General features: G+C 36.6%; 3 protein-coding genes and 8 long non-coding RNA genes across 25 annotated transcripts; 3 read left to right on the top strand and 8 right to left on the bottom strand.

The window, feature by feature from the left end:
* Window positions 1-23,145: 23,145 nt before the first annotated feature.
* Window positions 23,146-64,320, bottom strand: LOC135299929 (uncharacterized). 2 transcript variants are annotated; one of them, XR_010361769.1, is made up of 6 exons: window positions 64,055-64,320; window positions 43,559-43,576; window positions 35,790-35,900; window positions 33,294-33,374; window positions 29,971-30,085; window positions 23,146-23,773 (listed from the first exon to the last, which is right to left on the bottom strand). It is a non-coding gene; the product is annotated as an uncharacterized LOC135299929 (long non-coding RNA). The 2 variants fall into 2 exon arrangements; XR_010361768.1 differs by lacking the exon at window positions 43,559-43,576.
* A 37,315-nt stretch (window positions 64,321-101,635) lies between these two features.
* LOC135299928 (uncharacterized) lies at window positions 101,636-125,107 on the top strand. The gene is made up of 4 exons (XR_010361767.1): window positions 101,636-101,748; window positions 107,673-107,808; window positions 123,027-123,085; window positions 125,061-125,107. It is a non-coding gene; the product is annotated as an uncharacterized LOC135299928 (long non-coding RNA).
* A 70,334-nt stretch (window positions 125,108-195,441) lies between these two features.
* Window positions 195,442-200,298, bottom strand: LOC135300025 (uncharacterized). Its single transcript, XR_010361891.1, has 3 exons — window positions 200,168-200,298; window positions 196,229-196,355; window positions 195,442-195,549 (listed from the first exon to the last, which is right to left on the bottom strand). It is a non-coding gene; the product is annotated as an uncharacterized LOC135300025 (long non-coding RNA).
* Window positions 200,299-223,544: 23,246 nt separating this feature from the next.
* LOC135299927 (uncharacterized) lies at window positions 223,545-227,582 on the bottom strand. The gene is made up of 4 exons (XR_010361766.1): window positions 227,237-227,582; window positions 224,452-224,578; window positions 224,024-224,105; window positions 223,545-223,658 (listed from the first exon to the last, which is right to left on the bottom strand). It is a non-coding gene; the product is annotated as an uncharacterized LOC135299927 (long non-coding RNA).
* A 10,448-nt stretch (window positions 227,583-238,030) lies between these two features.
* On the bottom strand, window positions 238,031-286,600 carry LOC135298679 (uncharacterized). 4 transcript variants are annotated; one of them, XR_010360719.1, is made up of 15 exons: window positions 286,457-286,600; window positions 278,661-278,785; window positions 271,618-271,743; window positions 269,197-269,324; window positions 268,044-268,122; window positions 266,637-266,768; window positions 263,590-263,777; window positions 258,446-258,504; window positions 255,251-255,362; window positions 255,036-255,157; window positions 253,173-253,335; window positions 252,002-252,164; window positions 250,205-250,304; window positions 249,048-249,179; window positions 238,031-240,674 (listed from the first exon to the last, which is right to left on the bottom strand). XR_010360719.1 is itself a non-coding variant. In XM_064416493.1 (12 exons), the coding sequence occupies exons 5-12, from the start codon at window positions 268,064-268,066 to the stop codon at window positions 252,136-252,138; spliced, it is 828 nt and encodes a 275-aa protein (XP_064272563.1). In that variant the 5' UTR covers window positions 268,067-268,122; window positions 269,197-269,324; window positions 271,618-271,743; window positions 278,661-278,785; window positions 282,399-282,693; the 3' UTR covers window positions 250,362-252,135. The 4 variants fall into 4 exon arrangements, 1 of the variants encoding a protein (XP_064272563.1); XR_010360718.1 differs by lacking the exon at window positions 286,457-286,600 and adding an exon at window positions 282,399-282,693; XR_010360720.1 differs by lacking the exon at window positions 286,457-286,600 and having other exon boundaries at window positions 278,661-278,836.
* Window positions 286,601-287,658: 1,058 nt separating this feature from the next.
* On the top strand, window positions 287,659-291,299 carry LOC135298678 (uncharacterized). Its single transcript, XM_064416491.1, has 2 exons — window positions 287,659-287,779; window positions 287,890-291,299. The coding sequence occupies exon 2, from the start codon at window positions 287,914-287,916 to the stop codon at window positions 290,428-290,430; it is 2,517 nt and encodes an 838-aa protein (XP_064272561.1). The 5' UTR covers window positions 287,659-287,779; window positions 287,890-287,913; the 3' UTR covers window positions 290,431-291,299.
* Window positions 291,300-296,223: 4,924 nt separating this feature from the next.
* LOC135298676 (uncharacterized) lies at window positions 296,224-514,932 on the bottom strand. 10 transcript variants are annotated; one of them, XR_010360709.1, is made up of 32 exons: window positions 514,797-514,932; window positions 513,807-514,374; window positions 512,999-513,083; window positions 511,120-511,208; window positions 467,437-467,663; window positions 456,772-457,065; window positions 441,405-441,570; window positions 434,409-434,540; window positions 432,206-432,330; window positions 429,822-429,942; window positions 429,678-429,732; window positions 429,281-429,511; window positions 424,183-424,235; window positions 423,489-423,636; window positions 421,296-421,442; window positions 420,807-420,984; window positions 419,977-420,044; window positions 403,406-403,531; window positions 401,605-401,757; window positions 352,975-353,095; window positions 333,861-334,014; window positions 331,383-331,471; window positions 330,527-330,566; window positions 323,538-323,603; window positions 320,907-321,005; window positions 319,524-319,691; window positions 315,542-315,735; window positions 307,252-307,329; window positions 300,893-301,000; window positions 300,105-300,177; window positions 298,118-298,334; window positions 296,224-297,071 (listed from the first exon to the last, which is right to left on the bottom strand). It is a non-coding gene; the product is annotated as an uncharacterized LOC135298676 (long non-coding RNA). The 10 variants fall into 10 exon arrangements; XR_010360712.1 differs by lacking the exons at window positions 296,224-297,071; window positions 298,118-298,334; window positions 300,105-300,177; ... (9 more) ...; window positions 352,975-353,095; window positions 429,281-429,511 and adding exons at window positions 383,606-383,968; window positions 385,446-385,519; window positions 387,007-387,074; window positions 389,751-389,838; XR_010360714.1 differs by lacking the exons at window positions 296,224-297,071; window positions 298,118-298,334; window positions 300,105-300,177; ... (9 more) ...; window positions 352,975-353,095; window positions 429,281-429,511 and adding exons at window positions 394,608-394,622; window positions 396,002-396,055; window positions 398,963-399,087.
* LOC135298675 (uncharacterized) lies at window positions 446,842-450,226 on the bottom strand. The gene is made up of 2 exons (XM_064416490.1): window positions 447,212-450,226; window positions 446,842-446,941 (listed from the first exon to the last, which is right to left on the bottom strand). Exons 1-2 carry the CDS (start codon window positions 449,420-449,422, stop codon window positions 446,864-446,866), a joined length of 2,289 nt encoding a protein of 762 aa, XP_064272560.1. The 5' UTR covers window positions 449,423-450,226; the 3' UTR covers window positions 446,842-446,863.
* A 2,334-nt stretch (window positions 514,933-517,266) lies between the features above and the next one.
* On the bottom strand, window positions 517,267-522,268 carry LOC135299925 (uncharacterized). Its single transcript, XR_010361764.1, has 3 exons — window positions 521,471-522,268; window positions 521,060-521,218; window positions 517,267-519,582 (listed from the first exon to the last, which is right to left on the bottom strand). It is a non-coding gene; the product is annotated as an uncharacterized LOC135299925 (long non-coding RNA).
* An 8-nt stretch (window positions 522,269-522,276) lies between these two features.
* On the top strand, window positions 522,277-523,589 carry LOC135299926 (uncharacterized). The gene is made up of 3 exons (XR_010361765.1): window positions 522,277-522,414; window positions 522,730-522,819; window positions 523,472-523,589. It is a non-coding gene; the product is annotated as an uncharacterized LOC135299926 (long non-coding RNA).
* On the bottom strand, window positions 522,278-530,439 carry LOC135299924 (uncharacterized). Of its 2 annotated transcripts, XR_010361763.1 has the most exons (4): window positions 530,419-530,439; window positions 529,754-529,793; window positions 522,706-522,902; window positions 522,278-522,390 (listed from the first exon to the last, which is right to left on the bottom strand). It is a non-coding gene; the product is annotated as an uncharacterized LOC135299924 (long non-coding RNA). The 2 variants fall into 2 exon arrangements; XR_010361762.1 differs by lacking the exon at window positions 530,419-530,439 and having other exon boundaries at window positions 529,754-530,412.
* Between the last annotated feature and the right edge of the window lie 46,277 nt (window positions 530,440-576,716).

The raw sequence follows: 576,716 nt of genomic DNA, 5'->3' as shown, positions 1-576,716 counted from the left end.
ATTCTTGGCTGCAAATATAAGATTTTTTTCTCTAGCACACAAAAGATGGAAAAGGTGCAGATTCTACTATTAATTAGCCTCAGTCATAAATCTGCATTTTAAAAAATTGCTATATAAGTCTAGATTAACAATTGCTACCCTGTCTGAATTTGTCATGTCTGGCTTCTGCTATATCAATCTCTGGGAGATTGTGCATCCCTCTGTAATCAAATCAATATTCTACAGACAAGTTATATACAGTTCAAGTTAGTATACAAATTTTTGTTTAAAAGATGGAATAAATAGACTCTGATTTACCACTGGTTTTTAAAAACAAAATGTGACTTCTAGTGTCATTCTCATATCTCTTTACTTTTTCAATTTTACAGAATCTTCTGAAATCAAATGTAGTAGACTCAGACTATGTCAGTACTGGTTATTCGTATGGTAGGAAATAATTTTTTGTACTCCTACCTGGTGTCCTCTGTACATGCATCTCTTTGTTCTTTTTGCCTCAGTCTGACTCTAGAAATGAATGTCAGACTGATGATTTCATTTGCTGTCTTAAGGGAGCCCCCACCTACCAGCAAAATATGAAAAAAATTTTCTAACCATAATATATGCCATAAAAGCTGTTTTGAAGTGTGTTTTCTTTGCTGAGATCATCTTCCCTTCCTTTTTTTCCCTTGGTATTTTGCTAAATCCCCCATTTCTAATATTGTTTGTTGTTGTCTGCTTTTCCCTTTCCCATTTAATGCATGTTATTTAATTTAAGAATCCTGGGATTTTGTTCTGCTTGTGTTAGCATGATCTCTTGTTCTGCAAAATTTTGAGACAGGGACAAAAGCTCCATGTGAATATCATGGCCATGTTTTCTCCTTATCTAGTTTTCCTTATGGTTTATTTGATAATGATTACTCCTTTTGATAATTACTTCTTCAACTGTGAGTCTTTTCTTTAACGGCTTAAACTTACAGTTTGTTCATGTTAAAACAGCTGAGCTACATGGATGGCACTTGAGCAAGCAGTCTTTAAAGCTGTGATATCCAACTCTCTCTGTGAGAATGAGATCTGACACAGAGTCCACTGTGCAGATAACTCACTTTAGGAAATAGCTCCCTGTTGTTGACAATTGTTTCAGAAGCTCACAAATTATTTTTTATTATGGGAAGAATGATATGTCATGAGGAGATCATAGCAAAATTGTCCCTGATAATAAAGTTCAGATTTTTTAATGGGATATAAAACATAACGAATAACTTGTTATGACTTTCTCTCATTTAGACTGTGGATTGGCACAGAGTATATGCTATTTTAATACCCAGATTTCCAATATTTTCCTCTCTCTCAATTTCCCTTGTTGCCTCAGTAATCTGATTCTCAGTGTAAGTGATGTACAGTGTACAAATCAGCACTTGTTCTTCCCTTCATTCTTCCTGTTTGCATCAATTAATATCATTCAGCTGGCTCATCCCTGCCAGATCCAAGTTTTATTGTAGATAGCAGATAGACTTATGATGACTTTACTCTGATTTGAATGAAATTGTTATTTAGGTATCGAGAATTTTATGTGATGTCAACCAAGTTGCATGACGAGATGGTGAAAATACTTAGCATGACTGAGAGCACAGTGTCCGTGTTCCATACAGAGTTCTTCAACAGCTATTTTAGGTGCTAATGTGGATAAAAAAACAAAAAATAAATAACTGACAGCTTGTCTGGTTTTGGCAGGCAGTCACTGGGATTCATACAGGAAATATGCCTTAGTGAATTTGGGGAAAACCCATTTTCATAATAAGAAAGCACTGAACTCTCAAAAAATACTGATTTATAGCCATACCATTAAAAAAAACCAACAAACAAAACCAAAGCAAAACCCAAAACCAAACCAACAAAATAGACTGAATTCTAAATATGCTGATTTTTAAGTAAATTGTGGGCATTTTCCTACTGGAAGCCCTTATGGCTTATGGATGATTTTGTTTAAATTAAACATCTTTGAACAAATATTGAGAAGTCATTTTGCCTAAGAATTGAAAACAAAGCATCTCAAAGACATGATCTGTTGTCATATCCAGTAAACTGGATTTTTCAATTTATACACAAATATTATCACCTTCCTTTTGTGCATGGTAATGGATTGACCTAGTGGGTCAAACAGTTAATATAATTTACCTACACAGTTTTCTGCTTGCTGGCCATGACATGTGTTCATCAGTGCAGATCAAATTTCTGTCCATTGGTAAATATTCCTAACAAAATCATGGTAATAGTTTTGCAGCACTGAAGTGCTGCTCAGTAAAATGTGTTCTTTCTTATTTGATAGAGACCTCTCAGCTTTGCCTTCTTTAGGTACTTGAGACCTCCTTGACATATCATTGAGTGGATGACTCCTGGGATTGCCCTGGCAAAGGCACCAGTCACTGGGAGAGATGAGCAGGGAAGCAGAGGGGCCATGAGAGGAAAAGGCAATTCATAGAGCTCCATGCAGTAATGGAGAGTCAGGACTGTGCATAATGCATGAGGCACAAAAGGCATGTGCTGTCAGATACCTTTGAATGTTATGTGGGAGGAAGTGTGAGCTAAATAACCTGGGAATTTTTTAATCCAAGATCAGAAGCAGACCACAACAGAGGGTTCATAATCACCTGCTCACTTGCAAGCTGTTAGATTGTATTAAAAAATTTATGCATTCTCATTTCTTAAGGCTACCTTTGAAAGTTTGTCATCAATGAGAAATCTATCAGGTTAAAATAAAAGTCAATCACTAGATAGAGCTTAAATGCACTATAAACGGGAATTGTGCATTATCAGCTCATACAGTGACATTATGGTGTCTCTGTGGAAGAGATTCCTTAAACTAGCCTGGGGTTTTTTATGCTTTTCTCTTTTTTTAGTACTTACCAGTAGGAATGGGAAAATAATAGAATCATAGATTTACAGGTTGGAAGGGAAAGATCACCTGGTCCAGCCTTTCTTGGCAAAAACATGGTCAAAACTAGATGGCTCAGCATTCTGTTCAGCTGAATCTTAAAAGTGTCCAACACTGGGGAATCCAGCACTCTCCTGATATTATTCTAGTGGCCGATTCACTATTTTAAAATGGGATTCTCCATCTTTTTTTGTAGAGAGCATTTAAATACTGGAACTTGATGATAAGGTCTTCCCCAAGCCTTCTTTTTTCAAGGCTGAAAAAATCCAGCTCTCACAGCCTTTCCTCACAGGTCAGACTTCCCAGTCCTGTTGCTCTTATATTAAACCTGTTTTTGTTGATACCTCTGCAGTGATTCTTTAAGGGACCTTAAAATACTCATTTCTGACAGCCTTCTCTGGATCCTCACCAGCCTGTCCATGCCTTTTTTGTACAGCATGGGCCAAAGCTTAATAGTATTCCAGGTATGGCCTGTAAAGCCCTGAGTACAGTGGGACAATGACTTGGAAGTGATGTTTTCTTGATAAAACCCAACATCCTCTTGGGTAATTTTTTTGCCACAGCAGCACACCGTGCACTTATAATGAGTTTTCCCACCAGGAGTAACCAAGACCCTCTCCAAACAGCCACTCCCCAGTTTGGGGTATCCCAGCCTGTGTCGCTCTCCTGGATTATAGTTTCCCAGCTGTAACACTGGGAGCAAGAACTACACTTGTTCTTGCTGGACTTCATAAGGTCCCTGTCAACCCAATCTGGGTCTTTCGAGCAGTGTAGGTCTTCCTTCCAAAGTGCCCACTTCCCCAGTCAGTTTGGTATCATCAGCAAACTTTGTCAAGGCTACAGCTTATCCCATCTTCCAGATTGCTTATGGAGATATCAGTGTTGGACCCAGTACTGATCACTTGTGACAGGTTGCCAGTTTGGAAAGGAGCCATTTGCCACCACCACTGGGTGCTGCCTGACAGGATTTCCCCATCCAGTGCCTGGACCACTTGTCTAGGCCATAACTCATCAGCTTCTTTAGGAGGAGGCAGTAGAAAACTAAATTGAAATTCATGGAGAAATTCAGGTGTCAGACAATGTCCATCACTTGTCCCACATCAGCTGAGCAGGTTACTTCCTCACAGAAGGCTTGTCAAGGACAATTTGCCCCTGGGTGAATCCAAGCTGAGTTTTCCCAAGCATGAGGTTTATCTGACTTGTCCGAGCCGAAGGGAGGATTCCATTTCTCTGGGAATGGATAGATTTCTCTGGGAAAGGACTATGGGACTGTAGTTTCTCTCATCCTCCTTTAAATACTTCTTGTTGATGGCCGTGACATTAGCCTCCTTCCAGTCTTTTGGGGCATCCCCTGATCATCATGAATTCTCAACCATTGTGGAGAGCAGCCTCTCCATGACATCAGGCAGCTCTCTTGATACCTTCATATGGATTTTCCAGGGCCCATTGACTTGTAGGCACCAAGCTCTTATAGCAGTGTTTGTCCTCTTCTTTCACTCTCAATGGCATCAAACTGGAGATTCATTTTTTCCTCTTTGCTAATGCATGGACAAACTTTTGCTTTTCTTTTTTTTTTTTTTTTTCTTTTTCTTTTTCTTTAGTAAACTGTTCTTTTTCAACTTACTAGTTGTTTTCCATCTTATCTTCTCTCCCGTGGTCTTCTGGGAAAGGGAGTCATAGACAGGCTTGGTGGGCACTTGGGCTTTTTTTTTGGGATGAAAAGCTATTTTGGTGTCTCAGTAACAATATAAGTGTTTGGCCCTATGCTGTTTTTCAATGTCTGAAATAAGCTTGTATGAACATTAGAGGTGTATTTACCTGAGAGAACTAACTAGTTAACCACTATATTTGCCTTTGTCAAAAAAAAAAAAAAAAAGGTAAAGAAGTTATAAATTTATGTATTAAACTATTTAATTCAGAATTCCTTCTGGAAAATGAATCTCGTAAAATGTAACAATTTTACGAATGGTTACATCTCTCATGCACAGGCAGATTCAAGTTTAAGAACCTTAAAATATTTGTGTTTCCATTTGCATATTTTAAAAAAAGGCATGGTAAAATCACATCTGCAGACCTCTGTGGTGATTGTTATGGGATCTCCCCCTCCAGCCACATGAGATGCTTATTGTAAATCTGGAACACAGGATTCTTTAACACCTTGCATCTTTCACTGTACCACAGCAATAAAATTATGTGTACATAATATTCATAAATAAAATAATTCCAGTTCAGCTTCCAGCATGTAACCCAGTAACCCACACTGCAGAAGCAGTCAGAAAAAGATTACGTGCTTGTTTGTGTTTTTTGGGTTTTTTTTCTGAGGTTGGGCTTATCAACATCCTTTCTCACAGGACATTGCTTATGGAAGGAGTGTGGGTAATATTCTTGTTCTACATACTTAAAGTCTGCTAATAAGGATTAATGTGAGGCTTAGTCATAGAATTTTAAATATTTACAATGCACCTGTTTACACAGTATCACTTTGAGGTTAAACACCCAGCTTAATACTTGTGCCTGCTCTTAGTGTCTTTCTACCAGACTATTTTAACAATTAGCAAATAAATGAAAAGAATAATGAGTGTAATTTTGCATAAATGCCTACTCATAATACAGAGTTTTTTCATGTCCTTTTTTGTCTTTATTATAAGCAAAGTTATGAGTCAATCCTATTTGACTGCAAAACATTGGCTGGTGTCATCCAATCCTTTGAAGATTAATTTTTCAATCATGAATTATATATGTTACAGATAAACTCTAGGCAGTATGTGTCTCTATACTGTTATAAAAACATCTAGCTGAGAGCGACCTTCAGAAATGTCTTCCTTAATCAAAGTGGGATCTACTGTATTAGTGTCATTTTTTGACAGAAGTTTGACCAAGCTGATTGCTCATTATTCTTACTATTTAAAAAGTGACTGAAGATGAGCAAGTGAGGCAACCCTTTAACTGTCTCTCTATCTGGCACAGGCATGGAGAAAAAATGGTTCCTTTTCTTTTCAGTAAGGCATTTCACCCAGCAGAGGTGGAAGATGGCACTGTTTCCCCTGATACTCCTTTCTACCCATCTTTCTCTAGAGGAAGAAGCCCTGGTTGTTTCAGAAGTGCTCTGCAGTTCTCCCTCTTCACACACCTCACACCTTTAGTTTCCCTTGGGGTTTGCTCTGCTGGTTTGTCCTTTTACCAAAACCAAGTGCTGGAGGCAGGCTCAGTATCCTGCTGGTGTATTGCAAGCACTTGGCACAGCAGGAGGATTGCTTCATGCATTTTTCAGGTTGAACTTCTATTTATGCATGCCATGGTGACATCTGCCTGTCTCATGAAGACATGGCACTGTCAATTTTGGTTGAGCATGTAACACCACATTACCTTCAGGCCCTTTGCTGGAGGAGAGCTGTCTGCTTGGCTGTTCCCTGCTTGGTACATCTGCAGCTGGTTGTTCCTAAGTATAGCAACTTGTACCTCTCCCTCCTGAACTGCTTCTGCAACATTTCTCTACTTTTTTTGAGATCTCTTTGATGGCTAGTCCCAGGTTTCAGCATGGTCATTCCTGTCTTCATGTTTTCTCTAATTCTGCACAGAAGCTCTCTCTTCTTTCATTAATTAAGGATTGAAAGGAGCTGTATGAAAGCTGGAGTCCTGTGGGGAGGCACTTAATATTTGCTTCCATTTTGACAGACTACATTTGACAAGTCATCTGGGAAGTACTATCCAACTACTCTTGCACCCAGTTTATAGCATTCAATCTAGACAATGTTTCCCTAGCTTAAAAGATTGTAATGTGAAACAATGTCATGTTTTAAAGGAAAGATACATGATGCTTATTGCTTCTCTCTAACCACATAGCTGGATACTGTGTTGCTGAAGGAAATGAGCCAATTTTAACATGATTTGTTCTTTACAAATCTCTGTTGGTCCATCGTGGCTTTGCTTCCACAGTTTTAAATAATTTATAACCTTTTCATTTCGCTAAACAGGTCACCTCATCCCTTTCAAGACTCAAATTAATTATATATTTGTAAGAGACTTGATTGTTAACTTCTTTTATTGTACCTGACAAAGATTTTCTTTAGTACAAATATAGCACTTAGTTTGAGGCTCATGGCTCCTACAGGATGTAGACCTATCTTGATTTTAGGCATTAGATGATTAAGAAAATTTATTGTTAAAGTATCTTTCATGAACATGCAGGCCTAAAATTCATTGTAGTTGTAGCATGGCCAATCTGAAGCAGGTCAAGTCTGAATACTTGGAGTCATTAATTTGCCATAGGAGAAGAAAAGAGTGCAGGAAAAACATCAGTATTGAGTCTGTGCAATGCTATATTGTGAATAGCCATTAAATGCACAGGTATGGTAAGAATAATTCTGGATCAAGAACAATTGCAAGTAGTCACAAGTTTTCTGTGCATTAGCTAAGGGGCTTGTGATTTTCTTTTCTCTTTGAGGTCTGAAGCTTCAGATGTGAGTCCAGTTTCTCATTTGCTTGCGAGATTACATTTCTCTCTTTTGGCTTAATAAAGTGGAGTGCATTTGATTTATATCTTATTTCTAAAAATGCTGAATATTTTAGGTAACAGGGCAGAAAATTGTATCCTCTGTATGAGTGGAGAGGTGATGGAGTAGGAGAGAATAAAGGTTTAATTTCTTCTATGTAGCACTATTTTCCACTGATGCAGGACAAGTCTAAAAATCGTTATTTAAGAACTCACACTTTGTGTAGATTAAATTCAGCAGTTCTTATATTCTCTCTTGGCACTTCTCTGCCATGGAAACTGGAAACTGAGGTCAGTCAGAGCTATAAAGGTTAGAACTGGCCTAGAGTTACACAGCACTTGTGCAGATTAGGAGAGCATAGGAATCTGAGCAATCTCATCCATTATTTCCTTGTGATGTGCCCAGCAGCAATAGGCAAGGTCCACAGTGCACATGGAAAGGACCTTCATTCACAAATATTGAGTTTTGTTGTAGTTGGAAAACAGACACTTGGATGGGAAGTGTGAATACTGATCTAAGCACTGGCTGCATCACAGACCAGCAGCATCTTGCAAACATAATTTCTGGTAGCACTGTTGTATTTCATGCTATGATGTGTTAGTAATTGGAATAGCTGAGCCTTGAAATTCCAAGACAAAATGCTGAAAATTCTGAAAAATATCTTTAATATCAATGTTCAGATATAGGTATGGAGAAAGGGCAGGTGGTGATAGGAAGGGTTTCCATGGCAAAAATGTTGGAAGAGAAGCAACAGTTCTCTGTCATGACAAGACATCACTCTGTAAAATGAACATCCACTTGATGAAAGACACTTTAAGCCCTACAAATAAACTTGCAACCACTAAAATTACAAGGTTACTAGCTGAAAAAACAGAAGTAACTATTAAGGACAAACAACAAACACTACAAAATTCTCTATCAGGAGCTAAAAGTTGACTGCTCCAGTTCAATTTTATGAGCTTTTTTATTCTGGATTGAATCTATACATTTATAATAATATCATTTTAATCGTGGTGATTCATATCTGGATGATCTTAAGATACTAAAAAGAAATATGTCAAACTTCTATTGCCCTAAAGTAATTCGAGCTAAACCCATCCTCTAATTATTTATTTCTGACTTTAGGCATACAAAAAACTGACCAGTCTCTGACTGGTTTCAGAGGCTGAATTGGTGGACATTTCCTGAAGTGATAAATAGTCTTAAACTGGATGAAGAGAGTAAGAAAACCTAGTAAAACCAAGTTTCTTGGCTTGGTATAAAAGGCACTCAGTTAATGTCCCTTTTGCTGAATATCCCTTCTGAGAGTGAGCACTAATAGTGACTATTTGCTGAGGAGGACAAGTAGTTTGCCAGATGTGATTGATTGACACTTTGAGGGGGCATGTTGACACATATTTAAAAATGGACATCCTATCTAAAGATTCTCTTTTGCTTAAACTCTGCCCTTAAGCCACTGTGTAGAACAGGCAGCTGTGTTGTTTATCTGCAGGATATAGATAATCTTACAGATGAAGTGTTTTATTATGGTCTTTGTAACCAGTATCATATAAGCAGCTTAAGGTTCCTTTTGCCTATGTTAAGTCACCACACTGTGGAGACTCTTACCTCATGTCACTACTGCTGTATATCAAGGCTCTTGTACAAATCGGTGGACCTGTCATAAAACTGTATTAAGTTCTTAACTCGGTAACCAGATATGTGTTGGAAATCACATAACAAGCCATTTGTTACGACCCATGTAGTTACAGCAATTACAGCAGAACCCATTTTAATTAACAGTAAGTTTCAGGGTATTCAGTTTAAGATCTTATATTTAGAGCATAACTCTTTCTGTTGCAAACCTCTTTTTCAAATAGTCTGGAAAAACAGTGTGCCCTTAAAATTTTATTTCCATCACATTCTCCTACCAAAATAATTGCAAACACAAGGGCAGGGTTCTCCTGTGCAGGCACAGGTGAGTGCTCAGCCCTTAGCACTGATCCATTCTCTGATTCAGTGTCCCATGTAAGAAATCTGTGATGCTGGGGTTTGTTTTTGCTTTACTTTATATGGAAAGAACCAAGATTCCCTAAACAGGAGAACTTCCTTCAGGTAGGGTAGATAATTACTAGGATATTTTGACAGGAGTAAGGGGTTCTAGAGGGGAGGCTGGTTTAGACTGAAGGAGAGAAGTTATCCATCCATCCATCCATCCATCCATCCATCCATCCATCCATCCATCCATCCATCCATCCATCCATCCTTTCCATGTCCAGCCCCACCTCTGCATTCTCTTTCATGCCTGCTACTCCTTCCTTAGCTCCATCACTTGTTATTTATAGCCTGAGTGCCTCTATAAGAGATTATAAACCTTTCTTCTGGAGACCTGTAAGTCATGCAGACTTATTGTAGGGGAAATTGAAATAATGTTGTTTTCAAGCTTTCTAGACGTATGATTTCCTTGCTCAGCCACGGGATGTCTTCTGCCTAGTTATTCCTCTTATTTGGAATACGGTTTGAGAAATAGATTTTGCCCCAGAATATTTATCAGTCAACTGAACTGTCCTTTTGCTCCACTGTAAGTTATTTTTAGAGCTCCAAACACAAATTATTTGAATACTTTGAATATTTTCCATTTCAAAAATATTAATTTTTTCCTTTCTTTGTAATTTCTTCTCTTTTAGTACACTTGATGTCAGCAGTAATGCAAAGAAAAAAGGCATTCATATTCTCTGCAGCTTTGTCTTTTGTTTTATGAATTATAATACTGGAAGCAAGATGAGAGCAGTGTGTAAAATAGTACTCTGGAAATACTGCTTGTATGGTTAATGAAAAACTTTCTGAAATGGAATCTGAATAGATTAATTTGGTTGTCAAGTGTACAATAAGATGCACAGGAAGTTTTTTGTGGGTTCTTTTGTCTTTTTAATTACATAATGATCACAGATTTTGAGTTTGGGCACTTTTTTTCTTCTCTTTTTTTGGTCTATGTTTCTGTGGGGTTTTTTTCTTTTTTTCAGATTTGCAGAATAAGACACAGTAAAACAGTTCAAGTAGGTCTTTGGTTGCTTCTAGGAATAAATATATTCTGTGAACTCATGCATAAATGGCAAATTTACACTGAATTTAGTGTCTGAACATTTAGTAAACACTCAGAATATCTTTCCTGTTAAAAAAGTACTATATCAAGATAAGTAGTTTTGCATACAAAAGTCAGAATTTTTTTTTTTTTTTTTTTTTGTGAACCAGCAGGTGCAAATATTGCAGCTGGAGTTGCACTTCAGAGGGGAAAATAATCTGTCTTGCTGTGGATGAGTGATGTTTCTTACATTATCCCTAGAAAAATATGTCTTAAAATCAGATTTAAGCATGTGTGTATGTGATGATAAAAGAAGGTGAGTATGAGAAAAATAGAAAGTGAGAGAGAGAAACTGAGACTGACAAACCTTACTTTCCTTGGGTTTATTTGTTAATAAGGTTTGTAGCATGTTTATGGAATGGAAGACCTTCATTGTTGGGAAGCATTTAATCTTTTCCTGTTCTTCCAGTAAGAAACTATTCATCAGCTTTCCTGGAATTTCCAGTATTTAGCAACTCAAGGAGTCATGAAAAAGTAGTTTTTCTGCCACAGCAGAGAACGCTGTAAGCGAGTCATGCTTCAAGTCACATGCCATGGCAAGTAGCATTGGAGTGCAGTTTGAGTTACTAGCTCACTGCAGAAAGGTGTAAACAGAGCACTTCTCTCTGGCACCCCAAAATCAAGTGCAAATCTCTCTCTGGGTTGAAGTTCCAGCTTACTTCTGTATGCATAATACAGGAGAAAACCTGAGAACATGTGAAAATGTGCAGATAACATAAATAATGCTGATTTATTTGGGCCTAAACTCCAGGGTGTCCTCTGTGGGCAGAGAAGGGTAATTTGGCAAAGGTGCAAAGAAGCAGCAGGGTGGCACTCAGAGGATATGAAAGTGGGTATGGCCTTTCCTTTACCCCACTGGATTCTTAAAAATATATGACATCAAGAAATGCTGACAGCCTTTTTTCCTTTTTTGCTGTTAAGACTACCAACAGCTACATTTCCCCTTTATGTTTTTTGTTACTTTATTATTAATTTTTTTTCTGCATTTAAAAAGCCTTAATTCATCTACTGCATGTTTCTGAAAGGAGGAAAGGCAACAATCGTATTCCCTACCAAACTGATGGTAAAATATAACAACAAATCATGCAGTTCTGGGAGTCAGTACTGTCAAGAGAGTAATTTTACTCTCTGATACTTCAAAAGCACTTTTTAAAGCTCTTCCTAGTGATGTACTTATAAAAGCAAAACAAATATGAGAAGAACAATTTCAAACAGCTAACAGAGAAAGACCTGCCAACAAACTAGGTCCAAAACTAGTCTTGAGAACTTCAGTTTGCAATAAAGTCAGTGTCCCCCTCATAACTCTGTGTGATAAGTCTGCTAACTGTGTGTGAGACTGTTTTTATGTAAGCATGTAGGTGTAGGCAAGACTTTTAAATCCAGTGAGACTGCAGTAATACCAGATCTATGCTCAACATGTTTGGAACTTTCCCACTGCTATCCAGAATGGCAAGAAATTCTATGTGATGTTGCCTTTCATCTTGGGCTATTGTTTGCACATCTGAAGAAACTGTGAGTACATAAAATGCTTGAATAATAACAAAATTATTTGTTAGACAGAATATTGTTTCTGTAAAATAACATTTTTTTTTCTTATTTGCACTAAATCTAGCAATTTCTAATTCCTTATTTTAATTTTTATTTTAAAATTATTAGTAGTTATACAGAATTCTCTCATACATTTGGGCATAAGTTTTTGTGAGGCAAAATTTTCAGTTTCATTTATGAGTTTGTGACTCTAATGATCTAATGGTCTTGAAATTGTTGTTATATGTTTTTCATGTTACAATAGCAGTTTCATATCACAGATTTTGTTCAATTTTTTATACTTTTTAGATTTTAATTTCTTTAGCAATTCTTCCGAAGTTTGTGGAAATTAAAGCTGTAAAACCATCTAAAAGTAATGTCGGAATAAATTACTATACCAGAAAATTGAAAGCTGAATGAGGCATCCCTACCAAGATGCTGTTCTGATATTCCATATCCACACACAGCAAACTTAGGTTTCATCCTCTAAACCCAAGTGTTCTTCCTCCTTTTCTATTCTGTTGTATTTTAAACTCCTTCATGACCACCTTAACAAAATCTGCAATGCTGTTTTAACTTGGGAAGACAGCATTTCTGTACACTCAAATAGGTATTTAGACCGCTTGAGTTCTTCAAAGTACTGTTTTTAAACATTTTACCAATAGCCTCCTCTCCCCATCAAACAACAAAGTAAATCATATGTTTTGTTGATAGGGCTGCAGTACAAAAGCAAACATTTTCTTTTCTGAAAAAATAACATATTTTTGCACATCCTAAAAATTTAGCCTGTGCTATTTAAGTGAGAAGATGGACTAAAAGTGTTTAACTGGAAAGCTATGATTGATTTGGGGAATGGCTTCCATAGGAATGACAACTGTTACATTGCTGCTTACATTCTCCAGCCATTCCTCCTTGTTCTACTTGTCCTAATACTCAATGTCTTTGTAAAAAGTCCCTCTCCAGGTCTCCTATGCCCCTTTAGGTACTGGAATGTACTTTAAAGTCCTCCCAGAGCCATCTTTTCTCCAGGCTGAGCAAACCCCAACTCAGGCTGTCTTCATAAAATAAGTGCAATGTGACAAACACTGCTAATTCTTAGGTGGACTAAAGCAAAGAGGTGGATTTCAGTTCATGGTCATTTTACTAGGCTGGGCAAAAGTGTGTGGGAGAGGAGGTTTCTTTTATCTTTTTACTTTTCCTCTTTTTCTCCGACTCTTTTTTTCTTTTCCAAAAATTGACATTCTGCAGGGCTGTTGTTCTAGGATGTGTTGTTGGTTTACTTTCAAGTTTGTATGATTTACCAAGGACTAAAACCTTAAGCATTATTTGAAGTGTAGCATGTCAAGCCAGAAAAAAATGTCCAGCAGCAACTTGGAAGAAATCCCATTTGTTAATAAGTATTAGTCATCATTTTCAAACTCACCAGGAAGATGAAAGTCTTGTTTAGAGTAAAAATGAAAACAAAGGTTAAATAGCACTTGTTCACATTATTCAGCTCAGTAGGTATCTCATTGCAGTGCACTGCAACAAAACATGATCTTTTGAAATGTAGAAAAGGTAAAGTAAAATTATCATGAATTAAAGGCTATATTAAAATTATTTATGTTTCATATTACATAACATTGTCAGACAAAATTATAACACAATGAAATATAACATTATTTTGAATGGAATCTAGCAATCAGTTTTAGATATATATATATTAGAAAGCATGGAAAAGTACATTACTGCAGTAGTATGGTTATTGTGCTCAAGTCTTTTTAAAAATAAAGCAAAACCACTTCTGATGATTCTGACAAAAGTCTAGATGCTATACTAATAGATTAGGATTTTGCTAAATCTAATGGAACTGTAAATTCTTAATGTTTCACCTAATATTTCGCTAGAATTTTGAGGCATGAATCATGGTGTCATCGTTATGTGTCAGCACTTATCATTGCAATGGTGTGCAAATTAAAAAAATAAATATTATAAAATAAATAATTTTCCATCTTGACTAATATAACTTCCATCTTTATGATCTCACTAAATGTTTTCTCTCTCAGTTTTAGGTTTAGTAATACTTCTACCAGGCATATCAGGCAGCCCACCTTATGTCTGCTCATTTTAATAATCTAAAACATGCTACCCATTTTTAAATCTAATTTAATGCTGCCATCTTCATTTTTCTGTGGCGTGACTTCATAACTATGTTTCTGATGACAGCTTGATCTTGTGCTTCCTTCTGCTTGACTTTATATGAAAAGCTTTCCCACTGGAGTTTTGGTACATTTGTGGAAACTTTCACATTAAAGCATTCTCTCTTTCATGGTTGAGTGTCTTCAAACATCTTTCCTTCTTTTGCTTTTTATGGTTTCTCTTTTTAAAGAGTTTTCTCTGCCTGTATGGAATGAATGGTATAAAAATATGCACAAATTTGCATAATTGCTGCTAGATGTTTTTCAGGAAGTCGTTACTTTCTTTAAAGCAGCCTGAGGAATATTTTAGGTTGTTGTCACCTCTCCACTATTATAAAGAAATAAAATGCATAGAAATAGGATTTACCTTTTCTACTGGCATATGTAACTAACTGCAAAGCTTTAGGCTCAGAGGCAAAAGAAAACAGGTGAAAGAGAGAAATGCAAAGAAGTTATATGATTACTGCCCAAAGGTCATGTTTTGTAGTGGCAATAATATAAATGGAAAAATGGGACTATGGAACAAATACACGTCTTTATGAGATCTGCCCACATGTACCTCTGAGGTGAAAGAGAATGTGGTGCTACCAGGCATCAGAGACCTGCTTTATTATGACTCAATTTTCTAATTCTTATTGAGCTCTTAATTGGGCATTAAGTTCCTTTAGCCGTATGAGAATTTGCCTAGCTCATTGGCTTGATAAGACCGAGGAGGCCAAGCCTGTCCCTTATGTGGTTACATTGACTTCCATGAGACCTCAGCAGGGAGAAATTACTTTTATTAATATGATATTAGTGCTGCATACTGAGGGATGTACGTGTGGTGACATAGCATTCAATTTTAAAAATATCAGTTTTATATATAGAAAATTAGGATGTATCTTGAGATTATTCCCTCATGGAAAATATTTTTTTTTAAACTCAACGTTTGCTTTTTGAACCAGAAGTCCTATTTTAGCAGGGTGGGTTTGTCCTGCAAATAGAAGCAGTCAAGCTGAGCAGGCTCTCTGTAAACAGCCCTGCTAATGGAAGAGCACTCCTAATCAAGCCAGAATCCTGGCTAGTGTAAACAGTTTAAATAGTTAATGAAATTTACTTAGTAAAATGTAAGCTAGTGGATTTACATGTGGACTTCATGTAGACAGAGGACTTTCTGTCCATCCCTGGCTTTTAAACGAGCCAGTTAAGGTGCTGGACTTTGCTGTGCATCAGAACAAACCCATCTTGCCTCCTGGTATCTAAATATTGGGATAGACTGCAACACCCTGACTTTCCTTGTTTTGGTATCCAAGACTTAACTCTGCCTACACTTCTACAAGTGTGCTCTGGCTTCTCATGTAGACTTACCATCAGAGTTGGCTGAAATAAGGAGTTGCAGAACAAGGGAGAAGGTAGTAATTTCATTAGTTTGCAAGAGACATTAAAAAAGCCCGAATAGCTTAATCAGGGTTTGGGTAATCATTCCTAAACTACTTAGTTATTTTTGTTCCTTGACAACAAGCATGATTCAAGTTTTATTTTCTCTGTATCTTCTATTACAGAAGAAAATCGGAAATTCAGACCCCAATTCAAATAATGAAGAAAATGAATTAAAAGGTCAAAGTGTGTTTAAATATGTCTTTTGAAAAATATCTCTATACTGGCTATAAAATATTCCTTATTTGACTGAAGAGTTGATTTTTCATATGGCAATTTCCTGTGCCCTGAAAATCTCTCCAGTCATTCGAGATGAATGTCCCAGGGATTTTGGGACAGTTCCAACAATAGTATCAAATGTTCTTGGTGATACCTACTGGCCTTTAAGTTCCCCTTTCATCAGTGAAGTCCTGCTGTGGTTTTTTGTTGTTGATTTTTTGTTTGTTTGTTTTTTAAGGGTTTTTGTGTTTCTTTTTGTTTTTGTTTTGGTTTTTTGTTTTTTGTTTGTTTTTGTTTGTTTGTTTGTTTGTTTGTTTTGTTTTTTTTAATGAAACAGGAATATGAAAATCAGGTGATGTTGGGTTGGTTGGATACAGCTACTCTTCAGCTGTGGAAATTCCACACACATTACCTGTGATCCAAAGAGCTCAATGGCCTCATTTGCAGCAATGATGAAACTCGGTGGAAAGCAAAGGCTCGAGTTTCATGGAGGGACCATGAAGATCTTGACTCACCCCCTAGTAACTTTGTATGTGCCATAGATCTGTTACCATCTTAAGGATAATCCCCCCTAAGTTCCCTTTATTTCTGATTGTATGGATGACAAAGTGCCTCCTTTTTAACATCGATAAGGGTCTTGGATCTCAGATCTCAGCTTAAGGTTAAGCCTGATAAAATTTGTTGAAGTAGACCAGCCTTGACAAAAAGCTTGATTTAGGCATTAATTTAGTCTGGTTTCCAGAGCTAGTTATCACAAAAAAAAAATTAAAAGAAGCTAAATACAACTCTTGTACTGAGAAAAAGGGTAGAAATCCTCTTTTCTCTACTTGTTCAGTGGTTAAAATATGACCTCAGGATTATGTGGCTCACAGAAAGATAGAATGTCTGCATTACGTGGTCATGATACTCAACCATCAGAGATTCTAAACTGTTTCTAGCAAGGAATGACAAAGGAAAAAAATTGAAAATGTGGGCACAAGGCTCACATTCCATTATTCATGCTCAGTCATGAAATATTTTTCTTGAGGGTGCCAAGTGTGAAAAATATCTGCCTGGAAAATGAGACACTAGCTGGAGCCCCCTGGGCCTTGCAGGGAGGTGGGCCCTCTTTTGATTTGGGAGCTTCCTCCTCTTCTTCTGCAGAAGCCATCCCTGCCCAGGGACGTCCTGGCATTGCCTTTGGGCCAGGACAGAGTTAATTTTTGCATTAGCCAGGAAGGCTGGTTGTTCTGTAGCACTGCATGTTATTGACAGGGATGGGGATAAGAGAGGGGAATCTTATCTCTCTTATCTAGGGCTGAGGAGCTTGGCAGCACATCTGGGTGGTTTTGTTTCTACATGGTGTCACATTCCAAAGAAGGAACCATGAGGGGATTCTAAAAATTTCTAGGGCAAAGTTAGAAAAAAATGAGGTCGATATTACACCTATGAACAGTACATAAACAAGAAAGTTGGCTGTAAGGGAGAAGATAGAAAAGGCAAAAGCAAAAAAAAAAGAAAAAGAGATGCAAGAAAAAAGAGAGTGCAGGAGGGAGAGGACATTACCACCCAGGCTCTCATGATGTCCTGTCAGCTCAATTCAGTAGTGACACAGTGCTGGCAGCAGTGGGACAGCCCATCGAGTGGGCACGTCAGGACAATGGCATACAAGCAAGCAGGACAGCAGCAGGAAACTAGGACAGAAGCAGGGACAATGACACTAGGGCTAGTGCTGAGACAGCAGCAGGGACATGGCAACAAGCAGGGGCAAGGGCAGGGTCAGTGAAGGCTGGTCTGGAGCTAGCTTTGAGTGTCTGGGGCCAGCTTTGAGTGAGAGCAGCTTTGATTTGGGATAGTTCTAGGGCTCCAGGTTGTGCTGGGCAATGTTATGCCATTATCATTAACAGTCCATAATTCCTTACATACCACATAGGCCCTCCTGTGATCCGATCATGCAAGGAAAAATATTGGGAAGTCTAGAGAAGTTCTCCTTTTCATCAGGAATTCTCTCTGTCCTCAGGGGGAGTAGCCCAGAGGAATAAGCCCCCTAGAGAAAGGCTTTCTCCATCCCCCTGTGGGGCTGTCTGGAGAAACCCCCCTGGAGACAGAGCCTTTGTCTTCCCCCTGAGCGGGTTGCCCAGCAGCAGAAGTTTTCTCTGTGCACATGCTGTCGCATGCTGCCACAGCCAAGACATGAGCAGCCTTTCTAGTACTTTCCATTTGCTTTAGCAAAAACAGATTTAAAACAACTGTTCAGAGAAAAAATCCAAACAATGCTGAGGCATTCTTATTCTAACATTAAACAGTCCCTCACACATGGTGATGGGTATTTCCATGTGTGAATCATTTGCCTTTCTTGTATATCCTTTTATTAATATTGCTGCTTTTACTGCTCATTTCTTATCTGATTGCTGTTTCCAGTAAATTGTTTTTATCTTGACTCATGATCTCTGCCTTTTGTGCCTCCAATTCTTCTCTCCACCCCACCACAGCAGGAAGGGGCAGGGGGATGGGAAGTGAGCAAGGAGCACATGTTTTGAAGGTTTGGTTCAGTGAGAGCACCAAACTGGGGAACAACATTCCTAAACCTCAGCAGGGTGGAGTATCTTTTGGAAAGGATCAGAAGCACATTGCAGCCAGTAAAAGAGAAGCACTGAGCTAATTGGATGCTAACTAAGGATGCTGCATCTCTTTGTAAGAGATAAAAATACTTACTTTGTAAGGCAAGGCTGGGGAGACGAAGGCAAGGCAAGGAGAGTCCTATAAGGAGAAGGAAAGACAAGGCAAGATTTGGAAAAATTAGTAGTGATTTCAAGTTGGGGGAAGGAAGGGCAAGAGAAGATTACGGGGCAGGGCAGTAAGGCAATGCAAGGTGCATGGAAGCAAGGCCAAGCAAAGGAGTGGTCAGGAATGACAAGGGAGTGCAGGGTTGGATTGAAACAGCAAGGCAAGGCAAGGGAGGGGTAGTTCATCCGATAAATGTAGTGAGAAGAACAGAAAACACACGGCATGACCATGCAGAAGTCAAGGTGGGGAACTGGTGAGCAAGCCAGTGCAAGGCAGTGGACAGGTAGGAAGGGCAAGGGAAGGAAGGCAAAGGCCAAGGAAATGCAAGATTGGGAAGGAATGTCAAAGAAATGCCAACAAGGTGCAGGCCTGGCAATGCAAGGCCAAGAAAGGAAGCAGACAAGCATGGCAAAAGAGTCATGGGCATGCAAAGAAATGCAAGGCAAAAGAGGTTTAGCAGAGGAAAACAACCTAACTGTGGGGATTTCTTGTTGTAACCACGGCTACTGAGTGAACCAGCAGCTGGGTAAACTAGGACACCCACCTCTCTGGAGCTAGTGCTGCTCCTCTATGTCTGAATTTGAGGAATCATTCCAGTAAATGCCATCTTCTGTTTCAGGTCTGAGGGCAACTGAAAGCTGTTCTACTATTAGATCTGAGAGAAAAGTGCATTATTAAAAATGGTAGGAATGAGTCCCTCTTAAAAGAGGAAAAAGGGAAAAGTTGATTTAAAAGGGTACTTTGATATCATTAATATTTTTCCTACTTCAGCAAACCCTCTTCTCCTTGCCCTAATGTCATTTTTAACAAGAAGGAAGCAGAAAGAACATTTTCAGAAAATGAGGATATCAGAGCAAAAGTTTTGATAAGTGCATACTTACATATAAAAGAACTCAAAATATAACTTATTTGCTATTTTTTTCCAAAACAGCTGAAGCTTTGCTTGGAATTTTCAGGATGATTGACATTTTTCATTTATTATTTTTTAATCAAAAAAGTAGATTAGTAGTTTGTATAAAGCTAAATAAAGTTATTTTTAGTTAAATAATTCAATCAATAAAGGGCTGAGATAACACTTCTTTGTATACAAGTCCTTTATAAATTAGTTATGTGCATAATTTGTCTTCCCTGCAGCTGTCTACTAGTGCATTTTTAGTGACAACCTATTTACATTCTTTCTAATTGTATGAGCAAGATCTCAGATAAACATCACTTATGTGGCAACTGAATAATTATTTGACAGCATTTTGCATCTTTGATGAAACATTAAGGAAAAAATCCACTAACAATGGCACTACTGCCAGGACCAATTATCATGCTGCAAAATCCAAACTTCAATGCTATGAAACTGGGATTATAAAAACTACACATCTTTATGGATATATCTATTCTTTCTGTTGCACTTGATAATTTGGTTCATGGATTGTACAGAAAGCAGTACATGTTTTTAACAAGCAGTCTTAAATGAGCAGATTAACAGGTAGAAGGAAAGGGATTAGGCTTTTATCTAACATCAACATTGCATCAGAGAGTATCCACTCTGCTGGGAATAATTAGTTTGCTTAAACCTCTTTAGATTTAAAAGTGTCATTTTTATTAATTAAGTGTTTAGAATTCTGTTCTTACCTTTTCAATCCTGTTTTTCATGGCTCTGTACAGCAATAGACATAAAAAATTGATTAAAGGCATGTTCCTCTATTTTTTTCAATATTTTTACTTCTCATATAGTAATGAAAGCATTTCTTTTAAGTCAAAGTGTAATTATTATATTTGTACATACCTGAATTCTCAATTTAAATGGTTGTTTGTGCTTCATCAAGCAAGCATTCTAAAATTTAAATGCTCATTGTCTCTTTTAACCACCTGTAAGCCCTAACTGATGACAAATCTGTACATGACCCCATGACCACCATGGGAATTTCCATTCTACTGATAGTTAACTTCATTTGGGATACAGTGCATATAGTAGAGTCAATCAGGCAGCCATGCTGGCCAAATCAGCCTTTGATGTACTGACAAGCTGCAAAAAAATCAAAGTTAATCAAAATGCTTAGAAATATCAACAGCCAACTCAGTTTTCTGTATTAAAGTTGTTGCATGTGATCCAGTCAATAATAACACGTGCAATAGAAAGCATACTCTCACATGACTAGTCCTATTCTTTTTTCTGTTAGTTTTCATTAACCTGTACATACATATGTATAAATACACATTTACATACAATCATCTATTTAATAACATCATAGAAAATGTTGGGTTGGAAGGGACCTTAAAGAACATCAAGTTCCAGCCCACCTGCCATGGGCAGGGATGCCACCCACCAGACTAAGTTGCTCTGGGCCACATTCAACCTGGCCTTAAAATTCATATTTATCTATATTTATATGTATTTGTACTAATTAAATATATATTTTAAATTTCTTTCTCCCATACAAATTTCAGTTATTCTTTCCCTACTGAGTTTTTATAATGTCTATTTGATGTTTTGGGGGGTTTCAAAAAGTGACTTTTTTGCTAAATCCCCTTGTCCATTGATTTTTTCACAAGCCACATGTCCTTAGATTTATCACAGAGGTAAAGCTACCCCTTCAGAGAGTTATTTACATCACTACTCCCTAGTCAGTGCTGAATTTAAATTGCAATCACAGCAATTACTTTTGTCCTTTTTTTATTTTTTCCTTCCTGTGTAATGTAACTTCTAGGTTAAGATTAGCCTGTGAGTACCTTCGAAGAGTAGCCATGTAATACAAAATTATTTTATTTTATTCAGTTTCTCCCATGTTTCAGATTGATAATTGAAGCCTGAGTAGCTGTTCATCTGTGTTCTCCTTCAGTTTGAACATTCAAGAAAAAAACCCACTTCTTTCCATATGCATTTTCAGAAAAGAGCTAAAATAATAAGCAGATTTCACGTTAAAGTTCATTTGTTTAGGAATATCTTTAGAAGCCTCTTTAATGAATGAAGCCTTCAGTGTTCCTTCAGTTGTCTGTATGAAGATCTGAAGTTTATTTGTGACTTATCATAGGTTTGATCTATCCCAAAAAGGACACCAGAAAACTTTCAAGCCTGAAATAAAAATTAGATTTGCATTGTTTAAAAATGTGGTGCTAATGGTTTCCTATAGGGAAAACACCTGTTACTAGTAGAGTATTAATAACAATGTTCCAGATCCCATGAAAGTGAATAAAAAGCTCAAAGAACCATTCAGACAGAAAGCCTTCAACAAAATTCAGCAAAGACTATCAGTCACACTAGAAAGCCTTGATGAAACGTTTTCATTACTTCTAAACAACAAAAGGTGTCTTCCTGGGGAAAAATAAATCCTAAGGGATATTTCAGCTGATTAATTATACAAATAAATTGTCTCTTTTGTAACAAAGTGGTTAAAAACAACATTGCAATGTGCCTCTCAAACTTCAGAAAGTAGACATTTCAATACTAGTAGGAAAATTTAAATTTCAAAGCATGTTCTTTTTCATTTTTAGTAAATGCCTGTATGTTTAGGAGGAAGAAAGCAATTGAAAGCAAATCTGAGGGAAAGCTATCATAGAGGGTTTTATTCTTCCATTCCAGCTCCTGTTGATTGGTATCTTATCTTGAAATTCATCCTATTGATCAATGGTTATGATTTCCATAGGAAGATGGCACTCAGGATGAGCACTGTAGCATATTTCAGACCATAATTCCCTGAAATCAACAGAAAACTGCATATGCACTCAGTGACTATTGTCAAGGATGACTCCTCCTAAAGTAAACACAGTGAAATGAAATATTTCTACACTGAGAGCTGGCATAATAGAAATGGCCAGGGACTAATGAAAGTGAGTTCCTTATCTTTTGTCGAAGTTTCAGCGCTGTTGTATATTATATTTTCCTTAAATTTTGAAGATCAAGGGCAACCAATATGATAATTTTCACGGTTCATGGCATAGCTGATAACAGGTAATTTTATTAACTGATTTCAAATCAAGTCCACAAGTCCTGGTTGAGCTAGAGGATATTGTTTAATAAGATAGCTAATATTATTTTAAATACTATATGTAATAGAGAATTGACTGCTTCAACAGAGAAGTTGCTCCAATATCATGATTCTTAAATATATTCAGCTGATTTCTTGTCTGAATGTATCCACTGTCAGTAGCAAGACACTGCAGTGTCACATTGTACTAGTGTCTGCATCAAAATTCCTTTATTAAAATTCTATTTTCTCGCTTCTACTCAGAATAATTTTTTAATAAATGAAGTCATTATTTTTCTTTAAGTTTCTCACTACATAAGATGTCCTAAAGTAGAAAGCATGTCTGATAGTTCTTCAGTGCTTAAAAAAGCATATTTACTTTGAAACATGGAAACTGGATATTAGAATGGTTATGTCATTAACATATAATGTTTATTTAACATACATTGTAACATCATCAACATATAACATATAACATATAACATATAACATATAACATATAACATATAACATATAACATATAAAAGAGATTTTTTTCTATGCTCTTATTCAATATTCTCCAACTGTTAATCAAAGCATTGTTTTTTAAGGTGCCTAGCTAAACCATTTTGACAGAGTAATTATTTAAAAGATTGCTTCATATGACATCTATAATATGATGCTTAGCAAACAATATAGAAAAATAGAGCAGTATATAACCCAGTAAAATAAACTTCAATTATGTATTTAATATTATTTATCATAAACTGAAGTTTAGAATCATTCTTTGTGTATATCTCACTGTAATTTTAAGTGTACCTCTATATTTGAATTTTGTGGGATTTGTAACACTTGATTTGTGAATATTCAAAAGGTTTCCATATGTTTATTACCATTGACCTCCAGTTGGATGATTTCAGCCTTGATTCCTCTTAAAATAGGTTCTGTGTGTGCTCTAGTAATTTATCTATATCAGTGAAGAGCAGTCTCACCTCTTTTGCCAGCAGTTATTTCTTTGTTAGAACAGAGGATCCCTAATTCAATCAACTCTTCTAAATGAATTGTTTTTATTTCACCTCCACCATGAAGTGTGATGTGATTTCCCTGATGCATCTGAAGAATCAGCCACATCTGTGCACTACAGCTATTGTTACAATAATGACAGGAATGCAGAAATCATGAGGATCTCTTCCATATTCTGACCTCTGTTGAAAAAAAAAAAAGAAGAAACAAAAATATTCGATGCTTTGAAGTCTCTTTTAATGCAAATGGCTTATATAAAATATTTTAGTAAGTGTAAAGGTAACTTTTTTCTGTTAATTTTCAGTGATCAAAATTATCCGGAAATATGTTAAAATATATCAAAGTCTGTGACATTTCAAAGCTGCAGAAGATATTGTTTAGTTGGCCTGTGAAAATTATGATTATACAAATTGTAGAACAGCAAAAGTGTTTTTAGTTTTTCCAGCTAAGAACCCATTGTACTTTTTCATTTTATTTGATTCTGATTTTTTGAGGCTTTTTTTTTTCTGAATTATAGAGTCATTCAGATAGAATGGATAAGTAGCCATTTATCACTCAGATCATGATAAATAGGACCAAAAAGTATTACATCTCCATTTTAGAGGAGATACCCTCTTGAAAAATCATGGGAAGTTCTGCTGACATCAGTAATGACAGCCTGAACAGTACAGCTGAAGGATACTGAAAATTGTTGTAGGTGTCTACTGAATATCTGTGAATGGTACAAATACTGTATAATAATAATATATGGAGAAAATTTGTGTATTGCTGGATGAGATCTAATAGTTGTGTAAATTCACAGTATTTATAATCTGTGAAAGCTTCAAATTTTCACTGTAAAAATTATTTTCCTTATCACAGATTTTCTAATCACAAACCCCAAATTCTAGAAGATTTGAAAATAGGAAAAAATTCCTTTCCTTGAGATATAACAATGAAACAACTAAAGCTGTTCAGATACCATTTAAGTTTTGAATGTTGGCATTCCATAGAATGAAAACCAAAAGAAAATCCTCACTGGATTGATATTTCTCTTGACAAATGAATTCAAAGCACCTGTTTTTGAAAAGGGCTGCTCAAGAGATGTAGGTGTATTATATAGTAGGTGTTACACAGTGTACTCTCTCACTTGTTTTGTAAATCTTTGATATTTTATCACCCTTTTATATTACAATATTGTAATTACAACCTGTGAATTATAGATGTAATTATGTTGCAATTACTGTAATGAGGACAGCAATGGCAGTGCAGAACCAGTTGAAGACAACTTGATAAATGGAAGTGAAAAACAAAAGAAACAGAAAAAGAATATAATTTTATGTCAGTGGTGAAACCATAGTAATATATTGTCTTTTCAAGCTAAAAGAAAGATTTTTTCAGCATTTAACAGGAATAAGAAATAACCAAATCTAAAACAATTGTGACTGGGAATCATCCTGAACACTGATAGGTGCTTTTTAAAATATCAGAGTGCTGCCTGAGGCTCAAGACTGGGATTCAGGCAATCAATACATTTTTGGAGTTTTCCACCAATTCTTTTATGTGTCTCTATTATTTATTTTTTCTTTTGATCACCAGGGAGTTTATTATGTTTTCTGATGTATTGATAATGTTTGCTGCTGTCATGTCCAAATTAACGGTGAATTCTTTTGTCTTATTATAAAATTGACAACAAACGGCTAATTTTTGAGGAGCTATGTCCAGGTTGCCCAGGCAAGGTTTATTGAGACCTGTTCATCAAAATCCCATGCATGAGGGCTGCAGACAAACTGTGGTAAGTAAGTAATTAGTTTATTGTGTGTTGTGTGTTTGTACCCTTCTGTGTGAATTCTCATGTTGCATCGTGTTGGTGATTATGGTGCTGGCGACGCCTTCAGGTTTGAAGAGGTTTTCATACATCACTTAAGCAGTCACTGTCCGAATCTGCAGTACAGTATCTCTCTCACAGAGAACAATCACATAACTGCCAGCCCTGAATTCTTGCCTATACTTCTGTCAGCTGATTTAATCCTTCCAGCTCTAAGGAAGATTTCTCATACCATATGCCTTTATTTGTTGACCAGGGATTTAAACCCCTCAGCTAATCTGAGTCTGTTGTGAGGCTACAGCTAGGGTGGGAGGGGCTGTCTCCTGGAATAAAACATGATTACATGGGATATATGAACTTTCATGGTTCCCTGATCCACTGTAGCAGTGTCACTGTCACGCTGTGAAGCTCATCTCTGGGGTGATGTGCCTGGGAGTTGTTATTCCCATACCTTGTCATACTGAAACAGCTGGACTTTCCTGGGAGTGGAGAATCTGTCCTCAGCTTTCTCCCCCAAAATGCAGTTCAGGGACCCAATTGCACTTAATGAGAAATACCAGGGTAACTTCAGTTAATAAGAGCTTTTCTATCTAGCAACTTAAGAGTTTGAAGCACAGTTTTGTCATGACTGTCCCCACCAAAGTATTTTCTACTTCCATTTCTCAGAAATAACTCACAGATTTTGATATATTAATCTTCATGTGTTCAGCAGTAACCAGTCTGTTGATTTATAATATCAAGGCAGACTATTGGCCTGTTTTATTTTTTTTTTCTTTCCCCTGCTATGACAGCCTGGAATGCCATCTGCTGCTGGGATTCTTATCCCTTAAACTAAGTGTGTAATTCAAGTATACAATACAGTATTGTACTTCTGTTTCGTTTTTATTTTTTTAACTGCACAGCTGTTGGGTACAAAAGATAAACTCCAACAGTGTTGTTTTAAGTCTGTTATCTATTAAATATCAATGAAGTCATGCATTGTTTAGCACCATTATCAAAGATGAGGTTTTTCTCCAAATAATCAAATAAACAATCTGCAGCATCCAAACCAAGGTGGGGAATTTCATTAGGCTGTTTGGTGTATATATAATGTTCTCATTTATCAAACCTTATAGAACAAAGACATTCATTCACTTCAAATGGTACAGTCCTGTACTTAAAATAGAAATACTTAGGAAAAATGTAAAATTATTCATACTAAAGAGGGAAGTAGGAAGTACTGCAGTATAAAGTCTTGAACAAATTAAATAAGCAATGAGTGAAGAATATATTCATCATAAGTTGTTGTAATTAACTCTTGAGAGAGATTCTTAGTTGGCTGGAGGATTTGAACAAATCACATGCTCATAATTTGTACTTAAAGGAAACATTTTAAATGAGAGCAACTTTTGAAAACACAAATGTTTTGGTGTAGGCTAAAAAAAATTGAAAGATCAAATAAAATTAAAACAAAAAAGCTCTATATTTTTGCTTCACACGTTCCAGTCACTTTTAACCTGGAAAGAATTTTAGAATTTTCATTACAATAAGAACCTAGTGGACAAATGTCACCATACACTGTATGTAAAATGTGAGCAAATTTCATGCCTTGTCAGCATATCAGGAGTTAGGCTACAGAAAGAATATTCAAATAATTCTATAAGAGTGTTAACCATAGAGAGCTGCATATTAATCTTCCCTCCAAAGAAATCTGACTCACTAGAAGAAGCTGTACCCACGGCAGGGAGAAGAATGGGAGGCAGCTGGGAGAGGCAGCTCTGTTAATCAGCACCAATGGTTAGTTTACAAATTCTTTCATCAGAAAATAAAGCTGGGAGCTGCTCCTTTGCAACACCCAAAACCTTGAAGTGCTACTTAAATACTGGCTGTAAAATAATGCTGTAATGCAGAATAATTGAGTATCTTTTCTCTGGAGGCAAGACTAGAAGCAGAAGTATGACTTGTGCCCCTAGTCAATGCAATAAAGAATTTGGCTTTGACTTGGGGGCAAAATACATGATTTAAAAAAAAAATTTGGAAACTAGAGACAGTCCTTTCACCATGTCTTTCCCTTACATCATGGGAGCTGTAGGATTCTCCTGAGATGCAGATTTGAACTCTTTCAGGCTGAAGAAGCCACTGAGTCTGTCTTTGGCATGCTGGCACCTGAGCTGCCATTTTAAAAATAGGGCATTTCTACAGCTTCCTCCTTCAGATAGATTTTTTATGTAAATAACCCATGACTCCTTTTTCTGATGTAATTCACTCCTGACTGTTAAGTAACTCTGAGATGGCAGGAACATTTCTCCTTTTAGAAAATAACCACAAATATTTTCCTTCTATAACTATATGGAGAAAATTTTCAACACAAACAAACATTTGCTGCTCAAGGATGAATTCTTAAATGAAAGCATATAGGCATCAGGAGACACCAACTTAAATGGGTTTTGCAGGGTTTTGAGAACTGGTCTCCTGGAGTTAGTTTCCTCAATTCTACCTAAGCTCCTTGTTAGGGCTCTTAAATTGTATGGGAATCTGAGAGCTTATAGTCTAGTTCTTTAAAAGCATTTAGTCACCTGTTTCAATGAAAGTTAGGTACTGAAGAGCCTTTAAAGATATGAGCCTAAATGTCTCTCTTTTGTGTAATACAGAAAGCCATCTGTATGGCAGGAAATCCAGTTCCCTTGGGGCTGCTGCTGTAACCACAGGACCCTCATTGTACCTGTGCAGCTCTGAGATGAACTCCTGATACCTCTGACATCAGCACAGGGTAAAAACTGGTGTGTGCCTTTGAGTTTATGTCACAATTTTCAGGTCCTCTAATTGGATAAAGCACTTAATCTTTGACTGATTTTCAATGAGATTTTTGCACCTAGGCTTTAAGTTTATTCAAAATCCCCATTTCAAAATCTTAAAAAGTAGCATCTGAGAGTAAAACCTCATACAGGTCTTGGAGATGGTACTGGGATGTTTTGTATTGTAGCTGAGACAAATCTATTAGAAATATTTAGAAAATCACTATTATGAATTTCATGTGAACGCTTGAATATGCAGCTGTGATTGACCTCTTTTTTGCTGTGCTGTGGTGTCCCAGTGCCACACCATGAGAGGTAGTGGTGACCTTGCTGCTGATTTAGATGACAGAAGACTGAAAAATTCCCTTGTGAATAGGACCAGATCTCTCTTATGAGAGAGTCAGGATCAGTGGCATTAACTATTTGATGCTACCTCTATTTCAATTTTAGCATATGCAAATGAGAACAGCATTGCTCCAGTGGTAGGAACCCAAAAGAGGAATGGTTTTGAGTATGCTTCAGAATAAACTTTTTTCTGGAAAAAGACCCCTTTTTTGTTCTGTTCTGTTTTGGTTTGGTGTTTTTGTGGGGGTTTTTTGATTGTTTTTTGGTTGGTTGGTTAAATAACCTCTCCCTGCTCCAAGCAGGCAGCTGCACAGTAAAGCTAGCCACCAGAGCTGTTTATAAAGTACAGGGTCCAATTCCTGACCCTAAGCCCTGCTTGCTGTTAGCTTCCAGGAGTGAATTTTGTGTTGATGACAAGTAAACATTGTTAATGGAAGTTCCATTTGTCCTCAGTTTTCACCTTGGGCTCTTTGGCTGCCTGTGCAATTTCCTAAGCTCTGCACCGTGCCTCAGGGTCCCTATTCCTGCTGTTGGGCACTGGGATCTTTAGCAGGCTCCAGCTCCAGGGGGGTGGGAAGCCAGCACTGCTGAGCTGTGCCTGGGTATCTCACTGGTACAGCCATGGGGAATGCAAGAGGGTTTGGCAAAGAGGATGTATTGTCTGCTTTCAAGTTTTCCATGAGTGCTTCTGTGTTCCAGAGATGCTGATGAAATGCAGAGTACGAGCCTATTTCGGGGTCTGGGAGGGATGTGACTCACTGCTGAAGAGAGGCTGCTTCATGCAGGGAGGTGGATGGAGATAATCCAGGGGTTTCTGACTTTAACAGCAGGTCAGGAATTAGGTGACTTACTAGAGAATGTCATTAGAGAACACCCAGGCAGTCTGGGTGTAATAAACAACAAAGACTTAAGTCCAGAGGACCCCATTAACACTCAATGTGTCTTTAAAAGTATTAAAGCCTAACAACACCACAGACTACTTTGTATTTTAGCTGTAAGATGCTCAGGAGTATTAGGTGTAAAGCCATCATGAGAATCTGCCATGTGTTAAAAGTTTATCTGACTGTAGCATTCAAACACTCCTTCCTCACCTCTTTGCCCTTAGATCTATCTCCCATATTGCAGGGCCTAATTAAAAAAAAATAAAGTATTCATGGCTGTGAAGGCATGACAGGCTCTTGGAGTTCAGTTTCTTTTTCAAATGAAGCAAAAAATTAACAATATATAGTCTGCATAAGCCAAAATAATAGATAACTATTGACTGAAACATCTTAATTCTTTAAGTTTAACATATTTTACTGGAAAACTTACCTAATGCTTTAAAACTTGAAAATATAAATTTTAAAATAAAATTAAAATGGAGAGCATTTGGTTCCCAGAATGATGAAATGAGATATTTTGACATTTATAGAAATTGTTTACACTTATAAAATGAAGTTTCTGTAAAGCTTACTTGATTTGTGTAATGTTAACTTTCCAGAGACATGAGTAGTCTGTCAGCACATTCCATTGAAATGCCAGGCATTCATATTAAAAGTAGTAAATAACACATTTACAAACACAAGCATCTGAAACAAAGCACAAATAATATAATAATAGATCGCACCTATGGTACCTTTTTAGACATTATTCAAACTTACAGTCAGGTGTTGTTTACTACTTTGTGAATTTTTGCCATTACATAAAAAATCAGTTTCATGAGCATCATAATAAACTTTTGTAAGGAAGCTAAACTTTTTAGTATCTGCTTGTGACTGCCACAAGGAGCTCATTCGTCACAATCCAAACTGTCCTGTTCATCTTCACAATCATTACAGTTTGGCTAGTCACATTTAAATATAATGAGTCCTATCTAGGAAAGAAGCCGAGAAGAAAATAATTTTGTATTATGGACTGGAAAAGTATAATAAAAACAGTAATAATCAGCTTTTCTTGCTAAATGAAGTTTCCAGATTTGCAATGTGACTATTCTAGGTTTTAAAACCTGGCAGGACAAAGCCTAGAGGTAGTTTGTGTAGTCTGGTGCTAGGCAGAAATTGGATGGCTGGACATTCCTTGTCCTGGGATTCTCCATGACTGCTCACCTCAGTTTCTCAGCTCTGCTTCTGATGTGTGCCATGATGTCAGCAGGCATGCAATGGTGACAGGTGACATCAGCAGGTGTGTGGTGCTGGCAGGTCACCCCAGTGGGTGGCTGGGGTGGGTATGACTGAGGTACAGACCAGGGAAGCTGCAAGCAGCCTGTGTCCATGCATGCCCCTCGGGCAACAGGGTCAGTAAGCACAGAGCACCCCCTGAACCTCCAGGGCCAGGCAGTGGGATTCCTCCACCCTCTCCCATCACTGTCATATTTCTAGAAAAATCCCTTTTCCAGGATTCTTCTCCTGGGAAGCTGAGAAGCCTCAGAGAAAAATGAAAACAATATTATCTGAGTCACTTCTACTGCGTTTTGCTGCTTTGGAATGTGGTTTGGACGTTGTTTACCAACAGGAGCAGGTTTGATTGGTTGCATGTGAATTGTTTTAACTTAATGACCAATCACATCCAGCTGTGTCAGACTCTGATGGGAGAGTCACAGGTTTTGATTATATTTCTTTGTAGTCTTCTGTCTGTATCCTTTCTCTATTGTTTAGTAGTTTTAGTATAGCATTATTTAATATAATATAGTATCATAAAATGATAAATTAGCCTTCTAAGTACATGGAATCAGATTCATAAATTTCCTTCCTTCGACAAAAACCCCAGAAACTACCACACTCTCCAGGTAATGTTTTCACACAAGGATCCTAGAAAACTGCATGCACTCCTGTGTGGTAGAAAATACAAAAAATCAGAACTTGACTGCATTTGCCAAACCCTTGGTTTCTCACTGGCAGTAACTTGTGCCTTCTGTGTAATGCTGTTTGCAGCAATGCCTGTGCAGTTCCTTCACAGCACCTCACTTGATAATAATTTGAAGAAATAGTAAAAATAATTTGAAATGATGGTGCAAGGCAGCTTTCCAGAGCAGAGGGGGTTATAAGCAATCACAAGCATGTTTAGTGAGAAGTTACCACATCACTGAGTCTGATTTGTTTCATTCAAAACAGCTTTATGTACTTTGCTTCATCTGCAGCACCATTCCTGGGGAGCTTTCCTGGAGCTTCTGAAGGAATATTCCCTGTACTTCTGTGCCTGCATTTTACAGAAGATTTCTGAAGAACACTGAAAAAATTAATTATCCGTGAGACAGAAAAGCAACTCTTTTGTTTGCATTGCCTTTGGATGGCTATGGTCGATAAGCAGTGTTAAGAAGCCAAAAAGAGGGAAGACAAGGGAGGAGTATTTATGCGTGGCTCTATCTTATATCCCAAATCTGTGAGTGTACGAGATAAAGGACCACAGTGCATTGGCCTTTTTGCATCTGCCCATGTTCAGTCACATCCCAGCTGAGGAGAGAGCAGGTCAGGGAGGGAGGGAGGCTGAATGAATTTTGTCTCAGCTGCCATGCACCTTGTGCCTTTAGCACTCAGAATAGCATTGGGGACAAGCTGTGGATGACTAATTTCCTTGGGAGTACTGGAGATGCCAAGGTAACTAACGTCACTTTTGTCTGCCCCCTCCTTCCTATTCTTTGTGCTGGGAAGAGGCACGAGGCACTTAGAAATAGGACTATTTAGTGCACATTGATTCAGAGCTGTGTTTCTGTCAAAAGCCCCTGCAAGTGACAAAAAATTGTAGGAATTTTTTTATAATAGTGGCTGCTGATGTATTGGTACCCATCAGGATTAACCATCAGGAAAAGGATTAAGGGAGCTGCATTGTAGGTACCACCCCCTAAAATATACCAGTTCAGCATTTATTATTATTATTATTATTATTATTATTATTATTATTATTATTATTATTATTTCTAAAATAAATAAATAAAAAAAAGCTTTTCTGATCTATTTCTGGTTCCAACAGTACCAAGTCAAAGGCTGCTGGGATTATCCATCTTTCAATTTAACTGTGTCAGAATGCAAGGCCTACATTTGGTATAAGCAGGACGTTCTATTTAATTAAAAGCATTGCTGCCATGATCCTCAGCACTGTGAATTAGTCCTGTCCCTGGGATAAAGTGAAGCACGCTAATTGTAAGCTGATTTACTGGTTGTTTTTGGGCAACTGGATGGCACTGCTATTTACACTAAATGCGGTCAAGTATCCTCTTAATACAGACATGGATTACACACATTAAGCACAAGACAACATAATCTGAAAGCACGCTGAAATGTAACAGAAATCCTGACAAAATCTAAACCAGCTGTTGTGCAGCTACAAATTACTTCTGCTACTATCCTAAGAGTTTTAGTGAAATAAATAGAATGGTAAAGAGCAAGGGAAAAAAGAACACCCAACAATACAAACCCTTGGAATAGTGACAATGAGTGAAAAATTAACATATTTTAAGATGTGAAAAAAGAGGATTTTTTGTATGAGTATTTCTTGCGAAAGAAAAATTACAAAACTTAATATGAGCATAAATGCTCACACATTTACACATTGTTTGCTGGCACCCAAAATCTTAAATTTTTTTTCTGCTTGGCTCCCAAACTGTCATGAAACCAAATCATGCAAATTTCATATACAGGGTGCAAATATTTTCATAGATTTTTTTTGGTATTTTTTTTTTTTTTTTTAATTTTCTCTTATTGCCTCTGGAACACTGATGGGTGTAACCTCTCATTCTGATTTTCCATTTCTGTTGCTGCTAGTAAGAAAGTCTGGCATCACTGTGTAGCCAAATTTAATTACCTCTGGCAGGTAGAGGAACTCTAGGATTCAGGAAAGCTGGCCTTAATGCTAGTATGTTTTCACTTCAGCTTTATTCATATTCTGAAAAAAAAAAAAAGAAAAAACATCCTATATTGAACAGTTTCAGGATTTAAAAATATCAAATTTATTTATATATCAAATAAAAGTTTGTTAAAGATTTTATAATAGTCATGCTTAAAATTATGAATATTTACGATCTGATTTTGATCTCATTCTGATTGAAATATTGCTAATGGAAGAGAGGTTGTTTTGGGTTTTTTTACATAAAACATGCTATTTTTGTTATTTGGTATTTGTTTTTGTCTCTCCTGTAGATTTAGTGGTGTCAGCTAGTTCAAAATACCTCTATGTGATGAACTGTGGGAGGATTGTGCAATAAAAACCTTCTGTGACCAGACCTTCAGCCAAGAAAGAAAGGTTGCATTCTACGTTTGGCATTGTTTTAATAAACTTAGTAATAACTCTGTCTAGGTACAAAGATTTACATCTTCAAAGGTCAAGCTGTTGGGTGTAATATGCATAATGAAGTTCTTGTCAATAAGGAAGAGCCAGGATCACCAGGGCTTTTTTTTTTCCTTGCAGTCAAGTAAGACATGAGGCTTAAAATTTTAAAAACTTAAAATTAAACAACCTACAATATAAAAATATACACTCATGGTTTTACTGAGGCAAGAAAGGAAAGAAAAAAACTCACACATAAGTTGGCTCTAAGTTGTCTGTTTTTATTGAAATTAAAAAAAAAAGATGGGAAATTGAGGTAACCTTGGTAACCTTGTACTATTAATTTCCAATATTCCTATCAGTGTTACTAATTTATAATTTTTTTTCCTTGTTTTTATCTGGCTTTTGTAAGTGAGTTTTTTCTTTTTCCTTATGAAAATAGTATTAAAGTATTTTCCCCTTGAAGAAAGGGAAAAATGAGTTTTGAAGTAACAGGAGCTTATTACTGAGAACAAATTCATGTGAAGGGCTACGCGTTCTTCAGGTAAAGGAGAAAAAATGGAAACAAATTTTCTTGCTATATATGAATCCTAAAACTAGTATGTTTCAAAGACATTGAGGTGAGTATCCATCAGTCAGCACTTCCAGTCACTCTTGAGTTGACAGAGGTTGAGAGAAACTGTGACTTTTTTACTGATATGACCTGAAAAAAAAAATCTTAAATCATACTTGTGTTAGACAACTTGATTTGTCTTCTGAAAACTTTATTGTAATTAGTAGATTTTGTTTTGTTTCTGTTCTTTACTGTTTTCTCTTTTAACTCTAAACAGAAAATGCTGAGAAGAGGATACATGCAATATTATACTTGGTTTAGAGAGATCTGTCACAGTCCTTCAATTCATTTAGTTCTAGTAAAGAAATGGATTCTGGCCAGCAGGAAAAAAAAAACACCCACAAGAAATTTGTTTGGCTTTTTTCCCCCAGAAATGCATTTCTTTGACTTTATCAAGCCCTGAAATCACAGAATCATTAAGGTTGGAAAAAACCTCTAAAATCATCAAGTCCAATCATAAAACTCCTACGTATTTTCTCAGAAGAGTTGTTCAGGTAGCGATTACTACCTTTATTAAAAAGTGACTTAATAAGGCTTTGGGAATCACATTAAAAGTAAACCAAACCAAACCAAAATTAAATAAAATGAAATAAAATAAAATGAAATAAAATAAAATAAAATAAAATAAAATAAAATAAAATAAAATAAAATAAAATAAAATAAAATAAAATAAAATAAAATAAAATAAAATATGCCACATTAAGAGGACTTGTATATGTGTCAAGTTTAAAAAGTTCACCTGGATTTCAGATATTTTTTGCATAACCTCAGTAGCATCAATATCTTTGTCCTTTTCTGGTTGATTTTTTTTTCTTAAAACAGAGCTTTCTTCTCTTCTCCCTCTGGCTTCAGGTGGGCAGCACCTGTTCCATTTTTATGCCATTGATGTATTTGTCCATGCTTTAGATGTTTTAAACAGTTTTAAAAAATTAACAAATCACTCCAAAGAAACAGTAGTCATGGCAAGGGTTGTAGGAATTAGAGAATTGCACAGTTCTAACCTTATCAAGAAAAAATATTTTCTCTTTTCTTAATTTTGTCTAGGAATTCTGGCAATTATTTTATTTAGCCTATTAAATATAAGAAGAATGTTTCTTCAATATAGAATGTTCTTTTCAATAAGTCAGCTATCAGGTGTCATGCTGATTAATTACTTTAACCTCTTCACACAAAACTGAACTTTATTAAGAAAAACTGTTCATTACACCACCATGCAGCACAGCATTTATGCAAAACTTACCTGGCATCTGATATTCTAGATTAAAAAAACAAAAGTCCATTTCCTTTCTACTGTATTGCTTTCAAAGGTATTTGTGAACAAAATTTCAGGATCTTGCGAAATGAAATTTCACATGAATTACATGAAATGAAATGATGTTGATGGAATGCTTACTATTTTCAATGAGTTCATGTGCTCTTACCTGTACACAGCTTCAGGACAGTGGGACAGTGGTGTCACCAGCACAAAGAGGCATTGGTGGTGCCTTGAACCATAAGAAGGGGTTCTCACAAGTGAGTGGATGATGCAGCATCTAGCAAAGGAGAAATTAGCATGGCTTTATTTAAGAGTAAATGAGAAAAAAAAATCCTGCCTCAAGTATTCTGGGCAATAAATAGTGTCTGTGTGGAGATACACAACATGGCTGAGCTCCCATGGAGATTATGGGGATATAACTTTTTTTTCTGGGCCTGCTGTAGCATTAGATACCTCAGAAGGATGTGCTGTGTACAGAATTTCTGGTGTTCCCTAACAAGCACTCTGGAGGTGGAGGTATTTTCCTGTCCCCTGCTTTCTGAGATGCAGAAGATGAAATCTTATTATCCTGCGCTCAAAGCCTTCAGGGAGAGATTCCATTTTGAAAGAAGCAACTCCTTCTAGTAACTCAATTTCCAACAAGATCCGTACAAAAGATAAATTGTCAGATAATCAGAGATGCTTCTTTTGGTGGAATTCCACAAGAATAGTGGGCAAATAACCCACTGGAAGATAAAACACCTATTACCAGCACAAAGTGTAAGTCCCTCTAAGCAAGGTTTTGTCTGTGTGAATGACCGATACCATCTGGAAGCAGAAGATTGACAGGCTAGAAGGCAGTTCAAGATAATAACGGGGCACCTGAGAATCACTGAGGGAATTTATCACTGTCACAGTGTGTGCTAAGTAGCACACGGCAAGGGTTTGCTGCTTTTTTTCCTCATGCAATTTAAGCCTCCGAACTGGTTTCACATGCAGCTGAAACAAGGGAACACAATGGAGATTTTCCCTCATAGTGCTGTCCTACTGACTTCAAATACATCTCATTAGTGCAGTTTCATTCTACGTAGCTCAACCAATACTGTTCACAAAAACTGCTATAATTACTATTGTCCAAGCCACATAAAGTAGAGATTATAATTTAAAATTTACAGGCTCTTTGAACTTAATTCTGATGCGTTCTTGCTCTCTTCTGATACAGGCAGCATATTTTATTTCTAGTTGCTATTCATTTTCTCTAAAGTAACTGCATTATTTGTATTTCCTACGTGCTGGCATTTACATAAAAATTTACGTAAAGGGGGCAACAGAATGAAGAAGCATGGTCACCCTCTCTTTGTGTGAAAATATACAAAATATGAAGCACTGCAGGTGAAATCCACCCATATGCTAAAAAAGCCCTGATTCATGATCTGTGTGTGTATTTAATCCCACCTCAGCTCTCAAAATAGAGTGTGGTGGGAGTTGTGATACATGAAGTGGCAGATTGAAGCTATGGCTGTGAACAAATTGTGAACTCCATGCTGCCTGGTGAATCCTGTTTTGTTTCAGGTTGTTTCTTCTGTATCCTCATCTCAAGTTTAAGTATTGCTTTTAAAACAAATTATAATATATTTTGTTGATTAAATTATATTCTATTTCATAAAAAGGACTTGATACTTAATGAAAAATATGTTTGAGAATGCAAGATTAAGTATTGAAAAGTCATAAATGTTAAGACATTCCCCCTGTGGGCTACTTCTTTTGTATTATTAGGTCCATTAATGTGACGTTTCTTGTGTTCTGAAACACAGCTAGAGAAAAAAACTCAATAAATATGCATTTCAGCTAAAGTATGAAAACCAGCTCTCTTAAAAGAAACCTAATTTTCAGGGAAGGATATGCTTTTTTTTAAAAATTATTATTATTTTCCCCCCAAAGACAGTGACTGTTTACCCTGCTCACTTTAAACCTTACAGCTTGGCTAATAAAAGACTTTTGAGAATAGATTTGTGCTACTCAAATCCTTCCCTGATTCCTCTTCTGAAGGTACGTGCCTCTAGTGAATTTGAACTGAAAAGGGTTTTTTGAGTTAGTAACTCTTTGCTTGGAAAATTTGGGGCTGTCATGATCATTCCTGATACCCCTGAGCCTTTCATGGTCCTTGAAGTCTGCAAGGGATGTACACCTCCTGCCCTTCACCACCATCTTCAGTGCATTTTCTTTCTTCCCTCTGCCCTAATCTACCACCCTGTCTCTCACCAATATTTGTTCACAGCCCTTTTTTCTTGGAGGCCTTTTTGTGTGCCCACCATAGACAGATATTTAATATAATTTAGCTGTAGTATGTTATGGCTGAACAGATTTTAAAACAGAAGTTTTATGTTTTGCCCTCATTTGAAGCAGCAGAAGACATTCCTCACTCTGAAAACCCCTCTGCCTGGATGTGTCGTCCAAATTGCCTTTGTAGCCTTAAATCTGTGACACACCTAATTGAAATTAACCTGCTTATTACTATCAATGGTTTTCTGATTTCAGTCTCATGTTCAGAATGAGCTGCCCAAATTGCTTTAATTTAACCTGCCTCTCCTCACCCCTCACCTTGAAAAACCCTCAATTTCTAGAAAGTTTCAGTCTGAAGTTTTGTCCAACTAGTTAAAATAAATGCAAGGGGATCTAAAAGACAGCCAGGAGAAATAGTGCCTATGTGCTGGATTTTCACAGTATGGTAGCACTGGCTGTATTTTGTGATTCATTTCCTTGCCCTAAATAAATTAATTCCAGCCATAGTCTCTTGAAGTCCTTTACCAAGCAAGATCCCATACTGTTAAAGTCTTTTGGTCAGTTCTGTGTTATATATACAGAGCCTGATAGTTCTTGTTATTTGAAGATTTATGGGATAATTAGATCAGTTTTCTTCTTGACCTTGCCTGCCTTGTGGAGCTGCTTTTCAAGTTTGGAAGCAAAGGCCTTAACTAGACAAGAGAAAACCGGGTATTACCACTTTCCTGTGAGCTCCATATGGTTTTCAATTAAGGGGAATATATAGGTAATGGCTGCCAATTGTATCAATTTGTGCAGGATTCCTGAGAAATGGCAGTGAAACACAGGGCATCCCCTACAATGAAATGTAAGAGACAGAATGGGAGAGATGAAAATGAAGGGACAGAGAATGTCCGGAAAACACTTAAAGCATCACCCTGACCACAAAGGAATCGAGCCCAGAAACCCAAACTGCTCTGAGTGGAGAGCACAGGCACCAGGACAGAATTGTATTAGAGAAAAGGGCATTCCTAAAATCTTCCTTTAACTAAAAATCAAGTTATCCTCATCCACGGCTTTGATTATTTTAATTTGCTTCAAGGAAGAAAAAGAACCATTCTAAACTCTATTTTAAATCATCTTTCATCTCTGCATCCACATCTCTTAGCCATCCAGTATATTTTCTTAGAGAAATTTATTTTTAAAATCTTTATTTTTATGTTTAATTATTATGAAATTAAACAAAAATTAGCTTTATATCCCCTGGCCTAGTAAGCAGAATCACATCATCTGATCAGAGGCAATTCAGCAGCCTTCTCTTAAAATGTTAGGATGATATTCATTTTCTTCATCACCCCCATCAATAAGATGCAGAGAAAAGTGGCACAACATTTATAATCAGCAAGTGCCTGCAATCCATAAGCAGTTTCCAAAGCATCCGTGACACATCAGGCGGCATATTCATCTCTGTAGGAGGTCTGGATCTCTCTCTGGCTGTCTCATTTTACAGTTCAGCCAGGTCCCTGAAATTCTGGGAAGATTGTTGGTTGTTTGTGGCACCATCAGGGTGAGCATGATGGCAGAACAAAGCTGGCAGCCTGTCTCAGACTCGGCTGTTGGTGTTTTCTGGGGAATGAGAGGAGAACATGGGACTAAAATGTGGAATCCCATGCTGCTAGGTGCCATGGAGGCCAGGAAGGCAGGTGCTTTCCTTGAGATAAGTTCATGGAGGAAAAGCCCACAAATTGCTGTTGGAAACAGCTCCTTGGGAAAAATCCTCATCTTTGGAACTCCTAGATAGTGACACAGAAGTGGAAAATTGGCACAAACCAACAGTGCCTTAGGCTGGAAGCTGAGTGGGGAGCAGCAGTGTGCTCTGTCCATGGGACACACAGGGCATGGCCCACTTGTGTTCTGTGATGTATTTGGTAGTATTTCTGCACAGCTCCCCCCATGGAACACAAGAACAGTATGTTGGAAATCTGTTAAGGATTTCGAGGTTTCTGTCTGAGCTAAAGGCATATCCCCAACATCTTGGGGCAGAGGGATATAATTCTGTGGCTGCCCTCATGTCACAGGACAGAGGATGATGGCCTCACCTGTCAGACCCCTCTCAACATTACATCCAAACTTCCCAGAAGCTTCTCTGCAGCAGACAGAAGATATTCCATGTGCCTCAACAGAAAGAGACAAACATCTTGCCCAAGCTTGCAGAAATGGCTCAGTGCAAGAGCCAAGCATAGAGTCAAGCAGTTTGGACTTCTCATAGTTTGTTCTAATCAACAATCACAATATGTCTTGAATGTGTGGTTATTATGCCTGCAACCAGCTTGCCAGTGCTTGCCATCTCAGAAATACATTACAGGTTTAATTCCTCTCACAATTATGTCATGTTCCAATGTGTCACCAGTGTCAGCACTGACCAGTGTTGGTGCTGGAGCCAGGTCTCCCTCCCTACAGGAAGGCTTCTGGCCATGAGGATCTGCTCAGAAAGTGGAAATTAGTTACTTGTTTCTTTCTGTCTCCCCATCGATACCTTGCTACATCTAAAGTGGATTTACATTCTTTAGTGTAGCATAGTTTAAAACATTCTTCTTACATACTTGCTTAAATTACAGATTTTACCCATTTCTGTGCTTTTGTTTTTGCCCTGCTTGGCTTGAAGTATGTAAATGAGCAAAGGCTGGCTGTCAAGGTTATCAGCATCTTCCTCAGGCAAAGCAAGATCTTAATGTTTTAAAATGCTTTCTTTGCTCCCAAATTTTTTTTGTCCTGAGGAGAGATGTGCTAGAACTATCTGTTACAGTTATCTTGTTTCATTTCTCTCAGTCAGAGTGGTGGTTGTCACATGTAAACAAACCATGTCTATTTATGTGTTTATTTAAAAGTCATCCTTTTGTTGGGTGCACTATAAATATTTTGTTAAAGGTAGTTTGAGTTTACTAGGAAACAGTTAAGGAAGTAATTGTTACTACTCTTCAATGGAAAAACAGGTATGTGAATAATAACTATGCAATATGAAGGGACGTACATAGCCTTGAAGCCCATAAATTAATGAAAAATGTGAGTTAAATTCACTGCAAACATTATTAGGAAAAGCTATCCAGCCAGCTCTTATGAGCTACCAAGTAAAAAATGAAATTATAAAGGTAGGGTGCTTACGGTAATTTATCACTTTAGCTATCATTTAAATATGAAACTACTATAACTCCTAAGATTTACAGGTCAAGGGTTTCCTCCTGCTTATTTCAGGAAGGGCTGCCTCCAATTCTTTGGTGAAAGATTGCCATTTATTTCACTAATCAATAATCACTCAATAATGTGAATGTAGAGGATGCAATCTATTGGTAGCCAGATACTCTCTCACGTTTCAGTGTTGGATGCACTGCAGCCTTAGTCTAACAAGCCATATACTACTTGAGTTCAAGAAATGTACATAATTCACTACATCAGGCGATGATTTGAAGTGCGTATGAAGGGTGTACCCTACAAATATTAGCCCCTAGAAGTGCAATGTGATGGCTTTTTATGTTAGGCTTTCTAATTTCGAATGACTTAGTAGTGATTTAAAAAACAAATGAGAATAATCTGTATGACTTTTTGTCAAGATAAATTTTCTTTCTGCTGATAAATCATTTTCCCCTGCTATAATTCATTTCAATACATAATCTACTTTTGTTTATTAGTCAGAAGTTAAATAAAATTGTAGTACCAAAATGTATATCTCCCTAGATGGCATATAAATCTTGGTTTTTCTTCTTAGTCACAAAAGGGCAAGTTCAGAGTAATTCCAGTGACGACAGTTGTGACACATTCAAAACTGACATAATTGTGAGAGGAATTAAACCTGTAATGCATTTCTGAGATGGCAAGTTATGGATGCAGGCATAATAATTACACATTCAAGACATATTGTGATTATTGATTAGAACAAACTATGAGAAGTCCAAACTGCTTGACTCTGTGCTTGGCTCTTGCACCAAGCCATTTCTGTGAACTTGGGCAAGATGTTTGTCTCTTTCTGTTGAGGCAGATATCTTCGACCCAATGCAGGGGAACTTCTGGGAAGTTTGGATGTAATGTTGAGAGGGGTCTGACAGGTGACACGTCCCATGACATGAGGGCAGCCACATAATTACATCCCTCTGCCCCAAGATGTTGGGGATATGCCTTTCACTCAGACAGAAACCTCTAAATCCTTAACAGATTTCCAACACACTGTTCTTGTGTTCCATGGGGGGAGCTGTGCAGAAACACTACCAAACACATATATAACATCACAGAACAACACAACACACTGACTCAACCCAGGGTGATGTATAGCATATGACATGTCTTCAGAGGGCCCAAGGAAATGGTGCAGACTGTTTGGCTAGTTTTCATCTTATATAATGAATTCCATTTGTATCTCGGGCTATAGTGTTGGCTTCCCCAAGATTCATTAGCTGGAGTAGAACTGCTTTGTTAGGCAAGTATTTACAAGCCTGCAGCTGCAGTGTGGCTGGGTCTTTTTGCACTGTTGAAAACAGTGTCATGAAGCCAAAGAAGCCTACGTAAATTATTAGGCTAATGCATTCTTGTAGATAAAAAATAAATTGAATTGTTCCTTCCACTGAATTAAAAAATCTTTCATACGGAGAATGCGATGAAGAAATGCCTGCTGCCAAGAAAGCATAAAACTTAGCCATAAGAAGGTGGTAAATGCAATCTTATTCACTCTGCTTATTGAAGCTCAGATTAGAAAAGAGACTTTGCAGAGGAAACCAAGAGAGATACTGCTCTTGCTGGCCTTGCTGGTAGTAAAATCATTGAAACAGAACTTATAAGGTTGGAAAAGACCTTTAAGATCCTTAAATGCAACTATCAACCTTGAGCTGCTATAATGTTCACCATTAAACTATGTCCTTAAGTGCCATATCTGCAAGCTTTTTGAACACTTCCAGGGATGGTGACTCTAGACATCCCTAGGCAGCCTTTCCCCATATTTAAAAACCCCTTTCTGTGGGAAAAAAAACCAAAAAAACAAAAACCTAATATCTAATCTAAACTTCCCTTGGTGCAACTAGATGCCATTTTCTCGTGTCCTGTCATTTGTTAGCTTGAAGGACTCATCACAGGCAAAGGCTGGAGATATGAGTGTGGATGGCAGATGCAACTCCTTGGCTTCTAAATGGAGTGGTGGAGTCAGCATCTCTGGAAGTGCTCAAAAAATGGGTAGAGGCAGCATTTAGCAAGGTGCTTTACTGGGCATGGTGGTACTCGGTTGAGGGTTGGACTTGATGTTCTTTTCCAACATTACTAATGATCTCATGATTCTAAAAGTAGGCCATGAAATCATGAGTCCTGAGATTCAGGAGACTACAAACACAGAAAATATTCCCTCTCCAGCAGAGGTCTTCACCCCAGAGCTCTGATGAGTCATTGCAGGGTTTGGCATGATTTTCTGTAAGGAGCACATCTTGCTCATGATGCTTTGCAGATGCAAGAACTGTTATCACTCTTCAAAAGCACCAGAATAAAAGGAAAATTAATATGCTCCCAAGAACTCTTAAAGAAAACACAGCATTAAAAAAAAATAAATTAAAAATTGAGCACTGTAGGAGAAAACAGTGAATTACTCAAGAATGCAGAATGAAAGGTCAGTAGTTAGTCTTAGCATGCAGAGAGAGTTTTTGCAGTGGGAATCTGACCTACCATGATCAGCAACATTTTCTTTCTCAGAAGACATAATGGAGCAATGAACAGGAGGAGCAGAGGAGAAAGAGAACACTAAAAAATAGCAGTGTTAATGGTAATGCACAGATGAAACATATTTTTCTAATAAATGCTAATGATGTTTAAAAAGCAAAACAATATCACTTTTAAAATATAAATATAATAAAGATTCTATAATTATCAATCCTAGAGAAATAATGAAACATAAATAATCAGAAATAAGTTGTCCGATAAAGTTAAAATTAAGCTAGGGTTGTTCTGAGCAACTCAACACAAGTAACCAAAATTAAACAGAAGCGTGGTGAAAGAATTTGTGGGATAATAGTCTAAATGACATCTAGATAAAAATTGATGTTGCCCACCCAAATATTAACTTCTCATGTTCAGTTACATTTTTTTATTATTATTATTATTTTGCATTCCATTTCTTGCCCAAAGCCATTTGTTTTATTTATATTAAGTAGAATCATGGTAACTGCAAGCCAAGGGCAGTTCATAGGTCACGTTTTATACAGAGATGTTGATATGCACAAATACCTAAAAATCTTGTCTTTTCACCCCAATGCTAGAATACTTTCTCTCCACATTAATTTTTGTCTCCATTTATAGTCCATTTAAATAAAAGGGACTTGTCAAAAATTTGAGACCTGAAATTCTGGATTGCAACTTTAGTCAGTATTCAAAATCCACAACATAAAAAGGTTTCAGACCTTTTAGATATATTCCAAACATATTTGACCTCAACATTTTGGATTTATGGCTCACAATTCTGCTTCTTTCCCAGTCTAAAACTAGGTCCTATTGCATTCTATGTCAGATGTACTGTAAAAGAAATAAAAAAGCCTTATTAACAAACGTGTTCATTCTGAATAATTAAAACTAATGAAAAACAATAGTTTTCAACCTTAACATCCAGTAGCAGGATGATTGCTAGTATGAAATTTGATGGCTCAGTTTATGCATGTTGCCAATAGGTGGTGCTACTATTTTTACATTTAATGCTATCTGCAGCAGCACAGACTGTCTGCTCTGACCACCATGAGAACAGAATAGTTTGCCTTTTTCAGGAGTGTTTCTCAGAGTAAAATGATGTGTGGGTTTGTGATTACTTTAGTGTCAGCAAATAAGAAGAGATGTAACAGATTGAGAAAACATTATCTCTTTCATGTTAGATATAAAGTTTAGAGACGTAGTTATGTAGAAAAGTAAAGAATTCCTGTGTGTAATTTTGTTTGTATATATCCCACCTGTGCTTTAGCTGTGAATTTTTCAGTAATATAGACAACTTTGTGTGAGTGAAGGCCTGATTCAATACAGATGAAAGGCAGTGAGAGAAAGGAGAGCAAAATAAGTATAATTTGAGATTAATTTGTTTTATTTTAGATTTGTTATCCAGCTGTGAATGGTACAAAGCTAATTTTGCATTATGAAATTTGGTATTTCTCTCTACAATATTTCAAAAGCAGATATGTGACTGAGCACTTTGTAACACAGGAACAGACAGATGTTAAGCTCAGTGATTTAATAAATAAAACTTTCTTACTGAGGCTTCTATTACTCAGCTTATTCAAAAACTTTCTTACTGAGGCTTCTATTACTCAGCTTATTCACTGGCTATTTCTGCAAAGTACAAAATAGGATGTGTATGTGGGGTGGCATATGTGACTTGGGGCATTAAAAATCAAAAGGAGGTTTTAGATTGTAATATTTGCACTAAAACCTGCTCCTCTACACTGGTTTTCTGTCCCTCTAAATTTTTGGAAGTGTGGTGAGACATGTTCTCTAATGAAGTTAGGTGAATACAGATGTGTCTTAGGCATAGACATGCATTCTGTGAAGTCTGCTTTTCAAGCATAGTGTGTCTCTGAGATTGCACTCATAACATCACAAAAGATGGATTGACAGCTCCTGACACTAGAGACCTTTATTTATCTTCAAAATAGGTATAGTGCAAGGACCAGGCAGAATTATTTATTATCGCTTCTCAGAAATCTATTGTGTATTTATTTACTCCCTGTTGGAAAATCATTTCTTAACAGCCATCTGGAGAACTGCTGCTGGGATGGGAAGGGAATTTATTTTGAGTGTTCAATGAAGCCATCAGGAAAACTTCAGCTGTGGTGCAGACACCTCTCAGTCTGAACTGTGCTTTTGGATTGAGATCTCAAACTCAGTTACTCACTGCAAGAGAAATCAAGCAGATCTCAGACCATAACACTTTTCTACCCAGCCTAGGATTTAAAAAATTGCATGACAGTGAAAAATACACTATTAGTTCTGAGATTAAAAATAAAAGGGAAAAAAATGAGGGGGGAAAAAGAGAAAAAAAAAAGATAAAAAAGAGACAAAAAGAAAAACATTACTTAGTTTTTAGCATACTATTTCTTGCTTATTTTACTTGTGGTAGGTAAATTATTAAAACAAAGCTGATCTCTTTAGACTGAGAAAAAATGCAGAAACACCAAAAAGAAAACAAAGAAGGGTAAAGTAGATACGAATGAGCACATACTTGTTTTCTCTTTCCCTCTGTAACTACATGTATGCAAATACTTGTAGTAAAAATATATAGCATCAACTAAACAGTTCTAGCAAATATTGCTTGCAATTATCTCCACAAAATGCAAACATTTTTTTTTTTTAATGAGAAGATCCTTATGTTTTTTTTTTCATTTTCTTATTGATTGAAAAGTATGGAACAGCCCAATATGTAACCAATATAGAGATTTCTTACACTTATCTGAATTTAGGATGAAACATGTGCTGAGGACGAGGGATAGAAAAGGAAATGAGCACTGTTTCCACTCTCTCCTTCTTAGAACAAGATAAAAATGAGATTCAATAAAGGCAGGTAATTGGAGAAGTAAAGAAGTGACAGTAAAGGAAGTCCAGTTGACAATAGAAGCCAGGAGTGTAAAATTAATATTCTGTCTTGGCCTGGTCTTCCTCTTTGGCACTACTTTTAGATTATTTAAAATAACTTTTATCTTTAAATAATAGCTCCATGCAGAATTGCAAAAGCCTTGTCCTACACACTCATATTCCTGATAGAAGAACAATTAAACAAATAATTTTTAAACTTTATGTCTGTGTCCTTATCATACTTGAATGAAAAGGGGATCAATGAGAAAGTATTTCTGTAAGTCCAAATGATATTTCCTGAAGAGCAAATAGCATGGTTTAAGGTGATTTCAAGTGACTTAAGCATGATGCAGGAACATCTTTACTACAAAAACTTGAAGACTGTTCAAAAGCCTTGCAAAATTTTTCATCTTAATTAAAGAATGCAGGGACTATAAGTTTCCTAGAAAGAGTCAACTCATAAATATTGGTTCAGGAAAGATAAAGCCAATAATCTTACAAATATTTGCAACTATAGCTGGTCAAATAAAGGTCGTGGAAATGTATGAATAATGGGGGATGGACAGAAAGACTGATGAAAGTGGTACATGGAAAACAGTGCCCAGAGTTACCAACTAGATTGAAACAAATAATGCTTTTTTATTATTTCATGTTGTGTACTTAGATAGGGATATTATTCAGGCATATGCTTTTAGAAAAGAGTCTTGATCTGGAACATAATGGTATGACATGCTGCTTTGTTTGTATGGGCTGCAAAATTTTATTTTGCATTGTACAAGAAGCTGAGTGCAGAAATTATATTTGTTTTGTTGGAAGACTTGTAATTTAATGTGCCATTTAGTTATAGGTGAAATTAGTATGAAAATTTGGAAATAAGGTTTTGATAATCCATTTTATGTCATCTGGCTTGATTGGATGTATTTTTGTCTTCAATAAGCACTTGAATTAGACACAATCTCAAAAAGAAAAGAGCCCAATTCCCTTCTGAATTCCTAGGTGCATAGAACTGGTAAATAAATTTCATTTGCCCCAGGAAAATCTGACATACTGGCAAGGAAAATTCTGGAGCAGTGGGTTTGTTGGCATATGCTGCCAGTGAATGTGTGAGTGGAACTAAGGGACCTTGTCCCCCAGCCAGACAGCGTTCCAAAGTGGGAGAAGAGGTTCCTGCTTTCTCTTCCTTGGGCTTCTCTAGTGAAGCAACACTAGAATTTGACGTTATGAAATGCAGGAAAGACAACTGTACAGAAGAGGAGGATGTTCAGACAGAGGGCTTGTTGTAACTTTGCATATGCCTATAATGACGACTGGTCAAAAAGAACAATTTGTGGCGTGTCTCCTGTCATCTGAGCAAAAGGCTGAAAGTTGTTACTGACTGTCATTCCCCACAAGACCCCTTGAAGGACATAATGTAAATGTCACTGACTCCTTTTAAATCAACACAGCTTCTTGACTTCTGTGCAGTCAAGCTGATTTACACCAGCTGATAATTTGGCTGATTCTTAGAAGAAGGAGTTGTGAAATCCAATGCTTGATGGGCTCAGCCCAGCACTATCAGAAATCAGCATTGACTTTATTGGGCAGCAGCCCTGGTGAGTTATTACTGAGTGTTTTGTCTTGCTGTGTGCTGGACAGCAATCAATAATGCTCCATGACACAGACAGAAATCTTGCTGTTACCATAAAGATTTACCATTTTCTACTGTCTTACAGAACTCACACAACTTCAGCTGGGTGGTGCCTTTTTACACCTTTTAAATCACCTGCCAGCTTGGAAGCAAGACAAGATCACTCATCTCTGTGCTGGCCATTGCTTCGGAAATATTGTAGTCCCACACTTAAAATATGCAATTTATTTGATTAGAAAGGATATTATTATATATGCATACATATATAGATATATGGTAGGTAAACATTCCTATTCTCTGCTTGAGAGAATTTAATAATTACCAGAAGAGAAAGAAACCGTACTTTTTTTTTCATTATTAATATTCAAATAGTGTAGCACTGATTTAGTGTTCTAAGATATCTTTTTGTTGTTTGCCTTTTCCTAGGCTGACAATACAAAGTAAAATCACTTCTGAAATCTTAAAGCCTTCTGAATCTTAATTTTAACTGTCTTCCATAGTTCTGAGACGGAATGAGGATTTCATTTTATGGAGGCATTATTGTTGAATCTTAAAACAGAAGATAGAAGCTTGCTACAGCTTTACGCAGAAGTACTTAGCTTTGACTTGTGAATTCAAACCCAAGATAATTTATAATAAAATATATATATGAATAAGTTAAAATGAATGTTTCATTTTGTTTTGGTTTATCTTTTATTTCATGTTTTTATTACTTTGTTCATTATATGTTTTAAGACATGAATTCTGGATCTCTATACATACAAGGGTAATGCTGGGAGAGATTCCTTAAAAATATATAGTATTTTGGGGTTGTTTTTTTGTTTTGTTTTTTGGTTTTTTTTTAATTTCTGTTTCTAAATTTTCAAGAGAACACAAAAAAGCATTGACTGTATGAAGTTATTAGTTCCTCTAAAGACTACTGTTCTGAAAAAGCTGGAGAGCCAGAATCATTATTTTATTCATGAGGAATAATCACTGTGTCATAGAGATAAGTTGCATTTTTATAAAAATCTCCGTGACCATAATGAAACTTTTCAAACTGAAAAAAATAAAGAAGCATAAAAGTACAGTTCTAGTAGCTTCTTCTACTCTATTTGCAGCTCACGTGCTTAGTAACTCAAAGAAACTTATTAGGAAAGTTAAAATACATGCATACATAGAGCTATGCATAAGCAATTTCCAAAGACTCTACAGCATTCAATTTTCTCCTTGATGCCTTCCTTTAATTTACCTTTCTGCTCTCTGCAAGAGACTTCCTTTTCTCTCACCTGCCTTGATGATACCCTTGACTAAATACTCAAGGTTTGGATACCGTTTATGACCAGTACCTAAGAAAAAATACTTCCCTCCTGTCCTCATCCTCCCCCAAAGAGTTTCTTCAAACACATTTAGTTTGCTTCAGTAATGTAACTCTTGTCCTCCCAAAAGAGCTAGATTTTTTTTGCATCTCAACTGTAAGAAAAACACTTCTGGAGAGGAAATTCTCTACGTAAACATGAAGACAAAATAACTAGTTTGTTTTACACATTTAGCTTGAAAACATAGCTGTAGGGGAAAGACAATAGAGAGCCACACTATTTATTTCCTTGTCGTTTTTCTGCTAATGCTAGAGAGAGGTAAATATGCCATTAATCCTGTTATTGTCCCTCTATCACTCACAACATTAATCCAAGCACCCTTATTCTTAGATATACAGGTATCAACAAAGGACAATTCCAGGAGAAAAATGCAAACTCAACTAACTTTAAACCCACCTAATTAATTAATGATTCTATAATTAATCTAATCTGTCTCTCCCTGTGGCCTCAGCTCAGTGGAGACACAGGCACACATATTTCCAGAAGATGGTTTATGCGATTTCAGTACAGTTCCACTTGGATGATTTGCCATCCCAGAGCCAGATGCAAGATCAACAACTCCCTGAAGTCAGAAACGGGAATTGTAGGAAAAATATAAGGCTGTAAGAAAACTATAAGGCTGTAGGCAAGTGCATATTGTATTACTTGGTGACCTGCTGTTTCACTGCTTTGATTCCCCTGGAATGTATGTGAAATCTGTTAGGTTAATTGTGTGTCAGCATATGCACACACACCCCCCTCCAAATTGTTGATAATACTGATAGAATCATAGAGTGCTTTGGGTTGAAACGGACCATTCCAACTCTCCTGCCATGGACAGGGACACCTTTCACTAAACCAAGCTGCTCAGAGCTCCATCCAGCCTGGCCTTGAACACTTCCAAGGATGGGGAATCCGCAGCTTCTCTGCACAACCTGTTCCAGCATCTCACCGCCCTCATAGGAAAGAATTTCTTCCTGTTATCTAATCTAAACCTTCCCTCTTTCAGTTTAAAGCTATTCCCCCTTGCCCTCTCTAAGATAACATCTAAGAAAGCCTGGAGCAGAGATGCTTGGTCTTACTGCTGCTGCCTGTTAATGTTCTCTGAGCCCACACCTTATATAAGAAAACACTGATATTTCATTTATTTTATGCATTCTTTTGATCCTCCATTTCTCTGATATTTTAGATGAATTTCTGAATTTGATGTCTGTAAGAGATGGTAAAATTTAAATGATTGGTGGGAGTTTTCAGTCAAGGATCTGAGTCCAGGATCTGAGCTTTAGTAAAGTATCAGCTCTCCCCCTCTACGTACTGCTGGAAGAGCTCAGAAGCTCCTCTCAAGAAGAATTTTTGAAGCTTGATTGAGACTGTTTTGATTTTTGATCCTTACAAATTTAGTTCTTGCTGTCTTTATTAATATTGCCACACTGTTCCAGTGTTGCTGACATTTGTCAAATTACCTCACTGGGACCACAAACTTCAGAGTGGCTTTCTGGTCAGTCAGCACGGACCAGTTACATGTGACCGGATTGACCCCAGTCAGACCCAAACAGCTTACACCAAAGGGAGATTACCAGAATCCTGTTGCTGAAACTCTGAATCCTCCAGCTCTTCTCTCTTGTATTTGATGCATTTAAAAAAATAAATAAATACAATCCCTGGTAAGCGTTTTTGATGTTGGGAAACGTCTGAGCTATTTACCAACTGCCTTTCTTGGCTGGCTTGGGAATCCTGATCTTCAGTCTGGACAGAGATTAGCTTTGTGTGTGCTGCTGGGGGTTTGGATTTGTTTCTTTAGGGGGGTTATGTGGGATTTTTGTTTTGTTTTGTTGTTTAATTTTACTTTGTTTAGTTTGTTTGGGTTTTTCTTGTTTGGTTTCGGTTTTGGATTTTGTTGGGTTTTTTGTTTGGTTGATTGGTTTTGGTTTTTTGGTGGGGGGTCATGGGTTTGGGGTTTTTTTGTTAGTAGTGGTGGGGATAATTTTTTTGTTTGTTTCTTTGTTTTGCTGTGTGTTGGTTTCTTTAATTCTCCCTGAGGAGTGTTGCCTCAGCCTGCAGTGCCCTCTGGTGGGAAATGGGCCGGGTGCTGCAACCTGGGGTGTTCTCGTCCCTGGAGGCTGCAGACACGGGTCCCTGCGCCTGCTCTGGGCAGGAGGAGAGGGTCTGCGGGTCAATAATCAGCGAGGACCTGCTCAGCTCACTCCAGCTCAAAGAAAAGTTGATAAAATGATCGGAAAATAGAATAGAATTTCTCTCTGAGTCCTGAGTACTAAAAAGTGTGATCAAAGTGATGGCTTCTGTACCAAAAGCCTTTAGAAGACACATTAAGAAATTTTGGTTGACACAGTCTTTTGATTCTATCCTAGTATATTTTTAATTATTGACATGATTAATTAATGACCTCCATAAATGACATTCCAAAGTGACGACTTTTCAGTCTCAGCCAGTGCATTTTAGCCTTCAGGAACTTTTCACACACTAAAAAATAAAGCAATATATTCCCCAATGTATGCTTTACAAGTCATGACTTGCTAGGGATGATCTTAGAGATTATTCTTCTCAAAGAAGAATTCTGTGTTCTCAGTAGAAATAGCATCTGCAAACCAAACTGCTTGTCAGCCATCCTACCTTCTGCTCTCCACCCTGCACAACTTCTTGGTTGTATTCTGCTTTGTGATTTTAAGGTTTAGCACTTGGTTTTTATTTTCCCATATCTGTATCACATTATTCCATACTGCAGGAGGAAATTCCCTCAAGGGCATTTTTTTCTGAAAGTTCTCTAATACAGAGCACAAAGAGATTTCAAGTTCTCTAATGTATATGTGTCTCTATTTGTTGTTTGGGTTTTCTTAAGGCTTCTTGTGCAGGAATATTTATTCTTGCTTGAAATAGTAAGCATTTCCCTTCCCTAAATATTTAATTAAATTGTTGATTTTTTAACAGAGGAGCACAAACACTACAAAACTGAGTACTGATTGTTTTCCTTATTTCTTTTCAGCTACCGGATAGCTTCAGAACAGTTCAGAATCTTTCTGATTTATAAAACAGAGGTGGAAATACTTATCTGCAAATACTGAACATTTTATAAATAATATGAATAAGGATTTCACTGGGGAAGACTTCCTTGCTGCTGAAGAGAAATGTCTCTGGTTTTTTGTGTGTGTGTGTGTGTTTTTTATTTTATTTTTTTTTTATTGCTGTTGGATTTATTATATACAGCCTGTTTGGAGGGGCTGTTCACACAGAATGAAAGGGAGCAGGCACTGCAGCTGGAATCATCAGCCCATCACTACTGATTTTGGAGGCAGAGTGGTGTGTCTACCACTAGGCTTTTTTTCTATGAAAAACCTCAAAGACAAAAGCTTCATCCACACACAGGAAAGGAGTATTTTTTACTGTTACGTTGTTTGGCAACCTCAATGTCTTTTCCCCAGCTCTAACAGACACAACATTAATGCTGGAAAGGGGAGGATTGTTTATCTTTTGGCAGTCAGTAGCCTATCAAAAGCATGAAATTGCTATTTTGAAATGGCATTTAAAAAAAACTTTTCATCTTGCTATATCCTTTAAAATATTAGTCTTTTAAAGTTCTCTTTTAAACATGGTTGATCTGTCTGTGCTTTAGCACCGAGACTTCCCGATCCTGGACTTTTGGAGACAAAATGAAACATGTTTGAATAAAAGCAGAAGCAGTTTCCTCTGGAAATGTTTTATCACTGCCAGCCACTGGCAGATATTAAGGTGTCAGGAATTCTAGAATAAATCTGAGGAAGATGTTAGCAGGCAGAGGAAGAGGTCACAGGTAGATGATAAAGCAATGGTGGCAGGCTGAGCAAAGGAAAACATGCCTGACCAGCTGCTGGGGCATTGTCTCCTCCTCTGTACTCTATCCAAGTGTGAGAGGTGTGTGTGTGTGTGTCTTTAGAAAATAATTTACTTTATAAATAAAATGATTGATTTAATGATACAGTTACTAATTTAAAATTATTCTAATTATTATTAAACAGCATTTATATTTTCTGTGATATCAGGAGATGACCCTATCATCTAGAACATCTTTAGAAATAATGAAACATATTTCTTCACATTCTTTACTTGTCGTTTATATTAAAGGTTATTTTCACAAAATTTGGCAGGTCTGTGATCAGTTCTTTTGTTTTTGTGTGGCAGGGTTTTGGGATCAGAGTGGGGGCTACAGGAGTGTCTTCCATGAAATACTGCCAGAAGCTTCTCTCATGTCCAAAGGAATTAAGACGAGTAAATAGAACATTCAGGAGTGATGCAAAGCCCAGGAAGAAGGGAGGTATAGGAGAAAACTGGTTTAAGATTCAATTTTCTCACTATTCTCCTTTGATTTGATTGGTAATAAATTAAACTATTTTCTCCCAACTGAGTCTGTTTTTCCCATGATGGGAATTTGTAATAGATCTCTCCCTATCCTTATCTCAACCCACGAGCCTGTTATATTTTCTTCCTGCTGTCCAGCTGAGGAAGGGAGTGGAGTGACAGTGGATTTAGTGGATACTCAGCATCCAGACAGGGTAACCCCACCACAAAATCCCTGTACAGATCTCCACTACTTCAACATCATCCCCACAGCAATTGCATTTATTTACTCTTAATAGAAATTATTCATTCAAATTTGGAAGACTGTTCAGGTCAGTTCACAAAGTGTGCCAGGATCACTAAAAACTTCATTGTCCTTAATCATATTCACTCTTTTATTTTTTCTTTTTCTTTTTACAGTGAAAAAATGTTTTTAGACACTAATGTCAGAGCTGCCACTGGACCAAACAAGAAGCCTGATCATTTGCTTTCTCTGCAAAGTTTTTGAGAGCTCTCTGTGATGCCAAAAAAAAGGGGAGAAATCATCTCATCTCCATTTCCAAGAGCTGCTAATTACATACAGCATATTAAATCAAGTCCACTTGGGAAAGACTTCCCTAATTAATTAATTTAATTAGCAATAAGGCAGTGGAGGGAGATATGATTATCAAGACATATGATTATCATACCTTCGGGACACTGGATTGCAAAGCTTTGCTTCATCTTTTTTCATGGCTGTGGTTTACCACTTCCATGTGGTTTTGATAAATAACCTATAGATTCTACTGAGCAGCATTACACTTGGTAGTGAGCTTACTCTGAAAATTTTCCATAGAACAAAGCAACTGTAATCAGAAATTAAATAAGTGATTTGTAGTCTGCTTGAGTGTAATAACTAGGGGAAATAATGTAATAGAATCTGGCCTCTCGTAAGTTGTACTGCTGCAGAATAGACACAGATGGATACCCGGAAAAAAATTGAGAAAATACCCTTCTGGTTTTGGCATTTTTCCTGACACATTACTTTTTCTGGCAACATGAAAAACAAATGACTTCAAATTAATTATTTAAGTAAATAGTTTCTGACAGCTTTTCTATTAGATGACCACATTTCTTACAAGTTTGAAACACAAAGGAAATCTTTGCTCAGTAGTGCTCTATTCATGTGGGGTTTGAATTTTTTTGTGCTGAATCTTTTCCACAATCTGCGTGGGTTGAGGAGAAGCAAGGATGGTGATATGCCTCTGCACAAATCCCACTTTTGCATCAGTTTATTTTGTAGTGTGATACATTCATCTACTGAAGAGACACAGCAATACAGTGACTTTAAAACTGTTCAGCATAATTCCTCCATAGAAGGGTTATATTCTAAGTTTAGGTGCTCAAGAGTTATCAAATGTGGGGAAATCTTGGGATAGAAAAGCCTTAAGAAAAGAAAAGTCTCTTAAGAAAGCCTTGAGGTAACAGAGTATTAGGTGTTCCTACCCATGACAGGGTGTTTGGAATGAGATGATCTTTAAGGTCTCTTCCATCCCAAACCATTCTTTGATTTAACATGCACACAGGAAGCAATAAATCGGGCTGTGCTTAAAATCAGTCAGTTTTGACTTATTTTGGGTTTTTTTGCCTTAAAGGAAAGTTGTTTCCTTTATAGGTTGAATAACCTATGAGTTAATGTAAATTCTTTCATTCATCATTTAAGTGTTACATATTCACCAAAATCAGGTTTAATTTCACAACAATAATTTTTTTAGAACACTGGAACTTTCTTACCAACCTCGTTCAGCACTGCCCCTGAACCAAAATTGTTTCCCTACTCTTTCTTTGCTTTCTAATGTGGCAGAATGGCTGAATTTTCCACCCTACAGTGAAGCAATTGTGCCACCTCACATCCACAGCAGCACAGACAACGGAGCTCTCCTCTTGCTGCTGCTACAACCCAAAACCTCTAGTGTCACTTGCTTCCTCCCTGCCTGCTCCACTTACTTTTCTCTCCCTCTGCTTTTTGCACTGACAAAGTCCCTTATTTCTTCCATTACAGTAACTCTATTGTCCTCACAATAAGAGATATTGTGTCTACTACAGAGGAGGTCCACGACCTCCTCCGCCTCTGCTCCCAGCAGTTTGTGTGTGAGCCAGCTCCAGCACAGAAGAGCTGTGCAAGAAGGGTGGGATACCTAAACTAATATATTCTGCCTCTCATCCTCTCTGTTCTTCTCTCCCACTCCAGTTTTCTTTGTGTTTGTAAGTCTTTCAGGCTCTGTGATTTTCAAGACCCTATGATAACACTTCATTTCTTTGTTATGCTTCTGGAAAAATCCAGCTTCTTCAATTTCCAACTGCTTTCTGAGAGGTTAGGAAATACAGATTTCACCCCAGTCTCACCTCTATCCTTTTCTACTTGCCAAGTGAAAGTGTAAAGGAGTGCTGCAAGCCTTTAACAAACCATTTATTCAGGGATACTCATGTTGATTCCTGGCCTCTTTAGCACAAGGAGCATGAGGAAAAGGAAGTGACAAACAGTCATAAAACAGGGGAAAAAGCAAACAAATTAACTATAGCTCATCAACTGTATTAACAGAGGTCAACTGAATCAACAAGATATCAGCAGAGTATTCTCCTTGTGTGTTTTAATTTAATCATATGATCCTCAAAAGTTACATCAACACAACAAAAAATGAGATTTACTGCTGGTCATTTAGTACTTCAGCTCTCATATTGTCAGGTAAAGGATTTAGGAGTCATCCACATCTTGCCTTTGGAGCTAATGAGCTGGATCTGCTCTGTCCTATTTGCCCTGTTGGCTTAAAGAGAAAGGAGGCAAAACGAGGCAAATCAGCTTCTAACTTTGAGATCTACCTTTTTTTTTCCTAGAGCATAATATTCCCTCATTACTGAGTCTCAAGTGAGATTCAATAATGTACAGCCCACAAGAAGAGATCAGGCATCTCCTGGAGATTTCTGACTTCAGTAGGAACAATGCTAAAATATTACTGTAATTTTGAAAACTGTCATGACTTCTTGCTCCAAATAAAACTCTTACATATCTCTCCTTTTACTCCTGCTTTTATTTCAAGTGTCTGAGATTAAAGCTGAAAGTGTGCCTGCAGTACTGCAAAGAGACAGAAGGTTCTGAAAATGACATCCAGTCACCATGAAATTACAGTCTTCAGAACCTATCAGCAAGAAGATAATTGCATATAATTTCTCACTCTACTTACAGTTTTGGTGATGCCAAAGAGGTGTCAGACTTGGAATATTGTCCTTTGTTATTTCTACTATTTTGCTGCAGCACTGTGACCTTTTTAATATGCTGCATTTTGGTAGGATGGACATTCCAGTCTTTCTGCTAAGAGTAAATGATCAAGGAACATAAGTGGCAAGGAAGTTGCACAGAAATATTTCCAAATGAGTAGTTTTATGTGTGAATATGTGGTAGGAAGAGGGAGAAAGGTGAAGATTCAGCAGAACTTGGTTCAATTGTACTGGTCCCCTCACACTGCTGGGTATCTCCTCATGAATGGTATTAGCTACAGAATCCTGAGGTCCTGCTGGTTTATCCTGGTGTGGGATAATGTTCTGAAAGGTGTCCCATGGAACTCTTGGGTGGGATAATGGAACTTTTAGCACAAAAATGGTGCACCTTGAACTCTGGATAGAGCCAGCCCTTGACACAGGCCTGTTCTTGATGCTGACAGAGCATTTTTTTGGGATGCCTGTGAGAGACTGGGAAGATTGATGTCTTGAGACATTTTGGGGTGCATGTGTGTGAGGGAAGGGACAGGTCAGGCCCTGCCCATGTGAGGCAGTGCCCTGCCCCATGCACCCCAGCCCCAGAGCCTGTACCCCAGCCTGGCAGGTACTGCCCATCCCTGGCACAGCAGAGGCAATGCTCCACACCCACCTCTGGAGCCCCTAACCCAGCTCCTGAGTGAGCAAATGACCAGAAATCCCACCTGGGGGAAGGGCCCAGGAAGGCCAAAGAGTATTTAGGACTGGACACAAGACAAGCACATCTTGGCCCTACCTCCTCTTGGAATTTCTATCATCTGAACACTGCTGGAAACCAGGAGTTGGTAGCTATATGTCTGCTTTTCTATATCTTTTCTGTCCTTCTCCTAATTCCCTCTTCTTGGCAAGGTTAACTTAAAATCAAACAGGTTTAGAGTTTGTGGTGTTGAATAGGTTAAATCAATGCTTTGGGAAGTGTTTCATGTTGATTGAATGCTGCTCTAAACCTGACCTGAACTAGCCCAAGGGATATTTCATGACACAGTGCATAAAACACATGACAGATAGGTCACCTGAAAGCCAGGGCTGGGCTGAGCATCAATGAGTGGGTGGTGAGAGATTGTATTGTGCATCACTTGTCTGTCCTGGGTTTTATTCTTCTCTCTCATTCTCATTAAAAAAAAAAAAAAAAAAAAAAAAAAAAAAAAACCCCAAAAACCACCAAAAAACCCAAAACCAACAAAAGACAAAAAAAACAAAAAACCATAAACAATAAACCTTATGGTAATAATAGTAGTAAAAGCAATAATAATAACAATAATATTAATAATAATAATGAAATAATATCATTTATTTTACTTCTCAAGCTGTTCTTATCTCATTCCATGAGTTTTACCTTTTTGCTTATTGTGCTCCCCACTCTCTGGAGGGGACTGAATGACCAGCTGGGTGGTGCTGAGTTGCTGGCTGGGTTTAAGCCACAGCAGAAAGGCGTGATAGCTGCAAAAACAGGATGTTTCAACCTAGTACTCATTAGGGACAGATCCATTTCATCCAGCCGATTTGCCAGGTTTTCACTGCCCATCAAAGACACCTGTTCAGATCCCCAGCTCATCTGCTAAAGCCCCATTCAGCTGACTTTAGATGGGCTTGTGCCCGCTGAGAGTAGATCTCCTCAGCTGTGCATCACAGGCCCACCAGGACTCCAGCTCAAGTGCTGTGAATACACATCCTGCAGCAGGGATGTCTCCGGGGCTCCACAGAACATGCTTTGCAGTGCTGGAACTCTCTGCAGTGCCTGTCTGGAGGCGTGCTGTGTAGCTGTCTGATCTGCTGAGAGGAGCAGGCGGGATGTGCATAATAGCTCACATGTTCTAATTGCCCACAGCCATTAGTGGGCAGCTACTGGCAAGCTCTTACAAACTGCTGTTTCAATGTGCTGTGGTTCTGTGCCCCCCCGAAAACAGCATTTCTGTACACCTAGGTCAGATACAGTCTGACAGGTCGTGGGAGCTCTTGAAAGGACACAGACTGGGATTGGGAGTGATGGGGAGTAAGTTGGCACAATCCATGTCCTACTTAGGGAATTTTAAATACCTGTTTGTGAGCCCTTGTCTCAGGTATAAGATGGATCTGCCTAAATGCTGTTTAGTTACAACTTCCACTGCCATGCCTATAAAATGGAAATACCAACATTAGTCTGAAACCTGTATAGTACAGTGCAATCTGTTCAGCAGGGTAGGTGAAGCATGTTTACTGTGTTTTCACAGTGCTGTGGATACACAGTGTAAGTCAGTTTTAATTTCTTTAAAGGGGATGAAAATTTGTTACATATGATTCACTTTTTTTTTTTTAAATTAGCTATTGGATTTTTTTCTAGTCTGCTTTTCCCAGTTCTGGTTCTAGTTCTGGTTTCAGTTTCCTTGTAAATAACCCCTTAGATAAGACTCCAAAATCAAAAGTACCAAAAATTTTACTAATGGACTCTTTCTTGATAAGAGGTGGGTGGTAGGGGTAGTTCAGAACTTCACTGTTGCATATTTGATACTCTTCATGTTTCTCAACTATCTCCTTGAATATGAATTCATGTTATAGAATTAACACATTAAGGGCCTGCATCAATCATATTGAAAAGCTAACACAAATCAAATATAACAACTTAAACTGGGTTTACATGGCCAAGCTTTGATGGGGGGCTACAGGGGCAGCTGTAAACTTTCTTCATGTCTGACAGAGCCAATCCCTGGGGGATCCAAACAGATGTGGCTAAGGCTGGGCCAACTTAACAATGGTGATAACACCTCTGTGATAACAGATTTAAGAAGAAAAAGAAGTTATTTTACAGCTGTAATTGTGGCCAGATGAGAGGAGTGGGAAGATGTGAGAGGAGCAGCTCTGCAGACACCAAGGTCAGTGCAGAAGGAGGTGCAGGAGGTGCTGCAGGCACCAGAGCTGGGATTGCCCTGCAGCCCACGGTGCAGCCCATGGTGAGGCAGCTGTGCCCCTGCAGCCCTTGCAGATCCACAGGGATGCAGAATCCACCTGCAGCTCCTGGAGGAGCCCCACTCTGGAGCAGGTGTGTGCCTGGAGGAGGCTGTGATCCTATAGGAGGCCTGTGGAAAGAGAAGCCCCCACTGGAGGGACTGCACCCCAGGGAAGAGAGATCCACAGTACAGCAGTTTGAGGGGCACTGTTGCCTGTGGGATGCATTCATGCTGCAGCATTCTCAGGGATCTGTTTTTTGTGAGATAGACTCACATCAGGGGAGTTCATGGAGAACTCTCTCCCACGGGAGAGACCCAAAAGGCATCAGGGGAACAGCTTCTCTTCCAGAGCAGCGGGAGAAACAACAAGTGATGAACTGACTTTAACCCCCATTCCCTGTCTCCCTGAACCACTGGGGAGGAGGTGGAGATGGGAAGGAGGTAAGGTGTTTTTAAGGGTTTTATTTTCCTTGTCATTATCCTGCTCTGATTTTGTTAGCAATAAATTCACTTCATATCTCTCATTAGAGCCTGTTTTGCCCATGACAGTGTTTGATGAGTGATCTTTCCCAGGCTTTAACTCATGAACACTCTGTGGTATTTTCTCTCCCCACTCCAGCTGCAGAGGGGAGTGAGAGAGTGGCTTTGGTGGGTGCCTGGAATCCAGCCAGTGTCAACAGACCACACATATACTTTACCACAGTTTATAAAGAATATTGTCTTCCAAGAAGAAACAGATTACATTTTTATACAAACAAAAGCCCAGACTTAAGGAATTTACAAAAGTATTTGAGACACTGTCAGAACATTTCAGACACTTAATGAATTCCTCATAGCATAATCTCCCAAATGCCTTCTGTTGCAGCTATCTGAAAATAATTCATAGTTTTTCAACTTGTAGGAAATTTATTATCCACCTGTGATTTAATACTAGTTTGAAAAAGAAGCTATGCAGCAAGAAAAAGTTTAAGACAGTAATTTCCCTTATCACTTTTAATTTTCTCTGGAAATTATTATAAGCACTTTTATCTGAAGTGAAATCTTCAGCCAAGCTTTTTGAACCTGTTACAAAATGTAATTTAGGTGAGTTCAGTTATTTGGTTTATTAAATGATACTCCTATCATTTTCCCAACCAGATTATTTAAGTTTGTGTTTTCTGGACAGAAAATAAGTTATTGGATGAAGACCACAAATCTGTGTAGAAGGAGGATTTTGAATCATTATGTGACATTTTCATGTGGATATAGAGCACAGGGCAGGAGAAGTTGCAGATTTGTGTGCGTGTGTGTTTTGAATAGATCTTTGAGCTTAATTTTGCCCATGCACCTAGTGCTCCTTCTGGCATCTGACACACCTGACAGGCTGATACTAATTTGGAGTTATGCAGCTGCTTGGAGATCCTGGGAGTCATATCTTAAAGATGGTGTTATTATTTGAAGTTTATATAAAGCTGGAATGAAAACAGATTTATTAACCTTTCAGGTCTCTGTGAATGTTTTAGATTTACTGTTACAGAACTTTGTACAAAAGGGTTTATTTCAGGTTAGTTTCATCCTTGGTATGCCTCACAGATATAAAACTGGAGCCCCAGAGGATGATGCTGCCAGTCTCCTTTCAGCCTCTGAATCAGCCACTGGATTGTTTGGGTGCTTGCTCTAGTTTAAAAGAGGAGGAAATTGAAATCCAGAGTTTCCATCTTGGGTCCAGGGCTGGTAAATAAATAATGTAGCATTGCAGGACCCAGCTTCACATAATTTTTACATTCTAGTGACCACTCCTCATGTTGTTTTTTCTGAGCAATGTTCTGAAGGTTTTGGTGCAGGGCTTTTGGCAGAGACCAAGTATTTAGTTCTGGTCTCTGCATTCAGCTTTAGAAGGACAAATTCCTCTTTTATTAATTTCATAAAATTCATTCTCCCATTGTCCAAGAATCTTTTTCAGATTAACTCTTTGGTTACCTACACCCAAAAATAAGGTGGTGTTCAGAGTATTAATTTACTCTTTTCAACTGTGACTCAAAAAATTTAAAAGGCACTGAATCTCTTTAGTTTTTCAAGAGCCTGATGAGATAAACACATTGCAAAATTCCAATATTTAACTCTCCATTTTTCTGTACCCTTGAATTGTCTCTAGGTGTGACAGTAGGTGGACAGTAGAAACTGGGTTTAGTATGTCTTTTGTGGGCAGCATGATCTTGCATAACAGCATCCAAGTGTTACTTAAGAGCATAAAGAGAAATTCCATGTCTTGGACTGCATGTGAACACTTTGCAGAAAAGTTCTTTTGAATGATGCAAATCACACAGTTGGTGTTTGATTTCTCCCAAGAAAGTTCTGCAACAGCAAAGAGCTGCCAGCCTGGTTGACTTTGTGCTGGCTTGTTTGCCACTCCTTTTTTGTGGCTTTCTAAAAGTCAAGTCTGGGACTGCTTGCCAACCCTTGTGTTGGAAGAGACTGGAGTGACTGAAAAAGAATTTCAAGTTGCTTACAGAATATTTAATACTTTCTAGCTTAAGAATTTCAACCCCAAATTCTCCACATTCAGCAGCTTTAATTTACCTGACAACTGCAGTAATTGAGCAAGACAACCATGTTTACTCCACACTAAAAACAAAATTTCCTTTATTGTAAGAAAATCTGTGATGAACTTTGAATGGCTATTTTGATTGGATCTTTCTCAAGTCTCACAGCTTTCTGAAACTTTTATTGCCATCTTACATTTAAAACTTTAGGAAAATTGCTTCAGAGAATTTTTTGAATGCAATCTGACAAATAGATTTTTTTAACACCTGAATTTAAAAACTAATTTTTTTTCTCACAGTTTCTTCAGGAATCTTTAATAAGTTTCTTCAGCTTACCGAGTCCTTGAAGAAGTCTCCACCTTTTAGGAAAGGCTTTCTTGTTCTCATTAGTAAATATTTTGAGCAAAGGCAGGATGCCTGCCATAGATGTCTGTATGTGTGATTTATGTGTCTGTTTTCAGGAAGATGTAAGCAACTCAAAACTGAGTTAAAATGAAAACATGTAATTTTTCATATAAATTAAATTTCCGATTCAGTGAAAAATATGGCCCTAATTCTGCCTCCAGATGTTGATGTCAGCAGAATTAGAACATAAACCTCGTAAATGGGTCTGTGAGGAAGGCAAAATGACTAGCTATCTACTTGAAATTCTTTTAGATTTTAAACTTTGAAGATATGGTTGTTTTTTTCCACCCTGGAAATACATCTAAACCCCTATGTGAAAGATAAGGATATGTGTGATTTGCTGCTCTTCTCAGTATTTTGCACCACCTGTCATAAACACTTTCTTCTTATGTAAAAAAAGAAAAAAAAAACCAAAAATGTTTATCTGTAATTTGCTTTATTTTATGCTAATAGGAGGGACTGTCATTAATTACTATTTCAATCACTATAGATATTTCTGGTAATGGCATGTTTTCTTTTTTGTCATATACTCTTAGAGGAAAAATACTAATTCATAAATACTCAGCCTTCTGAATTAATTTCCATCAAAAAAGCACCAGTGCTTTAGTTATTTACAGTGCTGGTAATATAATTACAGATCCTACTCATAAAAAATAAATGCCAGAAATATTTATTATTAGCAGAGTGCTTATGCCGTCATAGTCATGCTTTGTATCTGTGAAGAAACACTCAATATGAGAAACTGCAAACTAAACCCAGAAGAAATTATGCAGGAAATGAAGGAGGTTGAAATAGTAGGCTTCAGTTTCCACTAGAAATAGACATAAATTGTGCAAAACATCCTAAATTTCTAGAAATGCCATCCCTTTGGGGATTCAATCTGTTGAACTGCACCCTCATGATCCAAGGATGATTGTAAAAGTTGTACCCACTCTACATGCTAAAATCTGCCTCAAGGAGCACTCAGCATAATCTAACCTCTTCTCTTTCATTTTTTGCAGAAAGATCAAGTGTGTCACAGATATACTAGATATTTCCTACCAATTCAAACTACCCAGGGCTGCCTGAGAATCTTAAAAAGGTCTTTCTGTCCCACAAATTACACCAGAGCCCTTTGATGCACAACCATTGAAATTTCATATTCAAGCATTTATGCAATTTTTATTCTAGAAATCACATACCTACAAGCCTTGGATGAGGTTAAATCTTAGCAGCATCAGGAGGAAGTTCTGGAGGTCAGGAATGGCTCAAGTGACATGAGGACACAGTTCCCTGTGGCAAATTTGTTGTCTATTGCCTGGTTCAGTGCGGTGGTTCAGAGACAGGAGTTGCATATGAAATACATGAACTCCTATCTATCACAAATGATCCCCTATGTAGAAAAATGTCTTCTCAAGAATCAGAGGAGCATTGCCTCAGCCTTTTTTGCCTGGAGAAGATGTCTCCATCCCTACCCCACACCCGCTGTTACTTACAGAAGTCCCCTCATGCTGCTGAGTCATTCCAGCTGGTGCCAGGGAAAATTTGAGTTCCTGCAATGATCCAGCAGAGGGGTGACTCCTGTTGTCTTCCTGTTGTTCTGGGTATGAATCCAAACACACAGAAAAGGCTCTGATTTTCAGTGGCAACCCTTTTTATTTCTCATCACTGTGTGTGTAAGTCTGTGTGCATGCCCACACACACCTGTACCCAGAGTCAAGCCAAGGTAAAAGAACTGAAGGAAATCTGTGCATGCTCAAAAGTTGTGGGATCATTTTCTCCAAGGTTTTAATTATAGTACCAGTGTGTTTGTAGCAGTGATAAAATAAGGCCTCATCTCAAAGAGCAGAGTTCACAGCTCAAGCTTTTAAAGTCACAGGGGAATGACTGCTGAGCCAAGGCAGCTAATTATTAAACATTCATCCTGCCTCCTCCCCACAAACAGAATATCTGATGGCTTAGTTTGCCTGTTTAATGCACAATGGCAAGGGCACCTGATCTCACATGTGTGCCTCCTTGTTTCTCAAAAACTTTAGTCGTGAAACAAAGGTCCTGTGGATTCTTCAATAAGTCAGGAGGCAGTGTGAGAATTGAGGGATGAAGTAGATGGCTTTGTCATGAGGGCCAGATTGGATGGGCTCTAGCAGCAAAGGGAGAAGACCCAGGAGGAAGAGATATGCAAGGCAAAGAGCCAGATAAAGTCAGTGTCCCATAAGCCTGTTCATTACATCCCAAAATTTATGTTGCCATCCATCTAAATCTGATGATTCACTCACTTATGACCAAGTGAATCAGGTGTTGGTTTACAAACAGGAAGTTATTAATAGTGTTAAGACATTACTGATGCTATAATCATTTAGATGAACGTGAATATTTAGAATCTTCACAGTTTGTTTTTTTTTTCTATAAAACAATTTTTTTAATGCAGAACAAACATAATTTTTTCATACTTAAGCTTCATGAGAATTTAGTTTTTTTCTTGAAATATTCGGTTGGATTAACACATACACTCATTGAACAAATATTTTGTATTTATATGTGCTTTCAACAGGGCAGTCTAGAAAAATGCTGAAGACAGAAAAAACATAATGAGTAAATATTTGCTGGCAGTTTAGCTTTTGTTGTTACTTTATGAAGAGAAATTCTAGACTCTATTGAAAAATCAGAGTGTGGTCAGCAAGTTGATAATTGTTAAACCTTTGTTTTTTATGTTACTCTCCACTATAAAAGTGTGAAAGTTTGGATGTGGCTGCTTAGACCTTGCAAAATAATGTGTAAGACTGACATAGTTCCAGTGCTGGTGATAGATTACCTGTGCTTGACTTTATAGACCTCCACTATCAATGAAGAAATTTGGAAGATGTCTCTGAAGGAAAAAACAAGACGTGGGTTTAAATTCAGAAGGGGAATTATACAGAGAAGTGCTGGAGAGGAGAAAAGTAAAAGACTTGCAAAGACAGTCATAATAATTTTCCTCTTTCCTGTTTGCTTTATAAATTTCTGAAATTTAATGCAAATTTATTAGATTATTATACAGTTTAACCTAAGTGGTCATCCTGCCATACAATATGTTTCTTATCACATCTTATGTCAGGCTTACAGCTTTACAAATATTAGTTATTTTTTCAGAAAAAAGGCAAATATATATTTTGTTACAACCAATAAATATATAAATAAACAGTTTTATTCAGTTCAGTATGAAATAGACTTTAAGTTAACCTTTTAAAAGTAAAATGCTGCCCATTATTGTAAGTAACAACTTGTCTGAACTGTCCAGAATGACTAATGAATGAGATAACAGAAATGCCTATCAATCCTTCATTGTGCTCAGCATAAAAGCGTTTTTTTGTCCCTGAAGTCCCACAATAGCATCATATTTGATTTGAATATTAATGTTTAACTCTCAAATTATTAATTTAAAAAGAAGTTTTCTTCATTTGGTATTGTTAGATAATTCACATAGAAATATAATGGAGTATAAAATATAATGAAAAACATCAGCGTAATAAATTATGTAGTAAGACATCAGAAAAAATAAATACATTTACTTTTCATTTCATTTTCATGCCACATTTACCCATGTGAGACTGAAAATAGCTTTATTACATGCTGGTCTTATTTATATATACAATTTACGAAATTACCAATAAATTACTTCACACTTAAGCCTCTTGTCTGAATGCAACAGAACCATTCTGCCAATGTACCTGCTGTATTTTATTTATTTATTTGTGCACCAATCATGCACAAGTGCTATGGAGGTCTAGTGGTTTAAGGAAGGCAGTAGGACACCAAGAAATTCCAGTGGATGACAGATTGGCCAAAAGGATGCTGAGAAGTTGATGTCCATGAGTTTTGGGAGTGAATCTGACAAGCTATAGCTGACTTAAGAGTTAGTAGTTGCTTCCACATAGTTGTTTGCACTTTGTTTTTGTGACCTCACAGGGGATGTATTAGTCAGGTTTCAAATGTGCTCATTTTTTATGGTATTTTTTGCTTTCAAATCTGTATCACAAAAGCTTTTTATCCCTTTTTTTTATGTATTGCTTCAGATTTTCTTAAGAAAGACACCAAAGAATCCAAACAGACAAATTTTGGGATTTGGTTTACAGAGAAATAATCTGTTATAGTTTCAGATTAATGTTGTAAAGAAACACTTTAGATCAGCTCTAAATTAAAATTCCAAAGAGGTAATTATCCAGAAGCCATTATCCAGGAGTTTGGACATGTTAGCAAAAGAAAAATAGAAACCCCTCCATGTGGCTTTGTTCCTTCAGCCTTCCTCCAGATAATTGATATGCGATGATTATTAAATATTTGAAATTTTCCTGAGGATGCCTGTTGGGAAGGTATGTCGAGGTCTCTCAGATGTAAAATTTGTGAGAGTAAAATCTACTGTTTAATGGGTGGCTGAGGAATGGAGATTGGAGTAAGAAAAGCTGGGTGGAAAATGATCCCTCCAAAGTGGTGATTCACGTAGTAATTTTTTTCATTTAAAAGCGGCTCCACACCTGAGATAAAAGGCAGCAGTCATTTCTCAATCCTGCTAGCCTTCTTAACCTTGTTATTGAATTTGAAGGATAACAGTAAGTGCCTATCAGACCAAAACTGATTAGCAGGACAAGATATATCACAGGCTCCACATGAAAAAGCAGTCTTTGGTCATTATTAGACACAGGAGTTCATATCATATTTGTGTAAAGACATTATAGCCTTTTTGTCATTCCATTATACAGACCCAAGCACTTAGATTAGGATTCTAAATCTGGATGTCTGCAGGGCTCAAATTCTACTCTCAAGAATTCCTCTTGAGGATGGAGAGCTTCTGATCATTTTGATATCATCATGAAATGCTGCTCCAGCAATATTTCCAGGTTCTAAAAATTCCAAATACTGCACTAACATGGACTATGTTAATTGATTACATGCAAATATAAGGTCCAAAAAGAAGGTGCATTAATTATGTGTAGAAATATGAGGTCTGGTTTTATTTACTAAAATGAATAACCACCTGGTTTCCTGGGATTTTTACCAACTTTGGGGGCTAAGCATCAATGAATATAAAAAGCAAACAAACACACAGTTAATAATAATTTCCATATGACTGCTGAAAAATAGCAAGCCATGTATTAATGTGCTGAAAAATTATTTAGGACAGAGCATAAATGCATCTGTTTCAACTCTTTTGCAAAGAGAACTTTGCAAAATGAACAAATTTATCTAAGTTGATGGATAATATTTCATAAAACCGGCAATTCTCCTTGCCAGAGGATACAAGCCAAATCTCTTTAACTGAAATATTGTGCAATAATAAAACTGTAGAAAGAAATTAGGGCTATATTACTATATGGTGGATAAAGGTAAAGTAGAGAAAATATTTAGGGGCATGCTAAGAATAAAAACAATATAGAATAAAAAAACAGCCAGCGATCTCCTGCATGATGGATAATTTTTCTTTCTAGGCTGACTGAAATGGGTAATACACCTGAAGACACAGTGAATATTCAAATTACAGTAGCTACCAAAGCTCAGATTCTTATTTAATTATATTAAACTATTTGAAAATAAAGTCCAACTCAGATTAACATCACTAAGGAGGATACAAGGGCAGAATCTGGCTCCTGACACTCCTAAATGCTTCTGCAATATGGTTGATATTTTAGGTAACTCAGATTTAATAGAAAGTCATCATTTGGTCTTAATTTATAGTTTCCTTTCACTTTTTTGACATTCTGATTGTTTTAAGCCTATCACCTCCTATGCAACGAGGTGTTTAATTCTAAGATGTAATTGCTGAGCATGAAAAAGGTATGACTCATTTTCTTTTAATATTTTAGGGGTTTTGCTAACACACAAATGACAAATGTTGCCATGACGTGTTAAACTGAAGAAATTACATTTCTTCAAACCCAAGAGGAAGGATAATCTACCAAGGCATCTGTGCAGTTGCCTGCTTTGATAGAAAGGTTCTAGCAGTAAATTTAAGTAGTTACTGTGACCCTATATGACTTCAACAAAACTTTTTTGTCAGGTCTCCTCATTTTGGAAATTAAATAATAAATGTGAATAATTATTACTGGTCCTTTATAATGTAACATAAATTTCACCATGTATATGTCCATGAAATTGTGAATTAGATAATTTTATTTATGAATTGCAAATGTTATGACTTTCTTTTGGTGCTTTCCATCTCTTGGCTGTCTTGGTCTGAAGAGACTGAGACAGAAAATTCTTGATATATTTTTGTTTTCTAAAATTACATTGATTTGAATGATAAAGAATATTTTTATTCTAAGTGAAAGCTCTGCCTTTTCATGAAAACTGTTATATGATTAGTCAAGGCAAAACTAAGTCTTATTTAAGACTTATCTAATTTTAACCTAATGAAAAAGATGAGGATTTAAAAAAAAAAAATAGAGTTTCCAAAAATCACCATCTCTCACAAATCTTTTTAGAATATAGAAATTTCCATTAAGCAATTCTCCTTTGTCTTTAATGTTTTTCAAGAATAAAACTTGATAATGTCCCTCCCCCCCCCCCGCAGTGTTTTTCTGGGTACATTAAATCCTAAACAATAGCTTAAGGATTTTAATTTTTGTTGGTTATTTTTTTGTTTTACTCTTGTTTTACTCTTAAATTTATTTATCTTAAACAACTTGTTAGCCAGTCACTGTAAAAAGCAAAGTTTTCCCCTGTTCCCTTGTTTCTTTTTGAAGATTGCTAATTTTTTTATTCCTTGGTTACAATTAAAATGCTATAATTTTATCAGGTAGTTTTATTCCAAGATGGTTTGGTGTTTGTCTTCTTGTGGAAAAAATGTCTTCTGAGTTGTTTCACACCACATGCTTGGGAAAGTTTACATTGGATATATGGGAACATGCACAGTAACTCTTGTCTTGTTTATACAGAACCCCACTGAAATATTTTTTGGAAAAACTTCCCTATATGAAATTTTGATTCAGACTTAAAAATTTCTGACATTCTGAATTACTGCATTTTTGGAAGCCATCTCCAGTAGTTCTTGCCTTGGTTACATTGGATTGGAGTTATGTTTCACCATTTAACTACAAAACTAGGAGTTTAAAACGGTTCTTGCTAATGAGATGGAGAGCTACACAATGAAGAAAATGACTTTGTGAAAACTATATACTCTTGCATAAAGGAAATGTAAACAGATGGACGAAAATTAAACTCTAACTGCAACAGTCTAGAAGAACTTTCTATATTTTATAGTCTATAAATTTTATACTTCCTTTTTCCCTTATAAGCCATTTGGATTTTTTAAAGTACTTATTCTTGGTATAATGCTAACATTTGAAAATCAAAATTATTTGTGTGCCAGAGCTGCAAGCTTTCTAATGAATTCTGAATCAAGTCCAAAATTAATCCTAACTTTAATATTTCTAATTAATTAATCTTTGCTATATCAATAGCAACCTGGAAAGAATGAGATTGCTGTGGAGTTCATCTGCATGCAAACAAATCCATTTTTATATCAGAAATATTCCTAAAACTGGTGTCTAAAAGTTAGTAATGCTTTAAATTGTGTCTATATAGAAATCGTTCTAAAAGAACAATTTAATTCTCTAAGTGCATAGCCCAGACCATTCTCAAGAGAAAGAAATACCTCAGAACACTCACCTTTTTACAAAAGCCAACTTCAGGTCATTTTTTGTCAGTTAATTTAGAGAACTTTGAATCAAAACAGAGTGTGTGCTGAATGCAAAATGCAATGGAGCTCTACTGACTCCAGTGGCTTCTGTTTACCTTCCAGAGCTACAGCAATAAATAATGCACTGGCAAGGTTAATCCATAGAAAGACAGGTTGCTTTTGAATGCAAAACAACCAAAGAGAGACCAAAGAGACCAAAGAGCTGCCAGTTCTTCCTCACAGCTTCGGAACCTTGCAGACTCCCCAGCTCTGATCTGGTTTCCACAGGAGGCCTGGGAGAATATCAGGCAAGCCTACAGATAGTAGAAAAAAACATTTTGCCAAATTTCTGCAAGCTGTATTCTTTGGACATGTAGAGTCTGGGGTACAGCAGTAAGTTTGAAGAACATAATTTTACTGAGTGACTCTTCCCATGCAATACAGTTTGACCAAGCTCAGCTAAGATCAGCTGTACGCGACAAAATTTGTGTGAATTTTTTCAGTGTGAATGTTGCTACTTCAATAAATAACCTCAGTTTTAAATTAATGTTTTGCTATAAATTGCTTGATATTTTTTCAGTCAATGTTTTAAAATACAAAGATTTTCTTTAGAAAATATTCTTATTTTGAAGAGAAGCTAAAGCAAATCTTAAAATGCCAAAGGCCCATAATAATAAAATTTACATGGTTTCACTGTATGCATGTAGGACTAGAAAAGAGAAGTAGACATGCTTTAGAATAGTGAGAAAATGAAAATGAATGGTTTTTTAAAAGGCATTAGAGTTTACTCTAAAACTGTTAAAATTATTTGTTTATTTAAAAAATGTATTATTATTTTGAATTTCATCAGATCAGTGAAAGAATTGTTGTATTATAAAGATATTTAAGCACGATTTACAGTGCAATGCAATTAGTTGTATCTGTTTTGTGGCTTTAGATGATATTGGATGGAGTATTTTCTCAATGAAGCTGAAGAAATTTGTCATGACTGCTAAGAGCTAAAATAGAAAACCATTATAATAAAACCATTTAAAAGAAAAAAGTAATTGCTGATTTATTCAGATTCTCTATGAGTAACTGAAATTTTCTTCAGTGAGTATCTGATAAATGTATAAAACCATTAAGCTAATAAAAATCCTACATAATAAATGCAGAATAATAATTACAGCCAGAAGCATTAAATTAATTTATTAAATTGATTAAATCTCTTCTGAATCAATTTATGTTATAATGACTATAGTCATGTGATTAGGGTCTCTTAAAACAATATTTTATCAGACCATCTGCAGTAGAGCCAGGCAAGTGTTTCATCTTTAATTTTATTCTGAAAAGTTATGACAAAGAGAAATTTTTCACATGGCTCATTTGTTTTCTGTGCTTCGAGTCAGATCTTCAGTGCCTTTTTTTTTACTGCCACACTTTCTCAAGTACCTGCTGTCCTAGAGTGCCTGAATGCAGAGGCAGTGGAGATGAGAGATATTCTGAGGATAATGCTGTGTCATGTCACTGAGGGCTTTTAGGCGTGACCAATCTTTGCAATATTTCAAAGTGCTTGCTGGCCCAAAAGAAGTTAGTGGCAAATTCCTCCTGGATTCCAACAGGACCAAAAAAACAACTTAGCAACTTTTTCTGCCAGGTAGGAGCCTTCCACATCAGACGTGACTGATGGCAAAGGAACTCAGTTTTGGCTGAGAGTCCAGCCTTGTGTTTTTATTAATGGAGTAACATTTTAGGAAATAAGTTGTTTTATTAGTAATATTTTCTTGAATATTTTTCAATAAGGGAATTATAGGAAGGGTAGCTAGACAAGTATATGGTAGAGAAATTCTTTAGAATTTCATGATATCAGTCAAATTTCTTTGTCCAGGATTTTTTAGTTCAGTAATGCCTATTTGAAATTTTTCTTCTCAAGTCATCTAGAGGCTTGATTTCTCTCTTCTGATTCTTGAGGAATGTTTGTTTCTGTCATGAATAAATGCTTATGTACATCTTAGAGTGTACCCATGCACATTTATAAATTAACATTGAAAGATCTCCCTTTAGCCAAGGTAAAGAAGGCAAAGCGTGCAGGGAGATCAAATTCACATAAAAGAATGCGGTCTAAGCTGATGTTTCATGTTACATCCTCAGGAAACATGTAAGGTCGACCTCATTCTTAACCATTTACAACATAGAAATACTAATCATTTGCTGCAGTGAGTACCTCCATTTTTTCTGGCTTAGAGGAATGCAGGATGTTCCAGATAAATCAGTCCCATCCACTACCAATTTCTCCCCATATTCTTTCCTTCTTATTTTGTGTGTCCCCACATCGTTGTTAAGAGTCTTGGTTTGCTTATGGGTCAATTGCTAAATTTGATTATAGACCAGTCTAGGCTTCTGATGTGTACAAACCAACAGAAATACTCACCTCCCCTCCAAGCATGTCCTTACTGCTGGAGATCCCTGCAAATAGCACTTGTGCTGCCAGCTCCACGTAGTCTCTTTTGTGGCAGTAATCAGTTACAGTACATATCCTGAAGGTGTGATTTAATAATCTAAATCTGATCAAATTTAAATGATTAAATGTGATGTCATTTAATTCTTTAAATTTGATCAAATTTAAATTTTCTGCAGAACCCACTTTTTCTTGTATTTTCTGGGAGACGTTTGACAACATAAAATTGAGGTTGCAGTCTTAAGTGTATTGATCACCATTCAGGGGATCTTCAAGTGGTTCTTAAAGGTGCAAATTTCTAAGAAAGGGTTTTACCAAAATTGTCCATAGGTATGTCAATATGTACTGAGATTATATTGGCTGGAAGAAGTGCTCTCAGTGGTCTTTTTTCAGACTCCCAGAAGAAAGGGAGTTTTATTTAGCAAAAGCTCTAGAAGTGCTTAACTGAACCCTGCTTGCCAAGCTGTTTTATCCACTCAAGTAGAGCAATCGAGCACACATAGAAATTCCAAGGCTCTTGTGAAAGAACAGAGAGCAGAGGCAAAAAGAGATCGTTTTTGGAGAGCTGATGTACTATCCTTTAATATACGTAAGAGCCAGGCAGGACTGTACTGAGACCTTTCTGTAAATCTCTGTTTGTTTGCAATGAAGGGAAAAGAAATGCCAAATAATATCCACAGCAGGTAGGAGCAAATGTGGTAATGAGAAATTCCAATATAAAAATTGCATGGCTTCTCTTGAATTTCTACAGCACATGATATTAGAAGCAATTTACTCACATTTTTCATTACATAATGATAATGATTTTATTTGTAGACCATAATTAATACATGATGGGAAGGTTCCTGTGGTTAAAATGCATTATAAGCTATCAGAGATGGAAACATACACAGCATGAGTTTTATTTCTTGGGATATTTTCATTGTTTTTTTCTATGCTCAAGTAGAGATTCTGCTTTTTAGCTACATTTTCTCAGTAAAATTAACATATCTGGTAATACCACAGCGAGAAGCAGCATTTTTTATAAATACAAAGCATACGATTTGAATGAGAGTAAACTTTGCATTTATAGAGCCAGTCTTATGAAACAAGGTACTGTAAACAGAGTATGCATGCATAAACATAAGGCTACTTTATAAACACATAATTAGAATAAACTGCCATTCTTCATGTACTAACAGATATGCTGTATTAAGTAAGTGTCATCTTTCACTGTCACTTTGTGAAGAAGCAGCGTGCACACTGGTTCCTAGGGTATTTTTTTTATCTGCTGCTAGCTTTTGATTTATTTGACACATTTGACCATGTCGTTATTTGATAATAACATTTTAAGATACCATCCTTTCCTCCACATTTGGTGAAGGTGCCTTGGCTGGCCGTTTCAGGCAGGTTACCTTTTGCTCTTCTTCACATCTTAGTGCTGCACATCGATTTCTGTCAGTGTGTTTGCTTCTCACCTTACTGACTGTCAGAAATAATCAGCTCACTGCCTCCCATTCATTCAGGTGCAAATAGAAGCTGCACTTTGTCATATGAATACCAAGGGATGAAGCTAAAAGTCTTAGACCTTTTAGGTGAAGTAGCATAAGCAGAGCAAGATGCACAGTGATGTATAAGCAAATGTTGTGCTTAATAATAAATTATAAATAAATTCTTTTTCACTAATTCACAACATTGGCAGACATTCCTCTAAGTATTCAGAGGATCCCATAGACATAACTGGCTTTGTTATCAAGTGAGTGAAAATGATACAAATTCATAAAACAATTATTAAACTTTTAGTAACACATATGGTGTTGTAAAATTATTCCAAAGAGATATAAAAACCTGGTCCTCACTCTCACATATTGTTTTGAATAAGCATGTACACTGCATGGCTACTCAACTGTTTGCAGATTTCTTCATAATTTCTTAACACCAAAGACAACCTGCTCCCTGCTAATGTAAACAATAAATTCAGGATGCTTATTAGTTCTGAGATATTTTCATTCTGAGAATGTCACAGATCCTGAGAGAATTAGCTTCACTGTCTTGCTGACAAGGGAATGATAAAGAGAGAATAAGGCTTCAGTCCTGTACCTCTGCTTGGTACTGTCATCAGGCCAGAAAATTTCTTGGTTGAGCATCAAAGTGCTCAAGTAAATCATCTGCTTATGTACCTTCTCAAGGTCATTCTTGTGTAGTTAACATAAAAATAAGGTGCAGCCCTATTGTTTTCATTACTGTTAGTTGCAAACAAAAGTATAGTGGCATTAGTAAGGATGAATGGCTATAAATAATACTAATCACTACTAATCAAGAATTATCCAACTCAATTGTAAAATCAAATTCAGAATTTAAATTGAGTCGGTATTTTAATGAAAGAATGATTCTGTTGAAGTCAATCCTGCTTTTCCTTCTAGGTCAGCTTCCTATCTATTAGGATTCCACATGTATATTTCTTCTTGTCCAAGACACTTTTATTCAAGAAATTGGATAATATATTTTTCCTTGTAAAAATAATCACTCTGCAACATCGGTGTTGAATTTCTGGCATGAATGATGCAAAAGTTATGTGGATAGGTTTGAGTATGACTTGGGTATTTGCAAGTAGTCTAAGACTGAATATATTCAATAAAATATTGTGATGGTTTTGTTAGTAAACAAAAATATCTGTGAGCTACTTGAAAAAAACCCAGAAATATAACTAGACAATAACTTGACTTAAACATAGAGAACTTAGAATGTGTCACAGATTTCTGCACCCATTTTCTTCTCATGGTCTACCTCTTTTCCTATATCCTGTCATTCTTATGCCCAATATGCCTGATTTCTGCTGCCACGAATGCGTTTCCTACAACCTAAGAGGTTTTTTGACCTCTCCTGCTTTTGCTGGCACAAAATTTAGAGTGGCTTAGATACGTCCTCCAGGGGAGAAAAGGTGAAAAGAAGGTAACTGATGCTAGAACTCAGCATGTCTGACTGAAATTTTGTGGTTTATAATGAATACAGAATGAAAAAAACCCTTTTTTTTACGGCACAGTCCTGAAGACTGTACAGATATAAAGAAATTACTCTTGCTTTACATTCTTTCACAAACTTGATGCCATCATTTAGAAAATTAAAAATTGATTTACTCCTCCTCTTCTCTCTGTATGTGAAGACTCAAAGTGCAGTTGTTTTGACATGGTTTGAGACTATTCATTATCCTCATCATCAGAGTACAGCAAGACGTAGATTTTAAGAGCTATAAAAGTGCTTTAAGCACTGGAGGCCTTTTTTAAAGGAGTCGTGTCTATAGCTTTCTACGAAAATGATAATAGAAGCATTGGCCAAAACTGACCACTCTGTAGTTATATTTTCCTTCTCTCTGGGTTATGAAACAGTTTGCTACACTCTTGATTTAGCACAACATACCAGCACACTTGGATCAGTATTGTCAGCATTTTCTCTGGGTGCTTCAGCACATGTCAGAGCTGTTGGACAAGGCCAGGTTCATTCCCTTAGCAGTCAAATTTTTGTTGCTTAGTTGGTATTTAAATATCTACTTATTGTGTTGAAATGCCATAAAATAATTTCTTGAGTCATTAGGCTTGTTTTTTAATAAAGGCATATTACTGTGGTGTTAGACAAATTTAAATAATTTATTATTTTAATGAATTAGAATCTCATATATTTCAGAAAAGCTATGGGCAAAATTAAAATCTGCCAAATGAAATAAACTCTCCACAGTACCAGAATAGTGCTTTTCCTTTTTTTTTACTTACCCATACTAAGAAGTGGCTGCTCTCACGACCTGCCAACGATGAAAAAAATATCTGTATCTGAAACTGAAACTATCAACAGATAATCTTCCCAAGCCAGTTTGTCTGAGAATTCCACTGATGCCTTTCAAAACTTGGGGTATGGCAGCTGGAGAGAGGGCATTGTAAGGCTGTGCAGAGATAAGGAAAGATTAGGAGCTCAGAGAAATTTGCCCTGGGATTTTGAAATCTCTGTTGCCCCTGGTGCTGTTGCCCAGCAAGTGCATAAGGCTAATAAAATAGATTATCTATGATAATAGGTTATCTATCATAATAGATTATCTATCGGTTTTTGCAATATTATTAATTTTTCTATCTTCTGACCAATATGTTAAATTTTTTATGTTACTTCTTTTATAGTGATTTTCTTTTGGACTTGTAAAATATGCAAGACAATCAAAATGTTATCCTGAATATTGACTTTTCTACCAGGCTACTTAAAATTTCAAGTCAGCTGTTTAACAGAACTTTACTCACCATTATCTACTATTTTGAACATTTATTTATCACATGAGTGTCTTTGGAGAAAAATGACTTACAAAAACCAGATTGTTGCATTCATTATTGGCACTGGAATAATAATGGGACAGATGCAGGAGAAAAAGTTTCAAAGACTGTGTTTTGAAGTTGCAGAAGTACATTTTCAGAGCAAAATCAAGTCATGTATTACATTTGTTTATTTGTTTAAATTTTGTCTTAAGAGTCTATATTGTTTTTTTATCAAAATAATTTTGGACAGGATAAATTGTCATTTCTCAACTTGACCATTATCTTCTTAAAAGTCTCCCAAGCATCACCTTCTAGAAAAAAGCTATTGTAAGTGTGAGAATAACTGTGCAGACCTGTAAAGAGGCAGATTCAGAACAACAAACTGGCCCCATGGCTCATTAATAATTATTGTTTGTTTCATTGTTAAGTGAATAAAGTAGTAGATTTAGAGAAGAGAAAGATATTTTTATCTGGTTTAAGATAAAAATTAAGAAAGGACTGACCCTCCAAGAAAAAAAACCACAATGAGAATATGGCCATCACTACAATGGCTATGATATGGGCAGGTTTTTTACATAAAAAGTAATCTCATAATGCATGCTCATTTGCATAAGAATTAAACTTTTTTTTTTTTTTTTGTTATCTTTTGAATTGTGGTGGAGCTGACAGGATTGAAGCTTTTACCTGAATCACCCAAACCTTTCTGTCTGCCCCTCACAGAATGAAAAGATTTTGCCTCAGTCACACAGGACATTAAATTCTGTAGACATCCTGAAGGTGGAGCCTGGGTGGTGACTCCGTTACTCACACTTGCCCCACAGCAGGATAATTGGGACCTCATTAATGATCCTGAGGAGACCAGCTTTCAGACTGGAAACATTCCAAAACCCAGGATACCTAATTAATAGCAGTCAGAAATAGCTGTCTTGTAAGAATGCTATAAGTCAGGTTCTGAGACTGAACTTAAGCATCAGACTATCCCTCTTTCCATCCTAAACCCACAGAGATTTTTTGGAACAGATGACATAAACATAACAAATTTTGACCCTAAATGGAAAGGTACACTTAAAGTCCCTTCAAATTACTTTCATGTAAATATATTTGATTATATAATTTTATATTTTTGCTGTTATCCAATTCACATTAAAAATCCATAGCAATAACACAATTTAGTAATGCTTTAAAGCCTTTATTTAAAGAGAACAGAACAAACAGAAACAAAAGCATAACCAGCAGGCCAAGGGGGGTGATTCTGCCCTTCTCTTACACTTTCATGAGACCCTACCTGGAGTGTTGTGTCGAGCTGTGGGGACCCCAGTATAGGAAGGATGTGGAGCTGCAGGTGTGAGAAGGGAGGAGTGCCACCAAGAATAACAGAAGGCTGGCACACCTTTGCTATGGACACAGGAGCTGGAGTTGTTCAGCTTAGAGAAGGCTCTGGGGAGACCCCACAGCACCTTCCAGTACCCAAAGGGGCTACAGGAAAGTTGATGAGGGACTTCTTAAGGGCATGTAGTGGCAGGACAAGGGAGAATGGCTTCAAGCTGTAAGAGGGCAAGTTTGATTTACATTTTAGGAAGAAATACTTCACTGTTAGGGTGAGGCATTGGAACAAGTTGCTCAGGGAAATTGTGGATTCCCCATGCCTGGAAGTGTTCTAAGCAGAGTTGAGCAACCTGGTCTTGAGCAACCTGGTCTAGTGGAAGGTGTCATGAAGGCATGAGAAATTCTTCAGTATTTTTACTACTGCCTTTTGTGTGATGTGATGATACAAAATAGAGGTTTTCATTGCCAGTTGTGAACAGGGTTGTCACCTTCACTTATCAAGAAATTTGATGGTCCTTGTGTCTGATTTTGTATCTGATGGGGAGAGGGTGCAACAGTTGAAATTATGGTAGGCTGAAAAGGAAGGTAAAGGAAATGTTTGCAAGGCCAAGACTAGCTATGACAACCTTTTACCATTTGGAAAAAAAAATAAATTCTTAGAATTACATGAGAAAACAGTGTCCAAAAAAAATAGTAGTAAGTACTCTGCATTTTTTTTTCCTTCCAGTTGCCAAGGGATATGGCTTTCCTTTGGTTAACTGCTGTATTAACCATGGGCTAATGGTTGGCTCAGACACCAGCATTGGTTCGAGGTGACAGTAAGTCTGAAGTGGTAAAATTTCTTAGAATGCAGTTGTAGGAGAGGGAGTTTATTGTTATAGATTTTAATGATGCTGAAGACCTGATAAGACTGAAATCTTTGTGGTTAATTCACTTTGCACTCTTCAACTGCAGTTCAATATACTAAAGACAGCTATTAATGTTAACTTTTACCTTTATTACATTGTTCATGATTTAGGCTGGTTAGGACAAAGCTTTTTTCATATGTTCATGTACAGTCTTAGATATTGATTTGAGTAACAGCCTGGAGGGACAATTAGTATGTAAACAATAAACCACATTGAAACCACAACTGCCCTTCATGGAAAATACCCTAATTTTTGGGATGATTGGCAGTGCTATGGTAATATAAAATAAATTGTAATGAGTGATTTAACAAGAAAAATCAAAGTTAATAGCATACATAATAACTGAGAACCTAATTTAGGAGAGTTGATGTGTTTCAGAGGGTCACAAACAGCTGCATTTTATTATTTATGCAAGAGTTATTACTACATGCAATGCTAATTAATAATCACTTGAAGTAATAGAATTAAATCTTGACAAAAATCAAGCCAAGTGAGTTTTAAGCCATATTAGTAGTGGCATTTCCCCTTCAGATTTCTGACTAATGAGGCAGAAGGATAGCATGGATTTGTAATCGTTTTTATGCATAAGTAATTATGTCTGAACTCTTGGAGAGAATGAGGGGACATTGTACAACAGCTCGTTCCAAAAAAGGGAAAAGATGAAAAAAGCAAACAGGGCAGTGAATATTAGCAGAGCCTCTTGACCTTGTATTTAAGTGCTATTACTGACATCATTGAGAGTGAGAGAAACTATCATTAAACCATGATCCATGAAATCCCTTAGGTATATGTATAGCTTTAATGAGCAATACCTTAAATACTTTAGACATATGTGTCCAATTGAAACATCTGTCGAGCTCTATCCAATTGTGTGCAATCTGTTTCAGCAAAATTTGAAATTATGGTGGAAAAAAAAGAGTAAAGTACAGTAAAAATAGGGTTTTTTAAATAACAAGGTAGAAAATAATAAAGTATATTTGAAAGAATTGTGTTCAGGGACATGAAAAATGAAAATATATTGTTTATCTGTGTTAATTTATATACAAGTCTTTGAAAGCAAAAATAAAAATGAGAGGAAAAAATTAAAGAGGGATTCTATTAAAATGGTTTTTGAAATAGATTGGAAAATCTAGAAAGAAGAAGAGAAATTAATTTTCCACCTACATTCACTTATGTACAGTTTAATAGGAAACTTTGGCTTTCAAATATTTTGGGTTTAACAGTTTTGTGAAAGATCTAAACCTTTTTTTTTTTCTTTTTCTGTAATATCAGTTTTTAATAGAATTGGAACAATAGTCAGACTGATGGAGCTGGATGCAGTGACCATATTTCCAACAATTCTGTATTTCTGTCAGGTTTTCCTGTGAGTGTGACTGAAGTTGATGGTCAGTGCTTTGTCATGGTGATGAAGCAGAGAAGCAGTACCACAAAAATGGGTCAGGAACGAGAAACTGACCAGTGGATCAAAATCCAACACTTTTACACACAGCCTCTTCCCAGCACAGCTTCTTCTGTGTGCACCAAGAGGGCCTTATCAGGCTTACTGCCTGCCATGATCTCCCTCTTTAAACATCTAGATCTCCTTTCACTTTGGTCTGAACTTTCAACTCTGTTATTTATTGATTCTTTACAGTCCCTTAGAGCTTTTGCCAAATACATTTTCAACACAGAAATTAAACCTAAAACTTGTGCCCGGAGTGAACGAAATTATTCAGATTATGGACTAAAAATAGTTGAGACATGTGGTGTTCAGCAGGAGACCATGCTGAGATCAAAGTTTAGAAGGATCATTTTGAACATTTTTCCCTAAATTCAAAATAGTTACAGGTAGGTCAAAATCTCCCAGAATGTACTTTAAATAGTTATTCTAGAATTAGAAGAAAGTGGGGGGGAAAAGCATAAAAAAGGCTGTTGGAGAAAAAGATAGTGAAATCTTTTCCTCACTCATCAGACAAAAGTTTGGCCAAAGTCCAGTTTTTGGCAATTCTCTTTGTCATGTGTCTGATTTTGATTGCTGCCTTTTTTACAGAAGGAACTGAGTCAGACACACCTGGTGTTTAGAACAGAGAGTTACTGCAAAAAAGTGGTCAGAGCCAATGCATGAGGCAAATGTTGGAATGGGAAAATTTACTTCAGATTGCTCTAGATGGAGCAATGATTGAGATGATTTTCAGCAGAAGCAATGAATAAATATTTATGTGATATGGTTCGTGAGGAATAGGTTCAAAAGAATGTAGAAATTACATATGCTTAACCAATGAATGTCAAAATTACTATTCAAAAAAGTAATTGCTATGAAAATTATGATCATATTTGGAGAACAAAACATTAGAACATCTTGAATGTGCCTTCCTATAACTACCCATGGTAGTGTCCTTTGCAGTGTCATTTATTTTGAAATTTTATATGGACTATTTAATTTTAAAAGTGTTTATCTTTTTCACAGCAAAATAAAAATTCATCACAATTTCCTGTGGGGTTTTCGTAACCATTTTCCACCTAATTTTTGAAACCTGTTATTTTTCCAATATAACATTTTTTTAAAGTCATGATTTAGTATATAGCTTTTAAGAAAACAAAAGTTTTTGACCCACCATACGGACTCTGATGTATGTAGAACAAACTATCAAAGTCATGTTTGGTATTATGAAATGAAATTTGCATGAAGTTGTTTTCAGAGTTATAAACAAACTGATGGCTATTATTTTCATTCCATGTGTATACGTATAATTTTGGGTGCTTCTGGTAAAAATGTTTGGGACCTTGAAAATCTAGAGACATGTTGATCCTCCTTTTGTTTAATATTTACAAATTTTTCCTCTGTTAGATAAGGCAGACACTTCTCTATCTAGTTGAAAAAATAGAAATATTAAACCTTCACTAAAATATTAGAGAGAAATTTGACTTGGTAAGTCTTAATTTATGTGAATATTTTACATTGCTTTAGGACACATGGCTAAGATTCATCAAAAGAAATGAGGAGAGAACATATTCAATACAAGGAACTAGTTCTTCCTGTAATGATCAATTAAGCTGTAGGAGTTTTTGTGCAGAATGCTCTGAGTGCTAAATGCCAATATAGATTTGAAACCAACCCGACAACTTCATAAAGGGAAAAACTCAGTTGAGGGTCATTAAAAATAATAGAAGTATTTTCAGCTGTGTCAGGAATACCCCCTTGAACTGTAGCTTTTCAGGGGATAGGAGACTATTTGGTGTCTGTGTTGCCATTTTCTTCTCCTCATATACATCCCTGGGTAGCAACAAGTAACAGCTGCCAGTGAGAAGACACTAACTTGATTTACTTTTGACCAAATTAAATGCTTTTCCTGTTAGTATCTTATGAATAGTAAATTTGTAGCTCATAATAGAATTGAAATAATATTTCTGCTAAAATTCAAGTATTACAGTGTGCTGCAATTGAAAATAAAGGTTTAATTCATGCTTTAGGGGAAGGCAATTATACGTTGATGAATAAATTAAAACCCAAAATTTGAACAATATTCTCTATAATCACTTCTACATTAACTTTTATTTTATTTTCTAGATTAAAAAGTATAGAGAACTAAAATTCAATCCACATTTATCTTACTCCATTAGATTGATAATATAAGTCAATGGTATTTTTTTTCTGATTTACACTTGGATTGATGCTACCAAGAGTATCAGTAGCAAATACTCACAAGAATTTTAAAATCCATTTCTCAGAAAAGGAACTTTTGGAATTCACTTGCTATGAAAATTAATTTTAATGAATATTTTTGATAATGGAAAAGATCCATTTAAGAATAAATCTTTTCCATTTGGCAAATGATGCAGCAATTAGTTAAAGTAGAAAGTTCCTACAAGGATACTGGAAGCCATAAAACAGTTGTTCTACTAAGTTGATCTGACTTGTTAAATTGATGAATCTCTTAAAAATTCATTTTAATTCAGTGCTAACACTGTGGGAACACTTCTGATGACTATTTTACAAGATGCCATGGGGCTATCATTGCCTTGTAAGCCTTGCAAAGTCTAAGTTCTGTTTTCTTTCATTTTTGTAAGGAGAAAACTCATAAGAAAAGTCCATTAAAAATACATATAGGCATCCTTTGGTCCTTTGTTCTGGACACCATGTGACTCATAAGCCCTTCAAAAGTACTAAAATTATTTTTTTTTTATTTCTGCTCCTGTGAATACAAAGCTTATATATGGTTATCCCTAGATTTATATCCAACTCTAGATGTTCAGCATTATTAAGAGAATCAAGAGAATTAAAAATTAAACAGCTGAAGGAGTAAATACAAAGTCAGGGTCTGAAAGCTTGCTTTCAGCTTTAGATATAAGTACACACCTCTCTTATCAGGGTGGCTCTGTTCCAGGGTCCCAAGGACTTTTAGGTTTCTTGGTGATGCACGGTTCATTTAGCCATTGTATTTAACAGAAACATGCTTAATTTTCTCTGCTTGTGTTCCACTTCTTATCAGACGGGGGTTTTTTTCCTTTTTTTTTTTCTTTCTTATTCCATAATCATACATGCCTGGCTGTACCTCTGGCAGATAAACAAAAATAACCCAAGCATGAGGAGGCAGGGAGCTGCCACAAGGGATGCATCCTCATGGACATGCCTTTGGGACAATGGCAGTTTGATGCAACTCCCTCCCACCTGCCCTGCTGCTTAACCTTGTGGCCAAGAGGGTACCTGGGGGTATGGCACCAGGCCAAAGTGGTGTGGTATGTAATGAGCAGGTTTTCCCATTTAATGGTTTAATTTACATTATTAGTGAGGCTTTCTTTTCCAACTAGCACTATTAGTTGCTTTAAACACAAATTGGACAAGCAATAAATTCTTGGCTCCATGCGTGGGGTGGGTCCTCTTTTGCTCGTGACCAGATATAGAATGTTGGAAGTCTAACACTAGATACTCAATTGTTTTTCACTGATGGGAAATCAGTCAAAATGTAAATAAACTCATACAGGGAGTTTGTGCTAAATGTAGAGATCACTACTTGCTACTTCAGTCTACCTCATATCTTTATTATTTCTTTATGATTCTTATTTAAATATAAAACATGGGAAGACATAAAAGTACTGCTTTTTAATAATAAAAAATAAGCATATTTTCCCCGATTCTTTTGTTTTATTTAGAAAAAGATTAATGCAATCTGTATTTTTACTGGAATGATAGAAATAGATGAAAACTATAAGACAAAAATAAAATGTTTAAGTTATTCTTTATCACAGCATTCAGTGTTGCTAATCATAAAGATACATGAGGGTGCTGAATGGAAAACAAAATAAGTAGTTAGAAGAAATCAAAATAACCCTGCTTAGCTGAAAAAACCCAAATATATTATATTCTTCTTATATTAGGAACTTTTCATTTTTCATGTCAAGGTACTACAGCTGAATTTAACAGTATGGAGAGTTCAATTCTCAGTGCATTACACAAAACACTGTTTTTCTTGTTTACTGCCAACATTTCAGCACAGACCAAGATGTCCCCATGCCCAGAGAAGAGGAATTGAACAGAAATTCCATCCAATTTTATGGCATAAAACCCACTCATGCTCTGGGGACAGAGAAAAGGTGAGCGTAGCCTGTCACTCAGAGCACAGGGCTGGGAAGCAGGGCTGTCCCCATGCTGACCTTCAGAGGAACATGGATGTACAGAGCAGATGGCTGCTGTCAGCAGGCGCTGTGCTGTTCCGACACTCCGCCGCCGCGCGGGCGCCAAGTGCCAGCGCGCCATGCTCGTTCCAGGTAGATTTGGCCTCTGGGAGAGATTCGGGTGTTCTTCAGTCAGAAGATTCAGCACCAGTAGTTTCAGATGAGTTGTCACCAGGGATTTGGTGTGGAACCAACCTTCTTCTTTGTTCATCAGAGAAAATTTCAGCTGAGCATTAAAATATCGCTCTCCAAAAGTGTTTTGAAGTCTTTACTCTCTGGAACTTCAGAGCTCTGAAACACTGAAAGGTTTAGTTGCATTTTACCTGACGTCAAATATTATTATTTTCTACAAATATTCCAGCAGAACTGATGAAGGTTTGATGAATTAATTCAATATTTTAACTTTACAGGACATTTAGTATGATCACAAACTGCTTCTTCAACCCACATCAACCAATTACTTTTTCACAACAAGATAATCATGTCAGAACTAAGAATGAAATTGTCATCAATGACAGTCCCAGTCCTATAAAAGGAGGTTTCATTTTTAGGAAGTAAATACAACTTTTTGCTTTTTTACCTTTCTATTTTATCATAGTGGTCTTTTTTCCCCACTGATTTTAATTTTTGATTATCATCAAAACTTGCAAATTATAATAAATTTTGTTATATTACTTCTTCAGAACATGCACGAAAAATTACTGATACTTGTCTATTCCTATTGAAATATGGTAAAATCAAAAATTAACTGTAAATTCTATATGCTTAATCACAAACGTAGTTACTGTCAGGAAAGGTAAAAGTCACCTTATGCTTCAATAGAAGTTTTGATAATAGTTTTGGTTATAGTACTATGAAGAACCCTGTTTTTCTCTTTGGAAAAGAAGCTCACAAACACTTATGTTTCTCAGTAGTCTCTTTACCCAAAACTACATTTAAAATACATTTAAATACTTTAGCCAATTCTAGTCCCAGTCCAATAGTTTTTTTTATTACATTCATAAATGGTTGTTGAATTAGGACTTTGTAATGAATTTTATATGCAAAATATATTTACTTTCTATTTTTTCCCTTTTTTCCCCTCCAGACATATATGTATCTATATTGTGCATGCATATAGAGAAGGGATGGTAATAGTTTGTCACAGATGCTGAAGTAAATTAGTTGTTCATATTATTCAAATAATACACAAATTAGTTCATTCCATAGGTCCATGCCACTTCTCCTGTTTCCCAGGAATAGCTACTCACAAACCTGTTCTCTCACTAATTAGAAGGCAATGAATTACTGAATGTTCTGAGCCTTTACTCCTTTATGGCCTTCACATACCTGTTCTGCCCAATGTTATGAAGTTTTGTTATTTTTTGGCACAGAAAAGGTATTTAGCAATTCTAAAGAGACTTAACAGAAAAAATCTCCAAGTAGATTTCCATAAATGCTACTTAATTCTCAAATAATATTTGAAGAATTATCTGGGACACAATTTCAATGGAAGATTTATAAAGGCTATGATACAGCACCTGACCTGTTATTAATTAATAATTAATATTTCTTATTCATGCTAATTAATTAAAATCAGAGTTTAACAAAGGAAAATAAAAATATATAACGTCCTTCTTATAATTACCTTGTAATATCTCTTTTTTCTCCACTATGTATTTCTCCACTTAATCTTGCCTTACAACCTTCCTGTACAGATGCCACCAAGAGCAGTAGTTACAGCACTACTGATGAGCATAAAGTAATTTACATTATTCTCATCCTTTCTTTTATGGTCTGCAACACTGAGAAAATTCGAGCCACATTTACTACAACCTTTGACCAGTGTTACCACAGCAATAATAACAACAATGGTAGTTTTAAAAGATCTTAAAATAACAATAAAAGCTTCAAGTTATTGTGATTATTGGATTGACAGTTTTCCTTTATCCTAGGAAAGCAGAACACAAACACTATGGCTCCAAGTCAGCCATTTCTCATACTGGGCTCTCTCTAGACCCCTGCACAGTTACCCCATATTTTGTTCTTTGCACTTCAGGAGAAGCGAGAAGCTTTTTTTACCTCAAATATCCTTTTGACCTGAAAATTCTCTTCTCCAGAAATCTGTCCAAGAGGAGAAGGGCAAATGGCACCCATATGTAAATCTTGACCCTTCAACGAATGTTCTGGAGAGTCTGAAAAGGGTTCACTATTGAATCCCTCTGACCTTCTCTCCACATCCATTGGTGTGGATCACAGAGACCATAAGTTAGGGGTTTGAGGAAGAAGTAGCAGATGAAAGGAATTTCTGCTTTCAGGTGAAGGGGAAATATCTCTACTTGGAGGAAGTAGTCTGTTATGGATACAGAGTATATGGGTTGGCATGGCTTGAACTTTTTTTGAACTATATGACTATATGAGGTTGGAGACGACGATTTTGGAGGTCTTTTCCAACTTTAATGATTCTATGATTCTGTACTTACTGTATATTTGAACAAGTCTTAGTTCTTCATTATTAAAACAGTACATGTGTCTACAATCTTATGAAATGTCTTAAAAGAAAAATTAACCATTTTTTTTCCCCAGCAACAAAATGGTCATGTCCAGTGGGATATGTTCTTCCTAAGCATGTTAAAAGTCTCTGCCAGATGCTTTATTCCTTTAACATTTGCAAAGTTTTTCTTTCTGTTCTCATGAGTCCCACTGTTATGTTTAAAGCTGGAAAGGATAAATGTTGATACAAACTCATTTCCATCAAAAATACCAAGCTGATCGCAAAGTAATCTATAAGCAAGTACACCAGGCTCCAGAACACGTGTTTAGTAATATTCTGTGTACCAAATGCACAAATAAAGCAGAATATTACTAAACATGTATTCATATTGTTTGCTCAACACAAACTGTATTCAGAATCCAGAAGGATGCTTATAGAAAAGAGACAAAGCTTGCTCCAGAGTAGATTTGAAGGCAGTAGAATGGCATATTGCTAAAAAGACAAAACATTATATTTATTCTCTTAGGACCAGATTTTTGAAGGCATTATTACACCTGGAATTCAAGCAGAATGCTGAGGTAGTGAGTCAGATTCTTATTATCACAAATTTCAATGGGGTTAAGTGCTTTTCAAAACTAAATTTCTTAAGTACTTGTTTGCATCACCTTATTATAAAAAGAAGAAAAAAAGAAAGAAAACCAGGATTAGGCTTTTTGTTAAATCCCAAATGTTATCTCCTTACAGTGATTCCTGTGGGACATCATTTTAGCAAGACTGGGCTGCAAGTGACTTAGTCCAGCTTGTGTAACATGTGTAATTGTGAGTGGATATGATGTTTCTTTACTTAATATATAAGAAGGTTTTTTTAATTATTTTAATATTCTAATTTTTTTACTCTGCCTTTATAGTAAAGAGTTTTCTTCTGCACCTTATTCACTTATTCAAATTCTTCTTTACTAAATTAGTATAACAGACTTGCAAGGAGTTTACTACTTTTCTGTCTTTTACATAATTTTATCTGTAAACCCATGCTGTTTAAGTCTTTCTATGTTAAGTTAATAAAATTATTTTAGAGATTTGGTCTTCTTTGATTAACTTCTGCAGGGATCTGGAGTATAAAGCAATTAAAATAATCAGTAAACTATGTTCAGTGATGCAATATTTGTTGTTTACATATCTCTTATTTTATAATATTCAAAATTGATCTTTAGCCTTATTTTTCTAAAGATAATAATGGAAATTAAGCACAAAAAGATGACAATACTGTCTGGAGTGATGGGTACTCTAAGTGCTGAATGAGCTTAAGCATAGGTAAAACCAAAAGTTTCTGATTTGGGATGCTCTACAATATGGGTTTAGGTAACTTATATCCTATTTTAGACAACTCTCAGCACCTTGGCCAAAGGTTATACTTAAACAGAAGAAGTAAAAGAATGGTCTTTGGGCACTTTGATTCATTTAAGACAAATGTGTGGGGCTTTAGGTACTAATGTACCCTTAAGGTACTGTGGCATTCTAAACCCAGGCTTACTAAATGGCATGGGTGGCATTGGTGAAGAAAAGGAATGGTGAAGTGGTGAAACAAGGTCAAAAGTCTCATTTTGAAAGGTGTGGTATTGGAGGAGAGTTCATTTATTAGATCCTTTACTCAAAATTATCTGCTCTCACAGGATTTCAGTCATGTTCTGTCCTCAGAAAGCAGGATACAGCCTGAACCAAAGAATATTTCACTGATCATTTCGTTTTCATGGCTCATTTCTGAAACCTGTAATGGACATATCTTCTTTGTTACTTAGGCTTTTTAGCAGAAATATGTTTTAGTATGCTCCAATTTTTAAAGACTGAGAAATGAGCTTTTTGCATGTAAACTCAAATTTTGATTACTATATTGTTCCATAATGCTGTTTACTAAAACCTTTGGAGTAAAAATATCTTCATGTGCTGCTGCTTGAACATCTGCTGCTGAAATCTCTCATACTGAGCATCCTTTATCTCAATGGGTTTCTTTGAGAATCTTGATTGATTGACTCAATTTGCTGTATTGAAGCCTTGGATATCTTGGTATCCTGGACAAGTCCAGTAAACTGCAGAGGTTTACAGTCTTAACTTTAGACTTGCCTCAGTAGTCATAATCATATATATTATTCTTTAGTTTATTTTTCTGCTCCTCTTGGGCTACAAGGTACTAAATTTTACTACTGAATAGAGTTTGCATGTACCTAGAAAGCTTTGAAAATAATAATAATATTATTTCAGAATTGGAAAAAATATTTCTTTTTCTGTAATTACAAGGCTATTTGATGTAGATTTATTATACCATTTAGGTGTGACTCTTATGCTGGCAAAGCAGAAAAGAAATGGGGAAAGTTATGTTGATTCAGAAGGATACTAAAGTACAATTGTGATTCACACCAGAAAAATGTCCCCTTCAGAGCCTAATTCAGAAAGAGCTTAAAAAAAAGCCATTCTGCCAACTGCTCACCTGCTGCAGAGTTAGCTTCCCACTCCCATTATGTCCTCAAAATCCAGTGTATTCATTGGGTAAGTGTGAAGGTGTTCAGCTCCTACATCACTCTTAATCACTCCTACATAGGAAGAATTAAATAGAAATCAAAAAGACTACCACATTGCAATTAAAAACCAATTAAAGTTTAAGAGTATGTTTCATTTAATAACTTCTCAGGAATCTTTTGTTACCCTTTCACTTTGTGCAAATGCCATGGTATCTACAAAAGGGTAACACCCTTCCTTAGAAGGATGATTCTTGAATCCACAAAGGACATTAAAGACATTAGTTTTATAGCTAGTACGGTTTTTTATATGTATATTCACACAATGTGACTTCTTTCTGTCAAGTCTGTCACAAGAAAATTTTATTAACCTCATTACTCATAAGAAATGAATAAAGAGTTTAGAGATTCCACCGAAGTGGATACATTGCCTTTAAGTGAGTAGCTATAAATAAATTTTTATGTTATTTACCATCTTGCAATTCTTAGAACTCATAAATGAACTTTATAATCTGCAGTAGCTGCCATATGAGTGTGAATGATTGAAATGCTATAGTGTTTTGTAAATGTAATTTTAGCAAACACAATCGATCATTACTCAAAGTAAAACTTGATTTTCTGGAATGTTAGTTATTTCTCTGAAGCCTAGCTGGAATTTCCAGACTATAATTTTCCTCTCAAATGATTTGTTTGTTCTCAGCATTAACAGGTTATTAGGATTCTCTGTCAGCTTCCACAATGATTTAAAACACAAACATGAAATTTGGCAAATGTATTCCAGGCTGATAACATGCATGTTTGTGTTCACATTGCTGGATGTGTTTGAGTGCTGTGATATTTCCTCCCTGCACAGAATTTGTAGAGGAGATAAATCTATGCTTTGAGTGGTCTTCTCTAGAGTTTGCACTGAGAGCATACTTTTATGTAAATGGTGTTCAGTGGGAACTTGGGTGGATGTCAAATACTTGTCTCAAAGGGTAGAAATAACTGAGTCCATGTCATTGTCATCTTAATTTTGAGTATCTGGAGTCTTTAAAATTAAGCTAAAGCCCATGACATGTGTCTTGACTGTAACTGTAATTTCAATCTTGATTCCTTCTTTCAATTTCATCACTCAAAGATATGACTACTATCCTGGCATTTGTATTTTCCCTGGCAAGATCTCATGACTGAGAGAGGAGAGTAGATCACCTAATTAGAAGGGCATCTGGCACCACTCCTGATGTGCAAGGTGAGGGAAAAGACACCGGAGAAAATACATTCATGAAAGCTAAGAAGGTAGATTTTGTTCTGCCTGAGCTGCTGAGTCCCCTAAGGATTCTTCAAATGTAGGTGTAACTCTTGCTGGAATTCAAGATACTGTGCTTTAAAAGGCTCTGGCAGGTCCTTCACCCTTTAAAGAGCAGTGACTATGTGGGATGGGCATGAAAAAGAAAATAATATTGGTCCTGATCAACATCTTTTAGTCCTCAAGCTTTGTACTTCATCAACTAATGTAATAGCAGTGACATCGTGAAATAATTAAATGTTTTATTAGCCAAGTAGTCCTCACTGCTATTAAAAATTTTTAAAATTAATTTGAAGGGTACTGTGACCTGTTAATGTCTTCACTTCTGACATATTATCAATATAAAGTACTACAATCTAATGTTACCTAGCAAAAAAATATAAGCTACCACCAGGATTACAGAACTATTTCTTAGCAAGACTTGAGAAACATTTTTAGTTGAGTTGACTTCTGAGAATAAGAAAAGGACTGCTTATTATAAAAATGTACAGTTCTTCTTTTTCTCTGTATGTACTAACATGTTTTATATAGGAAAAAAATCTATTAAAGTTAGGAAGAAGAAGCCAATAAAACCATTAATTTTATTGGTATTATGACCAGGAACATTTTAAATAGTGATAGAAATGTATGTGTATTTATTTAGCTTTACTTCCCTGAATTTTCATGGTATTATGCTCCCCTACTATAAAAAATTATTCACTTAGTATTTCCTCCCTTTGTCATGCTGCTTTCTGCCACAACCTTAGAATCTGCATCTCTGACTCCACAGAGATGTCCTTTCCAGAGTACTAAATCAGCACAAAAATGTATCATTTTTTGCCATTACTGTGTTGGGGTAGTTTTCTGCTGTGCATGGGCACCAAAGTAACCTGGGCAAGGGAGAGCTCACAGTGATCAGGCGCAGGTGTCAGCATGGAAAGCTGCATCCTCAGCCCATAAATCAGGGAATATCTGAACGCTTCTCTAGAGACTTCTTAATCAGGGCTGAAATGTCTCAGAGATTATGCTGGAGGTAAAATATCTTCTGGGATGATCTTGGGCTTCGTTTTGCTGCCACTATTAATGTAGAGTGTCTTTTCCCAGGAGGGGAATATTTCACTTCAGCAGGATTATCATTTTGAAAGAGTGTTGCTTCACACAAGTTGTCCTGTTTCAATAAACCTCGTTTGACAGTGAAGGCTGCAGTGTTCTCCTGTGCTTTCTGAGACTGCACAAGGAGAGATGTGTCTGGGCTTTTTACAGTTCTTCCTGTCAGATTAATTTCAAGGAGTCAGGAGCATTAACAACTCCTTCACTTAAAGAGCAGTGGTAAGGATTTCTGTCTCCCTGTCTTCCATGCCTCTTATAATTGCCTAGCTCCTGGTAGAGAACTGTGCACCACAAATGCTGCACTGAAGTACCAAACTGATGGTGTCCCTGAAGTATCTGTATAACAGAGAGGAGGGGACAAGCCACACTGGGTAAGGGAGCTCCCATCTTCTCTACTCCTTGGAGGGAAAGGACACTTTCAGCCAGGTTAGGGACTGGATGGTGGTAGGGGAGAGCAAGGGAAGGAGGCAGCAAAGCTCTGAATCAGACCTCATGCTGAGTGGGGCATGAAGTTCTTAAGCATAGGAATTAATAATTGTCTGAGATTAATTGTGAACAATAACAACAACAACAACAACAAAAAGGTCAGCTGCATATCAGTGTCCTTGCTTCTTCAGGAGAACATAACTGCCAAAAATGCAGCAAAATATACATATAATTTTGCCATTGTTTTGGACTCTTCCATGTTATGTGGGGGCTTGTATGCCAATGGGCCAGGAAGGTCAGCCCTAAACTGTGTGTTCCACAGGAAAATTTGTCATCGTGCCAAATTTCCTGTCATTCCACAGGAAAATTTGTCAAAAATAATCACCTGTACTGTGGAAGAGCCTTTATTTGAATTACATCCATACATGTTAACTAAAACTGAATTGTTATTTCTGTATATATTTAACAGTCACAAAATATCCTTGATGTCAGATGTTATATAAATTACCAGGAAATTTGAAAGTAGTCTTGTTTTGTACAAAGCTGTTTTGCTGAGTCTCTCCTACCCAAGGTGTTCCTATGCTGATAGCATCTTGTTCTCTTAAGTGAATTTCTTGTAAAAATATTTTGTCGGCTTTTTTCTGTTATAAAATATTTTTCGTGGTTATAACTCTAAACCATTTATGTTCCCCATTACAAATTCAATTATCTGGTTTGCCATAATTCTCCTCTGTAATATTTGACCATTTGGTATGCTATACAATGTCGTTGCCAAGTTTTAACATAACTATAAAAAGACTAGCATATTCTAAGATGATTTGGAGACACTGATTTTTAAAGAGATTAGTATATCAGTATAACCCTGAAAACCTACTGGAATAATTTGCATATATTTACAGTTTATCTTTATCCCAGCTTCTCATTAACAGGCTCTGTTGACTTCTTATATCACCATTAAATCACTTATCCATAAAAATGATAAAATGAATTATTTGCAACAGAAAGGAAAGATGGGAAGTTGAAGTAATAGAGATAATCAACACAGTTGTGGCTAAACTGGAATAAGCAAGAAAGACCAGAAGGGTGTGAATTTTTCTTTCCTTTTGTGGTATGCAGATGTGACTCTACTGGTACAAAAAATAAGAAGTGTGTGTTGGGTTGTTTGGGTTGTTTTTTTTTCCTTGAAAAATTCTATTACAGGCCAGTCATCATATCCAAATTTCCTTGGCTGATGGAATCTGACAGGATCATTGCCTATGGGAATATGTCTGTAGGCCAGTAATTTTTTTTTTTTTTGTTCTTGTCAGAAATACTCAAAAGGGTAAGGCCATCTGCTTTCCAGCAATTAGATACTCCCTTTTCAATTGTAATATACTGCGTGCCAGATAATTTATTCATCCCAGGGTAAATGTATACACCAGCAGTACGGTAGAAATGGAGAGAACTAAGCCTGGCAGAGGAATAAATAGCTCTGCTGTGCCTCATCCCACCCACACAGATACTCAGCGTGTCACACTGGCTGTCCCTCTGAGCATGCCTTCCCAGCGCCCTCCTCTTGCTTTGGGACATGAAAGAAAGCTGTCATTGCCCAGTTGCTGGAAGATCTCTGAAGATCTGTGGGCTTTTTGTTTAAAATTTTCAGTAGTCCATGAAGATGTAGACGGATTGTCTGATTTGGGTAGTAACACGACTGGTAACAGTAGAAAGAATACTGGCAGATACAGCACAATCAGTCTGCGAGACAGAGTATCAAGGAAACCGAAGAAAACAAGCAGAAATGTGCACCAATAAAAGAGGGGTTTTTTTTAATCTCAATGTTACCCAGCAAACAAAATTTGTTGCTGTTGCTATAAAAAAGCCACAGGCTTTGCATTAATCAGAGGCAGGACCATGAGATGCTGCATGGCTGTGCACTCTCCTGGAGGCGCTGGCTCCAGCAGTGTGTGTCAGAGATGAGGGGCTGTGTACCCTGATCCCAGTGGGCTGCCCCTTGGCCAGTGGCACTCTGTTGGATACCCAGGGGTTGGAAAGATGCTGATGCAGGTTGCAGACCGCACCTGGGCATTGTGTAGAGGAAACCCAACAGTTTTCTCATGTGAAAATCCACACCATCCCAGACAAAGGCTAATGACATCAACCTTGGGGCCAGGAGGGAAAGTGAATGTGACCCCAGCCACAACTGGCAGTTTGTTAGTAGGTTTTCTTATACAAAAATTTACATTATCACTAATGAGGCTTTGACAATCAGCATGTGAGGTGCTGATAGTATTAAAACTGGACTAATAATCACTGTAGTGTGATTAGGCTGCTAAAACGTTAATTAGCGAAACAGTAAATTCTTGAGTCCATGTTTATGGTACATTCCCCTTTTCCCCATTATGAAGTTTTGAGTGCTACCAGTGGAAGAGCTTCCTGCTGGAGTTAATTCTATGTGAGATTGAAAAATTTTACTTTGAAGCACTTGGCATAACAGTAGTCATATTTAAAGATCCCAAGTTAACAACAGAATTAGGAAAAAAAGTCTTGTGAGTAGTGAGCCACTAAAATTTAGCTGGAACTGTCCTCTTAACTGTATTCCTACATAAATGGCAATTATACAGTTTTAAAGGGTGAGACATCAAGTAAATATTTCTCTGGAGGAAAACTCTGATTCCAAGCTCTTTCGATATTCAGAAAAATTCTGATACAAATCTAATCACAAGTGTCTGGGTGTTGCTTTTAAACCATAAAATAAAAGAAAATATCACAGTTAGTGTGCTTTGAATGCTGGAGAGACCCAGCAAGTTTTATCCCACTGCAATTAAAAACATGAGTATTTTATCTGGTATTTGAAAAATTGTTTAAAACAATAATGTGTAGCTTTTATGAACACACATTAATCAAATTTCATTTCATGTAACTGATTTTAAAAAACTTGTATCCAAGATACAGATGCAACTCTTCCTAGAAATAGCCTTCAGTCTATCATTTGCTTGCACGACATGGGAGATACTCAAGAAGTGAATTCAGAGACTAAAAATATCACAGAGCATTGATCAGAATTAAGATCAGTTCCAACAGAGCAGCTCTAGAAATCAGAGTGCTCCTGGGAGAAATTAGCAATACTTGGTCGTCACAGAAGTCAATGTGCTAGACCCTGTGCTTGTGTAGATTAGCACTGAAATCAATAAAGCTCTTACTTTGTCACAGCTTTTGCTGCTGTTAAATTAAGGTAATATTTATGACAGCACTTTGTAGTGTTCTGTCTCTTGGAAACGTGTAGGTGGCCAGAAGGGGCCTGTGTGCAGCAGAAATGCATCACAAAACATTAGGCGTGAAATGGAGGAGACTAATGGTGAAGATGACGTGGTTATGGCTGTACATACTTGATCTGGAAGCACTTCAGTAGCATATTGTCCCATCAACAGACTGAACCTTTAAGAGAGGAGGCAGTGTATGGAGCCTTAATGCGGGGTTTTCCATCTGCTGTGATGTTGGATGCTGGCATTAATTCCATAGGCTTGTGATTTAGCACTCTCACACCTGATGTTTTGTACGCACCCCCCGGCAGCCATCAGCTGCAGTGGAGACTGGAATTTGTCTTGCTTTAGGAGAAACAAAGTGATTTTTACAGAAATATTAAATAGCAGAACAGATTGTAAAACCCCAGGCTAGATATCACTAGGAGCTTAAGAGAATTCTTCAGGGCAATTTTTTTTCTACTTCACTTCATAAGTAGGATAAGGTAAACACCTACCCTTTATGAACAAACATTTCTTTATATCAACCCACAGACAGGAGACACTTACTTACAAAAGGAAGTTAAAGTGTGATAGAAATGTGATATATATTGCCTCTACCTTAATGGAAATGTGAGGATTTGCTTTCATTTTATAGAACAAACTTGCTTCCCTCAAATATTCTTGGAAACTATACTTCTTCCTTTAAAAAACTTCAGTCTAGCTGTATTGAGGTTACAACCCTAAAATGTTTCCCAACACTAATCTCACATATTACCAGGGTGATAATAACTTTCTTCAGCTGAGAGTGGTGAAAAGAGAACAGGGAATAGGATTGCTGATCTTTCATTTTTGCTCTTCCAGTCACCTTTTCTGAACATATATGCCATTAAACCCTTAGTCTAGGAAATAGAACAAAGATTCATGGCCTCAAAGTAGAATTTCCCAGACACCAAAACAGAGGAAAATACGAGGCTGCTGGTTTATAAAACAGGGAGGCAAAGCATATGACCTACCTTTTCTGCTATTTCAATAGGTGCATGTAGTATTTCAAAATACATATCTCGAAAGACATGTATTTCCTTCTCTCTCCTGAAGTCCTAATATGAAACTCATTTGAAATTTTATATTAATTGTTACACATTTTTCAGTTTATATTCATGTTTGGCATGCTATTAGGTGAAGCCCAAATTCAAGTAAGCATTGGCAAATTTTTTTTATTTGTTACTTATTATAATGTATGATCATTTTAATGAAAAAAAAAACCCAAAAACTTGATTAATTCTTTATTCATCTGTCTTAAGTACAGTGGATCAGCACATTTAGGTTCCTTAGAAGGTCTCCATCATTATCCTCTCCTACAGTGGGCTCAAGGTCTTCAATCTCACAGTTCCTGCATTTGCCTTTCTTCACTTGGGTGGTGTGGTTGCAATATTTGCTGTTGAAGACTAAAGTGTAGATGTTTTTGAGAACTTTAGCCTTTTCCTTGTCCAGAAAAGCCAGGTCTCCCAGTTACTGCCAGAGAAGACCCATATTATCCCATCTTTCTTTTGCTTACAACATATCTACAGAAGCCCTACCCTACCCCTTATCCTTAATATGCCTGGTCAGATTAAATTCCAACTGAATCTTAGTTCCAACTGAACCAATGCAATTGTCTTGTATTTCTCCCAGGCCACGTGTCCTTGTTTCCACTTCCTGAAAGGTGCTTTTTTTGCACTGAGTTTTATCAGCAGCTCCTTATTCACCCTTGAAGGCCTCCTGGCATTTTTTCCCATTTTTTTCCTTGCCAAGATGAATTGCCCCCGAGTTTAGAGGAAATGATCCCCGAAATTCAGTCAGTATTTTTGGGCCCCTCTGCCCTTGCAAGGTCTATCCCATCAGACTTTATCTCTCCTTGGGGAGGCCAAAGTCTGTTCTCCTGAAATCCAGGGCAGTGAGTTTGTGGTGTGCCCCGAGGAACTCAAACTAGACTATCCCATGGTCCCTGCAGCCAAGGCTGCCCTGGAGCATCACATTCCCCACAAGTTCCACCCTGCTGTTGAGCACAAGGTCCAGCATGGCATCTCTTCTTGTTGGCTTCTCAGTCACTTGTGTCAGGAGGTTGTCACTGACCCATTTATGCAGCCTCCACGATTGCTTGTGTCCTGCTGTGTTGTCCATTCAACAGGCAGAGGTTGAAATTCCCATGAGGACCAGCGTTTGTGAGTCCTATCTTCCTGAAGAGGGCTTGACTACCACTATCCTACTGATCAAGTGGCCTATAGAAAACACCCACTAAATATTCCCTGTCCCTGCCCTCCTTTTAATCTTGACCCACAAGCTCTTGGCTGGCTCCTCATCCTTCCCCAGGCTATTCCATACTGTCCAGCTGGTCACTGACACAGAGGGCTACACCCTTTTCCATCCACTATTTGTATTGGGGAGGAGTTCATCTAGAGGCCCCAAGAGTTTGGGAAACTTCAGTGTTGAAGTCCTTTATGGTGCAAAAGTGTTCTTGTCCTTGCAACAAGACAGACAAGCTGGAGTTTTGATAACTTTGAGAATTAATGACTAGAAACTGTCTAGATAGTTTAACTAACTGACATTATGCTCCAAATTTTTTCTGAACTATTGAGGAAGTGCAAGATACAATGAGTTTCTCATATTTTTATATGATGAGCATTTTATAACTTTGTCCTTGTTATTGCTGAGAAACTATATGGTTCCCCTCTGTAATCAGGAGTGCCTGGAGGGCATCTCTTATGTGTGACAAAGCAGCAATCCTCCTGTTCATTCATAGCACATTTCCTTGTCAGCAGGGTTGTTTTTAACAACATTGCCACAAAAGAGAGAATAACAGCACTGAGGGGTTTGTAAGACTTCTCTGGGAATTTGTGGCATTTGTTTGTTTAGGAACTCTATAATTGTTCTGGCATTTTGCTCCAGATTGAGGATCATGAAGCACCACATCTGAGAAAATAATCAGTATCTTATCTAAATTAAAATCTAAATGAAATCTATGTGCCTTGCAATTTAACCTTTTCTGTCTGTTTTATTGTTGGGCTGAATTCACTCTTGTTTCAAAGAAGGTGCAGAAATGCTAAAATCTCCCAAAGAATCAGTCAGAACAAAGAAATCTATTCAAAGGAAGCATGAGAATAAAGAGGAAGGGTAAATCCAGGTATCACATTAGTCTGTTCTCATCCTTTTCCTTCCTTTTTTACCACAGACATGACATGATAAGAATGCTGGATACTACTACTTGCAGGTAGGTTTTAAGCTGGCTGAGAAAAGTAGGAAAATCATGTCTACATTTGCCTGGCTATTTAATTTAAATGTTTCTAGATAATTGAAGGGATCTCTCAGGAAAATTAAACATGCCATTCTGCTTTAATTGGCAACTACCTTTTAAAGTGGTTAGATACAGCTTGAACACAAGGTATTTCTGAAAACAAAACAAAAACAAAAAAATAAAAACCAACAAAACAACAAAAAAAGAGTGGTAACCACCATCTGTTTTACAAACTATGAACTTAATCTAACAAATGAAATGTAAAGTGTGAGTGCTGATAGGGCTCTTACCAGGTCTGTACATCTGTCAGACTGTTCCTATCCCACACTTGGCAGAAATGGTTGAATGTTTCCTCCCTCATGCTGGTGGAGGACCTCAGGAGCTCCCAACCCATGGGGCAGGCATGGATGAAAACCATCCCTACTATCCCTTCAGGCAGCCACTGCCCTCTCAGGGGCCATATTGATGCTTTGGGAATTTGAAGTTTGGCATTATTTGCTCTTCTCTGTCCTTCCATGAAGGACCTTGTGTATCTCCTTGGAAAAGTATTATGAAAAATCTGTGCTATTTTAGTACCTATCAGAGAACATGTTTGTATTGAGTTTAAAGTCAGGCATAGGTTATACCAAAGATTTGTTTAATACTACCAAAAGCACAATGCTATAGTATAACTAATTAAAAATAAAGTGTACTAGCTTTAGCTGCTTCAAAGCCAGAAAATATCTTAATATTCTCTGTATATGTCACACTATATTCTGTAGAAGTATAATGTTGCTGCTAACTATGTTTTAATCTAATCTTGTCAGTTTTGGAAACAAATACTCAGAAGCTCTGGAAGTTTGCCTTTGGAAGTTTGATAGTTTGCCTTTTCTTTTTTTCACCTCCTCTTCTGGACTGTGTGGGAAAAAACTACTCATTGTTCTTTGGAGTGCAGCATAAAACCTATAGTCAGAAATTGAGAGTTGTCTTGTAAGTTTTATGAGCCTTTTTCACATTATGGTGATGTATAAATACAATTTTTATTTTTGGATTTACAGTGAGCCTGCAGGGAGAAAAAAAAACAAAACAAAACAAACCCACAATAAAAGAGCTTTTTACATTATGTCTCAGACTACGCCTACTTTATAGAGCATAGACTATATTCAGGGCAAACAAATACAGTAGGCCAAGGTCTTCAGATGCAATGCTGTCTTGGTTCTGATTGGAATGAAGTAAACTTTCTTCAGAACAGCCAGTATGGTGCTTTGGGTTTTGTAGAATCACAGAATGGTTTGGGTTGGTTTGGTTTTGGTTGGAAGACGATCCAGTTCCAATCCTTCAGAGCAATGCCTCTGCCATGGGCAGGAGCACCTTCCCCTAGACCAGGCTGCTTATTCATGTGAAGCAGTGGTGGTAACACATCAGTGTTTCCACTTCTGCCAAATAGTGCTTGCACTGTGTCAAAGATTTATTTTAGTCTTGCTCTGTCCCCTCCAGCTTTTAGCTTGGGTTGGGCAAGAAATTGAGCTGGGACAGTGCCAGGACAGCCATCCTGAATTGGCCAAAAGGATATTCCATGCCAGATCGCATTATGATCAGCAAAGAACTGTGCAGAGATGTTGGTTCTTAGAAACTGCTTGGGTGCTGTTCTGCTCATGAGATGTGGTCAATGGTTGCCTTTGCATCACTTTATTCCATCTCCTTCACTTTCTAAACTTTCTTTCAAATTGACCTATGAGTTTTATTTGTTTTTCCACTTCCTATTCTTCCCATGTCCCACTGGGATGGTGGGCTGGGGAGAGGCCAGCAGCGGTGTGGGTTGGATGGCACTGACCACCACAACTGCAGAAGAGCTGTAGCATGCTCTACAAAGGCAGACAGGAATGTGTTCATGAGAGATGGATGTGTCACCTAGCATATTTTTAGTGAGATAGTCAGGAAGTACTTGAATAAATACGAATGATCAGCTTTTAAAACAAACGTGAAGGAACACTGCTGCAAGACCTAACTGTTTGTCTTTGAAGAATTTATTTTGCATGAATCATGCACAGACAGAAGAATTTCAGAAGTTTACAAGTCACTGCAACAAACCTACTGCTAGAACAGCTAACAGTACCTCTGTGTCAAAAATATGTGAAAATAAATCAACAATGTATTTTACTACTTCTTTCTGTTTGATAGTGATAGAATTAAAAGGTTGTTTATTTTTTGTTGGGCTTTTTTGTGTGGGTTTTTTTTTTTTTGTTTATATTCTTCTTTTCCCAGGTAGAATAATGCTGCATAGTCCCTTAAGAATAATTATGATGCAGAAACTAATTGGAATCTTCCTGGAGTTTGTTATTAACAATCATATGTTAAATATACTTGTCTTAAGATACACAGTTGGAATCACTGGTAAGTTTGTTTAATTTGCTGTTTGCATAAAATTGCACAGCATTTATACTTCCTGTTTTCATTTAGTTTCGCTGAAAAGCATTGGTTTTGATATTAGGTACTTGGACTTAAAAAAACAAAACAAAACAACAAAACCAAACTACACAAAAAACCCCAACAACAACAACAACAACAAAACTGACCAAAACTGAAAAACAACCCATCACCAAAATGCAATAAAACAGTTTCAAAGACAAAATACATCAAAGTATAGAAGTTTAATAGTAAGAAATGAAGAGGAAGCAGTTCCTGTGGTTCAACCAGTCAATAATCCATTGAAAGTTAAGACAGAAAATGAGAGAAGACACTGAACAGAAAATGAGAGAAGACACTGAACAGCCAATTAAGTATCATTAGTGGGTATTCTTTCCTTTTCATGTTGTACTATAAAACATCTAAGGCACAGTGGTAATGCAAGGACCTTAGACACACAGACTGATTTTCTGCTTTATCTCTTCTGCTATCATCCATTCAGTATGACCCATTGATGGAGCAACTGCATTCACTAATTACTTAACTATTCTTTATGCACTTGGATCAACATAATTTGGCTTAAAGGGCAGATAGGGAAATATTTCAAAGTGGTTTTCTGAGAGTCAAATATGAAGATCCTATATATTGAACTTTGTCTCAAATTCATTTTGCAAAACGGATTTGCCCCTTTCTCTGAAATTGAGCAATTTTTTTTCAGTGATAGGTAGAACTTATGCAAGCAATGATAGCTTGGATATAGACTCCTCTTTCAATCATTACAAATTCTAGATTTTGAAGCAATTGCTTTTCAAAAAAACATCTCTATTCTCCTAAAAGCTCCCCTCAGTTTTGCCCATTCCTAACTTTATTTTCTCCTTGCAAGAGGGAGCTGCTCAAAAAATTACATTTTGTGAATGAAGAAAATGCTCAACATCCTGAGACTTTGTCTGATTTGCCAAGCCTAAAATAAGTGCTAAAATAAGAGTAAAATAACAAATATTCAGTGAAGACTACAGTTGATGGGGCTCAATTGCACTGTGACTTTCTAAAATGATAAAACCCTACAGCCTACAGTAAAACCCTTACCCTACAGTAAGAATGAACTGTTGTACATTTGGCAAACTGTACTGCTGTCAGAGAAAGTTCCGAGATCCCTCTTTGTAATACAGTGAGATACGTACTGTGGCTAAAAATTCATCATATTTTCTTCCTCTGTGCCAATGAAAATGTTATTTAGAAGACCATCTTGTTATACAAACACAGCACATCAACCTGCAGATTCTAACCTGATGTAACACTAATGTGAACAACAGTAAAGACTGAAGCAGGAGAGTTTGCTGAATGCATATTTTATTTTAATTTGCTCTCTTGCTCAGCAGAGTTCATCATAAAAACACAGTTAAAAATAATATGCATGTTTATATTTTTTACATATGTTCTCATACAAATTGTAAAAAAATGTTCCTTCAGGCTTTCCCCAGATAATGCTTTCTCCTTCTGCAGCATGGCTGTTAACCTGAGAGAGTATCCTACCTGTGAACAGGCCTTTATTTTCAAGGATGAGGCTCCATTGATTCCTTCTATAGCAATAGATAGTACTCTTTTCATTGACATTTTCTGAAAAAACAGCTGTATGAAAATTTTTTGGTGTTTAGTTTGTTTACTGTTGTGAAAAGTAATTTAAGTACAACTGAAAGAACCTATAATTCATGATTTCTACTTCAAACGTTACTGGCATATTAACATTAGAGCTGGTTAATAATATAGGAATGTGCACTGCAGATGCTAACTCTGAATGACACAATTCTAAACATTTCAAGACAGGTGTTCAAAAATGCTGCTTTCTTTGTCAGTGGCTCTGTGGTGTTCAAGATATAGACTGCATGATATACACAATGAAAACTGACTAAAAAGAGTTAATCTATTTTCTTGGTAAATTTAAGACACAGGTGCTTCATTTTACATTATGTCTGCTGGTGGTCTCTTAGGTAGTAAATTAAAACTTTATGAGCTGCTAAGTTTGAAAAATTCATGGTTTTTCTGCTTAACATACAGTATCTAGCTCTGTTTTCAGATTGAATACACTTGCAAAGTCACCTTTGAGCTGTTCCTTTAAGTGCATCACATAATGGGTATTTTTGCCCAGGATTTGAGAAGTCTGCTCTCTTCTACAACACTGTTGTCCTTTTTGGTCTGTTCCTTCAGTACCACTGCATCAGTCAGTTTTAAGTTTTTCATGTTTGTTCCTAAGATATCTGGTGTTTTCTTTACTTTGAGAACTATAGATATAAACAATTTTACCATCTCTTTTCTTGGCCATACTTTAACGGAACTGTGAGAAATATTTTGTAGTTAAAAAATACACATCAGGTATTTCTGTGTTTGAGAAATTCCTAATGCAAACCCCTGTTTAACAATTTAGCATGCACTTTGAGCAACTTTGAGTTATAACACAGGAATCAGGCAAGCGCCCTCAACCACTTCTATTATGCTCAACAACAGCAGATAAGGAATATGTAGAGGGTCTTCTAAAAAAGAAATATTCTTACCTCATAGTTTAGCTTTGTAGCTAAATATAGAAAATCCAAATATGTGTGTGAGCTCTCCAAAATATTCCTAATGAGGGAAGGCTTAGATTGCATAATAGGAAAAGTTTCTTTACAGAAGGGGTGGTCAATCACTGGAGCAGCCTGCCCAGGGAAGTAGTGGAATCAATGTCCCTGGAAGTGTCCAAAACACATGCAGATGTGATGCTTAGGAACATGGTTTGGTGGTGGACCTGGCAGTGTCAGGTTAGTGATCAGACTTGGTGACTTTAGACCCTTTAGACTCTTTTCTAACCAATCTCCATGATTTCTATGTACAGCACACCAGTGTTGAATCACCTTCAGAGGAACGTTTTTATACAGATGCCTGGGAATGAAATGCTTTGTAATGTTGGACAGCAAACATTTCTGAGGCAATGTGCAAACGTGGCTGATTGACACAAGAAACATGTTCACAAATTGTTGTGGATGCAATCATTACATGACAAAATTGGGAATCTGCTGGTTTATAGTCAGAAGAAGGATTTTTGGAGACAAGAACCATAATCAATCAATTCTTACCAAAGCTTACTCAAGACTGCCAAAAAGTTGCTTTAAACATTATGAGGAGTGATCAACAACCTGGAAATTTGGATTATAAACTACTGATTTGAACAGGAAGGAACTACCAGGAACTACATAATCCACTCAATTGGGTGTCCTTGGGTTGTCTCTCTAATGACTTTATGGACTTCCTCATGTTTGAGAAGGAGTGGTGGCCAATGGCGTCCAGGTTGCCCTCTGCAGAGCTTGGTGAGCCACCAAATCACTGAGGCCACCAAAGAGCAGAATTCATTGGAAAAGCAGAAAGGCACCCTGTATGTACTTGGCAGCATGGTGGGCTCTGCTTTCTTAAGGAGAGAGCAAGTTTTCTCAAGCCTTTAAAACGAGTGCCCACCAGGTCACTACTCTCACGTTTTCCACACATGCAGAGAAGTTACATTTATGAGCTGACATTGGTTAGACCAAGTAAAGGAATTAATTAGAAGCTGAATCTGAGCATGCATATATTTTTCATACACTGTAAATCAATTTTTCATTATTTCAAATTGTGTTGACAGATTATATATTCAGTTTAAAAAAAAAAAAAAAGAAAAAATAAAAGAAATGTAAATCTCTCCATGAACTGGTGCGGTGTAATATAAAACAATACTGCACAATATCTGAAGGGTCCCACATTTATCAGAACTTGATGTCCATGCAGGATGCTCAGCTGCATTTTGAAGTGCTGCATCTTTGAAATGTCCTCTTACATTAACTCCAAAAGAGCTAATAATAAAGATTTCCTGGGAGCAGTTTCTTCTCTTTAATATGGAATGTGATGTGTTTAGCATGTATGAGGTAGCTAATTTGTAGAAGAAACACATTACTTAATAAGCTGTAGATTTGGGTACTGCATGTTAAAATGGCAATTCATTAATCAATTTAAAATCATAAATACATTATAGTTCAAGAAAAAAACCCCTTCAATTTAATTTTTAAATTAAAACAATGGTGTGTTGCAGTCCTTTATTTGATTGTTCTTCAGCTATCTGACACATGGTGAGATTACTGAAGTATGGAGCCAAACACCCAAAACTATATTTAGTTTTGCTTACTGAAAAAATGAAGGGGTATTAATGATGAAGTACAAAACTGTGTAATAGAAAGTAATGTACTGTGAAATAAATTTATGTTTGGAAATCGAGAACAATACAATAAAAAGTTCAAGGCTTAGATGTATTTGGAATCCACTTCATATTGTTTTTATAGAAGAATGGTTGTGACATGCAGGCTATGAAAAATTGCAGGAATATGTTATGAAATTAAATTAATTTATGAAAAATAAAATTCTGCTCTCAGACTTTTGTTGAAGTACAGGAACTGAAAAAAGTTGTTGGAAATGACCACATGCTAACTAATTATTCACTCAGATTGGCATTTTCATATAATAGATTTTTGTATTCTGTATTTTAGGAAGCCAGTGATAGTGATTGTTTGTTAAACTTGAGTCAGGGGAAACACAGAGAAATAGTGGTAATGAATATGATTCCAGCATGATAATAATAATGGATTTTAATTAAAAAATAATTAAAAATGTTTGCACGTATCATGTGCTTCCATATTCTTCATACACACATCACAAGTAAAAAAAATCATCTCTCTTCCAAATAAAGGAAATATTTCTTAAAAATTTTCCACCTAAAATTAATAGAAATGTAACAATATTAAATTATTAGCTGACGAGACAGCTAGGTATTTAGCTTAATGATAGCATGATGAAAATATATTTTCTTTTTACCATGTTGTATTTTAGCAAAATGACAGAAAAATTAAAATGGCACTACTGAATAAGCCATGTGTACTAATAAACTGTTATCAAGTTTGTAATTATTAGCAGAGCCTATTTATGTTTCACTTTGTGGTACAAATGTTTCCTGACCGAGCTTGTGAGATCCTAAATCACGTGCTTTAAACCACTTTATCCTTCTGAATCTTTAAATGCTGAGCACTTACATGTTATTAAAACTGAAAACTTAGCTTGCTGGAAAATCAAATAAACACCTGCTAGTAAGCCTGAAGTGTTGTTCATTACTTTTCAGACATTCACAATATTATTTGCCTGTAAAGATGCATGAAAAACTAATCAAAGTTCCTTATTTTTAAAAGCATGTTCCTCTAGCATCAATCTCTTGATTTCATGCCCAAACCCAAGCAATTTAGATATTTTAAACTTCATTTTTTCAAAATAGTTTTCTCATATTGACCCTAGTGATTAAACATTATCTTAAGCGAGAAAAGGTTAAATTCATTAAATTCTTCCCACCTTCAGAGAGATAGCTCTGATCAAAATTACATATGGCTTCATTTTCAGTGCAGTTGTGGTACTGATGGCAGTAATTATAATACATTCATTGGAATGTGACAAAGCTGTGTTAAAAAAATCTCTGCAAATGTATCATGTATGGCAGTTGCCTGGAGACTGAGTGGGCACCATTTGCAGTCTTCATGTATTCAGCAGTTATAGCTTGTAAATATTTCAGGTAAGAAAAACACCAAAGGTTTTATATTCAGTCATCACGTCATCTTCACAAAGAAGAATGTTTTTGGTATGGAGTTTTTGCATAAGATGGAATGTGAGGTTATACTTCTTAGTTCTGAATCATGTTGTTATTAATTTCAAAAGACTTCAGCACTTTCTTAGCTGTGCTCTTTTCTAAGCCACCCTCCAGTGATGAGGAATGAACAGGACATCAAATAATTGTCTGGGACTTGGGAGACCTCAGCAGTACCCTATGGATACTTCCTGTATAACATTGGAAATATTCTTTTCTCTGTTTTTTGTAGGTTTTTTCCCAGATCAATGCTATAAAGTCAATTTTTGTCATGACAATCACATTCTCTAAAGTCAAAGGAGTGAGATCTGAACCTGACCTAAGAACACCTGGCACCCCATGCACTCAATAGACTGTCATTGCTCATGGTGAGTCATGCACTATGACAATATCAATTTTTCTAATGGGGGAACAACAGTCAGGCCTTATGAAAGCTGAATAAGGCCAGAGTGGAATTAGAACATTATAAATAAAACCAGAGACAAAAAGTTTTCTGTGCCATGCTCATGGGAAGAGGTAGGATAATTGAAGTAAACAATATGAAATTAATTAAAAAAAATATATATACATTGATCTTACTGGGACATTTAACCATCAAAGGTTCCTATGCACCAAAGGAAACAAAAGCATTGATACCCTCACCATCTCCCGAGGCTGTCTCCACCAGAAAAGCATACTGGCAGCAGTAGTGTCATTCAGGAGAACAGTAATTAAAAATCTGCCTGGGAAGCAGGCACTATTTTGTGGCACAGTGGGGACCTATAGGCTGCTTTGTGGAGTAGGAGCTGTCTGCACCTGGAAATCAACATTCTTCTATCTATGCCAGTACCAGAGCTTGGTATTTACAAAATTGCGAATTTATTTCAGAAGGAAGAAAAAGCAAGCATAAATCTTCACTCTTCACATTTACATAACTTTTTGTTTTGTTCCATTGGTTGTGTTAGAGAAAAAACAAACCTAGACAATGAAGTCTGCTTTCTAGAGAAATTTTAATCCAAATAAAGCCAGAAGTTGCAAATAGCAATTATTTGCCAACAAAAAGGAAACTAAGAAAATGTGTAGGCTTTGAGAAGAAAACCAGCATATTTTGCATATTAGGTGAGCATTATTATGGTTCCTAATTATATTTAATGTAATTTCATATAGTTTTATATTCATGAAGGCACAAACATTAAGACATTAATATATTGACAAAATATTTTAAGCATGCATATAAATCTGAGATGTTCAGCTGCTGCAGGATAATTCCTCAACAAATACTCAAAGAGATAACAGGAATTAGAAACACAAAAAAGAGATCTGCAAACTTCTCTCTGAATTGTTCAGTGGAGCTGTTTCCTGTTTAGGTAGCTGGTTTCTCACAGGTTTAGATTTGTACGACACCAGTAACTGGTTTCCCATCTCAATGCTTCTCAATAGTCACATCTCCCCAAGCAACACCAAGATTTTCCATCATCTAACCACGATCTTTACACCCCCTTTTCAGCAAAAGTTACTAGCTGGGGCTACTAGAATTCCGTGACACTTTGTCATAACTTTCACTGTTCCATTTTCCATTCATTAACTAAAAAATCAGTGAAGGAAAAAACTGATGGTAGGAAACAGCAACACTGCTTGACCCTGTCATTCCCATTTGCATGCTCTCCTCATGCTGACTTTGGCTGTACAGCATTGCTGATTTCTGACAGAGGAGCAAAATGTGGACTTCTCTCTACGGCATGGTAGAGGAAATTGCTGTTTTGCCTTTGTTTCTGCTGCTGCAAGAACATGAGTCTAGAAATGGTTTTTGTTTTCTTTCCTACATGCTTTCCAAGATAACTGGACCATGAACATCTGAGAAATGACTTGCAATGGGGCTTATTAAACTCGTATAAATCTGATTTTTGTGGAGCCTACACCATGACTTTCACTTATTGAAAGTAACAATAAGAAACTAATGAGAACTTGCAAGCAGATTAGCAGGTTCTTGCTGCAGAATGTTTTAGAATTTATGCCCAAGAAAGAGTCTGAAGCTCAAATTGCTTCAGTGCTTAGATTGTAGCTTTCATTTCATGAAGTAGAAAACCTGCATGTACAGCTCCTTGGAGATTCAAAATGTGTCTAATTATTCACTAGAAGAGTAAGTAATTTTTTAGGAGGGGGTCAGTAAAAGGAAAACCCAGAGACTACTATTTGTTTGTTTCCAATAGCTTGTAATGATAATATCAGTATGAATTGTTAACTGCCTAGTAGGCAAGGAGTCCTTTCAGACTGCAGTTTGACAATAGCAAGTTTTCAAAATTGAATGGGATGTGGAAATTTTCAAATGTATTTCTAAAACCTTACTTTACTTCTTTGGATTTATACCTTTCCACGTTAGATGGATCTATTTCTCAGAAAGTCATGAATCTACAATAAATATATTTTAACTATATTGTTCATTGGAACAAATTCAGTTCATAATACGAACAAAGTTTTAAATAAATGCTATAGCAAATGAACAAAAAATCAACCTGTAAAAAGGCAATGCTCTTACCAAAAACACTTTTCCATTTACATCCATCAGTTCTGCAATGTTATATTATACTATGCCTGACAAGAAAAGTGCCTAGACCCTTGGTGACTGTTGCACAAGACCAAAATTTACCAAATATCAAGAGTTTTTTCATATGATTCCCAGGCTTTCTAGGGTACATCCTGTGCAATTAACATATGAATTCAATATGAAACTTCAGGAAAGAGAACTTATACAGCTCTGCACGTGTTAAGACTGTACAAAATAGTTCAAAAATATTTTTAAAAAAGCATGTCTGGTCTTGTCTTGTAAAAGATACATTTCCATTTAGCAATCATGTTCAAATTTTATGCGTGCCATTACTGAGTTAAAGTGCAAAATTATTCAAAAATATTGTGTGCAATGAGCCACAGTGTTGGCTACTCTCATGCTGCAGATGTAGGGAGAGTAGAGAGAAGGGATCTGTACCTCTTTCCTGATTTCCCCATAAATCTGCTTGCTTACAAAGAAATCATGACAGTGTCTGCAACATCCAAATTGCCAAATGTGTTGGAGGAAGGTAAGGTATTCCATGTTCTCTGTACTATATTGAGAGCTTTTGCTCCTCCTTTCCTTGAATAAAATTTGATAATTTCCTATTATCATGAAATATGCAGTTATCAAAGAAGCCATAAAAAAGCCTTTCCCTTTAAACTCCATTTTATAGCTTTGAAAATACTATCCCATTTGCAGGAGAAAACATCAAGGGAAAGTCTTGGACTGACTTCCTTTCAATGAATACTACTAAAAAATATGAGGTCTTTAAAATTATTAGGAAAGATAAGCTTTTCTCAGAGTTTTCAAAAATTACTTGTACTTATTCAAAGGAAAAGACAAGTCAAGTTTTCTGGAATTATTAACCCGTTTCTCTTAAGAGTTATCAGATGTGAACAAGAGAAGGCAAACATACCCCTCAGGTCAAAGCTGCAGCTGAGCAAGAGGGTTGAAAATACACCACAGCATACACCAAGTATGGAGGAAGAAGAATTATCTCAGTCTAGGCAATTAATTTACATCAAGAATTGACTTTGCAGTTTGAGGATTTCCTTTAGCAACCCTCTGGCATCACACAAACTTTCTAGAAGAAAATAGCAGTGGAGGGAGGGTTCCAGCATACCTGTATTGCCTTCCATGAAGGAATGCATTTCAGAAACATCCTCTGCATAGGAGTGAGTTTCTGGAGCCAAGGGGATGTGGTTGTTATTGGGAATCTGTAGGAGCAAACAGCCTCCTGCCCATCCTAGCACTTCCCCTACGGGACACACCTGCCAGGTTGGGGGATGTAGTGCAGAAAAATGTCATCTTGTGTTTTGTAACGAGGACTTTCTCGAGGAAAGTATAGATTTTTAGTGTTCTCTAAAGCTCAGGACATGGAAAACAATCAAATAAGGAGTATTTCTCAGGGGATGGCTCTGCAGAGACATGTTGTTCTCTTTCTGTGATATGTCTGTAATTAGGAATTTCATCTTTTGAGGCTGTTATCATTTTTTCCCCAAGAATTCCTCAGTGTAGGAGCATACCTACTCTACAGAGAATTTCTTCATTTTAAAGGGTTTCTCAAGTGTGAGTGGCCATCTTGTCAGCAGAAGGTTTCTTGTCATCAGATGTTATTATAGTGTGGTCGTGTTGTCTGCTGTTGAGTTTTTCAGGTTTTTCCTCAGAGAACTGGGTCACCCTTACTAAACTTCCTTGAATGTTTCTTTTTGGTTTTGTCTCTGCTTTCATGTAATAACTTTTTTTTTTCATTTGGATTATTTCTTGCAAAATTTCCGGACCAGTATTGGGGTATTCCCATGTGCACACATACAGGTACACAAATATGACCTGTACCAGGAGGCCTAGTGCAGGGTGTTTAAGCTGTCTTTTTGTGAGGGACTGGAAAGATTGATGTCTTGAGACATTTTGGGGTGCATGTATGTAGGGGAAGGGTCAGGTCAGGCCCTGCCCATGTGAGGCAGTGCCCTGCCCCATGCACCCCAGCCCCAGAGCCTGTACCCCAGCCTGGCAGGGACTGCCCATCCCTGGCACAGCAGAGGCAATGCTCCACAGCCTCCTTTGGAACCCCTAACCCAGCTCCTGAATGAGCAAATGACCAGAAATCCCACCTGGGGGAAAGGCCCAGGAAGACCAAAGTATATTTAGGGCTGAGCACAAGTCAAGAATATGTCTTGGCCCTACATGCTCTTGTAATTTTATCAGCTTAGCACTGCTGGAAACCAGGAGTTGGTAACCATATGTCTGTTTTTCTATATATTTTCTGTCTTTCTCTCCTTCTCTTCTTATTCCCCCTTCTTGGCATTTTAGTCACTTAAAATAGAATGGGCTTAGACATTGTGAAGTTGAATGGGTTAAGTTAATGCTTTGGAAAGTGTTTCATGTCAACTGAATGCTGGTCTAAACCTTTTGCCAAAGTTCTCTGATTCTCTAATGTTTCTAGTCAAGCCTTTTTTGTTACTTTGACCTCTTGAGAACATCTTGTCAGTATTTCTCCAATGCATCCAGCTCGGAGTACAAGAACAACCGTAAAGCCCTTATAAAAGTTACACTGAGCGAGTAGTTTTGGGCCTTACACTTTGATCTCTCACTTTTTGCCATCTATATTTATGATAGTGTCTCACTAGATAATGAGTTGCTTAAGTTCAATTTCACTTTATTCATTCCCTATTGATGGGTTCCCTGAATCAAAACCAACAAGGTACCAAGGCTGTGGAAGGATCTGAAGACTGATATTTCCTGCATATATGTCATATCCTTTTCCCATCAAAAGTGAGGGAATGTTACTGCATGGGGCAGAATGAGCCATAGAGGGCCATTCAGCATCACACCTGCCCTGCATAACTTGGAAATTCCCTGTTCTGCCAGCCCCTGTTGCAGAGCTGGAGCTCCAGGTCGCTGCAGTACTATAAGGATTCTCAAAATCTCTTTACATAAATGAGAAAAAGTTCACTTGAGTGGTACTAACCCGACGCTTTCCAGGAGAGGAAATAATCCCTATTTGCAGTCTCAGAAGTTGGCTGGACACGAAGCTCACTCAGAAAGGACTAGAGAAGAATCTTGAAATTTTAATTTTAATAATAACAGTAAATATTAAATTTTCACAGAGATTCCTCTATGAGGTTTTGGGTATTGCTTAAATTCGAGAAGTGGTGGATTAGATTCAGCATATTTGCCATCCTAGGGTGGGGGACAATTGCCATTTTCTTTTTGCTTTTCAAACCACAAGGTCAGCTAAGGAAGCCACCATCTTGGAAGGAAGGTGTGTTCTGCCATTTCAAGTTTCTCAAGTTGTGATATTTAGCAATTTTTTATCTAGCTCTTAATATAGTGGGTTTTTTTTCTTTTCACAATTTTACTTTTTAGTAGATTTATTTTTTTCACTTATATCTCTTCTTATTTTGTTTCTTCCTATTGGTGTAAAGAAATTGGTTAAAACAAAGGGGGAAAACTAATTTTTGAGTGTTCCCCTTTAAATTTTCTTAAACCAAGACAGCTGATGTGTTTAGAACCTGCAATTTAATGCAGGTATTCCAGTTAAAGGCAGTCAGACATTAAATTCTTTTCTAGTCAGAGACTGCTTTTTTCCTTACTCTTGACTCCACGTCTAGGCCGACCTTATTTCAGTGCCATTTCTCCTAAATATTTTGAGGACAAATGGCAGGTTTTTCTTGGCAAAGGAGAAGCAGTCTTCTCATTAGGAAAATATTTGTGACAGGTCAAAGTAACTGCCTTTTTTTATTACTTACATCTTACATTTGTCATGATGCAAGCAGCTGGAGGAGGTAACTGGAGTGAAGTAACTTCTCAGAGGAGTTTGTGTGTTTAGACTCAGGTGGAAAGGAATTCTGGTAAGCATTGAGAGAACAGAAGCCATCATGAATGATATCTAAAGGAGTAACATAACTTCTCCATATGTAAAAGATAGTTATGATCCAAGATATTGTTTGCTGCACAATCATTCATTTCTGCTTATTGCTTCTTGTGGCTCACAAATTCTTTATCACTGTTTTCCAAAACAGTCACCTACCTAGGATGTATATATTTCTGACTTTTTTTTGTTTGGTTAAGCTGAATTGTTTTTGCCAAAGACTGCCTGATCTGTGTCTCTACCTACCTCTTCAGTCCTCACCAGTCTGTCATGCCTTATGTCATCTACAGATCTTCAGTAACACTTTAAAGTCCTTGAAGTAATCAGTTAGTATCTAGGATAATTTTAGCACATGAACTGCCTTGTAAAAGACCCTGACAGTCTCAGACTTGTCTGCCTGTATATGGGGGCGTACTAAATTGAAGAGTGCCATTCCTAAACCATGACGCTATAATCTTGTGTCAATTTTAAATAAAATAGCATGTTGAACATTTAATAAATGAATATAATCTGGTTTGGGAAGCTTTTTGAAGTGAGTTTCATAATAGGGTTCTTTTTTCAATTTTTCTTCTTTTATTGAACTCTCCTTGGTTACCTCTTATTTCTAAACAAAATTCATAATACTAAATGTGGAAAGTTTCACCCACTGTGTGATATTGCTCAATGTAATGATACGATTCAGGTGCAAATTGAGATTCAAAATGAAGGGTAGTGCTCTCTGTGTGTTTAGGTAGCTGTCATTATTCAGCCTGGTTGCACAGTCAAAAGTGTCTAAAAGAGACTATGGTTAGAAAAAAGAAAATATGTTTAAGGACTAAAGGGGACCTGCAAAAGAGCTGGAGACAGACTTTTTACAAGTGATAGGAAAAGGGATATGGCTTCATGCTGAAAGTGAGCATCTTTACATATTAGGAAGGAATTTTTTTACTATCAGAGTGGTGAGGCACTGCAACAGGCTGTGCAGAGAAGCTGTGGATTGTTCCTTTCTGGAAGCATTCAAGACCATGTTGGATGGAGCTCTGAGCAGCCAGGTCTAGTGAAAGGTGTCCCTGCCCATGTCTGGGGACATTGGAATGAGATGTTCTGTAAGGTCCCTTCCAAATCAAACCATTCTGTGATTCTCTGTAAAAAAAAACAAACCAAAAGGGTGTCATACAACTGGGAGTGCATTCATGTGTGCATCTCGGTGTCCGCACAAAGGCGCACAAGAGCTGTCTATTACTGGCATAACTCATTGTTTAAGAAAACAAAGCCAAATAAAAATGTATTTTTTACAGCACAGGTTAGTTATTTCCCTCTGTGTGTTATTTGCATGCTGTAACTGGTTTCAGTGGCTCGTGTCCTCCTGCACTGGTGTTGTGTAGCTGATTTCTAGCATTGCTGAGTATAGTTTGGTTCATTACATGTATCCTCAGGAACAGATTACTGCTACTAGGTTTAAAGAAAAGGCAGAGGAACATTTCTAATAATTTTCATGCTTTTGCAGGCCTATTTTTAATTAAAAACCTAACTTGTCTGTGATAATTTCTTCTTCTGAAATTATTAATACAATATAGGAAAAGAGGTCCTTACTCAGAACATCTCACAATATATTTTATTCCAAATTTAGGTATAACATTAATACTTCCTTTGGGAAATAGTAAAGTTTGGACAAGAGTGCTTACCACTTAAGTATGTGGGAAAGCAACGTGCAAAAAAAAATAATAAAACTAGTAATTACAGCAAATTATTTTGTCTTGGGGAAAAAACATGCACCTTTCTTGCATTTTCTTATTGAACTGCCTGATGGAATAGGAAAGCATGTGGGTAGGAGATTAATAATTCAGTCTGTAATACAAATAATGTGATTTATTCTACAATTAAGTTAACATGCACTATATATCACATTGGTGTATTACTACACGAAAACACTGTTATAAGAGGGAATTTAAAACATTTTGCTGTGATGACTTCCATAAGGAAGTAGGCATCTCATTATTCCATTCAGGAGTGAAAAATAAAATGCTATTTCAGCTTTTTAAAAGATTAATTTTACTGTCTATTGACATGATAAAAAAGGGGGAAATTTTAGGTATATTACCAGAGACATGTAGGCAGGGAAGATTTTCCTTCTCTCTTTTTTTCTTTTTGTTTTTAATTTTGAAAGCTTGGAGAAAGGAAGGGAGATTCTAGGAAACCTTTAAATTTCCATTATCGTTGGATAATTTTTTTTCCTTTCCTCTCACATGGATAAAGTTCATAAACATCTGTGAGCAGGAACATCAATATGTTTAAATATAATTCAAATCTGTATCCAGGCCTACTGAAAATCCACTCGGCCAAAACTGTTCTCTGTGGTACAAAATAATGGTTTTGAGTTGCTTTTCAGGCAGACAACTTGACATGCACCAAAGACATATAGATATATTAAAAAATGTTATACTTTCTATATTGCATAAAGGAGAAAGGGGGTTAAAGAGCAGAGATTACACCTTGACTTTCTTTGCTCTTATGTGATAAAAGCATGTAGTTGTGTTCACAGGGGCAACAGCTAACACTGAACAAAAATGAATTTTCTTTCTCATCTCCAGCTGTAATTGACTTTCATCTTCTTTGTGGCCAAGGGCTATTATTCTGTACACCTGCACTCAGCCAGGAGTACAATGAAAAAGAATCAATCTCTGAAAAGAAAGTTATCACCAGCCAATAACATTGGGCCACTTTCATGGGTCTTGCAGTGTTTCATCCAATTGCCAAATGCCTGGCCATTATGAACTGGTGACAGCCTCTCAGCTGCTCTTCCTGGTGAGCACAAAGTCACAGTGTGCTATGCAGGTGCTCTAGAATCTGGTATTAAAGCAGGAGAATTCACCAGGGCAAAATGAAAGCAGTGTTCATTTTGTATCCAGAATAGGTTGTCTAAACAGTGATGGACAGGAGTGCATGAAAAGCATTGTTTCTGACAAGATGGGTGAGTGCTTCTGTATTCTCTCTGCATCGGCTTTTTTGTGTTCAAAGGTGCTCGTGCTCCGTGATTTTCTGAGTTTAAAATTCAAGTATTGCAGAAATTTATTGATTAGTAGCAAACTGTCAGGGCATTCACTGAGAATATTTGTGTTCTAGGCTTTTAGATTGCATGAACAAATGTTCTTATCATGACTGGATAAGCATTGCTGTTAGATTCTGTTTCCTGGTGTTGACATGTATAATTTCAAATTATCACTCTGCAAATTTGCCACATTGAATTCATTTATTTCAGCAACTATTATGTTACTAAACTAATTTGCTTGAATGCAAATATATAGGTGATCTGGATATTTTCAAAATAAATATAATCACTTGGGAAACCATTTTGTGTAGAAGAGATGTATAAAATATGCCATCACTACTAGAAGTGTGGTATTTCCAGGTTCACCTCACAGTATATCTGAAAATAATGAGTCTGCTGAGTCATCAGTTGAACAGTTGTCATTGACATGTGTTGGATACACTACAATGATTGCCTTGATCTCTAAATCAAAATTGAACCATAGTTTAGGGTAAGTCATAGCCCCGGCACAGAGCTCGCTGTCAGAAGGGAAGAACTGATTGTTTATCTGCAGAAAGGCTTCATAATTGCAAATAGTTTAATGATGTTTTCTTCATTTTTAAAAACTGCAATTGAAAAACTTTCAGAATTGATTGCAAAAAGATTTTGAAATCTTTTCTCTGGTGAAGATGCACAATTAAGATAAGAGCTGTTATCTCAGGTAGAGTTTATTTCCACAGAGTCCAAGACAAATCTGTCAGCATGAGAACCAGACACCAACCCCCAAGTTCTTCCAGTTTAAATTCAGCCACTCCCCACACAGCTTCAGACAACATGGTTGTGTATCACCTTTAACAGGAGAAATACCTGGGAGAACCTGCGTGTGCTCAAGAGAAGCTCAGAGGGGAAGGAGTCCTGTGAGAAATGTACATTTTATTTCATTTAAGGGTGTCTGAGCTCTCACAGAGGAGGAGCTTAGCAGAGTGAGTTGTCAGGGCTTATTTGGACAGACAGCAATCTACAAGCACAGACAAAGATTTAGACAGCTGGCAAATCAGACGTGAAGAGGTTCTGCAGATGACTGAGACATTTAGAAAGGACTTATCACGTGTTTAAGTAGGAATTGAGCTCCACAGATTGACAGACACAATCTCAGCTGAGATGATGACATGCAGCATTTCTGGGCTAGCAAGTGTCAGTGTCTTAAACTATTTTGTTTCCCCCAGTATAGTTATTCCACCTGTGGTCTACTCCTGTGACAATTTGATTGGTCTGTCTGTTTATAAATCCAGTGTGATTGCCTGTTTCTGAAGTATCCCAGATGTTAAGGAATTAAATGGGATGAAAGGAGGGAAATTAAAATTCAATTAATGGATACATCAAAAAGCTTTGATTAATTCATTTTAATGCTCTTTTTGTGAGACTTGGATTATAGTTTGGAACAGTTAGTCTTCTCTGGCTAGTTCATGTGGGTTAAAGAGCCTGGCTGAAATCACCTGGCATTGCAACCCCCAGACTGCTCTGCAGTGAAGCTGTGATCACATTAGCCTCTGTCTGTAGATGGAGCCACCTTCCTGCAAACCTTCATGCAGCCTTCCTGCAAATCCTACTTGGAATCTGTCTGGTAAAGCTGAAGAGAGCCTGCTCCCTGTGTCATCTTCTTTGCCAGTTTATTTAGACTGAGATTGGTCTAACTGAAAAAATTATATCTCATCTTCATGAAGACATTTGTAAAGAAAAACTTTAAGACCTTGCCTCATCAAAATGGTTTCTTTTAAAAGTGTTATGACTAGATGTTGTCAATTAGCATCATATTCCAAAACCACTCATTATAAAGCAAATTATATGAGAGCCAAAACCACACAATTTCTTCTGGATGTAATGGAAATAAGTCATATTGAAACAAAATTAACTTTTTAACTGCATTCACAATCTGTAAACAGGCCCTCAAAAATGAATCCCTAGCATTCCCCTCTTCAGCCTTCACCTCAGGCTTTCACAAAGCTCTAACCGGCCCAGCAATTCCACTCTCTTCAGCTCAGTTCAGAGAAGCTGATTGCTATTAATGTGATACCCTACATTTATATCCCAACATTGGAAATGTCAGGTGGTGTTTTCCCACTGCCATGGTATGCTGCAGCTGTTTTCAGAACACAGTTAGGCCAAGAGCTGATTTAAATTTTAGCTGTAGAGCCATCAAATGTGATTTCACTTTCACAAATCTAAAAGCAGAGCATGTGCCAAATGATTCCTATAAAGCAGTTCCCATATACACTCCTTGTGTAGCTGAAGTGCAGCTTTATCTAGAAGAGAGAAATTTCCTCAGACACACACAATAGAACAGTTTTTAAAACCATAAATCTGCTTAATGTTGACTACTTGTAGACTCAATAAAATAAATTGATGTTATAGTACATTTTTTTGGTACAGTATTAGCAGATAAACAGCTTTCTTTTCCTGTTGTTGAAGAAAAGGAAAGAACAGCAGCAAGCAGGTACATGTTCTGCACTTCCACTGACCCATTTATTCCTCACTCCTCACTGTCTGTGTTCCCCACCTTCCTGGGGTTCCACATCTCTGCCAGTATTAGGCTGTGTTTTAAGGGTTTTCAAAAATAATCCTTTTCTCTGGATGATAAATCAAGAAGTGAGGCTAATCAGAAATTCCCAAAGGAATATACCAATATGGCAGTCTTAGGTATTGCACCAGAAATCACTTCTCTGTTGGTCATAATACATCAAAAATCTTCTCTAAGCACACTGATTGACAACTCCGTTTTTATTATTTATGTGGATACTTTTCCAGGAGAAAATTTAGTTACAGTTTTCACTTTTAGTTTCTACTTGGAAAAAAAATTCTACCTCATTGTCATTATTGGAGGCAATTGCTCTTAGGAGGATCAGCACTAGCTAAGAAAACAACATCTCAGGCTTTCTTCAATATTCTAAACCTGAAAACCTTGTTCAAGACACAGCAAATGGAACAACTGCTGAAGTACCAGGCTCCATATGAGCAAGTCAGAGATACTTTCATATTCATATACTTCTCTCTGAACTTGTTTTCTTTTCTGAGGCTACTCAGTAATTCCTTCAGCTTAATGAGCTAACATTTGGCAACCAGCGAGCAACTTTGATTTAGTGATGTGACAGTCTTAAAAATCTGCAGCAAGTGTGCTCAGAGCTGGCTGCTGGCACTTTGGCATGCTAGCAGGTACTGACTTCAACTGGAAACATGTATTTTGTTACTGACAGAAACTCCTCGTTGCTTCTGTGTTACTTGTGCTGTGTGTCAGCCCCTGTCAGTGTGGGACTGCTTGCTGTCATCACATGAAATTAGCCTAACATATCAACTTATTGACTTGTGGGTATTAACAGCCAAGGGAGATTTTTAATTAGAATGAGATTTCAAGCATAAGGAGTTCACTCTGTTTTTCCAGTCTAGTTGAATTCTCTAATATTTAAAGTGTTGCAGCCATACTTCTTGATGTTTGTAATTCACGACTCCCTTGATAATACAGTTTTAAAAAAATCTGAAAGCTTATCCCTGGGGAAAAAAACCCCCTTCACTGGCTTTTAAATAATGAATTTTTAGTACTGAGGACTGTTATGTAACAGACCCCAAAGAAATATTACTGTTCATTTCTAAAAAGTGACACTTCTCAGTATTATTTATTGATTTTCTCTGATACAATTGTACAGAAGTCAGTGAAGGCAAAGGTTGTGAAACAGAATCAGAATGGAAACAACTGAAAAAAACTGATAAGAACTATTAACCCCGTCCCATTATTTAGTAACAGGTTTTTTCTCAAAAATCTGTGGAACTTATACATATTTCTTAGAAAACAAATCTTGTTACATTAGCAAAGTTGTATTTAGTTGAAAAAAAACCCCATACATATCTTTGTCATATAGAACCTGATATTTACATCTCCATTTTTTGTTGACTGCTTTTAGACTTTTTTGAAGAAAATTCTGAATTGTGGCTATTAAACCACTCAGGTGATAAGGGGGAAATAACATTCTGATAGCACTGTGCAGTTCACTCTGGCTGTCATCAAACATGAATGTGGAGTTTCAGGAACATGTATCCAAAGGTCTGATTTTGGTGATAATTACACAATATTTTTTTTTGGACTTCGTCACTGCAATTATCAGCAGTAAGTCTGCATGATATTATTATCTCCATATTGAGTTCAAGTAACCTTAAAAGTAATTTATTTTCTTTCCTTATTGAACTAAATAATATGTCATCCAGAAATTTGATGAAATGGATACTAAAATCCATTTTAAGTCTGGGACTTACTTTTTTTTTTAATTTTTATTTGTGAAAACAAGCATTTAAGACAGAAATGAGTTTTGGTATTGTTATTTGGTTTGGGATTTGGCTAAAGACAGTATTTCCTTTAAAAGAATAGATAAATAACATAATGCTGTGGCTTAAAAATGGAATTCTCCCATTTAGTAGTCCCAATAAAGCCATATACCACTTCCCTTCACCCCTACAAGTACAGGTACAAAAGGCAGAGATCACAGGCTGAGACAGGACACTGGAAACAGCAATGAGCTCAATCAAACTGCAACAGCAACAATTTTAAATATAAGAGGTATAAGAAAAGAAACTATTCACAGAGCAAACAAAAACCCCAGTAACAGACAATACCAGATGTCTGCCTCTACCATGTGTTCTGGATCAGACAGAGCCATTTCTGTCCCTTTCTCTTGCCCCCAGCAAGGACATGAGGTGGTACAGAATAACCTCCTGGCCATGCCCTCTGCCAGCTACTGCAAAATTAACCCTGCCCTAAACAGAACCAAGACACCAAGGAGCACTTCATCTCAATAAAATTAATTGGAATGGCACTAGAAAGATTACTTTTTTTGTAAATCCTTATCACAGAAGGAATTCCTAAATAAGTTTCAGTGCCAGACAAGAGCAAAACAAGTGATGTGCTCTGTTCTCTTGCTCAGAAATCTCTCTAGTGAAGTTGATGAAGGTGTCTATGGTCCAATGTTCACAGACATGTACGTAAATTTTTTTACCTTGCCCTCCCCAGATTAAATATTAATCCCATATTTTTCCTAGTGACAAACCTTATTTATAACAGAAGAGATCAGAAACTGATTTTGCTTATGCATTTACCTGTATTTAGGTGAAAAAAACCTATACATGTCTTTGAACTGATAGAACCTGATATTTACATCATCTCCATTTTTTTGACTGCTTTTAGACATTATTTGAAGAAAATTCTGAATATATTCATATAAATATGAATATATTTTTGCTAACTGGAATTACAATAGTCTAATAGTAAGATGATGCTGGTATTTGCTAGCATTTTCTGTAGTGAAGGTGGACAGTCTTCTCTGGATGACATTTTGCTTTATACCTAGGAAGAAATGGCTTTCTCTGGCTCCCCAGACACACTTTTATCAGTGAGTAAAATTTGGCTAAAGAATGTGTTATAATTTTTCACCTTTGTGGGAGTACAAATAAGATGCTAGATTCCTCATGCAAAGAGATGCCAGGAAATTCTTTGTGTTCTTGGAGACTTCAACAGGCTGCCCAGATAAGGACCGTTGATTTGATTTGCTATCTCCTCTGTACTTAGAAAGCAATCGCAATTCCTACTTTTTTAATATTTTTCTTTCAAATGGAATATGGATGGGACATGGCAACAAATACAAAAATATATACAGATATCGATATATGTGTTTATTTTAAAAATTTAACGAGTTTTTCTTAAACTCTTGGTCTTATCTGCAACCAAAATAAGGCATATATTAATGGATGTTTCAGTGGCTTATGGACTGGCTTTTCTGCTTTCCTATGTCAACTAAGTGTGCTTTTTCAGTAAAGTTATAGCTTTCAAAAGGTCTGCAATAAGATTTAATTGCTGGAAATTAATTATGACCTTTGAGTTTGGTAAAAATCACTTAGAATCATGTTACTTCATTAAGAATAATTAAAATATTTATTTCATCTCTTGAGGAGTGAAAAAGTACTTCTAAGTCATGTTGTTGCATAGGAGTAGCCCTCTCAGAACATCATTATATCTTTTGTGCAAAAGGAGGTGTTTGTTTACTCCCATCTTTTCAAATCCATTTCATTGAACTTGAGATCCCTTTGCTAACTCACACAGCTGTAACAGCCCTTGACAATAGTCTGTATCTCATCTTTCCAGACTGGCACCATCTAAGGAGGAAAACACTGATGTCAAGAAAGCCAGTTTGACAATGGCAGGTAATGTGACTCTGAGTGAATTTCAGCTTTTCAGCCAAAACTTTTGCAAAAAAAGCAAGTTCCATCATCTCCAAACTATTGGCCACAACAGCCAAAATTTATGAAATGCTATTCATAGACTGGAGGAGGGGACTAGAATAGAGAGAAGAAGTGGGAAAAGAAAGGCAAACGGACAGAGAAAGGAATCTCTCCCCTCTGCTCTTCAGTCCCTGTGATTAGATTACTGGTTTGGTAGCAATATTTTTTGATTGCTTGTGTACAGTATTTCTCTTTTGTTTTGCTTTAATGTTACATTTATCATGTCTTTCATAACAAGTACATTGGGATTCTGAAAACCTCACTACTGCTCCTGACATGGTACAGTGTAATTATTCTGTTTTGGTTTGGGGGTTTTGTTTCTTTTGCTGTTTTTTCACCTCTGCTCACTTTCCTTGCTCTCCTGCCCCTGCCTAACACAGATTCACTGAAATAGAAAGCAGGCTTGTAATAACTGCCTATTATGATTTTGCTTAATGCACTGTGCAAAATATGACAAGGGTGAGTGCTAGTAGATGTAACAGCAGTCAAAATGTTTCCTTATTCCAGCTGTTGTATCCTCTATATGCAATAGGTAGAAAAGATGTTAAGCAAACTGGGAGAGGAAGTTGTAAATCTTAAGGTCAGAAAATGCAACTCACTTTTTTTTCTTTCCCTGGATAAGAAAAATGTGATGAAATAAGGTAGTATCTAAGCCTAATACATTTTTTTTCTAAACATTGCTGTCTTAACTTTCCTGAATATTTATAACATACATAATTTTTTCAATGCATACTGAAGAGTTGTCTTTATGCCATATGAAATTGATCATGATTGCTGGCCCCTGCAGCTAGATGCTGTTTAACTAAGAAACCTTTGTGTTAATTTAATTCAATTTAAATCATTCTTAGCATCCTACTAACAAACTATAATAATAAACCATTCCAGTCCGACACACATTTTGCAAATTGCAGTCTCTGTGAAAACATTATTTAATCTGTCTAATTGCTTTACATTTACTTTAAAAGCTAACCTGTCACAACACCACATGTATTCCTTACATTTCCTGAAAGAATATGCTGTATTTCAAACCTCCATACACAAGACATGAAACAGTTGCTGTCACCCATACTCTTTCTGTTTCTGGCTTTGATTCTTATGCTTGAGAGGTATCTGCATGCCAATTTTTATTGCATTGCTGATCCACATATATTCATCCTGGATGCATTCATTACCCTGGGCTATCTTTGGTATTCCAAGAAAAGATGCAGCATGATGTATATTCATTTTTTCAGTTCTATAACTTTATTTGTTTGTTTGTAAATCAATCTATTTCAAGCCTCAAATCGAGGTTTGCAATGTCAGGTTGAATCAAGAATCAAGCAATTCCCTGGCTTCTCTTTTGACAGAAATTCTAGGTTTTTCTGCAGACTTTTGCATAAGATTTACTCTGTAAAGAAAAGGTATCTCTGTAGGTGAGAAACAGACAATTGTATTAGCAAAAGCTGCCAAGTAGGCTGACTTAAAAGTCGGCCTTAAATGTAAATTTAATTTAACACACACTTGACACACTTGTTATATTTAAATGCGACTCAGAGAACCTGTTCGGGAAGTATCGAGAGCTCAGGGCACCGCAGTTATCATGATCAGATGCATCCAGAGTAATGGATAGATATGCTTATTTTGTAAATGAACAAATGTGTGTAATTGCATAATTGCTTCAACAATAAATGTCTTGCAGGATGTCTGCATGTGGAAACTTAATTATTATACATATTTTCCTGGATAGAATCAGAAAAAACAGTAAGTCCAGAGTTGAGTGCAATCGTGAGTGCTTTTCTATGCTTTGAAAAATAAATTGTTTCTTTCACTGAAAGAAAGTACAAAATTGTTTAAAATGCCAGTTTATAAGCTGATTTATGTTTCTGTATTCATTCTGCCCTACATGTCTTATTAATAGATACAGAGGAGCCAGCCACAGTCGTCATTCCCAACAAGACTTTTCAGCATTGCTTTCAGGTATGGCATTGGCACAGGGTTCTTACAGACAATTACAATGCCTTGCACACATCTCCACTCCCTGCCCATCTCTGTTATAACTCCTCCCCTGAAATCCTGGGTCACTGATCCAGCAAGGTGTCTTACTGCCTACCACAGGGTATTACAAGGAGGAAATTTTGGGTATTCACAGACCCAAAATTTTGGCTATTAACACCATCCTTACTAAAATCTGTCCTCAGTAAGGGCGTTAATAGCCAAAATTATCCTTTGCTCCATGTGCCAATGGAAATGGATGAAAAATATTAGCTGACAGGATTGATTCTTGCACTTTTCTGTATGTTCAATATGCATATTGTCACGCTCCCAGTGCAATCACCAAATAAGCAATCCCATGAAAACATTATGGAGTTTTTAAAATAATTTATATTTCAACACTATAGAAAAAGAATTTGTTTCACAGTTACCATTTTTCATACAATTGCCTTTTGGAATCTTTAAATTCCTTCTGTGGAGTCAGAGAAATTTTATTTTTCTATCAGGACAAAAAAAAAATAACCTACTCAAGTGGAATATTTTAGGTTATACTGCAATACTTCTGTTTGATGCTGAATGCAAACATTTATTCTAAAGGTTTTTCTCCTGAGATGCATCAGTGAGCTATTTCCTCTGTCTATCTCTTCAAGAATCTGGAAATGTAAGACAAAAAGTATATTACCTCATAGGAAATTTTTTTGTGAATTATTTTGCAAGACACCTGACTCTGAGCCTCTAGTTTTGCAGTCATAACATTCTTATTTAAAAGCTGTGGAACTGTCTCTTGCTTTCTCTTCAATTTCCACACTTTCCTTTTGGACATTCATAATTAAGAACAAATCTCAGATTTTACTTTATTTCTTCCTAATCCTTTCCAGAAGCATTCACTTCACAATCCTTCTGATCAGAGCTGGGTAAATGACTATTTCTATCAGGAGGGTTCATGCCTTTGGAAAGGTTTAGAAAAAGGTTTTATCTGAAAATAAAAGACAGACAGTTAGATGCTAGTCTAGGAACTTCAAAAAAGAGAAGCCTATCTGTGCCTCTCTAATTCATTATGCTGCAAATGTTGAAATGTTTTCCCTTAAGCCTCACCCAGCAGAGTTAGTATTTACAAGGCATTACATGAAATAAGATGTTATGCCGTGGGGAAAGCATGATGGAAGGGGAAAAAGAAGATAACTGTATAATATGAATTTTAGGGGGAAAAACTTGCTGTTTTCCTCACAGGCAGAGAGAGTAGGTGGAGTGCAAATCAAACCTACCAAAAAAGATCAGACTGATCTCAATGTTCAGGTATACATTTCTAGAAGGATCATGCTTCCAGGCAAAATATATCTTGATCGATGGCTGTTTTGTGAATATCAAAGTGATACAGAGCTGAGGCTGACTTGCTCTTTGCCCTATCACTCCTCTCAGCATTTCTGGGCTCCTTGACTCTCATTAGCTGTGCTTCCATCTTTCCTGTGGCATCTATTAGGGACTTCTTTTGAAGATGCCAATTAAAAATTTGAAATGCTAAATTTTTCAGTACTGGTTGAAGAAAAAGTCTCTTATGGAAGCCAAAAAGATGGGGAAGCTTACCAATTGCTAAGTGCCTGTGTACTAAAATAAGCAGGGGAGTATTTGGGAAGTGAATCTCTGGCCTACAGCACCCAAATTCTTTTTTGTCTTTGTCCTCAGGGTGCATAAATACCTCAGATAATGATGACAAGAGCTCTTTTCTGGCTTGTGGGAACTGCATGGGGATAAATGCATTTAGAAATATCTCCCACTGTCATGGATCCCACGATAAAAGAGGCCAGCTAGCTGTCTGCAGGGACATGATTTGGCTGTTACAAGATTTGTATGTGGCTATAGCCAACTTGCTCTCTTGCTAACAGCCAGCACGAGACCTGTTAATAACCAGCTTTAAAATGATCCAGAAAACAATCTATAACTTGCACATAATTAAATAAGACTTTCAATTTGGATGGTTTCCATCATTCCTTCTCCTTCAGCTCTGAAGTATTTTACAAGGTGAAACCATAGTTTAAACAGAGAGTATGTAATAAAATCTGTCTTGAGGAAAAAGAAGATGGAGACAACTTGGGTTCAAAGCTTAGTTTTGAAGTGTTGGGTTTTGCTGCTGATGTTTGATTCTATGTGTTTTAAAGCAAAACAAACTCTCAAAGTAGGAAAACATAAAAAAATAAAAAGAAGAAAAGAAAAGGAAATGTAGCCTCTCTCTGTCATCTTGTGTCTCTGGAATTTCCTTCCCCAGCAGCCTTGCTGTTGGGATGCTACAGGCACAGTGTAATAGCTTATCAGCCCTCTAAAATTCAGCAAACTTTTAGCAGCCTTATGTTGTTTAAAACATTGCTTTTCGTTGGGAGGCTCATGGCTCTGTTGCAAAAAAAAAAAAAAAAAAAGGTGTTTCTTTGCTGGCTGAACTCAATGTATATTAGAGAGAAATCAGGGAAAGAACCTCAAGAGGAAAAACCATGAGAAAAAAAATAACATGCTGGGGAAGCAATAAAAACTGGAATCAAAGGGTTGTGCCAAGTATTGTCAGAACCAGTTGGAGCTGGTGGAGGGGAAGATGCTGTTTAATTTCCCCTCTGCTTTGAGTCTTCTGGGATGCATTTCTCAATCAGAATAACAGACACTGTGGTAAAATTAATTTCTCACATTTGCTATAGTTGAGGATATGCCATCTCCAAAAGGCAGTGACAGGTCCTTTCCAAAATATTAGCCTCTGAAAAGTGGCTCATGGTAATTTCAGTATCCAATATATGACCCCCCTTTTTAGAGCTAGATGTTGTCTTGTTGATCAGCAGCCTGGTCAGGAACACTGAAGTGAGTTTAGATCAAACATTTCCAGTTTGAATCAGACTTTTCTGTTATTTCAGTATATTAGGGTTACTTTTGAAAGAAAATATAAAATATAGGCTGAAATGGACTTTGACAAGAGCAAGGGCTATAGGGTAGTTATCACTGTGTGACTAAATAAGACTTGATCTTTTGACATGGTTCAGTCTCCTCTCAACCTCTAATTGTATTTGTTGTTCAGCCTTCAAACTGCAGCAATATGTTAATAACTTTTAGTAGCTGAGCCATTATGCATAAATAAGTAATTGCAAATAAATAGGGGTGGACAATTCCAAAGATACACATAAATAGAGAGGGACAGCTCTCAACATATGGCAATGAATGCAGCCATAAGGTCTAAAATATGGATTTTAATGCCAAATTTCTGAGAAGCTTCCAACTGGCTTTCATTTGGCTTCAATGTATGTCTGACAGTGATTTTAAACTTGGGTTTTGTGTCATATCATTTTTTTGTGCTCAATGGCTGGTACTTATTTGGGCAATATTAATTTGCACTATAGGTTGAGACTGTTCAGAAAATAAATATTTTATGTTTGAACTCAGTATACTAGATGCAACTATTAGTGCAAAGTAGTAGTTCATGTTGATGTTGCTTTCCAGATTAATATAAAGGTAATCATTATTAATATTTGATACCAAATCTCAGTGCTTTCCTCTCTCCACCTTTTCAAAGATTCTTTACGCATATTCTAGAAATATTATTTGACTGTCCAGTCTATATCAAATTACTATCCAATATTAATCAAGCAAATCTTATTAATTTGTGCTTCAAAGTAAAATAGCCATGGTGGCATTTCAACAGAAGAGAGCCACTGAATCCATATGGCCTTTTTAATAATCCCTATTTCAGTTCTTACATAAAGGAGAACAAAAATTGCTTCTCCAAGGCTAATCTATAGTAAAGGAGGAGACTAGTAAGGTGTTGAGAAAGCACCTTGGTAGCCTAGGTCTTGCAGCTGGGGTTGTTCTGGATACAAAACCTTCCTGGAAAAGCAGAAGTATGCAAATTGAGGTTATTTCTTTGACTATTTCTAGGGAAGGAAGCCTGACAAAGGCCATGGACTTGGGCTGATGCTGCCTATTTGGAGAGGAGGTCCCAGCACTCTCTCCATCCTCCCAATGGAAGCAGCAGATGCTGAAGACCCTACCATGAGAAAAAAGGGATCCTTTAAAAAATATGCTGTACAACCACTCAATTGCCATCTCCTTCTGTACTGACAACACAGTAAGCCTAGAAACCTTACTAAGCCACTTTTTTTGTCCTCCTACCCCAAAATGGATTTTCCAAATTTGCTTAAGCCTTAAGTGAGACCTGATGGTTACTATCTGTGCCCTTATACTGCTGAGCTCTTGAGGGTGTGTTAATTTCAGGTTAAGAGAAAGGGGTTTAATAGCACTTTTTAGTTTTAAACACATCGTTTTCAGGGTAATATTAGTACCTACTTACACAAAGCAATTGCGTCATTTAATTTGAAAAGTCAATTACTTTATTAGAAATTATTTTGCACTTTGAAACCCCTTCTGACCAAACTAAAAGCATCTTCTTAGCACCCTTCAAGCAGAATATAATACTCTGAAGTCACTTGATTGAGCCTCCTCTATTAATAATCTGTATCATCAGAACCAATCAAGAATGAAGACCAGAAAGCAAGATGGTTCCTAGAAAAAAAGGGTTTAGGTACAAAATACTGTGCAACCAAGATTAGGAGGCCAAAACTTCCAAAGAAAAAATAGGGTGGGAAAAGCATTATGATGAGGATACTCTGTGAAAAACATTTTTTACAAAGTTATTTTGAAGGAAAACATGAATAAAAATATTCTTTTTATGTGGGAGATCATTTTAACAACATTTTAGTGCTAAATTATACCTGTACACTGTGAAGTGCACCCATTATATGAAACATTTTTTATAATGTGCAACATGTAAGATAAATTAGCATAATAAATGTAAATACAATTTCTGTAATTATGCCATTGCAAATCTTAAATTCATTCAGGTAAAGAGTCAATCTGATTAGCATCTGTGAAATTCAGTTCAGTATTTCCAGCGAGGAAAATCTGAACCTCTAATGCAATCCTGTTAATTGGAAAAAGAGAGGTTGTTTTGGATATCATATGACATCATGTTATCCCTTCCTTTTGAAGTGACAGGGAGAACAACCTGGGACCTTCTTCTTTCTTGCTAATACGGATTATTTGCTTAGGGCATTTGTATTTACCATTTCAAATTTTCACCTGTCAGCTCTAAAATGTAATCTAAATTCAAGTACCTAAAAATCATTTCATCCTCAGCTGTTTGTTTCTGCTGTTTCCTTCACTCATGGGGCACTGCTAAAGCAGAGGAAATACAAAAACAAGGAGAGCCTGCAGGGTGATGGGAGTTGGAGCTCTGACCTTGCACCTCTGCAGTCAGCTGCAGCTTTTGCCACCTGCTTCAGTTATAAAGGATGCTGAATGGCATCTTATGTGTTAACGGGAATTCACAGAATAATGATCTTTCTGGGAAAAAAGAAAAAACTTTTTACAACTTGTTAGTTGCATTTTTCTTCAAAATAAGGATGCTTTGGGCCTTATAAATTGATAACTTCCATGAAAATTACAGGGTCTGCTGAACTGGAATGAGACTCTCCCACACACACACAAGTCAATTTTAAACTTCAAGTATCACTCTGCTTTTGCAATTGGAATTAAAAATAGGTTCTCTATAGACACATATATATACACATATATTACCAAAGTAATAATTTACCTTGTAATCTCTATAGATTTGTCTCTTTTGTTTCATTGTAACCCAGAAGCATTATCAGATGCTAATCATTGCTTGGATAAGAGTTTTCATGAACATACTATTGGTGATTAATGACTTTTTTCATTTTCCTTTGAGGAGATATTTTCCATGTCTGGTCAGCTCAGTCTCTTTTTTTTTTTTTAGGCTTTTGCTAGCTGTTTTAACTACCACCATATGAAATAAAGAAATATGAATAAATGATAGCTGGAGACGTCTATGATAAAGTGTGAAATAAAATACTTGAGAAGGAATACACAACAAATAACTTTACATCTTGTTTAAAAGCTAAAGTATTAATAAAGTAATTTAAAAAATAATAATAAAAACTCATTCTGATTGAGAGAGGTAAAAGGTGAGATATATTAGATACTATGACAAAATGGTAATTTTGTTATGCTATGTGCATATTAATATGTTTCTGCATCACATCCTGGGCCTGAATATTAGCTAATATAACAACAAAATAAAGATAATATAAATTGAGAAAGTTTTAGTACTCTTATCAACTTCTCTTGACACTTTGGTGTTAAACTATTTCTTTATGGAGATTCCTGCCAGTGTAATGACTTGGAACCATCAACTTTTACACAGAGAAGCAGAGACTGGAAGAGAGTTTTCTTAGACATAATTTCAATGTTTTTAATTTTAAACAGTATCACAAACCATATGCATACCTATGCTTCTAATGGTTCTCTGTAGAGAGAACATTTTCTTTAAGATGTAGTTATTTTTATTTAAATCAACATTAAAATCCTCAGGAGTGCTGGAATTTTGGAATAAATTCACTAGAAGCACAGTGGTATTATCTTTCGGTCAACTCTGTGGAGGACAACTCCACAACACATTCTAAAATAGTTATTTTTCCATTCCGACAGTATTTTATGTATATTTTCTTGACACTATCTGCATATCTTATTTTTAATTTAAGACCTTAATTTAGAACAACTGACAGCTCCCTTTAGCACCTCTGGTTGACAGATCTAAGAAAATATAGGCTTTGCCACACACATATAGAAAATTATAGCACTGCTGCTTTTCAAAAGGTCTTGAATATTTTCTCATACAATATTTATTACAATCATACCCTGAAGCTGTAGTCCACTGTGCCAAGTTGACCCTCACAAATAATTGTGCTGAAAGTGGTGTGAGTTCCACCCACACCAGTCACATGGAATAGTGCCAGCAGACCAAAATGCTCAAAGAATGTTACTTTAAACCAGATTCTCATTTTTTTTGCTTATATTATTATTGACAATGAATGAAGTACTTATTTGAACTTATAAAATGATTGCAAGCTCAAAAAAATGAATTGATTAATATGAAGTGTAAAATGGAATGGTGATGAGCCTATTTCCATTGTACATAATGGAAAATACATCCAGCAAGTGTCTGCTATTTGGACTGCAAATTAAATGAACACACCTCCAAATCAGGTCATGATACTTAGCTCTAACTGGCTTAGAGAGGTTTCCTCTAACCAAACCTAACAAAAAAAAAATCATGTTTTCAATATAATTTGTGGCCCCTTGAGCACAAGCCAACCACTCCCACGGATCTGAAGTGGGTATGTTTAGTCATGACTCTGTTTTCAGTGTCTATTACTCTATCTGGCTCAATTTAACTCAAATTTTACATCTTTCTGTATCTTAATTCCACTTTATGGCAGACCTGAGGAAAAGTAAGTTGCTGTAGGAAAAGGTCCTTTTTTTCTCTCTCATAATGATACAGGTGAACAGAACTTCTGCTGACCTTTGCTGATAGCTTCTTCAGAGGAAAAACATGTAATTTTACACATCTTTTCCCCATCATAATAATGCAGACAAGACAGAATAGGAAGATTAGTAGATCCTATCTCTGTTCAGTGACAACAAAGAAAATTAAGAGCAGAAGAGACAAAATTAGCGGACCTGAAAAATCCTGGAAGACAGTTAAAAAAATCCTGATTATTGAAAATTTTGGGAGGCAGACTCACAATGCTATGAATTTTGAGCACTTGGATAGGAAGAGACAATGGAATATAAAAGGGAGGGAAATAATTTTAATTCATTAGCTGTTGCTCTGGAAGATTAGGTCTTATTCTGATTTTTCCTGTGTGACACCAACTCCAGCAATGTTGAAAATAAGCTTTTACAGGAATATTTGTTGTATACAACTGTCTGCACAAAATCATTCCTGCTGCATTCATCTACTGTTTGATTAGTTTTCGTCCAGAATATCTTCCAAATATTTAGCCTATTTATGCAATTTTATTTGGTTGGATGATTAGAAAGAAGTTTGAGGTTATTTTTCTTGCTTCATTCTAAGATGGTTGCATGTAATTAATATTAACAGCATCTCCACACATACATTTATTGTATTTGTTGAACAGTTAATTCTTAGCTAATGACAGTTGCCAGTACCAGTCATGTTTAATTAAAAAACAAAACAAAACAAAACAAAACAAGCCCCCAAAAAACCCATACACAGCAAAATTAGAGCCTGTAATTAAAATGTTTAAATATTCAAGCAATGAAGTAAAATTCAATCAGGGTTGAATCATAATCTGGGCATCCATAAGACGAAGAGATTTCTGTGTCTTGATCACTTATGTCACATGTGAAACAGTTCCAAACCCATTGTTACTTCGTATTTTCCCATTCCTCCATGGATTTAATCAACATTAATTACACTATAAGTCTGGCAGTGCTGACCTATTTAAATACAGCAGGTTGTGTTTCTGAGGCACCAGGCCAAAATTACAAGCCATCATAAATTCCTCTTGACTTTTCTCTAAGACGTATGTATCCCCACTGAAGTGTCACTGATGGGAGGTCTCCAGTTACTTGCTATATACACACCTCAACCTGTCCACATAGACCCTAAAAAAGGAATGACACAGTAGATATCACACATTTTGTTGTTAAGGAATATCAAATATTTAAATTTCTTCACTTTATTCAAAAGCGTGGCATTTGGCCACTGAAGGATGACATGGACCACACCCTTTACGGCTTATATTTTCTAGAATTTGAAAAGAGATCTGAATTCTGCAGTGAATTTAATTAACAAGATTTTTTTTTTTTAATGAATAGATGATTTTTCTTTGTCACTTTCCTTACTGGATTCTAGTTCTTCTGATGACTAATAGAAATAATTGTGGCAGTTGGGATCAACAGAGAGACGCGGTGTACCATGTTCGCCAAATGCTGTCCTCAAAGCAAAAGGAATTCCATATGTAACTACAAAAATTGGGCATTTCTCAAATGATAGAAGAACTACTTTGCTCCAAGGCAACTTCATGGGGCACCATCTGGCTTCACAAATCTTCAGAAGTGAGATTTTCCTTGAATAAAATGTATCCAATGAGCCTCTGTGGAAAGTGTGCAATGTACGAAACCCTTCATTATCGCATTCGCTTGGTGCTCCTTGGTAGTCAGGATGAGACTGGGTGAAAAACAGATTTTTTCTGTATTAAATTGTAGGAATCTTGTTTCCAGTACTTGGTTAAGGACAATGTTTTACAACTCTAATCCTCCTTTCCCTCTAAAAACTAATTTCAAAAGGCAAACAACTTTTTACCATTATTAAAGAATTTCTTTCAAATTCCACTGCCCTTTCAGCTAGAATGCAAGTTTAAGAAACCAAATATCTGCAATGCAACTGTGAGAACTTTAACTCTTCTATTTCATGCAGCCTAGGATGTAATGTATCTCTATTTAATATGCTTTAAAAGATGATGTTTACATTTTAAGCCGTGGGTCAGAGTTTTTCCTATTACTTTATAGCAAAGGTTCTGGAGCTATAATGTGAGATATATGAGAATGGCTGTCATAATATTTCAAAGCTATTTTATTCAAATTATAGGCAAGAATAAACTGGAATAAAAGTTCAAAATTTTTCTTTGCATAAGTCGTAGTTTACCCTCAGACATCTGGTTACAGATATTAAAGCAGTTTGCTATTTAAAGTGGTGTTACAGCCCTAGCTCACTCAGTGAGTTTTTAAAAGGACTAGGGGTACTTTGGTACCCTTGGGCAGCACACAGGAGAGAACAACAAACTTCCCAGGATGTTGAATAGCAAACTTTTACTTTCAAACTTCAGAGGAAAAGTACTTGGCAAATTGTAAAGCAAACATCCAACCAAAAACACTTCACAAAGCATTCACCTAGCAAACTCTAACCAGTCCAAGTTCAAGTTAAATAGATCCTGAGAAGACGAATTTAGGAGAAGAAAGAAAGAGACACAAAAGAGAGTGAAAGATCAATTGTATGGTGTCCAATGGCTTGGTAAAAAATAGAGCTCAAGACGATATCTTGATATTGCACAAAATACCTTGTACATTGTGACACATCATCAGTGCCAACAATGAAAATATATTTTAATCTTGTATATAAAGGGAAGAAAAACTTTGTGAAATATATTTATTATTTTATCTACAACAAAGCATTCACTTCTGATTGAGACCATTGCACCCAAATAGCACTGGACTGATACAGAAACCAAGTCTCTGAAATGTCTGGCCATAGCTTATCCCTACTGCACATGTAAGAGAAGCTGAAAAGCTGCCTCAAGGGAGGCTTCACCAGACTGGCTCTGAAGAAGAGAATAGTTTGTCTTCTGAGGTCTTCATATAGAGAAGATGGCCAAAATTGTTATTATATAAAAAAAAAATTTGAAATATGAGGTGTCCAAATAATTCAAGATAAGCTGTCATGCACTAAGGCATTTATTATATCACCTCAGAAATTAAAAAGAAATGAAAAGAAATGTGGCTTAATCTTAAAACAGGATTGTATGGTCAGGTTATTGTAGGAAAATATCTTTGATTTATGTTTTCAAACTTTTCCTTAAAATTAGGCATTAAAGTAAACTAATGTGAGCTGGAATAGGCACTGTTTAAGAGATATAGTAAAATGCATCACTCTGCATTTCCAATGAATTTTAAAAGAATGCCAAATATTGCTTCTGGGACTTGTTACTGATCAGGTTATATTTCTATAAGAGGCCTCTGTAGAAGTGGGAGAGGAGACAACTGAGAAGGGGCTTCATCAGTATCATAAGTATCTAAAAGGAGGGTGTCAAGAGGGGTCACCAGGCTCTTCTTGGTGATGCCAAGCACAGGACAAGAAGAAACAGGTAGAAATTGATGCTCAGGCAGTTCTGCCTGAATATGGAGAAGAACTTCTTTAATGTGTGAGTGACTGCACACTAGAACAAAGTCCTGGAGTGTGGAGTCTCCCTCACTGGAAATATCCCAGAACCATCTGGACAGAATCCTGTGCCACGTGCCTTAGGATGACTCTGCTTGAACAGGGAGGTTGGAATAGGAGACCCACTGTGGTCCCTTCCAACCTGACCCATTCTGTGTGATTCTGTGAACTTGTGAGAGTTTGTCTTTTGCAGAATAACCCAACTGGTTTTCTCAGCACCAATACACAGTTTTAATTTTATTTCATCCACCAAGGCTAATACGAGACCGCAAGGCAAGAATTTAAAATGATTCATTACAATACTGTAAAAGATGAAAAAGAATCTGTGTGTGTCAGTCATCTTCAGGGGGAACGGAATAATGAAAATTAAATGCACACAGGAATGAGTTTTCTATTGTCAGTGATGAAAGAGATAATAGCCCCAAGTCAAAGCAAAATGACAGATGAAAGGAACATATAGAAAATTGCCTAGGGGAGGTCCTGAGGCCAGTGCTCAGCACCACATATACACATTCTAGACTGATATTTAATGAAGCTCTGGTTGACTCTGTAATGAATGTTGAAGGCTCTCTGGAGCATCAAACATTATTTAAGACTGCTAGAAGCAAATGTTTTATTTTTTGTTTGGTAGTGGGGAGGGGGAAGGAAAATTTCTGAAACAGTTTTTCAGCTCTTTTAATGAATAAATTGAATTTGGAAGTGGAGAAAAATCCTTTCATGAAGCAGAGAGACTTAATTTTTATGTTGTATTTGTAACATCTTAATACATATAAAATGAAAGAGGCAGTAGAGCTGGGGTAGCCTAATGAGTTAACGAGAAAAATTAGGCTAGTTTTGAAATCTCTATTATTTATGTCAACAAGGGACTAATCTGACCCTTGTGATATAAGGAGCAGCCTAGATATTTATAAATCACATCTGTATGGTCTGTGCTCAAACAGCTGAAGGTTAAAAAGAAATTGAAATATATTTTCACTCATGATTTAATATGGGTGTGATGACTATACTGTATAAATGTATCTTCCAAAGACCTTTGGGACAGTACAACACTAAATAATAGTTCAAGTTATATATTAGTACTGGTGCTAGAGCCCACAGCACTGACAGGCAACATTTCCTATCTGTTTTGATCTTAGTCAAGTTATTTATCTGTCTTTTGTGGTTCTCCAGAGACATTTTTTGAAGTTAACATCACTACATCAGCTTTTGTCCAATTGTTGGCCCAAATTATATCAGATTTTCTTCTCTCCTCCCCCATTTTTTTTCAACATGCAATTTTGCTGTTGCTAGAATCAATTTAAGTACAATATGGTCTAATCCAGTCTCAACTAGCAAATGGCATTATTTACATTTGTAAGGCTCAAAATGTGCCAACTCCCCTGGTAAATTCCTATCTATTTCTTTGCTACCTTGCCCAGGCATGCAGTGTGTTAAAGACACAAATATAAAAGTATTCTGGAAAAAAAATCTTATTGAACACTGGCAAGTGTCAGCTCATGTTTATTGTAATGGGAAAAAATTTAGACTTCTTTAAATGAATGCAAACTCTTGAGTTTCTGAAATTTTTGACTTCACCTACTTCAGCTAGCAGCTGTGTGTCTACTTCCCATAAAGGAGACATACAAGAAAGAAAATTATCAATTTTATTATACAATATTTTTATATTGCCTAGACAGAATCTGTTTTTACCATAATTCCAAAAAAGACATAATTTCCTTCAGTGAATAATGCATAATAGTAGGCCCACATTGTTGGGTGTCCAAATTCTTTGTTTACAGGTCATCTTAAGAGCTCTAAACCATCCTGAAAACTCATTAGTATTTCTAGGCATTGAACATGGCTGAAAAATTATGTAGAACATTAAAAAAGTCAGGGTGGTTGACATAACATGAATGGGCATGGTTGACATTGAAGCAAATTTAACCCTTCTGTATAAACAACAGACAGTGGATTTTCTGTTTTAAAAATAAAAAGTGTGACACCTTTCATTCCCATCCAAAGACCTGATAGTTTATCAAATAATAGTCTTTACTGCAACAATATCTTGGAACCACATAATTCTGGAAAGTAAATAAATTTAATTGAGGGTAAAATATGGAAGAGCAGCAAATTGCCAAGGGTAGTTTTCATATTTTGGACAGCTACATTTCCCTTTTACTCCTGATGAACTAAGAAAGTCTCTTTTCTTTCCATCAGGCTTGCTTCCCCCCTACAGTATGAAATAGGGAGAATATGGCATAATCAAACTAAACAGTTTATATTTATTGCATGTTTTTTATGCAGGACAGGACCAGCTAAACACATATGGTTTCCTGAAGCATTTTAGCTTTCACCAAGGGAATTTCACTCTGTTTCTCAACAAGTTTGGGTGGGCCAGACATGAGCATATGAGTCCAGGGTGGAAACTGAATTTAAAAACTAGAGGTCAGAAAAAAAATTAGCAAAGTATTTTAACACTTTACCAGGGCTGGGTAGCCTGTGGTATGTTCAAAAACATCTCATCTCTTTGTGCCTTTGTTTAGTTAAACAGCATAACAGCATCCTCCTGCCTAGGAATGGTCCATATCTCAAGTTTTGTAATTTCTCCTGGCATGAAAACTTTTCTTCAGGTTTTTTTTTTGTTGTTTTGTTTGTTTTTTGGTTTTTGGTTTTTGGTTTTTTTGGGGTTTTTTTGTTTCTTTCTTTTTTTTGGTTGTTTGTTTGTTTCATTTTTTTGTTTACATTTCTCATATTCTTCCAATCTTGTGTAACTTCTGCTGGAGATACTGACTAAACTCACAAGTGGAAAGCATGCTTCCCAAGAGAAGATTATATGCAAAACCTATATATAATACATGGAGTACTACTGGGAGGGGTTATAGTGTATCATAATGTATAATTTATCAGCTAGGATGGATCAGTACAGTCTCCTCTAAATTTTCATTATACATATATATATATATATATATATAGTACTCTGAAGTATTTTTTTTTTAAAGCTCAGTTTAAGAAATAAAATAGATATGTGAAGTGCAGAGATGTCAGACAGACTCTGTTAGGGCAGGGTCAAATAACACGCTTTAAGGAAACTGAATTTCTGCATGTGTGTGTGAATTAAGGAAGCAAGAAAAACATTTGCAACACTGGCAAAGCAATATGAGATTTCAAATAATAGTGATTCTCAGAATACTATTCTGTTATATGTCTCAGTGATTGCTTCCCAGAGAGTTTCTGCATAAATTTAGTCAGTGTGTAAATAAAAACTAGCTTTTTGCACCTTTTCTTTCAGGCTGGGGTTATACTTCTTACATACATATGATTTTTTGAAGAGGACATTAAGTGATCTTCAGTCTAACCTCAGCATCTCCTGTCATCAGATAAAGCCCTTTACTGTGAGGGTAAGAAAACTATACAGTCTTCTTCAAGGTGGAGCTGAAGGACCTCAAAAACTCTGTTTTGATTGAGAATGAGCCAATGAGCCAAAGAATGAGCCACAGCTGAGTGTTGTGAGAGTAATGAGGTGGCCCTGAGGTGTGTTGGAAGCTTTAGGATTTGTAAGCTGACCTCCAGCCTCATTTCACAGTCTGGGAGGACCCTCAACCTACTGCAAACTGCATAAAGACCTAATCTCTGAAAGGACAATTTGGCATTTGTTTTCTTGTACTCTTAATTTGCTTGCCTGTTTAGAGAACTGAATCATTCATATTTTAAATCAAATGCAAACATTTATTTTATATTGCTTTTTAATTGTATTTGAATTGCAAAATTCTCTATGATATGCTTTGTTAAGAATACTGCACATTAGTATGGATATGGTTGTTAGCAACAATAAGGATCAAAGCTTGCATCTCAAAATAGTGTTGATTACCATGTTATTCAAGCAAAAGTATAAAATCACATGTATAAATTTAGACGTGCTCAGACTGTATGCATTACTTGCCCCTGATATCTCCAGAAAGACACAAATAAAATCTGAATGGTAGCTGTGAAAGACTTACAACTTTATGATTCATTGGGAAAGGGTGGATATCTACAAATGCATGCACAAAAGTTTACATTTCAGAATAAACTAAAATAAAGTTTCAATCTTATTTGCAATCCTCCTCATTACCTTTGAAAGGTGAGAAAAGGTCATGTTTACATACACATGTATGTATTTTTGAGCCCTTCTAGGATGATGTAGAACAAGAAAAACCTCATGAGGATCAATATTCTATGCAAGCAAATCAATGAACATGAACAGTGAAGCTGTTCATTTTCAGGTCTCCTAAGGGAACAGGTTTCTAGATAATTTCATGACAAAAAGACCTTTTAGGATCTATGAAAACACACTCCAAAATGTCAGATGTATAGGAGCCATGTGTCACATGCAATGGTAAAAGCAGTACATTCTGTAACCTTTCCTGAAACAGATTTACTAAACAAATTGTCTGAGTTTTACAGCACTGCAAATGTCTCCTGTACGTACTGTTAGGGAGTTGTGCTCAACAAATAGTGGTGTCCTGTTGTGGGATGCTTTGGGATTTTCTATGGAATGGAAATGTAGGCAGGTAAATATCTGGTGGGTGCCAGATGGGACAGCCAGTTTTGGGGAAATCAACTATAAAGAAGGATGATCAGAATTTCTTGATTGGGGTGTCCTTGCAACTTGGTGCTTTAGAAACAATCTACCAACTCCCCACACCAAAAAAAAAGCCCACCAGCACACTGTGCCTTTCATCACCATAGCACCAGCTGCCACTAAACTAGATACCTGCAGCTCCTGTGCAAGGCACTGAAGTAGGCAGGCATCCTAGGTTAGTATAATCAGAATTTGTCATGTCAAACTCAGAACTGCAAAAGAGGAGTGAATTTCTTACCTCGTTCCCATTCCCTCCTCTGTAACTCTTTTATATGGAGTGAGACAATTTGGGGGTGGGTGAAAGTATGAGAGTGCTTTCACCCAAACCAGCCCTTGCTCTGGGGGTAGAAGAAATCTGCATTTCTGCATCTCCCTCCACAGCAGAAGCCCATCCTTCTCTCCACACTGAAGGCCACCGTGGGCCTCCCCATGGGTCTGCTTCCTCAGCCTCAGATTTGGGGCTTTCAGGTGAGAAAAGGAAGAGATGTGTCTGGTGTTCAGGCTCCTAGGCAAGGCAGCAGCCACAGCTCAGGCTCAGCAGCAACTCACAGACTCCTGTTCAATGTTCTTGCCCTTGTCAGATGTCTCTCTATTTAGCAATATGGCATTTTCCAACTTTGGCTGGCAGAACTGGGCAGCAGTTTGTCACAAGGATTAAAACCAGCAGGTTTTGGCTTAGATCACTACGTGATCGATCAAGTCAAGCACCCCCTAATGAAGAAAGATTAAAGCTTTAAAAAAATACATCATCACTTGCAATATATGACAAGGTTTCATATAATCAATGTGCCCAACAAAGACACACTATGCAGAGAGTATACTTAAACAGTATTAATTGATTCTTTTTTTCATAGAATATAGATATAGATGTGATAATAAATCACAAAACCACATTTTGGTATGTGCTTGCTAACCCTACATATTTACAGTACTTGTATTACTTGTAGAGAATGCATTCCTATTCAGGCAAGCCTTTAGCATCAGCTAAAAGGAATGTGTGATGTTGTTAAAACAAAATTCTTTATTCAGAATATGAAGATGCTGTACATGAAATATGCAATGAAATGCCTCTGTGATACTGAAGGCAGAGCTCTGACTCATATTGCTAATTTTCCTTTCAGACATGCCTAAAGATCTGACAGAGATTGGTACATAGACACACATGCAGATGGAAGTGAAACATGAGGATACCTGACCACAGGAACATCCCAAGCCATATCCCTGCAGCCCGAGGACACAAGTGAAGGTGTACAGTGGATGGACTGCTGCCTAGTTACAGGAGAGAGCCAAATTAAATGTTTATTTTAGGTGTAGGATGGTTTTGAGTTTCTCTGTGGATGAAGTGCAGATGTGTAGGTTACATTCCAGCATGTTTAGCAGCAAGCCAGAAAGAAATTAGACTTTATCATTATCCCAGGATTGTCCTGTCCTGAAGTTTCACTTGCCCCAGTTCCCATTGGAAAATAAATTTTAATCTAAAATGAAACTTGAGAAACTTTGTTTCTCAAACTTGAGAAATTCTATTTGCCAAACATGATAAGGAACAAGTTGTATGACATAAGGATCTGTCAGTAACTTAGTACATAGATACTGAGTCAGTGATAAGAATCATTATGGGTATTTTTCCTGGAGAATAGCAAAATTTTACTGGCCCTCATAGATAGATAGATATTTATATAATTTATGCATACACACACACACATATATATATATACACATATAAAAATTTTTTTTACTACAATATGGGTAACAAATGCTATTTTACTATAGCAGCTTCTGTTTCCTCCACCAGTGTTTATACACATCAGAAGATGAATTAATTTAGCATGGCTTTAGCATTATTATTTTAGGTTTCAAACTTCAAGATCTCCTCTGTCATTAGCCTGTCCACCACATTTTGACCTATTTCAGCCAAATTTTGTTAGAGCTGCCAAATCTGACACAGCCAGCGAGAAAGACAACTGCAAAATATGTTGCGTCTGGTTGGGATGAGAGCCAGATTATTAAGAGAATATTTTGTGAGATTAAGTGAAAAATTCAATATCACCTATGCCTTCCATCCCCTCTCTCCCTTCTGATTCTTGGAGCCTTTGAATAGATATTTGTTTTTTGTTGTTTTGTTGTTTTTTTAGTTTGTTTTTTTTTTTTTTTTAATATATAACAATCAAATAGTGGCACTAAACTGAGAGACATCTTCACGTTTCAAATACAGGTTCCAATCCTGCCCATTTCTTCATTTTTTAAAAATATACTTGAATGGCAAGCTGCTGATAAAAATAAATACTTTGTGACAAGGGAAGAAATATGACTTGAGGGTACCAGTGCTGGAATGAGTATCACATAGGTCTTCCATCAAAAAATTAAATGTGGAATGGCATCTAAAACTGCACAGCTCAACAAATGGCCATTATACAGCCTATATCTGTAATTAGGGCACCCTGTATCTACTCATGTATGAGGACAAAATATTCTTAATATCTGAAATTTACTTCACCTAAGCCATGGCTTCCAGGTAGCAGTGGCTTACTTTCATAAAGGATGTCTTCCTAAATCAATTTTCTTCTTGTCTTTGTTGGATTATTTTCACAGTGTGTATAGACCTAATGGTCTGATATTAAGCTGTATGTTTTGATTTTTTTTTAATTTAGTTTAAAGTAGAAATTGAGATTTTTTTAAAAGACTTTCATTCTGTAGGAGTATTCTCTACATGGTAAGTGTGTGTGTGTGTGTGACAGTATGAGAGCATGAAGGACACCACAATTCAAAAATAATGCAAGGTGACAGAATCTTCTATTCACGAATTAGCTTTCCTTTCAATAAACAGTACCTGATGATGCTACTTCCTTTGTATAAATCACCGGAAATTAGTTTATTTCCTTCAGTGGAAAACAATCAATTCCTAGCAATGTGTAACATTTTCTCTTCTGCTTTTTGTTTATATAATTTCTTCCATTTTTCACACCTCCCTGTCTCCAAACCCTGAACTTTTGTCAGAGTTTGCATTTGTTTTGAAAATGCTTTCCCATCTGATGAAATGGCTTTTATAAAGTGCAATAGTTTTTTACTCCTCCAATCTTTTGCTTTGATTCTATTGTTTTAATTTTTAATGAAGATTTATTAATAGTTTTAGGGGGTCTTAGAAATTGCATTTTATTTTTTACAGAATTTGAAGAGACTTTTGTGGGGTTTAAATTATTTATGCTGTTATTATCATTGCCATTATTATTAATTGTACCTGTTTACTTTTAATGGTGTGCATTTTTTCATTTAAATCATCATCTTATAAAACATTAAAGCCACATTGGAATGCATGAGTGGCAAGAAAGCCAGTCTAGCTTCACTTCTAGCCAGGATATCTTTAGGCATAATCTTTTTTAAGTTACATAGGGAAAGAAATATCACCAACATTCAGATCATCTTTAAACAAAACCCTAATATTCCAGATGTTGAACTAAGGTTGAAATTTCAGAGCACCAAGGCTGTAAATTATGAGAACCAAAGGAAAGCCCATAGAGTGATAAAAATACTTCTAGTGGAAACACATTAGAAAAGAAAACAGAAATATAAACAGAAATCTTGCTGACCAGGTTTTTTTTTTTTTCTTTTCCCTTTCTGCCTTCTCTTGAAGTCTGGTATTGCAAAAGTATACCAACTGTATCTTTGTGTTTTATATTTGGTCCCAAAAGCACAGTGCAAGCATCTAGCTCTAAAATTACAGTGATGTTTAGAGTACAGATTTTCTACTCTGTTTTACATCCTCTGTTTTCTAACAGAGAGTTTGGCTGCCCATAAACAATAAAGTTTTACTGCAGAGGCCATACTAATTCATACAAACCCCTAATACTTCCCTCCCATAGCCACTCATAATTCCCTTAACTGTGTCAATATTTTCCTGTGTCAAGAAGCTAACAAGTTCATTTCACACTATGCTTGATCCTGGCAAAAAATAATTAGTTAAAATTTTTCAATTAAGAGGAAAATGTAGCTAAAACAAAACCCCGAAAATTAAACCGAATGCAAACTGAACCCCCATCAGTCTAATACTTCTTTTATTTCCTAGTAGCCAGTTCTGCAGGAGTTTCTTTGGTCCATTTCATGGTTATTTCTGACTCCATGCAATAAAAGCTTGTTTTTACTTAAACAGTGTGTTGGTGCTCACTCACAAAATTCACTGTGCAAAAGTCAAGTATGACCTAAATATTATTAATAATTTGTTGTGCTGTTGGGCAACATATGTTTGGCAAAGAGCAGGAGCAATAAGCTTTGAAGAGTCTATGTGTTTTGAGAGAGGATTTTTCACAGGTGCTGAAGCTGTGTGGGTCTCAGATGTTCTTAAGGATCTAAGACAACAGAATATCTCTCCAAACCATTAAATTTTGAAAAGCAAGTGAACAGATGTTCAGTCTTTTAATTTAATATTTCAGGCAGCTGTGTAACTTTACCCTGTTGGGGCTTTTTATTTTTTTTTCCACCTTTTTTTCCCTCTAACATTTAAAAACTAAGCTGGGTTTAAGGTCAGGCCTGATGACAGGTTGAGAAGGCTCTGGCAGCTGTTTAAATGTTTTTGACATCTGGCTCAGAAGCCAGGGCTCTCATTTGCCAGAGCTGCTGCAGCACAGTGTCCCTGTCATTTCCCCAGGCAACTTCCCTGGTGAACAAATGAAGGCACAGGTAAAATATTCTGGCTTTGTTGGATTGGTTGATTTGGGGTGGGATTTTTATTTTTGTTTTGGGTCTTTTTTTCTTTTTTTTTTTTTGTTTGTTTTGTTTTGTGTGTCTGTTTTGTTTGTTTTAGTTTTGTTATGTCTTTTTAACTGCTTCCTAAATGTCACAAGACCACCAAGGTGATGAGAAGAACCATGAGACAAGATTGGGGAGTAACTAATTGCAAAATCCTGTGGGGACAGGAGGAGGCAGAGCAGTGTAAAGAAGTTTCTGGGGCTCACACACTGACTTTGTTCGAGACAGTAACATCTGTTCCTTTGTTTCTTCATGCTGAAGACATTTACCAACACAGAATTCTACTAGGAAGAAGTGTATTTTTAAAAAAGACCCTCCAGAGAACAAATATAATTTATAAGAAAAGCAGAGATATTTTACTAGGGTTTCCAGTGCCAGGTCAAAGGAAAATAGGTTTAAACTGAAAGAGGGTAGGTTTAGATGAGACATAAAGAAGAAATAGTTTTTTATGAGAGGGATGAAACAATTAAACAGGTTGCCCTGAGAAGTCGTGGTTGTCCTGTCATGGGGGGTTTTAATGGTCAGGTTGGATGGGGAATGGAAAGGAATTTGAAATGGGCAAGAATATAAAGTTTAAACCATAAAAATCATGTTAGAAACTGAGAAGAAAAGCAAAAGTTTTTGAAGATATCCCTTACAAAATATAAGACACGTTGTGCTGCTTTTGAGAGACTTATCACTGCACTGGTAACAAGATGTGGCAAATTTTGCACAGGAGTCTGTAACAATATAATATTGCCTCTCTTCTTTCAAAATCCTACAAGAAAACCACCCACCAAACAGCATCTCTGAGAAAACTGGCACAGAACTTCCTATGTATAGATGATATATCCTTAATGCTCCCTTATTAACTCTCAATAAGGCATGCTTCCATATGAAAATCTCATGGAGGAGTTGTAAGAGGAAGAAGATCTGGAGACACCCCTCTCTTCTTTAAAATTGTGGCTAAATGCAAATCACACAGTGCAGAGGAAGGATTGAAACCACCACATACACAATTTGCTTAAATGGTGATCTTTCATTGTGCAATTCCTTTCTTACCTTCAGCACTGGTAAGTGTCTCACCGGAATTGATGCTGTTATTGCTGTGTCATCAGTTATTTCCTGGATGGCTGTAAGGTGTTCAAGTAGCCTTTGTTCTTTTGGTTGTGACACTTTTCTAGCTGACCTTATCCCAAAGGTGGGCCATGAAACTCGTTTCTGCCCCAGGCTGAGCCAAAGTTCAAAGTCAATATTTCTTCACCTAATCGGACGTGTCAGTAACCATCCTTTCTACTGGGGTTCAGCAGACCAGTTGGTTTTGACCATTTGTTCTCACAGCTCAGCCTTTCTGCAGTTACTGCAACTTGGATACATCCAAATTCCATAATTTCTCTTTTTGGCTGTTTGTTGGCACGCTGTTAGCCCACAGAGTTACTACTTTTGCTTTATCTATATTCCCATGTTTCCTTAGCTGCTGGTTGTTCCCTTTGCTGCTTTCTGTCACCACAACTGTAAATTTTACAGCTGTGCATGACAGGGATGAACAATGAATACAGATAATATATGTGTACATCTTAAGGGATTCTGCTAACTCCTTGAAGACTTCAGGCTGTTTGTGATCAGTATTCGGCAATGCTTCAGGCATTGTAATATCTGCTTTGCATTAAATATTTGGCTGTGTTTGAGTTACACTGGCCATGGGACTGCCATGGCAAACAGTCAAACACCTGCCCTGCTGCAGCTGTTACCATCTTAAGGTGATTTCTCAGTGTGAGAACAGCCCACGTAGCTCATTCCATTTGTTTATCTGGACTGGGATATTGTGTCTCTTTTGAAAGATGAACCTCAGTTGCTGTGCTTAGTTGGAACCCTCTGAGCAGATTCTACATGTGCTGTAGAGGTTGTCCTAATCTCCTATATTACACCCACAAGAGGAGTTTATTAATATACAAATTCAGTTAGGGATTTGTGGTTTGGTTTTACTTTTTAAAATTTTTCCTTGAGTAAGTTTGTTGTTTTGAAAAGCAAGAACAGCACTTACATTTGCTGTCTACTTGACAGAAAATTTGCACAGGCTGGTGGAAGCATCACTACCCCAGTGTGAGGCATGGATGGGATTCTGCTCTGGCTCAGATCCTCCTGCACGGTTTCTTTTGGGATGGTTGGTGTGGGAACCATGGCTGATTTCACAATGCAGGACTGCACCAAACGCAAGCAGGGTGTGATGCTTCAGCTCTGCAGATTATCTCTTTCTGTACTCCTAAATCAGCCTCCCTCAAACACCTTTACCTACATAATTTCTCAGTGGCACTGAGTATTATCTCTAAGCATGTCACTCAATATTTCCTGAATCTCAGTTTCATGCCTTTTGCCTCAATTTTGTTGCATGTTTGGTTTTTTTTTCATCTGCTGTTCTTCTTGGTGCTGGTGAGACCAGAACTGATATCATTCAGCATTTTGGGCTTGTTTCTTTGTGATTTTATATTTTCATGGATGACCATATTTCCAACATGTTCCTAAAGCCCTCTCTGGACTGGGAGTATTTTCAGTTTGTTTGGTTGATAATGTGATCTAAATCCCAGAATCTCCTGACCTAGTGAGTTCAACAAAAATGTCTGTTTTCATGGTTTATATGGCCCTTGGGATTTTGTGCTTCTTTCAGTTCTTTGTTTGTGCATTAAAGGTGTGTGGAAGGGGAGGCAACTTGTTGCTCTTGTCACTCTGTACTTTTTCCTTGCCCTGCTTTCTCTGTTACCTGCTCCATTTTCTGCTTTCGCTAATGCAATTACTTACTCCCCCAGTGACCTGTTTCTCTGGAACATGGGTGTCAATATCATTAATACAAAGTCTAAACTGAACCTCCATTTTAGGGTAGGAAGAAAGGCTCCTAGGCCAAGCAGGCAGCCCTTGAGCTGCTCTCAGACAGGAGGCACAGAACATGCTTGCTGGGGATTATACCTAAATACATCTTGAGTAACCATATCAGTGTTAAAAGCTAATCCTGCTTGCCTACAGGACACACCTGAAAGGATAATCATGTCTTTAATGCTTAAAACAGACCTAAGCACCTCCTGAATATTAACCTCCTTTAGATTAGGGGTGATCTGGTGGAGCAAATGTCCATCAACTCATGTTACACAGTGCTGAAGTTTCCTTGGTCTGTAATTAACAGGATTGTCACAAGCAGGAAAAATCCATAAATAAATGTAAGAATGTATCTGTAAAATAAATTGTGTTGGATTTCTTGCTGTTGTTCTTCTCCCAATATTCCAGTACTGCAGCATATCATGTAAGGAAAAATTGATATTGAGGCAAGAAATCACACAGGTGGGTACACAACAACACATACTATCTCTGGTAGTATCATTTCCAAGGCACAAACCAAATAAAGTAAAGAAAAACACAGAGAAAATCATAAGGAGGGGGGGAATTCTCATTAAAACAACTGGATTATTATCATAGTCACCCACTTGTTATCAATTCACAAGATAAATCAATATATTTGTAACAGTGCCACCTGGTGATACCTACTACAACATGACATTATGTGATGCTTTTGGTATAGTTCTAAAATTAATTTATTAATTTTCTGGTTCTTACTTTTCAGTTTGTATTCAGAAAGCCCTTTAAAATGTTCAGTTAAATTTAGGTGACATTCCTCGGGTTTTTCAATTAAATTTTGACCTCAGACTACTAATTTTACTGTATTTCATAAGAAAAATTGTCTGAAGATATTATAGCAATTATTTTCTAAAAGTGTCAGAGTTTTATAATCACACGTTAGGGACTGAATGTACGTTAAATAATATGCAGATTTTTTTTGTACTTTGTGTAGCCTTAAATAAAAACAAACTCAGCTGAAGACTGAATTTATCCCAACAGCATGTGTCCCCGTAGTTTCTTCAAGTCCCCACTGCAGGGCTAAGTTCCACAATCAAGAACCACATCCAAGTCAGTAATGTTTTTTTACAAGAAAGTGGTGCAATTTTTCTCCGTTATAATAATAGCTTGAAACATAATGTGGAAATGTATGATTCTGAAAGCCATGACTGTAATCTGCAAAAAAATTAAGGAAAAAGATTTCCATGAGTAACTCAGCAGCTGATAGTTGACCTTCTATTCATAATGAATATATGAAAAGAGCCCACTAAAATTTCTTTGCTCCCTCTCTCTCCCTCATAAAAAAACAAACAAACAAACAAACAAACAAACAAAAAAACAAACAAAAATCCAAAAAACCCCCCAAATTAGTTTGGATTTTTTTTCCTCATTTATTTCAATGTTGTGTGGCAATCTGGAAGAAGATTTCTTTCCAAGTTGTATTCCAAGGCAGATAAGCTTAGAAAAGATTTATCTCACTCTCAGTTACTACTGGGCAGTAAGTAGAATAATGTATTCACAAACATGATTGCTGAATCCAGCAAAGTGATCCATCCATGGTGGTAGCAGAGCCCCTTTGCTTTTCCATGTGCTTTGGAGAAGGTGCCTGTATTTTTTAACAATAAATGTTCAGGTAAAAACTGTTCGTGTATGAATGTTTTAGCATGCCAACAGAAGTGTTTGTATGCCAACACTTACAGACAAACACTTATGTTTACAAGAATATTTTTCCTTCTTTTTTTCACTCTTTCCCTACTCTTTTCTCATTTAGAAGAATAAACAAAAGTCTATAAAGCAACAATAAAACTGATTGTTCTTTTCATATTTGCTAGTCTAGAATTTATAGCTAATATACTTGTTTAATGTCATCCAGAGCCAGAATTTAAGAGTCATTCTTTTCCATGGGATTCAAATAATTTACTGGCTGAAATATATTTTTTGTCTGAATGTGATAGAAAACACAAACTGCAGTACAGTTGTCAAATAATAGAAGGGCATTGCTGAATGGTAGAATCATGAGCCCAGTTGCTACTTGAATAATTAGGAAAATTGACACTTGAATAACTAGGAAAATTAAAACATTTATAAAGAGCAGCCTGCTACCTGCAAAATGACAGATAAGTTTAACAAAAATTAATAAAGTCACCGTATTGAATGACGATGTCCAGTAGCAGTAGTTTAATAATTTGTATGTCACGTTAAGACAGAGAGCTGTTTCAGTTCTATTCTTGGTGTTCCTAATTGCCACTTTGAAAAATAAAAAACAATACCAAAAAAAAAAAAGAACCAAAAAAAAAAACCAAGAAAAAAAAAGTAGCAGCAAACAGAAGCGAATTTTTGTAGTGCTGGGACACAAAACAAGCCAACAATAGCAGTTGTTTACTGGAAGTAGATATGCAGAAATGTCAATTGGTGGTAAGAGAGTCCCATGGTGATTATCAGAACTTTCAGCTCCCCTTTTGGACAGAATTTTTCTGCATGATATATCAGCTCACATTTATGGTAGAGTTTGGAGAGCTGGAAATCCATAGTCTCCACCTAATTAATGCACAAATTTATTTACATGAAGTACAATTTGACAACCTTTGAGTACTTTTTATAAAAGGTAGTCTGATGACTCTCATAGTCAGATATATGAGCCAACCTCTGCAAGAGTTAGTTAAACTAAGCAACACTTTTTGAACCCCAACATAAAAGCATTTGTCCAGCATTATAATATATCAGAGCAAAACCTTTTTTCGGAGTAATTGAACCCTGGGGTTGAACTGAGCCATCATGTCAGTAGGAATTGCACCTTCATATTTCAAAAATAAAGTGTTTATTATTAAATCTTTTTAGAAGTAGACACTGCATTGAAAACATTACTGAGAAACCTGGTGTTGTAATGGAAGTATTGATGCCCATTTTAACATGAGATGTTTCCTCATTAATTAAGTTCACAATGAGAAATACCTTCTAAATTGAGACAATTCCCCTCCCACAGAATTAACATCATTTTTTACCTCGGAGGTGAACTGAAATGAGAATAAACACTGCAGCTGCTCATCTGCTCACCTATTTTCTTGGTGAACACTAACAGGACCCCAATAATATTAAAATAAATGTGAAGAAATTTATGCATCCAGAAGTTCCTAATTTATTTTATTCTTCAAAATGGAAAGGCTACTCTACAGTGCTTCCCATCCTGCTTTTTATCTGTTGTGACAAGGTAAGGATCTGGCTGGGTTTTTTTTCACTTCAGCAGTTACAGTTACTATTTCACTCTAGTGACTTGAATTCTATTTGGCAAACTATTTTCTGTAGATATGTGTGCCTGTGTTTGCACAGAGGAAAATACATTTAAATGAGGAAGTATTTGAACTGGTTATAGCAATTAAAACACAGAGAAGAAAAATTAAACTGTGTGTGACATTGCTATGGAAGGATTATGGTGTCAGAAGGGAAGGACATAAAGCACAATAAGAAAGAAAAAAAGAAGCAAATTATTATTGATAATCTCTGCTTTACACAAAGATGAACAAACACATGTGCACACATACTGTAACTTATTTGACATGCTGTAACCAGCAAATAAAATAAAAAAAATGCCTTTGACTGCAAAGAGAAGTCGAAAAAGTAAATGGGCTTCTTGTGAGGTTGTACTTTTGGCACTTGGTACTCCATTTCCACTCTGAATATCCATAAAAACCCCAAAACAAACAAGTTTTGGTTTTTTGGTTTTTTTTTCACTTTAAGGACCCTGTAATTGTGTAAAAGTTGTTGGCAGGAAGTTAAGTAACAAATATCTATGACCTGAAACCCAGGAAAATCTCAGAGTTCAACAGAAAGTGTCAACCCCTTCAAATTACTGAATTCCTGAACATCCTGTATCCACTGCAGGTACCATCAGTCCATCTGACACAAATCTGGAAGATATTCTTAGTTAACCTTTATAACCTTGACAGTAATAGTGAAATCTCTGAGACAACATATGCACCCAGAATGGAGGTTTACTGGTGTCGAAGTCATAGTACCGACCTGTAATGGTTTTAACTAAAAAAAAAAAAAGAAAAAGAAACCAACCAAAAATCTTCTCACTGAGGAAAAAGTTAAGACTGCTCAAGAACATATTTTGTTCCTTTTTGGCGGAAATATTGAAGGCTGAGAAGGGAGGGAGGGAGGGAGGGAGGGAGGGAGGGAGGGAGGAAGGAAGGAAGGAAGGAAGGAAGGAAGGAAGGAAGGAAGGAAGGAAGGAAGGAAGGAAGGAAGGAAGGAAGGAAGGAAGGAAGGAAGGAAGGAAGGAAGGAAGGAAGGAAGGAAGGAAGGAAGGAAGGAAGGAAGGAAGGAAGGAAGGAAGGAAGGAAGGAAGGAAGGAAGGAAGGAAGGAAGGAAGGAAGGAAGGAAGGAAGGAAGGAAGGAAGGAAGGAAGGAAGGAAGGAAGGAAGGAAGGAAGGAAGGAAGGAAGGAAGGAAGGAAGGAAGACTTCTGCTCCAAATACCTAAAGTATGCACCCTGAAAAATTCACACTGAGTAAGGATAGGTATTTGCAAAAGAAGTACTTGTTAAAAGAGCATTTCTCCATTTGTAGCAAGGGATAGTAGAATTTTAAATACCTATATCTCTACATTTTCACCACTTGCTGTGGTAGGGAAAATACTATGTTACCAGCTTTTGATTTCTTCTTGAGCGCCAGTGTTCTTTAACATTAGGAGCATGACCATCTGTAAGTTTTAAAGGAGGAGGAATACAGGACACAATCCCTGGGGAAACTCATCTTCCATGTCAAGAAAATCTTTATGCCAGGTCAGGGATCAGGGACACAAATAGTGGAGATTACTTTTAGCAAAAAATGATATCTCTGGAGGAACCCCTCCTTGCTTCAGAAGATCTAATTCTAATCTATAGCCAGAGCATGTCTAGGTGATTAAGATAAATGATGTATCAGTTTTCAAATGTTTTGTGAAAAGTTAGATTTCATATTAAGGCTTACACCATGGTTAAACATAGAGATTTTATTGAACCAAGAATTCCAATAATACAGGTATAATATTGAAGCTGACATATACATTAGCTTTTTGTTATTGATGCTGTGGCTCCTATTTCTTTCCACCTTGAATGTAATGTGAATATCAAATATAAATTCAGCTGGCATCAAGTTTTTCAAATTGAGCACAAGGTTAAAATCTAAATCTTAATTTATTTTTCTAAGTTTTCTATCTTTGTGAATAAGGCAGGCTGCTCTTCAGAAAAACATTACATAGGAAGGTGGCTGTACCAGCAATCTTTTTAGAGGCAAGAAAAGCAACCTCATTTTACTCACACTGTCGCAAACATGGAAGAAAGCACTTGTAATTCATAATAATCAAAATGTGATATAAAATACATCATGTTCCCCTTAAATTCTGTTTCCGCTTCAAATGGAGGTAGTAATAGAGTTAAAACCAATTTTTGTTCAAAGTTATGTGTACTTGGAGAAGATGGAGAAATTCAGCATATGGTGCATATGGATGGAAACAGAACTCCTACCACATCCTGATACACAGGAATGAAGAATAGAAATTGTATCCTATATACATACATACATATATATATATATATATATATATGCATACATATGTGTGCATGCACATTATTAGACATATAACTATTTGAACTCATGAACTCCTATTTTCCACTTTTCAGATCTCCTTCTTGTAGTGACTAACAATTAAAAAATCGAAACAAAGCAAAATAAAACAAGGCAATAAAGTAAAGGAAAAGGCATATATTAAAGTAAAATTGTCTTTATGTATGCCTGACATTGTAAGATCCTAAATTTGCTAGGCATATTATTGATACTGAAGAAATTTGGTTCCCTAGTGTCTTTGGAAATAAAGTATAAAAGTAACTTCACAAGGTTTCACATAATGCTTTTTCTGGTCCTAAGTCGGTATGGTGTCACTTACGGGTTATTAGCAAAAACCCAGAAACAAAAACCAACCTGTTTATTTAACCTCCAGAAGTGCAAGGAACTCCATTTTTATTAATAAAAATGCATGTATAATATCAGAAGCACCTTCACAAATACTGAGGACATGTTGATTTAAAATAATCTTTTCTTCTTAAAAGTCTAAAGGCCACAGCTGTGTTTGATACCCACTCTCCATAAAACACCAAGGTGTGCATGTTGCATACAGGTGAGGAGCCCCTTAGCTTCCTGATGCAAGCAAGCTTCACAATTTCAGAGTTCTTCGTCAAAGGCTTCTCCAAACACTTCCAGTTTAATTGGGAGTATAGCATCCTGGACACCTAGAATTCTTTCTGGATAAAGTAAAGATTCATTAAGATTACACTGAGTATTCAAAATTGATATTAAACTCTTCAACAGAGAAAAAATACATCTGCAATTGCATTTTTCCTAACATGCTTGTTTCCCCTTTGGTTTTTATTGTTGTGAAAAAGAAAAAGAAGAAAAAGAAAAAGAAAAAGAAAAAGAAAAAGAAAAAGAAAAAGAAAAAGAAAAAGAAAAAGAAAAAGAAAAAGAAAAAGAAAAAGAAAAAGAAAAAAGAAAACTTTATCCATGTACTTTACTTGTTGTTTCACAGGTTATATTTTCCAAATGTAATCACTGTTCACATTCAGTTAGGTTTTACAAAACTCACCCTACCATTGACAAGGCATCTTTGGAACAAGCATATATTTCTAGCACATGCCTACAAATATTCCTAATTTTTCCTACATGCTTCTCCCTTGGGATAAAGGCTTCATTCATAAAGTGGAGTTTTCTATTCTGAAGGAGTAGGATGTGTTAGTTTTTTGTACTACAAAAATTAAAATTCCTTTCTTATTGCAATCACATGTGCTTGCAAATACCCTGTCATACTCTTCCATGCACATTCCTGGTCTTCTGTTGACAGTCATATTTACTTCTATTTAAACAGCTTCACTCATGCCCATTCACACTGAATCAGGCTTTGTGCTTGTCTGATCACACTGAATGGAAACCATTCTTTGCCTCTTGGACTTTTTTTTTCATAACCATTGGTGTTTCTTTATTCAAATTCTCTGCTTCACACATACATCATGCATCACCTCAAGGTATTTCCAGCCTTAAAAATTTCAGGCCTGATTTAGGGAAAAAAAAAATCCATGAAACTGATGTCTTTAAGAAAATAAAAGGTTCACTTTCTGGATTTTCTTCTTTCTCGAGGAAAAAAAAAAATTTTAGAAAACTGGGAAATGCATGGAAAAATACTACAGTAGGATGTTGGTTACACTGCTCACCAACAGCTCTTATAATGAATAATTCACCCTCTGACTGAGTATTGGCTGAGCTGGTCCACTCCCAGGATACTGCTTTTTACTGAGTGTGGGTAAGAATGGCACAGACTAACACCCAGATCTGTGATTGAGTTTATTCACTGTTACCTGAACCATCTTGCCTCTGGGTATCAGCAGTGACCCTTGTGGGGCTGCTATGGCATTCAGAGCAATGTTTCTGAAGTGATACATGAACAGGGCAAGCTCACAATGCAGTCTTGAGGCAGTGCTATTTTTATTGCTCAAGATCATCTGTTATGTCAGAAATTAGAGATACTAAAAATTAAGTAAGATAGCCATCTGTAAATGAGGCTTTTGGATATCTAACATGAGGACATCTCTGTATCCTTGGATCTGTGAATTTGAGTTATGTCTAAACCATTACTTTTCTGCAATACAATATCTGTTACTCCTTTCTTGTTAATCTGATAGTTAGGAATATATTATGCTATTGAAAAGCAATAAATCTATAATTATTTATTTAATTTCTTCATTTATCAGATGGTAAATACTGTATCAGTACTGTTTTTACTCTATTTATTTATAAATTGATAAGGTATTTCATTATCAGGTCATCCATGGTGAACATTTTAGCAAAAAACATTTGAGTGCTGAAGGTTATGTTTCATTAACATTCAACACAATAATTCACAGAATACCTCACTATGGAATCTAAATGAGGTTCCTACTTATAAATAGGTACAAGCAGGGTGCAATCAATAGACAGATACAAATATAAACATTTGTATTTATGGCATTAATGAAAGAGTTAATATAGATTATAAATTTTATATATATATATATACATACACATGAAAAATCTTTTTGTACCTTTATATGTATTCAATATATTTGCAATACAATTTTACATATGGTATATGACTACTATACAGCAATAAATTAATTACATAAATAAATAACCTCTTTGTATATACAAATTATTTAGGCCACATAGACACCTTATGTATGTAGCTACATATGTGTACATATATATATATATATATATATATATATATATATACATACACAAAGTGTATCTTCCTGTTTGTATTCATATGTTCTAAAATGAGTATCACTTTTCTATCATCACTAGTTAGGATTTATAGTGATAACGTTGACAGATCTTTAACAAATAAAACATGACAAGCACTGAAGTTTTGGGCAATTATGCTACACCTCAGGTGGTGTTAGCTGGCACAAAGCCAGCGGCTATAATCACACAAGAACTCAAATAATCTCCCTGTGATGTTTTATTTTTGAGTTCCTTGTTGCTCTTTTGAAATGCTGTATGATACACGAAGATAAGAAAGAGAAATGGTTCTTTCCAAACTTACTGGGGGTATGATCATGGGAAAGACTTCAATGTCAAAGAGTCCAAAAGGCTCAAATGTCTTCTGAGCTGTTTTTGAATTACCTACAGCAGTATTAACTGGTGTCATTGTAGTTTATGCATTTTTCACTGTGAACTCTACAACAGAATAGCTTGTCTTAAAAGGAAATAATTTCTTTACAGGCAAAAGTAAATTCAGATGAGATTTGGAAGAGCTTTTTTATCAGATCAAAACAGCTGTGAAGTTAGCAGCAATCAGACACAATTTCTGTAAATGCCCCTGCCATTTCTGTTTACAGATGACTGGTCACTGCACTTTCTTAGATAAACAGCTGGATTCTAAAATCCAGCCGTAATCATGTCTATAAAACATACTGATGAAATTGTGTATTGGGACTAGGCCAAGGAAAATATCAACAAAATTAATTAATAAGTACCAACTTTTTGCTTAATAATTGATTAATACCTAATAAATTCCTCATAGTTGTTTCATTTAAAGCTAATTAAATGCTTGAATAGATCTTCCATGTTTAATAAACTAGTAAAAATTATTAATTAAGCATATGCATTTTTTTAATAATTAACAACCAGCTGTTCTTATCACCAATTTTTATTCAACCTATTAACAAATAATTCAGTATTTAAAATGCATGATTTTGAAAACTTGTTGGTATTCATCTGTGTTGATTATTTTGAACAATTTTATTCACTGTTAGTCATTTGTCAACACATATGAAATTCAATTTTAGCTGCCAGTAATAACTTACTTCAGACTTGAAATTCTATTGTCCTGCAATGTGATTATTTTGTTATCTGCAAAATATTAACAGTTGGTTAAATATAGGACACAAACTTCAAAGTCCTTGTTTCTGATGGGACAGGAACTATGCTTACCCACCTTTTCCAAACCATTTGATGTGTATGAAAGAATATTAATCTGATCCACTTAGACATTCAAATGCAAAAATTAATGATGAAATAGAAACAAGACCTAATTTATTCCTACTTTTTTGGATAATGTAATTGTTATGGTAATCAGAAAAAAAAATCAATATAGATTCATATAGTAGATAATAAATGTATTTATCTTAGAACTAACATTTTAAGAAGTTAATCTAAGAAAGAAATAGATGTGCAAAGCATGAAAATGCATACAAATATTGAAAATGCATACAAAATAATGATATGTATTAGGGCAGATACATGATCATAAAGTCAAGCACTAGAGAATGCACGCTTACCCTTTTCAGAGTAGAAACCTCTGCTAGGAGTAAAAACTAATGTGTAAGATATTCTACTTTTTGTACTTCCTGAAGGTAAAATATAGCTTTCTGTGGATAATCTCAAATTAATAAATAAAACAGGCCAGCTCAGCTTCCTATCTCATTAAAACCAAATGACTTTGGCTAATGTGTTTTCCCTCTTGCTATACAATCGGTGCTGTGCAGTCTGTGATCCATCCTCTTGAAGCAGGATCGCTAACAGAGAAAAGAGAGAAAAAAGGGAAAAAAGGCACAGCAATATCTCTTCTGGAAGCAGGAGCACTAACAGGAGCCCATCAGGGCACGGCCAATCTGTCTGCAGCCAGGTTCAGTGCTGGGAACTAACCTGAGCTGACACAGGAACAGCTGCGGGTCCCAACAAGGGCATGGCGGGCACAGAGCGTCTCCAGCACGGACACAAACACAGCCTTTGTGTATTTCCACTCAGATGGAGTGTTTTTCCTCTTGTACTGATACACAGGATAACAAGCAGCAATACGAGCTGGGAAGTGCTCACTGAGATACAGGAGGGAGGGGTGACTGGCAGAAGTTGGAGTTAAATAACTGTGGGAAATGGATTTGTAGAGAATTTTTAAAGCTTGACTGAAGGCTCTCGTAGTATGTATCTGTATGTAAACTTTGGGATAAGAAATGCTGCCTTAGAAATGCCATGGAATAGGACAGACATTGTTGAGAGAGAAATGGAAGTAGAAACAAGTTTCAAAGGAAGGCCTTGCAAATAAGACTAGATACTTTAGAGAAATAGAACTATAAAAAATGCATTGCAGTAGAACCCACGAGGATTAATTTTATATAATTGACTTTAACACATTTACAACATGCTGTGGCAAAAGTTGATAGACCAAGAAATGCTATATAACAAGTACAAACTCTATATTGACAAATACCAATTCAAGTTAGCATTATTTTTCATCATTTTCCCTGGCTGAACTGTGTGATGCAAAAAAGACTAACTGAGTTAATGCACTGTCTCTGGGATTTTTGGATATTGCAGATGCCAAAGTTTGTCCTTCATTATACAATTGAAGATTTCAAGGATGTGTCTTATGTTACATGAACTACCCTTGTTAGGCTTTCAAATGTAACGTTCCTAAAAAACAGTGAATTTTTTATACACATCATGAAATCTGTGGCTGAAGGAGATGCATTGTTGAATTTAATTGCCAGGTTTTAAATATGTTTTGAGTATCACAGAAATAGACTGTCCACAGCCTGAAAAAGAGTTGATTTTGCAAACTCAAGTCCTCAAATTTCCCTCAAATGTCTTTCCTTCCACTTTTTCAAGTTTAGGTCTCGTTTTCCTCAAACAATATTGTTGCACTTTAACTATAAATTCCTATATCTCTAAAAATTATGCATATCTAAGTTGGGACATTGTATTGTCAGTGAAAAGTTATAGGAACCTTTAGGAGAAAATGTGCCTTATCCACCTCTAAAAAGGTTATTTTTAATTGATACTTACCCCTTCTGGACTAGATCACTCTCAACTTACCTTGTTATATAGGCAAATTAGACCAGCCTAGACAAATGCTTCAATCTTTAACTTTCAGACATGTGAGATCAGATTAGTTGGTTCTCACTTGGTCCTTTTCCATTTGTAAAGGAGAACGACAGGTTTTTTGGCAAGGCCCATTCAAGCAATGGGTGTGCAAGGAATTCTTGGACTCACTGGTCTTTCTGGATGGTTGCCTCCTCCACCCGGCAGATATGACACCTAACTGGAGAGGGTTCCCTGGGTGTCAATGTAAATAACCTCTTTATTAGCAATCTCTGGTTCTGCTGGACTAATGGCAGAAGGAATCAAAAAAGGACAAGTGTCCCTTTCTTCATTTCTTCTCTCCTTTGAAGAAGACAAGAGGGCAGAGAGGTTATAAAGGGCAGAGGGGTTAGGAAGGACAAACTTCTGCATTTCTCTGATCATCTCAGAGCACACTGATAGAGGTTTTCTCTATCCATGTGGAACAACTCAAAGAAAGGTGGGTAGAAAGGATAATTTTTCCTTATCTTCTAGTGTTTTAAAACTTGTTTTTAATATAGTCACTAAATAACAAATGATGACTATCTATTAAGGCAGCTTTCAACCTAATCTATATAGTGTAATAGGTACTGAGTGTACATATTGAAATAAAGATTTATGGAGAAAAAATAATAATAATTTTCTTGCAATTTGTATATACTTTTCATTAATTTTTTCCCCACTCTCTTTCTACAGTGTGAGTCTGATATTTCAGGAAAAGCGGCAGCATTTAAAGAAGGTTTTTTCTTTGTTTCATGTTTTGTAACAAAACTTGAAACTACTGTTTTTGGTATTTCATGGGAAATTGGTGTAAATCCATTAGAGGGCTCACTGTACCCTGCAGTGGGTAGTGGTCTAAGAAATCCTATTCTCAGCTTACTACTTTAGTGAAGCCTTCCTTGAAAAGTTAATAAGTGGACAATGAAAACAGCAATGAGCAGTAGGCTGACTGCAATAAGACCTCTGAGCTTTTTACATGTTTTCACTAATCAAAAGGAGTCAATTATTTTTCAAGTTGTGCAAAATATCTGTTGGCTGCCTGAAAGTTGTGGAGACTGAGAGAAGTGTAAAATTAATCAAAATCCTGTTTTAAAAAATTGACAAAAAATGTTTTTTGTTTTTTTTTTTTTTTTTTTTCCTGAGGGATGGAGCTCAAAAGCATCTCTATTTTTTAGAGCTGGGAGTTAGAGAAAACATGTTTGCATTTATTACACAAAGAAACACTAAAATTCACTATTTTCTTGGTCTCTGTAGACCACTGACTAAACTGGGAAGGAAAGATACTCTGCTGTTCCATCTCCTGACTGTCCAGATTGAGGACCCATCCAGCAGGCTCAGGAATCACAGTTCTTTCCATACCAGGCAGCAAAGAGCAGGTTTAAGCACAGATCTTGTCTCAGGCAGGAGTTCAGATAAAACACTCTTGAAGCTGCAAGCTGAGGAGAGTGTTTTGATCCTCCAATGTAGAGTCTAATCTCCATAGTCACTTGGGCAGCTCAGAAACTTGGGAATGCCAAAAATCATCAGTGTTCCTTGCTTGGTGTCAATCCAAATTATAGGCTGGCATTTCAGGAGCTCACTGGATACTACACATGGTAGTCTCAGTGGGTTTCTCACACACATGCAGGCACACAAAATGTAAGAAGTCTAAAGAAGGCACTCATTTATTATGTAATCTTCCCTGGAATTTTTAAATAAATCACAAAACATATGTCATCGTCTTTTAAAAATGTGATTTGAGATCCAGCACTTCAGCCTTGATCAAGAGGAGGGTTGTGTATGTCCCCTGAGCATTAGCAGGTATACAGAAATAAGAGCAGTGTAATGAAACAATTTGCAAACTGTAACAATTTTTGTAAGAACAGAAGACATATCTTTTTCCGAATTATTTGCCATTTGCTAAAATTACTTGACTTTTTAAACATTTTAAATAACAAAGCCTTTTCCCCCCTTTATTAAAAACAAACTTCTCTCTTGAAAGGATGTCCATAATAATCACTGCAGAATTCATCATCATAAGAAACAACAGCTAGAAAGCACAACAGTAAAGCAGTAAAAGATAAATAGGTTTAAGACCTCTTGACCATTTAATATCTTTGTTTGTTATTTTCTCTAGCATATGTTTAACCTGAATGTTTTATGATTACACAGGAGATTTCATAGCACAGAATTTCTGCAAAGCTTTGCAGAGCACTGAGATAAAATGAATTTCATGTAAGAATATTGAATATGAGACACAGTGAAATATAAATCCCTCTCTCCTTATTTCTCTTTCTTCTCCATCTACCCTATTCAATTCAAGGTATTTTCTGTTCTGTATCAGGTTCATTTCTCACAGCAGAAGTCTGTATGAAGTTGGGTATTCTTACTTTTGTTAAAAAGAGCATGATATAAACTTCAAGTTCTGTTTCTTGCTTATACCACAAGAGCCAAGTGTCCTCTTAATTTGCATTGTGCCTTTAGCATGGCTTTGATTTGTCACCTGCCTTCCTTCAGTGCAGTAAATATTTTGCTTAATATTTCTTTTAGACTATTTTAAACTTTTAATGAATGGACTATTACAAGGCAATGAGGTTTTCAATGGCACGATGGCTGTGTCATGGGTCTAGAGAGACCTGTGGATGCAGTGATTTGGTAATGTGATTGTTTTCATATGTCACTGGACTAGAAAAAGAGTTCAGGTTTCAAATTAAGCCTTTAGAAAAGGCTACCTAATGATACACTTACCAAGCAGGCGAAGCAGATGAAAAAAAATTTGTTTTCCTCATGCATTGAAAATGAAAATATCTCACACCATCAGTCTTGGGATTAGACAGTCCTGTGCCTAATGAAAAGCTGGGACAGGTGTCTAGACTGCTGCCTTGTTACTTCCCAATTGCCTTGGGGTTTTTCATTTTTCAAGAGAGGAACACCACCTTTGTCAGACCATAAGAAATTAAAATAAACTAACTGACCCTGCAAAATGCAAGATGTAGTTTCTGTGGCAATGATCTGCCTTTGACAGCTCTCAAACCTGCCTTTGCCTTTCCAGAATTATTTACTCTTCCAGCAGCAAATGTAGGTGAGGCACTGTGCAAGTTGCACAGTGATCACGCATGGTATAAAGTGTAGAAAGACAAGGGTGGGAAAAGTTGCTTTATGCAAGAAAAGAGGAAAAATAAAATATTAAAACAACACTCAGGGAATGATATTAATTACTTAGTCCATAAAGGAGAGATAAGTTGATAAACACCATTTTTTCTGTGTTGCTGGTTTGAAGCATTATGTTTATATTTTCTTTACATAAAAAAGAATATTGGGCAGACTGAATTTCCTGCTTTCCCCACTCACAGCTGATTAAAATACACAAAGGCTGTGTTTGTGTCCGTGCTGGAGACGCTCTGTGCCCGCCATGCCCTTGTTGGGACCCACAGCTGTTCCTGTGTCAGCTCAGGTTAGTTCCCAGCACTGAACCTCGCTGCAGACAGATTGGCCATGCCCTGATGGGCTCCTGTTAGTGCTCCTGCTTCCAGAAGAGAAATTGCTGTGCCACTGCCTTTTGTCTCTTTTGGGTGGGGCTGGGAACAACACAGGCATTGTCATATTCAGCCTGGTAAATCCAGCAGTCTGAGCCAAACTTATCCAAGCCTGCTTTCCTCTTTAGTTACTTAATGCTGCTTCAGATACCTTTTAGAGATAGTTACATGTGATAAATAGAGTTTCATTCGTGCCTTTCAACGAGTAGGAGTCTAATTATTGAATAATACCAGAGCCTAAGACAATAATGATAGCAATTATAAAAACACTCCACATAAGCATGTAACTTTTGATCATTACAAAGCCATCCTCATTAAATAACAATGTTGGTTATTAAGGAAATTGCAAATAATTGATTTGGTGAAACAATATGAAAAACACTGTAGCAATTTCAAAGTACATTTAGCTTTACTTTTTTTTTTTTTCAGAGTAGCATAGTGGAAATTATCTGGAGAAGAGGTGAATTCCTCATTCCCTTCACACATTCATCAACAGACCATAAAGTGACAAATAATGGTATGACCTTGATAACTGGCTGGTTGAGCATCATCTTTCCAAAGCCATTTAGCTGAGTATTTAATATCACACCAGTGGGATCTTTTGTTTCTAGAGATACATATTTCAAAAGCTATTAGAAACTCTAGAAGAAGAGAAGAAATCCTACTAGTTGTGGTAGTTCTGGGTGAAGGATCAACTTTTTGAGTTTTAATAATGGTTTTTGTCATAGGGAGTACAATGTCCTGATTTATGCACTAAAACAAGGATGAATTATGAATCAAACTACTGAAAATCCCAGTTCTAATTTTGCAGAGTATTTAGGTGCCCATGAAAGTGTTTTTATAACTACCTGATGGTATCAATCCAAGCCTTTCAGTCTCAAGGCTCCTTTGAATACTGTGTGTTTAGGGTAAGATTGTTTTCTGGGATGCCTCTTGCTCAAGGGGCTCTCTAAACTCCCAGTGAGGAAAGGAATGAGGTGTACGAGCTATTGGAGATTCACATCCTCTCTGACTCTAAAATCAGCTGAATGTCTCAAAACAACCCTGGATCCTGAGACAGGTTGGGTAGGTGAGAATGGTGGAGCTCTTTTACCACTGGCATTAGTCCAGAATGTGTTTTTAATTTTAAAAAGTGACATGGAGGCTTCTACAAATTGCAGCTAGGAAGGCATATCCTCTGCTTGAAATAACTCCTCCTCATGTAGCAAAAAGGCATTATTAATATCCTTTTGTTATTTTCTTTATTTAACACTCTTAAGCTAATGAAATGTGCACAGTGCCCCCTCTTTGGGTCTACCTAATTTGGACAAAGTTAAAGGAAAAAAAAAATACATGAAGAGTATTGCTAAAAATAGAAAACAACTTTCTGATAACTCCTCTCACAGGTTTGAATGCAGATGTATTGTACGCATATAAAGAGGTACTACATTCATCTATAGCTCTTTGAAGTTTATTGCCAGAGGAGAATTTGTTACATGCAGATGTTTCATTCTGATTCCTGATGTTTCATCAAGCCACATTGTCTTTGGAGATACAGTTGCAATTTTTCATAGAAAATTAAATTATTATGATTATTCCAGACTGGATTGAAAAATTAATTAGAGGAGAAAATTATATATTGGTATTTAGTATAATATTTGATGTTTCAAGAGAGGAGAGAGGCTGCAAAGTACTTGAAAGCTGTGTGCATAAGTCCTTGGTTGAGCTGGTTCCAGCCCTAAGAGACTGATATCTATCTTCAACCTATTATCTTTGCAGAATATTCACTTTGCTTTTGGCATTTTGTTTATCAGATTGCTTCAGGCAAAATTAGATTACTGACCTCATCAGTTGGAGTTTTGTTTTATTCTCAGTAGAAAGCAGTTAGGTCCAACTCACATAAAGGATTGGCAATGAAATTGGCACTGGGAGGATTTTATTTTGCGTTTGTTTGGGAGTTTGTTTTATTATTTTCCTTTTATTTCTTTGGTGAAAGAGTTTTTCACTGAGCTATGGGATCTGAATGAAAATTGAAAGCTGGGTTAAACAGGGATGAAACAATTCAGCTATTTCCTCAGAAATAGGAGAGGGAAAATGTGCAGCTATTTCCCTTACTGTACATTAATCTGCTGTTGAAGTTTGTGTCTCTGAAAGAATACTGATTATTTTGTAAATACTGCAGGTTCTTGGGGTTGGAGATGAGAAAGTCTACATTTTTTCTGCAAAGCAAGCCTTACACATATGGAACAACACAATTAATGAAACTAAGAGAATTGTGAACAATACAGTTGAAATAATTAGAACAGAGCTTCCTTATCCCCTTCTCGTGTTTACTTCTGATATACTCATATTCAAAAATTTTAAAAATATAACTTTTTTTGAAGATATTGCTATCGTAAACCCTTTTCCCATTTCTGTGAGTGTCCAGACTGGATGGTTCAGAAAGAAGAATGAGGAAGCAAGAGCAACTCAGGAAGAAAAGGAAAAATCTATTTTTTTTTTCTTTTCTCACCCTTCTAATGATGGATGATGACTGAGTGCTTTCAGCATTAAATTGTGTTTCACATACTCTGGTGAAATGGAAATTCCTCTTCTATCAGCTGAAGCAGAAGTGTCTCCTCTAGAGCTGGTGTTGCTCACCTGACACGCACATCCTACAGCAGTGGTAACAGAGACACTAATGTGCTCATCTCAGAATTTTTATCCCCTGCCCTTCTTCCAGACCTGCCAGCCAACCAACCTTCTCCTGACAGCACAAGCTGTGAGTGCAGCCTGTAAAAATGAGCATAGCATGAAGACAAGTATGGAGACAGAAATGAAATATGATGTCACATAGTCTTTGAATGTGACAGAACTAGCTGTGTCAGCTAGCCACCAGCCAATAGACAGCCTTCACCTTTTTGTGCTAACACAAATGACACTGAGATTTCTTATCTTTCTGTCTTATTAAGCATCATCTAATAAAAGGTGCTTCTTTAACATTGGCTAAATTACTTCTCATTGTGTTCAAAATAAGGAGCCATGATCACTGTATTCCAGCCATGGATGGGGATGGAGACTTAAGGAGGCTGAGATGCCATGGAAACCAACAATTAGAAAATTTGTTGAATCTTGTTACTGGTGGGATGTGGGAAGCTGTAAGAGGAAAAAACTACTTCTAAGGATGCCGCTTTCAATGTGTGTACCCAACATGTGACAGGAATTTATACACTGCATCTTCTTCCAGCAGCAGCATCAAACCTGCCTTTCCAGAGCTCTGCAGAGATCCATGCATTTCCCATCTCTTGCCTGCTTACCCAAACCTATGCACCTACCTCAGATATATTTAGAACTGGAACTGATTCAAGGTTACAATTAACTCAACATATTTCTACAGTTTACACTGTTTAAATAAACCTACCTGCTATTTTCAGGTGCTTTTATGCAGAATCCACTGAAAGGTCACAGGTTTTTATTCCACATCCCTAGCTGATTTTCTTCTTTAGCCTAAAGGAGGCTGCTTCATAGAAAATTAAAGTTGCATTAAATAATATTGACTGAAAAGACCACCACGTTTTTCTTTTGATTGTTTTCGCAAATATTTAAGTTATCTAATTTTAATGATATTAATATTGTGGAAAATCAATTTAAAATCTGAAAACACAGAATCCATGGAAACCAGCTTCTAAATTCTGACATGCCAAGGAAGGAGGCCAAGAGGGCTTGGGAAGTCATCTAAGAAAAAATTAAACCAATTAACAAATAATTCATGTATTCAATAAAAATTGTATAATCTAAAAAAGTGCACCAGCCATTAAATTCATATAAGAAAACAAAATTTTAAGTATATCCTACAATGTGAACAGACTAAGTTTAGTTAGTATAGAGCATTCATTTATGTAAGACTACAATATTTTTGTGACTATATTAAATTAATTCTTCACCTCAGAGAAGTAATTTTCCATCACTTAATCAATCTGTTCTCACAGCAATATCTGTCCTGGGTGGTGATAGACAGAGAAATCTGTTCAAAGACTTTGTTAGGGGAGCACAAATATCAGAGGAGGGATTTGCTGGCATGCTGACCACTTCAGGCTGCCTTTGGCTGGCTGGGCAGGGATCTCATATGGTGGCATCATCTGGCCAGCTCACCAGGAAAGGTAAAAGTCAATGAGTTAATCCTGTGGCACCACTGCTCAGGATAATGTCACAGCACAGAATCTTGTCAATAAGCCACAGGAAGCAACTGAAGCCAGCATGGGGTTTAAATAACCTTGATAAGAATGTTAATATGTGCCTCTTCAGGAAATGCTTAATCTGCTCAGTCTCGTCATAAGACACAGGCAAGTTTGAAAAGTTTCTTATCCTGGATGTGCCTGTTTCCCAAACTTGAGCAGTAACACCAGTGTTGCTGCTCCAGCTGTGCCAGCACCCAGTGTGTGAAGCTGATTGGCACTAAAAAAGAGAGAATTATCCAGCTGTGATTCTGCAAATACCTGCAGTCTTACCGGCCACAAACAAGGGCATGTGAACCTTCAGACTTGGATGCTTTTATGACTGCTCAAAATTGTCCTTAGTCAAGCCTCTTGACATTTTTTCTTGTATTTTAAACAGAAGCTTCCACTTTTAGCACTGAGACTCTGACCTGAACTTTGCTTCTTAATGGTATTTTTTTGGTTTGTTTGTGTGGTTGTTTTGTTTTTTTAAATGTTCTTTCATTTCCTCAAGTATTATAAACCAGGGAATTCATTGAATACATTTGATTTAGATTTTAAATGTTTCATGATTAAAAGTCAGAAAAACTATTTTACTAATTAATAGTCTTTTTTTTCTGAAAAATGTCATAGAAATGTGTAGGAACATTTCTGCAAAATATCAGTGAAGCTTTCCTGATTCAGGTTAAGGGCAAAAGTCTAATTCATAATGTATTTGAACAAGATGTGCAAAAAAGCCACTGAGATTAACCCAGTTGATTAAAGTGTGGTGTTAATAATGCCAGGGCTAGGGGTTTGATCCCTACATGGGCCCATTCACTTAAGAGTTGGACTTCATGATCCTTGTGGGTTCCCTTCTCTGATTCTGTGAAAAGCAAAAGGTCTGGTTTAATTAAACAAAAATTAAACAAATTTAATTAAACAAAATTGTGGATTAATAAAGTAAAATGAATAAGTGCCACTTTTGTAATGTAAAACTCATCCTTAACACAGAAGGCTTAAAGTGTGGATACCAGAAGTGCAAGGACAACAGGACAGTAGTGTTGAGATTTCAGTGACTTGTGAGAGGGAGCTGGAGGAAAAGACAGGTCAGGAAAAAAAAACAAAAACACAACAACAAAAAAGTGAAGTTCCAATTGATTACAGTTACCCAAAGAAAGAGAAAAAATCACTGGCACAAATATATTACTAGGTGAGCCAATTGAGTTAGTCTTGTAACTTATGCTATTTCGGATTAGATTCATCTTTTTGGTCAGCTCTTTAAAGCTTCAGTCCTCTCTTCATGCAGAAGGCTTTGGTGCTGCTCATTGTCAGTCTTGGGACCCTAACAGCCAAGGATGAAAAGCTCCTAGCCCATTAAAAGTTTAATCTGTGCCACAGAGCAATTATAGGGATTTTATTCCTTCTGTTGTCATCAGCCAGATTTCTCACTGATGGATTTCCTGTAATAGACTGGAAACAGAACGACAAAAAATGGGACACTTTTGTTAGAAAGAAGTTATAGTTTAAGAGTAAAGTGAGGAGATAAAAAAAAAAAAAAAAAAAAGTCCGGAAAGAAAGAGCTGTAACTGACAGAGTATGCTGGTTAATTTGAGAGTTAGGTTAAAATCCCCTGTTAATTAGGTGGAAAAGAAGGAGTACAAGTTCTAGTTTCATCCATTTAATTAATTTCCACCAATCCTTCAGGAATTTTAGAGATTTAGTATTAAAGTTAGGGAAAGCAGTGAGAAGATATTTATCAGCAACTTTGTCCAGACAGCTCTGATCAGGACACAAAAAAAAAAAAAAAAGCACAATAAGGTGGAGTCAATCTTACAAGAAAATCAATTACAAAGTTAGATTTGGATGTCTTTTGAAAATTGCAAGCTTAATTTATGTATGTATTTCTCCCAAAACATCTGACTGACATTGCAGAGATTAACTCTGCTTCTCTTTTGCTTTTTTGGAGCATCAGGAAAGGAGCAGTGATAGTATTGAGCTACTCTTCACAGAAGGAAAACAGGCATGGGATGTACAAATGTTGACTTCTTTATGTCAATGATAGTCAACAGTTCTTCTTAAGCATTGACTTAACCTCAAATATAAAGTACAACCAGTATCCAGTTCCTATAAAGGGAGTAGTGATAAAAAAGGGATGAAAATATCAAGGTTAGGTTCATAGTGCTGTATGTTATGCCATTTCATGATAAGTTTTACAATTAGTATCCATTGCTTAGGCAATAAAGGAGAGTCTAGAAAAGTGTGTCAGAGCAGGATGTCTGTCACAAACAGGGTGGCATGTTAAAGGCCAATGTTGAAGAGCACAGTACTCTTAAAGTCTTATCATTAATTTCCTTCATGTCCTGAGGTTTCACCAGTATCACCTGAATATTCAGTTAAACTGACCAAGCAATTCCTTAATTACAGTAGTACTCTAGTTTCCAAGGAAAATCTGCTTCCAGAATTTAAAGGAAAGAAAATATAAGTCTTCCTTCAAAGGAAGGCATTTGCCAAGTGTGAGATATGCTAATATTTGTGTTTAAAATATTTGCAAACGATTTTATGACCATTAATAACACTGTACTTCATGCACATGCAGATGTCCCTCAGGGAAAATAAAAGCCATCTGTTCCTTTCAAGGGTATTGTAGTAGTGTTTATATATGGTTCTAAGGAGATCCTTTCATAAGGTTAAAATCTTAGATTTGTCACAAAATGGATTCATTTTTGTTGCCACTATCAGACCTCATTATATTTTTGGCACAAAGTGAAATGGGTTTTTGTCATTTTCAGTCGAATTTTACAAGCACAATTTTTTCACTGATAATGCCTTGTAAATATAAATTTACATCAGGTATTGACCTTGTGATAATTCATTCTTAGTGCAGAACAGCACTGATTAGAATGGCCAATTCCACAAAATCAGTTGACTCCTACTCATAAATATCATGGAAGTTGGTGTAGGTATTTCTTGCTTCTTATGGTAATTTATAGCCAATTTGGAAAGAACAAAAAAAGTTATTGTTAAACTTAACTGAGACCACAGTTACCGATGCTTTAAATTCCTGAGATGGCTTCCATTTAAATAGAGTGAAAATGTATTAAAAAAATTACAATGACACAGAAAATTATGGTTTTGTCCTTTTGCAATACTGAGCAGTGTAGTTTTTAGAAGCCTTCTAACACATAATAAGAAATTATTGTCCTAATTTTACAGATGGAGAATCGGTCAAATCTGTAATTCCAACCATCCCCTTAGCAACCATTTCAAGCTAGTGCTTCAGACCTGCTGAGCTGAACTGGCCACAGGAGAGTTTCTACCAAGCAGCCCTTGAGGCAGAGCAAACCAGGCTGGGAAAGGCCTCCTTCCACTACTACCTGATTTTGATTCTCTTCAAGTGAAGCTGCTGCCACAAACAATGTGACAAATAGTATGCATTTCAGGGCCAGCAGTGTATTTGGGTTTTCCTGAATTTGTCTCCTTTGCACTTTTCTGTGCAAGTTCCAGCGACTTCCATCACCAGCAGACCTTGCAGGCAGTAATGTTTCATCCCACCAAAACCCATAAACAGGGAAAAATGCCTCTCCACACTGCAGGCTTGTGTATGAACATCCACACAGCTGAAAACATCCTGGTCCCCTCTCTCTTTGTGCATGGGAAGCTCCTGGAAGCATGAGAGGGACATTGACAGTCCCTACCCTGAAACCTGGCACGTGGGCACAGCCACAGATCAGCTACTGCTCCACAGAACTGGAAGGCAGCAGGGTGTTTAATTCCTCTCCAGCAGGAAATTGAATTCTGAAAGTGTTTTTCTTGATAATGGACATTACAATATAAATAACAAGTTTTTATGAAATTTATGACAAGATGAGGTGAATGCTGAGAAGTTACATGGACCCTCAGGGTAGGAGTTCAAATCAAAATGTGATCCTGAAAATCCTGGGTGACAAATTACAGGACTCTGGGAGATAATTTGTGGAAGAGTTTCATATAAATTTTACATGTTGTTCTACCCTTTGTGAGGCATCTCTTTTTAGATATATTTTGAGACCTGATATGGGAGCAATGATTGTATCTGGAATAAAGCAGCTGCAAATAAATTGTTGTGTTTTTGCTTAGCCTCATTGTTCAGTGGTTATCACTCCTCATATCCTTCCTGTTTGTTTCTTCTCTACCTCAAATCTGCTCAAAGAATAACTTCAAAATTCTATTTGCTCCCATTTCTCTCTTCCTTGAGGAAAAATAAAACAGAGTGGGAGCCAAACATATTTAGCACAGATGCAACATAATAGGAACTAAGCAATTTTATTCTTTATTTAAGGTAAAGGGGCGAAAAAGAAAAAAAAATTCTGAAAGATATGCCTCTTTCAGAAACAATATTTAGATCTAAAAGTAAAACTATCATTCAGTTTGAACAATTGAATGACATAAATGAGAATTCAAAAAAAAATCTAGCTTTTTGAAGTCTGTAAACTCTCTCTGAGGACAACATATGGTGCTTAAAGTGCATTATGACTGAATAAAGCTAATATAAATAGAATTATTTGTGTACAAAAACCTGTCAGTGAAAAATCCCAAATGAAAGAGGCAATTCCTTTGGAAAAGCATTCAGCATGGCCTGGTTGAACCCCTGAATGTATCAGTGCTGATACGTCTCTAATTCAAATATAGTATTGCAAGGTACAGTGTAAAGCTATTAATGCAGAGGGCCAGCAGAGTAAAATGAAATGCAGAAAACATTTGAAAGATGTTACTCCTGAATTTTAAACTGAACCCACTGCCTTATAGACAGCTTAAATTAAAAGTACATGCTTAAGGCATAAGTTTTAACATGTTTGCAAAATTATTTTATGGCACAGAAAAAAGCTATTTTCCCCACTTCCCCTTTAATTCACAGCTGTAATAGCTCCCTTGAAACTTGTCCTGTGTCTCTGGACCTGACACAGGCATACACAAAACCCAAAACTTGATGACAATATATGGTGGGCTCCAACTGCTTCTTTGTGCATCTTACTCTCATCATTTCATATATGTAATATTTCTATATGAATTACTAAATAATGATCTATAAAGTACCATTAAACCATTTACTTGAAGCTAATCAAATAATTCACTTTAAAAAAAATCAGTTGCCTAGTGAGCAGAATACAGGTATGCCTGGCAAAATGTAAAATCAACCAATTTATTACTTTTATTTAAACTTTCTTATATACTTTTCTGCTTTCTAAACATAAAAATACATCAATCAAATACACTTGTTTTTTGATCAGGAAGACATAGTGTCAGTAAATCCAAAAAAACTCCACCTCCAGAGTGCAGTTTTGTATAAATAAGGTCTTAGTTATGCAGCATTTACATACAACCTCTGACCCTTTTTTTCTAATGTTGCAGCATCATTTAAATGCAGTCTTGTGAAAAGTTAGATAAAAAACCAGTTTTATTTACCTGTGTGTCTTGCTAAGCAGTGTTCTTCCAGAATTCTGGGAAAAAAACCAAAAAATATCCATAAATAATCATAACATTTCTTTTGTTACTTCCTACTTGTGAGTGGAAAGCATGAGATAGGAAAAAAGAGGGGAAAAAATAAAAGGAAAAGGTACCACCACCACCACAAATTCCCCAGGTCCCTGAAAAAAACCTGAAAAGGAAAACGAGAACTCTACATTCACCTGGTTTTCATCCCACCAAGCAATGCCATACAAAAGTAGCAAAAACTGCTTTCAGAACTTTTGGAATTGATTTTCCACTTCATTAATGAAGGATATTATGCTGTTTTAAACAAACCAACAAGAACAGAACCAAACAAGCCAAACAAAACAGAAGTCCACAATATGTAATCTTACATTTAATATTTTCATGCTTACTCTAATATTCAATTGGCACTGGAAATAACACAAAAGTTTTTGACTCAGTATAAAATAGTCTCTCAGCTTAACATTGCAACTATATTTGGGCCTCATACAGGCACACAAAATTATTATTTTTTTCAAATAATTATGAGCTTTGTCCTAGGGAAATATTCCCCTTAATGACTCTGAGAAGCCAGTTAGGCTGCATACCAACTTGTATTTAGCTCCAGTTTTATTGCCTATTTTTAAATAATAGGATTACATGCAAATTGAGACAAAGTTAATTTCCTGTTTTATGTATTCATAGAACTGTGAATTAATAGCTATTGGTCTCTCTGTTTTTTCTTAATGTCATTCAGAAAAAGTGCTGGACCCATTCTTTCATTATTTTTTTTTCTTTAGATGTAAATTTAACAGCCAGTTCCTGAAATGGCATATGGGTTTGTATATCCACCTACCTAGCCAGATAACAAATGAGATTTTGTAGATCTAAGAATGCAATTGTAAATGTTGATTATTTCCAGTGTTTTTGGCTTCATACAAATAGAAGCTGTGTAGCATCTCATGGAATGGTGTTAATCTCCTACACAAAATTTTCTAGCTAAAATCTCCACAGAAGGTTGCCACTTGTATGATTTCTTCTAGCATTTGCCAATTGTAATTAAAATAATGTTTGCAACAAAGTGGTTGTTACTGAATTTATTTGATTGCCTAATCTTGCATCCCCACAATAGTGTTGGAGAAGTGTCTCTGTAATCAGACTCATGACAAATTTAACAGTAAGACTTTCTGCTAAGTGTTTTGGTCTGTGTAGAGTGCAGCTGAGGGTTTTTTTAAGCCTATGCTTTTTTGGCCTTTGGTGTCTTTGACTGTTTTCTTTTTTCCATTAATCTTTCAGCAATCCAGACAGATGCAGTGCTGTATAGCACTTCTGCACTCTTAGTCTCTTGACCCTGAAACACTGACATGTTACAAGCAGAATTATGTTCTGGTTCCAAGAAACCCAGATCTTCCTGAGGCAAGACACTGAGGGCAGTTAAGCTATGGTATTGCTGAGTCCTTTACAAGATTCAGATGGTAAATATTTAACCACTCCTCTTTGTTGCCTTTCTTTCTGCTTTTAACAGTATTTCCAAGAGTGATATTATTATTCTAGCAGCAGGCTGTGACTAATTTGTACCATCATTTCAGTTTTCTGTTTTCTTCTCAATTTGAGAATACTGGCTGCAACCTATTAAAAGGCCTTGCTACCAAATCTCTTTTAGCTCTGATAAATACCCCTTCCCTGTAAAGGTATCAAATTTATTTTGACTTTTTATGAAAACACTGATAAAGTTTACTAATAAACATAGTTGTTTGTTTAGAAACACAGGGTTCTTACTATAGTTTTTTGCATTAATGGACACTGTGCTCTACTTAGTCAAATTAAATAATGCTTCTTCCCTGAAAGACATTCTATGCAACAACCATTAAGGGCAAATCCCTTGGAGGGTTTAGGAAGTGTGACATTTGGGCATGGTTTAGAGAAGTAAGTCTACAGACAAAATTGTAGATCAAAGAGAAACTTAGCACTTGCAGAAATCAGGAAATGGACCTCACTTTCTTGACCCTGGGTTAAATGCTTGTGCTGAAGGGGTGGTAGGTAGGAAAATGTAAGGGAGAAAAATCTATCTAACCCCAAGGAAGTTTTGTGCTGCAAGTATTGTCCCAATATTCAGACAAACACTGAATGATGTGCTCTGAAAATGCCCTACCTGTTCCAATAACCTTGTAAGGAAAAGAAATCCATCCTGTTGCCCATTCTTAATTCCTGACATCCCCTGTTGCACTGCTTCTCCTCTTTCCGTTCTTTATTCACAGGAGCAGTAAGCTATTGTATTGGGTTTGCACAGCCTGGTTTGGGTAGAAGAGGGGCTATAGAGGTGGCTCCTGTGAGGAGCTGCTGGAATTTTCCCCCATGTCTGGCAGAGCCAATCCTTGATGGATCTGAGGATGGACGTGCTGCTGGCCAAGGCTGGGCCAATTTGAAATGCTGATAGCACCTTGTGATAACAGATTTTAAAATAAAGAAAAGAAATTATTGAGCAGACGTAGTCATGAGTAGAGAAGAGTGGGGTGAGAAGATGTGAGAGGAGCAGCTCTGCAGACACCAAGGTCAGTGAAGAAGAAGGTGCAGGAGATGCAACAGGGATTCCTCTGCAGGACATGGTGCAGACCGTGGTGAAGCAGCTGTGCACCTGCAGCCCATGGAGATCCACAGGGATGCAGAGATCCACCTGCAGCCCCTGGAGGAAGCTCTCTCCAGAAGAGGGGGATGCCTGAGAAGAAGCTGTGATTCTGTGAGAGGCCCATGGAGACAGGATCCCCACTGGAGCAGCCTTTCCTCGTGGGACTGCAGCCCAGGGAAGAGTGACCCACACTGCAGCAGCCTGAGATGGAATGTTGCCTGTGGATGGACACACATTGAAGCAGATCACAGGGGGCTGTTTCCTGTGGGAAGAACCGCCAGTGGAGAAGTTAATGGAGAGCTGTATCCTGAGGGAGGGACTCCACTGTGGAGCAGGGACTCCTCTCCTTGAGCAGCAGCAGAAACACAGTGTGATGAACTGACTATAACCCTCATTCCATGTCCCCCTGCACTGCTGGGGAGGAGATAGAGCTGGGGAGGAGGGAGGGGTGGGGGAAGTTGTTTTTGAGGATTTGTTTTACTTGTTATTATCCTATTCTGATTTTGTTAGCAATGAATTCATTTAAAATCCCTAACTAGAGCCTGTTTTGCCCTTGGTGGGCAAAACATTTGATGAGTGATCCCTCCCAGTCCTTAGCTCAACCCATAAGCCCTTCATAAAATTTCCTCTCCCCTCTTCAGCTGCAGAGGGGAGTGAGAGAGTGGTTTTGGTGGGTGCCAGGAATCTGAGCAGTGTCAAACCTCTACAGCTATCTGGCATAAAAAAGCAGCAAACAAAGCAGCTCCCCTTGAGGACTAATCAAACCTTGTTTTCTATTTATCTGTGTACTTCACAAATTCTCTCTGGTACAATTTCAAAATTAATCTATTTTGCTTATGATTCTCCTGATGAAAGAATGCAAGTTTAGAGTTTGTCCTTTGACAGACTTGGAATCATTTGTTTCAGATGATGAATGACTGTCATTTGTAGTCTTTTGCTGGTTGTTTTTGCAATGATTGATGCCCAAAAGCTCCCTGAACAGAATAATTTAGAAGAAAAGATTCTGCAGACAAATATTTAAGCTAAAATGACAAACAGAACAAGTACAGTTAGTAAAACAAAAATAACCTAAAAAGAAAAAGGACTATGAGATGTTATGTATTCTTTTGTCTGTGAACTATAAGACTTTAAATCTTTTATTGGTCCCATTCAATAAGGTATTTAAGCAGTACCAGAAATGCTGAAAGTAAAACACACACACGACTTTCTCAGTGTTATAAAAAATCTCATCTCAAAGGATAAAAAATATTTGGCTTTTTCTTTTTTTATCCCTGCTCCTAGCTCCATTTCAAAGGAGCTACTGTCTGTCCTCATCTTCAGTCACTGGTCACAATTATTACAGTACCCTTTCTATTAAAAATAAATGGAACAGAGAAATGTCACAGCCTCGTGACCCAGGCAAGGACAAATGAAATGTTTTTCAGAGTGACCATTAACTATAATTTCTCTTGTATATTGTATTTGGACCTCTTCAGTAAGCAAATATTTTTATATCAGAGATCTAATCATTACCAAAGTTCCTTTGAAGCCTCAGAGAAACTTATTAGCAAAGGATTTATGGCAATTTTGAATTGGTTTCAGAAAGGTACATCACGTTTGCAGCTGGGACTCAGCGTGTAGAACAGCTGTCCTGACAGAGTCCTTGTACTGCCATGACGACATCCTGCCAGCTCTTTAAAACATTAAAGCATCTGGTTCACATTTAATTTTTGGACTCAGATGACTTATCTGCATTGCATTTTACTGTAGGGTATTTTATTCATTATTTATTATAGATAGGTGTTAAAAAAGCCAACAACTTTGTGTGTGCTACAAAACCCTCCCTGGCTGTTTACAGGACAACACATCAACATACATTTTCAGTAAATAAAGGAGATTAAAAAAGCAAAAGCTGTGTTCCCCGAATTTATGAAAACCTGATTGAGCTGATTAAATGCCTGAAAACTTACTTGAAAATGCCTGAATTTCTTACTGGAAAATTGTCATTACTGTCCTACTAGTGCTGAGACAACTTACAGTGTATATCTGAGAAGATATACACGTCTCTAACTCCGAAACTCCTTTCCCATGTCACGGGCATAATGTGATGCTAACAGCAGCCAACTCATGTCAGCCTTGTTTTGTTAAAAGCGAATGATCAGCGTGAAATACCATAATTTCCTAATTTCATTTTTGAGGGCATGTATCTGGTACAAAAGGATAAGTAACAGCCTGTTGCCTCATCACCTGTTGCCCATTAATCTGAAGACCATTTTCAGTTCCAGTTGCATGGAAAAATGCATTTCACATAAAATAATTCCAGAAGTAAAATGGTGATGTAATGGAATTTGAGTTTTGCAAGCACAACTTTTTGCACAATTGACAGATATTGACAAAGCATTTGGAAGAAGCAGGAATTGGGCAAACTAGCTCTCCAGCTTGTAGAAAACAGAATAATGTCAGAAGATTGTCTGGGGGTTAGCTGAAATACCAAAAAAAAAATCTTTAGCAGCAGCAGTTTGAGATCATCAGGTGACCTTGCCACGGCAGGGGGTTGTGAACTAGATGATCTTCAAAGCCCCTTCCAACCCATTCTGTAATTCTATGGTTTTATCTACAGTGGAATAATTTTTTGAAGAATCTCAAGCAAATTACTTTTTTGTTTTGCCACAGCAGCATAGCAAAAAGATGGTCGTGTAGCAACATTATATTGATTTACTAATATTCCCATGACAAGAACCCTTACATTCCATCCATACCATGGATACCAGTTTCCAAACCTCTCCTGACATCATTAAAGATGATTACAGCATGATTTTTTTCTTCTTCCTAAATTGCTAAAAATCATTAGAAAAACATAAGATTGCAAAACTGTTGCAAAATTCTGGATGCACTTCCATTTTCCAAGTTTGTGAAATGAGTTTTTATACATGCTTGGTCTTCCTTACAGAGAGAACCCGGTTCAACAAAAGGTATCTAGCAGAAACGTTCCCTTTGTTTTGTCATGTAATACATGAATTTTAATCGCTAAGATGACTCCAAATTATTTTGGTTTTCTACAAAAACTTTGTTTTTGAATAAAAATTTTGGGTTTTTTTTTATTTCAAAACTAGAATTAAAATTAGTGCCTAATTAATATAAATGCATGCAATTATATATTTAACACATTATGTGATACATTATTATCAGCTGTAAAAAACGGCAATTTTTAGGACACATAGGCATCCTAAAATTCAGGAATACGCATTTCCAGGAATAGAGATCTCTCCAGCTATATTACTGTGAGCTATTCAACTGAATATAGAGTTTTAAACAGATATTTTGAAGTACTCAAAGGAAAAAAATGTTTATGTTGGCAGAAGAAAATATAATCTGAAGGTGCAAATCAGAAATAGCCTTCACTCAGAAGTACCATATGAATGACAAGACCAGAAGGAGATCAAGATGAGATTTTCAAATGTCTTCATAGAATATTGAAGCCCAGCATGACTTTTGAGTCACGAACTTACTTCTCAAAAGACAAAGCTCTCTTTTCTTGTGCTTTTGAGGATTAATTTCCCACAGAATTTTCTAGTTATTTTATTCTGGCTGTAGGAAAATACATAAAATTTCTTTCACCTAACCTTGATGATTTTGGTTTTATTTAGATTTCTGAGCCATTTAAAATCTTTGCCAGGGCTTCTTTAATTAGCCTTATTAAAAAAAAAAGAAAAAAAGATTGATGAAGAGAAACAGAGAAGTAGATGCTATGGGACCAAAAAAGTGTGTCCAGCAACTGATTTTGCTGTTGGATCTTCCTCTGAGGAATCCATGCAGAGCAATGCTGATGCTCTCCCTGGAACACACCACTCCCTATCTCTGACAAACCAGTGTTTGAATGGCTGCACAAACTTCTTTAGGGAATGGAAAGAGACACTCCTACTGATCTTTCTCCAGAACAAAACAAACCAGAAAATTATTCACTTTTTAATAGAGTTAACTCTGCTGTGAACCTTTGTGAAGAATTGTCTGAAGGCCAAAGTGCCAAAGTGCTGGATGTCAAAGTGGTAAAATTCCTGACAGGGGACATTACAGTGGTTGTTAATTGCCAAAGGCTTTGTATAGGCAGCTCTGGGAAAAGATATACACAGGCAGCATCCCTGCTAGTGTCATGGCATGAGCTGTATAAAATTTATTGCCCCTTAGTTGTTAAAAGCCCTGTGATGCAGAGCCTGTTATCTGAGTGCAGGCAGGAGCGAAGCAGAGAGAGGTGGTTGTGCCTTTAGGCTGATCAGCTGCGAGGAAGCTGGCAGGAGCCAGAGCTCAGGAGTGATGTCTCCCCTGAGCCCCTACATCAGTGAGCAGGATGAGTGCTCTGGAGGAAATCAGTGCGGGCTGGATCCTCAGCAAGGAAAGAAAACATCTGATGTAGGAGTACCTGCAGAAACATATATACTGCTTTGATGCAAACCCTGGGATTGGGCATGATTTAGGATTATGTTTCCCCAGCTAAAGTAAAGATATTGCATCATATTGAAAAAAATGTTTATGCATAGTAACTTTGGAATGAAATAGTTCCATAGTGCTTTGATATCTTCCTTGGTAAGAAACAAAGGAAGCGCTACAGAGATGCATATTTCACATAAAATCTAAGATGCCATTGTTAATAATTTCACTGCCATCCCACTGAAACTGCAGAGCAAATAATATATATCTCCTAGAATTTACAATTACCGGTATTTGCACTGGCCTCAGGAAAATAATTCAGATTCATAAGTTGTCTTCTGTGTTCCCTCTCCTCAACCAAATACAGGTGGTTAGACAATTCAGTTTTCAATTCAATTTTCCCAAAATAAACATTAGGGGAGTTAAATCTAAACTACATAGATAAACTTGAAAGTTAAAATGTTTAAAACTTAGGAAAATCAAACAACTATTTAACCCATAGTTGTGAGTTGAAAGCAATTTCCTTTCTTATTCCAAAACATATATCCTTCATTATTGCTGTTGGTACCATTCCTACTGTGCTGATTTATCAGTTGTTTTATGTGCCTTCTATTTGGGACTTATCCTACATTCCTGCTTTCAAAGACTGGAAGCTCTTCATGATTAGCTCCTACCATTATGCTGCTGAACCTAACCTGCCTGATTTCTGCTCTGCACGGGGCAAGTAGTTCTGTTGAACACAAAACTAATAGAAAGTATCACAGAGCTAGTAGACTCCCTAATTTTTCAATTTTAGCACAGCTAGTAAGTAAAAATTTTAAATAAAAGAAAGAAAAAAAAGAGGATTTTTTTTTCTTAAGACATATTTCAGATTTCTCTGGAGTTATTTCAATGACCTGATAAAAGACAGAACCTCAGGTCTATTCATTTAGATTTCCTTTCTTTGTTCCATGCTTTCCCCTCTACATCCCCTTGATCTTTGGCCAGCACTGAAGAGCCAGCTCTGGAAAGCTGGGGGCTGATGCCAGACTTCATAAAGTTCCCACTGAAATGTACTGCACACTAAGGACTGTAGTAAGTTAAAAAACAATCCACATTAAATCTTTGCTTTCCTGCTTGTGCCTTTATGTAAAGTGTCATGAAAATGCAGTGCATTTCCTGAGATAGCAGCACCTAATTCCATGGTAAACATCCTTGGGTATCCCACTCAGCTTCCCTGTCTGGTACAGCATGAATTTACCTTGACTTTACTTTGTCCCTGTCCTACAACAGATGTCTCAGAGACATCAAGTGATGTCAAAGATGTTTGGACAACTCAATCATACCCCCAAGGTTTGATGTTTATTGCATGAATCAGCAACAAAACAGTATTACACTTTAAGATCTTGTTATGGATGAAAGGGAATATGAATTTTAAGTGGATGCAAGCAGTTAAGGTTTCCAAATGAATACAAAAAAAAAAAAAACCAAAACAAAACAAACCAATACAAACAAACCCCTCACTAATAATATTTTAAAATTATTTAGCTATACAATCACTTTCAGGTAGCTATCCTTTTTCTTTAGTGTAACATTCAGCCTTGAGGGTGACCATCTGGATCCCAAAATCCACAGTACCCATCAAGGAATTTAGAGGGGAATTAATTTATTAGTAGCATCCCAAGAGCTTTGCTGGGAGAAACGTGACATTTATGGTGAGTTTTTTTTCTCTTCAGTGTTGGGTCTGCCCAGGGCTACTTTTCATATTTTCTTCAAGAAGTTTGCTTACTTGTTATTTTTCCCCCACTGGATCCCAGCTACAGCTTGATGATCATCACCACTTCACTGTTCCAGATACACAACAGCATCCCACAGCCCCAGCTATCAGAAAAGTGTTTTTTTTCTCTTGTTCTGTAGAGTCTGTACAGGTTTTCTAGATCTTGATCACATTTGCTATGCATGGAGATAAGCTTGAACAAGGCAGGTAATAATCTTGTGACAGAAAGACAAATGCTGTCACAGCAGAAACAAGCTAAAATGAACTCTAGCCAAGGAGAGTCCCAGCAAGTCCTGAGGCCAGTGCTGGTGAGTTAATACTCAGCTTGTAGCCTCATTTTCCCTGAGCTGCAGCTGCAGCCAGCTCCCAAGTTTTGACCAACTTTCATTTTGTCTGATCTCTGCACGGCCTTTAAATCAGACCACTGGGCTTTTGTTGATGTAAGAGCACTGGCAGATGGAGAAACAGATAAAAAGTGGTCAAAGGTAGAGACAAATCAGGAGTGAAATGAAGGGAAAAGCAAATTAAAGGGATTTTTGACACCTGTAAAGCATAAGAAAGATTCCAGTGTTTATCCAGTTTAGTCCCCAAGTCATATGAGTATATATTTACACAAATGCACATAAAAATGCACACATATATCTGTGAATTTGATACAAATCTACTGATTGTACTTCCTTGAAGAAAAAAAGAGAGTTTATTTTTTGAACTCAGCAGCAGAACATTTTCCTATTTGGAATATGAAACACAAATCACACTTATTGCCAAAAAAGCTTGATGTCTCCTTGCATTCTGCTGAACATAAACCAGAGCCCCAGCTATTATACTTTTCTGGACGTACCTGAAAAGATGAGTTCTACAGCTCAAAGTGTTTGTGTGTAACAGAGTATCTTTATTCTTCCCTATTCTACAGAAAACAAGAAAATTTCTTATATTTGTGATATGAAGTTCTAAAATACATGATACAATATTCTTATCCAAAATGTGCATAGGTTCATACCTGCATAGGGAATCCTGCATCATTATATTGGTGAGATCATATAAGAAAGCAATTTACAAGCAGAAAAAAATTACATTCTGGCAGATTAGTATTTGCTGGCAGATACATAAGCAAATAATTATCTTACCAAAAGATGTTTTCTAATATATATATATGCACACATATGTGAAGACTGCTTATATTTATTTGTTCATGGAGAGGTTCCAAACGTTGGAGCACTTTAATAAAACAGGAACAAACTGGCAGTGGGAGCTTTTAATCAACAGAGAAAGCAGCAGTTTAACAAGCATTCTGAAACCTGTAGAACTCCAAGTTTTTAAAACTAATTTATGTACACATTTAAGTATATACCTTATTATGTACTCTTTGAGTGCTTAACTGCTTAAAACACTTTGAACAGGCTGCAAGAGCATTTGCCAAATATTTTAGCTGTAAGTAGTGTTATGTATTTGGACTTCAACTATTTGATGAAATGAACTAAACAACTCTAGAACAGCAGAAATTGAAAATCAGGCCTGTGTGCTTTTCCAGACTGGTGCTGAAGAGTGCCAGCACGGCAGTGTTCATACTTCTATTTGTCTCCACTTAATGACAGCAGAAAGAGATGCACTGTTAGGAGCTGCTTTTAAAATGTCACTAACAAAAGAATCATCAGGGCCTTTTCTCGTGTATAACAATGCTTTCCTTGAAAAGGAAACTCAGGGTATATTCTCTTTAAAAAAAGATCAGTAGTTTTTCCCTATTCCTTGGACTGTAAAAGCAGAGTACATTTACTCAGAATGAAGTATAGGCACAGCCCCTGGAGTGCCACTGTCTCAGAGCTGGCTTGGGGGGTTGGTGGAGCCATGGAGATGTATCTGCACATCTGTGCAACACGTGGTGCCCACTGCACATCAGTACACTACAGTGGTTCCACATTTATTTGTTTTTTTAGGAAACCTTTTCCTGTAAAAAAGCATTGTCTTTCTTTGTCTCCTAAAGTGCTCATTGATTGGGAAGTATGCCAAAACACAGGCACGATGGAAAGTGAGTCTTCTGTCATGAATACTAGGGAAGGATAGTTAAAAAAAACATCTTGACATGAACAGGTAAACAAAACACCATAGTCGAAGGATATAGAGTTCAGTGAAAGATTTCTTATATTAAAATTTACCACATTATGACAAAAATCTGAGTTTGACTTTACCTTACTCCTGTAAATTGGCTTTGACTCATCTTTTACCTGTTATTTACACTCATTTATTTTTTTAGATGTCTGCAGTGCGCTGTTAAAATGACTGAAAGAGGAGCTCCAAAATACCTTAAAAGTGATTTATTTACTACTAGATAAAATCATTTACTGCAATATTTAATCCATTATTAAGAAGAATATTAGCCAGAGTTAATATATGGAACTAAAATTCTTGGATCAAAATCTCCCAGAAATGCCATGTGGTTTTAAATTTTTCCCACACCTGATTCAATAACACTAGTGAAAGGCACCCTCTATTAACTAGCTCATTATTTTATCCATTATTATCCAGAACCATAATTTTCCCCCTTTAAAGAGGGATGCAGACAGGAGCAAGGGTGGGGAACCCACCCCAAAATAATGAAAAACAAAATGAGTCAGACTGCATCAGCGCAAATGTCTAATTCAGACTTTGTTTCCTAGCATGGACTTTCCTATGATAGTTTCTGTAAAGCCAAAGGAAGATTCTATGCTAGAGCCTCTGTAAGCCTCAAAAGGCAGCATCCCTCCTCTGGGTCTCATTGAACCTTGGCTCTATCAAGCTGGTGTGTGCTTTAGAACTTATCATCACTTCACTAGAAATTTATAAGGGGCAGCGTTGAGCAACAGAAAACCAAATTGGGATGAAATTCAGATCAGAAAGAATAATTGCCCATGTTTATGGTTCTTTAGGAAACTCATCTGAGTAGTCACAGCTGAGAGCTAGGGAAAGGCTGAAGGCTTCATTTCAGACACAGCAACCTGTGTGCACTAATCCCTACAATGATAATGGGAAAAGGTGACAACAAAGGCATGTGATACCTGTGAAAAATTTGAAATGACACTCACAGAACAATAGAAACCTAAACCAGTAGGAGGGCAAGGGCTGATTTTAACCACGTAATGCTGAGACTTAAAATGGAAGAGCACTAAATGGAAATCTTTTCTGGTTTTCTGTAAAGGGATTCAAATTCCTAACATGAGCACCAGCTTTCACTAAAGGTTGCAATGTGTGTAAAAACAGAACAAATGAAGATGCAAACCCCCAAACATCAAGCCGGTTTTGAAGTCATTTCACTTCCTTTCTCTACAGAGTTTACTTCAGAATTCCATACTTTCATACGGAGCTACTGCTGTGTTTTCCGTACCTCAGGGGACAAAACACAGTACCCCAGATCCCTTAAAAAGGCATCTTTGTCTTTCTATAAGTTGGTTTTAATGCAATAATTTTTTTTTTCCTTCGCTGTTAACAAATCCAGTGGGAAGCAGAGCCACAAAGCCTCCTTTTGTCAGTGACAAGATGCCTTGGGGAACATCTGCACTGCTGCCACAGCCTTTGTGATAGGTTTGAGATCCCAAAACCAGGGCCATGTTATTGTGCCTTTGCACTCAGAACATCAGGAGCAGGTATTTCACAGGCAGTTGATTTAGTTCTGAAGAGAGGTGCAGAAAACCTGCTTGCTTTGAAGGCTGAGGTTCCCACCAGAGTGTCACTACCTGTGACTCTTCTATGTAGAGTTACTCCGTGTAGAGTATTGAGTATATTCCTCCATTGTGGATGTTTTACTGAAAATCTTTTCTTCAATACCTTAGGGAGGTACAACCCAATTACTATTTGGAATGTAGTTGCTAGGGTAGCATGGTTTAAGACATAACTATAATGTTTTCAGTGCCTGAAAAATAACACATCTCTCTAAAAAGATTAACCTGAGTTGAACCAAGCTTGTGAAAACTAGGAGGGTTTTCTTTCTCCCAAATACAATGACTTATTTCTTCCTCGGGATAGTTTTGTGAACTAAATGCAAGCATATCTCCCAAACAGCCAGGCTGCATTGCTTTCTTGTTCAAATTTTTGTTATTTTTTATTAAGTATTAAAAGTATTGCCTCTTGTATAATTTCTTCAGATATTTGTTCCTTCTGCAAAACCCCTGATATATTTGTTAGTATTTTACTATTAAAAAAAAGTAAAAGAGTATAACAATTTCATGTTAGAATGTTGTTTTCACATAATAAACTGCATTTCATAGTTTAGCAGAATTAGCAGGGCAAATCTTGTCAAGTGTGATCCATCCCAGTTAATTCAACATAATATGAAATTCCATTAGGGAGAGATGCAGCCTAAAGAGAGGACACCTAAACCATACTCAGGGTCTGCAAGACAAGACTCACTTATGACATTCTGGCTTAGCAAAAGCTCTTTTGAGCAGCCATGAAAAGGCTAGAGTTTTTTGTAGGATTTGTTGAGTCAAAGGAAGAGATTTAAAGTTTTAGAGATAGGAGACAAAAGTTGGTAGGTTTTGTAAAGAGATTTCTGAGAGGAAGTTTACCAGTGTAACTGGATTTTTTACTTTCTTTTATTTTATTTGAAGGAGGAAGTGCTTATCATGAAGGGTTCATGTATACACTCCTAGAAATCTCTCACACATAATTATTCTTTCCTAGTGCAATATATTTGTAGAAGTACATTACCTTTCCCTATTCTTTTTGCACTGCAACTTGAAACAGCTTAATAAAAAAAAAAATCCCTCCTGCTGGGTTTTAACAATTGAAAAACTTTATTTTCCCAAACAACCATCACTTGATAATTCCTTAGAAAATGTTATAAACCTAGACTTACAAAATACACTGAAGAACAGAAGCTCTACGGAGTCCCTAATCCTCCATTTCTAAAAATTTAAGTGATCTTCTATTCATTTACACTACAATACTCTAACTGGGCAAGAATGCAGGGAGCTTGTAGCTGTCCTGTTTGCCTTACAAACACCTCTTGAAGTTTCGCACAGACTAAACTGCTCATGCTGCACCTGCTGCACAACAACGACAGGTTCAGATGACCCAGTAATAATTGCAGCCTTATTAAAGAAGAAGTCTATGTTAATTTTAGGGGATTATTGCAAACCAAATCATACATTGTACATACAGGGTATATACAGTGCAGGCACCTGGCTTCTGTCTGCTTTTCTTTAGGAAAACAGACTAGACATGCACAAGAACTCAAGGTTCAGCATCCATTCATCTTTCAAAACATCCACACATCAACATGCAGGGGCATCTTTACATGCACAGGTACACACAAACCACATGCTTTTCTTCTTCAGCAACACTACTATGGCATCTTGAGGAAACAAGAATTATCTATCATCTAAAGCCCTCTAGAAAGGTCAAAAAATAGGTTTTTACCTTTGGAATTCAAAAGCATTGGAGAGTTGCCCCATATAACAGGAAATCTTGCCGTCTGCAGGCCTTGAGTCAAAGTATATATCTTATCACCTTTTTGGTAACCAGTGAAATAAAGATAACAAGAGAAACGTTCAGCAATCATATTTCATCATGTATGACACACAGTTACTTAAAGCAGCCATCTGTACAGAAAAGTAACTGTCAGTGCACTTCATACAGAGAAGGACAAACAATGCATTGTTAAAATATTTTTGCACCAAATGTGTAATTTTGAAGATCTGGATAAAATTTCAGTCTTTAAATAAATCTTTGCCTAAAAAAAAAAAAATACATGACATTCTACAAATATTCCTGGCCAGGTACTAAATCATCAAAAGTTGTAAGCACTATCAATTATTCACAGTGAGTGTGGTACAAGCATGGATGCCTGAAGTCATGATTTTATGGCACAAATTCACCCAGCTGAGAAGCTTTGAAAGAACAATAAACTCCTGTGTGTTTTGTGGGGGGATTGCAGTGGGGGCTTGAAAAGCTATTTACTGGCATCTGGGTTTCCAGAAAAAGACCATCCATACCAGCTCACAGTCAAATTCAGATCTATTTTGGAACAGAGTAATCTGGCAAAAATAAGCATTTTCTTGCATCAGAGGAGTGATCAAATCACACAAAGTATATATAATGCAGTTCTCCAATTCTTTGTGCCATGATTCATGGCAAATTCTACCTGTTAGTCACCAAACTGGGCTATAGCAGGAAGGTTTTGGCCTTCACAAGTTAGGCTGAATAGACTCTAAAGATTTTGATATTCAACAAAAATGCTATTTAGAATCATAGATTTAACACTTAATTGTTAGGCAATTATGTCATGTTAGAAAAAACCCAGCTCTATTTTTCCTCAGGGTAAAAAATTTAGGCACTTTGTTAGTTTTATTTTAAAATATCTCCTAATATTTAAAAGGAATTTGTATATTTTTACTGTTGATCAATTTTATTTTTATATACTTTATTAATCCTTTACTCCAAAAGTAATTTTGCTGTCAGAATTTTTAAGTGTTTCTTATAACCATGGATTTGCCTTTATCCAGAATACCTGACTAGTACTTAAATTCTGAAAACAGTAGAAAGAATTATTTTTTTTACTATATTTAAAAGTAAATAATACCTAATATGAAATATAGGTTACTTCATATTTAAGTAAAGCAGAAGATATGCAAAAAAAACCATTTAAATAAACATATTTCTTTTATTAGCTTAGAGGGTCATTTTTTTATTAGTTCATTATATAAAGCTATTAAAAATTGTATCCTCTAACTCCACATCTTGAATTAGGCAGCATTAACAATGCTCCTTTTCTATAGCATTCACATCACCACTTCCTTGCAAGAGTTCCTTCCTTCATTGTAATTTTCTGTGGCTCCAGGTGTGGGGGGATATCCTTATCAATTTCGTAATTTATCTTCATGGCATGGATTATAACCACACAACAAAAGACAGTGGCACTAATACATCTGGAAGTGATAAAAGGATAAGATCATAAAAGCCACTTTTGAAAATATTATCTGTGCAATCAATTCTATCTTTTGATATAGGGAAGCTGTTGTCTTTGGATCAATACACACAGAAAAACTGTGTTCTTTTATTTATAATATTCAAATTTTAGGCAAATGTTGTGTCTTACATGAGCAGGTTGAATGGACTAGTCCCATGCATCCAAGCCATCTTAAACAAGAACCAAATCCCATTTTATAACCATTCCCGAAATGCATTAATAGAAAAACAAACCAAAAAAACATTCACATAAATCTTAACAGAAATTAAAATGCCATGGAGAACCTAGAAGCTCAGAATTGGAAACAGCTTTTTAAATACTTATAAACACAACCACAGACCAGATAATCATAGCCTAAACTTGCAAAAAGTGTTTTGTATATTCTGTTGAAAATTTCCAGTTTTAACATTATTTTAGCATGCCTACATAAGCCTAGTGATGCTTCCACCTAATTCATTTGCCTCTCTGATAAGATGTAAGAAGAAATATTAATGGCATTTTGAGAATCAATCTAATTTTAGGAGAAATTTACAATATTATCTTTTAGTTCCTGGTCAATTGAAGGTCCATCAAGCCATTATTTTTGAGTTGACCAAAATGGCACAATATAGTGCAGTTGCTGAAAAAATACAGCACAAAGTAGGACATTTTAAGGGGAAAGGGAAGAAAATAAACTATCATATTTGAATAGAAACCTTAAGCGTAATGTGACTGCTCTATTCTTGTTATTGCTGTATTTAATAGAAGAATACCCTGGGAAATAAAACAGCAGGTTATACAGACTAGGTAGAGACATTGTCAGGGAAAGGGATGAAGATGACATTCTCTTTAAATACCATCAGTCAAAAAAATTGTTTACCTGAAGGATAAATGAAAATGTTAAAAACTCCAATCCTTCTTCAACAATGCTGTTAAATACGTATGTTTCCTCTTTTCAGCTGTATTTGCTTAAAGTCAAAAGAGATGGCAAACACTTATATTTATAGCCAAATGTCCTGTATAACACAGAATGTTATTGTATTCCATATCTGTGCCCAAGATTGTTACTGCCTCTCTAAGACCCAGCAGCTGGAAATGGAACAGTGCAGGGAGGTGGTGCGGGTACATTTTGGTTGCAGTCACTCAGGTTGAAGCTCTCCTGCTCTTTCCCTTTCATTCTATTCTCTCAGGGAAAGCTGAGGCACCACAAGGCAGAAGCTCCCTTTTGTTTTCTTTTGTTTTTCTCCTGAGGGTGTTGCTTCAGGCAGGTCTCCAGAAGCTGCATTTTTGCAATCTTAAAACTGCTTCAAGGCAAATTCTGCAAATACCTGTCTACAAGGAATAGCACCACTCCACAGGGTTACCTGTAACAAAGAACAAGAATTTAAAAATTCTTAGATTAGGAGATGGCTGTATTTGACAGCAGCTTAATCTCCAACTATGAGAGTCTTTAAATTATATATAATTATTTTTAGAAAGAGTCCTCATAATGTTCAAATGAGGGAGGGGCTACATTGTACTGCTCAGAGAGGAACAGATTCACAGTTCCCTTGGGAAAACTGGGAAGGCACAGTCCCTCTCCAGGCATCCAAACAGGTGCCAGAAGTAAGCAAATGATGCATCCAATTCCTGCCCAGCATGCCTGGCATTCTCTCTCATGGCTCATGGAGCTCATCTCTGTAATGTCCTTGGAGCAATATGCTAGCATAAGGGAGGGATGAGAGAAGAATCTGTACCTTCCATTGCAACTTTTTTATCTCATGCAAGAAAGAATGACTCTCATTGTCCTTCCTGAGCTTTATAACACAGAATATACCATGCTGCAGCTTATATTCATGGCTCACCATAAGGTCAGCTGCTGCTGGTGTCTGGGGCTCAGCAGCAACCAGCAAACATTGACATTGCAATGACTTCTGCTTTAGTGTTGTAGTCAAGCCCATAATACACGCTCAATAAGCTGAACATTCCCTTCTGTTTCCACTAGACACGTCCCTAATTTTGCTCTTTGTGGAGAAAATACTTCTAACATCCAGCCACAGAAAGTCTGTTAGAGATTCTCACCTCTAGAAACATCGCCCCAAGAATAACAGGGTGTGGGGTGAGACACACACTAGAGCTTCTCAGCAGGAGAAGTCCTGTGAGGAGATTCTCTGCCTCACAGGAATGAAAATCAACCTCAAAGAAACTTCTGGTGTGAAATTACCAGGAGCTCATTTCAGTTTAGAAGCTGAACCCTAGAGATAATAAAAACAGTTTGAAACACTTTTGCAGATCACCATCAAAGGGGAAAAATACAGAATGAGTCATGAAAGCAACCCTTGACCCTATTTTGTTGGACACTGTTGGAAGAAGAAGACTATGAGGTTTGCAGGTCCAAAAATAATTCAAAACAATAAATTTTTGTTAAAAAGTATTTCATATCAGCTTAAGTTTTTACATTTACAAGCAATGGAATTGTATATAATTGTTTTACATTTTATAAAGGTATTTTGGTTCCTTTTTAATTGAAAATTCTACCAGTCTTTCTGAAAAGTCAAAGTGGAGCAGTCTAATATTTTTATTGAAGTTTCTCTTCAGATTACTACATTTCCACAAAAGATTTCACTTTAAATGAATCAACATATTTTAACTGAGAAGAACTCCTTCAGAAAGATTCTGTCCAGCTCTACTCAAAAGAAGAAAATCTTTTAACTCTTTAGTGGAGACTGCCATCAAATCAAATCAGGGTGGTGAGCTCCATCAAGCAGCCAGCAGTGCTACAGCTGAGCCCATCCACTGTCTGTCTTCCACTCTTCACCTGCCATTTCAGTGGTGTCTCCCTTTGCTGCCCAAAAATGAGACACTGGAAAAGTCTTAGAATGAGCAGCACCAACCTGAGGCAGTCAGGCAAGGATTGGCAGGGAGAAGAAACTCTGTATTTGTGAAGATTTGACACCACCAAAAACCTTTCCTGGGAATGGGACTCATCCTGCTGAGATGTTGGCTGTCCCAACAACAACAGAGCTGTCACATGTGGAGGAAATTTCCACGTGGACCACTGTCACTTTCATATTTTCTGGAAAATCCCTTCACCCAGGATTTTTCCCCTGGGAAGCTGAGGAGTCTCAGAGAAAAAGGAAAACAATGTTATCTCATTTTCTTCTCCTGTGTTGTGCTGCTTTGGAATTTGGTTAAAGATTGTTTATCCAACAAGTGATTGTTTCATTGGTTTCTGCTGTTAATTATTTTGACTTATTGGCCAACAAGGGCCAAGCTGTGTCATGGCTCTGGAGAGAGTCACGAGATTCATTATTATCGTTTTAGCCTTTTGTAAGTATCCTTTCTGTATTCTTTAGTATAGTTTAGTTTAGTATTCCTTAATATAATGTAGTATCATAAAACAATCAATTAGCCTTCTGAGAACATGGAGTCAGATTCATCATTCCTTCCTGCCACGAGGGTCCCTGCAAATACAATAGACCACTACAAAAAAGCAAATATAAAGCAGAAACAACTGAATGCTGTTGCAATATCTTATAAAAATATCTGAAAAATAGGACTACAGAAACACCCAGGACAGATATCAAATGGCAGGTTGTGATGTCCCAGAAGAGAATATAATCCTGCAGATTCTGTGCAGAGGTAAAATAGAAGAAAGTCTATTAAATCTCAAACTCATTAATTCTTAGGACTACATTTAAATCTGTTATAAAAGAATATAAATGCATTGATTGATGTGTTTATGCCAGCCTGATGCTGGCTTTTAGTCTCTGCTTTTCCAAGAACATCTTAGCCACACAGTTCCCATGAAAAGGAGCTGAACTTTGACAAACTCATGCTGAGTGAAAGTATTACATTACTATATGAGAATGCCTTTAGATCTCATTTGCAATTCTTATTTTAAATTCTTACTTTACACCCTGCATAGACTATCTTAATCCAGGTTTCACAACTTTAGATGATATTTTTTCTTTCTCTGTCTGCACTACATATTGCAGTGGCATAAAAACAAAAGGCCTTTAGGTGAAAGGCAGAATTCTGTGTTGTTAAGATCTGGAATTTTGTCTCCTTCAACCATTGCTGTAGAAAAAAAGTTGAGGTATCTTAAATCTAGAAGCCCAACATCTGTTTTATATTCAAGTATATTTGAACTAAAAATCACTTAAAACAATAATTAGGAGCCTGTGCTAACCCCATTTAATGACATACTACCTCTTTGTAATTAAAACTAATCATATAACAAGTCAGCAGTCCAGTCTCAATGTCTTTGTGTGATTTGTTTGTTGACTCACTGTCTTTCATTCTTCTCACACACTCAAGCACTTTAGTCCCCTTAACTCAAAGTCTTAGAGCAGGAAAGCTTTCATCTTTCTTATACAATCATTCAGGAAGTAAAGGGAAATTTCCCTGATCTATTTTATCTATTTTTCTCCTTTGTTTTATAATAAAACCTTTCAGATTTTCTGTAGTTATCCCTTACCTGGGAAAGTGGGAATGAGCTAACCATTCCCTTCCTCCCAAAGCTTAACACCTACCTGTGCCCTGAGATAAGAAACCTGCAGAAGATCTGGTTCCCAATTCACTGATGGATCTCTGCCTGCCTAATTAAACTGTGGGCAGAGAACTCTAGCCTATAACTCTGCTCCTCACAGAGCAGCAATTCATCATTTTGCCTTGCAGCTCGTGTTATCAGGACAAGCTTTTGTCATATGGTACATGCCAGTTTTTGTTTTGATAGTTGGCTTTTAATTGAACCATAATGCCATTGCTGACAGAGTTTGGGAGGACTGAAGTTATAAATCATAAATCCATAACTATAGCCCTTATGCTCTTAGAAGTGTCTGAATGTTAAAGGAGCCTGATGCTATTTGGTTTTCCAATAAAAATGAGCTGCTATAAAAAGTCATGGCATGAAGACACAATAACTATTTATGTAGATTTATAAAAGTAAAATAAATGTAACAGGTGGTGAAATAAGCCACCTGATGAGCAAGTTATGATGAGCCTTATTGGAGTAGTCATAACTTCTTTAAAGTATTTGAGTTTATATCCTTGCAGACCTCATGAATTTAGAAATGCTTCAGTGATTTCAAACAACTGACTATAATGACAGGCAATTTGCAGTTAGTAACAGCTTTTTATGGCTACTGCAATTAGTAAGTGAGACCAAGCACAAGTCTTGAATAATACTTCAACTTCTAGACATAAAAAACTGTACAATTAGGGAATATAATATATATATATATATATATATATACATTGCTAGACAAAGGAGTGATGGCAAAAAAAGCCATACTAGCCATCAAAAGCCATTAAAATATTGTGTTTAAAAATACAGAAACTTTCTTAGCCCTCATATTATAGTGAAGCAGTATAGTATTACATTCAAGGCCCCATCCTACTACAAGCATGGATATCCAGGGCAAAATCCCTACAACTAGATAGAAGATGAGGAAGAGGAGAAACCTTCCTCTCCTCTATTGCACAAATTATCTTAATTTTTTTCTTAATTCATCTGTTTTCACTGTTAATAAGCAATTTTGTATATGACCATATGTTTTTTTTTAATAAGACTCAGGTATATTAATTGTGAGAGTGTTCATAACCTCATTTTCAGTTTTACGGCATCTTTCACTTAGATAATTTATAGAGGTACTGTACAGTTACTATAGTTTTAAAGAAGCTCTTAACACATGCATTATGAAGCCACAGTACCTTTCTGCATCTCAGAGATCTGATTAGATCTTTCCACAGTGCAAAACGGATTTTTTATCAGCCACAGAAGTGAAGCACCAGTTTTTCTAGCTAAATATTATAGACATAATTTGTAATCAGCAACCATTGTAGAAAACCTTAGTTTCATTATGTTACTTTTTAAATTAATTGAATGATACATAAAAGTGGCAAGGCTTTGGCTTAAAGATTATTTCTACTTCAAAAAAAATTAATTGAAAAATTGGTTAAAAATCTGAAATTAGCATCAACCAGAGTAGCTGTCATCTAAGTACTGCTATTTTGCATGTCTCCTAATTTAAAGAAAGTAGCATCTAAAATTATTCTGCATTTCAGTTTTGCAGGTTTCAGGTCACAAAATGATCCTGCACACAGCTTATTTTACAATATAATAGCCGATGGGGTATTGCTAAGGTTTTAATCTTCCTGAAACTGCAGTTTTGAAATTAGAGATATTTATCACTCCATTTAACCAGCTCCAAAGACATGGAAAACTGTTTAGTCAGTATTTCCAGAGTCCAATCACACAATCATGACAGGTTCTTTCCAAGCGTTAACCGACAGCTCACCAGTTCCGTCACCTAATGCGTCCCAGCACGATTGACAGAGGGACAAATCTTTTCCTCAGGAGTTTGAGTCACATCAAATTAGTCACACAGCAATGTTAGTAACATATAACCTGCAAAGATGTAATGTCTTTCTGATTTTATACTTCCCCTGTTCTTATTCAGTCCCTGCCACGCAGATGCAGATAGAATGTCTTCTTGATTTTAAACTACTCCTGCTGCCGCTTGTGCAAGGTTTGAGAATTTGTTTTAAGCTGGGGCAAAGAAGTCACATGACATCTGAAGTTAAAGATATTCAAATGTATCTAGCAAAAACTAATTACACAAATATTGCACTTTTTACTATACACCAACTTTATTACAGAATTCTCTTTGGCTTCAATCTACAGGATCAGACCTCAAAGGCAGGGTTCTTACAATATATATTCCATATATACCATTATAACCAGATTATATGAGAGTCTTATTTGAACCTGGCCTAGCAGAGATATTTGGAGCTCTTTGTTGAACTGATAATTTGATTTACGGTTCTGGTGGCTTTGCTCCCAAACAAATTCATAAACTAACAAAAGAAAGCATAAAACCCATACAGTGGATGTGATCCATTTTCCTCAGCAGCCATTCTGAGATATGCAGTTAAAGTGAAGTGTCAGTCTCAATGGCATTGTAGACTTACTGGGAAAAAAGTCCTTCTGTCTCTGCTGCATGACCAGGCTTGGATTTTGACATAAAGATACCTACCTAGGGCCTGAGAAGAACACTTTTTTTAGCTCAGTTGCAGAATAAAAGAAAGGAGTCTTCCTGAGATTCCCATTACTCAACATGAATTGCCTCAGTTTCAAGTACACAGGCACTCACTATTAAACAGAAGAAAATGGTAGAATGTGCTATGACTAAAAAATGCAAATTTATATTATTGTTTGTTGTAATTGTTATGATATCCAAAAGCACATAAATATCTTCAATTAATTCACAGATATGCCTTTCATGCTTAGAGCACTGTTTTCATTATTTCAGAAAATGTTTCTACAACAAAACAACAAAAGTTCTTATTAATTCTTTTAGAATGCAAGTCTTACCTTTGCTTCAGTTTTAAGGATCCCAAGTCCTGCTGTGCAGTGTTGTAAAAACAGAGAGCACCTCACTTCTCCAGTGATGCCATGCACCATGCTAGAGGTCTGGAATCAACCCTTCATAAAATTTCCTACACATCAACCTGTGTAGGAAATCTCAGGCTGATGTACACATCAACCTCATTGATTTTGGGGGATTTTTTGCCAAATTCCAACTGATTTAATAGGACAGTAATAACAGTTTTTGCTGGAGTCTTTCTCCCTCAGAAGTTTGTTCCCATACCTCAATCATGCACTCTGGAACACAGCACCAGAAAATAATTTCACCTTCACATTTCAATGACTAAATTTGAGCTCTGAATCCTCATACATATTCCCTTCCTCTGTGAAGTGCAGCATTCCTTAATATGTCTATTCCTGCTGTTTGGAGAACCAGCACATCACATAGAAAAAACAAGCTTACCTTGCAGACTTTTCCAGACTGTGGATCCTCGCTTGTATAAATCTATCATTTCTTATGGAAATAGAAATTCTTATGGAAATTCCTTAATTGCACACCTTTGAGATCTCTGACTTGCTGTTGACTTTGGCTAAAGATAACAGAGCAATGAAAAAAAAATATAAAAGAGGTTATCATTGGTTGACACGAGCTGACAGAGAAGTTGCTTTTATTTTTGAAATATGGGTCTGGTACTAAGTTCTGTTAATGAAGAATGTGAAACTTACTGAAATATTAACAACATCCTCTTAGTTCTTTTTAATAGTAATCAATTTTAAATTTGACCCACATGGGTTTTTTTCTCTTGAGGTACAAGGATCCTGAAGACTTGGTTACTTCTTTCTCAATTGGCCATTGACCTGCACTTATTGCACTGAGACATCTAAACTTTCCTTTGCACCACCTGTTAAGTATTGGATTTTAAAAGAACTTTACTTACAGCGCTGATTTATTTTTCATTGAAGTATTCTCAATCCTCCAAGTAGTGTGAAAAATCTTGATGTCAGTTCATGGACTCTTAATGCCTCTAAGCTCTCAAAAAAATTACAGCTGTACTTTGGGACTTCCTCAAATCCTCCCCAAGTTTAAAGTAGAATATATTGCTGCCAACTCAAATTATTTATTTTCTCCTACAACTCAAACTACAATCTGCTACACGTCAATATAAACAATTACTGTTATTTGTTCACAAAAATGGGTGCCTCCAAAGTTAATTTGTATTTGTACACAAATATGATTTCTATTTGTGTGTGGACTTTTTTGATAATGCTCTTGATACTCTGCTTTTAAATTATGTATTAACTGTTTAGACAAGTAGTCTCAATTTTTCTTTATTGCCAGAGAGGTGATATCAGGGATGAAAAGGATGAATTTGCCAATAACTACTATTTATATTGGCTTAAATGAAAGTGTATTTTATCATTTATGCTTCCATATGGCATTGTGGATCTGCATAATAATGTATGATAGCCATGATAAAAAGGACATTCTGTCATTTTAAAGAAATGAAGCCAATTGCTGAGACAGATGAAAACAACTTCAGCACCATTGAAGTCAACTTCTACTGATTTAGTCTTTTATATACATCAATTTTTCAAGTTCCCAAATTAAGTTCAAGTAAGGCTGAAAAACATTAGAGTTTTTAATTAATAGTACTTTAAATATAACCTCAAAATCCTTTTAACTGTCCACAAAACAAAAATGTATACTCACAGCATAAGAGAATTTTTTTTCCTCTTTTGTTTTGACACTGCATAGTTTATGAAAGCAGCCTAGTCCAAATATTTTGAATAAGATCTCTTAGTCTTTGTGCAATGTTTAGTTAATCTCACTGTTTTACCCCCTACATCAATGAAGATAGCCTGGACTTGCACAGCTGACCCGAATAGGAGTCACTGCTTCCCAAATTTCTAATTACTAATTTACAGTGCTTCTATACATAACTAAAAAGTTCCTAAATTAAAAAAAAATAAAATTCTGGGGCAACCTTGGCTAGTACCAGCTCCGCATGCTGGAACTGCCTTCCTTGGATGGCACCAAATCCCTCTGCACACATTTACAGCTGGCCTTTCAACACTGCCATGGGCTTCCCATCTTCTCCTGCGCATTTATTCTGATTTTATTCAGTTCTTTTGTTGTTTTTTTTTTAATACAGTTATAAACACAACAGGACATTTTCAACATGCCACATTAGACATCACATGGTGATAATTATTCTCCTGCGGTAGCAAGTTTTTTACCATTATTGCTGTCCTACGTCTAAAAGCTTGTCAGTGCCTGCAGTACCTGTCTTGTATTTGAGTCACACATTATTTACACAAGTTATTATTGGTAATTATAAATGTAGTCTTCCCATTTCTTATGTTCATCTTATGTTCATCTTCCCATACATCCAGCACTCTGTGACTACGTTAATTGCTCTTGTCAGTCCCTTTGGCTGTGTCAGCCTCTCCTTAAACCCTTGCTGTGACTTTGAATAAATTTTTCCTTATCCCATCTTATTGTCACAACAATAATACCCTTTTAGTGGCAAGGTTTAGGAGAATGAAAATGCATTAAGGAAGAAAATGAGACTAATAATTTGAGAAATAATGCTATGTTGATCCTCAAGAGCTGCTTTGTCTCTTAGTAACTTAACAAGAATTAAGACAACAGAGCAAATCACTGGCAGCATAATAATAATACCAATGACAATAAAAGGTTTGTATAATCCCTCAGAAATAAAATGTTATCAAGACAAGTCAACGTTTTTTTTCTCAATGATTCTTTTTTTTCTTTTTCACATTGTGATTGCAAACTGCTTAGAGGGAAACAAACCCCAAATTTTATTTCAAAACAGAATTTTCAAACATTCACTCAAGAGAAGTTACAGAAGAAAGAAATCCATGTCAAAAAAGGTCGAATCAGTATTTCTCTGTGTTTAAATAAACATTAAAAAGGAAGATAACATTCTATAGAGAAAAAAATACTAAAAAGAAAAAGAAAATAATATTACGTTTTGCATTTTTATTATATTACTTTAAAGTTATTCAGGAAAGAAACCATATTCTTGCAATTTTGTAATGTGAAGCTTTAATTTCTGCAATGGATTGTACAACACAAAGAACAAGAACAATTTTAAATAACAGTGAAATTTTGTGTGTATTGTATGTCATGCCACAAGACAGAAATATGACATGACATACTACATTAACCTGCCAAGATACCATAACTATTACTGTGTGTTTTCAAATGCTGATTTAAAAACCATGAAGAGTTAATAATTCAAATCCTAACCAGATAAAAAATTACTTTTATATCAGTGATATCTCTGGGGATAAGCTTATAATTGAAATGCTTGGTTTTGAACACTTTGACATTATTACTCAATGAAATGAGCATGAGAAATGGTTCATCAAAAGCATAGAGAAAAGAAAAAGGGGATTAGCATTTTAAACCTGTCCCAAGAGCTTGACTTAGAATGGAGGTAATTTTATATCCAGCTAGAATTTAACTCCTTGTGGTTTCCAAATGGCAGCTCTCTTCACAAAAGAAGAATATTATTTGTGCAAATTATATTGTAATTATTTTGAATTTATTATTATTAATATTAAATACTATTTATTCTCTGATTACCTTAACTTTAAATGGAAAGGCTGCTACTCTGATAATTTTTTTTCTTCTGATATTTTATTTATGTAAGAAAGTGATTCTGACAAGGTTTTACAACAACATTGCCATGCTAGTACAGTTTCTTCTGCTCTTGCTGCACTTTCAGGTTCTTTTCTCCCTTCCTAGCTTCCTTCTTTATCTTTATTTCCTTTCTTATTGCCTGATTTTCTCTCCTTTAACTCTTCTCCATATTTTTATAATCACAAGTAAATTCTTACAAAACTTAGGAAGCCTTCAGATAGATCATTACTAATATAATTACAGTATGGAGAGCATAGTGATGTTTGAATGTAAATTAGAGTGAGTTTTTACAGTTCATTAGAAAGACTTGGGGATTGAATTTAGTTTAATCAAAGCTTGAGTGCTCCCAATATACACAGCACATATGCAGTGAAAAAAAAAAAGAAAGCCTTAATACAGACTCAGAGATTGAAGATGAACATCGTGCCTTGCATCCATTTACAGGATTCAATTCAGGGTGCACCACATATCCCCAAACCTAACAGCCTAATGGAGCTGAATTAGAAACAATTGCATGCAATTCAGTAATTCCCAAATGAATATACTTTACTCCATTTTTCTTCCTCTTTTCTGCAATCATTTTTCCGCAGACAAACAGGTACTGGGGCAGACTCTTGTCCCCCATCCTGCTGGTGTTTGCCAGACTCCTGCCTGATGGCAACAAAGGAAAACCCTGCAGCATTTTCTACTTTATCTGGCCTAAGGTCAGTTCAGATGCATTTGGCACTTTACCTGGTAGAAGAAAAGGGTGCATCCCACCGCTGATTCCCTGCTAGCACTGTCACTGTTTCCAGACTGTAATGCACCCTGGGAAGGTGCATTCTCAGGAGGAGAGCCCCTGGAGATCCATTCTCCTATAAACTGTGAGCACTCCTTGTGTATAGAAAACATATCTCACACCTGCTTATGGGAAAAACATATATATATATACATATACAAGGTATATATCCTCAAGATAATTAACCAAAATAAAATACAGATTTCATTTCCTCTCAGAAAACACCTCTGTGGAAATTCCCTACCTGGCTGCCCGTTTCCCACCAAATTTGGTTTGCAATATCTAAAAATGTTCAAGGTGTCAATCCGGTTGCTAAGACTTTGTTCAGTGTTAAAAGTTAAAGCAATTTTCATGCCATGTTAAACTGCTTGCTCTATAGATTTCACACATTATCTTCAGATGCTGGAGAAAGGAGAAAGGCAGAGCCAGCGGAAAGGCCACAGAACATGCAGGGGCTTATTGGCAAACATCCACTGGCTGCTTTGGGAAGGGGATTGGGTGGAATGGGTTGCTGATGCAAAGATCTCTTTAAGGAGATCAGAGTAGAGCATCTATGATGCAGGGCATGTGTGTGAAGGCAGATACCAGCTGTACAAAAATAATTAATAGTAGTAGTAGTAGTAGTAAAATATAATGAAGAATTCACAGTTTAGTGTGGAAAGGTACAATCTGTAGGAGAGATTGCTGATGTTGAAGGCATTAGGTCCTGAAAGAGTGAGGAGGATACTGCCCCAAGTGCATTTGTGAGCCACAAATGGCCTGTGGCCGGTGCTTCCTGTGGCTTCCTGGGCTGCCAGCTGCATTACCCTGGCTTTAATTAGCTTATCATCTGCAGTGGGATTTTCCACTGCTTGGAAAGGCCTGGCATGTCTTTGTGTTAAGTTTTTGCTGCCTTAAAAATCAGGATTCATAATGGAAAATATGACATACCCTTTAATTATAGGGGAGCAAACAAAGCAGTAGGAGAAATGTAAATGCAGCCTAATAGTAACTTCTTCATCTCATTGTTAGAGTCAGCTGACATGATGGCAGATGTGGGCAATGTCTGTGTCTTAAGCAGCAAGACCTGCAATCAGGTTTCTAAAACGTCCCTCATTTGCCTCTCTCGTGGGACTTTTATCTTGCAAAATGAATCAAGGGAAAAATGGGGGGTGAGTAACAGGAAAACAAAAAGATCACACCAAAAGTCTGGACAGGGCACAGCTTAATTGAATTGTGATTTGTTGGGCTTGTAAGCACTCCCCAGGAAGGAATGTCATCTTAATCAAAAGCTGTCCAACTTCACCTTCTTTTCAGCAGGAAAACTTTAAATGAGACAGTTCAGGATTTTGATTTCTGAGGGGTATTGGATCACATTCACCCACAGGGCATTTAAATATAAAATCCTATTTATATGCAAATTCTTTAGTATTCATTTAAAGTGGATTTTTATAAACTGACCATTCTATTCCAGTTTTCATGTTGGTAAAACATCTTCAATAATGGCAAAATGAACAAATACAACCAGCACAGGATGGTCAGGTAGATCCTGGACTTTCCTGGGACATTCCTGTGAGTTCTTGAAATGTGTAACTGTAAAGTTTAAAAAATGTCTTTTATAGAACGACTCAAGAAGAGAAAGTCCTCAGAAAAGGCTCTTTTGATTACTCTGGCCTTAATTAGAGAGATAACTTATACTGGGGAAAGTTCAGAATATCTACCCAAAAGCCAAAGGAAATGAAAATATGTTTTTTCTACAGAATCAAACTTGTTTGTTTTTTTTTTGTGTGTGTGTGTTTTTGTTTGTTTGGGTTTCTTTTTTTTTGTGTGTGTGTGTAGTGGGGTGTTTTTTGGTTTTTTTTTGTTCTTCTGTTTTTTTGTTTTGTTTTTTTTTTTTCTGTTGTTGTTGGGTTTTTTTCCCCAGAAAACTCAGGTCAAACACTGTCAGAAACCAGAAAACATTGATGTCTCCAGACATTTTAGGATGCCTGAAATGCCTGTGTGTCTGTGATGGGAGGGGCAGGTAAAGCCCTGCCCAGGAGAAGCAGTGAAATGCCCCAGCCCAGAGCCTGGCAGAGCTGTCCAGCTGGTAGCTCTAGATGTGTTGTTCTATACCTTTTCTGTCTTTGTCTTTCTCTCCTTCTGCTAATTCTCTTTTCATGAAACATTTTGGGTAACTTAACATCTCATGGGATTAAAGTTTTTAGTTTATATGGCTGAGCTAAAAGTTAATGCTCCAAGTGTTTTATATTGAATTTGGTTTTGTATTTAAACCTTTGCCAAATCCCCTTGATTTTCTTTATCTTGCCAATAAACTTTTGTGTAATATTGACATCTAGAGACTATCTGGTTGTTTTTTCTCCTTTGTGCCAACCCGGAGTAAAGGAACCTCAGAGCATTTGAATGTTCTGGGGTGTTAAAAATACTTAATGTGTAAATTTTACCTTGTCCAGCTTTTCAACGTAATATCCTTTAGATATTTGTAGAAGAAAATGCTTCATTATCAGAGCACCTCTGGCTGCAATGAGGAAGTATTTGCTGTTTCAAGGGATTCTTTTTGATAGCAGTTTCAATGAAAACAAGTAATCTGGGATGGGACAGATTACTTTCACTCACCCACAGTGAAATTCAATTGAAAAACCAAGCATAAATTTGTGCTGCATCTCACAGTTTTACTGGCAGTGTTTGAGCACCAGCACACAATGCCACTACCCACAGTTATTTACATTCCTCACTTCCAGGAACAAATGCCTCAACTCAAAAAACACCTCAACTCTTCTTGCAGCCATCCAGCTTTAAGGATTAATACACCAAATAGTTGGAGTCCACCCCTAACCTCCTCTTTGGATTGAAGAACACAGTAATTCTACTGAAAGACTGACTATATCTTTTTCTTAACATCCCTCGAGTTTTGAAGGCAGCAGAACATATATCCCAGTCCTGCCTGCTGGAGCTTTGCATTAATGTAACTGGCCAAGAAGATGAAACTCGTATAATATGATCAGCAAAATTACTCAGAGAAGCTGAGGTGATTAAGGGAGAGAGTTTGGTGGTCACATGTCTCATACTCAACCCTAGAATGTTGTAGGCATGATAATGGACTGCTTTGAAAATGATTGCAATATTTGTTGATTTAATCAAATTTCCTGTAACAGAGCAGTTCCCTCTTTTCCTGGAAGGAAGTTAGTGTTTCCTTACAACTTTTATCCCTCCAAGGCTGAAATCATCTTCGAGCAATAATGAAGTATTGAAGATTGTGCTGGATTTGGAACAATACACAGAAGTGGCCATTTCATACACCATCTATCTTGTAAGCACACATAATTACAGAAAATTACATCATTTATCTGAGTACTAGTAGCCTTCCTGGTAATAACACTGCATGGAAAATCAGGTATTAATTCAAGTATATTTGTGTCACAAACACTCAAATGTTTCTTCTAGATTTACCCAATAATTTTATGAGGTTAGAGAGAAAAGACAGGTGACTTCAAAAGTTTAAGCTCATTGGATAAAAGAGACATTAATATTGTTAATCTCTAGTTCTGGAATTCAATTGACAAAATGAGTGATAATGCTTTTATTTGCTAATTCTTAATACTGTGTAGATCATGTGACATTTGAACTTAACAGTATTTTTAGTTTTTAAACATGACTATAGTAGGTTCACTGCTGATTGCAACACTCTTGTTGCCTCCAAACTATTCTCAAAATTAATCTCTCACTTTCATCTTTTACATTGTTCTCTAATACATTAAAATAAATAGTTTCTTTTTCAACAGGCATGCATTATCACTGATTGGACTGGCAGGAGCTGTACTATTTACATTTCAGTGAAGATTAATAATCTTTGGTGTCTTTTCCCTTTTGGTTGCATGTATCAGTATGAACCAAATTCTGTTGCATTATCATAGCTAAATCAAACAAGGTAATGTGTGAAAACATATTCACTATTTATAATTTATAAATAGTGTCACTATTTATAACTTCTATATATCTGTATTGTATTCATGGATTCATTAATTTCTTCTAATAATGCCCACTCTTTAGAAACAAAACTGCCAAATCATTTATTTGATGAATGTAATCATTTGGCATCTTCTAATTTTTTACAAGTGGTACACAACTTCTATGAATTAGTTCACAATTCCCAATCATTTACTATGCTGAAAAAGGACATTTCATCCTACAATTTCCTCCTTATCTTTCAGTTATTTTTCTACAATCCTAATTCATTGGATCACTAAAGCAGCAGGGCACTTTGTCCCCTGATAAGCTAACATTTATAGCTTTTATATTGAATATTAGATATTCTAATGTGAGCAATGTTACTGATATTAGTTTTAATGCAGAAATTTTTTCCAGACTCCAGGGAAAAGAAAGATGCCACTTTAACAGACAAAACACTGCCCTAATCAATTCTAAACCTATGAAGTAAGTTTACCCTCAAATGTTAAAATCAATAAGCAACAGAAGAAGGGATGATGAGGCTGAATCGAAACTCAAGGTAATTTTTGTGATATCTCTCCAACAGATGGAAGACCTGCTAAAATACTAAAATGATCTGCTTACCATTTTCTTGAGAAGTTCCATCAAATTTCACTCAGTTTCTAATTTAAATTTATGTTCTTTTATGTACAAGAGTAGTCATTGTACTATAATACAGAAAACAAGCTTGTAAATAACTTGTCATCTATAACAGCAGAATTCCAAACTTTAAATAAAGGCACTGTATTTTCTCTAAAGTTCCATCAGGCAGTATCTATTAAAATCATTGTGGAAATGAAATTGGGAAGAAAAGGAGTCCCTTTTCCAGTGTGTTAAATGGAAACATGCTTTGAAATCAAACAGATTTTCAAAGCTTTGCTATAGCAGAAATAAGAAATGAAAAATATTTAGAGTCAAAGACAAAATCAAAACATACAAAAGTTCTTAAAAATCTATAGTTTCCTACTAAACAGTATTCCAGCTGCACAAAAGCAGATAAAACCCCCAAAGATCTAGTGCCATCACACATGTTTTAAAATTCCTTTTTTCTCTTCATTAGCTAAAGAAATCTATCATTTGGAATCAGATTCAAAGGTGTACTGAGACATGACCCATCATTTACAGGTTTAGAAATATTTCTATCTTATTTCCTCGCTTTCCACTTTAGATTAATTTTTAATTAATTTATTTTTTTTTTTAATGCAGAATAGAGAAGGTTTGGTTGTCAGCTATACCTGTTTTTCTCTGAAGTGATTAATGGAAGCAAACTGTTACTCTGGACCTTTCTGGAAGGAACTGGAGTGGAAGGTATCCAAATCTTTCAGTAGACACTTAGATTTCAGAATTATCATTAGTGAATTACCCTTATGCATCCTTTTAATAATCAGCTTTAATAAGGATAAAAGTTTATCTCCTATCCTCAGATGTAATTACAACATACTGCTGATCTTTACTAAGCCTACAAACAGAATACTTTTTAATACTTGGCCCTTGGGATCAAAACCAAGTCAGAGATTAAATGAAGTCAATTTTTTTTTCATCAGCTCAATATAATACAAAATAAAATACAGGGAGTATCCACAATGATTTTGTATTCAGACTTTGCTTTGTATTGTGTTCAAACATTAATCCTTCCATACACTATAAAAGATTAATGCAAAAAAGGTAACTAATTGTAAAAGGGTGCAATAAGGTTCAGGTTAGTTCCCTTTTGTATTAGGCAAAAATAATATGTTTGAGATGGAGAAATTAAATTTTCTGAAAGAGGTCAGCACAGGAATCAAATGAATCCTTCTGATTCATGCAGAGTCATGCATTAACCACTTGAGATTTGGAAGGAAAAGACTTAAAGCTTTTTTTCTTCCTGTACAGATAATTTCCTTTAATAACTAAGATGCTATTTTGTCTTCAGAATATCAACTTTACAGATTAGTTGAGTTTTGAAGGTCCTCCAGAGCACAACATCTATGATTAAACACTTTCTAAAGTTCATTGAACTAGCAAAAGTGGAAATTCCATTATTTTAGCAAGAGCAGGCATGTCAAATTTATCAATGCATGATAGGACTGAGGATGGAATAAAGGTAAGGAATCTAAGTTTATAACATATTCATAGGGTGCAGAAGTTATTATAAACCTCATTAATGTGTGGTACAGCAATCGAAGGAAAAGTGCAGCTATTGTGACTCTTGTTAAATCTAAATTGTGAGCAATTACCTTCAAAACTTTTAAAAGACAGCAATCTGTAGGCAGCAGAATTGTGCAGGCATGATTCCTTTGGCTTGATTTACTCATGAGAAAAGCCTCTCTTTATAATTTAGCCTCCTAAGGACCTACTGGCATGTGGGAATATATAAAAGCCATGTGCAGTGATACAGCCTCTCCACCTCTGGTGAAGCCTCTGGAGCTCCCCCACCCAAATACTTATTCTAGAGAAATCGGGGGAGAAGCACATGCAGGAGCATCTCAGGGAACTCTAAAAGGATTCCTTGAGCCAGGAGATAATGCCATAGAGGGAATTACCTGCTTTTTTTACAAATCTTTTACAGTGCCAAACCACATCCAGAGGTTAACCAAAGCTTAATGCCTGGCTGTTTGAGTATCTTTAGTATGGAAGAGAAAAACATATACAGCTCTGTTCAATTATGCAAAATTCTTAATCTTTGCTTGTTCAAGCAATTAAAAACAAACGTTACTCTTGTATTTCTAAATTTTGTTCTTCAAAAAGTTCCTAAAAATAGAAATCCCATGCTTTGATCATCCATCAAGGACAAGCGTAGCCAAAAGGTGTGGCTATAAAAATATAATAAAATAATTCTACAACACTTTCAATGCATTTGAATTACTCAACTGCCTCATCATTTCAGGCTCAATTAAATTCACTAATAGGAAAGCAGCTGAATAACACAATGTTTCGGTTTACAAGTAGAATAACACCATCTTTCTCAGACTAATACATTGTGACAACTACTGTCCAGAATATATTACTTAAGATCTGAAAGTTTTGATCATAAAAACAACTTTTCCAGGGCTTCCAAACAAATAAAATAATAGCACAGTAAGAGAATGAGTAAAGGTCTTGATGCTAATATTGCAGAAGAAGTGAAAATATTTCTCGGTTAATTTAAACATTTGTGTCTTTGTATCTTTGACATTTGGAGCCAGAGGAATGGGGTGTTAAGAAGTAATTGCATTCACTGCCTTCCAGATATCTTTTATTTGCTCTCAAGTGGATCTGAATTCAAGAAATGGCTCTGCATGTTTGTGTGAATGGGAAAAATATTTCATTTGACATTTTGTTTTCTGGTAACATTTTTATGCTTTTGCACATACAAATAAAGTCTTTGAAATACAAACTCTTTCTATACACACATTAATGAAAAGAGGGCAACAATGCAGCTCTTCTAACTTCCTTTTTATAAGACAAAACATGCCAGCTGAGGATCTTTGACACATCTGACCTTTTTAAAAGATGCCTTTCTTTTACCCAATGAAAATTTTGTACTTGGATCAGTGCTGTGCAAAATTAAGCTAATCCCAACAATCACTAAATAAAGTACTGTGAGACACACTGTGAGTACTTGCAGCAAGCACTACAATGTGAGGGCAGTAACCCTTACAACCATTAAACAGATGAAGTTATGCATGGAAACTAGACTTTTTCCAGCCCTGCATGCCCTACCGGAATTTTCAACGGCTTTCGTAGCTTGATTTCAAAAACTCAGCTGTAAACGTTGATTAAAATTTTGCACTCAGTTACAACAGAAAATCTAATGAACACATGATGTGTGGGGCACTTTGGGTGTTCAAATGTTGGTGTTTCCTGCCATTTCACCAAATGCTGTCCCAGGAGGATAAGCATGTTCTGTCAGGTCTGTCTTTTTTTTCTGGCAGCTCCTGGTAGATGTCTGAGATGCCAGAGGCCATTTAAAAACGCTTAAAATATTTGGGTGGCTAAATCACTCCACAGTTTTCTGAAATTAAAAAAAAAAAAAACCTAAAAAACCAAAAAACCAAAAAACCAAACCAAAACAAAACAAAAACAACAACAAAAAAAAAAAAAAAAAACAGAAACAAAAAAAAATTAATAAAAAGCCCAAGAAAAACAACAGCATATTGAAGATTGAGATTACTTTAAAAGAAAGTCTTTACATTTTGGGTTCCAAACTAACTTGCCATTAGTTTTATAGTAGCTAAGAGGGGAAACCAGGAATAATAGGAAAAGCAAAGGACTGGATGATTCTTCTCTCACCTAACAGCTATGTGCAGTAGTTCCATATATGTCAACATAGTTTGTGTACCTTTTGTAGACAGGATTAGCTCTGGAAAATATGCTATTTTGTCATCTTCATGAATAAAAACTATAATGAGTGCAATTACTTTGTAAGATTTTGCATCTTAGTTTAATATATACTCAAGGAGGTATCTCAAGAAAACGCTTTAAAAACACCCAAGTGACAAATCTGGCACAAGATCCCATGTAAGGATGGTAGCTATCTGACAACAGAAATCACAAAGAGTCACTTTCTCATAAAAAAAACCATGCCAGAGCAGTAATGACCAAAGTGAGGATGGGAGCCACGTGACAACAGTGCACCCAATTTGGTCTCATGTGGGGTGCACAATGCACAGTATCTAAAAGGCTGTGGGATTATCTAAATCTTCTCCCTTTCTTTGTAGAACCAGATCTAATAAACAGCACTTTAAATGATATTTAAATTTCACCAGTCACTGTCATATTTTCTGGAAAATTCCCTTCACCCAGGACTTCTCTCCTGGGAAGCTGAGAACTCTCAGAGAAAAAGGAAAACAATATTATCTCATTTGCATCTCCTGTATTTTGTTGCTTTGGAATGTGGTTTGGAGATTGTTTATCCAAATGTGAACTGTTTTTATTCATTGGCCACTCACAGCCAAGCAGTGTTGGACTCTGAAGAGAGTCACTATGGTTGTGTTTGAGGGTGCCAGGACGAGGGAAGAGATGAGAATCTTGACTCCAAGTTTCAGAAGGCTGATTTATTATATTATTATATATATTATATTAAAATGATATACTAAAAACTATACTAAAAGAATAGAGAGAAAGGATCCATCGGAAGGCCAGCAAGGACAGGAGAGGAATGATAACAAAAGCTCATGACTCTCAGAGAGTCCGAACCAGCTGGCTGTGATTGGCCATTAATTAGAAACAACCAACACACCCCAATCACAGATGCACCTGTTGCATTCCACAGCAGCAGATAGCTATTGTTTGCATTTCTTTCCTGAGGCTCCTCAGCTCCTCAGGAGAAAAATCCTGGCAAAAGGATTTTTCAGAAAATATAATGGCTACAAGTCATGGGGGATTTTTTAGTATCTTTCTAGATTTCTTTAAGTATCCTTTCTGTATTTTTTAGTGTATTTTAGTATAGCATAATATAATAATAAATTAGCCTTCTAAGAACATAGAGTCAGATTTATTCCTTCCTCCTTTGACAGGGACCCCAGAAAATACCACATTCACCGCTTCAGGGGTGAGTGCCTCTCTGACTGGGACTGTAATGGACCAGTAATGTGTTGCTGCAAATGTGATCTGACCTAAAATTATCGTCATTATATTAACTGAAGTAGGTTTCTCTCTCTGCTAAACAATAACAACAGCTTTTACTAATTTTTCATTTTAAAAGATTGGTTGGAATTGTAATTTCTAAATTTTTCAGATATCACTAACTACAAGTGTTCTTACGTACATATCCCATGATTTTTGTTGATTTTTACATACCAAAGTTCTTTTTCAAACATGTAATAGAAATCTTCAATTTCTCTGAAAAGGAAACTCAAAATACATCTCAGAAAATGAAAATACAGAATGAAAATTAATTAATAGTTTAAGTTTCGAAAGAAGAAATAGCCAAGTAAGTAGGGTGGTAACAGGAGGAAAAATTACTGAGTCTAATAATCAGTAATTTAATTATGTTCATTCTGGGAATGTTTCAGAAATAAAATAAATGTGACCAATATCCCAACATCTTTTGTTTAAAACTTTTGCTTGCACTGTATTTCGTATTCTAGATAAGAAATTATTCCCTCTTCTAAGTCTCTCTCAGCTTGATTGACCTACAGAGCATGAACTTGGTTTGGGATCTGACCAGTTTGCTGTTCAAGGCAGTGGGAGGGTGGCTGCTCTTTCTGCAGATGGTGGCAAAGAGCCCTGACCTCTCCAAGCTGCCAGTCTGGAGCCATTCAACCTCTCCAGTCCTCACCCTCACTGAGCACTGACCCTCACCATGCTTTGTGGGCACAGCTCCAAGTTCTCCTGTCATCAAATAAAACATGATGCGACAGCAGAAAAAAAGTTATCCAAAGCTATTAAACAAAAGGTGTTCCTGGGAATTCTTGAGGCAGAGGTCAGTGCGGGATGAGAATACTTGTCTTCAGTTCCTGTCTTCTGTCCACGTTCTGGATTAGAGGGGGGTAGCATTGCTGTTTGTGTGCATTCAGACACATCCTGGACTCGGCTTCCTCATGTGGAAGCATGGGACAACAAAAAGCCCAGGTTCTGCCAAGTATAGTGGCAAACATTCAAAACCAAATGTCAGCAACAAAACAGCACAGGATGAGTGGGTTAACACTGAGCCTCTGCTGGGTCAGACAGGAGATGAGCCAAACAGCCTCCCAGTCTGCACTACTGGTGTTGTCATCAATACTTTAAAAAAAAAAAAGGCCTTCAAACTTGTCCCTACAGGGGTGAGGGTAGATGCCATAATCCATACAGCAACTCACAGTTATTCTAGTCATGATTAAAGAAATTCTGTCGGTCATCTTCCTTCCTGGTGTTAATACATAACAGCCAGCATTAGATGTCTGAATATTGTTATATTACCTTGAAAAGCAGCAGATGTGGATGTGTGGATGGAACACCCTGGCACCTTCTCCACTGAAGCCAGTTTCATTACGTTTGCAACGGCAAATACAGATACACCGGCGTGCTTTATTATAATGTCATATTCCTGACACTCTAGTTAGTAAAAGTTGATTTGGTGTTTCCATTAAAAATCTCATTTTCAGAGGCTTATGACTCATCCATTTAAGTTTTTTCAGGATGAAAATCCAGTTCATTGGATTCTTTCTCTTACAATTGGTCAGTATTAGTTATCTGCACATTTGAAATCCCAAAAGCATAAAAGAATTGTTTTCTTTGTGTTATTTCCTTTTTTCTTTACATTTGTGTCCTTCTTTAGGAATAATAAAACAATTTAATACATATAAAAATTTAAGCTAAAATTTCCTTTCTTCCACATATATCACATTTTTTTCCTATGTGTTTTAGCCAGAAGGTTGAGAAACTACTTGAGAAAAAGGGTAAAAATTTTTTAAGAATAAAATAGGAGCCTAAAAATTTTTATCAAGGATTTCCAAAGCACTAACTGAAAAGATCTAAATTTAATATACAAATATATTGAACATTATCTCTAATTTTTAATGAATGGCATCTCATTTCATTCTCTACTCTGTCTGTGAGGTGTCTATCACACACACCGTTGATATTCAGCTGTTCTCTTTTGCATTGTCAAGAGATTCTCATCTTTTATGAGATGAGAACAATTCAAGCTTCACAACTCCAAAGCTCTGAATGAGTATTATCAATTCTTAAGCCTATACAAGCAAATGCACTGAAGACATACAGTTTCCTGTATTCACTATAAAATATAATTTATCTAGTGCTAGTCTTGGGTTGTATTTTCCAACTTATGGTTTTAAGCTCAAAGTTTAAAAAATCTGTGCCTTAATAGTTTCACAGGGTTGGCATAAAAACAATCTGAAAACTTATTATTCTCATTAAATGCCTTCGGGTTTTTATCTGAGCTATACAGAAAATAAATGTTACCAAAAAATCATTTCAGCTATTACATATATTAGGAATATAGGCCTATTTCCAGAATCTGACTCAGACATAAAACACTGGAGCTTGCACATACAGATTTGAAGCATCCAGACACAGAGTGGAAAACAGAATCCCAGACTCTGGGTCACACCTGAATCACAACATTTCAAGCAAACAGATGAGAACCTGCATGAAGTGTGAACACTCTGCAGGGAAAACATGAAAGGAAACAGTGGGGGAACTTTTTGAAAGCTTAAATTCCACCTGTTTTGTTGTTTTTTGTTGTTGGTTGTTTTTTTTTTTAACTTAAAAAGCTACTGGAAATATCTGCTCTTGCAATTCACAAGATTATGCAGGTAAAGGAGGAAGGCCCCTCTAACTATTACCATTCACTGCAGTTAGCAGTCATTAAAATAAAGACAGTAGTGGTTAATTTTTTCCTCTTCTGTAGGAGTGTTTTAACAACAACCCACACTACTAGAGAAGGGAAAGATCTGAAGCTTTTTCTATTTTCTAGAAGCTACTTAATAATTCATAATTTCACTTGCCTGTGAGATTTTAACCCTGAGAACTGAAGTGTTTTACCACAACTCTGTCCTTGAGCTTTTGTACCACCACAACTCCTTTAGAGAAAATCAATCAGCCTTGACCAACCTGTCTTCTATATAGAAATGACAAAGTCTGTGGATGAAGGGATGGCAGTACCTCTATTTCAGCAGAGGTTTCAAAGGAACATCCCAAAACCTCTTTGCAGGGGCTCTGTGGTATAGGTGGACAACTAGACAGCAAAAAGATATTTTGTTGTCAGACAGAGATAGCAGAAAATAAGATTTTCTACAGAAATCATTATGTTCTTTTGCAATTCAATCAAAATGAGTCTTTTTGACTTCACCTTGTTGTGGAGTAGCAAAAAGATCAATAATGCATGTTCGTTTTTAGCCTTCACCATAAAGGCATAATCCACACTTATCCACAGGGTGAATGATCCATTTTAACTGGCTAGAAAGTGGTGTAGCAGGTGAGAAACAATGATGAAAATAGTATCCTGCCAATATTTCATCTATTTTCTATGCAGCTGGAAAACAAGTTATATAACATATCACGTATAACATATCATAAAACATAAGATCACACAACATCATAACATAATGTACATCTGTTCAGAAAACAAGGTATTTGAGCATGCTCTCCATGCCTTCTTATCACAAAGATATTACCAGTTTCACTTATCTGATTCAATATCAGACAGCAGGTAAACGAGGTAAGATAAAATTAGAAAAAGCTCTTCAATTTAGTCCAGCCACTGTGTCACAGATTGCTTTATAATTCATTACTGAAAGTTTTAACACCTGTAACTTATTAACACGAAATATAAGCAACACAATGCAGAGCCATTCACCCTCTTGATAAGACACTGAAGGTAAGAAACTGTCTAGTAATTAATTAGCAAAATGCTTGAAGCACAAAAAAGTAACAAACAAGAAATCAACTTCAAGACAACTGTCTGATTTAAGCTGGCAATACCAACATCAACGTGCTTTAAAGAACAAGTTAAGACTTTTCATCTTGCCATACCTGACTATCTTGTGCTAACAGATTGTCTCTTCTGTGCTAACAGAAGCATATTTCAATATCACATGGCACCATGGTTGCTCCCACTGTCCCAGTTTCCCAGTTTTTCTGCTGTGTATGGTCTGCTAGAAGTGGAGGGACTGCAGATTGAGGCGGGCTGCCTGTGACTGTGCAATGTTGTACAGCATTAACAGATTTCCCTGCTTTTAAAATAACTGAGCAATGTCATGTCATCTACTGTGCCATATTTTCATAGTTTAAAAAAAATCAAAACAAAAAAATGAACCCCTCCAGCCCACCTCCACCCAGTGACACATTTGCTGGATTCCTACAAGGATCCAGCTAGCCCCAGTACTCAGGCTGCTTATAAAAATATCAGTCAAAGAAATGAAAAGGAAATTATGAAACTGTTCCCCAAATCACCTTTTAGTATGTCATTTTTTTTCACATGTTGCAGTTGACCACACCAGCAAAATCACATTGCAGAGAGTGCAATGAGAGTTTTTATATTCCTTCTTTCACTTATTAATCTTGAGGGTTTAACAAAGGCTTAAAAATCTTAACCTAGAAAAATAGTAGGGAAGCAGTGGTTTGTGCTTTTCCTAGTCAGAAAAAATGAATGGAAATCTGCATTTGAAATTGAATCTGCTCTTTCTTGAGAAATTGACAAAACCCTAGCCTTACTTGTTAACCATACCCTAAATAAAGCCCCCAAATTTATTGTGATCCTGCTTATCTTCAACATTGGAAAATAAAAATAGTCAAGTTATTCAATAGTAAAAGTCTAATTTTAGAATTAGAAAACTCATTCTAAAAACTCAGATATGGAATTAAAAACAAATATTTATGATTGTTTTGAAGCTGCTTTACTGATCATGAATCAAGTCTTAATAATTTTATGTCTAAAAATACATAAAAATTACTAGGATTTTATTTATCAAAAGAGATACCAAAGTAGATATAGTTTTCTTACCAAAATGCAGTCTTGACAAATGCTTTTGATTCCATTGTATTGAAATGGAAATGGTATAGAGTTACAAATTGTCATTTAACTCAGCAATTTTACTTATTTATGTATTTGGTTGTTAAAGAATTCAGATTTATTGTTTTGTTCCTTCTCAGTTTCCACTTGTGAAAAATCAACAGTTTTATACATTTTCCAGCATGTAAAGGGAAATACATTACAGTAAGTCTGATGTCTTCATAAATGCAGTGCTTCCTTGTCTCTTCTATTGTTATGTATTTTTCTGAAGCAAAAATAGCTCTGTTTATTTAACAAGATAGAAGAATACATCTTTACTATCACACTTAACATGTTAGCACTTGACAGTGGAATGTTAGGGACTGAAATAAGAATGGGAAAATTCACATTTGATGAAGACTTTGTGGCTATTTCATTCCTATGTGCTCAAACACAGTCTCATTGTGACACAAGTTACAGCCCTTAAATCCCAGGCAATGAATTCGTGCAGAGGGATATTATGCACCCTTATGACATTTGGGAATAAAGACACACAGAAAAAACATGTTTTTTTTTTCTCTAGCTGCAGCAGAGAACTGAGCCTTTATTCTTCTCAAAAATATAGATGGGCTACCATCTATACACAAGCAAAGTACAAAATTCCAGATATTACCTTTTCACCTGATATCTCTCTCTTCCATCCAGAGATAATAAGTAGTGTAGGATGTTTTAGTTATATTGCATTAAAAAGTAATTATTTTTAATTAGCATCACTGCTTTATTACTATGTTAAAATGAAGTTTAAAAAAAAAAACAAATACATCATGAAATCCATAACAAAACCCAGGCTTTTGTCTCTACATCTGTAATATATGGTTGAAAACCTGAATACCATTTCCTATAGTCAAAGATAAGAAAAGAGAAGATTCAGATGAAAGATCTTTGCAGACTCCTGAGGTGTGATTTTTAAATTCACTTAAACAAGAGCTTTTCACCTCAAACAAATTTGTTGGGTCAGAAACACAGGTATGAAAATCCACTGCTCATCAATAACTATTATAAAACCATTTATCAAGAAGAGAATAACAATTAACTATCAAAAGAAATAAGAAGAACTTTCTCAGGCTCAGATTCATGATCTTCCAGTTCAACATATTCTCACTTTGAAAAAAAAACCCAAAACTGTTCTCAAAACTGCTACAAAAATGAAAACCAGAGATATTATTTTGTTATTCTGAATTTTCATTTGAGCTTCAAAGTGAGGCAATCAATTAATCACAAAAAATTAAATAATTAATTAAATAAATAACCCACACATATTATGGCAGAATTTAAAAAAATCATTGTAAAAGGCTACACTGAATTGAATGATCAATTATTTTATGCTCACACTTGCAAAAGTATATCTGACACCCTATTCCTTCTCTCAGGTTAGAAACCCAACCCACCTGTGAAAGTACAAGCATGCTTAGATCTAGTGAAATAGAAATAGGCAAATAATAATTTTTTTACTTTTCAGTTATGAATACATGGAATACATCCAAAGAACTTAAACTGATGACTTCAGCTTTCTCCTTCTGGAGAATTACCATTATGCACTGCTGGCTCTGATTTACTTTTCTTAGAGTACACTGAACTGTAAAACTCTTACTCCCTACAGAAAAAAAAATATGGTCACTACCAAAAATCCCACTTCCAAAAGTCATTCTGCTGTAGAAGAATTTGGAAATACAAAAGTGCCTTGAGACCATCCCTTCTTATATCTTCTCATTACACCTGCTGTTATTCCATTTGGGCTTTGTGGACATTACATTGCTATTACATGATTAACTCACTTCAACTGCCAAAGACAGTACAGAGGACTTTTTTGTCCTCAGTTCACCACATTGAGAAACCTAATTGTTCTTCAAGCTTTTTTCCAAGTCTGTGCTCCTTCACCTCCCAAGCCCATTCATATTTTAAGTCAATTAAAAGACTCTATTCCAATCCTCTCAAATCCTTGCTTTGAGACCACACTAAATCTCACCTTGTCTGAGCCCTAGACAAATTATCTTGCCCTTAATGCCAGAGATTTTTTAATTGAAATAGCAATTAATTAGCAAATGTCATACAGTAATCCATCACTTTATGATAGGAATTATTACATTCAACCTAAAACCCTTTCATGAACCCTAGTGTTTTTTGGGTATAACAGAGTATTCTGGTGTGTGATGTTGTACTGATGATACTGGGTTTCCTTCAGGCAAACATCTAGGAGTTATTTCACATCTAAGTTCCTTCATTTTACAACCACATAGACAGAAAGGACTGTAAACACATATTTTTCTGATACTGAAGGCACATATGGTACTGTCTCAGTGCTACCATTTACATTTATGCTGTGAGGCATTTTTTTTCCAGCATTGATCCAGCACAAAATATCTCTTGGGAGTTGCTTCAGGATTGCAGGCTCCCCTTGCAAAATTAAAATCTTGCTAAGATGCCTCCTTACACTTTATATCCCATCTCTCAGATGCCACAACATGTCAGGCAGCCCCTGATAAATTTGTCTCAAAAAAATTTTCTGTTTCCAAAAATAGGTAATACACTTGAACACTGGACTTCAAATATTTTCCAAAGTTCAGGACAGAAAGAAATGTGAAAAATTGTGAGGGCTCCCAGTGAGGATCTGTTGTGAATGAACAAGCAAGATCAGAACAACTGAGAGTTTTCTCTTAACCAGATGCCTCTACACTGGGCATTTTTATCCTATTTTATCAGAATATTATTACCTAAACCCTCCTTTCAACCTGATAAAACACTACTATTTTGAAAAAGGAAACTCCACCACAGCAGTGTATTGATCAGGCTCTTCCTTTAAAAAATATGCAAATATATGAAGGAACAATAAACCATTGTTTTTACTTAACTGCTTATAGCCATTCAGAAGGCTGTACCAACAACACACAATCCCATTAGTGTTCAGTTTTCCACATGACGTACCTTCTAAACTTATTCTGGCTTAGGAGATCTATTAAGATTGTAGTCTAAGGCTGCAGATTTGTGCATTCCCTGGAGCTACATAAACCAAACAATATTAAAGAGAATCAAAATTCCACCCAAGAAAGCCATGTGCAGCCACTGCTAAATACTGACATTTTTGGTCGTTCACAAACAAACTGTATTAACCTGATAATGTCACTACTTTGACGTTGAAATTTATGTTTTATAAATATGTGTTTGTGCTTATTGTGTACTCACAGTTATTCTGAAACCAGCTTTTGTGCTGTATGCTTTAAGAAACATAGATATAACTAATTCTATGTTTGCTCTTTGATCAGTTACGATCCTCTCCACAGTAGTTAAAAACTATACAGAAATATAAATATTGAATGGCCACTCATTCTAGAAATAGAAATTTGTTTCTCAGGAAGTCTAAGCTTAAGCTAGGTTTCACTGCTGGTTAAAGTCAGGACAGTTTTGCATTTGGCATTCTGTCAAATGAACATACAGATGAATGAAAGGCTGATTTTTTTTTTCCACTTTTTCTGCTTTCACAAGAATTTCTTATTGCTTAAAGATTGAAAATAAAATAATTTCAGGTTTTTAGTAATGATTAATATGTTATAGTAAGTGATAAAGAGATGAATCTTGTGTAAGAATATGTTACACATTAATGGATTTGCTCTCCTCATTCTGAGGACCATACTTTTGAGTTACCAACTCAAGATGATTCAAAAAAGATACATCAAATTTCTCCATAAGGAGATTGTAAATAACTTGCCCTTCCTCCTGTCTCACCCAAATTTATGCTTTAAATGTAGGTGACATTAACTACAAATTCTTCTCAATTTTGGATCAAGGTATTCAGTTGTGGGGTAGTCTGGACTGACAGCTGTGCTCTTCTTGTTGGCCTGAGTCTGTTTCTGGGCTGTTTCAGATCATCCCCGCAGTTCTCCTGATGGCATTACCAGTCTATCCACATGAAGTGTTTCTCTTTAAAACACAGCTTTTTTTCTCTCCTAGTGTTACATGAAAATCAAATAATGCATTAAATGAGAAGTTTAGGGTCCACTCATCCTCTCTCCAACGCCTCAGAAAGACCATTACCAGTTTCATTCCTATGATGTAATCAAAAGCTGACAAAAAGGAGATTCTAACAAGGATATATCAGTTGTTAGTGTAGCTTTCTCTCAGGGGATCTACACCTTAACTTTTTCAAAGCAGAACAACTTAAAATTCCCTCTACTATTTTGAACTGCCTTAAAATTCAGAAGGAAAGAACACTGAAAACTGACCAAACACTGGAACTGAAGCAGTGACTTACTGAAACTTTCAATGATAGTGTAATGTTACTATAAACAAAAAACAATACAGAAATTCAGTGAAACAATATAGCTGAAACTAGGGTTATTCAGTGTCTAAAACAGATTTTATTGTGAATTATTAATTTCAAGACCAGCCTAGGAAAATAATTGTTCTTTTCTTAAACAGGACATTTATCTTCATCTGTATTAAGTGGAAAGAAAAAGTCTTAAGCATCCAGCATCAGGGTTTACATATAATATTCCTGATGCTGTTTTTTGGGAGCATGTTTTGCCTGTATCCCATAGTCAGCTGCCTTTGGAACAAGACAAAAACCTAAGAGTAAGAGCCTCAGTAGGCATACCAGGCCTTAAATAAGATGCATTTTGGAGAGATGTGCAAAGCCAAGGAGAGCAGCTTTCCTTCCATCCTTCTGTTGCTGGCAGTGTCAGTCCTCAGCCATCTTTCCATCAGCCTCCTGTTTTATGCCCACCATGAGGACAGTTCTTAGTTTCCCTGGCAGCTGCCTTGTCCTGCCACGAGTGAAATCTCATATCCCAGCTGCTAATGGCCAGTCAAATAGCCACAGCTGGGAGCTGGCATTTGGGTGCTCCACTTCATGTCATGGAGTGAAGCACACAAAGATGCACACACTGCATTGACATTGCAGACATACAAATCTGTTATTTCCCAGAAAATTTATGTAGTCTTAACTAAAAGCTGATAGATTGTTACATTTATTAACAAAAGTTGCATTTTTCTGCGTGACCATTCCCATGTGTGAATGGTCACCAGGGTGACCAGCAAACCACAGCTGAAGTGCAAAGGGCTGTTTTATTCCATTACCTCACTAAGAACCCCAGGCAGCAGGAACATACGTGGACAGAGGCCCATCAGTCTCAGTTCATCCCAGCAGGCTCCATCAGGCTTCGTACACACGCAGTTTATAACAAGGCTGTCCTTTTATGATCTCTCTCTATCTCTCTCTCCTAGGAGGAGGTTCAAGCATGTCACACAGGATTTCGAATTCTCAAGAGGTAGAGGATGAACAACACTAGGCATAATAAGTGGAGTTTTCACACACCTACATTCTTAGCATTCTGAGCTGTAAGGTCACTTTGAGCAAGAACTGTTCCCTCCTTGCAAAGTCTTCTGTTTTTAGCCCTTTCGTCCCAACATTTTTATCAGATCAGTTTTATTTGAAGGATAAAATAATCCTTAGATATTTTCAATTTGCATCAGTTAATTGCTAAATGATGATCAAACATTGTGACTTTCTGATATTCAAACCTCTAATCATACTAGATAGGTATTGTCTTAAAATTCCTTGTCTGAGATTTGAGCTGCTGACCATTTTCTGAACGAAGTGCATCTCTTGCAGTCTTGGTAGTATCTTTATCTTCCTTTCTTCCTGCATTCATTTGTACTTGTATCAAGATACTTTGTAAATGATATACTAAATGTTTACTCACGCTACCAAGACTAAAAAAAAACCTCAGGTCATGTTAAACATCTGGCCTTTAAAGAGAAGACAATAATAAACATGCTACAGTATTTTATGGAAATATTGTTGTTATGAAGTGTTCGGTAAACTGGAAATGTCAGAGTAAGGAAACAATTTCTTTTATTTGAAATGTTACTTGGATTTATTTATGCAGTTTTTCTTACTTAAAACCCAATTTTTTTCCCAATTAATTATATGAATAAATGTTGTTAGCCATAAATATTTTCAGTTACAGCAGTTTCATTTGGAACACCAGGTAACATAGTGTTAAGATACACTGAAATAATATTAGGATTTTGCTTCTGAAATAATATTAGGGTCCAATGCTTATAAGATGCTTCTGCCTGAATTAAGGTGCAAATGAGACCATCAGCCAAAGTCAATTGTACAGATTTTATCTAACAGTAAATGTCAGGTAGAAAGGCAGAGGAGTAGGGAGAGGCAAAGAGACAGATTAAGTAAAAAGGTAGCCACCAACACATGTGTTCCTGCAGCATCCCACCAGCCCTGCTGGGGGCACCTCTTTTATACAGTCCAACTCATGGGTATCCACAAGGTGTAGGTGCTGTTCCCACAGCCCGGCAGGACAAGTTTTTAAGGGCATTCCTTTATCACAGGGAATTTTTTTTTGGATGTTAGACTGATTTGCCTGACCAGGACTGGCATCTTCCTGGTGTTGTGTCTGCACAGTGGAATCTTGTCCCCTTTGCTAATTCCAAACTGTTCATCTTTGTGTAGGCCTGAATTTATCTCCTTTCTGTTTGCCATTTGTGCCCATTGTGCTAGCTTGTCTTATGGGAACTTCCTTCTTTGTCAGTGGTTGAGACATATTACTGTGCTTCTCTAAACCCTGACAGTTTTAGTAAATGTGCCTGTACTACCACCTTTAACTCCACAATTCCCTTCCTCTTTAGAGATCATCTGCATTTCAGCCCTGCCCCTCTCTAACCACTCTCCTGATAACTCATTACAAGAACATTTTTCCCAAAATATCTCATACATGTATAAAGAGGGAGCTTCTCATCCATGTCTCCACGTAACAGCAAAGTACAAATACTGTAATTTTTTGTATTATTTGGGGAACAGGACACACCAAGGCAGGTACCTCTGTAGAGCTGGGAAGTGTTTTCCCATCCTTTGTCTCTGCTCACATTTACATATGGACATGAACAGCAGCCAGTGGCACTGGTGGTACTGCAAACCAAAGGGAACTAATTGTAGGTAACTTTTGTTACTGCCTTTCCTAACTCCTGCTTTGAGCCCCAATTCATGAGCTCCCAGGAGATCAGAGCTCCTTGACCTAAGCAGTACCTGGGAGGAAGCTCTTGGCAAATGGACCTCAAATTTGTAATTTAGCTTCATAAATCATTGAATTCAAATGAAAATTAAATTGACCAGTGTCCTCTATTATCCCACAGCAGTGCATGAGCAGTATACTGATATGCAGAATAAAATGGACACCAAGGGCCTCTGGCCACATCTATTTAGACTGTGAATTATTGCAAGTTCAGGTTCTGGCTTGCAGCTGAATAACAGAGAGTAAGTACTCTAAGTTTGACAGCCAGTACAATGAGAAAATTTTAGTGTGAAAGCTGTTCAAAGAGAAAGAAAATAATTACTTGTAATCAAGAATCTATATAATTTTCTAGTCTCCTCTTGCCACTTCTTGTCTTAGATTTCACACAAAGATTACAGTCTAGACTAGTATTAGAGAGAATATATATATTTTTGTTAAATGTTCTCTCTCCTGTCAGCCTGCAGAGGGGAGTGAGTGAGAGGCTTTGGTGGGTGCCAGAATCTTGTCAGTGTCAACCCACATCAGTGGTTGTTAGAGAAACTTGGGAAACATTAGCTATACTTAATCAAAGCCATTTCTCAGGACATCACAACACTGTGTCCAGCATCCCTAATGTGAATTAAAGATTACTATGACAGTATTTCTAAGATATCATTCCTATTTTATCATGGTTTTCATGAAGGGATTAAGATTTGCAGCAAAATTTCGAGCAATAAACTATTAAATCAAACAAGAAAGTAGTCTAGATAGCTTGGAATTTTAGAGAATTTTAAAACATTTTAGTGCTAGAATATGCACTGTCAATCAGGCAGGATAGCTGCCATTTTTACTGCTTCCATATTTTTGGGTTTGACACAATTAAACTCTGAATTATCTCTTGCTGACAGCTAACAGCTAAAAAAATTAAGCCTTATACAAAAAGGCTTTACTGGAAAAAGACTTGGATATCCATTCATCTGAGCAAAAACTTTTTTGGGGAAAAAACCAATTTGACTTACATGACTATTTGAGTTAGACAGTATTCATGTGGCTCTTTTGCGATATATAAATTCCAAATGGAAATTAAAATCTCAAGAGGGAGAAAGAGAATGAATTCTTTTTCTAGCCAAAAGAAAAAGTTCTCATATTCTCCAACAGTAGAATTCAGTTTGGGGTTTTTTTTCCCCACAGTCCATAACTTCATTTCAAGAAGGCTGTAATGATTTAAAGGGTGCCATGTGTGAGCTAATCTATCTTACATATTTCCTTCTGCAGGTAAAAAAACTCAAACCAAAAGAAAAAAAAGCAGGTAAAAAAGCCTGTAGGATAAGTACAGTCAGTTTACCATTAAGATCAAAAAAGAAGCCATAGGACAACGAAACCAATAAAATAAACAAAAATCGAAGTCAAAATTGGAGGAAACTTGAAAATTACAATGATTTTCTAAATCTCATCATCAATCCACTGGTTATTTTATCTTAAATAATTCATCTACAGTTTAAAACCTCCCCAAAACTCAGAAACACTCTGTTCCACTTTTTGAGAAGGGCTGCAAGGTTTGACAGCTGTAAAAGCCTTTAGCACAGGCATTATTAAGCTTATTTGTGCCTTGAATAATTAATAGAAATTCATCTGATAGTAATCTTTGTAAACAAATATCACAAAGAAGAAGACTCTTTATTTTGAGCAAAACAATCTTGCTGGTGGCTTACCTAAACTTGTTTTAACTTCTTTGACGTTAAAAGATTCCAGACACATACAAATATAACCAATGCATAAATTTAATCCTATAAAGCAAACCATTATCTGAGCTGTTTATATATAACTCATGACACACTTCAATTGTCACATATGCTAAAACTGATTGAAATCCTGACTGTACTTGCCTTCAGAGAGACAGAGAAATCCTGATTCTTTCAATGCAGAGAAACAAATGCTGGGTGCTTTTTTCCAAGAGCAAGTTTCATTTTAACAGTGAATTTCTAATCAATGTAATATGATATAATCTCACTTCTTACTCTGAAATAGAAAAACATGCAATATCTAGCAACCTCTTTTAAGGGCAAGTACAATTCATAATGAAAATTAATTTCATATTTCTATTTCCTGTCTCCTACAAATAACAAATACTTGTAACACAAGGACAGATGTTTTAATATACTTTGTTATCAGATGGGAAAAACAAGCACAATGCACAGAACAAAACACACCAAGATAAAGGACACGATGCATAATGCTGCATTCCTATTAGCATAACAAAAATGTGTAAATTATGTTGGTGCTGAGAAAATTGGGAATACTCCTTAAACAGCATCCAGAAGATATTTGAGAATATTATGAAACTTGATCTTCACTTTATGTTAGTAGAACAAGAAGTCACTTACTTGTAAACAGTTGCTCTGAATCAAATCTCACTGAAGAGGATTGTAAGAGGAAAAGTAAGGTGTAGCTTTCAAAATTGTCCTCCTTTAAAAGACATGTTGAAAGTTAGTTCTGCTTTTTAAGTATGAAATTAGAGCTCTGGCAATTATAAAATACTAGCATTTTTCATTACAAAAAAGTAAATGAAAAAAAAAACCTTTTAAAATAACACCATGGATAGGAGGGAAGAAATATATTTTATTTTCTTACACAAATAAGACTAGACTTCTTAATATTATAAGTGATAAAAATTGCAAAGGTTTAGCAACTGTTTTGGAAACCAAATATAACAAACCCTCATAAAATGGACATAAAGTTACACTCATTACATTTATGTAAGACTAGAACTTCATACACTATATTAAAATTCAATTTTGTAGTGAAGCATTACCTTACTAGTGCAATTTGATGAGATATTTTTTTCCCCATCAGATTCCATTAATACATAGAGAACACATGGATTTCTAAGGTACCACTGAAATTGGTTGAGGTAAAACTGGAAAGAGTCCAAAGTAAACCTGAAATTAATATACAAGTTTGGTCAGATATTGGTCTTGAAAATTATATTTTTCTTAATGGAAAACGCTCATCTAATTTCTGCTGTCTAGAAACTTAAGCACCTTCTTTCCATTTCTCTTTTTAGAGAAAAAAGCACCTCACAGAAGCAATTTCTTCCACCCTAAAATAAAGGTGTAAAGAGTAAGAGCACTGTCTAAGAAAGAATCTGTCTCTTGAGGTACTATCTAAATAAATTACATCATCTGTTACTTAGACTAGATTCATAATTTCAAGGCAACTAAACTTTGTAAAGTCTAAATTAACTGACTCATTATGAGTACATTATCTACTCAATAAGTTTAAAATATAAAAAGTTCTTTGAAGATCATCCACTAAATCAATCCCTCATCAGAAATATTGACCTTTCAGGTCTTTTCTGTCTCGTCTCCACTTAGTAGGGATGGACTTTCAGAGCCCTCTCCATAGACTGAAGGCAACCTACTTGATAGCAGTGATAACATTGAATATTTCAATAGAAATGCTGAAAACAGATGCTTATTCTCCAATTTTTCTTTCACTTTTTATTCAAAGTGGAAATATAATTTAGGGTAGTTTTCAGTTTACACTTGCAATGCTCGTGGTGCAGTGACAAAGTTTAAAAGTAATTCTGATGCCTTAAAAAATGCAAAGGAAATAACAAAACTAGCTTCAGATGACGTGACCTCTTACATTTGCAAATAAAGTATCCTTTATGGTTTTCCATTCATATGTTAAAAATAGACATAGAAAAATGAAATACTTTCATCACAAATGAATAAAAATCTGAACAAAGCCTAATTTTCCAGAATCCACAAGAGACTTCAAAAGCACCATGCTTCTTGGGGTAGATGAGATACAAATAAACAAAGGAGCCAGGAGAAAAATATTGTGAGAAACAAACTGATACGTAATTTGAGGTCTGTGCCTCTTTTTTCAAAGGAATATTAAATATATTGTATGGAGAAGAGCTTTTAACCCACAAAAACTGCATTGCACTTGCCTCTGAATTACAACTGTCTAGAAATAAAGGTTCAAGAAAATGGTTAATGTTTTAATTTAAAAACTCTTCACTATGAAATTAACAAATACAATTTAATTGCAATTTCTTGCATGATTAATAGGCTAGATTTTCATTCTTAATGCCACCACGCAGTCTGTTAAATATGGACTTTTTGCTAAATTAATTTCCTGAGAGATCCAGCTGCTATTGCATGCAGATTGTGTTATCTAACACCTCATATTATTATTTCTAATTTGCATATCTATTTGATTAATGGTTTACTTTGCTTAATCTTATGCACTAGGAAGACACAAGCTGATCACCTCTATTCCTCAAATAGAACTGCTTGGACTGAGGGAGCATGAGGATGTGATCCAGAATACAAAAATATGCTGATGTAAAGTTCAGTGTATTATAAAATCTCAGCTACTACTGAAAGCTGTCCTGCTTTTAATTTCAACTAGGAAATAAAAGCCACAGGCAGACAATCAAGCACAGGCACAGATAGCTGTTAGGTGTATTGTAGAGTGATAAAGTATTTTGGGGATTTAATGATGAGCTTTTTTAATCTGTTTAAAGGTTTTGTCATTAGGAGTGATACACATTGTCTCGCAGTCTTTTCTTCAAGACTGGATCCTTACACGTGCAAAAATTACTAGGAGGCGAATGCATCACTCTGCATAAATCTTAACCCAGGGGAAGCAATGTTTTTGCCATGAAATCAGCTGTGAAAAGGAGCAAGTGCTCAAGATATTGGAGGTTTCTCAGGAGCCAGTAAGGGCAGACACACTGATGGGATTGCTGTTATTGGTGTCAGCCCCAGCAGCATGAACCCAAGCCAGGACAGGGAGCACGTCGTGCTGGGCATTTCAGCTCGGAGGTTCAGCCTGAGTTCATGAGGCAGAGCAGAGCTGCCACTCGTGCTGTTCAGAGGTGTGAGCCTGCCAGTGCACACAGCTCCTGGTTCCAAGCACTGCTAACAAAGAGCAGGAGCTTAAAACCACCAGCAATGAGGTGGATTGTCACTACAGGATACGAAATAACACAACGTGGGTATGCAGCTCTCTCAAGGTAAAAAAAAGCACTTTTAATTTCTGACTCTAAGATTTATAGATTTCCAAAAGTGACAGTGGATTGGAGGGTGACAGTGGCACCTCTCCAATGACACTGGACAAACCAACAGTCCATCAAATTTCTCCTTTTCCATAAAAGAATGCAAAACAATAAGTTATTTACATAAAGTCCGTGAGAAAGTTCGTTACAAGAATGTAAACATCAGAAGGCTTAGAAAAACTTAAAAAATCAGGGCAACAGTGGATTCTCTCTGGAGATCCCTTAGCATAAGGAAGAACTTGTAACCACGTGTAACAGCCCTGAGTTGTCAACATACAACCACGACATGTATGCCTTGGGTACTTCAGACAATTCTGAGTTTATTTACAATCCAGCATTATTAATGGCTCTATTTAACTCCCTCAATTTGCTGTGACAGAGTTTACTAAGAGTATCCCCCAAAACCACACACACTGTGCTCCATCTTCTCAAAGGATTCTCAGTATTTGGCAAGGAGAGATGCAGAGTGACAGCTGATCAGGACATTTATTTGAGTTTTCCTCACAGATAGACAGAAGGGTTATACCTTTCATTGCTGGAGATGTCTCTGTCATAGAAGCCACTGGAACCTCATAGAAGAGCTGGATATTGCTACAGAGGGAAAAAAAACGTACCTGGAAAAGAGAGACAAAAGCTGAAACTTCAATGGAGTTGCTCTGTTCAGTTTTTCCTCCTGTCTTTAATGATTCAACCTGTGAATGACTGCTAAAAAATCTGTACAGATGTTCATTTTTATTCTTCTAAATATTTTAGATGAGTGAGTACTTGTCTCTTTTAGGTTCATTTAAAAGTATATACATTTTCATTTATATTTTTAAAGCATGCATATGTATATGGCCTTTCTCATTTTACTGTAGTTAATTAAAATTATTGTTTAATAAGAAGAACTTTTTCAGCTCTATGAAAAATTTGGACACTCACATTCTTATAAAAAAGATTTCATGTATTTATCTTTTTTTTTCCTAAAATATCCTTCAATATCTCATCATTAAATGATTACCTTTGTGATTTAAGACTCTGAAAAAGCATTTTCTATCAAAATGTCAAATCATATGAACAGAGACTAGTAACAAGCAGTGCTAATCCATCTTTACACACTTCAATATACTGGATACTATCTAAACAATACTCATTTAATTTCACCTTTCATTTACTCAAGGCTTTTTCCATAAACTTATAGAGCTTCCAACTTTTATTACTGCCAGACACATGCAAGCAGCTGCTCCAGATCATCTAGGCTGAGACTATTTCCAATTTTCCTGCAAACATCTAAAAAAAAGCTCAGTATTAAACCATATGAGCTGGAATCTCATTTAATTGATTGAATGAAGCAACTGTTTTGTTATTTCTGTAAAAAGCTGGTCATGTTTTCAAGATCTGAACAAAATGATGGGTAGTCAAATTAATTTCATTCTAAGTGAGTCTGCAGAATAGTTTACCTCAACTAGGGCTTAGTAAAACCAGAGTTATTTCCACTTCCAGCTGCACCACTCTTTTTCTGGTCACCATTTTCAGAGAGCCTGGTTCAGGACAAGACCCTATCAGCATAGCTTATGATGGAAAGAGAAAGGCATGCAGTAGAAGAAGAAAAGTTCCATGCATTTGAAGTAAAAACTACAATTACATGCTTCATACATATATATGTATATGTATGTATATATACACACAGACACACACACACACATTTTTACTTTTATGTTTTTCTTGAAGCACTTGAGAATTATAGTCACTTGCAAAGAGAATTAGAAGGTCATGAATGCATAGCATGATATGTGCTGTAGAGTCGAACTTGTAAAATCACTATTCACAATCTTCAATAGGAATTTCTTTTCTCTCAAAAGGCGGAAAAACATTAAATAAATATATCCATGGTTTTAGAAATATTTACTGTTTCAGACAATTCAATAGAAAAGGGAAGTACTCTATTATTACTTTTTTTCTCCATTGGGGAAACCACACACACATATTTTATCCTTGCTACTATTTTTCATACAAAAAGCAATAACATATCTTTTAAAATTTGGTAGGTGTTAAGGTAGGGAATCTAATTCTGAAAGTAACTATAAGATTTCTTGAGCCTGAGATAGACACTGCACTGTAACTATACACTTAGTTTCAGTTCACTCCTTTCTGCACTGAAATTTTTTGATTGGTTCTTCTCTGTGACTTGATCAAGCAGAACTGATTTTTCTTTCTATGATTTTCTAAAAAAAAAATTAATGAAATAACCATTTTGGACTATAGTTCTTCATGATAACCAACAGCCTAAAGTCCATGACAAGAAAAGCTTACAAAGGCCAAAAGTTGTCTTGACAATGCAAAAATCTTGTGTACTTTTGACATTGGAAGGGTGTGTTGTGGATCAGAGGTATCAGAATAAAAGAACTAGACAGTCTTAGAAGTGAAGGTCTAAAACTCCTCAAGATCCTGCCACTGTGGGCCTGATTCCAGACTTCAGTGGGCTTTTCACGTTAGAGAGAACATTTATTATCTTAAAATGTTTTTTCCCTGGCCATAAGCCATGACCGCCTTCTTCTCAAAGCAAGAATTCTTCACTTCCACTTTCTACCTGGTGACCTGAGGTAGTGTAGAATAACAACCTAGAGAGCCTGTCCAAGCAGGCTTCAGGCTCCTCCCTGTCATGGCTACAGCAAAAAAAATTTACTCTGTCCTGGCTGACAACCAGGAGACTCACGTTAATGCTTATGGTAAATGCGGGATCTGAAAATGATAGAGACTGGATCAATAAATAAATGGGCTTTCTAGGGGGGGAAAAAAAAGTTTCCTCAAGACTTGTGTCTTTCAAGCATATCTCACATGTATGAAGTAAGGTATCTGTACTTAAAAAACATTTTTATCCAAAGAAGTGAACTAAAGTCCTGAAGTTCCCAGCTCCTTGGGAGTCCCAGGGTAGCATCCGTGCACACAAACCAGTACTGAAAAGATCCAACAGTGAAATCTGTCAAGAACCATGCTCCAACAAAGGGCTGCTCCCATGAGGATATTGCCCTTGAAGTTTCAGGAGTCTGACCAGACACCCAGACACTGGCAGCAATGCAGACTGGGTCCTTTTTAGTTTGACTGATCAATCTCAATCCTGTGCAGGAAAGAATCAACTTAAGAGCAGCTTATAAAGAAAAGAAACTCCCTTAGACCTTTGAGGTGAAAATGACCTTGCTGCCTTTATTCAACCCTTCTCAGTGTTTGCTTTTCCTGCAATCACTGGAACCTTGCAGCATCTGATTTACTCTGTTGCTTAACAGATGGGCTCTGCTGGCAACTTTCATGGTCTGTGTGCCATTCTTGTTTCTTGTGCCAAAAAAAGGCAATTCTCTTCTCACCTTGTATAGTGCTTTTAATTTGTCTTCCAGGTTTCTCAATTGCTGCTATTACATAAATAAAATATAACCCTAAAGTTGTATAAAAATATTTTGATGATCCAAAACAACAATCAGTTTTCAAACACAAGTTCAAAGAAAAACAATACTTCTTTTTATCCTTCTTATTGGATCACTGAAATGTAGAAGATGGGGGAAAAATTTTCATCCTTATCCCCAACAGTGGCGAAGTGGGTGCCTAAAGTAGACAGTGCAGCTTTAAGACACTGCACAAATTGGTTTGGGAGAATTAATTAAGATGCCTCGGATTTTGCCCTGCCCATGTAAACTGGATGCCAGATTCAACTGACTGTCTACTACAGTTGCTCTTTGTTTAGGTAATAAAACACATATTGCAATTAAATAACATATACAGTGCACTAAAAAAAAAGAAAAAATACTTCAGTTTTTCTTCAGTCCAGTCTAAAACTAGACTCTAGCCTTAGATTTCTAAACAAATTTAAGAAAATCATATCTATCATAAGAAATATTCCTATAATATCCTGACAGGCTTATCACACTCATTTAAACACAAACGTTTATAATGTTTTAGTAGAATTTATACAATTGGTGAAATATCAATCTAGTTTTAGTTATGTATATTTTAATTGTATGTATATTATAATATTCTCTACAATTTTGGTTTTGACTACTTGGTTCCCATATTTAGCTAAATTCCTGATGGGCATCTCTTATCTCCCCAGACACAATTACAGGGAGATCAAGAGCAGATCAAATCCATCTGCTTTACATGTCTTAAGGTCAAACATCTGCCTGGATGGGATGCAAAATATGTTGGAAGATTGTGGTTTGTTTCCTATGACTTGGGATTTTCTTTGTTTGTTGTATCTTCCTCCCTTCTTCAGTTGCCTGAGATATATTTCACTTAAAGCTACTAAAATGAAATTTAAAAGATTCATCTCACAGACGTTAAGCAAGCTGCTTCATTTTGACTCAATTCTCTTAGGACTCAGTAAGTACAAAAATCCATTGGAAGTACAAGGCTGCTTCTCTAAATGAAAGAACATAGAAGTGTACAAAACTTTTCATTTTTAAAAAAACAGAAGACATTAATAGAGTGTCCTGTGGTCATTGAAGGTTATTGTAAAGAAACAAAAAGTGTTTTGGTTTTTTTTTATTCAGCCTTCAGTTATGAATAACCTGGTATGGCACACACAAGAAGATAACAGATGGATAAGTTACAGCTAGATCTTAATAATAGCAGACATCATCTGTGCCACAGCCTTTGGGAAAAAGAAAAGTGCTTGTTGTCATTGTCTCTGGATTTTCTGTTACAATTAAATATTTTTTTAGCATATGTGAAAAGGGAGCCATGAGTGTTAGTGGGTGTTTAGGTTATTTTGCTTGTTTTTCACAATAAAATGGTATGGCTTCCTATGCATTTAACTCAACATTAATGCACATTTTCTTCGACCTGGACATTGCACACACAAAAACTATAAAAGGAAGTAAGGTGAATGGTATAAAAGAGAAGAAAATTTAAAAACATCCACTGAGAGCAGTCTTGCAGCATGGTGAGCAGAGCAGCTCCTAAGTTTGCCTCCTTCTTTGAGCACTCTTGCCTGGCTCTGTGCAAGGGACAACTTCACCGTCACTCAGAATAACGAAACACTCGATCTCTTCCTCAGCCCCAGTCAGATCAACTTAACTTCACAGGGAAGGCAAGAATTATTAAGCACATCAGACAACTATGAAAATGTCCTTTGTTTCATGGTCAAAATGGCACAATACTTTCAGCTAAAATTTACACAGAAATTAACAAGAAGGTCAGACTTTAAAAAGGACTTCTGTTCATTTCCTCTTTTCAGAAATATATAAAATTTTTAAAACAAATCAGGTTTTAACAAGACTATAAAACAGCCTTACTGCTAAAATATAGAAAAACATAGGATGCATAGTCAGAATTATGATTGTTTGATTATCTTTAGCAGTAGTTTTCCTCTGCATTGAAGCAGTTCTTATCTAAAAGAAAGTAACTGCAGAAAAATAGGTCAAATGAGGTAAGAAAAGAATAAGATTATGGAGAAACTTTACAGAATATGTGTATAGTGAAGCAATAAAATCTAGAGATAATATATTCACCATAATATATAAAAGTGTGAAAACATATTCAAATCTACGTCTAGAAAAAAAAAAAAAGAAAAAATATTTTTTTAAATAGCAAAATTAAGCTATTGAATTCTGACACAATATTTCTTTCTAATGATTCCTTTCTGACTAGGCAATTGAAGGGTGTTTTCCTGCTGATGATGAACTTGCTAGGCAAAACACCATAATGTTATGTGCACTTTTTACAACCTGTATTTTTGCTTTCATTCTGTGCTTCACAGGCCATTCTTGGGAAAGAGCAGAATGAGATGAGCTGACAAAGTATCTTGGAGGACTATGACAGGACAGGAAAGGAGAAAGAATAGGGATCTTACACCTATTTTTTGGTTTGTGCTGATGCCAGTCACTGCAGCATCTCAGTGTGAACTGCTGCTTCTGTTATTATCAAGTCTCTTTCTTGAAAGCGATATAGAAATTATAAACAAATGTGAGTTTTCCCTCAAAGTGAGCATAAATATAAACATCTGCAAAATAAACAGATGAAACACATAATGAAGCCTTTTCAGGCTTTATCCTTCAATACTGCTATTCCTATTCGTAATTTAGCTTCTTGGTTTTATTTCACTGCTTTTCTGAAGAGACTATTGATTCAATTGATTCTATTGGCTATTTCATGTCAGCCTGTATTTAGATGATACGAGATGGGTATGTCAGAGTTAATTTCATTTTCTGCACATTTACTTTGTGGCTTAGCAGTAGCAAGGGAAAAGAACAGACATTGCTACAAAAAAAAGAATCATTCTCATTTGGGCTTCATTTTCTTCCCTGGAAGAATGAGATTTTTTCCATGACAATATATTGCTTCTACCTTTGTGAGCTTTCCTCTTAGTCTTACTTCTGTCTATTAAAGACATTTAATGTTTTTATATTTCTGATTTGATTTGACTAATACCATTGTTATTTCTGAAAAAAATTTGAAAATTAATGAATCAAGCAATGAAACTAGATGTTTTTGGGGTTTTTTTTTCTTTTTAGTTTATGCATTTACCTAGTACAAATTTAAGTGCTGTATAATTCAACATGGGAATCACATAGAACTCCACCAAAGAAAGAGACTAATTTTTCTTTTTAATATGCCAATGCTTGTTTATACAAGCATTATTTTCCTCCTCTTCCCTCTGCTATTCCTCATCCTCCCCAAACCTGAATAAGGCTATGAAATGAACACAGGAAGTAAGAATTTTAGGCAGCACTGAGACTGCAGATTGGTCATAGTTTTGCACATGACTTAAGAAAAGTGAATTTTCTTTTTTTATCATTTTTCTAAAAAGAAAAATCCTCTATAATACCTGAAAAAATACTGTTATTGAGTTTTCTACGCTGCTAAAGAGATTAATCAAAAATTTTCATAAGCAGCACTGTGTTCTCTTGCTATTAGACAAATGTAAATTTGAGTGAATCAGGCAGACAGCTGTACAAAAAAATTGGTGGTCTTCTGATGAATGCTCTATGACAAATACTGACTAATCAGGTTAATTTTTAAAAACTGCCATGATTTTATTCAAAGGCAGAAATATTTAGAAATTCAAAGAAAAAAAAAAAAAAAGAAAAAATAAATCAGGGATCCAAAGTGCAGGGATGCACTGTCTGTAGCAAAATGAAGAAAAGCAGCAGATGTTATAAGAAGCTGTAACAAACTGCCTCTGGTCCAGGTTAACTCATACAGAAATAGTTCAAGATCTACTAAAATACTTTTTTTTTTAATTTTAGTCCCTTTTTATTTTAGTCCCTTTAGTCCTTTTTTACTTTAGTGCCCTTTGTGAAGCCTAGCCACTTTCAGCAGTAAGATGAAATAGTGTGGACAGCATGAAGACACTTAGATCTCTCATAAAAGCCTCCAAATGGAGAGAGTGTAGCTCTTTTGCTAAAAAATTATCATTATTACTTTCACAGAGAAGCTCTTATGCTCTGATGTTCTTGAAATTGTTGAGGGAGATCTGTCTAAATTATTTCAACTTTGGCTACAATAATGGAGATATACCAAATGATTCCAATGTTTTTAAAAAATAATTTCACTTAGTATATTAGTATTATACATGTATATCTAATCTGATTTTAATTAACAACTTTCAATTTCAGGTAGAAAATGTTGACATTTCTAGTGTATTTCATATCCAGTTTAATATTGTATTTGGTAAGCATGTATTTTACTCATTTTTTAAATGAACCAATAAATCTGGTGTGTAAAATTAAATTCAGACTTACATGGAAAAATTATCCATGTCTTTCATCATGTAAAAAACACCCCATGGTTTGTATAGTAAAGTTTCTAAAGCAAGGAAGTTTAAAACTACAAACATTTGTTATAGATAAATGTGGTCAAAATAATTCCCTGATCTCTGTGATTTTAAACCAAATGTTTGGCTTGTTCATGATTCAGTCATACAAGAAAAAAGATCCTATGACAATAAACAGCCTCATTGCCATTATGGAAAGGAAATTGAGAACACAACTATGAGCAGTTGACTTGGATCTTGGGAAATTGTAAATATGATCAAGTAGGTAATTATAGCTATAGCGAATATGACATGAATGATGAACACAGGGACAAAGAAAAGGACTCAGAGCTAAAAGACTCCATCAGACATGGTCCTGTACTTTTAAAATGTAGACTAACTCTGTTAGGAAAAAAACAGGTTATAAGCAGTTTGAAATATCACTCTCAGCATTTCATTTTTATAAAACAAAAAATAAATAACATTACTAAGAACACTTGAACAGAGGCTATGGAGAATAAAAAAAACTCCATCACTTTCTATTTACCCTGGGTGTCCTCACCATGTAATAGAGTATATTGGACACAATTCTAATATAAATTCATTTCAAGATAACCACAGGCACTTTTGTGCTATCTCGTTTGCGACATCAGTCTGGTTATAGGAGACTCATCAATGTTTTACCTCAAATCACCTGCTAATTTGGGCCCAGAAAGAATATAAATTGTATAATTATTCCCTTTATATCTCACACAGTGACTAGCATCCACAGCCTAATGGAGAACAATGGCAATAGCTTCCATGCTTGAAATGTTGTTTCTTTACCTGAAAATAGCAATTTGAGTGTAAGCAGTAGAAAGGTGAATAAGGTCAATGACCAGTAACAGAAATTTTGTCACAACACATATCTTTTTATTAAGAAACTTTAAAAGTCAAACCAGATAACTCCTAAATTGCTGGTGCTGCTGATGTAACAGTGATTAATTGTGTTAATCACCTTTATTCTGTTTCGCATGTTTGTCATGGGGCCTCAGAGTGCAGGACAAACACTCTTTGGTGCTATTTTAAACATAAAGAAATGAATAAATAAATAAAGCCAGCAACCTATCTTCTAGAAAAGCTGTCATTAAATTTTCATGAGTTTTCCTTTGGATGCACAAACCTGGTGCACCCTTGTATGTTCCTGCCTTAATCCAAGTTGTGACTTGGATTAGATGTGACTAATTAAAATCCCTAACCATCCATTTTAAGGCACAAAGCACTATATAAAATGTCTTTTAAGACATTGTCATCATACAGTACTGCCTGTGATTTCAACCACTTGACACAATTCAATTAAATAAAGGGAATAGCATTAAATCATATTCTTTATACCATTGTAGTCTGAAACTGATGCAGCATTTTCTTAGAAATTAATGTTAATTGTAAGAATTTTACTCCTGCTGATTGGACCTGTTTTATGATGCGTCTTACCCATGATATGGGCATAGATAACTTACAAACACCGAACAGATTTAACAGTGACTAAACTCTGCCTCGCCAGTGTTAAAACAAAGATATTAAATGATTCAGAAATACCTCTGTAATAAACAATAAGGTAGATTTTACATCTGTTCAGCCAAAGCCAAGGGAAACAGCATCATGATTCTGACAGTTTGGGGTTTCTGTACTTGGTTGCAATTGTAGATCTTCTAGGAACCCAAATATGCCTCACCTCAGTCTGTTTTCTGCAAGTTTGCAGTGTGGACAAGCTAATACTCATTACCAGATGAATCTCAAGTCTCATCAAAGGTACTTGAGTGCAAGAGATTTTTATCTGAACTTAGGTTTTGATGAAGTAACTTTCTGCTTAAAGGCATTTTACCAGATCAAAGGATTTAAATTTGTCTGATTAAGATCACATTCTTCACAAAATCACACCTTTGTGCAAATTTAACTTTCAAAATAATGCTTCTTTCTTGACACAGTTATTGCCTGGAAGCAAAAAAAAAATAATATAAATTAACTACATATATATATATATATATATATATATATATATATATAAAATAGATATATATAAAAATTTACACTTTCATGCTATACATTCAACTGTATCTGCATTTGGTATTTAGATTGCACACACATATAAATAATATTTAACTTAGTAGTGACTAGGTTAAAAAATACATTCAAAAGAAGGCAAAATAAAACCTGAAACCCCGTATTTGATAGCATAAATCATCAGAATCTTTCTGGAACTTAGGGATTTAATAGCATTAAACATTAAATAAGAAGAGGTCTCTTATTAACTAGATCGCAATTACTTTTTTATTAGAAATTTGTATGGACAGAGTAACTATTCTGTTCTTATTATCTGAAATAATTGCACATAAATTTGATGAATCTGAGAGCTATGTGCTTTGATTACTATAATCCTGATATTAGCTGATAAATTTCTTGCTGACAAAGAATCATGACTTTTTCCTTGTATTTGTGTTTACCTAGCAATGTACTGTATAATTTTCTCATTTTTCATAGAAATTTATCTTTTAAAATATGTTTTGTATTTTTGTCTCCTCCTATAAGAACATTGTTAATTATTCCTATTCTTGCATCCTTCCAGTCACAATTCTGTGAAATATTTATGGTGCAGAGATGATAGAAAAGGCATCACAGATGTTTGGGGTAGTGGCAAATCTTCAGCCAGCAGGGAGTTTTACAGGTCTGTGAAAGGAATGTGGGACACAAAGGAATAAGAGTGGTGAATGTGTGTTCCTTTAAGGCTGTTTGAAATTCTGGGGTGTGTTTCAGAGCATCCTGTAAAATGTCAGACTTCAAACAGTGAAAACTATCATAGGTCCAATGAAGTCCAATGGAGGTTACAGCATCATCATTTGAATCTCCGTATTTTGTAGTATGGCATGCTGCTCTAGCCCTATACAATCTTCATATTTAATTTAACACTTTAAAGTGCCCTTTTCCCCCTGTATTCTGACTGAAAAAAACCAACTTGATTTATGCTCTTTTGTACACTGGAATTTTCCCCTTTTCTGCTGTATAGATAAAAATATGCCCATTTTTTATGCAGCAACAGGGCTGCTACCTCAATTTTCTTTCGGTAACACTACTTTTTTCTTCTTTCTTTTTGGACTGGAGCAAACATGTCCATTCTCATGTCCACCCTGACTCAATATCTTGCTTGCTAATGAACTGTGACAAGTTACAGTAATAATTTCCTCTGATATCAGATTGTATTTTAGACCTTAATGACAGTTCCTTATCAACAGTTCCAATTACCAGTGTATCCCTAATTGTTTCTTCTATGCTTGCCCATATTAAACAACACTGAGCTAATTGTCACAACATCCAAAGGAAAACCTTTGATGATCATTCCCTTTTCAGATACATAACCTTCTCATGTCTCTGTTTTCATCGCTGTTCACCTACTGTCCCCCTACTAGTCTGTCTGCAAGGAGTTCCTTTATTCAGAGAGTTTGCATATCAAGTCAATACATAATATAATATTTTCTGTTAGAAACATTATGACTAAAAACAGCTTCATCAGAATTACAGTAATTTCCAAGGCTGAATAATAACAGATCTGGACAAAGCAGTCAAACTAATTTAAACCCTTGTCATAATGTCATTTGCATTTTATGAAATTACTAAACAATTTAGAAAATTAATTTTTGTTATTCACAGTCTATGGCACTTCCTTGGTCAGGACTAAATGCAGAAAGACCAGAATACTGAGCAACTATAAACCTCCTTTCTTATGATGCTGAATATGAGTAAGGATCAGACAAATGTTACATAGTCACACCCAACCAATTCACATCACAAAGACTTCAGCAAGGCCAGGATATCTCTGCCAGTCCATGTACAGTCAAGATTTTTAGGCTGTGGAGCACCAAACCCAGCAGACAAAATCAAGCTAGGATTAAACAAACCAACATAACTGACTGCAGCATGTCACAGCAACCTTCCTACTAGATCCTGTTCCTGCTCTCAGAACAGCTAATTAAGTTAAGCAAAAGGTAATGTTTATGAACTTATGCAGCTCCTTCAACGTGAGAATGATTGAGAAACATTTCCTTCAGTAACAGAAGTGGCAAAAATATCTGAGTGCTAGAGCTTGCTTCCTTCAGAAAAGGAGAAAGCAAGTATACAAAACCACACAGCAACTCATTTGGATTTTCTGTTCTTCCTGTTAGCAGCTTTATTTCTTTAGGTGAAATATTGAAAGGTTTATTAGATATCTAATTTCTGTTAATTGGAATGCAAATTTCATTCCTATGCATATACCAGATTTTGGCATATTTGTTTCAGTTCCCAAACTGTAAACCAGGTATGTCTTACCTCACTTTTACAGGAATTTTGAGTTTTAAATATTGGCAAATTTCTCAGCTGGAGACACAGAAGAATATGGGTGTGTATAGACAGATTACTTAAAAATGCATAATGGTAAAGAAGAAAAAACTCAAACCATTACTGAAATAGTACAAAGGAAAAACATTTACTGCTCTATGTTTTTCTCTTGATCATTCTTATGATGAAAGACTGAAAAATGTTCACTGTTAAAGAAAAAGCTGTTGAAAATTTGTACACAAGAGAAAAGGCCAGGCAAGATACTGCAATATAAGCTCAGAATTTTAACAGCCATTCTTTTGTTCTGTTTGCATAATACAGATTACCACAATTTAAATGGAGAACTAGCTGCAGGAGGTTACCCTTTGAGTTTACATTATGCTGAAATGCTGTTTGATTCCTAGAGACTTAAGTCTTTGTTCATACTATAAGCGTCAAAACAACTTTATTAAGTGCACAGCATTATACAAGGCTGCATGCCAAAACTTGTAAAATGTCAATGCCATGTTTTTCTTGGAATCTTATAATTAATTCATCATCAGAATTGCTTTGGGGCCTTATTCTGATCCATTTTCTAAACAGTGTTACCAGGAAATTATGTTCCGTGCTTCTGTTTATTTAAAGAATATCATTGCTGAATTTACAACTAGCAAACTAGTTAAAATAAAGCCTTTGGGGGATGTAGTAAATTAAAAATGAAAACACACTCAGAGGAATATGGAATTTATGACCAGAAAAATCTCATTAAAAAAAGTGTACATTCCTAGGTTTATATAAATCAGATACAGATTCTGTAAATACTTAGCGCATAATAAATAAATGATTGCTGAACTCAAAGACTAGTAATTTGTGTCGCCATATCCTGCCTGACTTCTCCATTCTGCTATAATAGAAGGCTCCTAACAGGTAACGGAGAGGATTTTGTTTGTTACTGCCATGAAATGATATGAAAACTCAGAAAGAGATTTACCTTCAGTTACTTAAAAAGGACCTGGCCCAAACACACTGGAAGTGACAATAATATTTCCAAATATCTCAAGGGCTTTGAATTTGGATATATTATTTTTTAGTGTAGAATTACTCAAAACTTTTTGATGGCAAGTTTGTGAAGTGTTACTTTCATTTATGTTTGGAAATTATATGGTTCCAAAGTGAACTCAGCATTAAGAGGAAAATGTACATTAATAAAAAGAACTCGGTGGGATTACAGCAAATAGGAATCCTTGTCTTTCAATGACATTAGAAAGGTTATTTTAGCAGTCTTCCTTAAATAACAAAATTGTAAATTCTGGATATTATCTTTAACGTCCAGTAGTAAAATTTACATTTGAAAAGAAACAAGATTATAAGGAAAAGAACATAGGCAACTAGGGGAGAAAATTCTCTGTAATGTATTCTCGCAGAAAATCTGATTCTACTCATGCACTTACAAGCTGTCCTGCTCCTAGCATTTAAATTAAGACTAGCAGCTTCCTTGCACTTCCACAGTACTCTTGAAAAACTTGAGCTCTACTTCTAGTCAGGACTTCAATGCAGACAACATAGTGGAGTGGTCAGCTGGAGGACAGTCAGTACTTCAAAGGCATGGTGGATTAAAGGAACATAACTGCTACAAGGAGAGACAGACAACAGAGCAGCAGTAGCTCACCAGTTACACACAATTTTAATGTTTGGATGTCTCTCTCATGCATTGTACCCATGTCTCTGAAGTGTGCTTCCTACAATTTTCCCCTCCTCTCTCCCACATGTCTTGTGACTTCAAGTGCACAGTGTGCTTCCCATTCTCTGCTTGCTCTGCTGAACTTAAGAAGCAACAAAAGAAAACCCTGTTGAGACTAAGGCAAATTGAAAGGATGACAGTAGTCTCTTGAATCTTCTCACACTTCCTCAGCTGCAGAAAAAGAAAAAAAAAAGGAATTATCTGTGAAGCTCATTCAGGTGACAGCCAGCAAGCAGTAGACTCTAAATTTGACACCCTCTTATATGCATTAAAGCCTCTGAAGGAAATAATTAAAGGAAGCATGGGACTGGAAGCAGGAGTTTGCAAGAGTAGAAATGGGCAGTATATTGCAAGTGAGCAGTTGCAAGAGAAGGAAGGTGAGAATTGCAGAGTTAACATAATGTCTCCCAACTTTTCACCCAAAAGTTTTTGTTCCTTTATGATTCCCGGTTGGCCAAAAACATCAACAGTGATTTTGCTAAATCACTTTCATTATATTTTAGATCAAATGTTTTCCTTCTTTTCGATGTCATTTTGTTCAGCTAATTCTTAGCTACAGACAGAAGGAAAAGTGTAAATTTAAGCCAGCTATTGAAATATTAACAAAGTTCTGCTGCTCCTAAATTCACAAAAAATTCAATTTAACAGGATGATTCAGAAGATTTGTAACCAATCAACATATCAAATTAGTATTTAGAAAAAGAAAACCTTTTTTTATATTAGGAACATTGCAGCCTATAAACTAAAGAAGTTTAAAATAGATTTTTTTTTTTTTTTAAGGTTTCTTCCAATCCAAGACATTATGTGAGCCTATGAAGATACTATTCTTGGTAAGATCCAAAGGCAAAATTGTGCCTTGTTTCTCACAGCTTCTGCTTGGAATGTCTTAGGCTTCTGATTGTTCCTTTCCCTGAGATGCATTTGGTCCACACATGCAGGGCACTGATAAAAGCAGAGCATTTTTCTGGTTAAGGAAAAATTTTTTGACAGTTACTGACTTCAGGGCAATGGTGATGTCTGATTTATGACGTCTATCATCTTGTTTTATTTGGACAATTCTCATTGCTGAGGGATTTTTTTTTCCCCCCTTTTTCTTCTTCTTTTACTGTACCTCCATGTTTGACCTTACAGTAACATTGTGCAATTTTTGATGATCTTCTGGCAGGCCATCAAAAATTGGCCATTTCCCACCAAACCGACAAAACACCCTAACAAAAGCCCAACCTTATGAACACTTTTATTTACAGGATACAAACTACTGGAACAGGAAATTACATCAACAAATCTTTCAAGGCCAAGTCCTGCAATGTTAAGCTAGCTTGATGCTATAGAACTTATGGTTGTGAGATGCTCCAAACTCTTTGGACATGGGACTAAGTTTTCATGGGAAAAAACCAATATACAGCTGTATATTTTGGTTTACTCAGAAGATATTAATTGTTTCTCTCTCTCTTATGCCATATATTAGATAAGCACTTGAAATAACATCATAGCTCAGGCACCTGCTAGTGGTGAGATGAGAAAAGTGTTGGCCTTGGCTAAGGAGCCACATTAGATTATCAGAATGGTGCTTTCATAACTGGGAATAGAGAGAGTTCTTAAACTTTAATTAATCCTGAGTATGAAAAGTGTTACTGAAGATAATCCTCTTCCAGGTACCCTACAGTTAAGTTGAAAGACCATTTGGAAACTGATGCCCAGAGAATTCTACATCAACTTCTTTTTAATTCCATGGGAATAGAACATAATCTGTAAAAAATTAACAAAAGCAAATATCAGCCATATGGAGTATTACATACCTAAGTGGAAAATTTTAGGCAATTTTTCTCCAAGTAAATAAAGCTTTTTCAATCTTGTATCTGATTTGCTACTTTAATTTGGTATTCTTTGTTATGGGGATTCTGTGACCTTAAGGCTTTATTAACTAAATGGATAAACTAGGGGACTATAATCAGACTGAAAAGATACATAATTCTTTAACCAAGAAACAGCACAATCTGACCACTTTGGTGCAGTTTATGTATCTTAAAATGTATGTATTTTTGGTTGCAGAATGACAGGTTTCAAGTCAGGAACAGTACCAAGGAAAAGAAGGAAGACCATGAGCAAATTTTTGCCAGAAAATCTTTTTCATTATGTATGTGTAAGTGAAATAACAGCAGAGTCAGTTACTCTGTGAATTTATCAGATTCTAATTTGGTTGGAAAATGTTAAAATTATAGGGAGAGTGTAACATGCAGCTAGTCTGTCCATACTATCTAACAGTATAGGAAACTTTCAAGATTGTGAACTGTTGTTCCAAGTATATCCTCAGAGCCAGTCATAAAAAATCCTAAATTAGCAAATGTATTTGAACTATTTGTGAACTGTATGTGGTTTAACCATAAAATTTGGGGTTTTCTTTCCCTGCAAGGGTTGATTTCAGCAGAAACACCATATCAGTGGTCTTTCTAGAACACCAAAAGCCTGTTCTATCATATAAACATTTTTTTCAATGAAGATTTGCACTTCCTGCAACCACTTCTGGTTCTACCTGACCGGGGAATATAGATTCTTTTCCAGAATTAAACTATGTGTGCTTTATCTACTAAAAACTTTTTAAGTTCTTCTTATAGATTGTAACATCTTCCTACATGTATCACTAAGTGTATTATGCCTTCAGGCTATTTCACTCCTGAAGCAATCAGTTGAAGCTACAAAACAAAATCTGGTTTGTGATTTAAGTGGAAAATTAATACACTTTGTTTGTTTTGAAAGAAAATATTTTCTAGATTCAATTTTTTTCCATAGTGATGTTGAGAACACAGTGCCATTCTATCCATTATCAGCTACTAATCTAAGTGAATCTAATAAAGATAAAAAGGAAAGAAAAATCCAGCAATGAGATGGAATAAGAAAATAATAAGAAAAAACATCTTTGAGGTGTTCCTTCCCCAAACTTTTACTAGCCTATTTTTCTCTGGTGGCTCTGAAGGCACTCTACAAAAAAAAAAAAAAACCACCAAAAAAAAAAACAAAAAAAAACAAACAAACAAAAAAAAACTGCCTCAATGCTAAGGTGGGATAACAGAGGGGCTTTTATTGTGCTGCTAAATCTATTCCATGCTGCAGGGAAATGTGTGAGTGCACAGTTAATTTTAAACAAGGCAGAAAATTAATCTAAGCCTTGTCATGTTAACAGAGGGAATTTTAGGAAAGAATACCCTTGTAAAGAATTGCTGTCAATTTCAATATGACCCTGTGACCCTAATATTTTCCAGATATGGAGGAAAACTACTGTGCTGTGAGGAGGCATCTCTGTGCAGCACTGATGAGAAAACTGCTGTGTCCATTTCCTCTGCCTGCACTTCAGAACAAGCAAAAGGAAACTGAAGAGCTCTCAGAAGCATGCTTCAACAATGAGCTGAACTCTGAAAGCCGTGTTTGTCCTCAAGTTAAAAGAACATCTCTTCTATAAATCCGTGTTTAGGAAGATCTTTCAGTCTAGCAAAGTGGAACACGAGCAAACTATAATATATGGCATCTAAGAAAATGCAGTCTAAAACTGGAATCAGAGTTCTAGTTTTAGAGAATTCTAACTTGAATTCAATGAATTCATAGATGAGATTTGCAAAATTCCATTGTATGGAATACTTCATCAGAAAATGAGAAGTTTAACAGCTGGGGTATTTAATTCAGTCTGTTTATTCCTTTAGATCTTGTGGTTTAAAATAACTTTATTTTAACACTTGTCAAAATTACTTTTAGGCATCCATCAGTGCACCACACAGAAAAAACATAACACCAAAAAAAAATTGTGGGATGTTTGCACTCAATACCAGGTTCTGATATGGAAATCAATAACAGTATATTTGTTGAATACAAAGTTCCCCATTCCGTGAAGTACTTATTTTTAGGCACAGAATTGGGATTCACAAATTGAGAAAGTGAGACAGGAAATTCTTAAGCCTGTTTTTAAAACAGAACAAAAAGGGCAAGATTTGAAAGCTTTTTTTTTTTTTTTTTTTTTTTTTTTTTTTTTTTTTTTTTGTGGAATCCTCAATCCTTAAATTTAAGGATTTTCTAGGAATTTTTATTTTCCAAGTTTAAAACTTTGCTTGGTATGGGTATTTGCTATAAGGAACAGGAACATACATGAACAATGTATTAAAAGTAGGTCCTAAATATGAGCTACTTACTCTTTAGATCTCTTCCTAGAAGAAATTGAAATTAATATTATTATCTTTAAACCTATTTCATAAAACAGAGAATATTTTACCAGGTTGTTTTGAGACTTGTTTGGACTGAGTGTTCTACTCAACTACATTGCACATTGGGTTTGTCAAAAACAGGATGTTATTTCAATGATAAAAAAATAATATATTAAGATATAACTTACTAAATTTACATGAGCATATTGAAAGACTTAAAAGTTAATGTAATTACAGAAAAATAGCAGAGCAGTGTAAGGGAAAATAAATGGTATGTTACGTATTATTAAAAACTAAAAATATGAATCTTGAAAGTTATTGTTTAAACTTAGTAGTGGCTTTTGGTAGCCAATTGTTTTAAGTAAAATCAGTTGCTAATCTTTTTGGAAGACAATTTTTATTTTAAATGCACAGTAAACTATTCCTTTGATTGGGTAAATATTATAAATAATTGTAAAGGACTTTTTGATTCCATGAGGTGTAAAGTAATATAATAAAACAAAAATATTATTCATGTCAATCATTTCACGGCCTTAAATATAGTAAAATTCTGCAAACTAAAGTTTTCTCCACAAATAACGTAGGGGTTAAAAATAAAATGGATATTTTCTCTTAGTCATATGCAGCACTTTCATTCAACTGCAACTAGAAATATTGAGCTTTTAAAAAACAAACAATTTGTTTACTTTCTGTAAGTGCATGCTTTTTCTTCCTGTGCTATATATATATCACTTTTCCCCTACATATACTGTTATTTTTTGATAAATGTTCAGTTTTCAGATTGCATACCTCACATAATGCTAACAAAACTGTACTTTTAGAAAACATCACCACAAAATATCTTGAACTTTAGTCTGTGCATAAAAATGAATTGTTTCCTGAAAACACTGTATTGTAGATACCAATTTTGAATGTTATCAATTTATATGATATACATGCTGCAACGAAAAGGAAAGACTATTTAGTGTGTATTTCTTAGGTATCAGTTAAAGTTAATGCAGGCCTGTCAGAAAAGCTACACAGAATTTCCTACATCAAGGCAATTCCACTGGACTGATCAGAAACGTTCAGTGAGAAATCAGACCTATTAATTTTTAACCACTAGCTGTAATTACCAATATTTTACTAGTGCCTACACTAGTACATTCTAAATCATAATTTTTCTTTGGCTCAAGTCAGAATTCAAAAAATGGCAGCAAATAATAAATCATTACAATTGCAAAAGCAAAGACCAGATAATATTGAAATATTATGAAGATGTTTCTTGGCCCCAAATTGTGTAAAACCTATTTTGAACTGTCAAAAAAATGTATTTGTTTTCACTACAGTTCACAGTTGTGTGAATCCCAGGGATATGAACAAATTTTCTTTGCTGATCATGCAAATTTTAGATGACTGAAGGTTACTTAACATGTTAAGTAATTTTTCACTCCAGCATACAAGCCTTTATTAACCAAAAGCCTGGGGGCTTCACACTCTCACAAGAAAAGATGTGAAATACAGAACCAAACATTATCAGTTATGGGATAAGTACATGCATAATATCCAGGGGCTAATGTCAGCTTTCAAACTGAAGGAAATTTATACTGAAGACTGAACAGTAACTTGTTAATTTTTTTTTCTTTTTTTGGGGAGTGGGGGGTTTCTGTTGTTTTTTTTTGTTTTGTTTTTTTTTTTTTTTTCTCCTAACATTCAAATACACAAAGCAGTTGTCAAATACTGCTTCATAAACCAAGCTCATTAAACCCTTCAGGCTTGTAATCTTAATTCCCTAATTACCTGCTCTGGAATTGTCAGCAGTAGAAGATGTGTAGCATCCCATACTAGTCTATAGATATTGTTCCTATTCCAAATTGGATGGTAATTTGTCTCCAGTCCTGGAAAGGCTCAGCAGGGATGCTGTGCTGCTGTTCTAATGGCATTGCTGAGGCAGTGATGGGAGCCACATGCTGATGGAAGGCAAATCCAGGGCAGAGGTCTGCTCTGGGGGAAAACTATTCCACTCAGGAGGTCTGGATCACTTTTGTAAGGATGGCTAATTAACTGACACTCACTGAACTACACACCCAGGATCAGTATAAGGTATGCAAAGGATTCACCATAATAGAAGATGCAAAACAACAACAAAAAAAGTATTTAAATCAATAAACTGCTAAAAATGTCTAAACCCGCTTCTATAATACAACAGTACTGCACTTTACACACATTCACATAGTGATGTGACCAAGCTTGGCTCTTGTAAGCCCACTTAGGAACTCTTCTGGGAGCCTCCCACCCGCACAGACTTCGTGCTGGAAGTGTGGGCAATCCAGCTCTAGGTGTCCTTGTGCAGCTTCTGAAGTCTGCTGGTTGTGCCCTGCTGGGAAAGCATCAGTGGAGTTCCCCACCATGGACCTCTGCACATAGGACAGAGGGTGAAAGAGAAACAAGGGCTTGTAAGCAGGAAATCCAATTAAATCCCAGAAGCAGCAAAATTTCTGACAGATTAAAGTATCATTTCACGTACTTTGGGGAAAAAAAAAAAAACAAACCAACAAAACATTGGTAGCACTCTACCAGTCCTTTGCACCTTAAGGTTTTGGTTCTTGCTGTTTCAAAATTAGCACTCTAATTATCTTACAAAATCTCTCTAGCCACACTTGAAACAAGCAAGATCTGTTCTTCTGTAGATCAGTTTACTTTTACTGGAGCATCCTTTCTAATTGTCTGACTGTACAAAGGTTTTTCTTTATGGAAGGAATCTGATTTTACCATATCAAATGAGATGAAACTTTTTTTTAATCTTTCCTCTGGGTATGTGGATTTAGATCATGAGATGAAGGATCAATATTCTTTGTTTTCCTGATGATTCAATTGAAACATAATGTATGAGGCACCAAAGATGTTCCATTAAGTAAGTGCCCCAAGGTGAAGCATACACATCAGATCTTTGGAGGGTTTTTTTTACTGTCTTTGCAATATAAACATAGTTTAATAAAGCTCATTTTAGTTGATATATTTTCTCTGTAATTATTCCTTCCAGTCATAGGACAGGCAATTTACCCTCAGATAGTGTCACACACTGGTATTAAAATAAATTATTTTACCCACTAAATAAATTAATTAGTAACAGCAACAGCTAAAGCCTATCTAGAGTAAATGGCATTAGGTGTAATTATGAGTAAACAAAGCTTGTCCCCAAATTCTTTGAGCCTGTGTACAGTTGGATTACAGCAACTCTATTGGGCAGTAACCTATTTGCCCAGTAATTGTGACTCATACAAACACTATAACTACACTGATTAATTTTCCTTACAGACTCTGTGGTAGGTTAATTAAATGATCCATTCTAAATAATGACAGTCTTTTACAAGTAGCCCTGCAGGAACTGAGCTGTTACTTCAAAAGGCATGAGCAAAAGAGAAAATAATGAAGGTGAACTATGGAAAATCCTCTTGAAAATATATATGAATGCAGAGAATACATAAAAAACTAAATTTTTAAAATGCCATACTATTAAGTATTTGACAGTGTTTTTACTGATATGCTGTCTCATGCAGTAAAGCAACTGAAACATTAAGGCCAAATAAAATATGCCTGATATTCCATAGTAAAGCATCAAAACCTTGTGGCATTGCAATATCTTGCTAAATAACGCATTTTTCCATTAATGAATCCATAAATGAACAATTGACCCAAACAAGATACCCAAACTCCTCTCTATGTTCCTCCTTTGCAAGGTGACTGCAAACTGTAATGCAAACACTCCTGCCTATGAGCTGCTCTACAGCTTCACTCTCTAACATTTGGGCCTTCAGGAGTCAGAGGCTCTTGATTTGCAAATAAGATTTGACAAGTACTTTAATTCATCAAAATCACAGAGAAGTAACTCAGCTAAAAGTGATTTTGAATAATATACAAGAGATGGATCAATATTGCCAAACATTCTGCTGCTGGAGTCTAAAGATATAATGGTAGACAGTTTAGGTAATAGGAAACAGAGTAAAGAGAAAAAATTCTGATGCCTCATTTGAGACTACCATTGCAAAAAAATGAAGAGAAGGATCAGGTTTTAGCAAACTCTTCTTTAGTGCCAGATAAGTCTGTATTAAAAAAAGAAAGAAAAGGGGAAGCTCTTTAGACAATGTTGAGTCCAAGTAAATGAATTAGCTGTCAATAATGTAATCATGCCCTCTTCAGGACATGCATGAGAGATACCAAATGGTTTTCTTTCTGGGATTTCTATTGTCTTTTGATGCTGATAATAAGGATAACTGAAAGTACAAAAGAGCATTTCACACTAATTAAAATACTTCTATAGGTTGTCGGGACTTAGCTTGTTAGTTTTACACCTCTTGGTTATTATGAAACATACTTTTCAGATGACTTGTTGAGTGTGAGAAGACAGGACCAAGCTTGCTGAGGGTTGCTGAAGCCTCCTCAGAACATTCCCCACCAGAACAGCCCCCACCAGAACATTCAAGATCCTCCTTTGCACTTGGTTTTCCTGCAATGTGGAGCAACAGACATTATTGTGAGGTAGAGCAGATGTGGAGGCAAGGGCATGCACTTTGTGGCATCCAGCCTTCACCCATCCATACCTTTATTCTCATGATTTATGTGGGTGAAATATATTTCACCTTTATTCAATACAATTTGGATTCCATCTGAATAAAACCACCTGCCCTAATTTACATACATCTGGCTAACAATTTATCAAAGTTTGGTGCCTTCCACTTGCAGCTCAGGAGCCCTACTGCCCAGTGAGTGATCTCTGAATACAGTGAATTGTTATCTAAAAGATAGACCATTACAAGCCATGGTTCCTTATAAAAACTCTTGCCAGCAGTGGTTTTAGCATACTAGGAATTTTAAAAATATCATCTGGATCATCCTCTGAAAAACCTCAGTTATAGAAAATTCTAATTAAGGAAGCCCAATTCTATTTATGCTTTGAAAATTTTTGAATATAGGAGTTGATAATGGGGACAGCAGTATGGAAAATTAAGATGAATCTTATAAAATTTGAAAAGTTATTTCTCCAATAGTTGAGATAATATCAGTGCCTTTGTGAGCACACCTAATATAATTCCATGAGAGCTAAACCAGCTTTATTCAAACAAATTTTTTCTAGAACTTCTGCTATTACAAGATATTTAGCTTCAACAAAGGAGGATAATTCAGAGTATATGAAATAACAGAATTTTACATACCTAACTGTGTAAGAGAAAATGGATTTGTATTTTAAGCATTTGAATATTTTGGATTGGTGGGGTTTTTCTCCATCAGGCTACAACAGCTGTGTCTATTTTAATTTTCTGTCTGAAATCTCTATTTGACTCTTAGATGATTTCATGTTTTTCTTCTCTTTCAGATTACTAGTTACTCAGTGAAGTGTAATAAAATACTGGTTTCAACCTAGCTTTCCTCCCATTGCTTTTTCTCTCTTAATTTAATTCCTACAGAACTAATTTGGACTTAGAAATTTCCTACTGTTATTTGAGAGAAGATATGAGAGTGATTAACTCCTACCTTTAACCCATATAAGTAGTAAGAACCATGATATCACCTAATTTCCACCTGAGACAAACCACCATGTCATCTTATTTCTGGCTGTGACAGTCTTTTTCCTCTTTTTCAGAGAGAAAATATACAGAGAAAGAAATTAAATTAATTAAAGAAATGGATAATTAAAATGGCATTTGCTGTTAAGAAAATTGTCATTTTAGGGCTACGTAAAAAATAAATAACAGGAAACAAAGTGTAGTTATTACATGAATCAAATACTTTGGGAAATATATAGATATTGAAATTTTTCTACCCAATGACATTAATATGTTAAATAAGAAAATGTAAGAATCAGGAAAGAGGTACTAGAAAGCCTACTATAACATTACTTGTGATATGGACTTCCACAAAGGTCATATCATATCCTCTGGGAAAAAAAGGTGAATAAATATCAGAATTAATTATTTTCTTGTTTTCCCTAGCTAAAAAAGCAATACAGACCTTTAAATCTCAGTGAAAAGAGTGGTTTGCCTTTTATGATGCAATTTCTTTGGTCTTATGTTAGACAAAATGTATACTATGTAGTCTCAGCCTGAAACCCGTGTTGGCTGAGTACTCTGTTCTGAGGGAATTCCACCTGAGACATAGGCATCTTCACACTTCTAAAGCTAAATTAAGTTATTCCTGTTAGTCAAAGAAAATTTCTTTTATGAAGAAAGCTTGCTGAGAAACATGATCCTTGATATATATTAGTGTCACTCAAGTACAGACAGAAAAACGTCAATAGGCTTCTCACTTTCACAAGTTTTCTATCAGTTTTCTTATTTGAACTAACTGCTACTAATTTAATAAACCGGAGATAAGAAAAAAAGAAAACATAATAGGATTAAAAATTCCTAATTTGTGATTAGGGTCCAGTTTGATTTTATGAGTGCTACACAAAAGTGAGCACAAATTTGTAGAGGTGTCCTCTGTAACTCAAGGTATTTCAGTGGAATAAATCTGCTGTGAAGAATCAGGATTATGGTCACACTTCCTGCACCATTTAGCATAGGTACAGACTGGCAAAGGAACCAGAATTACAAGCACTACAGAAAAGCCAGAAGGGAACATTTCTGACAGGTGAAAACCAAAATGTGCCATTGTAGACTTTATCTGAAAAATAATTTTGTCTTTCCTTTTTCATATGTATAGAAAATAAATCATCACCGATTATTTCTAACTGGAGCAATGTTAGTACATCATCATTTTCAAATAACACTTGCCAAATGGCTAAATGATGAGTGTGGGAAGAACTCAACCTTTATAAACAGGATTGGCCAAAGTCAGAGAAGAAAAACCAGCACGACACTCATGCCTAAGATGAGGGGAAGTTTAATCTGAAAACCATGTGCATGTTTTACCATGGAAATCACAGAGGCACACCTTCTTGCTGTGCCATTCAATTATTTAATTAGTCCTTCAACCAGACAAAACCTGCCAAAAATATATTCATAGCTAAAAACCCATGTCACATTTTATGGATGCCAGGCAGAACAAGAAAACCTGTTTAGCATTTTTGCTATAAGCATAACATCTCATTTGTGTCCCAAAGTTTTCAATCTCAAATGTCATCAATAATTAGATTACATGTGGGAATGAAATGCAGAGCCTGTGTTGCTTGAGAGACCTAGTGGTGAATTATCAGCCCTTAAAAATTCTACTGCAGGCCCAGTCTCCCACTCTCAGTTCCATGCCTCTAATCCCCAAAAGTACAGGGCTGATAAAAGTGGCTTCACCAGTCAGAACCAGAGACAGCTTAAGTCATCTGCCATTTCTTACCTTGCAAAGTGGGGAGGAGACAGAAAAAGCACAATTGCCACAGGCAGCACGGAGGCACAAGAAGAAGAGAGCAAAATAGAGTCTCTTCTTGTTGAGACACATGAGGTGTTGAGATGGATGCTTCTTCTTCCTTCTCACAGCCTGTAAGGCTCTTCTGCTTGAACTGGGAAAAAAAAAAAAAAAAAACAACTCTAACAAAAGACAAAAAAATGCAAAGAAACAAACAAAACAAAAACAAACAAAAAACCCACAAAACAAACAAAAAAAATACAATAACCAAAAAAACCCCAAAAAACCAACAAAACCAAAACCAAAACCAACAAGAAAAATTCCCCCAAAAAACAAACAAACAAACAAAAATCACAAAAAAACCCACCAAAAGCACTTTGAGTTAAAGATTTAGACAAAAACTATCAATCAAAAATTTAATATGGATTTTCAACTTCTCCCATGACATGGTTTAAAAAACTTTAGGTGGTTTGTTTACCTATCCTCAAATATAAGCATATAAAATGAACAATTACTACAAAGTCAGAAGACAACCCTCTGAAGAGCAGAACTTTATCTTGAATTCTCTGTTTTAAATTTTAGCATTTTTTATGAAAACAAAGCAGTCGTCATTTTCATTCTATTTGTTTCTCTGTTATTGGAAAGATTTACATTTACCTTTCCCATGCTGAAGGTCACAAAATGATGGATTAAGCATTAAAAATAACCGGAAAGCATAGCTGAATAACAGAAAACATATTGAAATAATGGATCTTTCTTTGTGTTGATTGTGAAGATGAACATTTTATATTCACGATGAGTATTTCTTAGAAAGTAAATTCAAAGTCACATTATCACACACACAAAAGAATATTTAAATGAAATTTGTGATACTTTGGCTGATGTACTAGATACTTATAATTCCAGGCAAAATCAATTTTTAAATATAAGTTTAACGTGCTTACTAATCTTATTCTCATCGCCGCAGTGGTTTTAATCCAGAACAGACACAGACTGTGAACAAAGTGGGTAGGAGGAAATGCACTGGATACAAGGATACAAGTGCAAAACACCTGATTCCAGTCATGCAGGGATGTCACCTGAGGCTGCATATCACCTGTGGCTGCAACTCCATACCCAAAGTCAAGCAAAGGGACAGAGGTGTATATTTGGTCTTGCCCACCTATTTGAGAAACTACTGATCTGCCAAATGGCCCAATTCCATTTTGCAATTTCACTTTCTGTCCATTGTTGCAACTGCTTCTGGAGGCAGAGCCCTCCACAGGATCTTTTAGTATGTCACTTCCAATTTTTAGAACATGTACTCTGAATGTAGTAGTGGTGATCTGAGGAAAAAAAAAAGGAAGTAAAGAAACATATATATTCCATGGTATTTCCAAGTTAAGATGTAAACAAGCCTTATTCAGTTGGTCAAATTCAGCTTGAGAAAGACCAATCAGTAAGGTAGAAGAAATGAATCATGTTTAGAGTGAAGGCAATAGGAAATCACCCAGTTTCATTTTGGGTCATTATCAAAACGGCTCTGACTTTTTCAGAAGATTGGAAATCATTGCCTTTCCTAAAAGACTAGATTTTCAGTATGTGTAGTTAGGCACATGTTCCATCTCTGTGGAGCATGAATTTAAAATCTTGCTTGCCCCTTGCTACATAGACTCTATTTTAACTGCACCTTTCCTGCTCTACTGAGTCAAATCAACTAATCCTTGTGGTGCATGTAAGAAGACACAAGTGTGATGCAAACAAGGACTTAAGTATGACAGATACATTTGAATCTCACAAATACTTCATCTATGGCAGATGTCATCATCAGACAGAAGCCCCTCAGCAAGAAATCTGAGTCCAGTGAGTCATGGTGATCACATGCTGCTTTTGGTACATTCACCAAAACACTCTTGGAGAATGAGAGACAAGGGAAGGGAGCAGGAAAGGGGGGCACAGTGACAACAATTACCAAAGCATTTTTCATTGTTCCTTAAATATCTCAGAGGTGGAGGGATGTCACTGTTAGGTTGGACGTGACATACACATACGTGATCAGGGTCCAAGAAGAAAAAAGTTTTTATTCTGCATGTTCTCTAGCTTATATACTCTTAACAAGGCGTGATCTTAAGTCATTAACTACATCACAAGAACTTATTATTTTCATTGGTGCAAAGCAATTAGCATCAATATAACTGGCAAAAATTTTACAGAAATTTAATAAGGCGTGTATACACATCTACTTATGCATGTAGCCTAGCTTACAAAAATGTTCATGTATCTTTTTTAATCTGTTTCCATGCTGACAACCTTTTCTTCTTCCTTGCTATGGATACACTAGAAAATCATCAATTGTTTTTCTTCTATTAACTCAGCTTTGCATGCAAACCAGCTGTCAAGCCCCTCCATACTTCCCCCTTTTTGTATTTGAGTGACAAACACGGCTGACAAGGATGTTTGGAAGGCCTGGTGTAAAAATCCAAGCAGACAAGGGAGACACAGAGTAATAATCATAATTACCAACAAAATTAAAAATCCAGTCTTCAACAAAGCTTTAAGCTACCTAGTGATGCTCTAGTTCTTGAAAAAATGGAAGGATAGGACAGCACAGGATGCAACACAAGATGGGATTTGACCCTTAGGTAGCCAGCAGTGCTGATGCAGCGCAGCAGCTGGTGCAGCTCTGTACATATAGGGAAGCAAATAAAAGGCAGTTGTGTCCGCAAAGGTGGAGAAGGAAAATTCCTGAAGCTCCATAAATGGCGGCTGAAGGGCTTATTGTTTGAGAAACATCCCATAAACAAGTTTTATAAAGCATAGAAAAACATTATTCTGAATTCCTTTACAAAGGATGTGTGAGAAGACATTCAGGCGTGAGCAGACACTCCACCACAGATGTTTAATTGTGTCACTGTAGTGTCTCAGGTTACCAAAATTATACTGCAGGCCTATGCAACTCAGTATGCCTTCAGTGCTGTTTAAAAATCCCCACACATGCCTATCCATGAAACACCCTCCCAATAAGCAAATAACCCTTAAAAAGCACCGTGTTTTCCTGGATTTTTCTTCTAGTGATTTTTTTCTTTCTTAGCGATAATGCCATTGCACAGCTGGAACCCATTAAATTTAACAGCAACACAGCCACTTGCAGACACCTTAGAAGTCCTTCTGCAATAAACAAACAACAAACAAAAAAATTTAAAAGATATAAAAGCACTTCCACATAATGAGATTGTAATGTGAAAAGATGAATAAACTCACTTATTTTTGTTCTTCTGGAATTAGTCGAGCATTGTTCATTCGTGAATATTTGAATGTGACGTGATCCATCCACTGCCTTGTACACAAAATTTCTTTTAATTCCCTCTAACATCTAATATTTGAAAGATACAAGGCATCCTATAAGTGCTTTGTTCCAATCATTTGAACTAAAAGAGTGTGGGCAACTTTTTAGCACCTAGGCATCCTAACTAAATGTTGACTGTATTGGGCTATCATATACCCAAATTCATAATTTGCTCTTTAGGACTGAACGACAAGTCCCAAGAGAAAAGAGAACTTTTTTTAATCTAATGTTCAGAAAATCTATTAGCTACTTCACATAAGTATTTAAAAAAATCTGCTAATGGTAGTATTACAGGCAAAAGGGCACTTATTGAATTTCTTTTGATAAGAAATATTTCAGACAAGGAAAGTTTTATAAAAAATTGATTATTTGTAGAGTTACTATTAGTTTGTAAATTCTTTAAAGTTTATTCCAGTGGAATCCTGATTTAGAAAAAGTTTTTAGGCAGAATATCTTTTGGAAAGAGACATGTCAAAAAGCTCAGAAAGTCTATAAATTGTTGTTTTTTCAAATTAGAGAAAAAAATAAGAAAATTGATTGACACAGGCTTTTTAAACATAGACTATTCAAAAGCAGATAGACAGGAGACAACTAAAGAAAACAAACCTCTCTCAATCATTTCTTTTAAAAGTAAGATTGTTTTCTGCTTTAGCTACTATTTTTCAGAGGCATGCTGAAAGAAGAAATCTCTATATAAATTTCCATAAGTTTCTTTGAATTTAACCTCTTCTGCCATCTTTGGTCTGGTTTGGCTGGAGACAGGTCAATTCAACAGTATGTAATTTTGATGTAATTATTTGCCATTCTCGCTTCCAGTTTTTCTCACTGTCTCTAGTGAAATTTGCAATATGTTCCAGCAAGATCACCTTCATCTGCTTTCAGGAAAGCATTGACCTGAGACTCTTACTACCAGCACTTGATTACCCCAAAATAGAAACACAAAACATCTTGTGAAGTTGTGAAGGCAAACCCAACATCTCTGCTGTTCATCCCACACAGTTCCTTTTCTCTTCCACTCTGCTGGTCATAGGTTATCTAGCAACTGCTCAAAATTAGTGAGTTTCAAACCTGAAAATTGTTGAAAGAGTTGATCTGGCTCTATGAACATCACTTATTATGATGAATACTTAACAGAAGATGAACACAATTGTGAAAATGCAACTGGGTCATAATATATTATAGTCCTACAAAAAAGCCCCAAAAACTTTACATTGCAAAGATAGAGCTGATTCTGACCAGGCATACAGAGAAATAGTGGATAAACAGTTTATTTAATTTTCCACTGTTTTATTCCTGTTGAAGTCAACAGGTTTAACTTCTGGTGTTATTAACCAAAGACACAAAAGATCCATCAGAATGCTCTCAACACAGACTTTGTTAAACAGCCTTGCTTCTCAGAGTCAACTTAGGTCAAGAGGAGAAAAGGCCAAAGATCAGGAGATAGAAGTAGAGCTGTTAAGTGACTGTGACTAAGCTTAAGTTCTTGTTCTCGCATTGTTCTTCCAATAAAGAAACACAATTTTCATTTACATGAACACGACCATAATATCTAAAGTATAGAATACGTCTGAAAAAATGTCAGAAACCATGAGGGCTCAATTTAATGGTCTTAAGCTATTAGATACAGTAATCACCAAAGGAAAAGGGGAAAGGAGATTAGAGTGCTTTGTTCATTAATCATATCAAATTTGCTTTGATTTTTTCCCATTTGCATTTAATATAGACATGGAATCTTGACTGAGATTTTCAAACTGCTTTTACATTAAAGTGTCACTAACAACTCTGAAAAAACAGTCCTGATGCAGATAGCAGCAAAAAAAATTATCTGTTTCAAGCGCAGTTCCCAGATGCAACACAGTTTTTATAGATTGTAGCAAAATCATCACGCAAATAATATTTTCAATTCTGCCATTTTCAATAAGCCTCTGATTTTCCCATTTCTGTTATTTGGATTATTGAATCTGCCATTATTATAGTAATTTAGCCTTTGCATAAGCTTCCATGTTGCTGAACAAAGTGTTTTTGCCATCTCTGTGGCCAGTGATTTTGATTTCATATGCTAGGTAAATCATGGGTTTTCCCAGATGATCCTCATGAAAAAAGGAAAAACTAAAATTTTTAACAGTAAGATTAAAAAATAATTAATTCGTCTTTAAAAAAGAGAACATAAATAAAAGTGAAAAACATGAAATTAAAATAACTATTTTTTTTTTCAAATTATGGGCAGTGTTAAATTGGGAAATGGAGAGAGCATTATAAAGGAGTAGGAGAAGAAATTTTTCAGAATTTAGCATACAGAATTCTTCTTCTTCAGTTATTTATCACAAATACACTAATCCTCCTGATTTCCTTGTCCAACCAAGGAGCAGTCTGTTGTCTGGAGAAATGCGTTCTTCAAGGAAAAAAATCACTAAATCCTCCATTACTAGGAAAAAAAATACTAATAATGATGTAAGTTTGTAGAGGAAACCCTGGTAGTCATAACTAGTTCTTCAGCTGATTAAACAACTCATTGATTAAGTGTTTCTGCTGCATGTTGCTTCATTTAAAATCCTGAAAGGTAATCCATTCTTGTGCTTCTTCCGAAGCTGAAATCACTTATCTCTCCAGATATTGCATATAGAAGTTCTGTTTGGATATTTTAAAGTTCATCTGAACAGAAATTAAATTCTGAGGAAAATCATACTTTATTTCAAGGTCCAAAAATCTGTAAATATTTTTAGACCTGGAAGAGAATCTCTAAAAGACTAAGAAACAAAATCAAATTCAGTCAGTTAAATTAAAATTAGAACTAGAAATTCTAACATCAGTTGAGAAAACACTGTGAAGTATGAACCCAATGCCAATCCAAATCCCTAACCATAACACTTAATACGCAACCTTAAGTTTTATTAAGTGGGTTTTTAGAGGAATTGTGCAATTTCTGGCATATCCTTCTTAGAAATAAGCATACTGGCTCTGATAAATCAGAAGTAGCTTACACTCCAAGAGTTCTGTTTTGGCAGTGACAGAAGAGACATCCAAATCTTCTGTCTCTCCAGATTCTTCCCACCAACACTTCAGAGTTCCTCTCTACAGTAATGAAGGGATATTAGTTTTTGTTACCTTACCTCTGTTAAGAGCAGGAGCAGCAAGACTCCAGTCTTAAAGAACTGCTGTCCAATGGCTTCTACTGACAAAATTAAAACCAAATTTAAAAAAAAAAACTGTTATTTAATTGCTTATGCTTATAACCAAAGAAATATCTAATTTCAATTTTACTGACAGCTGATAATGCTTCTCATTATAGTGCATGATGTTATTTAATACTAATGACAAATACACTGATTATTCCAAAACAACATTTTGCCAAGTGCAAGATGCTAATTCAGGAAGGATTTGACAAATGCAAGTAGAGAAACCATAAATGTTGCAGTAATAATAATAATAAAATTCATTAAAAATATTAATTGCCATTTCCATTACTGTGGGTTTTTTTCTGTTGTTTAAAAGGAAAATCAAGTGGTAAACTGCAAGGGATCTACTAAACATTCACTTTACAAGTGTAGCTACAGGTGCTTTGGGACTGGGATTGATGCTTCTGTGCTCTCACCCTCCACTGTCACGCAGACAGTGATGAAAGACAGCAGGGCCAGCGAAGACACGGGAGCAGGGAGAAACTAAGCATGAAAAGGTGTCACACCAAATGTGACATTCAGAGAGGCCAAGTTTATACAACCTGATGGGGTGGTACTTGATATCTCAGTCACCCATATCAGACACTGTTAGGAGCTGCTGTAGCTCCTCTGGAGCTTGCATGGCCACAGCTTTCATTGTGTAAAAAAAAGGAGGTAAAAAGTGGAGTGATGTTTGTCACCAGCTTTCAGCACGATACTTGTTTTTAGCTGGGACATGCTGGGTGCTGGGCAAGGTACAACCAAAAACTAGTGGGACGGGGATCCATCCCATATCAACTAGACACCACATGAGGAGTCTTTCAGTGTCACCTTGTCAAGTGACAGCCTTTATCCAACCTGTTTCTTGAGTTCTCAAGGTAGCGATAATTTTTTTCAAAAAGACCCTCCTTCAATATGAAATGTAAAATACTTTTGGCAAAGTATTCTTGTGCTTCATAATTATGGCATGATTTTTTTCACTTAGATCTTGCATGGGAAGCATATAAAGTTGCCATGATAGGCTACAATTTATCATGATTGTTAAAAATGAGATATTCCGATTGTGTTAGGTCATTAATCATGGTCAGTAGTATAACAAATAAATAGAGTGTAATGCATCTTGAGAATCTATGAAGAATAATTAATTTGAATTGCCAGAAAAGTAGTGCAGATGAACAATTAAATAGAAAAGCAAAACATAAACAGATACATACCATAAACCCCATGAAATATAATTCTGAAATATTGATTAATGATAGTGTTCCCTTGACTTTGCCCAGAACATTTTCAGATACATTGCTGAAAACTCTCCTAAGAGAAGATGTCAGGTAGAAGTAAAGGGAAGTCAGCATCAGCCAAGTTGCAGGTGTGTATAAGTGGTGCTTTGCAGTAGCAGCTATACCCCCATGAAAAAGTAGATGAAAAAATGACCAGCATTTACAGTGAAAGAGGAAAAAAAGTTATCACCCCTCCAAGAATTGGGGCCAGATGTCCAAATCTAGCACAGTGTTTTTATTTCAGAAGAGAGTGTTGTAAAAACTGTTAATCAGGTTGTTTTATGCAGTTTAGGTTGTTCTATTGACTGTTTTATAGACTGATGTAATTAGTATGAACTTCCTACACTGTAAATAAAGTCAGACTGATAAAGATCAATATCAAAGGAATAGCTGTCAATACTGGGGGAAATTGTTAAAGGAAGTAGGAGGGTAGTTGTGAGTTTCACTTTTATATAGCATGTTATAAATATAGGCTTTACAAGGAAGAAAATAGAGGAAACATTGTATTCAGGAATCAATCTGATTCCACATTGCCAGAACTCATCCTTTGAAAAGTGTTGAATTCATGGAGAGAAACATCCTGAAAGAACCCACAAAACACATGGTGAAAGATCACCATAAATGCACACACAACAGACAGAGGGAAAATATTCAAAGTCAGTTTTGTAGAACCCAACTATACCAACAAATATTTAAAGGAATACAAATAAAGTAGTGACTTTAACTTGAGTACCTTTGGGGCAAGATTCAGGTGCTCCAAATTCCCACTGGATGTGAGAGCAAGAGAAACCATTAGCACCCAGGCAATGCTTTTTTCCCCTCATTTCTCTTTAAAAAAATATTTTGGACTGAACTGATTAAGCTAGTGGATTGTGAGAATCTTTTGGACCAGAAGAAAGTGACACTTCATAGCCCAGACAAGAGGGAGTAAGTATACAAAATCCATGTTCAGAAAAGGTAGAGCTAGAAGGGATGGAAGGGATGGAAGGGATGGAAGGGATGTGTGATGGGATTGAGCACCCAGCCCAGGCAGCCATTCCTTCTGGGGCAATGTCTTTCTAAGGTCCCATAGCCTGGGCAGGAATCTCAGGGATCTCACAGGGGTCCCTTTCACTAAGACTGTGATGGGTAACAAGCTTTCAATACTTCAGTGCCATTTCAGTCCAGTTCTTTCAGCCCACCTCTATCCTTTACTGCACACAAAAGTGCTGATACCAATACCCTGGAAACACAGGTTTGAAATGCCAGAACCTTTGACCACAAGCAGTAAAAATAAATATGAACCAAGCCTGTTTTAAAACAAAAAGCAAAACAGTGAGCTTGACTGCACCATCTATTCAAAATATCAAAGAGGACAAATAGTGAATTGACATGTTTTTAGATGTTCTCATTCCATAAGATCAAAGAATTTCACAAATTAAGAAGTTCAGTAATATTATAGCTTTAGGATTGAGCTGGGATTTTTTAAATACAGGAGGGTCTAAAGTGAATATCTTTTACAGCAGAGTAAATCCTAGCATTGCTTTGGATTTGGACAATGTTATAAAGGAAAGAGCAGCACCCTGCCCAGGCCTGAGAGACTTACCCTATGGAACAAGTCATGGCCCACATAGATTAAAGTCTGTTCCAGGGCACTGACAGAAGTTGATATAAGTGCTGAATGAAATGACAAATCAGCAGACCATAAAACATTAAAGGTAAAGCAGTGTCCTCAGAGAAATCCCTTGGTGAAAATTTAAGGAAGCATGCCCAACTCTGGTATCTTCTGCTTGGACTTCCTAAAAACAGGGGATTTTAGGACTGCTTTGTGTGATTTACATCTTTTGATCATGGCTTATTTTTTTTCCTTTTAACCTTGTGCTAATACTTTCTAAAGATATTCAAAGCAGATGATTTTACAGATGCTCCTGGCAGAGCATAGTCCAACAAATAATATGGTTTACTGAAGCCACAAGCAGATACAGACATCTGTCATACACAGGACACTTCCTGCAACATTTTGCCAATACTAAACCAGAAATATTGATTTTCAGAAATATTCACCTATTCCCCTTCTTGTTTTGAAAGTGTCAGGATGCTAGCAGCTGTTGTTGTTTTAAATATGAGCTGTGTCCTTGAACTGACAGATTCCTTTGATAAGAACTCGTATTTCACTACCATATTTTTGCTGTTAATGCTATGCGAATAAAATGTTGGTGAATGAACAACAAAAACTTCCAGCCGAACTAAACTATTCTTTATAAAACATTCTGAGATATTGATCTGTCTGCCTTATAAGTAATTCATGGAGTTTAGTGCTGAACAAAAGGTACAGTTGTAAGAAAATGTGCTGTAGGGCAAAACTTGTAGAATAATTAAAAACTTAAAATTACATCCTTTGACTTAACACCTTCACTTTATCTTTAAAACAATTTTACATGACTCAATAGTATAAAAACAAGAGATTTATAGATAAAATATGGAACAGTGGTAATTTTGCATTAGAATTAGAAGTGTAATAATTTCTCTTTATAACCTGATCAATACTCTGCCTTTCCTTTTGACTTTCATATACAGCAAATCATTTAAAATAAATAGACATAAAAGTAATAATGTAAAGACTGGTCCATTTAAATGTTCAAACACATCTGTTCTTAGAAAATGAGGACTTGGTTATTACTCTTATGAAATATGAGATTTTTCTAAAAGTACTTCACAATCTGTTAAATGTCTCCCTTTTTATCCTACCAGCCATTCAAATTCTTGTGTTGGATTTAAATATATTTGTAATGTTATAATTGTGGACAGGAGGGGTGGAGTGGTCAAAAGGATTGATGGAAAATTACCTTAGTAAGATTTACAGATTGTTTAATCTCAGAAAAATAAAAAATTTAGAAGCCAAAGATCTGATAGAAATGCATCTAATTTGTGGTTCAACCCTGCACTTGACATTAACCCGGTTTTACCAATTCCTTAATTCTTCTGGTTTTCCAGTCAAAATATCTTTTAATTAAAAAACTATAAATGTGCCCCTTTGGTCATCTCTTAAATCTGCAATCCTCTTAGACTTCCCCTTAGCAGCCTAATCCCCTTAGTTCCTCAGAGAAAAATGCAGTCTGGGAGAGATTGTGGCACAGTGCCCAGCAGAACTGAGCTGCCTGCACAGACTCTGTGCCAAGTGGGCAGGAGCCTTCCAATCCTGTTTCACCCAGGACCAGCTCAGGGAATCTGAAGGGGGTCCTAAATTCAGGAGCAGCACAAAGACGTCTTTCTGTGGCTGGTCTGCGTGTAATACCACTGCTCTCTGTTCAGTGAAGCCAATGGGAGATCTCTCCTGATGTAGTGGCATCTAGATCTCACCTGAGATGCTTCCAGAAGCCAAGGAAAAGTGAGATTGTGCTGGTTTTTGGCTTCTTTTCTGTCTCTGTCAAGGTTGGGATTGAAGACCTCGAGATGGTATCTCAAGTTCAGGCTTGGATGTCTATTATTTCTTATCTATATTACATGTTGTGAGTTCTACAGCATTCTACTAACAAGATAAAAAATGGCTGTCTTTCTCTACAAGGTATTTTAAGGCTAAACTATCCAAACAAGAAATAACACTTAAATTGTTTTTATTTTTAACCCAAAAACTAATCACTCAAAGTCCGCAATGTGGACTTTTTTGTCCGGTTACAAAATACCACCCAAACCCATGAAGAAGAAGGTGAAGAAGGTAAAGAAGAGCAACCAGCTACCACACGAAAACCTCCATCTTCCCCCATATATATTGCTATATTCTAAAACCTTAAATTCTAAATTTTCCACCCTGTGATATTACACACTTCTAATCAAATTACACACCTGTAATCCCAGTGCTATCAATAAATTTTGGAAGCCTTCTCCATGGCCTCAGGTCAAATGCAGTGTTCTCAGGTGGGTCTGTGCCTTTCAGCACAGAAAGTTTAAAATTCTCAGCATCCAGGATTCCAACAATGTTGCTCCTTCTTTGTGCAGCACCTCTCCGCCACCCAACCTGGACCCTAGTGCAACTGTTAAACGTAATTATGAATCTCAGGTAGGGGAGAAGGATAGGTTAATGAATTTCTGGTGTATCAAACAATGAATCTTTTCTCTCAAGCACTGCCTTTTTAGAAACAATTATACCAGTCAGATCCTTCACACAGACCAACCAATAAATCTGCAATAGCTGAGTCTTTGTATTTTGATTTTCATCACAAACTTTTAGTATTAATAGGATATAAAAACACCCACACTGTTGTTCAAAAGAACTGAGAAGAAATTAATATCTATCAGATATGCAAGGAAAAACTGGATTTTCCTGAAAAGATTTTTTTTCTGCCTTTGAAGCAATCACATCTGTACTTAACAGGGAGGGAAATAAAAAGGCTTTATACTGTGCCAAATAATTGTTCTTTTGCAAAATTAAAAATCAAGATTACCAGCCAACCATATTTCTCAAACATGACATGTTCTCTACACCATATGCTCTGAAGAGAGATTCATTTAATTGTTTGGAACAAGGCCATATAGTTGTCAAATTCCAGAACACCACCCAAAGTCATGTAATAGGTTTCTCCAAGGTGTGTGGAATTGCATTATGCTGTTTTCCATAGCTGAATTACATTCCTCTTACATCTCAGGCTAGCAATTACCTAATCTCAGGAATCAATGAGAGCCAGTCTGGTGCTTCAGTGCTAAAGAAAATGACAGCACAGAATAAGGTCCTTAAATCATCCACATTAAATACTGAGAAGTATTAATAGGGTTCTTCGCAGTAGCCAGCTTGCTTGGACACCAAAGGAAAACAGTCTTTCACAAGGTAGTAAGTAAGTTGTGTGTTGCAGAACACATATAGTTTCTTTGAGAAGCAGCAATCCACATCCAAGCAGGGTGCCTGATACCCAGAACTGGACAACCATGTCTGAGCAGATGACCAGCCCAATGGAGCAGAAATGTCTTTGCACTCTCAGAAGCATTCTGACCTGGCCTATTGTCTCCCAAGTATTATATACATTTAGGACACGCCAGCAGACACCTAAACACTGGCCAAATGCCAGCTTGAAGGAGCTTCATCTTTTAAATATGGACAGGTCAAGCAGAGTTAATGGGACAAAATATAAGATCATGGCCTCTGTGGAAATGCAGTTCACCTTTTACATGGCAATCTAGGGCTTACTGGCAGGGTCATAAGTGCTAGGATACATTTATGAGGGGTAGAAAAGGGCCTGTGTTCACTTCATCCAGGTTGCTTGCTGAATAATGCATGGTATCTGCCTGAAACTAGAACTTTCCTAGCCTCTTTCACGGGCTGACTGCATTTTTTTTCTCTTTCCACAATAAAAATGAAGTAATTATAAATTTTTTCAATCCTCAACAAAATGTACACTCGTCATCCCTTTCTCCTGTTACCTTAGACAACAACTTAATTTGGATTAAGGAAAATAATAGTACTTTAAAAGTCTAGTAGCAATTCCTAGCAGTCATGCTGTTTTTATCAAGGAAAATTCTATACTATGTTTTGTTCCCACCTAGTCTGAAGTGAGATATATCTCAGTTCTAAACTTCTCTTTATGTATTCAGGGACATTTCTGTACTTTTGAAATTTAGCAATATATGTACTAAGTTAATTTACTTTAACTTTCATTTGCTAGCATTAGAAGCTAATGAAAAAGTTCTCAAAAGAAACCCACAAGTCTTTCTAAATTTGTATTTCTGCAAATCAACATACTGATATTTACTGATATTTTTCTGAAAGAAAAACTCAGGATTTACCTGTGTGCCTTACATAATTGCTGCATGATTCCGCTCCTTTTATCAAATCTCTATTTGTGTTGCAAAAAGTTTACACATAAACACATCAGAGGATATATTTTCTCTGACTAAATGACCTTTTGTAAATTATGGACCAGTACCATTCTTCTTTTTTCTGCCCATTGTGTGGAAGCTTTTAAAAACATCATAAATCATTAAAAGCTAATGGCTCCCATCTAGCTTTATACCTCCAACACAGCTCCTAAAAAAGGAAATTACATTATACTTTCTACTTATGATTGTCAGTTGAGACGCATTAGTCTCTCTTTGTACCTTGTATGTACTCCCAATAATTGCAACATCCACCTTTCACTACATTCAGTATTTCTAGGTATAATACATATATATTTGTACTTAAAAAGATATGATTTTCAATGCTCATGACATTACCAAAATTGACTTCTTCACTGTACTCATTATACCTCAAACCTGAGAATTCTCAGAAGGCAAGTTTTGCTTGTAGCAACTGCAGGTCATTGTTTCAAGCTACTTAATTGGCTCTTAATAAGTGTAGAAAAAGAGAATAGTGAGGACTAGGTTAGGCTAGAGAGACAGATCTATGTTTTAACAGAGAAACTTAGCATTAAACAGCACTGAAAAGTTAGCATTCCTTTACTATCATAGAAGACAGTCCCTCTGCTCTTGACTCCTTGCCAGCACTGCACATAAAGTCAGAGATTGATGCCAGGTAAATTACAGGTTTTCTAAGAAGGGTCAACATCCCATTGTGTGTTTTCAGAATTTCAAAAGGCTTCCAAAGGGTAGCTTTTCCTAGAGATGTTGGTGCTCTCAAGTACACAAACATAAAAAATGCTACAGTATATGTACTTCTGTATATATACAGGAAATGTAAAAATGAAAGTGTCAATCACACTGATCATTTGCATTTGTATTCACATTTATACATATTCAACAGCATAATCAACCCTAACACATTATTTTTCACTATATTAAGTAACTCTCTTTTGTGCTACAGCAATATAAAATTCTGTTCTCTGTCCAAAGCCCCATGTTTTTTATACGCAATTCCTTGGGAAATTCTACATCAAACATATCATTTGTGCTAATTCACTTACAGTGACAACATGGAGATAGAAGAGGAAGTTGGAAGACCGATGTGCATCTCCAACTGCCTATCAGCACAACCATATTTCTCTTTGGCATCACTAGTACTTTGATCACATGTAAGGATTTGTTTAGACTTAGACCTGAAGACAGAGAAAAACATTTTTGGCAGATTTATTGTCCCTCCTTAGAGAGTAGTCAGTTATTATATATCACTGGCTGGAGGACCCATGTTATATTCTTGCTCTGGCTTAGATACAATTTGCTATATTTGTGTCAGAATGCCCTCGATGCACACCTCTGTATTATCTGGGGTTAAGGGATGTAAATTGTCATGAGTTCCATAAACTGCAGGGGTTTTGGATGTTGCAAATACCAAACTATTTCCCTCCTCTCTCACTGTCCCAGAAATGCTCTTATTGAAACATTATTTTTAGGACAAAATACATTATAAGCATAAACACATTTATTCCTTAATATTATATGTCTTAAATGTGTATTCTAAAGCAACTGAAATACATGGAGGTTTTAATGTGTAGCTCTCCCTGCAGGGGTCTCTGCATGAGGGGTTTCTCACATGAAATTAAAATCTTCCACTTTAAGATTTTTGAGCTGGGAAACACAGTATCTAATGCATAAACAGTGTCTGGGACTGTGAATAATACCAAAAACTGATAAAAATACATAGTAAATAGAAATAGGCCACTTTGTGCAAAAAGAATTGCAATTCCTATTGTTTAAGGCTAGACTTAACAGGTATGTTCACAGCAGCACCTCGTGGTAGACAGGAGACTCTTAATTCCATTTCATGTTACAAGTCCCCAGAAAACACATATGCTGGTAATTTGGACAATTGGAATGATTCAAGGATTAGAAGGTATTGCAGAGGAAGAACAAGAAAGGGAACTTAATTTACACATCTATGGTTAAAAAAAAATAAAAAATAAGGGGATATAAAACTATATAAAATATCTTCAAGGAGCCAAGGTAATAATATCAAGGCAGTAAAAAAATGTGCATGCTATCCAAGAAAGGTTAATAAATATACTATCCCAAAGCCATTATGTTTTGGATAGAGAGCAGAAAACAATGGCCAAATGAGATAGACAAGTGCAATACTTAAGCAGAGAAGACAACACAGATGGCTGCACCAAAACCATAAGAAAAGAGAAGAATGTAAAAAGATTGCTTGCAACTCCTGAATAAAAATAAAACCCATACAAATACTGAGTTTTTATCCTGTTAAAATGTATAAGGTCAGGACCTTCTAGAGCTAAGAATGTCTTTCTGTCTTGCTGAGTGATTACTTTTCTTTAGGTGAGATATTCAAAAGCCAGAATTACCAACCGTAACTTTTAACAATGTTTTAAGTATATATTTAAGTATATATATATCTCAAAGTTCATGTATGTGAATACCTGGCAGACTCTTGCTGTTTCATCTTTCTGACCACAAGGTGGGAAAAACTGTCCAAGCACTTCAGAAGGAGATGAAAAACTGAAATAAAAGAAGAAACGTGAAATCTAAATAATTTCTCATTCATTTCTATGATTATTGAGCACATTGGAAGATGGTATTTTGTGGAAGATTGTCTGCAGGTATGTGGTAGGAAGCTGGCTGCATCACAATTGAGTACAGAGAGGACATGAAACGTAGGAAACTTAAAAAGACAGATTTTTTTCATTAAAAACTGGGTCATATATGAAATCACAGTTATTCTCATTCATTTCTGTTATGTACTGAGACTCTATGTAAACTCTCTGAAGCCCATTTTCTTTAATCTGAAAACTTCTAACCCACTTAAAAAAAATTAAGGACCTGTATTATATTGATTTTTCTGTTTTGTTCCCTGTTTTTAATAATACATCACAGAAGTGGCAAGGCTTTTATGATATGTTGGTGTCATACATCATAACTAGCACCACTGCTCCAGTGATGTATTATCCACACAGTGTCAGGAACCAGAAAGATAAATGCTGGTCTGTGGACAGTAGCGCACACCTCTTGTGAAACAGTGATAAAGACAGATTAATTTATATGCATGCTACAATCCAGAAATAAACAAAATTTCTATCTGATACAGGCTGCATGCTACTTTTGGCAGGATGTATATACATTTTTTTCAAAAGAAGAAGCTGAAAGACTGTATATTTGCTTTTGAGTTAAACATTCTGCAAATAAATCTTGATGTTCTGATTGAAAGGAGCTCCAGCAAGAGGGTAAACACTGAGCACCCTTCCCTGGTGGACAGGGGGAGATGAAGGATGGATCATTCCACATGGTTTTTATTGTATTTGCAGGGTTCCCTGATGAAGGAAGAAATTATGAATCTGACTCCATGTTCTCAGAAGGCTAATTTAATATTTTATGATACTATGTTGTATTAAAGAATACTAAACTATACTATACTAAAGAATACAGAAAGGATACCTACAGAATGCTAAAAATATAATAATGAAACTCGTGACTCTCTCAGAGTCCGACAGAGCTTGGCACTGGTTGGCCATTGAGTCAAAACAATTTACTGTGAATTGTTTTGAGAAACATATGAGAAACCAATGAAACACTCACCTGTTGGTAAACAATCTCCAACCACATTCCAAAGGGGCAAAACACAGGAGAAGCAAATGAGATAAAATTGTTTTCCTTTTTCTCTGAGGTTTCTCAGCTTCCCAGCAGAAAATTCCTGGGCAAAGGAACTTTTCAGAAAATATGAATGTGACAGGTTTTCCATGTCCCAGCCTATTTTTAAGAATCAATCTCTTATGCTTATATGTTTTCAGGATCATCACATCCATGATATCCACCAAAGTCCCTCTCTGCCAGCTTTTTTACACATTGCACTGGTGCCATAGATAATTTCTGTACAATGTGTTGCACTCTTTTTCTTTGATTTTCTTTCTCTCTCAGAGGAAGAGTAGCGCTATGTTACTCTCTCATTCACATCACAACAGCCAAAGGACATTATTTGCCTGTACACATGCTCTTTTGTTTCAGCTCCCTGACACCTTTGCTGAGCTGGCTCAGAGTTCTGCACAGAAGGGCATTTTGCAAAAGACCTCCTTATTCAGGAATATTCACTGAACACTCTAGTTTTATGTGGACTAATTTTTATTCCCAGCCTTGGTAATCGTGAATCTGGGAGGTGCACTGTTCAGAGCAGCCATGACTCACACTGGGATTTGGAGGACAAAGACCCCCAAATCCTACTGACCACCCTACCAGGGCCTGCTGTGGAGCCCTGCATAAAACCACCCCTTGAGAGATGCTTTGAGCTCCTATTTATTGTCATTTTATCTGGTCCTTCTTTGTTTTGCAAAAAAAACACAGGCACTGGGAAAGATTCATCTTTACGAAATTTGAGACATTTTTCAGATAAAATGACTGGAATATGTTTCCCTGTCCACTTATGTAAATGGCGGTGAAGAATTCAGCACGTGGTGCAATAGATAATATTTAATTAGCTCAAAAACTACGGTGGTTATTCCAGATTCTGTGGCCTATGAGCAAATCTTATTAATTTGAGCAGGATGAATCAGCTCAGAACGAATGGACTTGACAGCGTGACCATCCTCTGAGCAGAACGAAACCCAAAGCTTTTCTGAGGCTTAAAATCTTTGTTAGCTTTTATTAATTAATCAATCAAGACTGGTCATGAAAACAACTCTAGAAAGATTTTAATTTTTCTGAATTATTCAAAACTTAGTCACTACTGTAAGTAATGGTTATAGGACAAGAACTTCAGCTCCTCTGAGATTTCAAGCCTGCTTTTCTGCATTTATGCCTGAGGATAATTTTATTCTCTTGGCTTCTATCTTGTCTCCTTACCATGAAATCACGCTTAGGAAATGCAAAAGAGAATCAGCTATGCGAGGGAAGAAAAAAAAGAAATGCCTGTACACAAACATATCCTTCAGTCAAGTCCTGACTGCTGGAATATTAACGTGTTGGAGTAAAATTAGTAGTAACAATTGATTTACCAATACCAACTGCATGCAGTACCTAATGCTAACATGTTGGCCTGTCAAGTCTCTTGGCAACTTTAAATCAGTCAGTCAGATGATAAGAGTGATAAGATGAGCCATATGATAATGGAATTTTCCAGATTTGCTGCACTCTCTGGGTTTTATCTTCCTTTGTAGTGCAATTCCTTCCTTCCCACATGACTAAAACAACATGTCCCCTTGTTACCTCACCATCTGGAAAATGCTAAATACCTCATTTTTTTTCCCAGAAATTAGGAAGTGAAGATGTGGTGGAATACTGTAGATCAATTAGACAAGTAACAATGGCAGACTTTGGTGGCTGGACATGTCTGTTGTAGATCTAATAGAGTATGTCCTGGCAAACCTGCCAGGTGCTTTGTATGAAACAATCAGCATGCACAAGTTGTAAGTTCTCATGCTTAATTACAGCAACTGTAGCATCAGCACAGGTTAAACACAGTGGCTTTCATTTTACAGTATTAATCAGAAGAAAATAATGAAGCACATTACAGCAGGCTTTCAAATCCCTGTCTTTGTATTGTGGTTTCATCATTTTCTTCTCTGAAAAGGTTTCATTCAGCCTCTGCCTTTTATATCAAGCCCTGTGAATCATCTCAAGTAAAATACAAACATGGTAATTTGTTATAAAGCTGAGACTGGATGTACATCATCAGTTCTGTTGCAAAATTATGTTGTAAAAGCAGCCTGTGATGTTGGTTGTATTTGTTATTTTTTCTTTCTCTTTATGCTTTTGTATATCTGTCCCCAGAAGATCATAAAATTATTCTAATTAGGGATGTCAACTTCTGCCTGAGAAGCTGAGGGGGTAATTACATCATTTATATGCAAAATGGGTAATTTTCTCCCTCTCCTCACCATTCCCTTCTTTCCATCTATTTCCCCATATCTCCACTCTTCAGAGCTGAGCTATTTAATTTTATTCTACTCCATCTGGAATATCTATGCCACTCTTCCATACAGAGTCAGACACAAAAGCGGGAGTTACCTTTAGACTAAATCCTCACAGCTCTTTTTCTCTGTGTACTCCTGACTCTACTCAATATTCTTAGGGAGTTTAAGGTCCACCACAGAGACAGTGACTTCTGCCCTACTGTACATCAGAAACATTTCACTAAAATAGAAAACATGCAGAAATGTAAAATCAATTAATTTTTCAAGTTTTTTTTTAAAGGCTTTCAACATGGGGGAAATTAGCTCCTAGTAAGAAACCAAAGATTCACTGGTATCTAGGACAATATACCTAAACTAATAAAATATTCACTAACAATATTTGAGTGAAAACTGACTTTACCACAGTATCACCCAATCCAAACTGACTGTTTCCATACCCATAATCTTACTGGACATCTTTAAAAGGCAAAAAGAGAGGCCTAACTCATCAGAAATGTAATATAATATGGACAAAAAAAGGGTGATTTTTTACACAGAGGATTTTTTTTTCAAAGAGACAAGAGATGCACCTATAGTTGAAGAAGATTTAGACATTAGTCTGAATACTTAGTTCAGTCTTCAATTTGGTTGGACCCTGGGGTATAATCATAAGTGATGGAAGAAACACTGTAAACCTACAAGATCAGACAGTTAATGGTGACATTCAGGACTGCATATGCATATATCAAAATTAAATAAATAAGGTAAATAAAATCTATATTATTGACTATGGCATATGGCCTCATTCGCACCCTAATTCAGGCAGGGGCACCCCTTTTTATTATTGGTTCTTAGCAATAACTACCTCAGTCTTTATTGAATTTTTATTTCATTAAATTGCAAAATTAATTCACAATAAATACCTTTCACTTTAAGCTATTTTAAACTATATTCAATCTGTTTAAATTTCTGCTTCATTAATTTTTGGCATATGTTTTAAAATCCATTGTCAGAAAGATATTGTACCCGAGGGGGTTATTACCCATTTTTTTCTATGTTTTCCTAATGGTCGCAGGCACTCACAAAATCTTTGGTATGAATTTTGAATAGCTGATCAAACAATGATATTTAGGGACAATAGATAAATAATAGACAAATTGTTCCTTAACAGCACTCAATCGCTGTATTAATTTTCTGTGTTTTTTCAAGGTTGAATGCAGAGCTTGTAATTTAAATTTAGCATTCATAACTTGGATCATTTGGATAGCTTGCTTATTTAACAGTAATTCACTAACAGTAATTTTCTTTAGGGAAGACATATTTGTAAATATTAGTAACTGCTTGATGCTTTCTACTCAGGCCTCATTGGAATGATATAGGGATTTTATTTGAATCAATGAAAAAAAACCTGTGATGATAAAGAGATAAAACTGACTTAAACAATGATGACTTCTGCATACATATGCAGATTTTTACTTTATTTGTACTCACTGCTTTTTGTTTTTCCATATATGGAAAATAAAACAATTTATTTTGTCACATTGGAAAACCCTTTACTATTGGCTAAGGTACAGTTTAAAAATATATAGGGAATAAAACTTCCTTTATTAATACACACTCTAATTTAGGTGTCTCTATTTTGCTTTTAAACTTGGAAGGAAAATCATAGGCCAAATGTCCTTAAAAACCAGAAAAAAAGAGAGCTTGTGTTCTGATACTTAAGTATCTAGAGCTTCAGGGTAGCAATTTGGGAGGCCTGTACAACCTAGATAAGTTGCCATAAAAATTCAAAGGCCTTTACAACACTTGTTCCTGCTGGGTTTTGTATGCTTACCTTTTCTTCCTCTTTTCCCACTGTACTTTACTTTCTTCTTCTATATCCAGAAAATTGAAGATATTATAGGGCAAATTGAGTACAGATTGGCTATGGTGGGCTACAGGAGGAATTCTAGTTGCTTAACTCAAAGCAGTTTTAAGTTTAGGAAATGCCAAGCAGCACACATTCAGAATATAGAGAGAATCTCTACACTGTACTCTTCTGAGGTTCAGTAGCAGTCATGCTTGCATTGTGCTGAATTACTGCAGGGTCTTTCTGATCATTAAGATGTTGGATGACATCTTGATTTCTGCTGGTCTTTACTGGGCAGTTTTATCTTATAATTCATGTCGAACAAGTATCAATTTATCCATATAATTGCACAGGGATTATTTTCGCCTTTAACGCTATAGTAACCTTCCTGCATTTTGCGCCCAAAACAGTTCCAAAAGTCTCTTCCCAGCGTTGTTTGGAAGAGATTAAGAGTATTGACTGGCTGAATTTCTAAAAATATATTTATTGAAAGGAGATGAGCTTTGTTCTGGCAATAGCTGAGAAGGAGAACACTTACAGAAGATGCTTCTTGCAAGTAGAAGAATTTAGCATAAGAGATTTGAGATTATAGTTTTCCTGTAATCTGTTCATTGTGAGGGGAAGATATTCTCACAGAGTGAACCATCATCCATTTTTAGGTGTGAGAATGTGCACACATAGATTCTACAGTGACTCATTAAAAATTAATGGTTTTAGTGCATTCCAGTGTGAGTGGACTACTACTGTTCTTTCAGGTGGAGAGTGTGTGCCTGGCTGTTTCAAAGCCCAGGTGGACTGCAAGGACCACCAGTTCTGGGAGGCCTCTTTCTCCTTTTCACTTGGATTGATCCCAAGTAGGTTGCAGCTTTTCAGAAAAGCTCATGTCCCTCAAAGACAGCAGAGTTGATAAAGTAGGGATTTTAATGGTAGATCTAATAGCATAATATATAATCTAGTTTCTTGCAGTTATATGTTCTATTCTTTATCCATTTTAGTTAGAAAAGCCCCTCATCAAGCTCAGATTTTAGAATCCTGCAGTGTTATTTTTTTTGCCTATATATAGCTCAGAATACAGTGACTATGACACTTTTGGTAAGTAAGGAAGACAAGATGTTATATTCTATTTGCAGCCATTTTTTGGGTTTAGTAGTGGTTTTCTAGAGTTATAAGAACTTCTTCTAATGTGATATAAAACAAGAGCATTATGTCTGTTTTTTCAGCCTTCAAGAGTGCTCTAATCTTTGGAAAGAAATGGATCCATCTGGACCTTGTCTTGTACTTTTTGGAAGACTGCTTCTGCTGTCTTTAAATGGTGTGACCCATGACCTTAGTTATAGAGTATCACTCTTTCTTTCAAGAAATTGTTTTTATCTCAGTCACTTTGAGCTCTTCATTTCTTGGTTTTTTTCAGTGAAGGAGCACAGCTGATTGAATTGGCAATACATGACCTCCTGCACTTTGGGAAGTCAGTGAATTCTTCGTTGTTAAATCTTTTTTAAGAGGTATTTCCAGGGCTCATTTGAAATCTAAATTTGGTTCTGTTAGCAGTCATCTCTGTGTGACAGCTTCATTTACTTCACATGCTAATCCATCAGATAACATGGCAGATAGCATTTGCTGCCCCTGAATTCACAGCATTATTTTATTAGTTTTACACTGCAACAAATGCAAAAATAGATTCTCCTTATTGCTGAACTTTGCCATTTGCATTTCAGCCTCCATATAACTACCAATATTTTGGGGTGACAGTGCTGTTTTTTTTAAAGAGGTCTATAATCTCTGGAAGTAATTATCATTTAGTCATTCAGGGACAATTTGGTTAAATGTTCTCAAACATTTAAAACAATCTTTTGGTTTTGTGCAATGCATAATGTGACTTGCATGAAAACAACATCTGCATATTTTTCTGAGCAGTTTTTCAGTCTACACGTCATTCTTTTGTGCTGCATTGGAAGCAACATTAAGTGATGCTGCCATGAGACTAGCACATTTGATGTCTGCTTTTCTTCAACACCTTATTAAGGCACTAATTATGATTCTTATCATTAGATCTGAAAGTATTTTATAAAGGAATCAACTACCAACATTGAACAGACATTTCTTATTGCTCTATTTTCTATTGATGGAGGAAGGTGGGGTGGATACCTGTGGGGTGTTTGGGGGGATTTGAAAGGTTTTGGATTTGGGTTTTTTTTTTGTTTTGTTTGAGCAGTTGTTTTGTGTGTGGGAGTAAAAATATACTTCTTTCAGGATGATGTAACCCTTTTAATCATTTTTTCCCTTTATTTTTCTAAGAAGTCATGCAAATAAGTTGGTTTTTTTAATAAAACAGAATTGTCTCAAGTGAGCTGTGAGGATTGGTTCCCTGGTTGTTGAACACCCCTATGATATTTTGCAAATGGAAATAGAAGATATTTGGTTGAAGATGTGCTTCATTGCAGGGGATCAACCCATCTATTAGGTTAGATGAGAATGTGAGATATTTTAACTCTGTTCGAAAGAGTAGTTCAAAGGATCATGCAAATATTTTCCTGTTTAAAAGATAGGAGAGGCAAACTGTCTGCTGTTATGAATTAAGCCATTAATTGGCCTTGGACAAAAGTCAAACCTCTTTAGTCCCAACTGAGTGTCCTACTGACTATTCCACTTTCTCATTTTGTAGAATCAGGGAGGAGTCATACTGTGGATTTCCCTTTGGAATACAAATTAACTAATCAAGCCATCATAAATTTTAAAAAATCATATCCCTCATTGTTCTAAGAGCTCAACTAGTGGGATATACAAGTCATTAGAAAACAGGGACAGAGAAGTGATTAATATTGATAACTATTTGGCTGCTGATACCTGAGACTTTCAAATGCCTCTTAGCAATGCAGAAGCTGGAAACTATTTTGAAATTACTATTTCTATAACTAAACTCCTTTCAATTTATTGCTTATTCTTTTGCCAACACAATTCATCTTTCCAAAGGAAACAATTTAATGATGCATCTGTAGAACTTTTGCTTTTTCAAAATATTAAAATAGCATAGTTGCACACAGCAATGAAAAGCAATGTTTTCTGTCATTATTGTCAATCTGCCAGACCTAGTGAATATTTGGCACAAGTGGTGCTTGCCTTGTAGCTGTTTGTTTAGTATCAGGAATTACTCATGGCATTTGAGAGGTCGATAAAACTAATTTTCAGAGAGATGCTCACAATTGTGTCTTTCCCAGTGCCATGCCATCTTTGGCTGTCAGAGTTGTTCATATTCTAGGATTTTGCTTTATTGTGTGTATGGATCTGTGTGTGCACAGCATCATGCTGATAGTTGTGACAGAGGTCATGTATCTGCAAAAATACTGGATGAGTGTACACACTCTTCATTGTTTATCACCTACAAGTTGGCACTAAAAGAGGGCTTAGACATCAGGTAATGCTACAGGCTGTAGCACTGTGCAGAAAGAAATATGTACTGAATATCATATTTTTGCATGGTCTATGATCCTCTTGAAATACACAAATTGTAAAGCAGCCAAAGAAAAGAGCTAACACAGGGAGTGGGACATCAGTAAATCCCATGAGTAGAGCAGAAGCAGAGAGCAGAAGGCTTTATGAAAAACAAGTCACACAGTAGCTTTTGAGATGTGTGAAAACACTTTGATATTGGACAGATACTGGACCTGTGATACTGGACAGAAACAACTAAATAAATAACACATATCTACAGGGTATGTGTATTGACAACCATAAAAATTTCTCTACAGAAATGAAAATTTCCTTAAATCAGATTGGTGGCCTGTCAATAGTGGGGTTCTGCAGGTCTTCATCCTAGGCCTAATGACCTTCAACATCTTTATAAATCACTTGGTCACAAGACTGGAAGTGATACTTAAAGAAACAGTTGGCAGATAATACAAAACTGGGAGGAGCCCTTTTTTTTTATTGGAATCTAAAACGTAAATTCGACTATTACTATTATGAATATAATGGCATTCAAGAGCTTAGAATATGAACATCCTCCTTCTACTTACAGCCCTTATTGTAGATTGGAAGAACTAAATGCCAATATAATCTGAGCATTTTGCTCTGTTGGCAAAAAGTCTCATGCTATACCATTTTCATACTCTATACATTTAATGTATGTTATGGTTTAGGAATGGTATTCTTCAGTTCAGTGCTCCCACTGAAACCACTTCAAGCCTTGCTCCTCTCAGTCACTCTGCCCCTCCTTCTCCTCCTCTCCTCTGGCAGGGTGGATAGAGGAACAGGAGACACAAAAGGGAAAGGTTATAGATTGAGATAAGAACAATTCCCTGGAAACAGCAAAGAAATGAGAAAAAGAGGAGTAACAGTATTTATAACAAAAGCATACAAGAGAGGTGAGTGATCCACTTACAAATGCTACATATGCACTATATAGCACAGGATTCCAACAATACTCAGCCACCTCCATGATAGCTACCCTGACCTGAAGGAACCCCTTCTCCCATTCCCCTTAAATGACATAAGGTGGTTTAGAACAACATCTAGATCTTAGCCATGCCCCTTCCTAACCACTACAAAAATTAACTATTCAAAGTCAGAACCAGGACATTTTTTAGGTGATAAAAACCTAATTTCATATCATAAAAATCCTGCATTTTAAAGTCATTATTCTTGTTTTGCTTTAGGCTATAGGCATGAATAGTGGTATAAGTGGAAAATGTGTGAGCTGCTGCACTCTGTATGAGGAAGCCATCAAATTTATGGATAGGAAAAACATAATTCTAATTTCCCATTGGTTTTGCATTTGTCTGACTGCAGTCCTTTATTTCCCAGTCTCCATTAGGAATACATGTGAATAATTTGTGAATTAAGCCTGCTTTGTATGTACATTAGCTGAGCCTGAAGCCCTTGTCCTGTTAGCCATGTTAGTTATGGCACACAGCTATTAGCTGATCCTGATAATAGGCCTATAATTGTTCCATGATGCCTGTAAGCATTCTGTTGCACACAAAAGTTTTGAAGCTGTCCAAAGTTACTGAGTGCCTCAGCAGTGAAGTAAGAATAATGCTCAGCTTGCCATCTGCCTCCTCAAGACCATGCCTCTAATGTGAGTGATAGATTTGTACGCAATATTGAGATGTAGTAGAACAGGGAATTTATTTAAAAAATGAAGCATGACACTGCATCTCTCTTGCAGCCTACTTTAAATATAAAATGGAAATAGAAATGGAAATATGATGGATTTTGCATGGTTTACGTTCAAGAAGGCCAAGCTGGGTCTCTTTGGAAATTAATTTGAATATTAAAAGTATATATGTAAGCACTGAACATGCTCTCATTACCTTGTTTAAGCCCAGGTGCTTTGTCTCAGGTCTTCTAGCACTTTGGGTTGCATACATTCTCCTATTTATCCAAGCAGGTTTCCATGAGGGTCTTTGAAGCCTTCAGTAGCAAATTCTGTGGGGACCTAAAAGGAATTTTCAGAATATTGCCAAATATCTGTTAGCCAGAGCACAATATTCTGATTGCACAAAAAAAAAAAAAAAAGACAAAAAAACCCCCAAAGCAACCTTGTTTAATTTCCTGCTGTGCCAGTAAATTCTAGTGCAGTTTGCTATGAAGATGATGAAATACCATTATCTTCCTAGCCCCTTTTTGCTTTATACTACTGAGCAATGAAGAAAAATAAAGAAAGTCCCAAATATCTTTTTTCATTTTTAAATAACAAAAATCCTTGTGTTCACTTAGATGGATTTCACATCATAGTTGTAGCATTTAGTTTTGACTATTTTCATCCACTTGAGAGGATTGATGATGCTAGTGAACCCTGCTTATTTTTTCTTTTTTTTTTTAGTTCAAAAAAGCAAGTGATGGGAGGGTTGTTCTATTTGACCATAAAGGTTACTGATGTGTGGAAACTCAGAACTGATTTGAATATGATATAAAAATTGGCACATGCCTATCTCTAGAAGTGAAAATGATGCTCTAAAATTCTGACAAAGTTCTCTGATTTTCTGAAGTTGACAGTATTTTTGTTATTTTGATCTTTTGGAAATATCTTCAGTATTTCACCTGTGTGTCTAAGTCAGAGTACTTCAAAAATCCCATAAGCCCTTTTAAGATGCTTGTGCTCTTGGGGGCTTGCAGTCTGTCATTAGAACTGGTAAGTGCAAACTCTGAGAAAGGTCTGGGATAGGGGGAAGATGGTAACTGCAACTCCACATGAAGTTCTGTCAATGTGAGACAGGTTTACAACCCTCAAAGCTGAGGAGGAGGAGCTGAGTGTGCTTTCAAACAAAATGCCTGGACCAGATGACTCTGGGTGATGACTTAGAGAAGCACAATAAATATTCTGTGACAAAGGAGGAAGTTCCCACAAAATGAGCTACCACAACAGACACAGATGACAAAAAAAGGAGTTAATTTCAGGCCCAAAGGAAGGTGAAAGGTTTAAAATTAGCATACTGGACAAGACTCCACCCTCCAGACTGTGAGAAAAGCACAGACAGCAACACCAAGAAGATGCCAGGCCTGGTGGGACAGACCTGGGTAAACAAATATCCCACCTTGGCAAACTGTGATAAAGGAAGCAGCTGCTTACACACATGCCATCCCAAGCTGTCGAAGAGCACATATGTCCCATGGATATCAGGAATCTCCATCACCAAACAGACCAGGTGAAGAAGTACCAGAGGGACATCACAGGACTCCACATGGTGATGTCTTTACTTAATCTCTCTCACATTCTCTTCACCTCCCCCGATTCCTATTTCTCATATTCATTGTTAAATAAAATCCATAGTTTTGACTTTGGTATATGGTCTTATTTGCACCCTAACTGAGGCAAAGGTATCTCTTAATAATTAGTTCCTAACACTGAGAAACAAAATAAAAGATGAAATGGAAGACTGCAGCTCTAGATCTTTTAAAATAAGGAAATAGTGCTACTATTTTATTTTTCTCAAAAAGTAAAATCATGCAAAGAAGAATGTAGCTTCATTCCGTACAATAGTAGTCTGAAGTAATCTGAAATATTTTTGGGCAGATATCAGAGTACCTCATGCAAGGAAAGCATAGAAACTCTTTCAAAAGGTGAAATACATAAATAGATAAGAACCTAATCCAGCAAGTCAGCTCCAAAGTCTTAAAAAGGTCCTGCGCTGAGACAACCCAGCAATTAAAGGCTCTCCACTAATCTTCCATGGAATTATTGCTTGTTATTTGCAGAGGTCCTGCACTCTCTTTTAATCAATTAACTTTTCCAAAAGTGGGGCAGATGTCCCAAAAGGTGTCAGCTTCCTTGCAAGTGAATAATAGGCTAGGACCTTCATCAGCCCCTGCTCATAAAAAAAGAACCTCCTGGATGTGAACAGACACTGTGACATTGCCTCAGACATGCAGTGAAAACCAGACTCAAGCTGCTCCACTCTGGAGCCCCAGGGCCAGTGGCTCGTCATGCCTGATGGGGCAACGACCATGGTCACCAGCATGGACACGGACGCGTAACAGCCCAGCCAGTTTGGCTTCTGAACGATCACTGAACATTTCTACTCACCCATACAGTGGCTATCTTAAGGTTAAAAGAAGGAGATTCCTCTGTTTTATCTTCCAGTTATTTCTTAAGATGATGGCTATTAATAACAGTTCCATTAAACTGAACTCTGCTGAAATTGCAGCAAGATGTTGTTATTTTGAGGGATTTAAGTTTATTTAAACACCATGCTCTTAGTGTTCCAGCTGGCTGCTCACACAGAGCCATAACTAAGATTTGCACAATTTACAGCCTGTGGTCTGAGGGACTGGGATATTTTGCTGGTTTGCTGTACTTTTAAAGAAAACATGGGAACCCTATTGGTAAACTTATCCAAGATTTTCTGATACTAGACTTTCTAAGCTGATCTGAGCATGCCTGTACTGCCAGCTTCATGTCTTCATCTATCTCTAAATTGTTTCCTACTCTTCAGAATCAGAGACAATATGTCTAATATTTCCATCACCCCTGCCCTCAGTAATAAAAGACTTTTCTACTACTCACCCCAAATTCTAATCATCCAGTCTCCAAGGTTAATGTGGAGCTGTAGATGGAGTAATACACTGTGTTCAAGTAAAGAAAACATTTACAGAAAAAAATCACCATATGGAGCCTATTTAGACAGATGATCTAATTATCATAATGCTCAACTAGCTGATGCAGGAAAGGTTTTACACAGGATGCTTCTTTCTGCTGTTTGCCCTCCTGTCCATAATAGAGGTGAAGTTGTTCTCTGAAAGCCTGCAACTGATAAGTTCTCACTGTACATGACAAAGTTTGTCATTTGTAAGAAATGTCCCTTACTTATAAATGAACTTTAAGTCCCAAGGGAAGTTTGATTAAATAACAAGAAATATAAGATTGGTTTTGTAGACTGAAGAGGCAATTTTGTGAAAGAAGCTGTTTTAAGAGAGAAGGAAGTGGAATGATTTTAACATTACAAGTGACAGCCAGATGTAAATCAATATGCCTGAATTGCAACTAATCACTTTAAATCTGTACCTAAATTTTATTGATACTTCTTTTCAGGCATTCTTATCCCTCTTTGTATTCTTACCGAGTTTGCTTATGACTTGGCCTTCTTACATGTACCACACAAAATGCATGACACAAAATACACAGTTATTTTTAGTATGAGGCTAGATTATACAGCTCTCTAGGAAATGCAATTCACAGTATTTGCCACTCGCAGAATCACAGAATTTACTGAGTTGGAAGGGACCCATAACGATCATTAAGTCCAACTCCTAAGTGAATGGCATTTTAGCACCATTCTTTAACCAATTCAAAATGTTTTATCATCACCATTCACTAAATTATAAGAAACCTTGCTAGTGCAGTGAATCGCATAACCTCATGTACAGAAAATCAATATGCAAACACCCGCAGTGCCCTTAACCTTACAAAGCCCAGTTCATTACACCCACAACATCTGTACACAAGCACCTTAGCCATCATTAAAGTGTAGTGACCCAGAGAGATCCAGGATACAATTTGGCTAATAATAAGTTCTTTTCTCCCTGTTATAAAGGAGACAGAGACCACTTACTCAACCATGTGTGCATACAGATCATCTTCATAGAACAGAGCCTGGAGCTTTCTGGAAGGCTGTTCCCAACTGTAATTAAGGAGGTCCTTTTACGATCCTACCAAACTTAGTGATTGGTGGACTACCAAAGCACTTCACCTGGAATGTGTCAACTATGACTGCAATGACATTTGCTGAAGAGGAGAAATATCAGCTCAATTCCATAACTTCCTTAGGTTACTTACATTTGCCAGTGACCAAAGTCAAAGGTTGATTCCAAGTTCAAGTTCTCAGCTAAGTATTTTTTTTTTTTTTTTGTCTTTTGGCTCCAAATTCTCAGCTTTTATTGAGGATCAGAGCCTTCAGCTAATTACAGTCATGCACCTAAATATGCTGCTCTAAAGAATATAGAGCTAAACAACGTGGAAGATTTAAAGAGTTATAAAATAACTTTTAATAGCAACCAACACAAATTCTATTGATCATTGTAAACTTTCATTTTTAGCAGTTAATTTTAGTCTAAGACATATATAAGGTTGTTTATTAATTATTAGAAATAACAAACTAAATGAGTTTTAGTCCAAAGCAGAACATTGTTGATCTCAGGAGTATTTCTGAGTATCAGTCATATGTGGGTGAAAGATTTGTCCTCAGGAGAGGAATCTTTCAAGTCAGATAAAGATTACTTTAAAGTTACTCGTGTAACTCATGTTAGTTTTAATCTGCAGAGGCAATTAAATGAATCATCAAGAATACTCTTACCTCTCACTTGGAATTGTCAAGATAAAAATGTAACATGAATACTCATTTTTTGTTCATTTCAATTCCTTTCAATCTTATCAGCAATCGTGGAAAGCAACCTGGGTCAACAACTGATGAAAAGTATACATTTTAGTAGATGTGTCCACCGAAAGTGAATGAAAGAAAGCAAGTAAAATGAATGATGAAAAGGGCGCAGCTGTCTGCTTTATACATAGAAAAGTTTTTAAGGTTATTAACACGTATGGCAACAAGTAGTCTTCTTTCAAAAGAAAAGAGCAAAAGTAACTAGCATAATACAATAAAGCTTTTAGTAATGAAAAAGGGATTTTCCAGAACTGAGGAAGTTTAGGCTATACAACCTTTGCCCTGAATGGTCTTAGTTGGGTGTGACAAATCATAAAATCTGCTTTCTCTATGCTTAAGGATTCTTAAAAGCTCTTTTCCTAAAATATGCAATTATGGAAGAAATATTTTATATATCTACAAATTTTTAATAATATTTCAAATCGCTGCCTTTTTTTTTCTTTTTTTATGTAAACATTAATGCTTCAGTAAAAGCCCCTGTTATGGATATATGAAAATATTTACAAGAAACATTCTTAAGTATGGTCAGTGTATTACATACTTTACATTCATCACTACAGTTTTTTGTATAAAACCATTTAATTGGTTAGGCAAGTAATTTGTTTTTATAGCAACATAGAGAAGGGCTTTGAGATATTTAGATTTTATATAATAACTAAAAAGGGAATAAAACATTGGCAGGAGATGCACAAAATTGCTTTCATCTTTTATTTCCATATTTGCCAGCTTGCTGTGCCCTTTGCAGAGATCACAGTACCCAAACTCTATTTCTCATGTTAGGATGATTCACAGTAGGGAAGCACTTTCCTATATTATTTTCATCAAAAGGAGCTTACATTTGAATATTACCATTAGGCTGCTAATTTACACTTTGGAGAAAGGGTCAGGAGTATTCAATTTTTTTGATGACTTGATATTAGCTTCAAAGAGAATTTTTCATAACTCTTGTAATTTGCCACTGCAGTTTTGCCGTCCAGTGCCGTTGAATTATATATGTTTTATAAAATAAAACTCTGAGAGAATTAATTTTTCAAGGCATTGAGACTTCTGGATTTCGGAATAGCCTTTGTTACTGTCATCAGAATGGAAGGTCTCACATCTCATATTGCATATCAAGCACCTTGGTATACTTGGCATTTGATATTTATTTCAAATAGAAGTCATCATACTTTCTATATTAACATTCAAAAGCATAGAGTCTCCATACCATAAAGGTATCCTTCAACCCTTTTCATGCCTCCAAAATAAATTTAAATTCTTAACAAGGTTCATACCACCAGGGGTTTTCTCAAAGACTGTAAAACATTACTGCCGAGTACTACGAGTGACATAAGAATCATCATTCTGTTGAAATTGGACACTCTCTCATGAAGAAACCTATTCAATCAGGGGCTTTTATGAAGTAAGGGTAAAAACCTTACACTTGATGAATTGGTGGATGATGGCAGCTGGTCACCCATGGTCCAGCTCAAGCAAAGAGAAGAGCTGAGTAAATATTTGCTGTATGTTAAGGGAATTGTATCACATAGAAGTGCCATATGTGCTGACACTGAGGATAATGAGGATAAAGTATCATTTTATTTATCACATTGACATCAGGTCAGTTCTTCCACCCTTCTAAATTGTCCTAACTCCACTCGCTGTAATGAAGGTATGGAAAATGAAACTGCTTCAGATTATATGGCCCACAAATTATTTTATCCTGGAGAATGTTCATAGTCCAAATAAGGGTCATATCCTAATTGGGAATTGTCAAAACTTTTGCTTGTTTCACTTAGGTAATTAATTACAGAAGAGACAATAGTCTTATCATGTGTCTTTTTCAATAAATTTTCACAGGTAAAAAGCTTAATAATTTGCATTGTTTAGTGACATGAAAGATTGCCTGTTTAGAGATCATTAAGGTTCAGGTAGATTCTGCCATGAGTTTTGGTTTTCCTCTTCTAAATCCAGGATGGAACAAGAATGAGGATGAAAAAACAGTGATGTTTAATCAAAAACACTGGATTAATTCCCAGACAGATGTCTTAGTTGTTGAGATGTAGTTATAGGAAGACAAATCAATTCAAACAAGCGAAAAGGTATCTGAGGTACACAAAATGTATTCTTGTTACCAGAAACAAAGATCATCTGCTGCTTAAAATGCAGGCAGCAAGAGCTTGGCACATTTTGCAAATGATTTTGCAAAGACTGTAACAGCTCACGTCTTGCTAGCTCTCTACCCACACAAACTGTATCTGGACTGAAGAGCCATGGGCCATTTCTCTTTCAGACCAGTATGTTTTCTTATGCAATAACTGGGTAATGTGAAGATGGACCTCACGCAGAGAACAGAAAGGGAGACAGAAGTGCCTAAGGATTTTGTTTTTTCTGCTTATGAGTTAATTAAAAAAACCCAAAAAGCTGGAAAAGCCTTCAGGCTAGAACTCGTGTAACTCATGTTAGTTTTAAAACTGGTTTATCTCTTTCTTTGTTTTATTGTTTGCTTTTTATTTTTTAAGTGGGAGATGTGGGGGAACACAGCTGTGTGTGTCTATCTATGTCTGCTTGATGTAACCATCACTCTTTTATTTCTGTGTCCCTTGGTCCAGTTAAATGATTCCTTATCTCAATCCCAGTGTGTCATTTCTAACTACCTCTGATTTATGTCCCTTCTTTCCTTTACCTTCAATTTCTTCATCTTTCTTTCTGTAGCCTGGACCAATTCCTTGTATTATCCTTCCTCCCTCACCACCCCCTCATGCAAGTACACAAATTCACCCTATGACCCAAATGCATGTCTGGCCCATGGAAAAATTATCTGGCACATATCAACTTTGGATATGTGTCATTTCTTTAATCTTGCCTTCAGGTCTGCATTTCTTTTGTGCTGATGATTTTGTAGTCCTCTGTTAAGTCATAATATGTGATTAAGAAGAATTTAATGGTGTGACGGACACTGGCTACAGGTGCATGTTCTTTCTTTCATTACACCAAATTGCTCAGTGCTGAAGTAGGACAAATCAACTACAGAAAAATGTTCTTGTCTGGCTTACGACTGTCAATAGCATTGCATCTCAAGAGGAAATCGTACTGGTGAGAATGACAGTATTCAGAAAGATAAAAAAATGTTTAGAAGGAGTTCTAGGTGGTAGCTGGATCTCATAATCTTGTATTAAGTGATAGACACAAGAAAATTTAATTTCATTTCTACACTTTCAAAAACTGCACTCCTTGCTTATCATATATCAAACCTGTCCCTCTGTTCAATTCCTGAGGGGGGCACGAGATAAACAGACATTCTTCTGTGTGTCAGAGATAGAAATGTTATGGGTAATGGCTTAAACATTGCTAGGTTGGAGTTTTGCCCATTATGGCTAAACAATAGGCTGAGACCACCCAAGCCCACCCCTCCTTCACCTGACTGCAGATTTGGGCTGGAACTTGAGCTGCCAAACAGAACCTGAGATGAAATAGAGGTGACACTGTTGTTCAATCACCTCTGGTCTAGGGACAAGTAAACAAGGCTGAGGCAGGAGAAAGCATCCACAAGAAAGCCAAACCCAGCAGCTGTCCTGAAAATCAGCTGGGGCCAGGCTCGGGCTGGGGAGGCCGTAGCCCACAGGATCCTCTGCTGAGGCCACGTTTGCACACACTGCCCACAGCCAGGAAGGGAGGAGGAGAGTTCTGGGGGTGCGGTGTAACCTCTGGTCACGGGCAGGGAACACCCATCCTCCCCCACACAAACTGTCCCAGCTGTAAAACCCCAGCCCAGGAAGGCCACATCCACGGGACATTGCCGTGAGGGGCAGCTGAGGAGGTGCCATAACCCATCCAACACCCCCAAAGCGCTGCCCAGACTCATGGCTGAGGCCTTGCAGCAGAGCAAAGGGATGCCACAGATCCAGAGGCTGCTGCCAGGGACTGTGCCTAACTTGCCCTCTCCAGGGGAGGTACCTGGGCATTCTCATCCAGCCCAAGTGTGTATCAAGCCCAATTGTTTCTTGGTGCTGAGGGTTTCCAGGGAACCCTCAGCACCAAGAAGATCTCATGGAGAGCATTGACAGGATGCTGCTGGCATCCATGGAGAGGTGACATTTTCTACTAAATCTCTCTGTCACTCTTTCTCTCCCCTTACCTCTTTACTATTTATATTTTTCTCTCTCTTTCTTTCTCTCGCTAATTTATTGTTAAATAAAACCCATACTATTGATTTTGGCATATGATCTTGTTTGCACTAAATTTGGACAGAAGCCTTTCTGATCATTTCAATATGCTGATCATAACAAGGGGCCAGAGGCCCACCAGTCCAGGGACTCTTCCATGCCACTTCCAGTGGATTCAGAGGCTGAAGGTGTACCGGGTGACACGGGCAGGTTGTGCCAGGGCCCTGGGTGCCGTGGGACACTGCGGAGCCCAGAGGCCCTTGTGACACGGCAGAGCCAGGCCCTGCAGGGGGTATACCAGGGGCACAGGGCCCGGCACTGCCCAGTCCCAGGAGAGCCCCTGGCTCAGGAGGAAGCAGCTCCCGGGATCCCACTCTGCGTTCCAGCAGATCAGACAGGGAGGAGGACAAGGTGAAGGCAGCTGCCGGCACCCAGGCCCTGCCCGGCGGGCTGGCAGGCCGGGCCCTCAGCGGCAGTGGCTGGGGGCGGGCGGCTCAGGCCTGCCCCTGACGGACTCTTAGGAGGGCTTGAGGTCCTTTGCCAGGATGGAGGAAGAGTGGCAATGCAACACAGATCCAGAGCTTTCCCAATTAGGACAGGGTACCAGCCAAGACTTTTGCCTTTGGGAAGAGGTGACAGTCCAAGAGTTTTACCAACAGCAAGAAGCTTTCCCATGTGGAGTTGTGAGACGCCAAGAGCAGCATCAGTGTGAGGTAGGTGTGAGAGTCCAGTGGGGAGATGGAGCACAGCAAGAGATGGAGGTGTTCCATTGGGAAGAAAGCGTGACAGTCCAGGAGCTCTCCCAATGGGACAAAGAGGATGAGACAAACCAGGAGCTGTCACTGTGGGAAGGGAAGGGAGACCAGGAACTGTCTCCTTTGGAAGAAGATGTAGGAGTTCCTCTGCGCTGTTGTCAACGGGAAGGAGACCAGAGACAGCCAGAGGGAGACAACAAGGAAAAGGAGCTAACCCAAGCAAAAGGCTATAATGTCCAGCAGTTGCCAAAATGGGGAAAAGATGGGAGCAACAAAAATCTGTCCCAAAGGGAACAATGTGTCAGCAGCCAGAGGCTGTGTCAGTGGAGAGAAGGCCTCACTCACAAGATCTGTGACAAACCCTTACACCCAGAGAAGGATAAGTGCACCCGGCCTTGTGCCCAGCAGGGCCCTGCCTCTCCCAGCAGTGTGGGCACCCCGGTGGCAGCAGAGGCAACCCATGAGCTGCCCAGTGCCTCTCCTGTCCTGGGGGGTCCCACAAAGGATGAGCTGGAAGCTGCTGCTGTTCCAGCTGGAGCCACTGAGGAGGTGGAGGAGCCCCCAGAGCCTCTGGCTCCCGAGATGGAAAAGGCACCAGGTTCTCCTGCTCACAGTGAGGAGCTGCCACTGGCAGGAACAGAGAGCCCAGTCGCTGCCCCACGCAGCCCCTCAGGCAGCAGCCCAGCTCTGCCAGACTCAGAGGAGGAGCACATCAGCTCTGAGGTGGTGCTCGAGGCTGGGCTTGAGGTCCAGGCATCTGACCAGCAGCCAGAGGAACAGGGGGACCTGGAGCAAAGCATGGCTGCAGAAACGGAAGCAGCAGCTCCAGAGCAAAGGGAAGAGAGCCCGAGCTCTGCCCCACACAGTCCCCCCAGCCCCTCACCCAGCCCACTGGGAGCCCAGGCACTCAGGGAGCAGCAGGAGGAGGCAGACAGGGGGTCAGTCCTGGCAGAGGAAAAGAGCGAGGAGGGGGCCTTGGCTGGGGAGCTTGAGAATTCTCAGCACAAAGATGAGGAGCACACAGAGCTGTCCCAAGGGGAAATCAATGAATACCAAGAAGGGTCCCAAGGGGAAATCTGTACTGAGGAGGAGCTTTCCCAAGCAGAAGCCAGTAGCTGCCAGGAAGGGTCCCAAGGGTCCCAAGCCAGCACTGAGCAGAAGCTGTCCCTAGAAGAAACCAGTGGAGACCAGGAATGGTCCTCAGGGGAAACCAGCACTGAGCAGGATCTGTCCTCAGGTGAAACCAGTTGCTGCCAGGAAGGGTCTCAATGGGAAGCCAGCATTGAGCTGGAGCTGTCCCTAGAAGAAACCAGTAGCGACCAGGAAGAGTCTGAAGGGGAAACCGGTACTGAGCTGGAGCTGTCCCTAGAAGAAACCAGTAGCGACCAGGAAGGGTCCGAAGGGGAAACATGCACTGAGCAGGAGCTGTCCTCAGCAGAATGTGGTTGCTGCCAGGAAGGGTTTCAAGGGGAAGCCTGCAATGAGCAGGAGCTGTCCTCAGCAGAATCTGGTTGCTGCCAGGAAGGGTTTCAAAGGGAAGCCTGCAATGAGCAGGAGCTCCCCCTAGAAGAGGCCTGTAGCCACCATGAGCTCTGTGATTGGGATGAATGTGTCGAGGAAGAGCTGTCCCATGGTGATGCTGGGAACTACCAAGAAGTTTCAGATTGGGAAGAATGCACAGAGCAATGCCCTTCTCAAGGACATGCTGGTAGCTCCCACAATCTCTCTGACTGGGAAGAATACAGGGAGCATGAGCTGCCCCACGGAGATGTCGGCAGCTGCCAAGAAGTGTCAGATTGGGAAGAGTCCAATCGCCAAGAGCTTTCTCAAGAAGAAGATTCCATTGGCCAGGAGGTGTTTAGAGGGAATAGTGAGAGACCATCTGTGGAGTCCAGCTGGGCGAGTGACAGTGACCAAGACCTCATGCAGGACAGCTGGGAAGAGAGCACTGGGGCCAAGCCCCTGCTGCAAGAGGATGATGAGTGGGATGAGAGAAGTGTCCTGAAGCTCTCCGAAGACGAAAATAGAGAGCCAAGACTGACAGGTTTGACAGGAGGTGGGTTCTTCGTGCAGGTCCCTCACGAGGTTTGGGTTGAGCTCGGGGCATCTGGGCCGTGCCTCGGAGGGCCGATCTGTGCCTCATCTCCCCCTGTGGAAGCCCCGGCCCCCAGAGGACACACGGCCTCTCCTGCCTTCCAGGAGCAGGTGCCACAGGCCAGGATGCCACAGGCCAGGACACGACAGGCACTGCGGGCACTGCGCAGCCTGCTCTGCTTCCCCTGCATGATGCCACCACCTGAGGATTAGGGCATGCTGCTGATAAAAAGAATATGAATGGAAAGAAAAAAAAGAAGAAGTAAAAGAAAAAAAAAAAGAAGGAAAATAATAGGAAAAGGAATAGGAATAAGAATTAATAGGAGAGTAAAAATAAGAATAAGAATATGAAAAAATAAAAGAATAATAATAAGTTGATATAGAAGAGAAAATACAAGTAGAAGTAAATACTAAGAGGAAGAAGAAGGAGAACAAGGAGAAGGAGAAGAATAAAAGATAAGAATAAAAAAAGAAAAATAATAATTAAAGCAAGAAAGAAAACAAAGACTAAGAATTATAACAAAAATAGGAATAGAAAAAAGAATAAGAAAAAAAAGAAAAGAATAAGTTGATGTAGAAGATAAAATAGTAGTAGAAGTTAATACTAAGAGGAAGAAGAAGAAGAAGAAATGGAAGGATAAGAAGAAGAAAAAAGGAAAAAATAAATAAGGAAAAGAATAGGAATAAGAATGAAAATTAATACAAGAAAAAGAAAACAAAGAATAAGAATGAGAATGAAAATAGGAATAAAAAAGTAATAAGAAAAAAAGAAAAAATAAATTGATGTAGAAGATAAAATAGTAGAAGGAAATACTAAGAAGAAGGAGAAGAAGAAAAAAAAAAGATGAAATTGTAGTACTAGCATATTACTATTATTATTATTATTATTCTTGCAGTGCTATCAAGGTAAAATGTACATCCTTTAGCATGACAGAATGGTTTCATTTGGGCAGGATCTCAAAGTTCATTTAGTTCCAAGAGATTTTCTTCTGCTCTCTTTCTCCCTCTGCGAGATCTCTTTCTAATTTCTTTCCATCTCTCTTTTTCACATTTCTTCTTAAATAAAATCCATGTTAATAAAATTTGGATTTTGTCTTCATATGGTCTCATTTGCACCTCAATTTGGGCACAGGCATCTCCCTAAACTGACTGGAACACATTCTCTGCTCAGCCTGCCTTCAAAGCACAGGTGCTCCAGCCCTCTGAGCATCTCCGTCTCTCTCCTCTGAACTCATTCTAGCAGGTACATGTGCTTCTTATACTGGGGTCCCCAGACATGGATGTAGTGTTCCAGGTGGGGTCTCACAAAAAATGGACTAGAGGGCCACAATCACCTCCTGACCTGCTACTCTTCACTCCATTTTATGCCTGAAAATTCTGTTCAATCAAACACTGCATAAAAAAACATAATCTCAAATTGCTGAAAGTATTAAAAATAAATATATTAGGAGAAGAGTTAATATTAAACTGCATTTTGCTTAATATAAAACAAATCCTTTTTTAATATTAATTTTATTTTACACTTCACAACTTTTCTGACTCTTAGCTCCCTAACTTTTCAAATTTCACTTTTTACAAAAGGCAACATTGCTGCAATCAAAATCTGCTTCACAACTGTAGTAGTCACATTCTTTTCCTTTATGGAATATTATGCCTGTTTCTTTACAGGGTGAATTTGGCAAGGGATAATCTTGTTATCCAGTAGACAATGTTTCCTGAACATGTTCTCTTCAGTTCAATATTACCTATAACCCTTTTAAGGAAAACCTCACATTCATCTTTGGTCATTTTTGTTAATAATATTAAGGCTGCAACTCCCCTCCAGAGAGTAATAATGTCTTTACCAGTCAGCAGTTGAAATATTTCATTAAACTACTCTCAAACCTTTGAAGCTCATCTTAAAATAGGCCATTGTAATAAATACTAATTAAGTAATATATTTTGAGGGAAGGAGTTGGAAATGAGTACACAATTACCACAAAAGGAAAAGATAAATGGTCAATTTACATTCAGCAGGAGGTGATGCTTGATATTCCATTAAGAGACATTAAACTTCTTGGCTAATTGTGAGAATCAAGTGAAGGAAGAAATTTTTTACTGAGCTCAATGGGACATTGATTAAGCCAAAATACTAAGATCTCCATCCCCAGTGCGAGTGAAGTACTTAATTTCAAGAAAAAGAGTGACTCTTGTTTTATTCAGCTGGACTCCAATAGATTAAGCTGGATTTCAATAGATTATAGTGGAAATATTCATTCTGCTAAAAACTTCAAACTCAAATATATTTTCTTTTGTCCTTCTATATCTCTTTAATAAATAGGAATGAAAATATACTTGCAATCAAAAGTACTTTTCTATTAGAAACTATGACATCAAACTCTTCTGCCCAGGAAAGACATCATGTTATTCTGTTTAATCTAAAATCCTCTCTGTTTTGGTTGTTTGTATTTCTATACAAATTCTTTACTTATTTTACTTGGAAGATATTCAGATGCAAGAAATATAATTTCTCTTTACATATGGCCACTGCACAAACATTTCAAAATATATCTAGACGATAACACCATAAGAGCTCCACAAATCCCCATTTTCTAATGTTTTCTTTTGATTAGGATATATGAAATCAAGTTTTACAATCCTCAGAAAGTGAGTAATGAAATAGAAAAGAATATTTACAATGTCTTTAATTACATTTATCATTATGTTCAAACTTCAGGGAAACATTTGTCTTCAAAATTTTAAGACTCTTTTCAAATATAAGGCCTTAAACTGTTCTTTGTGGATCCTACAAGAAGCAAAGAGAGCAAGTTTCATCTTCTTTGGAGTGACTTTTCACACTTTAAATAGCAGAGAAAAAAACCCCAAACCTACAGAAATGTACCTTGCTAAAAGTATGAGCAGAAAGCTTTTACAGCTGGAAACAAAATGAGTACAAGTTTGGTTTTTTAGATGACCTCAGAGAGGTCAAATTTATTTTGTAGAAGCATGAGTGGATTAATGAAAAAGGAGTTATTTCTTTTAACAGGTTTTCACCAAATGGCTTCCCAAATGCTACATTAGCATCACTAAATGCATGACACCAGCAGTAGTGATGGCCATTTTAGGATAAGGTGTACCTTGTTTGTTTTTTTTTGCCTACACTTCTTTTTAATAACAAGTGTGATAACTTAAATATTTTAACATGAAAAGGCACACAGGCATCACCTTTCTCTCTTAAACACATAGGGACATAGACCTACAAAATTTAGATTGTGAACTAAATAGAATGAGAAATCAGAAACACTAGGCTTATTAGTACAGTGTGAATTTTAGCTACTTAAAATGATCAAAGCATTTATTTCCCATATTAGGGAAAAGAAGCTTCAGGAAACAGGCTTCAGCTATTAATTATAATGCCAGACCAGCAATAGAAAACTAAAAGGACAGGAGAGACCTGCACAGCTTACCTCTTTATTTTGACTTCCAATATCTGTGAAGATTGAAATTAGATTACCTCTTTCAAATGAAAAAAAACTCTTCTCTTTTGGGACTATTTTGCTCATTAAATTTTTCTCATAAGATACCATTTTTTAATTTCTTTATTTAGCAAATATTGGTTGTTGGCTGCCATAAATGTTAAAAGAAATTCCTTTCATGTGAGGTTTTATTTTCAACTTGAATACATTTGGATAATCCTTCTAGGAATCCCACAAAGACCCCACATGGACTTATCAAAGACACAAATCTTCCTTTTGTCTGACTGAGTGAATATGCTGACCACAAACAAATCATATTCTGTCAATCTATTAATTTGACAGAAAGAATAACAGAATAACTTTTAAGATTCTGTTTCTGACCTCATTATATGAAAACAGGATATATTTCTCTGAGAGATGCATATAGATTTTATCTTTCTCTCCTGGTAATAATTCAGAATTACAATTTGCCCTACCCACAGAAATGTAAACAGTGGAAAGCTTTGCTGCTCACAAAAGCAAGAATGTAAAGTTTGACAATTTATCCCTTCTTAACTTGAAAAACACCTGGAGTATGACTTAGCAAGAGCTGTTTTTAAATATCTGAGACATCCTACAGTAGAAAATGTAGAGCAGAGTCAGCTGTTAACAGATTTATGGAGTGAAACAAGTTGTATGACTTAGAGAAACAAGAAAGATGGATGAGTAATGACTTATTTTGGATGTCAAACTGGTAGAGAAAAGCAGAAGACCGGAAGATTCTGGTGTTAGTGATGATGGTGAAGGCAACAATGGGTATCAGCTGAGATGTAAATGAAAGATGTCATAAAAAATGCTTTAGATTTGAATACTGTACTCATTTTACTTAATTAAATTGACTCAAATGTTGAGATTTTTGCCTTTTGAAGAAAACCATAATAATAACAAAAATTTGCCTTCAAGGAGAGGAAAGCAGTGCCACCAAATTAAACACTCTTGTTACAGAAATTATTGATTATAATAGCTTTGTCTAAATATTTGTCTAAATATCTAATAATAATAATCATTGATTATAATAGCTTTGTCTGAAATGCCTTCTTACTCAGGACTGACTGATCAATAAATGTACCCACCCATGCTAGTTCCCTTCTTTTGCTGCTAAATTATTCATTTCAGACATCATGTTCATTACAGAAGTTCTAATTTTTATAAAAGCCTTCCCTAGGACATTATCTGCATTGCAGAATACTCCTCTGGTAGCCATGTGGTTTAGTTATTTTTATATTCTACATAGTCTAAGTATTTTCTCACACAAAGATTGCAATTACTTTATTTGTTTTCTGCTCATTTGTTTGGGATTTTTTTTCAGTATCCACACATTTAGATAATGTTTTAAGAATATGAATTAATTACCCTTTCAGATCTCATTAAAATCCTTGTTGTGTTCAGTTTATATGCCTATAGTGATTCTGTGGATCATATCTGTAATGATTTACTAAGCATCCAAATACTTATGTCATATGTGCTGCTGTCATCTAGTTATTTTTCATGTACTGCTGTTTTAATCAATGGCTTAAAGACAGATTTTAAAAAATGTCAATTTGGACACAAAACACATTCATAATTACAGCCAGAGTTTCATGAACTCACCACAAAAACAGAAAAGGAGACTGCTATTCAAGGGGAACCATCAGCAGTACATGGGTACTGTGGATGATGATGGGAAATAAATGCTAAACTGAGTCATAGTTCTGACTCAGGTCATAAACGGATTTTGCTAAAAACAAAAATATTCCAAGAATAAAACACAGCTTTAACAGGGAGACTAGAACATCACTTCATGCCAGGATAGTTTTTCAGAGATCTGCTAGCTGAGGAAGGCATTTAAGACTTTACAACAACTGAAAGAGATCTCAGGAGTGCTGATGGTTAATCACAGAATCAGAATACCTTGGATACCCGTCTGGTCAACCTCTGACCCAAAAAAGAGAGAGATAGCCTTACCTCTGAGCATGCCTGATGAACCATGGAATGTCAGCCCACTGTGGTTGGCAAAAAAAGTTATGACATTGATCAATAAAAGAGAGAAGATCAGTATTTTAATACTGTCCTTTTTTCCTTTGTTCAGATGTCAAGCACACTGATTTTTTTGTATGGTTGTGCTGCTTTTCAAACAATTTATCAAGGCACAGAATTATCACCAAAGAAACGTGAGTTTCATTAATAGAAGAAAAAATAATATTAAAGTTACAGATATGTAAAAGATATATAACAAATTTGAAATTAATTGTATATAAGATGTGAAAAAATGGAATTTTTATTTTTTACCTAACAGATAAAAGGTTTATTTGCATGAAAATTCAACATTGCAGCTTCCTTCTGAATAAAGAAGAGTAGCGTTACAGCTTTTTGGAAAAAGTCTTTGAGACTCTCAGAATCAGTAAGCTATCATTACACAAGCAATTCAATTAAAGTAATCTTTTGAGATTTAATAACTATCTTCTGCAATGATCATAACTTTGAGAGAGGAAGACACAAAGTGTTTAATTTTATTACAGTATTTACACTCTGTTTCAGTCTGCTGCCCCATTAATTTATAACCTATATGTTCAAGACAGAAAAAATGGAAGCAAACTCAATTATAAACTATGCAGCACAAAGCATATTTTGGTTTTTATTTATTCTGGTCTAATTCCAAATACAGAAATTGGGTTTTATATTCTTAAATATATCACACTAACCATTTAGGGCCAGAAAAATCTGTTTTGTGCAAAGACAGGAACTAGACTTAGTCCTGTATTTCAGCTACAGTTCTTTGTGGAAACTGTTTCAAGATCAACAACCCAAGAAATCAGCTTGACAGAACCCATGTGTGAAAAGTATTCTCTGCAAGTCCTCAATAGACAGGAGGAGAGGTTTCATTATAGAAAGAGGTGGACTTTGCAGTAGTTCTGGCTCATTCTTCAGCAGAAAAGATGAAAAAATTCATCTTACCTGTAACCACCTATAGTTAGTGACCAGTTCATACTGGTGACCTACCTGACCCATACTGGTTATTATCTACCCTAGAGTCAACAATCTTCTACATGTCTGGGATGTATTTTTTCTCAGAACTATACAGGTAGAATGACTGCAATTACTAAAGAAATGTTACATTGCACTCCCAATACTGATCACAGCTTCCTATGAAGCACTTTGCCTTTCCATGTCTCCTGCTGTGCCTTCTGCCCTTCAGCTCTTGCTTAACTTGTGTCTCCCCAACTACAGTACTCCTCTTCTATTTCACTCTTCAGCCTTCACTTTCCCAGGGTCCTTTGTCCAGAGGTCAAATGGTGCTGATTTCTGACAAACCACTTGTGCCAAAAGGTTATCCCAACCAGACAAATCCGCTTATCCATCCTCATTGAACACAAGGCACTCCTGCAAGCAAATGGAGCAGAATCACAGGACAAAAGCATCTCACAGACTGTCAGTCACCTTTGAGGTAGCCTTTTGACAAACCTTACTCTTGACAAATATCACAATTTCAGCAAGAGCCTCTGTGCTGCACAGAGACTTCTGGAACAGTATCTCTCATCCCCAGAATGGTTTCGGGAAAGATGAGGAGGAAGGCTGACAAGAAGAACTGATAATTCATTCAGACAGGGGAAAAGCTCAAAAGGTTTGAATTCAGTAAAATATTTGAAAAACAGTCCCTACACACTGCTCTGTGCAGCTGTGAGCTGGAACAGAGGGTCCAAAGTATGATGTACTCATCAACTCCTTTCTGAGAGCAGCAATATCAGGCAGTTCTGTGAGAGATCATCAATAAAGCCCTTTGATGAGATGTCTCTTGCCAGCAGCTCACTTAAGTGACTCACTTTCATTCCAAATATCCAGTAAGGGTTAGATTAGAATTAGATGCAGATACAAGAAATTACAGCAATGATTTTTTGAGGGCCTGCCAAAAAAGAAATAACTGTAACTCAAAGAGGAGACCAAAAAAAAGAAATATGAAGTAAGTCTTGCTCTCCATATTTTGTAGTAGAAAAAATTGGAGGTGTGAAAAAAACATGGGGTAGCTTCAAAACAAAACAAAAAAAAAAGCTGTTTCATGAAGCAGTATGTATTGCACTGTGGAGCTCAATTCAGTTTTAGAAGTTGGAAGACATTCAAAGAGCAAATAGACAAATCAACAGAATGTTTATCTGGGAAAGGGTGTTTAGGACAAGGGTATCCCCTCCAGCTCCAGATGCCTTGGAGGCAAGAGGCTATTCTATGAGCATCACTGTGGGCTTTGCTTGACTTTACAGCCTTCCCCAAACTTCCTGAACAGTTTGTTGCTATAGGAAACAGAATAACCCAGAAGAAAGTAACTGATCCCATGTGCTGCGCTCATGTTTCACATGAAGTGAAGTTACTATGTTTTACAGTAACAACCTTCTCAGGCAGCAAACAAATGCCCCAAGTAGTTAGTAGCTCCTTGCCTTTTTATATCTCATTTGCTCAAAGGACATTTTGAAGCACAGTTAGAAAATCACCAGTCTGGTTATCTGAGTTTATATAAGTTATGTAAAATCAGAGTTGACTTGGCTTCTTCATGAGACTGATGATTTACTTTTCACTTCAGAGCTATGCTGGTACCCAGTTTGCAAAGAAGGGAAATTCAAGACATCTTGTACATAATCTCAGCTGAAGAATGATCTGAAAAACACAAAAATAATAATCCTACAATCAAAAGGAAGGCAAAGTTATCATATAAGATCACAGGATGATATAATCTTTATCACTAGGAAGAATATATAATCTCCTATCATAACAACTACAAGTCTAATGCAGTCCAAATTTTTTCAGTACCATCACCACTACAAAAACAAAGTCAAAGAGTAGCAAGAAAATCTGAGTTTTGCCAATTTTGCTAAAGTTGTCTTTTGCCCATGAAAATTTTTCAAACCTCTTGGCAAACAGCAAACAGCCCTTCCAAAGAATTTCAAATTTCAATTTGAAATTTCAAATGTTTCACACAGGAGGGACTGGCAATCCCTCAAAAGCAGGCTTACCTCTATTGCCCTGGCTATCTTCACTTCTAAGAGCAAAAAATCCAGCCTACAGACTTCGTAGAAATCAAAGGGGCACAGAATACCAGGGGGGAGAACCCCAGTTAAATGGAAAACAAAAGACACTGTACTTTGCCTCCTTAGCTAAAGACAGAGAAATCTTGCTTTTCTCATTTAGTGTTGACTTCTTTTAGAAGTTTCCTAAATCTTCTCAGCTGGTTTTGTGAGCAGACAGTCCTTACAGACTTTGTGCTACATCATGAAAGCAGATAAGAGAACCAAAATGGACAGAAAAGTTAGGTAAATCTTCAGCACTAAATCTCGAGCACGCTATTTTACTTTATCAAGTTTGCCAAATCTTGGTGCTCCTGCATAGATACAGAATAAAACAGTGCTCCTTGCAATGGCAGTAAAAGTGACTTGGTGTGAAGCTTTGGGTCCCCTCAAAAGTTAATGAGACTATCAGTTCCTCTAAAGCATCAACTATCAATCTTCTTAGTGTTCTTTGAAGATTCATCTAAATAACATATTCTGCCATTTAATATTACATTTAATTTTGTGATCAAATTACATAATGCATACATCAAATCACATTGTCAGCTAATTCTTCATTGACTTATATACACATTTTTCTGTCTAAATTCTTGTTCATACTATAGCTGAAATAGTATATTTTAATTTAAGGGTGCACAGAATTTTGTTTTACAAATTTTAGTTGCGAAGACGTGTGTTTTGTTGATCCATTTAATTTTTAAGAGTTTCAACAGACTACACCTTAAGAGATATGTTGCACCTTACCTACTGACATTTTACAAACCTTTATTTAGTACAACGCATATTTCAAGATCTGGATGTCTCGTGTTTCTGATGAGCTGCATATTTCAGCAGCCAAGCCTAATACTACAGTGGAGATTTCCAGCACAAAGTCTCCTGTACCTAACTGTGTAAACGCATGCTCCAGATTAAATTATGTGTAGTTTAGGTGAAGACAGACTTTGTAAAGCAAGACTGAGATGAAAATTTAAATGCTATGTCATAAATTCATAAGTTCCAAAATGGTTCTCATTACAGCAGTTTAATTTTGCTCATTAGAAATGGATTCCACCATCCATAAACCTATACAACCAACAGAGATTTTAATTTTTGATGTCTTTTTTTTCTTCTTTAATTTGTGGATGAGAATTTGTCTATTGGTAAAGATACTTTTTGCTCAGGGAACACATGATGCAGACCAAATGCTAAGAACAGCTACCAATACTTCACTTCCATGTGGCATACAACTGGAAATCTGCTCTTCCTCCCGTACCCATACCTCTGTTTATACGTAACAAACTAAAGCCTTTTCCTGAAACATGGAAAACAAAAAATCTGAAATTGTAGTGCCTTAACACCCCATACTCATCAAAAAGGACATTACCTCTGATTCTGATGCAGCCCGTTCCCTGGACAAACTTATGTCTTCCAGTTTGTAAGTAAATTATGAAGAATCACTGCAATAGTAAATAGTGATATCAAATTATAGTATCAGTAGGTTGTAGGCACAGCAGTGGGACTTCCAAATTTCTGTAGTTTATTCATTTGCTAAAAATCCTTATTCATAGCATTTAAGGGATATTTTCTACATTGTTTTATATACCTGGTAAAAAAATTAATTTCTTAGAGCAAAGAGAAATGGCCTAATAGAAACAAGAACAAGCAAACACCATGAGAAATTAAAGATATACCAAGAAGAAAATCCTCACCGTGTCTTAATTTTCCTTGGTATACCTGATCTAATAAATAATTTTTAGAGTAAGGAACAGCTTCCCCCTTTGAAGGAAGTCTGCAAGGCCTCAATTGGTGCTCCTTGAGATCAGAGAAAAGACTCTTACTGACTTCTATAAGACATTCTGGAGTGCCTGTGATTTTCTTTTCATGTTCTAAAGGAAGAGCCAGGAAATCTCTCTGCTTTTACCTTAACACCGGGACCAGACATCATCTAATGAGTACAGCACTTCTTTTCTTTTTGTGCTAGTACTATGCCATGTACAATAGCGTAATTTAGAAAGAAAGCAAATTGAAGAATAACACCTTGCTTATTCTTCCAACATGCTCTAAATAACCCTTGCTCAAGCCCAATCCTTCCTTTCCTCAGAACCCCTGCAAGTGACTGCAGCTGGTTTGTGCATTTGGCAGAGAACAGTTACACAAGTCTATATAGTGTACCTTCAGATGGAACTGAATTTGGCTATGACACCCACAGAGGCTCATTCATATTTTGTAGTTGTTCATATGATTTGAACCAGGCCCTGGTAAATTTGTCTAGACAAAATCCTAAAAAAAAAAAAAAAAAAGAGCACATTTATATAAATCATGCAGATATCTGCATATATCTTCACAACACAGTTCTAGTTTCTAATTCTACTAAATTCATCCTATTAATCTTTAGATAAAATTGATTACTGTTTTTTACTTTTGTGCAATAACCCTTCTGAGCAACAGCATTTTCAAAACTGCTGAATTTTTACCAAGTTCCACTCCACCCCCAAATTCCATAATTTTAGAACATAAGAGAATAATTTAGGAGGAAAATCACAACAAAAGATTACCCAAGCAAAGCTTCTGTCTATTGAGGTTTTCCTTTTAAACTAAAGGTACATTGAAATGTATTGTAGAAATCTGAAAAGAAAAATTAAATTACAAGTATTTTGAAATATTGTCCATTTTTTTGTGGTTATACCTTCAAAACATATCCAATCTTTAAAGCGTCTGATTTCCCTCTCTTCTCAGTCCCCAATTTGTTTTGTGCTTTTAAGATAAGCTTCAAGAAATGGATGATAACTTCTTTTGCCAGTGTAAAAATCACACAGGCAAAGAGCAGTCAGATGACATCACAACTTATATCTTTTTTTGGTGTTATTTTTAATTAGGTGATGCTCAGATGATGAAGTAGCACAATTTTATTAATTAGGCTTATATATCTTTCTCTAAATTATTTGTCTGCACATTGAGAGGGCTATTAAGTCTCTTCAAGAGCCCATCCCATCATTATATGTTGAGGGGAGAAAGAGAAAAAGCCTTCCCGAAAACAGAAATTGGATGACGATATATTAAATGTAAATGGAATTCCATTTTTGGCATGTAGTCAGTGATGTATGAGCTCAGAACCCAACTCATACTGCATGAAAAATAGGAATGGCTGGAAATCAGCTGCACTACCAAATGGAAAATCTGAGAAGAAAGCACCATTATTGCTCAGCTCAGCTGATTTACATCAGGAAGAAAACATCTTTTCCTTTAACAACTTGCATCTATTTTGCTCAGTCTAACAGTATGTTATTAAATATTTTTACCTTGGTGCCAAAATCACATGAAATATAAAACGTGGATGATAAAACAATAAAAGGAAATGGAAAAACTAAGGCCAAAATAGGAGCCTATCTCATTTAAATAAATCAAACCACCATCTGGAAATAAAAGTATGCTTATTGGCTAAATGTGTATTGAGGTATCTCAAATAACATAAGCTCAATTTTTGAAAAACTGTAAGGATATCCTATCTCGGTTGGAAAATTATAACCTAGATTTTGACTTTCAATTACTCAGCCTGAAAAAAATCGTATGTCCATATTTATTGTAATTTTTTTTTCTAAGTGGGCTAGAATCAGTTCATAACCATTTTTCTCTCAATGAATAAACATTATTTTAAACCTTTAGTCAAAGGAATACTCATATTTCTTTATAAAAATACTCTGCACTAAGACTTCCTTTTTACTATTTCTCATTTACTCAATGAAAGCTAATGATAATACCCAGTTTTTTCTTTAAAGTTACAAAATACAATCTCTAATGAATCCTATTGGCTGTTTTATATTTGACTATACCTACGTTTATCCCTATTTCAATAGAAAGCTTGAAGGTCCAAACAGGAACTTCTCTTGAGTTAATTTTAAACTGAATTGATGTTTTGGATTTTAAGTGTAAAACTGACAGCTTCACTCATCTTCAGAAGTCAAAGATGAAAATTTATTTTATCCCCTCTAGAAAAATTCTTCATTTCAATGACATTTATTTTTCTGGTTGCAGTCATAGCTCTCAAATGAGATCCACTATTCCAGGAAATGGAAGCTTTGCTGCACACTAACCTGTACTAGAATGGCTGCAAAACACATTTTCTATTTGAAGGAGCAGAATTTAAAATACGTGTACATTTAATCATATATATCACATGACTCAATACCTCCCCAAGACTCTACTAGAATCTAATCTCTAAATGAAGTTTATGACCTTTGTATTTCTCTGTCAGAAGTCATAAAGTCTTATTTTTATGACTATCATTTTGAATTATATCATGACCTTTAATAGAGGACATTGAGAAGTCACATGGCCCTTGAATAGGTGTGAGTTATGAGTTTATTTTAGCTCCTGGGGGATGCAGAATGTATCAACATTCTGAGGTGATGTAGGATATATATCCCTGTGCAGTTTTCCAACAGGCAGATCATCACTTCCTGCACTTGCAGTAATCAGTGACTTGCAGCACCAGTGATTGCTTAGTATGCAGAAGACCTAAGAGGAGCTAAAAGACAGCAAGGGCAGCTAATCTAAACATGAAAGTGCAAGTGAGATTTTTTTTTTATAATATTTTCTAGGGTCTTACAAGGGTTAGTTGTCATCTGACATGATTTACAAGAAAGCAGGTAATACTTTAAAATTATCTTTTAAAGGAGCAAAAATAAGGTATACACATTTCAAAATTCTCTAAGTGAAAACAATTGAGGAAGCAGAACCCCAGCTGCACCGAGTGTACTTGCATCACTTTATACAATTATTTTCTAGTAGTCTATTTCTATTACACTACTTTTATATGTTAAGGCACTGTGCAAACAAAAGCTTTATCGGAGGGCATCTATTTTACCATTTTTAAAGAACTCTGATACCTTTTTACACCATCATTTTTGCTATCTGCACAGGTTGAGAGTCCGTTTTTCATTCATATATGTTGCTTTCAGTGTCATAAAAATGACTAATGCCAAGTCATCAGAAGTAATAGAAATGTTGTACAGTAACAAAAAGGAATACTAGAAAGAATGTTTATTTCTGGATTCTTACTGCTTAAGAAAAAAAACCCCTTTACCTCATGTAAGAAAGAAAAGAATTCAGTGTTAACAATATCTTAAACTGCTTAGGATAAATTTCTAGATGGAGAGTAGTAGAAACTAAATTTAATGAAACTTTGTAAATTCTATGAAATATTGAGAACAAAATAAACTATAATGGTTGTATTCTGTTATATACAGGATTATTTAGAATTTAATGTTTAGCTCTGCAAATAATTTACTAAGTAATTTGGCTAGCAATCTAAGTGACAGATTGGGTCATTCCAACAAATCCTGCACAAGTAAATAAAAATTAAGTATTAAATGCAAGTACTTTGAAACAAAGTATAGTCAATCCTAAACTTGGTGAACAGCAGAGATGGAGTCAGATCAGGAAAAATCTGAAATAGTGAAATAGTTAAAGTTCTGATTTGTTTAGAAATTGTCCTTCTATTATCCTGAATAAATTTTTTTATCTGTAAACTACAACATTAAAATAATCTCAACTCAGACAGATCACACTATTATCAGGAAATTATGCATATTCAAAATTTATACTCTATTTGTAGTTGTCACATACTTCATTTCACAAATTTAATAGCTGTAGTTTCTCAGTTTTTGTTTTTCTCTCCCTTTATATAATTTTGCTTTTTTTTCCTCAGTTCAGTTCTCTGATCTGTGGCCCATCCCTGCTTTCGTCTCTTCAATAATTAAACTCCCAGCTTCATGACTGGAGCATGACTATGCTTTTCACAAGCACAAGACTTTTCTTTTTAATTTTGCTTTTGTTGCAGATTCATGAAATGCCTTTTGAAACTTTTCAAGATGACACACACTTGAAGAACAGATTAAAAGCAGAGGAAAATGAACAGTAATGAGCTCATTTCCAGAAAAAAGCTCTCATTAGCATAAGGCCTTTTTGATTTCTCGAGAAAACCCAAACTAGTCTTGGGTGCTGTTCCTACCCTCGCATTCAGGAAATGTCCTGTTGTTGGGGATGGCAGATGGGGAAGAAGAGAGTCTAGTAAGTATCTTTGCATTAGAATATCACTTTATCACTGAAAACCCAATTTAGAGGTGAATTAGGGGAAACAGCTGTAGTAGTGCTTCTGGTTTTCTTTTTTCCATCCTGTTTCCAGAATTTGTTTGAAAGAATGATGTAACAGAGGTTTTCATCAACGTTCACAGCAGGACAAAGAAGAGCTAAGTTTCTATTCTGCTACTGGAAAAGTCATGACCTCTCAAAAATTTCATTAATGTGTTGCTTCAGATCAGTCAAGGGTCTAGTGACTTTGTTCCTTGACTTGGATGCAAGCACAGAGCCTGCCTGATATAGGGGGATTTTGGGCAGCTCCTTTTTTCCATTTAGATGAGAAATTATATCTTGGATTAAAAAATCTTTCTAGTGAAAGCTGTTTCAAGACATACATTTTTATTATTTGAAAATAAAGAAGTAAGATGAACCAAATGAAATATTTTTCAACCACAGTTCCCTTGTGGTGAACGAATCCATCCAGTTTGCCTAAACTATTCTAGACTTGTCTTTCAGTGTATATCTGAAGACATGTATAATCCACACTCATTTTTATGACAGAGAAAAGTATTGAATCTTATTTCCCACTCCTTTACATGGCTGCAATCCAGGAACTACCCCAGTTTGGGGAAAAATGTGACTGAAATATCTCTAATTAAATATAATTTTTTCAAAAAATAATAATGTATCTTACAAATAATAGCAATGTGAATTTTTGCTTACAAGTAAGTGAATAATAATAATAATAATATTCTAGAAACAGAATATAAACCAACAAATTTCAACTGTATGTAAAGTTTACTGACTTCAGTGAATCTTAAATCAAGTTCTTATACAGGATTATGGTTCCTGGCATCATGAGCAAATATGGATCATAGTACAAACTCATAAAAAGTCAAGATGGTTGGTCTTTTTATGAAAAAACCCCACCATATATTCCTATCAGCTTTCCTGCATAATTACTGCTATATCGCTCATATTATGCACAAAATTAATGCATCACTCCTAAAACAGCCACCTAAAAATGCTGAAAAAAAAATCAAATCATAAGAAAAATAATGTTGACAAATGCACCCTTTCATCTCAACAACCCAGTAGCATATCCAAAACATGCACTAATTTGAACTTCTGTGGTCTATTCTCTGAAATAAATATTGAATCTACCCTAACCCTTTTTCTTCTGTTACCCCAACTCTGCCAAGAGGCAGAGTAAAAGTGATTACTTGACTCTAATTCTTGTCTATTATCGTATAATTTATTGTTTGTTCATTATTATAAGTTTTTTATAAATATCATTGGATGTATAGTATACGACAAAAGTATGTCATTTTTGTTTTCTGAGAATGGCAGTAGCAGTCATCTGCGGAACTGGCTTTATTAGTCACCACAAAGTCCTTTTTTACAAAACTAAGGGGTTTTTTTATTAACTTTGCTCTCAGTATTTAATCATGCAACTAAATTATGAAAATTAATAGAAGGGAAAATTGATGGAAAGGTCAGTAAGCTAGAAGAAGAAAAAGTGACCTTTGATGCTGGAAATCTCTGGAGATTTCTCCAGCTCTGCATAGATATGCAGTGGTTTACTCCAGATATCATAATTCTTAGTGTGTGGTGAGTTTAAAAAAAAAACAACAAAAGGCACATATGAATTTTTTATATATCATTGTAAATTTATATATTCATTTCACTACTGAAGTGAAACACACTGATAACAAAACTAAACTTAATTTTCCAACAGAAGAATGAATTACAAGAAAGAAGATTAGTATTTCATGAAATATACTGAATATGGTTCTACCATTTTATCAGTCTCCGAGAGAGCTTACTTGAGAAAAAAGAATCTACCAGATTTTGCCCCAGCCACATCTTCAAGAACCAAGTCAAGAATAGGGTTTTACTATATATCACTTGAAATACACTTGGTAATTACTGCCTTTTATCTTCAATCCCACTCAAAGTAAAACGAAACATTTTTGCAAAACACAAAATTGAAGTGCATCATCTGTTAGTCACTTGAGGTCAGTGTTATTTTCCATGCCAGTTTATTTCAGTAGCTGCCAATTGCTAGTCAAGAAGTAGAGGTAGAATACATCCTTTTGTTTCTCCACTGCCCTGATTTTGGAGGACAAGGCGACTAGGGAAACCTCCAGATATATCACTAGGGATATCTACATAGTTGTGTATTGTCTAAAATCACAATTTGGTAGGAATCTTTTGTGTTTCTATGCAATTTTTTTGGTAATGGGTATTTTTACATTGTTATGATTGGAACATGTATTTAAACAGCTTTCAGAATATGTTTTCAGTTTCAACATATCATATAAATAGGGATTGCAGATTAATGACTGACAGTGAGAGCACAGCAATCCTAATTTATCCTAATGAAAAGTTAGGATAAAAAGAGTATTGCTACAGTCTCCTTAAAAACACAATGAGTCCTTTAAGCATCTTACCTCAATCATTCCAAGCTATAGAAAGCAGAGTTCAATGCTTCTGATTTAGTCAACACCTTTTTGGCTTTCAATAGGTACCTGGAGTTTAGAAAACAAAGCAAGTGTGAATGGAAACTTAGGACAACAAAATACTTTCTTAGGAAGAAAGAACAGTTTTTTCACTTAGAGATGTTCAGGTGACTTATTTGTGGAAAATATAGTAAATCATAGAATTAACTTGCTCTATTCTTGTAACAATTAGCACTTCAATTTTTTTTGCTTATGATTTTTTAAGTGTGCATGATCCTGTTGAAGGACAACATGAAAACTCACTAATGAAGTGGCTAGAATAAAACTAATGGCAGTGCATCTTACAGTAACCAGGAGTCCTGACCTAATAGCTAATTTTTTACACAAAATGAACCTGATCTTCAGTTGCCTTCTGTGAATAATTCACACATTCTGCAGCTCTTTCTATGGAAGGAAAGGTGTTTCTCTGAAATTATTCTAACATGTAAAAATCAGTGAATTCAATTACACAGAAACCAAGCTCTTTCAAAGCCATGCTCAAGACTTCCCCTAAGCAGCACATTTGGTCAATCTGTGCATGTCAGAACAAGGTCAACAAAGTCAGTAACTTGTGACTGCTATTTCCTCACTGATGCTTCAGGTTAAAAATAAAACCTGTTTTACTAAAGCTCTGAAATGAAGAGCAACCAGACTCAGGCCATGGAAACTGTTAGTTTGCTGACCACTTTCACCACACATTTTTAGCTTACCATATCCCTGAGTCTTTGGTACTGAACATATTTTAAGGTTCATTTGTTGTACTCTGAGTGCTCTCTTTTCTCAAATCTCTGCTGTTTTTCCTGGTTCAATCAAATTTCCCGTGCCTGCATACAGCCTGTTACATTGGCATGACTTATGCTAAGTTCATTAAACTGTTTTTTCCTCTAAAACTCATACACAAGAAAACTGTTGAAGCTTTAGCTTGACTGTAACTTCAGTGGGTTTATTACCAAAGATTCTAAAAAGATAAATAATAACCTAATAAAATTTGGGGCTTTTTTTAAAGGTACAGTCTCTTTAGTTGCCGGCTACCTTTCTCCTAATTTTTGCTGATGTTTGTTCCAACTCTGAAGAAAGCTGTAGAAGACTCTGTTAAAACTCCTGTAAGCATGGTAATCAATTTCACTCAAAATGTATAGATCATATTTACTTCAAGAGATACTTTGAGAAGCTGGCAGTCAGCATTGCAATGCACAATGGTACCATTCACTGCCCAGACTAATTTTATTATGCTGCCTGTATGTTTTCTTTGAAACCAGTGAATTGAGGAACAGAAAAAAGACAGTAGGTAGGCAATTATCCCATAAAAAAACCTGATTATTTTGCCTTCCTCTGAGTCTGGATACTTTCTAGGAATGTAAAAAAGATTAAAGGTGGAAAGATAAAGGAAGCACCATTGGTAAAGAGAGTTCTACTCAGATTCAGTCAAGCCTTCTTCCACAGAATTTTCTTGGGCATTGGATTCCCCATCAGTTGATGTGTGAGCCTTGAGAGGCATCTAACCAAAGTGGTGGCAGCAGAATTTAAGCACCTAATTATATAATCAGAGAATTGTTTGTGTTGAAAGGGACCTTAAAGATCATCCAGTTCCCACCCCTGGCATGGACAGGAACATCTTTCACTAGACTTTAAAGTCACCCAGAAGTCCCTCCAACCTGGCCTTGAACACTTCAATGGATGGGGCAACCACCACTTCTCTGGGCAACCTGGTCCAGAGCTTCACTACCCTCACAGTAAAAATGTTTCTTTCTAGAGTCTAATCCAAACCTACTTTTTTCAATTTGAAACTTTTGTCCTGTCAAATATCTGCTCTTGTCCCTCCCCATCTCTGTTGTAGACCCTCAGGTACAGGTATCTGAAACTTGGTACCTAAATATTTAGTACCTAAATATGAGTGGGGGAATTTTTAAGATTTTCCCATGCACATATCAGCTAAGAATTTAATTCCTGCCTCATTTTAAGATACTAACACATATAAACAAGATTCATTGTTGCCATTGGCTTCAGTAGCACAAAGCACACATTGAAGTTTAATCAGAAAAATTATGTGAATGAAACCCCAGACAACAGTGAAATAACTCCCAACATAGTTCAATGGGGGAAAAGGTTGCGTTTTGGGGATTTTTTCCCTCAATGTGTGTATTCATTTGGAATGAAAAATTAAAACAACTAGAAAAAAAATCTGTAGCACCAGACCCCAGCAGACCTTTTCCTCCTAATTCCACACAACAGTTCCCTCACCAGCCTATGTAGCTGTGAGAGGTTTCTTTTTGCACTAAGGAAGGGAACATCCCATTTGCAGAGAAAAAATAAATCCCAAGCATCCTATTTGGATGCCAAAGCCAGAAACATTCTGCTGAATTCTTCTCCAGATCTTATACCAGATGGATTTTTTTTTTCTCCAGATTTTAAACATCAGACTGCAATCTTTTCTATTACCAGCAGAGAGCAATGCAATTAAGCTCTTTTATAAAAGGCTTTACAAGGCAATTGTGCAAGGTCCTCCAGAATGTCCCAGGTTTTGTTTTAACTTTGGCCTTGGCTTCCCATGCTGAATGTCTTAATTTTAAAACTTCTATTGATCTTGTAAAGGTTCACACTGCTTATTTCTGTTTTACTGCCTAAAATGCATAGATACATTCTTAATGTCTGAAAATCTTCCTCTGAAAAATCAAGACAAAACCCTCCTTGCTAACATACTTTTCTTGATCTGAGTCCCCCATCTGGACATAAATGTCGTTAAGGTATGCATCAAACCCATAAAAATATTCATATTAATAAATAGTTTTAAAAAGAGTGTCAGAGGTACCTCTTAAAGTTATTTAATGGGCAAATTGTAAGGAAATCAACTGAAAGTACCTGATAAATGTAATTTAGTTCTTTCTATGGCTTTGCTATTCCCTCACATTCATCTGTTCAAGCAGAAAATTGCATACATATGAAATGAAACCTCACTTTTACAGTGTAACTGCAGGGAAACCTGCACTGAGAACACACAGTAAAGGTTATTTTACAGCATGCAGGTTTATGGGTCACAAGAGCCCAGGCAAAGTTTGTAAAGATTATCCCAACGATAAGGTTCTGTGGTTTTATTTGCTGAAGTCTAGATATATTCAGACACCTAGGAGTTTTTTTAGAAAGATAACCAAGGCTCAGAAGAACAGAACAGCCATCTGTCAGATTTAATAAAATCTCACAATACTACAAACTGTATTAGGGTTTAATAATTCATGAAGGAGTAATATCCCCTACTGAGATTATAACCAGTCAAGGCAACACCAAAAACAACTGGTAAATCTGTCAGTGGGAGTTCCCTCTCCTTGACTGTAAGGAGAAAAAAGTATGAAACAGCTGGAAAATAAATTCAAAGTATGATCAACACAGAATAAAAGACTCCATAAGCTGATTGGAAATCAGTAGCTTTATCTATTTCTCATCTAATTTGCAACAAGATTTGCATGGGTATGGAAACAGTACACACAGAGTGATAATTCATTTCTCTGTATCTACACACAGATTCCACAAAGGCAAAAAAGAGTAGTCTTATGCCAGAAAGACTTCCTTGCAATGCTAAAAAAAAAAAAAAAAAAAATTGAGTTTTTTCTCAGTGTTTTTATGGCAAAGCATTTGGTGTCTTCAGTTCACTGTATAAGAAATGTTATTTTCTGTACACCTGTACATTTGTTGATGGTTTGGGCAGGAAGTGTAGATTGCAAGTTCTGCCATGAGTCAAAAGCTCACAATAAAAGGCATCTCTTGCCTCCTATTTCTGTAGAAAAACAAGTAGCTTCTGCTTTATTAATGTCTTCATGGATAGATATTTACATATATACTGCAACAAATACAATTCAAAGCTTACCTGAGAGTTTTCAGTGGTATTGTAATGTGACCAATAAATAGTAAAATGCAGCAGGAAACCGATATTATTAGAAAACAGAAAAAACTTTTGCACAAAATACACATTTTCTAGTAGACTGCAGAAATCTGAGGGTGAGTGTTCCTGCTGGTACATCACAGGACATATGAAACCACACAGGAAACAATATTCTCTGTCTCTTTGCATTTTCAATTAATTTCTTCATAAGACTCAGGAGAAAGGCTTATAAAGAGAAGACTGCTATCATCTGCTTCTATATCACTCCTCTGCAGCTCACAGAACTTCCACTTGCAACTAGAAAATAGGTTCTTTTTTTTTTTCCACAAAGGGAGTTATTATAGAGGCAAAATTTCTTCCATACCCCTTTTATCTGTCATGTACTGCTGGCTTCTGTTTTCAAGAAGTCAGAAAGGATCAGATGACTTGGTGCATTAGAAGTTCATAGTGGGGAAAAAAATATTTAATCTTCTTTTACTGAAGAGTGACTTACAAGAAGACAAAATTACCAAAATGCATATCAGAGTACCTCTATAACAAATGGGAGTAATGGTGCCTGAGAGTTAAAAAGCTTTTGTCATTTGAGAAACAGTGAAGCACAGGAGGGAATGGTGAAGCTTTTATTCTTGCAGACTATTTAAAGGTGTAAAAGGTTAAACAAATAATTGAGAGGAAAAGATCAACAGTGATTTAAGTAATCCCTTTTGTGGACAAGAAGATGAACCTTTTCTATAAAAGTCCAGTTATATCTCTCAAATTCCCATAGATCTGTGTCATCCAGTTTTATTCTTCCTTGATAAGATGCTAATTGAATGAAAAGTTTTTTGTTTTACTCCTGTTGCTGGGATACTCACAGTTTCACTCTTTCACACAGAAAGATATTATAGTATGTGTGGGACCTGAGACAACAGCTTAGCCCAAGTCAAGGTTGTTAATAAACCTTTTGAAAACACAGTAATAGTTCAGACTTTAGATACAACTGTGTGCAGGTAACAGAGCCTCACATTTTAAAGTGTCATTCCTTTAGGAAATAACACCAATTATACTTTTAGACAAAATACTTTAGATTTCAGTTGAGTTGACCCTTTTGTTTGTAACATTTACTCTGTGATATCAGATGCAGTAAGAAGTAGTGCTAGATTTGGTTGTGTACACACAGGCTTCACATAGAGATGATTAATGACTTCTGTTTATGTGGCATTGCCAAAACTCCACTTTCCTGTTCAGTGCAGCAGCAAAAAAATGATATATTGCAAGGAGTTCAGAGTTCAGAGAATGCCATCTAAATTAATTACCACTTTGGAGGGACTGATTCATCAAAAAAACCTGAAATAATTAAATGTGTACAGCTTTGCCTCAACAAGAACTACTACAAGAGAATTAATGAACAATCAAACACATAAACATTTTAACATTTATAAAGTGATCCCAATTAAAAAGTCAATGTTTGCATATCTTGACCACATCGTGGTATCACAGGTTGTGACCTTTGATTATAGGGGGATCTAACTGCAGCATAAAGGGTAGAGCTATGCAGAAATGGACTGAGAAAACATCATCTTAGCATTTAAGATATGATAGGATAGTTCTGACTGGTAACAACTTGAAGCTGTTCAGCATGAGCAGTCACCCAGCACCTGCCCAAGCTTGCAAAAAGCAGTGGCTCCAGCTGAATTCCAGAACCATTAAGAATAAAACTCTCCCTGCCTCCCCAGAAAGCAGCAGGGTGTATGATTTAAAAAGCCATCCCATTTTCAGCATTTTAAAAAACACTTTGTATAACTAGGTAGAAAATTCACCAGCAATTCAACATGGACAAGGGCAAAAGCAAAAATATCTCAAGCTGGATGCCAAAAAAGCACCCAAAGCCCCAAACTTGAAAGAGCTAAAGGTTAAAAAATTTTCTTCACGTATGAAACACTGCTCAGAACTCAGAAATATGAAAGATAATGAAAACATCTTTGCTATTATATTAAGTGATTTGTTTTCTTACTAAAACAAATTTTCATGTATTCAAGCCACGATTTACTTTAATTAGTCTTAAAATGCACATTTTTATACACTGAAACAATATGATACCTTACACCTGATAAAATTATCAACAGCAATGGTAAGAGTGAAATACACACCCAAGCACATCCTTTTGGTACCATGGGAAATCATCCATCAACATTCAAGACAATTACATGTTTATCTGATTTGCTGCTTCATTGCATATTTTTTTCCCCTGGTTCAGACACAAAGTGTTTTTTACCCATGTTTATTTAAGTGATCCAGAAAATATCATTCTGTTTTCTTCTCTGAAAATGGCCTAGGAAACTAGTGATTTTGTTTCAGCAAACCATTTAATTTAGAGCAGCATATTTTATATTGTTTCTGCTTTGTATAGTTTCTGGTTAAACCCATCATTGCATTCAATGTCCATATATTTTCATTTTAAAGGAGAACAAGTTGATCTTTTTTCCTGTTTAACTAATATTTTAACTTGCTGAAGCTTTATGGTTTGCAGCTTTTTGCATAAATGAAGTTTGTTTGTTTTGAAGAAAGGTCTACTCTCAGTATTATAAAGACACAGGAACAAGAATACTACTATAGCTTTAGAAAGAAACTTGGATAGTATTTTGAATATTAGAGTTGCAAGATTTGGCTGCCTAATTACAGAGGTACGCGTAGCATTAAAATACTTATTTGGGAATGTTATTTGAACTTCTTTTAGAGCATAAATTATGTAACCCCAGTTGTCCAAGCAGTATCATGATATACAGGTGTCCAGCTAGAGAGATCTTTGCTCCAATATATCCTTAATTACATTGCTCCTAATTGTTAAAGCATTACCTAGACAGAAAATAAATTCTGTGTTTCATATATGCACACATGAATATATGGAATGTTATGGGCTGACAGCAAGAGTTTGAACTTAAAAATCATAATCAGTAGCTTTCTACTCATTTGCCCAATAGTTCTCTAAAATGGCTGATAAGAGACACCTTTTAAACAGCATTCAACTCCTCTCCCCTAAAATAATAGATTTGTTTCCCTCTCAAACATTTTTGATGTTTATAGAAAGCAGTCTATGCTATGAATTTCCCTTCTGCATCAATTATCCACTGGAATGAAACAATCTACCGGAGGGAAAGAAAAGAACACACTTCAGAGTATTCCTCCACCATCTGGTCTTTCATAGAGATGCTGTCAAATCACCTTCACTGAAGTACTGAGATGTATAGCAAAACTGTAGTGTTTTTTTTTTAGGGTTTTTTTTTTTTTAATCTTCGCCCGAGATTACCATGAGGAAATCATGCAGAGTTCATCAACAGGTAACTCACTTACAAGACTCCTCTGAGTGCATGGGGTTTTCTCCTTTCCCACTGCTGAAAAATGGCATATTTGTTGAAATCATTGTCCTTGTGGCAATTACATGACTGAAACTTGTAATATCATTTAAATAATAACAGTAGTGCTTTGGCTGTGATACTTTTAAGCATCTAGAATTTGGAGAATTGGGCCAGGAGAGACAAAGCAAAAATTGCTCTTAAAGATTCAGATTACAGAATGTTGTTCTTCTGATGTGTTTCAAAATGGACAGTTAATAAAATGTCTCTCATAAAGGCCAGAGAAAGATTGGGCAGACAGGAAATGTGAGGAAGAACTACTGCTGCCAGTATAAAATTGTGCAGAATGTCTAAGACAAGTCAATATTATATGAAACACTTTGAGACAATGCCATGTTGTAAACTGGAAGCATCAAATAAAATGCAGAGCAAACAAGTAAAGGCAAGGAACACCTACAGAACTATTTCAACTGTTTCAACACATTAAATTAGATGAAGCAATTGCCTATAGCACATGGAACAAAGTGATACTTAGCATTCCATGAGTGCTATCTACCAAATAACAACAGGATTCCGTTAAACAGTCAAATTCATATCTCTTTTATAACTCTGTAAATTTGGGGTGAACCTCATAAATCAAATAACCCCAATTATTGTTTTTACATTTAATTGAGTCTTAAATGGCCATAAGTTTTCAATCAGCAATGATAGCTACTTGAATATATCTGCCAACATACAGCAAGAGTTATAACATATAATGAAGTAATTGAAATGTTTCTGAGAAGAGATTAGGGAAGGACATGAATGTACCCTGAGCCAAATCCCTTAGTTACTATAACTAAAATGACAATTGTACAGGACATTAACTTATTTTGGACTTTTGGTTGTTGTTTTTGGAACTGCAGTAACATGGTCATTGCTACTGTTCTTTAGGAGGCTTGTTGGCAAATGCATCAGCTTTGACAATAAAATCGACAGGGGACAAGCAAAAGAGTAGTTCAAGGAAATTTTCCCACCCCAAAAATTACTTTCTTACCTTCCCACTCACTTCTTATAGTGAAATACGTCATTCTGCCTTATTCAGTACTTCTCTTTTGATTGCCAGTTCTCTTTTCTCTCTAGGTAGGAAAACCCATAAGTGGATTCCAGACCATCACATTCCAGTAACTCACTCATCATTTCACAGCCTGCATTGGCATTACAGTTCCATTCTTATTTCTGTGACAGAAACTGTAACAAGAATGGGATTGGTAAACCAGGAAACTGTTATGATGGTGATTGTAATGAAGAAGGAAAAAAAAAAGGCAATTTTCCCCATTCTTATACTCTAAAAATTGCACTTGTGCTCCTGCGATGAAATCAGTGCTGTTGGTAAGAAGCAGAAATGTCTCAGAATAATTTATGAAAATATCAGACTCCTCTTAAACATAGACACATATGCAACCAAACTGATTTTTAATTAACATTTTATATTAGAACTCATCAACACAGTCAAAGTGTTAGTAATGTTAAACTTTCTCCAACAAAAATTCAAAGCATAGCATCATCTGTGAAACTGTTGCAATGGAGCAGAAACAGGTTGGGTATTTTTTCCCCAGTGCAATTTTCTGCCTTAGTGAGGAAGCACACATTAAAAGCTGGTTCATAGCACTCCAATATCCTTTGTAATATTGTAAGTCCTTTTAAAGCTGGTGTGATGCTTCCTATGCCTTTTTTTCCAATGTTAACAGAAATTATTTTCAGCCTAAAAAGTAATTGGATATTATCTCTATCCTGTGGCTTTTCACTTGAAGTAGTGGCCTAAGACAACATACTAACAAAAATCAACTTCTAAGAGAATCAAAGAAGGATGTGTGATAAACAACTTTGTTACAAGTTGGACCATCTCATGTAGCATAGAGTTTTCTCTGTGTTAATGGGCAATAAACCATTTTCGCTGGTGGTTCTTTCTCACTTTTTCAGTTTATAGAACTCATACACTGCAGTTCCTCCCGTGAAACAGAGTAGTGAATCAAATCAAACACGACTGGTAAGTGTTTTCTAAACTTAAGAAAGAGAACATGAACATTTGAATTACTAGCAAAGCAGTTTCATTAATTTATTGTCAAAAGTTAGAAACATCCATTCTCAGCCAGGTAATTAGCAGCATGAGTGTCAGAGAGTTGTCAGCTGCACTTTGAAAATACAACAACCCCTTCAGATATCTACAGCATGTTGTGAGTCTCATAAAATGTGAGATGTTCATAAAAACAAAACATCAGATTTAATTACCACCTTTTAATTATTTACCATAGACAGGATTTTTAGACTCCTCTTGATGGATTCCTAAAAAAGACCCAAAACAGGATTCATCAGAGAATCCAGCTATGACACATGGAGAAGATCAAGCTGCATCGCTCAGGATTTGAAATTCTGTGTTCTGAAGATGCCTACAGCATGGATTTTGTGCATTTAACTCTAATTTATGCCTGAATTTTGCTGGGTTTCCTGACTTAAAACCTGTTCTCCCTAGGACCTTGATCAAATGCATACTTTTGTAACCCATCTCTATGACCCCACAGAAACAGCTAGTAAATAATCTAAAAAGGAGATTGAGTTACTCTCTCCCCATCTATATAGTTTTGCTGATGATTTCTCAGATGATGGATGTAAATATAGCCTGATGTCTAGATATATCAGACCCCACATCTACATTTCTGCAGGAGGCATTCTATTTCCTACCAAAGATCTAAGGCAGAGAGTCTGCAAGTAGAGCCTATACGCAATTACTAAAATAAGTGAAAATCTGGGAATAAATCTGGAGAGTTTTCATCTGGTGCCATAGGATTAGTTACCAACACTTTTGAAAAACTGCCTAATAAAATCAATATATAGTTATAAAAAAAATTATATCTGGGTTTTATAAAAATACCATCTTACCAAATTAAATATTTGACTCTTCAGTATCACAAGTTGAAAGAAAGTTATTTTTCTGTTAATATTAAAATCATCCATCTGATATCTCTTAAAGCTTGAAAAGCTGTTATATTAACTAGTCGCACATTTGATTTTTTCAATTTCAATGCATAATGCTTCTTGCCAAAACAGAAGGGGAAAAATACAGTGGCTTTCAAAACATTAACTCTGAAAAATACTTAAAAGTTTTTGTATTCTGTCACCTCCCCACATTACCCTGAGCAATTTATTTTGAAAATGGCATCTGTAAGAAGTGTGAGAAAAAACAAACAAACAAACAATGGATTCGACTGGTCTTATTTTGGAAATTACAACAATTCAGCAGCAGGGAAACTTTGAAACTTTAAAAAATTATATTTAAGATGGATAATGACATTTTTACCCTTTTGTCTTTATTTTCCCTTCTTCAGATATATTCACCAGAGCATTTTTGAAAGTCTGGACAAAGATGATGTAGTATTTCATTCCAGTATCTATCATAAAAATGAACTTTTTTTTTTATTTTATCATATATTATGATCTGTTGTGTGTATATGAAAGCCTTTTAGAATAGATTTTACCTCTTCTGAAATTACATGTTACCTCTCTTAACCTTAGAAAAGCCATATGCTATGTTTCTCAGAGCAAATAAGAATATATGACTTTGGAAGAGCAGTAATTAAAACATTAGTGGTTTTAAACCCAGAGGCACTATAATTAATTACTGTTCTCTACATGTTTGAAAGTTTTATTAATTTTTTGGTTTAACGTGAATAAATGCATGGGTTTTACCATTTCAAAGCTATATGAAAGTATCTTAATTTTTGAATAATTAGTTACCTTACCCAGATATGTTTTCTCAAAGAAAACTTTCTGGGGTAAACATGTTTAGTACAGATGTATGATAAAAGCAATTTTAATTTAAGGGGTACCTTAAATATTTCAGTAAACATGGAAACTGAGAGAAAGATGTGAGGTATGCTTCACATGGAAGCCATTTATAAATGGGGTATATGAGGTATATTTCACATGGAAATGAGGTATACTTCACACGGTAGCCATTAATAAATCACTAATAATTTGCAGTTCTTGCTTACACAGAAATAATATTTCCATTATATAATGCTAGTGAAGTTAGTAAGAGGGTTATTACATCTGGATTTTAATTTTTTTTCTATATTTTTCATTAGACTGTGACTTTCACAGGTTTATAGAACAACATTAGCCTTGCAGATGCTATCTTGAAACACAGACTGTATTACAACTAGAGACAAGAAGAAAACAAAATGTATGCCAGAAAGTAGATTTCCCACTCTTCTGTATATGAAACTATTTGATTTTAATGACTTCATGAAAAAGACAAAATTTCATTGAATGGAACAAGAAACAAACTGACAAAGATGTATTACCAAAAACTCGTGTATCTTCACAAATGCTATTTCACACTAGTCCACCAATTTTGTGCTTTGAAATTTTTTTAATTTAAAAAAAAAGTTATAAAAACTGTCTTGGTGAATGAGCTTAAACACTAAGGAGCAGGACATCTATCTCCATGAGGTTTTATGTAGATAAAACAATCTATTTTAATAAATTATGTCTCCTTTTAGACTTGTGAAGAGCTGTGATATCTTGCCACACCTAAAAACAGGCTGAACAAAGAGGACAAAATAAGATCATTCATTTGTAATCACTAGAGCTTCTTTATAAAACAAGATTGACTAAGGTAAAATGTATTATTTATGCTATTTTTGTAACTTATGGGTCAGCACTTTCTGATTATATTACATGCTGTTTAGAAAGATACATGATACACTGTGAAAAAAAAAATTGAACTGTCATAACCTGTTGCTTCTAAGGATTTTTGACCAATACCAGGTATCAAGATTGCAAATACTGCTCCTCTAATGGAATTTTTTTCAATACACTACATAATTAAATAAACACAAGCTCTGTTTCTTCTTCTCTCAAGAGAATTAGAAAATTGAGACACCAGAAATTTAAATCAGATGTCTTTAAGGTTCAGGCTTTAATTTTAATATTCACCTCAGTACATCCTAATGTCAACACAAGGGGGAATTTCTTACCTACCACATGACCTACACCACCTTAATGTAGGTCTCACTTTCCCATGCTTTATGCACTCCAGCCTTTTGCATTCACATCACAGGTGACTCAACAGATTATCCAGTTTACTGCTCCACTTGGCAAGATCACTGGAGTTCTTCTCCTCATTTGTCTGCACTTTATCTGAACTAGAATAATAAATGAGAGCTGTTTTTCTCAAAGAAGTTGCAAGTTTCTTTTCACAGAGTTTAACGTGTCAAGATTCTAAAAATGAGTGTTGTGATACAGAGATAAAACAATCCTAGAGAAAAAAAACCCAGAACTTGGCAGACTGTTGGTTAAAGATACTTTTCTACAAATATAGCCCAAATGTAAGAAACACCTTGCATAGAAATTGCTGAAAATATGTTTTATTTAAAAAAATAAAATATTTATAAAATATTTTATTATGTTGAGACACTCAGAAGATCTCTTCTAGTGTCCTTTCACCTGTGTGAGGAGCAGTTCAGGGAAAATTAGTGGGTGGTGGAATAAAAGTTTGTTAGTTAATGAGCCTAACTTGCAAAACTGAGTATCATGTCCTCTTTGCAAATAGTTTAGAGCATGATTTGAGAATTTTTTCATGGAAGGCATGTAAGAGAACAATTACATAAAATTATTCAAATTGTGTTTAACCTTATTTTCATTTGGGAACGCAAATAGAGCAGATCCTATTTCATAAATTACTGTAGGAAAAACTAGTATGATTTTTAGAAAATCATGCAGAGGAAGAAGATTTTATATGTTTCTCTTTTAGCTTCTGAGTAACAATAACACCACAATATTTATTTTGTAAAAGAGATGTACCAGGATGGTCATTAGATTAGCCTTTTGACACCCAATCTTACTAAGAAAGAAAAATCCAGATATTTTTCCTTCATTATGAGCATTATTTCAATTGTTTTTTGCATGCTTCTTTTGGTTATAGAGAGAAATATCTTTTAAGTTTATAGGCTTTATATCCTATATAATATCCTCAGGTGGTTCTAAAGAATACATAGCAGCTCAATCAGCAGTATTTTTCTCCTAGCATGCTAAATAAATATAAAAATTTATCCAAATGGACAGAGAGATACAAGCTTACTTTTGAGAATGAAAGTTTTACTTGACAATGGAAAAAAGAAACTTTTCAAGTACTTACTAATTTGTCTTTTCTGTGAAGCATATTGGTTTACCAGAAATTTTACCCAGAAGGTATTTTTAATGAGCTACTCAGAAGATTTTTGCGCAAGAGAGGTTTATTACAAAGGCAATTTGTCTTAGTAATTCACATCTGTTTTCTGTACAGTAAGACTGAATTCGCTTAAATATTTATGTGTCTTTTAAATTCCCTTTTGGCTAGAAATAAAGTGGGCTAAACTTACTCAAAATGCAACTTTACTCAAAATCTGGGTTTCAACTGTACATAAGTCTCTTGTTCCAATATCTCTCCAGAAGTGGTTCCCCAACTTCAGAGTTAAACACTGTGAGAGAGCACATAAAAGATAAATTAAAAAAAAAATTGAAGTGGAATCAAGACAAGCAGACAAACTGCAGTAGAAAAATCAACCCAAAAGAGACATTTCTGGCTCCCAGGACACTGTTGAGCTGATTCTCAAAGAAAACACTTTTTTAATATTAATGTAGATGCAGAAATGGGAACATCTAAAATAAAAGCAGAGGTAAAGAGCGTGATCTTTATTTTTTCTCTGTACAGGTTGCTAGAGAGAAAGAGTAAAAACATATATATTGACCAACACAGAAACTTTCTATTTTATCCTGTTCTTTGCCAAAAAATTTGAGACAGGAAAGCCACACTAAAACAATTCAAAATCTTTCTATTTCTCTGGTAGCCTGAGTCTGATGAAGATCAATTGGCTATAATACCACAGAGCATTTCAGAAAACCATAGGAGACAAATGAATTTGCTTCTGTTTTAAGTTCAGAACAATTCACAGGAGTCTGACTAATATAAATAGAAAACATTTGCCTAAATATTTTTAGAAAGGAGCGTCCTTCAGTAGAGGTAGGGATCTTTTGCTCATACAATTAAATAAAGAAAGACATAAGGCCCATAGCATTAGAAGAATATTTTGGAAGCGTTATGTATCAAATAGTAAAATGCATATTAAGCAAATTTACCAAGCTGTAAAAATTAAGGAAAAAATCCCAAATCATGCTGATTCATTAAGCTTTGTGAATATGCATGACAATTTAATTATAAGAGACTGAAGGAAGTAGTCATACTAAAACAAAACAAGTAACACAGATAATTTGCTATCAAATTAACATGTATAAACACATTTAGAATTTATGCTACGGGCCCATTCAGTTTCAAGTTTACCCAAGGGAAATTCATGAAATTTTGAAGCCTGAAGAGAAGATAACAATTTACACGGCATGTACACTGTGAAATTTTTGAAGATAAGGTGTTAGTTTTGCTTCAAGTTTTACTTGGAGTTTTGGAATTTAAAAGACAAAAAGTAATTTGTATTTAAAATTCTGTAATCCATAAACATGAAGAAGCTAATGTTTGCCACATTAAGAGGAAAAAGCCTGCAGTTCAGTTTTCAACAAAACTTGCAGTAATAAGCAATCAGTACGATTACTTTTGCATGAAAGATTATTATAAGAATCTAATAAAATTCAGTTAAAATTCTTAAACTCATATAGATAATGCTGGTAACATCAATGAGGTATAATCAAGATACATCATTTAATTAAAAGCCAAGAGTAAGTGTATTTTTTTCTGGATTTTTAACAAAATACACACTAAATAAAAATTTATCCTCTGCAATTTTTCAAATTTAGAAAATTTGGATGTCATAAAAAGTAGAAATAAAATTAACCTTTACGTGTTTGATTTTTATAGCAAATAGAAATAATCAGAAAGAGGACATCTAATCCTATATTTTGCATCTCATTAAGTCTTCTGTGTTTCATTTGAACAGCATGAGTCAGAAAATATTACTAAAATTCTATAGATTACCACATTAACATATTTTCTTTATAAACCATGACTACTACCATAATACCTGAAACTTTTTTTAAATGGCAAAAGTTATTACAATTATATGCAAGTAGATAATATATTCTAGAAAAAAACATAATGGGGAATCTGAGTGCCTCATCCGAAGCAAAGAGAGGAGTAGAAGTATTTGCAATAGCATTGGTAGAGATTACTATTTTGCCAAGAAGTTGTTTATCAAGAATGAAATAAAATTAACCTAGTGCTAATCAATTAAATACTCAAATTATGTGATAAAAAATACCCCAGAAAAGCAGACCCATAAATCAAAGGCTTTTGCAGCGCTAAGAAATTACAGCCTGTGGAAGAAAGCATATTGGATCCTTTGATTTAGGTAAATAATGTCAAAGGATCAAAGATTCTGAAAGGTTTTAATGGAATTGTAAATGTTCTGTCAAATGCCACAGGAAAAAGCCAACTTCTATGTGTACATCAGCAATACCTGATTTTTAAGGTGGTGCCAGACACGTAGAGACTCTACCTGTGATCCTACACATTAATATCAGTATCCAAATATCCTGGACCAAACTGTCATTTGATATTTATTACACTAGACCCAATGTGTAATCTAGATATATTCATGTAAATACAAATAATAAATAACTAACAATGAAGAAGATAATAAATTAAATTAAATCCCTATGGATTAGCAATAAAGACTTCATTTTCATCTCTGGATAGGTGTTAAGATATTTATGGCATTTAGAATGCAACCGACTGTGCACCCAAGTATCCCAAACCAACCTGATCAAGCTGCTCTATTGATTTTTTTTTTTCTCATCTTCAGATAAGGTTTGCTTCATTGGCTCTGTTCCATGTCATTAAAAATTACTGGGTGATATTATGGTTTTTTTCATCATAATGGTTATCAGCCAGCAGTTCCACATACCTGGGATCAATCAATACCCCAGTTTCTATTAAATCTTGAAGTACATTAGTCTTACCTACTAGAACTAGATGATAGGCTATATTATTTACCCTTACCTACCTTCATAATACACATCGAAGGATAATAGTGTTACTCAGAGTTTCATCCTTGAGATGCTCATCAATGCTGAAGAAGGCAAGAACAGATGATATTTCTTAATTCAAATCAGAGAGCCAACCCAGGCTTTGCTTCTTCTGACCAACTTAGTAAAATGCATCAAATAATTCTTTTACTTGTTTTATCTGTATAAGTTGAGATATCAGCAACTGTCTCCTCACTACCTTGCAATGCACATATATTCTTCTTAACTTGTCCTTTTCTGACCCTTTCAACCTTTGATAATGAAATGCTGTCTTAATTTCCCTGTTTTTTTTCCCAATGGAGCATCACCTGCTTTGGTTCTTTTCCTACCTACTGTGAGGTCTTGACTAAACTTATCATACCTCTCTCACCAGTTCTAGGACATGACCATTTTATCACCCTTGGAACTCTCTGAACCCAACACATTCACAAAGAGAAATAACACACCTAAAATTGGCTTCAGCCTCTGATGCAGCCAAGGCTACAGATGTCTCACAAGAGCTCTTCTGCTGTGAATCCAAAGCACTCTTCCCCCACTCCTTTAACTCTCAGTCTCTTAACTGGAATTATCTACTAGGTTGTATTTCTCTCAGGCATTGTGTATCAGCAGACAAAGCAGCCCTTTACTTTGTGTTTTACACTTGTGTTTCTTTTAAGGTCTAGTGCTTTTGTGATCAGTAGAATACAGTTGACTGTCCATGCAGCATTCCTTCTAATTTAGTGTGTCATTTTCTCAAAGTTTATGCAATTAAGCACAACCAGTCTACCCCAAACATTCCGACACAATTGTTGAAAAATAATTCTTGCATAACTACAAGTTTTGGTTTCTATATTTATTAGTGCTGTGTTTTAACCCAAAATTATTCTCTATTTTCCATTTAAAAGAAATGCTTATGCTGATTTTTAAAAACTGAACAGGTATGGAAGCCCATTTCATGTTCACTGAATAGCTATACTATTTGTTTCTTGAAGGAACACAAAGAAAACTACAACCTTTACCCTTTGCTTGTACTTCATGGATTCTAGCATGCTGTGAATTCAGCTGCACATTTATTGTGAAATACAAAAGTCTTCTGCAGCACTGCTTCCAGGCATCTTTTAATAGCTGAAATATTTGTCTGGAGAGGCACCATGCCACAAAGAGTCCTTTCTCTTCACCTTGTAACTTAAAATACACTTTTCAACCTTGACCTACACTACTCATGAAGTTTGGTTTAATTGTAAAGATATTCATGAGATCTAAGAAAATAATTGTCTTAAGAGATTTCATTTTAGGAGTTAGTATCTAAATGAGTTTTATAAACAAAATCAAACTCTTATTAGCTAAAAATTGTGCTGTTCTAAGAACAGGGTGGCTACATAGACCTCCCATCACCTTCCAACTATTATCAAGGGTTCCATCAAAGTTACTTTATAGTAACCAAGTAAACAAAATTTAAAAAATACATTACCATTTCTTTATTTTATAAAAGTATTGTGAAGTTTCACTGATTGATACTTACAAAGCAATTATTTCCACTTATAGTTTTCTAGTATTTTAACTTCTAGAACTGTATTAATAATTTATGTTCATTACTATTCTTCCAATACAAATTTTAGTGACATTTATTGGTATATTTTAATTTTAAATACTATCAAAAAATATAAATGTACAAAAATATTTTTTCAGAAGCAAAAATGTTTGTAAGGCTATTTTATAGTTCCTTTTTTTTAAGATTCTGCAGTGCAGTAATTAGAGTTCTTCAATTTCTAATTATAGCTACAGCCATTCTGGACAGCTGGAATTAATTATGGCAACATTTAAGAGACAATGAACAAATGCTGAACCTCTTAAACCACTATGAAAAATAACCTAACATATTTTGTATCCTATAATGTAAGGGAGTTTTTTTGGACAGGGATGAGGTGAGGGGTGCCTTACTTTTCCCATCATTTGTTTTTCTTTGAGATGTTCCCACTAACTGGTTTCTACTTTACAGCAGATGCTCTGATAAATGTTCTCTGTAAGCTCTTCTGTCCAATTGGATGTTAATCCACTAGAAACAAAACTAATTCAGTGAAATACCCCTTCATCTCTCTGTTTTTAAAATACTGATACTTAAGGTTTTGTTGTTTTAAAGTTTTGGTTTAAAAACTGGATGTTCAAAAAACCCCACATCCCAATGGCAGTATTTTTAAAAGGTACCAGCAATGACTGCATGGACACTTCACAAAAAACATACAGTGCATTTAGCTCTTCTAGTCAAGATGATTCACCGTGTTGATGTAACAAGAGTTTTAACTGTCTTTGTCTTTCCCAGTCCTAAGTTGTATGGCATTTATAGAATGGCCAAGATGGAGACAGATATTTGGCTATGTGGATGTATGTTTCTTATAACTGCATTTTTTCTTTATTTTCTATAACACCAAGAAATGAAAGATTTAATATTATTAGAAAATGTATTTATGACTATGTGTTTTAAAATAACAAAATTTTGGAAAAAATACTTTCAGACAACCACAAAAGAAAATGTTATCAAGAAAGCACATAGAACTCATTAGACAGAAAAGTATGACACAGATTTTAACTTGCTACAAATATCTGACTACATCTGTGATACACTAAGTTATAAATTTAAAACCAACACAGACCTTCAGCTCAGGATATCACTTTGCTGCAGGCTTCAAAACAAGAAAAATAACTAGCAAAAAGAGCAGAAGGGAAGAATTTTTTTTTTTTTAGACAGACTGTTCTTTTGATTTTGTGTCCTGCTAATAGTATCTTCATGTAGTGCACTATGACTTTGTTTATTTGTAGCAGATGTCTATCTAGTGTCACATTTGACCTCAAATTTATTGCAAATTGTACCTACTAGCTTTCATCCTTCAAAATGAAAGGCCACAAAAGGTTCATTTTCTAAATCTGGATTTGTACATTAGAAGTTACTGAAACTATTGGTGAGGAAAAAAGGAAAAGTTCCTGTCAACATAGCCTTCCTCTGTCATCACAAACCCAAGGAGGTGTTTAGATTAATCATAGCAAAACAGAACTTTTAGAATATATATTTACTTCTTTCTCTTTAAGGCTCCCATAAATCATAATCATCATGAGCCATGCCTATGTGCCCTTGATTCTGACAGCCATAATCTCATTTTATAACTCAAGCTCCTCAGAAAATAACATTTTTCTTATTCATTTTTCATTTTCCATGTTTTTCCTTCTTACATATGCATTTTCCTGCCACTCTCCAGAAATGTAGCTGATTTGAGTTAGGGTGATGGGGTCATTTCAAGGTCACCCAAGTGGATTGATAAACAGCAGGACTTGTATGAACACTAGGGCACCTACATATATATTCAGAGGGATTTTTGATAAAAATTGTTAGAAATACTTCTTAAAAAGACTTTTTTCTTTTCTTAAAAGTAATATACTTAAGTCATTATGCCTTTCAGAGTGAAAAAAACAATTAACAATCTGCACCTCAGACTGATGTATATTATTCTTATAGTTTGAACTTACATGGTTCAACTACACAACTCCATGAGAATTTGAGAGATTTCTTCTTTTTTTTCTTTTTTTTTTTTTCTTTTGTTTTTTGTTACAATATATTCCATTGGTTTGATATTGATGGCAATTGTGAACTCTGTTTTGGTAATATCATGACTTTCCTCATATTCCTTGCATAAAGAAAAAATCAAACCAGTAGTGCTCTCTTGAAAAAATTAGACCCTAGGTAAAGTCTATTTACTAAGTTAAATAAACTGAACTTTATTTATCTAAGCCTGCTAGACTATTTAGCAGCCTTACTGTAGAGAATGTTATTATATGGTATATTTAGGAACAGAAAAAATGGGAAAAGCAGGACATGCTTAACCAAAAACATACCAAGATTATAACTTCTTGAATGCATACTTTTCCCATCACCTGGCTGACATTCCCAAAGAAATAACTGATTTTAAAACTTTTTTTTTTTTTCCATTTATGTGCTCAACTTCTTCCCAAAAGCTTGCAATCATTGGAATACCTTTCTTCTTCATCAGCCATGAGGCTCAGGACCTGCATTTGGAGCAACTGGAATTCCAGTTTGCTCTGACTGTGGGTACTCTGGACAAACAGCTTTGCCCCTGGGTCCTGGGCCTTGGTTTATTCACCAACATCTCTTAGAGTGCTTGAGGAATCTGTCAAACCTAAGGCTCATGGCTGCAACTCATCTTGATTGAATTTTATCAACAGCTTGACACATTTCTTCTCAGCAACTCTGAATTCTTTAATGGAAATATCATGACATTATTCAGAAGCACTCGCTGGCTGAGCTGAATGAAGTCGACGGAAGCCAAAGACAGCAACCCCACAGGAATTTGAACAGAGTAAAGGCCTCTAATTTATGCAGAGATTAAAGTATGACTTGCTAGGAAGTCTAATTCACCAAAACAATTAGGATTTGATTATATTCTGCAGCAGTGCCATTACCTTTCCATCAGGCTACAGAGACGTTCAGCAGAGAATTGCTTTTTATTTTGCCTCAGAATAACAATTGTTGCATTATGAGTTGCTTAAATATTCATTCAGGTTCGAGAGGTAGGAAAAGGTCCCAGACTTAAAATAAAATCTGATGAGGCTCCTTTCATTTTTGTGGCAGGGTAATCAAAGATATAGGGGAAAGGAATAAAAATCATCCACCTGACTGCTAAAGAAGGACAGAGCCAACAGTGTGAGCCCAACACAGATCCATAGGCTGAAAACAATAGAAATAGAAACATAATGAAAAATAATTATCTCTTAATTGTTCATATTGTTGATTCATTTTCTAAAAATGCAGCAAAAATTAGGTGCCTATAATTTTCTTTTGTAATTCTAAAATATTAAACCATTATAAAATAAAACGGTGTCTTTTCTATTGTCCTAGGTTTCAAACTCTACTGTTGAGGCACACCTTTTCTTGAAGACTAAAGAGGCACACTTCATTTAGGATTTCAGGCTCGAGTCTCCCATTGCCTAATGCCTTTTGTGACTGTTCACTTCAGCTGAGCCTAATATTATTCAGATTCACTAACATTTTCAGCCTGCTCTCCACTGATTAAAAAATTCCACTCAAGAGCCTGCATAAGATTTGCCAAAAAGAGAATGACAATGCTCATGAACAAAAAAATTATTGTTCTGGTAATAAAAAATCCAGGTCACACATTTAGAAATACTTCATTCTTGGTGTTCATAAGCAATCTCTAACACTGGTCTGGTTGAAAGATGAAACCAGTTCCTGTGCACATTGAGTTCTATATCACAATTTTTTCTCTGTGATACACTCCAGCTTACAAAAAATATATTTGTTCACATTAGAAACACAATGAGTTACAGAAAGAATTCAAACCAGCCGTGTGTGTCACACCCTTTCTCAATTTTATCTCATCACAACTGCTGACAAGATAAAAAGTGCAATTCCAGAAGAACACTAGACACAGTAGAACACCTGAAAGGAGAAGCAATCTCACAGTCAGGGAGAGGATGAGGAAAATTCACTTTTGCTTTTCCATCTATTTTTTTCCCTTCTTTTTTCTTCCCCTGCCTCTGAAAGGCAAAGAGGAAGGAGAAGAACAAGAAGTAAAACTGACTGCTAAGAGAAAGCAGGTAAGCAGGATTAGTCTCAAGGTTGAAAGAACTGGAAAATTTTCTCTTTCTTCCTTTCAGATTCTCTTCCTTTTCTTCTTCCCTGGTTTTTCCTTGTTCCTCTTTTCTCTCAGCACAATCCACCTTCAGTATATATCATTAACACTGCCATTACCTCCCTTTTTGCCTCTGTAACAGTTCCTCCATCAATTGTGCTCATAATGGCTCCTCACACTCACTTTTCATTTATATAATTTAATTTATATTAATTTATATTTATCCTGGGAACAAAGCTACAGAACAGTACACAGTTAGAGGATAGTCTCACCTAAGTGAGGAGGTGTGTATTTAAACCAGTCTCATTAAAAACCAAAACAAAACTGGCAAAAAAAAACATTTTCACATTATATTTAGTCATCTATATTCTCAGAACCATTTGAAACAGGGCTGGGGTTTACTGCCTCATGCCATCTATGAAAGACAACAGATTAAATCACTGCTTTGCTTTAAATAATTTGGGGTTTGATTGGTCCCATTATACTTCACAATTAGGAGAGCTATAAATTAAAGAAATATAAAATGGATAGATCAATCAAAATTCAGTGTGTAAACAAAGTGGGAGTACTTATGATATAATTTACAGAGTATTCAAGACATTATAATGTTGACAATTCATTCAAATGGCAAGGAATGTAACAAAATGTGAAAATAGCAAAACATCAATCAAGTCTCTTGAAAAGACTGCAGCTGAATAAAGGGAAACCCATTAATTTAATCTCATTTGGCCATTTTTCTTCTCTCTGAAAGAAAACCACAGATCTACTCAATGACTTCACAGGGCACAGCAGTTGAAAAAGAGAGAGGGAATTAACCAAAAATAAGCCTCCCAGGGAATCTTTGAATAGATGATTCTATTTGATTGCTTAATTTCTTCAAATTAACCATGTCACACCTCAGTATCTGGAGATATTTTTTAAAACCTACAACATTCATAAAGGAAGATCACAGAGCAGTATTCCTTTTTTAGGCCAAAAATCAAAGACAGCATTATTGATAGAGGCAAGTGTTTACACAGATATCATGTCAAGGCTGGAAACATGTTTTTTTTTTTTCACAATATGAGCTAAAATATATGCACTGGTAATTTATTTTTTTTTCATCTGAAATCTTCACCATAAAAATCTCTGTCAAATGGACTTCTCAAAAGTTATCCTTTTTAAATTGTGAAATCAAAGATTGATAATCCAGGAAACAGGAGAAATGATGCTGTCAATTTATGTTTTCAGCTATATCTTATAATTTTAAATGAACAACTTGTACTTCTCATGAACAATTTTTGCTCCTCAGTCATGACTGTATATGAGAAGAAGAACTTAAGCAGTACCTACTGACAAGGTGGAGCAGGTATTCTTTTTCAAACAGGTCTGCAATAAAATGAAAGAAAAAATATAAAGTACATTTAAAATTATTGCTGAAAGTCACTTGAAAGCCTACATCACCACCCTCTGATACAGAGTAGAATGTAGACTTCTGGAAATCACTGATAGCAGGATTGTAGGAGAGAATCTGAAAGTCTCAGACCATAAACAGTCTCTGCACACAGTTTACATTGTTAAAATTGAGGTTTCACTGAAATCATGTCATTTCCTAACTTTGGAGGATCATTTTCTTGAACATTGTGGCTACTGACATAATTTTTAAAAGTTATAAAAGGTATTTAGACACCATAATGCAGGATGGATCTTTTGTGTATATCTGCTATTTTGGTGCTTGCAGTCCTAGGCAGCTCTAGGACTTCTGGGTTTCCTCTCCCACCTTCCAGCCGTGTGTGTGTGTGCTGATGGAAGCTTCTTCTGGCAACAGCCACACAGTTCTACCATATATGTCTTTAGTCTGGTTAATATAGGCCAACCACAAATTTTCCTTATTTAATATAGCACTATTTTATATCAATTAACCCTACCTGGATGAAGATTTTCTAGGAAACCATTAAAAAAACCTTGGTTTTGAAGTCACTCTTAAGTTGTCAGTAAACAGGAGGTTGTAAGCTTAGAGACAAATTTTGTCAACCAGGATAAATTTACTTTCTTAATTTTTAATTTCACTATTTCAGCATCAGAATACTCTATGGTCTTTCACATGATCATATTAATATTTTAAGCATTTTATTTATACATGTGGAGCATCCCAAACACAATCAGATTAATGTAACTCAATAGGACTAATAAGAACTCACTTACCTGAACTGAGATTTCTAAATTCACAAACATTTTATCCAGCTAACTCTCTTTTCACCTTCACTTTTCAGCTGTGCAGTTGTACCCTGGAGCTACAAATATGGCAAATTACAGCTCTAGTAAGAGGTTTGACTTGGATGCCCTTACTACATTTTGGTTTTTCAGGTGGCTATAAGAAGTTTTTAAGGCATAAGGAATTTCTAAAATTTATGTATCAATAGAAACTGCTGCCAAATGAGGAATTTTTACAGATTTTCAAATATAGTTGCTGATAGAAGAGATAGCAGTGCTACCATGGCTATTCCTGAAGGAAAAGAAATAAGACAAAGGTTAGGCAAAAGTAAATGAGCTTCTCATATGAAATTTTATTCTTCCCTGATTCTGGACCTTTTTATCAGATAAAACAAATTGCTGGCCATGTGTGCCAGTGCAGAAAGAGGCCTTCAGAGGAGAAACTGAGTAGAGTGGGCAAAAAAAACATCATCCATGAAATTACTGCTCACTAATTCATCAGAAAATCAGAAATCATTCCTGCTTTTTTGCAACATTAAAAGAGATTATTTATTGCAGCCACTTAACAACTAAGTGCCATTCTGTTCACTTGTGTGAAAAATTTCCAGATTGTTTTCCATAGCAATATTTATTACAACAACAACAACAATAATAATAATAATAGTAATAATAATAATAATATCACTTATACTTAAGTTTTTTACCTGGCATTTTTTTCTTATGGGTTCAAATAAAAACTGAGAATGTAGAAGTATGTAAGTTTAGAAAAAATCTTTTGATAGAGGAATAGATGATACTGCTATGGTATCAGATGCACAGCAAGACACTTGCAGTGGAGTCCATATAAAATATTTTGTTGGAGTTACAGAACTTCATAGAACAAAACATCGACCTACAGTGCATTTCACCATTTTGTTCATGTTGAACTTCTTAAAAATTTGCAACTATTTAACATACTACAGGAGACCAAGCTGATTTGAATACAAAGGACACTGCCTTTCATTTCCTAGCTCTGAAAACCAACATTGGGTTCTGCAGCATTTTTATCATTTTTCTGTTGACTGACACTTGAAACACCCACTTCATTCCTAGCCGCTTCACTCACTGAATCATTTCCAATTGAGTTGAAGGAAAGTGCAGTGAAAGTCCATAGATGAAAAATCTTATCTGACTACTGTGTGACTCCTTTTTCTTTTTTTTTTCTGTTCTTTTTCACCTTTTTTAAAAAAATCCATTCCCTGCACTTCTGTCAGACTTGGAATAGTTTTTTTAAGGAGAATGTGCAATCTCTTTCTAGTAATAATTGTGAAATACATAAGGTAATTTCAATATTGTTTGATTTCTCTACTTATAACAACTTTTAGTGTGCCAATCTACATGCAAAAATGTTCATACAGCTTTTATTGTCTAAAGTCATACTTAGCATTAAACTGTAAATGGAGTGGTTGTCGACAACAGATTTTCTTTAATAGCAAATGCAACATATGCCAAAACCTCAACAAACACAATTATCCAAAGTTGTTAAATTCAGTGTTAATTTTCCATACTCACAGTGCCAGAAATATGTTTCAACTTTTCTTGCCACATTTGTGTATATATACAGCATGGGAAAAATAAATGCATTCTTTTTTCAGAAGTAGGAGGAAATAGGATTCCTCAACAATTAAGAAACTGGAATCCATTTGTAAAATCTGTTAGTTTTATACATCTATGCAAGCATGTGGTGGGTTGAGAGCTGGCCAAATGCTAGTGTACCTGCTAAAATTATTTCATCATTTTCTGCTGTGAGATAAGGATTAGGAGAAAGGCAAAAGTAGGCTCTAAACTTTAAAGGGTGCAAACAAAGCTGTGTTAACAGAACTAAAAGAAGGATCATAAGAATCGGGATAAACCTTTAGAACACTTCTCCTCCCCCATATCCTCTCTGGTATTTTGAGCCAGTTTACCACTTCTAAATCTTCAGTCCTCTTAGGGAGGAGTCTCTCCTGCCATGCCATGGAGATTTTTCCACAAGAAACAGTCCTCTCATGGTTTTAATTTTCATGAATAGCAGCCACCCGGAAATCTGCAATCATTAAATCCCTCCCACAGTTTGGTAGTCTTCCCACAAACATGGGTCATCTCAACTCATCCTTTAAATTGCTTGATTTTAATTGCTTGATCAAGCAATTTTAAGGATGAGCTGTTCTAGCATAGAAACAAAAGTTCTCTTCATTTATCTCTGGGAACAGAGGTTTCTTTCTTCTATTCCTGGGACAAAACTTTTCATCTTTCTCATCTTTCTCTTTTTATTCAAGATTTCATTGGATCACAGCTACTCCAATATCTGCTTGATTCAGCACTGATTCAGCCTCTGACTTGCTCTGTTCATGGCTGTGGTTAGAACACTACATCCCCTCAATGCATTCCATGAGTTACAGGGAAAAAAAAGAGTCTGATGTATCAATCGTATCTTCACCATAGCCTGACCACAGAATTTCAGGCCAGGGTTAAGATGTGTCCCTCCATCTCAGACTTGACTCCTTCCTCACTGACCTTGGTGTCTCCACGTTATTCTCTTCACATTCCTTCATTTTTCCTTTTCTTTGATTTGGGAGAAGGGTCGGGGTTAAGCTTCTCTCCTCTGAAGAAAGCAGGAAACAAGAGAGCTTTTCCCATTTTTCTCCTCTCCTAAATACAGTAATTTGTAGAGGTCATTCTAGCTTCACTTACTGGTTACTTGCCATATCTGTTTTTTTAAAGCCAGCCAGTAATTGGCTCTGCCAAGGAAACAGTGTAGCAGGCACAAGGCCTGCAAGGCCCTGGAGATCAGAAGCCTGAGCTAGGAAATACCAAAGTCAGCATGACAAAGGTTTTTAGAAGCCCCTCTCTTCCGCCTTTCGGACCCTGTTATCTCTCTGTATATTCATAGGTCACTTTTCCCCTGACCCTTACTATTGGACAGTTTTCAATCCCCCTATAAGGTATAAAAACCCCTAGCTCTGCCCGGTTCGGCAGAGGAGAGCTGTCACTGGAACCTTCGCGGAGACCCGAATAAAAGAACCCTGCGGAACCCACACAGCGCTTCTCTCTCTCTCTCTGCGTCTGCTGCGGCGATACCCAGGGTGACGGCCCCAGGCGAGCTAAAAGAGCTGAAATCACTAAAGAGCTGACTGCAAATCACTATAGCTGCCTGGGCTGCCTGAACCCCCCGCTGGGCGATCCTGGACCCTCGTTGAGCTATCCTGGACAACCGGCCTCCCCGCTGGGCTTCTGCCCCTGGGGGCCATAGCTGGCGCCCGAACATAGCCGACGCCCGAACAGCGGGGGGCCCCTGGGCCAACATCTGAACCGCCGTGATAGCCTGGCCGCGGAACTGAATGCCGGACCTGGCATTTCAGAGGAGCAGCATTTCTTCGTGAAATTGTCACTGCCTCCGCTCGCCAGAGATCCTGGAAGGAGAAGCTCTCCGTTTTAGAAGGACTCTTCTGGACAGGAGGTCAGCCGACCCGCACCCCGACACCTGGGCACGCGAGTGTCCGTGGAGGCTGACGAGCAGGCGACCCCCAGCAGAACTTTGACCCACAACAGGCTGAAAAGTGTAAGTTTAACACAGCCTCTCTTGCGCGCAAAAATATTTTTTCCTCGGGTCCTTTTTTTTTGGGTTTTTTTCTTTTTTTTCTCTTTTTTCTGCTGGCGGGAACTGAAAAATGGGATCAAAGCTTAGTAAACGATCCCAGAACGAGAGAGATTTATATTCCCTAATCCTAGAAATCCTATCTTCTAACAACTTTTCTTTTTCTAAAGGTAACCTTTCAAAACTAACCTGAAACGTTTTATAAAATGGATTCTCTGCCACTTCCCAGATACTAATACACAGACTATTACCTTAGACTCCTTTTGGGATACAATTGGGACCACGATATATAAGTTTCAAACTAACCAAGACTTTTCTGTAACCCAGTTTTTACCTATGTTTCACGCTATCACTAAAGCTGTAGAAAAAACTAACAAAAAGATTTTAACCTCAGGGCTAACTTCTGTCGAACGAAACGAAAAGTTCTTATCTCACTTAACAGAAGCGCCTATTTCAAATGCTAATGGAGGAGATAACACCCCCTCCACCCTGGATTCCAGCACTTCGCTGGGTCCTAGTGTCCCGCCGTCTGCGCCGCAACCCCCCGACCCCAGGGCGCCCACGGCCCCTGCCCACCCCCTCTTCCCCCCCGCCTTCCCCTCGGGAGCCACATCCTGCGCGCCTCCTTGCTCTGCGTTATCTCCGAGAGCAGCTGCGCCAGTTCCCGCCGGGACTGACCCAAACCCCACCCCTCCCCCTGCTCCCCCCGACCCTACTGGGGCCACCCCCACCCCCTTTGCCGTCCCTCCTCTCCCTGCCGCGCCCGCCCCCACTCCCTCCCCCGCCCTCGCCCCCCCCGCTACCATCGCGTCTTTCCCTGCCCCCGGCATCATCCCTGCTGCGGCACCGGACCAGCCCGCCTGCGTCTCCGCGCCCCTCCCCACCACCGCGCTTTTGCCTGCCGCCGGAATCGTGCCCGCCGCACCCTCCCTCAGTCCCGCCGCCTCCTACATCCCGCACCCCCCCTGCCCCCATACCCTCGCTGCGCAACCCCATACCCACGCTCCGCAGCCCCCGGTCGGGACCCCCCAGACTTCCCTCAGTTCTGCCCCCCCTCCCCACGCCCCCCAGTCCTGTGCCTGCTGTATCACGCATTGCACGGCCACCCCGCCATGTGCCACGTGTAGCCACGTCCTGCCATGTGCTGCCTTATACCCGGTCCAGCCACAGGCACCTCTGCCAAATGCAGCTCCAGCCAGCCATAAGAAACATAAGGCACGACCTGCTAGCCCTCACTTGCCGTCATCTGATGACAGCAGTGACAGCGATTCTGATTTGGAAATAGAATATGTAGACCCTTGGGCAAAAATAAAAATGGAAGCCACACAGGCAGGGGACTGGCAATTAGCTCAGAGAATTACTGCCTTTCCAGTAGAATATAAGAAGGGAAAAAAAGGAGGTGCCACTAATAGAAAGACATGGGAACCTATTACAAATAAAGAACTTGTGCAATTAAGAAATACAGCCACAGAACATGGTAGAAGTTCACATATTTTTAGAAATTTCCTAGAAGCTACGTTCTCAGCACATGTTCTGGTACCCCACGATATTAAAAATATTGCCCAGTGCCTCCTTTCTCCCGCCGAGTACATGCTTTGGGAAAGGCATTGGAAAAAGCAATTAAAAACATTATCAGATAACTATGCTGCAGATGCTGATAAGCCAAATTTTACACTCGAACAGCTGGCTGGTGAAGGGGATTTGCAGAAACCCTCTGACCAAGCTGATACTTTACCTAAGGCAACATTACAAGACGTGGCTATAGCAGCAAAAACCTCCTTACTTCTCACCCCAGATGATTCTACCCCCACCCAATATTTTTCTACTATCAAACAAGGAATAGATGAAAGCTTTATCAAATTTGTGGATAGAATCAAGGATGCTCTGGAAAAACAGATAGAGAGCACAGAGGCAAGAAAAGAACTGTTGTGTAAACTTGCCATGAGTAATGCGAATGAAAAATGTAAAGCAATTCTGAGAGCCTTACCCATAGACACAGAACCTACCATAGAGCAAATGCTGGAAAGCTGCACACGCCACCTGTCCACTGAAGATACAGTGGCACAAGCAGTTACTAAGGGTGTTGCAGAAGGAGTTTCTAGTGCATATGCAGTAATAGCTTCTAAAGATCAGGTCCGCTGCTACCACTGCGGAGATTTTGGACATTTTATAAAGGACTGTCCAGAGAGGTCACCTCCCAGGTACCCTCGCAATTTCCACCAAAGGCCCCAGAATCAGCAGCACTATCAGCCGCGTCCGGGAAACTTCCATCGGAGCGTGGTGGGGCCCCACGCAAGGACACCAAATCAAAGGCCATCCAGACCCAGTCACGCACCATCCCAGGAGATTCCAGACCACATGAGGAGGATCCAACACACGGAGCAATACCAAAGGGAACGCGCCGTCAGCTGGTAACTGCACTGTCCATTGACTTTAAAAATGACAATGTTTATCGTGTTCCCACAGGCAAACGTGGGCCAAAAGGAGGTCCTTCTAACATCCTAATTATAGGTGATTCTCTCCATAGCCCAAAGGAAATATTTGTTGTTCCAGAAGTACAAACAGTGCACCCGGGACAAGAAATCTTTGTCCAGGTGTACTGCACAGACTTACCATATTTTCTTCCAAAGGGTACCCCATTCGCACAGGCCTTTCTACTCCCTAAGAATCACAGGGAACAGCTTCCTCTCAACCCCACAGCAATGTGGATACAAGTTGTGGGACCGAGTAAGCCTGTCGTCGAGTGCGGTCTTACCTGCAGAGGAGAGAAGTTCCACCTACCAGGGATGCTGGACACCGGTGCAGACGTGACCATCATCGCCCGCTCTGAATGGCCAGCACACTGGGAACTACAACCTGTGGCAGGCATGATCACAGGGATCGGTGGAGCTACAGTTTCCATGCGGAGCAAGAACAACATCCTCGTCGAAGGGCCTGAAGGCAAGTTGGCAACCATCCGCCCATTTGTGGTAAGGGCCCCCATCACCTTGTATGGACGGGACATTTTATGTCAGTGGGGAGCCTCCCTACGTATTCCCAGTCCGGATTTCTAATTGGGGCCACTGAGGAGCGCGCACTGCCAGACACTCCTCGTCTCACCTGGAAATGCCATGACCCGATCTGGATCGAGCAGTGGCCCCTCTCTAAAGTCAAACTGCGCGCACTACATGCCCTTGTGGATGAACAGCTCGCCAAAGGCCACATCGTAGAGACCACCAGCCCTTGGAATTCTCCAGTCTTCGTACTACAAAAGCCTGGAACTGACAGGTGGAGGCTCCTCCACGATCTTCGCAAAATCAACGAGGTCATCGAGGACATGGGTCCCCTCCAGCCTGGCCTGCCCTCACCATCGATGCTGCCTAGAGACTGGACACTTGCTATCATTGACATTAAAGACTGTTTCTTCAGCATCCCGCTGCATCCCCAGGACGCTCCACGGTTTGCCTTCTCCGTTCCCTCTCTTAACAGAGAGGCTCCACTCAAGAGATATCACTGGCGTTTTCTACCTCAAGGACTAAAGTGCAGTCCCAGTATATGCCAGTGGTATGTTGCTCACATCCTGTCTCCTGTTCGGGACCTATTCCCAGGTGCGATCATCCATCACTATATGGACGACATTCTGGTCTGTGCACCAGAAAAAACGTACTTGGACAAAGCAGTTAAAAGGACTATTGAAACCATAGAAAAGGCAGGATTCGAGATCCGTGAGGACAAAATACAGTACACCAATCCATGGACTTACCTTGGACTCCAGATCCGGGAACGGACCATCGTACCCCAGCAGCTCGCCATCCGAGACGACCCAAAAACCCTGAGAGACTTACACAGTCTGTGCGGATCCATCAACTGGGTACGTCCACTGCTAGGAATTACAACAGAGGACCTCGCTCCACTGTTCAGCCTTCTTCGGGGCAAGGAGAATCTGGACTCTCCATGCACTCTAACACCAGAGGCCCGAGATGCCATCACCAAGGTCCAAGAAGCCCTGTCTTCACTCAAAGCCCATCGCTTCGAGCCCAGCCTGCCTTTCCAGTTCGTCATTCTGGGAAAAGCACCTAGGTTCTATGGACTGATTTTCCAATGGGACACTCAACTTCGAGACCCTTTACTAATCCTGGAGTGGATCTTTACAAATAACCAACCCACAAAAACCATTACCACCTTCCAAGAAATTATGGCACATTTAATAAAAAAGGCTAGAACTCGCCTCCGTTCCCTTGCAGGGTGTGAGTTCACATGCATATATTTGCCAATGACCACTGGGGACCTGGAACATTTGCTCCAGACCAATGAGAGTCTCCAGTATGCCTTAGACAGCTATACAGGCCAAATTTCAGTGCATATCCCAAAACATAAGCTTTTTAATCGTGACGTGACATTTCATCTGACTCCAAAATTAGTCCAAAGTAGGACACCTCTCAAAGCTCTAACCGTCTTTACAGATGGCTCAGGGTCATCCCACAAGTCGGTAATGACATGGAGGGACCCTAAGACCCAAAATTGGGAATCTGACATAAAAATAGTGGAGGGATCTCCACAGATTGCGGAGTTAGCAGCTGTTGTCAGAGCCTTTGAGAAATTCAAAGACGAACCTTTTAATCTGGTCACAGATTCAGCTTATGTTGCTGGCATAGCTATGAGAGCAGAACATGCTCTTCTCAAAGAGGTTTCCAATCCAAAGTTATACCAATTGATTTCCACATTAACACGCTTAATTTCCCACAGAAAACAACCTTACTATATAATGCATGTGAGGTCACACACTGACCTCCCAGGTTTCATTGCAGAAGGGAACAGGAAAGCAGACACCTTAGCCATGGCAATAGAGACTGCTAATGTCCCTAACATCTTTGCCCAGGCAAAGTTGTCACACTCATTTTTTCATCAAAATGTGCCTGCCCTTATCAGAATGTTCAAGCTCTCAAAAGATCAGGCAAAAGCTATTGTTGCCACATGCCCGAACTGTCAAAACTTCCAGATACCATCTGTGGGGACGGGAGTCAATCCCCGAGGTTTAAACAGCTGCCAGCTGTGGCAGACAGATGTAACCCACTTTGCACCTTTTGGAAGGTCAAAGTACGTGCATGTATCGGTTGATACGTTCTCAGGAGCAGTATTTGCATCAACACATACAGGAGAAACTGCGCAGCACACCATAAAACATTTTCTCCTCGCATTTGCAACCCTGGGAGTACCAAAGGAGATCAAAACAGACAATGGACCTGCCTATACCTCTCGTAAGTTAAAAGAGTTCTTCAGTGAGTGGGGAATACAACACAAGACAGGTATACCTGCAAACCCCACAGGACAATCCATCGTGGAAAGGACACACCAAACTCTCAAAAGAGTCCTCAATCAGCAACAGAGAGGAACAAAAATCACCTCTCCAGTTGAAAGACTTTGCAAGGCTCTCTATGTCATCAACTTCCTGAACTGTACAACCTCAGAGCCTGATCCACCCATACTTCGCCACTTTGCAAATACCACCCAAGCAAAGCTCACAGAGAAACCACCTGTGCTGGTGAAGGACCCAGAAACACATAAAGTCTCTGGACCTTTCGAACTCATCACATGGGGAAGAGGATATGCGTGTGTTCTGCTACCATCTGGTCCAAGATGGTACCCAGGGAAAAACATAAAACCATACCTAGGCACTGCAAATACCACTTCCACAAGCAGTGACAAGAATCCTCCTGAGTCAAACACAAGACCTCCTCAAAACCAGACCAGCTCGGCCTGGAGACGAAGACGTCGCCAAACATCCACAGGTGGAGGAGACGACTGTCCCATCACACAGCAGCAGACAAACCAGAAAGCTGAACAACATTCTGTGGCATCAAGCCCTAGACCAGGCACAGCCTGAAAACAAAACTGTTCTTTGAATTAGATGTTATTACCCTTTTTACCCTAAAAACCCTATTATCCCTTTTATCAACCCTTACCAAAAGCCTCTAACTTTTACTCACTCCCCCACCCTTAGCACCATAGAAAAAAACAAAAACAAAAAACAGTAAAAAACTAAAAATAAAGGGGGGAGGTGGGAGGAACAGAGGAAAGGAACAAGAAAGGAACCCTAACCCTCCCCTCCTACCATAAAAATAACAAATTTTGCTTATATTCCCTATCAGAAGCCCCATTCCTGCCCAAAGATGAAAAATATCTCCGTTGGCGCTGTCCTCACTGCTGCCTGGATGTTCCTCACCGCGCCATGTGCCGTCGGTTGGATCGGCCCACAGCCGAGCCATAATGTCTGGGTAACCTTAGCAAGAACATTAAAACAGGATAACATGTGCTTATCCATGGGGAGCGTTGATAACCCACTTTCCACATGTCTAGTAGGAATTCCTTTCGTAGCCGATGACTGGCCCGCCTATAATTCAGAGCTTCTCCGCACCACAGGTAAGCGACCCCACCAGGTAGAAACTTGGGACCAGTGGACAAAAATACTGCCCAATGCTCTTGAGGAACCTCAAGAATTGGATCTGTTGGGGTCCTCTAAGGCCACCTTCTGTGTCAAATTTTACTTTAGACGTCCAAAGAATAATTTGCCTGAAATTGATCTGAACAAAAACACATACCGAAAAGACATATCACCAATTAACAAAGCCTACAACCCTCACGATTGGTGTAATTACACTGCTCGTGTGATCTCTGTGTCCTCTCTCCATCCCAAAATTCTACCCAAGGGAACGTTTCTCATCTGTGGTGACAGAGTATGGGCTGGGATCCCCTCACGACTCCAGGGAGGTCCCTGTACCCTAGGAAAACTTTCCACCCTTACTCCAAATATCACCTTGTTGCACAATTGGAAAAAAGAGAGCGAGTTAAAACGCCACAAAAGGTCCTACACAGCATTTGATGAAAATTGCGATCCCAAATTATACGATTGGAACAAACCTAAAAAGATAGCGGTCTCTATATTCCTACCATGGGTAGCTGCAGCTAAGGCCCTGGGTGACATAAATCACCTTGGGTGCTGGCTCAGTAAGCAGGCTAACGCTACTTCTGCTGCCCTGAGCGATCTCTTGAAGGAAGAAGAAACCACAAGACACGCCTCACTCCAAAATCGAGCAGCGATTGACTTCCTGCTGCTTGCCCACGGACATGGCTGCGAGGACTTCGAAGGGATGTGCTGCTTCAATCTCTCTTCACGCTCGGAATCCATCCACGCCAACATCCAGAAACTGAAGGGACTTGTGAAGGACTTAAAAGTAGAACAGACCCCAGACTGGGTCAATGATCTCTTTGGTCAATGGGGATTAACGGGATGGGCTGCATCTTTGGTTAAGGGAATCTTGTGGATTTTTCTTGTAATTGTCATCGTGTTACTTATGTTCTCATGCCTTGTCCACTGTTTTAAAAGAACCATAGGGAACGCCTTTTTTCTAAATACAGAAAGTGGAGTTGTAGCAGGCACAAGGCCTGCAAGGCCCTGGAGATCAGAAGCCTGAGCTAGGAAATACCAAAGTCAGCATGACAAAGGTTTTTAGAAGCCCCTCTCTTCCGCCTTTCGGACCCTGTTATCTCTCTGTATATTCATAGGTCACTTTTCCCCTGACCCTTACTATTGGACAGTTTTCAATCCCCCTATAAGGTATAAAAACCCCTAGCTCTGCCCGGTTCGGCAGAGGAGAGCTGTCACTGGAACCTTCGCGGAGACCCGAATAAAAGAACCCTGCGGAACCCACACAGCGCTGCTCTCTCTCTCTCTGCGTCTGCTGCGGCGATACCCAGGGTGACGGCCCCAGGCGAGCTAAAAGAGCTGAAATCACTAAAGAGCTGACTGCAAATCACTATAGCTGCCTGGGCTGCCTGAACCCCCCGCTGGGCGATCCTGGACCCTCGTTGAGCTATCCTGGACAACCGGCCTCCCCGCTGGGCTTCTGCCCCTGGGGGCCATAAAACAGGAAGCTGCAATGTTCTCTAAGAAAGAATTACTTACATATCTGATGTTCTTTTTTCCCCTTAATTAAAAATCAAACTATTTCAAACTGCCACAAAGTACTAAAGCTATAATCTTGACATTCTCTTTGTACATATAGGTGACACACATATATATACATATATACACAAAAACATTGCCAGTGACACTTTGCAAATACAATGAGACCAAAAACTGAAAAAAGAGAAAAAAGGTGGTGGTCCTGCTCTACTAGTGCAGCCTCACCTTGAGTATTGTGTACAGTTTTGGAATTATTAAAAGGATATAAAGTTGTTAGAGAGCACCCAGAGGAGGAAAACGAGTGTGGTGAAGGATCTGAAGAGAAAGCCTCAGGAGGAGTGGATGAGATTTTTGTTCAGCCTGGAGAAGAGAACACTGAGGGGGACACCTCATTGCAGTTACAACTTCCTCATGGGGGGAAGAGGAGGGGTAGGCACTGATCTCTTCACTCTTATGACCAGGAACAGGATTTGAAGGAATGGCAGGAAGCTGTGTCAGGAGAGGTTTAGGTTGGATATCATGAAAAGGTTCTTCACCCAGAGGGTGTCTGGGCACTGAACAAGCTCCCAGGACAGAGGTCACAGCACAAAGCCCAACAGAGCTCAAGAAGCATTTGAGCAGTACTCTAGGTACTGTCCATATGGTGTCTTGGGGCATCCTGCACCGAGCCAGGAGTTAGACTCAGTGATCCTTGCAACTCAGCATTCTCTATGATTCTGCATACGCTATTTTTTAAATAATATGCTTTTAGAAACATGAATTCACAGATTTTAATGAATATAGTCTTTTATAACAATTTTCTGTATTCCATACCAACTCCAGAAGACACATCACTACCGATGTGACATAATCTTGATTTTAATCTGAGCTTACTTCAGACTTTATAAAGTAGTTTCAGAAATCATTATAAATAATTATTAGTTTGAGTGTGCTTTATTTGTGCTTTATGGTCATTAGAGTTAATGGGACTTGGAATTATTTAATTCCTGCCATCTTGCTTATCCTAGACGTTTCTGCCCTCAGGCAATCAAGACAAAGATGTATTTGGTCTTCAGAGGGCATTGTTCCCATAAAAAGGAAGCTGTCAATGGTGATACTGCAAATGTGCACAAAGCACCAATCACCATGGCTGTGTCTGTTTTTCAAAACCTAAAAGTAAACACAAAAACCATGTTTTCAGATCTGAAGACTGACTGACAGCTTTCCTCCTTCATTTTGTCATTGTTTGGATATTTCTCATAAGTGAAAACAGAGACAGGCTTGTTGAGCCTTTCCTGTGGGGATCTCCCAATAAATGGCATGGGACATGTATTCTGAGTGCTGAACAATAGCCAGTGTGGAAAGATAAAAGAAAAAAAAAAAAGATTCTTGCCATTTTCTTCTCAGGGAATTCAGAAGACTAGTACCTCTGTTACACTAAGTTTCAGACTAATCTACATGTTTAAGCCACAGAGACACTGTTTTATAGATTGCTTCTGCCAGAGGAACCATCAGCAGCTGTGGGACAAATCCACATTTCAGAACTGCAACATTTTTGACCAGCTGACAGTAAAAGAGATGAAATAAATTTGTTTTTGTAATAACTGATGTCCTCAACTTTCTCCCCCATAGTGACAAGTTTCTTGTGTGTTATAAAACGTTGCCAGACATTTGAAATATTTCTTTTTGGCAATAAACACATGCTCTTGTTCATCAAAGGTTAATTTAAAATGAGGAAAGCACCATGAATAACAAATATCTGAAAGTCACTTGTGTATGGCTTAATCCTAGCAATCAATTATATCTCAATAACTCTTAAAGTAATAACATTAAGGGAAAAAAGGAAAAAACATGTTCAGACAAGCTGGAAAAGTATTGAGACCTTTACACACAAATAGGCAAAATTGTCTATTATTAACCACTCATCTACCTATCCATGCACCTCAGCAAAATACTTCCCATGTGAACCTAACAAGATCAAGCAAAATATTACTTAAAAGAACACAAACTTGGTAGTGATGGTGCTCTACCCTTTTCCCTCTGAGAGCTACAATAGAAACTTTCATTTACTGCGTTTCAGTCTTGTCCCTCCCGCACAGACCCTCTTCTCGCACAATGTCTCTTCTCTCTTATCTGACCCTCTCTGAGATACCTGGAAGATATTGCTATACATTCCACCAAAACACTCTTAATTGATTTTTAAGTCTTTCTTTTCCAAGCCAGAAAAGTTGCATCAGATGGATACACTCTTGACCAAAGGACCATTTTTACGTACTTAATTTTGTTACTAGAGGTGCAGAAACTGAGGAATCTGATCTGAGAGCATTCACTAAATGTAATAGTTTTCATTCTTTAAATCTCCCAACCTTCTCCATTTTTAAAAAACCTTAATATTTTTTTTCAGCTGATCATGTAGAGCAGCATAAAGATATTATGAAGAGTTCTGTAATATCTCTATTTGTGAGCAGACACTGGCCACGGACGTTGCTATGAAGTTTCCACACAAAAATCCAATTGCATGCATTCTTCTGATTACAGATACTGCCGTAGTCAATATTATGGACATAGCTCATGTACTACAATACTGAATATGCCCATCTAAGCCTTTTCCAGACTAATAATATTTTTTTTTGTTTTAGTATTAACAGCAGCATCTGACGATACTGTCAGTTTACAAGCATGTCCCAGGAAACTGAGGAAAATATATCTCGATTATATTTCTCACAAACATTTTATCTGCCTTTCTAATTATTGTGTTGTTTTCATAACACTGACACTAGGGCTTCTTCTATCTAGTATAAATATCACAGAAGAAAGAGTGGATATTAATGGTATCAAAAACAATGGAAGTGAAATAATACGCCACGTTTTAGAGTAGCATTAGAATGTATAATAGACTTTTTAATAACACAAAGTGAGACTGATTTAGAAATCTCTAGAATGACGTCTGAAAAGGACTTAGAGAAGCTGGTAAAAACAAATGACAACTAATGTATCTTTCACATTGGCTGTGGCAGTGATTTAGTACGTTGTCTATGATGCTAAATATACATCATAAATCCCTCCAGCAGAAGCGTTATTATATTCATCCATCTCTACCCCATGAGCCAATAATTTCTTCTTTCATAAGGTTTATTGTATAAAAAGGAACTCATTATATAAAATAAAATGTAGGCTACAGCCAGTGATCTTACATTAACCTAATGAGGATTTTATCACAAGAAAGCATCTTGGACAGACCCTGTGGTCATGTTTTATAGTTAAATCCTATTTATTGAGTGACAGTTGGACTTTCGTGGAAGATAAAATGATACAGTGGTCTTTATAAACCTACATCAAGTGATCAGTTTTCTCCTTCAGTATAAGCTATTGTATACAGTTTATTAGCAATATGAATTGGAAAGAAAGCCCTCGACAGTTTGTAAAGGAACATGACAAAAGAAGGCATCATTTTACAGACTGGGACTACATGAAATAATTGAAAGATAAAAGAAAATATTAATGGCAAATTAATATCAGTGTGAAGAGGGTGTCCTTTTTAATGAGCTGACAATAAAAATTCAGACAATTCAAATAATTTGGGGGTTTTGAAGCACCTAGTCCACTGTTCACCCCACTGGTAATGACAATAAAGCACTGTGGTGGGGACCTGCTCACTGCCTCTGTCTTCACATGACTTTGGGATTCAACCTGAAAATAATTTAAACAGTGAAGCACTGCACTGAGGATTAGAATTAAAAACTTTACATATCTGAGAAATGCAACTGTCCATCACAAGAGTAAAAGTCAGTGGGCAAGTTTCAAAGTGACCATGGGGCTACAGTTTCAGATATAGTTTGTTTTGGGGTTTTTTTTTTTGGATTTTTGTTGGGTTTGTTTTTTTTTTTTTTGGTTTGTGGTTTGGTTTTTTTTTTTTTGTAGTTATGGTATTTGAATTAAGTTATGCAATCATTAACAGCTACTGAAATTCCCCTCCACTTACAGAGATGTTTATGAAAATGTTAAGATAAACAGCATGACTAAAATAGGCAAAATTCCAGGTTTTGAGGGATTTGAAAGATTTAGCAAAAACAGGGCATTCCCTGTGAAAAGCTTCATAGTGGAGATAAATCACCACTTTCTAATGAAAAATTTGAGGTTTTACTCAGCTTTAGTGATAGAAAAAAATTTAGAATAGCTGTTAAAACATCTTTGTTGCAAGTAGAGGGGTTAAAAATGAAGAAATAAAAGAGTCTGTTCAACAATTGGAGGGAACGAAAGTTTGGCAATTCTGTTTTTCACTTATTCAATTAATAGTGTATTGTGATTTATCATTTAAACCAGATATAGCCACCCATTTAATCTAACATGGGCTTTGAATGCACTTTATAATTGTACAATTTATCAACACTTAGCTATTTGAATAATAAAGCCAACTGATTGGTTTTAGTAGAACATCGATTATGTGTCACTGCCAACATCTCAGTTTTGAAAAATGTTGTCTTCTGCTGCAAAGTATTAGCATGTCTTTGATTTTATGAGCATTTCTTTGGCAAGATCAATGAACCTGGGAAAGCCTACAAAATATCAGTACTTAAGGCAAGTCCATCTTGCATCATTTTGCAAGACTTGATCATCAATGCAAAATAAGCTGCTTTCTGTGCCAGAGTAACACATATTTCCTATGTGGTAGCACATGGGCAACCATCTTCACAAGGGTTTTCAGAATGATTTCTGTTACTTTTCAGCTGATGCTAAGTATCTCTGTTTACTGTTGTCACAAAATTCTGTGAAATATCATGCAACACACCTCAAAAATAAGGACAAGAAGTGTGGTTTATGTGATTCCCACTGAGAACTAGAGGTGGAGATGTCTGACTTCTTTACATGATCCTTTATATCATAGAGGTCAGCTAAAAACCAGTGGGGTAATTCACATTTTGTGCATTATATTTACTGAAGGAATTTTTTTTGTCATTCAGTCCTATGACCTGCATGTCAGGGACCCCCAAACCTGCATGATTTTAATTTTCAGACTAGCAGCTTGCATTAGCAGGACTTAGGGGAAATTCTGTAAGATCTATAGCAGAGTACCAGAGACTTCTCTTGCTGTTACCCACCACTGTTCTGGGACTGTAGCAGTGAAATTATGCAATGAACAGGAAGGAATTTGCCAGCCAAACTGAATTCAAAACTAATTACAACCACCTGCTACATGGGAACTTTGCTCATGTTCTAAGAGAGGTGAAAAAATGTGCTGTCTTTTTTAATCCAATCAGCAATAATGGGATTGTACTTGCTGCTGTCTTATACTAATAAATAGACAAAAACAAGTTTTTGGGGATTTTTTTTAGAGAGAAAAAGAAAACTAACACTGCTCACATAAGAGAGAAAAATCCTTTAAAAAAATCAATGCAATAAATTAAATTAATGCCAATGAAGCCAAGATTTTGCATGAGAAAAGGAAAAAAAGAAAGAAAAAGATAAGAAGACAGAAGTGCAAACTAGCAACATTAAAAAAAAAAATCCTGACACAAAGGGGCACAAGGGATTCTTTAAATCACTTAGCAAGCCTTAAATTTATGTATTAAATTCTGATGACCAAACTTTTTAACTCATGCATTGGATGTCCATTCCAGTATTTAGCTGCTACATTATTTTAAAGCTGTTAAAAGCACGTAGACATCTGTGTTGTCCTGCAGACAGGAGAATCTTGGCAGATTCCCAGAATAATTAGGAACAAAAAGTTCAGAGCAAGAAACATGAGCATTGCAACTATTCCTTTTTGGTCCTGCCTCTTGCTGCACGTTGGGCTGTACAACAAAACAGGTAATTACTACCTGAAATCAGAAAGTGGAAGCATGCTAAACAAGGCATGCCTAAGTTGGGTTCAGTGAACAGGCTGCACAGAGTTTGTCAGGTGCCGGTCAGACAGCCAAGCTGCACCAAACAAATCCATCTTGGTTTGCAAGGTAATGCTCCTGCCACTTTCCCAGTGGGAGCCCTCTCTGCATGACTGGAGCTGCCTCCTAAGCCCACAGTGGTAACTGACCCTGAAAAAAGCTCCACAAAAAGATGATCCAGATATCAGCTGAAGCTTAGGCACTTCAAGTAATTCCCCTGGGGTGCCAAATTAAGCAACATATTTGGAATTTCAAGTCTTGTTTTCACTGTGATGCCCTGTAGAACAGTAGAGATTTCTCAACAAAACCACGAAAGTGCTGATATATCTGAAAGGTGTACATGCAGACATTATGCCCTTGTGCATCTATTTTTTCATCTGTTTTTCCACTGTGATGTGTGAGCTCAAATCAAAAAACCACACTAACCAAAGAACAAGTGCATAAAGCAAATACACATTAAAATCTCCACATTTTATAATATCTGAAGAGTAAAGAATTTTTTAACAAAGAACACAAGAAATATCCCATTAAGAGCACTGGTTTATCAAGACTACAGTGCTGACAGAAGCCAAAGAAGATTCCATTTAGGAATAGCGCACATTCTCAGCCATTTTCTGTGATACATTTGTATCACAGAAATAAATATATTATAATATATAATAAAATACTTTGTATTTTCCCAGTATCCACAGTTGTTGGATTTGAAATGTTATGGCATTTGTAGACACATACTGACCTTAGTATCTGCTGTCCATGCATTTGCAATATCCCTTTTGAATGTCCTTATTCATCTGCTTTAAAGTTTACTGACTATAAACTTGTGTGTCTTAGAATAATCTGATACATATTGCTTAGAAAAATGGTATTTAATTCTGTAATTGAAGATCGAGCTGTGTTTTAATGAACTCCTTTATGGCTAGTGAGAAATTAAGTATTACCCCACCCATGTATTAAGAAATTCAAAGGTAGAAATGAAGGGTGAGGTGTTTCATATGCATTCATAGTCTTTGGGATATAAACATTAAAAAATAAATGGCCATTCCATTCTACGTTCTTCTGGTTTAATTTAAGGATTTTTTTTCAGATTAGTTTTAATACATTCATTCAAACAGATTTTATTCCAGTCACTTTGTACCAAAAATGGGTAAGTCTCTGTTTGATTTTTTATTAGGAGAAAATTGTTAGCTATTTTTCATAGAAGGCCATAACTAATTTTATATTATAGCCTTGGCTAATAGATAATTAAGCGTTTCACTCAAATTAGCTATCGCACAGCTAGAGGCAAAGTGGGAGGAAGCAAAAAATTTGGATTTTGCAATAAAATTTTGTGCTACCAGCTTCTGAACACCTCTGTGAAGCAGCTGATAGGAAATGCTATACTGGATAAACATAACCTATGTTTGCATTTTGTTAATAGCCATCTCAGAAGCTTAATTAAAAAAAAAAAAAAAAAAAGAGAAGCTTAGTAAAAAAAAATGACAAGCAGAGGAGGAGTATCTTCCATAGACATAATTGAAGCTGTACAAATTTCAAAATGAATTTTTCTTTTCACTCTCATCCATTATTCTTATTACTTCAATGTAATCCCCTCACAACGCAGCCGTGTAACCTGTGCCTTGCTTGGGTCCATCTCCCTCCAGATCAATAGGATTATTGACACCTGCCTACTCACATTCTGTTGCAGAAACTCTTCCCTTTGACCAAGAACCCACATTTGCAGGATTTTGTTGGGTGTCCCCAGGTGAACTAACACCACAAGGGGTTGGCAATCAGTAAGAGCAATTCTTAGGTTACCTAAACCAAGAGATGGGCTCCTGTGAAATGTGCTTAACATGGTCCCCTGGGTGCCAATGAGAATGGGAGGACACCACACCAGCAAAAGCCCTTTTGCAACAAAGCACTCAATAGCATCAGCTCTTGTAATACTCCATTTGCATAAAGTTATTAATATTTGAAATAATTTTTCTTCAGTTACCACTTCAAAAAGAGAATCACCCATATATCATCACGATTGTTTTACAGTAGCAGTCTCAAAACTTCAGAATGATTCATTGGAGCAGACAGCCAAGAAAGAGCCATCTACATTTTTCTTCATTTTTTTCTGATAAATAGAAGCTTCTTATCAGAGCTGAAGGACAAACTGTCTTTTTTGTTTCACATCTGATATTTGGATCAAGGATATTGCAAGTTTGTTTTTATATTATATTGACATGAGCATGAGGAGTTCAGCTGAATTTAGAAAGTTACTCTGATGCCAATATATAACTTCTTATTTATTCAGTAGATTATATATTGTGCTTATTTATCATGTATTTTCTGTCATAGCCTGGTAGCTTCTTCACTAATTCCTTACTGGTGTTCTGCAACTCATGATTCTTTTCTTATAATGTCTAAAGACAAAATTTTATTAGCTTCCTAGCAGATACAATAGATATTTAAAAATCAAATGGGAAATCAATACATGAAGAAAAATGGAGGCTAATCATCATCAAGTGTACACGTCTATCAAATTGGGAGAGATACACATAAAGAATGTGAAAGCAGATGTCCTTCCCTCAGTTTTGGCAATGTGGTAATTTCTGCCTGCTCAAGAAGGCAGCAATACTGCAGATAGGTGAAATCTTCTCTTCCAGAATAAGTGTTGCTCCAGGTACAGAATTTGCAAAACCTCAGGGTTTTAAGGTTAGTATATTATGGAAAGAGGTGTAAAGTGTTTGTCAAGGTGAGAGATATATCTATATTTAACCAGCAAAATATTCTCTGAATCCCTTTTTGCTTTCTGTACCTTCATTTGCAGTCAACAGCCCAGTAAGGGGGAGCCCAATGTGCAAATAAATGTCTCTTTGTCAGCTCTGTTCTTATGTATCTCTATTCTACCTTTTCCTGTTCTGGATATTTACAGAGCCAGAAATTTTCTATCAGAAATATCTCAAATTACAGCAATGCAATTATTCACTGGATGCAACATTAAGGCTACAAGGAATGAAATGTATCTTTGAACTGCACAGTATAAGAGACAGAATGGAAAATCTCAGACATCTAATGTGTGCCCAACTTTGGTATTGTGACCACTTATTCCCACTGATCCCAGAAGTTGTAGCCTGAAGGGACTTTAATCAGGAAACACAGTTTGCTGGCAAACGCACTGAAGTCACCTGATGGTGAGTTCTGACCATGGTCATACATTCCACATGGATATAATTATAACACAAAATGAAACATACAAGATTCTGTTAATCAGTCTATGGTTCTATAACACGAGAACAAATAATGAATTTCTATTGTTCATGTAGTGAAAAATCAGCAAAAGGTCTAAGTGTTCCTGATGGACAAACTTAGATAATATTCCCATCAGTATTTAATTAAAAGTTTACCCAACTTTTTGCTGAGATTTCTTGATGAGCTTAATATAACAACAATCCGTGTTTTAAATTTTTAAAGTTAAAACAATTTTAAATGTATTTCTAAAAATTGAGGTAGATGTGTCAAGTCACTACAGGGTTTCGGAGATAACACAGACATACAGATATTCCAGTTTGAGTTTAACTCATCTTATGCACAAAAAGAACTGCTAAAACACCCCTTGTAATAAAAAAATCCTTCCAGGGAGAAGAGGTGAGCACCTCCCCACATCCCCTCCTCAGGAAGCTGCAAAGAGCAGTGAGGTTGTTTTTGATGAGGACAAACACAGTATCCTAAATCACTCCTCAGAGCACATTCCTTCCTGCCCTTTCACCAGCTTTGTTGCCCTCTTCAAGGTACATTCAAGTACCTCAATGTATTCATATGTTACTTTAAAGTGTATTTTGTTAATAATGCTCTTCACTCTCCATTTTGCTTGATTGTACTCCAAAACCCACAGAATTAGTGAGACAAGAAAAAAAAAAATCAACGGCACAAGTATAAAATTAAAAAAAAATAAGATTAATATTCCATTTGAAGTTGGAAAATAAGTGGATTATGAGTGAACAATAAACTGCTCCTGTAGGAAATTAGGAGTCATCTTAGTAGGAATATAACAGGGAATATATTTCTGTAACTCAGGACTTTTAATCCTATGCATCATCTGTGTAGGGCATTTAAGGAAAAAAATAAGGAACAAGCCATAAACAAGCATCTTCAGGAATACAATAGAACATATAAAAGTTTTTGAATTTTACTCACATATGAATGAACACGGAAAGGTTTAGTCTAGAGAAACACACCATCAAAGGAGCACCCACAACAATCTTCCTCCATTGAAACCTTATTATAAAATCTGCATTTTAAGTGTTCTCTATGGCCCCTGGAGAAAAAGAAAAAAGCATTATATGTACAATTAGAAAACTCATTGTGGAATGCACTCAGACTATTACAGAGTTAGGCAATACAGCAAGCCATCCTTATTTAAAAGTATGCAGAACAAAGTGGACACATAGGTGGTAGGGACAGGGTTACATTTAAAAAATAGATTATGTTTAATACTTTTGCAGAGTGGGATGCACAACCCTTAATGTTATATTTCAGTGATTTGCATGACTGCAAGAGAAGAAAAAAATTGTTGTGCAGAAAATTACCACAATTCTGGCTTTGTTTTCAATTTTTGAAGTAGCACACTTCACTTAAAGTGTGTACTTCATTTTCCAACTGTCAGAGAAGGAAAGATGATATTTAATTTCTCTGAACTCTGCACAAGTTGACTAAATTCTTTTGAAATAATCCTCTGTTTTTCTGTATCATCAAATCACATGTTGTTATAGCATAGAGAAAGTACCTCTTTATAGCACAGACAGTGTCTTGGGGACAGAGTACTGCTTGCTACAGTAACCATTATTCACACTTTTTAAAAATTTTACTTTTTAAAAAATGCCTCTGAAATGTGACCAGTGTATTACCTATATATTTTAATACAGATCTTAAGAATTTCTTTAATAAATGCTTTTATAACCTATATGCACACACTGATAAAAAGATCCTTCTTCTTCTTCTACTGTCAAAGTATTAAGCTGCCATTAGTACCAATAACAACCTTTAAAAACCTTTTTATTATGTTTTACAAGATCTCTGGGCATATATTACAAATGTTCAGTTCAAGATTAGTTCAGATTCTGAACATTCAGGTACAATAAACAGAGAAAGGATCACAAGTAATTTAAGGGGAATCATCTGAAATCAGATGTTGGCTTTGTTAAAGATTACTGGCACAGCAATCTAAATACACAATGCCATTGACTTACATACTGAGCTGGGCATGAAGAAGCACACTTCATAGAAAAAAAACAAAACCCAAAAAGTGATTTCTCTATTGTTTTCTCTTACACCATTGAAACCAGCTGCAATTAAATGCAGCAGTTCCAAGGAAGGATAACACAGAACCTCAGAGGGGCTTAGGCTGATGGGGGCTTTGTCCACCCCTCACTGCACAAATCAGGGCAAACTCAAGCAGACCTGCTCAGGATCATGTCTAGGGAAATCCTGAATCTTCAGGAAAGGAAACTCCACAACCAGCCTGGGAATGTTGCTTCAGTGTTTGACTGTGCTTGGGATTTTTTTTATTTAATTAAATGGTTCTTATATTTCATTTTATGGACTTTTCCCCATTTTGTCCCTTCACTGGATACCACTCCTCTGAGTCTAACTCCACCCTTTTGGCACTTGTTAGGAGAATTAAGGAGATATGATTTCACATGCACAATCATTTATTTTCAGCACGCGAAAGAGTTGAAGATATTAACCTAGGAAATAATATTTAGCATATTTATAGGTCTGAGTAAAAAAATCTCCCATTATATACTTAGACAGCACTGCTAGGCTGAGGTAAGCAAACAGAATCATCACTCCCATTAACAATGAATACATAATTGAAAAAGTAATGATATGAGTTTCAACCATAAGCAACCAGAGAATTTTATTTGATTCCTCATATATATTGCTTCCTAGTTAATATTACCATGATTAAGCTTAAAGAAGTTGCATCTACTGGGCTTTAATAATTTTTCTGAGATATATAAACATGATCAAAATGCACCACAGTTAGAATTTTTAATTCAAACACAGCTGAAGTGAATCCATATCACAATGTCAGAATTTGTATTATTTTACAGACATTTCAGAACTATCAGCTTGCCTAGATGAAAGAACTTTAAGATCTGTATTTGGCTAATGCAGGAAAATTCCATTTATATTCTAAACATGGACTCTGACCAGAAACACAAAAAGAGCTGTCTCCAGATGCCAGCTGGGACAATCAAGAACCACTTAGCAACCTGTGGAGATTTCAATCACTGAAGCAATTGACAGGTTAGTTGGATCCTAATTATTCCTGAAATGAGAATATATTTCTGCAGCTTGAAATGAAAGAGCTAGTATTTTAAAAAAGAAAAAAATAATCTGGATAGAATTAGGAAATTGTTCACTTTTATCCAGAAATCATTCATAATGATAGGATAACATCAGACTGGTGACCTGTGATTAGTTGGGGCTCCACAGAACTTCACTTTAAGTCCCTTTGCTCTTCAACATTTGTGTAAATGACTTGGACTGAAAGGGATACTGAGCAAGGTCACAGATGACACAAAACTGGGAGGAGCAGAATTCCTCAAAGGCAGAGAGAACTCGAGAAATTAGACAACTGGATAATCACCAACCAAATGAAGTTCAACAAGGAAAAGTGCCAGATTCTACAGGTAGGATTGGGCAACCCTGGGTATAAGTAGAGTGGGGAATGAGATACTGGAAAGCAGGGCCAGAAAAAGGGCCCTGGGGGTCCTGCTCGATGGAAAGCTGAATGTGAGTCAGCAGTGCCCTGGCAGCCAGGAGGGCAGCTGTGTCCTGGGGGGCATCAGGCACAGCATGGCCAGCTGGGCAAGGGAGGGGATTGTCCTGCTCTGCTCTGCACTGGGGCGGCCTCACCTCCAGTGCAGTTCTGGGTGCCACAGTATAAAAAAGACATTAAGTGTCCAAAGGAGTACAAGAAAGATAGTGAAGGGCCTTGAAGGCAAGCAGTCTGAGAAGTAACTGATGTCATTTGGTTTGTTCAGAAGAGGAGAATGAAGGGAGAACCTCATCACAGCCACCAATTTCCTCGTGAGGGGAGGAGGATGGGCAAACAGTGACCTCTCCCATGGTGACCAGTGACCAGACCCCAGAGAATGGCCTGAAATTGTCCCAGGGGAGGTTTAATTTAGATATTAGAATAAGCTTCTTCACCCAGAGGGTGATTGAGCACTGGAAAAGGCTCCCCAGGCTCATGGCACCAAGCCTGACAGAGCTCAAAAAGCCTTTGGACAATACTCCTGTGCACATGTGTCATTCTTGGGGATGGTCCTGTGCTCTGGCTGCTTCCTTAGGGAGACTGTTCATGTGCCCATCCACGCTCTGGATGAAAAACCTTTTCCTGATATCCAGCCTAAACATCCCCTGACTCAGTTTCATGACATTCCCACAAATCCTGTCCCTGATCATGAGAATGAAGAGATCACTACCTGCTTTTTCTCTTCTCCTTGTGAGGATGCTGAAGTCTGCAATGAGGTCTCCCTCAGTCTCCTCTTCCTCAGGATGAGCACAAATCTCAGCCACTCCTCACATGGCTTTCCCTCCAGATTCTTCACTATCCTCCTCTTCTTTCTTTAGATGCTCTCTAACAACTTAATTCTTTGTAATATTGTGCTGCCCAAAACTGGATGCAGTACTCCAGGTGAGGCTGCACCACTGCAGAACAGAGTGGGGCAATCAGAGGTAAATAAAACATGTTTGAGCCATACACACAAAGGGATACATGAAATGTGAGACCTTGGAAATAAAAGCTTGAAGTCTGACCACGACAAAAAGTACAGATTTTTTTTCTTATTTCTGAAGAAAAATACACATCTATAGCTATCACAAACACCCTAATTGAGGTACTAATTTCTCCAACTGATGCTTTTGGTACTGAGACTGCATTCCTAGCTGAAATTCGTGATTTTTCAGCTTCAGGCTCAAATTTTTCTGCTGTCATCAAGCTAAAATAAAGAGAATCGAGCTAAAATAGATCCAAGAATTGCTCCTAGACAAAAGCTACTAGGGAAAGAAATCTGGCTGGACTTTACCTCCCCAGACACAAAAATAAATGGCACAAGGAGTGTTTTCTACAGCTAACAGCAGTTACTCTGACAAAAGAAAAACAGTAGTGTTAAGTAGACTAAAGCAAGTGACTTTTCCTTCTGTTTTGGATAAACCCAGTCATACAAGAACAGATAAATTTTTAAGGTACTTCAGGTTCTACTTTATACAACTGGGTTTTGAGTTTGTGAGTAACACAGGACAATGGCTTAATAATGTACTTGACAAATAGAAGTTCAATCTCAGCAAATCCAAAAAAGCACAATCATAGATGTGCCATGAGGAGAAATAGCAAAAATATTAATCAAATTCAAACCAAGTATTCATCTTGTGTGCAATTCTCTTTTCAATTTTCCAAATCACCAGACTAAAGTACCACAAAAAGAAATTTGTGATGAGAAAAAGCTTATTAGATCATATTGTATTTGTCCTTGGCAATATAAATTTGCTCTCTACAGCAGATATCTCAGTGCTTAGCTCTGAACGACCAAAGAGACAGATGTTACTGATCTACTGTGAAAGAAAAATACTTTTATTGAAATAAAAGAAAGAGTTGTGACTTTATATTTAATCTAAGGTTTCCTTTCCTCAGCTTAATCCTATTTTCACATCTCCTCTGACCTTCCCAAATATTTATCTTGCTTTTGACTGGCATTTATCTGAGGTAAAGAGTTTTCATTTACCCTCTTACCAGATGAAAGAATTCAATAATTAAACATGCAAAATTTTTTTGGGATGCCTTTAAGTTTTTTAGGCAGAGGTGGATCTGTAATGAGTATAATGGCAAATGCAACTTTTTTCTATTATTTTAACATTTTAACAGGGGACAAATTATTACTTTGGAATTAATACCCACCAATATTTGTGCAAATTAAATTTTCCCAAATATATATTTGAATTTTTTGTGATCACATCACAGTGGTAATTCACAGTCTTCTTCACCCAAGCATTTATTTCTCTAAGGGACTGACTGCATTCAGTCAAGCCCAAAGAATGTTATCTGATCGCCCTTCAAGATATTTTTTTCCATTAAAATATCACTTTTTAGGCTTGCACAATACTAAGATCAGACCACCAAGCATGCAGTTACTCAAACCTCATTGATTCTTTCATAGACTTAAAAAGGTTAGTAATGTGAGCTGTATTTTTGCAGCTTGAAGTTGTTAGGTTTTTTTTAAGTAGCTTTTAATTCTACATTTAAAATATAGATCATGTTACAAACACACAAAGTAAGGTTGGCACATTTTATAATGACCACATAAATCATATGTATAATCACATTATATTTTTATAACTAGAATATAATTACTTTTCAACATAAATTTCCACTGGTTGTAAACCATTTACTGAAGTAGTACTTGAATTTTAACAATCCAATAAAACACACAAATGTTATTTCTCATCCCATTTTTACCCTATAGAAAGCCTGGTTCCAGGAAAAAATGTTGTTTTCTCAAAGCAAAAATATTTTCCCCACTAACATTATTTTTTAGTTGGGACAATATGATTAACCCGATTTTAAAAAGAACAATTAGCCTGTGACTATCCTAATGGGGAAGGGTTTTCCCTTCTGTAGCCTCAAAATGAAATTTAACTGAGAGATGTTTTGGCAATGCTTGCATTACTAAATCTCCTTCAGATGCTGGAGACAGGGTTTTTTGGTGGTTTGTTTTTTTTTTGTTTGTTTGGTTGGTTTTTTTTGTTTTGCTTTGTTTTGTTTTGGTTTGGGTTTTTTTTTCATTTTAACCCCAGTCCTCCAGCAGGCTATGTCCAAATCCCTTGCAAGGATTTCATCTCCCAGCTGCATGTCCAAGTCACAGACAATAACAGAATGTTATACTGTGTGTGTCTTTCATCTGTCCTTCTTTACAGAGTTTGTCTTGGCCTTAGATTCAAACACCAATTAAGAGGTATTTTTCCTGTAATATTTTTGAGTATAAGTGGAATGAGAGATTTGCAATGCTGTTAAAACTAAGAATACACACTACTTTGAACACAATATTTTAAAAAGCTATTCAAATTATAGAAATATCAGTAATACTGATAAATGACCTAAATTTTATAGCCAAATAAAAAACTACAGGAGATGAATAGTAGTTCTTAAAGCATCAGTGCAATCAATAATACCTGTAGTTATTTTTTTCACTGAGATTGCTTCTGTATCCATCTTTTACATGCATTTAGGCTAAGAGAAACATTTGGGAATTAAGAGTTCTAAAAGCTCTGTAGAATGAAGGTGGTACCTTTGGGCTCAGATTGTTTAAACAGCTGAAGTCTACTGGAAACAATTGTGCCAAGTGTATCCTCAGTCTGGCCCACTTCTGCCATGTCCCTGTCCCATGTCCATGCAGTGTAAAGTATTTTCTGTTGTACAACACAACATGGCCTGTCACTGTATCTCTATAGAACTTGGCCAAATTTACTGAGCTAAACTCCATGGCTTCTGCCCGTAACCAAGCTGCTCGTGACAAATCTGACCCCCGGGCAGTTTTAACCATCATCCAAATAATAGAGAAAGAAAAGGAAAAGAGTTTATTAGAAAAAATAAGGAATGTTTTTTTATACCCTCTTCAAATATGGAAGCACCACTCTACACAATCATGATGAGAATAGATGTGTCTTTGCCAGCGTTCTCCCACTACCTGGGAAAAGACCAAAAAAAAAAAATCACATCATAGAGTATGGGAGGCCTTTTATCTTGAGAAAGAATAGTGTAATTCCACTGGGACTAGTTACACAGCTCCTGTCTTAGTGAAAATCTCACATCAGAGCACTCAGCTGGAGAACCCTTGAAAATAGACAACTCTCATCAGCAGTCTGCCAATAATATGATCATTCTGACAATTTTTACAACAGTCCTCTTATATTTGGAGAATTTACTAAAGCATCAGCTCTAGGAGTTAGATGTTTTGTGAGGCTCTCAGCTTTTATTTTTAAGCTAAGTTTTCAGATCTCACAAATCATGGACTGAAAACCAAAAGTGACTGATGTGATCATTTGTACCCCTCACATATCATTAGAGGATTTCCCTTAACTTGTTCAAACTTGAATCAGAGAATTATTTTTGAAGTGAAAGTTTCTGTAATAGAAATTCCATCACTTCATAATTTCAGACAGACTTGAGAAGATTGAGTTCACCTGCCCAATTAAGAAATAAGAAAAATAAATATGAACATGTGATTTTGAAAAACAAAGTTGTTTTTGATCATACATATATGTTTTTATTTTTGGAGGTGGATAAAGGAGATTTTATTCATAATTTGTTAGTGTTGCTAATATTTTGGGTGAGAAGCTTATGTTTTGTCCCTTTAAGAAACATATTCAACACTTGGCCCTGTGTATCAGTTCTTCTCACTAAAATATAGGTAAGAGGCATAGAAAAGAAAGATTTTTTTGAAATCACAAGATTTGTCACCTTTCTGCCTTTATGGATTGGCTGCTCTGGTGTTAACAAGAGAGTATTTCATTACTAGTGAAATTATTTTTAGACAATTGACATAAAATGGAAGAAATTTCACACTGATTAGTTATATGTTCCTCATTCAAATCTAAAACATTGTGATAATAAAGAAATACTTTCTACACAGATATATGGTGAAAGATTAAAAGTAATTGACAAATATTCACTGAGTGAAAATTTTGGAAACAATTTCTCCAGCTTACATTGCAGGTTTAAGGAACAGATGTTAAAAGAAATCAAAACTTGTGATTCCTGATTAAATTCCTGATTTGACCTTATATAAAGTCAGGAAAACATAATTGAAGCATTTCTTTTTTTCGCTATATTGGTCAATATTAGGACTCTGCCAGAGCCTTGCTTGACAATTCTCAAACTGATCCAAGGATCTGAAATACTGAGCACTTTCTTGACAACTTTTGATCTCTTCTTCTATATCTCTTCTTTGTTCTGAACTATTTTATATCGGGCTAGAAGAGTTCTTAGTCTCGCAACTCATGGAGCTTCCTGCATAGTGGCCTGTGATAAAAGCAGATTAGATTCTATAATGGCTTTTTTTCCTTCACCAGTCCAATCTTATTAATGAAGACAGGAGTATTGGGATAATGAAGGTCCTATTATTTTTAATGGTTAGTAAAGAAACTTTTTCTCCACTTTCAATTAACTGTGAACATATTTTGGTGTGAATTACCCTTTCCTGCATAATCTGTCACAGAATTGTAGCAGGTTTTCCTTACACAACAATTTTCATCACAGAATCTGACAGTCCTTTAAAGTACAAATAAAACCTTAGTGCACTGAAAATCCTTCTGATATTTTACCCAACACAAAGAGTCTTTCAGTCTGTGTTCTGAGTGTCCTTCTCAATAGACTATCTTGAAATCCAAATTGATGCTATATGGGCACATGAAACTGCTGTTCAACCAGAAGGCAACAATTGCTTTGCTAGATTACATCAAAGGTAGGATTTCAGCTTTTATAAGTACAGCATGGATAAAAAGTAACTCACTGATTTCTGATGCAGTTAACCTCTCACATTTTGAGTGAAATTAAGAAGAACCAATAAGAGGAATGCATAGAGTATCTCTGTTGATTTTATAAGTACTCAAACATAAAAAATTGTTTTTCATAATACCAGACTTAACTATAACAGCTCCTTCAACTTTAAGCTCATTAAAAAATATATAATTCAATATTTCACAGCACGCTACACTCCCTTCTTTGACACATAACCTTTTGTATAAAACAGGAGGACAAAAATTTGAAGACAATAAGGTGATGGGTCAGGTGTTTCTCTTTTGGAGAGAACAGGATGCAATTCTTCACATATACTGGACACTTCTAATATCTAAAAGCTTCAGAAACTGGTGTTACAGATAAGAAAACGTGACTAATGTAAGCAAGTAATAATCCATTTCAATTAAAGAGAACTTTAATTAGTATTTAATAAAGTCCACACATTCAGTGACTTAACTAGATCTTATGCATCTTTTTTGTAACAGTTAGTTTGCCATGACAGTGATTAGAGTACCAGCAGCTCAGGTATTCTAGTTATGTTATTGTAAGGCATTTGTGAAAGACACGCTCTTCAAATGTACAATATAAGGGCACATAATTTAATTAAAAGTCAAATTTAGGCTGAGGGAACAACTTAACATACAAGCCAAGCAAGCTGTGCAATAACTGCAAATGTCATGTAAATATTAAGAATTATTGATTTTGGCTTTCCTTGCTAACTATTTTTTATGTATAATGTTTCATTAAAACCTATTAAAAGAATTATACCTTCCTAAAACCACATATAACTGCTAACGTTGCTTTCATGTAGTCACTGCACTTTTCCTATGATGAAAGTAGTACTCTTCAGATCAAGATGAGTACTGACTGGAAAGAATTTTATGCTACATGTCAATTTATATGCTTTTGGATCACTAGAACTATGTCTTGTTTGTTAAAAAGCAGTTTCTGTAATTTACTCATTAGAATTCTGTTAAATACACACACATAATATACTATCCCAAGTTTCTTGCTTTTTCTTTTCCTCCACTCCTGGAATTTGATCAAAATTTATATAAAACAAGTCCCCTTTATGAGGGGGCAGATACATGCAGGAATGCCTGAAGTATTTCATAAAATCACAGAGCTCCATCATTGGTCAACAGTCTCAAATGAAACAGCCACTTCCTTTTACTCTGAGAAGAATGTTTGAAGTAAAAAGAGGGTTTGAAGTAATCACCTTTCATCTTGAATCATGGACTGCCAGGAAAAAGAAACCTGCAACAGTTTCCTTGAGTCTCTCAGTGCTGATTCACTTAAGGAAAAGTGAATCCTCCTGATGCGCCTTTCAGCGTTATGAGCTTTAATGATGCCTAGCACAGCAGTGTAATTAACAGTATCATTGATATATCACAATTCTCTGCTTTCCAGTGGCAGAAACAGGCTAATGCCAGATTGCTTATTAAAGGTACACCCGGGCTGCAAAAGTGTGCCAGATGAAACAATCCCCCAGTAGCCATGTAATGAGGTGCAGACATCTGTAAGATTATTTCAGAACTCTGAATGGGAAGATTAAAATCTGGTGGTGCTGCAGATGTTTTTATCATCTTCCCCTCAGCCATTGTCACTGAAAATAGATCAGGCCTCCAATGAGGCTGGAATGCCAATGGCTCAAAACTTCTTTTCCCTTAAATGCTTTAGTGCATTGCTATCCCTAAATTACTCAGACTAAAATAACAGAAAAAAAAATTGGTGAAACCTTTCAGAAATATTTTTAGACCTAAATATTTCTAAATACTTTTAGAAAAATCTGCTAGAAGTGAGCATTTTTGGCTGCCCTTCATTCTGGCAGTACCAAACCTTAATGTACTGGCAAAGGAAGAGAAGAATCTATTCCTCATCTGAAAAACAATCACACATTGCATCAGTTGTGGAAGGATAACTTCTGCCCTCTTTCAGACCTCTTTGTATTGGCACTGTGATGTAGTCTCAGAGCAAGCATGGGTCAGGGATGTTACCCAAGCAGGTAGGAAACTTTTACAGGACTAGAAAAAACCAAATATGATGTGACAACAAATGAAATGCCAGAATTCCGCAAGTTCTTGATTCTACCCTCTCTCTTTCTTCTCACATGGGTAAGGCACTTTCCAGCTAAATGAATTGTTGACACTTTTTAATACTGTAATGAAACTTAAGCAACAAGACCTTCTTTAAGGAAACTGCTGGACTCTTTCCTGGTTTTTCTTCTGTAAAAAGACAAAAATTGCACCATTTTTTTTCAGTCCAGCCCCTTCACATTATTTTCTCCTGATTGCACGGGCCCACACACATCAACTGAAAGTAATGAAACAGCTTCATTTAGCTAAAAGCAAGAAAATGCCCGTGATTGCCTTAAGCTATTCTTTTGTTGGGGCATGAGCAAAGAGACCCCTTCAATTGCCAGTGCCAGGAGCAATCTGGACAATCACATCATAAATTTATGGACTTTCACTTTGTAACCCATTGTGCATCCTAGCCCAGGCACTATTTTGACTGATTCAGGATGTTATTCCTGAGACAGTTAAAATGCACAAGTCTATTTTATATTTAAAAAAATATTTTGCAAATATTAAAAAAAGAAAATCTTTTCATGACAGTCTCTACAAAAATACTGCAAGATTTATCATTTCAAATATCTAACTTTAGAAGAACCAACCATAACAAAGCCCCAGCCTAGTAGAATGCTAGCTTAAATAACTAAGAAAGGAAGATGAAAGTAGCTGGCATTTTTACTTCATAAAAGTAGCTACTTTTTCTTTTTTTATTAAGGGGGAAAGAGAGAGAACAATTTGTTACCTTTTATAAGATACTAAAATTGTTACCTCTGATGATATCCCTTCAATTTTTTTTTACATTACACCCATCTCCCATAATATCTTCTCATCTGTATTGTAATTTTTTTATTATTTTGACAGAATTTTCTCCTCCTATGCAAATTTCAGTTTGCAGAAGAAAAATATAAAAAATATTCAAAGCTGTATCATATCAATGTTTCTATATTTTTAAATGAGTTTTTCTTAATTAAAAAAATTAGATGTCCATATATTTCAAGTTTTGCACAGAACATTATAGAGTAAAATAAATAAAAACCACAAAAAAATAAAATCAAGACAAGTTTGCTGTTGTTCACCTCCACCCTGGATGTTACTTTCAATTTTTTAATGTTCTGAGATATAAACAAATCTCAGCAGTTATTATAGCTGGGGAATTCGTATGGCATGGAAATTTCGCTATTTCTCAACAGAAGAGAAATAATGCAAATAAAATTCACAATAAAATCCTCTGACTTTGTCTGAGAAAAATAACTTTCTTGAAATAAAACACTCTAAAAGTTCTATATTGATTTTCTGAGACAGACATTTTCTCATAATAAACATGATTTTTTTTTTGTCTAAATCTACAATTTAATTTTATCTTTTTCAGAAGTTTCCTTTTCAAGAGTGAAAAATGGGCGATAAAACCAAAAACACGTTGGCAAAGCAGCAGAATCACATATGGCTCCAGACTGCAGCATTCATCAGGGAGTTATATTTTGGTGTCAGAGGAAGAGAAAATGATCAGATAATTTACCCCAAATTTCAGTGCTGCAATATTCTTGGTTCTGTAATGACCACAATGGAATTCATTTGTTATATCACCGGGACTAGATCAGGTCTACCTGCACCACTGTAACACATTTACTTACACCTCAGAGCCTGTACATCATTATTGGTTTATTCAGATCTATTTTCCATAGGAAACAAAAAAACCCCACACTAATATTATTTTAAAAAATTTAAAAAAACCAAACACAAAAAAAAAAAAACACCAACAAAAAATTAACAACCAAAAAAACCAAACCAAAACAAAATCCCAACAAAACAACAACAAAAAAAACCCAACAAAACCTCCAGAGAAAGGAAGTTACTTAAGAGTTATAAAGATGGGCCTTCCACTGTGTTCAAACTCAGCTGCACTAAAACCAAACTTTGGTTTCAGGTATTTTTATTCAAAGCAATCAAAGCTCTACTGCACTTCTGAGAACAAACACGTACATATCAAAATACTTAAAACTGAAAAGAAAACTTTCCTCTTCACAGTAGCAAGTACTTTCAAATTGCTTTGCCATTTAATGCTGCCTCAGTTGCACACCAAAATTAAGAAACCTACTTTCAGACATCCTTGTTATTCTCCTTAACAATCCCAAAGATGTCTCAATGAAAGCAGAGTTAAAGCATGCTTACTGTTTTACAGGAAATCTGTTCCCAAACACACAGTCCAATTAAGTGCCAAATAATGCCTTCAGGTCTCACTCCATGCAATCCATACAAGGCCAGGGAGATTTTAGCAGCTGAAATTTATGCCAAAAAGAACATTCATTAGTTGGTAAATCACAAATATACTTCCCCCTCCACTACCGATTGAGTTCTTCTCATTTTGAAGTTTATCCCTATGCAACCAGTTGAATTACCAATGGGAAAAAAAGGAAATTCTGTAAGCCAGGAACTGGTGAGGGGCCTGAAGGATGAACAGATTTTCATTGTGGGACTAAACAGACGGAAAAATTTAAAGTCATTCCAAAACAAGCTGTGGTCCAGATTCAGAATGCCTTTGCTGAGAGTTCAGTTTGTGTCTCTACCAGCTACTGTTTTGATAAATTTCTTCAGCACAGATAGATTTACATACAAACACAGTAAGAGTACTATTTTGCCTCCAGTTTTTAACTCACCAGGGAGTCTTAAATATTTGCTGCCCACAGAACCAGTACTGAATTAGATAAAGAATACAACAAAATTTCTGCTTAACTGTTGACTGATCATCAAACAAATATTATGCGGAATAAAAGTCAATTTCTAAAATGTTAAAACCCCACAAGCTATAAATTCCTCTGTGGCATTTTAGTCTAGACACCTCTTTTAAAGTGCTTCTTAAACACATCTTTTTGAAATTAGGAATTGCTGAACTGTTGAGTCTTCCATGGGGTATCAGCTGGATCACAACTCTACAGCTCTGACCATCCCTGTTGCCTTTGCTTTTTTTAAAAGGAATTCTTCCAAATGCTGTAATTAGCAGCAAGCAACTCACAACCTGGGAGTGCTAAAACCCTAAAAAGCTGAACCCTTTTCCAAAATCTACTCTCTTTCATCTCTCAAGCAGTATCTATCTTGGGCCTGGGCAGTGAGGAAGGGTTTCAGTGATACTTTGAATCCTTTAGTTTAGGATTTCCAGCATTTCATTTGGAGCTTGTCATAGACTCTATTACATAAAGATTAAACACAACTTGAAAAACTCTGAGCATAAAAGGCCACCAGATATATTTAAAGGTCTGTAAGAAAACAAAGAAAACTGCTTTGTGCTTAACCATGTTTTTATGAAGGAAACCTATGAAAGCTCTGTGTAAAGGTTTTAGAATAACTCACAAGTAGAGTTACTCTAGCAAAGCAAAACCAGAAGTGTTCACAATGAAATCTGCCCCTTACAAAAATTCCAGCTTAATTTCCAGACCACAGAAGAGTGAGTAGTAATTTCATTTTAGTAATGATACCCTCAAGGCACCATCTTTAAGTGGGTGCTACTGAAAGGATGGCTGTCTCACTGCAATTTCCAAGTGTTAAACATTCAATTTTATGGACAAGGATATATTCAGATCTCAAATTCAAATGTTGGTTTTCTGGAGGATTTTTGTGTCCTGTTCTTTTATTGTTTTGTTGGTTTGGCATGGTTTTGGCTTCTTTTAAAGAGGTTACATTTCAAAATAAGGCAAAATATCATAGAAAAATACTTATTCTAGGTAGTGTTACAAAACCCATGAAGAGTACTGTTGAATAGACCTTACCTTACAGCAAGAAGGCATAGATTTACATACTCTAATTCAATTTCAACTGCATTCCCTGTGTGAGTAAAAGGAAACTAGATTGGACCTTTTAGATTGAGAAGAATTTTTTTTTTAATTAAATGTATCCTCAGTAATCCAGAGTATTGGTAAAAGCTAATGGGATTTTTTTCTTTGCAAGTTACTCTGCACCAAGCTTTTGTTAACCAATGAGTAAAATCCATATGATGTACTGGAATGCACCTGCATTATTCACATTTCCACTTCTATCTGCTAAGAATAATCCATGTTAAAAATACACTTCTGTGGACAGGACAGAATTTCACCACTGAGTCAACTAAAATATAGAACTTTCACCAAAAAGCAGGCATTTGAATGACAGCTAGTGTCCATTCATTTGCCCAGTCCAAAAAGATATTAAAATCTAGTACTAGGCTAGGCATACTGGAATTAAACTGCAGGATTAGTCTTTCAAAAAAGTTTTGGTAAACTTTTGGTCTCTGCGTGTGAGATTGCATAAGAAATCTGATATCCATTTACAGTAACTAAATAGACTCTGCATTTGGTTGTTTTGTCTCAGTTCAGAGACAAAAAAAAAAAAGAACTACTTTCCCCATGCAGATATTATTATTTAGTTTTTTTGTTCCTCTGTTTTCTTTTCCATTTGTTATCCTATCTTTTTTTTAACTGATGAAAGATTAATCATATCAGGCATTTTGCAGTTCTGTCTAAAAACAATGATAGCTATCCCCATTCTCCTCTCCTCAGCACTAAAACCCATGACTGGTTGCAGGAAAAATTACTCTGTACAGTTTTCTCTTTGAGGTTAATAGCTCTAATTCCTAGGGAACACAATACCTTGATGAAGTCATAGTCATTAAAAGGGACCAGAATTATTTTAGGTCACTTCCATAGAGAGCTAAAGAATTTTAACATCCATAATATCAAAGCACGAATTCATTAGCATAATCAAATAGGCCAGTTCAAGTAATTACTGTTCAAAAACCGTAATAACAGTCCTTTAGCTAAACCTCAATACCTCTGTATCCCACACAGATACAACCACAGCTATCTGTCCCACTGTGGCTGGACCATAAAAGTTGTTTATGGGTCTTTGGCTGTATAAAAACATAAAAGTATAAGCTGAGCCTTCAAAATAAAGTTCTTTATGCAGTAAGAGTTCTACAATGCTTTCATAAACTGAAGCCATGATTTCCAGCACACAGTCAGTGTGCACACATAATAATCATGGTGGCTTTGTTGAGGCAGTGGAAATTAGCAGATTTCTTCATCACTGCCAGCCAAAGTCACTTCAAATTGCAATGCAATGGGTGAGTTTAAAAACTCACTTCATTATTGTACATAAATCTTCTCCATGCTCCAAATTTTAGGGACACATACAAGTTATACCTCATGCGATGGATATTCTAATACTGTTAAAAGTCAAGTATTATTCTTAGATTTGAAGGAGGTACTGGAAAAAGATCACCTTGCTCAATAAAGACAATAAATGCACATTTAAATGATGGATTCTTTTACTAACTCCCAGGTCATAGTTGCTTGGATTTTCTAATTCTCAACTCATTGAAACAAAAGTATGCATCCATGGAACAACAGTACAACTTTTTCCCACACCAATATTAATTTAAAAAAATTTAAAAAAAACCCCAAACCTTAGAGAAAAACAAATTAATGATACATAAAATGATTTGTCTCATATAATCCTACTAATATTTGATCTCCCAAAAAGTTCCTCTCAATGAACACAGAAACAAATCACAAATATTTATAACTGATAGTACAATCAATTATGGGGGCAGTTAAAAGTTCCGTCTGTTTCTGTTATTGGGTTCCTATGAAAGAATAGTGAAAATTCTGAGTGTTGATTTTGTTCTTACTTATAACAGAAAAGTAACCACAAGCTAAAAAGCGCTTAAGGGAAAAATGGTTACCTGATATTTCTGACTGTTTCCTATGAGTTTCCCCATGTAAATCTGTCGGCGGCTTCCCCACTTGGAACTCATTCCTTTGATCTTCAGTGATAGAGGTGTTGGCATTCCTGGAAAAACACAGCACCACCAGCTTCCCTGACAAGTGATGCTTCAGTGATTCAATTTGTTTAACAGCTTGGGCTTGGTATTTCTCAGGTGGTGTCCCACTGCTGTTATTTCCCCTAATTTTTTCCAGGAGGGGTTTCCTCTGCTTTGAGGCAAGCACAACATCTAACTCCTGCAGTAGTTAATTAGAAGTGTATTGCCCTTTCCCTACCATGCAGGTAAGGGCTAATTCAGCCTTGTCAGGTTTCTGACATGGAATCATAAAATACATTTGTTTTACAACTAGGGTAGCCATCCATGACTAGGAAGCTCACTGAATTTTAGTTACCAGTTCCACAAAACTTAGCTCAGCAGCATTTAAGAGAAAAGCATTGCTACTTAATTTTCCTGTAATAAACAGGACTGATAAGAGAATTAGAAGGGAATCCCTCTACTGTTGAAGCAATGTGTGCTGGTATCAGGAATTCTAATGTTAGGTTTGCAATACTTAATTCTGCAACTGTCAGTAGGCCCAAATTAGCCATAACTTCAGAAATTCTATTTTGTGTTGCAGCAAATATCCAGCACTGTGATAGCAGAGACTCTTGGTTTCCTTTAGGGTTAAGATTAACAGATTTCCATTTCTCACTTGTGAAGTATAAATATTAACTTTGGCAGTTTGCCAAAAGACCCTTGCTCTGGTGATTTTAACTATTTTCTTCCTGGGAAGCACACACTGCCCCTCGACATTCCACCTCAAAATCAATTCTGACTGGGTTTCACTATCACCCAATTAATGTTCATTGTGCTGTGTGCTGCCATTTTGGTAGCAGCACACAGCACTGTTTCAGTAGCAGTTTGCTGACTCTGACAGTCACTTGAAGTTTCAATTTTAACTGAGGGTTGTAATGCTTCTTCTTCCTTATCCAATGGATATGCCAATGTAAATGCCACGTCTTGCTCTTTATATCATAACAACAGATTAGCTCACTGTCTCCCGACTCCTCCACCAAAAAGGTCTGAGTCAAAATAAATTATTCCTGAGAGTTATTAGCAGTACAGCTGACAATTTCTTCTGCACAATTCTCTTTCTTTCATGCACAGTCCAAAACTCTCTTTGAAGCTCCATAAAACACTGGCACTCAGCAGCAAACACCTCTCTACCTGCAGAGCTTTTTCATTTTCTTCATTTTGCTGACACTACAATTCTTTCACCAAATCTTGTAAATATAGTAATATTTCATTTTCAGATTTCTGAGTAACCACTCTGTCATTATCCCTATTTTCTTATGCCAACTCCACCCTAGGGGGAAAGGGATGACTTACAAAATTTTCAAGAAAGGAAAAAAAATTATTTTCTCTACACTGGCCACCCAGGATAGTAATTTTCAAAAAAACCTACACAGCTTCTCTCACAAATTGCTTCAGAGGGAGGGCTGTGGCAAAGTTTCCAAAAGTTTCTACAGAAGGAATGTTCAAGGTTTCCCTCAGAGGAAAATGCAGTGTCCAAAGACACTTCAGGTCAGAGGACAGCATCCATTTTTGACGTGTAAGGCCATGAAACCATTCAATATAAAACTACAAAAGCTTTAGAGAACAGTAAATATTGAGCAGAAACATGGGAAAAAAAGCCCAGTGACCTTAGGCAGATGACTTAGGTAGTGACTTAGGCAGGTCTTTGGATCATAAAAATTGAAGAAAAGATTAAGGCCAAGTTTTTCAGATACATAAAGTTATAAACATTTGAACCCTTCAGGATTCTTATTCTTTATTCGTGATTAAATACTCATTGCAAGGTTATACTTACTCTACATCTCAAGAAAAACAATAAAGGAGTCATGCTGCTGACATCTGCTTGGATCTCACTTGGTAGAGAGGTGAGCCTCCCCAGGGAAGCCTCAGCCACAATTTGAGAACTGCTGTGTGCTAAGGTTAAAAGTATTGAGTACAGCAGTTCCTTAGGACAAACAAACACACTGTGCTCTGGTGATGCATTCAGTACAAAATAATTCATTTTTTACAGATTAAAAACCTGATCTCCACCCTTACATTAAAATATGAACAAAACACTATTACATAAGTGTAGGTTTCTTTCTAAACAGCAGGAGTCAAACCACATCCTAGGCTTCATTTTGTCCCTCCCAAAAGCTCTGTCATCATTCTCCTTTTTATGTGATTACTTACATGACCCTTGTACAAAAATCTGTCCCTTTAATGCTTTCAAACACAGCTTTACCTTACAAATCTCACTGCAATATGCATCATGCTGGTAAATGCACGTTACAGGATCTGCCTCCTTTGTCAATTTACAGAGGATACAAAACCTGACAGCTCCCAGCTACAAGGTGTTGTTGCTCAAAATGCATCTCTTTATGCTCTTTCCTCCAGAGTCTTCTTGTTTAAACTTCAGAATTTCATTCCACAACAAGGCTGATATATGCACTCAGGAGTGCATAAATGTCTTTTGTTTTGCATTCCTTTTTCCCTAGGGCAGTAGCTCAGTTACAAACCAAATCTTCCCACTCGTCAAATAGAAATCCTTCACCACATACAACAGCCATTTTTTGTAAGTAGCTCCCCCCAGTCTTTATATACAATAGAAACATTTCCTTCATCCTGGAGGCAACTGCATAGCTCAATCCAATGGCTAAAATTTAAAGTCTGTGAAACTAATAAAAAAATAGCAATTTACTTAGGAAAGTGATAACAAATAAAATAAAATATCAACGGATTTTTTTTTAATGCCCACTTCACTTCTGCAAAATCCCTTCTCTGAAAAGTTGTGGCGCTTACTGCAGACAAAAAGTCTTGTGAGGGAAAAAATATTCTAAATTATTTTTGTCTTCTTAAACAATTGTGGGCAAATATGATATTCTAAACAAATATGAGATTCTAATCTAGAATGGTATTAGGGGCAATTACCACCAAATTTGCTACATTTCCAAATTCAAAACCAGCAGTACAAAAATCTCAGAAAAGTTCTAAAATTGCAGAATAAACATTTCTCAGAAATTCCTGGGCAAAAGTAGCCCAACTTTTTATTTCCTCCCCATCCCACAGGTATAGAGAAATTCCAAGTAAGAGAAAGGCATTCCATCCCTCTTCCATATAAAATGAGCCAATCCCTTGGCACATTTTTTACTTTTGACAGAAACTTTAATGCTAATTAGTTTAAATGACATTAAGTACGATATAGTAAAGTACCTTCTTAGTAAAGAATGTATGATGTACATCTTCTTAGTAAAGATGTATCTTCTTTACTAAGGCCAGGTCAGAATATGGCAAGAAGAACTATATTATCCTCTTCTGAAGCAAATTAATTTTTTTTTTTTTAATGTGTGGAACACTAGGCTTGTCAGAGTGCTTAAGCATTCATGTGCATGTTTGAATAATTACAGGCACAAACAAGACAGAGTGTGAGATGCACTATTGCTATTAAGCTTCACTCTGATCTCCTGACTGAGCTTGGAAGGCAGAAGCTGCATTTTCATAATATCAGCATCACTTGTTCCTGCAGACACAGTCTTTCCAAGTGTCATGCAATTACACAGAGAAATGTTTACGGCTTCCTTTGTGCTCACTTACAGGTCTCCTGGTGCATGCTGTCATTTTTAATCAGAGTAAGACTTCCTCTTGTGGATAATGGAGGCCTGCCCCACTCTGCCAAACACAGGAAATAAACAGCTCATCCAGGATGATATGAGAATGATGAAGCAAGGAGCACTTAAGACTAAGATAGGACAATGATTGTTTGAGTAAAATGGGAGTTGTGACATGAGCCAGCCCAAAGGTGGTGCCAGAATGTGTGGAGACATGTCCTGTGGATGTGCCTCCAGGGAAGGAATGCCTTGAGTACCTAAAGTGCTCCCATTCCCAAGTTCTGGTGGAACAGGAGTAATGGGTCTGTGGTTTCATCATGCTAAAACATCAAAGATTAAACATTCAAGGATCCAAAGTTCCAAATACATCACTTTTGACAACGAAGGAACATGCAAACTAATGCATAGATTTCTCTTGTCAACAGATCACACTGCCCTCACCAGAGAACAGCTGTGCTGCAACTGCTATCGCTTTAAAAATAGGAGAACCAGGAACATCAACATTTTGTTTAGTGAGTAAATATTGGAATAATAGAGATTGGGAAAATATAACCTGTTTATCAATATCAACAGAAACTTAGGCTATAGTTTTCATTTTATTATCTTAATCTGCCCACTAGGAATATTTGCCTGTCCATTTAAACACTATACATGTTTTCTTTATGATAGCAATCTGAAGAAATTGGACCTCAGCTTGCAATGATTCATGATCACATTTAGTGATCAGATTGCATTCAGATAAAAATTATGGTTTCCGTAATAAAGAAACAGTATGTTTAAATTTTAGTTTTGTGAATTACAGTTCTGCAGCTGAAGCCAAATAAAAACCAAGAATGGTGCCCATAAAGTCTGTTACAGAACCAGAAACAGCACATAACTACCCAACAAGGAACTACCTTCAACATCGTGTATGGAGCCTGAGCCTCCAAACCAGGACTCCATGACCACTTTAAACAGGTTTAAACAAAATCTCACCTATTTTAAACAAGCTTCGTCTTAGAATGATGGCTGAAATAAGTGCTCATATACAGCAAGATGAAATAAGTTTAAAATATCCTATGATGATGTTTTATACAAGGCCACAATCTTCTCAGCTTTATTTCAATTAAAATATCTTAATGCCACAATAGTTTTATGTTCAAGGTAAGAACATAAACATCACCAGCATATAACACGGACTTCAAAGAAAAATGAGAAAATCTCATGAGGAACAAGTTTTCTTTATGTATGTATGAACTGGGTTAGATGATCCACTCCTTGTAAATACCTAGTTTGCCATAACTTATGGATGGCAGAACTTAGTATTCAGATGAAATTTTGCTGTTTGCTAAGAAAGAATTTTCAGAAAAGTCATCAGGATACAAAAAAAAATCCTGACAAGTGGGACTTCTCCCATAAATCCCACAGTGTTCTGTATTTATCAAAAGTTGCACAACCTAAAACAAATGCTAGCAGAGCACAACATGTTTTAAAGAGTACTACATAATATAATTTGGAGAGCATAATTTTGATAGAGTAAGATGTTTTCTTTGTTCATGCAGTGCTGAGACAGAAAGCAGATTATTCCTTACAAATATTCTGCAGAGATATTTCCATAACTAAAGGTTACTTTTATTTCTATCCTACACATCATATATATTTTCAGTATAAACCCAATTCCACCATTGATCTACAGAGTATTTTTATCTCTGCCCTTGGCCTTTTTCTTTTTTTTTTTTTAATAGAAATACCTTTGGACACCTCTAGTTGTCTGCTGTCTGCCTATTTTTATTTGATGAGGACATTGTGAACTGAGACTCTGGATTTGAATGTTACTGTCCCTTGTCTACTAGCAATCAAGTATTTATACTGGAAGTGTATCCCTGAGTTTTCTTCATCTTCAGCATATTCTCTTCAGAAAGGAAGAAGGTAGTGAACCCAGCAAGTCTAGTCACATTTCTTCAGATATAGGAAATATCTAATAGAAGATTAGGGACTTTTTAGGGACTGTAAATTTTGCAGCAAGTAGTTACTACTTCATTCCTCTTTTAAAAAATATGGTATAGGGTCTATGTAATCCTTGAGTTCTGCTTGAAAAGTGTAAATTGCACCCAGCATGCTTACCAACCCTTCTTAAACCATTAATCTTTAACTCCTTAATCCAGAGGATTGCAAATTATAAATTAACTACTTAATCTCTAAGAGTAAAAACAAGATATGAGGAACAAAGGAAAACAAGTATTTTAGCAGCCTAGTTATAGAGCATAATTTATTTTTTAGGGTTTTTTTAATCTAGCAACCCAGTAGCTCTATATCATAATCTTATAGTCACGATAAATGGGTTTGCAGTCATCAATTCTTCACTTTCACTCTGCGTTTAATCAATCTCAAATGCTGTTTAACACTTCTTATCCTCCTTTTGCCATAAGCATTATAAAACTCAGAGAACACAAATTATAGTGTTCAGCTTTTTGCACTCTATGTCCTAGTTATCTGCAAGAAGCCTGAGTTAAAAATGTAAAGAAAAAATCTTAATAGCTCTTGGAATCATTTTAACTTTCTTAATCTGTTGTTTTCTTTGCACTTGTGTCTAAATTCCCTGTACTACTATCTAACTATATCAACACATTTGAAAGCTGTGCTTTGTTTTTTGGGTTAGTGTTCAGTTAAGGTTTCTTTTCCCCCATGTCACCCACGGTCTAGAGGAACACCTCTTCATGCTGTGTAAAACTCTCCACCAGATTTGTTCCCTACATACTCAAGGTTTTGGTGAGCATATGGCAACCAAATTATACTGGATTAAGTTGATGGGGCTGATGTAATATGAACTAATGCCACCACCACAGCTGCCATTTAAGTGAAATTTTATTTCATGTAAAAAATATAGAGTTAATCTAATGTTTTGAAACCAGCATGAAAGGTATTTCAGGATGAGAAAGGCATCTGTGATTGGATGCACAATCTAACAATTTTAAGACTGAGTTTCTCTAAGATTTTGAAAATGTCTTCTCAAAACAAAAATTGCTAAAATTCAAATGGGTTTGTCTCACTATGACAATACGTGAGCTGAAGCAAAAATGACTCATTAATTTTCAAACTTTCATGTACACGAGGGTCTTTTTACTAAGGCACTACTCTAAATTTTTTATTCCTGAAAGCAGAGAAAAGGTACAAAACAAGGAAGTTGAGTTGAAAAGCTAGTAGAGTTCCTGAGAAGAAATTCAGATTTCCTCAGTAAAGCCAGAATGCCTGTTCAAGAGGCATGTGTGTCCTAGCTTAGGGATGCTAAGGGATATGTGACTTTGCACCACAGCACTACAGAACTGCCTGCTTTATGTCTGTACTGCCCAGTTTATCTTTTGATCCTGAGCCTGTCCTAGACAATGAAGGGTCTGGAAACCCCTGATGACAAAGCCTCCTATTTATCATGACACTTCCCCTGGACTGAGGACTGCTGGTGTATGCTTTGCTTGCCTGCTCCTTGCCAATATTTTGCTTCGTTAAGCTTGAGAGGTTTTCTTACTGTCCCTAACCTTCACTTTTTATAGTTTCTTCCACTACAACATAAGCACAGATGATTCTTTCTAAAGCATTTTATTCACCTCTTTCCTGCAAAGCTAGACTCAGTGAGCTAAAGCAGTTGAGTTCAGTCTTTCATTCTCATTTTTATACCAAGAGTATGTAATGTGTTGAGTCCCACTGCATAGCCAGCATTGTACAATGGCTCTACAACTTATATAAAGCAATATATAAAGTTGAGTCACGCGTGTAGAACAACTCAAAGTAAGTTTTTGAATTGGAATAAAAACATAATCAATTCAGCTTTCTGTTCAACAAATGCAAATATTTAGTGAGGCCTTCCTGCTGTGTGTTTCTAAGGAGCAGGCCCCTTCAGCTATGATGAAAATCAAGTCTAAAACAAGTCTTTGATAATGCCATTCTTCTCAGAGAAGGCGAGGTTGGCATCTTAAGAAATTCTGAGACTTCTTTTTTCACCACTAGAACTTTTATTTTTGTTTGCTTATAATTTGCTATCCAGCTATTGCATTCCTTCAAAACAAAGCACTTATGCTGTTTTATCTCTGCAATACCACAGAGGTTTTTAGCAAGTAGAATAGAAAACAAGTTGGATGAATTTATTCCAAGTGTGCTTATTCACAACAAATAAGGCTTTCTACAAGGTTTTTGTAACACTTTTAGAAATAGGCCTATACCATCAATTTCCTTTATAAAATGTAAAATAAAACACCTTGCAGATAAAGCTACAATAACACACAGAAGGAAAGACTGATAAAAGACAAATGCCTTATGATAATGAGAAAACTGAACATACTATCTAATGCAGTTCAAAATAATATAAAGAATTGTTATTTTAATATGCAAATTTCCTACCACCTGCACATCTTTAATTGAAATTGCACTCCAGCTTTTAGAAATCATTATCATGTCATATCTGAAAACTGCTGAAATTAAATTAATCATAAAATTGACATTTCTTTACTTGAAAAATTCAGTTATTGTGGTCGTAAACTAATCACCCCCAAGTATCAACTGCCCTTAAACACACCACATTAAAAACTCCATAAGGTCATTTATTTTTCCTTATTTACCCAACAATTCAATATTTTTCTTACATCAGTCTGTTCTGTTTTGTTTTGGTGCAATGTATACAGCATCTGAGAATTTGTGCCTTTGCATGACTGCTTTGATTTTTGTCCTGTGTTCTGTGGCACAGTCTGGGGTTTTTTGGGTTTTTTTTCTAGACACAGTGAGAAGACAGGTTCAGTTTTGTCTATTTCAGGTGTTGTGGCAGCCTGCAGTGAGCAGGAGTTATGTTCCCTGTTCTTCTCCTCCACTGCAGGCTGGTGCACGCCTTGAGGCTTCTCTTCCAACTCAACACACAGCTGTCAAACCTGCAGAGCACAGCTCCACAGACATTCTGCACTCTGACCTTTATTGGAAAGATTTTCACTCCTTTCAGTAATCTTTTACCATCTTCAACTGTTTCTTGCTCCCAAGCAAAATTTTCCTTCTTTCAAAGGTAGACTGAACATCCAGTTTGAAATGTCCAAATCTGAGTAAATTTATCTAAGGACTATATTTTATATATGTTGTTAAGCTGATTTTTGTTTTAGTAGGTAGACATCAAATCAACATGTCTCATATTTTGGAGAGGAGAATAACTAGACAAAAATCTTGCCTGTTGATTTGCTCTTGCTTTACTAATTGAGTAGAGCTTTTGCTTCTATAATCCTCAGGAAAGAACATTAATTTTGAGTGATAGCCTGCACATTGTCAAAATGATGAAATAATTCCAGTATCTATGACTGACTTGCTGACAGCTGCTAAGGAATTCTTTTTCCCTCCTCTGTGGAAATTATAAGGCTACAAGTGCCTTGAAGGAAGGAAAGGTGCTCTGGGCAGTCACTTCTGCAGTTCTATGAAATTTCAACTGGCACAAACTCTGTAAGCAAGGGACTGGGGAAACCAGAAAAGGTGGATTGGGCAATTGGGATAAATCAATAAATTAGAGCTGCTTTAAAAAGACTGTGTCATCCCTATTTGTTCAAGGGTCATTCTCAGCCTGAAAACTGTGGGCTGCAGAGTTAACCAAATTATGCATATTGGCACCAAAAGAGAGGTGAAGCAGAAGTCACTATCAGAAACAAGAATACACCACATCAGCTCATACTCAGTCTCTAAAAGTCAACTCCACATGCAGCAAAACCCAGAGGGAAAAAATAAGAAAGATAAGAGCAACATAGCAACAGGAAAACTTCAATGAAATTGTGTGACATTGCTCCTAAGTTTTGTTCTTTTTCAATTTTCCCCAAAAATTAATTGGTTAGAAAAAAAACTTGATCAAAACTAGTGCATACTGCTCTCACTTAAAAGCGTTACGCAAAGATCTAACCCATTTGACAGTAATTACTTCAATAATGAATTAAATGAAATGTATTTTGCGCACAATTAAATTGGTCAATGCAGTAAGCAAAACTAGCCCATGGTGTGAAACTTATAATGTTACCCAGAATGCACACCAGCTGTTTTGTTTCAAGAGTTTCAGTGACAAACTGCTTTTTTCAAATATATATTTGTAAATTGGAACAGAAACCTTTTTATTAATGCCATGTCGGGGTGAACAATTATTAGCACTGACTGAGTAGAACATTTCCTTTCCCCACTGGAGTACAGCTTACAAAACTGATAGATCAGCATAAAATGATCTGAAGAAAATGTGAACCTTGCAGATTTATTTAACTGATGTTAAATGAAAGCACACTGTAGAAAGCACACTTTTTACATTGTAGGCTGTTTCATCAAAAGAGTAATTATTTACATTTTAGTTTTGTGTGTCAAAGAATAATTTTTCTTTACTTGCTAGTCCTTTCCACTTTTTAACATATGTCTTGATCATAGCAAATAATCTTAGTGAAAACAATGAAAAATCTACTTGTACCTAACAGCAATTTATAGAGGAGCACACTCACTTTTCCATCTCAGACAGCAAAAATTCTTTAAAATATTTGTAAGATGCTTGGTTATTTTCAGCCAGAATTTTCCAGCACAGAGTTTGTTATATTTTTGTTGCACGCTTAAAGAAATTTTTAAAGCTTTGCAACAACCCTGAACAACCACATCATGCAGCAGGAACCAACAAAGCTGGTTTGTTATTATCTGGAGTCAGGATTATGTCATCAGAGGTAACAGAATTCTAAATATACTCCTAAATATCATCCTCCATAAGTGAAGATCCTTCCTGACCTATGCCTGTGGAAGGAAATTCCACAGCTCAAAAGACATGTTCAAAGTTTTAATATAGTTTAAAATAACACCCACTTTTGAGAAGTCCATTTATATGCATAATAAAGAATAATATTGTCAGTCATGGCCTGTTTTGGCAACATGTATCATGGTCAGAAAAATCCATATTTTGGCAACCTGTGTCATGGTCAGAAAATCCATATTATAAGACTATATTTACTAGCAGAGATAAGAGACATAGGTTAGGTCAAAAAGTCATCAGTTTTTACCCAAATGCTTAAAACAAGACCAAAGATAGAACAAAAGGTTAACATTAACTATCATATTCATATTCAGTCCAGTCTGTGAGGGCAAACTGATACTTTATCTGTTTTCCCTAGACTTTGTCAGATTTTTTTTAACTCTTCCAAGCCAACACCTAAATGCTACAGCTTAAATTTTCATGTATTTACTAGTAGATGTCACAGAAGTAAAAATAATCTGTTTAGCTAGACAAACACAGAGACATACAAGGAAAAAGCTGTCACCCACCAATCCAACTGGAAAGAAAAATCATTTACCAAGTAGCTTAAGTATGTAAGCAGAAGATAGGATACCATTTATTCACTACCTTTATAACTTATCAAATGAATATTCTACTGAAAACAGAACAACTGATGAACGTACCTCAAGGGCAATTTTCCACTCTCCAAGAGGTTTTGGGTTTTCAGCCAGATATAATTTTGTCATTTTTCTCTCATGTTGCAATGAGTGAGGAAAGGCTGCATCACAGGGGACTCACCATTTCAAATTTGCACTCACTTGGCACAACTCAAGGACAATGCTTTAAAAATCTCTCACTCATTTCAAATTAAAGGCTAAATAAAACAGAAATATGAGCGTAGGCAAAGAAAAGGATTGTCTTGTTTTACCCTTACCCCAAGGCTTCTGCACAATGGTATCAGGAATCATTTTCTGTCATACATTCCTTCACATTTGTAGTAGGAGCCTAATTTGCTTTCACTTTGAAATAAAGTCAGAAATATGCCAATTTGTAAATTACAGAATACTATATATATTTATATAATTATAACATAGCAATATACTTATAATAATATATATATGCCAATTTATAAATTATGACATATATTCTATATCATTATATATAATATATGTAATTATACACTAGAATATTATATAAATATTATATATAAGTATTTTTAAAATGTAATGTTATACCATATATAATAAATTATATAATATTTGCAATAATATAATCTTGAGGAAAAAATAATGACTTAACATTCATAATGAACATTTGACCCTTCTGTTTTCTCCCACACTCCAAGCTAGCAAATATCAGCCATTGCAATCAAGTGAGGTTAACTCATGAGGTTGATCTTCAGCTGTGCTGACTCAGCTGATGCTGATGAGATTTTAAACCTTGCAACTTTCTTGATTAGGTTGCAATACTGAAGTCTGTTAGCATGACCAGAAATCTTCTGTCTAGACACAGAGCCATATTTTGGGAGTGTGCATTTTATTTTTTTTTTTTTAATTCTTTCTCTTCTGTGCAGTCTGACCATGTTACTGTTGTACTGAAAGCAGCATCAGCATATCCTCTGTAGATTAAAGCAGCTCCTTTCAGGTTCCAAGAAAAATCTAGTCACTATCAGAGAGGGGCAAAAAATGTGGTAGGTTTAGAAATTCTTTAACGTGAGGGTGCTGAGTGGTTGGAAGATATTGCCCAAAGAAATTGTCCATGCCCCATCTCCGGAAGTCTCAAGATCAAGTTGGATGGGGCTTTGAGCAACCTGTTCTAGAGAGAGATGTCTCTGCCCATGACAGGGAGGTTGGAACTAAATGATCTTTAAGGTCCCTTCCAACCCAGTCCACTCTGTGATTCTGAGTGCCATTTTGGAGTGCCATATTCCTGCTTTCAGAGTCAAGGATGCAGTTGCAGACACAATGTTATGAGTGTAGCCGAACTCAATCTGCCTCACTTAGGTTCTGACCAAAAATGAATGGTCATACTGCTCATCTGAGGTGGAATCAAACCATTTAAAATGTAAAAATATATTCACAGATGAGCTAAGTTCTGTTCTTTATAGTGAGATTGTTTCAGATCCCTCACCCAGCCAAAAAATCCACCACATTTCTCAATGTAATCTGAATCTCAAATACATTTTTCAAGTTATCTGTAAAATTCTGTGTTTTGCCTGGATATTTTCACCATCCTTAGATCAATCTATACATACAGCTATACTTTAGAAATCAGTGGTGTTACAGTGATACAAAATTAAAACAGAGGGAAGTCACTGATCATACCAACTAAAGGAATTCTACTGAAACTCTAAGACCAAACCAAGCAAGCTCATCATCTGCACACCACAGACAACCTGTTCTGTCAGTGACAATGACTTATGAAAGGAAATATATTCTTATCTATTCTTATATTCTTATTCTTTTATATTCTTACCCTTTTTCATTGCCATGAAATAAATCAATGCACAACAAGTGGTATTAGAAATCACTCTTCCTAGACTTAGGAGTAGAGACAAAGTATTTTTCTTATTAAGAAAGTGATGTGGGGGGAAAAAAAAAATCTGGCTTATTCTGTGGCTATGTAGGAGATACAAATAGCAATATGCACCCAAAAAAGATTAAACATTAAATGAGACCAATTTTTGTAGAATTTAAGCTTCTAAAACATAAAACAAAAAGACTAACAAAACACTTTAAAATCCTCTCAAACAATAAAAACAAACAAATCCACATAAAAACTCCAAAATAACAAGTCTGAAGAAAGTAAAGAGTTTATGAAAGCAAAGAAATGTTTGTTCATAGGGTATTTCTGCATAATATGCTCAGTCTTTCTGCATTTCATTTGGCTGAATAGGTGAGAAAGGAAAGAGGATCCCAGCCTGGATGAAATCAGACCTGCATAATGCAATCAAGGATAGAAAGGCATTATATGTTAGATATAATATAAAACAGGTAGAAACTGAAATGAGGAAAGATGAGCTAAATAAGGAAAATGGACATAAACTGTGCAAGAGGTTGAGGTAAGACTTTTCCCCAAGTACATTAAAAACATTGTGAAGAAGGCAGATCAGTGGGGTTCAGAGAGATGGCAAAAATAATGTGTTGACAGCAAAGCTATGAATGAAAGTAAATGCATTTCTTAATTCCATATTCACAACAGGCCAGGGTCATCAAGAGGTGTCATTTATAAAGGATAAAAAGCTGTTATTGGGAATGGTATGACATCAGAGAATTTTAAAGGAACCCCAGGACATACAATGACAAAAAACTACAGGGCATCAACAGAAAACAAATTATATTGAGATGGCCTCCCATCTTTAATTAGTTCAGAGACTTTTCAGTGATATATTCAAAATAAAAGGAAATCACCTCGAAAATCCAGCATACATTTAAATTAACATTTTTCTTGAAGAAATCAAATTTAAAAAGCTGTCACAGTGACCATTAAGATCTCAGGTTTTGTTACATTGTTTTCTAAACAGAGGATGGTTTTTCTTTACAACACATTAATCCATTATCTCCAGTTTGATGAGTTATGCCTTAAAAATAAATATATATTCATTTAGGATTGCTATCTTGTGCATTAAAATATGAAATGAGGATATAGAGATTGATGAAGCACTAAAATAGTACTGTAACTGGAGTTAAAAAACACTACCCATCAAATCAAGTCAAGATTCCAGCACCACAGGAAGAGTCCATCTGCCCACTGCTATGATCATTCACACAGAAATCCCATAAATCATGATAACTGCTCGGGGAAAGCCTACCCAGTAATTTTCCTTGATTTGAATTAGGAGCTTTGTCCTCTAACATACACAATTAGTGTCAATATCCTTAAGTACCCAGAGATTGTTTTTTATTGTTTTCCGAGGTAATTCCTAATGTGCCTTTGTTGGGGTTTTTTATACACAGTCACAGCCAGCAGGAGCTACAACTCTCGACTAAGTAATTGCATAATGAATTACAGTTTCTCTTCTAACACTAAAATAAATCAGAATGTAAGCATTTATGTGGGCTGCAGAATTTACCAGGGAGGCTGCTGGCCCTGTGCACACATTTCAGTGAAAACCCCCAAATCAGTGAAGGACCAAGCATATGCTTAATTATACTTAAGCGTGTGCTTAAGCATTTCCTAAATTGGCATTGCAAGTAAGATTAAATATTCTAGGATATCAGTCTGACACTAATTGTAATCAGCGCAAATTTATTCTCTCTGGTATTTGTTCACAGGGCAATCCTGATTTCAATTGAATGCATGTATTGCTCTCATAACACAGCTCAGATATTTTCTGTCTGCGGGTTGAAATCAGCAGTTACTGTTCATGAGCATTTCTGGATTCCTTACATCTCATGGAATTGTTTTATTCTGCTGCAAAACAAAAATTTTAAAACATTAAGCTGGTCATATTGTATGAATACTTATCAAAAAGATTTTTCTAAAAGTAAAGACATGACTAATAAAGCACAGTTCTGCCAAAACTATTCCAATCAACACGTTTAAGTAGAAGTTTCTATGCCATATTTTTGCTATAGATAGTTGAACCCGTCTCCATTCTCTGCTGCCTGGGTAGCTTAGCTAAAATAATTTCAGTGCACAGAGACAGATGTTGAAAAGCAATTTTTCTTCTCTCTGGTTTTGTACTATAGACAATGCAAAAGTCAGGGATCACTAAGTGACTTTTTTTCCCCTTCCTCCTCTGTGCAGCTGAGTTACAGTGCCTCCTCCCTGCTCAGCTCACCAGTTTGAGGGCTTATCTCTTCCATGAGTAAAAGGCCACACGAGGGAGTTAAAACTGGGGGGAACTGACCTCCCTTGAGAGAACAATTATTGTCCATCATGCACCAAAGGAGAGCTGCTTATACACGTCCCTAGCACATTGATTTTAGAAGAGAAGGAATTAGCATTTTCCAGCATCACCTTTAATAGCTCCCTAAATGTGAAGTGCCAAGTAGTTTTGCCTGCAACATCTTGCAATTAGCTGAATTTAGAAAATTTAGAATTATTTCCTGCATGAAAAACCAACGAGCCTATATATGTGTGTGTGTGTTTGTGTCATTAGCTTGACTCTGATTTACCACTCACCTTTGGAAGCACATCCAGTCTTAAATTTACAGACTTCATATCATAAAAATAATTGAGACATTTCATGATATCCTCAAACATACTTTCAATAGCTGCAGTACTTTAAGCTAAAAATACACATTTAATTCTAATTTTAATTTACCTAACTTCCAATGCAAATGGGATCTTGCATTAGTTTTTCCCACATCATGAAGAATTACTTGCTGCTGGATAGCTCATCCCCAAAAACATACTTATAATGACTACTCAAAATGTTTTTATACCCTCATTTCAGCAATTTAAATTTTCTTACTATTACAAAATTCTTCTTTTCCTAAAAGGCTTATCCTTGTATCTTTTCTGAAATCTTACTTGACTTTTGAAAAATTCTTTTAATGTTCTGGGCTGAAAAGAGTTTCTGCAAATGGTAGTCTAGCACTACACTCAATAATATCAAATAGCAAACTCAGACTTCCAATTCTGAGCCTATTTCAAATTTCACACTTTTAGCTTCCAAGATTTAGTGAAATTCACTTTCATTTGGCTAAGACAGGCTTTAAAATCCAAATCCATACATTAAGTCTAAAAGTGAGACTTACAGATGGCTCAAAAATTTAAATTTGTAATCTCCATACAGCTACATTAGCCTAGAAAGAAAAACTTCAGAGGCCTACCAGCTTTCCAAACTCACATTCCTAATGACTACCAAAACTCTGGTGGAGAAGACTAATAGTGGCTTATGTCTCTACACAGCTGAGTAACCTGATGTTTATTTCATGCTTACCTCCCAGCACAGCTGAAAACCCACTCTATATGCATCCTGAAATGCAGCAGAATCCTGATTCCCCACAAGCATGGCTGAAAGATATGACATTCCCCTTTTTTATTTCTAGTTCAGTTAACCCACCAAAGATGTGAGACATTAAGACTTAATCCTCCTTCTTGGAAGGAAATATTCAAATTTCCTCTAGAACCACTCAGAAACAGGTATGCACTTTAAGTCTATAGCTGGTTAACCTCTAAGTATTTATATAAAAACAGATACATACATGAATTCTAAGGGATCTGAAGGACTGCTCTATAAACACCTCCAGGAAATGCTTCATTTGGTACCTGTGGCTTTCTTTTCTGAAGGATCAGAAAGTGAACATAATTCTTGCCTTGTTCCTATTTTCTTGAGCTAGGAGGAAACACCCAGGACAGTTTACAGCTGTATTTTCTAATTTAGATATGCATGTTTGTGTTCGCTTTCTCCAGAGCAATGAATCTGCCATTAGACCATGCTGCCTCCCAGAAAACTGCAGAGAATATTCTCCCCATATCACTGAACAATTCCCCTAAATCTCCAGCAGCTGGAATGATTTAAACATACACAGCACATGGCAGCTCTTTGGAAACTTTTTGCACAGGAGTTATGCATAACTGGCATTCAACTCTTTTTTTCCTCCCCCCCTATTTTAACACAGCTTCTAATGGGAACCATGAATTTCAGCTTTGCTCAGGTTCAGGTCTGCAAGTGCATTCGCTTTTTTAGACAACATTATCATATTCTGTTATTCCCATATTACAAAACCACGTCATGTTTTGGAACATGATATTATTTTATAATAACAATTATTTAAATTTCCTTAGTAATGATCTTTAAATTAGTCTGATAACATATTTAAAATTCCACTTTTTTTCCCCCTAATCTGGCTGTCAATGCATTACATGCTAGAAATGTGTCTGTGAAAACCCAACAAAACATCCCTGCTGATGTACCCATTTTCCCAGTATCTTGGGATATAATACTTTGCTTTCCAGAAACTCACTAAGCCTGGTTTAGCCTCATATATTTTCCCCATCAATTTGCATAACCCCAAATTTAATGCAGAACATTTAAAACCAGTATAAATTCCACAAGGTGACAGTCACTGTCATTTATTTGCTACTACTCCATAACATGGATAGGCTCAGATTTCTCTTAAGTTCTTCCATACATAGATACTCATTAAAACTGCTACAGCTATATGAAAATTAAACATTATTCTCACTTCTAAGACATTTTTTCTTCAGCATTAGGGACACCAGAAGGGGTAGTGTTGGACAAGGGGAGGATCAGTCTACAGAAATAACAATTGAACACCTTTCACAAGCACTACATTCAGTTGAATAAAAGCTAAAAAGCAGAAAATAGACTAACTTGAATTGCAAATGTAATCACCGATGCCAGACACTAACCTTAAAGCTTTCAAGGTGAAATGCACCCATCCCTGCACCATGCTGAGGACTCAGTGCAGTGCCCTGAGTAGGCATTGTGAGAATGGAAGTCATTGACCCCAGTTGTGCACATGATAAAGACTTACCTCAAAACCCTTCTCACTCCAATTGTATTCATAAACTGAGAAAAAAACCTGCATTTCTCTCCTTCCTCCTATGTGGTCAGAAACACAGGATCTTCATAAGAGTGGGAAAGGAGGCCTCTCCCTCCTCCCATAAGAATAACTCAGTCACACATTCAGCTTGGCTGAGTGGCATGACAAGCCAGAAGTCAAAGCCCTCATAGCAGGGTTGCATGTTATCTTGAGGAAGATCTATTGTGCTCTAAAGAATAAACACATTGGCTCTTCAATCATTCAGAAACAGAGAACAAAGCTACTTCACTTCCAGCCTGTGAAGCCACTTGTTTCAAGTAATGAACTCCAACAGCCTCTTTCTTATTTTTTCTTTTTTTCTCAGTTTTACTCATGATATCTACTTATATGGTTAAGCTGACTGCAGTGCAGCTAAGGATCAAACACTTAAACTTTACTTTCAAGCATCAGACACTAGACATTCTTATTAATATTCACCAGATAATTTCCTACTTTGCTGATAAAAGTTCTCTCAGAAGACATTTCTTTGGTGAAAAAAAAAAAAATTCCATACAGAGCAAATGAGCAAGCAAACTATAAATTATTTGAAAGCAATTGTATGCAACAATGACCTTGAAAATCAAGAGACTAAGCACTCAACATTCAAATAGTTTAATCCTGCTCTTTCTACAGCCAGAATTTTTGGCTGCTGCTGATCAATGACATATGAAATAAGGCTGAATCAGCAATCCTTTATGGGCAGGTAGATGTATGTGAGTGCACCTACCAGGAAAGCACAGTTTTTTACAGAAGATGTGAGGTTCTGAATAAGGCTGGAAAATGCCCTCTGAACACCAGTAATATTCATTCCCAAACTGAGGCTTGAAGACCAAAATATTTGGTAAATAATGTACTCTCAAACAAAAAGTGGAACTATTCAGAGGTAAATACCTTTCCATCCCCAAAAAACCCAGAGTTATTCTCTGAACCATGATACCAGACTTGATATGTGAAAGCAGATTTCTAGCATTACATTTGCAGAACTCAAGGAGATCTGTTAATAAAAGTATTTTAAGGCACTTTTGCACATAATAGTTCAGAATAAATGTTTTGAGGTTGGGAAAGATTCTGATTAAGCATCCAACTGTAAGCAATAAAGACTTGCGACTAGAAAATAGTCAAATGTACCAAATAACTAAGAAGTAATGTCTTTTACTTTTTCTGCCCTTTTTTTATTAAGTACTACACAGTGAAACATCAGAAATGGATAATGGAAGAGTTGATGAGTCAGAAAACCACAATGATTAAATGCCATGAAAGGGAGAAGATAATAAAACATCAGAACCTTACCATATCACACACATATTTGCAAAACTTGTATCTTACTTTTGGTAAATCTCAAAGCTATACAAAGCAACAGAACCCTTCCCCTTTTGCCAAAGTTCAGCAACAGTCCTTTTGCTGAAGAGATTATTTTGTAATGTGAATTTTATAAATATATTTAGCAATGCAACTTTAAAAAAATATGTAAAGCTACAAACAAAAAAGAAAGAAATTAAGTATGTTTGGACATCATTTGCTTAATTTCATATGTTGTGTTATAACATTTATGTGAAGTGTGCACATGTTAAAATTATGTAGAACATCTAAAAGTATGACTTGGTTGAAAACTAGGTGAAAAATGTGGATTTACTCAGAATTGTTGCTGCATTTTTATAATGGCTTTTCTTATCTGAAATAGTAAAGCAGATTAGTATGGCAGAGAGTACAAAGTAGTAATTCTAAATACCTTATTAATAATAACAAATGGTTAAGAGGAATTGCCTTTATATATCAATGATTATGTGATGTGTTTGATATGTCATGAGAAAACCATTGTGCCTGTGTTTTTCAGTTTATATGTGGGGTTTGGATTTGAAGAGGAAGAAAATAGGTCTTCTCTTAATATGTGAATTATGAATAAAATTACCTCAAGGGGGGGAAAGGGTTTAGGAGCTAGGAGGCTGAACACAGATGCACGAACAGGAGTGCCACAGAAGGCTGGAAGGGAGGGTAAAGGGAATCTCCTTGTTCTCCAAACGATCTGTCAGGTTTGGATATATTAGAGAATCAGGAGAAAAACAACTTGTGAATGGAGAAAGAAGAGTTGGTTGTGATGAAAACAACTTACTGGTCATGGAAGACCCAGCTTGACTAGGGAGCAGGTAAAGATTCCTTAGGCCAAACTTAACCAGAGGAAATGAAACCAGTGAATAAAGAGAGTCAAGGATAAAGTCTGGGGAAAAGAACTTCAGAGCACAGATTGAGCTGAGCTTAAATACAGAAGGGAGAAATGTGGATCCTGGGCATACAGGATTGGAATAAAGGAAAATGCTGTTGTTTGTAAAGGTTGGTGTTTAATTTCTTATGTGTGAAACAAGAGCAAAAAAGTAGGTATTTACAATAAAAGAGGACAGTCAAAGAGAGCAAAATTAATGGGAGAACAAAGAACACGGAGCATGAGAGAAATATAAATTACTGAGGAAAAGCAAGGAAATAAAGAAGAACCTAAAAAAATCTTAAGTATTTTCACCAACAAAAAAAAAACCCCTAGAGCTCTGAGAAGGAGAAAGCACATAGACTTCACATGTAAAATTATTGGCACTCACTTTCAAAGCTTTGGCATCAAAAATAGATAAAAATGATCTATAGAATTCTGACATAGGAATATAAATTGCTACAAAAACGATTGCCAGCAAGTAAAATTAACAGCATACCTGAACTGAAGAATAAATTATATAATGAAGTGTTTGAGAATCCTTTTCAGGCAGAACTCCTCCATGGGAAGAGCAGTGTTACATAATCCTTACAGAAAAAAAAATCAACTGTCATAATTTCCTCTACCACTATTTGCAGATGGATGTTCTTCTGTTCTGCAGCACTACCAAGATTTTTACCATTGTTAACATTTTTATTGTTTACATTGCTTTATTTAAGCATCCAGTGACCTTAATTCCCTTTGTCACTTACAAATGTTATGCTTCAGTTTAGTACTCCCACTAAAACCATGTGCTGCTTCCCAATCCTCCTGCAATTGGAGGCACAAAAAACAAAGATCATGAGCTGAGAGAACAATTTGCAGCAATGAGAAACAGCATAAGAAAAGAGATAAGAAAATTATTTCTAACATCAACAATACTAACGACAGAGGGTCTGAGAAAATAAATTATTATTATGAAAAAAACCACCCTTCTCCCCTGCCCCAATAACTGGAAATATTGGACAGCTTCCTTTGCCACACTTTCTTGACCAGAATGAGCCTCTTCTCCCTGGAGAAGAGTCTCTTTCCCCACCCATAGAAATTTGTGTGAGGTTGTATAGAATGTGCCCTAGCCTTGACTTCTCTCAGTTACTGTAAAATATTAACCCCATCTTGGCCAGAACCAGGACAACTGGTGACAGACCACAGTGTACTGTAAAAATGGGCAAAATCCAGACATATCAGCGTAACTCACATTATCCTCTTCCTGACCGTTTGCTTAAATTGCACCAACAATTAATAGTGTCATTTCCATCTACATTTGAAACTGAGAAATTCTTCAAGAAAATTATTGCTGAACTTGCAATCAATTTTGTACATTTGATTTGACTTCACTTTATCATAAAAATGTTTTCCAATGTGGGGGAAATTTCGTTTGTTCAGACTTTGAAATTTTTTTCCTGATAAATGTGAAGTCATTCACAAAAGATTCCCAGAGAAGTCAACAACGAGTAGTGATTAATGTTTTTTTCTAGGTCCAAAAATCAGGTTCCTCATGGATCCATCTTAGCACCTATACTGTGTAATAGCTTTAGCAATAAACTGATGAAGAGGCAAACTGCACTGCCTGTCAGATCCCTTACTAAAAATTCAGCTGCCTCAAGGCCAGCACTGATAAGGTACAGCCATGTAACCTCCTGAAAAAGAGCTGTGACAAAAAAAACCTTGAGAAGACTCACAGATTCCCCCTATACTCTTCATAGGAGGAGAGAAATTAAATGAAAAATGCTGGCATAAAGCTTAAAATGTCAGAGATATATTTATCTAAGTAGTAAAATACTTTTTTTAAAAACTTCAGAAATTAAAAGCTTGTTAAACTGATAAAAAAGGCAAAATATGAGCAGAGTTTATCACCAGATATGTCATGGTAGAAAAAAAGAGGAGGAGAGAGAAACTAGAACAGTTATGCATTCAAATATCTTCTGAGATATTATATAAAGTGCAAATTATGATTGTATGCACTGAGGAACTTGCTCTGAAGATTAACAAAAAGGACTCAGGCAGATAAAGAACTCTACAGTATAACACAGTTCAGTAGTGTTAAAAAGACTGTTAGGATGAATTAGCTTAGCAATTAGACTGTAAAAGAAAATACTCCGGTGCCTCACATATTCACTGACCCTAGGTTCAAAGAACATGGCAAGCTACTGGTGCCAAATTCTGCCATCTGACACCAAAGTAACTGTTTTAGCATTATTTGGAAAAAACCTCATCTCTTTGAGTCTAGATACTCTTTAGGACAAAAACTATGTCAGAAATAAGTGTGTGTAATACTAACAAGAGCAGCAGCAATCAGTCATCCTCAGAGACATTGCAGTACTCATCAAGAGCAGAAAACAGAATGACAAAAGCCTAATGAAACAAGAGCACAATCTGCAAAATTTCATGCAAAATGTCAATCATCATACACTAAGCAAGTTACTTTGGTCACATATTCTAAAGAGGAGGCATCAAGTTTGATTGGAAAAAAGAAAGTATCAGATTCTATCAAGATCTACAGAAATAAAAAGCCATCAGGAGAAATACTGGAGTGTGACAACAGATACTGCAGGCACTAAAATAAGGTGTACTTCAACTAATGTAACCTCTCTCTAGGTAGTACAGAAACACAAATTCCCATCTGGATTTTCATTCCAACTTGAAATTGGAGTCTGACACAAATGAGATAAATTATTTGATGGAGATTGTAAAGGAAGGACACAGAAGAAGACATATGGAACTCAAACCTTGGCCTTATACTCAAGAATCAGTTTCCTCCTTTTGGCCATGCTCAAACCAAGAACTGTCAACATAGCCCACAGAAATTCAACAAAATTTAATTACACAAGCAGCCAAGAGGCCATAATTTGGCCAAAAACACCTTTGTTGTAGTGAAGTGAGGAAGAACTTGGAAATGCAAATTGCAGATACAGAATTAAAAGTCGTAACCCATAAGTAGTGGTATGTTCCACTAGTGTGTTCAGGAATAGTTTCATCATGTGATCCTGTCTTCTCTTCTTGCAAAAATTTGCATCTCAAACCCAGTGAATTGTTGTCACTATTTTGCAGATGAAAATACCTTGCAAGCAGGTAGCTCTTCTTGCTTCCACACTACTTTCCACTTCATGAGCTCTCCATGAGCTACATAAAAAAACAGGCTTTTAAGGGGCAGAGTGTAAAGCTTCAGATGCAGTAGATTATCTCAAATTTATATCTTTTTTCCCTACAGATTCCCTAATGGCCAGACAAAGAATTCAGCAATTGTTATAAAGGTAATGATTTCCTTACAGGTAATCCTTTTCCTGAATAACCTAACCCTCACATAATTTTTTTTTTCCAGTGTAACTACAACATGTTACTGCACCAGTAACATCTATCAACACCTGCCTTGTACTAGGTGATGAAGAGCATCAAAAATGTTCATTTATCTGTAAATATCCCTAGTCACATTTGTTCAGCTATTAAAGACCTGTTCATCTGTATGCAAGGTTCAGGCTGATTGCCAAAATCATAAATACAGAGGCACAATTTGAAAGTATGAATATTTATATGAAAAACAATGCTACCAGACAAATATTCCTGATGTTGTATGTTGTAGGGAACTTTGGCTAAGGATGCTGTATCTGGCTCCTTTCTGATCTCAAGGAACAGTGAAGCTCCCCTGTGTGTAAGCAGGAATATAAACATGTCTTATAATCCTTAAATCTGTGAGTTTACAAGAAAAAATTTAAAAACTATATCTCAGCATTCTGAAAATAAATAGAATATGCCAATCTGCAGAATCTCAAACATCTAGACTATAATCACCTTCCCTTGTTTTACACTGAAGAAAATATTTTTTCTCTAATTAAAAATTTTAAAAAGACACCTACTACCTTGTTAGTATCTTGCATACTACAAGGTTTACCTCAAAAATGTTTATCAAACAACATGTCATACATTTCTGGAGCAATTCTTCATGCTTATGAAAATATTCCTCATTTTTAGTCTTTGAAGTGTACCCTAGGGGAATATTCATACACATACCCTAATGCTGATTATTTTATCAGCCATCGGAGCAAAAAATGGTTTATCACAAAGATACTAATTAATACAAAAACAAAAAGCCCTTTCCTTTTTTGTCTGATGTTGAAAGAAACTCAGCTACAAAATAATTAATGAGAAATGTAACTTCTGTAATACACATTGTGAATACATGCTCCCTGATGCTTAGTTAAAAAAAGTGCTCCATTAGGATTACAAAGAAAATATGTAGTTTGCTTTTCTTTACTGCTGCTGAAGTATTGCACACATTATCCTTTCATGTGTCATACTCATCTGCACAGCAATTTTATGAAACACAAAACCTATGGAGTGACATTGCAAGTCAAATATGAGCAGAGGTTAATAAAAAAAAGCTGTTGTAACATTGTACTGATTATTCACATTTTAATTCTAGAGTCCCCTATTAGCATCATACTATTTGTCTATATGACTCAACAATTATATCAAATCGAAGTCTTAAAAACATATAAAGAAACACTTTCAAGTTCCAGAATATCAGTGTAATTTCTATTTTATTGCTGTTCAGATTTTTTAGGTGACTGCTTAAATTGCCCTCACTTAGGATTTTTCTGGAGTCTGACTTGTCCTGAGCACATCAGCCCAAGGACAGTAAACTGCTGTGAATTGAAAATTAGATGCATATCAACATAGTTCAGCCAAACCACAGACTCAAGTTTGTCAAGGGAATGCTGTGTCACACTGCCTGGTTTGTGGGGGAAGAATTCACCATGCGTGTAACAAAGTGATAATTTGAATAGTTCTTTGCAATATCTTGGGAAAAGAGAAGGCTAGCAAGAGTGCTGGAAATGCACTTCACCTTTCCTGCTGGAAATCCATATGAGCACAAGTCTATGCCTAGTGTACACAAAGGGGCAGTAACCAACTTTTGAAAACTTCAGAGAGGTTTTAGAACACATTTCTGCTGTTGATCATCCTGAGGTGCCAGCCAGGCTAAAGTCCCTTGTGCTAGAGTCTGCACATCCCAGTGCTGCTCCATGGAGCTCACAGCCTGAGAGTTTGCCTTGCCCAACTGACCCTCCTGTTTTTGCTCTCTGTGATACTGCTTGGACTGCAAAAAATGAATGCCCCCTGCCCCAAGGTGCTTCCACTGGTAGAAATCTGGAAGGTGTGCCTGCATGGCACAGGGCTAACAGCAGAAGGTGTTCTGTAGAGAGAGCTCTGGGTAGTGACCCATGTCAGAAGTACTGACCTCTACACATCCAAACTGGAGGAAGATAGGTGGGAGTCTCTGAGCCAGCATGCCTTTTGATGATTTACAAATATACCAGACAAATTCCTGACAATGCTGCGGAGAATATGGATGCTGTCAGAGCATTTATATCTCAAATTTCTCTCAGCTATTTCCATATGAATCAATTTTCTAACTCTGGGCAACAGCAGTGCATAATGTTGTGAATATAAATATACAACATTTGCTTGATAAACAGCTAGGAAATATAAAGAAGTTTCATATGTTCACACAAATACGTAGCCCAGTGCACCCATTAGTTCAAGACATCAGATGACCTTTATGTTATACTGTAAAGGTCAAGGAAGGATAAAAAGGGAAAAAAGAAGAAAAATAGCTCCAAACAAACACCAGACAGATTTTGTACAACTTACTGACTAGGACTGTACTGGTCAGAATGGAAGAATTTATTGGATCAGCTTCCTGGCAAACAGATACCACCCTAAAGCTGTCATCCAAGATTTTTTTTCTTTCTTCCCAATAATTAATTTTTCTTTTTTGTAATTTAATTTTCATTCTACCTCCCACCATGTCACCCTGCACATAATCACATGCATGACCCAGCCTCTCTGAATCTGCATTTGTTTCTACTGAAGAAGTTCATGAAGTGCTGATGAGAAATTCATTAAAGCACTTGATTTCACCTTTATTACTTTAAAGTTATCAAAAGAAATGTCTCCTACCAGTCGGGTTTTATAAAAAAAAACAACAAACAAACGATTTTTTAAGCTCAAAATCTCATGTTCACATATATGGAAGTAAACCAAAATGAACTAGGTTTTATCTTTCTCATATATATGTAAGTAATAACATTGACTTTAGCATTATTGATCAATGATATACAGAAAATTCAATCATCAGTACTGGAGGGGAGAATCAATGAAAAACTATTATAATTATTATTTAATCAAGACAATGGAATGACAATTTAGATTTTTAGTAAGGTTACAGTATTTTAATCAGAGCAGAATCGCATTCCAGATCACATTGAATTAAATAATTTGTATTGCTGCTACATGCTTTAGTCTGTGGAACTTTTACTGACTTAAAAAATTATTTTAAAGTACAATAAGTGCTTACAAGAATCACAGGAAAAAACCAAGTCATCATAATAATCTATTATATGTCACTAGAAAATGATTGCCAAGTAAAAGTCTGTTAGCAAAGTACACAGAATAACAAAATATTATCATTATTTTGCATTTACAGTCTTGTAGTGAAAGTGCTGCTTCTTTAGTTAGAATATTTTTAAAGTTTCAGATTGAGATAAAAGCCTCAATTGTTATAAAACCATCATGGCACTTTCTTCTCTACTTGTGTAAAACTTTCTATGTGTCTCATGTTACAGAATGAATTTTGCAGCCATCAGAAGATTGCTCATCTGCTGAATAAAAAAGTAACTTCCAATGAGTTTCCCATATCAAAGAATAAATTACCTCTGAGTGCTTAGTCTTGACTGGCTGATTGGTTGAGAAGAATATGCTATTAGTCTGCAACAGAAATATTAAAATAAATGAGCTCAACCACAAAACTACTTTAAATTCTAAAAGAAGAGCATTTCAATGCTTTGTTGGGAATATTTAACCATCAGGAGCTCTAGTCACGGACATTTCTTAAAAAAAAAAAAAAAGAGAGCCTTTGCTTCAGAGACTTCAAATCTGAGTTCAGGCAAAGGCATTATAAACTAAGAGACTATAAAGGAATGAAATATTGTGGCCTTTATAGTTCATCTTGTGCTGCAACCTTATGAAAAAGGATAGGTAAAATTATCAGGGGTGCTCCAAAGGTGGCTAGATATTCTAGGAATGAACATCTGTAGATGTTTCCATTCTAGACACTTGAGACACTTGATTTTTATTATGGTAGACTTGCCATTCTTTTTTAATGAATGTGTCTCCAAAGCTTGATTTATCATCAAAGCTTCACATCCATCAAACTTATCCTTGGATCTGTTTCAGAGCAAATTATTGTCCAAAAGAAAAATAGAAAAGATGAGTTAAAGGGGCATGGATAGGTACTGGTCACCCAACTGCTTTCAATGCATATTCAGTCAGACACACATTATGTAAGCAGTGGACTGTGTAAGTGTCTGAGCACAAACATCTTTACTCCCACAAAAATAAAGGTGCACAATCAGGAACCTTATTTTTGCAAAATTACTGCTTTCCTTTGATTAGTCAGAACTGCACTGCTGGCATATTTAACATGATTCTTCATTCAGATAAATTACCATTAATTTGAAAGCATAAGAGATTTAAATTCCATGAAGAAGGCTATAGGTCAAAATTAAATATGTATTGGCCTATTTCTGCTGATTTCTTTATACTCAAATTGCTTAAGCACCCACAAGTAATCACAGGGAAAGGAGAAATAAAATAAGTGAAGTATAAAGAAGCACACTGATATAAAGAAATTGAGTCCATTTCAACTACTTTTTGATGGTCATTAGTTGAAGACATCTCTATTCTTGTAAGGGACTAAATGATACTGACACATTAATTAAACAGACATGATGCCAGAATGGCAAAGTAGTTTACACAAATATGATGCCAACATGGTTTTTACTTTTGTATTAATATTGTAATTACTAAATGTGAGTTCATGCAATTAGGTCTTTCTAATGTTAATCAGATTTCACTCATATTACAATCCAGGGTGTATCACTTATGTTTTCCAGCTAATGATTCAAGAAACTTGGCCTTAAAATTGCAAAAGTTTTTCTGGAGATATAATATTCCAAACCAAACAATTTGAAACATTTCAAAAAGTACCAGATAACAATTAATGCAGCAACTTAATCCACCTATTACCCCAACTGGACACTAATGCATTAGGTTTGTGATACAAGAATTATCATTAAAAATGTGAATGTGAGAACAGAGTCAAGCTCTAAAGAGATTTGGACATTGGTACTTTCCAGCTATGAAGAAAGGTGTGGCAGGCAGGCAGAAATGCAATGTATGGACCAGAGGTCATGTAGTCAATGTAGTACAGGCATCCAGGTAGATTCATTGTGCAGCTTGATTTGTTACTCTGTTCTGTGTATATTCATGCAAACCCATCTTTTGGAGCTGTAAATAAATAGCTGGTTAAGTGAAACTAAAGTGTAAACTATAGGTAGGATAAAGCCTTTGTCCACGGTACTTTGAAATTAAGGTTCAAAGGAATTAAAAAGATACTTCCCAAAATACTGTAACCAAAAAGAAAAACCAAAAACAAAAAAACACAGGACCAAGTTTACATCTCAAGAGACTTTTCTAAATAGGAGTGGGTCAGTGAAAATAACATTTCAGCTGCCGCTGTTGCGGATATTCAAATTAAATAATTCCCAATTGCCTCAATGGGAAAATAAAATAAAAAGGAAAAAGCAGTGTCTAACTTCAGGCTTCAGGTTCTTGCAATAATTTCTTCATTTTTTGAAAAGTCACACATTTATTACAAAATATATATTTAGTTTCATCTTTTGTTAATGGAATTTTCTGTGAAAGCTAGTGGAGCTGGAAAATAGAAGCAATTTCCATAAATTTACTTCTGCTTCTTTTGAAAATAAACAAAGCAGTATTTTTTCTTATTATTGCGTATAATTTTCAATTTTGGCTATCTAATTTAATTCATGAAGTTACACAAGTTTTTTTCTCCATATTGTAATGAAATGGAAAATTTATTGTTTTGCTATAAAGCCTTTCTCAAAAGCTCTTACTGTTGTGCTTAATCAATGTGCATTGAGGCTAATCTGTGTAACTAGAAATTCTTTCTTGTGCTTCTATCCTTTTTCTCTCCTTCTGTCACAGCTCACTGAAAACTTAATGTTGAAAAGGTGAATTGTGGGAGAGCACAGCCTTGTCCACTCACCATCACAAGACTTTCACACAAGCACTGTGCAGAAGCAGAGCAGGGAACGTGCCCTTCTCACTGCTAGAGAGAACACCTTTGTCAGAACAAGGTGCTTGCTTCAAAGGGCAGTCTGGGATGGCAAACAGCAAAAGTCTGTGAAGTCTGTCTCAGTAAAGAACTGCTAGACAGCTTAAAAGACTAAGGAGGTATTGGAATCTGAAATACAAGGAAAGAAAGCTTACACTGCAGCATGGGTCCATAAGATGAAATATTTAAATATTAGGTCAAAAACATAAATATCCTTGTTAGAGGTGTTTTATTACTCAATAACTCCTTAAAAAGTCTTACAACTAAAGGTCTTCTGACCTTCTGAACCATGCAGTAAAGATGTGAGCCAAACTCACCTTTCCTGCCTATATAAAAGGTAAAAAAATAAACCCCATCATCAAAAAACTCAAAGGTCCTGCCTCAAATTCCTTCCAAAATTCCCCACAAGTAAATTATCACAAGGAGGGACCAAAGGAGTTGACATGTGATGAAGCACAGTCCTCATGCATGCTTACCACTCCTGCTGTTGGTTTTTATGTCCTTTACACACATGTTAAGTGAGCACATCTGCTCAGACACCTCTAGCTACCAGCACTTAACAGACTTCCAAGATCCATTCTCATTTCTGCAAAATAAAGCCCTGAAAGAAAACCATCTGAAAAAAAACCCAACTGGGACTACAGAAAGGGAAAATACTAGACATGATGTTTGGTGTGTTAAAAGACAATTACTATGGAAATGGGTGTTTTATCATCCCAGTAATTCCATTTCCCTTTTTTTTTTTATGAAACAGTGACATAATAAGCTTGAAAATACCGAACAGCCATGATTTGGATTTACAAACAATGGGAAAGAACAAATAAAAGTTGCTTTTTCAACCTTGGATTTCATTAAAATTGAATTTTGTAAGAAAAATTTAATGATAAAATTTAAAATGGCAAAACTAAACTGAATGAAAACGAAAAGCACCCAAAGCACTGTAATTTGCCATTACTACATATTGCCATCACAGGGGATGAAGAGTTCTGGTTTAATCTTTCTCTGAATGAATTTGGTCATTTAACAAAAAAAAAAAAAAAAAAACACATAGGTAAGTAAAAGGTCTGTCTTTATATTATCCTAAAATATTTTTAGTTTTCATATTAAAGAAATTGGTTGTATATGCCTTTGACTCATAAAGGTGCTATGATGTGCAAATTTATGTACATAACAGAACTCTATACACACATGTGTTCAGAATTATGCACATGTTCAAAAATTTTGTTCCATAAATATTAATTCAGTGTTTTCTAGAGCCCAGTACTGAACCCAAAGCATTCATATTTGTAGTACTCAATGTATTAAGTACATTCACCCTTCAGAGTCAATGCCTATCAGCAATTTTTCTAGAAGGCAGTCCCCTTGAGAATATTTAAGTGGATCTTACATGAGCATTATAAAATATAAAATATTTAATATTTAAGAAGAAATCCTAACAAAATCATAATTAAGGATTAGATGCCACTTATACAAAGGCACATGTTATTTATTTGAAAGACAGATATTCAATGTGATTCACCTAATTGGGTCTATAAGGTTATTTAACCATTTTAAATTAGGAATTAAATTAATGTCATATTCTATAATAAAAAGACTTAATTAAATCATTAAGAGTTAACTCTTCTGAACTGATTAACAGCCCTGAAGAAGGAAGAGTTTGACAACTGAAAAATATGCTTTGGGGGCAGCAAAATAGGGAGAACACACCAAACACATATATAAGTCTTACTAAGCCCTGCTTCCAAACAGCAACACAAAAGCAATCCTAGGAGCTCTAATGAAGGCTGGTGTCCTATAGATTTTTGACCTGTGGTTGATTTACCTTGATGTGTATTGAAGATGTGAGCTCCACATAAACCTCTCCCCAGCCTAGGACATTTATCTCATTTTTACTGGATAATCAAGTGATGCAGCATCTCTCTCATCTGGGTATGTAATCCATCTGCTTGTTTCAATGTGATTTTGCTTTGACACTTTAGCAGACTGTCAGATGTGCTCAAAACAAGTTCCTTTGACCAAAATGCATCAGAAATGCCATGTGACTGCAAAAATTCTGCTTCTCTGGCCAAATGGAAAAATTGCAAAGCAAACACTGGTTCCACAACTAAAATGGTATCTCTTCAGAAGGCAAGGTCATCTTGAGCTCTTTCTGATTCTCACTACACATTTGCTCCATGAAATATTCCACATTTTATTAATCCTACAAAATTCATATAATCTATCTCTTCAGCTTGATCTCTGCACACCCCCTGACCCCTTTTGAAGTTTAACTATAGCATGGTTTGAATATATACAAAACATCGAAGAACCGTCAGAAAGGGCCTCCAAGGTCATCAAGTCCAACCCTAATGCCAAATAAAAATTCTTCCATGATTGCTGCAGTCATTAACATTTTTATGAGTTATAGAAATATTTTCTAAAACTTAATTTCAATATATAACTTTTTTAGTATGATATTAAAGTACATAGCAAAATAAAAGGGAAACAATTTTGCTCTTACAATTTTTTAATATCTAAGAAAACCTGAGGCAGTACATTCAAGAAGGCATTTAAAACCTTTAAGAAGTCTTAGATCAGCTGCAATGTTGAACAGGATCTACAAAGCAAGAAATAAAAGACAAATTGCTACTACCCTTGTGTACAATCTGTGTAATTTTAGTCCCAGCTTGATAAAGCCTGATTGGCAACTTTTTCCTCATTTTCACAAAGCAGCAACTGTTGCTTAGAAAAATGAGATAAAATAAAAATGCTAACCACATAGCAAGATTTTGAAACAGAAAATCAGCAAGTCTCTGTTTGTCTGAAAATAGTCATAGCACATTTCAAACTAACTACTGGAACAGGAAAACAATGTGCAGTAGGAAAACATCCAGAATAGTCAGTGAATGGGAAAAGCTTGTCACAGGTTCTGAGAGAACCACAGGGAATGCTTTCTCAGTAACAGGAGTAGCAAGTAAACACTACTGAAACTATTTGAAGCTACCTACCCTAGTCTTTAACATAAATGTTGAAAAAAAAGTTCCCAGAGAATCTATTATCCATCATTCAAGAAGAAAAAGGAAAATGATAGAGGAGACAAAAACACATGTTGATTTTTCTTGAAAGCTGAAAAACTCACCTCATGATGCATTTCCAGTTATTGAGACGTTTTTGTCCCCTCACAGTTGAACAGAATATTGTTTTCTGTCTTAAACTTTTTTCTTTTGTTTTCATATCAAAAGCACTGTATCTCAGGAAGCACAGGACTGTAAATCCAGTTCTCCATGGGGGCCTAAATAAGCAGTTCAGGAAAAAGTTACATATCCAGTGACAGCTACAGAAAGTACAGAATATCCCATTGCTCCCTTTACAGAGTTAGTGTAACATATGGTTATCATGGGGCTTTTCTCATCAGCTCAGACTGAGACAGAAAGTTCCAGTTGGACTCAATTTGCATGTATAATATCAGAGCAGAGTGTCTACAGATCTGTAAGCCAAAAGAAAAAAGTATGCACAACTTTAGGAAATTAAAACTTGGAGTTGCAGACAGCTTTAGCTGATCTTAAGTCCCATACAGCTACTAACTAATTCTCAGTAAGGCACACAGGGAATTAAACACGCAACTCTCATCATTATCAAAGATTGCAGCTACTCAGAGTCTTTATATGCTGCAAACCTACCCTGTAGTGTTTCTAATGACATCCATTTTTGTACCGCAGGTGAAATGCTGATTACTTAATTTATTTCTTAGTCGTTTGAAAAACTCCCACTGTATTTATTTAACATACCCTGTTTTTCTTCGTCTTTAGATGAAGGCCACTGAAAAAATTCTCAGGAATACAACATGACTAAGGCACAACAAATGAACATCACAGTAGGAATGCATTACAGGACATCAGGGTGCAACATAAAAATCTTCTCAACCGTCCATTTACACACTGTGAACTAAATTCAGTCACTGTATTTGTATACGAAAGTTCTACCTATGCCTGCAGGCCTAATACACACATGTTCAACAGCACACTTCAACCTTTGATTGCTTCAGCATCTAGTTTGTATTTTTGACAATATAAAAATACACCATTCTAATATTTTAGAAGCATTACATGAAGGAAAGGGACAGAGAAATAATTCAGTACGTCAAGATTTAATAAGTGGCTTTCCTGAACAAGGGCCAGATCCTGCACATACTGACAGAGAAAGCAACATTTTACTAGAGAAAAATAAAATTGAAGTTATGCATTATTTCATGCATTCCTGGTTCCTGCCAACTCTTGAGAGCTGTTTTCCTTTTTTCTTATTAATGTTTAAAGATAAACAGCATTTTTCAAGAATATATACTGACCACAGTTTCCACAAATAACAAATAGGCTGACATACAGAGAGGAAGGAAAATAATGTTGGTGGTTGGATGTTGTGTCTCTTTCAATGCTGACTTACACTAAAGAGAAAGGAATTCCTTATGCATGGAATGCAGTTCTTACTTCATTCTGCTTTATGAATACAGAAGTGCAGAGCCCGAGGAAAAAAATATGCAAATTTAAACTCAAGAATTTTCCACAGCACTCATCAATATATTACCTTAAGTCCCTCTCAGATAAGACTTTCAGGGAATTTATGTAGTCTCTGGTCCTCCTTGCATTTCCTTGATTATAAACAGCTAAACTAAATAACTTGAAGCTCTGGACATCATTTTCAAAGACAAAACACTTTGTACACAAAATAGTGGGGGTTTTTTTCTTAAGCATTTGCAACACAGTTCCTGACCAAAAATCTCACAGCTTACTTGAAACAAATGGCTGTACTAATAGATACTGTGTAAGAACTCAGATACAGCAGAATTCCTTCTTTCTTCTCTTCTTAAAAAATTTAGGATCAGCTTTTTCTACCATCTCCACACCCCTGTTTATTTTATAATTAAATGGGAAAGATCTGCTTACCTGTTAAACAGCTATTCTATAGCCTGGCATGCAGCATAGCAGAGGTTGCTTAGCAGATTTCTGTCCTTCCTGTTCTCTGATGGCTAAAAAATAACTTCATTGGCTTTGCTAAGCGGTGTAGGAATCCTGTAAAATAAGATGTGATCAAATGAATAACTTTCAGGGACCATTTGCCACCAAATTTATTTTATAATTAATCTATTCTCTTACATCAGGACTTACACCATCCTGTAAGGTACAACCGTACTTCCAATGCACTGCTTAAATGTTAATGGAATGAAATTGCTCCCATCCATATTTTAACAGGCTTAAGTACATCAGCTCTCTCACTTCTGTAACAAAACTCAAGAGAAGTCTACCAGAGAAATTCAATGAAGTAAACTCTGAACAAATTATGTAGGGTTGGCTCAACTTTATGGTTGGAGAGAAGGTGTTTTTTGGTTTTTTTGGTTAGTTGTTTTCTGGTTTTTTGTGGTTTTTTTTGTGGTTTTTTTTGATGTAGATTTAAAGACGTTGCCATGCTATGATACATTTCTTACTTTAGTTCATAACAGTTGCAGTACATTTTGAAAACCTATGTTTTTGAAAACTGTGGTGTGGGCTACGAGAAAGTTTTTCTTGCTCTCTAAAGCCACTGTTATATATATACATATATATAATGTCTATTCTTCAGCTTCCAGCTAATTTAATTTGACTAGATTATTTCAGTCAAATAATGGTGCAATGCATATGACATTTTGACATAAATTGTTCATGTTGGGCTTTCAGAAAGAAAAGAATTTAGAGACTTGGGGATGTTGAAGACCCCATATGCTTATAAATAAATATGCAAACTCTGAGGCAGCTAAACTCCATGAAAACTTAGGCAAAGCCCTCAATAGCATCAAGTACAAAGAAGCATGATCTAGCAATAAAACAAAAAACAGATCAGGAACAAGCTAATGTAAAAAACAGGTAAGAGAAAGAACTTGACAGAAGATTTACTGATCAAAACAAAACCAAACTGAACTTGCAGTAATGCTAAAGCTTCTTCGTTTGTCGTCCCCAAAATAAAACTAAACTGTGCTCTCCAAAAAACCCCAGATAAACAAGTCTACAGTCCAGAAGAAGGCAACAAAGTTGGTGAGAGGGCTGGAAGTGAAGCCCTATGAGGAACAGCTGAGTAGGTTTTTCTAGTCTGGAGAAAAAAAAAAGTGACAGGAGACCTCATTCCTTCCTGCTGCTTCCTGAGAAGTGAACATGGAGAGGGAAATACTGAGCTCTTGTCTCTGGTACCCACTGATAGGACACAAGGGAAGAGTTTTAAGCTGCTCCAGGGGAAGGTTAGACTGGACATTAGGGAGAATTTCTTTAGTGAGGGGGTGATCAGACACTAAAAGAGGATCCCTAGAGAGGTGATCAATGCCCCAAGGCTGTGAGTGTTCAAGAAATATGTGGACAACATGCCCTTAACAACATGTTTCAAATTTTATTCAGCCCTGAAATAGGCAGTTGAACTGGATGATTTTTGTCCCTGCCAACAGAAATATTCTACTCTGTTCTATCAATGCATTAGTTTAATAAACAACTAAAGATTGCAGTCTATGATTTTGCTAAGCAACAGCATAACACTAGAGGTGAGGGTGGGCCAGGAATACTTTTTTGGGTATTGCAATTTTCTGAACCATCTTATTTCATCAGTTTGGTTAGATTCCTTGGGGTCCTTATTTTCTCATGTGCTAAGCCAAGTATTCTCCTGACTCCATGGGAATGGGATACAAACAATTAGCTGTCCACATGGATGAGAGCCATTTGAGAAGTGGTTTCGAACCACTGCCATTGCATGCAAGAAAAGACAACATAAAATGGACATGCTGTACTTCTACAAGAAGAGTCACTTGACATTATGTCAAATATGGAGAAGTAGTTTCAGAGGAAATTTCAATTAAATAGATTAGGTGATTACGATCTGTGAAACAAGGGAGGAGCCAAGATCTTCAGAAATTTACATTGACAAGAAAGAAAATTATACACAACTTCCATTCAATTAAGATGGTACACAACCAGAAACAATGGCAGTAAGAGGTCACCTGGACAAAATAATTCAGAACATGAAAGAGAGGAGTAAAGATTTTATAAAATCAAATTGCTGTCCAAATGAGACAACAGTCCACTCAACCTTCCTATACAACAATCTAGTGTGTTTTAAACTCTGGATAGCAGAAGGAAAAAAAAGAAAAGGAGATTGTGCTGACAAAGTAACCTGTAACCTGGTAACCTGTGTTCTCTGGGCATACATAACTGCTGCTGAAGAATGTAATAAAAAGATGAAAATATTACAATAGCCATTATAGCAACAAAAAATAACAATGCTTCATACAGTCAAGATAAAAAAATATATAAAGGATTTTGAGACACAGTATTCAGCTGAATTACTTGCTCAGTTCTTTATAGAATTACTTCTTTATTCAGTACCAAAAACTGATTTCTCTCCAAGGTCCAAAAATTCTTACCATATATATAGTGAGGGACAAATAGTAAAGGATCTATTTTTTTTTTTAAGTGTTAAGGTATTGGTTTTTATTGGCTGAGAAATATATTTTGAAATACTAAAGAAGACCTTTCTAAGAGCTTGAGTAACACATAAACATATGGACAGAAATCATTAAACATATACCAGAGACAGGATATGCTTGAAGAAAAATCCAACTTCAAGTAGTCTCAGCCCATAAAATCAGAGAAGAAAAAAAATCTTTAAAGTGTAATGTATTACTTTGGAATATTTTCCCATAAGGAACTGTGAAATTCATTTTGCAGATGTTTTGTCCTTATTTAGTTACTTTCTTCTGCAGAAGAAGTAATAGCTCTTCACACAGAAGTCCATATCATGAACTTTGCTGCAATTTAAGGACTGACCAGGTGCATACATGTAAACAAACATACCCCCAGCCTAAGATTTTTAAATCCAAGTATTTATATTTACTTGTCAACAGAGAGACAAGTCTGAGCAATGAGCTCCTTAGAGTTTTTGAGTCATTGAGAGACTCTTTGATGATGAGTACTTTGAAAATAAAGAAAGCAAAATTTACATTAGCAGTGTTGTTTCCTCAAGACAAACACACTCCTTCACACACAACTTGAAGCACTTTAATTGTCGACCTCAGTTCAGCTACTCTAAAATCACAGATCTGAAAGGGGAAAATGAGCAGCATTTCTTGAGATTCTGACAAATTTTCACCTAGGATGTTTGGGTCAGACTTCAAAAGGCACTTAGCTATCTAATTCCCATTACTTTGAAAGTGAGGAAAGTCTATAAACAACTTTCATAGTCTGGCCTTTTACATATACCAGGAAACCAGGGTTTTCTTGGTTTGTACTTTTTAAACAAGTTTTACTTCTAAACAAGTTTCAAAGTCTATTTCCAAAATTTTTTATCTTCAGTTAAAAAGCTTTTAGATTTTGCACTTTTTGCTCTAAGGTGTTTAAGGCAACAAAGAATGCTTTTTTTCCCCTCTTCAGCTTCAGAGGACAAAGAAAAAATGAGAGCTGTCCAAGGTGTTTGCAAGTATGTTGACTAAGGACAAGTGAGAAAATATGAAAAAAACGTATCACAGATTTAAAAACCTATATTAAAATTACAGATAATTTAAATAAACAGTAAGGTACAAAAAAAGCAGGTGTCATACCAAAGCACTTTTAATTTTGTAAATAGTACACTAGTATATAATACTATACTTAATAATTTCTCTTTCCAAAAGCAATGGTACATTCCTCACTGCTATTTTTGAATTATAGAACAATGTCCTAAAGGCAGATGCATGGCATGATTTCCAGGTGAAACTTGGAACATCTCAGACTTCACTCTAAAAGACATAGAACAATATTTATTTTTCTCTTTATATATTTAAACTTCTTGTTACTCAATTTTTATTGATAAAAACATTTCCTCCTACATCAACTAATGGTCCAGCAAAATATACTAAATATGCACCAGTGACCCTGAAGATGCTGCCCTTGTCTTCCTCTGAGAGACAGACAATATTGAATCTCTCAAGCACAGATAAAAACCCTAAATTCCCAGCATCAGTTTCCCATCTCCCAGGTTACTGGCATCACATTTGGATATTTTTTCTACTTTTTATATAAATAATGACTTTTTGTTTAACAGATAACATTCATATACATCTCAAAAGGAAAAATAACCGCATCTATTGGAAAACATTCTACAAATATTGAAAGAGCACATTTAGAGGAAACTTCAAAGCCTGATTTGAAGATTTTCACTTATCTCTAAAGATGTCTGTTACCTTCTGTTAACTATTAAAACGATTTTTGTTGTTGTTGCTCACTCTAACCCACAATACTTAAAAGATAAAATTTTATGATTATCCATCATGGAAATGCCTCTTTTAGGCACTATCCACCACCAAAACCAAAACCATTTTAAATTACAAGTCTACTTCCTCAAAGAAATATTTCAAATATTTTTGAAAATTAAAAGTATGGCAAATTCAGGAAAACCTTCCCCAATACGAATTTCCCACCTAGACTAATCTTTTCATAAACTTTTCTATGAAACCAAACAAATTCTAAGAAAAATGAACAACGAATCACTTAACAAAACTGAAAGTAGAGAGATTTACAGAAGCACACCCATTCATTTCTTGACATGTGCTAGAAATAAGGAAGCTCTAGTGCTATTAGAATCCTAGGCACAGACTACATATGGCTTACACGCTCCATTTTCTGGACTTGATCCTATTCTCCAGACATATTTAAATAATCTTTTATAGCTTTATTTTCTGCTTTGATTAAAGGGGCCACAACACAGCTTTACATGAGCAGCTATGGGATCTTGAGCAGATTGTTGGCTTTCTTCTGGTCTTAAGTCTACACAGTGAGATAGAGCTGTGATCTTGCCTTATCAAACTGGCAAAAAAATTTCAGATCAAAATCATGAATGGAATAAGTTTATCTATCTTATGGTTTTTCAAGTAATTTTCAGAACTTAATAGCCAAATTTCTGCAGAAGAGAATGTAAATGGGCTTGTCCCTATCTAGAGAGGTATGATGTTATTATCTGCATGGTGTGCACAGTAACATCAATTAAAACTACAGAAAACATATATAACATATCTGACTTCTTCACTTTTTACACTTATGATACAACAGATGAGCTGTATCTATAGTTCTACATACAGTATATAAAAAAATATACACTCAGCATAAATATTTAGACATGTTCTGGCTGTAATAGCACATTTTTTCCAATACATCTTTAGGCATTCATCAGTGTCCATTCCCCCCATGAACATTTAACTTAGCCTTGTATCTGTCAACATAGCTTCAAAATACAGTTAACCCAATTGTCACAGCACCTGTCACAGTTGAAATGGCCACGACACACAGAGTGCCACCACACAATTTCAGAAAGCTTTATGCATTTTTCCATACAGAGTAACACCTTACCTCATCAGAAGGCTTCAGGTGTTTGCCCATACAAAGTAGCACCCTGCCACTTCAGAAGGCTGCAAGCATCTGCCCTTCTTGCCCTTCAGCCCAGCCTTTTATCCCCTGATGTTGATGCACTACATCTGTGTGCCCTCTGCTCCTTTGGTGGTTGGTCAGTGCCCTGGGCACTCCCTGGCTCATTGCTGTCAGTGCTGCTCACCTGCTGCTCACAGCTGTGCCCACTGGGGATGAGGCTCAGCTGCCCCACTCCCAATCACCACAAACTGTGTGCCTACAATTCTCCTTTTTTTTCCCCTATGTCTACTATTTCTCTACAGGGGCCTTGCAGAAGAGTTAGCAAACATGGTACAAGTATCTCTTTTTTTAGGTTCCACTCACTCTGGAATACGTCTGTGTACTGACCCTGATTCACTCTCTGAAGTTACATATCATCAAAATCTTTATATTAATATTTATAGAATATTGACAATCTCAATAGTAATGTACAAGGATAAGCCAAAGGCCAAACACCAGGACATCAACAAAATCAACAGCTATACACTATCCCATACAAGATCCAGGAGTAAAAGTCAAGGAGACTGACTGCCTGCTTGCTTTCCCACCTCACTTTTGACACACAGAAAACTCACCTCAGAACAACCCACTTATATGAATTTCAGTTTCCTATATTAATTTCCCAATTTATTTCCCATTATTTCCCCAAGATAAAAAAAATTCCACTGTATGGAAATTTAGCCATACTTTAATCAAATAAATAAAAGATTAAAGAAATATATCTTTGCCAGTAGGAATAAGCTGAAGTTTTATTAATGCATTTTTCCATTACATTGTAGCTGTAATTTCCAGCTAGATAACCTAAGCTAATGATGACTTTGAATGACTAAAACTAAATAGCTAAAGAATTCTTTAGCTAATAAAACTGACACTCATTAAATTAATTTAATTAGAACAAAAATCCTTAAATTATCTAATGTATTACTATCAGCATCTCAGTTATTCCAAGGAAATAAAATAATAATAAAAGCCATGAGAGCTCCAAGAACCCTGTCAATATTTCACTATTTGTATTTATTTATTTTTATTTTGCAGTAATAATCTTGAATAAAATCTAAAACTTCAATCTGTGCAAAGAAATTTCACAGATTCACAGATTCAATTCAAGTATAATTGAATGGGAATTAATTTAGATGAGTAAAACTCTATCAGTTTAATTTTTAAAGTTCCATCTTGTTTTGTAACTGTTATAGGCTTAAGCAGAAGAAATATACCTGTTTTCTGTGGGACTAACCTGATAAAATAACAATACATTATGTTGTATTAGCTTTAATTTAAGCTATTCGAATTAATGCATTCATAAACACAAAGGTAAACAGAACAGCAATGCAGTGAAGAATGGTTTATATGGAGAGGCCAGGGTGATAAGCAGGAACAGAGGTAGATTTGTTTTCAGGTGTTAATATTGTTTATATAAAAAACCTGAGATCCTTATAGAACAGTATCTTTCAAGAAAAATAAACTCATGATACCTTTTAATGTTGAAAAACAGTTTATAATTTCAGCTGAGGTGGCTGAGCCTTGTGGTATTATCCTCTCTGTTATTTGGGTAAGCCACTATGGAATCAATTACTCCTTACAAACTTCATTAAAACCCTTGCGTTAGCTGTGACAAGCTCCTTGTTTCTTCCTTCACTCAACAGCTTCTGCTTCACCATGCTGGGAGAGCAGGCAGCACAGCAGAACCTTCACAAAACTCCCATTTCAAAAACGCCTAGAGGAGCATGACTCATACTCCTGCTGTTTCTCCCTGGGATTTCCTCCAGTCAGACCATGAAACTCAAACTCAAAAGGGGTTTTGGATGGAGAACTCATTCTCCACCACATGGCAAGCAACCACACTAAAAGCTGCTAGACAGATGTTGATCCAAAGGGCAAGCCAACAAACAGCAGCCAAGAGGTAATGGTAAATACTTATAGCCTAGGAAACAACCACCTTCAAAATACATTTTCTTCAGGACTGGGGAGGCGGAAGGGGGAAAGACACATACACAAATAGAAACAGTGTGAACCTTAAATATTAAATGCATTTCCATAAGAGTCATGAGAGAAATGAAATAAAACAGAATGGTTAAAACACTTAACATGGCAGGATTTTGTCTGTAAAATAAGAATGAAAAGAGTTGCACTTCATTTCTGAGCTCATTTGTTCCTGTCCTGCCTTCAGCTGAGGTAAATTTCTCCTTGGTAGCTGTTGCAGTGCTGTGTTTTGGATTCAGAATGAAAATGTTCGTATCACACCAATGTTTTAGAGTCTGTGCTAAGTTGTGTTTATCCTAACTCCAGGATTTTTTTTTTCCTAGTGCAGTGCTCTGCCACTGAGGAGGTGTGCAAAAAGAGAACCAAGAACAAAATCAAAAAAGTGTGAGGGAGCATGGCTGGGACAGGTGACCTGAACTGGCCAAAGGGGTATTCCACATCACAGAGCACCATGGCATTTATACAAACTAGGGCTGTTTCTTGGAAGAGAGGCCAGTTTGGGCTGGGGAAGTGAGGTTTGGCACCAGTTAACAGGCAGTGAGTGATTGCACTGTGACTCGTTTGTTTGGGGTTTTTTTTTCCCTTTTTATTATCATCATTATTATTATTGTTACCATTAATATAATATTTTACTATATTTTCAATTATAAAACTGTTCATATCTCAACATACAAGTTTTACTTCAATTCTCCTCCCACTTCCACTGAGGTGGGGGAGGGGAGAAAGGGGGAGTTGAGTGAGCATCTGTGTGGTGTTTCATCTCCAGCTGGGTTTAAAACAATGACAGGCACTTATCACCACTCACAAGAAATGATGATAGGCAGTCATAGCCGCACTATACATTATTGCTATTGGCATATCACAGTGAGACTACATCAGTTCAGACATCTGATTTTTCCTCGTCATCATGCCCTTGATAACCTTAAAAAGTCTTATTAAGCTGCTAGAGAAAAAACATTAGAGAAATATATATTTACAACATAAATTTCCTGCATGTTTGCACTTCATTCATACTTTCAATGGTTGCATTGTAAAAGTACCTGATTTTTAACTACAGTGGAGATCACGTAAACATTTTACATACTCTGTATAAGTGTATTTCCTCATCTGATTTGTTCCATTCTGCCTCCCTGCAGACAGCATGCCTTTGCATCAACAGCAAAATCCTTCCTTTGCACTTTCTTATAAAAAGTTCTCACTTAAACAAGTCTGAAATTTGTGTAAAGACTGGCACAATCTCTGGCTCTGGCACTGCCACTTGGCTGTGAGCTCAAGCCTCAGACTCCGAATCCTGCTTTCAGAAAATCTGCTGCTCTTTACTCCAAAGAAACCACTTTCCCCAGCTAATCTTGACAGAAATCACAGGAGCATTATAAGCACTCAGCAGCATTAACCTGAAGAATGCATGGAGCTCTTTCATGAGTATAAGGTAGTACAAGTGAACACTTCTGAGCTGTGAAAACATGGAATTATCAGGACACATCTACCTGTCTGTAACATCTGGCAAGTCGTACTTCATCCCCACTATAAGAAGTGTTGCAAGTAAAGATCAGAAGACCAGGGGGACTGGACATTACGAAAGAGGAAGGGAAATTAAAATTTCGTAAATCCACAGAGTCAGAACAGAGTTTGTGTGATGAAATCAAGGTCAAAAGATGCCAGCTCCCCCACTGATGGCTTGAACAAGCCCTCTGAGGATGGATGGCATGGGATTGTCACCCTCCCTCAGGCAAAGCTGTCAGTGCTCTGCAAGGCTGAATGGGCACACAGTGCAGTGCATTCAGCAGTCAATCAAAAATTTCTTGTGAAGCCATAATGAAGAAGTCTTCTGATTTCAGGAAATTAGCATTTCCAAGGGAAAACTTAATAATGCCTTAAAAAAATTGATTCAACTGCAGAGAATGAATGGAAAAAGCAGCGAACTGCAAGAAGCAATGAGAATTACTAGTTTCCATTCTGTCAACACAGCAAAAGTGACTGAATTACAATATATATTAGCAAGATAGGGGAAATTCTTACTCAGTCAATATAGATTTTAGATATATCCAGATAGATACATACAGCACACAGTTTATTTCCTTCTCTCTTACTGTGTGTACACATATTTTTGAGATAAACCTGAAGGGTTTTTTTTATACAGCAAGTTTTCAGATGCCATAAACTACTATGGAGAATTCACCTTACATAAAAGATGGCTTCATGGTTCATGCAAATGTTCATGTCTTGCCTTTCAACTCTGAGACACAGATTTTCACATTTTATCCTCTTGGAGTTTTTAATACTCACATATCAGCCATGAATGCAGAAATCATGGAAATAGATTCTTGTGAATAGGTCCTGTGAGCAGATAAACTTCCTTGTGATTTGGGAGAGTCAAAGATGTGGTACTTTCTGCATAATTATCTATTAGTTATAAACTGCAAAAGGTTTTAAACCCTCTGAAAGAGGAAACAGAATTAGATAGTGCACTGATCCAATCCCTAAATCTTCTCTACACATTATTCCAGTTCGAAAACAGGAAAAGGAAACAAGGATAGGAGTGGACATTCTCATAAACAAGCTTCCTTCACAATCAGACAAGACAAATATATGAAATTAGGATTACACAGGGAGGGATCTCATCAATGTCTACAAATATCTGAAGGCAGTGTGCCAAGGAGACAGCTAGACACTTTTGATTGTTACCCAATGACAGGACAAGGCAATGGCCACAAAGTGAAATAGAAGAGGTTGCTTCTGAACACCGGGAAACAATTTTTTTTTTTTTTTTTTTTTTTTTTTTTTTTTTTGGTGAGCATGAATGAACACTGGTAGAGATTGCCCAGAAAAGGTGTAGAGTCTCCATCCACGCAGATACTCAATGGCCATAAGGAAACGATCCTGGGCAATTATCTCAGGGTGACCCTGCCTGACCCTTGTAACCCCAGCCATTCTTTGATTCTGTACCAGTCACAAAATCATTCGTGCATTCATCTCAAAGTATCAGAGGAACTGGTTTATAGGTGAAAGCAAATTACAGGTGACAATGAAGGAAGGCTTTCCTCTGAAACACCACTGAATGCACAAACATACATATCTTTAAACAGTAATAAAACCCAAGTGCTTGGACAATGTGACTTGCTCAATTAGGTAGAGCATTTGCTGACAGTATGCATCAATCAAACATTTTTAAAATAGTCAATCAAACACTATATACAGCTGGCTATTAATTTTCAAAAGGTTTCTTAAATCATGTCTTATTACCCTGTTTATAGTCCTACAAAAGTCAGTGAGTGGTGAGCAGTTAACTCCCACATCAGCATCATATACAGACACCCCAATGCAGGATAACCGGGTTAGTTTAGCCTCTAAAGGAGGCTCATGCATCATTTACAGGCCCTCCACAATGCCAAGTGTTTATTAGCACCTAACAACTCTAGCCATCCTTGGAATCCTGCATTAGAGAGAATATTTAATGCCCATTTTTGCTATGAAAATTCTCAGGAGACAGACTGAAAGACAATTAAAAACACACAAAATAATTTAAGGAGAAAAGCTCAGGGAAACTTTAAAAAACAGGTAGATTAACCAATTTTGATGTTTTGGCAAATACAGGTGACAGGGAGGGTCATCAGGCAACACACTTTAAACATTCATGTTCCAAGTATACACTTATATATATGTATATGTACATTGTAAAAATATTTATATATAGAGTACATAGCAAAATATACTCAAGCATATTTTTATCTCTAGACTCGGTCTAAGAGTCAACTTGGTTATCTTTTAATTATAAAGCTATAAAAATATTTTTTCCAAATACTCTTTTCTTTATATACTACTGTATATTTTTTGTGCTGCCCTCCTGAGAGTGGACTTGAGTTTGGCCACACTGAAGCAGCACAGGTGGCCTATGGTATGATCAAGTAATCAATTTAGAAAACCTGCCCATAGAGTATTTTTTCTGAAATAACTATATATATATTTTTTAAAAAGTCTAAAACTCTAAGTTCAATTGTTTTAAGATTAAGTTATATACCATTTTAAGTTACAATATATTTTATTTAAATCTATAAATTTTGTAAACATATATCAACAATAATCCACTGGTATATTAAGCAATAGAAATTCTCCCTGTTTACCATCAGCTATCCAGTACCAGATGTACTTTGAACTCACAGTGGGGCTGACAAACCTCCTTTCAGCACTAAAACAGGTAAGGCTATATAAATAAGAGTTTAACTGATAAAAAGACCCAAATATTCAGGGCCATTTGTATGACTTAGTGTGCACAGCTAGAATTTAAGGTAAGTTCAAAGATGTCCAAAAAAGGTTCATTGGCAAACAGGAATTTAATAAATTATATTTGGTTTGGGTATAAAAATAATTAATTCCTTGTTTTAGCCAGGAATATGGGGGCATTCTTTTTTCCAATAGAAAATAAAGATTTGTTGAAACCTATTATTTATTAAAGCTATAAAAAATTATAAAATGTATTATAAAACAGAAAATTTTCATTTTTAGTTGAAACCCAGAATTTTTTGTTAAAAAGACTATTAAATTACATTTGTAGCAACAGAAAGAACAACTTTATGATTAAATGCAGAAAACCTAAATTCTACTCTAAAATAATTCATAGTCTATTTATGATATATTAACTCCCTGTATGACATACTAAATTAATTTGTGTGTCCCATATTTCAGGTGAGATCTCCAACCCTATGGTATTTGGGGTTTTTTGGTTTTGTTTTCAAACTCCAGTGGTGTCTCCTGAAGAGCTGCTTCAGGGCTTCACTTTCCAGATGGAAAGCTTTAAGTCAGTTTGGATATAAAAAAAATTAAATTACTCTTTTCTATTTCTGTTAGCAAAAGTTCTCAACAAATAATAAAAACCCCAACCAAAAAAACAAAATCAAAACCTCAAAGAACCAAAAAAGCTTCTTTCTAACAATTTTTATTGCAAGGCTAATATCCCCACACCACCTTAAAATTTTACTGTTTATTTTGTGAAAATATTTTTCATTATTTTCCTTTTCCAAAATCATCATTATTACAGGTTCTCTGAGCCCTTCACCTTCTTACAGCTGAGGCTTGACTAACGGATACACAGAGTATCATAACTCTTACACATTAATTAATACATTTCAGAATGACTTCTGGCTTTCCTGGAATAGCAACATATTGCTGACTTGGACTGCAGTGTGCTGTCATTTTTTCAGCAGCACTGTTGCATACCTAATTATTCCCTATATTATCACTAGCATTTATCTTCATTGATCTTCTTCATCACAAAATTTTTATTTTACCACAGTCACTTTGAATTTCCTACTTGGATTTCAAGTAGTAGCCAGCCCTTGCCCTAGAACTACCCCTTAAGTTTTATCTTTTCTGTTATAGAAGGGAGTAAACAAAACAAACTAGGATTCAGCCCATAATGAAAACCCTTCCAATGGACAATAAATAAAGTTTCATTTAAGTATGTTGGGCATTTAATTCTGGTCTACTTCTGAAATGTATAGAGGCCAGTGGAACAAACCTCTCTGAAGTCAAAATATATTGGAGTTGCTGCTTTTCATCTACCCAACAGCCCACGAAAAATATATATCTATTTAACACGAGTTCTTCTTGAATACTCACATTGGATGTATCTTAAACCCTTACTAATCCCCACATTAGATGGATACCAGTATGTTAAGATCCACTTATTGAGAGATGCCTTTGCTCGAATTAAGGTGCATGAGAGGACTCACGCTGAAGTCAATAGTATAGATTTTATTTTAACAATAAAATGTGAGGTAGAGAGATAGAAAGAAATACAAAAGAGAGAAGAGTCAGAGAAAGAGGTTAAGCAGAAGCTAGTCACCAGAATATATCAGTGATAATGGACAATTTCTGGGCCACAAGGAAAGCCAACTCAGTTTACCTAGGCTTCTTGGTGGTTGGGGTTCCTGAAGTGGTTCAAAACTTTTCACCATGTATAAATTTTTGTAGCAGAGAAATTAATGCTCATTGGCTACATAGTTGTCTTATTTTATTGGTTAAATGATTCCCTCAGTTCTAATGCTAATTAGTCTGCAAGCTCAGTCTTTCTCTTCTTTTGAGTCAATGGTTTTCTTGAGCTCTGGTCAATGGTCATGCTCTCCCACTGCCAGAATTACTTTTTTACCTAGTCCTAGCTCATTTCAGCAGAGTTACTGAGTTGGCTTTCCTGGTGGCCCAGAAATTGTCCATTATCAGTGATACATTCTCCTGGTCCAGCTTTGTTAACCTCCCCTTAGGTCTGAGGCAACAATAATCCCACCTTTATTTAATCTCAGACTCCAGTCATCCCCTGGGAGAGTCCTTCTGTCTTGTCCTAAACAGTGTTTGAGACAGTCACCTGTCATTCTTAAATGTTTGTAAAAGCATTTATGCAAATTACACACCTGTAGTCCACTTTTTATTGTGAATACCCAAACAAAAATTTTTACAATCAAATATTTGGTTTCCTTTCACATTTTGCAGCTTGTCTTTACATTTGTTGATTCTCCTCTTTTAAGAGAAATTAAAGAAACCTATTTTTTTAAAGTGTTTTGATTGAGAGGTCTGCATTTTCTCTTATAAGTTTATGCTATTCCTTTACACTTTTGCAGCACAGGTAGACACCAAACATCAAAACTGCATCCAGTTGGACCCAAGCCAATTCAAATTATCAACACCTGACTTCAAAACTCATCTTAATATTCATAGCACTGTGATAAGGTTTCTGAGTAGATAGCATCGATGAAAACTAGTCACATTAACAACCCCAAAAAAATCTGAAGGCTTGAAACAGTATGCAAATATAAACAACATCTAAGTGCAAAAAAAATCAGAGGCAGCCTTTAATGAATACATCCCTTAATGTTACGCAACAATTTCAAAGTATCTTTTGTTCAGGCTAGATAGTCTAATAAGATTTTATTTCTTCAACTGTTGTAATTAAATTTTATGGAAAATTATCTCCAAAGACAGCACCCATAAAAAATTTTAGCAGACAAAAAGTTCTGGATAACCAGAATAAACCAGCATTTATTTAAATAGTTCAACTTCACTACATATAGGACTATGTGAGGTTTTTTGTTTGTGTATTTCCTGAATGGCAGAGAGAGGCATGAGGGCCAAAGACCAGCACAGCTGAACTATGACTCACAGTAAATTTGATCCCTGTTTTCCCAGTCCCTTATCTTCAATAAATTGAAGTAAATTAGACGTCCTCTGTGAGAAAGGTGACAGTCAACCAGCTATGAACAAAGACACTGATCCCACTTCTTTCACACAAAGAAAAACTTTTCCTATCCCTTTCAGTTCTCAGCCCAAGAACTACAGTCAGCAACTCAGACTGATCTAGTGCAGCACAAAATTGACACTTTTGCTGTGGGAAATTGTTTGCTTCTCTTTTTGATTCATATAAATGGAACATATTCCAGGATTTTTAAGAAAGAAAGAATTAGAAGGTGAATGGCAATGGAATAACTGCATAAAAAAACTTGGCTCTCTCTTTATAAATGCCACGTACATGAAAAATAAACAAAGAATTATAACATCTACATCTTCCTCATAATTTTTCCAAAACCTAAACGTGGAAAAGAAACACAAAGATGTGGTATTTTCCAGGCTAAAATTCTATTTTTAGTGACAAAAGTTTCAGAAAAGATATTCCACATAATTTTTCAGAGTTACATCCCTAATATGAACATTTTATTTGCTCTGATCATCATAATATCTGCATGCTTAATCCACTACTCAAAACAGCAGATTGGTTTCTGAAAGCCAAACAGTAACGGCCTACAAAGTGAATGCATTCAAATCCCCTGCCACTTAAAATCAATAAACTGACCGATTTTGAAGCTGAGTTGTTTTATTACACAGTAATGAAATTTAGAATTCTGTCAACCAACATGGTAGTGCTGAGCCCTAACAAGCTGTTAAGGACAAGCAGAGCCTATATTAGAATTCCAGCATTTATTACTGTCAGACTTTTCTGTCCTGGCACCCAGCACGTCACTCAACAAACTAAGAGGCTGCCCCTTCCTCCTCCCATGACACAGTCTGAAGGTATCTTTCTATTGCTGATGATAAAATATCAACAAATTCATTTTGTCCCATGGGCAAAGAATGACAATTAAGGTTTGCTTCTGTTTGGTGGAAAATAAACATTTCTGTAGGAAGACTCTGAAGACAGATGTCTAAAACTCCTTAAAATTTCACAATGAAGGCAACATCACATCTGTGATGGGTATTCTGATGATGCTCTGGGAAACATTAAGTTATTTATTTGATCTGGAAAATTTGTTTTCTTAAACTGTATTGTTTATAGATCCATTTATCTTTTACTTCTTCAATTGCTCATTTTACCTTGGCATACACCACTAGTGACTTGGGGCTTTGTTTTGAAGTTTGAAGGCTACCTCCACGCATAGAATCACATTAAAACTTTTATTCAAGTCTCCATTTTCAGGTATGTCATAGAGAAAAAGAAGACAACACTTAATGTTCCTGTGTCCCAGAACACTCAAGCTTTTCCCAAATTTAGTTGCTGCTGCTTGCTGCATTTGCTTTCTTTGCCTCATTAATTTCTGATATCTGCTGCATGGTTTATTACACAATAACATATGCTCTCTGATATCCCACTTTCTCCTGCAACCTTTTCAAGTACACTTGAAAAAGAGAAAGCTATTTTGATTGTGGGTTACCTCTGGAAGAATTACATTACATTTGGCAGGAGTGTGAATACTCACTCAAGGCCAAATGTTTTTTGTGCAACAGAGTGAAATTGAGTCCCACCTGATTTGATTGTGCATTTGTAAAGGTGAGGCGTATTTTGATCACTCCATATGCCATATAGATATATAAGAAGTATACTTTTCAGTTACTATTTTTGCATGTTCAAAGATTGCAGCAATTCTCTCAGCTATGCCAGTGTTTTCATTAACTGTTTCTGATGCTCTATACTTTTACATACCAACTTTCAATCATGTACATGGAAGTTTGTGCATTTTTGAGTTTCTGTCTCAAAAAGACTTTAAAAAGAACCATGAGAGACCCAGAGAGTTTAACAACAATATTAAATGTTTTGAGAAACACACCTGTGTGTATCACTTAGGAAGGCAAAAGTGAGACTGAGGGATCCGCTTGTGGGTTCAGCAGCCAAACCCTAAAATTGGAAGGAAAAATATTCAATATCACTAAATTTTATGCTTTTCCAGAGAAAAAGGGCTTTCTTATTTTATATCTTGAATAAATACACCATTAAATCACAAAAATATATATTCTTAAATAAAAATGTGTACACACAGAAAAAGCTTCATTGTAAGCACTTGTCAGAAAACTGAACTTTCTATTTTATTAACTTCAATAACACACACAAAAGATCCTTGGTTTTCTACCATCATGGAATAGAAAAGTTAGTTACACATACTTAATCTTGCCTGTGAGAGATTCTAGATCACAAAAAGAGTTTACAGCCCCCTCAACATAGAGAGAGTACTCTCTTCTCACAGTCAATTTACAGTCTCTAAATATTTGCTGTGCTTCCAGAGCTTCTGCCCAAAATTTTATTCAGGGCTGAAAACTTTTAAAATGTTTGAATTTTATCTCAGGTTAATAATTTCAGTGGTTTTGTAATGCTAGAAATGGTAAAATATTGCTCTTTTAAAAGATGAAATATATATTTTGTGCTAGAAATGAAAAAAACCCACTCACCCAAGCAAAATCCCTCTGAAACAGAAGATCTTGAGGATTTTTTAAGTACTGTTTTTGCACACTATTAATGCAGAAAAGATGGTTGTGAATTTTTTCATAATTTTTGACCATCAGAGTAGTAAGAGACCATGGGCTTTTCCCTGATTCTTTCCTATGTGAAACAGATTTTGAATTCTTAAAATAGGTACAGAAATGTTCACAGTGCTGCCCATACCTGTCTGCAGATGCTCTGAAACCAAAACCAAACTGACTTCTTCTATAGCTGAGAATCACATTCAAACTTTAAAAACCATCTTCAGGCAAAGTATTCTTTCCCTCTTTGAGAGGGGAATTGTGTCCATCCTCACACAAAGTTGAAGGGTATTTAGCATGATATTCCAGATGAAAATACTCTAAAGGAAATATGGTGAAAAAAAGAAGAGAATCTAAAAAGGACAAGAAAAGATAACTACATAGCATTCAAAAAGGGGAATAGGATGCATTTAATATTTTGCCATTTATAATCTGTGCTCTTTTGATACTTTAGCTGAGCATTTCATAGTGATATGGTTCACACACCAAAATATTTTTTCTGATTAAAGAAGGAAAAAATAGCCAAAAATATTTCTCATAATATGAACTTTAAGTTAAAACAACCAAATAGTAACCTTATATGAAATAAATTCCCCAAAGTTACAGTAAAGTGTATTGTGAGAGTATTTACCTTACAGTGACTGAAGGAACCAATGACAAAGATTTTGACACCTTCAGTGCCTCAGGGCAGCCTTTGTTAGCAAACACTTCTCTTGCTTCCCAGCAACATTTAAAAATAAATCACAGGCTGGATTCCTACTCATACATGTCTAAAAATCTAAAGGAAAAGTCAGGTAAGCTCTAATATATATACATATATATATATAATATATCATTAAAATACTAAAATGCTACACAGTCAAAGCAGTAATGATAGATGAAGGGCATTATTCAAGAAGTCTCACTATGTCCAAAAATTTAATGGTGCTACTGGACATATTGCTTGGGCAATTCCCATCAATAGTATGGATTATATTTTCACCCTTCTAAAAGCCACTGCTTCACCATTTACATTTTCTCCTCTAGGAGTTTTAGTCAAAAAAATGAATACAGCATTTGAGGATTTAGGTTTCCACTCCAGAACCACATCTTAAAATGTGGTTATATTTCACTGTAAAAATTTTTGGTTGGAATTTTTTTGCACTAGAATCACGTGTTCTCCTTAAACAATAAACACCAAGGAGACAAATCCTCATTTAGTTCAGCATGAGCTGAATCAGTTTCTGGAAATCTTGGAACTTCTATCAACCTAACACACAACTTAAAATCCAATAGAATTGTAGCTGAAATACTCAGTTTGGTTTTTCATCTCATGTCACTCTGCTGTCGTATAAATTCTAATTCTGTAGTCCTTACTTTGTTGAGACTCAAAGCTGAAAAACTCCTTGCCTTTCCCAGACCAATGCCAATGAGAAAAATCAGAACTGATCCATGTATTTTAAAAAGCAGCAGCAAAATGAATGCCCTTTTACAATTATCTTCTAAGCAAAACTGTTACAGTAATGTTTTACTGCAAAGCATAGGATGATAAAACAGCAACAACAAAAATTAAAAGTGCTTAACACATTAGAAAGTTCAGCTTAAATGTACACATAATAAGAAATAATAAAGAAGTTTTTTCTCTTGGTATCACCAGTATCTCCCTCTTGGAAATATTTTAGTTCACTCTGTTGCTGTTCTTTCTCTGACCTACACAGAAATACCTGTGTAGCCCAGTTAATATAACACCATAATTAGAGCTGCTATTTCATTTACTTCTTGCCATTGCTATCTCCATTATCTCAGGGAGATTTCTCCCTGTCTACACACAATTCAGAGAGCGAGGCATGAGGAATGAGTTGTGAACTGTGAACAATGTATAGGCAAAAAGGCTTCAGAACCAGCAAAATAATGTTTGAAAACCAAAGATGTTTGAAAATGGTTAAGTGATTTAGTGATTTACAAAGGGAATAGGAATTAGCTGACCCCTGATAAAATGGGCCTAAATAAAGAAACAGTTTTCCCTCATATTCCAGAGTTATGGAAGCACTAGCATCATATTTTTACTATAAAGTAATTACATAAATTATTGGAATAGTGATCTAAGAAAAATGTTTACTAAACACAATATTTTGCATGAAAGCTGGCTCAAATCTTCAAACTGCTTACTATAGAAGGTGAAGAATATTTTAGAGGAAAGATCATTCCATAATTGCTTTTTTTTTCCTCTGTTGTTTCCCCAGTCATCCCTTCTAACCAGTGGTAGGAACAAAACAGTGAGTTAGGAAGGCCTTATATCTCATCCAGTACAATCATTCTCCTCAGTACAGCACACATGACTTTACTTGCCATGTGACAAAACAAGCAGGATCCTACTTCTATTCTGGCAGTTCATAAGTTCCAAAACCATGAATTCATTGTCTGTGCTCCTTCTGGGTTCACACAGACCCCCAGACTAGACCAACGTTAATTACTGACATGAGAAAATATATGCAGCTTTGGCTGGGCTGTCTCCTTCCTTGTCATATTCAACTCTAAGACAAGGAAAACACTCAGCAAAAACTTTGCACCTAAAGAAAATCGCTTACAATTTAAAAATGGTTTCAATTTAACAGTTCTTACACTTTGAAGCAATAGACTTTTTTCCACTCATATCATATATACGAAGGAAATAATTCATTGCACTAAATAAAGCCTTAATTACATCATCAAAATTAGCTATTATTAGTTCAGTTACCATAACACACAGCCTCATACAGAACCCTACCTTAACTGCCAAGCACAGAAAAAGTCCCAAGAGTAATTAAGTCAGAGGCTTTGTAGAAAAACACTGAATGGTACCTACCAAGTTTTCCAGAGGGTTTCTCTGGCTCCTCCCATGATCTGCCAAGTCATGAGGCTGATGCTGCCAGGCTTCTGCAGGTGTGGGTAGAAGTACCACCAAAACATTTTCTGTTGTCAGCAGATAAGGACCTTCTGCTCAGTCTGGGTATCTGTTTAAATTTATCCAAATATAAGTTCCCAATACAGCCTGCTTTCTTTTCACTGATTTCCAGTTAAAAAAAAAAAAAAGCTGGTGTGCAATTTCCACTTGGGATACAAAGGTTTATAATCAGCAGATTGCTTAATCTGAATTTCCATTCCTTGACTGCAAAATGACATTGAAACACTGTGTCTTAGTTTAAGACAAAATAAGATGTGGACAACCAGAAAAGAGTTATCTCCCTCTATAGTTTAACCCTTTCCACCAATAAGGAGAAACCAATATGAGTAGATGTATGATAAAAGTAGATCTAAGGCCTCTCTCCACTTGTGCTGTCTCAGCTCTCCTGGTGACAGTGACAGGGAAAGGCAAAAGCCAAGAGAGAGAAAGAAAAAAAAAAAACCAAAAAATAACACAAAAAAACCCCCCAAAAAAAAACCAAAACACAAACAAGGGAAAAAAACCAAAAAAACAACAATGAAAAAACCACTATAAAACAGATCCTCTGCCTTAGAGCAAAAACCCCAAGGCAAAAGAGGCTCTGCTTGCTAAGTACCTGAGTTGTATTCAGGATGCACAGCCACGTCTCATATATGCATAAAGAAATCTCTGTGTAGCATAAAAGAAAATATTAACTCGGGTGTCTGTGGGTTTATTTCCTAGTTTTCAAGGCATATCTTATAAACACATTTCTCTAAAGAAATAAAAACCATCAAGGTAAGCTGGTGAGTTTATCAGAGTTGAAGACTAAGACTGGAGAAACAGAAAGCCTCAGATAAACAGCACATTGTAATTCATACCCAAAATTTTGACTTAGATTCTAGATTTTGCAGAGACTACAAATGTGATCTTTCCAGCATGCTCTGTACACCTGCAGGCAAGAGTGATTTTGCGATTCTTTCTACCTGAAAAGAATATATGTGACAAGCTCTGAAAGAGTTCATAATTATCTTTGAGAAGGTGAACTAAAAAAAAAAAAAAAGGCAAAACGGTGTCAGAACTGTGCACAGGATACCAACTGATGCATATACAAGGTGGGAAGCTGCAGATTCTTGGTTGAAAAAAATCTACATTGGTGAAAATATTCTTTTATTCCTATCACTGTGCGCATAGCAATAGAGGCATTCCTGAAGCTTTTCACACTGTACTGGCATTCTTTTAAGTCTTGCTGGATTTATAACAGTGATCAGAGAACATTCAGTCTTTAACTCCAGATAATAATCTCAACATTAAGGTGCTTATGAAAATTATCACACAGTTTGCTACTCTTTTCACTGTGAGTTGTACCTTTCTTGTTTCCCCATTTTCTGTGATCACTGTTTCAATTCCCTTCTTCTCTCAGCACTGTTCTCTGGCAGAGCCAGCAGCAGCATTTCCCTAAAGAGCTGACAGCCCCCTCGTCTCCTCTCCTCTCTCACCCCTTCCTTCCACCTCCCCTATCCCCTGCAATTTATACAGCTAGACGCATAACCCACTTCAGTCCCTGGTTTATTTTCCTTCCTCACAGGTCTTTAGCTTGAATTTTCAATTATTCTGGCATCTAAGCAAGACAAATCCCTAAATGTGTCAGATTATCTTGCTTAGTTTATAAGACACTGAATAGCTCAAGGGATTCCTAATGGCTAGGGAGCCTTTTGTTGACAGGCTGTGGTTTCAATACCAAATCATGTCCACGATGGCCTTGAGTCAGCTTTATCTGATGCTTGTTTCATGAGGATACATAATATGAGTTGTTGAGCTCAACATCCCTTTTTTATAATAGAAGATGATCACAGCCAGCACTTCTGCTGTCAGTCTCAGGGGATAAAAAAAAGGCTGAGTGCACGAATGGAAAGTAAGAGACTGCTTTACAGGTGCAAATGTCCCTGAAGCAGTAATACATGATAATTTACTCACACTGCATGGTGCAGCACTCTCTGGTGCCATCGAAAGTTGCCAGTTTGGTCCCAGAAGAAATGCACAGCTATAAATACAGTGAACTGGAGTCATCAACCCAGGCACAACATCTCCCTAACAAAGGTGTACTTCTTCAAAACCTAATCTGAACCCTAAGCTTGTGTATTTCTCTACAAAGTGCAGGCTCACTGGCAGGTGTGAGTCACTGCAGGGAGCTGTCCTCATTTTGGGAGGACAGCTGCCTTTGGATATGCTTCAATTACCCTCAACAGCAGCCTGCAGCTCTGTCATCACCAGGACTCAATTCACCCAATACAAACAGCAATATCACCTTTACTTAAATAGCTAAAACATAGGTTTCTTAGTCCTTAAGACTCATAAAAGAAAAAAAAAAATAAACCAAAAGCAAACTGTTCTACATATTACCAACAGCTGGGATGTTGAGATGTCCATTTGCTTATGGACAAAAATAAGGCTCTGCTACTTTCACCATCATAACTCCAGTCATAATAGGTGTAACATCAGGTGTTAGGAAGAAGTAGAGGCCACAAAAATATAAAGGAATGCTTCCCTTCCCTTGCTAATGCTCCCACATTCAATAGTTTGCTCTTCCTGAACTTCTACACACAAAGGTTTCATCTGAACATGTGACTTAACAGACACAAACATGGCTGCACATGCACCTATAACATCCCTCTTTGTAAAATTTGGTCATATAAAGAGACACAAATGGCTATGCTAGTACTTTATATATGCGTATTAAACTATATATCAATAATGATAACTAGGAAACAAACAAAACAAAAACAACTAAAACCCAAAACCAGACAAAACAGAACAACAACAACAAAAAAAACCACAATCCAAACCAACAACAAAAACCCATCCATTCCCTAACTTTGAAACAGAACCAAATCAAGAAACTGATCCCACAGGGTCTTCCCAATCCAGGTCTTCCCAATCCAGGTCCCTTCAGTTCTGAGACACTGCCCAACAAAAGAGGGAACTGAATTAGTGTGCAAAAGAAGTGATGCTCTTATCCCTGGGGCAGAGTCAATTAAACAGGGGGATTGGGGAAAGGTACATACAACTGTCAGGAATTTTCTTGAATACTTTTCCCCAGTTAGAGTTAACTGGGGGAAGGCACTTTATTCAAAACAGAAAATTTTTAGATCTCTCGTGAGGAGAGAGTATGAATAGCTCACAGTTGCCTAAAACCTTCCTGTGATATGCATAAACTTCACTTTTATTAGAACTGGATTATACTAGCTGCTATCCAGGAGGTTCAAATGCCTAACCACTGGAGACAATCAGAAGCACAGAAAGATCTCTGCATAATGAACATAAATATCCTTTCAAACAGAAAATCATAATCTACTCCGCTGTAATCAGGTCTATATTGTTGTATAAAGAATTTTAAGCAGAAGAGCAATAGAAAGGACAAGAAAAAAGAGGAACAAAAGAAATTTGAATGTTTCTGCATGATAACTTTTAAAAAATTTTTAATAAAGCAGTTACATAAAATAATTTATTATTAGACAGTTTCATCTCATAAGCATAATTCTAGAACTAAAAAGATTATCTTTCATCTTCATGTTTTAAACTAAAGCTTCTTTCAGAAGTTTTAAAGTGGGATGCCAGCTTCCATTTTTGAGACTAAGTAGTGCCTGAAATCATGAAGTCTGAGCTTCTTGCTAGCAGTACAGGAACTGCTTTAAACAAAGTATAAACTTTCAAACAAGGACAGGCCTAGTGACAAATTTCAGCCCATCAAAGATGCCTCAAGCATCTGTATTTCTTCTTCCATTACTTGCTCCCCTTTTATGTAGTATGACAATTTAACCGGTGGTAGAATTTTTCAAGAGACTTTTCAATGAAAGAGTAACAATGTCGCCATTTTCAATTTTATATAACTGCTTGCAGTGTTCAGAACAAAGGCTCATACAGGAAGTCAGGGACTAATCTGGAAAAAGCAGACAAAAAATAGTTTATTTTAAAAATTTCAGTAAATTAATATCCTGAGTGTTCCGAGGAATGGAAAATTATTCAGTTATATTAATACAGAACAGATGCAAACTTGGTTTCTTGGCAGCAAAATCATTTTAGAGGTGTCCTCTTTACTGGATCCCATGAGCAGGAATTAAATAAAATGGAATCGAATGAGCAGAAAGAACTGCATTTATTCCTAGAAAGGGCCCTGCTTGCAAAATACAGCATTGATTGTTGCAATTGAATGTACTCAAAACAGAAGAGGAGCTGGTAATTTTTGTTACAAAGACTTGTCTACCATCACCCTAATCATTTTCACACAAATCAATTGTTTATTGAATGACTATCTCAAGTTTACTCTTTATGCCTATGAAGAACACATCTCCAGTAAGTGCTGTTTAAGGAGCACAACTAAATTTACTTTTCCTTCCCCAACATTCCTGAACACCACCTCCAAATTACACAAAGAATTTCCACTGCATCACACAGCCTAAGGATAGGTAGAGATAATTATAACCAAATGCAGAAGTGACTATTTAGGCAATTGATAAAAGTAGCAGTGATCTCTTCCACTTGTATTTAATACTACAGTTGTACAAAGTATGAAACCTTTCATTAAGAGATAAAAATTCATCCAATGTAGAACCTAGAAGCCTAACAGAAATCTTAATTAAGAACTTATTTCTACAGAAAATGTGAAAATAAAGCCATTATAGAAAGACAAGACTAAAAAACAAAACAAAAAAACCAAAAAAACAAAAAAAAACCCAAAAAAAACCCACCAAACCAAACAAACCCCAAAAAACCAGAAAAAATGTCAGCCAAAAGTGAAGTATAGGTCAAGCTAGCAAGGCATGGCAGTCTAAGTTATATATAAATACCTAGGCTGCTTTACAAACTCCTGAACAGTCCTTAGTCATCCATCCATCCATCCTGTAAGTGTGGTAATAATTTCACTATCCTATTACTGAAAAATCCAAAACTCAATTTAAAACAATGAGGTATAACCCTATACAGTTTATGGATTTTAAAAATACGCAGCTTAAAGGAAATTTTGCAGAAAAAAATTGAAAGAGAGAGAAAAGGAGAGAAATTTTGGTACAAAATAAAAATATCTCAATAGTGGGACCCACTGGGCTCTGGGTTATTTTCCCAAGATAAATTCTGAAATCTTCAACACTTGCTTAGTTAAAATAAAGCACTGGGGAATGTGCATCATAAATATACCAAGGCAATCTTGCAGTGAATGAGACTGAACTGAATACATATTTTTCCAATTCTAATTTCCATGACTATGAAAATGTTGCATTTAAAATGAAAATTAATGGCACATTCAAATTTTCATCATTTACTGTCAGTTTTTATGTGGCCGAAACAACCCAGTACATCATGTTATTAATACATGCAGACCCTGACAGAAACTAATCAACAGGGGGAGGAGAAAAATATTTTTTAAAAAATCACTTTGTTCTTCAATAATTTAATAGTTATTTACAATCATAAGATACAAGTAGAAAGTAATAAAGAACAGCAGGTTCTACAGCTTGTTAGAAAAGAGCAAAACTCAAATTTGGGAGGAGGAAAGACACATAGAATTGCTTCAAGATTATAAAATACAGTCTTAGAAGAAAAAAACAAAAGAAAAGACAATGAGATAAAGCTGGATATAATTACACAGCAGCTGATATCCAATACTCAATATTATTGCATTTAATATGAAAAAGAAAACCACTTCTTAAATAATACCCTAGTGCATTTACTCTATGTACCTGTGACAAGACTCAGGATGTTTTGAATACTCATCACCTTTGAGTGCTCACACATGAAAGACTTTTCAGTCATGTTCCACAGTAGATTTCTTGACAGAAGAGAGTTGAGCCCACTACTTCGTGTTTGCCTCTTAATCATAAAATATCTTTCTTTAATCACTGTCCCAATTAATCACAATCATAAGGGGTGGAGACTGCAAAATTACCTAGTTTGAACTACTTCACTCCCTTCTACAAGGAGAGATGAACAGGAGAAAATATAAGTGAAAAAAATAAGTTTATTAAAGAACAAAACAGCAAGAATCAAGATAACAACAATATCCTCTAGATAGGAAAGACATGAATCCTCTGAACTCCCCAGAAACAAAGAAAATGAGATGAAGGAGACGCCTCTCACCCAAGTTTGTGGCTGTACATGTGGTGGAGAAGACTTGCTTGGCTCAACCTTCTCCCTGAAACAAAAAACCAGGAAGGTAGGAGCTTACAAAGCACTTCTGGTGACAGATGTGGGGTGCTGGCCTTGTCTGGGGCAGCTCTGGACCTCTGGTGGCAATTTCTCTGCTGCTCCTTGCCTGGCTGGACCCAGCTGGTATTGGCACTCCCGTTATATGTCTCCATTGCATCTCAGGGAAGAAGAAATGGTCCCACCGAGTACTGAAAATCTGCCAAAAAACCCAAAACAGACAAACAAAACCAGCAAAAAAATTAGCTGTTTGCTTCTTAAAGAAATGACAAAATCCAAAAGACTGGCTTAGTGGCATTCTCTGTCTCTGAGGGTTTCCTACAGCAGCCTTGCAGAAAGCTCTGAATCTTTAATGCTGGCAAATCATTTGCATTCAAACCAAAATTTCCCTATAATTCAGGAGCCTTTCTGCATAAAGCAGTCCAGTGGGACAATTACATAAAAGCATCCACTCTGTTTTGACACTTATTTTTATAGAAAGAAGGTACAAATATATAAAAATAAATTAAATAGTCAAAAATCAGAAAGGACCATTAACCAACCCCAGCATTTGTATAATTCCACTCTAAAAACATGACATTTCTTGACTGAGTACATCTCTGTCCTCATTCAATGCAGTGGGCCGAGTTTATCATCCCATGTTTCAAAGATAAATGCTGTCAATGAAGTGAAACAATGCCAGATTGTCAAATACCTATTTAGATTACATAAATTACACCTCCCTCCCTGCTGCTCATCAAGAGAGCATTGTACATTCTGGAAAGGATGCATGTGATGATCTTTTGCATGAATGGAGCACATTCATGCTTTCTGCTTCACACCCCAGCAGCTTGATTAACTAAAGTCACTTCAGATGTCATCTTCAGCCCTGAGTTCTCATATTCTGAAGAGCCTTCTTGCAAGCTCTCTTTCTACCCTTTCTGTCCTCATTCCCCTTTGCACACTGACACACGTTACTGCAGGGACTGGAGGACAAGGACAAAAGCCCTAAGCGTGCACTAAATTAGTTGATTTTAAATTTAGAGTTGCATGGACACACCAAACTATCTAAGAGTTGTTCTCAGGGGTGAGATTTTGTTCTGCCACGAAGTTCCATTTTCACTGTAGTGAAACTGCCAAATGGCAATTCTATCTCTAACCTGTTATCCTACACTGCAAATTAAAGGAAAATACTTAAAGAAGGACGCAGAATAATTTTTTTTAGACAATGAAACATGCCTATCTTGACATGAACATTATTATAGAAGGGAACACCTATCAAAGTATTTGACAGACAAAAACTTTTATTTCTTTTCTCTTTAAAGTCAGGATTATACTTCAGTTAAGTGTATCCCATTGAAAGGCATGGGATGTTCCAATAGTGCTCCCCACAAAAAGAGAAGCTAGAGAATTCAAGTGGTTTAATAGAAATATACATATCTAACATACAGGGACACCAAAAGTAAACAATTTTTTAGTGCAGAGCTGACCTTTTTCCCCCCAGACTTCTGTAGCCACTGAGTTGCCAGAATTGCAAATGGTTCCCAGCAAGCAAAATGGGAAGACACCATCTGTCTCATTCAGAAAAGTTTTAATTCTGCCTTATTGTAGTTCTAAAACTGTTCCCACAGACAAAAATAAGCTTAAAAACTGGTAATTGCAGTGTCAAAGTTGTGGCAACATTCAAGTTGGTTGTGAAGTGGGGCTGAAACTTCCATTGTTTTGCAATGTTGTCAGAAAACAAAATTTAGACAAAAACTTCTTATGCTTGATCTTCTTGTAGCGATTTATTTTTACAGATTTCTGTTTGCTTGAAAGGAGTTTTTGGGAGGGCAGATTGGTAAAAAGGAAAAAATAAATGAAAACAAGAGGTTTCAAATGCAGCTTTTGTCCTTAGGGTTAATATTCCCAGAAGTTTTAAGTCTAGGTGAAGTAAAATCTATTTTTGTCACATTCTACCCTCATCATTTATCCTACTATGCTTCTCTGAACAGAACCAGGACTTTTAATTTCAAAACTGGAAAGTGACTTCTGTTTTTAATGTGACATTGGGCTCTTACCTTATTTTGATGAGTACACTCAAGCTTTGCAAAGCATCATACTCCTTTTTTGTATCTTTTCTGTCCTCTGTTTCTTTCTAATTCTCTCTTAGAATTTTTGAGTAACTCAAAATTGAACAGGCTTTGAGTTTGCTAATTGAATGGACTAAATTAACATTTTGAAAAGTATTTTAAGTTGATTGAATGCTGCTCTAAACCTTTTGCCAAAATTCTCTGATTTTTCTGGGGTTGCTGTAAATTGTTTTTTTGTCGTTTTGACCTCTTGAGAATGTCTTGTTGGTATTTCTCTGTGTGTCCAACTCTGAATACGTGAACAACCCTTAGCTCTTTTAAAAGTCTCATTAAGTGAGTTTTTGGAACCTTACACAACTATTGACAAGTTACACTTTTTGACAAGTTCAAATGGCAAGGCAAACTACTTACCTGCCATAGAAGGATAATATGAATGATTTCTAATTACACCCATGTGATAATGTCCATTATTTCTAAGCATCTCCACAGTGGCAATTTCTCCAGGCTTTGCATGAAGTCCACTGATTCAGGAGCTCCTGAAAAACAATATATGTTACCATGCATAGTTTCCAACACAAGCAAGAGTAGTCTCTCTAAAATGGTAGTTACAGCAATAGGCAAAGGAAATTCAGCATCCTATTGACACAGGAATATTCATTGTTCATACCTTATTAAGTGTTTAATAGTTAATTTTCAGCTTGTTTTTATTGTGTCTTAAGTTAAGGCAACCAGCAGGGTTACTCTGTAAATAATCTTGTAAATATAGCTTTTTAAAAAAATATTTATGTATTCACGTGATGCAATTTTAAAATAAAGTCCTTCACTGTAGTGAATACACTCCAGGGGATGAAGATAAGGTTGTAGTGGGAAATTTAACTGTGAATTTATTATTTAAAATAAAATATCAACTTTTATTTGCATCTGTAATTGTTTTCATCTACAAAGACAAATTACTGAGGGAGAAAGTGCCTATTAGCACACAATAAAAACAACAGAGATAAGTACTTAATTTTAAAACTATATCTCTGCTGGTTTTCATTGAAATTTACACTTAGAGACTAATGACGTTTTCAATCTGCTTTGTGAAAACTGAAATTTTCATCAGTTATACTACAAAACTTGAGGAACTCTCATGGCTCTCTAATTTAAGTCAAGTTATATGTTTGCAAGAAGGTGCAAAACTAAAAAGATGCTGATATTTTTAAGCATAAATGACATCTGCTAGGTGCTTTATTTCTATGTCGTATAGCCTCTGGTAACTAACTGAGCAAGCTATTGGGTAAAAGCAAGCTATTAGAAAGAAAGAGGTGGCACAATTATGTGAACAAGCACTCTAAAAATCTTGTGTATTTTGCTCTCCCACTTGTCTTTTCTTCAGCAGAGAGAAAGGAACAAGAGCAAAACCTTGCCTGAAAACTGGCACTCAGTTTTAACAGCTAAAATTATATTCTTGGCAATAACTAACATTATAACGGAGGGTTACTTTCAATGTACTCTCATTTATAAATGGATTTAGCCTACACAGTTTCTCCCCTATTACCTCTAATGATGTAAACAAATCCTCAAATGGAAAAGTATCTATCCTACAGTAAACATAGGGGGAAAAAAACATATAATAATTTTGAGAAATTAAAAATTACCCATCCCATAAGTCTACGAAGACCACAAAGAAACATGCTACTAGATGCCTAGGGCACAAGGAATAATGCTAATGTAGTCTTTGCCAGAATCTTCAAAATTACTTTCTAGCCTCAATATTTGGACTTTTTGAATAAATCATGATTTTTACATGGAAAAAGAAAAACAGAACAAAACAAAAAAAACCCCTAAACCACCACAAAAAAAACAATACCAAGTTAAACATGCATAAGAGCCATTTAAATAAACAGTTGCATCACAGGAGTGTGCGAACAGAAGAGCAAATCTTGAGGAAAACTTTTGAGAGTCAAAAAAACCCACTTGTACTAAGCTAATTTCTGACAATTTAAAAATGCCATTACTTGCTAACTAGCAATGCCAAAACCAGATGGAGGAAGCTGTGACAAGCTAGTGTTATAGCCTTCATTTCATGGTATGGGCAAATAGCCACTCATAAAACCTGTCCATACCTCTTCTCTAGATCCATCTTTTCATGCCTCCCTGTAAGGCACCTTCAAAGCTGAGTGACGGCTCTTGATGACATTTATATGGAAAAACACATTATTTTTAACTGCAAAGTCTGTCCACAAAGATAGGCTGCCTGCTTGGAAGAGGTGGCAAAGCAGACTACAAAATGCTATGCCTTTTTAAAATAAAAATATTTTACCATCAAATGCAAGTGCTTAACATTTTAAAATAGTAACAAGTAACTTTCTGCACTTTATTGTGTGTCACAATTGATCTTGTATCTTAAAGCAATCACTTTGTATGGAAATTTTGTAAAAAAAAAAAAAAAGGGAGACAAGCTTTTAGAGAGGTTCTTTTACATTGGCTTGTGTTGTTTCCTTTATTTAAGCCTATTTTGGTTTTTATTTAAGAGAGACTTCTGTACTTCTGAAACAGGACAGAAGATACTATGTAACTGAAAAGACATCTTAATAGAGAAAAGAATATTCCTCAACAAAAAATCACTAACCTTAAAAGACAATGAAGAAAAGGATGACTTGATAATGGGATAATGATATATGTTGCATCAAATCTGTTAATTGAAGGTTTGCCATGACCACTGAACAGCATTTGTTGGAAATATCTTCAGAGATTCAGACTGCTAAAAGTAGAAAATGATCAAGAGGAAAGAAGATTGTAAAGGAATGAAAATCAGCAGACTTTATATAATAAAATATAATCATAGTTCTCACAGCATAGAATGGCAGGCTAATTTTGCAAATTAGACTGGTTAGTTAATTGTGCACTTCAATGTGCCAAGCATCTTTGAATACTACTGAAAATGAACACAAGTTTGATAGGGAATAAAAACCATCCAAGAACTAGACTAGCTTAAAGACTCATATACACAAAAGAGCCCATAAGCCATCTATCAAACACAGACCTGTATTGTCTATATCACAAATCATCTGCAGTTCAAATCTGATCGCAAGTTTAAAAATAAAAATTATTTTATTTTTAAATGCTTTTATACTACATGATAGAATCTGACCTGTAAAACATGAAAAGCAGAAAACATAGTTATGACATTGAAAAACAAGAAAATATCAATTTGGAATATAGTTATAGATATACACACACACACATATATATATATATATATGTGTGTGTAGCATCCAGCACTGTCAAAATTAAACCACATTTCCTTGATTTTGATTTGAGTTACTTGCAAATGTAGCCTTCAAAATGAGATATAAACACGACTTTAAAGCATACTTCAAAATTTACTATCTTTGTTTTGGGATAGAGTTGCCAGAGACAGAAAATATTTTAATTCTTAGTGATTAGTATTTAGAAATGCTACAAAGAAAGATAATGATATATTTAGAAATGCTAAAAAGAAAGATAATGATGTCTTTAAAAGATGTTATTAAGGAATAACATATGCACCAAACCCACAGATTTTAAGCATTTTCTAAGTTTCTTACATTTAAACAACCCTGGCATCTGCTCATTACTACAGAAGAATGAAAGGCTGCTTTTCTGCAATGCCCTATAGTACATAGAAAACTGTATTTCAGAAGAAAGAATGGAGAGCATATTGCTGAAAAGCAGTTTCAAGAAATTATGTCAGCTGTGACTGCTTGGGAACCTTCAAGATGGATAAACTAATCTGATCTGGATACAGCAAAATCAAAAAAGATTCCTAACAAATGCTGGAAACCTTCTCAGAATTAACCAGGCAGGAAAATAATCACTCTGTAAGTGATAGGCTCTATATGGCTGTCCATACATGGCAGAAGGCATGCAAAAGATGAGGAATTAGCAAACAGCTCTAAATGAACAAAATCAGAATTTCAGACCACCAGAAGGTGGTTTCAGTGCAGCTGAAAAAGAATAATATTAAAAGAAAGAGCTTATCAACATGAATGCAAATTGTTTTTGGAAATCTTTTTCACAAGGTATAACTGAGGTCAAGAGCTTAAACGGATTAAGATTATTAATGCAAATGCATAGAGATAATGAAGTGATGCAGAATTACAATAGCAACTTAATTCATAAGTGTTTATTTCATGCAAGGAATTTTTCATCTTCTAAAACTACAATAGTACAATTTCTGCATTTATTGGAAAGCCAACTTTTTTTCTTTTTCTCTGGTGAAGCAATGCTAAACGCACAAAAGCATATTTCTGAGAGTATGCTTTGCAATAAGAGGAACGAGATATGAACTAAATATGGAATGAAAGAAGTATATCACGTGCCTATGAACTGCTAAGATTTCAAAATATATTCTAAGCAGAGTTCCCTGGTCAGGAAGAGACTGAGACAGAGATTCCTGAACAAGATAGCTGATGTCATCAATGCATGAGATCAGATTAAATTAACCAGGGGGTCCCTCTATGTCTTTAAAAACCTACCAATATAATTAATTCTAGGGCTTCATCGATGCATTTTGGAGGTCAGTATCAAGATTTTGCATTCCCTGCTCCTGCAGCATAATGGCATACATGTGACAGGGAACTAACCACCAATTTTCTCCCAAAAACCCATGAGCATGAGGAATTTACAGTAGGACTAAGTATTGGAAATTATTCTGTCCTGGTATAGCCAAGGGGTTTATCAGGATAAGCATGATAATCTGATCAGCATTACAATCATCCCAGGAATCCGAACTGAGACTGAAATGCCAGCTCATGCCCACTCAAGAACTGTTGAGCTTTTCCCCCTCATTCTTCAGACTTCTAACAGTGCAGCTAGGAGTCTAGGCTGGACTTGGATAGTACTGAGAGAACAATCTCAATATCAGTTAACAATCTGCTCTTAAAACACATTATATTTTATGCTGATTATTATAGAGTCATTTCCAGACTACACAAGGCTCTGAAGGTCAAGTTTTTCAAAGGTCAGGATTTTTTTAAGAGCACCTTAATGGTTTCAAAGCACATACATTATTAGGCACCTAAAGAAAATAATTTAGTTTTTATACTAGTAATTAAAAAGTTGATAATTACTCTCTATAAAACGCATGTTTGTGCATAGGAAAACAAATCAAACTAGGACAATTATCACAAAACACAAGATTATGATATTTATGTGTTTTATTCAAGCTAATTACTCATGAAATAAAAATCTATCTACAACCTACCATAGGTTAAGATTTCAGCTGTGCTGAAGCTGGCTGGAGGGTGGGAAACAATAAGTTTCAGAACATTTCTTTTTCAGTCTGAAGCTTAGTTTTGGTTTAAGGTTACCTGAAGTATTGTGGAGAACACAGTTTAAGATATCTGAGATTAGTGAGACATTAAACAACACATTCATTTAGTTTTAAGAGTATACAGTTCTTGCAGTGCCTAGTAAAAACAGTTCAAGAGCAAATTAGAATAATGTGACTTATGATTACTCTTTGTGTAACTCACTATGTTCAGAATAGAAATACTTTGGGGAAGGCAAAGGCTTACATAAAGTACTTATATAATTAATCCAGCATCCATTAAAGACAAGTTCCCCACAGTGTATTATTCATTGGAGTGTTGTCTAGCCTTGATCCCACATATATCAACTGCTCAGTTCCCAAGAATTTATTCTATAGGGATCTTTCAGAATAACTATGAAACTATTACAAAGATTTTCTTCATCACATTATAAGGCAGTTTCAAGTAATTGTAGTATACATTCTGATATATATTCTAATTATATTCTTTAAGTTTCATGGCTTTCCTTACTCCTGTGATTATTATCCATCAGAAATCCCTTTAAAAATCTATGGGTGAGGGCAGGGGAGTAACGGGTATGAATTTTCACACTCTTAAATCTACATTTAAACTTACATTTAGAGGGTGAATAATTCAGAAAAATTAGCCTAGAAGGCCATCTATTGTGTTTCTTGGATATGACTATGACTCTTCAGGGACTCCCAGATCTGAAAAAATATAATCTTAACTAGATGGGTGGGATAAGTAGAGAGACACTTTGAATTCCTGTCATAAACTCAGTTTAAACTGATAACTCAAATGAGAGCTTTCCTTGGAATATTTTCTTGTTTGTTTGTAACCGTAGCAATTACTAGTTCTTTTGGGAAGATACTTATGGAATGCAAAACATTAAAAAACCTACTCACTTTTAAAAATTGATCTTAATATAAAGTGCAGGGCCATTTCCCAGGTTGTAAGGTTACATGAAACAACCTTTCATCCATCCTTATCCAGGCAACACTGCTATCTACTATAAAAGCTTAAATCAATTCAACCCACAAATACAGAATTGAGGTCTCAGCCAAATGAAAGCTACAGAAAACATCAGAAGGCAGCATGAACCGCAGTCAGTGCTGATCAGTTAAGAATTTCACTGCCTAACAATGTGCAGGTTCCTTAGCAATGCACCACGTAGAAATCTTCCTTGGCTTGCTGTGGAGAATCGTAAGGAACCGGTATGAACTCTTGACCTAACATCTGCTAATACTGAGTGAACCCATTTCCATCCTTTAACACCCGCTGATAAAATCTGATACTATCAATATATAAGGCAGAAGAAGTGTCTTATCTGAGAGGTGATGAGAGCTGAGGTATTCATCAGAAAAGACTGAGCTCTCGGTCAGGCCTCTAACAAGCAAATATTGATGGGAAAATGCGTGTTCATTACTGACTCGGTCATTTCTGAAGCACTAAAAGGAACAGTACTTACTGGTAAATTTTAACATTCTCAGGCAGTCCCCAAGTGGACTGATCAGAAATATTTTAAACACCACAAATCCTTGCTTCAAGAAAGGCATATCTTACTGATGTTGCCCTCTGTAGCACATACTGCTGAACTAAACTCACCATGCAATAAAAAACCTACTCAATAAAAATTATGATGCATACACTTGCTCTTTTGGTGTGGAAGAAAATAAATAATAGATGATCATATACAGTGATGCACAAATGAAAGCTACCTGGAAAATATAGTGACAAATGAAATACAAAATCTAATCTTCTTACTATTTTAATTCCTCTCCTACAGTATCTCTCAAAATTGGCAATCTTCCCCCTCAGAAATATCAAGTGCATTAATGGATGAACCATCTTTTATGAGATTGTTATACTAAAAACACAGAGCGTGGCACTGGCTCTGGATCGTCCCACAGCTACTGCAAAACAAAATTTAACATTAAAAAATTAATCTTTTGAATAAATATTTTTTATATATAGGAAAACTCATGTAATCTGATAAACTACACAAATAGAAAAAGGGTAATCCATTTCTTTCTTTCAAAACAAATTAAAGTGAATCTATTTTCTAACATAAGAAAAAGAATCCCAGTTTAAAAATGTTGGTCAGTAGAGGGAAGCCTCCCAAGGATACATTGATATCAACAAAATTTCCACCAAGAAAGATTTGCTTTGACTTACTGATCAATAGACAACAGGAGAGGGGCAAAGAAAGGGTGTTTCCTGGTAAATCCAGTTGATGAAAATTTGAGAGAGAAGATTTTCTGTCCAATTTACCAGTCAACATATTGGCCTTTGAAGGAAGTTTACAGTGAGGCAATATTTTTTTTACTTGAAATGACCAGTCGTTCTGTAATATTTAGGTATTTCAATTAAGAGTAATAAAGAAAATGCACTGGTGTCGCAGAGTAAACAGATTCCTTGCATAGCAAATAAAGGCAGAGGAGTCACAATATCAGAAGAGATTGCTCTACTTAACTTATCAATGCCATTCAAATAACAGGAGTTTGACAACTTCTCAGTTCTCACACCAAAAACATAAATAATAATAACAATATCAATAAAAACAAAATCAGGCACAGTTAGAAAGTGAGGCTTGTGTGTATAGTGGAAATCAGTGTGCACCATGAACCTAGACAGAAGGTAGAACAGCTGATCTTTTCCAACTAAGAATACTCTGCTCTATGCCACAAAGCACTGAAAATCAAGACTGGAAGAACTCATTAGCTCTCAACAAGCTGTGCTTCTCCTGATCTGATTGCCTCCTTGTCTAACACAGCAGAGAGCTCCCAGCTCTTGCCAGGCTTAAGTGCCATTCCTGAGCCCTTCTTTCCTTTCCCTCCAAGACTTCTCTGTCACACACGCTTCCTCACTGTGAGAGGTGGCTCTGACAAGCTAAAGCCCAGGAATGGCACTATAAAAAGCTTAGTGACTTTTGTTCCTGTCTCCCATCACTCTGCACCTCCCCAACACATTTGCCAAACTTAATCACAGGGTTGAGCTAGAAAAAGTGATTTATTCTTCAATGAGACTGCACAGGATCTTACACAATCACTCAGATTTCTAAGACTAAAATTAAGATGAAAACAGTACAGAAAGAATGCACTTTTCAAAAGCATGTTAAAGAAAAATTTGCCCATCTAAATGTTTTGGGAATGTACCATTTCCACAATAACCTTAAGGGTTTACAATACTGCATAATTATTCAGCCTTATTTTCAGATTTGCTTGACCCAGGTTCTGTCACGCCTCCAATCAAAGTGCTAGACTTAATGTATGTTCTCCATTCTCTAAAAACAGAAAGTAAGTTCTGTCAAATAAAAGATGACATATTCAAGACTTTTACCTGAAATTCTATATTGGGATTGAAAAATATGTCTGTGTACACATTTTTTTCTTTTAATTTTTTTCTAGTATGTATTTAGTAATAAAATACAGTCTAAATATCTGTCCCCTTCGTGGCTTCCTCCTTGCTAGTTTAAAGCAGAAATAGGTAGTGAACTCAAAAAACCGCAGCAGAACAACATTTACTCAATAATAATTTTCTGCTAAGGTAATTTACATTAACCCTAAATGGCTAAGTACCTTATGCCAGTCTCCTGAAGAGCTATGCTGCCATCTTTTGGTCTCAAAAATACACATCAGTTGTTTAAGAGCTTCGGAAAGCTAATGTTCTATTTAAAACCAACTTTCCTCTGTAAACGTATCATTCAATACAATAACTCTCCTCCCCTTTCTCTTTGTGGCTAAGTACACAAGTAATTTGGATAGAATAGTTTGTACTATATATCAACAAAGAAAGTGTCACAACATTTAACACTTGCATGAAGATTTTTCTCACTCAGCTTGTCTAGATTTACATGCACACAGTCAAGGCACATTTTTTTCTTATAGGTGTGATCGCGTCCAGATACATTCAGTACTAAGATGCAATGAAAAGGTCATTGTGAAACAGGTGAATAATCACAGCAATCAGTCAAACAAATACAAGCACATAAGAATAAGAGTTTAATAAAAATGAGGTATCAACATAAGTTATTTCAGCAGTTGTTAACTTCTCACCAGGAAAGGTATGTAGCCAGGAAACTCCTATCTAATTCACACTTCCATGATAACCCTATGGTGCCTAGATGTCCATCAACACTTCTAAGTTCTGTGACTGTCAGCAAATTCCTGATACTGGCTGCCATATTCTTCATGTTAACAATTATCTGATGGATGAAGATTCAGTGAGTTATTTTAAATTAATAACTGCTTAAAAAAAGAAATTAGGATTGTTATTTCTTTTATTGGTATAGTAATGCATTTGCCATATCTTACCTTGGTCTGTTTTGGTTTGTTTGTCTTTTTTAAATCAGACCAGGATGCACTTAGAGGGAGCAAAACCAGCAGCTGGCAGCAGGGATCCCAGAATACTCAGGTAACATGAAAGTTACAAGATCAATTCTCTTCTTTCCTAGATCCAATATGTTCTTAAAATCTAATTCTAGAACACAAAATAAACATTTTGCATTATTCCTGAGCAACTAAGACGCCTGATTACTTGCAGTTACCTTTGCTACAAAAAAAAAAAAAAAAACCATTGGAAAATATTTCCAACCTAAAAGATTTTTGGTTTGGTTTTAGTAATGTCATTTGTTGGGACCAAAACCATTATGCATCACTGAGGATAATTAGACTCTGTATTTTCTTTTCTTACTTGTGACATGCACTGCAAGGTCTTCCTGCTGGATACACTGGAGGCTCCAGTGCTTTTTAATTGGTGGTAATTGTCCTCTACTAACTCACCACTGTCTAAACACACTGTACTCCACACTGTAGAATGTTCTAGTCCCAGTCTGCCATGGCTAGCCTAAAAAATGGTAACTTTGAAGATTTTTTGGGGATGAAGTTCTGGTGGGGATGAACTCAACTACCACCCGCCGAAAGGATGCATCTGCTCTTTTCCTCTTAGTTCTGACCAGTACCTACTGTACCTCTATACAAAGATTCTAAGAGGAGCAGTGAAAGTCTGAAAACAAAAACCAGCATGTTTCTTTCACACAAGTGTTGACTGATACTCATGTGCATAAACTGAACATGAACTGAAAGCCCACAATGGAAGGTTCAGCTTTGAAAGGCTGAGCTATCAGCACATTTCAACAAAGGATGGAGGGGAAGCCTGTAAGGAAAGGAGGTAGTGAAGCCTACATCAAAACAAGAAAGATGCTTTAAAATGTATCCCAGAATCCCCACATCAGAAGACAATATTTGCTCCTGCTCTCCTTACAGCTGATAACCAATGTTGTACATAAGATATACGCGTTATTTCACTGATGCAGACCTGCTCAGCTACTGTGTGCCCACCTGGTTTCAGTAAGATCATGCAAGTCTGGATATAATAGCTTGAAGAGAGGGAAACATGCTATCAGACACACAAAATGTAAGGGTGCTTAATGAAATTTTGGTAGCCTATATTCTCAGCCTTGGGAAGCAAAAGGTCTTTAAAGCCATTTTTCACCCTTTGAATGTATAGATTGCAAGTTATTATTGTAAAGCTGGAGACAGGAGAATCTTATTTGATACACTTCATTGTGCTTTATATGAAAATTCAGAAATTCTAAGCCTTTTTAATGCATAGAAATGTGAAGGAATTTACATCTCCTACTTAGTAATCAGCCATGTTATTGTCTCTTACCCTTAGCTGAATCTGATGTCAGAAACAATACTCTTATCAATGAATCATTGGGGATGAAACCAGCAGCTTTCACTCATGCAAAACTACCACTGACTCCAATGTCTAGAAACTGCTGCACAAGAAATATGCAAAGCTGCACAATTATCTAAGACCTTTGCCAAAATTATGCCCAAGAAGCATACTTACTTCCTTTTTTACTATACATTATAACAATCTCACTATTTTTAAACACATTTAAGATATTGAATCCTTTGTTATCAACATTAAAGGGATCTTTGCTTAAATATAATTGATCTTTTCATACTAAGTTTCTAATCCCATTTAAGTACTTTCTTCAACAAGTTTTTTATTCTTAGACTTTATGAGATAATTTATAGTACCACAGCATTTGGCATAGTATAACATCATTTCCTCAAAAATCCTCATCTGAAAAAAAAAAAGTAGTGGCTTAATTTACAGCAGACTGGAACTGAAAGATATAGCTATAGCAGCACCTGAGAAATATAAATAATTCCTTTTTCTGTCTCATTCTAGAAAATGCTATTAATTCTCCATCATTTATACTGTTTATGGTTTAAGACAAATATTTCAGCTGCAGCTAAAAAATTGGCAAACCCTAGCCACAGAAACAAGAGGCATGTAACACACAGAAATCGCCAAAAAAAGAAGAATTTAGAAGGCCAAGACACATGTTCCAACCCATGGAAGAAGAAAGGATGATCACTGTTACTGATATAGGCGTGCTTCTTTTTTAGTCAGGTCAAGGGATGTTTTATTTCCAAAAAATCTTTTAAAAGAACAGATCAAATGCAGATATTTTCAAAGCAATATATGTGGAGGATTAAGGGAGACCATGGAGCTTTGAAAATGTTCCTAACTCACAGATTCTATTTCTGATACAATGATTTTATTTTTTTCTTTTTTCATGTCTGAGCCTTCCTTCTCCCTGTTGTTCCAACCCCGCCTTTATCTGGATTCTCTTGCTGTACATTTTTCTCCCCTATACCATATTAAGTTTTGTTTCGTCGGGCCAGGGTTTTATGAGCCTTTAAAAGAAAACTTAATACACACAAAGGATAGCTCAGCTATTACCTTTGGAGGCAAATAATGAGCAGGATGGCTTCTGCTGCAGTGTTGGAAACCAAACTGTTTAATAAAAGGAAAAACAATAAACAGAAAATCCGATCCAGGTACAGAGGTCTGCTCCTGGTAAAACACCTTCACAAAAGCCTCGCAGTTTTTTTGTCTTCTCTTTTTCTACCTGATGGCCCAGGCGGGATCTTTTGGCTCTCATCCAATTAGGTGACCCCAAGGTTTTAGTGAAGTCTCTGAGGTCCTATAAGGTGGCTTTTCACCTGATCGTTGGGAGAAACTTCTGGGCTTTCTTCCTTTTTTGGGGGACAAAGGCTAGTTTGTCCCTCTCTCATTGGGGGCATCCCCCTACACTCCTTCATCTCACCCTTTACTATACATTTAGAAAGAAAGAGGAGAAAGGAGTATAGATTAGAATGCCAATAATTTTTGCTGCCAATTCTCTATCTTAACTTTGGTGAAGTGTTTTTCCAGGTAGGCTTCAAATTTCTGGCTATATGTGTGACTTTTACATAGAGGTAGGTTTAACAACTTTTTTATCACAACAATAACTACAAAACTTTTTCAATGCAAAACTTTCTTGTAAACAATTTTAACTAATGCAAACTTAGAAAACAGTCTTTGCTTCTATCCGTGGCTCAGTTGTTTGTGCATTCTTCTTCTGGTGCCGTCTGCTGCTCTCGGATCGGCTGCACTTGTGGCTTGACATTCTTTGCAGGGATCCATCGAAGACCTGTGTTTGTAGAAATGCATGCAAACCCCCGGCCCCATGTTACAAGAGGATGGGGTCCTGAAATCTGTCCTGTCTCTGGATCCTTGATGAAGACTGGTGGTCTTTCCTTGAGCTTTGCCTGACTGGTATTGCTGAAATGCCTGAAAATTGGTGGTACCTGCTCCATAAAGGAATTGTTTAAGAAGTTAAAAACATATACAGCTTTATTCAGCCTCTCTATTGTAGAAAGCACTTCTGTCCCCCCTTTCTGTCTTTCTAGTATCATTTTCAATGACCTGTGTGCTCTTTCTACAATAGACTGGCCTGTGGAAGAATGTGGAATACCTGTGGTATGTTTGATACCCCAAGTTTTGAAAAACTCTTGCAATTTATTAGAAATGTAGGCTGGTCCGTTGTCAGTTTTGACTTCTTGAGGAATACCTAGGGATGCAAATGCCTGTAAGAAATGTTTAATCACATCTCTACTTTTTTCTCCTTGATGTGCAGAAGCAAAAATTGCTCCTGAGAAGGTATCTATTGATACATGTATATGTTTGAACCTTGCAAATGACTGATATTGAGTGATGTCTGTTTGCCATATCTGCAGGCTATTTAAGCCTCGAGGGTTAACTCCTGTTGCTATTGCTGGTATAGCTAATTTCTGGCAATCTGGACATGACTGAACAATTGCTTTTGCCTGATTCTGAGAGATGTTAAACATTCTTACTAAAGCAGGTGCATTTTGGTGATAGAAAGCATGGCTCATTCTTGCTTGTTCAATAACATTAGGAAGTGTGTGCTGGATTGGCATGGCTAACAAATCAGCCATGGCATTTCCTTCTGCTAAGAAACCTGGAAGAGAAGAATGTGAGCGAATGTGCATTACAAAGTAAGGTTCTTGTCGAATGGAAAGAAGTAAGATTAACTGTTTGAGCAAACTATATAACTGATCATTAGCAACTTCTTTTAGCAGAGATCCTTCTGCTCTTTCCACCACACCTGCAACGTAAATTGAATCTGTTACTAAATTAAAAGGAAATGTGAACTTTGAAAAGACCCGTACAACTGCTGCCAACTCTGTAATCTGTGCAGAACCATCTACTTCCTCAATATCTGATTCCCATTTTTTTGTCTCTGAATTCTGCCAAGCAATCACAGATTTTTTAGACTTCCCAGAACCGTCTGTAAAAAATGTGATTGCCTCAAGGGGTATATTACTTCTTAAAGGCTTATGAATTAATTTTAAAGATGAACTTAATAGCTCATGTTTGGGACAATTGACTGAAATTTTTCCTGCAAAATTTTCCAAAGCAAATTGCATAACTTCTGAATTTTGAATTAACCATTCTAAGTAGATGGTTGTGACAGGCAGAAAGATTTCTGCAAAATCTCTTCCTGCAAGGGAAAGCATTCGAGATCTAGCCTTGATAATCAATTGTGAAATAATTTCAGGGCAAGTTGTTATAGTTTTACCCAATTGACGCGATAGGAAAACCCACTCTAAGATTATCAGATGGTCCTTCTTCTCTAGATCCCACTGGAATATCAAACCATGAAGTTGTGGACTCTCCCCTAAAACTGCAAACAAAAAGGACAGGTTAGGATTATACCGATGAGCCTGACGTGACTGGATGGCTCTCATCACTTTCTCTAAAGCATTTTGAGCTTCTTTGTTGAATTCTCGCGGTGAGTTTAAGGCTGTGTCTCCTCTTAACAAATCTGCCAGAGGAGCCAAGTCCTGATTTGAAAGGCCTAGTAGTGGACGAAGCCAGTTCAGAGTGCCTACAAGCTGCTGCACTTCATTCAAGGTCTTTGGATTTGTCCTTAGCTGGAGTGGTTGCGGGGTTACCGTTTGTTCTGTGATCCTGTATCCTAAATATTTCCAGGGAGGAAGTGTCTGTATTTTTTCTTTTGCTACAGTGAGTCCTGCTTTCTCTACTGCTGAGATGACCTGATCTGTTGTCTCCTGCATTGATGCTTGGTCCTTTGCTGCTACTAAGATATCTTGTTAAAATCCAGTTTCTAACCTGAGATGCCATTGTGATAAAATGTCCCGTCCCCAAAGAACTATATCAGCTCCTACAATGAATGGTCTTGTGGTGGCAACACGACCTTCAGGCCCCTCAAATGTGACTGCGTGCGAGCTTCGAAAGCTCTCACAGTGACCACCAATACCTGCTAGCTGATCCAGCGTAGGCACGATGGTCCAGTCCTGTGGCCATTTCGATCTCGATATCAGAGTGACGTCTGCTCCAGTATCTATCAGGCCAGTGAGGGTGATGGCTTGCCCGAGGTGCTTCAGGACACAGGTGAGCTGAGGCCGCCCGCGGCTGATGTGCCTGGTCCAAGCGATGACAGCTGTGTTGTTCTGTGACTCTGGTAGGAGGAAAGCTTGCGCTATGGTTAACCCTTTGGGTAAAAAACATGGAGGGTCTAGACACAAAGCTAAGACTGTAATTTCCTGTGAACAGGTGACAGACAGCACAGTTGGAATGACATAAAAACCTTCTGCATGGGATCTGCTCACTCCCACTATTAAGAACTGACGTGGTTGTGGTTCAGGTCCCAGCTGTCCTGTAGACACTGTGTAAGCAACAGCATTGGTTAGCATCACTGGCTGGGCTGTAGACAGCTCCAGTCTGGTACCTGGGGACATTGTGGTCGGAAGTCCTGCAAGGATGTGTTGCAGTTCTGAACTTGGTGGCCTGTGGTGGTCTCTGGCCTCTGGTGCAGTGGTTTTTGTATCATTGCACGCCACTGCTCCGTGCTGGGCTGCACGTTTCCCGGCAGATGGCACGAAAAACCCTGTGCTGGGTAAAAGCTGTTAGTATTGTGACAGAAACCTCTGCATCCACTGTTTCTTGGCAATGGCCTTCTGCGGGTCCTAGGACATCCCCTTTTAAAATGACCTTTCTGACCACACGAATAGCACGAGTCCCTTGGAATTTGTTGGTTCTCAATTGCACCTTTGAATGCTATTAAAGCTTCTGCTAGGGTTTGTGTTTGCCTTTCTACTGCTTTTTCCTGCTGCTTTAGGGTGTTTTCTTGAGCTGTTGTGATGGCACTGGCCAATACTTCTGCCTGCATGGCTGCTGCATGCTCAGGGGTGCCCAGGCGGTTGCAAGCATCTACTAGCTGTGTCAGGGTGGGCTCAGGATCCTGTGGTAATGTACGTAATGCCTTTTTACAGGTTGGGTTTGCATTAGAAATTGCAAGCCGTTTTAATAACTCTTGTCTGGCTCGATCTATTGGAATCTGCTTTTCTAATGCCATTTTTAAACGGTCCAAAAACTTAATATAAGGCTCATCTATGCCCTGTTTTATTTCTGTGAAATCTAGTTCTGGCTTGTTGCCATCAGGGACCTGTAACAAAGCTGTTTTTGCTGCTTCTTTGACATCCTGCAATACTTGTCTACTAAGAGTTCGGGCTTGTATTTGAGGATCTGTATGAGCTCCTTCACCTGAGAGCTGATCTATAGTCAAATTTGCAGTAGCTGGAGTTCCTGCATAACCTCTTAAAAGGTCGTTTAACAAACGTTTCCATGCTAGTTCCCACAGAGAAAATTCTGTTGGAGATAGCAGGGATGTGCAAAGCTGTTTTAGATCATGTGGAGTGAATATGTTTGCTGTGAAGGTGGCCTGTAATAGGCTTCTGAAATAGGCAGAATCTCTACCATACAGACGAGAGGCTTTGCAAATCTCTTTTAACTCAGCAAAGTTGATTTGTTGCCATGTTTCCCTGGGTCCCGGACCTGCAGTGTATTTCACAGGAAAAACCTTCAATTTCGATGCAATTTCCCACTCTCCTTCCTGAACTGCATCCTTTCTTATCCTCTGCCAGGTATCTGTGACTCCCTGTGTGTTAAACTCTTCCTTAGATTGTTTGAAATTACATTGTGGAGCATAGGAATAGTTTGTTTTTTGTTCCGGTAAGTTATCGGACATGGGCGCCGCCATTTTGGACAGGGTCAGTTCCGGCGCATCACTTCCCGTTCCCACGCTCGGCAGAGAGGGGGTGTGCTGTCCCGGGCTGTGGGCGGGGAGCAGGGGCAGGGACACCGACCGGGCACCGCCTACAAAAGGGGCGCGTCCCTGCTCCGATGGACAGGAGCTCAGGGAGCAGCCACCCAGGGACTCCTGGGAGTCCGACGAGGATGGCGAGCCACGCCCACGAAGGACAGAGCTGGGCTCGGGGCTATAATGGCGATTGCCACGTGCTCTATTGTTCTCAGACTGGATTCTATCGGCTCGGCTTTTTCCAGTTTTACTGTCAAAATTCACCGATTTTGAACGCCAAAGCAAGGTTTTGAGAGGAGATAGAGAGGACTTTGCTCTGGTAGGGTTTTTGGAAGACGGGTTTTGCAGACAAGCCTGGCCAGGGCTGGTCTGCTCCCCCCTGTTTCGGGATGGGGTCGGTGAGGCAGGCGGGGGGGCAGCTGGCCTGGCTGCCTCCCGGCCTCTCCACCGGGGTTTCTCGGCTGGGATAAAGGAAGGTTTTTGGGTCCCCTCAGAACTTCGCTTTCTCCTGTCTTCTCTGTCCTGCCTGCATTCTGCTCTCTCCCTGGTCTTTGCTTGCTTTTCATTTTCCATTATTACAAATTTCAATACCGTCCTGAATATTGGACGCAGCTTTAAGTTGGACTTCTTGTTCTTTTCTGTGTTATATAATTTCAGTCCAACTGAATCCCAGAAGTCTGGATCGAGTTTCTGAGACATATCTGAGTTTGGAAATTCTTTTAAGACCCATTTTACAAGCTTTTTAAGCTGTTTTTTGTCAAACTGAATATCTTGGATTTCCAACTTATAGTTAAAATACGAAAAAAATTCCTGCTCAGCTACTGACAACCGATTCCCCATGGTGAAACTCACCGAGTCTTCTGGTCGTCCTTCTTGGTATAGACTTTTTCCCGGGTCCTGGGTGCAACAGTTTCAGCTTAGCCGATTCACAGTATCCTCTGAGGGTGTGCCGTTTGCTCCCGTCCCGTCTGAATTATAGCCTCTTCTTCACCGGTATGAGGCTTCGATTTGGGATTCCCTCTAAACCCCAAATCTCTTCTTCTGAGTTTTCTTTTTTAACGCGACAAAAAACTCAGGTGCAGGCCTGCTTCCCCAAAAACGCAAATACCAAGGAAAATTGTCCTATTTTGATTGAGGTAATCAAAAATTCCTAGACCATCTTCCTCAATATGAGAAATTCTGTCCAGGTGCCACGTATTAAGTTTTGTTTCGTCGGGCCAGGGTTTTATGAGCCTTTAAAAGAAAACTTAATACACACAAAGGATAGCTCAGCTATTACCTTTGGAGGCAAATAATGAGCAGGATGGCTTCTGCTGCAGTGTTGGAAACCAAACTGTTTAATAAAAGGAAAAACAATAAACAGAAAATCCGATCCAGGTACAGAGGTCTGCTCCTGGTAAAACACCTTCACAAAAGCCTCGCAGTTTTTTTGTCTTCTCTTTTTCTACCTGATGGCCCAGGCGGGATCTTTTGGCTCTCATCCAATTAGGTGACCCCAAGGTTTTAGTGAAGTCTCTGAGGTCCTATAAGGTGGCTTTTCACCTGATCGTTGGGAGAAACTTCTGGGCTTTCTTCCTTTTTTGGGGGACAAAGGCTAGTTTGTCCCTCTCTCATTGGGGGCATCCCCCTACACTCCTTCAATACCAATTTGGAGTTACTCGTGTCCCTGTTGCCTTTTTCTCTCTGTTTAATCTACCCACTGGCAGCTATGCTATACTTCCTAAATTGTCTGTGTTGTTCAGTATTTGAAAGCATTTCCAAATTCATGTTTCATACAGGGTGGGTCCAGTAGCTGGAGCCAAAATGAAATCCCCCTGAGAAGGTCAGATATTTCAAAACTAGTTTATCTCTAGTGACTTCCTCACACTCTGCAGGGTGGCTTCAGCTGGCAAGTTGTTAGCACTGAACACCATTACAACAAAGGAATACAACAGAGATTTTATTTTTTTCCCACTGGTAAAAAAGAATACGTGTCAATTGTATTTTGGAAGCTTCATAGAGCAAGTAGCAAAATTCCCACTACTCCTAATCTTTTAGGTTAGTTGGCTGCCTTGTGAGGACCAGGATTTTGGTTTAAGTTTCCCTTGCTGTCTATACATCTCACATGGAATTTTGATTCAAGCTATTTTCTTCAATTTTAAAAAATAATTTCTAGAGTTAATTATCATGCTGAAGTGGCCAAACACAAAAGCATCAGAATCAGAATTTTAGTAAATCTTGGTGCATCTATACATGTGCTAGGTTTGAAGGTTTCTTCAAAACAACATGACAGAATGACAAGACATCCAGTATCCTGGACAGTGATCTCCCAGTTCAGAAAGTTGCTCCTCTTCCTGAGTATTTTGGGAGAGACGATGACACCCGCTGCACATCAAAAAACCACATTTCCTCACAGCAGAAACCAAGGTGAAAGGATGAACGAGCTGGAGCAGGGAGAATTTAAATCAAGAACCAACCTCTATTTCAAAAGGCTTTTGAATCAAAATAGTTCCAGTGCAAAATGGGTTTTTGCATAAACCTTTGGTGAACATCCAATCAGAATATTTCCATATACGCTGCCTACCCATAAAGAAATGGGTAAACTGAATCTTTCACAGGAGTTTTAATTCAAATGCTTCATACTACATTTTCTATAGGCTGGGCTGCACAGCAAGGTTACTCAGTGCATTTTTTTCCTCTTCCTACAACAGGCAAAGCATATTGTGCTTATGCTGTGCAATTAATGCTTTACTGTAATCACATTACCTCAAAAACCAGGGTTCTTAAAGCACTTCAATTTATTTCGCACTCAAAAGAGTGGCTGAATAGAGTGACTATTTCACCTCACTGAAGCTAAACACACTTGACACTTATCACTGGGGGCTTTCTCAAAGGCTGGTGGGTGGAGAGAGGGGGATTGCCTGCTGTGATCTATCATGCTGTAATTAAGTACTCATGCTCCATCCACGGGGGTTTTAACTTAGCATACCAATACTTTCTGTTTTAAAACTCTGGACAACATGTCAGAGCACTGCTCTGTCACCATCTCAGCTGACAGAATCATATTTTAATTGGCAAGAACAATCTCTGGGCTGCTCAGTCCTTTATCTTTCTCCTAAAAAGGCTACAACTAAACAAAAGTATCATTTTTATTCTAGTCTGAGTATGTCCATTGACAGTTTCAGATTCTTCCACCTTCTCATTAAAATCTGCTGTTCCCTTCACAGAGAAGGTGGAACCTGGACCAGATGTACACCTTTTCCTTTCCACTGCTCCTCTCAGTGCACTAGGAATACAGTTTTATAATACAGCAACAATTTTGAAGCATCCTACAATTGGCGAGGCCCCAGACTGAAAGCATGGAACAATTTCTGAGGAAAACATTGATCTCTTCTAATTAATATTCAGCAACAAATCTTTTTTGGAATAATACCAAAGACCCAAACTGATAGTTTTTATCCATCTGTAGACAGCATGGTCACAACATGAATTTGTCTACTTGTCTGACTCTAGATCTTCTCTCCTTTTTAGAGACTTTTTTTTTTAGACTTTTTTACTTAGTCCTTCCTTTCTATCCCTCCATTACCTTAAAATGATGCCATATTGAATCATTAGAGTGACAGCATGTAAGAACATTCACTGCAGCTGAAAACTTCCAGAAATTTAAGTTCCTTTAAAAGGAGGAATCAGGCTTCATAAAATAAAAACTTCAAGTCTTATTATAGGTCTAACTTGATCCACAAATCGCATTTTAATTTCTATGTATTTAAAAATATTTACATATTAAGACCATGTTTATTTTCCCAATTATCATGCATCAGTCAGATACAGAGAAACAAGAAAAAATGTTAGGTGACATCTAGATTAAAGTTGTGTAAATAATTCATTCTAAAAATTGGTGCTTGATCAACTTAAAAGCATCATTTGATCTTCTCAGGGAACTGAACAACAGAAAAGTAATTTCAACATTAAATTAGTTTAAATATTTTTGAAGTTCCAGTCTTTTCAAAGAAAACTTCACAGGAAAAACAATGTCATGTATCATCTCAAATACTTCAGAATATTTAAACTTTCAGGAGAGAGGAACAAAGAATTATTTTGCATACGAATCTGAAAAGAAAATGTTTGTTTAACTCAAAAGCTTTTTTTTCTGAAATTATTTACTAAAATAAATATTATTCAGTTACAATAGAAAAAGTTCACAAATCAGGATCAATTCATAAATATACAGACAAAAATTTTAGAATTGAAAAGCTATGAGATACTGAGAATTAAAAAACAAAGAGCTACTGTATGAGATCAGAACTATTTCTGTAACATCAGTTATATTTTTGAAACATTTCTTTTTAAATTTAAGTCATAAGAATAACTGAGGAAAATTATAGACAAATATTTGTCTTCATATCAAACATAAAGAGTCCATTCAATATATCTCCATAAATATAAACAATATTTGTCTAATTTCCAGACCACAATTATGTATTTCTCTAATCCAAAATATATTAACAGAAAAACTTATAAGTTCTGAAGCTCATTTCATTCATGGGAATGTTTTCCAATATAAACTTTCAGAATCCTGTCAACATGAAGATAAATAATAATGATAATTTGTATTTAGTTTTAAATATTGAATTTTCTGTACAGCAGGTGTACAGCATAGTAAAGCAGGTCCTCTAAATTGAACATGTTTTGATACAAAGTTACACATACAATTTTAAAAATGCAGACTGTTCTTTAGCAGAGAGGCTCACTTACAACTAAGGAGTGGAAAGGTAATTTTATCTCTAAATACAGTATCACTTGGGCCAATGCTGGAATACAACTTCTCCTGGTACTTTCAAAAGTGTAATAAAATATTGAAGGGGGTGTTGGAAGAAGGAGCATCAAAATACTCAAGGATTTAACAAAACGTCTTAAAGTCAGAGTGAAATAGCTCAACTTGTTTGGCTTATCAAAAAATAGCCTGCACAGTAACTTGATTAGAGTGTGTAAAAACATTCATGGGTAGAAAACATTGGGTACTAAATTGCACTTCAGATGTAGCAGAGAAAGACCCAGCAATTTAAAAAAAGCCTTTACCTTAAATACAGAAAAATTCAAATGAAGAGCAAGTCATAAATATTTAACAGTGATGGTGATTAGCCACTGGTACTATTAAAGCCATTGCCCTTTTCCTCAGTAGTTTGAAAAGCTTAAACCTCATGCTATTTAGAAAATATGCTTCCACCAGACAAATCACTGGTCAAGTGAAGAAATCTGGGTGCAATCTATGAAATAAGAGGGGACAAAACTGAACTTGCTTGCCTTATGGTTGGCAAAACATACTGGTGTTCCTGCTAAGAGCTCCATACAGCCTCTAATGGAACATGTTCTTTTCAAACATTCAATTTCATTGTCAAAATAAAGTTCAGTTTTCTAATCCTGATGGAGAACTCTATGAAGGCCTCTGTGCACATGCCAGAACAATGTACATGGGCAGTTGTACCTGAAACCTAACATCATCCATTCAAAAATATTGAATAGACATTTTATTACACAAGCCAACTCAGGAGTTCCCGCCAGAATAAGGGTTGGCTCACCTTTATTAAATTCACTTGAAATCACATGGTGTTGGGCAACAAAGATGATCAGGAGAAATAAAAATAGAAAAGCACAAAGGGGGCTGAGGTTGCCCCCTCAGCGTTTCCACATTTTACAATTAATAACGCTGTCTGAAAGCATGTTTTCAGAATGCATGTCAATGAGATCAAGAACCAGAACATAAATCTCAAGAGATAGCTTTACTGGACTCTAAGTCCTTTTTATACCATTAAACCAATGTGAGCAGAGCCAATTAACACATCACTCTCCTTCTTTACATTCCACATGGTCTATGAAAATGCCGCAACAGCAGCCAAGAGAGCCATGTGAGTGTGTGCATGCCTGCATGATCACACCCACAAACTCCCCTTCCATTTTACTGGTGAGCATGATATTATATGGCATGAAATACTCCACTGGTCAATCTGGGTCAGCTGCCCAAGTTGTGTTGTGCCCAAATTATTTTGCCCACCCCAGAGGGCTCACTGAAGGGTGTGGCAGAGCAAGAGCAAACCTTGCTGCTCTGCAATTACTGATCAGCAACAGCCCCAACACCAGTTTAGTCACAAATCTGAAATGTGGCACCACATGGGACTGGTATAACGAAAATTAACTCTGTCTCTGACAGGTGCATTTCGTCTTCAGCAGGCAAGAGCTGGAAATCACCACTCCTGCTCCTAAGAGCTCACCAAGAGACACAGCTGAACTCAGCTGAAAACAAGAAATAGCCCAGAAAAGAAATAAAAGTTATAAAATAAAATAATAACAGGAATTAGTTATGTACTCAAAAGAAAATCTTTTTCTTGACCTTCCCAATAACAAATCAGTCACTCTTGCTCTGCAATAGCTTTGATTTGAAAAAAGGTGCAGAAGATGAAAGTAACTGAAATTCCATACATTTTTCATCTCTGTCATATCTACACACAGCCACTCCATCAGCAACTCCTTTCTCCCGCATGAAACAGACCATGAAATTTTACTTTCCCTCAAACCCCTGCAACCACATACGGCAGATTTTAATATAAATCCATATGGCCAAAATATGTTACTGCTGTTCATCAGATCATCGATGATTAAAATTATTCTCCCATAAATAAGAATAAAGACTCCCTAGACCAGACAGGAACATCTTTCTTGCCTCTGCTGTGTTCCTTTCGCAGACTGAGAAAGGACTTCAGTTGTTCTCCTCTAGCTGTCAATCTGGTTCCTTTCACAAGCATTAAAATTCACTTTAAAGACTGAATAATAAGGATTGCTGACCCTTCCACACTGATAAAAATAAATAAATGTCAGTCACACACCAGTGTAGTCACTCAGGTACAGTAAACTTTTTCTAACTACACGGCACAGATTTATTCTTTAAGCTAATCAGAATTCAAACAGAACAGAAATCAAATGTCACCCTGCCACACTAACATCCATCAACCACAATGATTACATCTACATCAATCACTTGATATAATAGGAGTAAAGTCATTATAACAGAACATTGTCAAAATATCTGGAATTGGTCTTCTATTTAGTATTCTGTCATATAACAGCTACAAGATTATTTCAAAGGCAGCAGTGTCTGCTTTGAAAATATGAGACTGTTCGCTTCAGAGTTTTCCTGGCAGCAGACTGTTATTCAATGACAACATTCTCTATAAAGAAGTAAGCATTCCTGATTTGAGCTCTATAAAAGAGGAGAGCATTGGATTTTCTGTTCCACTCAGTTTGTAAGGCAGAACTGGAAATTCAACAATTACATTATTTTCATGTATAGAACCTGCAAGCTATCTGAAAGTAACCCTATAATTCTGCAAAAGTGTGGCTTATATCAGATAGTCCAGCAATTTCACACCTTTACTTTGGAAGTCCCAGTAGCTTTCTCTCCTCCCATGTCTCATTCTGCCTCACTACTTCATTCCCAAGCAATGGCTTTCTGAAAAGCACAGTCCTACCTGAAGGTTACATATATGAAAATGACACAGCCTGGTAATTCAAAATGTGGTGTTCACCTCCTGCATGGGATCATGCCTTTTCATTCCCACACTTTACCAGTGTCTGCTTATGCTTTGCAGTGCTAAAAGACAGTAAAAAATTCAGCATACAGACTGCATCTGTCCCACTCTATGCTGCAGACAGCCACTGAGAAGCAAAGACCATACCAGAGACAGAGCACAAACACAGGAAGTGCTCCCTTTCTGGACATCATGTATAGTGTCACAAAGACATTACACCACTGCTGATTCAGTCAAAGGAAGACCTTACTCAGAGTGACCTTTCTATTCACTTCTGATCATTGCAGTGAACATGAAATCCCTTAAGCATAGCAAAAATTATGCTTCCTTTACATGAGAGGTATTGCTTGGAAAATTATAAAGGACTGAAAACCAGTCCTTTTGATCCACCCCTATGAGAAATGAAGACTGTGGAGACTTTATTCCACCTGGCTTGGAAAGCATAAATATAAAGAAAATATAAAGAACAGCATTTAAGATGAAGACAAAACTTGCAGCGCAGAGCAGACACGCAGAGCAGACACGCAGAGTGTGACTTTATCTGTCTAATGAAGTTTTTACAAATACTACTGGCAAGCAGTAATAGTTTTAGTCAGATGTGGTCATTCATAAAATCAATATACTTACAAGAGATTTTGAAGGAACTTATCACTTGGCTTCCTCCCAGGCCATTTTTACCTTGACCCTCATTGGTCATTGCTCATTTATTCATGACAAGAGTCACTCACAACTGGATCATTCAAGAAAACAGGATCCTGGATCAATATGTAAACTCCAAGGAGGTTGAGAACAGCCTTCACTCATAAGTCAGACTTCTTGGTGTCTTCAAAAAGCTGTATCTCCAATTACATCTCCTGCTGCTTTTACTTCTAGGCAGATATTTTTGCCTAGTTGAGGGCTTGATCTAGATGCCATTTCATCCTTAGGACCAAATTTTAATAATTACATTACAGCAACAAACTTGTCTCCAACACTTTTTCTAATAAATAATTACTTAGACTATGCTTGCAGATCATAATCCTGTAAATACATAAAAAATACATAAGTATATTCTTTCAGACAAGACACTTTAAAAGGATACTAGTCACATTTACTATGCACATGTTTAGCTGGCTTATAAATAAGTGACAATTCATAAGAGTAAGTTCATATTAACTCTAAGTACATTGCACTACACTCTTGGGAATAATAATAAAGAAAATCCATCATGCAAAAAAACACCACTAATTTAAAATGCAAATAAAATTATTTTTGCTACAAGCAACAATACTGCTAAATAATTGACCAAAATGTTCGAAATTATCAAATCATATTTTAATAGCTGTGCTTCCATTATTGAACAAAATAAATCTTTGTAAATTCTTTTAACATATTTATTCTGACAGTCATACTATACATATAAATAGCAATGGTCATCTTATATATGATTCTAGAGAATTACCAAGATTTAAATGGCAACCACTGTATATTTACTTGGCATTTCAGTGAACATTAAGGTTTATAGTTCTGAAGAAAAAAATGACTTTGGCTTTACTTCAGTCAATATTTATTTCTCTGTTCGATAAACATTGATGTTTGCCTCAAGAGAAGTCAATACCCTGTTAATGTACATTACTTGAATAACATTTGGGAATTACTAAACAAATGACTCAAATTCAGAGGATCAAAGATAGTGGGACCAAGACAGACTTACAGGGTGTTTGTTTAAACCTGCAGTCTTAGCAGAACTACCAGTACATGACATGAAACAGCCGTGTGAGCAATCCCTCCTCTAATCTTCAGCATGCTGGTATTACAGTCAAATCCATCTTTGGTACAGTCTGCTTCAGAAATGTTGATGTGCAAGTACCTTTTCCCCTTGATGCACTTCTTCAAGGCTTCCTGAGCCAGCTTGTTCTTGAAATATGTTTTGCTTCAAACATTTCCAGAACTGTAAATGCATATTCTTATGGTTTCCTCATTTAACCCAGTTTTCCCACTTTGTCATCCATGTTTTATAGTGGACTTTTCAAAAGTTCTTAAAGGAACCATGTTTGCAATACTCAGAATTTTTACTGGAAGTTTATGCTACCAGGCTTTCTACACAGGCCTGCTTTCCCATATGCCTAAAATACCTTAATACTACTAAGTTTTATCACATGAGCTAACAAAGCCAAGAGAATCATCAAATTTTTGATGGAAAAGAGTGAAGATATTTGCAGCTTGTCTCAGATCTTGGCAAAACTGTCCTTTAATGGACAAAATAATAGGAATAGTTTAATGGATGACATTTTGTCATCACAAATCAATATTAAAAGGCCCACTGTAATGCTAAACCTAGCAACCTGTCATAAGGGAAGTGATGCAAGCAAGCCTATATAAAAAGTTGTGATCAAACTTTAGAGACTAAATTTTCCATTATCTACATACATATTTCTTCCTTCCTGAGGACAAGAGCCAAATTTGCATGGTAGTTGGTTAAATCAGTACAGAGAAAAACGTAGCATTATCATATTTTATCAAGTTATTAATGAAATTTGTAATGCAAGGCTCTGAATATCTCCAAGAAATCTTACAAAGCTCAGGCTATTGCTTTTTGTGAGTGTACTAGCAACTTCATATGCAACACAATCATCTTCTAGGGAAAAAGCGGGGCCTTAAAAAGAAGAGTAGGAAAAAAAACCCTATAAAATTACATAACTTCATAAATTCTATCATTTTGGAGTATTTCAATCCAAAGGTGGGGGAGAGGGAGAAACACTTTTTTTCTGTTCATTTAAGTCTACAGAGAAACATCTTATTTCTGGAGATCCAGACTTTATGAGAAATAAATACCAGAGACTTTAGCTACTGTATTATACTTGCACATACCATGAATATAGGCTGCAGGAAATACTATTTAAAGGTCAAGTTATTAAGAGCAAAATTAACATAAATAGTGTCAAAGATTAGAATTTCCTTCTGAAAAGCATCTCTGGAAAAGAAACATACATATGAGTAAGAGGTACATCCTTGAACTGCCAACATCCATGAGCTGCCAACTCATGTTCACTTCCTTGGATGTTTTCAAGAAAAACATTTTTCCAAATTTAACAGAGAGATGTGGAAGTAGATCATGTTTCAGGTATCAGAAGAGTTCAAGGGCAGCCTTACCATATCTGAAGAAAAAATTTTGCTGGAGTCTGAATCAGAATATTCACCTTGATATCTGTAACAAGTTTTTACCACTTCAGAGAAAAAAAAAAAAAAAAAAAAAAAAAGCCATTTTGTTGAAGGTTTAGTGCTTTCAGCCTTCTCACAGAAAAAGTAAGGATCAGGTGTCTGCAATAGTATGGTGTATATGGTCTCATAAGACAATTTCGGTAGGTTTGAATCCTGAAGAGAGACTCAGCTGTCACTGTCATATTTTCTGGAAAAATCCCTTTGCCCAGGATTTCTCTCCTGGGAAGCTGAGAAGCCCCAGAGAAAAAGGAAAATATTATCTCACTTGTTTCTCCTGTGTTTTGTTGCTTTGGAATATGGTTGGGACATTGTTTTTACTTATTGGCCAACTGAGGCCAAGCTGTGTCGGTCTCTGGAGGAGAGAGTCATGAATTTTTCAGTAGCGTCTTTTAGCCTTCTGTCTTTATCCTTTCTGTATTCTTTAGTATTCCTTTAGTATAGTTTAGTATAGCATTCTTTAATATAATATAGATCATAAAATAATAAATTAGCCTTCTAAGAACATGGAGTCAGATTCATCATTCCTTCCTTGGGAACCCCGCAAACACAGGACTCGGCTGTCATTGTATCCTTGTGCTTAGTCCTCTTGCAAGTAACTTTAGCAAAAATGATAGGATTGGGAGGAATATATGTCTCAGAGGTACACGTGAGCTCTGGATAAAAGCAGCTGCACCACTGGTAAGGGATGGAACAGTGCAACCAAGATGGCAGCAGCACTGTCTGTGCTGTTTTGGTTCTCTGTACAGCTGTTGGCAGATTCTCAGAGCTGTCAATCCAGAAGCATGAAACCTTTCACAAGTCAACCCTTAACCTAATCTTTCACCTACCAACCTTTCTCAAATACTAGATTCACATTAAGTACATTAAGAATGACAATAACCCTCTATTCTAATAACAAGAAACTGCCAATTAAGCCCACAATGTATGGACACCTTCCCCTTACTTGCCCTTTTTATGCAAAATAACAATGTAGGAGGCTGCATGCAATACCAACATGTCCATCATTTTAATTATTTCTGGATATTTGTCCATATTGCATTAGATTAAAAGAGTCCAATACCTGATTTATTCACTCACAAATTACATCTTAATGCATTCACAACTTGTTAACATTCATTTATAAGAGACTTAAATTAGAGTTCTTTCCCTGTAAAAACAGGCTCTTATCTTCAGAAACTATGAAGACATACAGCTAAATACAACTTTTAAATATTTATTCCATATTTGCATGCATCTGTTCTGCAAGATTTTAAAACTGTTAGTGAAAGTTGTCCAAAACTCCTACAGTGCAACCTTTTAAACTTTCTAAATATTTACCATCCTGGTAGGATTTTGGTGCTTACTGCAACTAGGTCTCTATAACATGCTTGTGATAAAAGACAATTAGAAAAACCCAAAACTAACAACAAAGCACACAAAATGCTTAAAGATACAGATTTAATAATCAGTAATTTTACATTATGATGATGTATTTTATGCATGTGTCAACTTTTTCTACCTCTCTGTCTGAAAAAAAAATAGTGTCAATAATAGTACAAATGAATTTGGAAGGAAAATAATTTTGACCTTTATGACAATCAGCTATTTCTCTCATTGTTGTTCCATAAATGGACCACTATCAGCTGAAGCAAATGTTCTTGAGAGACCTTCAGTTACAAATGCTTAAAACCAAAAAAATTTCTCTTATTCTGACCATGTTTAACTCAGGCAAGCATCTAAATATACTTGGCTTAAGTGAAAGGAGATCAGTGTCAAATCCGCTAAAACTGGGATGTTGTATTTCAGCTTTTCATAACTTGCAAAACACAATTCCTTTTATTTTTGGTTGTTTAGTAAATAACTTACCCACAAAAGACATGACCAGACAGAGCTGAGTGAAGAGCAACATTTGCACAAATAGGCCAGTGGATTGTTAATTGATTTTCATTCACATTTGTACAAACATAGTTTTTATGACATGAAGCAATTTTTCTTGTTCCAGGGAACAAAGTCCATGTCTGATACCCCCAAAAAAGAAATTAAGTAATTTGCTTCTTAGAATCTGCACTTTTCTACATTACTTAAAGGCCTAAATTCTTTAGTAGGTGACAAAAGATCAACATGCTCTCCTCAGGTTACACCATGCACATGTGATAAATCTGTTATAAAAGCGTCAGATCCAACTCACTGCTGATCAAATATTAGACAAAATGTTCTAATTACAGCTGAATAACAAGTAATATGATACATACATCAATTAACTTACAAACTACATGATCTGCTACAGAAGTATAAAATTTGGAGCTGGCTTAAAAGAAGGCTGGCAGTCACCTGATAAGTCAAAAATCTTTCAGTAGGTTTATTTAATTGGTCTTCACTTTGAAATACTGTAGCTTCACAATGAAAAGCTATTCTCCAGTTGCATAAGGGCTGATGCTCTCCTACAGCACCCTTATAGTATCTGAACCCCTGAGCTTAAGGAACAAAGGGATAAGAATCAAAGTCACAACACTGAGTATTGTCATAGTGTGGGTGCTCTGCTCAGTACATGGCAAGATCTAGGGGAATAAATGACACTGGACTCCATTTTCTTCATGGTGGAAAAGCCCTTTCTTTAGTCACATAACTCTTTTTTATACAGTTTTACAGACCTCATGTGTGACTCCAATTAGTAGTTTCTTGCCAATTACTTTTATTCGTTAGTAGCAAGTTGTTATTCTGTATTGACTAGTCTCTCAAAATCTCTGTGTCTACATGCAAGGACAGCTGTTTGTAAAAGATAGTTTTCATTTTTCTACCTAATGGTGCAAAAACAGTTTCTACAGGTGCAAACTGATATTTTACCCAGGAATACCTTGTTATGTTAACAAATTGCTCACAACAAGATTGCTTTCACATGGGAACTTGCAAAATGCTGGCTTTGACAAGGCCAGCCACTGATTCCAGGAGGGCAGGCCTGATTTTATGAAGCCTCTTGACGATTTTTCTACCTTACTGCAACAAAGAACTACACTCTAGAAAAAAAGAGAAGATTGGCAAAACAGATGCTTCAGACTCCCTCACTTTCTCTTATGGAATGCCTTATTCAAGGCTAAAGATTTCCTCACCTTAGATTATCAAGATCAGGCATCCAGAGTTCAAATTAGGTTTCACTTGTTAATGTATCAAAACATTTGTATTTGTGGACATACGTGTGTGCTAGAAACAGATTCCTTCTAGGAGCCTGGCAGAATTCCCTGCAAGGAAGCTGATGCTGCACAGTGGGCAAAGAGACTCCCTCAATGCTCTGCTCAGCTGAATCCTGAGCCCAGGAGGAACCTGAGATTGCTTGTAACTCACAGAATTAATGTTGAAAATTCAGGTTTTCAAGAAAATTGTCCTGTCCATCGCCTGTCTATCTTGCCTAGCATCAGAGGAGTTAACTTCAATAAAAACTTTCAGATAAAAGTTAGATTATGTATCCTGAAGGAAAAGGATGAATCTCTCACCTTTATTTCCCTAAGAATCCATGCAACTGATGTTTCCACATGAATGAGGGAAATAATTCCTCAGAAATTACCTAGACTGCACAACTGCTGTGACTTGCAAAGGATCAAACAAAGATCTATGGGAGAAGTTCTGGTTTACACCCTACCAGGACCAGCACTAGAGCTAAGATTTCCTTGCTACTGGGAATTTTGATAGTGTTTTTCACTCAATTCAAAAGGTTACATGAGAATCTTAGCTAACAGCACTCTCAGGAATGAAACCAACAATGACTTAGGAAAACTTGCACAAAAATGCAATAATTTGTTGATATGGAAGGAGACAGCAACAGGTTATTGGAGACTGATGAAGGATAATGCTCCTGAAAAGGAAAGGGGCAAGCCGAGAAAGTGCACTTAGTCCTATTTTTCTTTGACTTTCATGCCTTTTTTCTATTCCTATAGGTAAGTAGTTGATGCAGAGTGTTTATAGCCCATCACTGTGGTTCACTGACCTTTCAACTCACAGGACTGGGCAAGCACCCAGGAGATGTGGCTCCACCAAAAACACAGCAAGGTTAGCTCTAACTGTTTCAGATTGATATCCATAAGCCTGGACATCAGCATTAAACTTGCTTTGTCACTTATCAAAATTCAGTTTTGACAGGAAAAGTTCTTTCCCTTTAGCATTCACCCATACATACTACAACATTGTCATTTTCAGGAAAAATGAAGCAAAGAGTAGAAAACAAATGCAAAACCACAAACTATTGAATAACCAACACTATAAATAATAATGTTGACTACATTTCCTATAACATATAAATAGTGTTATTTCAGTGAGGTACATTCTCCTTACTGAGAATAGAACATTTATAAAAACACAGTAAAGCACTGAATTATTAGTTGAAGTATACAGAGAATGATTATTCAGACATTATGTAGGGTTTTTTCCAGCCCTTTTGAATATCACAATATGCAATATTCTCTACACTTAACCAGAGAGATTTATTCAATTAAGACTGTATGCTTCCCATGCTTCCAGCCTTCTGCTTAGTAGTTTAAAAGATATTCAGTGGCTTTCACTTTCAAGGACCCATACTACCTCTTAGAAGTGAATTTGAAGATAAATACTGGTAATGAGAGTTGTACAAAGGTGTTAGTTGTGTCATTAATCTTGTCAAATACCCTGCACCAACAGACATAAGTAACCAGACAATGAAATAGAAGGCACAATTAAATACTGATTACAGGTTTACTTGTGGAAATAGATGGAAGATTCTCAGTTGGGAATATGTGGAAGGAAAGAGATAAGAAAGGCTTGCTTTATTGGGGGGGGGGCTTTTTAAATTGCGATAATATTTAGCTAGCTGATGGCATCAGAAACATTTTTTTAAGATAATGTGTACTCATTAAAATATAAAATAAATGGGCACATAATATAATACTGAGAAAGCAATCACTCACAAAATCACTCACAAAACATGAGAATATTCCAGACATGATGATGTTGCAGAGTCTCTGTTTCAAATCCAGAAACAGCAATTTGCTGAAATGAATCCACATGGCTGATTGCAAACTACACAGCAGCTTGCAATGGGCGATGATCAGGCCTTTACATGACCTATTAAAACACAAACCTGCTCAGGCTAGCTTGGTCACCACTACTTGTCTGGCTATGAGGAATTAGTAACAATTAGCTCATTGTTAATCAAACTGACCACTTAGAATGATTACTACTTTAGTAGAGAGTTTGCTTTAGCAAGTATCACAACTGCCTACATTTCTTCTGTTAACACTGAGCTGTGTTGATATTCAATCAGAAAATATTTTATCATTACAAAATGCTATTTCCTTCTCCCCAGTGAAGAAGGTTTTATGATTTTCTTTATGTCCATTGCCTTACCAAGTAAATAATACCCAGGTACCACCACTTTTCACAACGCTTGCTGGTGCAGTGGGAAAATGCTAGTGTGTTCCATGCTATTGTTTTCAAACTCTCTGACACGTGACATAAATATAGGTTTTTGTTTTTGTTTTTTTTTTTTTTTTTAAAGGGTAAGTAAATGGGGGCAATAAGTGGTGAAATAACCTCGTTGGAACATTGCACTAAACATTCCAGGTACAGAAATGTAAAATATGTATTCGGCCTTCTGTACTGAAAAAATAATTGACTGTTATTCTGTTCTTACGAGCAATGCGTGCATGAACTAAACTTTTTATTAATCAGACTAATTTTCTTTAGCATTTTTAACACTGCACAGAAAGTACCATTCTTCAGAGCCTACTCATGATCATATTTCAAGCAAGACCTGCAGGAAATCGCTCCTGCTTATGGTGGAATATTAAACTGTCCATTCTGCTGTGAAACAGTGGGTTTGATCAGTTGACATAAATACTTTGCTTCTTTTCAGCTGCTGATTTGAAGATCCAATTTACACAATAAAACAAAACAAAATCTGATCCCCACTCTTACTTCACTTCCATGTACTCATTAAGATTGACAGCTTCTCTCTTGCACCTAATCACTGTCAGTATCAGCATTGTGTTATAATATGGATATGTTCTAATATGATGGCGTACAAAGACTACAGTCATTATCCCTACACTGATGTGAGCTCTGGGAATTTTACATTTAGCAGGGTTGGATTATTTAGGCAATACCTTATTAATTTTCCCCTCTCTAAGATTATTTACTTGTCTTTACATGTGAGCTAGAATTCAAGGCAAGCATTTGAAAAATCCATAGATGCCACATAATAGCTAGGAAAGAAACATTGTCTTTATTTCAGTATAAAGGTGTGCTATAATGTTTTAGAACCAACAACAGTAAATACTGGTGTCTGAGGATATCTGCTCCCCACTGCTTACAAACATATTGAAAAACATTTTCCTTATTTGTAGGAAAACAGGCCCATAAGTAGGATTTCCTGTTTCAAGGTGGAGTTTTATTTCAACTTGCTTTATTTCCATTCACAATGCTATGTTTTCCTACATATTCAAAGGTGCTTGCTGCATTGTGAATTTCTTTTAAGTAAACTGAAAGGATGTGAAATTTGCTATGATGCCACTAGAGTATCATATATAGTGACACTTGCAGTGTTTGACTGTTTTGCCCCTTTCAGCACAGAACCAAACAGAAAGCCTTATTTCACCAGTTGTTGGCTATTACACTTTGAAAACACAAAAACCAATTGCCTGATGATTTGTTCAGCTGAAAACACTCAAGAGAGCTGCATTCAGAAATATAACATTGTGTCAGTATTTCATAAAGTCATTGTAGCTCTGAAGAAGAAAAGAATTTACTTAGCTGCTTGAAATCAAGTTTCCTTTGTAGTACAGATGAACACCAAGTATCTGGATATTAATCAAAACCTGAAAAATAGTTTTCTGACAGACTCACTACAGTCAAAATCTATGATTATTGGCAGAGAATGTAATGTAAAGAGAGAGGGGAACAGACAGGACTTGAAAAACATATCTGTGTATCAAAATGCCCCATATAAACAGAGCTCAGACTCACTCTTGGAGATAATATTTGTACAAGATTTCAACCTGCAGATTTCTTCACTACTATACAAAGCATTCACCTCTTCACCTCCCTTTCTTCTGGCAGAACTACTCTTTTATTCACAGGAATTATTTATTAAAGTAGCAAACAGAGGAAGAAATTTAAACAACGAACACACCTGCTCACTATTGCCTATTACCTAAATATTTTTTAATAGCAATAAAAGTACAGTACAAAAAGTACAGTACCTTGTGCCATTTCCTTTTTAGCTTCATTTTTTATAAAAAAGCAAATATTTATCTATTGAGTAATTTATTAATAGTCTCTCTGGAAGCACATATGAGTTGTTAATAAAAGCTGGTAACACGTATTAAAACAAAAATAGCTTCATGTTGCTCTCACCTACTGCTTTCAGGAAAACCATAATTAGAACTATGGGGAAATAAATTCCTTCTCATATTTTTTTCTAGACTTGACTCACAGTTTTTGATTATCTGGTATTGACCTAAATTAACCTTAACCCAGAAATTAGTTGATCAAAATTTGTGGAGCCTTGCTTTTATAAAGTTCCCTGTAGTAACAAAATCTACAGGTATTATTTTGTGTAACAGTGTGTATAACAATATTACCTATTACAATAGCTATAACATGCAGTCCACATAGATAATACCACAGATTTATACATTTCCTTGGTTTTCACTTCTTCACCACACTGTTCATTTTTCTCTCCTAGCCTTAGACTGTTTTTTTCCAAACCACTATGTAAAAAATCCATTATGTAGATGCAGTTATCTTAACTGATAGAAAAATTACTGAAGCATAAAGGTGGACCCTGCAGAGACTGCAGTGATCTGGGACTCCTTCAGCTTTCTTGCAACTACACATGCACATTGCCTTGTCCCTGCTGTGACAAAGTCTGCTTCAACATGGTGAAGTCAGGTTTCATGCTGTTAGGAGCAGTTAGGAAGGCAGGCAACTGAAGCTGCTCCACAGGAGAACCAGCAAGGATATTTTCATAGAAGCCAGCCACTCTCAGAACTGCTAATTTCATTTTGTACAAATTGATAGTCTTCTGCCTTTTCAAATGGCCAAGAGCAAAACTAAAATAAATAAATAATGACATAGTAGAAATGCTACCTTCTGTTCTGCAATTTCACCCTTCTGTGGCAGAGACAAAATTAGGCAGCACCGCCATCCTCCAACCTCTCCTCTTCATCCAGTACTACTGATGGCATCTCTTCCGTGGTAAAGACAAATTTTTGCACTTAGTTTTTCACAGTGAAGACAGGAGATATTTCCTAGGTTGTCAAAAGGAAGCTGGAAGTTGTGGCAGCTGAGAAGGGGGCAGCTGAGACTTACAGGACCTAGAGGGGACATTGAAGCTGTTATTTCATATACCCAAGGGACAGTTAAATCTCTTGTCCTTGAAGAAGGCATACATTGACACTTAGGAACATTAGAAATTTAGAGGACTAATATGGGAAGGCTGCATTTTAAAATTTGCTAGCCAACCACCACATCCCCAAACTTCCCACATTACCACGAATGTGAAAACAAAACTTCAAGGATTTGCAGAAGCAGTTCAAAGTTTATCTCAGTATCCTGTTTCTTACTAGACTGAAACAAAGCTGCTTTTAGCAGTATCAGAAAAATAATTTATATTAACACACTGCTTCCATACCTCATCAAAATTCATTTTGTTATTCACATAACTTTTCCTATCTAGAGAAAACCTTCATATCACTCCAAATTAGAGAAATGAAAACACTTGTCATGAACAAAGCACCAAAAAATTCCTGAGTAAAATGGAACAGAGCAAGTGTCAGCATAACTGTGAAATGAACTAGAGGTTTTCTTCCTAAGCACAACATATGACACATTACTTGAAGGATTCCACAGAGAAGTAAGCAGGCCTTTGACCTCTCAGTTCTTAAAAGAGTCTTCAGTCTATAAAGGAGATTTTTTATTCAGCAAACATATTTTGTCCAAAAAAAAGTTTGTTTAGGGAGGAAATAGGAAAAAAAATGCAGAAGAGAGCACTTTTTTGTAGAATACATTGTCAATGCTCTTTTTTTCCACTAGTTTACAGAATACTCAGACACATTACATGACTGAATTGTACAGTACAGCCTCTCAAAAAGGCAGGCTCTGAGACCACGTACAAAATCAAAAACAGAGTTTGAAACTTGATCATAGTGAAAAGCAGTAGATAAATGTTTCTTGTGACAGGACAACAGTGCACCCCATGACCCAGAAGATCTGTGCTACTGCTTGGTGTTTGGAACAAGTACTACCCATGCAAAGCACTCTGTTTTGTGGATGCATTTTATTATTACCATTTGACCTACTCAGGCATTTGGGGAGTAAAACACTGGTAAATATCTTCAATCCATGTGTTCAAAAGCAATAATACATAAACATTACTTACAGTGAAAAACAATAAACTTTGACTATCAGCTTGGTCTTTTCTACTTGGATAAAAGAGATTGTTTTGTTAAGGGCAAAGGGTTATAGACACTTTAAATTACATAATGACACTACAGGAATTAAGACTAAACAGATCACTCAGACAGTTTATGTTAAAACAAAACCAGTTTTTTTAAAATAAAACCAATATCAGTTAAATACTGTTTTATCTTTGTTCAGCAAACACTTTACCTTTTGATTTATATTAAGAATCTTCTAAACATATGGTTTTGTTCTCAGAGAGAAAAGAAGCACTTAGAAGCACTGTATCTGGCCTCCACATCCAATTTTTTTCTCATATTCCATAATGATATATTACCAGACATACATATTTAAAATAGCTAATTTAAGAAAACCAGAACCAGAGCCACTTAGACTATAATTATAATACTCTGTCTGAACATTTTTCTAACAAAACTTGTTAAAAAGAAATTAATGTGCATGGTGAATTTCAAATATTAAACATTATGCACAACTATTTCTTCCAATTATCCATATCCTTTTCTTTACCACTGTCAATATTTTTAATGTTCATTATAAAATTAACTTTAGAGTCACTGAAAAATAATCCAATAGCCACAAACTAACTTCTGCAGGAAAACAGAAAATTTAACTACTGACAAAGTTCTGATTACAAACTATTGAGAGAAGCAAGAGAGTTTGCTGCTGTGCTTTGGTAATATTTTGTGGAAAAATATTTCCTACAAATGTTTAATGATAATTTTATGTCTGCTAGCCTGTTACATTACCAGTAACCAAAGCTATCACTGACACTGGAAGTATCTCAGAAGAGAAAAATGTATGAAAAAAACCTCTAAACAGCATTTAAGGATGAAATGGTTTCCTCTTACGTAATTTAGGAATTTATTCCTGTGCTTAGCAAGGTACTCTTTTCCTTCTGTCCCCTTGTGCTATTTTTCTGTCGTTTTTACTTTAACTGTAGGTTATGTTTTGTCAGTGGCAATAATAAATGCCAGTCTAGTAAAACTAAACTAAGAAGTCGCACCACAGAAACAGGCAGCCTATATTCCTCTTTTACTAGAGACAATTAAAAGAAAATATTCTACTACGTAATCACATCAATCTTTATAACTCAGTTCACAAACGAAATCAAATATCAGTTAAAAGTTACAAAATACATCTTCAAATGTATCTCTTAAAGACTAAAAACTACTAAGACATGCTTGAGAGTGAATGCCATATCCTAAAGGTTATTAATCACCAGGAGAGGAGAAAGGTGGCCGTGTGTTTATGCCAGATTTGTGAATGATGGCAGCACAGATTATAAATATTAAAATCGAAATATGCAACACTGAAAGCCATAGTCCCCAACCACATCAAAACCAAGAACAGTTCACAAAGGGCTAAAATAACTGGGGCTGGAATAATTTATTTACTTTAATCTGCAGAGCATGTCTTCAGATAGAATGAAATGAAGATAAATCAGTAAAGAAAATAAGATATTTATAATACACAGTGAAAAATCTGGAAAAAAAATCACTAAAACAATAGCTTTTGGAAAACTTGCATCTGCAGAAAGCCTTCTGGGCCTAAATCCAATACAAACCTGTCAGAAAATATCGATGAAAAATGTGCATTTGCAATTGTAAATAAGGCATGAACATGAAACCTAATCCCAAACTCAATTATTCCAGAAGGGAAAGGTTTGGTTGGGTTTTTTTTTACTATGTTATTTAGTTAGTTGATTTAATTAGACAGTTGTTTTGGTAAACAAAATTACCTCACAAAGAAACTCCTCCAATAACCGTTGAGCAATCAAATGGACTTCAAAGACTGTCACTGTGCTTATCTGCTTCATTCATAATAGCTTACTGAAAATACCTGTGAGGGCCCAGTATTATAGAAACCACCTTCCCAGAAAAGAAATGTGATCAAAGGAATTGTCAGATGGCATAAGGCCAGCCTTTCATATACTGCTCAAGGGATTCTTTCAACTTTGTCTTGAAATGCCCTCTGATGCTCCATTCCAGATTCTAATCCAACTCTGCAAGTGAAAGGTTAATGGAGTGCACCCTTAACACTCAGGCACATCTTAAGATTGACTAACAAAATAAAAGCATATTTTCACAAAGTGGGGGTGCTCTTTTTAACATGTTAAAGTAATAACAGGCCCTCTGCCATTCCCCAAATGCACTACAATCAAGCAGCTGCTCAATATGGATAAGCCTCAAGAAAACTTTTCTGATTAAACTCACTACATCAAAAGCTCAGCTGACACAGGTTAGCAAATGAGTCCACTTGATGTTTTGGTGCTAGGACGAAAGGTCAAGAAAACCAAAAAACCCAAGTCTGAAACAACTGAACACAGTAAACAAAATGCCAGAATTGCACAAGAAGGGAGAAAACACTGTAAAAAGATTGCCACAGTGCTCAAGAAGTAGCAAGTCATCTCAGTCTCCTTGAAGTCTGCTGCTTGACAGCAACTCAGGAAGCTGGTCAGGTTTCAGAACAAAAAAAACAAAAAAAAAAAAAAAAAAAAAAAAAAAAAAAAAAAGACAGGAAGAGAAATTAAGTTCCGTGCAAAACAGATCAGAAATTCAGTCTGTGAACTTCATGTAGCTGAATCAATAGGAAATCATCTTTACCCCAGTCAGCACTAGAGGCAGTACAAGTCACTGGAATGGGTAACTCTGCAAGTAAGGCTATGCACACTTTTAAAATGAGAAAAGTCTACACTGTTTTGCTATTTCTCAGTATTTAAACACTTGAGGCACATACAGAGGAGAGATCAGCAAAATGCAGAAATAGAATACATTCAGTTTCACTTTCATTTATAATAACCAACATGTGAGCTACCCAAGTAGGCTACTCCACTTTTTAGCAAGCTATTTAGGTTTGTACTAAAAATAAGCTGTAGTAACAAGAAAAAAAAAACAATTAACCCCACTTACACTATCAGTAAAAATATTATAAATATTTATTCATGTAAACTTGGAGAACTGAAATACAAGAAGCCTCCAGCTTCTGTCTCAATATCTAAATTCCCATTATCAAATGCAAACAACTGTGAGCTTTTCCAGCTTGAACTGAGAGTTGACCCTTCAGAAGCAGAACATCAAACTAAATGTGCCAAGGGCTGATCTTAAGTCTAAAATCAACAGGAATTAAATTTATGCATCCACCAGGACATGTAAAGATAAATTTCTGATCTGTAAACAAATCTCTCAGAAATCATATGCTTTTCAGGATTTCAGGACAGGAAAGGCCCAGCAAATTCCAGTCCAGTCCCCAGCCATGAGAAGTGCATAATTTAATGGTTTTTTTTGTAAAGCAAAAAAACTCCTTCCTAAGAGTGTTTATGATTTTGCTCTGATTGAAAAACCATTGCAGAACCTCGCTGCTCTAACAATTAGGAACCTTCTTTTAATTCCCAGCTTGAATTTATTCATAGCCAGCTTACACCCATTAGTTCTTGAGCCAATATTGTCCTTTAGCTTAAATAGCTCTTCTCCTTCCCTGGTGTTTACTTCCCTCAAGAATTTAATTTCATTCAATTACATTTCTTAGAACTAATTGTTTTAAAATGAGAGGACACACTTTATAAAACTATCAATGGCACATTCCATAAGGAGAAAAATTAACTTCTCCAGCAATTAAATATCCACAGATTTTGAAAAGTGCACAGCAAGGCAGTTATAAGCCCATGGAAAACTTGTTTAATTCCAGTATGTAAGGGAGAAATGATGACTGCAAATGAAGATATTACAAGCTGTAAGATGAGAAACTTTATAAGCATGTTGGAATGAAAAAGAATTCTTATGAAAAAATAAATTTATTCTTCAGCACTCTTGAAGAAGTACTTTAAGTTTAAAAATCCTTTTAATGCTCATTTCATTTACCACTCTACAAAATCAGGGAAAAACCTCCAAACACAGCAAAACTCACAAGGCAATAAAATAAAATACTCAGAACCAGAGAAAAAAGGTGCAGTATTTTGTATGCGTTTGAAAGCTTAAGGATCATTTAAATTTCACTGGGTCAACTTCTAGTGTCACTTTGGTTCCTCTTGATAGTTCCTAAAAAGGTCAAGACAAAGTGCATCTTGATCAACTCATGCTCATGGAAAACCACATCATCTTTTTAGAAAAAAAGTGTCTTTTGCACAGGAGTTAGACTGTATTTAGTGATTATTAGGCTGTGACACACTATTGATTGAAAAAGCATTTATGTCCATATTTCAGAACTACACACCTTTTAATTTCAGCAAACTTTATGTTAGCAAATAATATTGCATACATTGTAGCTTAATTCAACTAAAAATAAAAGATTTTTATTTTGTATTAATTTCCACTCTCTGCCTACAACATGCAGTGAGATAATAGGAGTGATATAAATTCAAATTTAATTTTCAGACTAATAACATGATGAAACCAAACACCTAATCTTAGTTAGAACTCATTAATTTATACTATAAGGGGCATTACTAACTCAAGATATTAGGCAGATGAATTACAGAAAAAAGCCAGAGCTCTACTATCCAAGTGTTATCTATTTCCTCAAGCCAGAGGAGTAAACAAGCCAATGGATTAACAGGAAGCTTCCCAACCTTATTTTGTAAAATGAAAATTAGCTTTCTTCCCTCTTAATGAAGCTAACCAATATCCTCTCTCTTGCATCTGAAGTGTGGCCCCCTTCAGTAAGTTCAAGGTTGTGAATGAGTCTTCCAGGCCACCTCACTGACTCACTTAAATCTTTAGAGAAACCTAGTGTTTTCATATTTCTATAACTGTAGTTCTTTAAGAGTTATCCAGACTATACTAAGAGTATACAAAAAGCAAGAAATGTCAATCTAAAAGTCTGAGGAAAAGAAAAATCAAAATGTGGACTGCTTTTTGATTTTCCATATCCAAAAAAACCCATATACTAGCAAATGTTCCACACAACACTAAAAAGCAACTGAAATCACAGGTATCACTGGTGCAGATAAGTATAAAAATTAAAAATGCTATATCAGCCTCAGAATATCTTGAAACAATCAAAATATTTGAATATTTCACTATGATAAAGGACTTCATTCAAACCAGAACATACAGTGCAGTATCAACCTATTTCTAAACACTGGAGGTAGAAACACCTCCAGTCATTGCATGAAGTGATGGTCTATGATTTTTTTTTTTGTGAATTTCCCAGTGCAATTTCAATAATTACAGCTAGGGGAAAGAAAAAAAAAAAAAAATCTGTCTTCTGTTGGGATATGAACTTTTAGTGGCTCACAGGCTCCAGTTCTACCACACACAGGAAAACCATGACAATTTTGCAAAGAAAGAATGTAATGATCAATTATTCCCTATAGACAGTGTATAAGCATTCAACTTCATTAAAAAAAAAATCTTTCAAGTTAGTTAAAAGTCACTACTACTTTGTAAGGACTACAAGATCTGAATTATTTTACTTTTTGCCTCTGAAGAAAGGATTATGAAAATATGGAAAAGAATACCCAGACTTCTGCCCATATTACTGCAGAAATCCAATTCATGAAGATCAGATCTATATGTGATTCAGATTTCAATTCATTCAACTGAACTTTATGAGCTTGATTTTGCCCATAACTTTCATGACCAATATTCTTCTTAATAGAAGCCATGGCTCACAATGAAACAACTGCCCTGTCTTGATTTTGGCATTGATCATTCCTTTTAGCCACTTAATGATACTTGTTTTCTTAATCAAGCAAGAAAAAATAGAAGACAAAGCAAGACATCATCATAAGGACACTGCCAACCATTTTAAATTTAGTAGCTATCAACACTGATTTCACAGATCTCTTTAATCCTTCCAGAAGTACACATTATATAACATAAAGCAGCTGCACCCATTCAATCCATGTACTAGGAGACCAACATTCAACACCAAAAGACCTGGAAATTAACAAAAAAAAGCAACCACCTGCAAATTTCTTTTGCTATTACTAAAAAATGTGTCTACCTACCCTAAAAGAAAAGGCCTTTCTTGTTGCTCAAAAAAAAAAAAACCCAAACAATTTTTCCTACACTACAATGTTTCTAAAACCTCTGCATACTTTTTGGTTTGTGTTTTGTTTTTTTTTTTTTTCCTTTCCCTGGTAGTTAGGGGGGAAGGGGGTGGAGAAAGAAAAAGGAAAGAAAAGTGAGTAAAACATTGGTAATTTGTTTAGCTAGTGATGCAGGCTGTTCTCCAATCAAATTTTGTTTCCCCAAGGAAGATATCAGTTTTAAATTACACAGCAAGAAGGCAAAAGAAAGGAAGCAAACAATCAAAACCTTCCCAGGAGGGGTAAGAGTAAGGCAAGAACTCCAGAGATCCTTTTTAATAAATAAACACCTTCATTTTTGTAAGTTAATTTCACCACAGGAAATAAGTTTAGTTTTAATTATATTGCCTTGTGTCATGTTTTATAAAAGGTACATGAGGCTCATTGACTTTCTCTTATTATTAAAACCTTTTTTATGCTAGAGAGACGTTGCATGTAGATTAAGTCTCAGTAGAGCCCTAGCTCAGTGCAAAGTGATGTAAGATGCAACAGTTTTATTGTTACCCCACACCCGTGACAACTACCGAAAACAAAAACAAAATGTATTTGCAGATTACATTTTTTCCAAAAAACCCAACTAGAATTAAGAAAATGTTAAAAATACACCTGCATGCAAAAAAGACAAAATATGCCATCCAGTCAAAGCCTTTGCTTGCACAGATATGGGAGACACACAGAATTTCAAAAATCCAGAAGCCAAAAAGGTAACAAAGGAATGAATAAAGTTTTAAAAATTAATTTCCAAAATGAGAAATTCCAGAGGAAAATAAATTTACTTCTGAAGCTCATACACAACAAAAGAGACATACCCTAAGAGTTTTAGAATAGCCTTTCTTAACCTTCTGACACCATTCTTACATCTTAGTTTAAGACTACTTTAGGGGTCAGAGACTCTAAAATAAGTCACCCCCCCCCCCACCTCTGTTTTCAACCTTTCCCATTTATCAATAGAGAAAGACAATGCAAAGAGAAAGTAAGTGAAAAAATAACAGTTTACTAACAAAGAAAAAGCAGCAGTAACCAACAGGTATAAAGGTGCTGAGTCCTGTGGCTCCACACAGAGAAAACAAAAAAAAAAAAAACCCACAGCCACCAAGACTGCTATCCAGAAACTCTCTTCCCCCAAATAACAGCAGGAATGGGGAAAATCAAAACCTGGAAAAAAAATTGTGTGCAGAAGGCTCCAATGCTGCCAAAATTCTGGAAAAAAACTTCCTGGCAGTTGTAGGGCTGACATCTACTGGCATTGCTGGAGCTTGGGGCAGTGTTTAGTAACTTGTGGAGTGGCTCCAGTGCTACTGATATGCGGAAGAAAAGAGAGCTTGGTGTGTGTCCATCCCTGTTTTTAAAGGGACCCAGCACACCCTTTATGCCTCAGGTTTTAGCTTTTATATTTCTCAGATTCTGAACTGCTTTAGTGTGTAGCTCTGAGCTCCATATGAGGGGATAGTGAGCTCTCTACACAGAGTAGGGAGACAAAAAATTCCTTCTCTAGGTGGGAACCAAGGACAACTGATACAAATTTCAGGCCCAAGAGCATAAACAGTGGTGGACTGAAGAGTGAAAAACAAGAAGGATGGGACTTCATAAGATAAAGCTATAACTGGACAATTAACTCCAGTATGCAAATGGACCAGAACTTATAAAAGTGAGAGACCCCATGAGCAGTCGTCCATTTTGTGACCATTTTGGTTCATCTTGGGTGTGGACTCTTGTGCTGCCCAAGGATCCATTGAGGCCTCCTAATAAATCCCTACTTTATTCTTTAACTCCATCTAGTCTCTGTTCTAGGTCAACCTTCACAAGGCACCCTCCCTTTCATGAATCCAGAGTAAAACACACAAGCTTCACTTCCCAGGTTGCCACATCTCAGAGACAGTAAAACAGACTGCAGAGACTGATGTAGAGAAATTATGGAATGCATAATTTTTGGGTCACCTAGGACAATACCCTATGGCATCCAGTCAGTGAATGCAGCAATCTATGGGAACCTGTGAGTTGTATTTTGAATGCTTTAGGAGGCAAAAAATAATTTTCATATCACTGTATTGTTTTTGGGGTTTTTTTGTTTGGTTTTTTTTTGTTTTTTTTTTTTTTTTTTTTATTTGTTTTGGACAGAATATGATACCACCAAGATTTTTTCCCCTCCCCAGTCTCAGAAATTTTTACTTTAGACAGCAGTTCCCATCCTGTTACTTCTGGTTGAGTGTCAAATGTTTGAAAACACTGCCAGCTATTCCTAGATGCCTGTTGTGACCAATAGGTAGCTTGTTTTGTGGCCTGCTGAGGAAAAAATATATATACTGATGATAAATTTGTGAAGATTTTTCTACTTTTCTACTAATTTGCTATGAATATTCAATAGCTGGTGCCACATAACCATGCAGCAATTTCTTTAGCTTCCAGAAGAATGAGAAGATAACATATCCCTGTTAAGATGTGGTAGGACCATAGAGCAGATGAGAAATCAATTTATATTCCAGTATGCTTTTTTCTTATGCAAAGAGGGCAAGAACCTATTCTGCTATCATCCTAACCCCTTTCAGGAACAATTATTTTGGGAAGGGGTAAAACTCTTACACAGCCCCAACAATCTTCAATGAGATGCAAAATCCAGAAAAACTCTTTTCATACATTGCTTTTTACATTGCTGCATAGAATTTTTCACCTCAGTTCCCATTACCAACATTCACAGTATCTATGGAACAGGTTAGAAAGTTTTAAAAAAAGGTTTGCTACAATCTCTAGTGGTCATTACCTAACAGATCTACTCCCACTTGCTCATCCATCTCTAATTCCTATGTGCAAAGTTAGCAACCGAAAATTAAATGCATAGAGTATTTCTTTGCCAAGCTGCCTGACACTCATTCCTCAAGTTATTTGCTCTTCATACAATTCAGAGAATCAAGGCTTTGATTCAATTCTTAATAGAAAAACATTAAAAATTCCCTTTAAATGCTCTTCCTTGTACTAATTAATAATCACTGAGTCATTCTAGTGACTGAATGACAAGAAGTAAGGCAATATTTTAAGAGAGTTTGGCATCCTCATGAGATTAGGATGAGCTAATATGTAATTAACAATAATAAAACATTTTTAGAATTTCAAAGGAAATCTTATTTAATTAGTGACAGATGGAAGAAATAAAGGGACACAGACATTTACTAGAACCATTTTCACTCTGATGCCAAAGAGGAAATTCCAAGAAGCATTTTGGAATTTTGAATGCTGCATTCTTGACACACCTTTGAAGTTTTAAAATCCCTATGCTCCTGAGAGTAAACCAGTTATCTTTTATGATCCATGGTGATGCTCTTAAGAAGTGGCGCCAACTTTTTAAATAGGAGTTTACCTAGAGCTGTCAAAACACAGTGAATTTTGAATCCAGAATTGACAGCTTTAAGCATTGAAACATGCTGTCTGTACTGCAACATTAATTCCAGTAAATTAAAGAACTCGGAGTTTTCTTAAGAGTTCACAGAACAGCCACCTGTATGTTGCACAGATGACTTTATCCAAGTTGCATCAAACAATGGGGTTCCTTTTTCTAAACCTTTTCATTCGTAATTCTGTTACTATATTCCTCTTAATTCAGTTATCACTAGTCAATGACTCTTTTCAATCCTCTCAAACACATCTTCACTGAATTACAAGGCCTCAAAAACAACAACAAAGCCAAACAAGCAAAAAAACCTCCACTAACACACGAAACCAAAAATAACCCAACAAAACTCATGCACATCTCCAGGAGTATATCTGGCATAAAGCAGTTAGACAATACCATGAGGGATTTGTTATTTTACCAGAACAGAGTATTGGGAGAGAAAAAATACTGTTACTAGGGAACTGCATGTTAACTGGAAGTTATTCACCATCTGTACTTGTCTTGAAAACTAGCTTTTAGTTTGAAAAATTTTGAGGACTGTTTTCTTTACACACTTTACAACATCTGCCCAAAAATTATTAAGTATGGGGTTTTTTTCTCCTATATTTTAAAACTTGATTGCTAAAGATTATATGAATAAAGCCAGATTAATACATACAGAGAAATTCTGCATTGCTAGAGGCAGGAGACTGCACATAAATAACTGCAAAACACTGGTTTGTGTTTAAAGAATAAGTTGAAAGGGAAGGTTTGCAAGGAACAATATTTTATTTTACTAGTGCAAGATCACCAGGTATGAAGAAATACGAAGGAGGTCTAAAGCTGAAGCTAGCTTTTTATTTTCCGCTTATTACTGTGGAGGCAGGTAAATAATAATAATTAAGATTCAAGTTTCATATGTCTGTGCATCCTTACAAACAAGTCTGTCCAATCTTATTACACTTTATTAACCTTCACAGTAAATATGAGGTAGAGAGAGACAGAAATAAGAAGGGGACAGGAAGAGAAAGAGCAAGAAAATTCCTAAAATTCAACTGCTAATCCAATAGCACAAGATCATCAGCTGGTATTAGTCTAATGTCTCTGCAATTTGCACCTATTTTCAACTAAGCCATTTAACAGGATCTAAGAGATTATCTCAACCCTTCGATCTCCTTCCCTGACTAAACAAAGGTATCACTTGAGTAATAGCTCTTCACTCAATTATATGTCAGTATACACTGGCAGAATCTCTTCCAATGTGAAGAATCTGGCCTGCAATCAGGTTACTGAATAAACATTGAAGATTCTCACAATAGCTAGAGCAGAAAATTCCACTTTACAATGAACAATTTTCCAGGGAAATGCTGCAGTTGAGAACCACAACACATGGAGTATCACCAATTTCAGAAATATTTAAGCATTTGCCCATACAGAACTAACACCATACCTCATCAGAAGGCTTCAGGCATCTGCCCGCACAGAGTAACATCCTGCCACTTCAGAAAGCTGCAAGCATGTGCCTTTCCTGTCCTTTACCCAACCTTTTGCACTCCTGATGTTGATGCACTGCCCCTGTGTGCCCTCTGTCCCTTTGGTGGTTGGTCAGTGCCCTGGGCACTCCCTGGCTCATTGCTGTCAGTGCTGCTCACCTGCTGCTCACAGCTGTGCCCACTGGGGATGAGGCTCAGCTGCCCCACTCCCAATCACTACAAATTACCCCACTCCCAATTGCCTGTGTGCCTACAGGGAAACTTTTGAATGAGGTTTTGTTTTGAAAACCATGCATTTCTGTAGCTCTTCTAACTAAATGTGCAATATTTTTAACAAGTGCCAGGAAAACTTCCTAGCTATGCAAACACTGACAGGAATTAAAAAAACCCCAAAAACTCCAAACTGCTGGCTTGGATGGGTGCTTCAATCTAGAACAATTCAAAGTTCACTCATTCATGCATCTGCTTTTTGGTTTTGAAGGTGTGCTGGCTTTGCAATAATTAATTTTTTGTGAAGAGAGAAAAAATTAGCAACAGAACCAGCACATGGGGGTGTGATGTTTTTTATGCTTTTGACTAAAGTTATGTTAGTAGTCTATATCTTTGCAACATTTTTAACAGGTACACCAATGGAGAACCTACCTCATCCTTTTAGATAAATAAAATGTCTTCTCCTGATGTGGACAGGGAAATACTGACAATATTGAGAATACTGACTAGACTCTAAATACAGACAATATTAAACAGAAATCTTCATAATTAGAGACATACTGTATGTAACACATCTGAAGTACTTTCTGTTTTGTAGTAGTATGATTTAAGTCAACAGTGGTTGTATTCATTAAATTCCATTTGTATCACAATAATGTTCTCCATAAAGGTATGTGGGGGCAAGGTATTATGCCATTAATGTGTCGTATAAATAGCATTTCTTTGGTATTGTCAGTATCATTCAACTAAACTTTAATCCAGAAGTCTCAATTATTTTTTAACCTAATCCAGTGTGTATTGTGACCTGATGTAACAAACAATAACCTCCCTGCCAAAGGCCAGACTTCAACACTTCCTTTGTTAGTGGGCATTACTCTCTGTGTGGAGAATTTCTCAGAAAATTGTTTGAAGACATTGAAACTGATATCCTGAAAATTCATCAGAAAGGAAGTGATTAGCACTCAGATACACTGGTGAAGCTGCCCTAAAGCATTCTATAAAGTTTATATCTCAATTCACTGTTACTTTTCCCCAAGAAGTTAATGGGAGAAAATTCTAGATTCCACCTCTCCACAACAAGAAGCATCTACACAATGAAATGTGAAGACTGTAGACTAAAATACACTAATAAGCTTGATAAAAGCACCACAAAATACAACTTGCTTTCTACTTTGGTATTTCATTTTTTAGGCATAAACTCAATGTTTAATATTTTTTACTGCCTCCTCGCAAAAAAGATCAACTCTTGCTTCACCCTATCACCATGGGGTTAAATTTTTGTTGTTGTTATGCACTGGAATGGACATTATAGCTTTCAAATTTATAAAATAAAAGAAAAAAAACACAAGAACTAGCCCTTAGAATCCAATAAGTCAATGAAAGTCATTAGAAAATGGGAACAGAAAATTACAATAAGTGACTTTAAAAAACACTACCAAAAACTTTTCAGACTTAAGTTTCCTCAGTAGCTTAGCCTCTAAGCATCCTCTGCTCTGAGAAAGGTGGTTGAGCTAGCCTGGTACATGTATGTAACTGCTCATTCTCCCATCAAAAACTCCATCTCTCGTCTGACAAATATTTATCCACGAACAAAATAACCTTGTAATTTTCTATCAAACATAGAAGTTCAATGGAATGGTTATGCTTCAACACTATTCTAACTACTATAGTAACATTTGGTTAATTTAATCTCTGTTACTCTCTAAACTGACTGTTCCACATAATATAAATATTTCCTCGAATCATGTGCTGCATCCATACATTCTTTACAAGTGTACTGCATTCTGAAATTAATATCAATAAAGTTTCATAACATTTCTACACTATCCTCTAGTTTGTTGTGCCACCTATTTTGGTTTTCTTTTTTTTATTGTTATTCTAACTGCTATTGCCTCCTTTGTAGTGAATCAGTTACCATAGAAACAGTTGTACATGCAAACCTGAGTTGAATTCACTAACATGGAATAAAAAAAAATATTATTTGATTGAATAGTTTGAATTGGTAGAATAACAACGTGTGAAAATTCATGTGTGGGTTACAATTCACACCTAGCATAGATTCAATATCTGATGTAAATAGTGAAATGTTATAGGTTGGTAATAAAGAAACAAATAGCAATGTTTTAAGCATGCTTAATCCCATCTAATATCATCACTGAGTTATGTATTTTATTGAATTGCTCTTCCAGTGAAAGGCTTTAAATGTAAAGATTTATTTCATAATAAAACTCCAGGTGATTCATCATTCCAGTAATTTGTATTAATTTAAAGCTGCTGGATCAATTTACTACAATAAATTGTCTTGTGCTGATAAAAAGAACTGCACTGGGTTAAAGCTACCAACATTAGGATGTCTAAATTTTCTTTCAGTGCTTTATATAAATTAAAGCAAGACCAGGCTGAGACTTCAAAACTGATTTTTCACCAATTCCTTGCCCGATTAGTAAATTAGATTTTTTTTTAACAGATAAGAAATATGAAGTGTACATACACCCTGCAAATAAATTTTCATACATTTGTAGACTTCCTTATATTTCAAGATTATAAAAAAATCACAATTAATTGGCTTCCATAATGTGCTATAGTTGGTTTAAATAGGAATTGTACTGCCATCTTAACTAGTTCTGCTTTAACAACTAATTACGACAACACTGAAAAAAAAAGCTGTTAAAGCTTGCTCCAGCCTAAATACCCATAATGGTTTTTACAGGTGACAAAAGCCTTTCAGACAGCCAAAATCAGAGCTGACGGCTCACCTTCCATCAAGAACCATGCTAATGAGCTTTTGATGTCATTTCTGTGTGCCCTACAGACCTCAGCTCCTCCAAAAACTGCTCTTCTGATCTCCTCAGCTTTTAGCCAGTTCCTTCCACTTAAATATCTACGCCAAGCTGAAGGGTTTTTTTAAACATACTTATTATTTGTTTCACTCAGGACCTCCACAGAGTGAGACTATTAACTACTATTATTTGTGCTGAACTCAAAACAAAAATGTTCCAGTGGTTTCAAAGAGCTTTGAATCAGACCCAAAGGGCTTAAATTGGATCTAATTTATTCCTGGACTTTACTGACCCTCTGCACAGTGATTAATTTCACCTATCCTAAAATTACTAATTAAATAGACCACGAATATATTTTTAATGTCTTTTTTAATTTAAACTACACTGAAAAATTACATCTGTAAGACTTGGAAATTTTTCTGAAAACTTTTATAGATCTATATTATGGCCCATGTTTTTGTAAATTATTTTTAATTTTTTTTTACATCACTCAGTTATTTCTGAAACAGTAGATGATACTGATTAGCATATGCTGATTAAAGAGTACAATTGCATGACAATGACTTTAAATTTTAAGATAAGGGAAACTGATAAAAATAGAAGGGCATAATTCAGGGAACAATTATCCACCTCAGGTGAAGGAGTTCTACAGACTTAATTACAAAAATGTACAGAATGCATTACTGTCAATTAGAGCACACCCTGTGCAATTCATTAAAGCCGTCTCCCCTGCGCAGAAGTGACAAATACTTCATTATGCCCTGGAGAAATAGGGAAGAACAAAAAGTGGTAATGTCAAATGAAAAAGAGACTGATCTGTTCATAACACAGAAGTATAATATATATTATACATATATATTAAGGAATCTGGATAAAAGGGATAAAACTAGAGAGGAAAAACTGCCTAAGGAGAGGTCTAATTTGTTTACAGAGGCGTTAGGATGGAGATTTGCTACAGTAATTAAGCTATTATTCAATGACAAAATGAAAAAAAATAAGCAATTACTGAAGAAACCCCACTGACACTTGGCCTAAAAAGATACATACCTTGCCAAGAATGGGAAAAGTAAAATAATCAGCAACAGAATTTTTTAAAAAATGGTTTTACTTAAAACCAAATTAACCAAGTTAGACCTATCATCATGTCATTTTTCACTTTCCTAATCTTTTCCATATTCTTCTCCTGCTGGACTGAAATATCCCTCACAGTTCCCATATATAGAAATAGAGACAACTAGACATCGTTTGGAAGACTCCTCCTCTTTATCACTCTTTAAGTATTTAGTTTCATTATTAGAACTGTTTTGAAATATAAATTTAAAAATAATAATATTTTGGGTAACATTCATGTTGTGCTACACAGTAGTTGTACTCTCATTAATATTTCTATGATTCTTGATTCAGGGACTGAAATTTTACATTGGCAATGGGGACCTTTTTCAGTATGTCTTTCATATGCCTTAGCTAAATTCCAATTAATCAGGCAATTCCAGTAAAGTGTGGTCTATTAATACGAAGATGAGATTTCCCACTCCTTCTAAAATAAGTCTGAAGTCACTACAAAGTTAATCTAGGTAACATTACACCAACATCTTCCAAGTCAGCAAACAGCAGGCACTCATCCAGCCCAGTATTGAAGTCATATAATATATCAAACAGAGGTAAATCCCATGTGAAAACCATGATCCAGTGTAGGAAACCCCTGATCTCAAGCTCTTCTGCTTTAAGCCTGCCTTGATAGTTTTAGAGCTTACTGGCTGTTGCGAAATTTAAAAATTAGTATTTTAAATTTTATAATTAAGCAGTTTTGTCTTAAAGCTTTAAACGGTTTTTTTGGCAGTTTCCCCTTCTTTTTGCATTTCAGGTTTTTTCTCCCAAAGCTATTCTGTGCTTTGCAATACCCTACTCAGACAAGTGATAATTATTTCCTATGCACAGATTTACACATAACCTGCTTAATTTTAGTAATTAACCTCAATACACTGCTATGCGAGTAAAGGATGAATGGAAAGTAAATTTCTTAACTTGCCTGTCACAAGCAAACGCGCCAGCTAAATTCCAATTAAAGGCTCAGTTTAATTAGACAGGGGGTTGCATATGAGTATCTAACTGCTATGACACCATGCAGGAGCTCAGTCTCCTTTTACATAATCCAAAATATATCAAAATGCAAATCAAAACAAATCACGTGTATGGCAGTGATTCAGGTCCACTCAACTGCACTCCTAAGGAGAGGGAGGGAGATGCTGAAGCTGATCAGTTTGATTATATTGCTAGTTCACTTAACACAGAAAAAGCCTCCCAATGGTCATATAGTCAGGGAAAATTAACTGCAAATTAGCACAGGGGAGGAGAACACCTTTCTTTAAGACGTCTCTGAAAACAGAAGCTATTATTTTTGAATAAATAAGGTAACAACTAGCCAAGTCAGAATAATGGAACAATAATGGAGTATTGCACAGCACTCTACTCCTGAATCCTCATGTCAAATTTCATTACAGATAAAGATAGTCAGATTTATCAAAACAACTTCTAATACTGCAACATAACCAAGTCAGGTATAAATCCTTGATTTCTACACCGTGCCAGTTATTTCAACCACACCACTGGTGGGATTCAGCATCCCACCTTCAACAAAATTTCTCTGGCAACTGCACTGCAGCCCTGCATGTGGATACTAGAAGTAACTGAAGTACAGAATGTAATCTTGAACAATATTGTGGAGATGACTGTTTAAAAATTACAGAACTGTAGACTCTTTATGTTGGTAAATACCTTTAAGATCATCAAGCTCTATTTCAATTGCACCAGGGTTGACAATTTGCTTATCTCTACCATTAACTTACTCAGTCTGCCCATCTTGCCTGCCAGACTTTTACTGCTGATTTTTTCTTCAAAGTTAAAAGGTTCTACACCTTCTCAGGAGCATGAAGGGGAAGTGTCTTTTAAAAAATTAAATATAGGGACATGCTTTGGGGGTATGATTGCCTATTGTTCCACTCATGTCAAATACAAGTTGATAAGTTTAAGTACAATTTTTCATTATTGATTAATGCAACAATATCTGGGTGGGGGAGCAGAGGCTGGAATGGGTCATGATGATATGGGAACACACACATACACACTTTAAAATAAAAAAATAAAATATACTGAACATACCAAGTACAGGCATAAAGTATAAGTGTCTAACAGCTGATTTCAAAAACATGAGTTCAGATTTGAAGGAATATTAGGAGAGAGAAAGAGGTGCAAAAATAGTATCATTGTGAATACAGCAACCGGAATTCTTGATCTAATGAAGAAAAAAAGGGATGAAAGGCATAAAGGTATCATGATTTGCATGGTCTCATGTACCCATAGATAAGACCATAATTTTCAGTGAAGATTTTTCTCTTCAAGAGCTGAAAAAGCAGAGGCCATCTGATAATTTTCCTGTTTATATCCAATTATAACCCATCAAATGTATTTCTGCTTTATCATGTTGCCAATTGTAGTCCACCAAAGAATCAAAACATAGAAGCTCAATATGCTAAATTTGTACCATAGTTATACACTTAGGAAAGCATGTAATTTTTACTTGTTAAAAAGAAAAGCAACCAAGGAGCTAAGATGCTGTTAAATCACTAAGGCATATTACAAATAGTCATGCCAGTAATGTATTTTTATGTTGCAAAGAACAGCACTGAGCAACAGTTATGCTGAACTATGATTTCTTCATTAAATGATGGATCTTGTTCTATTAATTATAGGAAACATTCTCTAGACAGACATGTTATTCAATTTGGTTAACAGCAATAATTCTTATTAAAAAAATACAATTCAACCTGCAGAATGTATTTGACCAGGTTAAATTTATTCGGAAAGTAAAATACGCTTTCCTCTCTCATATGTAGTGTGACCTATTTTATCTAAATTGAGAATGTTTAGCCTTCAGAAAGGATACAAAACAGAACCCTAAATTGCAGTACAATATGCAAAAAATCCTCCAACATATTGAATATGTATCAGGGAAAATTATTTCTTCTCCAAATGAACACAGAATTTCTAAAGGGGATTAGGAAGCGTTTTGGGAGAAATATTGCAAATGCATTATTGGAACACAAATGTGCCCTTTACTTCTTGACACTTCATTTGGAAAACACCAAGTAGGTATTAATTAAGATAACAAGTGACCCATACTTTTAATCTTTTGCTTTAATGACTGATGAAAATTTATAAACTTTAATGCTACTTCTTCACTGATGCAGAGCTAAATATACCAGAAGAGAATAACACAGACCTAATTTAGCTAGTAAAAATTCTGACTTTTGATTTCAACGTGTACCTCAGAAACATAGACAAAAATTCAAATATTCCTTGATTTCCTTCCTTTGGGAAATCTCACTGGGAAGCAGCAGACAATTTGTCAGTTTCACATAAGAACCGTCAGCTCATGACAGGTTACTGGAAAAAGCTCTGCATTGTGTGTAGGAGCTAGTATGCCTAAGAACAACTGTATCAAAATGAAGTCTCTGCATTTATCTGGTTAAATTTCCTATTAGAAAATTGAGTCCTACCTCCCTTCTAACTGCAAAATTAATAAAAGAAAAATGAATATTTGCTAATCATTTAAAAGGTATGTGCCAGCTAATTCTAGACATGACCTTGTTATTGACAAGCGCTTATTTATCTCAAGGAACAAGGGGAGTAAATTGCCCCTCCTGCAGCAACAGAAATTCAGTTGTACACTTTCTTTAGAGAACATAGAGTAAGACTTACATCGATAAGCTCTTCCTATATTTACAAAATGTTTACTTCAAACAACAACATACCAGGTAATACCAAGTATTTTGCCACTGTTTGTATTGTGGTATCAGCTACATTTCCAAGGACTAAAGTTTCTAAAATGAAATAGAATATCATGGTTATAAAGTTCTCTGAGCTTGAAGGAAGGTGAGCAAGTCCTTTTGGGAGCATATCAGTATAAAGTGACTCAAAAATAAGCTTTATTTCCTTGTATACTATAGTCTGGTAGAGAATTATCACAGGCTCTCTAGATAGGCGGTTCTCAGCATAGCCCTTCACATCAAAACTCACTACTTTACATAAGTGCCCACTAACTCCTATCCCCAAAATACATCCTATTTTGTACTTACCTTTTTACTCAAAGCAATGGAACAACACTTGGGTTCCACCTTAGTGCTGAAATGCTTGAGTACTATAACACTGTCCAACTGCATCAGAAAGGTTCTAAACTTCAGTTCTGTTTTTTGATATGGAGAATTTCCTTCATTTTGTATTTATTTAGGCAAGGCATAGGCAGATAAGAAACTAAAAAAAAAATAATATTTTTGCAAACCCTAGTTACTTAACTGTTGGTAGAAATGGTGTCTTATCTTTAAGAGGCTTTTAGATGCTGCTGAGCATGGAATGGCTGAAGCAAGCAAATATTAGCATTTCCCATTGCCCTTTTCATGATGTCCACTATCAGCATTAGCTCCAGGAAAAGAGTCACATACCATATTAAACCATCAGGGGCTACATTTGTAAGTAATTTGGCAAACTGCTGGTTTCTGTAGACCTTTGCCTGAATGTCTCTGTGATTTGCATATTGCTAATAATTATATTCAGCACGGAAGTTTTCTTTGCAATTAGTTCTTTTAAGTGCATCTGAGCTTTAGAAGACATATATTCATTTGACAGCCTTGTAATTGCTTTTTATGTTGTCATCTTTAAAGCAAAAGAGCTTTATGATCCTAAACCTTTAAAACATTTTAATTTTTCTGAGAACTTGATATAAGGGCTGAGAACTGTGGTCAGATTAAACCAGTGTAACTAATTTGAAGACACATGAAGTCTTTGCAATGCATCAGTTCTGTCAGTCCGACATTTTTCCTCTTTATGAGGCTACACAAAAATATGACAAACCATATCTTGTCTCATGAGAGTAAAGATTTTCTTCATACTTATTTTTCAAGCTTACTGTCTACACCAGGCTAGCCAGATTGCTATAGGAAATTTGTTACATCTAAATACTATCTAAAAGCAGATTGTTTCCTTCATACCCACATTAAATGACTGTGAGAGACTGAAATGTTATGGGTGATGGTTTAAATATTTTTATGTAAGAGTTTTTGCCCATTATGGCTACACTGAATAAAGAGGCTGAGACCACCCAAGCCCACCCCTCCTTCACCTGACTGCAGATTTGGGCTGGGACTTGAGCTGCCAAACAGAACCTGAGATGCAATAAAGGTGACACTGTTATTCAATCACCTCTGGTCTAGGGACAAGTAAACAAGGCTAAGGCAGGAGAAAGTATCCACAAGAAAGCCAAACCCAGCAGCTGTCCTGAAAATCAGCTGGGGCCAGGCTCGGGCTGGGGAGGCCGTAGCCCACAGGCTCCTCTGCTGAGGCCACGTTTGCACACACTGCCCACAGGCAGGAAGGGAAGAGGAGAATTCTGGAAGATCCAAAGGTTGCTGCAAGAGATGGTGCGAAACTGTCCTCCTCCAGGGGTGTCTGGGCATTCCCACCCAGCCCAAGTGTGTATCAACCCAAAAACTCCATCTTTGCAGGGGACCTTCAGCACCAAGAAAATCTGATGGAGAGCCATTGACTTGTCCCACAAGACACCATTGGGATTTACAGAGTGGTGATGTTTTCTACTAAATCTATCTCTTTCGCTCTTTGTCTCCCCTCACTTCCTTTCTATTTCTCTCTCTCCCTCTCATTTCTTGTTAAATAAAACCCATACTATTGACTTTAGCATGCGGTCTTGTTTGCACCTTAATTCAGGCAGAGGCCTTTCTGATCATTGTAATAAGTGGGTCATAACCAAGGGCTAGAGGCCCACCCACCAGAGCCAGGCCCTGCAGGGGGTATACCAGGGGCACAGGGCCCGGCACTGCCCAGTCCCAGGAGAGCCCCTGGCTCAGGAGGAAGCAGCTCCCGGGATCCCACTCTGCGTTCCAGCAGATCAGACAGGGAGGAGGACAAGGTGAAGGCAGCTGCAGGCACCCGGGCCCTGCCCGGTGGGCTGGCAGGCCGGGCCCTCAGCGGCAGTGGCTGGGGGCGGGCGGCGGCTCAGGCCTGCCCCTGACGGACTCTTAGGAGGGCTTGAGGTCCTTTGCCAGGATGGAGGAAGAGTGGGAATACAATGTAGACCCAGAGCTTTCCCAATCAGGAGAGGTTACCAGCCAAGACCTTTGCCTTGGGGAAAAAGTGGCAGTCCAAGAGTTTTACCAACAGCAGGAAGAAGTTTCCCCATGTGGAGTTGTGAGATGCCAAGAGCAGCATCAGTGCGAGGTAGGTGAGAGAGGCCAGTGGGGAGATGGTGCACAGCAAGAGCTGGAGATGTTCCACTGGGAAGAAAGTGTGACAGTCCAGGAGCTCCCCCAATGGGACAAAGAGGATGAGACAAACCAGGAGCTGTCACTGTGGGAAGGAAAGGGAGACCAGGAACTGTCTCCTTTGGAAGATGTAGGAGTTCATCTGCACATGTACCAAGGGGAAGGAGACCAGAGAGAGCCAGAGTTGTCACAAGAGGGAGACAACAAGGAAAAGGAGCTAACCCAAGCAAAAGGCTATAATGTCCAGCAGTTGACTCAATGGGAAAAAGATGGGAGCAACCAAAATCTGTTCCAAAGCAAAGAAAGTGTCAGCAGCCAGGGGCTGTCTCAATGGGAAGAAAGCGTCAGGTACAAGATCTATGACAAACCCTTACACCCAGAGAAGGACAAGGACACCCAGCCTTGTGCCCAGCAGGGCCCTGCCTCTCCCAGCAGTGTGGGCACCCCGGTGGCAGCAGAGGCAACCCATGAGCAGTCCAGTGCCTCTCCTGTCCTGGGGGATCCCACAAAGGATGAGCTGGCAGCTGTTGCTCTTCCAGCTGGAGCCACTGAGGAAGTGGAGGAGCTCCCAGAGCCTCTGGCTCCCGAGATGGAAAAGGCACCAGGTTCTCCTGCTCGCAGTGAGGAGCTGCCACTGGCAGGAACAGAGAGCCCAGTCCCTGCCCCACGCAGCCCCTCAGGCAGCAGCCCAGCTCTGCCAGACTTAGAGGGGCACATCAGCTCTGAGGTGGTGCTTGAGGCTGGGCTTGAGGTCCAGGCATCTGACCAGCAGCCAGAGGAACAGGGGGACCTGGAGCAAAGCATGGCTGCAGAAACGGAAGCAGCAGCTCCAGAGCAAAGGGAAGAGAGCCCGAGCTCTGCCCCACACAGTCCCCCCAGCCCCTCACCCAGCCCACTGGGAGCCCAGGCACTCAGGGAGCAGCAGGAGGAGGCAGACAGGGGGTCAGTCCTGGCAGAGGAAAAGAGCGAGGAGGGGGCCCTGGCTGGGGATCTTGAGCATTCTCTCTGCACAGATGAGGAGCACACAGAGCTGCCCCAAGGGGAAATCAATGAATACCAAGAAGGGTTCCAAGGGGAAATCTGTACTGAGGAGGAGCTTTCCCAAACAGAAGCCAGTAGGTACCAGGAAGGGTCCCAAAGGGAAGGCTTCAGTGAGCAGGAACTACCCCAGGCAGAATCCGATAGATACCAGGAAGGGTCCCAAGCGTCCCAAGCCAGCACTGAACAGGAGTCATACCCTGGAGATGTGGATTACTACGTGGAAGGGTCTGAAGGGGTAGCCTACACTGAGCAGGAGGTCTCCCTAGAAGAATCAGGTAGCCACCAGGAAGGGTCCCAAGAAGAAACCAGCACTGAGCAGGAGCTGTCCTCAGCAGAATCTGGTAGCTACCAGGAAGGGTCCCAAGAGGAAGCCAGTGTTGAGCAAGAGTTGTCCCCAGAAGAAACCAGCAGCTACCACAGAGAGTCCCAAGGAGAAACCAGCTCTGAGCAGGAGCTGTCCTCAGCAGAATCTGGTTGCTACCAGGAAGGGTTTCAAGGGGAAGCCTGCAATGAGCAGGAGCTGTCCCCAGAAGAAACCAGCAGCTACCACAGAGAGTCCCAAGGAGAAACCAGCACTGAGCAGGAGCTGTCCTCAGCAGAATCTGGTTGCTGCCAGGAAGGGTTTCAAGGGGAAGCCTGCAATGAGCAGGAGCTGTCCTCAGCAGAATCTGGTTGCTGCCAGGAAGGGTTTCAAGGGGAAGCCTGCAATGAGCAGGAGCTCCCCCTAGAAGAGGCCTGTAGCCACCATGAGCTCTGTGATTGGGATGAATGTGTCGAGGAAGAGCTGTCCCATGGTGATGTTGGGAACTACCAAGAAGTTTCAGATTGGGAAGAATGCACAGAGCAATGCCCTTCTCAAGGACATGCTGGTAGCTCCCACAATCTCTCTGACTGGGAAGAATACAGTGAGCATGAGCTGTCCCACGGAGATGTCGGCAGCTGCCAAGAAGTGTCAGATTGGGAAGAGTCCATTGGCCAAGAGCTTTCTCAGCAGAAAGACTCCATTGGCCAGGAGGTGTTCAGAAGGAAAGGTAAGAGACCCTCCATGGAGTCCAGCTGGGCGAGTGACAGTGACCAAGACCTCACGCAGGAGAACTGGGAAGAGAGCACTGGGGCCAAGCCCCTGCTGCAAGAGGATGATGAGTGGGATGAAATAAGTGTCCTGAAGCTCTCTGAAGATGAAGACAGAAAGCCAAGACTGACAGGTTTGACAGGAGGCGGGTTCTTCGTGCATGTCCCCCATGAGGCTTGGGTTGAGCTTGGGGCATCTGGGCCATGCCTCGGAGGGCCGATCTGTGCCTCATCTCCCCCTGTGGAAGCCCCGGCCCCCAGAGGACACACGGCCTCTCCTGCCTTCCAGGAGCAGGTGCCAGAGGCTGGAACACCACAGGCACTGCGGGCGCTGCGCAGCCTGCTCTGCTTCCCGTGCATGATGCCACCACCTGAGGATTAGGGCACGCTGCTAATAAAAAGAGTATGAAAAAAAAAGAAAAAGAAAAAAATAAGGAAAATAACAGGAAAATTAATAAGAATTAAAACAAGAGAAAGAAAAAAAAGGAATAAGAAAAAGAAAAAAGGAAAAGCTGATTTAGAAGATAAAGTAGTAATAGGAGTAAATAGAAGAAGGCGAAGGAAAACAAGAAGGAAAATAGGAATAAAAAAAATAATAAGTAGATTTAGAAGATAAATTAGTATTAGATGTAATTACTAAGAAGAAGAATAGAAGGATAAGAAAAAGAAGAATGAGAATAAGAAAAGGAAAAAGAAAAAACATAAGTTGATATATAAGATAAAAGAGTAGTAGAAGTAGATACTAAGAAGATGAAATTGTAGTACTAGCAAACTACTACTATTATTATTGCTGTACTATCAAGGTAAAATGCACATCTGCATGACAGAATAGTTTCGTTTGAGAAGGACCTCAAAGATCTTCTAGTTCCAAGAGATTTTTCCTGCTCTCTTTCTTCCTCTTTGAGATCTCTTCCATATTTCTTTCCATCTCTCGTTTTCACATTTCTTGTTAAATAAAATCCATGTTAATAAAATCTGGGTGTTGTCATCATATGGTTTCATTTGCACCTCAATTTGGGCACAGGCATCTCTCCCTAAACTGACTGGAACACATTCTCTGCCCAGCCTGCCTTCAAAGCACAGGTGCTCCAGCCCTCTGAGCATCTCCATCTCTCTCCTCTGAACTCATTCTAGCAAGTCCACATCCTTATGCTGCGGCCCATGTAGTGCTCCAGGTGGGGTCTCACAAAAATGGACTAGAAGGCCACAATCACCTCCTCGACCTGCTGCTCTTCACTCCTTTCCACACAGCCCAGCACACATCTGACTTTCTGGACTGGCAGCACAGATTGACAGCTCATGCTGAGCTTCTCCTCCATTCGCACACCAAGTGCTTCTCCTCAGGTCCTGCCTTGCTCAGCTCCCCATCCCCTACAAAACCCATGCTGAGAGAGAGCTCCATCCCCTCTCTGCACCACTGGCAAAGCCATTCAAGCACCCAGGGGCCAAGGCAGAGCCCTCCCTGCTCCTTGCAGCAGAGCACTGCTCCTGATACAAAGGGATGCCACAGATCCAGAGGCTGCTGCCAGAGACTGTGCCAAACTTGCCTCCTCCAGGGGAAGCACCTGAGCATTCCCACCCAGCCCAAGTGTGTATCAACCTCCATGTTTGCAGGGAACCCTCATCACCAAGATCTGATGGAGAGCATCCACAGGATGCTGTTGGCATCCACAGAGCCAATGTGTCTCTATCCCTTTCTTTCTCTCCCCTGCAACCACCTCTCTGTCTCTCATTTCCTATTACACAGAATCCTTGCTATTAACTTGGTGTATGGTCTCATTTACGTCTTCATTCAGGCATATTCTAACAATTTTAATAACCAGATCATAACCATGACCTTTTCTCTTATTTATCTGGGAAGATTTTCTTCTACCCTCTAAGTTTTTTACTCAGTTATTTGTGAGTTCTCCCCTCCCATTAGTACTCAGTATGGTTCTAATCCTAATAAAAGGCTCTGCAAGCTTTTTGCTCCAGTAGTACTAATCACTTTTGCCATTCTACTTTCAACCTTTTTATTAACAAAGGCTGGGCTGACATTAACAATTCAGCAGAACAGGAGATCAGTAGATCAAAGCAGATTAAAGAAGATGATGCTGAGCATGCTCCATTGCCAACCCTGCTTTGAAAGTTTCATAGTTAGACTTAAGACTACGTGTCTTCTAGACTGAGCATCCCAAACACACAGTTCAAGGCTACCTCAAGGAGCAGTGGATTTGGACCCTCACAGTTCTGTTAAGGAAGAGCAGTAGGTAAGCTACCAGTCTGACATTCTCAAAAAAACATCTTCTAGTTTGTATGGTCAGTGTAATCAACACCTACCAGGAGGAAACGTTTCAAAAAACCAGTTACCCCAAACTGAAATACTAACTAATGAGCAGGAAACTATCACATGATAGCAATGAAAGGAACGCAAAAACCACCAGGACTATAAACACCACAAACTTGGCAAAGAGATAGATGCACTGCTATAACAAATTAGCTTTTACATGGATTTTGGTTTTGGAAACGTAACTTGAGGCAATAAACTCTTATTTTCCAACCTCTATGTATGATCTTCTCTTCTTTCAGTCAGTCAAAAACTCTTCAGTACTGGTAAGTGCCATTTTTTGGCATTCTTCTTTCTCTGGCCATTTCCAGATTTCAGTAATGACTCCATTACACAAGTTTTGAACATTGTTTATTCAAGTCTATTGACCTGTCCAAAATTTTACTTCCCTTAGTGTTTCTCTTATTTGACTAATTTTTTACAGTTATTCACAGTATTTGACTAGATTTTTACAGTTATTCACAGTGGGAGGAAGAAAAAAAGAAAATTCAGGGGAAAAAAACCCCATAAAAACACCAGACCTCAGGGCTCAAATCACAACTGCATTTTGGAGAGCAAGTTGGGTGTTTTTTTCCCTTTTTGATTAAAAATTATTATTTATTACTCTGATTATTGAAGGACAGGGTAATAAAAACCTCCAGATTTTTATGAAGCCACAGAATTAAAATACTGCAGCTTTTTTTTAGTCCAAGGTTTGGTCAATCCAATTGTTCAAATCTCTCATTATTAGCTTAAGAAAGGGGAAAACAATCCACAATATAAAGTGTCTAACGTTGTTATTTTGCAAGTAAATGACATATGAGATGAAACTTATTTTTGTGAGAGGAACCTAACTAATACCTAAGACCAAGCTAAGCTTTCTGCTCTTCTGTAATTGGGCAACTTTAGTAAACCAAGGCCTTCCCTGATTCATCTGGAGACTCTATCACAACTGGTGGAGTTCAAGCTCTTTTGTGAAATTTTTAAAATAGACTCACAGAACATTTCAAATAAGATCTAACATTATTTTTATTTTGTGGCAGATGTACCATGGAAATTGGTTTTATACAGACAGCTAGTGCAAACCTGCAATTTATCAAGTCTCATTCTAGTGACAATGTTTGTTAAATACTCATTTCAAAAACTGAAAATATTTGGAATTTACTACATGTAGTAAATTGTAAGTCTTTGCTCATTTCAGAGTTTATTACATTGATTTCCTGTCTTTTCATTTAATTGCTGGGATATTTTCATAGTTTATGTAGATGTCTAATGCTTTAATCTCCCCTCTCTTGTTTGTTTTTTGGGGATTTTTTTTTTTTAGAAATTGGAAATACTTAATTTTCACAGAAATTGCTATTGCAATAATCCATCATAAAAGCTGTACTTAATTTTATCCTTGAGAAATAAGGAGTCATTTTTCATAAAAACTCCAAACATAACTGTGAATAATTGCTTTGATAGAATAAAACCATCTTTTTTAATGCCCTCTATGTAACAATCAACTATCCACTTACTGTATGACATAGATGCAAGAAGAAAATTTACACTTAAAATAATCACTGTTGTTAAAATGGAATCTATTTTTCAATCTGTGTACTTTTATCACAGTTGCATAAACCATTCTTAAAATTGTTTGAGATATCCTAAAAGCTATTTGTAATAGATATTATCCAATGTCATAAATATCCTGTGCAGCATGCGAAAAATTTATTTATCAAACAATGTATAAGTTCTTTCTTGCACTTTGAACTTGGACTATAATTTCCATCTTATTGTAGAATCAAAGTTAGACTGTATTTATACTTGTCTGCTGATTAACCCATTTTTCTTCTAAGCAAAGGGACAAAGGAGGTCTTAATAACTGTCTAATATATTGCTGTAGAACAGAAATCATTCCCATCATAAAAGGTGATTTAATTGTGAAAGCAGTCTCAGGAATGGTTTCAGATCCTCCTACTTGGGATATTTTCAGTAAAATCAAATATAACATGAAACACAACCCCTAGGCAGCACATAAACACATTTTGGCTTTCTTTTTTTTTGATTTGTATGTAGAAGGATGTTTCAATTGCATGTCTACAAAAATATAAAAAGCCAACTTAGTCACAAAAGACTATTGGATTAAAAAGTCCATGATTTACTAAAATACACCAAAAACTAACATCCAGTTAATCAACCAGTGTTAATCAGGATACTTCCACTGAGGTCAAATTTATGCTAGCTAAGAATCCAGCCTTAGATTAATGATCTAATTGGCAATGAAGCAGAAAGATAGGTTTACAAAATCCACAGTGAGGAAACAGAAGAAAAATAGAAAGAAATATTCTGGCAGTAATCCAGCATTCATAACTGAACTAATGTTCAATTACTGTGAAATGCTTTATGGAAATAAATGTTAGTTCTACAGGAATCCCAAATGAGTTCATTACAATCAATGCTATTAAAACAAAGTGCTACTAATATGCCAAACAACTGTGATTGCAGTTTCATAAACTAGTGTTTAATATCCATCAGAGATTAACAAAAATCTTCTGCAATAACTAAACATAATGATGTGTCTAATTTGAAATTATGACAGGGATGATAATGTTAATTAGCCTTGCACACATAGTGCGATGTGTAAAAGACATTACAATACCTAAAGGTTACTGAAGTATCACAAAACTACTCTTAGGATATTTTTTATTATCAGAATAGGAAAATCATAAAATCATTACATCATGTTCACTTGTTTTCTTTTTCCCAAAGCCAAAGTGTTTAGGAACACATTCTTTTGCTTAGAAAGTTTTAATTAGTATGGAACTTACAACATGGAATTTAATAATAATTTTCAAATTCCTAAAACAACAGCTAAAAAAAGCCCAACAATTAAGTAGTTACACAAATCTATGCTATTAGTAGATACCAGTTCCCCACAAAGGGGAAAACCATGAAATTATGTGAAGCTGTTCAGCCTTCCAAATGTTCCCAAAGGCCTCTCCCAATGGAGAATAACACATTTTTGTTAGTGCATAACGGGTGATTTTATCTGAAAATATATTTACAAAGCAATTGCACAGGCACCACAGTAGGTACTGAAATTTCCCTAATGGAGAAGGTTTCACTTAAAACATACACACTCAACTTAGCCACAGATTTTAAACATAAGATATCTGTGGAGTTAACAGTTGAAGCAGCATCAGAAGAACGATATCTGTGTAGAAAATGGTGCCACTCATACTGTACATTCTAAGGGTCTGTGTTTTTCAAGAAATCTTACAGTTTCCTATCTCATTTTGAACTATGTAAATTTAAGAACCACCCCCACAGAGTCCGAGTGTAAAATTACCAGTGAGCATTTAAGATAGATAGACAGACAGAGGTACATTGGTAACAATTAAATAACTACATAATTACTTGGATAATGAATAATTTTGTATAAAATTTGTGATAAAACTTCAGTTAACTGGCTACTAGCAATAGTAATGAGCTATTTAATGTCTTTTTTTCCTTGGTTTTCTAACCTTTACTTAGTCAAAAGCCTCCAAGTGCTCTGACAAAGACGTGACTCTATTTCCACCCTTCCTCAGACACCTGATGGATGCATTACCTTTTAAAGAAATCACTTGTGGAAGAAAGTTTTCTAGTTCTACATTCCAATATTAGAACCACTGCTTACAGGAGTACTTTCTTGCACCTTTTACTCCCATAATTATTTGAACAAGTACCATAAATTTTTTTCTTCTTGACCTAATTTTGTTTTATTCTAACACAGTTTTTTTAGAAACAGGATTTTAAAAAGTACCACATAAGCATGCATTGACCCTCTCCCCCTTTGCTGAATGGAAGACAGTGTTAAAATCTCTGAAACTCAGGTAAACATGTGACAGACAGCAAAACTGTACCATTTTTAGACAAGTTCTCTGAAAGGACAAATGTCTTGTATGTGTATACTGACATCATAAAAATGAAAGTGGTGTTAGACAAACCCTCTCCTTGCAGCAAAACTCCCTTCCCAATGCATTAAGAGAGCAAGTGGTGCCTTTAAACATGACAAGAGAGACTGGAAAAGCCTAAGGAATGAGACAAGAGACTTGCTTACAGTTGCATGACCGGGACCACAGTGCAGAATAACAACCTGGTGACTTCCCACTGTTCCATCATGTCTAGGAATCAGAGACAACAGGGCTGATCCCAGCGGCAGCAATGGTAGCGCCTCTGGGATAACAGATTTAGGAAAGGATTAAAAATCAACCCTAGAAAATCCAGTAATCTTACCCAGTAATTTCTTCTCCTCTTTGGAAAGTTGCTATGAGTCAACTTCCAAGACAACAGGAGTGTGAAATTAGTTAATATGTTAGGAACCCCTAATTAGGAATTTGCCTCCCGTTGACAAAGTGACAAAACTATTCTTTGTCTCCTTAAAAAGGAATGAGGACCAGAAGTTTCTGTCCTCAGTTAGCTGAAAAGCCACCTCACAGACCTAGGGGACTTCACCTCAAACTTAAGGATAGCTAATTGGACAGAAGCCAAAAAGTCCCACCTGGAAAATTTACTAGAAAAATAAGTGAAAAAAGAAACTAATCACTTTTGTGAGGTGTTTTACCAGGAGCAAGAACCTCTTGCACATGGATCCTTTTTTCTGTTTGTTATTTTACCTTTTTTAAAACCTTTTTGTTTGCAACACTGCAACAGAAGCCATCCTGCTGATTTTATGCCTCAAAAGGTAGCGGTGCTATCTTGGGTGTGTTATAGACCTCCAAGAACTTATGAAACCTGGCCTGAGGAGGCACCTATAACACCCCAAGTCAAATCAGGAAACTGGGGCCTTCTCTCACCAAGCTTTGTTATCCCACTAAATGGGCCCAGGAACTGGGTTATGCTATTTCAAACCAACCCACAAAAGCAGAGAAGAACCAAGGGAATTTCTCTGTCAAGCAAGGCTCCCCTGCCTTTGGTCAGAACTTCTTCAGAGACAACTCATGAGAATAACAGATAACTGTAAATACTATAGACTTACTAAAATGCTCCTACATTCAATAACAATGAGATAACTTTTAGGAGTGATACATCTCAAACCAGATCTCTTTTTATTAAAGGACTGAAACAAAACAAGAAGCAACAACAAAAAAAGAGATAAAGGAGACAGTATTCCTGTAGAGTGGAAGCTATTTTCTTCTAAGTAATTAGAGGTACACTTAATTGTCTACAGCAGCTGATCCTGCCTGTAGCTTTTATCATCTTAATTGCAGAAACCAGTGAAAATTCCTCCAATCAATACAATTAAGAAAGTGTAGGAGATAATTTACCAATGTGTGTCTACAGACCTGGATTTTGTGCCCTTGCAATAAGTTTTATGTGCTACCTTTAATAGTGACTTAATAAAAAACTAAAATTTACCTAAGCAGAAGACATTCAAGCACCACTGGCTGTGCCAATCTTTGTTGGAGCTAAATCATTCCATTTCCAGACAATATTCAGATCTGACCAATACCAGCTATTTTTAAATGTAGAACATACTTTACATTTTCTCCACTCACTCAATGCTCTTCAAGTTTAAAATTGCCATATGCAGCAAATGCAGTACACTGATTGCAAATTGCCAGAAGATTCCATGTGCACTTCAAGAGCTGCTCAGATACACCAAAATCTTTGAAAACAGTTTTTCTTAGATCTGTATTTGTACACGATTTTTCCATATTATATTCTAGAATTCCTTCTTCTGTGAGAAATTTAGGCTATGTATTTTCTTGTTAAATACATAATTAGCACTGCATAGGGACAAAAATCACTTTGCAAGGGATTGGGATGCAGAAAGTTACTTTCTAAATTGAAAAGAAATTATATGATTCAAAATACCCTCCAAATAGTCTTTGCAGGATAGTAATTTCATACCAAAACCAGGGAAAATAGCACAATTTAAAATGGATAACAGAATAAAGCCAAATAGTCTTGTTCCAGTAACTTGATGTAAAAAAAAAAAAAAAAAAAAAAAAAAAAAAACCAAAACAACACATTCTGTAGTGTTGAAATTCCTCTCTCCCATCTCTAGCAGTTTTGTTCAAAATTTTATTTCAAAAAAAGTTTCATTGAATACTTTTTTCTTTCCCAGTCCCTGTAGTCACTTCTTGTCAATGTCATAATTTTTGCAGCTGGGATTTTGATGAGGTTTTAAATCACAATCCTGCCACAGATTATTCATATGAAAGGCCACCACATCACAATATATTTTTGACATTCTTAATACACCATTAATATTTAAAATACAAACTTATTTCAAAACTTCTTTCCAATTACAAACAATTGTTGCTACTACTTGAAAGATCAACACTACAATACTCCTGTGAGGACATCACAAGGGTGACCCAGAAGAACACCAGAAAAACAAGGCGTTTTTCCTTTTGCTGGTAATATTTTCAGTGCAACAGTTCCTTTTTTTTCCTCCTTCATTTTCTCTTGACCAATATTTATTCATACTTCAACTAAGGTTTATCTTTCAAACTACCAGGTCTGAAAACCGCTTCAGGTAAAACAGCTACTAAAGGATAATATTCTTTTGTATCCTACAGTTTTTGATCAGAAATAACATTCTCTACCAAAACTATCCAAACAGTTATTAGAAGAAAAAAATCTGGGGTTTTTTTTAAGTTTTTCTGATGGAACCTCATGTAGCAGAAGAACTTCCACTTGGATCTGATTGCAAATGGAAATTAAAACAATTTCATAGAACTAGATAACCAAGTAAGCAGAAGTCTCTATGCTTTAGAACATTAAACAAATTTGCAACAATTACCTGGAGAAGAATTACCTTTTTTTAAAAAATTTGCTTTGACACATTTGCACTTATGAGAAGCCCAACAATAATACAGGAATATTTTTAGGGGAAATAAATGTGTTTTTAAAAAATTGTCTAAAAAGTTGTTAAAAAGTAGGAAGCTTAGCTGAAAAAATGATGCAAAACACTTTTATGGGAAAAAACTCTTTAAAATGCTAACTGTTCAAGTTTTTACATGCCATTAATAAAATTACAAATCTTAAACTGAGAAAAATATAAACACAAAAATATAACCACATAGAATATTTATGGACAGAAAAAATATTTTCTGGGCTCCCAGAATCATAGAATACTTTTAAGAAAAAATGGCAGGCACAAAATAAGTGCCTGTAATTATACTAAGTTTCTCTGCTGTGGAAATTGCTACTCAGCAGTAAATAGAAGCACAAATAATTATTTTCTGCCAAAAAAATTTCAACTTTATATTTTATCATTCCAACTGTTTTATTAACAGGATAACAATATTTTGTTCTCACAACTTTGAAAGCAGAACCATGTGAATTAATTCAGATTTAAAATTAATGAGCTTTACCACGTTGATATTTTTCCAATTTTCTTGAATAGAATTTCTTTTAAGTAGTCTTTCACAAAATACATAATCTTATAAGTCCCAACGAGCAACAATAAAGTCTCGTTAGTTTTTGTCACCCCATAATCATTCATTCTGAATTTTAAACAATCAACATAAATTGGGGTCTTGGGAAATTATTTTGGAACTATGGCCAAAATATGTGCCAGTTTAAGTTGTAGTTTGTTCTTGTAAAGTATTTTATGCTAAAGAAGTCTTACTGGGCATACGAGAGAGTTTTCTTATTAAATTACTTTTTTTCTTCTGCTAAGTGTAGATTACTCCTGACATATGTTAAATCCCAAGTGCCCACCTACTTTCTAACAGCTTTTAAAACCAGCATTTTTTACATAGGTGATAGGGTAGGTTTATATATTTTTAAAGGAACACTTCAAAGCAATTCTAAAGAGGAGAAAAAAAAACAAACAAAACAAAGGTTTTTGGTGTTGGTTTTTTTTTCACATGGAAGGAATTTCACAGGACAAGTGCTTATTTCAAGGGATTTCTTTAATTTTCCCCCATACCTCATTGCCAAGTCATCTGCTTCTGGCACTTTGACAGCATTTATAAATGGAACTAGGCTCTCATTTGTTGACCTACCAATTAAGCAACACTAACAAATAAATCAGAATTCACCTCTGGGCAGTGGGCCAGCACAAATCTCACCTACCACTTAGGTGCTGTTTTTTTGACTCATTTTGAGAATAGATTGCAGCTAAGTATTTCATTAATGGATGTTTTCATTTTACCCAAAGATTCAATTTGTGTCTTATCCTTTAGTACCACCCATTCAATAATATCTGGCTTTGTGTGGTTTACTATTTTGGCATTAGTTTTAGTGCTGCAGGATCAGAATATGTTTTATGAATCCAGTCAAAGTCCACCATTAAATGTAGAAAGAGAATTGTCACCATTTTGCAGCATCAGCTCCCTGTAAATAGGCAAGGTGCTTACTTCAGATTTAGAAGGAGTGAAGATAGCAAGCAAATTTTACAGAGAGAAAGCTGGTAGATTAATTACACTTTGGTTTACTACAGAAGTTATTCTATCAGGGAAGAGAAGGTGAAATGTGGGAAATTCACAAGGCTTTTGAGCAAAACAAGGTGTTAGTTAAGGTTTCCACATTCATGTAGATCACTTAAGACATGTTTATATCTTTGCAAAGGTAGCTTCAGGTGTGGGCACCCTGAAGTTACATATTTCATGAAGAGGAAGACTGAGACATGGTGCTATCGGAAGGCTTCCATGAGGATTCTTTTCCCTCATTTCTTTGAGTGTTTCTTTTCCCTTACCTTAGGAGGGTATGAAGAGACCAGGTGACTAAAAATATGGGACTTCAGTTTTAAAAGTTTCGACTGAATTATTTTGAAATGGAAATTTCTGTAACGTCAAATATGGAACCATGTTCTCTGACCAAACAATATTTATCCCATACAAAAACTCAGCTGTTTTAACACACAACAGAAAGACTCCAGTACTTTAAACCCAGTAATTAGCTTCTTCCTGAGCAAAAATAACAAAGTTGAGATACATACTGCTTGAGTTCTTAATGCCTTGCATCCTTTATCCCAAGAGCACTGAAAGGAATCAGTCTCTCATGAGAAACCACTTGTTTAGGCAGAGTTTTCAGACAGGAATCCAAACTACAGCTCTTCCGTGGAAGGACATACCTCCCTACAGACTAGAAGAACAGAATCTGATGTATCTGTTCTTGCATAATTTTCTCCTAGGTAGATCTCACCCTAGCATGCAGACTTTTGGGCATTTCAGTTTTCAAGAGCTTACTCCAAACATAGAATCACTACCTGAGATGATCTGAAAAACATGGTATTCCACTAAGAGCTCAAGAGTTAGGAAGCTGGACTGAATTTATAAATTCTGGATTTACTGTTTTATACATTATTAGATAGCTGAAAAAAAAATCCCCAAACTTTACTAATCTTAAAGTATAAATAAAATAGAGCGAAGACACTAATAGGTTTGAAGTTCACAGATGTCTCAGTCACCTTTAAGCTTTTATTTTCCTCTTACAAGATTTGTAGCTGCTCAGTTCCCTCTCTGTCCCTAAATCTTAAAAAGCAGAAATTTGAACTTTAAGACAAGAGTTCCCAGTTCCCTACAGGGGAACTGGAAATAAAGAGATTTTAAGCCCCCCAGAAAATATCTTAGAATCTGACCCAAGACCATCAGTCCTGTGACAGAAGCCTGAGAGGTTCAGTAAGCCCCAGCTCTTGTCAAGTCAATTGCATCACCATGGTAGGGAACTTAGGACACAGAAGACACAGGAGAGCCGTGACCCCAACCTCCTTCTGAAAAGGCTCAATTTAAAAAAAGTTTTAAAACCCAGATTTCCAACAGAACAAACATGAGAATGGTTAAGAAGCCAATAGGATTATTTTGTTTTTAAAAGGTTGTGGTTTTATAAGGCATTTGAAGTAATAAAATATTTCACACCAAAAGTCTTGTTTTGCTGCACAGCTCCCTAACAAGCTGCAGTTTAAAGGATCTGTTCCTGAATAGTGTCATCATTTTTGTCATTCCCATCTCCTTAAACATTTGCAGACGAAAGTTTTCAAAGAGCCAGGACCTCTTATTGAAATGTCTCACGAAAAGAGGAAAAAAATCTTTATAAAAGAGCTTGCAATTATTAATAGGTTTCACTTTTAGTTAGTTAATGATCCAATTCAGCTGTGATCAAAGCACAACAGCTAGATAATTCAGGATAGAAAATGGAGTTAATTTACTTAGATATGATACTACTTTCTTAATGACTTTATTTCAATGGAGTTTCAATTAGTTATTAGGTTATTTTACTCATTAGTCCAACAAGCTGTCTGCAGGCAATTAACATGTCACTCCTCATGAAAATAGAACTTTTTTTTTTCCAGAGGAATGTTTTCAAGATTTATATTATGGAGACTTTCAAAAAAGTTTATGAAAAAAGTAATTAAACACTTGAAGCTCAGTGAATTGGAAATCTCTTTTTGCTTATGGGGTTCAACAGTATTGAAAAAAGTTACCATTAGTAAGAGCCATTTAGTGGTGCCTGATCCAGTTTTCAGTTCTGATTGCCAAACATGGATTTCCTTTCATGCAAATCCTTCTCTGCAACACTACATACTGCATGAACTGCTATAAAGACTTTTTGGTTTACTTTTTAAACTAGCAGCAATACATTTTCTACAGACTTCATGCCTCAGTTTAGCTGTTCTCTGCTTTCTAGGTTCTTAAGTATCCATCCCTCATACCAAACTGCAGTTGTAGTGTTAGAAATTAACTTTCAGATACAATTAAATGTGGACAAAGCCATTAAAGCAAAAGGAAACTGTTTATTAGTAATGATTCAGTGTCTGTCTCCATGCTGAGCCAAACATACACACTTTCCAACAAAATGGCAACTTCTTATATCCTTTTCTGGCCAGCATGGTCCCTGTCACCTTTCCCATTGGATGGATATCCAGGAAACTCTATTCTCCCCTGACCACCTACTCTTCTGTCCCCTCCCATCCTCCTTCCTTTTTGGTCATCCTGCCCCACTCCCAGCAACACCCAACAGATCAACCAGAACAAATCCAAACCACAAACAACACCACATAGAGCCAAAACCCTTCACTCTTACTCTAAACAACCCTTTTGGCTTCAGCAAAATATTATCTCATCTCTTACAGTAGAAAGCAGGATAAGTAGGGAAAGGGGAAGGTTTCAGCTGTGGCCTTGCAAACCTCATTACCTCCAGGATAAGCAATTTAGACTACTCAGACTTACTGGCCCTGGAGAAGCCAGGCAGAAGTGCTTAGTGGAGAGAAGCAGAATTAACTTATCCTTCTAAATGTATTTCCCAAGAGACAAGATCCCACTAACTTTATCAACCTAGCAAAAGTGCACAAGAGTGGGTCAAACCAACTCAGAGGAAGAATAATGAGCTTGACAGGCAGCACTGCTGGGAAAGGCATGCAGACAGCTATGGAGACAGCCAGGCTGACAGGCTTTTTTATTGTTTTGTTTTTAACAGTAGTCTGATAAAGTAGGATGATCAAACAGAAATGCACATTCATAAAGTCATTCTCTGACTCTCTGAACCCTCTTATCTGTTATTTATGGCAAGATAGGAGGTCAAATCAGAGAGGTTTTAGTTGATGAAGAAAAGCTGCAGGAAGGATTTGCTTAATTCCAGGAAAGGGGAAGTTTCTTCTTGAAAGAAAATTACTAGGCACATCCTTCTTAAGAACTAAGAAGTTCCCAACACATTTGTTTTCCAAATGCAATTTTGCATAGGCAATTTATTTTTTCTCCAACTCAGAGTATTTGACTTTTCATTTCATTTTTTAAAGTAGGTGTTTTTAAGGAATCCTTTCCTTTTGGCCCAAATATTAACACTATGCCTTTTACTGTGGTTGAAGACGACTTAATTTTATTTATCCAATGAGCAACTCATAGCAGTATGTCCCCCTTGCAGAAACAATACTTCAAGAGAATTTCAGAAATTTTAAGAAACTTGAACTCAAATTGAGAGTCTTTCAGGTATCACAAGATTAAATTTTTTCCCTTGTGTTCCCAGTGCAGATGCAAATGCCATATGACCACTGCTGTAAGAATTTACAAGATGCTAATTCTGATTTACAGGATTGGCTTAGAGTCAGATTAACCTTCTCCTATGAAATTCTAAATCATGATGTGCCCAAATAAATGTTTAACGTCATCATTATGTTGTCATCAACCTTGACAGTGTGAGGTATTTACAACATTTTTCAAGCAGTTTTTGGCACTTTACAGGACAGAAGTGAAATTTTAGCTTTTGGGATGAAAAGAAATAGAGTGCAAATGATCCATTGGGAAAAAAAAAATCAATATTTAAAAAAAAAACCAAACAAATCTTGTACCATGAGGGATTAACCACCACAAGGAAAAAATCCCATTCCCTGCTATCCTAAATATTTCTGTACAAACTTCAATATTTTAGGAACAGATTATATATTACGATTTAAACTTTTAGGCTGCATCAAGTGCTTAATTTCTCTATGGCACAAGTATCAGTTTCCCAATTTTTTTCATATGTCATTCCACAAATGTTTCTTCCACAGGTAGAGCCTATAATTGTACTCACATCATCTTCCCAACTGGTCCCATACAAGCAGTAAGGGCAAAAGGTCAATTAGTCACTGATGTTAGGTGAAAACAGAAACAGAAGGGGGCAGGGGGGGAGAAATTAAAAGGAAAGCCAATTCAGTTCTATGCTGAAAGCAATTTACTTATATCCAAACACTGGTTTTCTCTATCCTACTTAAAACCAAAATAAGATTCTTCAGTCAGTCCTACAGATTCTCAGAAGATGGAGAAACAGAAGGAGGCTCTTTGAACCTGGCCCTCCCAAACACTGAATTAATGTATTAGCCAATTTGCCCCTCAAGCAAAGAAGGGCCAGCTCTAAATCTCTCCCTTTCTAGAACAGCTTATTCATTCTGCTACAGCCACTTTGAGGAAATTCAGACAAGTAGCAAAGGTTCTCTCTTTGGAGTGCCCAAGTATTTTATCTTTAAAATGCAATAAATAAGTATTCACAGAGCGCCTACAAAAGCGAAGCCAAATTGGAAGTGATTGTCTTTACAAAGGGATCAGGTAACACTATTTTTCTGTCAAGACTAGGCAATGAATGAAATATTCTCTCTTGCCTCTGAGCTATTTTCTGAACAGAATCTGGTGTCATGAAATAGTAAACAAAAATGCCTCAAGGAGAAAATGCATTCCAATATTAAAATCCCCATCATTATGAACTCTTCAGAAAACAAAAAAAAGCTAAAGGCTTTCCTTTATTTCTTATCTTCATGGGGGAAAAAAAAAAGTTACTAGCAATAGGGACTACAACCATCCAGCAGTATAATTTTTGGACAGTCTCTAGTTCTGTAGTGCTTTATATGCTTAATAATGCTCAATTAACTCTGACAGAGGAAACTGATCTTGAAATCACTGTAGAAAATAGAATGCAGTACTCCATGCAAAAATGAAACTATATGAACATATTTGCCCATGTCAGACATTAAAAAGGAGCATAGAAACAGAAAAATCAGGGCTGAATGAACTGTGTTTTGAGGGAGGTAGGAAACACAAAGAGGGTAACTTGTTTGCAGACAAAACTTTGTATAGTAAGAGAGTAAATGCCAAAAATGAGCTGAAATTGCTAAGCAACTAGAGTTTCTTCAGTTTGTCCAGAAAGTTCTGGGTGGTAGATAAAATTCTCGGATCATCACAGAAGCCAGAAAGAGAAACAAATCATATCTAGAAAAGCACAAATTCTGGCATCTAAGCAACTTCCAGTTCTCAAAAGCACAGCAAAAAATAGAACACTTCTGACCATAAGTTTTTGTAGGGTGAGGAAGCATCAGGATGGTGCATGCTTCTGTCTGGAGGCTCATCTCTCTACCTTTCATGCATGGTTCATGACTGCATGGAAAACTTAGACTGCCCAAAGTTAATACTGAGCACAGATGTTTTCCGTGTTCAGGTTTGCTTTGGCGAAGAGTTTACTAACCAAAGTTCAGAGAAGTAGTCATTGTGCAAATGCTGCATGAATATCTCCAGCAACATTAAACTCTCCAGCAAGTAGAAGTGTTCAAACTATTCAGTGAACTAATTAACTGAATTAATCTGCCATTTATTAACCTTTTCTAATTAATGTTCTTTCAAGTAATAAAATACAGAGAAAAGTCACCCTAGGGAAGTATAACAAAACTAGTAGAGGGACAGCATCAGGAGTCAAAGAAAAAGCATGTTACAAAGTAATGATTATCTCTGTTCTAAATGCAAACCTGGATGAAGTTGTTAATATCACATAGGCTGCATGCCAGCTAGTCACAACCACAGATCTGCTGGTCATCACAAAGGCTTGGTCTGTGGCTTCATTCTGAAGTAATTTTGAAGTTAATTGGAAATGAGTAATTATTCACTGCTACTAAAAATGTAGTCTTTTTGATATTTTCCCTTATGTACATTGATTTTCTCACAGATGGGGAGTAGCTTCTCATTTCTAGGATATATATTTTTTGTGACTTCAGGGTGACTCTGAATATTGCTCTACAGCAGGTTAGAGGAATCATACTGTGCTATTAAGATATTGTTGCTCCGTTACTACTCTGTAGAGGTGGATGATGAAAAGCACACTTCTACTCCTGCCCAGCAGGACCAAGAATTGAACTGGCCTCAGTCACTGCTAAGGAAAATCTCAAAGCTTCATTTGCTCAGTCAATTTTTTCTTTTGTGAGAAAAGAGTTAGAAAACAGGAATAGGAGCAGGGAAGGTGAGAGCTTTGCAAAGACAGGAACTTAACAACTGTCATGGGCTAAACAAACTGGACTTGGAGAAATTAAGTTATTGCAAGTTGCAGTAACTATTTAGTTCCTGATATGGGTAGTGGCAAACCAACGCAAAAAAGGAACAAGCATTTACAAGCTCCAGAAAAACACCTTCACACCCCCTTTTCCAAGCTCAGCTTCAACCCAGGAGTGTACTGGCTCTAGGGTAGGCTTATTCAGAGGCTCCTGTTCTTTTGGGGGAATACATACTCAGGTGAATATATCCACTGCCTGCAGTTGCTTCAGGGAGCAGAGATTACCCTATCATTGTTTTTTTCCCTTGTCCTCTCAGACACTGGAAGATGGCTAGACAAAAATCTGGATTCTCACTTTCTGACTTTGCTGGGAGCACTTAGAAATTTTCTGGCAAGATCTGGCAAATACTTAAGAGCATTTATATCTAACCTCCAACTTCAGGGTTCCTTCTCCCTCCTCCCTCTGCCCTTTTCTACCCATAAAAGCATTTTCACAGAGGAGCCATCATCTTTGCTAATGAGCTCAGCTGTGTCCTCAGGTGCCTCCCCTTTTAGAGTTGGCCAGAACCAGCTGGGTGTGAACAGCCCTGACCTCTCTCAGAGGCCAACCCTGCTGCCTCTTTGCGCTCTCCCTAAAACAAAAAAACTTTACCACATAAACCCAATGAAGGAAATTATGTTCCTTACTAAAACAGCATTGTGAGCAAGAATTTTCTAGAAAAATATGAGTCTAATGCAAATGTTGCAGCCTAGTGTAAATTTAGCAAACGGGGAGCAGGGAAATCCATAGGGCTTTACATTCAGGAGTTTTAGAAAATACTCAACAGGGTAAGAATATCTTCCCTGAGTTAGTGTCTAAAATAATACAGTAATCAATTCAAAAATGATGGCACCTACCTGAGTGTTTCTTGAGCTCTGAACCAAAGTACACAATGAACACATTTGTACTCTGCCTGCCTAAGGATGCGCAGGTAGCCATCCCACTTCCCCCATTTCTGGTGGGAAATACTGGGATGAGAATACAAAATGAAGCTGTTTCAACCAAATTCTGCCATTTTTCAGACTTGCAATGCAGAGCAATTGTTACTCCAGCAGTAACTCAGCTGCACAACACTTGAACTGGGTGCACTTGCTTAGCCTTCATTAGGGAAGAATTTCATGGGAATCTAACTGCACAAGCCTGAGTCAGATAAACTTTTTCTTTCCATGTCTGTACGTTCCATAGATTTTTTCAGGTTTTATTATTCAACAATGTTTAGTCTGTATTTTAAAAATTCTCCCTTCATACCTCCAATCAGCCCTTATATGTTATGGGAAGCATTAGGGGTTTGCCTGTAACAGCAAAAGAATGAAAGTGGTGAAGCTGGGGGAAAAAGAAAATATTTGTTGTCACTGCTCTGAACTGGTCACAGATTTCAGTGAGAAACTGCAGAAGTAAAATTATTCCCTGTGCTCACTCCTGTTGCAGGATTAGAATGTCATTTCTCATCTGTGAAAATTCATGCATAAAAATGATGCTGAGCCTCTGCCCTTTATCCTCTACAAAGGCATCTATGAAACTCTTTTATCCTGTTCAACCCATCAAACACATGCTCAGAAAATATTACTAAATCTGCCAACAAACCAAGTTCTCTAATAAAATATAAATTTAGTTACTTGAAAATAAGGGCTCACAAACCTTCAAAGGAAAATCATTAGGCAGCCTTATGAAAAAATCACTAAGATTACTGATACCAGAATTCTAACCAGAACTCAGAAAAAAACCCACAAAATTCTTTATAGCAACAGTTTTGAAACATAAGATAACATAGTTACAACAGGAAAATAAACTACAAAATAAAGCAAAAATGCAGAGACTCTGAAGTTACACCATCTTTAAAAATATGTGTACTGAAAGTGGATTTACATTCACATGAAGTAATAAAACTGCAAAGCAGATAGTGCAAGAGTGAGAATGAGTAACATAAAGACTGGTGTGTTCTCTCTTTCACAACCATCTTTCATTTTACTGTTTAAACTCACATGAATTTGGCAGCTCTCTGAAGAGGCGGCTGTGTTTGCCAGGAGTGTAAGTGTAAGGCAGAATAAATTTTCTAGTCAGGTGTCTCTACCTGTGAAAGCAAATGGTTTTATTCTATTAGGGGGAGGAGAAAAAATAGACAAAATATAAAGGAGAAGTAAATTCTTCTCTCATTCTTATTATTAGTCACTTCATTTGCATCCTGTAAGCCTAGGCCTATTTATCCATCTGATCTTTATTTTCTCTCAATAAAGAGATTTTTGATACTAAGACACAAACTTTCTTCATCTTAAGAACTACATCAGTGCATTTGATATGTCTGTGCTTTGCTAAATATTGTATTATAACTAGGGGAAGATGTTATTTAAGCTAGTTAAGTAACTTAAGTTAGTTAAGCAGTTACAGATAGTCAGGTGATTAATTCTTTTTAGTTACAAGAAGTGAAAAAAAATTCTATAAATGAAGTGAAATACCAGTTATCAAAGTACAGTTTCTTGAGACAGAAGGATGATAGTGAGTTTGGGCAGAAAAGATCAATTCTGGAGTTTCTCAGGGCTCAGTCTTTTAAACCAACCCAATGTAAAGTTTTTGTTGGTAACTCAAGCACAAAAAAAACCTCAGAATGGCAATGAAAATGTCTGGATTATTTAAAACCACCAATTCACAGGAAGGCTGAATATCACCCCAAGAAAAAGCAGATAATACTCCCTGGATCAGTTTTTAAAGTACAAAGTACAGTGTTGAAGAAATACTACTACAGCAAGAGTAGGTGTCCTATGCTTTGAGAGGAGACAGAAAACTTGATGTACTTGGCTTTATAATCTAAAAGCTAATATTGTTACATTCTATATGTATATCATAGGGGAAACTGTCACAGGAAACAAACTGCATGAAGGGTAACACTGGCAGATGAATTAACTGTTAGAAAAAAATATATTTATATGCTGATAATGAGATACTTCCCAAACGCCAGATCATGGAGTTTCTGTGTTAGCCTTTCTATTTACAAATAGAAGGATTAGAAAATGTTGTTGGCTTTCAGCTGGAGCTTGTTCATGTTTTTTGTTGTTGTAGCATCATTGTCTACAACAGAAGAAGGCTAACTTCAAAACCTCTGTCCTTAATAATGAAATGTTTGTTCTCTTTCAAAAGGACTTTTCTACCGTAACTACAAAATTCCATGAGCATCTACACCAGCTAATTTAAGGGTATGTGGGTATGCATGCTTAAAAACATTTATTCCTACATTTGGGCCAGGTTTGCCACATGAGGGTAAAGAATATAGTTAATCTAAAACCAGCAATGTCAGGGACTATCATAAACATTCCCAACTCAGAAATCCTGAGGTGTATTGTGCTGAGGCACAACTGTAAAGATCTTCTACCACAGTAGTCGTGTGTATTTCAGGAAAGAGAAAGGTAGAGGATGAGGCTTTGCCATGCTCTTTTTGTATCCTCATCCTGCAGGGGATGCTTGCAACTACAGGACATCAAGGCAAGTTAGAGTAACTTCCAAGGTCAGCCACTAGTCACAGGCTAGAGATGCCCACAATGAACAGCAGTCGTGATGTTTCTGCCTTAAGTGAGGTAAGCATGCCAGAGCTAATCCTTAAAACCCCAAGAATATCATAAATAAATACATATTAGAGAAAGAAGGCATTAAAGAGACCTTCAGTAAGGTGAATGTGACATCATAGAACACAGCCTACATCTGCGCCACTACATTAAGTTTAAGATCAAGCTACATCCACCATTTACCAGCAGCTGGCTAAAATGATGCGCTTTCACAGAACTGGCCTTAAAAAGAAAAATGGCTTTTGAAAAAGTTTTGCTGCTGTTATGCATGTTCAGAGTAAAAAACCACAACATTTTTAGTACATACCTCCTTCTATTCTTTCACTCTTCTAGAAGAAAAAAACTTTCATACTGCAGGAATACTTAATGAGTCCCCAGGAAGGCTTCCCAAGCTACCATTTCCAATAAAGAACATGTTAATGTCACACTTTAGCTCCTGGCAGTTCCTATTCTTGCTTTTGGATGCTATATCCATATAACTCTATTATAACCACCCCCGCCACATCAGCTCAATTCTCTGTTAGGGCACAAGACAGAGTATTATCCCTTCAAAAATTACTGCCCAGCTTTAAATTTCATGGCTGTCACATGTAATATCTTGAATGAAGGGATTAGTAATACTTCCCAGTGAATTTCAGAGACAATACCATACAATTTTTATCAATAAAGATTTAATACAGTATTTCGAATCTTTCTTAATTTGCTTTCAAAGAAAGGTAATAAATTTACTGGGATTTCCTCACAGAAGAAAAATGAAGAGCCTGTGTTTTTCTAAATTGGGTTCCAACACAAAATTAAAATGCTAGTATGCTTTAATAGACAGCAGCAAACATCTTTGCTTCTACTTTTTTATTTTTCAGAGATGATTTACCATTCTCCCTAATGTGGTCATAAAAGATATTGAATTCTTCAGCATGTGACAACAACAATCACTTCTTCAGGCTTTCTCACTCCAGAAAGCTGGCACAGAGACAACTGGGGTAGGGCTTTAAAGAGTACTGACTGCACACACAAAGCTAGTTTAGAGTAGCTGGTGAATTTTAAATCTGCCCCACGGCTGACTGCACTAACAAGAAATGATGCATTAGTCCTACCCACAAAGGGAAAATCCTTACGTAGCTTGCAGAACAAGGCTTGTAGTTAGGTTTTTCCAGTCTGGGGGTTGAAACCTAGTGGGAAATAACTTTTGACAAGAGGGCAATGGCAGTCTGTATTCAAACACAGCTCCTGCATTAAGTGCCCTTTAACCCCTGCTCATTTCAGACTTCAGGCTTGGGCAGCCTCATTCCTTCTGGAGGTTTTCTATGTAGCTTTGGAAACCAGTGCTGAACACGGGGAATTGCCACTAGTTCTTTTTTCTCCATTATTCATCTTTATTACATTGTTTTTTTAAGTCTCCATATTTTATACGGAATCCATACATCTTATTTTCTCCCCTTCCTTTGGAACGTATGAAGTGGTGCAACACACACCAGAGTACAGGAATAAAGGCTGTTCCTCCTGCTTTACATCTTTTGAGAAGTTCTTAAAATTCTCAAACTGAGATTCTTCCATTCTGTGATTCAAAAGCAACTTCAAGTATTAAGCAGATGGCACTACACACTCAGAGTTTACATGACAGCTGCATTTCCTGAGATGAAGGCAGCTTCTTCTCTTCACTACTCACTAGTCCCTTTTTCTTTCCTGTATAAAAAAAATCAGACTGCTTGATAGGCTCCAGTTATCTTTCTGGCTCTAACAATTAACTCTTTTCTACCTGGCATCTTAAATTTGTCAAGAGCTCTGGAAAGGGATTTAATGTGGGCAGGCCACCCCACCCCCTCATTCAAAGGTTGGAAACAAGTTTTTCTCATCCCATTACAAAGAAGAATTTAAACTTTTAAATCACTTGCTTGAACTGATGATGATAATAGAGATACTCAAGAGTGAAGCTGAGTTGTTTAGAGAGGTGACATGAAGTTCGGATTATCAGTTAAGTCAGGACTAGGGGTTTTTGCAGAAGGTGTCACAACATACTGTGCAGTCAAGATGGCCACAACACACAGAGTACCACCACACAATTTCAGAAGGCTTTAAGCATTCTCCCAAACAGAGTAACACCTTACCTCACCAGAAAGCGTCAGGCATCTGCCCACACAGAGTAACATCCTGCCACTTCAGAAGGCTGCCAGCATCTGCCCTTCCTGTCCTTCAGCCCAGCCTTTTATCCCCTGATGTTGATGCACTACATCTGTGTGCCCTCTGCTCCTTTGGTGGTTGGTCAGTGCCCTGGGCACTCCCTGGCTCATTGCTGTCAGTGCTGCTCACCTGCTGCTCACAGCTGTAGCCCATTGAGGATGAGGCTCAGCTGTCCCATCCCAATCACCACAAACTGTGTGCCTACAAGGGGTAGAGGCTAGGTAGATTCCTAGGATTTGCAGGCACACATAAAAATACAATGTCTTCAAATATCCTCTCATATGCTTCTCTATGAACTTTTCTCTCATTTATATACATTTTGAGTGACAGAGGGCTTGTAAGAAATCACTTTAGCAGATAGCAAAAAAAAAATTTTGAAAGAAGATTTTTGGGCATTTTTGTGGGTTTTTATATATTCTATTATTTCACTGTCTCTGGGTGCTATAAAATTATCATTCCAAAAGTATATGAGAAAAGCACCTCAAATAATTTGTAGTTGACAATGAAATATAATTATACTGAAATATATCATGGCAACCTGATAATTGAATCTTCTAGAATATGATTCTTCTCATGCCAGTAAGAGGAACTGATGAGAAAAAGAAAATAGTAACTGATATGTGCTGTTCAAATACATGCAACTTGGATGAATATCAGTGAACACTGCTAGAATAGTAAATACTGACCTTCACATGCTCGCAGAGCAGAGATGTGAAAGGGTTAGCAAATGTATGTGAGATAGCTGTAGGCTGTGTTCAAGAGAATGGTTAAACATGAAACCATTTAAAATTTTCATTAATATTGACTAATAGTTGTAATTCCACACTAAATGCTCTTGGCCCAATCTGAAGAAAGTAAAACACTATAATAATGTGTTGTTTTCAGACATACCAATGTACAACTCAATTCTGAGTTTTTGGAAGCTGGTTCAGTTGGCATAATTGTTTCACAGATACAGGGTAGTTTGAAAAGAGAAAAGAATCTCCTTGCTAGTCTTAAGTTTAGGGTAATTTCTGTCTCCATTTACTGCCAGAATCAGAGATTGTCTACCTTTAACACAATCACAGTAGAGCAAAATCAAAATATTTTGATTTCCTATCTGATGGACCTTCCCATCCTGACAGATAATGATCAGATAATCAAAACAGAAGATACCCCAGCACCAGTCCCTACAGCAGTCCTGAAAGATGTGATTGCAGAGAGGTCCTGTTCATAGACACACAGTTTAGCTCTAAGCACAGCTTTACATTTAGCCCTGTGCAGCAAGACCTTTAAACATATCTGTGTTTAAATATGCTCCTGAATCAAAGCCATAGCTAGCTATCAGAAAGCATCTGTTCTTTGATGCTGCCTCAACCTGGTTTAGCTCCCAAATTTTCTATTTAACATAGGAAATTTAAGTCTATGCCAAGATTTGTTTTCTGGAGTTACTTGTCACTTGGATGCAGATGGATAATGCTGCAATTTGTAATTCATATGAGCAACATCCTGCCCATTTCATTTCTTAAACTGTATGTGGTTTAGATTCAATTTTTACCTAGGCTGAGAGGGCTCTGTTCCTGTTTGGGGCTTGGAAAAAAAATCCTATAAGCTGAAAAGTAAATAGGAATAGGAAAATAGGCATTGGTACTACTACCATGTTATCATGGCTTGTGTGCTGACAACATACTCATCAAGGAATCATAAGAGTACCCAGGAACTAGATAAGTTTGCAGGGGTTAGTTATGTAAATTATGTCAACTACATGAAATTCTTTATTTTTACATTTAATTTTAAAAAGAAGACAAAGGTGATAAAAAGAACTCTGAGAGGCAAATATCTGAGACCATAATGATGGATTAAAGTACAGGGTCAGATTGTCAGATGAGTTATAAATTGTCATTGATGGAGCTATGACAGTGTCCTCTGCTGAGAACTTGTCCCATACAAGTTCATGATTATAAGATCAAAAGAAGTAGAAGAATTATTAGGTTTAGTTTTAAATTGAGGCAGCAAATGTTTTGATATTCATGGAGTGCACCAAGTAGCCATCCTCCATACACACTTTTTCATATCTTAAAATTTTATGCATTATATGCAGATAAGTATTGCCAGAAGCACTTTCTATTACCAAATACTCCTGTAATGAAAGATAGGGATAGAACTTGTAAGGAGACATTTGTCATATTTCTTTCTTGAATTAGCTAATAAAAATTCTTTTAATAAAGCACTGAATACAAAGAGGGCTAAGCTTTTACATTAACAGCATTGGTACTTTATATCAGGACCCGTTCAAGAAAAGGTATTATTTCTCTTCATAATTATTTCCTATTAATACTGCTAATATCGTTGCACAGTATTTTAACAGAACTCTCTTTGATGAATTTTAAAAGTAGAAATGAAACTGTGGGCTAAAGTTGTTCTTTATAGCTAGCTCTCATTTGAAGTGGAAATGAGGGATTTTCATTGACCTCATTTTCTTTGTTCTTGTGGTAGTGGATAGCCACTTCTGAGGAGTGCATGAAATACAGCAGTTGCTTTTGGCCCAAGACCACTATCTCTACACTGATATTATTCATTTGCACAATTAATTACAAAGGAGTGCTGGGATTTATAACAGAAATAAGGTGACAATGAAAGGCTAGGGAAATTAAGCCCTGTGGAGCTTTCAAGTAGCAAGAAGTCAGGTCTCTGAGCTTACTCAATAAAGCCTTTCAAACATGCTTAAGCCACATTAAAGCCAGTTGCTAGCCATCATCCCTTTCTTTTGGAAGCTGTAATGATATGAAGTTGAAACCAAAATCTTAATTCTAACTTTTAGAAAGCATGTGAAGAGGAAATACAAAGTTGAAACAGCCCTGTATCCAAAGCAGGAAACACTTTGCTTGTCTTTCCCTGAAAATGGTGAGATACATTAGGAAATTACAGAAATGCAGGTAACAAGGCTTCTAAAACATTTCTTGTAGGTCAGGAGACCAAAGGAGCACTGTAAGATTTCATTTAAGAATGTTTTTAAAGAACTTTGCTAGAAGTTACAAATATGAAAAAACATGCTGATCTCTGCAAATAAGCAAAATTATTGAAGCCTTGAGATACCAGACAGAGTAGCAACACTCATGTTCCCATATTCTTCCTATGAGTATTCCTTAATTAGTAACTAACAATTTGTGCAATAAACTAGCTTTAGCCACAACTCCTTGTGGCCTAAATAATTATCTCTTTTTGTAACTCTACATTTTTAAAAATATGTAATTGCCATAAACAAGACTGGATATGATAGGTCCAGATTATTCACATTATCTTTTTCTGTGTTTGATCTATAGAGTCCTGGAGATAAAACAGGAGTCGACCGATTTACATTAACAGTAAACAAATTATTTATGAAAACTTCAGATTCAGATCAGTATTATTGCCCAAGTAATGACTTCTAGTCCAAATTTAAACTTAAATTTACCCTTGAGCTGATATATATATCTATAAATATATAATAGTTTACTCTTCCATGCAATACTTTGTAGTAGTACAGCACCCACTGTGTAAGCCACTAAGTTCAAGTCAGTCAATTGTTCTCAACACTGTTTAGCTAATTAATGTTTTTTGCTGTCTACCACAATGCTCATTATCCAATGCAAATGAAAACTGGGGGGAATATTTGTAATGATATATTAATATAACAATCAGAGACAGCACAATTGTCTTACATTACTTCTAACACGTTTTTAAGACATTGCTGTATGTCAGTGAGCTTATCAAGTTTGTAATGATTAACAAAAGTTTGTTATTGTGATGATTTGTACAACATTGAAGTGTAATTATAAAAGCCTATAATTTATTTCTATTTCAGAATTATTCATATTACTACACTACTAATAATTCCTCATTAGTCATCAATTCTTTAGGAAATAAGAGAGAAAGCAGGCCCCTATCATCAGGGTGTTAATGACTATGTTTAAGTAGAAAAAAAGATTTAATTAGTTACTTATTTTACTTTTTTATAAGGACAAAAAAATAGATATTATTGTTGAAAAAGCATGACTTAAAATTGGGAGTTACCATAAGTAAAGCTGACTGATATTAACTTAGGGCTCTTTTCTATAGGCCTTATAATAAAGTCATTAATTATATGATCTTAATCTGCATTCTTATGTTTAGACAGTGAACAAGATGCCCAGAGAATAGCTGTGTATGTCAGCTTAGTCATAATATGATTAAGACTTCCTATTACTTTTTCAAGTTATAAAACAAAAAATGTGGAACTCAAGGCAATTAAAAGGCCAAACTAGTTAAAATTATTGGGTACTTAAAATTATTTGTGTTTTGCACAAAAATTGTTTATTTGACAAAACATATTTCTTGTAAGATCATTACCTTTATGGAACACCTGAATAATAAATTCAGGGAGTACCTTTTCTTTCTGATGTAGTTGAAATCTTTTGTTCTGAGCAGCTCAGCAATTCATCATGCAAGTTTATAATTTCAGTTTTACACCAACACTGAAGCAGCAATCTGTTTTTCAGTGGGCTTTATTCCTACCGTTAAGGCAGTGTAATGCCAGCTTAGAAAATGCATTTTGTATCATCATCTGTCACAAGATTACTGTATGATTCAAAGGAAGCCACTTAAACCAGACTTTTGAGAGGAAAGATGTTCCTCATTTTCTTCATGCTTATCTTGTCACAGCAAAGTTTTCATTTGGAAAAGATGCAGCTCCAACTGAAACTAATAAAGGTTGGGCTGTGAAAAAAAAAAAGCAAAAAACTATGAAAATCTGTATGTAGATAATTCAAAATGGGCAAAGACAATCTTAAGTCTGTCTTTTCCTAAACTTTAGTCTTCACAAATTGGTTTTATTTGAAAACAAATAAAATAGAAAATGCAAATGTCCTCATGTTGAGCCATTGGAAAACATTAAAACCCAGTCAGAATGCCAGAAATCAAAGGACAATTACATTTTATTTACTATTTATGTTTAAAATGGTTTATGGCTAAGTCCAAGTGGGGAAAATCAGTCTCCAGTGATTTCCCTAAGGATTAAATGGAGCACAGGTGATAACTTTCAGAACTCTCTACCCCTTTTATTTACTAAGCTCCTCTTTTCTGCTGTTACTATTCATCCTATATGAAAAATAAAATGCCCAAATTGAACTATTTATCATCTTATAGCATTTCATGCCTCAAGGATTAGGTAAATACTTAATAATTCTGAGGAATGTTGAAACACCAAAGCTGGAAAACCTGTAAAAGATATGACTAAGTATAAGCTTGAAACCCCATATTTAGTCATCCAGGTAAGAAAACTTTTTTGGGCATCTCTTTCAAAGGTTGGGCCCTCTGAAAGTAATTATTGTTTGCGTCTGTTATTCACCTGAGCCCTTATAGATATAAATTTTAGGATGGAATACATTGTGTAGTAAGGGTTCTGCTCCCTCTTCACTGCCTGCAGAGGAAATCTAGATGACTACCTTAGATTAATTGCCTGAACAATGAGCAGCAAAGTAATGTGAAATTAACATCAACCAGCTTCCATTAACATCCACCAGGGAGTGGAGAGGTGTCAGAGGAATTTTTTCTTATACAGAATGACCAACACGTGATTTCCCACATTATTTTAGCATTAGAATTTGTTAAAATTACTCAACAATCAATTTGCATTTCTTTCTGTAAATAGCGCTTTTAGGACACTATCCCAATGCAAGACTTCTGTGTTATTTTGTCTCTTATTTTCCTTGGGTTCTGATATTTTTTCCCTCTTCTTCCCATTCTGCTACAGCCTTCTTGTATTTTAACGAGAGGACATAGAGGCCATGTCACTGATACCTGCTCACATGATTTAACAGATAAAGAGGAGAGGAATCTCTCTCTTTCTCTCTCTCTCTGTAACGTGTCCCTTTGGAAATAACAAAATCTGATCATCTTTCCTAAATTGCAGGACTTTTAACCAGTGGTTTCAACTATTTTGCTGTGCAGATGTGCTCCTTCAGGAATGAATTTAGCTGATTTACAGCCTACTTACATCCTACCTGAAAGTACTACTTTTCAAGTCTTGTCAGCTGGGGGAAAAGAAGTGTCATTTATAAAACTATCACTTTCTAACTTTGTTCTTACATGTTGGTAATAAGTTTGAGACATCTCCTCTTTTTTCAGCAAAAAAAGGAGGCAAAATATTTGTGCATAAGGTGTGATTTTTAAATTTTGAAGTTCTACAATTTACCCAGTAGCTATAGATGCTGCTTGCCTGGAAACACCATCCATGGTCCAGTTCATGTCCCGTTGTCCCAGAAGTTCTAGCTCTTTGCTCTGAACATTTCTGGTACTCCTTTCATGTGTAGGGAATAGAGAGTAAATGGTCAAGTTTCCTCCACTGCAAACCCTGAAAAAAGAAGCAGCAATGTGTTCTGGACTTGATGCCCACATAATGGTAAACAATGTTTTCTCAAAGTAGCTGTGAGTATCCATGGCTACATTTTGGAATGATTTTGCAAAACTAGTCTGACATTTTAAATGTCTTCCTGCTTGTTGAGCCATGTGTTTTTGTTCATTTTTCTTCCCACTCTGGTACACAAGTGTTTATGAGAAAAAACAGAGATAAAAGCATACGTATTTTTTAAAAGGTTTTCCTTACAGTAACAATAATCAGCCATTGTATGTAACTGTATGTTTTCCTTCTCCTTTATGTCTGAAGATTTCTTGTTGTCCTTTACAAATAACACTTAAACTCTTCTTCCAAAGTAACATTCCTGATGGATTTTGTTGACAGGTTTCTTTCTTATGGTTCACTATGTGTCCGAGTGACCAACACCCAGCAATTAAAAGTGACAGCTGATGAATGACACCGTGTATTACAGAATAAAAAACATTGACCATCTGAGCCTGAATTTTCAGTGGTCTGTGATGCCCACTGTGAAACTCATGTGCCAATAAGTAGCACACCAGAAGTAAACCAGATCAGCAGGAATTCATACTTCTGTGTTAACTCATACAAAAGGCTGTTCCTCTATTTCATGTCTGTTGGTATTTCTAATCACCACTATTCATAAATTGTGTTATAAAATCCCCACTTCAAACTAAACCAGGCTAGTGAGGCAAGTTAACAGCTTCATTTCAGCTACTGCTTCACTAAAAATGACAGGATGAATTAAGGGTCTTTTATAATATATGCTTAATAGCAGGGACACTGATATTCAGCTACATTATCTGATAGTGTGGGGATCACCAGAAGGCAGAAGACAAGAATAACACGGAGAGACCCTTTAGTGTTACAACAACCTTTTCTGTGATGATTAAGCTGACTGATCAATGACAAGTAAATATGACAGAGGAATTACTTTAACATTACACATACACACAAATATATATTTATATGAAAATAAATAAAAGTGTGAAGAATTAAAGCAAATATCTTGTGCTGATACAGCAAGGACTTTTACTTCCCTTATCAGCTTCATGTGGAAGTGATTCACTTCTGCTGATGACTTTGGTAAGCTGACTCAGGCTCAGCTGTGCAGCCCAGCCAGTAGGAGGGAAGGAGGCAGAATGCTAGTGCTGAAAACAGGAGAGGAAGAAAAAGTGAGTAAAGGAAGGGAGTGGGACAACAGGATTCTGCCTTTTACTGGATGGGCTGTTAAATTAGATCAGCTTTTATGTAGAACAAAAATTTTAAAAATGTATTACCCGAAAGGCATGAGGAACTCACCTTAAAGCCAAACGGAAGATAACTATGTGTTTCACCAATTCATTTGCTAGACTCTATCTTCAGAGACAACAGCTGTTTCCTTAACCTCCGTGTTTCAGTGTTAAAAAACCTTTTTTGCCGTAAGGCTTGCCAGGAGTTTAGAAACATTTTTGCAGTGAATTTACCTCAGGCTTTTATTTTGCTCACAGTGGTGGTGCTGAACTCTGGAATAATTAGGGCATCATCCCTTGGTAATGTTTCTGCTTCTGCTCTATGAAGCTTCAGAAGCACATCTTGAGGTCAGTAACTTCATGTACAGTGGTGGATTGATCCTGTCTGGCTGCCAGGCACCCTCCAAGGCCTCTATCGCTTCTCTCTGCAGCTGGACAGAGAAATAAAAATACAATAAAAGCTTCATGAGTTAAGGGCTGAGAAAGAGAATATTCACCAAATACCATCATGGGCAAAACAGACTTGAATTATAAATATTAATTGAATTTATTACTAACAAAATCAGAGCAGGATAATGAGAAGTAAAATAAGACCTTGAAAAGACTTTCCCCCAACCCTCATTCTCTCCCAGCTCTACCTCCTTCCCCAGTGTTGCAGGGAGAGAGGGAATGAGGGTTATGATCAATTTATCACACACTGTTTCTGCCACTGCTCAGGGAGAGGAGTCCTTCTCCTGCTCCCATGGGGTCCCTCCCACAGAAGAAATTCTCCATGAACTTCTCTGTCGTGGGTTCATCCCACTGGCAGCAGCCCCCTGAGTCAGATTTACCTCTTCCCTCATCCTGGGACCCTCACAAAGACCACACTGCTCCTCTCACATGTTCTCACTCTGTTCTTCTCTGGCTGCAATTACAATTGTGCAATAACATTTTGGTTTTGGTTTTTTTAACTTCTTTTTAAATCTGTTATCACAAGGGCATTATCACCATTTCTCATTAGTCCAGCCTTGACCAGCAGCACATCCATCTCTGAACCTGCCAGGGACTGACTCCTCTGGACGTGGAGGAAGCTTCCAACAGCTTCTCACAGAAACTAACCAAGGTTTTTGAATAAAAATGATGTAAATATTAATTGTTATGTATGATGGGTGAACAGAAAAGGTAAGGTTTCTTGAGGTTCAGAAATACTTTTTGCATGCGTGGAGCTGCAGATATATTTAAATTTTGCGTTTAGTGGAAAACACGTAAGGAAAGAGAGACTATTGTCAGCATCTCCTCATTCACTTGTTTGTTTGTTTTTTTTTTCTGAGGCAAATGCTTTCCCAGCAATATGAGCCATTACTCTCATGCCCTCAGAAGGGAAAATTTAATCCACTGTGCTCAGACTGCTTGTTTTCAAACATTGTGGTCATAATAAAACCAATGACTAATAGGAAAACTGATTAATTGATTGGTACATATTTATGGGAAGACTCATTTAACCTGGCACTGTGGGAGTGCTGTACAGTAGCTGGATTGCATGTTTCAGAGCTCAGAGAGCTGTATAAACACAAAGTGAATGAAGCAGTTTGTATGCTTGTATCCACAGTAAAGTAATTTCATTAGGAATAATTAGCAGTTCTTCAAAAATAATAATCTTAAAATAACAGTTTTCAGTCATATGAGTCATTAATTTTCTACTAAGAAAGGAGTGTGAGGCAAAAGCCTGAAACATTATTACATTCTTCCAACACTGTAGTTCCCATCATTTCTTTGAAACCCATACCTTTCATGTACAGTTCATTAACACTGATCAAAGAACGTATCTTTCTAATAAAGTAAATTTTTCCTTGTAATCATTTGTAGATGTTTCACTTCATGTAATATGTTGGATGTTCTTTATTCTGAAATCTCATTTCTAATCTTAGGCTATGGTCAGAGAAGTAACATTATAGAAGTAACTTGTTTTACTTTATTTCTTCTCTCTTAATGATATCCACAACAAGTCTCTCATTTTAGAAGTCAAGCCAAGATTTTTGTAACTGCCAGTACTGTACTTCAAAACTGGTGCTTGCAAAATCAGATGTTTGTCTGACTGCAATGTCTGTTAAGACAGAGCATTTCTTCATGCTGTATGAGAGTAACTTTCAAAAGTCATTTCTAATCTTGTAATTAACATATTGCATGCACAAGTCTCAGTAATGACTGAAGGGTTACACCTCTCACTAAGCAGCAAGGTGTATGTTGGCCTGAATTTTTGTATAGGAAAATCTGCTTTGCACATTGGGAAGACTGAAATCCAGCTGTTCAGCCCCTCCATCTGGCTCTGATCCATCTCTGATTCTCAATGAAGATAAATTCACAGTAAATTCTCAGTAAATTCACAGCTTGTAGTGTGGGATTTCAGTGGGGTTTGAGGACATGAGCAATGTCCTGAACTAACATCTCTAGCATTGAAAACTCAAAAATACTTTAACTGGCTAAGATGAGGTCAGAAGTGATGGCACCATCAGCAGACAATACTCTGGAGGTTTAGTGGGTGATTGTTAGGAAAAAATAAAGACAACTGAAAAACATACAGTCAAATGGGTATTCCTGTTCTTCCAAAAATTTCTTTGCTAAAGACTTTATTTTTTTACATTCTCTGGTAGATATCACTTTTGATCTCCTTGTCCCCCTTCTTTTTTGTTTTTACTTCAGTGGTACTGCTGGTATGTATGACACTGCAACTCTGCATTAGAAAAGATAAGGGTAGGTTTGATTCTTTCTCACTTCTAATATTTTAAATTATCTAAACTTTCCTCAGTAAGAATCAGGAAAAACTCCCCATGCCGAGCCTGAGAGACAAAACAAATTTTGGGAGTGCAAAATGTATTAATTATTTACTAGATGTAGAAGAACAATGAATTAATTTTGAAATGGTAGCATTTGTTGATAGAGGTAACTACAAGTAGTTTTCCCATGCATGCTGAAGAAGCTGTTGTTATTTTTTCAGGGAGTTTCAGAAGTTTCTTTTTGTAATGCTTTACATACATTAACAGCAGCCTTAGTAGGGAATCAACATTTTTATGCTTACTAATAAACGTCCCTGTTCCAGATTATTATTCTGTTGTTAAACTACTTGCCACATAATTGATTGGCATCAGAGAGGTTTTTTTCTGCTAATTCTCTTTTATCTTTTTTTGAAAATAACAGTGTTTATGTGTCATTCTAGGGTGAAGCTGAAATTCTCTGCTTTGTCAGTGATAAAAACAGAGATTTCTTGAACAGTTGTTCAATATTTCCATGAACTTCACCCATAAAATTGTGCACTGGTGAAAAAGCATGACAAAAAGAGATATTGTGGTGTGCAGTGAGGTACCTTATCTCATTAAACAGTTTTTAATATTTAAAATGCTGAATGTACAAAACGTGTATATACTAAACATATATACTTATATATCTAAAGAATTTTGTCTTAGAAGCCTGGGGGTATGAATAAATACAAAGATAGATACAGTAGTAGGATGCATTCAATAACATTAATTATGTAAGGACTGACAATATTTCAGTCATATTCCCCTGTTTCACTATGCTAATAACCTAAATGTTCATCACAAAGATTTTCCATGGGTGTTTTCTGCCTGAAGAAATGTGTTATTAATTATTACTGTTTGTTTGGAGAAAAAAAAATGTCTTCTTTGAGGTTAAGTGAGATTCATCCCTCAAAAGCAAAATTTAATCTTATTTTCAAATCAGGTTAAAACCAACAAAATAAACAAGCAAAGAAAAACAAACAACAAAAAATGTCCCTGAACATTGGGACTTTGTAACTGAGCTGAACATAAACTTATTTGTAGAAGTTAGGGATGGAAAATAGCAGGTAAACCGGACCAGCACAATCCAGTAAAACATATTGGTTGGGGAAGCATATTTTTAGGGTTTTGAAGATCTACCAAGTCGTATTCAACCAGATATCATCACAACACTAGGAGATTCTTCCACCCCTTTAAGAATGGTCTCTTTAATCCTTCCTATAGATAGTTGGATGCCTTAGGAATTTTCCTCTTTCTTCCCATTCCTCTTACATTGAAGGCAATAGAGACAAGGGATTTGCCAGACTACAAAATTAGAGCTGTCATGGTATCTAGGCATCCAGGCACTTGATTTATGCCTGCAGAATGTGGTGGATTTTTCCTATAGTTGTATCATGACTGTTAGTATTTTTGGACAGACCTTTCTGTTGTAACAAGCAGTAGTGATTTTCTACAGAGAATTTTTTTTAGAATTCTCTACAGATAATTTTTTTTCTATCAATGACTCCCTGCACAATCAAGTCAGAATAATATTGTGCTTTGCTGAAAGCCCATTTTAGGTTTCTAGCACTGAAGGAAGGTCCACATGTACTGATCATTCTACTGAGAATGAAAAGAGAGTGATCAGCTCTCTATAACTGGAGTCTGCAATAGAGTGAGAAAAAAGAAAATTCCACAGGCTGATTTTTTAAAATTGTGTTACTATTTTCTCCATTTCTGACGCAATAACACATAATGTTGCTGACAGCACATTAATCCAATATGCAGTAGGATGCTTTCCATTTTAAGCTGTTTGGGTTTTTTCCCTTCTGAATTTGGTATGCAACTTGGCTTCCTATGACCAGCTTAGTAGCAATCCACACCAGAAAATTATTTTTGTAGGTGAGGCATTGAATTCCCAATGCCATATGCAGTAAATACACCAAATTCAAGGCAAAGAAAGTCAAAATTTCTCACTGGACAGGACATATAACTGTGGGTCCCAGCTGTTCCTGATTTGACAGATGTGTTTTTTGAAATCCCAGTATTTCATAACCTGGGTTCTACTTCCTTTTTATACTTTTTGGGTCAACTATCACATGATAGCTCAGAAAAGCATCCCTTTTATAGAAACAGGTAGATACCTAGAAACTTTTTAACATGGAAAGCTAGTCTTAAAATCATTAATGCTTTTGTAAGTCTGTATTCATTGCAGTAAAGCCAGTGTTATGCTATATCACACAACTGCTACATCCAGACAAATACACAGAGATAAAAAAGACCAAATTTTACAAAATAATCAGCCTCTCAGAGATCCTGACAGTGTATGTAATGTAAAAATGCCAATCTCACTGAGAACTTAGAAGGGCCCCCATGATGCAGTAGATGATTCTGCCCTCAAGATTTCCCTGGAGTGGAAGCCTCTCCCTCTTGATGTATGACACAGACTAGGAGTTTTCAGTAGTTCCTACTCAACATGGAAATTACAGATGTAAGTTTTAACCTCAAAATAATAAAATCAAGAGAGAAAAGTAGCTGCATGCAGAACCTCATACACATATCCTGCCCTGAAAAGAGAGATGTAAAGAAGAGTCACGGCCCTATCAGCTGTGACACATCACCAGGAAGAAAAGAAAAGAAAAGAAATTCTACTTCTGGGCATCTGCTGAGCTTTCCTATTTCTATGGTCTATGTCCTTCAGAGAGCCAGGACGGCCAGTCAGAGCACTGGAGCCCACTGTACTTCAATGTAAAGCATGTCAGACATATCCATATTTCCTTCTCATGCCATTTGTAGTAACAGCTGGAAAAAAAATGTGGACATGAATTTCATTACTACTCCAGCTGAGTTGTAGTAAAATAAATAAAATTTGATACATCATTTTAATAATATGCATAAATGTGCAGACAATGCTGAAAAGCAAAATAATGGTGTTGGGATTTATTACCAGCCTTTCTGGTCAGCATATTGTGTACCATCACAGATTATGTCTTATTATACACACAAGTCTCTTTGGAGCATGGTTTCTATATTTCTTGCAAATGGGAGACAGCTCCTTCTGTATTATTATTTTATTGATATAGGGCCATAAGTGCACTCAGCAAATGTCCATAAAGTCTCATTTCATTAGACCTTTTTATTATGGGCTTTTTCTCCCATTATTTCCTCACTTGATGCTTACCTAACTGTATTTTCTCTGATCACAAGCCTCTGATAATCAAGACATTAATGACTATGTGCTTAACTTGTGCCTTTTTTTTCTCTTGAAACATGCCTCTTTCAAGATGCATTGAAGTTAAGTGGTCGTCCCACTACTTCATTACCTTTTACTGACCCCTGACCCATGGAGTTCAATCAAAGTCTGTCCACAGCATTTATAAGAAATCCAAGGAGGACCCCTTAGGAGAAGAAATAAGTTGCTTTTGGCAGAATCCATTGTGCCCTTCAATATTTTATGAAGCAAAATTTTTAGACTCAACATGCTTTGGCATTCTGCCCATTTCAGTCTAGTCAGAGCAAATATAGGCTACTTGTCGAGCCATTATACAGCATGTTGTCGTGACCATGATGACCTATCAGACGATAAAAGCGGTCTCAAGAGACAGGATTTAAACAGCATCATGACATTAGCAGAAGCAATTGCAGCCTCCAGAGCCACCAAGTGTGGCATGATAACCTAAAGACTTCAGGCTGTGGAAAAAACCAGAAGGTAAGTAAAAAAGCATCTGTCAATAATCTAAGCAGGAGAGCACCACAAAAGAAAGCACAAATAAGTTCACACTATGAGAGAAAGGTTGAGTTAATATCAGAATTTATAGTAACAACAAACCACTAGAAAATTAATTCAATAAAAGAGTGATTGGAGTCGGCAGATTTGTAGTGAATTTGGTATATTTGCATAATACGAGACTGAGTCTTTGCTTCCTTTAGAAACAAAGTCTGTATTCTATCCTGCTGTCATTTTACATGCAGAGCCAGGAGTTAAACTATGTGATCCTTGTGGGACCCTTCTAACTCAGCCCTTCCAATTCTGTCCTCCCCTGTCTGAGGAATCTACCTCAGTGTGATACCTCAGGAAGTTGTGAAATGTATTTAGTAAATACTCTCAGATACTTTTGTGCATTGTCATCAGCTCATAGCCAGCAAACATTTGCTGGTTAGTGTTGACTTTGCAGGGGTCACTAGGACGAGGTGAGAGATGAGTGAATCTGACTCCATGTTCTCAGAAGACTGATTATTATATTATATTATTATATTATATTATATTATATTATATTATATTATATTATATTATATTATATTATATTATATTATATTATATTATATTATATTATACTACAGATTAGAGAAAGGTTACATCAGAAGGCTTAACAAGAATGATAATGAAAACTGCTGACTCCCCAGAGTCTCGACACAGCTGGACCATGATTGTTCATTAAGTAAAAACAATTCACATGAAACCAATGAAACAACACCCACCATATTCCAAAGCAGAGAAAAGGAGAAGAAAATCAGATAATATTATTTACCTTTTTCTCTGAGGCCTCTCAGCTTCCCAGGAGAAGAATTCTGGGCAAAGAGATTTTTCAGAAAATATCACAGTGACAGATTAGTACTGTCACAAAACTGCCACCTTCTGCTCTGCATTGGTTTGGAGTGACCAGCAAAAGTGTGCAGATGAACAACACAAGTATTCAAAGAAAACATGGGAAACCCTGGTTGGGCAGAGGTTGAGATGAACAGAATGGTTTTCACCTACTCCCTTTGTGCCCCAGCTGTAAATCAGTGGTCTGAAGAATAATCTCTCTGTTATGTCTGAATTGCTGAAAATGTCTGCTGCGAATCCTCTAAGAAGATTCATAATTTCATAGAGAGTTTTTTGCTTTTCCCACAAGTCTTTGTTCTAATGTCTAGTGACTAAATAATGTCATCAGGTGTATGGACATAGCTCCCACTGGCTTTGAAAGCAAATAAAGAAGGGAAATTCAGCTTCATCTGTGTGAGGCCTTGTCATGCTATGCAATGCTGCAGAAACTAAGGCAGCAAAACTAGTTTCGTGCTAGCAAAATTCTTTATAGAAGACAACTTTTACTTGATGCAAGAGAAAAATAAAAGAAATTGTGAGGAAGAGACTATGAGGAGTGTGGGGGGATAGAATATAAGAAAATAAAGATAGTACAGAAAGTAACCTCACTCCTAAGGAGTTGCAACTGGGCCAATTATCAAAGATTAGGAGCAGGCCTGACTTTAACAGGTGTGACAATGAGAAGAAAAGTGCTATAAAAGAGTGGGTTGGCTGGTTGAGAGAGACTTGGAGTTAGTTGGCTACTTTGTGAAGAAGAAAGAGTCAGAGCTCTGAGGAGCTGCCCATGAGAAAACACCAAGTATGAAACTTTTGTGATAAGGAGACAACAGTATGGAACTTCTGCAATAAGATGACAACAGAGGAGTATGAGTGTACATTTACCCCTTTAAAAGGGTGCAGCTGTAAAACCAGTGCTTAATTAAAAACCTAGGCCCCAAGAGCTGTGAGCTGCTTATTGAAATAATTTTTTTGGCAGTAAACTGATGAACTTTAAGAGTGCAGTGAACTGTGTGCCTTGTATATACATATTAATCAAAAAGCCTTTTGGTTAAACTAATGTTCAAGGTATGATTTAGAGACCCAAAAGCAAGGAAATGACCAGGATAGGCCAGAATTAATTATCTTTGAGTACTAAACTTGGGGGTTCATAACACTGTATATTATTCCTGGACTTATTCAGTGCCAGTAGTATCTGCTAAAGACTGAGGAAAATAGTTTGACTGGGAAAAGAGGCTTTCTATTAAAGATATTGTATTGTAAAGTTATTTATCAAAGTTAGCATTTTCACTGTTTCCAACCTTCAATGTAGCATCCCCAAAACAAGGTTTTGAATTCAGATTATCAGGATTCTTTCCATAGCCATCTTGTTTACCAGAGAAGAAAAATGTCCACTTGCTTTTAGTTTATCAAAAGAGATTGTGACATTTAATGCGTGTTTACTTTCTTGTCTTGTTTGTGGATGCTTAAATATGTTGTTTCCTGTACCTTTCCACAGACACTCATCTATGACTTCTGTTAGAGAATGGCCAAACAGGGATAAGCCATTCATATTTAAATTTTGCACATTTTGAATATGCAAGCATTGAATGGAGGTGCTAATGCCATTATGTGCCTAGCTCTTGTTCTGGGTTAAGCCTTGCTTCTGGAGAGAAGTGGATATAGTACTGAGATGTCTTAAGCACAGTTGTATCTTGCTCTCCCATCTTTTTTTTCCACAATATTGTTCTGTCTCAGATAAACAAACAGGGTTGTTTTCCCCTGTTGGACAGGAATCCTGACATTATCTCTTTAAAATGCCAGAAGGCATTTATTCTTAGAGATTTCTCTGTGCACAAATGTATTTAACTGGTAGTTGTAAGAGAATAATTTACATGAGTTCAGAGGCAGTGAAGCATGTGGGTGAGCATTCGTCTCCAAGTTCATGTCAGCTGATAGACAAATATCTTCAATGGCTTTCTTTGATTTGTCTGAAAGCATTTACAATTAATTGCTGCTCCGTGATACTTGTTGCACTTGCATGAAATTTTTCTAGATTAGATGTCTGTTAATTGAGCAGAGGGGACTTTTATGTGACATAAACATATGACATATCACATTGTAATTTAAGCATGAGTAAATTTGGGAATAGTCAGCAATTAGTAAGTATATGTCTAATTATACAGTGGTAAGAAGCAGGTTGAAGAAAATTTTAAATTATTTTCCTATTAGTCTTTATACTTAATCTTCTGTGCCTCTAACAAGAATACTCTAACTTGATTATCCATCTCAACTTTAGAAGACTCAGTCCTGAGGTTATTTTTAGAGTTTTCAAGAAAACTGACAGAATTACCTTTTTGGTTTTCTGATAAGTTTTTAACCAAACATCACTTTTGGAGGAAGGGGATAAGATATCTTTCTTTTGAATTTTCAGTGTTTGGAATTGGGAAAAATCAAGATATTTCCAGAGTACAAAGCATATAACAATTGTTCTTCTTCCAGTCTCCCTCATGAGCTGTGTTGTTGTCATGCTTTAGGAAAGGTACTCCACAATTTGGCGTTCAACTGAAACACAAAACCACACACTATTTGCTCTCTTTCCCACCTTTTCCCCCTCCCCAATGCAGCAATTAATTGGAGGATCAAAAGACAAAATCACAGGTTGGGATAAGAACAGCTTAATAGAAATACCAATGAGATAAGAAAGCAAACAATACCAGCATAAATATTAATAAAAATACTCTAAAAAGAGACACTGCAGACCTTAACCTGACCACAGCCACATTACCCAGACCACTCCTTCCAAGCCAATGTTGTTGATAATGTCCTGTTGTTAAGGGAACCCAAAACATGCTGTAGGCCAAGGAAGAATAAGTATGCAGAAAAAACAGATTGGCTGTCTCTTGTGTGAGTAAATCATCTTTTATAGCAAACTCTAGATGTCACCCAGGTAAATGGGTTCCAAAATAGAAGTGGTTTTCAGTGCAGACACTCCCAAGTTTTATTAGGTCCTGACATTTTCAACTATGCTCCAACTCCAAACCTTATTCTTTGTACTGCATTCCCTTTAAAACTTTGACAATTGTAATTTTCATTCACATTTTTAGTTCCCTGGGTCTAAACAATTATAGGTCCTCAAACTGAGATGACAGACTCCTAAAATGAGCTCTAATTTGAGTAATCTTTTCCTTTTACTAATTTAAAAGCCCAAACTGCAGTCTATCATCTTATGCAAATAACACCCTGTATGGAAAAAAAATTGGTATTAAGGGGCTGTGAGAGTGACTGCTAGTGATTAATGAGTCAAATATTTGGCCAGGTGCTGCAAGAGTCTGGAATGTTGGTGCTAATGGCTCAGTCTGTTGGGGATGCACCTGAGACTGGCCTCCCAGGTGCAGAAGGGCCAGCTCACCTGGAGCTGCAAACTGGGTTCCCAGATAAGGCTGGTAAGAGGCAAATGCTCTGAGGTGGGTAAGTCCTTCTTATCATGCCATTGTCCTCCCTTATCTAATGGCTCCAGCTGTGAAAAGTCCAATCCAAAGTATGGGATGTTCACATATAAAATGAGAGGATTCCTCTTGGTTGAGGATTGAGGGGCTATGCTGGCTAAGAGGTGTCAAGACCCTTAAAGCGTCCTGTGATCCACAACACTCCATCATTCAGGTGTCTTGTGATTTGTATTACATTACCCAGTGTGAAACTCCCCTTCCCTGGGCATTCCCACCTGAACCTGAGTTACTATAAACCCAACAGAGTTTGTGTTCTTTGGATTTGCTCCTCCACCACTTGATGGATCCAGTCTGCAACCACTGCCTCCAGAAGACAGCAATCACTGAGAAGACCAGGAGGACTGACAGGATGTTTGTGGAATTTACAGAGTGCTGGTATTTTTGTCTGCTTCTCTGCCACTTTCTCTCCCCACTCTCCTTCTCCCTATCTCTCTACCTCAACTTTACTGCTAAATAAAAATCCATTATATTGACGTTGGTATATGGTCTCATTTGCGCTTTAATTTGGGCAGTGGCATCTTTCTAATAATTTTAATAATTTGGATCTCTACAGAGGCCCTTTTGTTATTGCATTAAGACAGACACAAATTAGCAATTTTTCTACCAGATAATAGCACAAAATTTCCAGTATACAATTGAAAATTGTATATAAACAAGTCCAGAATTTTCATATCATTCTTGCTTTAGCAGTCATCCACTACAAAATGCAAAACTGTTAATGAAGTGAAAACTAAATTTATTAAAATAGTTTAATTTAAAGTAGCTCCACATCCAAGCTGCACAAAGGAAAATCTCTTTTATCCCTTGCTTTGATGAATCTGGCCTGTGATCTTGTGCACTTCTAAAGATGATCAAATTGAGCAAAGAACTCCATGAATTCTAACACAGCACTCTGAGTGATGTTCTTAATGAACACAGCATGAGATATTTAGGCTACCTAGAGGACAACTGATTCCATCTAGCTACTTGTGTCTTCAAACAGCAATTTAGTCAAGATACACTGGGTCAGCTATTGAAACACTCACACAGTAGTGGCTCCTATGGAGCAAATTATATTTACATATTTTGCCATGCCTGACAGTATTTCAGTCACTAAGAAATTCTGTGCCATGTGAAAATAATATTTAGATATGGACCATGAACGGAAGTAGTAATTTAATAGCTTTCTCTTCTGTAATTTCTGCTGCTCATGGCATATAACTGCAAATCACTGGAACAACAGCACCTTTCACCATCTCCTTCTTGTGTCATCAGTGTATTCATATTTCTTTTTCCACATAACCAGTGTCACTGTCCCTTCATTCGAAACCTGACACTTGGACTAACACATGTTCTGTACCTTGAGCTGATGGTTAATAAGTATTAACCATCAAAAAGGGAAATGTGATGGTATGATAATATGATAATATGCAAATGGCACTTTGCAATTTTTCTGTCTTGATTTTACAATGAAATTAATGTTTTGACATGAACTTTAGTTTCCAGTAAAATGTAGCAATAACATTTCAGAGGAACCAGGGAATCATAAAAAATAGAGTAAAGTTCTACTACTTGAAATTCCTTCTCAAGTTACTTCAAGTTTTGTCTGGGTTTTAAGTAAGCTTATGGCTCAGTAGAGTCCTGCAGTCAGTTGAAGATTGCTATCATATTAGGGCAAGTTTTGTGCTGGTATTGAGTTTCATACATACAACTGAATTCCATTTCTTGTGAAACTACCATGGCACATTATGGGAAATCAATATTTAATTTACTCATTCAGTAAAATATCCTGTATATTTTTGTGCTGCATCCCTTCTTTTTTTGTAATGCCACCTTTTTATTTTTCATCAGAGAGAAAAATATTTAGCCCTGGTTTTAATTAGTTCAGAAAAAGAGTTTCCCCTTTATCCAGGAGAGAGCTATGCTAAATCCCTTGCAGAATCTGCAAAAATGTCATGGTGTAAGATCTGTTCATTAAAGAAGTGTAACAGAAGTGTCTGAAAACTTTTCTTTTACTTCTGTAGAAGAAGTGCAACAGATTATATATTATCTGGCATGCCACTTTCTGCTGAAGCACACCTACTCTCAAATGGGTCAAGCTGATCACAGCCACTGCTTCTCAAACTGTGATGCAGTCAGGTTGGAAAGATAGGGATTAATGATGGTAACCCACAAGACGCTGCTGGCAGAAGGAGTTTGTTGAGACACAGCCATCAAAATATCTCAGTTGCCAGGCTTGGTTTGTCCTCTGGCAAGCTGAAAACTTAAAACACCTACAGACTCTTCCTGTTAAGATAAATTTAAACATGCAATGAAAATATAAACTTTTATAAGTTTAGAAGTGCTGCTAGAAATCAATAAATGTGGTGTTGTACACACCTTTGCAACTAATTTCCCAATTATTATATTTGAATTCTACTGATGGCTCTTGGCAGGCTTATAAGATATGGATGAAAGAAGTGATAAGGTTGGAAAATACCTCTAAGATCATGGAATCTGTCAAACCACCTCCACTGTGTTCATCACTGAAGCATATCCCCTAGTGGTACATGCACCTTTTTTTTTTGAACACTGCCAGCTATGATGATTCTGCCCCTTCCCTGGGCAGGCTGCTTAAATGCCTGACCACCATTTCAGTGAGGAAAGAACTTTTTCCTCACAACTTACAGTTCTAAGTAGCTATAAAGATACATTTCAGGGCAGAATACAATGTTTATTAGCAAGAAAGAAAATTGCTGCTGTCACATCTTGCTATTGAACTTCCTGTTAAAAGAGACCATAAACACTCTAGTACGTTTCACTTTACTTGGTGTGCTTCATGAATCTAATACTTATCTAGGCATTTCATTTTCCAAAATAAATGTTAGTCCTTTAGTGGATCAATTACTTAAGGAAATATGCATACAGCTGTATTTGTCACAATTTTATCTTGCTGCATATTTTCTGCTTTGAGCTTCAGTGACGCCACTTGAAGAGTTCAGAACATTCACCATGAGTCAGATTTCATCAGCTGTTTAGTTGAGAAGTAATTATTATGAAATGTTTACCAGTGTATGCAACTGGAGAAACTTTAAAGGGTTCTCATCTACAGATGTCTATTTAGTCCTTTGAGAAATTCTTGATTGGGCATGGCAGCTACATTAGGATCAACATATCCAGTGCTCTGAGCTACTCTTGGCATTTGTGCCTCTAGGTGACAAGAGGCTGGCTAATAAATTTTCTACATGGATATCAGCTCAGATTTTTGTACAGCTTTTTTCAAATTTGAAGACCAGTGCCTCATTATTCTCACGGCCTCCCTCTGATGTTTCTGATGCTCTCCTCAGTGATGCTCTCCTTGATGAAACCTGGCTTTCCTGGGATAATGGAAGCTTTGAAACACCCCCACAGCAAATATTCAAATATTAAGGCTACTTACCTCTTCTGATTTCTAACAAAACCATTTGTGGGTTACCGTTCCTTCACAAGTGAGAAGATTTCAGCACCTTGGACAAGCACAAATGGAATAGCTATTCCTACTGGACGAATGTCCAGTTTTTTTGAAGGAAAATTCCATTGTATTCTAAGGAAAATTATTGCAAACAGAAATTAACTAAGAAATTGCATTTTGGAAAGTTTACGAAACACTCAGAATGACTCACTTTGGTTATAAAAGGCCCTAATGACTGCTCTGGAACTCACGTCATGGATAAGTTTAGTAATGAACATCTGACTTAACTATTTTTAGGTATTGTTCTAAGGTATGTAAAACATCTTTCCTACACTCAACTGATTTAATTAATGAATGTTCAAACACAAGCTAAAAATCACTGAGGTAATAAAAGATAAAGAGCACTTTTTTTTTTTTAAATTTTACTTAGAGTTGCTATTGGATTTGCTTTAGTTACAAAGCATAACTGTGTTATCAACAGAGATTTGGTTGTCTTTTTCAAGGATTCAGTGACTTCTGTCATGAGAAATAAAGCCAAGATAAATATATTAGACTTTGCAATTAAGCAGATATTTTATGTTTGCATAGATATATTTTCTCTTTTTATATTTGTGAGGACAAAAGACTAGAGAAGGTTAGCAGGAGTCTGCATACCTGCTTGGGAGAAAATAGAGAAAAACACAGTGGGACATTATTTTGAAACTGGTATTCACTGGGTTCCCAAAGAACTGTAGCTGATTGTCCTTCCTGGAAAATAAAAGAGCATGTACAATATTTTTGCAAACAGATTGAAGCCCCCAGTATCAGGTCTAAGACATGCCAAACCTACAAGCCAGGGGCTCTTTCCCTGTGACTGTACACGGAAAATTCAAAGAAGTCACAGAATACCAAGACTGTCAAATGCTACTAATATATCAAGACAGGTATGTATTTATATATGTATAGGTAGGCATACGTGTGCCTGGTACCTGAGCTGAACAGCTGGCTGTATTTTTTATAATTTCTACTCACTTAAACAATCTACTCTCTTAATGGGAAGGTCAAGAAAAATAAGTAGTGGAAATAAGAATGCATATTTTATCATGAATAAAAATACTGAACTTTTGAGAATATATACACATGTCATGGAAATAAGTAATAATGCATCAACACATGAGTTGTTAAATTTCTAGCTTTAGGCTTTTTTCCCTCCCCAGGACATTCTGTGAGTTTGGATACCCACAGGGGTGTCTGTATGTATGTATATATGCATTTATGTACGTATGCTGCCCATCCCTGACTGCATTGAATGAATGAATTATGTGGCTTTTATGTTGTACAAGAGCTTGTTCTACCAAGTGTTCTATATAAATATTTTGTATGTGCAATTAATTACACAGACTATTTTGCCATTGTTGAATTGCTGAGGGGGAAAAATTATAAATGTTAATGAAAAATTCAATAATAGACACTACTGAATTTAAGGGGAATTCTGTCATACACCTCATTTCGGCTCTATTTTTTATCATGGGAAAGTACAAAGAAGAGAAAAGATGTTTTATTACTCTCCAATTCACACAAATTCTTTTTCTTCTATGCTGCAGGAATACTGGTACCCTGAGTTCAAAGAAACTAATCCTTATAACTTGCAAATACTTCTCTCCTACTGAACTCGATTGCAAAGCTCTGAGCTGAGTTGAAAGTGACCCAGCAGAGAAATAGATTACAAGAAGGAATGGGAGGAATTTTCTCATAAAAAAGGACAGCAGTTGTGCATTAGAGCGCACATCACGTTATTTCCTTTGTGTACACCTTGTATTTTAACAAGATGTAGAGAGGTAATTCACAGAGAAACTGTAGGATGATACATTATTTTCTGGAAGGAATTTACAGAGCAGCTGTGCATCTCTTAAGCTTCCCTCATTTTAAACTACATCCATTTGGCTCTTTCAGGTACTCCACTCTGAGAGACTGGATGGATTTATTGCTCAAAACATTTCAGGTGAACCTTTGGGGAAAAGGGGCAGGTCAGGTCTTGCCAGGAAAGACATAGGGTACTTAACCCAGGACACAAGGCAAGCACAGGTCTTGACCCTACCTTCCCTTGGATTTTGTGTCAGCTGGACCCTGCTGGAACTCAGGAGTGATAGATATATTTGTTATTTTCTGTATTCTTTCTCTCTTTCCCTTTCATCTCCTTCTTCTAATTCCATCTTCTTGTAGTTTTAAATAACTTAAAACCGGATGGGCTTGGAGTTTGCTAAGTTGAATGGGCTAAGTTAAAGCTTTGTGGAGTGTTTTATGTTGATTGAATGCTGCTCTGAACTTCTGCCAAAGCTCTCTGATCTTCTGAAGTTATCAGTAAATTTTTTTGTTGTTTTGACCTCTTGAGAATATCTTATCAGTATTTCTCTGTGCATCAGCCTCAGAGTACATAAAAAATCCATAAGCCCTTTTAGGAGAGAGTTTTTGGTGCCTTACATTTTAATTTGCACAGTGAGAAGGGTGCTCTTGAGGTGACTTATTTTATATGAGGTAACTGCTAGCCAGGAAATAAAGGAAAAATTATTTTTTGGTCTAAACCAATAGTCTCCAGCAGAAAGGCCCTGGAAACCCAGGTAGAAGTTGACATGAACTGTTCTCCACTGATGGAATTGCTAAAAACTTATAAAGATTATCCAGCTCCAAACACGGAGATGTGGGCTGACTTTTTCCTCTTTCCCTGTGTATGGATCCTGGGGGTTCCCCTGAAACCTGCTTTGTGGGAGGGATAAGGATGGTAATATGGGACATGAATATTTGGATTATAATCCAAACATGTATGTTTGGATTATAACAGTAACCTGTAAGATTATGGACTCCAAAAGAAAAGGAAACCTAACTATTGAAAATTGGCCTATCCTTGAAGTTTGTATATTTTGACAAGGAGTGCAATGCATTTGCGATATCAATAAGTAAGGAAGAACCTAAATTGAACTTGCCATGCTATTTTGGAGCTCATGTTGCAAATCCAGCACGTATCAATAATGGTATTATTAAATTGTTGGATGTTTGATATGAAATTAATAAATGAGCGAGGAGTATGTAAAAGGCAAGACCTCACCCAAGAGGAATACTGTATTAGGAAACAGGAAGGAAATCACTAGAAAATCTGTTGGACTCTTTGGTCACTGCAGCTGAAAGACTGATTTCATGAATTCTTCCCCCAAATCCTCTTTTGCATCACAACTTGCCTGCAGTTTTAGAGACTCACGGGGTGGGGGTGATGACTTGGTAGAGTGAAATTTTTATTTCAATTAGACTTATGATTATTGCAATAGCAATTGTCTGTTATTTGACTTCTTGTATACTTTTCTCTTCTTTCTCTTCTCCTCTGGCTCCTAGGTTAGGACCTATAAACCCTTTCAAGAAGTTTGTGAAGCAGGTTTTGGGGACTTTATACTCATGTCTTTTCATCCTTTCAGCATTCCTTGTTGCCTGTTTGCAGAGCTTTCACAACAGTGGAAAACAGAATGCATAATTCTGTTTTCACCAGAGCTTGGCAAAGCCCTTAGTTGATTCCCTAGCTTTACATAAAACCTCCTGCTCCAAAACTGTTCTAATCAATTGGAAGAGTCCCAATTGGTAACATGGGCTACATATCAGACTCTCTGTGGGAACATCAGAATGCAGATTATACTACATTTCCTTTTTTCCTCTGACAGTATCTAATTGCAACCAGCCCTCTGAAAGCCATGTGTCTGGCATCCCTAAAATAAACATTTCCTCATTTATTGACTAGTACTAATCCCTTAGTCTGTTACCTTTGGAAACCAATTACATTTCTCACATTTAAAGTCTTTATCCTCCACTTAGAAAGACTGTTGACATACTGGAAAGAGTTCAGAAAAAAAAAGTCACAAGTATTATCCAAGATCTGGAATATCCATTTTAGACTGAGTGATTATTTTAGTTAACACAAAGAATTGCTCTTGGTCTGCAGGAATGTAAATAAGAATAAATTTTTTCATAGAAGCATGCTCCATAGTATAAAAAAGTTTAGTGACCATGAGTCTGACATTAAAAAGATTTTGTGTTTTTTACCAGAGAAGGCAAGAAAGCCTTGGAAATATTTACTTAAAGAGCATAGACATTCTCAATTAACAATGACTAAAATCAAGAGATGGCCCATAACCTGTGAAGAGCTGCTGTCCTGTTGCAGGATTCAATTGATGAAATTCTATGACCTGTATATGCATGAAATCCAATTAGGTTTTATTGCGTTTTTTTAAAAAGCATGACAAAATTTTTAAAACTACTTGCATATTTTCCTCATAAACTCATCAATATCAATACATGTTTTATTTAGTTTTCACTTTTATCAATTTCATATTTTAGTAACAGCCTGTGTGTTCAGTCTTTATCTATTCATAGGAAATCAGGTTCAGGGTCAGTTCCAAAACTGGGGCAGAAAATGCACTGTCACAGACACTGAGTCAGTTTTATGACCTGTCAGCAACAGTTAGTGTTCCTCATTAATGCTCAGTAGTGCCAGCTTCATTGTCCTTTTTATTCATTTCTTTACCCAATTCCACAGACACATAAAAACACCACGATGGAGTTCTGTACTAGGTGATTTTCTTTTTATTTCATGGCATTACATGGATTTTCTTTTCCCATTAGAAACTTAAAATGTGAACACAAAATGTACAAATCTTCCATGAAATTATATTAGAAAAAGTATCTTGTGAGTCAATCAGACATGCTTTTTAAATCAAACAGAAACATTTTGTTTGGAATTTAAGTTTTGAACACTGTTTACTTGTATTGGAAATAATTCAATTTTCAGAAGTCATTTAAAAATGGTACATATCATGGAGTCAAAAATGCCAAAATGGAGTGTTATCATGCTGTAAAAAGACTTTTTATTTTAAGAAGATTTTACATTCTCCCCACTTTGTGTAAATTAGACAGTAATGGCATTTCCCATTGAAAATTTTAGCAACAGATTCTACCTAAATTTCATAATACCACATGTATCTGGGTACATAAAATCACACCAAGTATTTAAAAACAAAAAAACAAGGTAGGATAGGGGGAAATTTTATAGAATCAAGAGTATGGGAGTGAAGATGTTTGCATCCACATAATTGTTCCGATATACTCTTTCACAATATGCTTAGGCTCTTAAATAAAAATAAATTTTAAGTATTTTCAGACTAGGATCCAGATGAGTGCATGGACTGCACCTCATTTGGTTCTCATTAATATCCTAAAGTGTTCCTTCTGTGGCTTTTTTTCTTGGTGCTAGGGTGTTGGAATCACAGAATATCCAGAGTTGGAAGAGATCTACAAGGATTATGGAGTCCAGCTCCTGGCCCTCCACAGGACAGCTCCCAACATTCCCACCATGTTCCTGGGAGCGTTGTCCAAATGCTCCTTGAACTCTATCAGCCTTGGTGCTGTGACCACTTCCCTGGGGAGCCTGTTCCAGTGTTCTTCACTCTCTGGGTGAAGAAATTTTCCTATCATCTAACCTAAACCTTCTGTGACACAGCAAATATGTTGAAGACACCATGCACTACCATGGCTGTCTCCCACTTCAAACGCAACACACCTGAACTTAGAAAAAACACAACTTATTTTGAACAGCTACATGTTTCTGGTAACATTTTTCACACTGTTTTAGGGGGAGATTTTAGTGAGAGAGACAGAGAGTAGGATGCTCTCATAGCAGTTTGCTTACATTACACTTTGTAACTCTGTGTTTCATCTTTATACCACCCCACACTTCCCTTTTTTCCCTTCTTTTGACAAGGGGGCTACTTGAAATATAAGCATTAATCAACATATCACAGACTGTGTTGGGTTGGAAGGGACCCACAGGGAGAAAGAAGACAGAAAATGTGAAGGCAGGAAAGGAAAGGAAAGGAAAGGAAAGGAAAGGAAAGGAAAGGAAAGGAAAGGAAAGGAAAGGAAAGGAAAGGAAAGGAAAGGAAAGGAAAGGAAAGGAAAGGAAAGGAAAGGAAAGGAAAGGAAAGGAAAGGAAAGGAAAGGAAAGGAAAGGAAAGGAAAGGAAAGGAAAGGAAAGGAAAGGAAAGGAAAGGAAAGGAAAGGAAAGGAAAGGAAAGGAAAGGAAAGGCAGAAAATTTGTGTTCAAGTTAAGCTCAATTCTGGTCCACTGCTTGTAATAGTTTTCTGTCTTCCTACATAATATTCTCCACTTTCATAATTTTCCTTTATACTGAAAACTAAGAAAAAGTAGTTTGAACATTTTTCATCCATCTTGTAGCCTTCAATTATATGGTCCCTTTGTTACTTTTCAGTGGTCTCCTTCTATTCTCTCTAGATATTTCTAGAACCCTTGTGCAGCCTTGTTACTTTTGATTTAGCTTTCTTTTCTTCGCTTACTTTACCTCTGCTTTGTTTGCCAGCTAGATTCCATCTGGTCCTTTCAATCTATTCATGCTGTTGGATTTGGGGGGTTTTGTGGGGAGGTTTTTGTCTTCCCAGGGTGAAATGAATAATGCAAATTACTTTGCTGCTACCAAAGGAAAAGTGCTATGTAGCTTTAGGTTTAATTCTTTACTGCTTCACTTGCCTCCCTGCAGAGTGGCGTCTTTTGATCGACTTTTATGTCTTTGCTTTAGCTTAACAGCTGAATGTATTGATGCAGCAATTTATTAAAACATATTTTGATTTCATAGCTCAAATAACAGAACACAAAACTACGGTTTCCAGCAATCATGCCTCTGTTTTCTCAAGAAAATGGCTTGTTTTAGAGGGAGAAAAGGAATTGCATGTTAATGCAGACACAGATAAAAGCTATTCAAATTCCTATACAGTCTGTAGTTACATTTTCTTTCAAATCCCATAGCTGTAGCTAAGACAACATATATGAAAGCAAAGACAACATTGCACATGAGGTACACTAAATGCTAAATTGCTGTACATCCATTATACAGCACATCTGGCGTGAATGCCAGATCTGTAAGCAATACCTCTTATGGTTAAAACATCTTCATACATTATGTTACTAATGTTTTACCACAGAACATCATCTCTCAACTAAAAAAATATACAGAGTGTTTTATGAACAGAAATAGGAAGTGGAACCTGGCTCTAAGTGTTGCCATTTGAAATACTGAAGTAGTAGGTGGTAAAGTGTTTTATTGAAGGCAAGGCATCTGCCCAAACATATTTTTCTCTTACGTGGATTCTACCTCTCTGCCTTTGCCAAAACCCATTGTTACATTTTGAAATTCAGTTTTAAGTGCTCACGTTTGGGTCACTTCATCTATAGTGCATTCACAAATTCTGTCCTCTGCCCTTCACTCATTTTATTTGACAGTGATCCCATCCCCAATCTATTAAAATACTGAAAAATATTAAAATGCCACCATCAAAATGTTCCAGTACTGGTGCATGAACGTGGGGTTTCTGAATGGATGTAAAATCCCTTGTGCAAATGTTTACATAGGGATTGGAGTAATGCCTTAGAAAACTCTAGTCAGAATACAAGAAGGAAATCCTTTTTAAAGGAGAGGACAGAACTGTAGGAATAATCCCAACTTTGAAGAATAAATGATAGCTCTCTAAAATTACTGGTTACTGGATATATTACAAAGATATTTGGGTCAATGCTTTGCAATGCAATTTGTTCAGGAATTTCTGTTTGTCTGAGGCTTTGTTTGCTTAAAGAAGGCAGCTAGTGCATGCTCTGTAACATTTTAATTCTCTTTTGAAATGATTCATAGCAAGCTGCAGTGTTTTATACTAGACACAGGAATGTATGCAGGATTGTTCCTTTAATAGTTCTGCAGCATATGATTGAGGTATTTGTGAGCACACAGCACTTGTTGGCTTGAACTTCTATATCAGAATGAGATCATTTGCATGGAATGTGGATTTCAGTCATGAACTGTGATCTCTCTAGGTAAGAATCCTTTGTAGACTTGACTTCTAGGTGTCACACTCAGAAGTGAATGCATAATACATCATCTGCCCACATGAGCTCATGCACTGCTGGAATCAATATTTTATTATTAACATAGTTAAATTTAAATTTTTTATCTGAAAAAGGATAGCATAATTGAGATGTGTTTGAGAAAAGCAATTATGTTTTAAGTGTATAGGTAGGGTGCCAAAAAAAGCTGACAAATAAGGTACCAGGGAATGAAACAGACATCTTACATGTAAAAGCCAAGTCAAAAGCTCCTGGCAATACTGATTAAGACAAATTTTACAAGCATTATAGAAAAATGTCCTAGTATATTTTAGAGAAGCTGGTGTTTAGTGGTGTATTAGATCTTATTTGATTGATTTCTGTATAGGATTAGGAGCATACTGTGTTGCAAAAGGAAAACTGAAATACGTAAAATAATTTATACAGGCTCTATATTGAGGGCAGTTTCATTCATTGTAGAAATAAATCTACTCTTCTGTTTGAAACTATCAATTAAAATGATAGCTATTATTCATGAAAATAAATATATAGAGTGCTACTCATGACAGGAGAATGTATCATGTATAAGTGGTCAATAAATCATGTTAGGAGAAAAGTGATATGGAAAGTGGTGGCACTTAAACTTTCAATTTTCATTAAAATTTTAACTTCAGCAAGTTGTTCAGCAGTGAGACAGTCTCAGCCACGCAAACCCATGTGAGCACTCCTTGCTGTTCAGAAATTTGGAAAAGCTACTACTCCTGGCTCTGCTGACTTCCAATATCTGCCACAGATCCTGCAAAGGATCTGCACTGCAGGGTCATGCTCCCCTATACCCAGTACTCACCCCTCTCTTGGTTGTGAAACCTATGGCTACTACTTACACTTACATTTTCCCCATGTTCCTTGCCACAAGGAACACGGGGGAAATTTGCTGGTGAAGTCAATACTCTTAGTGAAATGGTAAAATGGAAAAAGTCTCTTTTATGATTTATTTTACTATGTTTTCTTATTTTTCTTTCCTCCCTTTCTTCTTGCTTTGTCAAAATACATCCTTAATCTGCCATTAGTACCTAAATCTGCCATTAGTACCTATATCAACCGGCCACCTACACTTAAGTGATCACACTCAGTGTTCAAAACACTTAATTCCAATTGCTTTGTTTTGGCAAGTTCTCCATCACAGGTTAAATTTAGTGACAATGACCCAACTGGCCTCTCAGACCCTGCTAAGGCACCGTATCTGCCATAAGCTGTATTTCTTATGCTATTATATGGAACACAACAAAAAAGATATTATGCTTATAAAATTAGCCTGGTACCTTGGAAACCTGGTTATGGAAAATGTTGCAGCTAGGATTAGCACCATAATGTAGTTACATTGTAGTTACATGTAGTTACAAGTGACATTGTTCCTCCTCCAAACACTGTCTCCTGTCCCATGGCACACAATTCTTTTCCTTCCCCCAAGCAGAGAGCAGTGGAAAGAGGGGCAGGGCCATAATTCATTATTTCCCCCCCTGTCCTCAGTTCCTATCTTAGTGAAAGTACAGAGCAATCAAGAAGATGGAAGGCTGCAGTGAGTGATGCCAACTGCATTTCTGCCCTCTGCTCCCACCTGCACTTTGGGAGGCACAGGAGACATGCATCATCCCCAGCTCCTCTGCTGCTAAACACTGCAGAAAGCAATCCCCAACAGGAGTTAAGAATCAGCCTTACAGATGAAGACAAAGAAGATGAGCAGGGTGAGAAGGCAGGAGGACTAAACGCCTTCCAGGTTCCAGACTGAAAAGAAAGTCCCAATTTAGACAGTGAGATTTGGGCCCTGAGTGTAAGAGTTAATAGTTTATGGCAGTAGGGATAGTTTGGTAGTTCCCTTTTGGCTACTTAGCAAGACTTAATCAATTTTCAAGTGAAGCTTAATTTTATTCATTGCGTTAATGGTTTTTATTCAGCTTTAAATTTTCTGTCTGACATTAATCTTTCCTTAGAGTTTCATTTTTCAGAGGGTTTTTATTTAAGAGGAGCATTTTAGTCTGTATTTTGTTACCTTTAAAATTACCTTACAGGTAACAATTAAACTGCTGCTAAGCAGAATGGTGTCAGGTTTTACATGCTGTACTGGCAACAGAGCATCCCCAAATCCTTCACTGCAATTTTAAGTAAAAACTATTGCCTTTTACTTACAACATACTCATAGCACACTGTCACAAACAATGCTTTGCACTGACCTGCTGGCTCAATGGATCTGGTCTGTTGGAAGAAATTAAACTACCAGTTATAGAAGTATAGGGAAGATTTGTTCAGCTGCTACAGAGGCAAATAAAAGCCAAATAAATTTGGTTTGTGAAGGCTATATATTGCCGTCTGACAGACAGGATAACTCTCTTATCTAGAATAACTCACGTGAATCTTCAAATGCTCTAAAAACACTGTAGTAGGTTTCCTTTTCTAGGAAGAAAGGAGAGCTTCAGGAAAAAAAGGCGTCCCTGTGGATTTGTGGAAAATGCACCATTAATGGTTTACATGACTACACAAGTGCTTGTACGTGAATATTCTGCATATCCTGAAAGTTTCACATCAATAAATAAATATATTTACATGTGTAAACACATATATTTACATTATCTTCTCTTGTATCCTCTCTTAAGTTAATTTTCCTCTTTTAGAGTGGTAAGTTGAAAGCATATGATATTAAATTATATAATGGCCAGCCTTAAAATAAAACCAAAAACTTCTTGCAATTAAAAACCACCACCTGTGTCAATTAATCAAGGCAAAAGCTGCTCCAGATTACTGCAGATCTCCTTATCTCCCAGAAATTCCCTGAATTCCCTTCAGCATTAGTCCTCACAGTTTCAGGTTGTGAAAGGCTCTATTTTTGAAGTATTGATTATTTTTAAAGTGATCTCATTTTTGTGGTGAATGTCAGTTACCTGTATGAAAATGTGGTAAATCAGCAGCCCTCAAAAAAGAGCAGAGGAAATGGTGATTGGCTAAAGTCAGTTTGGCACCTTAGAGGTTTCTGGGTGTGATGGTGTTTCTGATGGAGTCATGAAAGGACTGACAAGGCTGGGACAAAAGACAGTCTCATAAGATGAGGTTGCTTGCTGTCACCTCCCAGCTGGCTGAGGCTGGCAGGGCCTCAGGTGATTATTACTGAGCAATTTGAGTTGATTTGTTCTGGTTTAGAGTTTTTGGGTTTGGAAATAAAGCAAGCCCTGAGGAAGGGGATACAAAGAGAAGATCTATGGGTAGGGACTTGATTTTTCCTTGTATGGCTGGTGAGCCTGCACAGTGACTTACAATTAGCAATAAAGTCCAGACAGTCCTTTACAAATCATGAGCTAGGTGAGTCTTTTGCCATCAGAAGAACTCAATGCCTTTAAAGAAAAAACCTTTCAATGAACGTCTGTTGAAATTCAAATCTTAATTCATTCCAGCTACGCTTGGGCCTCTTTTAGAATCGCTTTCTGTGAACACTGAAGCAAGCAGTCATTGCTTGTAGAAATGAAAATTTAACTACACAGGTTCCATATTCATATCACACAAGGTATATTTTTTTCTGTGGAGTGGGAAGCTAAATTAAATGGCAAGGGGTAGGAGGGGAAATGTTCCATAAACCTTATCAGGTCCCTGCAAGAGGAGCAGCTAAGCACCCACCATTCTATTATTCATATGAAAGAGAAGCATGGGTGTAACTGTCCTATGTGACACTGAGGAAACCAAAAAAAACTGTATAAATAACATATACTTTCTGAAATTCTCCCTGCAATTTTAAAGGTGACATATAACTGTTTACTTGTTTGGTTTCTGGAGATTTTTTCTGCTTAAAAAGAGGATTTCAAAATGATGGTGGGTTTTTGAAATCTGCTTCAATTTAAAGCCATTATTAAACAACAGTTGTACACATACACGAGCAAGATTGAACAGATGAGTATAGAGGCCCGTCAAGACTGTTATACTGTTTAAAATAATTCCCTGTGCAATGCAGATGTGGAATTAGCACCCCCAAAAGTAACTTCACAAACCAGCAAACAAAGGGGTGACTCAACTGAATGTAAAAAATGTCAGAGGAGACACCACAGCTCCAGCCACATCATTCCCAGGTAGATAAGACACATAACTGCTTGCTACAGATTGATGGCTATTTCCTTTAGACATTCATCAGACACTAGCTCTTATTCTCAAAGAAAAATCATAGAAAATAATAAAGAAAATCAAGGGATTATAAGCCAGTAAACCCTCCTTTTATTCATCCTCTTGCTAACGATCCAGCTGTCCTGTGTGCTGTGTACTCACCCTCTGGACTGCACAGTGTCTCACCTTCTTTTCCTCCTGTCTAGTACCTGGCATTTCTGAGGCTGCCAGCAATGATGAGCTTGCACTCAACCATAGGAGCACAAGGAAGAGTCTCCTGCTTTCTACCATTTTTGTCACAAAACTCTGCTGCAGCAGCTGAGGGGCAGCGCGCTGCACAGGTACTCTGTTATCTTCTGATGATATACTTCTGAAACCAAGGCCTCCTTACCTCATCCAAGCATGTGCACACATCAGACTGGAATGGTCAGCTGAGGGAGATCCATTTCCTTCTCACCGCTCCCATACAGGAGGTGTCACTGGAAAAGGCAGCAATGCTTCAACACAGCAGGTGACACACGGCTCCTTGGTCCTGGTGAAGAACAAGGACTGTGCTGGCATTGCCAGCTCCTTCTCAAGGAGAAAGAATTGCAGCTGGCTCCTCCACTGTCATGCAGGAAGGAGCAGGAGAGGGCTGGGATTTGATATATGTATTCTGGGGCTCGAGTCTGAGAGGGTAAGAGCCCTTTCACAGGCTGCTAATTCACCTGGAAGTAGGCAATGCCTGGCACGCCACAGGACGTTGAGCTTTTATTTACACTAATGTTAGTTTTTATGTTTTAACATAACATTTATGCCTGTGCAATCACAGAGGAGATTTTCAAGCCTGAAATTTTTTGACTGCAGATGAATTACTGTAATTACATCTCACTAGAGCAATGACAAAATACTTTCTTAGCTAGGAAGAAAAAAAGCTATAAAGAGAAAAGGTTTTTCTGTACCTGAAAATGAATCATACTTGTGAATAAATTCCCTGGACTCAGTCAAATTCTGAAACATCATGCATGGGCAATATTCATGACTAGGAAAAAGACAATAAACAGAGAAGATACCCAGACAACCCTTCCTTTAATCAAGTAAATTGCTAGTCTGGAAACTTATTATTCCTAACTGGGATGACCTCAACACAGCCATTAACACTCTAGAAAATACCAGGGATGCTGCACTTCCTTACTGTGATTGTCTCTTTTAGTTAAACAGTAAAACTGAAAACACTTGTAAACTTTAATAGCAGCTAAAAGAAATACCTTGAAGGTGAGGTGGTAAGAGAAAATCATGCTTCCTAGTTACTGTATTTTCATGGAGAAAAACAGCCGTAGGATTTGAAAACATATTTGTTGGGAAAATAATTTGCTAAAGATAGAAAGCATGGTGGGGATTTTCAGCAAATTCCCTTGCTAATAAATGAACAGTAGTGCTTAAGCCCTTCTAATGAAGATGAGTTTACCATGGAATAAAGTCGTCAATGATGAGCAGAAAATAGGGCATTTGTAAATACAATGTAACTCAGAATGATAAAGCACATCCAATTTATGCAAAGATGTGCTTGCAGAGCACGATAAATAATATCTGCATAATCAATTACTGGAAGAAAGACTGAATAAATTGTTTTCTGTCAATTTATGGAAAGCAAGCATAGCACAAAAAAAAAGACAATTTGACATTAGCCTTTTAACTAGATTGACAAGCACAAAACCCAAACTTACTAATGATTCAAAGGACACAGTATTTATAACAGTCTATTTTCATGAGCCATAGAAAATCTGAATTAGGGCAAGAGAAAAATTCCTATTTTTCAAGGTAAAAGACAGGATACAAAATTTAATAATATATATAACACATCCCCTCACTCCCTATCCCCATTTATTATATATTTGATTTTTCCTTGTATATAAGATTATTTGGTTTAATGACACATGTGGATTGAGAAGCATGAGGGAGAAAGCAAGAGAAAAAATATTTTAGGCTCATCAATAACTAATAATAATGGGATACTGTAGGTATTTGAATTGCCTCTAGTAGATAGATGTTGAACGGCTCCACATTTAATAAATATACACTGGTCTCAAAAGAAAAGTTTTATCAAGCTAGGTGAGCTAGCCTTTAAAGAAATTCTGAAACTACTTTAAAACTGAATGGGGAAAGTTGCAAATTATACCATTATTCATTTACAAAGCCATTAGCTTTATGGTGCTAAATATTTCTATGATGCATGTAGTGGTTCTAGAAAGCTTCAGTAGCTGTTTAGGAAACTAAGAACACAAAAATGAGTGATAAGCCATTTAATATCCAGATATTAGCCTTGAAAGACTATGTCATTGAACAAAAACAATTCTCTAATCCCTCATCCTTCCATCAATCAAAATAAAAATTAAAATGCAAATATTTGGGAGCTGACAGTACATATAACTTTTGCCTGCAAGAATATTCAAATGATTGTTATAATCTGCATAAAACAATTTGATCTCCAACTTGAAAAACATTTAGCAGTTTTCAACAGTCTATGCAGGATATTAAAATTCACATAACCACCAGAATCACTCTCCATGTAAAACATTCAATGATGCCTGTAGCATTACATGCCCTGTTAGTAAATAAACCACTGCTTTTATTTTTGGTCTTATTTCAGCCTTATCAAAACCTCTCTTTTTATTATCTATGAAAAAGGTGCAGCCAAGTTCTAGAAGGTTAAAGCTTAGTTTTTGTCCTATTTACGTGACACAGCCCTAATTCCATCTAAGCAGATGAAAAAAGAAAACCAATAGCCAGTGGATATGATGCTGAATGGGAAGTTTGATTGTGAATGAAAAGGGAGAGTGTGAAATTTATCTTCTTAAAATTTGCTTCTGACTCTGGGATTCAGCTAGGTGTTTGAACCTACACAGAATGCTGTATCTCTCCTTTAGGGAATACACTTCACATTTCCATGTACTGCTCTAACATGTTTCAAGCACTCATATCTTGATTGGCCATGATTTGATTAACGGAAATAATTAGTTGTTGGGGGTCTAACATTTCCCTAGAGGTTTCGCTTCAGCCCTTAAGTCTTGAGGCTCTGGTTGCACTTTGCCACTTGAATGCACAAGGAGTTATTTCCTGAAGCCTTCATGCCTGTCCCAGGACACCAAGGCTTCACTACACAAAGTTTTGCATGCTGAAATGTGGAACTCACATAAAGACTGATGGACTAAACCCCTGAAACAGTTGTTGCTGTCTCTTCCCAACCCAGGCAGCAGTCACACACAGGAGGGACCTGAGCACAGACCTCAAAGCAAGTGGAGCAAGCACCCTGTTTGGTAATATTTATAAGAAAGAGAGTTTCAGCTCAAGTGAACTGGTCTCTCTCCAGTGCTGCAGTTCTTGTGGAGTCTAATTTGGCATCAAAGCTAGGAAAAGAAAATGGATTATGCAGAATGAGGGCATAGAGCCCTCAGAGAAGCATTGGTAAAAATTTCAGGGGGAATACCTGCTTTCAGCATTGTAAACAGTGAGTATTTGGTAATACTGCTGCAATGAAACTATACCTCAGGTGGAAGACAAAGGCACATGGATATTTCCAGGTGGTAAAGTCCCTTCAAAAATGTGGTTTTTTACAAGAAAAATACTACAGATTTCCAGCCCTCTGACCCCATCCACTTCCTACCCACAACGAAGAAATCTAGGTGAAATGTTCAAAGAAATAGTTCAGATTGAGGGTTTAACAGAGCCATTTGCTCTCCCAGATTTTGAAAGAAAAAGGTGAGAATTAAGTTGTCATTAGCAACTAAATATATATTTACCAGCATTGGTAGATGGGATTTTTTTTTGTCTGGATAAGGTGGATTTTACAAATGCTGATAACTGCATGCTTACTGCAAATTGCACTAAGAGTGCAGCATGTGAGGAATGGAAATAGTTCTGACTATAGGGCATCCACCTGTGAAATACCACATGCATGCATTTTACTGGTTCCTGTGAGCTTCCTTTTGAACAAATCAACCACAAAACCACTCAGGAGATGGAAAAGTGGGAAGAATTGGGAGTTAGGGTATATATTTTGTGATGTGGTATAACGCAGCAGTAGTGTTCTAATTAACTTTTTTTTTTTTTAAGCCTATAACAAAGACTACCACTGGCACATTAAACATAGGATATGTGAGGAAATAAATGAAAATAAGTGGGGAAGGTAAACATTGATTTCCTTTTATGTAATTCTGGTAATGATCTGTATCTCATGACATGCTACTCCTCTAAAAAGATGTGCGACCCAATCATTCACAGCCCTGTGCTGCCATAAGGATGATCTGAAGCTGACTACCTGTGAAAGCTCATGCAAGCAAATTTTAGAAGCAGCATAAAAATAGATGAAAAAAACCCCATATCCCTCGATAGCATGAAATAGCCAGAATAGCATGAGTGTTAAATAGCTTCATGTGAAACATGATTTCGTGAAACCATGGGTATCTCCTAGCAGTAATTTTTGAACTTACTCCCACAAAGAGGTGCAATCAACTTAAAATAAAGGCAGCAAAAGCTATGAAGTCTACCATCCACCTTTCCCCTGCAATGGCTATAACTGTAATTAGCAGTAGCCAGATTTTAGAGTTTTCTAGGCTCCCTGTCCTACATGGAGAAGCAGTTTGGTAAGAAATGCTGAAATACACCCTTGAACGCCCTTCACCCGAGTTGCCTTGTGTGCTTCTTATCAGCAGCCAAGGATCTGGGCCATTAAGTTCAAAGGATATAACCAGCTCAAACTTTAGCATTCCATTTAACATTAATTTATAACTGAACTTTTATGGAACTACAAAAGCTTTACTATCTTTATTAAAGGTACGTTTATTACGTAGTGAAACTGCAGCAAGGAGATTCTGGGTTGAATATGTATGTCATTGATGCAATTTTTTTTTATATATAATTTTAAAACAAAAATCTTGGGGAAATTTAATGAAGGCAAGGTCTCTGTGCCCAAACACTTCCAATAGAAAATGATTACTTTTTCAAGCCACTGAATGAAGTCTGAGGTAAACTTCCACACAGGTTCTTTGTCAGAGTCCAAAATTAAGAAAACATCTTTCATAGTTTGAGAAAAAGCTGTATAAATATTCCTCTCCCTACCTTGTCATCTATTTTACCATCCTTGCTATTTTTCATGTTGACCTGCTCACACACATGATAATGAAGTCATTAGCTACATTTTAATTTACTTCTCATGCCTTAGGAGGTCATAGGTCTGGTCCATTAACACAAAGTTCTTCTCTCTGCTGCAATTTGCATGAAGTTAAGGAAAAAATGTTTAAAGTCAATATCTCAGCTAAGAATATATGACAATTTTAAAAACAATTGTGAAAAAAAAAATAACCTCTGACACATCAAAGCAGAGATGTTTTCTACAAGAGAAGAATCCATAATGCATGAAAAAACCTGATGGGATGCTGGGGATGTGGAGCCACAAAGATTCTGAAGCACTGCACACTACATGACTGTAGGGACAACCACATGTTGTCTGACATGGGGACCAGTGTTAACAGCTAGATAGCTTTTGTCACCTATGGCAACTTTTTTTTTATATATAATAATGAATTTCTTTCTAATTTTTCTTTACTTTATAATCCTGAAAAAGCAAATCCTCTGCATAATTTGAATTTTGTAAACAAAATATTACAGAGCTCAATAAATTTCATTCAGTTCTTGTATACTTACTTTTTAACACACTGGTAAAAAAACAAGGTCTATAATGTTTTGGTCGTCTGTAAAGAAGAACAACATCTATTCTCTAGGAAAATGAAAACAGAAAGGGAATATTGCCCCACTTTCAGCAATAGAAAGAGAATGAAAAAATGTATTTTAAGGCAGGCAGAAGCCCCAAAAGCTATACACAAACCCAAAATTTATTTTCAAGACCCTTATTTGAGACTAGGTATAAGAAAGATATTTTTTTATGGTAAGGGTGGTGAAACACTGGAACAGGTTGCCCAAAGAGGTGGGGGGTGTCCCCTCCCTGGAAATATCCAAGGCCAGGCTGGATGGAGTTTTGAGCAACCAGGTCTAATAGAAAGTGTCCCTGCCCAAGGCAGGGGGTTTGGACCAAAAAACCTTTAAATGTCTCTTTCAACCCAAACCATTCCATGATTCTGTGACTCCTCACTTTTCTTAATGCATGGAAATTTCTTCACAGGCTTAGGGAACCCTACAAGAAGGAGGGACAAACTTAGATGAGTAAGCTGAAGAATTCATAGCTGTTCCTAAAAATGTTGTAGATGCTTCATGGCCTCCATAAAGGAATCAGCCCACTTCTGCACATAAAATCTCAAAGCAGATCAGAATTTAAGTGTAAAACTGATCTCTTTCTAAACCAGGGGCAAGAAAGGAAATGAAGACCTCTTTTGCTTCCCTCAAAACTGATTTTGAAACATTGCTAGTCATGTAGAGCGTGATAATTTCTGCAAAAAGCACTCCTAAGAGAGACAGAAATATGACTGAGACAAATTATTTTAGAGAGGGAACCAGCCTTTTGCAGAAAATCTAGCACAGCGCTCGTGCCATCTAGTCACCAATGTTAAATTAATAATGCTCCCAGAAAGATAAAAATGCCTTTTTTCCCCTCACAGTTGCCACCCTCAACTTTCTAGTTAGTATAATTCATAGAGAAGCAATGGACGTTTTGAAAAAGTAATAGTTTGAAAATAGAAAAAACTGACTGAAATGGGAAAACTTGAACACAAATTTTTATTTATTATTTGCGTTTATGTGGCTAGATCCCCACACAGAGCTTTTATTCAGCTCTGTCCTTTGTATTATCTTTATTAAAAAACAAGCCTTAGTAGAGTAAGGATCAGAATGGGTGGAAATACTCACTGATTTCCTACAGAGCCCTCTTCAGTTTTGTTTCACCATTTTTTCTATGTGATTCTTGTTCATGTAGCACCTGATGCTTTTCCCTGTCTCCCAATAACCACAATAGGTATCACTGATGCTCCCTCCTACCCTACCCCAGCTGTCTTTAGGCTCTGAAACTTCTGATTTCTCCTAATGTCACCAGTAAAAACTGAACTTGCCCCATGAATTTTAATGATTGTTTAAAACTTTTTTTTTTTCTTTTAACTGCTAGCGCTTTCAGGATTTCTGCTGTTTGATGTTGAGAAGTATGGACATGTAAAGAAAAGATCAAAGTACACTTCTGGTTAATAAAACTCAGCAAAAATTACTGTTCAAAATGCTGGCAAAATTAGACTTCATCAAAGAATCATGGATGGTTGAGGATTGAGGGGAAACATTAAAAATCAGGGTAGAAATATTTTTTTAAAAACAGGGGAAGGAAGAAAAATTTGGTTTTAGAAGGACAGCAGGGAAAGGCGTTACATATCTTATTATCTAATTTCATATTTTCATTTTCACATTGGTTTACACATAAAGTATCAGAAAGTATATTTAAAATTCTGTAGATTAATAATATTGGTAGTGATCCATGAGCATGTCTTCTGAATGAAGACACAATATTTACATTTGATCTCAAAATAGTACATAGTTATATTACTTATAAAATATAGAAAAAACTACAGTCTCCTTTTCAAGAACGAGAACTTTAGATATAAATTTTTATTTAAAGTATTTTATTTGCATTTTATTTAGAAAACTCTGCTGTGTAAGGTGTGGTTCCTTCTACATGTTTAAACAGATATTTTTAATTTCAATGTGTTCTTTCACCAAAACTAGGTAAGTACTTGGGTTACTCTTCCATGTTTTCTCTTACACCAACAAATCCAGTCCTCTAAATATAATCAAAAACTTTTGTTTGCCTCTGCAACAATACAAAATGCTACAAAAAATTTTTGTCACCCTTCAATGTGAGTAGTCCAAATAGGACAGGGAGTTCAAGGTGAAAACGCTGCTGATTTTATAAAGTTGTCCTTTTTCACTATTGACTGACTGTTCACCCTCCAGTCCTTCATGCAAACTGAAATTTACCTGGCTTGGCTGTTATTGGGCACTTGAACAGGTGTTTCATTACACTTGTCCCAAAGGATGGGAATGTTTTCTCTCAATAAGCATGACACTGAAAAGTGAAATAGATTGCATCCGACAGGTGGGAGCTTTATTAAACTAGCCCCACAGGAAAAGTACAGAGATGCAGAACAGTGTGATCACAAAGTGTTATTTAAATTGTCCAGTGCAGTCAGACCACAGGGTTTGCACACAAGTGTAGGGTGATGACACTGAGCTTTTCCTCCAGAGTACTGGGGCAAGGATTCAGGGGCATTAAGTGCCCAGGGGTCTTCATCTCTTCAAAAGAGGAATGAGAAAGCCAGTGACATTCACTCAGAGTGAGTGAAATTTAAACCCACACACAATCTCAGCCTTGCCTCTCAAACTGCCTGTGTGCTCCAGCTGCTGTGTGGGAGCTGAACACAAAAATATATCTTGTCTAGTGACAAGCTCATTTCTTCTGACCTGGGAAAAAGCAACCTTTCGGAGTCTAGAGCATGCCAGAAAACCAGTCTTTCCCTAAGAAAAGGAGAGCTATAAGAACAAAGGAGCTGTAGAGATGTCACTACCTACTACTTTGCCATGTTACAAGTGGTTAATGTTTTCTAAATTGAGACAGTTGGTTTAGATGGGCAGTGGTCTTTAGATGGGCAGGGTGGGTTTTTAGTCTGCCATTGCATTTTGAACACAGATTTCAATTCCTGTCACTCAAACAGAAAAAAAAAAAACAAAAAAAAAAAAAAACAAAACAAAAAAAAAAAACCAAAAACAAAAAACAAAAGAAAGGAAGACAGGTAGGTCTTTCTCCTTACCTCTTTCTTTGAATAGATCATGCAAGGGAATCACCCACTGTTCATGTGTGAATTTGTTATTTTCATAAACTGAGATTTAACTAGTGAAAAAAAAAAAAAAAAAAAAAAAAACAAAACCAAAAAACCCATCATAAGCAGACTCCCTAAAAATTCACAAAGCACTAACCTTCTTTCTGGGAGATGTCATTGAGTTAAGGCCACCTTTCACTTTTGTTCTAATTATAATGGATTTAAAATATTTACAGTAAAGTTTGCAGAGCTTCTTGGGATTTGGCTTTCCAATCACAAGTTATAAAAAAAATTGCTTTCAAGCAATTGAATAACTTCTAAAATCAGATTATGTGAGTAGAAATAAACAAACAGAGCTTTGTACTGATTCCTGGGGAAGAATCTTATTCACTGGATATTTGGCAATTTGGATTCCAATCCCCTTTTTCTCCTGCTTTGCTTTCACAGGAAAAGCAGAGTAATTTTAACCTGTTCCTCACCAGAAATATTTTAGAAACTGTGTTTTTGAATCTGATTCCTTTTCTAATAGGTGATAAAGATGTCTCATACTAATTTTTTTTCATGAACCCTCTTGTGTTTTTATTTTCTTCCTTATAATTTAATATTTCTTCCTTTTTGTTTTTAATGTGTTCCATTTTGATTCCTTCTTTTCAGTTTTTTCGATATACAGTGCATTTCTTTTCCATTTCTTCCACCTCCTTTGCTTCTTTTTTTTTGTCCTACTGTTTTTTTCCTACTTCCTTTTCCTCTATTTCTCTTGGAATTGACACTCCACTTCTTTCCCACCATCAATCTTTCAATGGACAGGTTGATGTATTGATTTGAAAGGGTTCTCTAAAATAATTTCAGTACCACAGGAACATTCAGATGTACACAAGGCATGTTCATTTTCAATCCATTACATTGTCATTGGAAAACTGAAACTGCTGGAGTGCAGTGACAATACTCCATTTTGCTTCCTCAGAGGCTGTAAATTTACTAGCTAGGCAGAAATCATGTGTACCAGGGTCATGCCCATCAAAACTGTAGTCTGATGTGGCATTCACATTTTCTGAAAAATCCCTTCGCTCTGGACTTTTCTCCTGGAAAGCTGAGAAGCCTCAGAGAAAAAGGAAAACAATAATTATCTCATTTGCTTCTCCTGTGTTTCGTGTCTTGGAAAATGGTTGGAGATTGTTTACCCAGAGGTGATTGTTTCATTGGATTCTGGTGTGAGCTGTTTTCACTCTTTACCCAACCAGTGCCAAGCTGTGTCAGGATTCTAGAAAGAGTCACAAGTTTTCATTATTATCTTTTTAGCATTCAGTAAGTATCCTTTCTGTATTCTTTAGTATAGTTTTGTATAGTATTCTTTAACATAATATAGTATCATAAAATAGTAAATTGACCTTCTGAGAACATGGAGTCAGATTCATCATTCCTTCCTTCATCGGGGCACCCCACAAATACAATAATTTGTACTCTGTCCTGCTCAAACTAGGGTCTGCTGCCAGATTGCTTGAAAGAATTCACAGGAAAGCACACAGCTGTGGCAGTTTCTAACTAAATGAATAATGCAGCACCAACATCTGTAGGACTTTTGAAATGCTAAACATCCAGCTATGAAGCCTCTGACGAGGACACAGATGGTAGTGATGTTGTTCTTGCAGTGGTTCCACCAGGAATGGTCAGAGTTTCATAATCAGACTGGACACTTAATGCCTGAAACAATCCTTTCCTTTAGAAGCACTAGCTCTCAGTGCATCACAGAATGATAAATGCTCGCTTTGTGGGCTGCATTTAATTCCAAGCTTTGTTAAGCTAAAAAAATCCAGTAATGAATATGGACATCTTCAAGCACGAATACAGATGCCAACACCAGTTGATAGTACCCAGCAAGTGAATTTAAACTGACAATCCAAGCTAAGGTAGAATAATTAAAATAAATTTTCCTTTCAACACAAAAAACATAAGAAAGTCCTACGTTTAGCTCAGGAAAGCACAAACAATTAAGCCAACTTCTCCTAAATGCAAAACAGTATTATTTCATGGGATAATGTGTATTTTTCTGCTTTTAAAATTATAGCAGTATGCACTGCCTACTGAAAGAATAGAAAGAAATAAAATGTATCTCTGAATACAAGCAAATATATCTGCTCATCACCCACTGGTTTTAGGACATCAAAGAAGAGCACAGTGTCTTATAATTTATTCTTTGCCTTACTTTTCTCCATCAATAAAAATTGTGTTTCAGAGACATAGAGCGAAAAGAAAAAGAAAAAGAAAAAGAAAAAGAAAAAGAAAAAGAAAAAGAAAAAGAAAAAGAAAAAGAAAAAGAAAAAGAAAAAGAAAAAGAAAAAGAAAAAGAAAAAGAAAAAGAAAAAGAAAAAAGCTGTTTTGCTCAAATTAGAATCCGTCCCTGGATTCAGAAACAAGGTAAAAGAACTAACTAAAAATTCAACATAAAGTTAACAGTGCACAGAGTCAGATGAATTAAAAGGAGCTAATAAGGAAAGACATGACTATGTAAAACAAGCCTTGAGAGAAGGTGTGATGTCACCAATCAGCTCCTCTGGACAGCTGTAGTCTGAACTCTTGATCCCAGACACAACTTATCTTCTTAGCTGGGACAGGCTCTCCAGAAAGACTGAGGATTAATTCCTTTATGCATGGACACAGCTGAGACAAGTCTATTTCAAATGTTAAAAACTGTACCCAAACCATAGGATAATATTTGGAAAGCTTAAAATGCAGGTGGAAAGCTCAAGATGCAAACCCAGAAATTTCAGGAAACCTGTCCAGACAAGGAAGGAGAAGGATGCATTGCTTTAACAAGGGTTCTTGATTAACCCTATATATAACTTTATAAATAAAAAGCTCTCTCTTCCCAGTTTGCTTTAATTTAGGGAAAGGTAAGAACTTTAGCAAAAGAAACCCAATAAAGAGCAGTTACCCTTCCTCTTTGAATACTGGAAACAGGATATTCAGAGACAGCTGCTCACCTCTGCCAGACTTGGAGTTCATAACCAGTAGGCTCTTTAAGCAACCAGCATAATCTCTTGGGGAAGGGGTGAAACATTCTTATTCCTGTGAATGCTCTGAGGCAAAACCTCAAAAGGATAAGGTCTTTCAGCAGCCACATGGCTCTCCTCAAGAGCTCCTTAGCAACTATGTGATTTCAGGTTTTTGGTCAAATTACCTACCTTTTCCTCCACATCCTGGTAAGAAACAGAGCCATGTACTTCTGCTGCTTGCTGACAGAGATGTCAAGAAAAGCAGATTTCTGTTTTCCTTTTGGGTACTTCTCCTTGAGCCTGGCTGCTTCAAGTCTTAGGCTTGAAGTGTCATTGGCAGAAGACCGGCCTGGCTCTGAGGCTGGTGGTGCCAGCTAAGCAGAGCCTGCAGACAACTCTGCCTTTATCCTTTCACCAGAGCAAGAATTTTGTTTTACCTAACATCATATTAAAAAAAAAAAAAAAAGAATAAAAAAATTCCATTAGAAACACTTGGCAGGGTGAGCAGGAGGAAGGGAAGACTGAAGAAAACATAAATAAAAGCACTTTCTAAAGCCAACAAATCCTACAGGGGCCTGGAGTGGGAATCTCTGGGGGACCATCAAATGGGCAATAGTTCAGTGGCTGAATCACCTCACAATATCACAAGAGGTGCAAAACTGTGCACAAAATCTTCAGCTATAGTTTTAAGAGTGAGAAAGTTGCTCTAAAAATGAGCCTCTCAGGCCATACTGTTATTTTCCATGGGGAAAAGAAAGTGTAGTGTTCCTCCCATGGTAGAAAGAGAAGCATTCACAGCCAAAGAGACAGGCTGTGAGCTCTGGGGTTAGAAAAGCTGCTGCAGCCAAGATTAAAACCCAATAAGAACTCTGTTTAAACATAGAGGCAAAACTCATGACCTCTGCAAACTGAGTGACTTCTACTAAATTAGCAGATAGGGACGAAAACATCCAGATAGGGATTGGAAATATGCATGCAGTATGTGTGTGTAACACTGGCTAAGACAAAGAAAAACATAAAAAAAAGGTAAAAAAAATTAGTCATCTCTAGAATTCTTGTTCCTACAGAGAGAAAAAATATGTACACCTTGATGCACAGAATATTAGCATTTTGCACATGCAAGAATCTGAGCTTCAAACCAAAACACAGAGGGCCTCAGCAACTTGCCCGAGGTCAAAATTTAAAATCCATGTAAGGCTCTTTGATTGTGATTTGCTTTCTAATGTAGAGAAAACTCACATGCTGAGGGATGTGCAGGCATACAAGAGTTCCTTCTACCTAATTTACTATTCATATAAAACTTAAAGAATCTGATCTCAGTAGATATTTGTTCACATCACAAAGCTACCATGTATTTTGAAGTAATCTGTTGGAGTCCAAAGACTCTGTAGAGGAAAGACCCAGAACTGAAACAGAAGACATGCTACAAATCAGGATCAAAGGATATTCTGACAGATGCACTCAGGAATCTGAAGTAATGTTTCCATGCTCTGTGAATAGTTTGAATCCAGGCTATCTCCTGTTAATATTCATATGTAAAGCATCTATCAAAAAGTTAATAATGGAATTATTACAGTAATAAAACCTCTGCTCTCTTGTGGAACTTTTACATTTGGTAAGGATTCTCTTTTTTTTTTCTTGCCTTAGGAATCTTCTTCATTTCACATCTCCTTCTGTTGCTAAATTTCTTAAAACCTCCTGATAGCTACTCAAGTGCATTATATTATTATATAATTGCATTATATGTTTTTTATATTTTATATATTATATAGTATATTAATTATATATATGTTTTATATTTATATATTATATATTATATGTTATATACAATCTGATGTGATGCAATCAGGCCAGCAAGGGCCTCACTGCCACAAAGCCTCCTGTAAATAACTGAGCCGAACCTCGCAAAGGCCTTAGCCACTTATTTTTAGCTAATGGTTACTTCCAGTTGAATAGTCCCTGGAACAAGATTCAAAATTACAATTATTGTGAAATAATTTGCTGATGTTCAGCAGCCTCACTGCTGAACCAGTGCACCTTTTTGGGGAGAGTTCATACGTGTTACCTATTTCCTGAGAACATAAAACCATAGGATCTTATCCCAGATTTGTCTGCCAGTGGAGAAAATTCTGCTTTCTGCTGTGTATTTGGCACCTAAATTAATAGGTTGCCACCCAAGTTCAATAATACTCTGGTGTAAGGAATACAAACATTTTTCCATGATACTTTAATGCTCAGGTGTTTGGTAACTGTGTTGTTCTGACCAGTGCAGAATGCCTTTATCTACATATCCACACCTATATGTGTATTTCTATTTAAGTGTATTTCTCCTTCCATGAGAGAAGCATCACCCTAAATGAGCAAGCTGATCTATAACAGGCACTGATACTACTGATTACCAATGCAAAGCCTCAGAACAAAGGATCTGTTTGGAAAGATTATGATCTGTAGACTTAAGATCTTAGCAGTGTTTCAGTGTGTTGAAGAACCTTACAGAGTGAGAACAAAATGTCTTATGAAAGTTTAAATTATGTAAAATACTGAGATGTATTATATGAGGCATTTCAAATAAGGGCAGAATAAAGGCTAAATACTTCTGAACTGTCTCAGAAAAATTAATCCTTCTAAATTCATGCACCATTACCAGACTCCCATATTAAAATGCCTCCTGCCTTTAGGCTGATGTGGTTATAATTATTCACTTGTTTTAATTCATATTTTATGTACTGTATGTATTTTTATGCAGCACCAATTGTGGTGGCATCCAACAATTAAAAACAGGCATAAATTAATCTCTCATTTACAGGGGAAACATCTTCAATTAATGAACTAAAGGACCTTCTACAATTTTTAATTAAAGTTCTGAATAAGCCAATACGTATATAAATCTCATGAAATGTGAACTTTTCAGGAGGATCTTTTTAACAATGCCTTGGAGGCCATTTCATCCCTGTTGTAAAAACAAGAGCCTAAGCTTTCTGTCTCCTTAACTACTCCTGGGTGCCCCAGGACCAGGCAATATCCTCCCAGCACCATTTGAGCAATAGTGAGTGTATTGACTTCTAGCCTCAGAAGAGTTATGTTCCATTTTTAGCACTCACTCCCTGAATGACCCTGGGAAAGAAAGCTGTGCAGTTTCTTTGTCTCAGAGAGGTGCCACCGTGCTAAGCTGGGGAGTCAGGGGGAACTGACTGTGTGGAAATTGTAATGTTTTTTCTATAAATGTAATTAAATCACCAGGCAGCACTTTCCTTGACAGCATTCATTCTCCAACACAGTTCCCCATGTTGGATCCAAAGCTGTAATTTTGGCTGTGGATTTACAGAACAAATGAGTATTTGGGGCAAAACCCCCAGGCTTCTTTCTGGGGTGGGATGACTATAAGAGCACCCTTCATATTAATTAGGTTTTTGCAGTTTCTGAATAAGAAACAGGAATAGTGTGGTGACTATTGCCAAATAACCTAAAATGTCACTACACCCAGCAGCCCAGCAGGCTTTTTCTTGTAGCCACTAACATGATGGCAGCTGAAAGGAGACTAGAATACATAAATCTCCCAAGCAGTCGTGCTCCCAAAAGGCGCTGAAACAAGAACATGTAAGGAAAATGTTGAAGTTGAAACAACAGAATTCAGTGCTCAAGGCAAACATGCCCCAAAAGAGAGAGAAAAAATTAGAAATACAGATACATTTCTAATACATATATGTTAAGAAAACTTTTTCTTTTTTCTACAGATTATCAGCCCCAAGGCATCCTATTGATAAGAAGGTAAGAGACTGTGGCAAAGATCCAGCTCCCAAATAGCTGGGTGCTAAACAGACAAGTGGTTGAAAATTAAAAATCGACATTGCTTTTAACTTGGTACTGACCACCACTTTTCTGCCATTAAGTAAGCACCTGCTGTACAGATAGAGACATCATCCTATGAATATTTGACTGGTGAATATCAGAACTATCAATATTTAATGTGAATACTACTGCTAGGTATGTTGCATTGCATAAGCTGTATTACAGATGTCCAAGAATGTACTCATAACTTAATTGCTGTGGAAATCTGTGACCATAATAAAACAATATGTAATATTGTGTGTTAAGATTCAAATATACAGTAAGAAAAGCATATGTATATAGTACTGATATTTTTGAAAAACATATTTTTTTAAATCTCCTTGTAGACTTGGGCCAAGCTGCCATCTTTCTTCAGATGTAGAAAAGCATTTCTATTGTTACCATTTGTAGGCTAGGAATATTCATGTTGAAATGATTGAGAGCACTACTCATCAATGTTTAGATTTGAAAGACACATGAGAAGGTCATCTATACTAAACTCCTCCTCAAAGGATCTAAGGCCACATTTAAAATTTTAGAAATAGAGCTAATGTTTGCAAATCTAAATATAGATTTATCATATACATCATGAAATATATCCCTATTCTAAATCATGAGTAGGAAGCCTAATCAAAGATTAACCATCTTTCTTGGGATAGCCAATTAGAATATTTTGAATAATTAATTTGTACACTGCTCCTTGATTACCCCTTGCACAAATGCATATATGTGTATATTTCTATAAAGACAGCTTTTGTACATAAGGGAGAAGTGTATTCTTTTAATCATAACCATCCTAAAACTTCAGGGCAAAAATAAATTGCTCAGTAAAGAGCCATGTACATCTCTCTCCAGTGAAATCCTGTGTCTCTGCTTCATCAAAAAGGAACCACTACATGTAGGCAGAAGACTCCTGGAAATTAAATTAATTGTGCCATGCAGAGACAATAAAACCAAGGAGCTCCATAGCACTACAAAGTGAAACGATGATAAAGGCAGATTTTACAGTGCTTCCATCTGTCATATACTTGTCATATGTCCATTGTCATATACTTGCCATGCTGAATTATATGATACCCTATAAATCTGCTTTTTAGTTTAAAAGTTACAGAGTGTTCTTCTAAAATTGTCTCAAACCAAGATAGGGACATGTGCACAAGTATTTGTACAACCAGAGCTAAAGAATACGGTTATATTGCAAAGTTAAGCACTGAGATACTGATTAATGTCAGAAATACTTCCATTTAGAATTCCTGACTATATAACAGTGTTTAATTCCATTTTCACTTTATTTTCTAGAACCTCTTAAAACCTTACTCCCTGTTATCTTTAGCCCATTGTCCTGATAAACTGAGTTCCCTAGGTCCCAGACCTGGTTTATCTGATCTAAGATACCCTGCCCAATTAACTCTCATCTATTTTGCAGGAGGATTTATTAGCTGAAGCATAATGACACAGTGAATGCAATGCCCGTCCAACTTAGAAATGAGGCACGAAAAACTTGTGTCTCACTCCAAAAGCTTGTATGGGCACACATTTTGTTTCCCAAATTCTCACCACAATATTCTCTACCTTGGGTTCCCACTCCCCAGCTCATCCACACATTTGAAACTCCATTATCTTTCTTGGATTTTATCTTAATTTCATGCATAATGTACTGAATAGAGGGCTGTGATTTAATTTCAGTGGACAAGCAATCAGACCAGAGATATCAATCCTCCAGTAAACTTCATTGTGAATTTCAATGGGAGAAAAATTCCACAGGCCAATGTTATACATTGTTCTAGAAATTGGTTAGGGACAAGCTACTCACACAGGAATGTGGTAACATTTTCCCCATGGAAAGAAAAAATGGCATATTATCACTTAAAACAGGAACTTGCTATCTCCAGCAGCACAAGGCACAAGCAGTCCAAGATAAGGCTTCCACCTTGGTCTCCCCTGTGCTAACATTATCAGGATTTCTAGATGGTTCTATTTATTTTAACTTTAAATGAAGTAGGCACAGATGCAGTGCTTAGTCTTGTACCTGGGACCTGATCTCATAAAAAGCTGAAAATCCTGAACCAAAGCAGAGACAGAGTTCAAAATCCATTGAAAGCTCTTACGTAGCAGCATTTTAGTAAGTCAAATAACTGTTTTTTCTTGTTTCTGTTCTGCAGAAGTCACTGCTTGAAAATTATGAAGGATGTTAAACACAACTAGGTATTTTTTAAGACTTTTCATAGGGTGATTTTCTTCACAGAAGTTACTAGATAACTAGTTTGGCTGAATATGTCAGGTTTATCAGACATGTTACTGACTCCAGCAGGGAGGGTTATATGCAAACCCTTATGAACAAACCCTGTAGATAAAGAGACAAGTTTCTCACCTCTGAAATGTTGCATATCCTGTGTTCATCAAGTTTTAAGTGTATTTCCATTCTTTCCTGAAAACTCGGCAGACAGGTTCTAAATAAAGAAAAACACTTCACTGGAGTGTGGGTTAAGTTCCTCCCTTCTGACTGATGATTATTCTCGTGCAAGCTAAACACTATCTGGAGCCTAAAATTGCATACCTGGACCACATATGAGAGGTGTCTTTGAGTCCTAAAGAAGGCCTGCATGTTTTTGGAGGCATGATCTCTGTGGTGATCAAGCAGTATTGGTACTTTCATGCATCTTTAAGCTTTCTGCCAGGAAAGGAAAACTTAAGATCACAGTTTGGGCTCCACAGTATGCCCAGGATTTTAGTATGAAAAACAGCAGCTGCTTTTTTTCCTGTTATAACTTCCCAGCTGGCAGATTTTCTGCTTAGAGGCCCTACAACCTGGGCTTATGCCAACAGAAGTACAAACAGTTGATTACAGAATAAATTCCCCATCCTACAGATAAAAAAGTCTGTATTGCATCAGAAGGGATATTCACAGGCAGGGGATGACAGAGACAGGTTCTCACTCTTGGGTACACTGATAACTCTCTTGGAGGCATCCACCTGGCAAACTGTGGGTAGTGAACACAGTCCCCAGCACCAGCAGCACCCGGGGGCTGCTCTCAGCTGCCTGAGCAGTAACTCCCCTCAGCTCCGGGCTCCTGCCCCAATTCCTGCTCCTCTGGGCTCCCATCACGCTAAATCTAGTCCCTCTATAAATCCCAAACACATACTCAGGGCTGCTCATTGGTGATAGATTTTGATTTTTGGGGACATATTCAGTCACCAAAAAAAAAAATTTCTAGATGCTATAAGCTCTAACGCTCATTAGAGACATGAATGAACTCCCAAGATTCTCTCAGTTGCCTTCCTTGTGGTCTAAATCAGGACCCTGAAACACATATATTTCTATTGTTCTATTTATTTTGCTGTTTTCAGTGAGAAGCTGTTATTTCTATATGAAGTATTCATGAGAAAATCTCAAACTGTATTTCTCAGTGACTCAATAAATAACTCATGTCATGTTCAGTGCTTTTGGGTGGTAATTAAAGATTAAAGACATTCGATAAAAATGCCGCTGCTTAATTAAAACCAATAAAAATTATTCCACAATAAAATAGCTGCCTGTTGCCTCTCAGACTTTATTCTAGATATATGATAGGATTTTTCCAGCTAATCTTACCAGAAGCAAGCAGGAAGCTCTTTTTCCCTGGATGAAAGCTTTAGGAAAAAAAACCATATTGTCTTAATCTTCACACTGTTAAGAATTTTATTGTGTATTTATTCTTCAAACATGTGGTCCCACATGCATTATTTAATTTCATTAGAGATAATGGACAAGTGGATACAGACTATACTTTCATACTGCTTATGTTTCTTTGTTGGGATTGTGGAGCTATAATCTGTTTATTATCCAGTAGGGGATAATAAACTGCATCAGCCTCTCCAAGTGGCTTTCAGGTCCCTCTATTGCCAGCTTCTTGGTCTGTAAAACACAGGTGTACTCTTAATACCTTCAAAACAAAAAAAAAACCAAAAACACCTCCCTTCTCCATGTCATATGTCCCCCTTCCCCAATTTATTTGGTGAATTACACTGCAGTTATCCTTGCAGAATTCCCTCTTTTGTCACATGCTGAGCAGCCACGGGCACAGTGAAGGAAAAGAGAGGGTGCCAAGAATGGAAGAGAAATGTGGAATCCACACGTGCTGTCACAGTGATAAATATGAAGCAGGATCCTGTCATGACCCAGGTTCAAAGGAACTGAGTGACGTCTTCAAGACTCTCAGACAATGTTTTCCTGGGGATTGGACAAGTGAATGGGTTGGAAGCTCAGTCTAGGTAACCTAACAGAAAAAAAAAGTCACATTAACCTTACTTTATAAGCTTAAAGGTCTACCCTTTGCTTTCTCATTTCTGGATTTGGAGCTGCAAACACAAAAACAAATGGCAAATTGTGTTTAAAAGCACCTTCTCAAGTAAATATTTGTATATTTTACTTATTTTCTGGATGAACAGTACTTAGGCCTACACTGAGGTAAAAAACAGCAAGGAAAAATTACAATTTTATAAAATAAAGTTTTGTAAAATTACCTTAGTCGACCAAAATATTTTCACATAACAGATTTCTCCTAATGTGGATTTTTTTCACAACTATGATTATATCATAAAACATTCCTCTAGCAGAGTTCCATTTGAGCTAGCTCTAACATTGTCATCGATATAAATTCTCCAGTAAAATGCTTAATTCCACTCTCGTGAATCCAAGCCCAAGGATTTCTCACTGTTTATCCTGTCCTTGATTTCATTTTCTCCATTAATTTTATTTTCATATTTGGGGAAGTTTAAATAATTATAAGTTAGTCTTTTTATTCTGCTTAATCATGATGGCAAATTCATGAATATCATAAATTTTCAGGTATTATGTATATTTTAATTTCACCTAATGAAAGATGAAAATATTATTAGTACTAAATATTTTGGCTTACTCAACAACATTGTATTTAATTTTCCAGTTTAAATGGTGGCATGTGCATTTTCATTAGCTAGTCTTTGCCTCTCAGCACCTTATTTTCCTCTTAGGCCTCAGCCTCACAATTTTGATACCTTTAAAAGCCTTTGATCTGCCTTGCACCTTAAAATATTTAAACTCTTTTGATTTGATGTAATCGTTCTGGTGGTGTTCTTTTGATGTCTTCATTGTATTCATTGCATTGCTATATCTATTTTTGCTTTCAAAGAGTCCTCTTTGTTCAGAGACAGATATTAATTTACCAATGCTATTTTCCTGGCATGACCACCTACAGAAAGATGCATTCTTTATTTTTTTAATTTGAGTGGCTTTTAGATTATGCCAATTCCTAATACTTAGCTTCATTCTATGACATCCACCAATACTGAACACAATGAAAATTCATCCTCTTACATTTGGCACTTTTCAAGATTGCTCCAACATCAATAAAGGTTAAATAAAGGATAGTCTCATAGAACAGTAGAGCAAGATCTTCTTGTAATACTAATAAAATATTTTACTGCTTTTTTACACTGTGCTGTTGTCTGGTTGATATGCAGATACTTAAGCCTTTTATGTTTTGCCAATATTTTTTCTGCCTCTTAAAAATTAAGACCTATGCAGTGCACTTCAGCTTTTTAATAACGTGAGTGAAAACAGTGCAGAGAACTGATGGCAGCAGGCTGGCCATCCGACCTCTCTGTGTACTGCAAACTGCATGCTTAGACCAAAAAATTTCAATGGGTTTTCTACCAGAATTTTAGTTATAGGTGGTTGTTGCAGTAGGGTAGAAAAATCATAAAGAAAAACTTCATAAACTCAAGCCTGCTCTCCTGGAATCGGTGGCTGGCCTTGTCAAAGCCAGCATTTTGCAAGTTCCCATGTGAAAGCAATCCTGTTGTGAGCAATTTGTAAACATTACAAGTTATTCCTGGGTAAAATAACATCTTGCACCTGTATAAACTGTTTTTGCACTGTTAGATAGAAAAACGAAACCTATCTTTCACAAACAACTCCCCGAGAGTTTGAGTGACCAATGGATACAGAATAACAACTTGTTACTAACCAATAAAAGTAATTAGCAAAAAACTATTAAACAATTGGAGTCACAGACAAGGTCTATAAAACTGAATAAAAGGAATTACGTGAATAAAGAATGGCCTTTTTCCACCCCAAAGAAAATGGAGTCCCCTGTGATTTATTCCCATAGGTGGTGGTACATAGCCTTTCAGGAACAGTATGATACCCAGTCTGCCTGGTCTTCTGTAGCTCATGCCCTTGTGGAATTTACTGGAGAACATTTCTAGGATGCTCATTTCAAGTCTCCTGTGGGGATGATAAAAGCTTCTTACCAGACTCTTGGCGCACTTGATTAGGGGAAGTAACCCCCAAGTTCCCACCACGCTGCAAAAATTAATATCTGCTTCCTACTACTCAAAACTGTCTTAGAAAGTTTCTATTTAACCAATTTCAGTATCAACATCCATCTGTGATGCTAGGAGTTATCTAGAGGAAAGAAACCTGTGGTGGATACCTCATGTGTGGAGATGTGTATTTGACTCCATGTTTCAGAAGATTGATTTATTATATTATGATATATACCATGTTAAAATGATATAGCAAAACTATACTAAAAGGATAGAGAGAAAAATATTCATCAGAAGGCTAGAAAGAACAGGAACAGAATTCATAACAAAATATTGTGACTGCTCACAGCCTTGACACAGGTGGCTGTGATTGGTCATCAAGTGAAAACAATCCACATGGACTAATCTAAGATGCACCTGTTAGTAAACAATGTCCAAACCACATTGATTAACCATCAAATAGTTAATTGTTTACAATTCTTTTCTGAGGCTTCTCAGCCAGGAGAAAAATCCTAGCAAAATATTTTTCATAAAATATCATAGTAACAAAACCTCCAGAAACCCTTCACTTATATAGCATTGGAGTCTATTGTTATGAGCAGATCAAAATGGATTTAGGACAACACAGAATCTGTTCTCATTGACTGGGTCAAAATAGACCGGAACAATTTTCATTCTCACTGAAAATGCTGTAAAGAAGCAGCCATATTTGTTCTAGGGATTTGATGATTAAATGTCTCCCTTTAGTTGATCAGAGCTCCTAGAATCAAGTGACTGGATAAGAATTTCAGCTTTCATGTGTAAGAAATTGAAAGTTTTTTTCTGCCATGACTGTCAACACCAGCAGGCAAATAAAACACCCTAATCTCATACATGGAGACTCAAATAAGACATAACATGAATTAATAATTTTATAGGTGCCCATTTGCAAGAATCTTGCACTTTTGGGAGACACTGAAGAAGTGATTTATGGCAATAAAATCTTCCAGGACGCCAAGACCCCTGCACTTTCACCTCATTTTTGAACTGATGATGCAAGATCAGTGCATATTCCCCTGTTTTGTGCTGTAGAAGTTCAGTTTCCAGTACCTGTCATTCATAATTCTCCAATGGATCACAGCACAACACAGACACTTTGCTTTCCCCAGGCAAAGACACAATTTGCATGAGAGGGGTCACACTCAGATTTTTATCCCCCAAAAAGAGAGAAAACATTTCTTTTGTGACATTTTTGACAATAAATAAATTAAATAAGTGAAAATTGAGGGCTTTCTTGAGTATTTGTGCACCTTTCAGCCATGCAACCCCTCCCTCACATCTTGTTCAGTATTAGTTTTATCATAAAAGAAATAATATAAAGGACATTAGAATCCTGTGCCTTGCTAAAAGTAAATGAAATTGGTAAAAATGCTTTGACAGTATCTTTACTTGTTCCCTTTCCATACAAAAAATAATCTTTGCATTCTGTATGTCAGCCAACCAACACTATTTTTATAATTTCTAGGTCATTATTCCCATTTTAAAAGTACTATCTGTAAAATAAAGAATATGGCGGAAGTTGTGCTGTACTTTTGCATTTCTGTACTTTTGCATCCACAAAATGGATGCTTTCAGGGTTTAATAATTTGTGTGACTGTATCTCTGCATTATCTGGTTAAATAATATTGAGAAAGGTTAACTACTGCATTAGTGCTGATTTTTAAATAAATGTCATTTTAGGAAGCTGAATAGAGGGGAGTAACGTCAAGATGAAATTACCAACAAAGAAATTGTCCTTTCACTGAAGTAAGCCCCACAGACATTGTAATGTAATTTCTTGTTAATGAAAGCATTAATAGAACTTTATCACAGAAGAATCCTCTGAATTTTAAACTATCATAGATTGTTGTTCAAACAGGGTATGACAAAACCATTTTATATTGATTATATATTTCATTTGCACAGCTGGATGCACTAATGAAAGATTGAGTATATTTCCCAGTAACTCAGAAACAGTAATTAAAAAATTAAAATTCTTTCCACAGCATAAAAATTCGACAAGTATACTGTCATTTGCAGATCCATCATGAAGACCTCTGTGATGTAGTGGGGGTTTTACATGTACATGTCTGCTGAAATCAAAGGGCTGAGGCAATGAAAATATACATAGTGAGAAATTCTTTGCCTCCCCTCTTGCTCATGTACCCAAGAGCTGAGCATGAAAGATGACCTAAAAGGGTTTTTACTAGACTTTCTGCATTACTGTTAAGTATAGAGCAGCACCTAGCTCCATGCACTCATCCAAGAGGATTCCCTTCTGCAGTCCTGAAGTTTATGCAGGTTCCTTGTGAGGAACTCAAGCACCACGACCAGTTTGTATATAAATCAGATATTTATTCTAAATGCACATAGCCATTTTTGGCATGCAGTGTATGGTGGCACAAGTTCATTAGCAGCACCAGCCAGCAGCTCTGCTGCTCTGTCCCCATCCCTCAGATACAGGGAGAGGGCAGCTGGAGACCACATCTCATGACTCAGCAGGTCCCATCTGGCCCCTGGGCTGCACACTGCATGGCCCCACTCCACTGTTTGATGTGCTGAACAATCTCTGATTTTCTACTGGGGATGTAAAATGATAATGAGATTGCTTTGGTGCTCTCAATCTCAGCAGCCTTCTCACAAAGGCTATTTTCTGGCTTTTGCAGTTGCCTGAAAGGGAAAGGGATGTAAACACTAGAGGTGAAAATAGAATTGCTGTGTATGTTACAAGACAAACAAAAGCTGCTGATTCAAGAGAAGTGTAAACTGGTTACAGTTGAATAGCAATTTTGCTCTCTTCTGATACATGTCATGTTGAGTATTTATTTAAAGTATTGTTCAGGTGGACAGGTTTAAATAAAGTGGCATCGTATTTTCACCTGAGACTTAAGAACAGCAGATAAACACTGCAAATGTCTTGCAAACATTCAGACAGCACCCTGCACCACGTGATCTTTTTGTGTACACAGTATGCCAGGAGATCTGCTTTACACCAGCCACAAAGCCAACGATCTGTTAAATGCACCATCAGGCAATGCAGCATCACTTCTGTTTTCAGATGTTATGACAGTCCATACTTGCTTCTTTAATTCTCATCCAACACTTGGGCTATAGCATAATTTCTAGTTGTCAGGCGTTGTGTAATTCTATTTTAAATTTTGCCAAAGCGTAGTCTTGAGAAACTACGAACAGCAGGGGCCAGTTTTTAATAAGTGTCTCTGTTACCATCACTTCAGCAACATGATTCCCATTGCTGTAATCACAGGGGGCCTTTAACATGCCTTCAGGGACACACAGTTAAAGCCAAGAAAAACGTCACAATTATTAACTGATTACAAAGAAAGAAAAGTAAGGAAGCTGTTTTAGCATTGCTGGAAAAGTACTTTCCTAATTAGAACATTAGAACGTTGTTATAGTTCTCTCTTCAGTACCAAGTGGTGGTGACATCTATATTTATAGAGGGGTTAAATGACAAGACACTGACCTTTATTACAATTTGTAGGTGAGAATTCTCTTACAGTGAACTCCCAAGACTTTTTTCAGCTGTTGTGTACGCCCTCCCTCATCTCCTTTCGCATGTCACACCCATGACATTTGGGGGCATGTCACATCTCCCTTCCTTTAAAGCATAGGTGCACCCCTATCTAGTGACATCCAGCAAGGCACCCCCACTTTATCCTTTTCTCTTCTTCTGTCCTAAGCTGTTTACCATCTTTGCCAGCTATATCCAGCTGAGCTTGACCAACTAATTACAAACACATGCAGCACTTGTCAGGCTTTGGCTGGCAGTATCCAGGGTAATCTTTTTTCCAGAAGCCCCTAATAAACACAATAGTAAGCCACAAACCAAAAACCCCTGAAAATTAAATAAGATGCTTGTGAACTCTGTGGGTGCAGCTACATCACTAATTTAGTTTGTTGTAAGGTTTCTTTTTAGAGAGAGGCTGTCTTGTGGCCATCCTTGGTGATGTTCTTTAGAAAGAAAAAGTTATTCTCTTTCTAAAGAGAATATCTTGGTGATATTCTTTAGAAAGAGAACTATCATTCTAAGCCATTTCCGTCCTGGTGGAAACATAAAACTTGGAGCACCCAGGTCCATCTCCAAGGATGCCCAGTAAATCTCAGAAAGGAAACCAGTGTGAAATTCCTGCTGAAGAAGCGCAGCATGGATGCAGGTTTAAGGGACATAACAACTAAAATAAAATCTAACCCCACACCTCTTAGTAAAGCAGATGGACGCACTGAGCAAATTCCACTTTCCCTTAGTCCTTAAAGAATTATTAAATTACCCCAGAAAATTGTATTGAAGTGGGAGAACAAAGTAGAATTAGGAAGTTAAACACAGTAATAGATTCTTTCTCATTTTTGTTAATAGTTCCATAAAGAACAAAACTAATAGTCATGTCATGAAGTGGGGAACAGGATGTAGCTCAGGGAGGAGGAACACAGTCACCAGAGTGAATCAACCAAATGTGCCTCGGGTTGAGTGGCTGCCCTAATCCAATGCAAGAGCACACAGCCCTTTGGGGAGGAAACACTGAAAAATTGAGCTCTCTGAGCACCCATACAATTTAATTTTCACTGATCTCTGACTGGTGTCTAAACCCAATACTTATTACTTTACTCTAAGAATTGAATTTGGTGTTACTAGTAACCAAATCAATCCATTTTTCTTAACACAAAGCATAATAATAGTTTAAAGTCTTTTACTCTTTCCCTGGTGAAACAACTGTTGAGAGCCCTCACTGACTTCCAAACTCCTCTTGGAATATCAACCTGCAAATTTTGGGTGTAAAACCACAGGGCTTTACTGCCTATCCAACCAGGTAGCAATGCTATCCAGTATTCTGCTCACTGTCCCTGTTTGTTTATTTCCCCTTCTCTGCATGCACACTGTCAGTGCACTCCTTCCCTCTGAGCTGCCATCGGTCTGGAGAGCTCCAGGAGGAGACACTCCCTTCTTTTCCGCTTCTCATTGCACCTAGGGGTGCCACCACGTGCAGAATGGCATTTACACTGGAGGGTGTGCAAGGTTCAGAAAGCTCGAGAGACCTCGAGGGGGAGCTACCTGTGGAAACCTGCAGTCTGGAAAATTTCCGGGGAGACATGACCTTTGGATTACAGCAAATTGTACCAAATCTTGCCCTCAGTAATTTGGACTTTATTTTCAGCATGCAAATAAAAAATTATTAAATTTTATGTTTCTATAGCAATCATGATTTCAAGGGCCTCTCACATATGAAAATAATCTAGAAAATGAAAAGAAAATTAAATTCACAGCTGTTATTTTTATGCAAATAAATATGGAATTTTATAGAAACACAAGAACTTTCTGTACCTTAGATTCATTATTCCACGTCAGAAGGTCAAAAGATTATCCACGCCTTTTCTCTTAGCAATAGCTGTTAATTATTCTAAATTTTATAATTATAAAAAACATCTGTAACTACCTCTAAATTTCAGTAAAACTGTATAGGAAAGTTTTATTTAAATTTGTAGTGAAAATATCACCATAATGAGAATATGTATTAAAAATATATATCTACAGCAGTACAGAAATTTCTGACCTCCAGGAATTTAGATAAGCATAAATAGTGGGAGTAGAGCAACCTCTTAAATCATTAGTCAGTTATCTGCCTCTAGTTTTGGTCAACTCTGCTTTGCAACTTTCAGGCAAAGTTCTTTGGAAGACTATGGTCAATGCTTTGTGTGTGGAGATGCGAATCTTGACTCCATGTTTCAAAAGCCTGATTTATTATATTATGATATATGTTATATTAAAATTATATCTTAAACTATACTAAAAGAATAGAGAGAAAAGGATTCATCAGAAGGCTAGAAAGAAGAGGAATGGAATAATAACAAAGACTCCTGACTCTCCGAGAGTCCAAGACAGCTGACTGTGATTGGCCATTAATTAGAAACAACCAGCATACACAAATCACAGATGCACCTGTTGGTAAACAATGTCCAGACCACATTCTACAACCATCAGATAGTTAATTGTTTACATTTCTTTTCTGAGGCTTCTCAGCTAGAATAGGAGAAAAATCCTAG

Source organism: Passer domesticus, chromosome 4, assembly GCF_036417665.1.
Source record: "Passer domesticus isolate bPasDom1 chromosome 4, bPasDom1.hap1, whole genome shotgun sequence".
In the NCBI taxonomy this organism is placed as follows: Eukaryota; Metazoa; Chordata; class Aves; order Passeriformes; family Passeridae; genus Passer; species Passer domesticus.
The sequence above is the reverse complement of the archived record's forward strand: the minus strand, read 5'-3'. Positions and strand labels throughout refer to the sequence as shown.

Excerpts from the sequence above, each read along its gene's own strand:
- LOC135298679 (XM_064416493.1), bottom strand. The coding sequence starts at position 268,066 with ATGAAACAGCAAGAGTCTGCCAG. Across the intron at positions 255,363-258,445 it reads TGCTCCTGCTCTTAACAGAG|ATGTTAGAGGGAATTAAAAG; the intron begins GTAAGGTAACAA and ends TTCAAATATTAG. Across the intron at positions 253,336-255,035 it reads GAAAAATCCAGGAAAACACG|ATCACCACTACTACATTCAG; the intron begins GTGCTTTTTAAG and ends TTTTTTCCTCAG.
- LOC135298678 (XM_064416491.1), top strand. The coding sequence starts at position 287,914 with ATGGAGGAAGAGTGGCAATGCAACACAGATCCAGAGCTTTCCCAATTA.
- LOC135298675 (XM_064416490.1), bottom strand. The coding sequence starts at position 449,422 with ATGGGGAATCGGTTGTCAGTAGCTGAGCAGGAATTTTTTTCGTATTTT. Across the intron at positions 446,942-447,211 it reads TCCGACCACAATGTCCCCAG|AGTCACAGAACAACACAGCT; the intron begins GTACCAGACTGG and ends TCCTCCTACCAG.